At 35.8% G+C, this 457,200-nt stretch overlaps 5 protein-coding genes and 3 long non-coding RNA genes across 12 annotated transcripts in view; 5 read left to right on the plus strand and 3 right to left on the minus strand.

Moving 5' to 3' along the window:
• Nucleotides 1–19,017: 19,017 nt before the first annotated feature.
• LOC148940815 (uncharacterized) lies at nucleotides 19,018–70,885 on the plus strand. 5 transcript variants are annotated; one of them, XR_016143351.1, is made up of 5 exons: nucleotides 19,018–19,230; nucleotides 35,576–35,781; nucleotides 43,565–43,731; nucleotides 45,267–45,360; nucleotides 70,681–70,885. It is a non-coding gene; the product is annotated as an uncharacterized LOC148940815 (long non-coding RNA). The 5 variants fall into 5 exon arrangements; XR_016143352.1 differs by lacking the exon at nucleotides 19,018–19,230 and adding an exon at nucleotides 19,497–19,559; XR_016143353.1 differs by lacking the exon at nucleotides 35,576–35,781.
• Nucleotides 70,886–83,644: 12,759 nt separating this feature from the next.
• Nucleotides 83,645–102,574, plus strand: LOC148940816 (uncharacterized). The gene is made up of 4 exons (XR_016143388.1): nucleotides 83,645–83,929; nucleotides 98,739–98,917; nucleotides 100,496–100,610; nucleotides 102,335–102,574. It is a non-coding gene; the product is annotated as an uncharacterized LOC148940816 (long non-coding RNA).
• Nucleotides 102,575–141,715: 39,141 nt separating this feature from the next.
• MetRS-m (Methionyl-tRNA synthetase, mitochondrial) lies at nucleotides 141,716–190,541 on the plus strand. The gene is made up of 8 exons (XM_089105686.1): nucleotides 141,716–141,846; nucleotides 149,239–149,513; nucleotides 152,396–152,627; nucleotides 155,038–155,287; nucleotides 162,977–163,188; nucleotides 167,273–167,461; nucleotides 172,438–172,668; nucleotides 190,065–190,541. The coding sequence occupies exons 1-8, from the start codon at nucleotides 141,747–141,749 to the stop codon at nucleotides 190,433–190,435; spliced, it is 1,860 nt and encodes a 619-aa protein (XP_088961812.1). The 5' UTR covers nucleotides 141,716–141,746; the 3' UTR covers nucleotides 190,436–190,541.
• Nucleotides 190,542–199,624: 9,083 nt separating this feature from the next.
• On the plus strand, nucleotides 199,625–330,454 carry Hdc (histidine decarboxylase). Its single transcript, XM_089105358.1, has 17 exons — nucleotides 199,625–199,815; nucleotides 226,576–226,632; nucleotides 230,213–230,385; nucleotides 264,784–264,897; nucleotides 286,065–286,187; nucleotides 291,974–292,108; nucleotides 293,120–293,263; nucleotides 296,978–297,044; nucleotides 299,384–299,546; nucleotides 301,704–301,774; nucleotides 301,879–301,898; nucleotides 305,407–305,505; nucleotides 313,510–313,692; nucleotides 323,594–323,780; nucleotides 325,547–325,714; nucleotides 327,602–327,775; nucleotides 329,809–330,454. The coding sequence occupies exons 2-17, from the start codon at nucleotides 226,605–226,607 to the stop codon at nucleotides 330,021–330,023; spliced, it is 2,064 nt and encodes a 687-aa protein (XP_088961484.1). The 5' UTR covers nucleotides 199,625–199,815; nucleotides 226,576–226,604; the 3' UTR covers nucleotides 330,024–330,454.
• On the minus strand, nucleotides 224,339–226,114 carry LOC148940819 (protein CFDP2-like). The gene is made up of 2 exons (XM_089105081.1): nucleotides 226,090–226,114; nucleotides 224,339–224,967 (listed from the first exon to the last, which is right to left on the minus strand). Exons 1-2 carry the CDS (start codon nucleotides 226,112–226,114, stop codon nucleotides 224,339–224,341), a joined length of 654 nt encoding a protein of 217 aa, XP_088961207.1.
• LOC148940820 (uncharacterized) lies at nucleotides 327,618–373,104 on the minus strand. The gene is made up of 3 exons (XR_016143382.1): nucleotides 372,872–373,104; nucleotides 349,850–349,891; nucleotides 327,618–327,754 (listed from the first exon to the last, which is right to left on the minus strand). It is a non-coding gene; the product is annotated as an uncharacterized LOC148940820 (long non-coding RNA).
• On the plus strand, nucleotides 347,883–437,239 carry LOC148940821 (uncharacterized). The gene is made up of 8 exons (XM_089105363.1): nucleotides 347,883–348,005; nucleotides 352,253–352,528; nucleotides 399,535–399,734; nucleotides 412,705–412,846; nucleotides 416,778–416,955; nucleotides 431,322–431,385; nucleotides 434,803–434,928; nucleotides 436,485–437,239. Exons 2-8 carry the CDS (start codon nucleotides 352,267–352,269, stop codon nucleotides 437,154–437,156), a joined length of 1,644 nt encoding a protein of 547 aa, XP_088961489.1. The 5' UTR covers nucleotides 347,883–348,005; nucleotides 352,253–352,266; the 3' UTR covers nucleotides 437,157–437,239.
• A 5,681-nt stretch (nucleotides 437,240–442,920) lies between these two features.
• The window catches only part of mEFTs (elongation factor Ts, mitochondrial), a 62,640-nt gene continuing 48,360 nt past the window's right edge, over nucleotides 442,921–457,200 (minus strand). Inside the window, exons 4-5 of the mRNA XM_089104734.1 lie at nucleotides 448,910–449,216; nucleotides 442,921–443,180 (exon numbers count right to left, since the gene is read on the minus strand). Coding sequence (XP_088960860.1) covers nucleotides 442,996–443,180; nucleotides 448,910–449,216 — 492 coding nt within the window. The 3' untranslated portion in view covers nucleotides 442,921–442,995. The remainder of the gene's footprint in view (nucleotides 443,181–448,909; nucleotides 449,217–457,200) is intronic.

The raw sequence follows: 457,200 nt of genomic DNA on the forward strand, positions 1-457,200 counted from the left end.
AAATTTGCATAAAACCTTATATGCCCCAAGGGCATAACTCACGACCCTTTTCCTGAGGGCTATAGGGGGGGAGGGTTATCATCCTCAAAAACAAAATTTCCAGACCTTTCAACTACGTTGAACAAGATAGTCATATCAAAATGTTGATCGAAAATGTTTGGGGAAATTATGGGCGGGGGGGGGGCGGAGGGGGTGATTCTCCCTCTGATTCCTTTCGAATATTGAAAAGGGCAATATTTTGATTGGAAGTGTTTGGGGAAATGATGGGAGTGAGGGGGCATTTGCCCTCTGGTCACTTTTGACTAATGAAAAAGGCACTATTTCTCTCAATTTCCAATCGAATATGCCCTTTCGAAGTTTTTACGACAACACTTTCTATAAAAACCTTATATGCCCTCAGGGCATAACTTACAACAATAGCCCTGAGGCCTGGGGTTCATACTCAAAAAAGTACTTGCCGGGCCCTTCAACTACGTACAACAAAATGGCTATATCAAAATGTTGATAAGAAGGGCTTGGGAAAATGATGGACATGGGGCATTATCCCTCCGATCAATTTTGACTGTTAATAAGGTTTCTAGCCCTATCAATTTCCAATTGAATGAGCCCTTTTGAAGTTTCTGCGACAATACTTTCTATAAAAACCTTATATGCCCTTAGGGAATAACTTACATCCTTTGCCCTGGGGGCTGTGGGGGTTTGTCATCCTCAAGACATAACTTCCGGATCTTTTAACTACGTTGAACAAAATGGCCATCTCCAAATTTTGATTCAATATTCTTGTGAAAATGGTGGGCGTGAGAAGGTGGTTAATTGCCCTCCAATCATTTCCGACTATTAAAAAAATTTCCAACTAAATGAACCCTTTTTGAAGTATCTACTGCAACATTTTCTAAAAAGACCTTATACGCCCCCACGGCATAACTTACAACCCTTGCTCTGAGGGTTGTGGGTGGGAGTTGTCATCCTGCAACATCTAATTTCCCGACATTCAAACTACGTTGAAAAATAGCTGCCCTCCAAGCACGTTTGAAAATTAAAAAGGGCACTAGCCCTTTCAATTTCCAATTGAATGAGCCCTTTTTGAAATTTCTTCGACAACGCTTTCTATAAGAAATCTTATATGCCCCCCAGGGCATAAATTACAGCCCTTGCCCTGAGCGGTGTGGGAGATTTGTCATCCTCAAAGACATGATTTCCAGAACTTTCAACTACGTTGAACAAAAGGGCTATCTCAAAATTTTTATTGGATCTGTTTGGGGAAATGGTGGGTGTTAGAGGGGGTTTAGTTGCCCTCCAATCACTTTCAACTATTAAAAAGGGCACTAGTCCTTTGAATTTCCAATCAAATGAGCCCTTTTATAGTTTCTATGACAACACTTTCTATAAAAACCTTATATGCCCCCAGGGCATAAATAACAGCCCTTGCCCTGAGGACTCTGAGGGGGTCATCATCCTCAAAGACCTAATTTTCAGAACGTTCAACTACGTTGAAGAAATTGGTTATATCAAAACTTTGATTGCATGTGTTTGGGGAATGGTGGGCGTGAGAGTGGCGTTAGTTACCTTCCAATCACTTTCAACTATTAAAAAGGGCACTAGCCCTTTCAATCTAATGAGTCCTTTTTGAAGTTTCTACGACATCGCTTTCTATTAAGACCTTGTATGCCCCCAGGGCATAACTTACAACCCTTGCCCTGATGGCTGTTAGGGGAAGTGTCCTTCTCAAAGACATAATTTCCAGATCTTTCAACTACGTTGAACAAAATGGCTATCTCAAAATTTAGATTGGATGTGTTTGGGGAAATGGTGGGCGTGGAAGGATTGTAGTTGCCTTCCAATCACTTTCGGCTATTAAAAAGGGCACAAGCCCTTCCAATTTCCAATTTAATGAGCCCTTTTCGAAGTTTCTACGACAATTCTTTCGATACGAAGTGCCCTGGTCTAAAGAAAAGAAAAAAAGAAAGAAAGAGATGATACATTGTGCCAAGATCGTTCTTAACTTAGGCAGCGCTTTTGCGCTGCCTACGATTGGGTTATAACGAAAATTTGTGAAATAGGCTATTTTCAAGTCTTGTACAAAAAAAGATAATTTACAATATTGATAAAATTAGAGCGATAAATTCAGCATGATCTGGATTCCACGTTAGTGACGTGGTTCCAAAATGGAAAAGAGTTTTTTTCGCATGGTATATAGTGTCTTTATTTTCTTTATCACTGTCTCTCGTATTCGTATTTGTTTTCTTTTTTTGTCTTACTCCACTAGTTATTTTGTATCTCTAGACACAGCTAGCTTATTCGTTCCTATAGAATTATTGAGGATCTTAGATAATGTGTATCCCAACTGTAATTTTTGCAAATTTACATGCGAGCAAGAAAACTGTTTTATAAATAAATGTCACCAAAATCAGAAAGTTTTCTTTTCCATCTATTTTTTTCAAAAGTTTTTCAACCATTCATCATTGCTTTTCTTTATATATTTTAAACAGAAACGAATTAAGCTACAGGCTTGCCCGTTATAAATACATTAGAAAAATACGGCAACAAAACCATAAATATAACAGTCCGATAGCCATTACAAAATAATAACAACAGTTTGACAAAACTAGAGATAACACTTCTGATTTTGAGCAACAAAGCATATATGATGGCCCTTCACACTGCAAAAATAACAGCAATTCTGATAACAATTAATAGACTAACTTTGTAATGAAAAAAAAGGACAATAAACAAAATGGACGCCTTTGTATTGATGTTTAGCATAAATAATGAAAAAAATTTATAAGATAAAAATAACAAAAAAATAAATTAGTTGAAATATCATTATTTGTTGAAACAGCCTGTTCAGACAGCATGTTTTATGATTTGATGAACTGATTTGCACAAGAACCCTGTCTAACTTTTCTTGAAACTCTTTACTGATACAACTTTAATGACTTCTGCTGTGTAGGCAGAAGTCATTGGCTGCTGGAAATGGCTGAACTGAATGAAATCACTACAAGATAAATTATCAGCACCTTTAACAATTCGAAATATGTTAACTGAATATAATTTATCCCTTCTCTATGGTAGAGATGTTGGGCTCAAATAGCTTAGCTTATGCTCTTAAGGTAAATATTTCAAATAAGGAACACATTTGGATGCACGTTTCTGCACTTTTTAAATAAGCTGCGAGTCAGATTTTCTTGTTGGATATGATACAGATGTGTAGTATTCAGCAATAGGTTTCGTCATTGGCTTATTACAAGGTTGTAAAGCTTTGCAGGTTAAATCTTCCAAACACTCTTTGGGTGTAAATCAAACTGTAGTTTGCTTTAGCAACACAGCTAGTGCTTGTTTATTATACCTCAGGTATTCATAAGAAATAATACCAAGATCCTTAATATAATCAACGAACATACCACTACATCACCAATAAGATATTGGGATACTAAGTGCATTCATTAGATAATTAACCACCTGACATTTTCCCTCTATAAAGCTTTAAATCATCTGCAAATATTTTAATTGTGCTATGTGGGATTACCTGTGGAAAATCATTTATACATATACAAAATAAAACCGATCCCAAGCAACTACCCTGATGGACTCAACTCAAAACGCTGTGCTGTTTAGATAAAGTCTCGCCAACTCTAAAATTTCGTGGCCTATCTGTTAGGATATCTGTAATCCAGGTCTGAGTTCTGTATTCGATTCCATAATTTCTATATTTTTTCAACAGCAGAAGAATTGAAACCTTGTCAAATACCTTACAAAAATAAATATATTTATTTTGAGATAAGTCAGCCATCTTTTAAAAATCATTAACTACTTTCATTAACTGAGAATAACAAGACCTATTTTTCCTAAAACCATGCTGTGCTGCATGCCACAGGTTATTATTTTCAAAATAATTCTGGACGCGATAAACAATTATTATTTTCATAATTCTTGAAAAAATTAAAGTGTTTGACTAGGGTGATAACTATTGCGTTATCACTCAATAGGCACTGCTTCCATGCAGGAGCGCCTTTACCAGAGTCTAAACAAAGGTTAAAGAGAGAATCAAAAGGACTGGCAAGCAAGAAGCCAATTCACGCATGGTAACATTTGAAACACCATCAATAGGCTCAATCAACAGAAATATCACGTATAATCTTTTCAACATGTTCAGGTTAGGCATTAGTCTGGTCTCTGTAGGTAGCAAATTACTTAGTAATATGATGCTTTTTTGACTGAGAGATGCTGTAGACAAATAGATAAGAAAAGAATAGTGCGGTTTTAGAAAGGGTAGAGGAAGTGTCGACCAAATTTTTGTTCTTAGGCTAATAATTGCGAAGTGCCTGGGTTATCAAACATCTTTGGTCCTCAGTTTTATAGATTATGAGCAAGCGTTCGATTCTGTTGATAAAATAGCTTTAGCGAAGGTCTTATCCTTTTATGGAACACCAGACTAATGCATTAAAGTGATTAGTGCTATGTGCGAAGATAACGCTGCTGCGTTTAAAATAGGAAATGAGGTTAGTAGCTGGTTTCATATGAAATCAGGAGTTAAGAAGGGTTATGTTCTATCCTTCTTGATATGGATCATTTTGCTGGACTTTTTCTTAAGAAGCACGGGAATGGAAGTGGAAGAACACGGAATAGAATGGCGAGGAAATTTTTCCTGGATCTAGAATATACTGATGATTTAAGCATCCTGGATCAAAGTGTGAGCAAAATAAATGAGCTTTTAGAGGTTTTGCGAGTTCAGTGTGCTAGAATAGGTTTGAAAACTAATATTAAGAAGACTAAATTGCTAACACTAGGAATGATTGAATATGATGAGACGACGATAAGACGGGCAACGAAAAAATTGATCAGGTGGATAGCTTCACTTACCTTGGTAGACAGGGAGTAGGGCTCATGATGAATAAGGAAACTGTTAAGTCTTGTTTAGGCTGGGAAGGTATTAATAATAGAACACTAATTGGTCATTTTATGACTAGAAAGTTCAGGGTATCAGTTATAGTAGTATATGCCCCTGTAAAACCGACTGACGGAGATACTAGTGACTCAGATATATTTTACTTACAGTTACAGGAGCAAATAGACAGGGTCCCAGGTAGAAATATGATGTTTTTACTAGGAGATTTTAACACCCAGGTGCGTAGAAATAGGGATAGATGGTATCCTATCCTAGGTAACTTTGGTGTAGGAAAAGAAAACAGTAATGGATACAGACTTTTGCAGTTTTGTAGGTATAATAATCTGGTTATAACCTATGCAGTGTTTGGGCATAAAATGGCTCATAAGTTAACATGGTATTCACGTGATGGTAAGACAGCAAACGTTATTGATTTTGTTATAGTAAACCGAAGACTGGCAGGATTAATACAAGATACTAGGGTATATAGGAGTGCTGTTATTGATGTTAAAAGTAAATATCACCATCTAGAAGCGTCAAGGGTTAATTTAAAGCTGAAATTTCGGAAGGGTAACTACCTCCAGGGAAGTTGTGATGCTGGTAGACTCCAGGATGAAAATTTGAGAGAAACTTTCCAGGAACAGTTGAATACTAAACTTCAGAGTTAAAAATTTGATAATGTGGAAGATGGTTGGAATAATTTTAGAAAAATAATTTGTGAAGTTGCTGAAGGTGTCTTAAGCCGTAGCGCATACTGACCAGGAACTCATTGGCCTAGCCGCCAGCACCCAGGAACTGCTGACAAGTGACTCCTTTCACGTCATCAGAAATCTACACAGCAGTAAAACGTTTGAAGAACAACAAAGCGGCAGGCGTATGTGGAATATCTGCTGAGCTCCTGGAGTATGCTGGACCGGTGATGCTACTTTGGCTCCACATGCTATTTTCTGTGCTTTGGCACACAGAATGGATCCTGAAGGACTGGCGAGCTGGTATAATCCTGCCCTTATGGATGAGAAAGGGGAGCAAAAGCATCTGTTTGAACTACAGAGGCATAACGGTACTTTCAGTACATGGAAAGCTCTTTGCTATGACCCTTCTGGATAGATGCACGGGTATCCTCAGAAGAAAGAGGAGACTCCAGCAGGCGGGGTTTATGCCCGGGAGATCCACTGTTGAACAAATCTTTACCATGCGCCAGTTAATTGAGAAGACGAAGGAATTCAGGAGGAAAGCATATGTAGCATTTGTGGGCTTCAAGGCTGCGTTTGACTCGGTGGATCGCAACTCGCTCTGGCTGATACTTTAACCAACTGGTCTACCAGACAAACACTGCAAGTTTTTTGAAAAGCTTTACGAAGAGACCGTGAGTTGCGTCCAAGTCAACGGCAAACGGAGCACGACATTTGGCAGCAAAACCAGTGTACGCCAAGGGTGTGCCGCCGCCCCGGAACTGTTCAATTGCGTGATAGACCATGTCATGACACGAACAACAAATCGCCTGCGCTTTGGTCTGCAGTTTGGAGATCACGTTCTGACGGACGCTGACTTCGTAGATGATCTTACTCTAGTTGCTGACTCGATCACTAAAAGTGGGGCTGAAAATAAATTGGCTTAAAACGAAGATAATGACAGTTGAGCCCCCAAGCCCAGTCTCGCCCCCTGAGAACATAAGTGTTTGCGGAGCTTCTGTTGAGGTTGCAAACAATTCACTTATATTGGCTCTGTGCTTTCTAATGACGGCTCTATAGAGGAAGAGGTGTACAGCCGAATTTCAAAAGCCTCGTTTATTGTCGGAAGGCTCAACAATCTCTGGAGAATGTCACATATATCTAGGCGCACGAAGATGCAAATTTATAATGCATCAGTAAGCTCAGTCCTCCTATATGCAACGGAAACCTGGCCTCTCAAATCAACAATCCTCAGCATGATAGACGTCTGCCAGACGAAACAGCTCCGTCGAATTGAGGGACTCCCATGGGACGGTTTTGTAAGCAACGCAAGGCTGCTCACACTAACCTCCTAAGTGCCATTCTCCGTCCAAACAGCGTAGCGTACTCTCAGATGGTTCGGACACCTCCTGCATATGCCGACGACAACCCCAGCCCAAATTGTCTACGATTTTGACGCTAAAGCTCATGGCTGGCCTCAACCGAGACAATACGTACAAGGTGGAAGGATAGCCTCAAAAAATTCCTGGAGATGGCTAACATTGCTATCGACGAGGCCCCACTAATACCAGCAGACCGGTCAGCCTGGAGGAGCAGAGTTGCGACGCTCTCTACGCCGCCCCAACACGGTAGGAGCCTTAAGTCAAAAAAGTCAAGTGAAGGTTCTTAGGGAAGAAAGCTAGGACTGCAGCTAAGAATATTAGTGAAAAAGCTTTATGTTTAATAGAAAGGAGAAAGGACTTGTACAATAAGTATATGATTGATAGATCATATGAAAACAAAAGGAATGTAAACAAAGTGGATAAAGTATTGAAATATGAACTAAAGAGGTATGAAGTGGAGGTCATGGATAAAATTGCCGAGGATTTGGAAGATGCAGCTAGACGGCATAATAGTAAAATATTGTACTGGCATGTTAATAAATTGAAAGGGAGTAGTCAATCCGGACTTGTCCCAGTTACAGATAAGAACGGGGCTATAATTAGTGATAAGAAAAGAGTTAAAGAGAGATCGACAGAACATTTTGAGAATTTGCAAAACTGAGATAGAGTTGCAGGAAAAGATACAGATGAAAATAAAACAATGTGTGATACCTTGGATTTAATGGAAGATTTCTTTTGTGAGGAAGAATTAGCGATAGTACCAAAAGGATTCAACATTAATAAAGCTCCAGGTGCAGATAGTGTGGTAAATGAGTTTCTTAAATATGGTGGCTCTGAGGTTAGAAATAAGTTACTGAAGATTATGAGTAAGATTTTTGAAAAAAGAGAAGTATCTAACGATTTTAGGAAAACCTTAATTAAGTCACTTTAAAAGAAAGGTGATAAAAGTGAGTGTGGTAGTTACCGAGGCATTAGTCTGGTCTCTGTAGGTAGCAAATTACTTAGTAACATGATACTTATTAGACTAAGAGGTGCCGTAGACAAAGTTTTAAGAGAAGAACAGTGCGGTTTTAGAAAAGGTAGAGGATGTGTCGACCAAATTTTCACTCTTAGGTTAATAATTGAGAACTGCCTGAGTTGTCAAACACCTTTGGTCCTCAGTTTTATAGATTATGAGCAAGCGTTCGATTCTGTTGATAGAAGTGCTTTAATAAAGGTTTTATCCTTGTATAGTATACCAGGCAAATACACTGAAGTGATTAGTGCTATGTATGAGAATAACACTGCTGCGGTTAAGGTAGAAAATGAGGTTAGCAGCTGGTTATGTATTGAATCAGTAGTTAAGCAGGGTTGTGTTTTATACCCCTTTATATGGATCATTTTGATGGACTTTGTCTTAAGAGGCACAGAAAAGGCAATGGGAGACCACGGAATCGAATGGGGAGCAAAACGTCTCCTGGACTTAAATTATACTGATGATTTAAGCATCCTAGATGAAAGTGTGAGCAAAATGATTGAACTTTTAGAGATTTTGCGAGTTCAGGGTGCTAGAATAATGGGAGCAGTGTAAATGTTAAAAGTAGAACAGCCAAGGCTTATGTTTTTTTTTTATCACAATTGAAAAAAGTTTGGAAGAATAGGAAGATAAGTCTGCAAACTAAGATTACAATATTAGAAGCTACAGTGATAACAGTGGTCAAATATGGCTCTGAAGCATGGGTGCTCCGAAAAGCAGATGAAGATTTGCTAGATGTTTTCCAGAGAAATTCCTTAACTATTGTTCTGGGTACCTGGCTGACTGACCGTATTTCAAACAGTAGGTTCTACGAAAATTGTGGTTCAATACCGGTCTCTAGGGCTATAATGCAAGAAAGGTTGAGGTGACTAGGGCACGTTGTGTGGATGAAGGATGACAGATTGCCGAAGATTGTTCTTTTCAGGCAACTGTCTAGGGCTAAACGGAAACCAGGTCGTCCTCGTCTAAGGTGGGAGGACTTTATAAAGAAAGATTTAAAGGAAATGGAAACTTCGAGGGAGGGTGTAAAAATAGAGGCTTTGAATACATTGGGATGGAGGAGTAGCGTGTGTAGCTGTGTTGGCCTCAGGCGGCTTGGGGCTGCGGTGAGTTGTTAGTAGTAGTAGTAGTATTGCTAGTAAAGACGGTTGGAAAAGTGAAGATGTTAAAAGTAGAATAGCCAAGACTCAGAATGTTTCTTCACAGTTAAAATTTGTTTGGAAGAATAAGAAGATAAGCCTGCAAAACAAAGTTAGAGTTTTGGAAGCTACAATGATGACAATAGTCAAATATGGTTCTGAAGCATGAGTACTCCGAAAAACAGATGAACATTTGCTAGATGTTTTTTTATAAAAATTGCCTACGGATTGTTCTGGGTAACAGGCTGACTGACCGTATTTCAAACAGTAGGCTGGGCGAAAAGTGCAGTTCAATCGCACTTTCTCGGGCTATAATGAGAGAATGGTTGAGATGACTTGGGAACGTTCTGCAGATGAAGGATGTCAACTGTCAAGGGCTAAACAAAAAGCAGGTCGTCCGTGGTTAAGATGGAAGGATGTCATAAAGAAATAATAAAGGGAAATGGGAACTTCCTGGAAGGGTCTAAAGACGGGGGGGGGGGGTATGAATAGAAAAGGATGGGACAGGAGCGTGCGTAGCTGTGTTGGCTTCAGGAATTGAAATTACAAATGAATGTGCATTGTCAGTTTAATATACATTTACTGATATTTAGTAATCAAAATCTTAATATTATTTGATTTATTAAAGTATAAAAGTAAAAACGTTTATATTTTTTTCAGTAAAGTGCAAATTATGTTATGGTCTTGGGAAGGCATGGGGGTTTTGAGCCCTACTCATGTTAATTTTTGCTCGTTTTGGGTTTGACTCGGGTATTTATTGTAATTTATGTTCGCTTTGGGTTTCATTTATTTATTGATGCTGATTTGTGGTAGTTTCATGCTTGGTAGATTATTTGATTTTATTTTTGCTCATTTTTTGTTTAATGGAGTTCTTTACTTTTCTTTGAAAAACTTATTTTATGGAAAAAGTTTTTTTTAATTAATGTTAAAAAAAAGGTTGGGGATCCGGGGTCTTTTGACTTTACTGCGTTCTAAAAGCCTGAGAAACTGAAGATAGACAAGCACAAACGCCAATTTGATTGGTACAAAAAAATTGTTTCAGCTAGACGTCTGTATTGCATAAATTTTGTCTGTACTCGAAACAAATTTCTTTATGAAAACCTAGCTGCAATCTAGCAACAGGACTACCGTACATTTTAGAGATGACTCTCTTGTTAAGAATTACAAGAAATTCGAAATGATGAAAAGATTATAATTTAATGCACAGTGTGGAAAAAGATGTACTCTAAGACTCATTTATCATCTGTTTTAATCTCAAGTTTGATCTGGAGAAATTTACTTCAGTGTATGATTAGGCACAACTTATTATCATTAAGATCTATTTAGGGGAAGCTTAAAGCATTTTTTCACTTTTCCTTTGGAAATGAATGATAGTCCAAGTTGTTTCTTAAATAGGCCTATGATCAGGGGCGCCAATTAGGGGGGGGGGGCCGGGGGGGAGGCATGGCCCCCCCTAGACTTTGAAAATTACCTTCTTATTTATATTTCACAGCTATTTTCAATTTTAGCTATGTGCTATATTAAACCAGCAACTGGTCCAATAAATACGACCAACAAACTGGTGCCCTAATTATATAATCTTGTTTTGAAATGTCTAAGAGCGAGCGCGTCTACACTATTTTATTTCTGAGTAGGGTTCATTCAAAACTAAGCTTCATGTGGTCAGTACCCGTTTCGTTATTATTCTTGTGAAGAATTCGTTGTAAACTATGAGTTTTGTATATTGCCTTTTTTAGTAGCTGGGAAAGGAAATGTGTTCTAAGGTTTCAAGGGGGTTTTGGTCAGCAGATTCTTGACGTTGTTGAATAGTTTATGGGATGAATAGTCCCAGAGGAGTGTATGGGACTGTCGTGAACAGGAAATATAAGTGATTGGTTTATGGGTTTTCTACGCGGGGTAGTTTTACCGTGGAGTATGGGAGTGATTTTCTAAGTGAGTTTCTACGTGTTTCTTCAGTTCTTCTCTTGCCGTGTCTAAGTGAAGTCCTTGTCTACTACTCGTTTAACAATGAGTAAAAAGCGACAACAAACTTTAGATTTTTTTTCGGTGAAAATTCTGAAGTAAAATGAAGAAACTTTAGTGCAAGAAAATGACAATAGTGTCAGTGCCAAAAGTGTTGGGTTAGTTGAGATAAGTTTTACCAACTGGGGCAGGCTTTCTGATACAAGCGGAACAAAAAATGGTCCAGATCAACATGAAAGTTCGGTCTGCATCTCTGAACCCCTTGCGGGGTTCCAGTAGCAGTCAAGAAACTCTCTCAGATATCTCTAGGACGCGTCACGACAAACCAGCTCAACCTATTCTTGAGAGATATCCGGCTTCCACTTCTAACGGAAGGAAATTCAGTGCACATTACAATTAGACTTATGAATGGATTGAATACTAAAAAAACTTGAATTCCGTGTTTTGTTTTGCTTGCCGCCATTTTTCTATGGGGACTCTAAGCGCTGGAGAAACTTCTGGAAAAAGGGCTTTCATTAAGTCAGGATTCTGCAATTGGAACGACAGTTCTGCTCTATTAAAGCAACATAATGGTTTGAAAGACATAGGCATTGTATGTCAGCATGGAGGGAATTTAAGATAATGAGTACTGATACTTCGAAATCTATAGCGAATGCCTTAATTCAATCCAAATCTCAAGAGGTTGAGGAAAATAGAGATCATGTGAAGTACATTTTTTGCGGTATTTGCTTTCTTGGCCACCAGGGTCTTGCTTTGAGGGGTCATGATGAATCAGAAACATCTGCAAACCAGGGTAATTTGGATGAATTGATGGAGAAAATGTCTAAAGGCGACGAAAAGCTGAAGGCCAAGTTACAGCGCCGATATGGTCACTTTTGCAGTCATCATACCAAAATGATGCAGTCACACTGATAGGAAATGCCTTTCGCCAAGGTATTATTTCAGAAGTAAAATTAGCTAATTACTTTGCTATTCTTGTCGACGAGACAAAAGACGTTTCTAGAAAAGAACAATTAGCGATCCTACTCAGGTACATATCAAAGGGAAAAGTAGTGGAGCGACCAATTGGCTGCTATCACATGCACAAATTAGACGCCGAGAGCTTATCCACCTCGATTTGTGAAACTATAGAAAAGCTTGGTGTAGATTCGATGCTGTGTATTGCCCAATGTTATGATGGCGCATCCGTTATGAGTGGGGAATTTAACGGAGTTCAAGCAAAGTTTAGGGAGAAGGTGCCTCATGCAGTTTATGTACACTGTCACGCCCACAGATTAAACTTGGTTTTGACTGAATGCCTAAAAAATATCAGCAAACTTTCTGAATTTTTCTCTGTGGTGCAAAGACTTTACGCATTTATATCATGCAGCAATACTCGTCACGAGCTATTTGTGGAATCCCAGCGTATTAGCGGGCAAAGTCTTGGAGCTAGAGAGGACCGCCCAGACTCACTGGTCTTACGCAGTCTGCACTATTTCGAAGGTGAAGGCCAGTTTTTACTGTATGGTTGCTGTGCCTGCCGCAGTCTCTGATAGTTCCAATGGCGAGGCAGCGTGTGAAGCAAAAGGAATACTGGAAAAAATCAATTCTGCCTCTCTCGTTTAAACTTTGTCAATAGTGGAAAAAGTATTAGTCATTGTAAATTATTTATAAGAGCAACTTCAATCCGAAAGTTTGTTGATTTATAAGGCACTTGCACTGATTTCTGGGACATATGAGACACTCCAAAAGCTGAGAAATGATAACGAATTGAACAACTTAAGCAAAAACATAGCTGAAGTCTTGGCTTTACACGATATCCGGGAATCAAAGTCCCCACAATCTAAAACCAGTGCTCAAAGCAGGAGAAGTCAAGCAATTTCCATTTATTTCAAAGACTTTCTTTCAAACTCAAGAACCGGTAAACGCTACACCAGCCAGCCAGTTCAATCAGACTCCAACTAACTTCTGTGTTTTGAGGTAAAAGACCGTTTCACGAGTGAGATGGACCAACGTTTCATGCAGAATATGCCTCTGCTTAACGCTTTATCTGTCTTCGACTCCTCAAGTTCCGAATTTCTCGAACTTTCCAAAGTGTAAACAGTTATGTGTCATTATCAAGGGATTCTCGATATCGATGACCATGCCATAGAATCCCAGCTTTCTTTTGCAAAGCTGGATCTGTCAAAAAGGGATATTTCAAAAATGGATCTTCTTCGAGCTATTGAAATCTTATCCGACCTCCCAGTTGCCTATTCTGCAGTGCTAAAACTGATGAAGCTAGTTACTACTTTGCCTTTGACCACTGCCAGTAATGAACGATTCTTCCCGGCATTAGGGCGTGTGAAAGACTATCTGCGATCGACGATGGGAAACGACAGACTCGGTGATCTCATGATAATGGCCGTTGAAAAAGAGGAGGTAAAGAAACTGGATTTGGATAGATTAGTCACTTTTGCCAAGCAGCGACCTCGCCGCTACCCCCTGTTTTAGGTATGTTTGCTAAATGTTTTTTTTTGCATCTTAATTTTAAAAAAAAATCGAAAAAAAATCCTTGCCCCCCCCTACATTTTCGTGAATTGGCGCCACTGCCTATCATTCTGTTTTAAACCGTTTAGTTTTGATACTAACAGTGACATTATTAAGGATTTTTCAGAAGGAAATATAGGGTAAAAAACAGTATTCAATTGAGCAAAATTATATAAAACCCTCACATCTTGTTACCAAAGAGAAATTGAGAATAACTGTATATATTAATGAATAGCTACAAATCTAAGCTATGCATCATTATGGTTATTATTAAAATTATTTAAGATCAAACAATTGAAATTATTAGTTTATTCACCTATGTACAGGAACCTCTTTTTGGAAATAGCCTACCAATTACCCTAAAGTGGTCTTTCCCAAAAGAGGCCTTTACCCTAACGTAGGCCTGATAGAGATTTTTTAGTGATTTATTTTTTATTTATTTATTAATACCGACAGCGGTAAGCTATACAAAAAGCTTGTCGCACTAAGGAATAACATAATAAGGCAACGATAAATCTTACTTTACAAAATATACACACAACAGAAATTCCCTATAAATATACATGAAAACACATTTAAAATGAATCTTGAAAGGACCGACTGTGAAAATTCGTAGAAGCTAGTTTTGTTTTGAAAGTGTGGATTGTGAGAGTATCAACGGTCTCTGATGAAAGTACATTCCAAGGCTTGCACACACGGCTGGACAGTGAGTTCTGACCTAATCTTGTACGTGGCCGTGGTGGGTGAATTTTGGGCTGGTGTTGACGGGTGGTGTTGTATCCTGAGAAGGCGAAGAAGTGAGATGGGGTGATAATGTCAATGTTCTTAACGATTCTGAATGTATTTATTAGGTCACCTCTATCACGCCTGAACTGAAGACTGGGTAACTGTAGTCTCTGCATTCTCTGCTGGTATGGCAAATGTCTCAGATATGGTACGAGTTTAGTTGCCCTCCGTTGAACTTTTTCAATCCTTGCTCGGTCTTTCTTGTTAAGGGGAAACCGTACTGACGAGCAATACTCAAGTATTGGGTGGACAGTTGAAACATAAAGTGATATGAGTGAACGGAAGTTAAATCTGGAGAACGTGCACTTTAAGCGCAACAGTTGGTAGTTTGCCCGATGGGTAATCTGCGACACAGGTTTATCAAACTTCAGGCATGAATCGAAGCAAACCCCAAGATCTCTAATATATTCAACGGCTTGAATTTGTTTTCAATCAAGGAGGTACGGGTAATGTTGACAAGGTCTACAAAGATAATGAACAGTACTACACTTAGTCTCGTTAATGAACATACAGTTTGCTATGTACCACTGAAGCGAAGTATCCAAGACACTTTGGAGCAGTGAAATCTCTTGTTCATTCAGTACGGATTTGTACAGCTTCACATCATCCGTAAACTTTTTACAGTCAATTTATTAACATCAAACGGTAGATCGTTAATAAAAATGCAGAAAAGTACAGGCCCTAGGCAACTGCCCTGCGGAACTCCACTGATCACAGGTGTGGAATCTGATAGGGCTTCTCCTACAACAACCTATTGGGTTCTGTGTGTTAGATTAAATAAAAAAAACAAGTTTTTTAAACTGAAAGTAAGGAGCTAAATTAAAACTTAAAACGAACAGAATTTTTTCCTTATTTTTAAGGGTCTTTCCCCTCCTCAACGCCTCTATCTTTACTATAATTTTTTTTTTTTTTTAAAAAAATAATTTTTTTATACAGATTAAAAATTTAGCGTAAAGAGCGAGGCGTTGAGGAGGGGCAGCCCTTTCATATACAGAATAACTTCTGTTCGTTTTAAATTTTAATGTCGCTCCTTACTTTCAGTTTAAAAAACTTGTTTTTTTTTATTTAATTTCTGATCGTTTTTTAGTTAATGTAGATTTTATTTTGGCTCGCCGTCATTGAATAAGTAAAAAAAAATTGCGTAAAATTTTTAATTTCATTTTTCTAAATTGCTGTCTCTAAATTTTGTTATGACTTAATTTACAAATTAACTTATGTAACGAACTTCTATATTCGTATATTTTTCTTCTGGCAAAAAATACAAAGTTGCAGATTTTTGCAGATATGAGCTTGAAACCTATGTTATAGGGTTTTCTGATACGCTGAATCTGACGGTGTGATTTTCATTAAAAATTTTTCACTTTTAGGGGATGTTTCCCCCTCTTTAAAAAAATCAGGTGAGTTTTCTGAGGCTCGTAGCCTTTGATGAGTAATACTAAACTTAATAAAATTCATATATTTAGAATCAGCATTTTTTTTTTTTTGGAAAAAAAAATTTATTTTGATACATTTATTGTATCTTTTGATACCCATTTTTCTTTTGATACATTTATTGACATCAAAGTTCCGTTTTTAAAAGTTTCGATTACTTTTGAGCCGCATCGCTTGTTTTTTTTTTTATTATTTTTTTTTTATTACGTATATGTTATTAAGTATATGATGGGTTTATCCCCGTATTACATAACACGCACTTTAATTTAAAATTAAAAAAAAAAATTTATTAAAAAAAACCTTAATAAAAAAGGCCGTTTAATTAGAATAGATAGCTCTTTTGAAAGCACTAAAAAAAAAAACTGTAGCGTAAAGAGCGAAGTATTGACTTGGGGGAGAACCCCCTCATATACGTAATAATTTCTGTTCATTTTAAGTTCTAATGTTGCTTCATACTTTCAGTTGAAAGTACTTGTTTTTTTAAATTTAATTTTTGATCGTTTTTTAAATAATGCTTGGAAATCCGGCTCCCTCTTCATAGAAGTGTCCCTAACCCCAAAGATACATCCTCCACGGAAAGATTCTCCAGAGTAACCTCCTTCTCCAGCCCCCCTTCCCCCCACCAGAAAAACATTCTTCCTGAAAATGTCTGTATACTTCCCAATAACCAATACAATATGTAAGCAATGGGCAAAGTTCATAACTTGCAGCCCTTCCCCTGGGAACTGTGGGGGATTAAGTCATCGTAAAAGACATATTTATTAGGTTTTCGACTATGCTAAACACAATGGCTATCTCAAAATTTTAAGTGGGTGACTTTGAGAAAAAAATGAGCATGGGAGGGGGCCTAGTTGACCTCCATTTTTCTTTGTCACTTAAAAAGGGAACTAGAACTTTTAATTTCAGGTCCAATGAGCCCTCTTACGATATTCTAGGACCACTGGGTCAATACGATTACCCCTGGGAAAAAAAAACAAAAAACAAACAAAAACAAACGCACCCGTGATTTTTCTTCTGGCAAAAATGCAAAATAACACATTTTTGTAGATAGGAGCTTGAAACCTCTGCAGTAGGGTTATCTGATACGCTGAATATGATGGTGTGAATTTCATTAAGGTTCTATAACTTTTAGGGGTCTTTCCCCCTTTTTTCGAAAAATGAGCCAAATTTTCTCAGGCGCGTAACTTTTGATGGGTAAGATTAAACTTGATGAAACTTATATTTTTAAAATCAGAATTAAAATCTGATTCTTTTGATGTATCTATTGGTTAGAGTTTTTAGAGTTTCGTTTTTTAGAGTTTCGGTTACCATTGAGCCGGGTCGCTCCTTACTTACAGTTCGTTACCACGAACTGTTTGATAATCTGTTATCCATGCAGCAGTCCGAGAGCCAATCCAGTATTGTTGACACTTCTTAATCAGAAGTGAGATAGAAATTTTGTCAAATGCCTTAGAAAAGTCAACATTAATGCAATCAAACAAAACCCTCCTATCTGCCATTGAGTGAAAGTCATCTATGACTTCCAGAAACTGTGTATTACATGATCGCCGCTTACAAAACCCGTGTTGGGGTGGATGCCTCATATTATTTTCTTTAAAGTATGACTGTATTCCACGGACCAGGATTTTTTTCCATAATTTGGGAAAAAATGGACGTATACGAAATCGGTCTGTAGTTGTGAAATTGGGATTTGGAACCATTCATATAAAGTGGTGTAATAACCGCCTTTTTCCAGGCTGAGGGACACTTTAGACAAAAGGCACAGATTAAATAGGTACGTGAGTGGGTCTGCCAGAACTGGCGCAAGTTCACGCAGCATCTTGTTAGAAAAGCCGTCGATGTCGGGCGCCTTTCCTGTATCTAGTTCCTGAAGTGTCTGATAAACCTACTAACAACTACTAACAACTTAGAACTAAAACACGAAACAGAAGACAACAACTGCAAAACATTTTCATTATTACAAATCGACATTTCATTAACACTAGGACTACGATAAACTGCGAAAAGTTGAACAGCACTTTTGGAACCGGGCAATTTCACATCGATAACTAAGCATTTACTAATATTTGATGCGACGGGTTCATTAAATTCCAAATACTTCAGTAAGGTATGAAGATACACGAAAATACCACGCTTATAATTACTATTTACAGCAAGGTTATACTTAAGCACCTGCAGAAAATACACCTCTAGCTGCAAGCAGCTTTTAGGAAAAAATTCTATAACAATGACGACATGAGTCTTATGGACTGATATGAGAACTAGAAATTCATCAAATTTTGAAGATAAGCAATCTACTTTTGAATAAAGCACAGAAAGTTCACTACATGTTTCCACCACAAAAAGGATTTATCTTCACAAGCTCCAATCCTGATTAGCCGTTTCAAATCTTCCACCCAGATTCACCTGCGACTTCCTTTTCGTGGAGTTGTTACTTCAGAGCGTCATATTTTTTGTTCTGAGCAAGCTCAGTATTTGTAAGATCGTGGGAGAAACTAAAGCCCGGAAACGCAACTTTTATATTCACTATATTTTTTGACAAGAAAAACGATGCCGTGTCTCTTTCAATGGGGCTGTGGAACATTAGATTGATTGGATGACACTTTCTGGGTTCAGGCTTTCCAACGCAAACAGAAAACGAACACTTCGAAGGACAGTTTTGAAGAAGAAGTTCATTTATTATTCCTAAATCTTTTCATTCTGCAGTTTTCTTGTAATGCAACTAGGATCTTCGGCAAGTCCAAACGCGATAAGATTTTTCTACTTTGTAACAAAATCGTTGAAGTTACTCTTGGCTGCTAATTTCTCACTGATATCTTGTTTGAGTTTCTTGCTCAACATTTCAAACTCAGTCTTCACATGGATTACAGTATGTATTTTTGAACCACTTAATGAACACTTTTCAGCCAAATCTTTTTCAACGTTTGCAATTCTATTGCTCAGGGGCTTGATCAGCCTGTCAAATTTTTTCTGAATCTTTTCCTCGATGCTCGTGAACGATGATCGGATTTCATTGTTGATAATTTCTTTTATTTCCGTGGCAGTGAGATTATTTTGAGTAACTCTAGTCTGTTTACAAACGGGACAGCATCAAACCGAACCAAGACGACGCGTCATCTTTGTAAATAAGTGGTACTCCATATCGGTCATATCTAATCATTCAATGCAAAGCCAGGCTTCATACGAGTCACACAAAAGGGCGCAACTACCGTCTTTCAGTCCTATATCACAGGCCTTGCATTTATCTCTACCCTTGGTTGGTGACTGTTTTTGGCGTTTTGTAGCCATTTTCACTTTTTTGTTAAAAATCTGGTAGTTGTTTTGGATGAGTTGACAACACTGCTTTCCGCCAAAATTTATTCCAAGCGTATTTCCGGTGAGATAAATCTGAATCTGCAATCTATTGGATGGTGATATATTTTCGGGAAATGGTTTGTCTTTAACACGACAGGTAGGCTATATCTTTCACCCTCTTGACCAAAAACGAAAGTCGGGTATTTCTAATACCAGGTAAATCAGGAAATTATTGATTACTCACAGACAGGTAAACTTCGCTCTGTCAGCGTTGCCAGGAATTCCATGAGCTTGGAACTTGACCCCTATCTAGGCTGTTCAATTTAGGGAAAAAACTTTGATATGGCTTAAAAATCTACTGAAGTTTGTATCAGTTAAGCTCTCCCTCTCTCTAGGAAGGAAGTTTTACCTAATTTAGAAAACTTAGCCTAGTTAGCAAATTTAATCAATATATGAAATAACCTATTCTGAACTGACAAGGACAAGGTCAATAATGGTTACAGTAAAATTCTAGTTTAGCTAAGCTACATTCAAATAGTATAATTGGTATTTCCTTAAATAATTTTAGTAATAATCATATTGATGCATAGCTTAGATTTTTAGCAATTCATTGATATATACATTTCTTCTCAATTTTTGTTTTGTAACAATTAGTGAGGGCTTTAGTCTTACATAATTTTGCTCAATTGGATGCTATTTTTTTTATTTACTTCAAAATGCCTTACCAGGACATGGTATGCCTTAGTCTGTAGATTGATCTCTGAAAGGTTTGTTTTTCCAACCTAACCTCTTTCAAAGATAGCAAAAAGTTTTTGTACTGTTTATTTTTGTGAATATTTTATAAATATATCTCTATTTTTGAACAGTCCACTAAAACCCAGAAGAACAATCCATTGCTCAAAATCCAGTGCAATGCTTTGTTGCTTACTAGCTATTAGTCATGGTTGCATTCCATAAAGGGACACCACTCCTCATAGTCACCATGCAGTGCTGTTTATAATAATCCCACACAGATCTGGTCAGGAAACTTGTGAAAAGTGCACCCTGACACTGCTATGAAGCCAATGAGGCAGGATTCCCCCCTCTGAGATAGGGGCAGAGAAAAGATCTATTAAGAGAGCAGTGAACTACATCCATGTCATAATGTCAGAACAGCTCAAACCTTTTATGCTGAGCCTTGTTGGGGCATTTTGTACAGAACTTGGGTTTTGTTCTCATACACACACAGAAAAAAATGGTTGTTCAGCTCAATCCCAGGATCATTTATCACAATAAGAGCAGATCAAACACAAAGATACCAGATATGCCACATCAGCTGGAATGCTAAAGACCAAGTATCAGAATCAAACAAAAAACACATGAAGGACAAAAGGCTTGGAATTGGTCAACTTGAATATGGGATTGCTGATATTGAAAAGGACTTGAGGTGGAAAGGGACACAAGCTTTCTGAACTTTCTCACATATTAGGCCAAGAATAAAAGTGGTTTAACATTAGCTAAATAGGTCTATCACACTGGTTTACACAGTGAACTTATTGGGGATTGAGGGTTTATTTTCTGCTGACCTGTCATAGACCCTATTACATTCTTATGGTATGTAGGGTGTGCTATGGAATGACAATGCTACAGAAAGAGTATGAGCATTTTTAAAAAAAAGTTGTTTTTCTTGTATAACTTACATTCTTCACAGAGGAGGCAACCTGCAAACAATTTCAGAGGAAGGAGAGCTGAAAAAAGCTACTTATGTTTAAAGTCCAGTAAATTAGTTTTACTAAATATTATAAATTTTTTACTTTTTTTATATTTTTAGTTTCCCTGAGAGAAGAATGTCTCCTATGAGTTTTTTATCATTTATTACAAAACAAGTATGTCCACTTAACTGAAAAATAATTTGCTGAATTTACTGAACATAATTTGCACTTTACTGAAAAAATATAAATGTTTTTACTTTTATAACTTTAATAATCAAATAATAATAACATTTTGAGTTTGACTTGGTTATTTATTGTAATTTCTGTTTGTTTTGGGTTTCATTTATTTATGAATGCTGATTTGTGGTAGTTCCACGCTTGGTAGATTATTTGATTTTATTTTTGCTCATTTTTGGTTTAATGGAGTTCTTTACTTTTCTTTGAAAAACTTATTTTGTGGAAAGTTTTTTTTTAATTAATTTCTGTTCATTTATATTGACTTAGTCTATTCAGGGAAAAAGAAAATAATTCTTTAAATCTTTTTGTTTTTTTTAAGACTATGGTTTGGCCTGCTATTTGTATGCTGGAGAAAAATTTTCAGCAATTTTTTAACAACATACACCCTTTTAAAAATCTGGACACAAATATTAGTGTTTAATTTAGTTTCATACCTCCTCTAGTTGACCTAAAATAGAAATCTTGATACCACTTGCAAAAAAAAAATCTGTTTACTTTCTTACATAGCTTGGATACTCCTACAATATGTTGGTTTGTTTAAATTTTAAGAGCAGAAGTAACCCCCAAATTTTGAACATAATACCCTCAGTTGTTCTTGGGATAATGCTGAGATGCCTTATTGGGAATTTGCATTAACACAGTACATTTTGATTTAATCTTAAGGCAACATAATTAGTTTTTAAACATAATGGGCAAATGGGAGGGTGGGCATAGGAGGGGGACTAGTTGCTCTCCAACCACTTTCGACTATTAAAAAGGGCATTAGCGCTTCCTATTTTCAATGGAATGAGCCCTTTTCAAAGTTCCTAAGACAACTCCTTTGATACAAAGTGCCCTGTTCTAAAAAAAATAAAATAATACATTGATCCCACATTGATCTTAACTATAAAAATGTCAAGCCTTCCAATCACTTTTGACTATCAAAAAGGGCAGTAGCCCTTTCAATTTCCAATCAAATGAACCCTTTTTGAGTCTATGACAATGCTTTCTATAACAAAAACCTTGTATGCCCCCAGGGCATAACTTACAACCATTGCCCTGAGGGCTGTGGGGGAGTGTCATCCTCAAAAACATAATTTCCAAACTTTTTAACTAAGTCAAACAAAATGGCTATCTCAAAATTTTAATTACATGTGTTTGGGGAAATGGTGGATGTAAGAGGGGTGTTAGTTATCCTCCAATCACTTTCAACTATTAAGAAGGGCACACACCCTTCTAATTTCCAATTGAATGAGCCCTTTTTGAAGTTTCTACAACATCACTAGCTATTAAAACCTTATATGCCCTCAGGTTATAACTTACAATCCTTGCCCCAAGGGCTCTGAGGGGGTTATCATCCTCAAAGATCTAATCTTTTAAAACTTTTAACATGTTGAATAAAATAGCTATCTACAAATTTTGATTGGATGTATTTGGGGAAAAGGTTGGCATGAGAGGGGGCTTAGTTGCCCTCATATCACTTTCGGCTATTAAAAAGGGCACTAGCCCTTTGAATTTCCAATCGAATGAGCCCTTTTTTGAGTTTCTACAATAAAGCTTTTGATAAAAACCTTATGTGCCTCCAGGGCATAACTTACAACACTTACCCTGAGAGCTGTGAGGGGAGTGTCATCCTCTTAGATATAATTTCCGGACCTTTCAACTACTATGAACAAAATGGTCCTCTCAAAATTTTGATTGGATAAATGGTGGGCGTGGAAATGGGTGTTAGTTGCCTTCCAATCACTTTTGACTATTAAAAAGGGCTCTAGCCATTTCAATTTCCAATCAAATGAGCCCCTTTTTGAAGTGTCTACTAAAACGCTTTCTATAAAAAAAAACTTATATGCCCCAGGGCATAACTTACAATTCGTGCCTCGAGAATTGTGGGGTGGTTGGCATTCTCAAAGATCCAATATCCTGAATTTTCAACCACGTTGAATAATATCGCTATCCTATAATATGGATTTTATTTGGTTGGGGAAAAGGTGTTTGTGAGAGGGGGTTAATTACCCTCCAATTACTTTTGACTATTAAAAAGGGCACTAGCCCTTTGAATTTCCAATCGAACAAGCCTTTTTTGAAGTTCCTACAACAACGTTTTCTATAAAAAAACCCTTATATGCCCCCAGGGCATAAGTTACAACCCTTGCGCTGAGGGCTGTGGGAGAGTGTTCTCCTCAAAAACATAATTTCTGTCTGAAAATCAACTATGCTGAACAAAATGGCTATCTCAAAATTTTGATTGGATGTGTTTGGGGAAATGTTGGGCGTGGAAGGGGTGTTAGCTGCCTTCCAATCACTTTCGAATATTAAAAAGGGTACATGCCACTCGAATTTTCAAACGAATGAGCCCTTTTCGAAGTTTCTATGACAACTCCTTTGATACGAAGTGCCCTGGTCTAAGACCAAGAAAAAAGAATAATAAAAAATACATTGTGCCACCATTGTTCTTTACTTAGGCAGCGCTATTGCGCTGTGTATGATTAAGAGCCAAGCAATGATTCTCAGGAGGGAAGAAAACTTGTGGAAAAAATACCCAAGCCCTTTCTGTTGCCAATGCGCATCAACAATAGAGACTATGCAGCATCTCCTATGTAAATGCCCAAAGTCTGCAACAATCTCCTCTGAGCTGAAAAGAACAACCAGGAAGTTTGGATTGTATGAAAATATTAAGCTGTTACTAGAAGCAGACCTCCCATCCCAGGAAGAGAGATGGATATTCAAGAGGATCATTAAATTCTCCCGAAGTATCAATATTTCATAAAAAAAAGTCCTGTAAATTGTAAGATGAAGGGTCGACAAGCAGAAGAAGGGAATGGTCCTGTCGCAAGAGCCGCAGGGGTACCTCCAGAGGGGACTTAAATTGCGGGGAAAAGGTAGCAGGACCCTATGCTTCCCTTGTTTGGCCCTTATGAAAAAGCCAAATTAGTTTTCTCTCCCCCTTGAAAGAATATAAATTCAATACCACGAAGGAGAATCAACCAACTTTGAAGCCAGAAGGACACTGAATGATGGAGTCCAAGTGCTTTCTAACAAAGAAGAAGAAGACGTTTTATACATAAAGTAGATTTGCGCTACTGAAAACTGTAATCAATTGAAAGATTTGTAAATCTCCTTTTATTTCTTATTTGATTGTTTGGAAATGCCAACACAAAATCTGTATGTACTTTCTTTCTTCCTCTTCCTGAAGATCCCTTGGATCCAAATTAAATCATATTAAGGTTTGAGGATGATAAAGACATTTACTATTCTGTTCATTAAAATACCATAGTTGTCTGTACTTGTTGGGGAATAATATAGACACTTTGTCATAACTAAAGTCCAACAAGCCACATGTTTGCATCAATAAAGTCCTTAGACTTCCTGTATTTGGGCACTTCCAGCAGGTGTCAAATAAACTGTATGTCACTTGCACAATTAAAAGTATAGTCTTCAATTATATTCAATTTCTTTTGTTTTGCATTAAATCACACACTATGTGCATGCAGGTTGTCAAAAGGACGTATCAGCAACATCCCAGAAACTACATACGATATTTGGTTGAAACTTTCAGGGCATGTTGAGGGGGATATTGAATTAACCAAACGTTGCTATTTGCATACTACTCCTACAACGACTGTTACTACTACTGGGGCGAAGGGTATTAAGGCGGAACTTCCATGGAATGTTTAGGGGGACGTTGAACTAAATCGACACACTGAGTTGTCAGGTGTTATAGCAATATCTCAGGAACAGATTAGAGCATTAAGTTGAAACTTTCAGTGTATGTTGAGGGGGCTGTTGAACTAGCTAAAAGACAATATATGCATGTCTCTCCTACAAATACTGCTAATACTGAGGCTAATGGTATTAAGGTGAAACTTTCAGGGAATGTTTAGGGAGAGGTTGAACTAAGTCAAAACACAGTATGTGCGCGCAGTTTATCTAAATAGGTATCACCAATATCTCAGGAACGGCTTACTGCTACTACTATTATTAATGTTTGTACTACGATGATGATAACTGCTGCTACTGAGGCTAAGGGTATTAAGGTGAAACTTTCAGTGAGTGTTTAAGGAGAGTTCAGTATATAATATCTCAGGAATGGCTTAGAGTATTAAGTTTTAACTTTCAGGCTATGTTGAGGGGGATGTTGAATTAACCAAAAGGCACTATGTAACTTTACTACTTTTACTACCTGTAAGGGCTTTAAGGCAAACTTTTCAGGAAATATTGAGGGGGATGTTGAACAAAACAGAAACATACTTTGTGCAGGTTGTCAAAAGGGTGTTTCAGCAATATATCAAGAATGGGTTGGAGTATTAAGTTGACACTTTCAGGGCACGTTGAGAGGGTTAAACCAACCAAGAGGCGCTATATGCATACTGTTTCATATATGCATACTGTTATGCATACTGTTTGCTATATGCATACTTCTGGTGCTACTATTTCTATTGCTAATGCTACTACTGCTATTTCTACCATTGCTACTAAGGCTAAGTGTATTCAGTTGAAATTTTCAGAAAATTTTGAAGAGTAGGTTGAATTAGATCAAATTACGCTATTTGTATACAGGTTGTTAAAAGGGTGTATTGGCAATATCTCAGGAACGGCTGATGGTACTAAATTGAACATTTCAGGGCTGCTACAACTGCTTCTTCTACTGCTAATACTAAAAGCACTACTTATGCTAGTACTAGTATTATTGCTACTGCTAATGCTACTGTGACTGTTTATCACTGCAACTGCTACTATTTACGAAATTACAATGGTTTATTCAGCAAATAATGCATGCAAGTCCCAGATTTTGCATACAAGTCCAGTGGACATTGTTTGCCACGTGTCAACCCAAAATCAATCCAATCTTTCATCTCTTAGTTCTATGACTGTCTACCCTAGTTCTGCCCTAGGAATGACGTATGGACGGATGATAGATAGACTTATCTATCAACAAATGAAATGACATCGTTATTACACAATCCTAAAAAGGGCTTGTCCCATATTTGCCTCTCACTCATTCGGACTATCTATTTTGGCTTTTTCCACAATTAGCCATGGCTTGATACATGCCAGCAAGCATTAGCTAATTCTAATGCTACTGTGACTATTAATGACTGCAGCTGCGACTATTGACGAAATTGCAATGGTTTATTCAGCAAATAATGCAGTAGAAGTACATCCATTTTGGTTGTTCAGTGGGGTTAAAAATTAAAACTAGGGTTATTTGGCTCTTAGATGCTCCTGGATTCGCATGTATAAGGGGTAGGGATTGATCAGTTGGTATTCTTCACATAGAGATGATAAATCTTGTAGCAATACAGGAAAGGGCATATATTGATATGTTTTACAATTAGCTACTTTTCAACATTAAAACTTGCCTATTTTCAACCTCATAAAATAAGTTTTTGATTATTTTGTGCTAAAAAACGAAGGCTTAATTTCCTTTTCAGTATATTTAACCTTTAAGGGTGAATACGGCATGTTTTATCTTATTTGATGGTATCCCAAAATTCGACTGTTCGGTAATCCTAGGTATATATACTGGGAGGTAGGGCTACTGAAAAAAAGTTTTGACCCATCACAACTTTTCAGTTTACATCACAACATCACACCATCATGAAGAGTAATTTGCCCCAGGCAACATGAGATTGTTTGAGTTACTTGAATATCTGTATTAAAGGGGGTTCTTCTTTAATGCGTATTTGTAATAATTTATAATTTGGTAATTCAGACACTGAAAAAAGACTTATGCATGCGTATTTCAGAAAAAAAGGGGTGAAACTTTTCAATTTACTATAGAAGCCTTTATGAATATACACACTCTAAGATAATGTCAAAGGGTGCATTCAGGATTTTTGTTAGGGGTGTGGGAGAAGGAGGGTTTTATATTAAAAAAACCCTTAAAAACGCATCAATCATTTTATTTATATGCAATTTGTTGCGTTTTTACGAGTTGGACATACATTTGAGGGGGGGGGGGGTCAAAACCCGTAATCACCCCCTTCCTGGATACGGCCTTCATAATGTGCCTAATTAAGCCTTATCCCATATCCCTAATTAAGTAAAAAATAATTCTGGTGATAGTAAAGAGATACAAAATGATTTAAAACAAGCCACAATTATTACAAATATGAGGAGGACTGTCCCCTCCTCAACCCCTCACTCTTTGTGCTTCTGTTTTAAAGTGTTTTCCTGAGAGCATTTAGAGTCCAACAACTATAGCCAGTTGGTAATTGTATCTGCTTTATTTTTTGACTGCCTTTCAAAATGTTTTAACTAAAAATTTTATTATATGAAGCATATGTAAACACAAAAGCTCTTAAACTCTCAAAGTATTGCAATAATGATAATTTTTAATTATAAAAAAGCTCTTGTGCTAAAGCATTTGTGCTGGAAGCACTGAGAACGAACAGCCGATATTTCGCTTTAAGAGTAGGAGTTAAGGGGTGGTGGTTTCTTTCAGATATAGGACTATTATGTGCAGATTTTCAAAACTGAGTAAAGGACTCAGGCCATAAATGCCTGTACGGTATTGCATTCAGATATTGTAATGCCCTTATTGCCCAAATTGAAATATACCCAAAAATGTCCATATTGATCTTGTATTCAGATTAATTTAAAAAACTTTTTCCACAAAATAAGTTTTTCAAATAAAAGTAAAGAACTCAATTAAACAAAAAATGAGCAAAAATAAAATCAAATAATCTACCTAGCGTGAAACTACCACAAATCAGCATCGATAAATAAATGAAACCCAAAACGAACAAAAATAACAATAATTAACTGGGTCAAACTCAAAACTAGCAGAAATTAGCATGAGTTTGGCGCAAAACCGCTATGCCTTCCCTAGGTCAGAACAAAATTTTCACTTTACTAAAAAAATACAAATAAGTGTGCCTTGTCAGTTTAGTTTACAAGTAATGGTATTTTGTAATCAAAGTATTAATTTTATTTGAATGGCTAAAGTTATAAAAGTAAAAACATTTATATTTTTTCAGTTAAGTGTAAATTTTGTTCTGGCCTTGGGAAGGCATAGGGGTTTTGTGCCCAACTTATGTTAACATAAGTCTAACATAAGTTAACATAACTTCAATAAATCAAATAATATTAACATTTTCTTTATCTTTTTCTTTATCAAATTCTTTATCTGCTGATGACGGTTACTGTGATGCGACCGATTTATCCAGAGATTTCGTCATTGTTTTTACTATCTAATAAAAGGGTTTGTCTTTATTATAATATTACTTGTACGCAACATATCACTTGGTAATTGAACAACTCTCAATCAAAATTTAATCATTGAGACTAGTATGTAACTAGTAGATATTAGAGGTTATACTAATGAGCGCCATCTTTGTATTTACCTTCTTTGACTTCTACGAGTTTCAGTAAATCCTTGACCGCGCAGTAAATAGCGAAGCTAGTTCTATGTGTCATTTTTTTTTTTTTTTTTAAGAAGGCACTTCGTATGGAAGGAGTTGTCGTACAAACTTTGGAAGGGCTCCTTCGAGTAGAAATTGAGTATTCTAGGGTCCTTTTCAAGGTCAAAAGTGATTGTAGGGCGAACAGCCCCCCCACACCTCTTTTTCTCCCAAGTACATCTGATCAAAATTTTTAGACAGCCGTTTTTTCTACCAAGTTGAAAGGTCCAACAACTGTCCCTCTGGGGAAAGCACCCTATAGCAGCCTATGGGGCGAGGATTATAAGCTGTAATTTGCCCATTGTTTATATATAGCACTGGTTATTGGGAAAGTGGGGCATGTTTGACCCTTGGTGTCCAAAAGAGCCAAGACCATTAAGGTGAAGCTTTCAGGGGATGCTACGGGGAGTGTTGAACTAATTGAAAACACATTATGCGCATACCGGTTATGAAAAGGACGTATCTCAGGAATAATAGAAAATATGTTTTTTAGGAGGACACTCCCCAACAACCCTCAGGGCAAGGGTTTTAAGTTATGTCCTGGGGTATTTAGGTTTTTATAGAAGGCGTTATCATAGAAACTTCAAAAGGGGCTCATTTGATTGGAAATTCAAAGGGCTGGTGCTATTTTTGATAGTAGAAACTGATTGGAGGGTAACTAGCCCCCCCCCCCCCCACGTCCATCATTCACCCTATAACACATCCAATTTAATTTTGATTTGATTTTGACACCCTATAACACATCAAATCTATAACACATCCAATCAAAATTTTGAGATAGCCATTTTGTTTAGCGTAGGCTAGTTGATTTCCAGATAGAAAATATGTTTTTGAGAAGGACACTCCCCCACAACTCTCAGGGCAAGGATTTTAAGCTATGCCCTTGGCGTATATACGATTTGTATAGAAGGCGTTGTCGTAGAAACTTCAAAAAAGGCCAATTCGATTGGAAATTCAAAGGCTAGTGCCCTTTTTAATAGTTGAAAGTGATTAGTAATATTTTTGTTGTTGTTGTTTAGACCAGGGCTCTTCGTATCGAAGGAGTTGTCGTGGGAACTTCGAAAGGGGCTCATTCGATTGAAAATAGAAAGGGTTGATGTCCTTTTAAAGAGTCAAAAGTGATTGGAGGCCAACTCATCCCCCTTCCACTCCCACTCTCCCACCCTAAACATTTAGTTTAAAAACCAAATGTTGCCTTAGGATTAAATCAAAATGCACTGTGATAATGCTAATTCCCAATAAGGCATCTCAGCAGTATCCCAAGAACGACTGAGGGTATTATGTTCAAACTTTCGAGGCTACTTCTGCTCTTAAATTTAATCAAATCAAAATAGTGTAAGTGTATCCAAGCTATAAAAGAAAGTAAACAGATTTTTTTGCGAATGGTATCAAGTTTTCCATTTCAGGTCAACTAGAGGAGGTATGAAACTAAGTTAAACAGTAGGCCTACTATTTGTGTCCAGATTTTTAAAATGGTGTATGTTGTTAAAAATTGCTGAAAATTTTTCTCCAGCATACAAATAGCAGGCCAAACTTTAAAGTCTTAAAAAACGAAAAGATTTAAAGTGTTATTTTCTTTTTCCCTGAAAAGACTATGTTAATATAAAACGAACAGAAATTAATTAAAAAAAACTTTTTCCACAAAATAAGTTTTTCAAAGAAAAGTAAAGAACTCCATTAAACAAAAAATGAGCAAAAATAATATCAAATAATCTACCAAGCTCGAAACTACCACAAATCAGCATCGATAAATAAATGAAACCCAAAACGAACAGAAATTACAATATATAATCGAGTCAAACTCAAAACGAGCAGAAATTAAAATAAGTTGGGCGCAAAACCCATATGCCTTCCCAAGGCCAGAACAAAATTTGCACTTTACTGAAAAAATACAAGTGACTGTGCATTGTCAGTTTAATATACATATACTGATATTTAGTAAACAAAATGTTAAAATTATTTGATTTATTAAAGTTATAAAAGTAAAAACATATAAATATTGAGCCAAAATCTAGATTCTAAGAGAGAAAAACCGAAAACATTTAGAATATTCTTCTGTTAACCAATGAAAAAGAATATGTCTAAAAACAAACAAAAATTAATTAAAAAAAAAACTTATTCCCTAAAAGAAGTTTTCCAGAGAAAAGTAGAGTTACATTAAACAGAGATAAGCAGAAATAAAGTCAAATTATTTTCCAAGCATAAAATTAAAATAAATCATCATCAATAAATAAATGAAATACAAAACGAATGGAAATAATAAATCAAGAGCTATTAAGACTTTCCGGAATGAATATCAGTATATATATTAAGTCAATACACAATCTTTTGGTTATTTTTCAATAATCTTGGTTATGATGGTATTTTTTTCATTATTATTATAAATTAAGACACATAGACCGAAATAAAACATGTTTTCAGTAAAGTAAAAATTATGTTGTGGTGTTCAGAAGGTTAGGGGGTGGAGGGGGAGGGACATCTTTACTCTGCTTAGTTTCTGCTCGTTTGAATATGACTGGGCTATGTAATGTAATTTCTTTTCTTTTTGGGTTTTATTTATTTATAGTTATAGTTAATAGTAGGAGTATGGGGAGTAATATTAATAGCATTTTACCTTATTGGTTTAGTTCAAAATTCCCTCTTCGTTCCTTGATAGTTTCAGCTGAATACTTTAATCTGTTTCTGAGATCTCGAACATAGCTGATACGTCCTTTTGACAAATTACATGCACATAGTGTTTTGATTTAGCTCTCTAATACCCTTAATCTCCTTAGCTTTAGTAGTAATATTAATCATGCTAATATTGGGTTTTGGTTAGTTCACCCCCCCCCCCCCCAAAAAAAAATCAATGAAAATATCACCTTCATACCCTTAGCCTTATTGGTAATATTAGGAACAGTAATAGCATTAGTATGAACATCCTTCTAGCATTTGAACATCCTTCTCATCATGTCCTGGTTCCTCAAATTGAACACTCTAAACCATTCCTAAAATATTGCCGATATATCCTTTTGACAATTGTTTGGACATGGCGTGTTCTGATTTTAGTCCGACTTCCGATCAACATATTTTCAATTTTTGCCTTAATACCCTTAGCCTAAGTAGTAATCACAAAAGAATCACGATGTGTAGTAATATAAGCGGTGATAGTAGCAGTGTGAGTAGCAGTAGATAATTCCCTCTAACATTTCCTGAGAACTATGCCTGAATATCATTGGTTTTCTTTTTACACAAAAGGTCAAACATGCCGCCTTCCCCAATAACAAATTCTATATGTAAAGAATCGGCGAATTGTGTAACTTACAGTCCTTGCCAGAAGGACAACATATTTTGAATTTTACACCTTCATACCTTTAGCCTTAGTAGCAACCATAATAGAAGTAGCAGGTGTAGAAACATAAGTGGCGATAGTAGCAGTATGAGTAGTAGTAAATAACACCCCTAAAATTCCCTCAGAACTTCACCTAAATGCCATTTACCTTTTTTTTTTTACACAAAAAGTCAAACACGCCCCCATCCCCAATAACAAATTCTATATGTAAAGAATCGGCTAATTGTGTAATTTTGCCCCAAGGACTATGTAAGTTGTCTTCCCTAGAGTCATAGTTATTGAACCTTTTGGCTATGCTGAACAAGATGGCAGCATAAAAATTTTCATTGGATCTTCGGGGGACAAGGCGAAAAGAAGGAGAGCTGTATACTCTCCAGTTCCTTTTAACTTTTTGGGAAGCCACTAGGCGTTTCAGTTTGTAATCAAGTGAGCCCTTCCAAAGTTTAAAAACATGTGAAGTATTAAAAAAGAAAATGAGGCTGTGATCTTCTGTAAACCCTTAAAGGCTAGAATATAATTTGTAAAGTACAGAAACAATAGATATTTTGAAGTGTCTTTTATTTTATTTTGTTATAACCAGTGGAGAATTTATGTACAACTTAAACAAGTTCTAGCTCTAGTTCTAGCTCCACCTCTTTATTTGGAACACCGTAAAATAGAGAGCCCTAGAAAACACAGAAGCCTTTTTTTTTTTAAGCAATCTTAAGTCTTCTATCTCAATCAGTATCCATCGTCAACGAATTATTTGGAACTGGATATCATTCTTGATAGTACTTAGAACATCTTTCTGTAATTTGTACAACTACAAAACTTTCTCTTTTCGTTGATAGAGGGTAGAGACTTCTGCAATATGGTTCTCTAATGTGATGAATTTGATGGGGCAAATTGCATCAAGACAAAACACTCTTTGTGGGTGTTTTCTCCGTTGTTAGATCCCTGACAAATAATCCCAGGCTTGTAAGTTCTGGTGTGTAACTTAAACCTAATTTAATCGTTGCACATCTTTAAACCAAAACTCTTACCTAACTTACGTCGAAATCTAAACTAATTTCTATTTTTTTTATATATATTTTGCTTCAACGATTCCAGAGACATCTTCGGTATAATTAATATGCCTCCACTATTATCCCAGCAAAAGAAATTCCTTGGTTTCTAAATATTCTAAAATTCAGAAGATTTCTTCTTCGTGTGTTTTTAAGACGAAGCTTCTATTAACCGATATTATTCCAAAAGTGGCTAATCCATAAAAAATTATAAATAATACATTTTGCCAACATCGTTCCTATATGCCCCCAGGGTATAACTTAAAACCCTTGCCCTGAGGGTTGTGGGGGGTTCTGTACTTAGTCCTCGTTTTTTGCCTTGTTCTCTAGTGTCCCCGTTCTTTACTTAGGCAGCGCGATCCTGCTGCCTATGATTTATATAACAACTTTCTATATAAACCTTATATGCCCCCAGGGCATAACTTACAACCATCGTACTGGAAGTTCTGAGGGGGTCGATTTTCACAAATATCCAATGCTCAGGATGTTCACATACGTAAAAAAGGTGTGATATCTCCAGATTTTTTTTGATAGTGTCGTGAATAATAATTGACGCGTGCTGGGCAGTAAATACTGTCCTATCTCTTGCAATTATTAAAAAAGGTATAAGCCGTTTCAGTTTCCCCTTGAATGAGCGTCTTTGAAGGCTATATGACAGCTCTTTGAATAAAAACTATATGCCCCCAGGGTATAAATTACAACCCTTGTCCTGAGGTCTGTGGGGGGAGGGGTTGTCATGCTTAAAGAACTATTTTCCAAAGCTTTCTACTACGTTGAATAACATGGCTATCTAAAAATTATATGACCCCAGGGCATAACTTATAATCCTTGCCCTGAGGGTTGTGGGGGAGTGTCCTCCTCAAAAATATATTTTCTATCTGGGAAGCCACTACACTGAACAAAATGGGTCTCTCAAAATTTTATTGGATGTGTTTGGGGGAATGATGGGCGTGGGGGGGGGGGGCTAGTTGCCCTCCATTTACTTTCGACTATTAAAAAGGGCACTAGCCACTCCAATTTCCAATCGAATGAGCCCTTTTTCGAAGTTTCTATGACAACTTTTTCGATACGAAGTGCCCGGCTGAAGAAAAAAAAACAAAAACACATTGTGCCCACATCGTTCTTTACTTAGGTAGCGCCAGCGCGCTGCCTATGATATAGCGCCAGCGCGCTGCCTATGATATGCAGTATGTTTACGTAACTTAATGGATTCATCTACTGCGTCCTCTTATCGTTGCATTCTGGAATATTTCTTTGTATTATTATATTGTCTTGCAATGATTTACCTCACCCCCTTGTTTATCGGTTTTCAGCTTTTTTTGTATTGCCTAATATATATTCTTTTTTATCGTGCAGTTTACATAAGAAAGTACAAGATTTACGTTAATCCACTTTGCTCGGGAAAAATTGTCCTTCTGATATAAGTTTTAGATGATGCCCCTACTTCTTTATGCAACACTCATCATTGTGATGTATTATCAATAAGATTAAATTAAAAAAAAAGTTTTTTAAACTGAAAGTAAAGAGCAATATTAAAACTTAAAACAAACAGTAATTATTCCGTATATGAGCGACAGCCCCCTTAATATACGGGATAATTTTTGTTCGTTTTGGATTTTAATGTTGCTCCTTACTTTCAATTAGAACAAAACTAAACAATGGGCAAGGAGCATATGTAAACAATGGGTAAATAACTTGCAGCCCTTTCCCAGGGGTGGTAGTTTGGACCTTCGACTATGCTGAACCAAATGGCTATTTCCAAATTTTGATGGGATGTCTTTGGGGATAAAATGAGCGTGGGAGTAGTCCCCGAAGCCTCGCCACGCCGACATGACGGCGGCGAATGTGTGATATAGTATCGGCGGCGGCGATACTAAACCAAATGGCTAAACCGGCGGCGAACCAAATGGCTATTTCCAAATTTTGATGGGATGTCTTTGGGGATAAAAGGAGCGTGGGAGGACTAGTTGCCCTCCAATTTTTTTGGTCACTTAAAAAGGGCACTAAGATTTGTACTTTCCGGTCGAGTGAGCCATCTCCCAATCTTCTAGGACCATTAGTTTGATACGATTATCTCTGGGGAAAAAAGGGCACTAAAACTTTTACTTCCGCTCGAATTAGCACTCTCCCAATAATCTAGAGCCATTGGTTTGATGCGATCATCCATGGGGAACCCCCCCCCCCAAAACACGTCTCTAAGATACTTCTTCTGGCAAAAACACAAAATTTCATATTTTCGTAACTTGAGACCTCTACTGTATGGTTCTCTAATATGGTGAATTGGATGGTGTGATTTTCATTGAGATTGGTTGACCTTTTGGGGGTGTTTCCCCCCTTTTTCGAAGATAAAGCAAATTTTCTTAAGTTCGTATCTTTTGATGGATAATGATAATCCTAATGGATTCTATATATTTGGAATCAACAGAAAAAGCCAATTCTTGTGATGCATTAATTATTATCAAATTCTTTGTTGGCCGATTTGCTCCTTCTACTTTGAGGTTGCTTGGGGAAATAGACGTATAATTGAGCTTCTAGCTTTTTTTGGAATGGACACTAAGATACGGCTGATATTTTAATCATTTAACACGTTTTTTTAAAATCCATTTTTAATTTTAGTTAGTGTGATGAAGCTTTTAACTGTCGGAATAAGATAGGTTGACTCCGAAATTCGCAATGTACAAGAATATTAACAATTTGACAAAAGACCTAAAATAATTATTTAGGTAAAAAAACGGAGAAGCGGAACTCAACCCGGTACTATTGCTCCTTATGTGTACATGGGTCTTGTTACATTTGATTCATAGTTATGATTTTTTAGAATGAATTTCAAAACGTGAAGAGGCTTTCTGGGAAATATAAAGCGCCGCTTATTGAAGCAGAAAAACGATTAGTATCCTAGATGGCATTGACGGATGTGGCCTACCTTGTGAGCCGCTACACTACTCTATAGAAGAATTGGACTATATCAGGACATTAATCTTCTTTGGAATACTCCCTTCACTGCTTGCTGATTTCTTCGTAATGGTAACTTTTAAAACGAGTCCTGTTGAATGTTTTGTTTATTCATATCGGTTAATCTTACATCAATGTCTTGTTACCAAATTTATTTTACTTCTGTTTGAATGGACAGTATTTAGAAGACAAAATCAAGAAAAGTGAAAACTTGCAGATACTTTTTATTTTGAAAATTGACTTATTTATTCATAGGAAAATGAGAATTTGTACTGTTCTTTTTTCACTTTCAGCAAGGTTTTTACTGCTTTTTATTTCTGCAAACATGTCTGTGAAATTCGCGGTAACTGAAATATTCTGATTGAATTTACAATAAATATAAGCAATGTTTTTTTTTTTTTTTTTTTTTTTTTTTTTTTTTTGTACAAAACTTTGGTGATAGAATGCAATCAGCCAATTTAAAAGAGCAAATAGCAGTCCATGATGAATCAACTGCGTAAACTGTATAATAAAAAAAAACAGCTTAGAGGTTCTTCTGATTTTGAAATATGTTATCTCAGTTACTTAATCCATCAACTCTCAATGAGAGTTGGGATGTTTTGGTATTAGATTGCACCCTTTGAGACATCTCCCTCCCTTCACAGCTACAAAACAATCATAGAATCTCATTGTAGAGGTTTAAAACCCTTGTATGCAATTGTTTGGAGTTGTAAAGCAACAGGGAATTGACCTAATGCAGTGAAATTCGTATAGACCTACCTAATCATAATATTAGCATATTGAGGAGGTCGCTTTGTGCAATGCATCCATTTCAATGAAAGCTTACCTTTCTTGGGTTAACATCCTTCTGTAACTGTTTTTATGCTGTTTTGACAACCTTCATGTATGTAAAGTCTTTTGATTTAGTTTAATACCCCCACTTAACATTCCTTGAAAGTAATAGTAGAAGTTGTGGTAAAACCTTTACTTAAGCAGAGCTATTGCACTGCTTATGATTAAATCCCATTCATGTAGGTCTGTTAAAGTTTTTTATTTGGTTGCTCAAGCAACTTCCTAAAACTATGCTTGGACTAAGAATCATAATAACATTGCTTTCAAGTAAGGGCAGTCTATAGAACGCCCTTTCAATGCTCTGCATTTTAGGTCAAATACTCAAAACCAAATATCCACCACGTACTTAATGAGTGTCCTAAAATGTAAACTAGGATAGCCTTAATTAAACCTAAGCACATACTTATGATAAGTTATGCAAGCTGCTCAGTGTTTACACATTGGTTTAATTATTGAGAAAGGGGACATGTTTGATCCCACATCTCTAAAAAGGCATAGGGAATTAAAATAAAACTTCAAGAAAATGTTGAGGTGGCAATCAACAAAATTAAAATACTCTTCATGCTGACTGTCAAGAGGGCGTATCAGCAATATCTAAGGAATAGCTGAAGGTATTAAGTTAAAACTTTCAGGACATATTGAAAAGTGATTGGAGGACAACCAGCCCCCCTTGTTCTCTTCAGATGCCCTCCTTTAACAATGAGCAAAATTTTAAAGAGCCTTCTTGTTCAAAATAGACAAAAGGTCAAAAGACTGCCTTGCTCCCAGGCAAGGCAGCTATTGCCCTGTCTATGATATAAAAAAGAACCAGACATCAAAAATAGTTCTAGGACAATAGGGCTGGTTGATTTTTCAACCACTTATATGTTATTTATTTTTCCTAAAGCCACCTCATATGGAAAGGGCGGCTGTGTAAAATTTGGAGGGGGCTAATTCAGTTATAAATGGAAGGTTCTAGAGCCCTATTTAATAGTCAATCGTGATTGGTGGGCAACAAGACACCAAACGTATCCAATCAAAATTTTGAGATAACCACTTTTTTTTATAAATAATATAAGGAACAGCAATAATTTTATAATAATTAGGATAACCAAAGGTTAATCCCAAAACACTTAAAAAAAATTTTTTGGCTATAATTTTTCTTTTCTTTATTTTAAGAAGTTAATTTCAATCATTTAAACCTGTCATCTATTAGGAGAAGGGGGTGAAAATAAAGTATGGTGGAAGTGTCTTCAAAATTTGTTAACTACAATTTTTCTGCCTATTCAGAAGTAAGAATAGTTTTTTTTTAAATATTTTCTTCTAAATAGCCCCAATTGTAGGCTAATATCCATATTTGTGACATTGTTTCTTGCAACTGGCTCATGATATTTCGTTAATCTATAATGTAGACTACTACTTTGATTTTATTAATATGCTTCCTTTAGAAGGTGCACAACTTCTGTACTTGCTCTTTATTTCCCCAACAAGTTACTGTCTAGACATTTACTTAGCACTAGTTGTAATCTCAAATTTATTTGAAAACTATATGTTTTGCTGTCTGACTTTATTTAAGTACGATTTTGTTTCTGTATGATAAACATAATTTAGCACCTTTAGCGTCAAGGGAATGTAGCTCAGGGGTAGAGAGCTCACTAAGTGTTTGAGAGAGGTCTATGGTTTGACTCTACCTGTCCCCCTTTTTTTATTTATTGTTTCAAATCCTATATGTCTCTGACTGAAACTTCGCGTTTTTACAGTAACAGAAAGTTTTAAAACCAATAAAAAGGGATACAGAAGGTTTGCTTAAAAACGTTGTGAAAAATAGTTTTCCCATGCTTAAAAACGTTGTCCTAAAAAAGAACTTCCCCAAGAACAGTTAAGAGATAGGTTCAAACTTATAAACAAAAAAGAATGTCATGAGAGGGGATGCCCCCCCCCATGCCTTCTAAATACTAGCTTTCAGTAATATTTGTTCTTTATTGAAAATAATCCTTAGTTCGATTTGAATTTTAATGTTTCTCACAGTATAAAAAAAAAATAATAATAATTAAAAAAAATTAAAATTAATTTTGTTTTCAGTAAAGTGCAAATTATGTTCTTGTCTTTAGAAGGCTTGGAGGTCTTCAGCCCTACTAATCTTAGTTTCTGCTCGTTTCGAGTTTGACCTGGTTTATTTATTGCAATTTCTGTTCGTTTTGGGTTGTCATTTATCTATTGATGATGATTTGTAGTAGTTTCTTTGAAAAATTTCTTTCGCAGATATAGCTTTTCAAGTTAATTATCAGTAAAAATGACAGATGTAATGAATATTTAAAAAGAAGAATAGTTTAAGGTACTGTTTTTTTTTTTTTTTTTTTTCAATTAAAACTTTAAGTCTGCAGTTTTATTGACCACTGCAGTCCATAGATAAACCTCTCATATTTCTTTTGTGAATTGACCCAACTACTCCTGGAACGTTTGGAAAAACATATTTTTGGTCAGCTTCCCCATTTTGACAGTTTTACAAAATGATATCTGTTTCTAATGATAAAGGTTTTCCATAAGATGCTTGGGAAACTATGACTTACTTTGACTTACTTGCCTTAACACTCTTGCTCAGCAGGGTCGCCAGTGTAGAGAACTGGTTGACAGCGCTGTCAGTCTTCTCCAAGCAGCCCTTTCCAGGCTAGGGATGGGGCCTCATTAGAGTCAATTTTGTGGTTGAGAGGGTACTGATTTATAGCATCAGCCCATCTCATGCACAGTCTCCTCCGAGGATGTTTAGAGTCAGTTACGGGATTGAATTCCGATATGATTTTCGGAAGATTGGTTCGAGGGAGGCGGAGTAAGTGGCTGTACCATCTTAGAGAACGAGCTTCTACTTGGGTGGAAAGGTTTGCTAACTTGAAGGTCCTCAGGATCTCAGTATTGCGGATCTTGTCATACCATTTGAAGCCTTCAACTCAACGCAGGTGTCTAGTTTGGATGGGATCGATCATTCTTAGCTGTGTCTGGGTTATCGGCCATGTCTCAGAAGAGTACAGCATGATGCTTGATACTGTGGCGTTGTAGATACGGGCTTTTGTAAGGTGACTAATTTGCGGTTTCTGGAAGACTGCTCTAAGGAGCCGTCCGAATACAGAATTTGCCTTGGCTGATCTGGCTTGATATTTTGGTGTTAAGTCCACCATTTAATGATATAATTGATCCGAGATAAGTGAACTGCGTTGCCACGTCAACAGCTTGGCCGTTCATCGCAACAGTTAGGGTGATGCCGATGCGGTCTTTTCTATGGGCATGATCTTCGTTTTCTTCCAGTTGATGTGCAGCCCAACTCTGGAGGCAGTGCAGGTGAGCGTCTCGAGTGCAGACTTAAGTTGGTCGAAATTTTCGCTAAAGACGGCTACATCGTCGGCAAAGTCAACATCAGGCAATATCCTACTGGCATAACTTATGCCAAAAGGGTGGACACGGTGTGTCTCGGTCAAAATGTGGTCGATGACGCAGTTGAACAGCTCAGGTGCAGCAGTGCAACCTTGCCGTACACTATTTTTGATGGGGAAACAAGAAGAAAACTTCCCGTTAACAGGGACAGCACTTTCTGTGCTACTGTAGAGTTCTCTAAAGAGGCAGACTATCTTTGCTGATAGGCCCGCAGGTTTCAGGATTAGCCAAAGAGACTGCCTATCAAAAGTGTCAAAGGCAGAACAAAAGTCAATGAAAGCTATGTAAGCTTTTTTGTTGAATTCCATTGTCTTCTAAACGATCTGTCTGACCGTATGAATCTGTTCAATTGTTGATCTTTCTGGCATGAATCCGGCTTATTAGGGGCAGCGCAAAGTATGTAGAATTGCATGTTTCAACAGGAGCATTGCAAGCAGCTTTCCAGGAACAGAGAGTAGGGTGCTGCCACGGTAGCTGCTGCAATCCGTCTTGCTTCCCTTGCGCTTAAACACTGGCACGATAATTCGCTTCTTCCAGTCTGACCAGATGCGCCAGATTACGCTGAACGCCATCTGCAGCCAAAGTATCATTGCATGGCTTCCGTAGTAAGTAGGTATGAAGCGGGGCCACAGGTGCCAGCTGCTTTATTGTTTTTCAGTTTCCTCACTGCCGATTTAATCTCCTCTTATCTCTGATTAATATATCAATTTATTACTTCGTCATCTTTTGGTTTTTGAGGGGGGGGGTGGGGGGGGGGAGCCAGGAATTATAGAACCCAGTATAATTACATAAAAAATTTCTCAGGCTCTTAGCTGTTGATGGGTAGCTTTAAACATCTTGTAGAGAAAAAAAAGTTTCAACAACATATCCAAAGCTGCACATTCTAGTTTTTTTTACTTTTTGTGTCAATTGCTTCAGTTTTTTCTTAAAAAAATGAACCGTCGGTAAATGGTCGTTTTTCTGTATAAAAAGTACTGTCTTGATGTAAAATGAAGAGTTGAGTCCGAAAATGAAAGCAAATTTGATTTACAATGTACCGGAAAGAAGCTTCATAATCATCAATATTTGATTTTACCCTTCTCATCGTTGTGACCTCTTTTTCGCCATACTATCAAAAGGCAACTATTCTGACAACAAGATGATGGGCTGAGTCCGAAAATCAAATTAACCTGATGTAATGTCTACTAGAAAACACGTTTCATGTTCATCAGTATGCACTTTTTATTTTCATTTGACATGTTTCTTTTAGCACTTATTGTCCCCCAATTTGTTGATTGTTGGTAAAAAAAAAATTGAAAAATATGTGGGCTGATAAATTATGGTTGGCTCGTTTAGAAGAACAGTTAAGGCACTGAAGGCAGCTACACCACTTTGATTACCTTCCTATGCATTAAAAAATTATATCAACGTTTCGTCCCACACTTGGTCCAACTGATTTCTTGGATAAAGCCTTAAGCTAAAAAGTCACAATTGAAAATTACCCCAGTATCACTTTTTGACAGCTCTTGCATGCCCCGGTCTCCGAAAGAGCCATATATTGCCAAGGCTATAGCACATGCTTGCAATCTTGAGGAGCGCTCTACTCTCCTTCCCAAAGGCATTCGATATATCATCGACAGTGCAGCTCTTCTGCACAGAATTCCATAGGCCAAAAACGAACGATACTCTGAAGTTGTTGACCATTATGCTGCTTACCTGACTCAAAAGTATCCGTCTGCCACTATTGTATTCGACGGCTACGATGGCGGAGCTACCATAAAGGATATAGCCCCGACAAAGAGACGTCTTATAATCGGCCGTGAGATCTTCTTCACATCAAATATGCAGCTGAAGGTAAAAAAGTATGAGCTCTTTTGCTGCAAGAAAAAAAGGCCAGGTTTATCTGCATATTGGCTGTTTATCTCTGATCAAAGGGCTTAGTCGTATTCTAGGCACCAGGTGATGCAGATGTCCCAATTTTGCAAGCTGCTGTTGATTCTTCCCATATTACAACACTGCCTTAATTGGAGATGATACTGATCTTTTGGTTCTATTGTGTTGTCATGGTGACCTATCAAACAAGAAACTGTTTTTTTGCACCTGAGCTGAAGTCGATCAAAGGTCCCCGAATATGGGATATTTACAAAATGAAAGAGAAGCTGGGCCAAGAGACATGGCATCTAATTCGATCTGCTCACGCCATCTTAGGCTATGACTCTACTTCACGGATTCACAGTGTGGGAAAAGGCCTTGCTCTGGAGAAGCTAATGGCTAATGCCAATTCTTGTATAGCAGCTTCAGTCTCTACTCTGAGGCCCGCTTTAAAGAAAGAGGAAGAATTGCTAGAGAAGACGCTCCACACAAGATATAAGGCTCATCAAAAGGGGGAAATCTGAATGAACTCGGCAGGGAAGTTTTTAAAAAGAAGGTGACTACTGCTAGCACGTTCGTCCACCCAGATCAGTTACCACCAACTTCTGATCCGGCAAAATTCCACAGTTACGGGGTTTGAAGATCCTGGTTCTGAACTTAAAGCCGTGGAATGGGATTGGAAAAATAAAGATGACTTCTTGTATCCATTGACTACTGACGTCTCACCAGTCCCCCATCTACTTCAGAAAATCGTGACGTGCTCCTGTTAACTGAAATACAGCTAAGCGAGATGTAGCTACTTCAAAAACTGTTTAGCTTACACTGCAACGCGTAAAACGTGCTAAGGGACAGTGAGTTCTAACTCTCCAAGGATTGAAAGCTATAATGATGAGGAGAATGTCAAAGCTTAGTTATTTGAATCAAAAGAATAAGTTGTGAATACTAGTCGGAGTTTGATTCTGTCTTTCAGATGTTCATGAAGTTGATTCTACAATTTTACTAGTTGTGAAGACTAGTCAGTATGTTGATAATAATTTATTCTAAGAGGGATTTTAAATATTGGTTGCTGAAAACTAGTTTCATAGATGATTTCTCTTTTCTAATATTTTTAATGTTTATAATAAAAATCTTGCAATCACCTTTTTTTAGGCCGACCCGTCAGTTGATGGAGCCAGCGACGATCAGATTCAGGGTAATTAATTATTAGATCTCAAAACCGACATTTTAGCCAGCGAAAGATGGTCTGCTAAGAAAAAAAATGGGGGTCACGACGACGAGAAGCGTAAAAACTCATATTGATGATTATAATTTTTTTTACTCCCTTTTCGCACTCATTTCGTCTCTTTACATCGTAATAATAATTCAGTTCAAGAAAAACAAACAATTATTTGAACTTAATTTTTTTTTTGTTTTTTTTAGGAAAGCGAGAAAACTGATACGATACGAAAAAAAACTAGAATCGCTGTAAAAAAAATATCTTTTGATGCTATTAAACGTGTTCTGAGGGCTTCGGGCCCTTTTTCAAGATTCCAAAAAAACATCATGTAATTATGAACTGTTGTTACGGCTTCACAAAAAAATTGTCCATTCAAGTGCAAAAATGGGCATGAAATGGACACATGCCTTGATTCCACAAAGTGTCCTTTAAACAGGGAAACTTCTTTTATTTTTCGCCAGTAAGTAAAGAAGTTTTGTGAAAACAAAAATTAATTCGCATTCTCTATGGTTTTAATCCTAATTATTTGCTAAATTTGAATTCTTTTTTCAGATAATGGCTGGAATCCAGCAGAAAGATATGAATGGAATGGCAATTGTGCAAAAGAGTCAAATAGATGGGGCGAGAGTAACAACAATAATTGGGGAAAATCAAATTTCGATTAAGGATTTTCAGAAAGTGGAGGGGGAGGAAGTGTAGCATGTAGCAAATGCTTTAATGTAAGGATATAATAATTTTTTTCAAACCTGACTTCTCAAAAATCACTGGAAACATTTTCCATTCTCACAATGTCACAAAAAAGAAATGTCTACTAGTTAGTTTATAAGAAAAAAGGTGTAATCTAGTTTTGTAATGCATTCTCACTTAGGAGTTCAATTACCAATTTTATGATGTTGAACCCTTGTATAACCTGATTTGTTCTTGTGGGAAATTTTAATACAATCATGTAAACTAAAAGAAAACTGTTTTTCTCAGTTATTCCAAATGACTCGAGCGAATTCAGGTGGTCCAGTGATTGTTGGTGATTCATCACTGAAAGACTAAATTTAGTAATGGGTAAACATCTAATGTAGAGAGTTTACTTGTACAAAATATTGCGACCCAGGAACTATTTGTTCTTTCTCTATCTTGAAATTTGAAAAAAAAATATAGTTATGTTCTAAGTACTATTCAACTTCATCACATAATTGCCAAAAAAAGGCTCGACAATGAGATTTAAAGTTCAATCATTTTATTATTAACATATACATGTATATAATTGACAAAGGCCCATGGGGAGACAAGCTCGAAAAACTAGTCCTAGAGAAAGATACAATAACACAACAATAATATGAAAGTAACAGCTAGCCCAGGATCTATAAATAAATATAAAAAAAAATTTCAATACTATTAAATATAAATTAATACTAGAAGATAGCCGAGTGGCCCACATTCACCCAGAGCAACAAGCCAAACAAATCACTGTCTTATTAAAAAGATGCTTAATTAAAAATAATCCTGAACTAAATGAAATTTGAGATTCATTTTTGTTAAATGGATAGAAGAAAATTTATCAATAAGATCCTTGTGAGCATCCCAGCACCGGGCTATTGACACAAACGGAGTGAATTTAGATATCTCAGCACTATACTTGTCAATGTAGATACTCTTTTTTTGTCGAGTGTTATAATGGTGTAAATCTTGATTGAAAACTTTGAACAAACTTTGATTGAACAAACTTTGATTGAGGTAATGTGGCGGTAATTTCTTATTCTAATAATTGAATTTGGAAATAATTGTTCCAAAAGTAAATAGTTGAGGGACTGGAAGTATATCTAGATAAGTATATAAAGATGCTGTAGAAGACTTATTTGGAAGTGCAATATGCGATGGATTAAAAAGTTTAAGGATTCTTAGGACTTTATTTTGTAAAATCTGTGTTGATTTAATATGGCTTTTAAATGTAGAAAGTATACTAGAGAATAAAAATCAATATTAGGCTGAATCAGAGGAAAATAAATGCTTCGTAAAGCAGAGTAGGGCAAATAATGCTTCAACCTTCGCATTAAACCAACATACCTTGGAATCTTTAAGCATATATTTTGAATGCGTGTTTTAAAAGATAAGCTTACTGATAATATAAGTAAACTTAGTTATATTTCTAATTACTTGCTATACTTTTTATGCTTATTCTTTACTTTTAAAATAATTTTATTTATGTTATGGAATTTATTTTTAATTAATATACTTAATACTTTTAATAAATTCAAAATAGTTTTAGAACCAATTTGGTTATGAAACGATGGGGCTCTTGAGAATCAAGAATAATGGGGTTGGCCTGCGAGCATGCAAAACATAGACCAAAAAAGGTAAGTCAATTCTCAGTAAAAAATAAAAAAGGGTATGTCAGTTCTCAGTAAAAAATAAAATTTAGTGTTGTTTTTGAGAAAAACTGACGGATAGAAAGGCTGTCCGTCATAAATGTAACACAATGGCCAACAAGTACTCGCAAAATTTTGGAAGAACATTAGATTTGACGTTTGTTGATATCATGATAATGCTAAGAATGTGTTTTGGGCACGATAAGTGTCGCTTTAGATTCCACCTAGGGAGAATCCATTGGCTAAAAATTTTGATAGATCTGTCGCATAAAAGGCTAGACGCATTCGCTGGGTTGGATGCTCCGTCTTGAGATATGAAGGGGCGATGTTTTATTTCTCTACTAAGTGAAGCCCGGGTACATATGGTAAAGAACAAAAAACATCCTTCTTCTGAGTTGTTTCCAAGACTTCATTAGAAACCTCTTGAAACTTTTTCCTTCTCTTTGAAAAAGTCAGGTTAATTAACCACTCTGGATACATTTTACTTTTTAGGATCTTTCTTAGAAAAGAAAACTCCTCAAAAATTTTTGATTTCGAAATTATCTACTAGCTAATTATTATTTATGCTTCTAGTTAAAAGTTGATTTGAAGGCTCTTCGCGAAAATTTTGTTTCGGCACTTCGGTCCCTGTTTGAAAGACCGAATAAAGTGAAGGCTCTTCGCGAAAATTTTGTTTCGGCACTTCGGTCCCTGTTTGAAAGACCGAATAAAGTGAAGGCTCTTCGCGAAAATTTTGTTTCGGCACTTCGGTCCCTGTTTGAAAGACCGAATAAAGTGAAGGCTCTTCGCGAAAATTTTGTTTCGGCACTTCGGTCCCTGTTTGAAAGACCGAATAAAGTGAAGGCTCTTCGCGAAAATTTTGTTTCGGCACTTCGTTCCCTGTTTGAAAGACCGAATAAAGTGAAGGCTCTTCGCGAAAATTTTGTTTCGGCACTTCGGTCCCTGTTTGAAAGACCGAATAAAGTGAAGGCTCTTCGCGAAAATTTTGTTTCGGCACTTCGGTCTGACTAAATTGAAGAGAGATCTGAAGTTGGCTCGTGTTGGGGCTCATCCAATCGTAGGACCATCTTTTGCTGGTAATTCTTGTGGATTTGGTCTTATCAGATCTGAAGACACTAATTTCTTAAACCACATTGGCCTGACATCACATAAAGAAAGAAAAACGAGCAAAAATGGGTTTTTTATAGGCCAAATGACGATACTGAAAAAACAAAGCGAATATTTCGAGAGGACAAACGCCTCTCTTCTTCAGCGCGAAACGAAACGATGAATCAATAAAAGCCAAAAATTAAAAGAATTAAAACCAACTACCTAACAACCATAAAAGCGAGTTATTCGCCAATATCCGCGATTTGCACAAAATCCAAAAAACATGAACTGCCATCGACGGATACTAGCGAGCAGCTGACAAATGAAAGGAATCAATTCATTCACTTGAAAAAAACAAAACGAACCTGCAATTAAATAAGTTGGAAAACTATGTCGTTTGATTTTGGATTTTAATTTAAACATTTCTTGCAGACACCCTTTGAGACCTAAGGGGTTGTTCATGTGTTTGATTAGATGACTGGGAAAGTGGTTCAAGGTTTATTTCAGGGATTACTAACGTATCGGCTTCTCTTTTGAGAAAACCGAAATATGACTCGTTTATTCTTAAATCACCGGAATCTCTGTTTAAGGTCTAGCTTTAAACAGAGATTCCGGTGATTTAAGAATAAACGAGTCATATTTCGGTTTTCTCAAATAGAAGCCGATACGTTAGTAATCCCTGAAATAAACCTTGAACCACTTTCCCAGTCATCTAATCACACACGTGAACAACCCCTTAGGTCTCAAAGGGTGTCTGCAAGAAATGCCTTAATTAAAATCCGAAATCAAATGACATAGTTTTCCAACTTATTTAATTGCTGGTTCGTTTTGTTTTTTCGAGTGAATGAATTGATTCCTTTCATTTATCAGTTGCTCACTAGTATCCGTCGATGGCAGTTCATGTTTTTTTGGATTTTGTGCAAATCGCGGATATAGGCGAATAACTCGCTTTTATGGTTGTTGGGTAGTTGGTTTTAATTCTTTTAATTTTTGGCTTTTATTGATACATCGTTTCGTTTCGCGCTGAAGAAGAGAGGCGTTTGTCCTCTCGAAATATTCGCTTTGTTTTTTCAGTATCGTCATTTGGCCTATAAAAACCCCATTTTTGCTCGTTTTTCTTTCTTTATAAGACACTAAATGGCAAATACAAGAAGATATGGCTTTGTTAAATGTAAGTATCTACGAATTTATAATGCTTACTTTATTCAATCTGTACAACAACAAAAAAATTGTTTAAATAAAGAATAAAATCTGAAAGACGAATTTATCAACAAAAAGCTTATTTTAATGATTAAGATCAGTCTGATTATTGAGTCTATTTCTCTTCTAATTATGAGTCTATTTATCTTCTAATTATGAGTTTATTTAACTTCAAGAATATTTAATTCCCCCCCCCTCCCCCCAAAAAAAGAAAAAAAAGTGTAGCTAAATTGCACGATACCCGTGGAATCGTACATCTTGGCAGATTTAAATATGTTCAAAACGGAAGAAGCCATCAATGACATTGTTTGCTTTGAACAGATCTATCTAATGTGTGCAATTGCTCTTTTGATTTCCTTGTTACAGGGGCACCAGCTTTTGTTTTTGTACATTACCTTACATTTCTTTCTGTGTTAGCCATTCGAAATGAAACCACATTATGTACATTCCCATGGCTTTGAATTCGACTTCATTGGTCAATAATAATCTCTTCAGCATATTTTTTTCTTATTTAAATATCTCTCTTGTAGAAAAATTATTTAGAAAAAATTATTACCCACAGTTTATGTGGGTTAATTTTTTTAAGTTTGTATTTTACAAAGTTTGTATGTTTTGGGCGAAAGACAGTCAATTGTTTAGAAAAGTGTATCTCCAATGTAACCTTTTATGCCAAATTCGGAAATTGAATTTATTCATGCACCCTCATTTCTTCTGTAGATTTTATTTATTAGTTTTTTTTTTTTGGAATTTCAGACAGAATAAAAAAGATGCAAGCAGTAAACACAGTTTTCGGTGTTAAAAAGACTGATAAAAGTTTTCTTTTTTCCACAACAATTTGCATTAGGAAAAATGCAAGAAAATTGAGTTTTATTCTGTTTATGGTCAAAAACTGGCGAAAATAAAACTTTAGAAAATGATTACTAGGTAAATAAAGGCGATGAAAAAATTGCAATGATATAATAAAACCAGCACAAACCTGCAATGAGAATTGTATTTAAAACATGAATTATCAATAGAAAACAAATTGAAATTTTGTTGGCCAAAATAGTCTCAGGTCCACTTTTATAGTTATCTTGTATAAAGTTGATTTTTTACAAGACGACAATTGACTAGGAAGGACGGGTACCACTTCTCAATTTACCTTAGAACTTTCTACCAGTCAGCACTATAAAAGATACTATAAAGAGATAGATTAGCTCCAAATCATCCAAAAAAAATTGACTACTTTTACTATACTAAACTTTAAAAATAAATTTTATTTTTGTTTTATATTAAATGACGTTTATATTCAAAATGAAGTTTAGGATGGTGATTGTCCTGATTTGACAAAAAAAGGGAAAAAAATTAAAAGGAAAAATAATATTATTTGATTAAGATGTTGAGAATTATTAACAATTTTGGCAGCATTAACCACCAATTGCTCCTTTCTTGCACATTTGAATTCTGTTAGATGTAAATATTTTTATTCGTCTGACTTTAAGTATTTAAACTTTTTTTATGTGGCAAATTTGGATTCATCTTTCGAATTTTTTGTGTTTTATATGTATCTTTTTTATATTGTTTTTGCTTTTTTTTTACATTCCATTTTTCTGATTTGCTTTCTATCAAATGTTTTTAAGGCTCGTTTTCTGTATTTTTGTTTCTTTATTTTTTTTTTTTTTTGACAATTAAGTATACTTTGTTGTATTGGTTTATGACTATTTTTTCTTTGTTCTTTTTTTTGATGGAAGACACAAATTTAGCTACCATTCTTTGCTTATGATATTTATTTTGAATAAGTTATTATCTGAAATGAAACCCAAAACGAACAGAAATTAAATAAACAATCTTTGCAAACCAACATACAACCGGCACTAACATAAATGAATAAATAAATCTTAGAACGAGTAAAACTTAAATTGAATATAAAAATCAAGCTTAAAGCGAACAAAATCAGTACAAGCAAGAGTTTGGTTACTGCCCGGCTCTCTAACTATAAAAATCTAAAGTCTGCTGCGTAATTGGCGCTTTACTGAAAACGAATTATATTAAAAATGTTTTCTTTTGTACTTATTGCAACATTGAAAATAAAATGAAAATTACAGTAAAAGAAAATCTTAAACTGACGAGCTTTCAGCAATTAATTTAACTATAAATCAAATTTTAATTTTATTAGTTCTTTCCAAGACTGTTCTAGACACATATAGTTTTCAGTAAAGCGCCAACACTATACCGGTTATGTTATTCTCTAGTACAGTTTTAAACAATTAATTTAAACGGAAAAAAAGAAACGGACTAGCATAAAACGATGTATGAGTTCTATACGTCAAGCGATCACCCTTTTTGACACGTTTTGAATCGAAAGGAAAGGGATTTTGTCGTGTTTTTTTTTTGGGGGGGGGAGGGTGCTCATATACAGAGCCGTTCTTAGAGTTGGTGGCACCAGGAGAAAAAATGATTACAGCGCCTTCCTTCCGACTCAAATACAAGCAAAAAAAGCCAAATCAAAGTGAAAAATAACTTTAAATAGTCTTTAATATTATTTTTATCTTGATACTGTGTAATAATTATTAATTATTGTTTTGTTGTCAATATTATATTATTGTTATTTAATCTTGACACTGCTTAAATAATCTTATTATTATTAATATTATATAATGTTTATATTGCATTGATATTGTTGTTAACAATAACAATTATTTTGATTTTTATGTTGATACTGCTTAATAATCAGTAAGCAGTGTCAAGATTAAACGCAGTTAGGAATATTAGAATAAAAAAATGTGGTTTAAGTCTAGTAGAGAAGAAGAGAGGCTTATACAAGAAGTATTTGAGTGATAGACGACATGAAAATAAAAGGAATGAGTAAGGAAATTAGAGAGAGCTTTGAAATGTGAATTAATGAGGTGTGAAATGGAGGCCATGGATAAAATTACTCATGATCTAGAACATGCAACCAAACGACATCATATTAAAATATTGTTTTGACATGTTAATAAATTGAGACAGAATAGTCAATCTGGACTTGTCCCAATTAAAGATGGGAACGGGGCCACAATTACTGATAAGGTAAGAGTTTAAAGAGATTACGTTATTCGTTATCTTTATTTTGAAATATATGGCGCTCATGCGTCGACCGTTTGGACCGCCACCTGACAATGGTCTGAATAGTGTTAAAAAGAAAAAAATTGTATCATGATTGCTTCAAAATAAGCATTATTGAACAAATTCATTTTTGACCGCAACTAATGATTTTTGAATAGTTGTATTATTTTATGAATAGATGTGGATAGTGATTTTCTGTAGGAATTGATGTATTAGGGGCATATAAGGTTTTTTATAAGGTGCATATAAACTGATATAAGGTACTTATAAACTGAGGGCAACTATCCCGCCTCTCACGCCCACCTTTTCCCCAAACACATCTAATCAAAACTTTGAGATAGCCATTTTATTCAACGTAGTTTTAAGTTCTGGAAATAAGGTCTTTGGTTTGGGGATGACAACCCCCCCACAACCCTCAGGGCAAGGGTTGTAAAGTATGACCAGGGGGCATATAAGGTTTTTATATTACGCGTTGTCTTAGAAACTTCAAAAAGGGCTCATTCGAAAAGAAATTGAAATGGCTAGTTCCCTTTTTAATAATCGAAATTGATTGGAAAGCAACAAACACCCGTTCCACGCCCACCATTTGCCCAAACACATTCAATAAAGATTTTGAGATAGCCATTTTGTTCCACGCAGTTCAGAGTTCAGGAAATTATACCTTTGAGGAGGACACTCCCCCCACAGTCTTCAGGACAAGGGTTGTAAGTTATGCCCTGGGTGCATATAAGGTTTTTATTGAAATCTTTTTTGTAGAAACTTGAAAAAGGGCTCATTCGATTGGAAATTTAAAGGACTAGTGCCCTTTTTAATAGTCGAAAGTGATTTGAGGGCAACTAACTCCCCCCCCCTCACGCCCATCTTTTCTCCAAACACATCCAATCAATATTTTAGATGGTCATTTTATTCAACGTAGTTGAAAGTTTTGGAAATTTGGTCTTTAAGGATGACAACCCCCCCCCCCCCCACAGACCTCAGGAAAAGGGGTGTAAGTTATGCCCTGGGGGCGTATAAGGTTTTTATTCAAGTCGCAGAATCATCAAAAGGTATCACTGCATTGTAACTTGAAAGAACAAAAGCCTTTTTTAATAGTTGAAAGTCACTGGTGGTTGGCTAACGCCCCTCACCCATACGGAATTTTTCCAAGCGTGTCCAAGCAAAATGTTGAGTAATTTGTTTTGTTCAACGTCGTTGAAACTTCTGGAAATTAGATCATTTTGGATGATAATCACCCTCCGAGCCCTTATTGCAAGGGTTATAAGCTATGCCCTGGGGGCATATAAAGCTTATATAGAAAGTTGTTATAGAAATTTCAAAAAGGGTTCATTTGATTGGAAATTGAAATTGCCCTTTTAATAGTCGAAAATGAATGGAGAGTAATTAACCCCTCTTTTACGCCCACCATTTCCCTCAAAAACATTCAATCAAAGTTTAGAGATAGCCATTTTGTTCAACGTAGTTGAAAGTTCTGGAAATTATATATTTAAGGATGACACACCCCCCAGAGCCCCAAGGGCAAAGGTTGTAAGTTCTGCCCTGGGGGCATATAAGGTTTTAATAGATAGAGTAGTAGTAAAATTTAATAAGGGGCTCATTCAATTCGAAATTGAGAGGGCTAGTGTCCTTTGTAATAGTCGAAACTGATTGGAGGGTAACTAACCCCCCTCTCACACCCACCATTCCTCCAAACACATCCAATCAAAAGTTTCAGATAGCCATTTTGTTAAACGTAGTGGAAAGTTCTGGAAATTAGGTCTTTAAGAATGACACCCTCCAGCACTCAGGGCAAGGGTTGTAAGTTACGCCCCGGGGGCATATACGATTTTTATTGAAAGTTTTGTCGTAGAAACTTCAAAAGGGCTCATTTGATTGGAAATTGAAAGGGCTAGGGCCATTTTTAACAGTTAAAAGTGATCGGAGAGTGATTACCGTCCTTCTCACGCTCACTATTTCCCCAATCATATCCAAACAAAATTTGAGATAGCTTAACGTTTTTTGAGATAGCATGATCTTTAACGTAGCAGAAAGTTCTGAAAGTTTGGTCTTAGTGAATGATAACACACCTAACAGACTGTACGTTAAGGGTTGTGATTTATGCCCTTGGGGCATATAAAAGCTTATAGAAAGCGTTGTCGTTTCCAAAAGGACTTATTCGATTGGGAAACGAAAGACCTAGTGCCCTTTTTAATAGTCAAAAGTGATTGGAAGGCTTGACATTTTTATGGTAAAGATCGAAGTGGGTATAATGTATTATTTTTTGTTGTCGTTTAGACCAGGGCACTTCGTATCGAAGGAGTTGTCATGGGAACTTCGAAAAGGACTCATTCGACTGAAAATAGAAAGGGCTGATGCAATTTTTAATAGTCGAAAGTGATTTGAGGGCAACTAATCCCCTCCCACGCCAACCCTCCCACTTCTGCTCTTAAAATTTAACCAAATCACAATAGGGTAAGTGTATACAAGCTATCAAAGAAAGTAAACAGATTTTTTTGCAAATTGTATCAAGTTTTCCATTTCAGGTCAACTAGAAGAGGTATGAAACTAAATTAAACAGTACTATTTGTGTCCAGATTTTTAAAAGGGTGTATGTTGCTGAAAATTTTTCTCCAGCATACAAATAGCAGGCCAAACTATAAAGTCTTAAAAAACGAAAAGATTTAAAGTATTATTTTCTTTTTCCCTGAAAATAAGTTTTTCAAAGAAAAGTAAAGAACTCCATTAAACAAAAAATGAGCAAAAATAAAATCAAATAATCTACCATTCGTGAAACTACCACAAATGAACAGAAATTACAATAATTAACCGAGTCAAACTCAAAACGAGCAGAAATTAACATATGTTGGGCGCAAAACCCCTATGCCTTCCCAAGGCCAGAACAAACTTTGCACTTTACTGAAAAAATACAAATGAATGTGTATTGTCAGTTTAATATACATATACTGATATTTAGTAATGAAAATAATAATATTATTGGATATAAATGTAAAAACATTTATATTTTTTCAGTAAAGTGCAAATTTTGTTCTGGCCTTGGGAAGGCTTAGGGTTTTGCGCCCAACTTATGTTAATTTCTGCCCCTTTTGAGTTTGACTCAGTTAATTATTGTATTTTATGTTCTGCTTTGGATTTAATTTATTTATCGATTCTGATTTGTGGTAGTTTCATGCTTGGTAGATTATTTGATTTGATTTTTGCTAATTTTTTGTTTAATGGAGTTCTTTACTTTTCTTTGAAAAACTTATTTTGTGGAAAAAGTTTTTAAATTAATATTAATAAATAGAATACTAGTCGCTCATTTCATGCCTAAAAAGTTCAGGGTATCCCTTATAGTAGAATATGCCCCTGAAGAACCGACTGACGGAGATACTGATGACTCAGATGAATTTTAATAACAGCTACAGGAGCAAATAAACAGGGTCCCAAGTAGAAATATGGTGTTTTTATTAGGAGATTTTAACACCCAGGTCGGTAGAAATAAGTATAAGTGGTAGCCTAGGCTAGGTAAATTTGGTGTAGGAAAGGAAAACAGTAATGGCTACAGACAAATGCAATTTTGCATTTGCATACAATAGTGTCTAGGGTTAATTTAAAGCTGAAATGTTGGAAGGGCAACTACCTCCAAGAAAATTATGATGTTGGTAGACTCTAGGATGAGAACTTGAGAGAAACTTTCCAGGAACAGCTGAATATAAAACTAAAGAGTTTAAAATTGGACTATGTAGAAGATGGATGGAATAATTTTAATAAAACAATTTGTGCAGTTGCTGATGGTGTCTTAGGGAAGAAAGTTATGAACGCAGCTAGGACTATTAGTGAAAAAACTTTGTGTTAAATAGACAGGAGAAGAGGACTGTACAAGAATTTTCTGAGCGATAGTGCCTGAGTTATCAAACACTTTTAGTCCTCAGTTTTATAGATTATGAGCAAGCGTTCGTTAGTAGATTTTATTAGCTCCTACCTCTATTTTTGGATCATTTTATTTTCTAGTACCGTATTAAGAAGGTAAAACGGTAAGACTTATTAAGACTCGTACTCCCAATTTCCATGTGTGTCTGTTGGTCCTCTACCTTCATGCCGAACAAAAGAAATCCCTCATGATATTATGTAGTTTTATTGTGTATGAAATTTTTATGAAGTATTTTTTTTTTGTTACATTGTTTCGCACTCCTGCTTCTTATAGATTGAACTTGTTGTTTTTTGTGTTCTTTTTTTTTCTTTTTAGTTGTAGCACACCCTCGTTTTTGGTACGCTACCGATATTTTTTGTTTCTGTTTTTTTATATAATAAATTACTATTACTACTACTACTACTGCCTGTTTTATCTGAAATGTCTTTTATTTTCATTTTTTTTTCTCTGTGAGAGTAAATCTTCGTCATCATGTCCTGGTTCCTCAAATTGAACACTCAAAACCGTTCCTAAAATATTGCCGATATATCCTTTTGACAATCGTTTGCACATGGTGTGTTCTGATTTTAGTCCGACTTCCGATCAACATATTTTGAATTTTTACCTTAATACCTGTAGCCTTAGTAGTAATCACAAAAGAAGTACTAGGTGTAGTAATATAAGCGGTGATAGTAGCAGTAGATAATTCCCTCCAACATTTCCTGAGAACTTTACCTGAATGTCATTGGTTTTTTTTTACACAAAAGGTCAAACACGCCCCCTTCCCCAATAACAATTTGTATATTTAAAGAATCGGCGAAATGTGTAACTTACAGTCCTTGCCCGAAGGACAAACACATTTCGAATTTTACACCTTGATACTTTTAGCCTTAGTAGCAACCATAATAGAATTAGTAGGTGTAGAAACGTAAACGGTGACAGTAGCAGTTCGATTAGTAGTAAATGACACCCCTCAAACTCCCTCCTAATTTCGCCTAAATGTCATTGACCTTTTTTTTTACACAAAGGGTCAAACACGCCCCCTTCCCCAATAACAAATTCTATGTGTAAAGAATCGGCTAATTGTGTAACTTAAAGCTCTTGTCCCAAGGACTATGTAAGTTGTCATCCTCAGAGTCTTAGCTATTGAACCTTTCGACTATGCCGAACAAGATGGTTCTATCAAAATTTTGATTAGATGTTTGGGGGACAAGGCGCATAGAAGGAGAGCTGTTTACACTCCAGTCCCTTTTGACTTTTTAAAAAGGCACTAGGTGTTTCAGTTTGTAATCAAATGAGCGATTCCAAAGTTTGAAAACATGTGAAGTATTAAAAAAGAAAACGAGGCTGTGATCTTCTGTAAACCCTTAAAGGCTAGAACATAATTCGTAAAGTACAGAGACAATAGATATTTTGAAGTGTCTTTTATTTTTATTATAACCAGTGCAGAATTTACGTACAAGTTAAACAAGCTCTAGCTCACAACCACCTCTTTATTTGGAACACCGTAAAATAGAGAGCCCAAGAAAATACAGAAGCCTTTTTTTTCTGCAATCTTTAGTCTTCTATCTTAATCAGTATCCATCGTCAACGAATTATTTGGAACTTAATATATCATTCTTGATGGTACTTAAAACATCTTTCTGTAATTTGTAAAACTACAAAACTTTCTATTTTCGTTGATAGAGGGTAGAGACTTCTGCAATATGGTTCTCTAATGTGATGAATTTGATGGGGCAAATTGCATCAAGACAAAACGCTCTTTGTGGGTGTTTTCTCCCTTGTTAGATCCCTGACAAATAATCCCAGGCTTGTAAGTTCTGGTGTGTAACTTAAACCTAATTTATTCGTTGTATATCTTTAAACCAAAACTCTTACCTAACTCGCGTCAAAATCTAAACTAATTTCTATTTTTTATTTTTTTTTATTTTGCTTCAACGATTCCAGAGACATCTATGGTATAATTAATATACCTCCAGTATTGTCCCAGCAAAAGAAATGCCTTGGTTCCTAAATATTCTAAAATTCAGAAGATTTCTTCATGTGTTTTTAAGACGAAGGTCCTATTAACCGATATTATTCCAAAATTGGCTAATCCAGTTTTGGGTCTACACAGGTAAAACCCTTGCAAGAAGGGGGGAGAGGTACAGAGCACAAAATGTCTGACTTGTAGTCAATGAAGGTAATGCTTGTTAAAGGGATAAAATTATTGGCAATTTAGTCGGCTTCTTGCTTTTCTTAATGTAAAGTCAATATTTTTTTTTTATTTTTTATTATTAAACAACGATAATCTAGACACTACAAAATTCGAAAGTGTTGACTCATATCATCAACTTCTTCTATTGACAAATTCTAAATGTTATCTTTTGAGCTTCAATATGAACATCAATGCTACCAATTTTGAATACATTCCTGGATTCAATGGCCTAGTAGGTTTTCTCACCCACGGACGATTTTCTACAACTCTTGGTCTAACAACTATAGAGTCGGGCGTGGTTTTATAAAACAAAGATGGCAGTTTTCTTGTCTTTTCCGTGAACTTTCCCATTATCTTTCTATCCACTTTGTCTTTCGTACTTCCACGAATTGATGTCACTGGAAAGATTTCCACTTGCTCTTTATTGACTTTTGCTTTAGTGATTGCACGAACTGATGTCAGTTTAAGAGACTTCCTTCCTCTTTTTATTGACTTTATTTCTTCTCTTCCATCGTTGGTAGACATAGGACTGGTAACCATAGAGAAACCAAATGTTTTTCCAACTTTCATTTTAGAATCTTTATCACTGGGGTATAAATTCACTCTCTCCCCAATATACTCCACATTACTTTCGTCGTCCGACATAAACAGATCTCCCTCTAGTACGGGCAACAGTGTACAAGCGGCTAACATCTTTTTCTAAAGTTATCGTCCAAGTGTTTGTAACAAACTATTCCAACTCAGAATCTGGCATGTGATTTATAGCACAGATGACGTCATTTTATATTGAGAGCCATTTACTACTTATAGCATTATGCTTATTGCATAGATGACGTCACCCAACAGTTCGTAATAACGAACTGCAAGTAAGCAGTAACTCTAGCTGGACATATACCAAAACTCTAAACAATTTTTATAACAATAGACACAATGAATAAATTGGCTTTTTATGGTGATTCCAAAGACAAAAATTCATTAAGTTTAATGTTATCCGTAAGAAAAGACGAGTCTGAAAAAATGTACCTTATTTTTTTTAAAGGGGGAAACACCCTTAAAAATTTAAGCTATATTAGTGAAAATCACACTATCAGACTAGGCATATTTGAAAACCTTGCTGTAGAGGTTAAAAACTTCTATCTAAAAAAATGTGGAATTTTGAATTTTTTGTCAGAAAAAGATAATACATGCATGTTTATTTATTTTTTTTTCCAGGAGTAATTATATCAAACCAATTGTTCTAAAATTTCGGAAAAGAAGCTAACTGGATTGGAAATCAAAAGTTCTAATACCCTTTTTAAGTTACCAAAAAGATTGGAAGGCAAGTAGACCCCCTTCTACGCTCCTTTTTCCTAACATTGAAAATTGAAAGTTTCAATGATACGACGTAAAGAACAAATATCGTATCGACATCTTGACTGACGACTTCAGATGTTTCGAACTGGGCCTATGCTTTTAAGTCTTGTTTGGGCTCGGAAGATATTAATAATAGAATAGTAACAGCTCATTTTTATGTCTAGAAAGTTCAGGGTATCCCTTACAGTAGAATATGCTCATGTTGAACCGTCTGACGGAGATACTGATGACTCAGATGAATTTTACTAACAGTTACAGAAGCAAATAAACAGGGTACCAAGTAGAAATATGGTGTTTTTGTTAGGAGATTTTAACACCCAGGTTAGTAGAAATAAGTATAAGTGGTAGCCTAGCCTAGGTAAATTTGGTGTAGGAAAGGAAAACAGTAATGGCTACAGACAAATGCAATTTTACAGGTATAACAACTTAGTTATAACCAATATAGTGTTTGGTCATAAAATGGCTCATGGCTCATAAGTTAAAATAGTATTCACGTTATCGTAAGACAGCAAACCTTATTGATTATGTTATTGTAAACCAAAGATTGGCAGGATCAATACAAGATATTAGGGTGTATATGCTAATGATGTTAAAAGTAAAGATTACCATCTAGTAGTGTCTAGGGTTAATTTAAAGCTGAAATTTTGGAAGGGCAACTACCTCCAAGGAAATTATGATGTTGGTAGACTCCAGGAGGAGAATTTGAGAGAAACTTTCCAGGAACAGTTATAAAGCTAAAGAGTTTAAAATTTGACTATGTAGAAGATGGATGGAATAATTTTAATAAAACAATTTGTGCAGTTGCTGATGGTGTCTTAGGGAAGAAAGTTATGAACGCAGCTAGGACTATTAGTGAAAAACTTTGTGTTAAATAGAGAGGAGAAGAGGGCTGTACAGGAATTATCTAAGCGATAGTGCCTGCGTTATAAAACACTTTTGGTCCTTTGGTTAGTAGATTTCTTTAGCTCCTACCTCTATTTTTGGATCATTTTATTTCCTAGTACCGTATTAACAAGATAAAACGGTAAGACTTCTTAATACTCATTTTCCCAATGTCCATGTATGTCTATTGGTCCTCTACCTTCATGCCGAACAAAAGAAACCCCTAATGATTTTATGTAGTTTTATTGTGTATGAAATTTTTTTGTAGCATTTTTTTTTTTTGTTACACGGTTTCGCACTCCTGCTTCTTAAAGATTGAACTTGATGTTTTCTTATGTTCTTTTTTTTTTTTTTAATAGTAGCACACCTTCGCAAGCAACGTTTTTGGTGCGCTACCGGTATTTTTTTTTCTGTTTTTTTTTTTTTAATAAATTACTATTACTACTACTACTGCTGCCTGTTTTATCTAAAATGTCTTTTATTTCAATTAATTTTCATCTTTTTTTTTCTGTGTGAATAAATCTTCGTAACCTGCCTTAAGAAACCCATCACGTAGGTATATTCGAAGAATGCACTGCCTTTCCATGACGTAAAAATAACAGTTTACCAGTACGAGTTTCAGTAAATCCTTGACCGCGCAGGAAATAGTGAAGCTGGTTCTATGTGTAATTTTTTTTTTTTTAAGAAGGCACTTCGTATGGAAGGAGTTGTCGTAGAAACATTGGAAGGGGCTCCTTCGATTAGAAATTGAGCATTCTACGGTCCATTTCAAGGTCAAAAGTGATTTTAGGGCAAACAGCCCCCCCACACCTCTTTTTCTCCTAAGTACATCTGATAAAAATTTTTAGACAGCCGTTTTTTCAACTAAGTTGAAAGGTCCAACAACTGTCTCTCTGGGGAAAGCAGCCTATGGGGCGAGGATTATAAGCTGTAATTTGCCCATTATTTATATATAGCACTGGTTATTGGGAAAGTGGGGCATGTTTGACCCTTGGTGTCCAAAACAGCCAAGGCCATTAAGGTGAAGCTTTCAGGGGATGCTATGGGGAGTGTTGAACTAAATGAAAACACATTATGCGCATACCGATTATGAAAAGGGTGTATCTCACGAATGCCTTATGGTATTAAGTTGGAACTTTCAGGGAGTGATGAGGGGGGGGGGGGTGGTCAATTGACCAAAAGGCAATATGTGCACGCTACTACTCCTAGTACCATTACTGATACTTCTATTACGACTACTACTAAGACTAAGGGCATTAAACGTAAAATTTCTATAAATTTTTAGGGGGAAGTTGAACTAAATTCAAACACACTATGTGCATCCAGGTTGCCAAAAGGGTGCATCAGCAATATTTTAGGAACGATTTAGAATATTCAGTTAAAACTTATAGGGCATGATGTGGGGGACGCTGAACAAACCGAAAGGCAGTACTTACATACTACTACTACTACTACTGCCACTGTTACTCCTACTAAAACTCAAGCTAAGAGTAAGGTGAAAATTTCAGGTAATGTCGAGACTATACTAAGCTAAATCAAAACTCACTGTATGGATGCATGTCGTAAAAAAAAAAGTATAAAAAATATCGCAGGAACTGCTTAGAGTAGTGAGTCGAAACTTTTAGGGCATGTCGAGGGGGATGTTGAACAAACCAAAAGCCACTATGAGGATATTAGTCCTGCTGCTGTTAAAATTACTGCTACTACTGAGGCTAAAGTGAAACACTTAGGGGATGTTTTGGGGGAGTTAAAACTAAATCAAAATACACTAAGTGCGTGCAGGTTGCCAAAAGGGAATATAAGCAATACCTTGAGAACAGCTTAGAATATTAAGTTGAAACTCTGAGGGCATATTGAAGGTGGATTTTGAACTAAGCAAGAGAAATTATCTGCATGCGTTTTTGGGCTGAGCCAAGCAAAGTGATTATGTTTTCGCATTCAACTATTCTTAATTTTATCCCATCAAACATTCGATCGGGTATTGATGACGAAGTTATTATTAATCATGCAATGCAGTTTTTTCCAGAAAATACTCTCAAAGATGCTAAAGTTGATTCATGGGCAGAAATATACCCTAGTAGTAAAACAGCACCAAGGAGACAAGGTGATAATGCCTCCGCTCGGCACGTGAAAGATATTATTGATTTGCTTCGGAAGTGTGAAAATAAGGAGCTAACAGTGCCAACGTACGTAATTATTTCACCCACAGAAGTGCCTGTAATTCCTGCTGTTGCTTATCATAAAATTGCTCCCAAAATTTTTGCTGTGGATAGTACCCTAAACTTCATCAAAGAAAAGGTAACAGCTTAGAATTTAAATATTCCGTCACTTCCCATTCCTTATGCTATTCCTCGTGTTGAAAGTCCTGTCACCGCTATCATTTCAAAAGTATCTACTAAACTTGACGGCCCTTCAAAACGGGCTCATACTATTAATAAAATCTATGGCCATGAAGCTATTCACAGCATAAGGCCTTCTGGCGATAAGCTGTTTGTTCAGATTAGTCAATCTGCAGCAAAGATTTTCTGCAATGTGGTTCCAACCGTATTGAATAGCTCTGACGTCATGATTCAAGAAAAGAAATTTCATGGCATTGTTAAGGGGTTGCTCGCTAATTATGAGGTGATAATTTTGAATAAATGTGAAGGTGTCATTGACGCTGATCGTTAGAGAAAATCTCTGGCTGTGAAAATTACCTTTGCTGATTCCGTAGCCTAGAGTAAAATCCGATAACCTATGCGCATGGCTGGCAATGAACCCTTCCGGATTTTTGAATTCTTGTGGCCGCCCCGTCGCTGTCATAATTGTCGATCTCCAAACCACCTGAAAAGAAAATGCGATAACCCAACAAAATGCAGCCGCTGTGCCGGATCTCATGTATCATACCGTGATTCCCCCTGTATTTTTGATCCAAAATGCGCTAATTGTGGGGGTAATCATGCATCGTATAGCCTAAAATGTCGTATTCTGCGTGATGTCCTGACGTGTGATTCGGAAATGACTGTCGAATTGTCCGTCTCAATCTGCTCTTTTAATATCAATGGCACGAAAGATAAAGATGGCTCATTAAATAAAAAAATGAATGATTTTGACATTTTGTTCTTGCAAGAACATTTACTGCCCACCATCTCCGTTAACTCTCTACGAAAAAGTAGCCAGCATATTTTCTTTACCACTAATGCCTAAAATATAAAAGGCCGAGCTTCCAGGGACCTTGCACGTTTTATCAAACGATTAGACACACCTTTTTCACCTGTCTTATTTCATTTTTCTGATAATGTCATGGCAATACGACATGGTCACCTTGTATTTACAAATGTATATCTTCCTTACGATTAGAAAGATCTAGCTTCACTTACTTGGTTTTGTAGTGCCGACTCATCCCTTAAAACTCTGTTATGCAATATTGAAAAGCGTGGGTCTTGATGCCTATTGATAGGTGACTTCAATTGTGAATTTAATATCTCCTCCACTCGTATCACTTTAGTTTTAAGTTCTTTGCCTATTGGTTACCGCATAGTATCCACAGCCCCTAATTACAGTTATATTCATAATAGTGGAGCTCTGACAAATATTGATCATTGTATTTGCTCTGCCGATGTTCCCTGTTCTGTCGTTAATGTTGACGAAGACGAACGTGATTTTGACCACCTTCCCCTTTCGCTTACTGTGACATTAACCGCTGATCCATCTAATCATCCTTGTGCTGCTAATACAAAATGGTGTATGAAACGAGAGTGGAGCAAAGCCAATTGGCCTTTATATATTTCTACCCTAACAGGTCTGTTGTCCTGCGTCGAGAGCCCTTTTAATCTATTGTGCACGACTGTTTTTTCGCAACAAGCCAGAGTGTAACTGAATGTTTACTACCTTCACTTGGTTAAGTGCACGAAACAAGCTCAGGTTGTAGCTGTTCCCCTTGGCCGGGTTGAACTCCTATCTGGGAGACTGATTGGTAGGGAAGACCCGCGTCTTCAAGCCGTCAAAAATCTTGTTAAATTCTGCCTTTACATCTAGATTGCACGTAACTAGTTCGTATAAGGCCAATTGATTGAAATAAAACGCAGATCGGAAAGACAGCTATCGTGATGTTTTTGTATATATGAAAAGAATGTCGGCGATATTACTAGAAGGATGGCAAAATTAGCAGATGACATTAAGGTATCTCACCTTAGTTCATTTGGGACCAGTGATGTTATCCTAGTTTCGTGATTGCCTGGAAATTATACAAGATATTTTTTGTAAATTGAGTATAGTGTTCATTATCATTTTCAGTGCTTAATTTCGCAATTTTTGACAACAAAAATTTTGCTACGTCATGTTATTGACGTCTAAACTAAAAGTAATGTTAGTTTTATGCTCGAAATTAAGTCTAAATTGAGAGAGCTTGATGGGATTAGTTCTCATTATGTACATTTTGATCGTCCAGCATTAGTCGCTCAGCTCCAGATGCTTTTCTAGTTCTGTGTATCTTAGTCATTGGTGCCTGATTTCTTCCTTTGCTGAACTGTAAGTTCAATTTTTAAACGCGAAAAAGAACCGTTTGATTGCAGTTCATATGGACCCTTCACTGTTGGTTGCAACATTAGTAAGATTTTTGAATATGTTCTGCTCCCATATATTATTGAACGAACTGCGAAAGACTCAAATCAATTTGTATTTCAGCTTCATATTGGGTGCCAACATGCGCATAAGATCTTAGTTTCAACTTTTTTTAATGCCTAATCCAAAGGTTGTTAATTCCATGTTTGTGTTTTAAATTTGTCTAAAGCCTTTTACAGCACTAATCCGGTACAAATGAGACATTCTTTGTTACAGTTAGGGTTCAACCATTTTGTCCTTAATATGCTTAAATTTTGGTATAGTAATTTGTTTCTTCGTTTAAAATCTGGTACAGGGTACTGGTATATTTTGGTATAGTAATTTGGTATGGTAATTTTGGTATAGTAATTCGTTTCTTCGTTTAAAATCTGGTACAGGGTACTGCGGTAATATACCAGTTCAATCTGGAGTACGACAGGGTGGGGTGCTATCACCTTATCTATTTAATGCTTGCATTCAAAATATGGTATTAGGAATCAAGCCTTCGTAGTTTTATAATTTATCTGATGTGTCTTGTATTGCGTATGCGGATGACCTGCTAGTTTTAAGCCGAACCAAGTCTACTTTGGCATTATCGGTGCAACGTGTTTCTATTATGTTTCGGGATGTTGGTCTGTTTTTGAATGTTGATAAATGCGAATATTTAGTTTTCAATGCCAAATCATCAGCTCGTAATTTGTCCTGTGGATCCTCAGTAATTCGCAATGTTGCAAGTTTACGGTGGTTAGGAATTGGTATTCGTTTTATACTCACTTTTTTGTGACTTCAATTTTCGAGAGATGTAAAGAAAAGTTGAAGATCGGATATGCGAAAATTGTACCTAACCTTGGAAAATATTCACGCCGAGCTTTAGCTAAAATGTATTCCACATATTGTGACCATTCTGTCTTGTTTTTAAGTGGAATGTATTTGAAAATTTTTATTGTACCTTCCCACTTCATATCGTAATACACGTATTATTGAGAAGTATGGTGCTATCAAAATTACTAAATTGTTTGAATTACTTAGTAATAATTTGACAAGAAATGCCTTTGTGTCCCTTGGCCCAAACCATAATATTATCCGTGTGTTTTTGTCAAGTGATTAAGGTTTAAGTTATCTCTGTTTCTGTGTATTTGATTTTTTTTCCCCTTTTCAGTGTACTTTACTCCGCTTGTTTTGTATAAAAGTGGGTTATAAATAAATTATTACTACTACTGTTACTAAGGGTATTAGGGTGAAGGTTTCAGCCAGATTTAGGGTGATGTGAACTAAATCAAAGCACAGAATGCAAATGAAGGTTTTTGAAAATTAAGGCTCTAAGGAATAGTAAGCCAAAGGGTACAAGTCCCGCACATAGCCCACCAAAATATTATCATACCCAACAGGTGGGGCCTGCACCCTACGTTGGGAATCAAAGGTCTAGAGTAATAAGCTGAAACTTTCAGGGCTTGTTAAGGGGAATGTTAGAATAACACTAGGTGGGAATATTGAGAAAGATGTTGAAATAAATCTAAACACACTATCCCTATTCCAGTTACTAAAAAGCTGTAACAGCTATAGCCTAACAACAACTTGGAATATTAATCGAAACTTACAGTGTATGTTGAGGGGTATGTTGAAATAATCACAATGTACTACATGGATACAGCTTCTTCTACTTCTACTGCTACTGTTAATACAATTGCTAAGACTAAGAGTATCAAGGAGAAATTTTCACGAAATGTTGGAGGATTTTTAATTAAATTGAAACATATAATGTATATTCAAACTGTCAAAAGGGCGTATCAGCAGTATCTCAAGAACATCATAGAGTATTTGGTTGAAACTTTCAGGCTATATTGAGATGTATGCTAAGCTACTAAAATTATATTTTGTACATAGTGTGACTATAAGTAGGAGTAGTAGCAGTATAATACTGCTGCTGCTATTATTACCACTATTACCAAAGCTAATTGTATTCATTTGTAACTTACAGAGACTGTTGGGGAGAAGTTGGGCTGAGTCAAAATTCTATGTGCGTGCTGATCCTCAAAAGTGCATACAAGCAATATCTCTAAAAAAAATTAAAGAATTAAGCTGTAACTATCCAGGGGTGAGGAGAGAATGCTTAACCAGAACAAATAGGCACATCTTGAATACTATTACTGATACTACCATTAGATAGTATTACTACTATCCCTTATGCTAGTCCCAATGCTCTTGCTAAGATGACTACTACTTTTGCTATTGGCAAGGTTATTAGTAAGACTTTTAGGAAATGGTGAGGGCAGTGTTGAACTGAATCATAAAAATAATGTACATTTGGGTTATTAAAGGGATGTATTAACAATATCCCCGTAACGCCTTAGGATATTAAGCTGAAACTTCCAGGGGTACAAATATTACTTACTGCCAATTTTGTTAGTACTTCTTTTAATAGCATTACTGCTACTATTTAACTAAATCAAAATAGTTTAAGTGCATCTAGGTTGTCAAAATAGATCAGTTTGTTAAGATATCCAGTAGGGATATCTTAGAACTGGAAAAGGGTATAAAGTAAAAACTTTATCAGGGAAAGTTTATGTTACTTTAAAATTAGATCAAAAGGCAGCATTTCCATGCCGGTTGTAAATAACAAATTTCAACAATATCTTAAAAATTATTGAAGGCAATAAGTTGAAACTTTCAGAGCTACTACTATTACTATTTCTGTTCATACTATTGAACTAAACCAAAAGGCTGTAAGTGCATCCAAGTTGTCAAAATAGAATAGACAGAATGTTTTAAGAACATGATAGAGCGTTAAATTGTATTTTTCATGGAAAGTTGAGCTACGAAAATAATGCAAAATGTACAATCTGTATCCAGGTTTTCAAAAGTGTATATACTGTTAGAAACTGTAAAAAAAATTGTCAGATATATAAACGTTGAGCCAAAATCTGGATTATAAGAGAGAAAAATCAAAAATATTTAGAATATTCTTCTGTTAACCAATGAAAAAGAATATGTCTAAAAACAAACAAAAATTAATTTAAAAAAAACTTATTCCCTAAAAGAAGTTTTCCAGAGAAAAGTCGAGTTACATTAAACAGAGATGAGCAGAAATAAAGTCAAATTATTTTCCAAGCATAAAATTAACATAAATCATCATCAATAAATAAATGAAATACAAAACAAATGGAAATAATAAATCCAGAATTATTCCACAATCGTTTGGTTATTTTTCAATAATATTGGTTATGATGGTATTTTTTTCGTTATTATTAGAAATTAAGACACATAAACCGAAATAAAAACTGTTTTCAGTAAACCAAAAAGTAGGTTCGGTTGTTCAGAAGGAAAGGGAGTGGAGGGGGGGATCGTTACTCTGCTTATTTTATGCTCGTTTGAATATGGTTCGGCTATGCAATGTAATTTCTTTTCTTTTTGGGTTTTATTTATTTAAAGTTAAAATTAATAGTAGGAGTATGGGGGAGTAATGTTAATAGCAGCAGTAGCAGTAATAGTATTCACATTTTACCTTATTGGTCTAGTTCAAAATTCCCTCTTTGTACCCTGATAGTTTCATCTGAATACTTTAATCTGTTTCTGAGATCTCGGACTTAGCTGATACGTCCTTTTGAAAAATTACATGCACATAGTGTTTTTATTTAACTCTATAATACCCTTAATCTCCTTAAGTCGTAATAGTAATCATGCTAATATTGGCTTTTAGTTAGTTCAACGCCCCCTCCCCCCCAAAAAAAACAAAAAAAAAACAATTAAAATGTCACCTTCATACCCTTAGCCTTATTGATAATATTAGGAACCGTAATAGCATTAGTATGCCCAAATTGCCTTTTGGTCAGTTGAACATCCTTCTCATCATGTCCTGGTTCCTCAAATTGAACACTCTAAACCATTCCTAAAATATTGCCGATATATCCTTTTGACAATCGTTTGCACATGGTGTGTTCTGATTTTAGTTCGACTTCCAATCAACATATTTTCAATTTTTACCTTAATACCCTTAGCCTTAGTAGTAATCACAAAAGAATTACTAGGTGTAGTAATATAAGCGGTGATAGTAGCAGTGTGAGTAGCAGTAGATAATTCCCTCCAACATTCCCTGAGAACTTTACCTGAATGCCATTGTTTTTTTTTTTTACACAAAAGGTCAAACACGCCCCCTTCCCCAATAACAAATTCTATATTTAAATATTTGGCAAATTGTGTAACTTACAGTCCTTGCCCGAAGGACAAACACATTTCGAATTTTACACCTTAATACCTTTAGCCTTAGTAGCAACCATAATAGAAGTAGCAGGTGTAGAAACATAAGTGGCGATAGTAGCAGTTCGAGTAGTAGTAAATAACACCCCTAACACTCCCTCAGAATTTCACTTTAATGCCATTGACCTTTTTTTTTACACAAATGGTCAAACACGCCCCCTTCCCCAATAACAAATTCTATATGTAAAGAATCGGCTAATTGTGTAATTTTGCCCCAAGGACTATGTAAGTTGTCATCCCCAGAGTCTTAGCTATTGAACCTTTCGACTATACCAAACAAGATGGCTGCATTAAAATTTTGATTGGATCTTTGGGAGACAAGACGCGTAGAAGGAGAGCTGTTTACCCTCTAGTCCCTTTTGACTTTTTAAAAGGACACTAGGTGTTTCAGTTTGTAATCAAATGAGCCCTTCCAAAGTTTGAAAACATGTGAAGTATTAAAAAAGAAAATGAGGTTGTGGTCTTCTGTAAACCCTTAAAGGCTAGAATATAATTTGTAAAGTACAGAAACAATAGATATTTTGAAGTGTCTTTTATTTTATTTTGTTATAACCAGTGGAGAATTTATGTATAAGTTAAACAAGCTCTAGCTCACAACCACCTCTTTATTTGGAACACCATAAAATAGAGAGCCCAAGAAAACACAGAAGCCTTTTTTTTTTTTTTTTTTGCAATATTTAGTCTTCTATATCAATCAGTATACATCGTAAACGAATTATTTGGAACTTGATATCATTCTTGATAGTACTTAAAACATCTTTCTGTAATTTTTAAAACTACAAAACTTTCTATTTTCGTCGATAGAGGGTAGAGACTTCTGCAATATAATTCTCTAATGTGATGAATTTGATGGGGCAAATTGCATCAAGACAAAACACTCTTTGTGGGTGTTTTCTCCGTTGTTAGATCCCTGACAAATAATCCCAGGCTTGTAAGTTCTGGTGTGTAGCTTAAACCTAATTTAATCGTTGCATATCTTTAAACCAAAACTCTTACCTAACTCACGTCGAAATCTAAACTAATTTCTATTTTTTTTTCTATATCTTTTGCTTCAACGATTCCAGAGACATCTTCGGTATAATTAATATGCCTCCAGTATTGTCCCAGCAAAAGAAATTCCTTGGTTCCTAAATAATCTAAAATTCAGAAGATTTCTTCTTCATGTGTTTTTAAGACGAAGTTGCTATTAACCGATATTATTCCAAAAGTGGCTAATCCATAAAAAATTAATAAATAATACATTTTGCCAACATCGTTCTTATATGCCCCCAGGGCATAACTTACAACCCTTGCACTGAGGGCTCTGAGGAGGCTATCATCCTAAAAGACCTCATTTCCAGAATCTTCAACTACGTTGAACAAAATGGATATCTCAAAATTTTGATTGGATGTGTTTTGGAAAATAGTGTGCGTGAGAGGGGCGTTAGTCGCGATCCAATTATTTTCAACTGTTAAAAAAGGCAATAGCCCTTTCAATATCCAATTGAATGAGCCCTTTTGAAGTTTCTACGACAACGCTTTCAATAAAAACTATATGCCCCTGGGCATAACTTACAACCCTTGCCCTGAGGGCTGTGTGGGGAGGGGTTGTCATCCATAAAGACTTAATTTCCAAAACTTTCAACTACGTTGAATAAAATGGCTATCTAAAAATTATATGACCCCAGGGCATAACTTATAAACCTTGCCCTGAGGGTTGTGGGGGAGTGTCCTCCTCAAAAACATATTTTCTATCTGGGAATCAACTACACTGAACAAAATATATATCTCAAAATTTTATTGGATGTGTTTGGGGGAATGATGGGCGTGGGGGGGGGGGCTAGCTGCCCTCCAATCACTTTCGACTGTTAAAAAGGGCACTAGCCTTTTGAATTTCCAATCGAATGAGCTTTCTTTGAAGTTTCTACGACAATGCCTTCTTTAAAAACCTTATATGCCCCCAGGGCATAACTTAAAACCCTTGCCCTGAGGGCTTTGGGGGAGTGCCCTCCTCAAAAATATATTTTCTATCTGGAAAGCAGCTACGCTGAATAAAATGCCTATCTCAAAATTTTTATTGGATGTGTTTGGGGAAATGATGGGCGCGGGGGGGGGGCTATTTTCTAGAGCCATTGGTTTGATACGATCATCCATGGGAGAAACCCCCTAAAAAGACGTCTCCAAGATACTTCTTCTGGCAAAAACACAAAATCTCATATTTTCGTAACTTGAGACCTCTACTGTAAGGTTCTCTAATATGGTGAATCCGATGGTGTGATTTTCATTGAGATTGGTTGACTTTTTGGGGGTGTTTTCCCCCTTTTTTGAAAATAAAGCAAATTTTCTTAAGTTCGTATCTTTTGATGAATAATGATAATCCTAATGAATTCTATATATTTGGAATCAACATAAAAAGCCAATTCTTGTGATGCATTAATTATTATCAAATTCTTTGTTGGCCGATTTGCTCCTTCTACTTTGAGGTTGCTTGGGGAAATAGACGTATAATTGAGCTTCTAGCTTTTTTTGGAATGGACACTAAGATACGGCTGATATTTTAATCATTTAACACGTTTTTTTAAAATCCATTTTTAATTTTAGTTAGTGTGATGAAGCTTTTAAGTGTCGGAATAAGATAGGTTGACTCCGAAATTCGCAATGTACAAGAATATTAACAATTTGACAAAAGACCTAAAATAATTATTTAGGTAAAAGAACGGAGAAGCGGAACTCAACCCGGTACTATTGCCCCTTAATTGTAAATGGGTCTTGTTACATTTAATTCATAGTTATGATTTTTTAGAATGAATTTCAAAACGTGAAGAGGCTTTCTGGGAAATATAAAGCGCCGCTTATTGAAGTAGAAAATACGATTAGTATCCTAGATGGCGTTGACGGATGTGGCCTACCTTGTGAGCCGCTACACTACTCTATAGAAGAATTGGACTATATCAGGACATAAATCTTCTTTGGAATATTCCCTTCACTGCTTGCTGATTTCTTCGTAATGGTAACTTTTAAAACGAGTCCTGTTGAATGTTTTGTTTATTCATATCGGTAAATCTTACATCAATGTCTTGTTACCAAATTATTTTACTTCTGTTTGAATGGACAGTATTTAGAAGACAAAATCAAGAAAAAGTGAAAACTTGCATATACTTTTTATTTTGAAAATTGACTTAATTATTCATAGGAAAATAAGAATTTGTATTGTTCTTTTTTCACTTTCAGCAAGGTTTTTACTGCTTGTTATTTCTGCAAACATGTCTGTGAAATTCGCGGTAACTGAAATATTCTGATTGAATTTACAATAAATATAAGCAATGTTTTGTTTTTTGTTGTTTTTTTTTTGTACAAAACTTTGGTGATAGAATGCAATCAGCCAATTTAAAAGAGCAAATAGCAGTCCATGATGAATCAACTGCGTAAACTGTATAATAAAAAAAAACAGCTTAGAGGTTCTTCTGATTTTGAAATATGTTATCTCAGTTACTTAATCCATCATTTTGGTTTAAACATTTGTCACTATGATGACTTTGTCATCAACGTCCGTTATTTCTTTTGTCCTGTATTATTAGCATCGTCCCAAAAGAGTTTAGTATTAAAAACTATACTGCCATTAGTGTAAACATCATAAACTTGGTTACAAAATTAATCAACTAGAATAAGGAAATCACTAGTAAGTGAGAAAGAAAGAGTGCTCTTGTTATTTGTTTTTTGGATCGTATTTCAACATGTGGAAGTATTTTAAAAGTTGTGTTTAAGCATGCTTCTTTGAGGCTAAGCTGAATTCAGGGATCAAATGAACGCTGATTAAGGCTAGCGAACCACCTAGGTAAGACCATGGCTTTGAATTCGACCTTATTGGTCAATAATGATCTCTCTGGTATATTTTTTCTTATTTAAATATCTCTCCGGATATGAAGAATTATTTAAAAAAAATATTATCCACAGTTTATGTGGATTAATTTTTTGAAGTTTGTATTTTACAAAGTTTGAATGAAGGGTCCGCAAATTATATCTTTGAGTATGACGACCCCCTACAACCCACAGTGCTAAGGTTGTACCTTATGTCCTGTGGGCATAAAAGGTTTTTATAGAAAACATTGTCGTAAAACTTTAAAAAGGCTATTTTTTGGAAATTGAGAGGCCTATTGCCCTTTTTAATTGCCGAAAGTAATCGGAGGCAGAATCACACCCTCCCCCTCCTTCCCCCCCACGCCCATCATTTCCCCAAACATTTCCGATCAACTTTTTGATATGTCCATGGTGTTCAACGTAGTTGAAAGGTCTGGAAATTTGAGAATTACATTGAGGATGAGGATCAACTTATCCACTCTTTGTGGACTGAGGCGGTTTCTCTTCTAAGTCACTATCATTATCACTATCAGGCCTAGACCAGGGGGATTAGATCAGGGCACTTCGTATAGAAGGAGTTGGCGTAGAAACTCCGAAAAGGGCTCATTCGATTGAAAATTGAATGGCTAGTGCAAAAATCTTTGCAAGTTGCAAAAATCTTGATGCAAATAGATTATGGCACTGTGGTAAAAAATGTAAATGGGTAGAAAAGGCTTTATTGAGCCTAGGCTGTGCAGAATTTTTTTTTTCAAATTGGCATTAGGCCACTTGAGAGGTGTTTGGGGGGGGGGGGCATTTGCTGCGGCCGCAGAAAATCTAGGGGCGCAAAATTTCAAATAAATAATCGAACTGTTAGAATCGTTTTGTAATTTTGGAATGTTGTTTTTATTGGAATGAAGTACTTGACTTTTATTCAAAAAGGTAACGGAGATTTTCCAAGGAAAATCTCCCCCACAAAAAGCTTCCTCAGACAATTCCAACCCCGTTTATAATTTCCTCTGGACAATTCACCCAGAACATCTCCACATGTAAAATTGAGTGTAAAAGTGAAAAATATTTAAAAATTCATGTATAGGAATTTTGGCAAATTCTCTAAGTGTAGATTTCTTCTGGAAAGCTCTCCCCTAAAACTTCCCTCTCCACAGAAAACTATCACTGTGAAAAATACCCCCTCCCAAAACTGTCAGTATGCTTCCCTATAACAAATACTATACATAAACCATGGGTAAATTTCGTAAAATTAAACAAGAAAAGCGGGTTTTAATCAAACAGTTCGTGGTAACGAACTGTAAGTAAGGAGCGACCCGGCTCAATGGTAACCGAAACTCTAGAAAACGGGTTATTGATACCAATAGATATATCAAAAGAATCAGATTTCAATGCTGATTTCAAATATATAACTTTCATCAAGTTTAGTGCTACCCATCAAAAGTTACGCGCCTGAGAAAATTTGGCTGATTTTCAAAAAAAGGGGGAAAGACCCCCTAAAGGTTATAGAACCTTAATGAAAATCACACCATCATATTCAGTGTATCAGAAAACCCTACTGTAGAGGTTTCAAGCTCCTATCTACAAAAATGTGGAATTTTGCATTTTTTGCCAGAAGAAAGATCACGGATGCGTGTTTATTTGTTCGTTTGTTTGTTTGTTTGTTTGTTTTTTTTTTTTTCCCCAGGGGTGATCGTATCGACCCAGTGATCCTAGAATATCGTGGGAGGGCTCATTGGAAAGGAAATTAAAATTTCTAGTTACATTTTTAAGTGAACAAAAAAAATGGAGGGCACCTAGGCCCCCTCCCACGCTTATTTTTTTCCAAAAGTCACCAGATCAAAATTTTGAGATAGCCATTTTGTTCAGCATGGTCGAAAATATGATAAATATGTCTTTTAGGATGACTTAATCCCCGAAGTTCCCAGAGGGAGGGCTAAAAGTTATGAACTTTACCCAATGTTAACATATAGTATTGGTTATTGGGAAGTATATAGAAATTTTCAGGAGGTTTTTTTCTGGTAGTGGGAGGGAAGGGTGGGTCGGTGGTTATATTGGAGGATCTGTTCATGAAGGAAGTTTTCATGGGGGAAGGGAAATTGCCATGAAGGGGGCACCAGACTTGCCAGCATTATTTATTGGTTATTGGGAAGTATACAACCATTTTCAGGAACGATTTTTTCTGGAGGGGGGGGGCTAGAGGAGGGGGTTACTCTGGAGAATATTTCTGTGGAGGATGTTTCTTTGGGGTAAGGGACATTTCGATGAAGGGGGCGCCGGATTTCCGAGCATTATTTAAGAAACGATCAGAAATTAAATAAAAAAAAACAAGTTTTTTCAACTGAAATGTAAGAAGGAATATTAGAACTTAAAACGAACAGAAATTATAACGTATGTGAGGGGGTTCTCCCCCAAGTCAGTACCTCGCTCTTTACGCTACAGTTTTTTTTAGTGCTTTCAAAAGAATTATCTATTCTAATTAAACGGCCTTTGTGATTCAGGGGTTTCTGAATCAAAATTTTTTTTAATTTTTAACGTAAAGAGCGTGGTATTGACCAAGGGGAGAACCCCTTCATATACGTAATAACATATACGTAATAAAAAAAAATATAAAAAAACAAGCGATACGGCTCAATAGTAATCGAAACTTTTAAAAACGAAATTTTGATGTCAATAAATGTATCAAAAGAATGTGTTTATAATGCTGATCCTAAATATATAAATTTTATTAAGTTTAGTATTACTCATCAAAGGCTACGAGCCTGAGAAAATTTACTCGATTTTTTAAAGAGGGGGGAAACATCCCCTACAAGTGAAAGAATTTAAATGAAAATCACTCCGTCAGATTCAGCGCATCAGAAAACCCTTTTACATAGGTTTAAAGCTCATATCTGCAAAAATCTGCAACTTTGTATTTTTTGCCAGAACAAAAATATACGAATATAGAAGTTCGTTACTTAAGTTAATTTGTAAAGACATCCATTTAGCAAAAGAAAAGTAAAATTTTTATGCAAATAAAAACTGCATTAACTAAAAAACGATCAGAAATTAAATAAAAAAAAACATGTTTTTTTAACTGAAAGTAAAGAGCGACAATAAAACTTAACAAGAACCGAAAATAGTTCGTCTGTGAAAGGGAATGTCCCTTCCTCAACACCTCGCTCTTTACGCTAAAGTTTTTATTGCTTTGAAAAATAAAGTTGTGTGACAGAGTCAAACTTTAGCGTAAAGAGCGAGGCGTTGAGGAGGGGACAGCCCCTTTCATATACGGAATAATTTCTGTTCGTTTTAAGTTTTAATGTCGCTCCTTACTTTCAGTTTAAAAAACTTGTTTTTTTTATTTAATTTCTATAAAGCAGTGAATACAAACACTTAATTAAACAAAAATACTCCGAATATTTTGGCCCCACATCCGGGAGCCTTTCTCAACGAAAAAAAAAATGAAACAAAAAAAAGTTCTTTTTTAAAAAAACCTTAACTTATATCAACATAAAAAGATACTAAACAAACAAAAGAAAAAATGTAAATAAATAGGAAAATAAAACTCACATTAAATAAACACTTCCATTTACTAGCTTATAGACGAAATCAAATTTTTATATTGATTGGAACATGCCTTCTCACAGTATATAAATGGAAATATATTAGATAAACACTTTCATTCACTGAAGTATAGACAAAATCGAATGTTTATATTGATTGGAACACGCCTTCTCACAGTATATAAATGGAAATATATTAAATAAACACTTCCATTCACTGGCGTATAAACAAAATCGAATGTTTATATTGATTGGAACACGCCTTCTCACAGTATATAAATTTATATACTGTGAGAAGGCGTGTTCCAATCAATATAAACATTTGATTTTGTTTATACGCCAGTGAATGGAAGTGTTTATTTAATATGTGAGTTTTGTTTTCCTATTTATTTATATTTTTCTTTTGTTTGTTTAGTATGTTTTTATGTTGATGTAAGTTAAGGTTTTCTAAAAAAGAACTTTTTTTTGTTTAATTTTTTTTTCCGTTGAGAAAGGCTTCCGGATGTGGGGCCGAAATATTCGGAATATTTTTGTTTAATTAAGTGTTTGTATTTACTGCTTTATAGAAATTAAAACCTGTTTTTCTTGTTTAATTTTTTTGTAAATGGAAAAGCAGTGTGGTCTAAGAAATTATTTAGGTAAATTTCGTAAATTACACCCCTCTTCCTAGGGGCTGTGGGAGGTCATGTTATCCTCAAAGGCATAGCTATTGGACCTTTCAACTATGCTTAACAAAGTTGCTATCCCACAAATTTGATATCACAACTTGGGGGGGGGGGCAGAGGAGCGCGGCTAGGTGACATTCAACCTTCTTTGTCACTTAAAAAGGACAATAGAACTTTCAATTTATTTTAAGAGCCCTCTTCCGGTATTCTAGGGTCATTTGTTCAATAAGATCACCTTTGGGAAAAATAAAAATAAATACGTATCCGTGATCTTTCTTCTGGCAAAAATATAAAATTCCACATTTTTACAAATGACAGCTTGAAACCTACAGTAGGGTTTTGAAAAACGCTGAAACTGATGGCGCAGTTTTCATTAACTTTTCTTGACTTTTGGGGAGTGTCCCCCCTTATTTTCGGAAATTACGCATCTTCTCTCAGGCTCGAAGTTTTTTGATGAGTGAAATTAAACTTAATGAATATTATATATTTGGAATCAGTATAACAAGTGAATTCTTTTGATACATGTATTGATAATAAATCTGTTTTTGAGGGTTGCGGTAACTATTGAGTATTTGCGGTAGGGTTGCGGTAACTCTTTGATAGTATTTTTCAGGCGAATGTTCTTCCTGATTTATGATTTTCATCTGTTAAAGTTTACCAACAGAAGTTTTAACTAAACAACGATAGTGTTAATTTAGCAGCTGTAAATGAAGGGGTAAAAACAAACTTGTTTCTGTTTTCAGGTTATTTTAGCTAGCTCCCAAGTCCCCCTCACTTACTGTGAAGTGAGTATTATCTGCTCTGCCGACAGGGGTATCATGGAGGGGGCTACCTCCACTCGTGTCGCCTGGTTTTGCTAAAATTACCTTTTTATGTGCCAAAAAAGAATTGCGAAAAAATGTTCTTTTTCTCTATATATCCAAAGTTAGGCAAAAAGAACATTTTTTAAGAAAAACAAGATGTTCTTTTTCTCTTTATATATGTCCAAATTTAAGGCAAAAAGATCATCTTCAAGAAAAACAAGCATAATATAAAAACTAACTTACAAAAAATTTAAAATTAGCTTAAGAAAAAAGTAATTTGGATATTCAGAAAACGAGAATTGTCCAAACCACAATCCTGTAAATTTTGTTGAAGTTGAAAAGAAAATTGTTTTTTTTAAGCATCTCAGCATCTAAAAACAGAAAAAATAATTAAAGTTGACATGAATTTAGGCCAGCATGGCATAGAATCTCGAAGACTGTGTAATCAAATCCTGTCCAAAAAAGTTTGAAGTTCATTAATTTCTTTTTCAACCAAATACTTCTGTAGTTCTAACTCGAGTATTTCAACCTCTAGTTGAACACGGCGACTCTCTGCATACACTACTGCCATTTCTCGCTCTAGGTTTGATAAATCCACTTGTTTTCTATCTTCAATTTTCAGGTCCATTCTCTTTTCAACTCTTGTTATTAGAATCAGTGTTTCTATCGTCTTTGTCAATACATCCTTGCATACCTTTGTAATTGAACACTTTGCCCTGTTTTTCTTTACCTTTCCAAGCATTTTTCTTTCTTTAATTTGTATGCCCATATTTCTTCTTGTGTCTAACGATGTTTTTACTACGGTACATCTTTTTCTGTCCGACATTGCTAAGATATTCTTATACAGACAATCTTTTTCCTTACGACTATTACAGCTTCTTCTTTTCGACATTTCAAAGACTTTCCTACACCGTTTCAAAAAATATTAAAAACTTTATAGTAAAAAACTTACAACCTTCCAGATTCAGACCTTGTACTCAACTGATTGGTACTGATAAGGTTACTGCATTCCTGACTTGCCTTTAAGCTCCGCCTACGAGCCCCTATTGCGCAATATAGTATGACATCATTCGTTTGCTTGGAATATTTTTTTTTTCATTACAGGCAATTTGGCTCAAATTTATGCCAGTGAAACTTTCTTTTTACGAACTTTGTTTAGTTCTTTTAGGTTTTATTTTTCAGTGCATGTTTTTAGTTAATTTTTTAGCACAGTAGCCTAAAATATTCTCTTCGGAAAAAAATATAAATGTTTTTACTTTTATAACTTTAATGAATCAGATATTAACATTTTGATTACTAAATATCAGTATATGTATATTAAACTGACCACGCACATTCATTTGTATTTTTTTAGTACAGTGCAAACTATGTTCTGTCCTTGGGAAGGCAAAGGGGTTTTGAGCCCTACTCATGTTAATTTCGGCTTGTTTTGTGTTTGACTCAGTTATTTATTGTAATTTGTATTAGTTTTGGTTTTCATTTATTTATCGATGCTGAGTTGTGGTAGTTTCAGGCTTGGTAGATTATTTTATTTTATTTTTGCTCATTTTTGGTTTAATGGAGTTCTTTTCTTTTCTTTGAAAAACTTATTTTGTGGAAAAAGTTTTTGTTAAATAATTTCTGTTCGTTATATATGGACTATGTCTTTTCAGGGAAAAAGAAAATAACACTTTAAATCTTTACGTTTTTTTTAAGACTTTATAGTTTGGCCTGCTATTTGTATGCTGGAGAAAAATTTTCAGCAATTTTTAACAACATACACCCTTTTAAAAATCTGGACAAAAATAGTAGTGTTTAATTTAGTTTCATACCTTCTCTAGTTGACCTGAAATAGAAAACTTGATACCATTAGCAAAGAAATCTGTTTACTTTCTTTGATAGTTTGGATACACTTACACTAATTTGATTTGGTTAAATTTTAAGAGCAGAAGTAGGCCCGAAAGTTTGGACATAATACCCTCAGTCGTTCCTGGGATACTGCTGAGATGCCTTATTGGGAATTAGCATTAACACAGTATATTTTTATTTAATCTTAAGGCAATATTTAGTTTTTAAACATAATGGGCAAATGGGAGGGTGGGCGTGGGAGGGGTACTAGTTGCCATCCAATAACTGTCAACTATTAAAAAGGACATTAACCCTTTCTATTTTCAATCGAATGAGCCCTTTTCGAAGTTCCTACGACAACTCCTTCGTTTCGAAGTGCCCTGGTCTAAAAAAATAAAAAAAATAAAATAATAATAATAATAGATTGTACCCACATTGATCTTTACTATAAAAATTTCAGTTCTTCCAATCATCTTCGACTATTAAAAAGGGCATTAGCCCTTTCAATTTCTAATCAAATGAGCCCTTTTTGATTTTCTACGACAACGCTTTCTATAAACGCCTAATATGCCCCCAGGGCATAAATTACAACCCTTGCCCTGAGGGCTGTAAGGGGGTTAACATCCTAAAAGACCAAATTTCCATAACTTTCTACTACGTTGAACAAAACGGTTATCTCAAAATTTTGATTGGATGTGCTTGGGAAAATGGTGGGAGTGAGAGGGGCGTTAGTTGCTCTCCAATCACTTTCAACTATTAAAAAAGGCACTAGCCCTTTCAATCTCCAATCAAATGAGCCCTTTTAAAGTTTCTATGACAACGCTTTCAATAAAAACCTTATATGACACCAGGGCATAACTTACAACCCTTGCCCTGAGGGCGGGGGGGGGGGGTTCATCCTCAAAGACCCAATTTTCATAACTTTCAACGACGTTGAATAAAATGACTATCTAAAAAATTAGAGTGGATGTGTTTGGGGAAATGTTGGACGTGAGAAGGAGGTTAGCTGACCTCCAATCACTTCCAACGATCAAAAAGAGCACTAGCCCTTTTAATATTCAGTCTACTTAGCTCTTTTTGAAGTTTATACGACAAAGCTTTCTATAAAAACTTCATATACCCCAGGGCATAACTTACAACCCTTGCCCTTAGGGGTGTGAGGGGGTTATCATCCTCAAAGACATAATTTCCGGACCTTTCAACTACGTTGAACAATATTGCTATCTCAAATTTTTTATTGGGATGGTTTGGGGAAAAGGTGGGCGTGAGAGGGGGGTTAGTTGTCCTCAAATCACTTTCGACTATTAAAAAGGGCACTAGCCATTTCAATTTCCAATCAAATGAGCCCTTTTTAAAGTCTACGACAACACTTTCTATGAAAACCTTATATGCCCCCAGGGAATAACTTACAAGCCTTGCCCTGAGGGCTGTGGGGGGGGGGGTATGCCATCCTCAAAGACCTAATTTCCAGAACTTTCAACTACGTTAAGGTCAAACACGCCCCCTTCCCCAATAACAAATTGTATATGTAAAGAATCGGCGAAATGTGTAACTTACACTCCTTGCCCGAAGGACAACACATTTCGAATTTTACACCTTAATACCTTTAGCCTTAGTAGCAACCATAATAGAAGTAGCAGGTGTAGAAACATAAGTGGCGATAGTAGCAGTGTGAGTAGTAGTAAATAACACCCCCAACATTCCCTCCGAACTTCATAAAAAATTAATAAATAATACATTTTACCAACATCGTTCTTATATGCCCCCAGGGCATAACTTAAAACCCTTGCCCTGAGGGTTGTAGGGAAGTTTCCTCCTCTTTACTTAGTCCTCGTTTCTTGTCTCGTTCTCGAGTGTCCCCGTTCTTTACTTAGGCAGCGCGATCGTGGTGTCTATGATTTATACAACAACTTTCTATATAAACCTTATATGCCTCCAGGGCATAACTTATAACCCTTGCACTGAGGGCTCTGAGAGGGTTATCATCCTAAAAGACCTAATCTCCAGAACGTTCAACTACGTAGAACAAAATGGATTTCTCAAAATTTTGGTTGGATGTTTTGGAAAATGGTGGGCGTGAGAGGGGCGGTAGTTGCGGTCCAATCATTTTCAAATATTAAAAAAGGCACTAGCCGTTTCAATTTCCAATTGAATGAGCCTTTTTGAAGTTTCTACGACAACGCTTTCTATGAAATAACTATATGCCCCAGGGCATAACTTACAACCCTTGCCCTGAGGGCTGTGTGGGGAGGGGTTTTCATCCTTAAAGACCTAATTTCCAAAACTTTCAACTACGTTGAATAAACTGGCTATCTAAAAATTTTGATTGGATGTGTTTGGGGAAAAGGTGGGCGTGAGAGGGGGTTATTTGCCCTCAAATCATTTTTGACTATTAAAAAGGGTACTATCCCTTTGAATTTCAAATCGAATGAGCCCTTTTTCAAGTTTCTCGGACAGAGATTTCAATAAAAACCTTATATGCCTCCAGGGCACAACTTATAATCCTTGCCCTGAGGGTTGTGGGGGAATGTCCTCCTCAAAAACATGTTTTCTATCTGGGAATCCATTACACTTAACCACCTAAGAAACTCAAAATTTTAATGGGATGGGTTGGGGGAACGGATGGGCGTGGGGGGTGGTTAATTCCCTGCCAATAACTTTTGACTATTAAAAATGGCACTAGTCCGTTGAATTTCAAACTGAGTGAGCTTTTTTGAAGCTTAAACGACAACGCCTTCTTTAAATACTCTATATGACCCCAGGGCTTTACTTAAAACCCTTGCCCTGTGGGCTGTGGGCGAGTGCCCTCCTCAAAAACATAATTTCTCTCTGAAAATCAACTACACTGAACAAAATGGCTATCTCAATATTTTGATTGGATGTGTTTGGGGAAATGATGGGCGCGGGGGGGGGGGTCTAGTTGCCCTCCAGTCAATTTCGACTGTTGAATCGGGCACTAGCCCTTTGACTTTCCAATCGAATGAGCCTTTTTTGAAGTTTTAGCGACAATACTTACTATAAAAACCTTATATTGCACCAGGGCCGAACTTACAACTCTTCCCCCTAGAGTTGTGGGGGAGTGTCCTCCTAAAAACACATGTTCTACCTGGAAATCAACTACCCTGATCAAAATGGCTATTACAAAATTTTGATTGGTTGTGTTTGAGGGAATGTTGGGCGTGGGGTGGGGGTGGCTAGTTGCCCTCTTATCACTTTCGACTATTAAAAAGGGCATTAGTCCCTTGTATTTGCAATCGAATGAGCCTTTTTTGAAGTTTCTACGACAACGCCTTCTATAAAAACATTATATGCCCCCATGGTATAACTTAAAACCCTTGCCCTGAAGGTTGTGGGGGAGTCTCCTCCTCAAAAAAATATTTTCTATTTGGAAATCAACTACACTGAACAAAATGGCTATCTCAAAACTTTGATTGAATGTGTTTGGGGGAATGATGGGCGGGGGGGGGGTGGCTAGTTGCCGTCCCATCACTTTCGACTATTAAAAAAGGCACTAGCCACTCCAATTTCCATTCGAATGAGCCCTTTTCGAAGTTTCTACGACAACTCCTTCGATACGAAGTTCCCGGCTGAAGAAAAAATAAAAAATAAAACACATTGTGCCCACTTCGTTCTTTACTTAGGTAGCGCCAGCGCGCTGCCTATGATATGCAGTATGTTTAGGTAACTTAATGGATTCATCTACTGCGCCCTCTTATCTGTGCATTCTGGAATATTTCTTTGTATTATTATATTGTCTTGCAATGATTTACCTTGCCTCCCTGTTTATGGGTTTTCAGCTTTTTTTGTATTGCCTAATATATATTCTTTTTTATCGTGCAGTTTACATAAGAAATTAAAAGATTAACGTTCGTCCACTTTGCTCGACAAAAATTGTTCTTCTGATATAACTTTTAGATTTAACTATTACTATATAACTATTAGTCCCTACTACTTTATCCAACACTCATCATTGTGGTGTATTATCAATAAGATTAAATTTAAAAAAAAAGTTTTTTAAACTGAAAGTAAAGAGCAATATTAAAACTTAAAACAAACAGTAATTATTCCGTATATGAGCGACAGCCCCCTTAATATACGGGATAATTTTTGTTCGTTTTGGATTTTAATGTTGCTCCTTACTTTCAATTAGAAAAACTAAACAATGGGCAAGGAGCATATGTAAACAATGGGTAAATAACTTGCAGCCCTTTCCCAGGGGTGGTAGTTTGGACCTTCGACTATGCTGAACCAAATGGCTATTTCCAAATTTTGATGGGATGTCTTTGGGGATAAAAGGAGCGCGGGAGGACTAGTTGCCCTCCAATTTTTTTGGTCACTTAAAAAGGGCACTAAGATTTGTACTTTCCGCTCGAGTGAGCCCTCTCCCAATCTTCTAGGACCATTAGTTTGATACGATTATCTCTGGGGAAAAAAGGGCACTTAATTCTTTTACTTCCGCTCGAATTAGCACTCTCCCAATATTCTAGAGCCATTGGTTTGATACGATCATCCATGGGGGAAACCCCCCAAAACACGTCTCTAAGATACTTCTTCTGGCAAAAACACAAAATTTCATATTTTCGTAACTTGAGACCTCTACTGTATGGTTCTCTAATATGGTGAATCCGATGGTGTGATTTTCATTGAGATTGGTTGATTTTTTGGGGGTGTTTCCCCCCTTTTTCAAAAATAAAGCAAATTTTCTTAAGTTCGTATCTTTTGATGAATAATGATAATCCTAATGAATTCTATATATTTGGAATCAACATAAAAAGCCAATTCTTGTGATGCATTAATTATTATCAAAATTCTTTGTTGGCCGATTTGCTCCTTCTACTTTGAGGTTGCTCGGGGAAATAGACGTATAATTGAGCTTCTAGCTTTTTTTGGAATGGACACTAAGATACGGCTGATATTTTAATCATTTAAAACGTTTTTTTAAAATCCATTTTTAATTTTAGCTAGTGTGATGAAGCTTTGAAGTGTGGGAATAAGATAAATTGACTCCGAAATTCGCAATGTACAAGAATATAAACAATTTGACAAAAACCTAAAATGATTATTTAGGTAAAAGAACGGAGAAGCGGAACTCAACCCGGTACTATTGCTCCTTATGTGTAAATGGGTCTTGTTACATTTAATTCATAGTTATGATTTTTTAGAATGAATTTCAAAACGTGAAGAGGCTTTCTGGGAAATATAAAGCGCCGCTTATTGAAGTATAAAATACGATTAGTATCCTAGATGGCATTGACGGATGTGGCCTACCTTGTGAGCCGCTACACTACTCTATAGAAGAATTGGACTATATCAGGACATTAATCTTCTTTGGAATACTCCCTTCACTGCTTGCTGATTTCTTCGTAATGGTAACTTTTAAAACGAGTCCTGTTGAATGTTTTGTTTATTCATATCGGTTAATCTTACATCAATGTCTTGTTACCAAATTTATTTTACTTCTGTTTGAATGGACAATATTTAGAAGACAAAATCAAGAAAAGCGAAACTTGCAGATACTTTTTATTTTGAAAATTGATTTATTTATTCATAGGAAAATACGATATTGTACTGTTCTTTTTTCACTTTCAGCAAGGTATTTACTGCTTGTTATTTCTGCAAACATGTCTGTGAAATTCGCGGTAACTGAAAAATTCTGATTGAATTTACAATAGATATAGGCATTGTTTTTTTTTTTTTTTTTTTTTTTTTTTTTTTTTTTTTTTTTACAAAACTTTGGTGATAGAATGCAATCAGTCCATTTAAAAGAGCAAATAGCAGTCCATTGATGAATCAACTACGTAAACTCTATAATAAAAAAACAGCTTAGAGGTTTTTCTGATTTTGAAATATGTTATCTCAGTTACTTAATCCATCATTTTGGTTTAAACCTTTGTCACTATGATGACTTTGTCATCAACGTCCGTTATTTCTTTTGTCCTGTATTATTAGCAGCGTCCCAAAAGAGTTTTAGTATTAAAAACTACTGCCATTAGTGTAAACATCAAAAACTTGGCTACAAAGTTAATCAACTAGAATAAGGAAATCACTAGTAAGTGAGAAAGAAAGAGTGCTCTTGTTATTTGTTTTTTGGATCGTATTTCAACATGTGGAAGTATTTTAAAAATTGTGTTTAAGCATGCTTCTTTGAGGCTAAGCTAAATTCAGGGATCAATTGAGCGCTGATTAAGGCTAGCGAACCACCTAGGTGAAACCATGGCTTTGAATTCGACTTCATTGGTCAATAATGATCTCTCCGGCATATTTTTCTTATTTAAATATCTCTCCGGATATGAAGAATTATTTAAAAAAAATATTATCCACAGTTTATGTGGATTAATTTTTTGAAGTTTGTATTTTACAAAGTTTGAATGAACGGTCCGCAAATTATATCTTTGAGTATGACGAATATTGGGGGGAGGAATCGCTGGCACCACTTATTGGATGTTTTAACGTGCGGGGGTCACCACTTTTAAAGGCAAAAATGGTGCAAAGGGTTGCTATGCCACTTGCTGGAGGGGGAGATCCCTCGTTTGCCCCAAATTATTAGTGGGATTCCCGCTCTTACCCCAACGGTTCTGTAAAATATCGGGTTTGGTACTACCCTATTTACAGTATACCCTGTCCCAGGGTATGGTAACACGATCGAGTGGTCAAATAGCCACTTTCTAAAGCCAAATGTACCCGCCTTGGGTTACGGCTAGAAAATCTCTTAACTCTCTCCTTGGAGGTAACAAACCTCCCTGTCAATATACTAATTACGATTCCTCGTAGATCTTGTCCCAACCTGTTCGGGTTACGGAAAATAGAACACAAGTTTTAGAAAATTCGTTACTTGTATTCTTCCAAAAGGGTCACATATAACAACACAAATAACCTTCCCCACCCGGGGTCAAAACGAAGACTATTTCCCCAAACGGGGTCAAAACATAGACTCGCACAAAATAATATTTTACACACCACTGTTCATATGGGTGGACCTCCGCTTGGCCCAGCCAATCAGCTACCTCCTTATTCGAACCCAATTCTTACTCTTAGATTTATCTTTTGATGACTCCCAAACCAGGAAGTAAAAAAATAAACTTGGTTCAAATCTTACCTATTGCAAAACCACTATCGCTTAGTAACGGGAATTTAACCTGTCTTTTGAAATTATACTATAAGCAAAATGTAATTAAGAAAAGGAAAACAGGTCATTTATCTGAAAGGAAAAGAAACAGAGTTGGAACCCAAACACCTCACCCCGTAAGAAAAATGACCACCCACGTGCTATCTTTGTCCACCCTTACAAACATAAACATTTAAATTCAATTTTACAAAATCCAAGCTTTCTCTCTTCTACCAGTGTCTGTGCTGCTACTTCCATCGCTTGGCACTGAATCAGTCGTCCTCGACACGTCTTTACTGTAAGATCACCATGGTCTAAATCGTATAGCATCCGCATTACTGTTTGAAAGTTGAAATCTTCAAGATTCGTTGATAATGATTGTGCGCAGCACAATCCAAACCAAAAATTTTCTCGCTCTCACGAATTTACATTTGAGAGAAGCAGAGAATCAGTTTCTGGCTCATGTGATGATGCCAGCCATCGTGAAAGATTTGGCTGTACTAGCCTCTTAATTTCCATCTGTGGAAACAACCCCACATCTCAATCAAAAAGTAAATTGCCCCTTGGCATAATTCCAAATAATCTAAGGCCGAAAATGCAAAGGCCTGTGACAACGATAGGGGTACTGGGAATGAAGTAACATTTTGAGCGAACCACGAATCGCCTTTTTTCTGGGTTCCCTCCCCTAAAATAATCGAATGAACTCTTTTTTACATTCCTCTTTTCATCTCTACTTTTCTCAATTTTGTCATTCTCGCAAAATACTAAATCATCGTTAAATCTGATTTGGACTCCAGTGTCCACCATCTTTGACTGCATAACTTCATTGTAGGTCCGTTTAATATTTCTTTTCTCTCTTTTAGTCTTCTTTATTCTTACCGCCGAAACAAATAGTTCGTTATCAAATGGGAATTGAACTCCGACATTTGGTTTTTCATATTCTACTAAAATTTCTCGAACTTTCCGAGGAACCGCGCGTACAATAAATTTCGTCTCCTTATTCTCTGGTACAATCAGCGTTTCATTCTGACCTGTACTTGTTAGTGTCTCATATTCATTAAAAGTGTTCTCAAGTTTTCTATTTTCTGCAAAGATATCTCCAAAGTCTCCTCCAACTAAAACATCCACTGCTAGCATAGGTACTAACCCTAATTTTATCGTTTTTCTCTGGACCGTACCGTCCTTCTTTTTAATTTTGATTCTTACCCAATCACACAGGCATTGGTGCTTACCTCCAAAATAAAATACTGTTGTAATATTATTTTTATGGTCTATTTCTTTCTTTTTAATTAGGTCCATTCGCACAAAAATTTGCTCACTCCCAGTATCAATTACCATTTCTGTCAATTTTCGTTTAATTTTCCTTCTATTTTATGTGATTTCACAAACTCGTCAATATTTCCTTTATTATGTGCTATAGCCCAATTCGATCTTTTATAGGTTACTTTCTTTTCTTTATTATGGCAATTTGTAGAAAAAGGCTCCGAGAAATAAATTTTTACCAGATTATCATCATTTTGACTATCAAGCATTTCTTTTTTCCGATAGGGCGGCGCAGCCTCCCAATTTGTTTTATGGGCCGGTCCACCTTCCCCCGCAGTCAAAACAGTATCATGTTTTCCCGTAAAAGTATTTAATGTCTGGTAATTTTCTTTTTCTTGCGATTGATTCTTAGACAGACTATTATAGTTATTCGACGGCCTATAAGTAACTGGTGATAATATTTCACTTTACGAATTTCTCCAACGAGTTTTCATAATTCTGTCAATTGTTTTTGTAATATCCTAGTAATATTTTTTATCGGTGCCCTTCAGGCATGGGGGGCCTGTCACTTTCTCTCGGTTATCTTTCTCTCTCTGTTTCCTATCTTCCTCCTCTTTTTGCTCTCTGGCTTTTCTTTCAGCCTCTATACGTACTTGTCTTTCCACCTCTATTTTCTCTTCTACTATTTTATGTAAAGTAAAGGTATATGCTTTTTGTGGTCTAGAGTTTTTCTTAATTAATAGAAGAACCCAACCAATAATTTCCATCTGAAATTTGTCAACCCTCTTATTTAACTCTTCGTAGGATTGAAAATTTTTTCTAAGTCCTGTTTTGTACGCCTTGTAAAAAACAGCGAAGTTGTATAGTCGCTTACTTTCGTTTTACTTAAAAAATTCTTCAAATATTTCTAAGCTCTTTTTATAGGCCTCCGTAAGGATTTTGATAGCAAAATATTCCGCCTTGCTAGTTACGTTGAATTCTGCTAATCTTAACCAAAGCTCCGTATTGCTATGATCAATATCTTTAGACAAGATTCTTTTTAGAAACTCTTGGTTGCTAAATATCTTAGAACGACTATTTAATCTATAGCTAGCCTTTTTAAGGTTAGTTGGTCTCCATACATCCGGAAGCCAGAAATTTTTCGGTTGATCTCTCTCAAAAGCTTCCAACTGGGCCTTTTCTTCTCCACTTCTACGTTTCTTTTCTTTCATGTCTCTGTTTTTATAGGCTACTCTAGCCCTTTCGTCCTCTTTTCTATTCTTTCTAATTTCATCTCTATCCGACATAATTTCAAAATTCCGTAAACTTCAAATTACCTCTTCAGTCTAAATGAAATTTTTTTTATCCATTTAACTTCCGGTCTCTCGCGAAAAATTGCTTTGACACACAGGAATTTTAGCCTTATATTTTAGAATACTAATTAGTTGCGCGGTATATTGATTCCTAAATTTTTCAATTATGATCTCACAAGGCATAGCCCATAATAGATCTTCATAATTGTATTAAATGATTCAGTATTTCTTTCTTTTCTCTTTATATGTAACCACAATAGGCTACTATCACTATGTAGGCTAACTCAACTAGTCTCTTTGAAAACGCAAAATTCTTTTGCTATCAGTTCTGTTGATAGGTCCTTTTCTAGCTGCCACCAATGTTCGTAGTGCTAGCCATCGCTGGCACCACTGTTCGTGGTGTTTTGCCACCAGTGTTATACTGTTAGGTCACAACGCCACTGGCATGGTAATATACGGGTGTCACCACTTATTGGAGGGGAAAGTCCCGGCCCCAAATTATAATGCTATGCCCGTGTCTACCACACCGGTTCTGAAAATATCGGGTTTGGTACTACCCTATTTACAGTATACCCTGTCCCAGGGTATGGTAACGCGATCGAGTGGTCAAATAACCACTTTCTAAAGCCAAATGTACCCGCCTTGGGTTACGACTAGATAATCTTTTAGCTCTCTCCTTGGAGGTAACAAACCTCCCGGTCCATATAATAGTTACGATTCCTCGTAGATCTATTCCTACCCTGCCTGAGTTACGGAAAATAGTACAGAAGTTGTAGAAAATACATTACTTTTAATCTTCCAAAAGGGTCACATACAACCATACGATGATCCTTCCCCACACGGTATCAAAACGCAGACTCCTTCCCCAACCGGGGTCAAAACATAGACCCGCACAAAATAATATTTTACACACCACTGTTCATATGGGTGGACCTCCGCTTGGCCCAGCCAATCAGCTACATCCCCATTCAAACCCAATTCTAAATCTTAGATTTATCTTTCAATGACTCCCAAACCAGGAAGCATAAAAATAAACTTGGTTCAAAGCTTACCTATTGCAAAACCACTATCGCTTAGTAACGGGAATTTAACCTGTCTTTTGAAATTATACTATAAGCAAAATGTAATTAAGAAAAGGAAAACAGGTCATTTATCTGAAAGGAAAAGAAACAGGGGTGGAACCCCAACAACGACCACCTACAACCCACAGTGCTAAGGTTGTACCTTATGTCCTGTGGGCATAAAAGGTTTTTATAGAAAACATTGTCGTAAAACTTTAAAAAGGCTATTTTTTGGAAATTGAGAGGCCTAGTGTCCTTTTTAATTACCGACAGTAATCGGAGGCAGAATCACACCCTCCCCCTCCCCCACTCTAAGCTCCATCATTTCCCCAAACATTTCCTATGAACTTTTTATATGTCCATGTTGTTCAATGTAGTTGAAAGGTCTGGAAATTTCAGGATTACATTGAGGATGACGATCAACTTATCCACTCTTTGTGGACTGAGGCGGTTACTCTTCTAAGTCACTATCATTATCACTATCAGGCTTAAACCAGGGCACTAGTTAGACCAGGGGGGTTAGACCAGTGCACTTCGTATCGAAGGAGTTGGCGTAGAAACTCCGAAAAGGGCTCTTTCGATTGGAAATTGAATGGCTAGTGCCCTTTATAATAGTCGAAAGTGATTAAAAAGCAACTATCACCCCTTCCACTCCCACCATTTCCCTAAACACATCCAATCAAAATTTTAAAATAGCCATTTTGTTCAACTAAGTTGAAAGTTCTTGAAATTAGGTCTCTGAGGATGATAAACCCCCTCAAAGCCATCAGGACAAGGGTTCTAAGTTATACCCTGGGGGTATATAAGCTTTTTATTGAAAGCGTCGTCATAGAAACTTGAAAAAGGGCTCATTCGATTGGAAATTTTCCCCAAACACATACAATCAAAATTTTTATATAGCCATTTTGTTCAACGTAGTTGAAAGTTTTAGAAATTAGGTCTTTAAGGATGACACCCCCTCCCCTGAGCCCTCAGGGCAAGACATGTTAGTTATTCCCTGGGGGCATATAAGGTTTTAATAGAAAATTTTGTCGTAGAAACTTCAAAAAGGGCTCATTCCATTGGAAATCGAAATAGCTAGTGGCCTTTTTAATAGTCGAAACTAATTGGAGCGCGACTAACCCCCCCCCCCCCTTTCATGCCTACCATATTTTCAGACACATACAATCAAAATTTTTAGATAGCCATTTTTTCAACGTAGTGGTAAGTTCTGGGAATTATGTTTTTGACGATGCCAACCCCCCACAGCACTAAGGGCAAGGGTTGTAATTTATGCCCTGGGGGCATATGAGGTCTTAATTGAAAGTGTTGCCGTAAAACTTCAAAAAGAGCTCATTCGATTGAAAATTGAAAGGGCTAGTGCACTTTTTAATAGTTGAAAGTAATAGGAGGGCGACCAAGCCCCTCTCATGCTCACCATTTCCCCAAACACATCCAATCAAAATTTTGAGATATTCATTTTGTTCAACGTAGTTAAAAGTTCTGTAAATTAGGTCCTTTTGGATGACAACCCCCTCAGAGCCCTCAGGGCCAGGGCTATAAGTTATACTCTGGAGGCATATAAGGTTTTTTTTTGTAGAAAGGGTTGTCGTAGAAACTTCAGAAAGGGCTCATTTAATTGGAAATTTAAAGGGCTAGTGCCCTTTTTAATAGTCGAAAGTAAATGGAGAGCAACTAACTCCCCTCTCACGTCCACCATTTCCCCAAACACATTCAATTAAAATTTTGAGATAGCCATTTTTTTCAACGTAGTTGAAAGTTCTGGAAATTATGATTTTGAGGATGACAAACCCCCTAAGCCCCTCAGGGGAATGGTTGTAAGTTATGCCCTGGGGGCAAATAAGGTTTTTATAGAAAGCATTTTCGTAGTGACTTCAAAAAGGGCTCATTCGATTAGAAATTGAAAGGGCTATTGCCCTTTTAATAGTTGGAAGTGATCGGAGGGCAACTAGCCCCCTTCTCAAGCTTACTATTTTTCCAAACGCTTTATATTAATGTATTCTGATAGCCATTTTGTTCGACGTTATTGAGAATTTTGGACACCATATTTTTGATATTGACCCTCCTTCCAGGGCCCCCATGGCACTAGTTTTAAGTCATTTCCTGCGAATATATAAGTTTTTTTTTTTTTAGATTATGTTGTCATAAACACTTCAAAAAATGCTCATTCAATTGGAAATTGAAAAGGCTAGTGCCCTTTTTAATAGGCTAGTCAAAACTGGTTGGAGAGCAACTAACCCTTCTCTCACGCCCACCTTTCCCCTAACACATCAGATCAGAATTTTTAGATAGCCATTTTTTTCAACGTAGTTGAAAGTTCTGGATATTATGTCTTTGAGGATGATCAACCCCCCCCCTCCCACACACACACACTCCTCAGGGCAAGGGTTGTAAGTTATGCCCTGGGGGCATATAAGATTTTTTATAGAGCGTTATAGTAGAAACTTGGAAGGGCTAGTGCTCTTTTTAACTGTCAAAAGTGATTGGAGGAAAACTAACACCCCTCCCACGTCCACCATTTCCTCAAAAACATCCAATAAAAATTTTGAGATAGCCATTTTGTTCAACGTAGTTGAAAAGTCCGGAAACTATGTCTTTGAGGATGACACTTCCCCAAAGCCCTCAGGGCAAGGATTGTAAGTTATGCCCTGGGGGCGTATAAGGTTTTATAGAAAGCGTTATCGTAGAAACTTCAAAAAGGGCTCATTCGATTGGAAATTGAAAGCTGTAGTGCCCTTTTTAATAGTCGAAAGTGATTGGACTGCAACTAACCCCCCTCTCAAGCCTACCATTTCCCCAAGCACATCCAATCAAAATTTTGAGATATACCTTTTGTTCAACGTAGTTGAAAGTTCTGAAAATTAGGTCTTTGCCAGCGTTGTCGTAGAAACTTCAAAAAGGACTCATTCAATTGGCAATCGAGAGGGCTAGTGTCTTTATTTATAGTCAAAAGCGATCGGAGGTCGAATGCCCCCCCCCCCTATACCCACTATTTCCCCAAACACTTCCGATCAACAGCTTTATATAGCAATTTTGTTGAACGTAGTTGAAGGGTCTGGAAATTATATTTTTGAGTATGACAGCCCTCAACAGCCATCAAGGCTAAGGTTGTAAGTTATGCCCTGGGGGCATATAATGTCATATAGAAAGTGTTGTCGTAAAAACTTCCGCAGGGTTCTATCGATTGGAAATTGAGAGAGCTCTTTCGATTGGAAATTGAGAGAGCTATTGCCCTTTTTAATAGTCGAAAGTAATCAGAGGGAGAATTGCCCCCCCCCTCCCAACGCCCTTCAATTCCCCAAACATTTTCGATCAACATTTTGATATGGCATTTTGTTCAACGTAGTTGAAAAGTCTAGAAATTATGCCTTTGAGGATGACAACCGTCCCCCTTAGCCCTCATGACGTAAGTTATGCCCTTGGGGTTTATGAAGTTTTTATAGAAAGTTTTGTCGTAGAAGCTTCAAAAAGGGCTTTTCTTTATAGAAAAAACTGAAAAAATCAACCCAAAAAAAAAAAAAAAAAAAAAAAAAAAAAAAAGCATGCAAAACATACACCCGAAAAAGGTATGTCAATTCTCAGTAAAAAAAAAAATGTAGTGTTGTTTTTAATTTAACACAATGCCCAACAAGTACTCGCAAAATTGTTGGATTTGACGTTTGTTGATATCATGATAAGGTGTTTTGTGGCACGATAAGTGTGTGTTTTGGGTACGATAATTGTGGCCTTAGATTCCACTTACGTAGATAATTCATTTTCTAAAAATTTGGATACATATGTCACATAAAAGGCTAGACGCATTCGCTGGGTTTTGATGATGGTGACTGTTAAAAAGAAACAACTCCGTCTTGAGATATGAAGGGGCGATTACACCCTCTCCCCTCCCACTCTTACTTGTATATATATATATATATATATATATACTTAATTTTTATTTAAGTACTTGATTGATCTTGATTTAAGTACTTGATTTTTATTCAAAAAGGTAACGGAGATTTTCCAAGGAAAATCTCCCACACAAAAAGCTTCCTCAGACAATTCCAACCCCGTTTATAATTTCCTCTGGACAATTCCCCCAGAACATCTCCACATGTAAAATTGAGTGTAAAAGTGAAACAAATTTAAAAAATCTTGTATAGGAATTTTGGCAAATTCTCTAAGTGTAGATTTCTTCTGGAAAGCTCTTTCCTAAAACTTCCCTCTCCACAGAAAACTATCACTGTGAAAAATACCCCCTCCTAAAACTGTCAGTATGCTTCCCTATAACAAATACTATACGTAAACCATGGGTAAATTTCGTAAATTACACCCCTCTTCCTAGGGGCTGTGGGAGGTCATGTTATCCTCAAAGGCATAGCTATTGGACCTTTCAACTATGCTCAACAAAGTGGCTATCCCACAAATTTGATAGAACAACTTGGGGGGGGGGTGGCATAGGAGCGCGGCTAGTTGACATTCAACCTTATTGGTCACTTAAAAAGGACACTATCAATTTTTTCAATTTATCAACTATTTCAATTTATTTTAAGAGCCCACTTCTGGTATTCTAGGATCATTTTTTCAATACGATCACCTTAGGGAAATATAAAAATAAATACGTATCCGTGATCTTTCTTCTGGCAAAAATATAAAATTCCACATTTTTACAAATGACAGCTTGAAACCTACAGCAAGGTTTTGAAAAACGCTGAAACTGATGGCGCAGTTTTCATTAACTTTTCTTGACTTTTGGGGAGTGTCTCCCCTTATTTTCGGAAATTACGCATCTTCTCTCAGCCTCGAAGTTTTTTGATGAGTGACATTAAACTTAATGAATATTATATATTTGGAGTCAGTATAACAAGTGAATTCTTTTGATATATGTATTGACAATAAATCTGTTTTTGAGGGCTGCGGTATCTATTGAGCCGTGTCACTCATTACGCACAGTTTGTTTCTACGAACTCTTTGATAGTATTTTTCAGGCGAATTTTCTTCTTGATTTATGATTTTCATCTGTTAAAGTTTACCAACAGAAGTTTTAACTAAACAACGATAGTGTTAATTTAGCAGCTGTAAATGAAGGGGTTAAAAAAAACTTGTTTCTGTTTTCAGGTTATTTTTAGCTAGCTCCCAAGTCCCCCTCACTTACTGTGAAGTGAGTATTATCTGCTCTGCTGACGGGGGTATCATGGAGGGGGCTACCTCCACTCATGTCGCCTGGTTTTCCTAAAATTACCTTTTTATGTGCCAAAAAAGAATTGCGAAAAAATGATCTTTTTCTCTATATATCCAAGTTACGCAAAATGAACATTTTTTAAGAAAAAATAAGATGTTCTTTTTTTCTTTATATATATCCAAATTTAAGGCAAAAAGATCATCTTCAAGAAAACAAGCATAATATAAAAACTATCTTACAAAAAATTTAAAACTAGCTTAAGAAAAAAGTAATTTGGATATTCAGAAAACGAGAATTTTCCAAACCGCAATCCTGAAAATTTTGTTGAAGTTGAAAAGAATATTGGTTTTTATAAGCATTTCAGCATCTAAAAACAAAAAAATTAATTAAAGTTTAAATGAATTTAGGCCACATAATCTCGAAAACTGTGTAATCAATTCCTCTCCAAAAAAGTTTGAAGTTCATCAATTTCTTTTTCAACCAAATACTTCTGTAGTTCCACCTCGAGTATTTCAACCTCTAGTTGAACACGGCGAATCTCTGCATCCACTACTTCCATTTCTCGCTCTAAGGTTGATAAATCTGTTCGAGGGCTGTGGGGGGGGGGATGCCATCCTCAAAGACCTGATTTCCAGAACTTTCAACTACGTTGAATAAAATGGATATCTCAAAATTAAGATTGGAAGTGTTTTGGGAAAAGGTGGGTGTGAGAGGGGGGTTAGTTGCCCTCCAATCACTTTCGAATATTAAAAAGGGCACTAGCTTTTTGAATTTCCATTCATATGTGCCCATCTTTAAGTCTACAACGAGGCTTTCTATAAAAAACCTTATATGCCCCCAGGGCATAACTTACAACCCTTGCCCTGAGGGCTCTGGGGGAGTGTCCTCCTCAAAGCATAATTTCTATATGGAAGTCACAGTATAAAGATATAGCAGTAAGTTTACCGCAGATATTTTCTGGCCCTTCATTCTCGGTGCGAATAAACAGCTCCTCCCACTTATTCTTGCATTAGCGCGTTCAAACAGCTCCTCTCATTTTATCTGCCATCAGCGGTCCAATTACCCTGGAACACGTATTTCGGCAGAAACTTTCTCAAAATGCCTTTGAAACCAACTCGAGACTTCGAAACCTACTTGTAATTCCTAAAAACATCTAATAATAACATTGCACTACTAATTATCGATTTTCATATATGTATTGGAATAAGTTCATTTAAAATTAGCTTCTTCAAAATTTAGTGTTCCAACGTTGAAGCCAAGTTTCGTGTTCAAGAGAAATCTGACTTGTCTACCCATGAAAAGATCTAATGTCGCTTATGTTTCTACGTTCTCTGGAGCACTCGCACCTCGTTCCGGGTTTTTATAATGGGTGAGATAGGGAAAGATCATACTGCCTACAATTTATATACTGTGATGGAAATCAACTACGCTGAACAAAATGTTTGATTTTCAAAATTTGATTGGATGTGTTTGGGGAAATGGTGGGCGTGGAAGGGGTGTTAGTTGCCTTCCAACCACTTTCGACTATTAAAAAGGGTACAAGCCACTTTTATCTTCAGTGGAATGAACCCTTTTCGAAGTTTCTACGACAACTCCTTCGATACGAAGTGCCCTGGTCTAAAGAAAAGAAAAAAATACATTGTGTCAAAATCTTTCTTTACTTAGGCAGCGTGATTGCGCTGCCTAATCACGCCGCTGCCTATGATTGGTAAATGATGTCAGAAATTGAAAACTTGCCTATTTGTTAAAGTACCAAGAGCACAAAAAAACATTGCTAGACTGTTCATACGTGTATTAATACCTGAAATTATCGATTTTCTAATATATTTTTCCTTCAAAATTATGAAAATTTTAAGGCAGAGGCATATTTTCATCAGTGGTGCCATAATATATATATAATAATATATATATATTGAATAATTAAATTATTCAATTTAGTAATAGGATTAGTGCAATGTAACTAAGAATTCAAATATTTTTGTCGATGAAAGGGAGAAGCTGACACATTAATCTCTTGAGTGAACCTTTAAAGTGAATATTTAAACTGAGTTAAAGTTTACAATAAGCTAGAAAAACCTATGGTGACCAAAAGATTGTTTAACGGTAAAGTTAGTTTTTCGAATTTAGATAAAGTCTTTTTCATTTAGAAAACTATTATTGAATATTATTAATATTCAGATAAATGATAAAATATTCTAATTGGCTAATGTCCATCTCTCTTAAATCCGAAAACAATCAAGTTACATTAAACAACGAATACCTGAAGCGTGAAATCAAGTGAGTACTTCTCACTTTACAATCATTTGGTTCCTTAATAAAGCTACCGGATGTTACAATTTCTTACGTGATTTTCGGTAGTTCTCCTGTTTTAGTAGCAACTGGGGGAAGGGGGGAGTGGAAACTTCCTATAATTTTTTTGGGGGTTAAAAAGACTTCAATTTTTGTTGTTGTAGCTGAAAAGGGGGTATAATATTTTTACTCTGGGCCTCACAGTAAAATATAATCCACGCTTGTTTTGTACTCCGTTTTGACTGATGGTCTGCTTGGTAATATGGGTCCCAGGATTCGATTCCTGCTGTCGTAATGTTGGATGACAGGTTATGTACGATACCTATTCTTATAGAAAAAAAAAGACCCAGCAAATGAAACGTCAATTCAAAGTCTTTTGTGCTCTAAACCGCTCTGGAGGGTGTTTATCCCTTTTTTTTTAATTATGACGATATCCTCTTCTTTTTAAGTGTCATTTTAGAATACCTATTAAAATTCAGAATAAACAGAAAAAGAATTAAAAAGAACTTCCTTTTTCTAATACCAACAGACGTCATATCTTTGTTGATATGCTATGATATCTGTGATCTGGTCTCAGATACAACTGTTTTGCATGGAAACAGTGACGAAAGCAATTTACCTTTTTGGAAATGTTCCAAACGGTTAAAATCTTTCGGAATTATTGCCAAGAACTAAGACATGTTTACATCGTAATCATGTTTGTTTTAATTTTTGTTATTTATCAATGAGTTTATAATGTCTTTCTGTTAGAATTTGTTTTGCATACAACACACTTGGATTGTACTTTAAAGAGGCAATTGTTCTGGAATTTTTTGTTCATTTTTTGATCATTTTTATGACAAACTTTTCTCAAAATAAAAAACAATGTTTGAAATAAGGGTTTAATTTAAAGCACTTAAAGCTAATTCAATGTAGTTTATAGGGATGGGGTCAGTGGACTGGGAACTAATGGTCCTATAATATTGGGAGAGGCTCATCCCCTTTCTTGGAGGACACTAGCACCCGTCTTATGCCCCTTTTTTCCCAAAGTAGTCTGATCAAAGTTTTGAGGTAGCCATTTTATTTAGGATTATTTTTTTTTATTTAGGATTATATCGTATGATTTATTGATACCTCAACCAATACATCCTAAAATGCGAGTGTCTTCTATCAATCAAACCACCTTAAAACCTCAACAATGTCCATGGAATAACGAATGACCGGCCAAAACGTTATTAATAATGAATTGTAGATGTCAGACAAAACTAAAACGGAATAAGGACATTGTTAATAACATCACTTTACATATAAGAGCAAAATAACCCCCATAGAAGATGATATTATGTACAAAGGATTTCAGTTGTCTAGTAAAATGTCCAAAACGGAATGCTATAAGTAAACGACACAATACGATCATTCGCAAGAAAGACACCATATTGTGTTTCGATACTTCAAACCTTGAATAAGTTACCTCTGTTTTGAAATAGATGGCGCTGTTGCATATACTGTTGAGACCATTACATAATGTTCTAAATTGCATTAAAACGAAAAAATATTATCCAATGTGTTTGCTACAATATTTTTCACCACAACTAATGAGATTTTCATATATTATTCTTATTTGTAATAGATGTGTTATTTACATAAGTGATAACTCTGCTCTAATACTCCTCGCAACGGCTTGTTCCTTTGCGTACGCTATAAAATTATGAGAAACTCCAAAATAATTTTATTTTTTCGGGGTTTTATTAGTCAAGTAAACTTATTCTGTGTGTATTTTACGTAGTATGTAATAGCTAAATAAATGGGGCTCAGAAAATGGAATTTAAAGTTGGCTGATCATCAAATCAGGATCTGAAATTACAAATTATTGACCTCCTCCTCTATGCATAGCCGGTTCAAAATTACAAGTTTAAATGTTATCATCAAATTCAGTTTTTTCTGAAACAAAAAACTTTGGCAATATGAAAAACTTATTTGTCAATATGCATAAACTGTTAAAAATTTGTTTCATATTAATCATCATTTTAGGTCAAATGCTTGTCAATTGGCTGTTGAGTGAATTGGACGAAGTAAATTATCAAAGACATCATGTTGTGCAACTGGGAGTTCGACAGCTAATTATTAAGTTCTACACTATGCTTTTGCATGCTGGGGTTATATGGCCTGTTGAGGATGCTAACATCAACGGGGTGGATATGAACTTCAAGGTATGGAGAAGACTGGTTTCTCACGACTCTGAAATATCTAGTATCTAAAATTAGTATGGTTTAATTTTACGTTAATTACAAAAATCACGAAATATTATGGCTGCATTTAATATGAGAACAACTTTTTTTGTTCTTTTTTTTAAGTCAGTTTTTTTTTATTATTGACTGTGAAACAAGAAATTGAAATAAACCCCAATAGGAATAGAAAATATGGCATGAAGTCAGCTTTGACCCTTTTTCAGCGGTAGAAAAAAATAGCAGCAAAATGATGCAATTAACAAGCTAACAGTTACAATGCAAAATAGGTTTTTTTTCAAAACTGCACAATGCTGCTAGGCATTGGCCACAGAATATTAAACCCGATTTATTCGCAGACAAAAGAAAAAAAGCAGTTCTGGACAATGTATATAATATCCTGTTTTTTCCTATTTCTAGAAAAAGAAACAAAAACATGAAGAATAAAATAATTGAATATGAGGACGCTGATAAATGAAATCCAGGTTTTTCATCAGATCTTAAACATCAGTGAAGTAATTTCGTCAAGATCAAGGGGGGGGGAGGCAAAGTTGGAGCCAATTTTCCCAAATCAAGTGAAAATGATAGTGAAAAATTAGAAAATCAGTCATATAGTACCATAAAGGCAAATATATACTAAAGAAAACTGACCTATTTTTCTGGATGCTTGGATTATACAGGCTTATCTTACTTATTACAAGATTTTTTACAGAAACTAAATTTCAGCTAGGGGTGGGTGCAAACTGGGGTCGTTGGGGGGGGGGTAAACTGGGGTCTGGAGAAGGCAGCTGCCTCCTCTGGTTCATAGTAAATTACGTATATATATATATATATATATATATATATATATATATATATATATATATATATATATATATATATATATAAAGTTTTCACTCCAATTTAAACTGCAGCTTCGATTAAATAAGAACTACAGCTTAGCAAGCTGTAGCACGCTCACCTTTTTACTACTAAAATATTTTTGGGGAGAATAGACCATTTGAATGTCGTGGGAACATTGCCATGTGCACAGCGTGGTTTATTTTCCCCTCCCCCTGAAGACACATTTTTCTAATCTTTTGACCATTTTAGGTGAAATTGCAATTTCCAAATTTTAATTCGGTCCCTTACGAGGCTAGAGGGTTTCTCAGGACAAGTCAGACAGAATTGAACCCTGAAATAAATGGTTCATTTTATTCATTTAAAATTTATATGGGATTTTAATAGACTAGGTAGCAAATATTTATTTGCCAAACCACAGGGCACATTAGACGAATTTCATAAAAAACAAAAAACAAAAACAAACGTATACTCTCTTGTTAGCATCGAAAACTAGCTGATCAAGTACCCTTTGTATAGTGTCACTGGAATGTTTCCCACTGGTGACTGGCCGGAAGTTATGAACACTTACCAATTATATACAGTGAGATTCACCTTAATAAGCTTCAGAGTGGTATCGTTTGTTTAGGCATATTATTGTTGGACGTTTTGAAACTATTGGGAATATGTTTGAGTGTATATCTTGACCAATTTGATACTATCACTAATTGTTTTCTATTGTAGTTGCAGATGGAGAATCCGACAGACGAGAATTCAGTCAGAACTGGAGCACATATCCCACTAGTCAGAGCTACAGTTCCAAAAGATCTTAAAAATATCTTAGCTGATAAATTACCGGGTACTAATTCAGGCTTTTACTGGTATTTGTTATCATTTTGCTTTCTAAGCTCATGTCAGTATCTTTTTTAAGCCGAGGAACCAAATTTCGTGTCGGCAGTCGAATCTTCCGTCGCTTGATGAAAATCTGTTAGTGATTATTCAGGTCATTTGTGTTCCGGATCAGAGTTCATAAAATTTGTCTTTCCGGATGGTAAAACGTGCTATTTATTTTCTACTTTAGATTGTTCTTCAATGGGTTCTTTTTCGGGAAAAATTTTTCTAGGAGTTAACTTTAGCCGGAATTCGCGCAGGGATGTCGCTTGGCTCATTTTTATAAGCAAAAATTACCATCATCTGTCTAAGCTCAGACTAACCTGTCGTACTGAAAGTCCTATGGCCTTTAATTCAGTGTAAACAGGTTTTGCTCGAGTCCAGAAATTAGGATAGGTTTTATTGTTTTTTCTTACCGAAGTTGCTTTTGAAGATATTAAATTTTCTTGGAAAAAAGTTGCTGAAACAGCAAAAGAAAAGAATAGATTGGTTTACAGTAATCTAAAGCAACAATTATTTCCCAGACTTTCGCAAGACAATAGACAAGATACCTAACTCCTACTTTAGCACCACTTGTAAGTATTCATGATTGTTTTGGAGAAAGACCCAGGGGGAACTCTTTAGGGGTAATCATTATAACGATTCGGGAATGGTCAATCTTTATATTTATACCCGCAAATGCTTTCCTTCAGGTGGTCAATTCCAACGCAATATTCCTGCTTCTATTTTTGTCAAATTTGCAGCAGTTAATAGAAATTTCAAATTTGCAGAAGACGAAAAGAGAAATCCATGATTTTTAAATTTCTCCAAAAAATATAAAATAAGGTCTGCTATGACAACAAAAGATGTTAGGAATATATTAGGCCTCAGTCCTGAAAAACAATTATACAGTTTATAGTCTTGGCTTTTTGATTCATTGGTATTCACTCTGTTTTCTCCAATTGTGCAGTTTTTGGTCCTGGCTTTTTGTTTCATTAGTTTTTACCCTGTTTTCTATCCCACTAGTTTTGTTTTTTTAAATCGCCCTCCAAAAATACAGAATAAAGCCTGATATTGCAACAAAATAAGTTATGGATATCTTAGCCCGATATTTAGGATCTTTCGTCAGCCTTTTTGATTCATTAGTTGTTAGCCTGTCCAAATTTTGTGTGTTTTTTTTTGGTACCGTGGACGGACTATTGTTCCAAAATATATTCCAAATATTCCAAAATATATTCCAAATATAATGAAAATTAACAAAGTTTTGTCATTTCTAGGATTGATGTTGTATCTAAATATTGTTCCAAAATATATTCCAAATATTCCAAAATATATTCCAAATGTAATGAAAATTAACAAAGTTTTGTCATTTCTAGGATTGATGTTGTATCTACGCTTACAAACAATAATGCCGCCAATACACAAGGTCAGGGCCTTACCCTGGATTTTTAGTACAATTTTTTTTTAAATATTTTAATAAATAGCCGAAAATTGTTAATTATATGTAATTTTTCTTATTCCTGCTGAGGTGGGGGTTACAGTGTTAGTGGGGCTGTCTGTCATTCTCTACTATAATATTTTTTCCTTATTAGTTGTTTTTTAGAATTTTTTTCATATGTTTTCTTTATTCATGTTTTATTTATTCACTTTGAATCATTTCTATTTATGTTATTATTATTGCTCCTGTATTTGTTTCCTTTTGCCTTGTTTTAGATTGATGCCATAGAAGAAATAAGGAGCCCGTATACTCATCGTTTCACGCCAAATGTTACACGAAAGTTTCTTGGGATTGCCAAGTTAATAAAAGGTGATGTCCTTCTTGACCTCGCCCGCCAAAACTTCAAGAAGAACCTTAGAACGATAATTTTCAGGTTGAATGATTTGTTTATTCTTTAAGTTATTAGGGTTCCTGGGGTCGTATGACAAAAAATGCTGTAGAATCAGTTAATTGGTATAAATGTATAAGAATTAAAAAGGGAAATTCATTTGAAATGAATAATTTGAAACAAAAAATATGTGAAATAGTTGTTAAAAAATATTTAAATTAAATAAATGTATTTGTCATGCCACTGGAGACTCGTTCAGCAAGACTTAAGTCAGTATGTAACCACTGTATTCATTGGGACGACTCATATCTTCTATGCAGCATTTATTTATTTTTTAATATTAACAAATGGGTCGCAACAAAAACATACAAATCTCCATATAATGCTAATAAAACAAAATTGCATATAATACTAACAATATCAAAATAGGTCCCGACGCATATTAGCGTGTTTGGGATGACCCAAAAAAAGGAACACTTCAACTACTTATACACTAATACACTTCGTCGGGAGAATAAAACTCTTTGACTCCTCCTCCCCCCCCCTAATAAACAAATAATAAACATTTTAAATATTCAACAAGCTTCCTTTAATATACCGACAAACACCTCAATCAACAGACAAAAAAATTCACTCACAAGCATATACTCACTCCCAGATCAATCACCTAATCCATGTCTACAATACTGGTTAAAACAAATACATCGCAAAGAAGCACGAAATTCGTCAAGAACCTTCTTACCTTTTACATCCGTCGGAAGCCTGTTCCAGACTTCAGGACCAATACACCTAATAGAAAATTTAGATCTGGTAGTAACTGGAACCGGCGTTCTAACTAATTCAACATTTCTAGTTTCATAACTATGTTCCCTTTCATTATAATGTTCCGAAAAACATGCAGGTAACAAATTAGAAAAAAATTTATACATAAACCAATTTACATAAAATTTAACCAAACCAAAGAATGGTAAAATTTTTAATTGGTGATACCTCGATCTTACCGAATTCTGGGACAAGTCATTGGTCAAAACTCTTACAGCTTTATTTTGTAACACACGGAGCGGATACAAATGGCTAGTGAACGTCGACGATCAAACTGTAACACAGTACAACAAATATAGATGAATAAGAGAAAAATACAACATTCTAATAACCTATTTGGGGAAACATTTTTTCAGCTACCGTAGAGTTCTAACATTTTTGGCTGATTTAGTACTTATAAATACAACATGATCTTTAAAACTTAGATATTCATCTACCATTACAGTAGGATACTTTACAGTACTTGTTCGTTTTAAACTTCAATTTTCTAACTCAATTTCTTCAATCCATGAATATTAGTTTGCACTTCTGCCATATAACATGAACATTGTTTTCTTCTGATTTACAAGCAGTTTGTTCACTCGCATCCACCTCTCGATTATCACCATTCCTTGTTTCATGCCATTTTTCAAATCCGCTTCTGTTTTCGCAGCCATTGTAAATTGAATATCATCAGCAAAACTTCGAAGTATTGCTCGCACCGGGCCATCAGTGTATCTTGGAGTTAACAGTTGTTTGAGGCATCCATTTAGATCATTAATGTACACAATAAATAATAGGGGACCCAACACAGACCCCTGTGGCACACCACACTTTACTACCATCTCTTCTGACAGGACTGTGCCCAGCCGTACTCTTTGCGTTCTTCCTTCAAGAAATGAAGCAATCAATTTCAGACTTTTAAAACGTATTCCAGCATTTTCTAGCTTAGCCAATAAAATCTTATGATCAACATAGTCAAGAATTGTAAGTTATGCAAGTTGCCCGTTGTTGAAATACAAGGATTTTTTATTGGGAAAAGAAGTTATGTTTGATCCTGGGTCTCAAAAGGCATTGGGTATTAAGTTGAAACTTTAAGAAAGGTTGAGAAGGATGCCAAACGCAATCAAAACACTCTAGCCATCTAGATCAAAATAGTTGAAAAGTCAAACAACTATGTTTCTGGGTATGATGACCCTTCCCCTCCCCCAAACCCCTGGGGCAAATGTTACAAGTTATGTAAGTTACCCATTTTCATATTTAAGGCTGGTTATTTGGAAAAGAGGGCATGTTTGATCTTGAGTCTCCAAAAAGGCAAAGGTATTAAGGTAAAACTTTTGGAAAATGTTGGAGGGATTTCAAGGAGGATTACCAGTTCTTAGAATACAATATCGAGAAAGATGTTGCCTGCTGCTTCCTGTGTTTCCTTTTTTCTCGTGGTCCCAGGAGCGACCAATTCAAAGAAGTTTGGGTTGAAGCTGGTCTGCCGCAATGGCACAAAATAAAGAGCAGAGTACAGGCGAAGAAAGGAAAACTAGCAAGTCATTTCTCTTCTGAGTCTCAAAAAAAGTTTTGTTCTATTTTTGTCACTTTGTCAATAACAGCCGTCATGGGGATTTCTTACTTGATAAAAGCACTCGAACTAAGGTTTAGCAGCAAGCAAAAGGTGGAGAGACAAACAAAAATATGTAAAATTTGTTTCGACGCTGCAGGAACCCTAGCGACAAAGGGCATTGGCTTTAGGATAACTGAAGAACAAAACGGCAACTTCGTTCAAATTGTTAAACTTCTAGCGAGATATGTGGCTGCTCTTGATACCCGATATAGACCATACAAATTTGCCTATTTACCTACAAAATCCTTGATGAAGTTTTGTATTCAGAATTTTATTCTGTGATACGGTACTCGATGCTTCACATTCTGATAACCTTGCGGGGGCGTAATCCGCAATACCAGCTCGAAAAGGACATCTAGAAAGAGACTATTAGATGTTAGCGAGGCTAATGACAAAGCCGGGTAGGGTGTGGCAGAAAGTATAATAGAAACATTGTCAAGGCGAGGGATTCCTGTGTTTAAACTATCTTTCCAGTCTTGTGACTATGCAAGTGCGATATCTGGTGAATTTAATGGGGCCCATAAGGAAATATCCGAACTTCTTGATCGTCGTGTGTCCTATATTCCCTGACAGGCCCATAGACTAAACATTGTTATTGAACATACTGGCAATTCACCTCTTTTAATCGTCGAGCTTTTCAACATCCTTGATGAAATGTACGTCTTCGTCTCTTCATCTACAAAGCATTTTGCCACCCTTAAAGGAAAACTCTCTTCGATTGAAAACAGCCTTAAGCTCCAAAATTTATCACAGACTCGGTAAACTGCAAGGGCTGAAACCATACAGACAGTAGTTACTTAGTTTGAAGCAATAGTTTCAGCCATTTACGAAACAAAACAGCTGAAGAACACCGGTGTAATCGAAGACACAAGCTAGTGGTCTTCTGGAAAGGATTCCAATATTAAAATTTATCGCTTGCCTCAACTTTATTAAAAAAATTCATGTACAATATTAGGATAGCAGCAGAAAAACTTGAAGAAGAGGAGATACATCATCGACGCAATCGAGATGCTTGAAGCTATGAAGAAACCTTTCGAAAGAATATCGGAGGATGAAAGGAACAATTTCATTGACAGTGTAAAAGTGTTTACCAGAATGAGAGAAGTCGATCCAGAGGAAGATTTCGTCAGGCATCATCTTCGGTAACTTGGACCATCTCCTTTTGACAGGCAAACTCAGGGTCAAACCGAGATCTCAAGGTATCACTTCTATAGACAAAATTTTAGAATCCTACGTCAAAGGTTGACTACAATGATGAGAGATAATCTCACAGATTGCTTTGCCAATTTTCAGCCATTTTGATTCTAACTTTAACCTCCTTTAAAATAGGGTTTCAGTTGCAGATATTGAGCTAGAAACAAGGTTTTTTTCTTCAAACCAAAAAAGACCTCCAGAGTTTAGTGCTTTTTAAGTAGCGCTTGAATTTTTGCTTTGCCAATTGGCTGTGACAGCACCTGTTGCAGTTACTGCTGCCGAAAGAACATTTAGCAAGCTCAAGTTTGTTAAGAATTTTCTGAGAACTGCCACTGTTGATTTTTGACTATATTCTTTATGTTGTTAGCGAATAAGAAACACTTCACCGATGCCATTGACTTGAACAAGATTGTCCAGCGGTGGTCCACTTGAAGAACAAGCGAATACAAACATAGCTGTCCTTAGTTACTCATGATGTGTTTCGTTTTAGCTTCTTCTTTATTTCCGTAGATAACTATAAATGATAGAAGATTAATTATAATAAATTTTCACGAGTCGTATAATGTGACCTTGGAGTAATTTAAATGATGGGATCCCCAGGCCTTGGTCCTTCGATTTGCCTCTTTGTTTTTAATCCGCTCCACTCTCCCAAAAAAATAAATTTATCTGTACATGATTACTGAACAGATCTAATTGCCCTCTTAAATGTGTTCATGGCCATGTACCGTTCTCCTCCAAATGTGTATTTCCCAAAAATTAAAAGGTTGTTGGAATTCTTTCCTGAATTTTCTGTACATATTCATGTACTTCCCCTATTTTTTAAGCTTAGAAAACTCTGTTGAGCTGTTGAAAACTGTTTTGAAAAGTTTTCCAACTGTCTTAGCTGGTCCTAATCAAGGTTATTTTACATTTCTCATTCTTCTTATTTTAATTCTTCATTCTCATGTCTCATTCTTCATATTTCTAATTTTTGTGTGCAATCTTTGTTTATTATATGTTTTAGTCTTAGTCTGATAAAAAAAAAAAAAAAAATTAAAGAGGACTACGGGGCTTAACATTTAATGTTGGGCAATTTTATCAGGGAAATCCCTTTATTTCCATTTGAAATAGATCATTTGTGGACATTCATTTTATGAGTAACAGATTATTTAAATTGTTAATAAATCATAAAATTAACCTCCTATGGCCAACCAGTGTGGCCTGATGCGGTATTTAGCTAGAACCATAGTAACATTGAAGTCAAGTTGCCAACAAGTCTATTCGCATAGTCACAAAGTTACTTGTTAAATTAATTAATTATCTCTAAGACTTGCATTTGGAGGTGTTGATGTTTACCACCTGCCACTTAATGTTGGCCACTTAATGGTCATATGTCAATTCTAAAACTTGGTCAACCTGCCTGAGACTCTAGGCAGGCTTGCCTCTCCAAAAGCTTAACACACAAGTATTTGCCCAATAAGGGAGTCATAGCTACTCCCTTGCTATTTACCCAAACACTTGGTAAATTATAGGTCTCTCTTTTCGCCGGCAATTCCAGGGGGCTGTGTCATTGAAATATTTAGAGCCTTTGTTTATAGTTTTGGTTCACTGTCTTGTAAAAGGACCTGTCCCTATTTGGAACTCTTGTTTATTTCGTCATAGAAAAGGCAATGTTGTCATGAAAGATACCAACGTCGTATTTATGGGGATGACAGACCAACTTTAGAATCAGCAACATTTCATTTGCTATTAGAAGAATAAAATGATAAATTCAGCATTATTTCATTTTTAAATAGAAGAATATTACACGCAGTATTACAGAATTCAAAAACAGCTAGTGAACTTTCTAAGTCAATGAACTGGTAACTTTCTGTGACCTACAATTTTGAAGAAAATTATACCACCTTTATTCAACGCAGTATTACAAAATTCAAGGACAGTTAGTGAACTGTTTTAAGTCAATGGACTGGTAACTTGCTTTGACCCTGATACAGTTTGCATTAATTTTTATACGTTAGTAACTCTACTGATGATGATGACCTGTCCCTATTTGGAACTCTTATTTATTTCATCATAATAAAAGGCAGTGTGGTCATGAAAAAATGTTAAACTTCATTAGTTTCACTCTGCCCTTTAGTCTGAATAATTTTATGCAGGTTTTTTCATTGTTTAATGCATGGCGACATTTTTTTATAACAAGTAAAGGACTCAACTTCTCTATACTGATCTATTTATTCCCACTGCATAGCAACAGGTTGATTTTGAAACTTTATGTGACGAAGTAATTTATGTTTTTGGAAATGTTCCCAACGGTTAAAATCATTCGCAATTATTGCCAAGTATTGCGACATGTTTACATCACATTGATTGTTATTTGTCAATGAGTTTATTGTTTTTAGGGAGGGGGAATTAAGAACACTTAAATCTAAGGATAAAAAAAAGATGTTTACTAAGTAGCAATTACTAAAAGGTAGTTTGTATATGCCACTTCAAACTCGGAGTCGCCTATTGTATTCTCTGTTGGAAAGGTTGGTATTTCTCTGTTGAAAGAGGGATAATATATTAAAATCTTCGGTGCAATATAAACCAAAAGTAAAGTACGAGCACAATTATATAGAATTAATATTTCAGGTTAGAGTACGTACGCACTTTTATAATTTCGCTTGGTAATACTAGATGGCATTGGTTTATTTTTATTTGCTAGAGACGGTAACAATTTGCAAATCTGTTTCCAAACTTCGCAAATGCTGCAAGTTGCAAAAATCTTGATGCAAATAGATTATAGCACTGTGGTAAAAAATGTAAATGGGTAGAAAAGGCTTTATTGAGCCTAGGCTGTGCAGAATTTTTTTTCAAATTGGCATTAGGCCACTTGAGAGGTGTTTGGGGGGGGGGCATTTGCCGCGGCCGCAGAAAATCTAGGGGCGCAAAATTTCAACTAAATAATCGAACTGTTATAATCGTTTTGTAATTTTGAAATGTTGTTTTTATTGGAATGAAGTACTTGACTTTTATTCAAAAAGGTAACGGAGATTTTCCAAGGAAAATCTCCCACACAAAAAGCTTCCTCAGACAATTCCAACCCCGTTTATAATTTCCTCTGGACAATTCACCCAGAACATCTCCACATGTAAAATTGAGTGTAAAAGTGAAACAAATTTAAAAAATCTTGTATAGGAATTTTGGCAAATTCTCTAAGTGTAGATTTCTTCTGGAAAGCTCTCCCCTAAAACTTCCCTCTCCACAGAAAACTATCACTGTGAAAAATACCCCCTTCCAACTGTCAGTATGCTTCCCTATAACAAATACTATTCTCAACAAAGTGGACCTTTCAACTATGCTCAACAAAGTGGATATCCCACAAATTTGATATAACAACTTGGGGGGGGGGGGCATAGGAGCGCGGCTAGTTGACATTCAACCTTTTTGGTCACTTAAAAAGGACACTAGAACTTTCAATTTTATTAAGAGCCCACTTCCGGTATTCTAGGATCATTTTTTCAATACGATCACCTTTGGGAAAAATACAAATAAATACGTATCCGTGATCTTTCTTCTGGCAAAAATATAAAAGTCCACATTATTACAAATGACAGTTTGAAACCTCTACAGTAGGGTTTTGAAAAACGCTGAAACTGATGGCGCTTTTCATTAACTTTTCTTGACTTTTGGGGAGTTTCCCCCCTTATTTTCGGAAATTACGCATCTTCTCTCAGGCTCGAAGTTTTTTGATGAGTGAAATTAAACTTAATGAATATTATATATTTGGAATTAGTATTACAAATGAATTCTTTTGATACATGTATTGATAATAAATCTGTTTTTGAGGGGTGCGGTAACTATTGAGCCGTGTCACTCATTACGCACAGTTTGTTTCTACGAACTCTTTGATAGTATTTTTCAGGCGAATCTTCTTCCTGTTTTATGATTTTCATCTGTTAAAGTTTACCAACAGAAGTTTTAACTAAACAACGATAGTGTTAATTTAGCAGCTGTAAATGAAGGGGTTAAAAAAAAACTTGTTTCTGTTTTCAGGTTATTTTAGCTAGCTCCCAAGTCCCCCTCACTTACTGTGAAGTGAGTATTATCTGCTCTGCTGACAGGGGTATCATGGAGGGGGCTACCTCCACTCGTGTCGCCTGGTTTTGCTAAAATTACCTTTTTATGTGCCAAAAAAGAATTGCGAAAAAATGTTCTTTTTCTCTATATATCCAAAGTTAGGCAAAAAGAACATTTTTTAAGAAAAACAAGATGTTCTTTTTCTCTTTATATATATATCCAAATTTAAGGCAAAAAGATCATCTTCAAGAAAACAAGCATAATTTAAAAACTAACTTACAAAAAATTTAAAACTAGCTTAAGAAAAAAGTAATTTGGATATTCAGAAAGCGAGAATTTTTCAAACCGCAATCCTGAAAATTTTGTTGAAGTTGAAAAGAAAATTGTTTTTTTTAAGCATCTCAGCATCTAAAAACAGAAAAATTAATTAAAGTTGAAATGAATTTAGGCCACCATGGCATAGAATCTCGAAAACTGTGTAATCAATTCCTCTCCAAAAAAGTTTGAAGTTCATCAATTTCTTTTTCAACCAAATACTTCTGGAGTTCTACCTCGAGTATTTCAACCTCTAGTTGAACACGGCGAATCTCACCATCCACTACTGCCATTTCTCGCTCTAATGTTGATAAATCCACTTTTTTTCTATCTTCAATTTTCAGGTCCATTCTCTTTTCAACTCTTGTTATTAGAATCAGTGTTTCTATCGTCTTTGTCAATACATCCTTGCATACCTTTGTAATTGAACACTTTGCCCTGTTTTCCTTTACCTTTCCAAGCATTTTCTTTCTTTAATTTGTATGCCCATATTTCTTCGTTTGTCTAACGATGTTTTTACTACGGTACATCTTGTTCTTTCCGACATTGCTAAGATATTCTTATACAGACAATCTTGTTCCTTCCGACTATTACAGCTTCTTCTTTTCGACATTTCAAAGACTTACCTACACCGTTTCAAAGAATATTAAAAACTTTATAGTAAAAAACTTACAACCTTCCAGATTCAGACCTTGTACTCAAGTGATTGGGTACGGATAATCCAACTGCATTCCTAACTTGCCTTTTAGCTCCGCCTACGAGCCCCTATTGCGCAATATTGTATGACATCATTCGTTTTTTTGGAATATTTGTTTTGTTTCATTACGGGCAATTTGGCTCAAATTTATGCCAGTGAAACTTTCCTTTTACGAACTTTATTTAGTTCTTTTGGGTTTTATTTTTCAGTGCATGTTTTTAGTTAATGTTTTAGCACAGTAGCCTAAAACATTCTCTTCGGAAAAAAAATATAAATGTTTTTACTTTTATAACTTTGATAAATGAAATAATATTAACACTTTGATTACTAAATATCAGAATATTTATATTGAACTGTCAATGCACTTTTATTTGTATTTTTTCCAGTAAAGTGCAAGTTGTATTCTGGCCTGTGAAGGCAAAGGGGTTTTGAGCCCTACTCATGTTAATTTCGTTTTGAGTTTGACTCGGTTATTTATTGTAATTTCTGTTCGTTTTGGGTTTCATTTATTTATCGATGCTGATTTGTGGAAGTTTCAGGCTTGGTAGATTATTTAATTTTATTTTTGCTCATTTTTGGTTTAATGGAGTTCTTTTCTTTTCTTTGAAAAACTTATTTTGTGGAAAAAGTTTTTGTTAAATAATTTCTGTTCGTTATATATTGACTATGTCTTTTCAGGGAAAAAGAAAATAGACACAAATAGTAGTGTTTAAGAACTGAAGAACGTTGCCGTCACCGTCGTCTTCGGTTTCTTCCTTCATAGGCAGCACACAATCTAGCTGCCTAAGTAAAGAAAGATGTTGGCACAATGTATTATTTTTCTTGTTTTTTTTTTTGGGGGGGGGGGGTTATACCAGGGCACTTCGTACCGAAGGAGTTGGCGTAGAAATTCCGAAAATGGCTCATTTGATTGGAAATTGAATGGCTAGTGCCCTTTATAATAGTCGAAAGTGATTAAAAAGCAACTATCACCCCTTCCACGCCCACCATTTCCCTAAACATATCCAATCAAAATTTTAAGATAGCCTTTTTGTTCAACGTAGTTGAAAGTTCGGGAAATTAGGTCTTTGAGGATGATAAACCCCCTTAAAGCCCTCGGGGCAAGGGTTATAAGTTATACCCTGGGGGCATATAAGGTTTTTATTGAAAGCTTTGTCGTAGAAACTTGAAAAAGGGCTCATTCGATTGGAAATTTTCCCCAAACACATAGAATCAAAATTTTTAGATAGTCATTTTGTTCGACGTAGTTGAAAGTTTTAGAAATTGGATCTTTAAGGATGATACCCCCTCCCACAGTCCTCAGGGCAAGGGGTGTTATTTATTCCCTGGGGGCATATAAGGTTTTTATAGAAAGTTTTGTTGTAGAAACTTCAAAAAGGGCTCATTCAATTGGAAATTGAATTGGCTAGTGGCCTTCTTAATAGTCTGAAAGTAATTGGAGGGCAACTAACCCCCCCCCCCTCTCATGCCCACTATTTTCCCAGACACATACAATCAAAATTTTTAGATAGCTATTTTTTTTTCAACGTAGTTGTAAGTTCTGTAAATTATGTCTTTGACGATGACAACCCCCCACAGCCCTTAGGACAAGGGTTTTATGTTAGCCCTGGGGGCATATGAGGTTTTTATTGAAAGTATTGTAGTAAAACTTTAAACAGAGCTCATTTAATTGAAAATTGAAAGGGCTAGTGCCCTTTTTAATAGTTGAAAGTAATTAGTGGGCGAATAACCCCCCTTTCACGCCCACAATTACCCCTAGCACATCTAATCAAAATTTGAGATATTCATTTTGTTCAACGTAGTTAAAAGTTCTGGAAATTAGGTCTTTTAGGATGACAACCCGCTCAGAGCCCTCAGGGCCAGGGTTGTAAGTTATACCCTGGAGGCGTATAAGGTTTTTTTTGTAGAAAGTGTTGTCGTAGAAACTTCAGAAAGGGCTCATTAATTGTAAATTTAAAGGGCTAGTGCCCTTTTTAATAGTCGAAAGTAAATGGAGAGCAACTAACTCCCCTTTCACGTCCACCATTTCCCCAAACACATTCAATTAAAATTTTGAGATGGCTATTTTGTTCAACGTAGTTGAAAGTTCTGGAAATTATGATTTTGAGGATGACAAACCCCCTAAACCCCTCAGGGCAAGGATTGTAAGTTATGCCCTGGGGGTTTTTATAGAAAGCATTTTCGTAGTGACTTAAAAAAGGGCTCATCCGATTGGAAACTGAAATGGCTATTGCCCTTTTTAATAGTTGGAAGTGATCGGAGGGTAACTAGCCCCCTTCTCAAGCTCACCATTTGTCCAAACACATTCAATCAAAATTATGAGATAACCATTTTGTTCAACGTAGATGAAAGTTCTAGGAATTAGATCTTTGAGGATGAAACTCCCCCCAGAGCCCTCAGGGAAAAGGTTGAAAGCTTTGCCCTTGGTGCATATAAGATTTTTTATTGAAAATGTTGTCGCAGAAACTACAAAAAATGGCCATTCTATCGGAAATTCAAAAGTCTAATGCCATATTTAATATTCTAGTCAGAACGGACTGGAAAGCTACTAGCTTCCCTCTCACGCCAACTATTTTCCCCAAAATAACAAATCAAAATTTTTAGATAACCATTTTTTTCGACGTAGTTGAAAGTTCTGGATATTATGTCTTTGAGGATGATCAACCCCCCCCCCCCACACACACACCCCTCAGAGCAAGGGTTGTAAGTTATGCCCTGGGGGCATATAAGATTTTTATAGAGCGTTATAGTAGAAACTTGGAAGGGCTAGTTCTCTTTTTAACTGTCAAAAGTGATTGGAGGAAAACTAACACCCCTCCAACGCCCACCATTTCCCCAAAAGCATCCAATAAAAATTATGAGATAGCCATTTGGTTTAACGTAGTTGAAAAGTCCGTAAATTATGTCTTTGAGGATGACACTCCCCCCACAGCCCTCAAGGCAAGGGTTGTAAGTTATGCCCTGGGGGCGTATAAGGTTTTATAGAAAGCGTTATCTTAGAAACTTCAAAAAGGGCTCATTCGATTGGAAATTGAAAGCTGTAGCGCCCTATTTAATAGTCGAAGGTGATTGGACGGCAACTAACGCCCCTCTCAAGCCTACCATTTCCCCAAGCACATCCAATCAAAATTTTGAGATATACCTTTTGTTCAACGTAGTTGAAAGTTCTGGAAATTAGGTCTTTGCCAGCGTTGTCGTAGAAACTTCAAAAAGGACTCATTCAATTAGGAAATCAGAGGTCTAGTGCCCTTATTAATAGTCAAAAGCGATCAGAGGGCGAAAGCCCCTCCCCATACCCACTATTTCCCCAAACACTTCCGATCAACAGCTTGATATAGTAATGTTGTTGAACATAGTTAAAGGGTCCGGGAGTTATGTTTTTGAGCATGACAACCTCCCACAGTCATCAGGGCTAAGGCTTTAGGTTATGCCCTGGGGTCATATAAGGTCATATAAAAAGTGTTGTTGTAGAAACTTCAAAAGGGCTCTTTTGATTGGAAATTGAGAGAGCTATTTCGATTGAAAATTGAGAGAGCTATTGCCCTTTTTAATAGTTGAAAGTAATCAGAGGGAGAATTGCCCCCCCCCCCTCCCAACGCCCATAATTTTCCCAAATATTTCCGATCAACATTTTGATACGTCCATTTTGTTCAACGTATTTGAAAGGTCTAGAAATTATGTCTTTGAGGATGACGACCCTCCCCCATAGCCCTCATGACAAGGGTTGTAAGTTATGCCCTTGGGGTATATAAAGTTTTTATAGAAAGTTTTGTCATAGAAGCTTCAAAAAGGGCTCATTCGACTGGAAATTGAGAGGACTAGTGCCTTTTTTATTAGTCGAAAGTGATCAGAGGGCAAATGTCTCCCTCCACGCCTATTTCCCTAAACAATTCCAATCAAAATTTTAATATAGCCATTTTGCTAAGCCTATCAGAAAGGTCTGGAAATTATGTCTTTGAGGATAACAAATTCCCCCAGCCCTCAGGGCAAGGGTTGTAGGCTGTGCCCTGGGGACATCTTATAGGGTTTTTATAGAAAGTGTGGTCATATAAGCTTCAAAGGGGGCTCATCGGATTGGTAATCAGACGCTCTAGTGTGCTTTTTAAGAGTCAAAGTGATCAGAGGGCAGCTACCCTCTCACCCCTACAATGCATTGAAATGCATTGTCCCGAAATGCATTTAATAGAAATTTTGTGATAGCCATTCTATTCAAAATAGTCTAAATATCATATAACAAGGCTTTTGGGGTTGAAACAAACCCCAGAGATTAGGGGCAAGGGTTATAAGTTATGTCCAGGGGGTATTAAAGGTTTTTATGGAAGGGGTGGTTGTTTAACTTCAGAAGAGGCTCAGTCTTTCTCTCTGAAAAAAAAACTGTCAATATAAAGCGAACAGAAATTAATCAAAAAAAATTTTTCCAAAAAATTAATTTTTCAAAAAAGAGTAAAGAACTCCAAAAAAACAAAAATAAACAAAAATATAATAAAATAATTTACCAAACCTACAACTACCGCAAATAAGTATCAATAAATAAATGATACCCAAAACAAACATAAATTAGAATAGGTAAAATTCAAAACGAGCAGAATTGAGTTTGAGCAAGGTTCTAGATCGTATGCTTTTTAAATGCCAGAATATAATTGTACTTTACTGAAAAAAAAATTTCTTTTAAATATTTCACTAATAACTTTAAGAAAACAAAAATTAATTAAGCTTTTAAGGAGTAAATATCAACATATGTATATTAAACTAACAATATACATTTTTTTCAGTAAAGCACAAATTATACTTTGGCTTAAGATGGTCTGGTAAAAAAAATGGAGGTCACGACGACGAGAAGCGTAATTTTTTTTTTTTTTGGTACATTGTACTTAAAATTTGCTTTCATTTTTGGTCTCAGCTCTTAATTTTTCATCGGAACGGTAATTAATATACAGAAAAACGAGCATTTACCGACAGTTCATTTTTTTTTTTTTTTAGTTTTTTTATTAGAAAAAAACTGAAAAAATCAACCCGAGAAGCAAAAAAAAACTAGTTTTGCGTCGACATATAATGTGAAACTTTGGATCTGTTGTTCAGCTTCTTTTTTTTCCTCTACAGCATGGTGTAAAAATCATTTCTATTGCAATTTGTTTAGGGTCAAACTCTAGTTTGCCTTTACTTTTCTTCAGTAAGTCAAGACGTTTTGGGAAAACAAAAGTATTTCCGTATTCCCTAGGGTTTTAATCCTAATTATTTGCTAACTTTTAATTCTTTCTTCGGATAATGATTGGAATCCAGCAGAAAGAGATGAATGACAATTGTGCAAAATAGTGCAAATAGATGGGGCGAGAGTAACAACATATAATTAGGGAGAATCAAATTTCGATTCAGGATTTTCAGAAAGTGGAGGGGGAGGAAGTGTAGCATGTAGCAAATGGTTTAATGTAAGGATATAATAATTTTTTTCGAACCTGACTTCTCAAAAATCACTGGAAACATTTTCCATTCTCACAATGTCACAAAAAAAAAATATCTACTAGTTAGTTTATAAGAAAAAAGGTGTAATCTAGTTTTGTAATGCATTCTCTCTTAGGAGTTCAATGACCAATTTTATGATGTTGAACCCTTGTATAACCTGATTTGTTCTTGTGGGGAATTTTAATACTATCATGTAAACAAAAAGTAAACTGTTTTTCTCAGTTACTCCAAATGACTCGAGCGAATTCAGGTGGTCCAGTGATTGTTGGTGATTCATTGCTCAAAGACTTAATTTAGTAATGGGTAAACATCTAATGTAGAGAGTTTACTTGTACAAAATATTGCGGCCCAGAAACTATTTGTTCTTTCTCTATCTTGAAATTTGAAAAAAAAAATATAGTTGTGTTCTAAGTACTATTCAACTTCATCACATAATTGCCAAAAAAAAAGGGTCGACAATGAGATTCAAGATGCTGTTTAACTCAAACCGTTGGAAGTTAACATTGCAATTGGTTTTTCTTAGGAGGGGATCAAGTCTCAAAATTTGAATGTTTTTGGAACTGATGTGACTCATTTTTAATTATTTTTCAGGAATCTTAATAGAGCTATCCATATTTTTTGTGGTTTGGTAGTTTAAAAGGATACCGATTTAGTAGAACATCCTCATTATCCAAAAGTAACTTTTAAAGATTTTCGAAGTGGGAAGGATCTTGTTTTACTCCTGTTGTGAAAACGAGTTCGACACTTGTGTGTATATTCAGTAATTCTACTGAGTAATATTACGGGTTGGAAGCAGATTTAAAGACTTGCTTACTTTTTAATAAACTTAATATACTTTTATTGATAATATAAGTAAACTTAATTATATTTCTAATTACTTGCTATACTTTTTATGCTTATTCTTTACTTTTAAAATAATTTTATTTATGATATTCTTATTTACTTCGGAATTTATTTTTCGATTAAAATACTTAATACTTTTAATAAATTCAATATGATTTTAGAACCAATTTGGTTATGAAGCGGTGGGGCTCTTGAGAATCAAGAATAATGGGGTTAACCTACGAGCATGCAAAACATACATCCCAAAAAGGTATGTAAATTCTCAGTAAAAACTAAAAAAATGTAGTGTTGTTTTTAATGTAACACAGTGCCCAACAAGTACTCGCAAAATTGTTAGATTTGACGTTTGTTGATATCATGATAATGCTAAGAATGTGTTTTGGGCACGATAAGTGTGGCCTACGTAGATAATCCATCTACGTAGATAATCCATTGGCTAAAAATTTGGATAAATAGGTCGCATAAAAGGCTAGACGCATTCGCTGGGTTTTGATGATGGTGACACACACATATATATATATATATATATATATATATATATATATATATATATATATATATATATATATATATATATATATATATATATATATATATATATATATATATATATATATATATATATTTATATATATTTATATATATTTATATATATATAAAGAACTAAAAACATCCTTCTTCTGGGTTGTTTCCAAGACTTCAATAGAAATCTCTATAAACTTTGTCCTTCTCTTTGAAAAGGTCCGGTTAATTAACCACTCTGGATACGTGTTACTAATTAGTATCTTTCATAGAAAAGACAGCTCCTCAAAAATTTCAGATTTCGAAATTATTACTTCCTAATTATTATTTTTGCTTCTAGCTAAAAAGTCGTGTCGAAGGTTCTTCGCGAAGTTTTTGTTTCGGCACTTCGGTCCCTTGTTGAAAGACCGAACAATGTGTTAACTAAATTGAAGAGAGATCTGAAGTTGGCTCGTTTTAGCGCTCATCCAATCGTAGGACCATCTTTTGCTGGTAATGTTTGTGGATTTGGTCTTATCAGATCTGAAGACACTAAATGGCAAATACAAGAAGATATTGGCTTTGTTAAATGTAAGTATCTTCGAATTTATAATGCTAACTTTATTCAATCTGTATAACAATATAAAAAAAAAACTGTTTAAATAAAGTATAAAATCCGGAAGACGAATTTATGAATAAAAAGCTTATCTTAATGATTAAGATCAGTCTAATTATTGACTTTATTTAAATTCTAATTATTAGTTTATTTAACTTCAAGAATGTTTACTTTTCAAAAAAAAAAAAAAAAAAATGTTGTAGTGTAGCTAAATCGCAAGATACCCGTGGAATCGTACATCTTGGCAGATTTAAATATGTTCAAAATGAAAGCCCGGCATATTTTTGTTTTGTTTTGGTCAGCCATCAATGACACTGTTTGCTTTGAACAGATTTATCTAATGTTACCTTACATTACCTTACGTTTCTTTCTGTGTTAGCCGTTTTAAATGAAACCATATTATGTACATTTCCATGGCTTTGAATTTGACTTTATTGGTCAATAATGATCTCTTCAGCAATTTGTTTTCTTATTTAAATATCTCTCCTGATTTGAAGAATGATTTAAAAAAAAAATTATTATCCATAGTTTATGCGCATTAATTTTTGAAGTTTGTATTTTACAAAGTTTGTATGTTTTGGACGAAAGACACTCAATTGTTTAGAAAAGTGTATCTCAAATGTAACTTTTTATGCCAAATTTAGAAATGTTTAGCACATAAATCAAGCTCCCACCATGGGCACCTATAAGCTGAATTCCAGGGGGGGGGGGCAAGCCTCGTCTGATTGGCACTTTTAATGCTATATAATAGACATCTCAGAACAAAAATATAAAAATAAGGCAGTATCATTCATCCAGGGGGGGGGGCGCCTTTTGCTTTTTTTACATTCCATTTTAAAATTAATAGGACAAAAAATTATAGGAAAGAAAATAAAATGACTACTTTTATATCAACCTTCTTACTATTCTAAACTTTGAAAATAAATTTTACTTTTGTTTTATATTAAATGACGTTTATATTAAAAATGAAGTCTAGGATGGTGATTGTCCTGATTTGACGAAAAAAAAAGGAAAAACAAATTAGGCATTTAACGTTGTATACCATATTTGTCGTTTTGTTAAAAATAAGGACCCTTTTAAAATTATTTTGACTGCTCAATAATTAAAGTTTATTTTAAAAATTAAGTTGGTTTTAATGAATTCGTAATTTTTAATTAACTAATTGAAACAAATTTAATTTTTCATAATCAAGTTTAAGAAGTTGGTTGCGAGATCTGATAAAAAAAAAAGTAGAAAATATAAATAGAACGCCTAAGTTAGACCCAAAAAACATGGATAGCTTACTGCAATGGAAACTGGCGTCAATGTCGACAAAAAACTAGCAACGCCATCTAACGCTAGACGTTTCTTGTCACTTATTCAGCGTAATATTAAAGTAAAATCTGTGTTTTTGGTAAATTAGTGTATTATGGGATCTCAATTGAAAAACAAAGTAACATACAAACAGTGTATATTGTAGTCAATAAATTGCAGTTTCTTTTTCATTATATAAAAAAAAACAAGTTTTTTAAACTGAAAGTAAGGAGCGACATTAAAACTTAAAACGAACAGAAATTATTCCGTATATGAAAGGGGCTGTCCCCTCCTCAACGCCTCGCTCTTTACGCTAAAGTTTTTTATTGTTTTAAAAAATAAAGTTGTGAGACAGAGTCAAACTTTAGCGTAAAGAGCGAGGCGTTGAGGAGGGGACAGCCCCCTTCATATAAGGAATAATTTCTCTTCGTTTTAAGTTTTAATGTCGCTCCTTACTTTCAGCTTAAAAAACTTGTTTTTTTTAATTTAATTTCTGATCGTTTTTTAGTTAATGCAGCTTTTATTTTTGCTCACCGTCATTGAATAAGTAAACAAAATTTGCATAAATATTTTACTTTTCTTTTGCTAAATGGCTGTCTCTAAATTTGGTTCTAACGTAATTTACAAATTAACTTACGTAACGAACTTCTATATTCGTATATTTTTCTTCTGGAAAAAAATACTAAGTTGCAGATTTTTGCAGATATGAGCTTGAAACCTATGTTATAGGGTTTTCTGATACGCTGAATCTGACAGTGATTTTCATTAAAAATTTTTCACTTTTTGGGGATGTTTCCCCCCTCTTTAAAAAATCAGGTAAGTTTTCTCAGGCTCGTAGCCTTTGATGAGTAATACTAAAATTAAAAAAATTTGTATATTTAGAATCAGCATTATAAGCCCATTATTTTGATACATTTATTGACATCAAAGTTCCGTTTTTAAAATTTTGGCTTACTATTGAGCCGTATCGCTTGTTTTTTTTTTTTTTTTTTTTATTAAGTATATTTTATAACGTATATGATGGGGTTCTCCCCTTCTTCAAAACCACCTATTTTACGTTAAAAGTTAAAAAATTTTTAATGCACACACCCCTGAATCACAAAGGCCGTTTAATTAGAATAGATAGCTCTTTTGAAAGCACTAAAAAAAACTATAGCGTAAAGAGTGAGATATTGACTTTGGGGAGAAACCCCTCATATACGTAATATTTTCTGTTCGTTTCAAGTTATGATGTTGCTTCTTACTTTCAGTTGAAAAAACTTGTTTTTTTTAATTTACTTTCTGGTCGTTTTTTAAATAATGCTTGGAAATCTGGCGCCCCCATCATAGAAGTGTCCCCTACCCAAAAGAAAAATCCTCCACGGAAAGATTATCCCGAGTAACCCCCGCCTCAAGCCCCTCTCCCCCCCCACCAAAAAAAAATTTTCCTGAAAATGTCTGTATACTTCCCAATAACCAATACAATATGCAAGCAATGGGCAAAGTTCATAACTTGCAGCCCTTCCCCTGGGAACTGTGGGGGATTAAATCATCGTAAAAGACATATTTATTAGATTTTCGACTATGCTAAATAAAATGGCTATCTCAAAATTTTGATTGGGTGACTTTGCGAAAAAAATGAGCGTGGGAGGGGGCCTATTTGCCCTCCATTTTTTTTGGTCACTTAAAAAGGGCACTAGAACTTTTAATTTTCGTTCCAATGAGCCCGATTACGATATTCTAGCACCACTGGGTCAATACGATCACCCCTGGGGAAAAAAAACAAAAAAAAACAAACAAACAAACAAATTCACACGCATCCGTGATCTTTCTTCTGGCAAAAAATGCAGAATTCCACATTTTTATAGATGGGAGCTTGAAAGCTCTACAGTAGGATTTTCTGATACGCTGAATATGATGGTGTGAATTTCATTAAGGTTCTATAACTTTTAGGGGTCTTTCCCTCTTTTTTCAAAAATCAGCCAAATTTTATCGGGCGCGTAACTTTTGATGGGTAAGATTAAACTTGATGAAACTTATATATTTGAAATCAAAATTAAAATCTGATTCTTTTGATGTATCTATTGGTACCAAAATTCCGGTTTTTAGAGTTTCGGTTACTATTGAGCCGGGTTGCTCCTTACTTACAGTTCGTTACCACGAACTGTTTGATATAAATATAACAATGATTGCTTTTTACCTTCACAATAAAAACACAATGCTCAGTTACACGGTATCAAATCTTAAAAATTATCTTATTACTTTTTGTAGTATTTAGTGCTAAATTGTTTCTTTGCGAATATTACTTGGGTATCACAGTACCTTAGCTTACTCCTCAGAGTAAGGTATTTGGTGATTTAGCATAGTAAAAAAAGAAAAAAAAATCAGTGCAACTTTTTGTCAAACTTTAAGTCACATCAGCCTTCAATCGTTCTGTTATTATGAGACCTAAAAGGAAGGTTCCTAATAAGGAAAGTTGTTATAAAAACTCCTCAGTTAATATTTGGAGCCTAATGTTTGGCCTAGCTGGTGGTAATCAACACAGTCGCATTGACACTGTAAAGAGCATAGTGTCCCCTATGTATAATTCCTCTTTTTACAGGGTTCATTACATACAATACACGCTCATGGAAATATTAGAGAAGGGCTCATTTGATATTCAATATCGAGTTAAAAGGACTGTAAACTGACTAAGGAAAAAAGTGATGCCCGACATAACCCTTGGTACCTCTGCAACCCCATTCTGATGTGTAACTGATCAGTATGCTATAATAATCTGTGCTACTGACATTTGGCTCAGGCAACGGAATCGTACAAGCATAAGTCAAGCTGTGTATAATTTTTAAGAAAGCTTTTTTGAAATAATGACTGAGACTTGTGAATGAGCCCTTTGATTGTCTCGAAAGTGTAGATGGTGTTAATAACAAGTTGATATATAGTTTTGAAAAAGAAGCTTTATCAGACTATGTACCCAGACTTGTGAGTGAGCCATTGGAATACCTGGAAGGTGTTGATTATGTTAGTGGCATTTTTGATAAAGAATATGGAAAATTAATTCACATTCTGCCTAATAATCTTGAATAAAAACAAAAGTGTAAGTGATTTTGCTTTGCAAATAAACGATGGATATCATAAGTTCTTTTTAAATCCACGAATCATAGTTGCAGCATAAGGTGCAACCTAGTAAAGAACGACTAACAATCAAGATCTTCGATCATTTTCGAGTGACGGAAGCAGTATGGTGCCGCAAGAAGGGTTCAATCCAATTGCATGAATGTAAAATGCTGAGTACCGCATGGCTCAAATGTGGCACATGGCTCAAATTCAAATTTGGAAAATTTATAAGTTTGATAAACTTTAAGTGTAATTGTTTTTTTGTTTTTTTTATGATTTGTGAAAAGGTCTATAAAATATTTTATTTTTTGTTTAAATAGAAGAGATGATCTATGCTTAAGTTGAGCGTTATCCCTGTGTTGTTCTAGGATGTATAATAATGATCGGAGTTTTTGTATAAAAATGATGTTGAATCATGTGACGATATAACTAATTGTTTAATGTAAGTTTGAAACATCTAAGCTAGATAATCTATAAATATAATTGTTGCTTTTTTTCATTTTTCAAGCAAGTTGAAGGGCATTTGGCTTTGTTTATTATGCTACTATATATTATTGTGCGTTGTAAAAAACTTATATATTTACATGTATTTTTTGTTAGAGAAGAGATGAAATATACTAAAGTTTAGCGATTCTATTCGCTTGTTCGTTTTTTTATAAGAAAATTCCTGTGAATCTTAATTATTTAAGTGTCGTAAAAATGCAACTAAAGATGTTTTTCTGCTCAAACTTTTATTTTAATAGCTTTTTTAGTGCAGAATGTTGCCTTTTTTTAATGGAAATTGAAAAAATTATCCCAGCTATTTAACCTGTAAATATTATTTACTTTTTTATCCTTTTTTTAGAATATTGAAGGGTATATTGTGATGAGCTTAAAGCCATTATATGTTGAATTTTGCATAGATGAACTTTTGAAAAAGATCATGGTGTTTTTTTTTACACAGGAGATAATTTTTAATAAATTTATTTAATTCTTCTGGAAGAATAACGGAGACAGCTGGTAGACAACATGTATAAGTCTAGTGTAGTTAGTAACAACCAAAAGACTGAAAGTAGTTTTTTTCTTTGTGTAGTTTCTAACAGCCAAGAAACCCTTAAACTTTTTTTTTTTTTTTTTTTTTTTTTTTTTTTTGCTTTCTTAAGATTTTGTATTTCGTAAATAAATATCATTTATCACCCTCGTGTAGTTAGTAAGAGCTTTTGCTTTCTTAACAATCTGCATTTCGGCATATTCAGATTTGGAAAAAAATAAGCTGAAAAACTATGAACGTAATTTTTTATGATTTACGAAAAAGTTTATAAAATACGTTACTTTTCTGTAAATGGAAGATAGGAAATATACTAAAGTCGAGCGTTCGATTCGTTTGTTTTTTTCTTGGAAGCAAGTTCTGGTGAAACTTTGTTTATTTGTCTCACAAAAATATCTAATTATTTTTTTTTCCTCAAACCGTATTTTGTTTTACCTGCGTTTTAGTGTAAGGTTTAATGAATTTTGAGGTTTTTAAATATCTAAGCTAGATACCCTTTAAATAAAATCACTTTTTGTTTCCTTTTTCAAGCATATTGGTTTTTCAGGTGATTTTTTTTTTATCACTATTACATTTTACTTTGCAAGATACGCTTCCGTAAAAGCTTACAAAATGTGTATTTTCAACTGTTTAAAAATAGATCATTTTTTTTTCTTCGGATGGAAGATTTTTTTTTATATTCCGGAAGTTAATACCGGTGATTGGTAAGCAACGGGTAGTTAATGATAGCCAAAAACCCTAAAAAGTTTTTATTTTTCGGCTTCCTAAAAATTTGCATCTTGCTACATTCAAATTTGAGAATATCTCACAAATTCTGACAAGTCAAAAATTCGTTCAGTTTTCTTCCGGTTCGCAAAATACCTTTTACGTTTTCCCCCTTGGACGCGCAATTCTTATCTGATTAGAAAATTCAGCATTGCTGACTCCATTATAGCTGTGGAAAAGCAAATTCGTGCTTATAATTCCCGTTTAATGAAGTTGAATCATCCCTGGTCGTCAGTACTGGCCCATTAGTTAAGATGTATTTGTTGTGTTTTGTTTTGTTTGTTTTTTTAAGTGTTTGTTTTCGCACTTAGTGTAATTGTTGCAGTTTTAAACTGATTGATGATTTATTCTCTTTTCGTATTAGTCCAATTTAAGTGACGCTGGTTATTCTCAATTTTGGTGTCAATTTTTTTTTTGATAATATATTGCGTATATTACTAATAATAGAGTTGTTTATTAATTATCGATTTTTTTAATCATATTTTTTTAAGTAACTTTGTAAAATTATCCGTTACTGAATGATGTCATTTTTTTTGTTATTTATGTGTATAAGAGTAAATGTATACTTTATTGATAGTGATCTGAATTCTATACTATCAGACGCAAGTGTCTTGTACCTTTTTTAGACAGTTATTTTCATGTATAAACAAGTTAATATTATTATATAATGTATATCTTTTTTAATTAAATTTTTATTGTTTGGGGTTTTTTTTTTTTTTTTTTTTACCAATTGCGGCTTGATGCAATGATGTTCATATTATTTATGTTTGTTCAGTATTTAGGAGCCTAAAAAAAAAGAAAAGAAACATGTCGCGTACCTACAGAGCAGTGTATAATTGTGTTTTTCTTTCTCGTTTTGTGTAATTTGTTCTAAATGCTGATTTAGATCTTAGCTCCAGCGTTCGTCACTACAAACCACATGTATAACTCCTAAGTTTATGTGTATTGCTTTTTTTGTTGTTTTGCTTATTGCTCCGTCTTTTCCTTTTTTTGTATGACGGGTTTTCCAATAAATAATAATAATATAAAGTTTTTATTGAAAGCCTTGTCGTAGAAACTTCAAAAGGGCTCATTCAATTGGAAATTGAAAGGGCTAGTGCCTTTTTTAATAGTTGAAAGTGGTTGGATAGCAACTAACGCCCCTCTCACGCCCACCATTTTCCAAAACACATCCAATCAAAATTTTTAGATATCCATTTTGTTCAACGTAGTTGAACATTCTGTAAATTAGGTCTTTTAGGATGATAACCCCCTCAGAGCCCTCAGTAAAAGGGTTGTAAGTTATGCCCTGGGGGCATATAAGGTTTATAGAGAAAGTTGTTGTATAAATCATAAGCGATATGTATAAATAATGTGGTAGAGCGACAGAGTTAAAAAGTTTCGAGAGAAGATGGCGGTTGAACCGTAACTTATTAGTTACAAAAGAAGCATATGATAACCCAACTCTACGCTCAATGTGAGCAATTAATAGTTGTCGCGTGTGCATTACTGACGAACCAATGGGAAGACCGAGGTAGGTGATATGATCTACATGTCTTAATCCTACTATTTCCGAGAGGAATATCCCTAGGTGACGCTTGCTTCGAGTTGAAGAATACAATTTCAGACTTTTCAGCATTGAACTGAACACCTATTTTTACATACTCAGATTGTACCGTTGCAAAATCTCGCTTATGTGCTAGATAGGGCGGCTGACATTCAGAATGGCCTCGGCATAACATACGAGAGGTATATCAAGACTAGCAAAGAGAAAAGATGTGGGAACAGCTGACTCTGCATCAAGAACTCCATTATTGAAGAGTGAAGGGGAAGAAACAGCACCTTGACGGGTACCTTTTTCAACATTGACAAAAATATTAGGGGTTGGTGCATAGACTTGAGAGTCGTCAACTTTAGCTAATGGGTGAAGTATTAGGCGAACTTTAAGACGATAATACATGTCTCGAAGGGCTCTGATATATGAGGGGTTCACTCCATGTTTTGCTGCATGAAGTAGCATAGCGGCGTGAATGAGAGAGTCGAACGCTTTACGAATATCATGCCCCGCCAACACGAGAGTTTCGCTTAATACATCAGCATCGATCAATGCGTTCGTCACAACCAACAAAGTGAGTGCACAACTGAGGAGTGGCTGGACTCCAAATGGGTTAGGTGGAACATAGCATTTTGCGTTCAGTTGGTCAATGAACAGAAATTCAAAAAGTTCAATAAGCTTACAGAAGGTAGTAGCCACTGTTATAGGACGGAAGGACGAGCACTGGGTTGCGAGTTTACCTTTCTTTGGAATTGGAGTGAGATCTCCGATTGAGAAAGAAGACGGTACAACTCCTTGGGTAACAATCATCTGCATCAAAAGAGCAATATGGTTTACCAGCAGCTCGCTTCCATGCAGAATGTGAAGAGCGCTTATTTTATCGATGCCAGAAGATTTCTTACGCTTTAGGCGTTGGATTGCTCACAGTACAGAATCAGCTGAAACAACAAAATTGTCGGTTGGACAACTAGACAGAAATTTATCAAGCTTATCTTCATATTCGGACTGTAGGGTGGCATCTGGTGGGGAGAAATCAGCAGAGAAGTATGAATTCCATTCGGAATCATGAATAACTTGAGCAGATAGATGGGCCCTAGGAGGATCTCTTGATACATTTCTCCAGAAGGAAGGTTGGGACAGGGAAGCTAGCTGGGATGTTTATTCAACTATGTGGTTCGTGTGTATACATAGTTCTCTTGCAAACTTTCTTTTGGTAGAAACACGAATGTCAGAAACCCACTTAGAGCGAGGACAGTCACACTGAAGCCGCACATGGTAGCAAATTCTGGATTTTCCCAAAGATTCAACTAAGCTCGAATTACTGCACCAGTGACTTGTGACATCCCGCCGTATACGTTTAAGAGGTATACTGGCTTTTTCTGCGCATCGCAGAGCATGGCAAATTTGTGCAAGATAGATATCTAGCAACATCCGTATTTCATTTGCATCAACTTGCGGATTTTTCATGAGCAGCTGGAACGGAACATGAATTTTATTTAGGACAGAATTAGTTACTGCAGCAAAAAGGTCATCTTGGATATTTTCCCAATCCCTGTAAAATTGGGCGTGGGGCTGATGTGGTTGTGTAGTGGGAGTAGACTGAGCAGAGAAACAATAAATAGATGCAGATATTGGAAGGTGGTCTGATAGATGGAAATCAGTAACGACGTGAACAGGAGACACTTGGAGATTTACAGAAGAAACTACATGGTATAGGTTCGACACGTGACTTTAAAGGTTTGTGTAAGTATAGTCAAGATCTTTTGGCAAGATCCTAAGCCAATTATCAAAAATACCAGACAAAATAGAAGTACGCAATAATGAGGCGTCATATGAAATATATTTCCAAACTCCTATAATAATATAGCATTGACCTAAATGGTGAATCTTTGAATGGCGAGATACTAATATCAGAAACACTAAAGTACGTAAAAGTTCCGATTCGTGAGTATAGTACTTTGTCGGGAAATACACGTTTTCAATAACATACTCTTTTACACGGACAGCAAGAAAAAAATCACATGAATCGAAAATACTCGACCGGCATGGGGTTCTAACAAGCATCACAATACCACCTGAGGGGCGGTCACTGGAAGCAGATCGTTTAGCGGGCACCGAATAGCTAGTAAAATTATTGTCAATTTTCAGAAGGCCTAAACTATGACTCGTCAAAAAATGCTCTTGCAAGCACAATTCGAAAGCAAACCTTTTATCGCATGAATTTTTATTGATAGTCCACCATTAATAGTCCACGAGAGTACGGCTTGTGTAAAGATAGGCACTTCCATGTCATACCATGGCCTTTGCTAGTTGACTGTTGTTATTGGGACAATATATATTGTAATAAGTATGGCCAGTGACTTCACATTCTAGACAGAACATTTTTTCGGAACGCGGAGTGGCACTGTGTGAGGTGTGATCGCATGATCCACAGCGAGAGCAGAGGGCCCGACTAGAGCACTGCAAGGCCAGATGCCCAGTGTTATGACACGAGAAACAACACGTTGGGAGATATACAAATGCTTGTGCAGAAAGCTTTTCGTAGCCAACTTTCACAGAAACTTTTAAGAACTGATCCAGGTTTTGTTTTGACTCAAAGTAGACCTTGAACACTCGGGACTTTCCGCACTGTGAAACTTTCACGCAATTTGGTACAAGAGATTTTAATTTATTCTCATCGTACTCAATCGGTACGCCTTTTAGGATCCTTATTAAAAGTGGGGATTTCACACTTGCCTAGATACCTGAGTTATTGTTGTTAGCATTCTCGGCAATTCTATTTGCTGCACGCTTTGAGTTAACAGAAAGTTTCAATTCTGAAGCCGATTTTTTAGTTTCAGTGATTTCACCTGAGGCCTCAAGGCAAAGTTTATCGACGAAGTCCTTACGAGCATTAGATGAGGTCAGGTTTGCACGACAGTTTTTTAGTATAACCGCAAACGTAGGAGCTGGGGCAGGGTTAATTGTTACGTTGGTATCAATTCTAGCTGGCCAAACAGGGCCTGAATGCGTCGCATTCTCTAAAAAGCCGTCAATTTTCCGAGAGAGTTCATTAACTTTCGAGACTAAAGTAGCCGAGACTGCCTCCCCGATTGTTGGTGTTTCAGAAGGCGAGAACATAACAAAAGTGGGAACAGGCAAATTATCCTTTGCCGCCTGATTTAACTGTTTACAAATGTCAAATACATTATCTTCATCCTGTGCATGTTTCACGCATCGACTCTGAATATTCAGCTCCTTATACAGAAACTCTTTAGCACTGATAATAGTACTATGATCAAAAAAACCTAACGGCTTTTCTGATAATCGGATGAGTTTTCACACCATCAAGTATAGATCTCGTGACAAAGTTCTGTAATTGGTTTAAAATAATTTTCCTATTTTGATCGGTCATTGTGCAATCTAATTATCATAGCCAGGGACAGTCCAGTTATCCGATCAAAATATATGTGATGTAGGTCAATTAATATGTAGGTCAAGTAATATAATTCAAGTTCAAGGTAAACTGTTTCAAGTCCAAGTCCAATTATAAAATTAATTCAATAAAAGACCATAGGGAATCACAAATGTCTTACTGTATTAACAGTTTTACTCTATGAATGAGATTATATCCAAAAAGAGGTATTTTCAGTATGAACTCTTAATGTATGCCCCAGGGCATAACTTACAACCCTTGCACTGAGGGCTCTGAGGGGGTTATCATCCTAAAAGACATAATTTCCAGAACTTTCAACTACGTTGAACAAATTGGATATCTCAAAATTTTAGTTCGATGTGTTTGGGAAAAGGGTGGACGTGAGAGGGGTGTTAGTCGCTATCCAATCACTTCAACTATTAAAAAAGGCACTAGCCTTTTGAATTTCCGATTGAATGAGCCCTTTTGAAGTTTTTACGACAACGCTTTCAATAAAAACTTTATATGCTCCCAAGGCATAACTTAAAACCCTTGCCCTAAGGGCTGTGGGGGGAGGGGTTGTCATCCTTAAAGACCTAATTTCCAAAACTTTCAACTACGTTTAATAAAATGGCTATCTAAAAATTTTGATTGGATGTGTTTGGGGGAATGATGGGTGTGGGGGGGGGCTAGTTGCCCTCCAATCACTTTCGACTATTATAAAGGGCACTAGCTCTTTGAATTTCCAATCGAATGAGCCCCTTTTGAAGTTTCTACGACAACGCCTTCTATAAAAAGAACCTTATATGCCCCCAGGGCATAACTTAAAACCTTTGCTCTGACGGTTAAGGAGGAGTGTCCTCCTCAAAAATATATTTTCTATCTGGAAATCAACTACTCTGAACAAAATAGCTATCTCAAAATTTTGATTGGATGTGTTTGGTTGAATGTTGGGCGTGGGGGGGGTAGTTGCCCTCCAGTCACTTTCGACTGTTAAAAAGAGCACTAGCCCTTTGAATTTCCAATTGAATGAGCCTGTTTTGAAATTTTTACGACAACACCTTCTATAAAAACATTACATGCCCCCAGGGCAGAACTTAAAACCATTGCCCTGAGGGTTGTGGGGGAGTGTCATCCTCAAAAACATATTTTCTATCTGGAAATCAACTACGCTGAACAAAATGGCTTCATGAATCAAAATATTGACTGGATGTGTTTGGAGAAAAGATGGGCGTGAGAGATTATAACAAATGGTTATCTAAAATATTGATTGGATGTGTTTGGAGAAAAGATGGGCGTGAGAGGGGAGTTAGTTGCCTTCAAATCACTTTCTACTACTAAAAAGGGCACTAGTCTTTGAATTTCCACTCGAATGAGCCCTTTTTCAAGTTTCTACTACAGAGATTTCTATAAAAACCTTATAAAACCTCAGGGCATAACTTATAACCCTTGCCCTGAAGACTGTGGGGAGAATTTCCTGCTCAAAGGTATGATTTCCTAAACTTTAAACTGTTTGGAACAAAATGTCTATCTCAAAATCTTGATTGGATGTGTTTGGGGAAATTGTGGGCGTGGAAGGGGTGTTAGTTGCTTTTCAATCACTTTCGACTATTAAAAAGGGCACTAGCCATTTCAATTTCCAATCAAATGAGCTCTTTTTGAAGTTTCTACGACAACGCTTTATATAAAAACCTTATATGGCCCCAGGGCATAACTTACAACCCTTGCCCTGAGGGCTGTGGGGGGGGGGGGTCATCCTAAAATACCTAAATTCCAAAACTTAAAAATACGTTGAATAAAATGGCTATCTCAAAGTTTTGATTAGATGTGTTGGGGAAAAGGTGGGCGACAGAGGCGGGTTTGTTGCCCTCTAATCACTTTCGACTATTTAAAAGGGTGCTAGCCCTTTGAATTTCCAATCGAATGAGCCTTTTTTAAAGTTTTTACGACAACGCCTTCTGTAAAAAACCTTATATGCCCCAAAGGCATAACTTACAACCCTTGCTCTAAGGGGGACTGTCCTCAAAAATGTAATTTCAATCTGGAAATCAACTACGCTGAAAAAAATGTCTATCTCAAAATTTTTATTGGATGGGTCTCGGAAAATGGTGAGCGTGGAAGGGGTGTTAGTCAACTTACAATCACTTTCGACTATTAAAAAGGGCACAAGCCACTCCTATTTCCAATTGAATGAGCGCTTTTTGAAGTTTCTACAACAATTTTTTCGATACGAAGTGCCCTGCTCTAAAGGAAAAAAATTATAAATAATACATTGTGCCAACATTGTCCTTATATGCCACCAGGGCATAACTTAAAACCCTTGCCCTGAGGACTGCGGGGGAGTGTCCTCCTCTTTACTTAGTCCCCGTTTCTTGTCTTGTTCTCGAGTGTCCCCGTTCTTTACTTAGACAGCGCGATCGCGCTGCCTATGATTTATGCAACAACTTGCTATATAAAGCTTATATACCCCCCGGGTTAAGCTTACAACCCTTGCACTGAGGGCTCTGATGGGGTTATCAACCTAAAAGACCTAATTTCCAGAACGTTCAACTACGTTGAACAAAATGGATATCACAAAATTTTGAATGGATGTGTTTTGGAAAATGGTGGGCGTGAGAGGGGTGTTAGTCGCTATCCAATCACTTTCAACTATTAAAACAGGCACTAACCCTTTCAATTTCCAATTGAATGAGCTTTTGAAGTTTCTACGACAGCGCTTTCAATAAAAACTTTATATGCCCCAGGGCATAACTTACATCCCTTGCACTGAGGGCTCTTAGGGGGTTATCATCCTAAAAGACCTAATTTCCAGAACTTTCAACTACGTTGAACAAAATGGATATCTCAAAATTTAATTCGATGTGTTTGGGAAAATGGTGGGCGTGAGAGGGGTGTTAGTCGCTATCCAATCACTTTCAACTATGAAAAAAGGCACTAGCCCTTTTAATTTCAAGTTGAATGAGCCCTTTTGAAGTTTCTACGACAACGCTTTCAATAAAAAATTTATATGCCCCCAGGGCATAGCTTACAACCCATGCCCTGAGGGATGTGGGGGGAGGGGTTGTCATCCTTAAAGACCTAATTTCCAAAATGTTCAACTACGTTGAATAAAATGGCTATCTAAAAATTTGGATTGGATGTGTTTGGGGAAAAGGAGGGCGCGAGAGGGGGGGGGGTAGTTGCCCTTAAATCACTTTCGACTATTAAAAAGGGTAGTAGCCCTTTGAATTTCAAATCGAATGAGCCATTTTTCAAGTTTTTACGACAAAGATTTCAATAAAAACCTTATATGCCCCCAGGGCATAACTTAAAAACCTTGCCCTGAGGGCTGTGGGGGAGTGTCCTCCTCAAAAATATATTTTCTATCTGCAAATCAACTACGCTGAACAAAATGGCTATCTCAAAATTTTTATTGGATGTGCTTGGAGAAATGATGGGCTTGGGGGGGGGCTAGTTGCCCTCCAATCACCTTCGACTATTAAAAAGGGAACTAGCTCTTTGAATTTCCAATTGAATGAGCATTTTTTGAAGTTTCTACGACAACGCCTATAAAACCCTTATATGCCTCCAGGGCATAACTCAAAACCCTTGCCCTGAGGGTTTTGGGGGAGTGTCCTCCTCAAATCATATTTTTTATCTGGAAATCAACTACGCTGAACAAAATGGCTATTTCAAAATTTTTATTGGATGTGTTAGGGGGAATGATGGGCGTGGGGGGGGGGGGTAGTTGCCCTCCAATCACTTTCGACTATCAGAAAGGGTACTAGCCCTTTGAATTTTCAATCGAATGAGCCTCTTTTGAAGTTTCTACGACAACACCTTCTGTAAAAAACTTTTATACCCCCAGGGCATAACCTAAAAACCCTTGCCCTGAGGGTTGTGGGGGAGTTTCCTCCTCAAAAACATATTTTCTATCTGGAAATCAACTACGCTGAACAAAATGGCTATCTCAAAATTTGATTGGATGTGTTGGGGGAATAATGGGTGTGGGAGGGGGGCAGTTGCCCTCCAATCACTTTCGACTATTAAAAAGGACACTAGCCACTCCAATTTCCAATCGAATGAGCCCTTTTTGAAGTTTCTACGACAACTCCTTCGATACGAATTGCCCGGGTATGGAGAACCAAAAAAAAAACACATTGTGCCCCCATCGTTCTTTACTTAGGTAGCGCTAGCGCGCTGCCTATGATCATTCAATACTGGGTGATTTTCTATTTCAGCTTTTTCCCAAGGTTGTGTAGTTGTCTTGCTTTTTTTTACTTTTAGGAACAAAATCGAGAAAAAATTATCTTCATTGTCTTCAGTACGGTTTGATGTTAACTTTCTTGTTCGATGTGTTCCTTGACCAATCATTAATCTTTCTCTGCTACAGCTGTGGATCCGGAGGGTGGAAGGGGCGGGAAGGTGATCGCCCCCCCCCTGGCTTGGGCAAAGTTATATCATTTTTATGCGACTTTATTGCGAGATCAATGTTTTGATCAACGCATGTTTGAAAAAGATTTAACGACACTTGATCTGCCTGCCTTAAGTCTTAGGGTATTGTCCAGAGTATTTGGTGTCACCCGAGTTTACAAGGCATTTGTAGCTTGTCATCTTGTAAATCGTTGAAGCTTCAAAAAGTGTGTATGTCAGAACCTGTTTCTTTTTCAGTAGCTAAGCAAATTTTTCGAAATGACTGCCAAAACAGACACGCCTTAAGATTAGCCGCAATTCTAGAGTTTGAACAGTATAAAATTTTTGGATAATATTAACCAATTATGGTATCGAAGAGAAGAAAACGGTCAACCATATACAACTTTTTTGGTTCGAAAGATAGACGAGTGGACGATCTACGTCTAACTCAGGATAGAAATAATGACAATTCCAGTGTTGATAGTATTCCAGCGTTGTGGCGTATGGTGAAATTGTGAGTGATTCGTTAGCATCAATTCAAGTGTGTTGCTTCATGCCTAAGAAAAACATCGAAAATATAAGCACTTTCTGCGAAAATAATATCGGAAGCTATATCGTTAGATTTTAAAAACTGGCCGATCATACGGGATATTGCTTCAGAACCCCAGAATTCCGCCATCTAACACAGCTTCCCTCATTCAGCTCACAGGGGACAGGTACCATTGGAGATTTTTCAATCGTATTCATTTAGAAGAACTTCATTGGCTATTACTTTCAAATAAGTTGAGGGGATTAATTTGTAAATATTATGTTTTGTTTAACCTCTGAGGGGTAGGAGGCTCCAATCAATTGCAAAGGATGGTAAAGAACCCCCTCTTGGCTTTTGCTAAGCTAACTGGAAAAGACGGTGATTTGGAGACTCATAAAAATAGTCAGTACCACCGCACTTCAGTTGACGCAGACAAACATTTCCTTCTAAAATACAATAACCCTGAAACCAGTATTTTTAGCCTTGTAAACAATCAGTGCAGCCAGCAAGTGCAGAAAAACAGAGTGAGGTTGAAGCCAAATATAGAATCAATTGTTTTCTTGGATCGACAGAACATTACTTTTCTTGGCCATAGAGCTGATGGAGAATTATTGGCAGAGAAGAACCCATTGACGAACGGAGGGAACCTTTCAGGAACTTGTAAGGTACAGTGTAAATAGTGGCTACGTCACTCTAACGCAACATTTGGGAAGCTCAGGTGCAAACGATGTATATGTAGGCAAAACAACACATTATGAATTAACTTAATGTTTTGCCAAAGAGATTCATAAAGAAATTCTTGCACGTGTTCATTCTGCCAAGTTCTAGAGTGTGGCTGTTGATGAAACAACGGATATGTCACACAAATCACAATTAAGTATTGCCTTTTCTTAAAATTGCAATTGCACAAGACGTAAAGATGGTTTTTTAGACCTTCGCGAAACATGTTGTTCGTCCATCATCGGAAACTTCGAACCGATCATTAAAGGGGAAACGCTTAAAATGTTGTGTTGGATTTTCTTCGATCTCTCGAGCAAGACTTGGAAAATTGTGTATAGGGCCATGTTCTAAGCATGCTTTTATTTTTTCTATGTAAAGACCTCATTTTGTCCAGAATGTTAGAAACTCCATCGGAGCAATAACAGAAATAGTTGCTTTTTTTGGTGCTTCTGCAAAGCGCAATTATGTTTTAACCAGAGTAATGAAAGCACAGCTATCTGGCACATGTGAAACGTGCTGGATGCAATTTGTGGTAGATCGCGGAAGCTCTTGAGATAAACATCGGCTGGGCAGAATGTATAACTGCAGCAAAAAGCAAAACTCTTATTGGCTACAGTCCCATTTTCTGATAGTAACCATTTACACACTTAGTGATATATCCGGACTGATTTTACCGCTCAGTCGACTATTTCAGAAGAAGAGCTTGGACCTTCCGTCTGCAGCAAACCATGTTAAGCACCTTCTTACCTGCTGGAAGTTAAGAGTCGGGAGAGCGAAAGCGAGTTCAAAAAACATTTGACGAGGCAACCTAAGTAGCAACCAAGATAGGTTTAGAAATAACAGTCGCAATGATAGCAAAAAGTAAAGGAATTGGGTCAATGTGCCATTCAATTCACATGAGGAATATTATAGATGGTCAGTTTTAATTCCCCTTTTGGACATGATTATTCTTGACTTATAAAGCCGTTTTTCCGTTGCAACACTGGACACTTTTAAGTTCAGTATTCGCTTGCCAATAAATTATATGGAAACGAACAAACAACAGTTCACTGATACGATTCATGACTTGTCAGCGCGATACTGATCAGTAATCGGTTTCCCCTCCCAATCGGTTTGTGAATCTGCACTGACTGGAGAAGCAACAATATGAAAAGCTCGGTGGGTCTGTCTGAGAGAAAGTACTGCAGACATATGTAGAATACCTGAGACGCTAGGGGAAACTTTACAGAAACACAGCTGCGATGGTGATATTTTGCCTAATATTTCAGCGCTCTTGCAGATCCTCATTGCCCCACCTGTCAGCGTGGCGTAGGTTAAACATAGTTTATCTATCTTGAGAATATTGAAAACGTGGCTAAGGAATAAAATGACGGAGCAAAGACTCACCGGATTGGCTCTTCTTCATGTCCACCGTGGTATTGTCATAAGAATAGAAAGCAATATTGGTAAATTTGCTAATAGTGGAAACAGGAGGCTTTGGTTTTGTGAATAGCTTTACAGAACTGACAGCTAAATAACGGATAAAAGCAGAGACATACCAACTTTCAATATAAGTACGTAAGGCTTAATTTAGAATTGATTTTTTTTTTTGCAAAGAGCCCCTTCCTAAAATACTGCATTCAGATATCTGGATAACAGAGTGTTACACATAAGCCAACGAATTTACTATCAGAATAGTTTATGTTATAACGAATTAGAGGACACCAATCCAACTCTCCTGTACTTTTATCAGCCACAGCTACTCCCAAGGCCCAACTTGGCATTGCATCAACATTTCAATATATTTACTTGAATCAAAATGGTGAAATTGGCACAAAATTATAGAAATAGCTTATCTCTTAACATATGCTTCACAGGTCTACTTTAGTACAATGATGGTCAGGCTACTCCTATTGAAATAAATATCACGCAAGGATGCAATGATCTCCACCCACTCTTGATCATTCACTAATTACATTTGGAGGAATTTTAATAACTAAATATTTACAATCAATAATATTGCATAATTAAATTAGGTTTCAAGTTTAAATTTTAAGGAGCATCCAACCTATAAGTATGAACATTTCATTTGCAAGAAGCATCCCCCTCTATTACTACTACCCTGACCACTTTTGTTTTGACAGTTTCTACTAAGAAAATTTCTTTCGCAACTGCTACTGTTACTTTTCAAAAAGATCCTGCTAATATGAAGACTTTTTCTTTGATGGCTATTCCTACAGTTTTTATCTCTAGTCAGACTACTCCTACCTCGGCTCCTGCTAGCATAACTGCTTTTATCACCACGAACCCTTCTTCTACCACTGCTCATACTTCTGACTCAGGGGTGTCACTCCAGCATTTTTATTGGGGGGAAGAAGGGGCCATACCTGGATAGTCAATGGGCATGGGCTGTCATTCAGGGGAAAGCAGCGGCGGTTCTGGCCTCTTCAATTTGCTTATACTTCCAGTAAGTAATTAACTAACTGCTATAACTTCTACTTTATTTTAATGAAAATAAAGTTTTGAAAACTACAAAATTATTATAAGTGTTAGGTTATTCCTTTCAGATTTGCGCCTCTAGAATCTCCGCACCCAGGGCGAATGCTTTCTCTATCCCCCTTCTAAAACCGCCTGTGGTGAAAGGCGTGTTGAAAAATTTTTGAAAAACACAACTCTAAATGTGTTTTAAAGATGTCTGAAAATTCTGATGGTTCTGTTCCAAATTCTATCCCGTCGATCTAAGCAATAATCAAGTCTCTTTGTCGAAAGGGGCCATCATAAACATGAGCCAAATCTGAGGTTGGACCATTAAATGGATCACGTTTATTAATTAATTTGGTCATAGTTGAGCTGCTTTCACTTTTAAGATTGTCTTCACTTTCTGTTTTTGTGTTACTATAAGAAGACGTAAATTGGAATCAAACCCAACCCCTTTTCAAAACCTTCTTCTTCTTGTTCCACCTTCCATTGCTTTTTTAAAGTTGGTTCTGAGCCAAAGAAAGTAACTAAGGAGCTCTGTCATTTATTGGCTTTATTGGCCTGTTATAACCAAATAAAATTGATACAAATTGTGTTTTTAATAGTTTTATAAAACACATCAAAGTCGAGGGCTGGACAAGGCTAGTTACTGCGGAAAAGGTTAAGGAACCGGAAGTTTCGCCAGTTACGTTGCTGAGCCACGGATGTGCTTATTCTGAATCAATAATTCACAGAACACGTAGCAGCCCAGCTGTCCCGATCCTGGGACTACATGTGCATTTACCCTTGCACCTGATGGGGGGGGGGATGTACCAAGCGGTTAAAAAGTAAAAATAGCCCGTTCCTTCCCTAAGTCTTCAATAGAATATTTTCCTTTAAGAAATAACAAAGAAAAGTTGATATTTAGCGAAGACGTTACTTGGTTAAATTCAAAACATTAGAGAATACAAAAATAAACATTGCGCACTCATCAAAGAAACATAAATTAAGTAGTGGACTCAGCTTTTATTAAGGCTGTCAGCAATTAATTGCTGCAGACAACAGTAATGTAAAATGACGATTTGAAAATGACGTCTTAGCAAATCAAAATGTACACCCTTTAAATTGCCGTTGTTGAAAATTTATACAGGAAAGTTACAACACCCTAATTGAACAATAAGAAGAAATCACTTTTTTACATGGGAGCAGTGCAGTGATATGTCCTCTTATTTTTCTTCGTCACTATTGTGGTACTGGAACATGATAGAGAGCTATTTAAGGATACGTAAAAGCTAATTCTTATATCTTATCTTTTTAAAATATATTAGACTCGATAAGGTCGTCGTAAAGTGCCACATGGTGCACTAAAAGTCCAATTTGGGGGACATTTTTGGAATGGAAAAGTTGGGCCGGACCCATGGACATCATAAAGAGCTAATTATGGGCTCATTTATAAGCTATTTTTTCGATTTAATTGTTCTTTATACACTTGACTTAGTAAGGCGATCATAAAGTGTCGGACGGCACCCAAAAAGTGCACTTTGGGTTGTCTTTTTCATTAAAAAAAATAAAAATAATGTTGTCCTAATGTTTTTTACAAATTATTGGAGGGAAAATGCCCCCTCCAACGAGGCCACTGCCCTGACTACTTCCAGCATGACTTAACCTATTGCGACTAGCCCGACCAAAAATATTGCTACTAAAATTGCCACGATTACAGTTACCACGTTTGTGGAATTAATCAAATTTTAACTGCTATTACGGCATACCAGTTAGTGCCCGGAATTTATGACTCGGGGTATGGTTATGAAAACCAAAAGCTAATTTTATTGCCATATTTTGGCGAGTTTCCAACTTTGTTAAACTTGTTTTGCAACATCTTCCGTATGCTTCAATACAATACTCAATCTTTGACCGTATAAGCTTTTTGTTAAATCAAGCAGGACAGTTGGTGAACTGGCTCATTCAGTGATGCTAAACGTTTTAAAAGAATTAGCCTTTTCATCAAGGATTTTTTTTTTTTTTTTTTTTTTTTTTTTACATCTGGTTTTTCCAAGCCAAACCATAGTCCAAATAGATATTAAAAAGTTTGGGACAAGGGTCATAAGTAAATTCATTACCATTAATCCATATTTTGGGAGGGACAAACCCTTTTCTTCTGTAAAATATAGTTGCCTTAGCCTTTGAGAAGGATACTGGAAGAGACTAAGCCATAGAAAAATTCCATAGCTCTTTCATCATTTAGTTTAGTCCGGTTGCTATATAATCCGTATTGGAGCAAGAGCTCCAAATAAAAAGATTATCAGCAAACTCCGCTTTGCAGGCATTATCTGAGCTGAACTTTAGATCTGACAGAAGCAAATTAAACAATAAAGGGCTAAGTGATGACCCACTGCGGGAGTCCTTTATGCAGTGGATAGATATAGAGTATTCTCTATAGACTTTAACTTTATAATGCCTGCCAGATAGGTAATTATCTAAAACTCGATTACCCCATCAGGGAAGTCTATTTTCTTAGGAGTTCTGCAGAGTAAGGCTTTATAAACATTGTCAGAAGCAGCCTCACAATCCACCAAACAGCTAATAAAATCTGAATTGTCTAAAAAATCTGAGCTAGTAAAATACAGCTAGTAAAATCTGAAAAATGTGAATTGTCTCATAGCAGCTTCTAGGACGACTATAAGCGGATCTACCCCTTAAAAAATCTGATTGGGACATTGGCAGTAACCGGATAGATTCAACAAACGATTCCAGGCTCTTATTGATTATTAATTAAAAAAAAATTTCCACAAAATAAGTTGTTCAATGAAAAGTAAAGAACTCCATTAATCCAAAAATGAACAAAAATGAAACCCAAAACGAACAGAAATTATAATAAATAACCGAGTCAAACTCAAAACGAACAGAAATTAACATGAGTTGGGCTCAAAACCCCTATGCCTTCCCAAGGCCAGAACATAATTTGCACTTTATTGAAAAAATGTAAATGTTTTTACCTTTATAACTTTAATAAATCAAATAATATTGACATTTTGATTACTAAATATCAGTACATGTATATTAGACTGACGATGCACCTTCATTTGTATATAACTACGTTGAATAAAATGGTTATCTAAAATTTTTGATTAGATGTGTTTGGGGAAAAGGTGGGTGTGAGAGGGGAGGTTAGTTGTCTTTCAATCCCTTTTAACTATGAAACCTAGCACTGGCCTTTCAATTTTCAACACAAAATAGCTGTTTTTGTTGTTTATACTCCATGCCTGTAAATAGGAACCTTATCTGTGCCCACGGCATAATTTAAAATCCTAGTTCAAGATGCTGTGGGGGGAGTGCCAGACTCAAAGGTAGTACTTTATGAACTTTAAACTGCGTGGAGCAAAATGGCTATCTCAAAATTTTGATTGGACGTGTATAGGGAAATGGTGGGCGTGGAAGGGGTATTAGCTGCCTTCCAATCACTTTCGACTATTAAAAAGGGACTAGCCATTCCAATTTCCAATCGAATGAGCCCTTTTCGAAGTTTCTACGACAACTCCTTCGATACGAAGTGGCCTGGTATGGAAGAAAAAAATAATACATTGTGCCAACATCGTTCTTTACTTAGGCAGCACGATTGCGCTGCCTATGATTTTCTAAAATAGTTTACCGAGGACCGGTGAAATTGATATAGGTCTGTAAAACTCCACTCTTTCGGGAGGTTTTCCTGCCTTAGGCACTGGTAGAATAATAGCATGCTTCCATAACTTTGGATATCTTCTACTCTCCCATGATTGATTATAAATATGAAGTAGTTTGCTTTTAAAAAACTTGCCCAGTTTTTAAGAAGATTTGCTGTTTCAAATCTTCTTAAAAACTGGGCATTGAATAAAGGTTTTTCTGTCGAAACAAATATCTCCATATACAGCTGGCTGCTATGTATTTTGAAATTTTATTTCAGTATTTTTGAAGATGTCTCTCTTGGTACGGAGTATAAGCAGTTCGCTCTGTAAAGAAAGGAATGAATTCTCTCTTTTCCTTGTGGTACTTCAGAAAAATGTCATCAGCTAGTTTAAAAAGTGTTACAAGCTCTCTTGCAAAGCTTGCTATAGATGAAAGGTTTTATATTTCAACTCCCATATTTTATGTTAATGCAGGTAATATGAAGGTTTTGGTTAAAATATAAACCATCTTAGGTTTCAGCCAATATTAGGCTATCCTAGGCTAGTTGCCATTGCCGACTAATGTCTAGCATAAAGAGTAAAAGAAACTTATAAGAGTTAAAACTCAGAAAATAAATTATTGTTTTGACTAAAATGTTTCTTCCCTAAACAAGGACAGCTCCTTGTTCCTGATGGAGATAGGCTAGTAGGGATTGGCTGACTACAATCTTATAGTCAAGCCTATTTAAATATGATGGTAAAATTCTACTTAGCTACTTTTGGCGGTCAATATCTACCAAATCATATTATTGAGTTAGGAATAAAGTGAATAGCCTATCTACCAAATCATATTATTGAGTTAGGACTAAAGTGAATACATTATCTTTTTTATGCTGATTACAAATATAATAGCCAAGCATTTCTATCGGAAATGAATTTCAGCCCCCTCCCATATATGCCAATTCAGGCTAGGTTAGGTATACCTATAGGGGCGCTGAAATCATTTCCATAGGCTAAATTGTAGCTATCAATGGTTATAGGGGAGGGGAGCTGAAATTCATTTCTGATAGAAATGGTTATTATATTTGTAATCAGCATAAAAAAAAGGCATCAAATGGTGTATTCACTTTAGTCCTAACTCAATAATATGATTTGGTATATATTTACCCTTTTGACTATCTTGGAAAGGGGTTAGGTTAGGAAAATGAAACTTTCAGGGATAGGTGAGCAATGTTGGACTATTAAAGTCATTGGTTCTTTATGCTCTAAGCAACAAATATTGTCATTTACTCTTATATAGAAATAACTATAAAGTAAAAAAAAAGAAGACAAAATTGTGTTTTCTTTAAACATGGAGAATAATATAAAGTCTTCTGAATGACTTTTTAAACATCAAATTATCATAGAGAAGTATGAATAAAGTTATAGGCTACAGAAGACTTTTTGGTTTTCTGATTTCAAATATGATCCACTAAAATGTCATACAGAAGAAATTATATTAGCCTTCCCTACTGATACATAGAGAAAACAACAAAAAGTCATACAGATGGCTTTTTATAGCCTAGATCTACAGGATTTCATAGACTATGTAGAGCAGCCCAAATAAAGCCATACAGTTGACTTTTTATGTCTCCTGCTGTTATAGAGCAAACACAAATTAAGTCTTAAAGATGACTTTTTATACCTCATACTATTATAGAGCAAACAAATAAAGTCTTACAGATGACTTTTTTTACCTCATAATATTATAAATCAAACATGAATAAATTCTTTTGTATGACTTTTTGTTGTTTTCTTTATGTATCAGTGGGGTAATGTAATTTTAGTGGATCATATATTAAATAAGAAAATCAAAAAGTCTTTGGTATAACTTTATTTATGCTTCTCTACAATAGTTTGACGTCTAAAAAGTCATACAGAAGACTTTATATCATTCTCTATCTTTTCTAGAAATATAAATATATAATTACAAACATACAAGGTATAAAAAGTCATTTGTATGACTTTATTCATGTTTGCTCCTTAAAAGTATGAAGATTAAAAAGTTATCTGTAGGGCTTAGTTCATGTGTGCTATATAATAGTACAATGTATAAAATGACATTTGCATTACTTTATTCATGTTTGCTCTATTATGTTTGTAAGGTATAAAAAGTAATCTGTATGGCTTTATTTTTGCTTTCTCTATAATAGCATGAGGTATAAAAGTCAACTGTATGACGTTATTTATGTTTGCTCTATAAAAGAATGAGGCATAAAGTCATCTGTATGACTTTTTATCATTTCTACATAATAGGAGAAAGCATGATATTGTCTTCTGCTTGACTTTAAGAGTAAATGACAATATTCTATTGCTCAGTTATAAGGAAAAATTTTTTCTACATTGTCATATATAGGTAACCCTTCAGGGATGGGTCTATGGGCTAAAGTATGTCCTGGGAAGGTATTTTCAAGTACAAACTTCCACTCTTTCTCCCTCTAAAGGGTCCTGACCTTTGATGACCTTTAAAAATCTGTGTGTTATAAAAGTGAAACCTTGCAAAATAGATCTTCTGCTTAAACAAAATTGTTTTCAGCTTCACAACTTTGCTCAATCCAAATTTATAAGGTTTTGAAGATGTACAAATACATTTCCTAGATTTTGAAAAAAAAACATTGATATGGCTTACAATTATATTCAAATAACAGGAATTATGTTTTCAGAACTAAAGCCACAGTAAAAGAAACTGATAACTGTAAATTAAGGTAAAATATTGTTTTGTCAAAATTTCAATAGGTGAACTGTCATGTAAAATCTCAATAGGTTACCTGTCATGTTGGCAAATTTCAGGATTCTTTAGGGGTAGAAGGAATGAAGATAGGTAGGTTCTTCAAAATACCTTCCTGGGACATACTTTAGCTTTTATACACACCACTGAAAGTTTCATTTTCCTAACCTAACCCCTTTCCAAGATAGCCAAAAGTAGAATTTTACCAAGTGTGATTACTCTTTTTCTCAACACAATTGAATCTACCCATGATTGAGATAGGGTAAAAGACCTCTTTTTGGGAAAGACCACTTTTCTTTGTCATTCCAAAGTTGGTTTTTTTTTATCTCCCCTATTCTACTACAGCATGATGCAATGTGAGGGTAGTAGCAAGAACCCCTCATTCTTGGTGAAATCTCCACCAACAATTTTTCAGCATAAATTAAAAATGTTGTCTGTTTTGACTAGCCTAGGCCTAGGAATTGAAAAGAAAACATTATATTTAATATTTATGATTTATAGAATGAATATCAAGCAAGAGAAATTAAATTTTTAGAATCAGAATAAAATCTGCTTTCTGTCAATATGTGAATAAAATAGAAATACAGAAAGGATATATACATCAAAATAGGATAGGCCTATTTGGTGTTTTCGAAAAGAGGTCCTTGTAGGTAAGTTAATAAACTAATAATTTCAAGTGTTTGATCTTAAATAATTTTAATAATAACTATATTGATGCATAGCCTACCTTAGATTTTTAGCTATTCATTGGCATATATGATTCTTCTCAATTCCTTTTTAGTAACTAGGTGTGAGGGTTTTAGTTTTACATAATTTTGCTCAATTGGATACTGTTTTTTTACCCTATTTTGGAAAAATACAGATGGATTTTTGGACCATCCCTATTTTACTATAGCATGATATAATGTAAGGGTAGTAACAAGAGTCCCACCTTGGTAAAATTTTTACCAACAATTTGTCAGCGTAATTTCAAAATGTGGTCTCTGTCTTGAAAAGAAAAAATTATATCTAATATTTGTGATTTATAGAATAAATATCAAGCTATAAAAGTTACATTTTTAGAATCAGAAGAAAATCAGCTTTTTGTTAGTATTTGAATAAAACTGAAACACAAAAATGATATATATATCAAAATAGTACAATTGGTTTTTCTATAAACAGGTTCTTGTAGGTAAGTCAATTAAATAAGAATTCTAGGTGTTTTATATTCAATAACTTTTGTAGTAACCATATTGATGCAAAGCTTAAATTATTTGCTGTTCAGTGATATGTACCTTCTTCTCAATTCCTATTTGGTAACAAGATGTGAGGGTTTTTGTTTTACATAATTTTGCTCAATTGGATACTGGTTTTTTACCCTACTTCAATTGTAAGATCATTCATCCAAGATTGGGCAGTAGCCTATATTCCAAATTAGACTCAAGCTAAAATCATAATCCTAGGTTAGGGACTCAAAAGTAGATATAAAGATCTTTCCCTCACTGGGCTACAAATTTCAAAACTCAATACCTTTTTGATGCTCTTTCTAAATATAATAATTGCTTTATTAAAAATTCAATTTCAAGTCCTTTGATGAGCCTTTGAGATGACATACTTTTCTGTAATTTTTGGGTAGCCTATAGGCTAGAAAAGGATTAAAATATTTGTTTATAAATTTCAATTTGATTATAAACATGGTTTGTTAAAGTTATATAATCTGCAGGCATTGATTATTCACAATCCACCTGGATAAAAAATTGAAAATTTTCTAGAAAGCGTTGTTGGAGCAACTTCATAAAGGGTTCATTCAATTGGAAATTGAAAGGGCTAGTGCCCTTTTTAATAGTTGAAAGCCATTGGAAGGCAACTAACACCCCTCTCATGCCCACCATTTCCCCAAACACAGGCAATCAAAATTTTGAGATATTCATTTTGTTCAATGCAGTTGAAAGTTTTGGAAATTAGGTCTTTGAGGATGATAACACCCCTCAGGGCATTGGTTGTAAGTTATGCCCTGGGGGTATAGAAGGTTTTTATAGAAAGTGTTGTTATAGAAACTTCAAAAAGGGCTCATTTGATTGGAAATTGAAAGGGCTAGTGCCCTTCTTAATAGTCAAAAGTGATTGGACGATATCTCATTCTAAACCCCATGCTTTCTAAAAGCCAGAATATAATTTGTACTTTACTGAAAAAAAAGTATTTTAAATGTTTTCACTTTTATAACTTTAAGAAATCAAAAATTAATTAAGATTTTAAGGAATAAATATCAGCATGTGTATATTAAACTGACAATGAACATTATTTTTGAGTAAATTCATTTGAATTTTTTTCTGTAAAGTACAAATTATATTCAGACTTTTAGAAATCATGGGGTTTAGAATCCTGCTCATATTAATTTCTGCTCGTTTTGAGTTTGACTCTGTTATTTATTTTAATTTCTGTTCCTTTGGGTTTCATTTATTTATTGATACTGATTTGTGGTAGTTGTATGCTTGGTAGATTATTTGATTCTATTTTTGTTCATTTTTGCTTTGATAGAGTTTTTTAATTTTTTTTTAAACGTATTTTGTGGAAAAAGTTTTTTTTATTAATTATTTTAAATATCAAAAAGTTTGTTTCAAACAGTTTATGGTAACAAACTGTAAGTAAGGAGCAACCCAGCTCAATAGTAAACAAAACTCTAAAAAACAGAATTTTGATACCAAAAGATATGTTAAAAGAATTGGCTGATTCCAAATATATAAGTTTCATTACATTGAAACTTATGTAATGAAGAAAGAATATGGATGTGTGTTTATTTGTTTGTTTTTTATTTGTTTTTTTCCCAGGGGTGATTGTGTTGACCTAACAATCCTAGAATGTCAGGAGAGGGCTCATTCAAACAGATATTCAAAGTTCTAGTGTCCTTTTTAAGTGACCAAAAAGATTGGAGGGCAACTAGGCTCCCTCCCACACACTATTTTTTCTCAAAATCTTCTTACTTAAATTTTGAGTTAGCCATTTTGTTTACAGGCCAAATAGCTATGCATTTGGAGGTAACATTACCCCCACAGCCCCTGGAGAATGGTCTTTAAGTTATAAAATTTGCCCATTCTTTATGTATTGTATTTGTTATTGGGATGTATGCACACATTTTTTGGGTGGAGGGGGTAAATTTTCTGCTGGAAGGGATTTCTGTAGGGAGGTAAGTTTCCAGGGGTTGAATTTTTTCAGGGGAAATTTTATGCTGGGGGAATTCCTATATTTGCCAGAATTCCTAAATAAAATTCTTGTTATGTCTTGCTTTCTCTTTGCCTACTCAGTTTTACATGTGGAGTTCTTAAGAGTAATTGTCCGGGGTAGATTTTGACCAGGATCGAATTTTGGCAATATTGCATGGATAGAGGATATATCCATGGGGAGGGGGGATTTTTCCATGAAGATGGAGTCAGATTCCCAAGGATTATTCAAAAAATGATCAGAAATTAAATAAAAAAATTTTTTTTTCATGTAAAAGTAATGAGCAAAGTTAAAACTTAAAACAAAAAGAAATTGTTATGTATGTGAGGGGGGTTGTCCTTCCTCAACACCCTGCTATTTATGCTAAAGTTGAATTTTATCCCAATTCTTTAAGAACCACTCCTGAAACACAAGGTTCATTTAATTAGAGCAACAAGAAGCTTTTTTGAAAATACTAAAAAACTTTTAGCTTAAAGAGCCCCCTCATATATGTAATAATTTCTGTTTATTTTAAGTTTTAATATTGTTTCTTACTTTTAGTTGAAAAAACTCGTTTTTTATTTATTTAATAGTACATTATATCCAACAGATCTAAGTTTCTTTTGCTTTAGATACACCTAATCTTTTTGACAGGTCAAGAAACCTGTTAACAAAGACATACAAAGCATCAAGAGATTTAAACAACAGAGAAATATATTAGTCTATTGATGACTATATCTGAAACCATCAGGGGGGGTTGAGGTCCATTATCAGAAATAGGAATAGGGTATTTGGAAAGAGTATAAAATAAGGAAAATTAAGTTTTATATATATGTTGAAAATGCCCTATGCCATGTGTGCTTCATGGCATCAATATATCTCTTGTCTTGCATAATGATGGTATTGTCAAACCAAGTCGGAATATAGAGTCTATTCAAGAAATTCTTTTCATCTTATTAGGTGACTACCATAATCTTGGCCTTGAATTCAATTCCAGAAAATCAGACGTTGTTCTTCTTAATTGCCATAACAATTGCTCCTTGTAAACTATATCTTTTGGCACCTCTGCTGTTTAGGCAGTTCGCCATATTTCATACCTGCATCCCCTACCAACACTCAACACCTCTATTTGCCACGCTTGCTGTCTTTTGATCATTCACCGTTTTTGGCTGAATAACTGGTTCCTATGCATCAATTGTTTCCAAGAGCGCAGTTTGAACTGTTTCCACCACATCAGTCTACAAGGTTGTTGTGCCACCTAATTTGCTGAATGTTTTGCCTTAATGGGAAATATTCACTAAAACTGATAAAGCAAATATCCGTTTTGCCAAATATTTGCTTCAATTACCACTATGGACACACAACTTAACATTGAATGATGAATGCAGCATAACAGACCTAGAAATTGCAGGTTCAAAACCATGTGAAGAACATAAAAAAGAAAATAGCAGGTTACTAATTACTTAGTATTTTTTATTTACATTTGAATTGTGTCTTGTATTAGGCTACATTTACACAGAGTTGTTTTTGTATTGCGTGTATAAATGCTGCTGTTATTACGTCTGTCTTGTATGTCATTTATAATATAAAAGATGTCATTTTTGTCATTATATCATTTTTTCATTTTTGCTGTGTTTTTTTAGGTCTTTGTAGACTGGCTTTCGAATAAATTAAATCAGATATCTGCTTTGCTAACATTGATAGGTAGTACATTTTCCAAGATTGTATACTGATAAGGATCTAGAAGTGGGTCATCTGCAACTGTAAATGCTGACATGAGTTGCTTATTTAGTATATAAGCTGTTTCCCTTAGGTCTAATTCATCTACCGTCCTCCACAAGGGATTCAGTTGCAGAGAGCAGCAATTTATTTAGATACTCATAATCAAACATGTACATACAAAGTGTAATTATTCACTATTTATTGTTTTGACTCTTTTATAGCTCCTCACATTGGTCATGCCTACACAAGTGTTCTTACTGATGCCATGGCTCGCTACCAGAAAATGAAAGGCAAGCAAGTGTTGTATGCAACAGGGACCGACGAGCACGGTTTAAAAATCCAGCAAGCTGCATCAGCAAACAATGAGGATCCAAAGAAGTACTGTGATCGGATATCAGAGCAATTTAAAGACGCTATACAAATTTGTGAATGTGATTATGACGACTATATCAGAACAACAGAGGAACGACATGAAAAAGTTGTTCAGAAAATTTGGGTGAGTTGTAGCTATGTTCTTATGCGAAAACACACCCAGCCCTAAGAGAGGGCAGGGGGCGTTGTTTTTTAGGAAATTATTTGATGTTAAGTAGGATAAAAACATACCAGAGTCCTTTCACAGTAACTAACATTCTCCATGATTGTAGTCATAGATGTATAAAGCTCCCAACCTTGATAGGGAGGGAGGGGAGCAAAGGTGCATTTTCCGGTAATAGTTCCCATACCCTGTGAGTAGGCAGGAAAATAGTCATTACAAATACAGACAGAAAATTTATCAAAAGATAGCGTGGGAGGGTGTCTGAAATTAAAAAAAAACGAATATTCTATTTCTAATTGTAAATTTGAAGGATTGGGGAAGGGCTTTCTTTGGACAAATATGTTTCTTAAGAAATGACCAAATCCCTGTGCAGGTAAGCACACAAATATAATCATTAGATTAATAATCCAAATATTTGTTATGTTAAGAGGGAATCTGAAAAATTTATGCCTAGAAACGTACTGCTTGATGCCCCCCCCCCCACAGAAAGATCCACTGACTACCTACCTAATAGTTAATGTTCCACTGTGTAATACTTTAGCCTATATAAATGAACGAGTAAAATGCTTTGGTTGAGGCAAATGAAGGTTTAGATAATTTTATTGAAAAAATTGGTAATAAGTTTTACAAGGAAAAGTAAAGATCAATGTATTCTTGATTTGCTATGTGACTTTATCTCTGTTTTTGGTTTAGGATTTAATATCACTATTTGTTTTCTTTGAAGGGATTTTTTAATTTAATTTCTGCTTATTTATTCTGTTTTTGAAACGGTTGCATTCTATGTTAATTACAGGAATAGTTTTTTAGAGTGGGAACTTTACATTGCATAAGAATCAAATATTGATAGCGTATTTGAATTTTATATGATATTTTTATATATTAGTAGACTTGCAGGGAGTCTTAGTTTTGTGCAATAATATTTTGAGTTAGTATCTTATGTCCACCCCTACAAAGGTTAAATCTGTTTTTTTACCCCAGAAATCCAAAAAATAATACCCTGGCCATTACCTCTCGTCTAGTTTCGATGATATTGAATAGGTGCTACTGGTAGATGTCTTGATAATAAGGATATAGGATCCTCCCTCCTTTCCTTAGATAGGTCGGATTATGCCTGGACCTTAAAATAATATAGACTCAAAATCAGTTTTAATTTTCTGCTAGATTGTGTTGACATTCAACAGATACAGACCCAATGTGGAACACGGAAGGGGAAATCTTTCTATATTTTGGCCATTAGGACATCTAGCAAAAGTGGCTACCATATCAAATCTTCACCAAACTTGGTTGGAAGTAAGATCAAGCGTGTTTGCTAAATTTTTTGGGGGTCCCTATCCATTTTCTGACCTTTCTTTTTTTGGGGGGGGGGGGGGAGTTGGGCATCCTCAATTCTTGCTGTTACATGATTTACTAAAAGTGGTTATAGGATCTCAACCAAACTTAATTTAAAGTAAATGTAAGCGGTGTCAGAGTTTGGCCTTTTGGTAGTTCGTGCCCAATACAACTTATGTGGTTTAAAGGGTTGGCAAATTGTCGTCATCAGGGCAGTTTTGGGGTTGTTTTGACATTCCATGTTGAGCATGGGATTGGGAAACCCTAAATGCTTGTTTTCAGCACTCGCATTAGAAGCGAACGTTGAATCTCCAACAAAATTAGCAGGTATCCTAACTGTGCTTTTTGGTGTTTGGACACAAACTGACTTCTGCAAAGGCAATGATAAAGAACAATAATATGCACCAATTAAAGAAGTTAAAAGTTGATGTGGGTAAAAATCAAGGAAACATATTAATAAAACAATTCTTACTCCATACTATGCAGAGTAATCATAGTGAACACATTTTGCACGGGGATAATCTTTATCTTCACTTCTTTCATTGTTTTACACTTTCTCTATAAAATTTTTGAAAAAAAGCATGCATTCAATAAGTATTTTTTAAGTTTTCAAATTCGTACTGACTATATACAAAACGCAATGGCAATAATACCCAAAACGGCGAGAAACTTGACATTAAACAGAAACTGCCAGGATCAATTTTACCTTTAAAACAATTCTTTATATGGTAGTTGTTTCACCATGTTTTTAAAAACTTAAAAATGGTTATTTGATACATGCTTTTTTTCAATTTTTTTTAGAAAAAGTGTAAAACAATGAAAGAATTGAAGATAAAGGTTCTCCCCATGCAAAATGCGTTAACTATGAATATTCTGCATATTATGAAGTAAGAATTGTTGTCCTAACATGTTTCCTTATGCAAAGCTCCTTTTCTAGACCTATACCGAAGTTAAAAGTTGATGTGGTTAAAAAAACGGCCCATCCCCCCTTACCCTTCGGCGTAGTTTATTGGCACATTTTGTCTTATGTTGCTGATGTGTTGGCCAAGAGTTTTTGGAAATATGTTGAAAAGTTTTTTGTTTTTTTTTGTAGCCTATATTGTATTATAAAGGTAATATTTTGGTAAAAATTGTGTTTTCAGATTTTTGACTAAATATAAAAAAATGTTATTTGTGTTGCTGTTTTATTGCCAGTAACTTCAAACGAAAAGATAATTTTTACTATAGGTGTGAAGGAGAAGAGGATCCATGCAGGCAAAATTCTAAGGTTCTATTTGAGGATCTTTTTTTTTTTTTTTTTTTTTTTGAGGGGATTAGGCACTGTTGTAGTTTATTGGGTGAAGGGGTGAATTCAGAAGCTTTTCGAACACTCACGTAGACAGTGTTGAGTTATTTCAGCAGGGATATTGTGGATGAGTATTTTCTTCTACACCCCCACCCCCCCCCGCCAAAAAAGAAAGGGTGCGTGCTCATTATTATACAATTATATTATAAAATTTTGATATTACTTTCAGACCATATTAGAAGAAAAAGGACACATATACAAAGGAAGTTATGAGGGCTGGTATTGTGTATCTGATGAAGCTTTTTTAACCGAAACCCAAACCAAAGAAGTTCCTGGAACTGACGGGAAGCCTATACGAGTATCAGCTGATTCAGGAAGACCAGTAGAACTTTTCCGTGAAGAAAACTACAAATTTAGGCTGTCAGCTTTCCAGAAAGATCTCTTAAAATGGCTTGAAAATGGTAAGATTTGTTTAATATTAATAAAATCAACATGTATTAATCAAAGTGTGTATACAAAAAAAAATAAGGGACCATTTCTAAAAATGAATGCTCACTAATCAAGAGCTTGTTGTAATAGCGTGAAGATTTTATGAAGATAGGTAAAAATTGACTAGTAAAGAAAATTTTTAATTTCATTTTTCAAGCTCGGCTTGAAGTCTACTCATATAATGTAGGCCTTGTCAAGGGGCAAGAATTTGAGTTGGATTCAGAGCCAAATTTCGAATTTATTTTTAAAGTTAAGACTATTTTTTATACTCTTGAATATTCCAAGCCTTGCAAGCCGGGAAGGCTACTGAGCACATGTTCTGATATGTCTTTTTTTCCTTTTTTTCTGTCCTCAATGTCCAGCTGTTGAAAAGATCAAAGAAATCGAAGGTACAGAATTGCGTCAACTGAAAAAGAAATCGGAAAATGTTGAGGCAGAAATCAAAGTTAGTAGAAAATTGTTTCTTTTTACGTTTTATGAATTTTCATTTTAATGATACTTTGCCAGAAGTAATAAAAAATAATTTATGAAACAGCGTCAGAACCATTCTATAGTGTGTAGCCAAACACTTCTCTAATTATTTCTTGGAAATTTAATTCCTTCGGAATTTAATTTCAGAACTTTTTATGACGTTGTATAAAAAGTGATTTTTGTGATACTTATGATCCTGACTGCTGAACTCTACTCATGGATTGTAGCCCCTGCCAAGGGGTTCCCAGAACTTGAGCTAGATTGTTCGATTTTTTTTTTTTAAATTACGACTAATTTTTATACTCTTAAATATTCCGAGCCTTACAAACCGTGAAGGGCACTGAGGACATCTTCTTGGACATTAGTGTTGCAGATCCATCTACAGGAATTTCATTCACCTGACACCATTTTTTTTTTCAAGTTTAATAGGAGTCAGTATTCTTTGGGGGTCCAAAGGAGCGAGTTGGGTTTTTGAAAATAGCTCTTCAGATCCTGACAGTTTTGATAAACCCACTAGGACATGTAGCAGCGTCTGAAAGATGTAAAAATATAAATGACAATCTCTGAGCAAGTGATTCCAATGACGTGGACGTATTTTTGGATTATCTAAATTATGAATAGTAATAACATAGGAAATAACTGAGATTTTCCTCTAGGTAATGACAAATTCGCATATACTGATCACAGGGGTTGGGAAGTAAATACTTTGTTAAAAATCACACAATAAAAATAGACATGATATAATGCACATAAAGAATTTCTTAGTCAATACAATCTTTATATTTACAATTAAAAACAAATGAAAATATAGAAAAACTGGTATAATTTTTCAATAAGGCAATGGAAAAAAAATTCACTAATACTAATTAAAGTTCTTATATTTTGACTTCACGTCCAGGCACCTTTGTCAATAGAAAAAAACCATAACAAAACATATAAAGAAAAGGGGAAACACTATTTAAAGACACATTTAAAATGAAAGAAAAGAAAACTCACGCCTAAATATTTTATTCTTTGGTTTTCATTAAACTTTTGGGTTTTCTTTTTTTTTTGTTGCTAAAGGCTTTTGGACATTAAGCCAAAATATTCGAACTTCTAATATTACTAGTATTTTTTTTGCCATTGTCTTATTAAAACATTATGCCAGTTTTCTCTATTTTCAATTAATTTTGACTTAATTTAACATGTGTTAATATTGGGGAGCTAAAACAATGTGAAGATAAGAAAAATTAAAAATTGTGTAGTTTTATCTGAAATGACAAAAGAGAATGTAGGTTCAAGACATCCTAGGACATGAGACAGCGTCTGAAAAATGTAGAAACGCAAATCGTAATGTTTTTGGAAGTGATTCTAATGACCTTTACCCAGTCTTGGGTTATATCTAGTGACAATAGTAATAACGTAAAAAATTAAATGGCGGTCCTTGTTGTTGCTGACAAATACATAGATGCTGATGGGTTAGAGTAGATGGGAAATATTATTTCTCCAAATCATACAATGAAATAGTGTATGGCTGGAGCCTGGTTCCTAGCTGGAACCTGGTAAAGAATGAATACTACTTATTATTCCTAAATAAATGTGAAATGCAGATTTTTTTACTTTTTGAAAAGTTGTTTCAAAAAGTGTTTTCAAATTTCATTCACACTATGGTTTGCTCTCTACTTTGAAGACTCTTTACTAGTACCCAGTACCGGAAAAAAGGAAACACCTTCCGGGAGACACTTAAGAAAACCCTGTGAGACTTTTGTATTCTAGCCTTAAGGAATATGTTTTGTCTGTTTACTGACTAATGCTCCTTGCAGATATATATTATTTTCGATGTTTCACCTGAAAATGGCAGAATCCTGTGGGAATTGCTTACTAGAGTTGCCACTGTTTGAGTCATAATTCTAAAACCGAGTTTCGTTTTAGAGTCAGTAGTGAAACCAGTTCAATTCAGAGGTGACGTTATTGCATGGCTCACAAAAGAAGAACTTCCAGATTTGTCAATCTCCCGACCAATAGACAGGTTGAAATGGGGCATCCCGGTTCCTAGTGACTCCAGTCATAGTATTTATGTGTGGCTTGACGCCTTATTCAATTATCTTACTGTAGCGGGTTACCCCGATGAACATTATGTTTGGCCGCCAAACATTCAAGTTATAGGGAAAGACATTTTGAAGTAAGTAGAGTCAACTAGAAATTTTAGAACGTTGAAATACTTATTCGAAATTACAATACACACAAAAATTATTCAAATAAGTCATTGACAAATTTGATAACAATTGATGGTGCATTCAAAGTATGTAACATATTGATGTGTTTCTTCGCCTATATGTTACAAAATACTTGATTTCTGTGAGGCTTTTTTTTGTTATTCCTTTTTTTTACGTTAAGTTTTTCAGAAGCCAATGAGATTTAGTCTTCTCCTTACATTTTAAAAGTCTTTTATAACAATATAATAATACTAAATTTTTATAGTAGGTAGAACCAAAACAAATCTGACGGAATAGGAACAAACAAAAACAAAGCAAAACACAATGAATATAAAATCAACACTTAACTAATGATAAGCCATAGAAATACCTTAGAAAAGTAGAATCAAAATTTAGCCACTTTCGAAACGACTCAGTCCTTCTTCGGATAGCATCTAACGGGCTATTGGTAAAGGTAAGCAAAGGTAAAGGATGCGGCACTAGACCATTTAGGTCCGAACCGGCGGTGCTGATCTCCTTCTCAAGGCGCTTGAGCTAGGAAGTGCAACGGAGGGATAGGCTAGTCACTCCATAGCTGCTCGATGCAGTGGTGTTGCTTGTACAAAGAGGCAGCCGAAGTAGGGATATCACACGTTTGTATAAATAGTTTCTAATAATAGCAATATCACTTCGAGTGAAAAGCTACCAAAAAGGTTAAAGAGTAAGCAAATGTGGGACTATAAAAGCATTGTAAAGAGATCCTAGGATATGGCAACTAAACTTAAAATTCTTAGCAACTAAAAAGCCGTAAGCTTTCCTACTTTTATTCGTAAAAAAATCTTTCAGCAGAGTTCGTGTTGCATGCAAATTTTTCCCAATTGGTACTCCAAAGTAAATAAGGTGATCTTGTTCATGAATGGCATTGTCACCAAGAGACAAACTGAGTGGCTTTTGTGTAGGGTGGTTAAAAAGCAGGAATTGAGTTTCAATCTCGTTGAACTTTATTCCAGTATGGTCATGTTCCTCCGACAATACACGGAAATTCTCCTCTATTCCAATCTGCGTTCCACTAATGTTCAGAATATTATCAGCGTAATTTGCTAACGAGACATCAACATCTCTAAATACACAAGTCATAACAGCTTTATGCTGAGGTTCAGCGATGCTATTATTGAATTAAATAAAAACTGAAAGTAAGGAGCGACATTAAAACTTAAAACGAAAAAAAAATATTCCGTATATGAAAGGGGCAGTCCCCACCACAAAACCTCGCTCTTTACGCTAAAGTTTTTTATTGTTTTAAAAAATAAAGTTGTGTGACAGATTCAAACCTTAGCGTAAAGAGCCAGGTATTGAGGAGGGGACAGCCCCTTTCATATACGGAATAATTTTTGTTCGTTTTAAGTTTTAATGTCGCTCCTTACTTTCAGTTAAAAAAAATTGTTTTTTTTATTTAATTTCCGAGCGTTTTTGAATTAATACAGGTTTTGATTTTAGCTCACCGTACATGAATAATTAAAACGAAATTTGCATATTAATTTTACTTTTTTGGCTAAATAGCTATCCCAAAATTTTGTTCTGACGTAACATACGAATTAATTTACGTAATGAACTTCTATATTCGTATGTTTTATTGCGTAAATTAGAGAATTTGCCCCTATACGCTACTGCGCTCTTTACGTTACATTCTGAATTTTTTTTAAAAAAAAGATCCCCCAAACCGACTGGCCAGTTAATTAAAAAAGTTAGGGCTTTTGAAACTACTAACAAAAACTTTAGTTAAAAGGGTAAAGTATTGATTTAGGGACGAACCCCCTCATATACGTAATAATTTCCGTTTGTTTTAAGTTTTAATGTTGCTCCTTACACTTCCCATTAACCAATACTATATGTATAACCAAACAATGGACAAAGTTCATAACTTCCAGCCCTTCCCCCGGGAACTGTTGGGGATTAAGTCATCCTCAAAGACATATTTATTAGATTTTCGACTATGCTGAACAAAATGGCTATCCCAAATTTTGATTGGGTGACTTTGGGAAAAAATGAGCGTGGGAGGGGGCCAAGTTGCCCTCCAATTTTTTTGGTAACTTAAAAAGGGCACTAGAGCTTTTAATTTCCGTTCAAATGAGCCCTCTTACGATATTCTAGGACTACTGGATCGATAAGATCACCCCTGGGAAAATAATAAAAAACAACAACAAATAAACACACATCCGTTATCTGTCTTCTGAACAAAAACACAAAATTTCACATTTTTGCAGATAGGAGCTTGAAATTTCCGCAGTATCGTTTTCTAATACGCTGAATCCGATGGTTTGATTTTCATTAAATTTCCATGACTGTCGGGGGGTCTTTCCCCCTTTTTCGAAAATAAGGTAAATTTTGTCAGGCGCTTAACTTTTGATGGGTAAAACTAAACTTAATGAAACTTACATATTTGAAATCAGCATAAAAATTTGATTCTATCGATGTATCTATGGGTATCAAAATTCCGGTTTCTAGAGTTTCGTTTGCTATTGAGCCGGGTCGCTCCTTACTTACAGTTCGTTACCACGAACTGTTTGATAGGGGTGGAGAAGTCAGAGCTCCCTGTCTCTTAATACTACTCTTAATCGGGATTTGCTGAGTAAGTTCCATAACACCAGGCGATACAATAATCTTAACTTTGGCATTCAACTCCCTATACATGTCCCAAAAAGCCTTTAGAGCTGAAAAACTCACTCTACATTTGTAAGCAGTCAGTAGAATATGGGCATTGATACCAGAGTCGAATGCTCTGAGGCATCAAGACCGGTGAAGTAAAGCACTTCATCGTTTTCAGTAGCATGTTTTCATTACCAAAAAATTACAAATAAAGATTTTTTTGTATACGAAATTGGAGTGCTATACCAAAGAATATAAAACCTAAGAAAAGAAAAATGAGAATGGGGCTTTATAAGGGGTTCTTCGCCTTGCTTAGTTATTAGGTTTTTTAATCTTTCTAATTCTGGCCTTTATTTTTTTTTATTTTCTGTTTGCTTTACCGTAGTTTCTTTCTATCCGGTTTGTTTCATTCATATTTTCACTCGGAAAATGTGAACATGTTTCCTTCTAACTTTCTCTTACAGCGCTGAAGAATATTGGCGGTTGTCCTTTAGAAATATCCGTTTTTTCGTCCAGCATTTTCTTTGGCCTTAGAAAACTCCATTGTAGTTTTTCTTTTCTATACTGTTTTATTCTTAGCAAAATTATAATTTTTTTTGTCATAAAGTTATTGGATAATCTTTTAAAAATCCAATTTGACTAAGTGTAATTTACATACTTTGTACTCGGTTGTATAAGTGAATACCAAAAAGTTTGGATTTCACTTGATGGCAAGACTTTTCTTTCTCGAGAGTGATGGGTGCATTAAAGTCACAGATTGATAGGTATTGATATTGTTTTTTAATTTTCTCCACTGCTTGCTTTAAGGACTTCCCTAAATCGGCCTCTCAGTGCTCCAATTCTTGCAATGATATTTTTGATAAAAATTTGGGAACCAGTGGTCAAATATTTGAAACATATATGCTGCCAAAGCTCTTAATAAGCCCAGTCACTGAATAAGTGCAACCATATCTTGGCATTTGTGTTAGTTGGGAGGGTAGGGGGCTTGTACCTGCCTAGATTTTGAAAAATATCTTTTTGGGGGGTTTTCGTTAAATATACCTTTTTCTTCGATTCTCATTGGAAAATTTTTTAAAAAACGACAACTTTGTACCCCCTCCCCCCATAGATATTGAAAAATGCGCTTTGCCCCCCTCCTTAGATTTTCGTGAATTGAATGCCTTATTAGGCTACTGATGGTTTATATTTTGCTATTTATCAGTATTCAGCTTATGGTTAGAAGGCCATTACTCATAGCCTATGTGTATAGCACCCACCTTTAATTAAATTTTGAATCAAATCAATAGTTCAGTATTTTTGTTCAACAAACTATAACATTTATGGAATCTTGCTTCTTGAAAAGAAGAATAAAGGAAATATTTTTTACACTATTCTAGTTTCCTTGGCAGAGTATCTGTGAAGTAAAACATTGTTGTTATTTTTATATTTGTTGGAGCGGCATCTTGGAAAAATGCAGATGGCAGTTTATTTTTCTTGCTTAGGACTCAAAAGAGCTTGAGCAAATTGCATTCCAGCAACTAATTTAACCTAAACGAATGAAGAAGGAATTTTAATCCATACGCTGTGGGCAGGGAAAATTATAAAGTACGTATTCTAAAAATGGTAATTGGCGATTCTTATAATTATTAATTTTGGCTCACGTCTAATTTGACGTTTCTTATAATGGTTAAGCGTAAATTTCAGTGGCGTTTCCTGATTTATCTTTTGTTTTAATGATCATGAAATTGTCCCTGCCGTATTAATAGCTTCAAGAGCTACTATTACGGTCATTACAGCGGAGAAAAAAGTATTGCTAGGAATTATGAGACGAAAAAATAGATAGATTCTCCACAGGGCCAATCTAGTTTCTGTGGAAGGAGAAAGGTCCCTGAATTTTAATCCTAACAAATTTTGCTAAATCTCCACTAATCTTAGTCCGAAGTAAGTGCTAATGTCCTGGTTAGGCCTTTCTGGAGTCAAGACCGAAATTATCAGTCGAAACAGTTGAATATCGAGGAGGATAAAAATTACTGTCGGCTATCATGAAAATGATATATTGCAATGCATACTATTATTATTATTATTTATTTCCAACCCACACTATACAGAGATACAATACGTGGAGTATCACGAAGAAAAACATAAAAATGCAAAGCAAATCAATATAGAAATCAAAGAATACCAGTTACAGAGTAACACATACAATTTAACAGAAACTAATACAAAAGAGAAATAACATAAAAGGAGGGGAAAACGAAGAAGAGAAAAAAAACTCACAACTATTGAATATCATAAAAATAATAAGTTTCAACAACTGCTGTTGGATATCATGAGTATATCTTTTTTTGTCATTTTGATGGGATTTGATTATGCTAAATCAGACAGACATCGAATTTCAGATGTGAGTTTAAAGACTGTTGGATCGTAAATATGATAGGCTATGAAAAGTAAAGATGCGATGTTTTAATTCGGTTTATATTCGAATTCAATTTCAATTTCCTCTTTTGAAAATAACGAAATGTGATAATTTAGAAGGGTTAGATGAAATAAGTGGGGGGATGGGTGCAACAGTATATGCCACCGCATAATATTGTTAGTAGAATTTGTTTCCTTTCCTGTATAACGGCTATTAATGGGGTTCATTCGCATATCATTTCTACTGCAGGCAGTATTAAACATCCTACGAGATTTTTAATAATAGTAATCATTTATTTTTAACCCACATAACATGCAAAAACTACACTTACGGAGAATAACGAAAAAAGGCAATACTCTATTTTTTTAATAACAGTAACTTCTTTGCAAATAATAATAGTTATAGCTTATAGTTAATAATAATAATACTGACAATAATTCCGTAATTAGTTTTAGTTTCGGAATTTATGAAAGTCAGTCTTTTATTAGAACTGCATTAGGATCATATAGAATTATATACTTTATAGGATCATATAGGATGAAATATTTATCTAGGATTGTCTGTCTGTAAGTATATTTAAGTATCCCTAGAAATATGTGTATATATTACTGTAATGAGGAAACAACTGACGAATTTATTGGTTTTGTTTTTATTCAACATAAATGTACATTACACATAGTTAAAGCATATTCTTGTAGATACTGGTTACAATGACTCTTAAAATAACTTGGAAGGAAATACAGGGCATTCGTTATTTAAAACGCTAATCTTGCCGGGATTTTGATTATAAACAGCCCTGCGCTAGACAAAGATCGCTCAGGTTTTCTGTTTATAGGTTTTATTGATAGAAGTGCATGGTAAAGTTTTTACGTTTTTTTTCGAACAGAAGTTGATTTGCAACATTATAATTCATTTACTATATTTATTTTCATAATGATCAGTTTTGGTTATTCCTCTAGTTTGCAAATATTGCTAATAGTTCTAATAACTCCTTTGATTCTGCTTTAGCTAGCCATATATTTGATAATCCCAGCCACACAATACTTTTTGAAAAATCTTCTCTCATTAGTAGTGATATGGGGATAAAACAGGTAGTTCGGGAATCTATCGAAATTAGGCTCAAAATAAGTAAAAATATTTCCTTAAATAGGGACTTGGAGAGTATTCACTGAATTCTTTATACTCAAATCTAATTAAAAATGATCTAACAAAATAATTTATTAAACCAATTGACAATAGTATTGAACCCGTTACAAAAAGGCCTTTAAGACTAGATGCTAAAAAAGCAAGATTAGCTTTGAAAACTTGCAGTTAATAATTTTATTTTATTTCGTTTGAATGAATTCATTCTCTCTCACCATTTTATTTATCAGTCCTGGTTGAACTTCGTTGAGGTAAGGATGCTGGGGCTGTTTTAAAAGTTTTTAAGAGCATTTTTAGTTTTAGATTTCGTATTTTAATGTAAGTTTTATATATATATATATATATATATATATATATATATATATATATATATATATATATATATATATATATCTTTAATGTTGTGCTGAAGACGGCCCTTGGACATAGGGCCGAAATATTCACCGATTTAAATTGCGCTGTCTTGGAAAAAAAAAATCCTTATTATTTTTAAGTTGTGTTTGTTTGATCCTCTAGTTTGAACGTCTGTCATCTCTTCCACACGAGATTGTTGACATTCTTTGGTGTTTTCACTGACTTCTTCCTATTCATTAGCAATAATATTCTCTGTTATGAGTGAGTCAATTGATGTCTGGTGACATAGTGTGTTTGACGAAACATACTAATTCAATATGTAAAAACGTTTCCATTGGACTTGCTAACGCTTTTATATCTTACCATCCGTTTGTTTTTTTTTGTTGAAAAAAAAGTTTTGGAAGTAATCTGATTTGTGTTCGAGTTTTTCAAAATATTTTTATACTTGAGTAAAATATGATAATGTCAATAATACTAAATATTTTAAAGAGGAAAGCTCTTTTTTCAACCCCCTGTTGCATGTATCTGCATACAACATAGCAAGATCTCCCTCCAATGGCTCCTCTCTCCTCCAAGGGTTGGATTGCTGTGTACCAATGTTCTCTCCAACATTCTAGAAAATCGTGGCCCAAAATTTACAGTGGTGTATTACTCAGATTAGATTTACCATTGTGCTAAATTTTCTTACTAAAGTCAACTTGCTAGGGATCAAGTAGTGTCAGGCTCGTTTAGAAAATGGAATTTTCTCTTTGAGACTGGAAATTAGAAAATCTTATTAGAAATTAAAGTTACTAGAATTAAAAAAAAAGTATTCAGGTGGAAATGGAACTGTTTGATAAGTTGTAAAGTGATAGAGATTTCCTTGAGAATCCCTGAGCGACAATTAAAAGATGATTAGTGATTTTCTTTTTTCTGTGAATTATACTCGTAGAAATATAAGGATAAAAAACTACGAATTTTAAACGAAAAAAAAAACTAAATTGACTGTTACCTGCCGAATCTCATGCGAGTAAAAGTGTTCTATAACTTGATAAAATTCTGTGGTGTAAATTGAGCTTCCAATGTGAGACCTGTACGAAAGAGTAACTCTGATAAATGTGGCCCGTTTCTTTTTCCCTTCAAAACATTTAAATTACAGATTTCATGCCATCTATTGGCCAGCTTTTCTAATCGCTGCTGGTTTTGAACCACCTAAGCAACTGCTAGTTCATTGTCATTGGACAGTAGAAGGCCAAAAAATGTCTAAATCAATTGGTAATGTCGTCAATGTTGTCGAAGCTGCTAAAAGAGTGTCACCAACTGCCTTGCGATACTTCCTATTAAGACAAGGTGTCCCTGGATCTGACAATGGTATTTTAAAATTTAATTAGAAAATATAGTGTTTATTTATGCCCATAATCAAAGAGAAAATCTACCATTATGGTTGTTTTACATTTCAATAAATGTAAGATTAATCTTTCTACGGAAACAGTCTAAACTAGCTTCTAAACTATCTAGCTTGGGATGAGACGCTCAAAACGCAGAGTAAAGGGACTTTCACACTACGTCCATAGTTTTCTATATTAAGTGCTTAAACTACTTACTTTAAGTATAACCTTTACAGTTAAACAATTCTTTCACACGTTGACGTGAAAATTAATAACCAATCATAACCATCCTTTATGATCATCACAATCATAATAAGCAAACTATTAAAAAATTAAAAATGTGGAATGAGGATGAAGATTCAAGCTCTGATCGAGCGTGAAAGGCTTTCTAAAAAAAAATAATTATCAATTTCTTTTCAAAATTCATTAATTACCGAATGAAAATTTCTATTTTTTTGCTGCTAGGTTAAACTCTATTAAAACGTAGTATACACTTACGAACCTAAAATTCTAAGTAGAACTCTAGTCTACTTAGCACTGTCTATATATATATATATATATATATATATATATATATATATATATATATATATATATATATATATATATATATATATATATATATATATATATATATATATATATATATATATATATATATATATATATATATATATATATATATATATATATATATATATTTATATTTATATATATATATGTATATATATATATTTATATATATATATATATATATATATATATATGTTGGTCCAACTAATATTGAATTAAGTTTTGAATTAATATTTATATATTAAGTTATTCTTATTTATATATTAATATTTATATAGTTTAGTTATTTAGTTTTTTAGTTATATAACTTATAAATAACTTTTTAGTTAATAACTTATTTAGTTATTAATATTTATATATTAAGTATTCTAAGTAGAACTCTAGTCTACTTAGCACTGTCTATATATATTTATATATATATGTTGGTCCAACTAATATTGAATTAAGTTTTGAATTAATATTTATATATATATATATTTATATATATATATATATATATATATATATATATATATATATATATATATATATATATATATATATATATATATATATATATTAAACTGTTTATTTGATTAATTCAACATAACAAAAAAAATATACCCCCAACAGAGAGAAAAGCTCTTAAATTTGGTTAAAAAACAAAAAAAAAAAAACAAAAAAAAAAAATTTTAAAAAAATAACAAAAGAGAGAGAAAAAAAAAAAAAAAAAAAACCTGGTTAAAGAAAAAAACAAAAAACATAACAAACATAAAGAAAACAAACGCTGGACAAGTGAGGCACGGAAGGCTATCCCAACATGGGTAACAAATATAAACAAAAAAAATAATAATAATAATAAAAAAATTTCTATTCCACCATCACTGGTCAATACATAATTTTAATATTTTCTTCCTTAGAACTGATATTTGCCGAAATGATGCCTCAATTTGAATTCTATCTTTCAGCCTATATTTATTTGAAATAAATGGTATTTGGTATCTAATTGAAAATCTAGATCTTTCACAATTAACAAAGGGAATTCGATATGTTCCAGAACACCTAAGAGCCGAAGGAGGGGGCAGAATCAACAGAGATTTTTCATAAAAATATACTACTAGGATCTTGTATTTTAAAATGCCATATTGATATATTAAGTTCTCTTATATGTTTCAGATCTAATAAATTCAAGAAAAGAAATAATGTTTCATTTTCCGATGCATCTCTAAGTTTTGATGGACGATGTAAAAAATTTCCAAGTATTCTCACTGCTTTATTTTGAAGGATCTGTAGGGGTTTTATATGCGTCCAAAAAGTATTTAAATAAATAATTGTGCAATAATTTAAATAAGGAGCAATCAAAGAATGATAAATTATTTTTAAAATTGAAAATGGAAAAACATGTTGCAAACGATACATAGACCCAATGTTTTGCGAAAGTTTCAATATATATACATATACATATATATATATATATATATATATATATATATATATATATATATATATATATATATATATATATATATATTTATATATATATGTTGGTCCAACTTGTTGGTCCAACTAATATTGAATTAAGTTTTTGTTAGTGCAGATGTCTCAGTTATATAAATTGGGTCTCTTGGCTGCCTGACACTCTAAGTAGTTTGGGCCCTCACTATTAGGCTTTAAACGCTTGTTTGCCTGTCATTCCAAATAATAACGGTTCTGTGTCAATTAAAAAGGGGCCACTTTATGAAAGTGAAAGCAATGCGGTAATATCAAAGGGTTAGTTTTTCTTTTATATTTGTTTTTGCCAGAAGATGGTTTGATGGAGGTGTATGCCAAAAATATCTGCTTAGATTATAAACATAAGATAATAAACATTATAAATATTGTAAAAGATTATTAAACATTATTGTAAGCTTAAAATTATTATAAACATCGTTATAAGATTAAAAATATTTGTGTTGAGACAAAATAGTCACTGGCTGAGAATTATATTCCTTGCTGTTTTGTCTTTTGATATTTCAATTCTTTCGTTTTCGTTTTTATCCGTCATGTATAGCCAGAAAAGTGTTAGAACCTATTTACATTCATAAGCTAAAAGTTAAAAATGATGAGAGTGGAGCGTCCGTTTGTTTCATTTAACTTTTCCCTTTTAAATGCTTTTTAGATTCGGACGAAATCTGTTTCATCACCATAGTGTAGTAAATTTCCTTTCCTTTTCTATATTTCCTTTTATACTTCTTTCCTTTTTCATCACGATGTTATGTCTCAATATTTCAATTGTATGACATTCTTCTTTCTTTTTTTTTGCATAGTACTATATTTCTTTTCCTTTTCATATGGTTTCTTTATATACTTCTTTCCTTTTTTTATCACTATATTATGTTTCAATATTTCAATCTTATGTCATTCTTCTTTCCTTTTTTGCAAAGCACTATCTTTCTTTTCCTTTTCCTATGTCTTCTTTTTATACTTCTTTTCTTTTTTTTTGCAAAGCACTATATTTCTTTTCCTTTTCCCATGCTTCCTTTTTATACTTCTTTCCACCTTTTCATCACTAAATTATGTTTCAATATTTTAATTTTATGTCATTCTTCTTTCCTTTTTTTGCAAAGCACTATATATTTCCTTTCCTTTTCCTACCTTTCCTTTTTTTGTAATGCACTGTAATTTCTTTCCTTTTCCTGTATTTCCTTCTTTTTGCTAAGCGCTTATTGTGTGCTGGGCAACACTACTCCTTTTGTACTTTTTTTTCAAAATAAATTAAAAAGCAGTAACAACAATAAAGCAATCTAAATATGCAATTCAACGGCATTTAAGAGTTACTTCTGTCTCATTCTAGAACTTAACTTAATGTCAGCACAAATGCTACATAGTTGCCAAATAAAGTGCGTTCTTGACTCTAGAATAAAAATGTCTATAACACTTTCTGAAAAATCGTTTCTTGGCTATACTAATTAGTATGGCGTCATCAATATACTGATTTCTGATGTAATAAACATGTTATATGTTGTGGTTTGGCTTATCTTTATTCTGATTTCTTTTTTTCCATTTCCCTCTTATTTTTTTATATAAGCTACTTCTTTTTTTCTTTGTTCGCTATTTTTAGAGTGTTGACACGGCTCTAGAGGTGGATTTGAAATATTCTAATTGTTCAAATACAATTCGCTTTTTTTTGTTAGTTTTCCGTGGTTTATAGGAAAAGACAGTGTAGATGGTACAAACTGTTTGCATATTAAGCTAGGAATGTGAAACTACGTTTTCTGAAAATTTAAGATAAACTAGGTTTATTTTCACTGTAAGTTTATCCAAACTCTTGGATTTCAAGTTAGCAGCAACTATAATTATTTGTTCTACTTTTATAGAACTTTTGTAGAAAACTTCGTCAAAATTGAAAAAAAAAAAAAACATGATATTGGGCCTTAAAACTTGCTAGTACTTTTTTTCTTCTGTCAAAAGTACGGATTGCGCTTGGCATGAAACAAGACCGAGTAATACAAGGATAATCGAATGTTATCTTTTAGATTTTAGTATGATGCAATTAATCAATGTAGCCAACAGCGATTTGGCGGATAATCTAGGAAATCTTCTTCAACGTTGCACTGGTCCAGCAATTAATGTCGATCAAATAGCACCATCTATTTCTGAAGCCGGTTTTCATGCGCTTGGAGACGAAGGAATAGATCTTTTCAATAGCTTAGTTCAATTACCTGGTAATCAATTTATTATTATTATTTATTTTCCTTCTGGTATATCTGAGGTTGTTATCAGAGGCCCTATCAAGGGGAAAAGGAACCTTTTTCTGCACTGATATAACCCCATGTTGCTATTATTCTAGAATCACTAGTTCTTAAAGCGTCGCTACGTCAGGACCCAGTGTACATAATAAGTCGCCATACCCCGTCTCTACTTCTTCTAGTGTTTAAAAATGGGCATGGTATTTTTTTTTATTTAGGCCAGTAAAAGCGATTTCTTAAAGCTTTTTTGACACTTGCAGTTGAATTATGACTTTATAGACTTTTCAAGTAGTTGACTTATTCATTTTTCTCCTAATTTTACTTTCATACCTCTGGGTAGGAGGAGGGAGAATCTTCTCTTGTTGGTCTAAAGCATCCCAGGGATATTTAAAAGAAAATGGGGAAAGCGTAATTTTTCTTAAATAGCGACAAAGTCCACACTGCCTTTCCATCAAATGCAAGTTTCTTTTATACTGTTTTTTTCTTCATTTGTTTTGCTGAGGACGGCCCTTCAATATAGGGTCGAAATATTTATTTAAAGTGACGTTCCACTGTCTTCTATAAAAAAAATTCCCTATTCTTCTACTTATTGTATAGTAATTCTTCGGATTTTTATTCTTCTTGACAAGCGGTCCCTTGAACTTAGGTTAACACCACCGCTCAGCCATGACTGAGAAAGGTCATTAATAGGATGTCCCATATAAAGTGTTGCAAGTATATATTTTTGTGTAAATTTGGGTAATATTAGATTATTTTGATAGTCGATTGAATTAGTTTTGTGTTGGAATACTGCATTGACACAAGCGTGTTGCTGCGTTAAACAGCCAAAGGAGGACGTGTTGTTGATTATTCGTTTAATGCGTTTACATCTCATCGTTTAATGATCCAAAGAAGGTCAAGAAAGTTGGAATTTAATGCTTATATCGCCAATAACAGCATGGCACGACGTGTATCTTTTATGTTGCAAGCTTGATACTAAGATCTCTAGCCTACAACTAGCTTTATACACACTAGGATAAGCATCGCTATGTTGGCCATTAGATTGGCCACTATATTAGCCATTACACTGCCATTACTCATCTGACTATTTAGGATGGGTGAAGTGGGATAGAATTTGTGTTTTAACTTCAAATTTTTGGTGGTTTTCAGAAGTACTGATGAAGATACAGAACAGGGTAGATATTAGATTGGAAAACAAAGATATAAACCATTAGATCTTTCATCAATGCTCTGTATTAATATAATAATCGCTGCCGTCACAATCTTTTCTGCCCTTTAGCATACCTTTACTGAAAGCACTAGCGTCGTAAGAGGTCAACAGAGGAAGTACAGATGAGTCTCAAAGAATGTCAACTGATATGTTGGTTTTCTGATAGTCCTACATCGTTGATATGTTACTACGTATTCATTCAAAATGTGGTAACCATAAACAGCCTACCTTAATTACTTACTACATTACTATAAACATTGTACATTGAAATTAACAGCGCTATCAGAAGTGTAAAATGTACAAGTACTGTATCATAGGCAGCGCAATAGCGCTGCCTAAATAAAGAACGATGTTGGCACATTGTACTGTTTTTTTCTAGACCAGGGCACTTCGTATCGAAGGAGTTATCGTAGAAACTTTGAAAAGGGTTCATTCGATTGAAATTTGGAATGGCTAGTGCCCTTTCTAATATTCGAAAATGATTGGAAGGAAACTAACACCCTTTCCATGCCCAGCATTTCCCCAAACACATCCAATCATAATTTTGAGATATCCATTTTGTTCAACGTTGTTGATTTCCAGATAGAAATAATGTTTTTGAGGAGGAAACTCCCCCTACAACCCTCAGGGCAAGGGTTGTAAATTATGTCCTGGGGGCATATAAGGTTTTTTTTATAGAAAGCGTTGTCCTAGAAACTTCAAAAAGGGCTCATTCCATTGGAAATTCAAAGGGCTAGTGGCCTTTTTAATAGTTGAAAGTGATTGGAGGGCAACTAACCTCCTCTCACACTCACCATTTCCCCAAACTATTCCAATAAAAATTTTGAAATCAACGTTTTATTCAACATAATTGAAAGGCCTGGAAAGTATGTCTTTGAGGGTGACACTCCCCCACAGTCACCAGGGCAAGGGTTGTATGTTATGCCCTGGGGGCATATAAGGCTTCAAAGAAAGCGTTGTCGTAAAAACTTCAAAAAGCGCTCATTCGATTTGAAATTGAAAGGGATAGTGCCCTTTTTAATAGTTGAAAGTATTTGGAGGGCAACTAACTCCCCTCTCACGTCCACGATTTCCCCAAACACATGCAATCAAAATTTTGAGATATGTATTTTGTTCAACGTAGTTAAAAGTTCTGGAAATTAGGTATTTGAGGATGATATAAGGTCTTTATAGAAATTCATGTCGTAGAAACTTGAAAAAAAAAATTTTGATTGGAAATTTAAAGGGCTAGTTCCCTTTTTAATAGTTGAAAGTAATTGGAGGGCAACTAACCCCGCTCTCACGCCTACCATTTCCCCAAAAATATCCAATCAAAATTTTGAAATTGGCATTTTGTTCAACGTAGTTGAAAGTTCTGGAAATTTTGTCTTCGAGGACGACAACCCCTCAGTGCAAGGGTTGTAAGTTATGCCCTGGGGGCATATAAGGTTTTTATAGAAAGTGTTTTCGGGTTCTAAACCCTTTGATTCCTTAGAGATAGAATATAATTTGTACTTTACTGAAAAAATTATTTCAATCGGTTTCATTTTTATACCTTTAAGAAATCAAAAATTTATCAATAGATTAAAGAATAAATATTAGCATATTAATATTAAACTGACAATGCGCATTTGTTCAGTAAATTCATTTGAATTTTTTTCAGTAAAGTACAAATTCTTTTATAAAGCATAGGGTTTACAACTCTACTCAGATTAATTTCCGCTCGTTTTGAGTAGCTCGTTTCCATATTCTACGTTTGGTACTTTGATTTAGTCCAGTCCGTTTGGTAATTTGTAGTAGCGTCGTAAGAAAAAGCCTAATTTATTCCTGTTCTTCCCTAAGTTTACAATATCAAGAATTTAGTATAAGCCTATCGTTTTTTGTTTTTTTTTAGACTGAAAAATCATGCCAAAAATGTCCTATCCGAGAGATACAGCAGCCTACGTATACCATCTCAAGTTTGTTTTTGCACTTATTCGCGGGTTTTTCTATGCTTTTATTTTATTCTTTTTGTAAATGTTATTTGTTCATTGCTTCTTAGGTTTCCTGGCTTTTGCGAACAATCTTTTATTTGTTAATCTTATTTATTGCTCCCTAGTTTTATTTTCACTTTGTATCCCAGTTTCTAAACAACGAACGATATTTATTCCCGTTCTTCCCTAAGTTTATAAAATTAAAAATTGCCTCATTAATTTTAACGTGGCTATAATGACTTATAGGAAACGAATCTTTCTTTCTGCATAACTTTCCAGTTATTTTGAATTAGGCATATCTGTGAGGAGAAATTTCCTCGGGCGAATTGTCTAATTTGTATTATATCTCTATGAATCTTTCATTTTATTACCTCTATTAAGGTCTTTTTCTACTATTTATGTGCGGAATATCTCTGTAAATATGATAATATAGTGACGTAATTGAAGCTGGGACAATTCTCCTTCTTTTCCGATAAGTTGGTAATATCACTATTTCTTTACTAGTTTATCTATATGGATGAATTTATATTGAAATGGAGGTTAAATTTTAATGTTCGAGAAAAAAAATCTGTCACTAAGATTATTGTTTTGAATGAATAATTTAGTGAAATTGGAAAAAATAATGTATTTTTCTACAATTCTTTTTCCCTAGATTAGATATCTTTGCAGATAAATCTTGTTTAGTTTTTTGTCCTTTTTTTATTAGAATACGAGAAATTCTTTAAAAGTAAGAATTATTTTTTCTGTTTGCGGATGTATATATGTCGCAATAAAATGATATAATTAATGATTTGGTCAAAACCCTAGGGATGGGATCTGATCAAACTTATAACAAAACCCTAGGAACTTAATCGAACCGCTGTGACCCATATAACCAAAAGGCTAGAGGACAATATAAGTGGAATAAATACAAAGCGAAGGGTTTGCATGGACTGTGATTTGGAAGTTGGGACTAAGGTAGCCTACTAGAGACTTTTATAACTTACTAATTGACTGCAATGCCTGCACAAATAGAGAAAATGGGGTATGTAAACCTCTCCCAAAATTGAAGGATTTCGAGATAATTTGAATAATTTAGAGCTAAGAGTTCGTTATTAGCACTCAGACCCCCTCCCCCTCATTTCTAAAATTCAGATCAGTCTTGAGGAGGGTGTCTGAATTTATAAGCTTAGAGTGTATATGCCTGAATGTATTTGAGCTTGAACGTATTTTTATAGTAAAGAAATGAAAATATTTCTGAAAATAGAGCTGTAACTTCAAGCGAAATTAAAGACGTTAATTTCTTTAGTTCGAACTTTAAAATTTAAAGCCAGCAAAATTGCCCACAGTTGAAGGGGGACTGCCGCTCTCTCAACTCACCACAAATTTTAATAGCATATGATGTATCCTTCAACGCTTGAAACACCAGATTGAAAAAAAAAAACACAAAATGAATTAAAGTCATAAGCAAGTTTTGTGTGATTGGTGAATAAGAGCCCTTTCCATTTTGGGAGGGGCGGGGGAGGGTGAGGAAGCGGTAGATCTCCTCAAATAGTTGCTGAAAAATATAATAAAATGATCCTGTCTCTATGCATAGACTCCGTGATGGACATAATCTTCAATTGTAATTGGGAAAGTATTTCTTTCAACTTAATTAAAAAAAAAAATATTTATCACATGTCGTATTTGTAATACGTAATTTTCGCTATTACTCCCTTTTGTGTCTATGGAACTGGTTTTTGCCAGCTAAGGTACTATCCTTCATTCATCCGTGTCTTGCAATGCTTTTGCTAAGCATTGTTTTGTTTTAGACAAGGTGGCCAAGCGTTTTGATGATTTTGAGTTTTATATGGGGCTTCAATCTATAATGCTGACGTTGAAATGTGCCAACATCGTTATGCAGTCGAAAAAGCCATGGGAATTGAAGAAGCAGAATAAAATGGACGACGTGTACCTTACCCTAGGAGCTTGTATTGAAACATTGCGAGTTGTTGGAATTATGATGCAGCCAATTGTTCCATCGCTATCAAGCAAGCTACTCGGTAAGTGTGTTTTTTATACCCTTTTTTTCAATAGCAGAGTTGTAGGGGATAAAGTAGGTTCAAATTGGATCTTTAATATTTTCTACTGCAACGTCTGCCATCTTAGCAGAACTGAGCTAGTCTTCTTCACTTCTCTAAGATGCGAATCTGACCCTTGGTACCTTTTTATACCAAACATTCAACTCTTTAAGAAAGTTTGTAATAGTTTACATGCGATCCAAATTCCAACAGGTACAATATTCTCACCTTTCTTACAGAGTTCATTGATGTAACTTTTTATTTGAAATTAGTCATTTGCATTTGTGGGGGGTCTCATCTCTGATATTGCTTTTAAAAAACTAAAATACTTTTTACAAAATACCCATAAAATCTGTAAAATCAACAATGTGTAACAACCCTACGCTTCTTCAAAGATTTATTTATTAATCCTTCTATATGAAGAGAGCGACTTAGGGTCTTGGGGTTGCATTGGCTTCTGGCTGTTAGTGATGCTTGATGGGCATGAATGTTTACCTAGATTGATGTTTCGGCACTGCCAATGGAAAAAACGTAGTATCTTTCACAGGGAAAATGTTGAAGAGCCCTTGAATTATTTGACATCTCAAGTTTTGTCAATCGTGAACACTTTCAGCGACACAATAGTTAAGTATATAGTCGTCAGGTTTGTGCATTTTATGGTAAAAGCATGAAATTTTTCAGACACGTGCAGAAAAATATGGAGAACCTGACTGAGGGCAGAACCACATTTTCAGTTGCGATTATCGCGCCATTTTGAGTTTTTCCGCGCGGGAAAAAATAGTTGACTTTCAGAGTGGGAAGTTTTTCCGATCAGAGGGTTGTTTCTGACTAAATTGTCTCTCCTGATCCCAAAAATGTGCTTACTATTTTCGTCCAAATCCTGGCTACTGAGTTATCGTCATTTTCATCACTACGCTCCATGCACTACTGGGTAATTTCCGCTTTATGACTTTGTATTTTTCATCGTAATCGCATGGAAACGGTGAACATGTTACGGAAAATGTGAAGAACTGACTAAGTCGCAAGTTCAAATTTTTCTCCGCTGTTCCGCGCTACTCTGCGTTTTTCCGCGCGAAGAAAAAAAAACGCGTTTTGAGAATGAGCGATGACCGAGTTTAAGATCTCTTTTCTGACTAATTCGAGTGTCTCGATTCCAAAAATGTGGTTATTTTTGCAATCGGGTTCTTGGTTCAGGATTGACTGTAATTAATTAATTAACGTTTCAGATATCAACAATAAGCTTTCAGTAAAAAAAAAAAAAAAAAAAAAATTATTCAACTCAAACCGCTTAAGGACCTTCGGACGTAAGAAGCATACTATCATGATGATAAAATATAGAATACTAAACTACTTCAGATATTTCAAAATAGTTAAACAATCACATGGATCATAGGAATGAAATAGCCGATTTCGACTTGTTTCATCATAAAGATTGCTAAAAAAGAAAATGAGGTTCTCACGGACAGGATACAGGTCGAAATCGGTCGAAAAAGGTCGAACAGAGATCTCTGCATTTAAGAGAAGCTTTTGCACATTTGCACCTGTTTTTGCACTTTACAGCCACATTTGTGGTTTTACAGCCACATTTGAGCAGTTCTTTGAAAATTGTCGCTGCCTCAGGAAGATTAGTCCCGAAAGGGTCCAAGCTTGTGTCATGCTTCACCCAGCCGTATAAACCTGGATCCAGTAGGAAAAGTTTCGGACAACGCGATGATGCCCATGTCTGGACCTACGAGTAAGCGCTTCTGGTGTGCTGCTCAAGAGCAGCCGCTATTGGGGGCAGTCTTTCCATTCCGGCTGTTTTTCGTTTGAAAAGCTCCTTCTGCAGACTGTTCACTTAAGACAAGCCGCTTGATTTTTCGTAAAGAACGACGACGGATCGCTGGATGTCTGTAAAGTGACAATCTAGTAGAGGGCTCCTGATATACTCAGAGTAACGAAAGTCGGAAGAATGGATTCCACAGCTTTCCAGGTCTTCCAAACACCATGCTTTCCATGAAAAGCAGAGCAAGAAGTCATATCGTATCCAGAGAAGGCTGTGAAACCTGTCAGGTCCTACACGATAAGTAATGTCGTGAATGGGCAGTATTTTCGTCTTGGCTCCGTGCCCATAGATGACAAACAGGTTTCCAATCTGAAGCTGCTGGAACAAAGCTGTTGCAATCACAACTATATCAGAACCCATTGTTCTGATTGCTATGAAGTTATAGTCACACTGGGCCTAATGGAAGGCATGGAGCCGCAAACGAGTGTAACCTTCTTCGGCGTTGGTAAGTATGAGGCCATCGCGAAAAGCGACATCGCGCGTTGAAATAACTGTGTCTCCAAGAGTGTCCACTACAAAGATGTCCTGCAATTCCTGGACTACCATACTCGCCAAAAAATGGAAGAGTCGACTCTTGTTCTCAGTTGATTTCAAAAAGTCATGCCAGTTCATCCGAGGAACGGGGTTCGGTTTATGATTTTCACGACAAAAGACGAAGTTCGTCTGTGTTCATACACTCCGTTTTTTAGTCTGTCGTCAGTGCAGATGTCAAAGACGAGATCAATCCTTTGAGTGTCGGTTTGGGACTGTTGCTTTCTAATGTAGGTAGCGAAGTTCGAGCGAGTGTATTCACCAAAACTAATTCCAGGCTTAGGGACGATGAGGTGTACAAGAAAAGACCCTTCTAGTACAATTGAGCTGACGGTTGGGAAACTGCTGGGCAGTGGCTCTTCAAGTTTTGCCGTCAAACAGTCAACTATGTCAGATTTTTTCCAAACCGTAGCTTGCCGTACTCGGACAGGGAAGGTGGGTAAGGCTGGTTCTCGTGCTTGAAAAAGTAGGACAGGTCTGCCTCTACCATTGCAGCCTATGTACAAATGACTGAAGAGGCTGCAGTTTTACTGCATGTACTTTACCTGCAGCTGAGACTTGGAGGTAGATTTTTTCGGCAAAAATAGTCTTCTGAATATTGCATGTCATGATATGAAGACATTTATAAAAGAAAACAGCACTTATTAAAGGTAAATTGTAGGTTACTTGTTCTCTTCTCATATGCTTTCTGTTTAAAAAGTACGTGCCACATGCATTTTCTTCTTTTCTTTGTAAAACGTGCTAGCGATATGAGGTATTTCCAGTCATGTTTTTAAACCCGCAAATGGTCCATTCATTCAGACCTCAGTCGTCACCTGCACATTAAGGTGAGCCAGAGTTTGTAATGTAGAAGTATGAAAGACAGTCTACAACCGGCGATGATGAAAGTAACGATAACTCAGTAACGGATTGTTGTATATTAATAGTAAGCACATTTTCAGACTCAGTGTACTCGATTTAGCCATGAAAGATACCCTAAGCGCATCTACTACCTCAGTATGAAAATGACGACTACTCGGAAGCCACTTATCTGATTTCGAAAGTGGCCACATGTTCAGAATCAGCAGACCCGAATCAATCAGAAACGATCTTTCAAACGTCCAATTCCTTTAATATTAAAAACACACGATTTTCTGCGCGAAAAAACGCGGTGAACCGCCGAAAAACGCGCTCAGAAAATGTGGTTCTATCCTTTGTCAGATTCTCAGTGTTTTTCTACATATGCGTGCCACTTTTCGTGCTTTTACCATAAAATGCACAAACCTTATAGAAATTGGCGCTTATATACCTAACTACAAGGAAAGGCTATGCACAAGTCAACACTAAAACCCAAGGAAAGGCTATGCACAAGTCAACACTAAAACCCTGAGCTGCAAATCCAGAAACATAGCTAACCCGAGTAGGCAAAATTTATATTTACTTATGCTATATTTGTAACAACTGATGAAAGGTTTGTTAAAAAAAAAATTGGGGAATCGAACTCAAGGTCTCCTGCTAACTTGTTGAGCAGCTCTATTTTTGAGCCACAACAACCCAATGACAAAGTATGTATAGTAATTACAGTGGCTGAGCTTCAAAAAAGTACCTTTGATATAAAAAATTGACGGGTAGGCTATCTTTGCTTAAAGGTCCAACTGCCACCCTTGCTGGCAGGAGGTCATGGCTTCGACTCCGACCGACGGTGTTTATATATAAACACCGAATGAGGGAAAGGGTGATTTCTCACGATATTTTGTTTTGAATGCCTTCTTGTCTCCAAAAGAGCGATAGGCCACGGAACACGCTCGTCCGTTTTCTAAAAACTGACCCGTCGGCCATTCTTCAGAAAGCAATGGAGCTGGGCCCAAGATGTTCCAACATGAATATTTACTGCTACTGTTTTATATGCCTCTGGGCGAGGAGGATCTGAATCCAACATCTTTAGCTTTGGCAGCAAAATTTTGATGACTTTGTTTGTTAACCCGCGGAATTGCTCTGAAATTGCTTCTAGTTTTTATATATTCCATTCTTCATTATATCTTATTATAGTTGCAGAGGGATACCTTCAACACCGTCAGTGTAGCTTACTTCTTGCTTGAAATATGTGGTTTGGACACGGTATTATAATTATTTTCAGTTCTGGAATCATAGCTTATATTTTGTTTTGAATGTATTGTTTTAAAATGAATAACGAAAAAAATATATAGACTATATCTATATATAGTAATATATATACATATATATGTATATATATGTATATATATATATATATATATATATATATATATATATATATATATATATATATATATATATGTATATATATATGTTTATATATAGTCTATATATAAAAATATAGACTATATATGTTTTTTAAGGCTCTCATTATGTTTTTTACTACTCTAAAACCATCAGTCTCTCTTTGTTCAATGAAAGGTGTCGCCCCTCCCCCCATTAATCTTAATATTTCCTAAATGATTAGCAAATTGAATATATTTATAAAATGATTTCGTTCGAACTATGTATTCTTTTACCCTACCGACTTTATGGTTTGTTCAATTTCGGGAATTAGATGAAATTCTTGATCGTGTTACACGTTCTTCTTATTAAACAACTCTGGAAAGTCCATTCGATAAAGTTTTTCCCTCGCTCGGAAAAGAAAAAAAAATGTTGTAGGAGGATTTGTAGAGAAAAATTGCGTTTGGAAAAATTGCTAATGTCTCTGTTGAAGTTCAAGGCCATGCTGTTGAAAGTGGAAGTTTGAAGTAGTTTTATTCAGTTTTACAAGTTTGTCTGTAATTCGGTATTATTGCTTATCTGTTTGTTTTGATGAATATTTTTCACCCAAAATACTTGTTTTAAAATCGACTTGTGTAATTTCTTCTGCTTTGTGGAATCGATCGTTCTCTGTAAGACATTTTTTTTTTGCCTGGAAGCTACCTAGCCACTACCTCTTCAAGGTGGTAAATTGTAGAGGAAAATAGGTTAGCCCTGATCCGGTTGTCTGCGACAGCAGATCTTCCACAGATGATGCCACCTTCCTGTCGCTATTTGTCTCAAGTTTTTATGATTGATATTAAGAATTTAAATATGGCTAATTTGTCTTAAGAACATTTATAACCTTTCTTTGCAATTATAATTTTCATTCTGAGAGTGCAGGACTCTGGCTTTTATGTCTATTCCTCTTCTTCTGTTGAAGTTGTCGGCTACTTTGTTGAATCATTAGATCTGGGCTTTGTAGAGTCTGAACGTTTTTGGTTTATTTTCCCTCTCTGACTAGAATTATAATGACCAACATGGAGTTTCCAAAATAAAGTATATAAATCATTAAATTTAGACTGTACTGCATTGACCATAAAAATAGTTGGGGCAATGTACTGCTCATCAGAAAAAGTTCTTACTGTAACGAAAGATTTTCTTTTCTTTTAAAGTAGCTGATGTAAAAAGGCTAATATACTAAAAGCTGATATATCAGTCCTGATATAACAAACTTTAGAAAACCAAGCCTGATATTTTTTTTTTTTTTTTTTTTTTTTTTTTTTTTTTTATTCAAAAGATTTATTCCGTGATGTAAAGCTGGTTTGGATTCCCTATATGAATCTGTTACTTTAAAAAATTCTATGAAATGTGGAAAAATTAGGGCTCGTTATTTGATATTGACATATCGAAGTGGATGACGATATAAATTTTGTAGTGTTTATTTATTTTTAATAAAAATATATGAATTCAGTGTTACATGCAATACACACAATACGTTCTTGTATAACGTGTGCAGCAAGAAGCAACGCAATCAGAGTTAACACCTTTATAAACAACGCACTATCAAGTTTTAGAGGATTTTGTTCTTGTTCTCTTTGCGACATTATATCTTCAATGGGTTTGAATAATATTGACATACTGATAGAGAGTATGTCAGTGATGTAAAAGGGATATATGCTAAATTAGATGCTTTCATCATATTTAGCGATTGCATTCTTACCAGTTTTTTAAAAGTAGGCAAAATTCTGTTTTTTGTCCTAATTAGAATTGTCGGTTCCGCTGGGATAAACCATTCCGTTTACTGACCTTGTGCGTCATAAGTTCCGCGAGCTATCTGTTCCCGATTCCTTCGAAAGCTGCTATCGCTTTTGCTGAGTATAAATGTAAGATCATTGTCCGATCCATGTCTTACGAAGCAACAATAGGCATTGTGTCTTCCACTGGCAAGCCATATTTTGGAAACGAGGTCCAGAATTATCTATGGGATAAAGAAGTTTTATACAACCGGTTTATAAAACTGGATTATCGAATTGGAACATTGAAACAGCAAAATGTATATTCTCAGGCCCTGACCTGGCAAAATCCCCCATGTTTTTTAAGCGAAGTTGTTGAATTCACAATTTAGATTATAAGCTCACGATCTCAAGTGTCAGTGCAACAACATTTTCCTGATCTAGATCATTAATGGAATGGCTAATTCACTTATGGCTAATGGAATGGCATTAATGGCTAATGGAAAATGGCTAATGGAAAATGGCTAATGGAAAATGGCTAATGGAAAATGGCTAATGGAAAATGGCTAATGGAATGGCATTAATGGAATGGCCAGTTTATAGATTTGTAATTCAGTTTGTCATTGAAAATGCCTATTGTTTCTGGAGAGATGTTACCTGTTTATGTATAATATTTGCCATAATCAACTTACAGTTGACTATGGTCTACTTCAAAGACAGCGACATATCATTCATTTGCGACCCTCTGCATGTTGTTATGAGAGAGAAATAAGTTTTAGATTATTACTAAGTGGATTTCACATCTGTAAGTTTTCATTTTTTAAAATATCGTCTTCGAAATTATCGTCATCGAATTATTCTAATCTAATCTGGTGGATAATTGTTGTTGAAAGTTTCCAACTTAGAAAATCAGAGTTTCTTTGTAATTTAATAATCCAAAAACTTCAAAGCCTGCTTGAAATTTATTTTGGTACCCGCCAAGCTAAGTATTTGTAAGCCTTCTTGTTTTGTTGACTGTTTAATTTATTTCTGGAAATTTGCATGCTTGAAAAACATGCTGTTCTTTCACTTTTGTGTGTCTACTATAGAAATATTTCTGTTATTCTACTAAATGTTATCTTTATTTTGTGTTTCTTTTTATCGGACAAAATATCATTATTTTACCAGCCATTTTAAAAAGAAATAGTTTTTTACCATTATCTTCGTCTTCTGACAAAGGGCTATTGATAACAATTAAAAAAGAAGACACATTGTAGTGTGGCAAAATTTCATAAGGCCTATTCACAATGAGTGATTTTACTAATATTTAGTTTTAACAAGCTTTAATTTAAGCCAATCAGATTTTCAGTTTGGGAGAAAAGTTTTATAAAAATTTCTGATTAGCTCAAATTAGCGCAAGCAAAATATCGCTTTAATAAAATGTCATTGTAAATCGTCCTATACCGCCAATGTTGAAAATTTACAATCATAGAAAGAATCAGATCCGTTTAGTCCTCATTTTTATAGATTATGAGCTAGCATTTGATTCAGCTGATAGAACAGCTTTCAAGAAGTTCCTGTTCTTCTATGGTATTTAGATTAATACCATAAAGTAATTAGTGTTATGTACGAGAACAACATTGCTGTGGTTAAGGTAGGAAATAAGGGTAGTAGCTGGTTTTGAATTTAATCAGACGTTAAGCAGGATGGCGTTTTTTCTCTGTTTATATGAATGTTTTTGATGGAATGTTCCAAGGAACACGGTAAAGGGGATGAGAGAGCATAGAATTAAATGGGTAGGTAAAACTCGCCTAGACTCAGATTATGCTGATGATTTGAATGTCCTCGGTGAAAACTTTAGCGAAGTGAAAGATTTAGAGGTTTTTAGACTTCAGGGTGCAAGAATAGGTTTGAAAATTAACGCTAAGAAGACTAAGCTGCTTAGATTATGAATAAATGGAAGTGAAAATGTCATGTTGGATAACGAGAAGATCGATCTAGTGGATAGCCTCACTTACCTGGGTAGATTCACTATTGGTAAAGGTGGTGGATGCAGTAAAGATGTTGAAAGTAGAATTACCAAGGGCCAGAGTGTTTTTTCACATCTTAGATAAGTTTGGAACAATAGGAATAAAAGTCTCCGAACCAAGATTAGACTATTGGAAGCTACAGTTATGACAGTGGTCAAGTATGGCTCTGACGCGTGGGTGCTTTCGAACAAGACGGAGGAGGATTTTTCAGATGAATTGTCTACGAATTGTTTTGGGTACTTGTTTTACTGACCGTATTTCAAACAGTAAGCTGTACAAAAAATGTGGTGCGATCCTTCTTTCTATGGTTATAATAAGATAAAGGTGGTGTTGGCTAGGACCCGTTTTGTGGATGAACGATGACAGATTGATCCTTTTCGCCCATCCGCCGTCGGTAAGCGAAAAGCAGGTCGTCCCGAACGGGGTGGGGAGAGGTTGTAAGAAAAGATATAAAGGAATTGGAACTTCTTGTGAGGCTGTAAAGAAGGACGCTCTGAGTGGATTGGGATGAGGTAGGAGTGTGTGCGGCTGCTTTGGCCTCAGGGGGTTTGATGCTGCGGTGAGTTGTTAGTAGTAGTAGTAGTAGTCGAAGATGCACTCGAAAAATAGTTGAAAATGGTGTTTCAACAGTCAAGTGTGTAACACAGTCCCTAACTCATTGGGGCACAAAGCTAAGATACTTGTGGACATTGGATTGGGTATCTTTTTTTAGGGGAATGGATCTGCTACTTAAGACTAAAAACAAATAAATAAAGACAAGTGCAATTTTAGACTCTAAATGCTAGGCTTTTATCCATTTTCTTATGTTTTATACATAATTCCTGAATGGTGGAGGTTATTCGGCTACCATTTAGGGAAGCGTCCATTTCTTTAGGCAGGACGTTAAATCTACCCTATTTCAGTTGTTCATGGTCCAACAGAAAATATGAAGTCTTGGTGCTCTAGGTAGGAAGGGTTTTCCTATAAGATCTACAGATAATTTAAGAAAAGGTTTTTCTTTTGACAATGATTCTAGATACGTGTTGAATGAGAAGTCACTCACTAAAATAGTAATTTTACGTTATGTCTGTATAGATAGGATGAAAAAATATCATGTTTCGTTTGTCTGTAGTAAATACGAATAATGATACTTTTGTCCGAGATTGAAGCCTTTAGGCTCAGATGCCAGACATTTTTCTTGCTCATAAGGCTACAAATTGTTATCGTCAGTGATATCATTCAGAAGATATTGTGATTTCGATCACATTCGTCTTGATTCCTACACGACTGCATCAAATGAGATCGCTGAAGGTATTCACCGGCTCTTCGACATCGATAACCATGAATCTGTGCCACACAACCCAGTGTCATTCCAGGACGCCTCAATCAGTCCAGACTTCTAACATACCTGCGATATTTTGCGGTCAGTGTGCTGAAATCTGCGGATCTTGGCATGTTTTTATTCAAATTATTCCTGAACGTTCGATAGTCATTCGGATGATATTTGGGGGAGATATGGAGGGGTTCGCTTGTGTATAGATTTGATGTAAAAATTGTATGTTTCGTTCTATATGGTGAACACGAAATGTCGAATATCCTGCTGCTCTCAAATTAGCTTATATCGACCTATTCCCAGAAAGGTAGTCTTCATAATTTCGTTCTGTCTTGTTCTATTGAGTTACATGCACTCGGCGTGATGGCTGTCCATATTGCAGTCGCGATTGCTTGATCCATGGCTCCTGCTTTTCAGTTTTCAGGACCGCCTGAAGCTTATAGAAGTTCGGAGATGGTTGGCTGACGGCACGATATATGCCATCCTTCCACGGAGTTTCGTCGTCCTCTGTTCTCGTTCGTAGTTTGTTACTTTATGACGCTCTTGCAACTAGTAATTCTTGCACGCTTCGTAAGAAGGAACTGAAACAGTAAAATCTTTGCCTTTCAGCAGAATCCTTTATGTCTCCTCTCTGAACATTTTTCAGACAGGCTTGTCTTCACAATCATGCACTCGTTGTCGCATTAACAAATGGGTCACAAAAAAAAAATATTAGAAATATCCATATTATACTAACAAAACAAAACTGCATATAATGCTATAAATATAAAAATAGGTCCCGACGCATATTAGCGTGTTTGGGACGACCCAAAAAAGTGGCACTTAAACAAATAATACACTAATACACTTCCTCGGGAAAAAAAACTCTCTGACTCCTCCTCCCCTCCCCCACCCTTACTAAAAACTTAATCAACATTCTAAAGATAATATATTTTTACATTTTCACCTGATCGGACGGAAATAGGTAAAGGGCACCATAGGGGCGAAAAACACCATTCCCAGACGTTATTCTTCTCCCTTTGCAGGCCTTGTACCGCTAAACACGTGACCAGTAGGTAGTATCTTTTCTTTTTCTGAATGCGATAAACGCCTCCTTCATGACAAAGAGCTGGCCATCCTTTACTCGTGATCGACAACATTTCGCATGTCTAACTATTTCTTGTAATCGATGAGTATCTTGTTCGAATCACTATTGTATAAATTTTCCTAAATTAAGTTAGTTTGCTGAAAGTTATATAGTTATCATTATCCTGCAGTAATGGCCGATTAGCCTGCTGTAAGAGTAGAGACCCCTTTGCAAGTAAAACATAGTTTTGTTGAAAAAACATTCGCTGAGTAGCCCTGCCTCTCCATTGACATGCCTTTGTAAGAATATAAACTTCAACCAAAGATAATTTTTTTTCAGTAATAATTTTCAAAAGCTTAGTTTTTCTCATTAACAATTTTTGAATTTGGAGTGGTGCTGTGTTTATTCGATTGGAGCGAAAGCACAAGTAATATGAAAAAAAAGAAGTATTGACATAAAATACATTTAAAACCACTTACATCAACTTATTTCAAAAATATTTGTTCTATTTTCGATGACTTATTTGAGGTTCTATTTAACATCATCTGTGATTCAAAATGTTTTCTTTCTAGTCCTATTGAATTTGGGATATGTTTCATTCTTTCGATTCGGCAAGTTTCTGTCTTTTGCCCCCCGGCTATGAGAAAACTATGCTAATTCCTTGAAGGAAATTGGATTAAGCGTTTGAAATGAAAAATCTCTTTTACCAAGAATTCATAAGAGTTGAAATTGATTGAGAAATATTACAGAAGGCAATGGACTGAATTTGTAATTGGAACTTGGCTGGTTTCTTAACAGTATATGCACGAATTTTTCTACTTTCTTTTAAAGGACTCTGAAGTCAACGAAGTAAAACTGCATTGTCAAGAAACTTTAGTTGACTATTAGTTTTGTTTTATTTTTATTTTTTTTAGAGAGTGTTTGTTCATAAATAACTTTTCCAAAATAAATCAGAGAATGAAAAAAAAAACAAAAAAAAAACAGGGAACAGGGATAAACTCCCAAGGTATTGAATTGGAAATTATCTTTTGGGAGTTAAAACCGAAAGATTTAAACAACACGTGAAGTCCTACAAATTAAAAAAAGGAAACATGTCAGTTAGAAATAAATTGCGTGCGCTTACTACCGATTGCAGTTTGTAGAGGATTATTTAAGAAAACTGAATACTCCCTTATCATTGAAAAATTAATTTAAAACAGAGATTTATTTATTTAGCCAAAATTTTATTTTTCTATTTAATACTATGTTCTTCCGTAGCTTTTTTTTTTGACAAAGTCGTTCAAAATAATCAATATAAACAGTGATCATAGCTGCAAGAACGTCTCATAAAACATAAAATAATTAGAATATTGTTAAATATTCCATATCATCATGTTAAATCGGAAGAGATGTTTTGGCTGCCGCTAATTCGGATAAAGTGTCGGTAGTTTTTGGGATCGATTCCCTTTAAGTCGGCCGAGCGCTGGGTTGGTAGGATCGATTACAGCTTGACAAACTTTTATTCAACCTCTTAGTTTTTGAAGGCATTTTCGTTGTAAAAATTTTTCAGTTCTGAAGTACAGATAAAAATATGCTTAAGAATCCATTTTTTGCAATTTCCATAGTTCCCTGGGATCGATTCCCTTTAAGTCGGCGAAGCGCTGGGTTGGTGGGATCGATTCTAGCTTGACAGTTTTTTTTTTTTTGACAAAGTCGTTCAAAATAATGTTTTTGTTTTTTTTTGACAAAGTCGTTCAAAATAATCGACATAAACAGCGATCATAGCTACCAAAACATCTCATAAAACATAAAATAATTAAGTTACTGTTAAATATTCCATATCGTCATGTCGAATTGGGTGAGATGCTCTGGCTGCCGTAAATTGGGAATATTTTCGGGATATACAAGATATTCTATACCCTTTGAAATTGTGGTTCTAGAAGAAAATAGCTTCTTCCTCATGAGGATAAGGATTGCCCCTGCAAAGACGAGGAAAAATTATGTTTCAGAGAAAACTGTAAAGCTAATCGAGGCTAGGCGACAGGCATCAAACGCATCAATCGCAATTAAAAAAGTCACTACGTAGACGGGTTAAAACAAGCTTACGTCAAGACCGCCAACAATTCTGGGATGAGGTTGCTTTAGAGATGGAAAAAGCAGCCAGAAATAATGACACGAGAAGGCTGTGTAAAACCCTCAAAGAAATAACGGGAATAAAGTCACCTATCGCTGGTCCCTTAAAAGACGCTCAAGGGAGTGTGATCCCTGACGAACAAGGTAAACTTGATCAGTGGAAGAATCACTTTAAAGTCCTGCTTAATCCAAATACAGATGTGCAAGAGGCAACGCCGATGCTGCCACCAACAGCTGAAAGACCACCATATGAAATCGACATGGCACCACCTTCAGCTTCAGATATACCTATCGCGATCAAACGGCTAGAAAACAATAAGTCTCCTCGAGACGATGGTCTCCCTCCTGAGGTCTACAAGGCCTCACCACACGTTGTAACGGAGCAACTAGAAACCCTCTTCGGTCTAATATGGGAGAAAAAGACTTTCCCGTCTGATTGGAAGGTTCAGTAATAATCCCAGTATTTAAAAAGGGGGACAAATGCGACAACTGCATCTACCGAGGGATATCACTCATGGATATGACTACCAAAGTATTTGTGATGATTTTGCTTAACAGGTTCGACGAAGCATGGGATGAGTGGACACGTGAAAATCAGTGCGGATTTCGGAGAGCGAGAGGTTGCACTGACCAGGTCTTCACTATTCCCCTTATTCTCCAACAGCACGAACGCTACAATCTCCCCATAATTAACATATTCCTTGATTTTGTGGCTGCTTTCGACTCTGTAACCCGCGAACATTTGGCGAATCATGTTGGAAGATAGTATGCCGGTTGAATTCATAGAGCTGTTGAAGTCCTACTATGAGCATTGCAAATCGACAGTATCAGTGCTGGGCGAAGAAACTGAACCCTTCAATGTTGAAAGTGGTGTAAAACAGGGGTGGATATTGTCCCCTGTTTGGTTTAACTACTGTATAGACTGGATTCTAGAAAGAGCACTCTCGAGTTTTGATGGTGTTTTATGGGATTGGGCAATAACGTGTCTGACCTGGATAACGCGAATGACATCGACGCTCTTGCTCGATGTATCAAATAGATCAGAGATTAAAATTTTTGGCCGAAATTTGTCCCTCTAATACTGCAAGGGGGACCGAAGGGATTAAGAAAATAAGTTTCAAGCCGATCAGAAAGAAATCGTCCTCTGGGGGGCCCCTGTCCCCATACGCCAACAGTACCTGTGTTCTTCTTGGCGAAGGGAACGATCCCTGGAAGTTTTTAGCCAATCAAACATCCATGGTCACATATGTCCATTTGCAGTTATTCTATAAAACTATAAACCCGATCTGTAAACAATTGGTAATTTGCATAATTTATGGCGATATCCCCAGGCCTCGTGGGCCATGTCATCGTGGAGGTATATTTTTTTGACTTTGGACGATTTTGACCACACAGGCTAGATACAATTTTGATTTGATTTCATTGAGTGTTACAGGGCAGTTTGCTTCAAGTGCTCCGTAGGGGGGGGGGGCTGTTTGCCCTCGAATCATTTTTGAAACTTAAAAGGGGCACTGAAACTTCAATTCCCACTTGAACTCCTCAAAAGTTTTAAGATCATATCTTCTATTCGGAATGGTCAGGGAGTCAATTTGGAGTATCCCTGGTTAAAGATAGGAATGGGGCCTCCACAATCGGTAAAGGGAGTGTTGAGATGAGATGGGGTGGACATTTTGACGGGGTTTGAAACTACAATTATATATAATATGGCGATGAAGTTTTTGTTAATTTGGTAGTTAAGGAAGGGAAGAGTTAGAGTAAGTAATAAAAGTAATGGAAAAATAATGAGACTGTAGTTACTGGTACTGTATTATGCTAAATGAGCTCCTGTATATTGTGGATGTGAAGTAAGGTAAGCCCATGTCTATTATAAATCGTGAATGTGCTTTTTGATAAAGGGATGGCTAGTGATTTAGGAAAGCTTGACTTAGCCCCTTGTATTAGAAAGGTGTATTCAGTATATATTTAGGAAGTAAAATTGCTTACTGTAATGATGTTTACCAAACTATCAGTAAGTAGGTAAAGTTTTGAAAGAAGAAGATTATGGTTGTACGAGAGTGTGCTAACCCGTTGTTTGTGCAAAGAGAACCGAGAGTTGTTTAAATTATAACTCCAAGAAAGCAACGCTACAACTTTCCTCATCGCCAACCATGATCGTTCACCATATTTCGCTAATTGCGTCTAGCCTATGTGGAGTTCTGACGTCTAACGTTTCGACTTAGAGTTATTGTCTATTTTTGGTAATCTTATTAATGTAAATGCTCTGGTTTTAAATGAGAATTATCTAACTCGCTGAAATGTTTTTATAGTGGAAAAACGTCGCTGTTATTCAGGATGACTTGAGAAATGAAAGAATCTGTGCTCGGTATCTAGTGTTTTTATTGGACACCAAAACGCACGAATCGCATACACGTGATTCAAATTGTAACAAATCGAAGAAACATCTCTCAGCTACTCAGGTTGATGCCCATCGGCCTAACAGGGTGGATAAAGGACTCACAGCAATTGACCTTTATGTAGGCTACAACAAATCTCTAAACTTTATATATATAAGAAAAATAAAGGAATTATTTCAGTTCATATTTTGTTTATTTAAATTTTTGGAAACTTATATTTTTTAATTTCTCTTATAAATGTCGTTTATGCTAAATTGAATGGCGTTTTGAGTCCTCAGGAAATAAAACACAACTTTTGTGACTCGATTTCTATTCGGAAAAAAACCTTTTATTTCCTCAAAAGCTCTTGCGTTCTCTTAGTGTTCTTGTATATTGGAATTGTCTTTAGAGAAGGTCATGTAGGATTTGAGATGCATTTGTTCATTCATTCGTTTCCATTTCATTCATTGACAAGTAACATTGATAAATGTCAGAAAGGTCTGTTTCCTAAGACAGAGTTAAATTGAAAATTTGGTCGTCTCAATAATTGACGTTGTCACTGTCCGAACTTTCATTATTTTCTGTTTTGGTCCGACTTCACGAATTGCTAGTTAAAAAATTCATTTATTTTCTGCAGCTAGTTGAGTTCTGAAAAAATAGAAGAAACAGGTTACATTTGTGTGCTTTCCACTTTATATATATATATATATATATATATATATATATATATATATATATATATATATATATATATATATATATATATATATATATATATATAAAGTGACGTGAATTATTGGTTGGTGTCTGTTTGTTTTGTCACGGCCCTTGCTAGCTTTTGTATAAATAAACTATTATATTTATAAGGAGAAGCCTGGACGGCTCACAATATAATTGGTCGTTACCGTTCCACAAAATCAGTCGGGATTATCAGGAAACATGGCATTTCGAGGAACAAACACGTACATAAGGGTGTGGGTATCCAGATGTTCTGCTTTCTTTGTTTTACGTATAATTTGCCATTTTCGTGTTTTTTTTTCGATTCACCCTCCTTTGTTAAAAATTAACTCCTATGTACATACCTGCTTTGGAACTTTTAATAAGAGTTTCGTTTATTTGTTTTCCAAAGGGGTGACGTAGTAATTGCCTTACTCATCAGCAGAAACATCTAGTATGATCTATGATCACCCACTCATTTTCTGGGTTTTCTGCATTTGAAAAAGAAACTAAGCTGAAATTGAGTTGATTCATTTGTTTAAAATAAGAATTCTTGAATTGGGAATTCTCCATAATTTTGTTTAATAGACCAAGTCAATCGAATCCAAATAAACTGTTTGGAAATGTTCGAGATTTGAGGAAAACAAACAAAATTCTTGGAATGTTTTGATTACGCTACGCATACTTAAATCGATCAACCATTTGCCACGTGTGTATCTTTTTCTTTCGAGAGGCAGGCATTGATTTCAATTCTAGAGAGGCTTCCAAAATAGCGTAGACGTTAATCGTGTGTTTTTAACGCTGTATTAAATGGCGTGATAACAATCAAATTTCAGATTAAATATGAAAAACTACTGCTGTAGGTTATTTTTGTGTTTTAGACCAAAAATTTTGTCATGAATCGGAATATCAAAAGATACTTGATTTTCATATAACCCACCAAAAAGTAATCCAATCTTGATCAAAATTACGCAATCAATTTTTGAATGCCCAAGATTCTTGTAAGGGGATTTTTAAGCTCTTATGAAATGTTTATGCGTGTTTTTTTCACTTTTCCCCGAAGGGAGGGGGGGTATTGAACCAGTGGTGGTAGAATTTTGAGAAATGTCTCATTCGAATGAAAATTGCGAATCCTAGTGCCCATTTTAAGTAACAAAAAGATTGTATCACTATAAAGGGATGTCTGTCATTTTATGCCACAAAACCAATATTTTGGTCCAACTAAACCGCCGAGTAGGGCGACAATCGCATTCTGGACAATCTTTGTTGCACATTATAATTAAATTGAGGAACATGTTGAATGAATTTTCAGAATCAGTCCAAATGTCAAATTCTGGGAATCTCTGGGAATTTTATTGACATAGGTCAGCTGCTTATCTTTAAAATACTAGAGGAAGTGTTTATGGAATGTGCCTAGTCTGATGTATAATTCATTTTTAATTTTTTGCCTGTTTTTTATTCAGATCGGTTGAATGTAGATACTAGTCAAAGAACATGGAATCATGCTGTTTTCACTGAGCAAGTAGAAAAGCGACCACTTGGAGCAGACCAGACAATCCTATTTAAGAGAATAGTTGAAGCTCAGCCCACTGCCGCTGCCACAAATAAGCCAAATGTTGCTGCCAATGAACCGAAGAAAGAGAAGCAGGAGAAAGGACCATCAAAGAAAGAGAAAAAGGAAAAGAAACAAAGTGAAAAGAAGGCAAGAAATGCCGAAGCTCTGAAAGAGGAGAAAACAGGAAATGAAGCGGAAGAAAAGACACTTGAAAGTAAAGCAGAGGAAAAGGGGGATGATAAGATGGTTACTGAATTGCTTGAAGTGTTAAAGAAATAGGGGATTGCGATTTATTTTGTTTACAATGGAGGGAAATTCTAAGTTGTAATTTTGTTTTATTTCACAGCAATATTAAAGAAATTCTTTATTAAATACCTTTCTTTTGCCTTTGCCTTAAGTTTTGTTTAAATTTATCGACGAGGTCAGTGCATTTGACTGCGTCTTTTGGCCTTATGTATTCTTCAGGGACATGATTTTAATTGCAAAGGGAGGAGGGGAATGTCAACTATGAAAAAGACTTTTTTAGGCAAAATGTGTGTTTCTGACTTCAAATTTTATGTTCTGAGGAGAATTAGGGAGCTTGAGCCCCAACCCTAAATGTAGCCTTCTCCATAGATCTTGCAATAAAGCAGAGTTAGTGTGAAGTGGAGGTGAGGCTTCAAAGGATATTTCCTGAGTGAGAAGGGTCAAAAATCAAAATACTGGATTTTCTGGCAACAATTTCATTACAAATATTGTTCATCAAATGTCTTAAAACAATTAAGTTTGCTTACGCTACCTTAGGCCAGAGGAAAATTCATGGCAAACATACAAACGGGATATGGAGTGTTGGGAAGGTGACTGACTGTAGATTACCAGTGAAGGTAGTGTAGATAGAGCTAAGCGATCTTCGAACTTTTGCTTGAGTGTATTTGTGGTGGCCCGGATAAAGAGCCTGGCTGCTCCCAGTGGCATGAGTTCAGCGGGGGGGGGGGGGGTATTTCCTCCCTCCAAATTTTGGAAAATAAATTTTCGCCCCTCCCCCTAAATTTTAGTAAATTGACGCCACTGGCTACCGCTGCAAAAAAAAAAATGACAAAATTATGTGTGCACAGTCCCCGTGTGAAATTATGGGTGAAGACCCCGTGATAAAAGCTGATTAGTCATATGGTTGGAAAACGGAAGCAATACATGAGTTAGAACCAGGTAAATACAAAGAAAGTGAGGCTCTAGGACCTCTCCCAAAATCTGGAAAAAATGAGTCCTCTAAATCAACTCTAGCGTACGTGCCTAGTCGTGTCTTCCTTGAATTTTTTTTTCTCTTATTAATATGAAATTTTCAAATTATAGCTTTAGAGATTACAATAAAGCAAAATACAACGTGTAAAAGCATAAGGCAAAGCGGCCAAATTATTATTGGTAATTTTTTTTATTTTAAGCGTTTTTTTTTCGTCTGAAACACATCAAGCTCAACCATCTCAAAACATAACAATTAACTATGTAAAACTGGAAAAGTCAGGGCACATTTTTGAGTTCAGTATTAGAGGCTGCATTACGAAACTTGCCTAAGCATTTTTTTTTTTTTTTTTTTTTTTTTTTTTTTTTTTTTTAAATTCCAAAATTGTGCGAAACGTATAAAAAAATTTGCACGAAAAAAATGATGAGTGGGTTTTTGTTTTTAGTATTAATAAATGGAGTAGAATTTTCTTTTAAAGTTCAGGAGAGGGCAGTCCCTAAAAATTTTCTTGCATATCTGCTCAGAATACGCTAAAAATCAGTTAAAAGGAATTACCCTTTGATTAACTTGACCGCTTTGGGAGTTCTGTATGGTACTACCCACTTTGATTGACAAACTTGCCGATAAAGGGAGGTAAATTTCGGTGTCGTTTTTCTCAAATTTCATAAGCAAACCATAAATTCTCGAAAGCTGTCGATGGTAGCTAGCCTCCTGGGAGAATTCGCTAACGGACCCTTGCTTTTTGAGAGGGTCAGCAAACGCTAAGGCTCGAAAAAGGGTTTTTGAGGTATTGCATAGCCTTGAATCTTTACCGAAAATTTCCCCAAATTTAGTAATAAAAATGTTCGGTTTTATTTGTCAAACTCTCAAACTTAGGGTTGGACCACAGTGTATAAATTATAGGCTGTATGATCTTTCCCTATCTCACCCATTATAAAAACCCGGACCGAGGTGCGCGTGCTCCAGAGAACGTTGAAACATAAGCGACATTAGATCTTTTCCCGGGGAGACAAGTCAGATTTCTCTTGAACGCGAAACTTGACTTCAGCGTTGGAACACTAAATTTTGAAGAAACTAATTTTAAATTAATTTATTCCAATACATATATGAAAATCGGTAATTATTAGTGCAATGTTATTATTAGATGTTTTAAGGAATTAAAAATAGGTTTCGAAGTCTCAAGTTGGTTTCAAAGGCATTTTGAGAAAGCTTCTGCCAAAATGCGTGTTCCAGGGTAATTGAACCGCTGATGGCAGATCAAATGAGAGGAGCTGTTTGTTCGCACCGAGAATGAAGAACCAGAAATTATCTGCGGTAAACTTACTGCTATATCTTTATACTGTGGGTTGGACAGACGTTTTCCTACAATGTTATAAAAGCATACCTGCGCGAACAATGTGCAGACATTTTCACAGAAAAAGTAGCGTATTCTTGGCAAATATTTTAAACTTCTAACTTGTTGACAATCAAAGAAGAAAATTCGTTTCCCCGAGCCATCATTTGGTATATTAAGTTATATTGCACAAGTTTAAATCTTTATAGTAACTAATTATACAAACTATATTTTGAAATTCGAATTTACTGAGAAAATCTCACAAACTTTAATAAGTCTATGTAAAGGACGTTCAAAATAAATATTAATCTAGAAAAAACTCCTAGTTGGAGGCTGGCGTAAATTGTGAACGTTTGTAGCTTGAAAAACGACGTGTCTTAACAGCTCTTAGTCGGCGTAAACCACATTCAGAATGAGCGTTAATCTAGAAAACTTATTGTGTCGAATGCTGGCACAAAATAGGCTAGTAATGAATGAATAAGACAGCTCCATGTCTGTTCGGTCCTTTAAATAACCCTAGGTTCACCCTGATGCGTTTTCACACAAAACGGCCGTTCTAATCGGTTTTTACGATCCATTCACCATCTGTAGTTCGTCCCTGCGTTACAACGGGTTGACGCATGCGTTAGAACTTTTTTATCTTACCTGTTAGAACGCATACAGAGAAGATCCTACTTTAAAAATTTGAAAGATAGATCATATTGAGAAATTAATTTTAGCGCTAATATGTAAGCTAATCACATAAGGAGAACAAAAATGGTCGTTCTAATCGGTTTTTTACAATCCGTTCACCATCTGTAGTTCGTCTCTGAATTACAACGGGTTGACGCATGCGTTAAAATTTTTTATCTTACCTGTTAGAACGCATACAGAGAAGATCCTACTTTAAAAACTTGAAAGATAGATCATATTGAGAAATTAATTTTAGCGCTAATATGTAAGCTAACCACATAAGGAGAACAAAAATGGTCGTTCTAATCGGGTTTTACGATCCATTCACCATCTGTAGTTCGTCCCTGGGTTACAACGGGTTTACGCATGCGTTAAATTTTTTTTATCTTACCTCTTAGAACGCATACAAAGAAGATCCTAGTTTAAAATTTTGAAAGATAGATCATATTGAGAAATTAATTTTAGTGCTCATATGTAAGCTAATCACATAAGGAGAACAAAAATTTAAACCATTTAAACGTGGTTTGGCTGTAAAAGCAGCACAAGAAAAGGCTAAGCTTGCAAATAGTTTTGCTCAGTTCCAGTTTGTTTGGTGTTGCCGGTTTTGCCGCTTCCCGTGCGCAAGAAATAAAAGAGATATCGGCATCCCTTCCAAGGGAAAATCAGCATAAAATTGCTCAGAATGAGCGTTAATCTAGGAAAATTCCGATGCCGAAAGGTGGCATAAAATATGCGGTTAAACACGGCGGTTTCTTGCGGCAACAATGCTCGTCTGTCTACTCCTTAGGTTCTTAAGTAAAAATAAAGCTGATCTTGTTCCTCAGCAACCATTAATTATAATTACTGCGTCTTTGCTTCCTTTAGATTTTGGCGTGGGTTCACTGATTTATGCATCAGTGGAAATGTTGATTACTTTTTTGCTTAGATTGCCAAAATTCATGTGTTGAACCATAAACCTAGACAGACAAAAGTTTAGCCTCCGTAACATGAACTTCAATTTTGTACATGCAAATTATAACTCCATGGTATTTGGTTTTAGAATTTCTTATAGAGAGATTTATGGGAGAAAACACGTTATTAATCAGGATTATAGGGATTTAATAGATGATTTTTAAATACACACAAGCAAAACAAGTTAAATGTGTGTACTTGGCAGTGAGGCAGGCAAAAAAAGATTAAAATTACTCACCACCATTAAGTCTAAAAATATAGCCAATATTCCTTTTACTTATCGACTTGATTAGCTCACACGATGAGTGAAATTAGCTCACCAGGTATTGTGTCATAAATTTTTTATGAATCTTAGCGCGACCCGATAATGAATGGACGCCTAACTCTTTTGGAGGCGGGGGAATGGGGCTAACATCTCACTGTTAAGGATAATATCAAATCATATTACGTCGACAGCCTACTTTCAGCAACATACATAGTGTTTTATCAAAAATTGGATATAGTCCCTTTTAGATTGTTGGATATAGTCCATCCTGATCTTTGGAGTTTTGCTTGGGGCCAGTAGTGAAACACAGGGCTGTATATCTGACTTCCGTCGCAGCATATTTAGCCCTTAAGTGGTCCGGTTCAGAAAAAGTTTCGTGAGTGGTGGGGTAGGTTCTTATATACCCTGAGGGAGAAGTGTTTTAGTAAAAAAAAAAAGTTAACATATCTCAGTCAGCCTTCAAACACATAAAGAGAATAGAAAGAATGCACAAAATAAGATTTATTCACAGTAAGGACAGACAAATTCATATTGCTCATACCTATGGCTTTCTTGCATCCCTCGCAGGTATGCTTCGTACTTTTTTTCTCTAGGAGAGATACGGAAACCGCTTTTCTTCGATGTGGATCCAGAATCTACATTCTGTAAGTCAGTTTCGAGTAGATTTTAGGGCTGGCTGACAAACTATTTTTTGTAATTCGTGCGAAAGATGCGACAGAGGAGCTTGAATCTTCGGGTCAGGCTCTATAATAGTGCTTTCAAGGTTAATGATAATTTTCCTACTTGGAATATTATTTTCCTGGATGCTGAAAGAGCGCAAAATAAATCTAGGATTCACTTCTGCTATTGTTGGCAGGGCATGCCAAACTGTCATCGGCCACCTCCTTATTTTTCAACTGCTGCCGTAGTTCGAGCAATTTTGATCAAGAGACTTGACACCACTTTTAGCAGCAATGTAAAATGTAACTATCTCTGGCTTTCTGGTATTTTGATCAACAGACACAGAAAAATGTATTGATAAAGACAAGACAACCGCTCGGTTTTTCTTAGGTACGTAGAAAACCAGAGTGATTTAGCACCGAACACAGAAGATACGAGTTCTCTTCTAATGTTTGGCAGGAAGAAGTTAGGAATTTCTTTCTTGCTCCTCCTCTATTTACCAACATTAGTTAAGCGTCTTGTCTTCAATTTTTAAGAGAGGTCAAGAGACGGATACCAATTATTTCCTGTAATCTTCCGATTGGTATCCTTGACGTGGTTAATCAGCATGAGGACAGTTCGTGTGAAAATGCTGGTATTTGATTCCTATTTCAGAGGTTCTTCTTTTCCGGGATATAGAAAATCATTACGGAGGTAAAATGTCCTTGCATCGGCTAAGAACTGAATTTTATCCCGTATTTGTTTGGCTTCATGCTTCATTGAGATGTACACTTTAAATTGGCACCGGCCGCAGAAAACCACTAGCATCTCGTCGACTGTTAAGTACTCTCTAGGAGAACAATTTGCTTTGCAGTTATTAATAAATGTTTCAAAGAAGTCGTGGATCGGCACTAGAGGACTTAATTGCTGGCTGCGTGTGTTTTGATCGTCGAACTGAAAAGGAAGCTCTTCACTGACATGGTAACCCGGAAGGTATCCCCCTGTGTACTGTGAGAAGCAAAATAAAAGGACTTTGACAATTCTCGTTCGCTGACTTGAAGACACCAGTCAGGTACAGTATGCCAATAAAAGCATGCATTTTAGTGATGTCGACTGGTTGAGGAAGGTATTCCTATGAAAAAAGTGAAAATCATTACATTAGGTCCCAGGCCTTCTCAATGGAATCTGGCTCTATTTCTCGAACAAGACCTCTAAGGCCAGGTAGTTGTGACACAATATTTGATGACATTGTTCTTAATGTTGGGGGGTCCAGCTTTGGCCCGCTTGGTATTTCCATGTCGACCCGTCAAGCTAATATTCGTATCTGTTTTTTGCCTGTTGCCAGCACTTCTTAATCTTTTTGACAAGGGAATGTGCATAAGATTCGGAGTGCACTTCTTAAGTGCATAAGACTCGTCCTCTGAAGTGATATCGGAGTCTAGTTCAAAATTTTCAAGATCGATTATCTCTGAATCAGGGTAGCTAGTCTATGAGACCTTTTTTTTTGTCCCATCAAAGTGCATAAACAAGACAAACAGTTATAAAATAGTTGAGAATTCCTAAGCATATCTATCGTATAACGTGTTTCTATAGCATGCCCAAGCAAATGCAAGTATAAAAAAAAAGCAAGCTTGTCAACTGGACACCATTATTTCTTGAGACACAGACAACCATTATAAACATAGAGTTAGCTAAATTATTTCAAGTATTAATGAGTGTCAGAATGTGAAAGGAAGTCATAATTTCGTTGAGGTGGGGTGTATCAGACCGGCAGACCCCGATCCTGTGTTGCTTTTACATATAAGAGATGCAACAAATTCTGTCTGTCAGCTATCGTAGCTCGAATATCCCTGAGAATACACGGGACATCAACTTTCTGAATTACATAAAGAACCTGAGGCGTAAAATCCCATCCTACCTGGGGTCGATTAGACCCCACTTGACCAGTTAAAGGCTAGGCTACTGCCATTTTCTGATGATGCCCTATATCATCAGAGGAAGTGAAGTATCTTTTGTAAATTTCAGCAAGTTAGTATAGAGTCATAGTAATTTCTATGACGTCCAACAGATTTCCAGCGATTTAATTAGGGTTACAGTAATTTATTTTAGTAATTTTATTAGCCGGGATATTGAACAGTGGATTCATTAAATAGTCTTCTCAACGAGGGTATTATGGTCCATGAAATCGAATATTTTTTTAATCAGCTGCCAACTTGAAATTAAGGCAGGTCTAAGATTTTCACGACCTTTACGCACAAAATTGAGTACTGCCAAACTAAGGTACTATTGGTGTTACCATACCACGATCTGTTACTGTTATTAGTTAGAATATACAGAGAGTTTTTATTATTGTTGTATCATACCATTATTATACTATAGCAGTACCACTACAAGTAGTATACTATTATAGTTAATATCACGTTGTTGTAGTTTTTTTGAGTAGACATTACGAAGAACCTTGGGTATTATTTTGTGCAGGTTTTGATCTTCGACATTATTTCTATTATGACTAGATCAACTTGCCGTCAGTGAATTAGATAGATAGATAGATTTATTTTCCATATATCAGTAAAATAATTACATAACAATCTACAAATCCCCACAAAGGCTCCATGGCCTGTAGGAGGGGGATTATGAAAAGATCAAATAAACATTTAAACGCTTAAGATTTAAACAATATAAGCATAACATTAACATTAAAACATATAAACATAAGCATTTGAACTTTTAACATGTAAAGCATTTGCTTCATAAAATGAAAAAAAGAAAAGAAAAGAGAGTTCACTAAATAAGCTTTATCAAACTACAGTGAGTCACAACATCTAAAAAAAAAAAAAAAAACAAAAAAAAAAAAAACAATTAAATTAAAAAAAACTATTGGCAGCAGGCAAAAGTAAAGAAAATTAATCACATGAAAACAAATATTTTTTTACTAGTCTTTTGAAGGTGCTCGCTACACTCTTAAGCTGTTAAAATTGATGATATGACACTATTTTTGGCAATTGGACACTTTTGAATTGTATGGAACGTTAGCTAATTTAACAGGCAAGAATGTTTTATAAAAAAAAATATTTCGTAAGATAAATTACAAGCCTCAGCAAAGGATCACCTCAGCAAATGCGTTGACAACCTTAGAAAGGGTAGAAAGCTGGCGCTTTATAATATTTCAAAGTATGTTGGTTTTTTTCAGCCCGAACTTTCTAGACCGGACTGCTACATCTCATGATTTGTCTCTAGTCTAGTGATATTTTAAAAATGAACTTCTTAGGATTACTGTATATTTTAGTTTTTGCGGTCTTATTACACTCGAAAATCTCAAAATGTGTTTTTTAGCTTGAGGAAGTTTAATTTAAAACCCGAATGAAAGAAAAAGAGGATGCCCGTGTGTTTACCCATCTTCAACCCAACATTCAAAATATTTGTTGAAAAGAAATAGTCTTCTTTTAAAAGGTATGTATACAATGATTGTCTAAAATGTCTACACTCATGTCCCTTCATCATACAGCTCTTGGCCACGGCCTACCACTTTCTCAAATTAAGTCGAGACTCTGCTTATGTGAGTTATCATAAGAGTTACAACTGATATTAAGCTTAATTCAGCATTTTTTGCAGTCTTCCTGGCGATTCTGCTGCGTTTAATTTCACATCATTTGTTCCTCGTTGCGAAAGACAACAAGGACCAAACGATTAGTTTTATAACAGAGACCGTTGATTTTTCTTCTATTTGTTCGCCCCTCCCTTAAGATTAGTTTTATAAGCAAACTATCCCTTGAGAAGGTGCTACCTCATAAGCTGAGAATGGCAAAATACCTAAAAATAATCCCCATTGAAAATTTTTATGACCCCTCCCCGGTCTAAAGGTAAACTTAGCCACAGCACTCGCTACACTCTTAAGCTGTTAAAAATATTTCAAAGTTTGAAGATTGTTTTTTAAAATTTTGTAAGAAAAATGTATTCTAAATTATTTATCGTTATAGGAAATCTGTTGAATCCCTCCGCCCTCTAAGAAAGTTGACCTAGTATTACATATGATCGTAACAAGAACATCTGCAGAAATTGTTCCTTTGGGATTTCTAATCTTAAAATTTTTTCTCAGAGGAACAATTAGTTTTTAATAAACGTTCATTCCAAAAAAGGTGCAGTTAGCCTATCTATTTCAAGTAACACTGCGTTTTACGCATTTTTGTCTTCTTCGATTTCCTTTGAGTGAGGGGACATTACCCCACCCTCGCCCAAAGATTTCCTTTGACCATAGTGCTTCAAATTGAAAATAAGCTTAATCCAGTATTTTCCACTCTTCCAGTGATTTTGCTTTGTTAAATTTCTACATCATTTGTTCCGCTTTACGAGATATCGCAAGGGCACAATGACTGGTTTCATAACGAAGAATAGTCCCTTTTTCCTAATTTTTCTTATCATCACTAACCAGACTGCCCGCTAAAAATGGATCCTGATTGGTTGATTTCACTGCGCATTCTCCCTTTTTAGCACACATTTATTTAGAAAAGGATATAGTTAGAAAGACTTTTTCAAAGACTCGTGTGGTGAGTGGAAGAAGCAACAGGTTTTGTTTCCAAGGAAAGGTAATCCAGTTCACTTGTTGATTCATCTTAAGATTACTAGTATTTCTATGTCAGAGGAAATAAGTGTTGATAATTAAAGCCTCTTCTTATCCATTTGAGACGTTTCGGGATAAGTAGCTGCCATTTATTCGATTTTGAAATTGTGCAAAATACCATAGTTGTTGGCAAAAATCATGTGAACCCAAAGGTAGCCACAGGTGATGGCTGAGAGATAAGACCCTCTCCCGTTCCTAGAAGACCAAAAATTCATGAATAGTGTAACATCTTGTGAAATTCGGGAAAATATGACAGTTTCTTTGGGGGGGGGGAAATCAAGTCTTAGTCCACCCTGTTGAAAAGTTTACAGACTGACCCCCCCCCCGCCCCGGATATATTAATAAATACACCTTTGTAAGAGCCATAATAAATCCATTTCTCTTTAGTTTTTTTTTTAAGGAAAAATCGGTACTGTTCTTTTAGCTAGGCAGCGTGCGATACATTGTACAGCGAAGATGCTAAAGAAACTAGCCTAACAGGTTTCTTCGACGGACAATTCCTATGCTGAGTATTCCAAACAGTGATTTTTACTGCGTTTACAATATTTAAACTTTGTTTTTTGGGGGTTTCGGGGGGGGGGAGGTACCTAGGTTAGTTTATGCTACGTATTTATATATGCTATGCTTTACCCCACCCCCTAATGAGCAAATATATAGCCGAAATTTGTTTTTAACCAATTACATTTTCATCCTATTTTGTTTTATTTCACTAGCATTAACCAAAGTTCACTTCTCGCGTGTTGCCTAGCTAATGGAACAGTACCGAAAAATCTCTAAATCTACTAAAATAAAGAAACAAAAACATATAACATCAAAAGATACCGGCTTTAAGATACACAATAGCCTTCTATATGCTAGTTTGACCAAGTCCATACTAAATTCCATTTAACAGCACTCGTACTGCTGAGTGAACATACAAATAATTTAAGGCATTTTTTCCCACCGGATGAATCAAAATTGAAATAGAAAAATATGTTGAAATTAAAACCACAATTTATGTTCTTTTGAACACATAATACCAATAAGTGCAAGCTGGTTACCCTTTCAACTCAGCCTTCTATGTTAATTATATTTATAAATATGGCTAAAATCCATGACTGTAGAGGCGTCAAGACCTTTTAAATGTAGATATGTTCAGGTGTAGAGTGTGTTACAAATGTAGAGGAAAATAGGGCAGGCGCGAAGAGGATGCGGGGCGATGGGCAAACTGAATTTTGCGGGGCACTTGACAGTACTTACCCTGACGATATTAAGATCCTTCCTAGTTGAATGGGTCACACTTAGACCTGCCCTAGTATATAATAGGGGGATTTAGGGGATCAGAGTTATAGTAAGGTGCAATGATTTTTAGTTAAAACCTGAGGTGACATGAGTTCGGATTTTCCCGCACGTACATTTATGAATAAGGCTTAAAAAATAGAGTATAATGTTATAATTCCGATTCCCTAAATTCCCATATTTGCTCACTAGGTTAGTTTCTGAAATGTCTATGTTTTCCATCACAGTATGAAGATATAGCGTTAAGTTTACCTCTGATAATTTCTGGCTCTTCATTCTCGGTGCGAACAAACAGCTCCTCCCACTTCTTCTTGCATTAGCGCTTACAAACAGCTCCTCTCATTTGATCTGCCATCAGCCGTCCAATTACCGTGGAACACGTATTTTGGCAGAAACTTTCTCAAAATGCCTTTGAAACCAACTTGAGACTTCGAAACCTACTTTTAATTCCTAAAAACATCTAGTAATAACATTTCACTACTAATTACCGATTTTCATATTTGTATTGGAATAAATTAATTTAAAATTAGTTTCTTCAAAATGTAGTGTTCCAACGCTGAAGCCAAGTTTCGCATTCAAGAGAAATCTGACTTGTCTACACGGGAAAAGACCTAATGTCGCTTATGTTTATACGGTCTCTGGAGCACTCGCACCTCGGTCCGGGTTTTTATAATGGGTGAGATAGTGAAAGATCATACTGCCTATAAATTATATACAGTGGTTTTCCATGTAAAGGGCTGGGCACACGTAGCTGATTTCGGGAACCGATTTCAGCATCTGTGGACAACCGATAGCTGTAAGAAAAATTGCTTGAAAGAAAAATTTATTTGCGCGAGATTTTCAAAACAAAAAATCATGGACATAAATAGTCAACTGGAGTTTATTAATAGTTGCATAATTGATCTCAGCTTGATTATCAGTTTAGTTCTCAGTTCAGTAGCAGGGTCTTTCACCACAGACATCTCTGGCTGACTGTTTATTTGTATCCCTATTTTTTAATGTGATGATCATGATGAATCGGCACTGTAAATCGGCGCCGAAAACTAGAAAATTTTTCAAGCTCAAATCGACGCTGATTTGGAAATCAGTTCCCGAAATCAGCTACGTGTGCCCAGCCTTAACAGTTAATTCTGCTGACCCAAATTAGTCATTGCGGCTCCATCCATAGTTGTCAATTTCAAGTTTGTCAAAAATGAACAACGTAAAAACAAATGAAATTAAACTATACGTTTCCAAAGACAGATTTTTTTATGGATGCTGTAGGCTAGTATTGGAATACAGACCTAAGGAAAATACAATCACAAAATGCAAACTAATGAAGTATTCACAATAGCTATTAGCGAAAATGCACCTTCTTCGCTTTTTTTGGTGGCCAACACTTCATTTGAGTTCTTCATAGTCAAGAGGGGGTAACTGTATCTCGTTCAGTTGATAACATTGCAGATCTACCGAGAAGTTAATGATCTCAAGTAACTTTTGATCAAGTTCAATTTGAAAATCTTCTCCCTGCAGTGTTTCCTCCAATTATCCAAAGTCATGATGTGGAGTTACTTAACATTATACAGAAAGCCAAACATGCCAATGTACAGCTGCAGTTGCTGGAAATGTGTCTCCAAGAATCCTATTGTCTGGACTACTACCCCCAAAAAATGTTTCATCTTGAACGATTCTTCAGGCGTCCGTGTTGTCTTGTCTCTAGAGTCATACTAAATTAAAAACTAAATTGTTTTTTCAACTTAAAATTCGGACCAACATTAAAACTTATAATGAACAGAAGCTATTATGTATGTGAGGGGGACTGACCCATCCTTATCCCTCGGTCTCTACGCTAAAGTCTTAAACTCCTGTAAAAATTCTTCTCACTAAAATTCAACAATGCTTGTGTTTTTGGAGTCGTCCTTAAAGAATTGGAACAAAAAGCCAAACTTTAGTGTAAAGAGCGAGGGATGAGGAAGAGACAGCCCCCCTCATATACGGGATAATATCAGCTGATTTTAAGTTTTAATATTGCTGAAAAAAAAAATCCTAATTTCCGACCGTTTTTTAAATCATGCCAAGAAATCCCTCCTTCCCTGTAAAACTTCTCCTGGAAAATTCCCCCGGAAAATTCCCTCCCGATGGAAAATTCTACCATGGAAAATTACTGTACCCTCTGAGAATACCCCCCTGAACAATTTCCGTATATTTCCCAATAGTAAATACTGTATCCAAACAATGGGTAAACTGCCCAACTTACAGCTCTTTCCCCAGGGGCCTTGGGAGGTCATTTCTTTCCCAGAGGCTTAGTTATTGGACAATGGCTATCTCAAGATTTTGATTGGAAGTATTTGGGGGAACAGGGACATGGGAGGGGGGTAGTTGCCCTCCAATATTTTTGGTCATTGAAAAAGGACACTAGACCTTTTAATTGTCCTTCAAATCAGTCCTCTCCCAATTATCTAGAACCAATGGTTCGGTACGATCATCCCTAAAAAAAAAACAAATAAACATGCATCCGTTATCCTTCTTCTGGAAAAAAAAATATACAAAATTGCACATTTCTGTAGATAAAAGCTTAAAACCTCTATAGCATAGTTCTGATATGTTGAATCTGATGGTTCAAGTTCAATCATTTATTATTAACATATATACGTATATAATTGACATAGGCCCATGGAGAGACAAGCTCGAAAAACTAGGCCAAGACAAAGATACAATAAGAAATTACACTACAATACAAAGATAAACATGACGATTTCATTAAGATTGCTTGACTTTTTTTGGGGGGAGGGGTTCTACCTTTTTCGAAAGTCAGTCAAATTTCCTAAGGCTCGTAGCATTTGACGAGTGCAATGAATTTTATGGAATCAACATAAAAAAAACAATTCTTTTGGCTTATAATAATTAACCAATTATTATGGAAATCCCTTTTTTAGAGTGTCGGTTACTACTAGACCGGGACGCTCCTTACTTACAGTTCACTACCACGAACTCTTTTATCCAAACTGTCTCTTTTTTCGCCTGCTATGGCGTTCTTGAAAAACCACTTTGATGTGGATTTCTACCACAACTTCATTTGCAATGGTAGTTGCTGATACAAATTCTTCTTCTCTGAATTTTTTTTTAACTCATTGGATCTTGGATGTGTGTCAATGCTACATCAAGTTGCTAAGTCAAATTCTGGCCCCCAGCCCTCCATTGCACTTCCTGGCTGAAGGGCCACGAAACGGAGATCAGCACCGCCGGTTTGGACCTTAAGGGTCTAGTGCCGTCATACTTACTTTTTTATACCTTTTTTTTAAAGTGAAATTCTGCAAGATCTTGGTAATACAAAACAACGTTTAAGTTATGAGACCCACATGAGGTGTAGAAAGCACATGGATTTATCTCTAGAATTCGGACTTGCACGCCTGGGTTTCTTCCTTTATGTCATACCCTAATCTCTTTAGTTTCCAAGTTCTAGTCCATGCTTTGGCAATACCTCCAGGAAAGTATCCGTTAATCCCTTTCCGGTGGCCCCTTCAGCACGTAAATAATTAGTGAAATTATTCTCTTCAATATTTTGATTAGAAGCTTCAACGAATCAGATAACACGGCCCATCTCTTACTTATGGCTGACATCAGGTGTGCAGCCGAGGATAATAGTTAAAGACTTGACCTGCTTAATATTCTCAGTGATCATCCTTATAACTCAATTGGCCAAGATCGTAAAATGAGATAAAAGCCAAAAAAATGCAAAGGCAGCACAAGTATCGATTTGAAGACCCTGATTCAGAGTGAAAATCCAAAGACAACTTCGTCAATTAACGTGAGCTTATCTTTGACTGAAATAGACCTGTTTGATTTTGTCGAAACCTCCTTATAACAATGCTTAATATGGAAATAATTCAGAATTTAGTGCGATGACGGGGATGATTTATCTTTGGGCACTATTTATCCCAGTGTCAAGGATACTGGAAACCTTGACACATTTAGCCCTCAAAGTGCTAAATTAAAAGAGTTTGGAGAAGAATAATTTGAATAGTCCTTACCACAGATATTTTCAGCGGGAACCAGAGGAAGAACTTTCCTTCCCGGCACCATTGGAATTTGGAATTACTTCTTACGACCACTTTGATATATCGGCTGCAGCTTCCCCGGCGATCTTCAGCCAGTCTCTGTCCCATCTCCTACCACGCCTCCGGAAGCCTCCCTATGGTTCAAGGACTTCTTTGAATTTTGGTTAAAGATTTCTCTTATGTCCTCCCCACAGTAAAGAGAATAAATATGCTTGTACTTATACTGTATATTTTATACTTATACGTATATCCTTATGCTGTGGTCCTCCCTGATGCCGTCTCCAGGATGGCGCTGGCTTGCAGATGAGAACGTTTTGACATATCGCACCTTTGGGGCGATGCAAGGTGTGGCTGAGGAGTTTGAGGATAGCTCTTTAGGCTCGCCACAGCGGCTTGCCATTATAACCGGACACTACAGTCAAACACTACATGCATTATAACCGGATACATAATTCTCAAATTGTTCATTTCATAAACAAAGGTAGAGAAAAAATTTTGGTCAAAATTTAAAAACATCAAATCAAATCAACGTTTTCTGTAGATGTCTTACTTATTCAGACTGACTGAGTCGGAAAGCAAATAACAGGGAACGGAAGTGCAAAAGACTGTGGACTCATTCATTGAGTCTATCGAATGAAAATCTTATGACAGGTAGATTGATTTTAGTGAAGTTGCAGTTCTCTTAGTGAACATTTTTCTTTTTCTTTCAATTGAGAACATCGTTCTAATTTAAAATATGAAATTACCATCAATGGAACTAACGGGTAAGTTCGACCTGAAATTGTACTTACTGGGTCATCAACTAGGCCATATGCTATATTAAAGTATTAAATAGGCTACGAGAGGGGCACCAACAAGCACAAGGCATCGGGTGGTCCTCCCACTTTGGCAGCCCTAAGATAATGTTTAGAGATGTGAGTGCTTTGTAGAGGTGAACGTGTTGTGTTGTAAACGTAGAGGTTTAGATCCAAATGCTTGTACAAATCTAATTTTGGGCAAAACTACGGAGTAACGCTCTATTTTTACCCAGGAAAAATTTTGCACTATGGAAATGAGACTTCACAGAATGAATCTACAGCCCAAGCTAAGACCAGGAAAGATTTTTATCTAGTGCCTTTATCATCCTCTTACGTCCTCCGTAACATTTATTTGTCACGAACGATGCTTTTAATCTCTTACCTCCACTCCTTTCCTACTTGTCACGAACGTTCAAATAATTTATAAAAATAGATCACCCCTCCCAAAAAACAAAGGTTTAGAGTTCAATAACAATAATTCTGCAATCTTACCAAGATCAAAAGGTTCAAGACGAAGCTGTATTCAGGGGGGTATAGGAGGTTTGAATCCCCCCTAAATGTTTGTCCAACTCGTAAAACCTAACAAATGAATATAAATGATTTTTTATGCGTTTTTTGACGTTTTTTGTACCCCTCCCCAAGAAAAATCCTGCATACGACCCTGGTCCAAGATAAGACGGACTCTAATTAAGCGAATTTAGGTCAATCTTTTCTTTACGACAGGTTTTCACAGGATTAGACATATTTTTGGCTTATCGTTCAATCCTTACAAGTTGGGAAGAGGGGAAGCGATTCCTGGCATTCATTTATAATTACCTTATTCAAAATAAACGGTAAGGGTTTCGCCCCTATCTTATTCCAGGTAAAATGGGAATAGAACCAACCTGCCTTAGAGAATATTACCCGGGATTCCAAAATAAATAAATGAAAAATTGTGAATACTTACTTCATCTTAATACTCCTACTTCTTTGAATTTGATTGTTTTCGTTGCAACCGTACATAATCGACTGTTGTAAGCTGTACCGAAGGTAAAGTTTGACACAGAAGGCGTATAAACTGCAGCAAAAGAGGGGGAGGGGTGATAGCCTAAAGATCTATTCTGTAGGTGTTACCATAATCGTGAATTATTTATGTTTCTGTATATTTTCATTCGAATAATCTCGTAAATATTAAATTCATTCAACATTCCTCCTAAACCTAAAACAAGAAAGCTGAAAAAAAATGGGGATAATATATTTGTTACTTTAACGTGCCTCTTCATACAAAGGCCTCACGGGTCACGTGATCTGCAGACCTGGCCTACTAGAATGAATAATGAAGCTTTATGCCCAAAAGTCATTAGCTCTGAAATTAAATGGCTCTACGAATGTCCCTTTTTTTAATGTTTTCTCTGGAACAACTAATTTAACAACTTTACATAGAAAACTGGGCAATTATGGAGAAAGAGATATAAACATTATTGGCAGCAATTCAGAGTGTTAGAGTTTAATTAAACACATGTTTCTAATCGGACTAATTAGTTTACACCCGAAATCCAAGGGTAGGGTGATAGGGGCAAACGCAAAACCAGATACAGGCTTGAAGGGACATGAGGCACGGCTTGAGGTACAAAGTAACGTACACTTATGTCAGATATTAATTAAGGCCTTATATATGCATATATATATATATATATATATATATATATATATATATATATATATATATATATATATATATATATATATATATATATATATATATATATATATATATATATATATATATATATATATATATATATATATATATATATATATATATATATATATATATATATATATATATATATATATATATATATATATATATATATATATATATATATATATATATATATATATATATATATATATATATATATATATATATATATATATATATATATATATATATATATATATATATATTCATTATATAATATAGGTAACACATACTTCAATTAACCATGTATATGCTATTAGTATGACACTAAGATAGCGCTGCAAAGATGATAATTTTTCTGGGAGGGCGTTACTGTTATCATTATTATTTTTTGTTTTTCTTTTTACACTAGAAATCTGATGTTTGTCGATTCAAAGGTCATATCAATATCAACGTTTTTTATACCTTAGATAAACCATAAACTGAATGTGGAGCAACTAAGGATGAGGACCAACTAAGGAAAGGGGGACATACCCCCTAAACGCTATAGAACCTTAATGAAAATCACACCATCAGATTCAGCGTATATGAGGACCCTACTGTAACGGTTTTAAACTCCTATCTGCAAAAATATGGAATTTTGTATTTTTGCCAGAAGAAAGATCACGGGTGCGTGTTTATTTGTTTTTGTTTTTGTTTGTTTTTTCCCCAGGGGTGATCGTATCGATCCGGTGGTCCCAGAATATCGTGGGAGGGCTCATCCGAACGGAAATTAAAAGTTCTAGTGTCCTTTTTAAGTGACCAAAAAAATGGAAGGCAACTAGGCCCCCTCCCACGCTCGTTTTTTACCCAAAGTCACCCGATCAAAACTTTGAGATAGTCATTTTGTTCAGCATGGTCGAAAATATGATAAATATGTATTTTAGGATGACTTAATCCCCCGAAGTCCCCAGGGAGAGGGCTGAAAGCTATGAACTTTATCCAATGTTTACATATAGCATTGGTTATTGGGAAGTATGCAGATGTTTTCAAGGGGAATTTTTTCTGGTAGTGGGGGGGAGGTCAGGGGTTATATGGGAGGATCTTTCCATTGGGGAAGGGGAATTGCTATGAAGGGGGCGCCGGTTTTCCCAGCATTATTTAAAAAAACGATCAGAAACTAAATAAAAAAATAAACAAGTTTTTCCACTGAAAGTAAGGAGTAACCTCAAAACTTAAAACGAACAGAAATTATTAAGTATATGATTGGGTTCGCCCCCTAGTCAATACCTCGCTCTTTAAGCCAAAGATTTTTTAGTACTTTCATAATAGCTATTTATTCTAATTAACGGCCTTTGTCATTGAGGGGTCATTTTAAAGAATAGGAACAAAATTCAAACTTTAGCATAAAGAGCGAGATATTGACTAGGGGGCGAACCTTTAATATACATATTAAAAATATATGAATATTCAAGTTCGTTAAGGAAGTTAATTCGTAAGTTATGTATATCTATTACTAATAAAAACGTTCGTAAATAAAATTAAATAACTTTTCAGAAAGCTATTGACCCAAATAAAAATAAAATTAATATGCAATTTTTGTTTAAATATTCATATACGGTGAGTCAAAATTAAGGTCTTCATTAGTTCAAAAAGATTCAAAAATTAAATAAAAAAAACTATTTTTTGTAACTGAAAGTAAGGATCAACATTAAAACTTAAAACGAACAGAAATTATTCCGTATATGAAAGGGGTTGTCCCCTCCTCAACGCCTCGCTCTTTACGCTAAAGTTAGACTCTTTCTCACAACTCTATTTTTCAAAACAATAAAAAGCTTTAGCGTAAAGAGTGAGGCGTTGAGGAGAGGAGAGCCCCTTTCAGATACGGAATAATTTCTGTTCGTTTTAAGTTTTAATATTGCTCCTTGCTTTCAGTTAAAAAAAAGCTTGTTTTTTTTACTTAATGCATAAAAGGGGCAGGGTTTTGATGAAGAAGGTGAACAGTTATTAAACTATGCTCTGGATATTTCGATTTCACAACCAAATTTGTTTTTTTTTTAACGGGATATTACAAAGTAAAACAGAAAGAAAAGGACAAACTGGGTGTTTAGAAAAAACAGAAAATAGAAAAATTAGACATAAAAAAGGGTACTTGGGCATTATATGGGCCATTCTAAAAAGTCAAATTTGGTTAATTCTAATGAAATAGAATAAAATAGTATGAATATGTAATAGTTTATAAACAAATTTGGGTTATATATTTGCACATTAGGGGGGTGGGGGATAAAGCATAGCATATATTAAATACGTAACCTAATCTAACCTTGGTATCCCCCCCCTAAACCCCAAAAAACAATAGTTTAAATATCGTATACGCAATGAAAACCACGCTATCATTTATTCTTCTATAGCGGTTAACCCGTCAAAAACGGGTTTTTCGTGACTGGTTTCCTTGTAAAGGCCCATATAGTGCCCAAGTACCAAAAAAGAAACAAGGATGTGAGACTTTTATCCTTTTTTATACCTTTTGTAAGTATATTAGTTTTTTCAAATTAGTATTTCTTAGTCTCTTTTTCCCATTGAACTAAGATCTCCAGATGTGAAATCAGATATCCGGACCATAGATATGCAATTATTTACGCTCTTTATTAAATATTTTACACGATGTTATATATTAGGGCCGTTTTTTAGCACTAAGATCTTACATCTTTCTGCAAAGATTATCGTTTTTTAACTCATCTTTGTTCTAAGATCTTACAGCTCACTGATGATAGCAAAAAGTGTGAAGAACGCCACTGTTCTGCCATATAGAATGATGAGAGAACTTTGATGATATACTCATCATTGTTCTCAGACCGCTGATCAGAGCAGAATGATGAAAGACGTTTGCATAAAAACGACAAAAGATGTAAGATATTAGTTCAAACATTTCACTTTTAAGCGTTTTCTTACAAGAGATGTAAGATCTTAGCACATTGATGAGTGAAAAAACAGGGCTATTCTTCATTCCATTTATCAGTCTAGACAAGTGGTTCCCAACCGATTTTGGGCCATGTCCCACTTAGGCATTTCTAAAATCTTGATGCCCCACTCTTGATGTTTAAGTATTGTCATTCAAAATTTTACGTTCGTCTGAAGAAAGCTTAAAAGCTATTAACTTGGTTTTTTTTTTTCGGGTCGTCCTCTAGGCATATTTTATGCTACTGAAAAATATTGTGTTTATATAACACCTTTTTTACAATGCATGCCGTTATTGCAATACTATCATATATCTCTTTTAGCTCTTTAAATGCAGATGAATCTGATGTCATTCACGTGAAAACTTTCTTTTTTCAAAATTAAGGCTCCAAAGCAAAGTCAGACAAAGGGTGCACGTCCTGCCTATGACCCAATAAATATTACCACCGGTGAGTCCTGCACCCACGTCGGGAATCACGGGTCTGGACGAAACCAGAGTTTTGTTAGTTGGCAACATATATGCTTGGAGCCCGTGTCGCGTCGCAAAAAGGCAGGATTTATGTCGTTATTGAGGTTTCATTATCTTGAACAAAAAAAAATGGTATGTTTTCAGGCAATAAATGTATAATCCTTATAAAAAGCTGTATAAGCCGGCGTTCAAGGCTTTTTTGTACGAGATAATTACTCATTTTCTGTAATGATCTACTTTCTATTAATGATGCTTACAATCTGTATTTTCTTCTTTTTTTCCGCTCTAGGAAAAGGGATCGATTATGTCGAATTGGTCCTATTCCCTCAAGTTTTAGGGTTCAGATTACAATGGATGCTATCAGTTTCAGCATTTCATTTGCTTATATCAGTCATACTATTCCCTGTTCACTCTTAAGTTCTATCTAATGAATACATCTTATCAGTTTGTAAATAACAATCTCGCTCCAGTCTCACTAATTATTTTGAGCGTTCGGCACCCTTGAGTATTCCATTGATTCACAGGGTAAACGTCCTTTTCTCTCTTTTATCGTTTTCAGTTAATGCTTTGGAAATTTTGGTCAAATTGGGACAGAAGGAACGGGTACCTTGGCTGTGCTAAAAAAAAAAAGATGCAATTGAAAAGAAATCAAGGAATTATTTTGCTATTTGGTATTTTCACCGAGAAAAAAAATTGCCCCCCCCCCCTAGATTTCGAAAAAATACATTCCCCCCTAATTCTCATGATTTGAAGCCCCTGCTGGAGTGGGGCGCATCCCATCGTTCCCCAGACTCTGTTTTTACCTGTTTGTTTATCTTGTTCCTGATCTGATTCAAAAAATTTATTTATTTTACACTGCTCTGTTCACAGGTATGGTACCTCTTGACTTTTTAAACGACATACTTGACATTGCACACTACATTGTAAAATACTAAGTCGCACAGGCAATGTACCAATTGACTTTTTAAAAGACAAGCTTTTTTTTCCTTACCTTTATGACCAGGTCAGACTCAGTGTCAGGGGCGAATCTCCTACATTTATATTGGGGGGGGGAGGCAAGAGGGGTCCATATCCGGATAGTCAAGGGACATGGGATATATAATAATTTTTTATCCACGTTATTAGGGGGGCAGATGCCCCCCCCCCAAACGACGCCCCTGCTCAGTTTGAAAAAAGCAAAAGTCACTTGGGTAAAGGCTCTTAACTTCAGACAGGTGTTTTTCGGCCATAAAATAAGCGGGAGTTTTTTGTACAACATTTCTTATCTCGGGTAGTGGGGGGGGGGTTAATAACGGTGTCCTTATTTAACTAAATTTTAATATCTTGATTCACTTTGTAGATCCGTCTAAAGTTCTTAGTACCTAAACTTTCACTTCATGGATACGCTACGTTTCCTTAAGCCAAAAATATTCACCTTTTCCTGGTTCCTTCTCTCAAAACAAGTGGGTTCTTTTTCCTAATCCAGGTCCATAAGAGAAAACTATCTAAGTATGAAAAAGATGAAAACCAATCTGTTTTTATATGACTCCCTGTATATCCGGTTCCCGTAGATCCCTTCACACTGAAAGTGTATCTTCTCATTCTCTTGGACAATAAGATTAGACCTGAATCTATTCTAATTGGCTGTCACTTGATAATTGATAGGTTTCATTCTACATTTCTAAACACTTTCTGCTCCTGACAGCTCAAAAATGAAAAGAAAGTTTTCGTATAATTATTAGTTGAATTTATGTTTCCGTCATTTTTGTGAATCCACGGTCTTAGTAAACAGTACATAAATAGTTTTTTTTAAATAGGTCTCTAAAATAGTTTTTTTTTAGCATAATTTTTTCAAATTAATGACGTGGTAGTTTTTCTTATGAATTTATCAAATTAAAAATAAATTTGAATATTTTCTTTTTACTTTGTCATATCACTACCCTGAATAGAGGCAAATTGTAATATCGCCTGTATTTATAAAAATATCATAAGCAACGATTCGGTTGCCATTTCACATATTCTTGTCCGATTTTTTTTTCATGTATGTTTCGATCGATTTTTTTACTACAGCTATTATTTGCAACAGCACAAGCCCATCTGAGGTAGCACAACCCCTTACATTTTCTTGATCACATTTACCTTAATGGTTGTCATGTTTAGAGAAAGAAGGTCTTTCTCAAAACACATTTTTTTTAATTTATATATTTAGGTTTGCATTCAGGTGGCTCCGGGATTATTTACAGGAGTTCATAGTTTCTAGATATACACATGGATATATAGAATACAGCTGTATAGAGACGGCTATATTCTACGGGTGGATTCACTGTAAATCGGGATTGGCTAGATATTTAATTTTCATCCATAATGAGTGTATATACTATTATCTCTATTAATGGCTGCATAGTCTTTTTTGGGGATGATTATGTTATTACATGGTGGCGGTCAAGGTCGGTCAGTCTCATTTTTGTAGTCTCCCCCCAGTATTGATATTTTGGCTATCTGTCTCAAATTTATTCTGATTTTACTCGGGATTGAGTAGTTTTCATTGGCTGTCAATAACTTATGACAAAAAGAAAAATATCCTCTAGAGTTATTGCTCTAGATAGTTCGACATAGAATGTCGAACTGACATTTTGGTTATTGTGCCTTTTTTACAGAGACAAGAAGCAAGCCTGTTGCCCGACTTTGCTGTAGCAGGGATATAACGTATAGTTTCAATCAATTTACATCAGTTGCTAATACCTCTGATTAGTTTAAAGTGATGTCATACGATCACTTTCATCCAATCAAAGACTGTCCCATGCTAAAGATGGTTAAAATTTGAGAGACATGCTATAGTTCTGAATATACATGAACATGCGCTTGACAGGGCGCAAAAAACTGATCTAAAATAAAAATATGGGGGGGGGCCACGTTTTTAAAGTGACCGTGAAACGTGTAGACCACGTTCGCCACCCTGAATTTGCTTAGATGTACAGTTCAGGATGCCGTTTGGGAGGTGTCATTTGATGTAGACTGATTATTTTGTATTTATTACATCAGTTTCTTTTGCCGCCCGCTCACACAACTTTATTACTTCTTTCTGTAGGAGGAGGGGCATTAAACCGGTGTCTTTATTCTGTTTGGCGTTTTAAATAAATCTCTCTCTATCTGTAAGTACAACCTAACTTCTTGCTTCATAAGAATTGTTTTTTTTTTTAGTAAAACTCCTTTGAAGGACCTCCTGCTTACTCCTGGTTACTTGTACGTACGCGGACAATTTCTGAAAAGGGGATATCTTGCCAAATTTGTCTGGTAGATTCTAGAACACTTTTTAGTGAACCGAAGAAGTCTCCTTTTCTTACTTACCTCCTACTCTGTCTCTGAAAGCATATGGATTTGCCGGGCTTCGGCTGCCTCGCCCCCCCCCATAATTTAGAAATTTTACACCTTATGGTTTCAGAAGTATTTGGTATAGGGCTTTAACCATTTAGGCATTTGATCCTTGTGCACACAAATTTGATCATTGACATTTTATCATGGGGGATTCCCTGTTTATGCATAAGGGGCTCTAAAAAGAAAAAGCTTTCATTGAAAAATATGTTTCTTGCTCATATGTTTACATTGGATTGATTGTCTTTTCCGTGTCTGTTGCTGTTGTTTGAGCAAGATTGCAAACTGTAAATTAAAAATCGATTTTTTTCAAGCAATTAATTGGCTCACATCGGCAACTAAATTACCGTGACAAGCGAGTGCTGCTCCTACTGAGAACTTAAAATTAGTGTTGCAGTCTTGAAACAATGGGCGTAAGTAATGCGTAAACAATAGGCAAATTTCGGAAACTTAAAGACCTTTCCCAATGGGCTTGAGGGGGGGGGGTGTTATCTTTATAGGCATAGTTATTGGACCTTTCAACTACGCTAAATAAAATGGCTATTTTAAAATTTTGATCGAACTACTTTGGAGAAATCAGGGGTGTGGGAGGGGGACTAGCTGCCCTCCAGTCTTTTTGGTCTGTTAAAAACGGCACTAGAGCTTTTAACTTCCGTTCGAATGCACCCTCTCCCGAGTGTTAGCCAGGACCAGTGTTTTCACACAGTGGTCCTTGTCAAACAAACTCTTACAGTTTTTTTTAACGTTTTCAAACAGTTCGTGGTAACGAACTGTAAGTAAGGAGCGACCCGGCTCAATGGTACCCGAAACTCTAGAAAACGGTATTTTGATACAAATAGATACATCAAAAGAATCAGATTTTAATGCTGATTTCAAATATATAAGTTTCATCCAGTTTAATTACCCATCAAAAGTTAGGCGCCTGAGAAAATTTGGCTGATTTTCGAAAAAAGGAGGAAAGATCCCCTAAACCTTAATGAAAATCACACCATCATATTCCGCGTATCAGAGAACCCTACTATAGAGGTTTCAAGCTTCCATCTACAAAAATGTGGAATTTTGTATTTTTTGCCAGAAGAAAGATCACGGGTGCGTGTTTATTTGTTTTTTTTTCCCAGGGGTGATCGTATCGTCCCTGTTTCCTAGAATATTGTGCGAGGGCTCATTGGAATTAAAATTAAAATTTCTAGGGTTATATTTAGGGGACCAAAAAAATAGGGGGCAACAAGGCCGCCTAATATGCTCGTTTTTTCCCCAAAGTCACCCGATCAAAACTTTGAGATAACCATTTTATTCAGCATGGTTAAAAATATTACAAGTCTATCCTTTAGGATGACTTAATACCCCAAAGTTCTCTGAGGGAGGGCTGAAAGTTATGAACTTTACCCAATGTTAACATATAGTATTGGTTATCTGGAAGTATACAGACGTTTTCAGGGGAGATTTTTCCTGTTAGTGGGGGGGTGGGTGGGTGGTTGGGTCGAGGGTTATATGGGAGGATCTTTCCATGAAGGAAGTTTTCATGGGGGAAGGGAAATTGCTATGAAGGGGACGCCGGACTTCCCAGCATTATTTGAAAAAAGATCAGAAATTTAATATAAAAAAACAAGTATTTCAACTGCAACAGCAGCAACATCGAAACTTTAAACGAACAGAAAATATTAAATATATGATTGGGTTCACCCCGTATTCAATGCCTCGCTCTTCACGCTAAAGATTTTTTAGCACTTTCATAAGAGCTATTTATTCTATTTAACGGCCTTTGTGATTAAGCGGTCATTTTTAAAGAATTGGAACAATATTCGAACTTTCGCTTAAAGAGCAAGGTATTGACTAGGGGGCGAACCCCCTAATACACGTATTAAAAATATATGAATATAGAAGTTCGTTACGTAAGGTAATTCGTAAGTTACGTATATTTATTACTAATAAAAACGTTCGTAAATAAAATTAAACAAGTTTCGAGAAAGCCATTTAACTAAATAAAAGTAAATTATTATGAAAATTTTGTTTTAATTATTCATGTACGATGAGCCAAGATCAAAACCTGTATTTATTCAAAAACGTTCAAAAATTAAATAAAAAAAACAAGTTTTTTAAACTGAAAGTAAGGAGCGACATTAAAACTTAAAACGAACAGAAATTATTCCGTATATGAAAGGGACTGTCCCCTCCTCAACGCCTCGCTCTTTACGCTAAAGTTTGACTCTGTCTCACAACTTTATTTTTTAAAACAATAAAAAAAATTAGTGTAAAGAGCGAGGCGTTGAGGAGGTGACAGTCCCTTTCATATACGGCATAATTTCTGTTCGTTTTAAGTTTTAATGTCACTCCTTAATTTCAGTTTAAAAAACTTGTTTTTTTTATTTATAAAAAACAAAGTTGTGAGACAGAGTCAAACTTTAGCGTAAATAGCGAGGCGTTGACGAGGGGACCGCCCCTTTCATATACGGAATAATTTCTGTTCGTCTTAAGTTTTAATGTAACTCCTTACTTTCCGTTAAAAAAACTTTTTATTTAATTTCTGGATGTTTTGAATTAATGCAGCTTCGATTTTGATTTTAATTTAATCTTTTTTTTAATTTATTTTTTTTCATTAAAATTCTAAGACTTTTAGGGGTTGTTTCCCCCTTTCTTCAAAAACAGGGCAAATTTTCTCAGGCAAATTTTTTTTTGTAGCTTTTGATGGGCAAGATTAAACTTAATGAAACTTATATATTTGAAATCAACATAAAAATCTTATTCTTTTGATGTATCTATTGGTACCAAAACTTCGTTTTTCAGAGTTTTGGTTACTATTGAGCCGGGTCACTCCTTGCCTACAGTTTGTTACCACGAACTGTTTGAAAAAAAAACTTTTTTTTTCATTAAAAACTTGTACATGAACATTGAAAACGAAATTTGCACATTAATTTTCCTTTTTTTGGCTAAATGGCTTTCTCGAAATTTTGTTCTGACGTAACTTACGAATTAACTTACGTAACGAACGTCTATATTCATAAATTTTTATTACGTACATTAGGTAGTTTGCCCCTCTTAATCAATACCTTACTCTTTACGCTGAAGTTCGAATTTAGTTCAAATCACAAACCCCTGAATCACAGAGGCCGGTTAATTAGAACAGATAGCACTTTTGAAAGTACTAAAAAAATTAGCGTAAAGAGCGAGGTATTGACTAGGGGGCAAACCCCCTCATATACGTAATAATTTCTGTTCTTTTTAAGTTTTAATATTGCTCCTTACTTTCAGTTGAAAAAAATTGTTTTTTTTTTAATTTAATTTCTGATCGTGTTTTTTTTAATAATGCTGGGAAATCCGGCGCCCCCTTCACAGAAATGTCCCATCACCAAAGGAAACATCTTCGATGAAAATATCCTCCCCCGTAACCCCTCCTCCGACCTCCCATCCCCCACCAGAAAGTACCCGGGGAAGGGCTGCAAGTTATGAACTTTGCCCACTGTTTACATATAGTATTGGGGTTCTAGGCGTTAACACCCCCCCTGGTGATTACCCCCACCCCTAAAATACACCCCCCCCCTCGGAAAATACCCCCCAGAAAATATCCCCCCCCCGTGGAAAATACTGCCCGGAAAATACCCTCCCCCCTCGGAAAATACCCCCCGCGGAAAATGCCACCCCGCAGAAAATACCCCCCGGTAAATACCCCTCCGGAAAATACCCCCCCCCCCGTGGAAAAAAGGCTTTCCAAATTTGAGAATTTTATTTAAGTTTTATTTTTTAATTTCCGTAGGGGGAAGGAATTTTGGTACTTGTGTATGATGCGCCGCTCACTCAAGTTTACGCTGTGTAAAAGTCGAGAACACGCCGGTTTTTTCGTTAGTTTCTTCGTCAATTTAGAGATAAATTTGGGCTATTGATTTGCACATTAGGGTGGAGGGGGTAAAGTATAGCGGGTCTGCATGCAACATGTGTTTGGTACAATTTACTACATATTACATAGACAGATAGATAAATAAGTGTATTTTAAAGACAAATATACGGCCATGAACACAGTAAAATAACATAAATGAAAGGCAAAAATAACATAAAATCTGATCAGCGATCGTCATAAAACACTTAAATGAAACACTGCATTAACCTAATAATAGTACTTAATACTTGGAAAAACGGTGTAAATTTAATGAAACATTACATTTACTTTATACTGGTTTTTTTTTTTTTTTTTTTTTTTTTTTTTTTTTTTTTTTTTTTTAGTTTACAAAATTTCCAGATACCTCGCTATTCTTCTGTAATTTTTAGTGACCATATAGCTAGAAAGAATCATTTTCTGACATCAAACTGTCCAAATACTTTACCCCCCCTCCTTAGGTGCAAATATAACGATAGAAACCGGTTACTTCTCGAGTTTTACAAAGCGTAAACTTGAGTGAGTGGCGCATAATACACAAGTACCAAATTCCTTCCCCCTACGGAAATTAAAAAAATAAAACTCAAATAAAATTCCCAAATTTGGAAAGCCTTATTTTCCACGGGGGTTATTTTCCGGGGGATATTTACCAGGGGGGTATTTTCCTATTTTCTGGGGGGGGGTATTTTCCATGGGGAGTTTTTTCCGGGGGGTATTTTCCGCGGGGGGGGAGGGGGGGTATTTTCCACGGGGGGGGGGGGCATTTTCCGGGGGTATTTTCCGCGGAGGTGGGGGGGGGGTACTTTACTGGGGGTAATCGCCAGGGGGGGGGTAAATGCCTAGAACCCCAATACTATATGTAAACAGTGGGCAAAGTTCATAACTTGCAGCCCTTCCCCCGGGTACTGTGGGGCATTAAGTTATCCTCAAAGACATATTTATTAGATTTCGATATGCTGCACAAAATGGCTATCTCAAAATTTTTTTTGGGTGACCTTTGGAGAAAAATGTGCATGGGAGGGGGCCAAGTTGCCCTCAAATTTTTTTGGTGACTTAAAAAGGGCACTAGAACTTTTAATTTCCGTTAAAATGTGCCCTTTCACGATATTCTAGGACTACTGGATCTATATGATCACCCCTTAAAAAAAAAAAAAAAAAAAAAAAAAAAAAAAAAACACGCATCCGTGATCTTTCTTCTGGCAAAAAATACAAAATTCCACGTTTTCGCAGATAGGAGCTTGAGACTTCAATAGTAAGGTTCTCTGATACGCTGAATTTGATGGTCTGAATTGAAGGTTCTAAGACTTCTAGGGGTTGTTTCCCCCTTTTTTCGAAAATAAGGTAAATATTCTCAGGTGCGTAACTTTTGATGGGTAAGATTCAACTTCGTGAAACTTATATGTTTGAAATCAGCATAAATATCTGATTCTTTTGATGTATCTATTGGTATCAAAGCTCCGTATTTTAGAGTTTCGGTTACTATTGAGCCGGGTCGCTCCATACTTACAGTTCGTTACCACGCACTGTTTGATTGGGACAAACAGTCAAGCTTTAGAATAAAGAGCAAGATGTTGAGGAGGGGGCAACCCCTTCATCTACTGAATCATTTCTGTTCGTTTTAAGGTTGTTTGCTTTATTTAATTTCTGATCGTATTTCAAATAATGCCGGTAAATCTGGTTTACCATCCATGAAAAATCCCCCCCTCACGTGAAAATCTGCGATGGAAATTTCCTCCCACGTAAAACACGCCCCCCATAAAATTTCCACCAGGCAGTTCCATCCTTGCTGAAAATCCCACCCCTCCCTTAAAATTTCTTGCGGACGATTGAGCCTGAAAATTTCCCCTTAGCATACTTTCATTTGGAAAAAAACTTTAATTACTAATCTTTTCTTGATCCCTCCAGAAATTCCCCCTTCCGTGGAAAGATTTTCCTGGAAATCCAAACACGCTGAAAAAACCCCGGGATAATTCCTCCAGAACATCTGCACATGCAAAATTGTGTTGGCAAAGAGAAAGTAAGACAAGTAAAAAGAATTTTTTATAGGCATTCTGGCAAATTCCTCCTGTGTAAAATTTCCCTGGAAAGTTCAACCCTCGGAAAATTCCCTCTCCACGGAAAATTCTCCCTATGGAAACCCGCCCCAAGCACAAAATCCCCCCCACGAAAAATATCTGTATACTTCCCAATAATAAATATTAAACATAAACATTGGGCACATTTCATAAATTACAGGCCTCTCCCAACGGACTGTGGGGGGAGGGGTCATATTATCCCTAAACGACATATTTATTGGATCTTTCAACTATGCTGAGCAAAATAAACATCTCAAAATTTTATCGGCCAACTTTGGGGATACAAGAAGTGGGGAGGGGGCTAGCTGCCCTCTAGTCTTTTTGGTCGCTTAAAAAGGGCACTAGAACTTTCAATTTCCGTTTGAATGCACCATCTCCCGATCTTCTAGGACTATTAATTCAATACGATCACCCCTGGGGGTTAAACAAATAAACACGCATCCGTGATCTTTCTTCTGGCAAAAGATGCAATATTCCACAATTTGTATATAGGAGTTTGAAACTTTTACAGTATGGATCTCTGATACGCTGAACCTGATGGTGTGATTTTCTTTAAGCTTCCTTGATTTTTAGGGAGTGTGTCCCTCCTGTTTCAAAAATCAGGCAAAGTTTCTCATGCTCATAAATTTTGATGGGTAATTCTAAACTTGATGAATCTTATACATTTGGAATCACCATAATAAGCTGATCCTTCTGATGTATCTATTGATATCCGTTTTTTAGAGTTTCGGTTACTGTTGAGCCTAGGCGCTCCTTGCTTACAGTTCGTTACGACGAACTGTTTGAAAGGTTCTTCCTTCCTTTGAACGTCCGCTGAGCCTCTTGCACAAATATAGTGCATTAGGACATTTTCGATTGAAATGGCAATGTTTTAGAATGAATCCAACATAAAGGCCCGTTGGAAAAAACCCATGCATAAGCAATTTTTAGTTGTCTGCTTCAGTTGTGGAGTCTTCTGTATTTCAGCTTCAAGAGGGTAGAATGAGGGCTGATCAATTGCCTAGTCTGGTCTTGTGAGGATACCCATGGAATTTCTTACCTAATTTTCTGATGAAAGTAAAGACTGAAGTTGAAACTTAAAACGAGAAAAATTATTGCCGCGCAGTCTTTGCAGCATATATAGGAAAATTTGTTCAAATAAACTGACTGGTGATACTTCTCTATATTCGAAGAATTCTACAAAACTAGGGCTTGCTAAAAAGACAAAACCGACGCCACAAACCGGCTTAAGTGGAAAAAAATTTTCAAGTAGCCTGAAGATATAAAAAACTCAAACAAGCTCAGTTTTCAGTAAAACGCTACAGGGCTAGGTTGCAGTCACTGCTGCGACTATGAATCGAATGTTCGGGTAGGAGTAGGATATGCCTCCGCAAAAGACAAGGTGCATGTAGTTTACTGTGCTTTCCCCAAAATTGTCGAAACTGTACTCGAAAGGATTATGGAAGGATGTCACTGTATCTTTTGTATGTGTGTAGGTATTATGGAAGAAGTACATTATTTCTAATGTAAATCCAATAAGAAGGTCTTGATGAAAAAATATGTGTCTAGTCAGGACAGTAGATTACTGTATATCTCTGTGAAGCCTTAAAACATTATATTGATTTCTTCATAAGCATGATAGACTCATTTATCACCTTTGACGGCAACAACATATTTAGATTTTCTATAGAAATAAAGTTCTTTGGCTTCACAACGTGTCTTCAGGATGACTATGAAAATGTAGCCGTATACTTTGTCACCTAAATGCTATTTTTTTTTTTTATTAAAAAATATTTGACTGTAGTTGTACAGTGTACGCACTGATTTTGCCCTTGCAGCGTTTAAAAGTAAACCTAAAATTTCCTATGTACAGGGCTATGTACAGGATTTTGCCCTTGCAGCGTTTAAAAGTAAACCTAAAATTTCCTATGTACAGGGCTCCGCTGGAGCTATGTCCAAACTGGACTATTCGTATTGATAATTACAAACCAAAGATATTAAACACCAAAATGGAAATTTTCCCAACAGTCCTTAGTGTTTCCTGGCTGGTTGGAGTGGCGTAATTTCGTCAAAATCCTGGAGGAAGGGCAAAGTTGGAGACGATTTTCCCAAATCAAGTGAAAATGACTGTAAAAACTGAAAAAATGAGCCATTTGGTACCATAAAGGTACTATATAGTACTATAAAAGTACCATAAAGGTGTTTTGTAGTACTATAAAGGTAAATATAAACTAACGAAAACTGATCCGTTTTTGCTGATACTTGAAGCATGCAGGCTTATCTTAGTTTTGATAAGTTTTTTGAAGAAACTAAATTTCAGCTGGGGGGTAAACTGGGGTCTGGGGGGGGCAAGCCAAGATCTAGGAGGGGCAGTTACACAGGGGCAAATTACTGATAAAGAATCAACTAAAAACAATTAAATTACTTACTTACGTAGGTCTCGGCCACCCTCGTGGGACGTTTTGGGGCTACTCCTCTTGCTAGCCCATGCGTAAGGGCTCTGTACATTACTCTGTCTGGTGCGACACGTGATAACTGGGCTATCTTGACTTTGTCGAAGTGTAAATTCTCCATCCATCGTTTTTGTGGTCTGCCTCGTGGACGAAGGCCATGGAGGGATCCTTCGAGGGCGATTTTCAGGTGGCGGCTCGGCTCCATTCACTTGACGTGACCGAACCAGCGCAGTTGTTGTTTCTTGAGTTTACTGAGAATGGTTTCAGTGGACTGGAGCCTTTGACGTACTTCCACATTTGTGATTATGTCAGTATATTTGATTCTAGCAATGCGTCGGAGGCATCTCATCTCAAAAGCTAGTAGTTTTCTCTCGTCTTCGGTTTTCAGGGTCCATGTTTTGCATCCATAAATAACTATGGAGATTACTAAACTGTTGAATAGGCACACCTTGAATTTGTTGGATAGGTGGATACTTTTCCAGAGTTTGGCTAGTCTTCGGAAGCTAGAGATAGCAAGTGCAAGTGGATGTTTCACGTCAGAGCTATGGCAATTATATGAGGAGACTTGGCTACCAAGGTTCAGGAAGTGGTCAACCGTTTCAACCTGTCTCCCGCCTATAGTGATAATGGGCAGGTAATGAATAGTTGGTAGAGTTCTTGGTTGAATTTAATATATCGTTCCGTGAATTGTCGAACGACAAAATATCTGATCGATTGTTGATCTCCCAGGGCGGAAGCCGGCCTGATATTCTCCAATGGTAAAGGCAGTTTTGCTTGTTTGCGTCGGAGTAGGACTTTTGTCAGGACACGTGACTGGTGGCTCGTGAGACTGATTGGACGGTAGTTTCCGCACTCTTTCTTTGACCCCTTTTTGTGAATGGGTACAATGGCAGCCTTGCACCACTGACGGGGTACGTGTCCGGTTTCCCACACCGTAGATCAGTTAAATCATCCGATGCGACGTTAATGAGTTCAGTGTTGAATCCGTCTGGACCAGGAGCTTTTCCATGTTTGAGCGACGTGATTGCTGACTCAATTTCTGACTTGAGTGGGGATGGTGTTCTGAGTTCTTGGTTGGGTATGAGGAAGCGGGTTAGTATTTCAGGATCCGCAGCTACTGGGGGATTCAATTCATCGATAAAGTATTCTTTCAATCCTTCAAGTTTCGTCATCTTTGAATCGCTAATCTCATTTCCGTCTCTGTCCAGGATCACTGACGTTTGCGGCTCTTTTTACGGCTTAACTCGCGCACCATTTTGAAAACTGCTCCGCTGTTCCCCTTCTTGAACAGTACTTTGCAGTCCTCACATTTCTTCCGCAGGTGGTTACGTAGTGCCTTTCTGATCTCTCGCTCTACTCTTCTGTTGAGGAGTTTGTAAGTATCCCGGCTGTAGCGGTTGGATTTATTACAAAAAAGTCACTTTTCCTCGCATAGCGCAATGATCCCATCTATGATCCGTGGTTTTTCATTGGGAGTTTTTTGTCTGAGGACGTCCTTCGCCGTCTCTATGATTGCTGATGTTGCCTGCTCGGTCAAGGAGTCTATCTCATTAGCGGTGGTCAAGGGAGAATGGTTTTCCAGGACATCTCTGAATTTTTCAGAAAGAGTAGAAGTGTAGGTCTGCCTTTTTTCGGGATCCCGCAGTAGATCCACCCAGAATCTTGGATTTTGTTTGCTTTTTGCAATTTTATCATTCTTAGCTTGAACCTTGACATCAGGAGAGTGTGGTCAGAGTCGAAGTCTGCTCCAGGTAATGCTACTGTTTCTAGTACGGAGGACTTCCAGTGCTTTGATATCAGCATACAATCGATCATGTTCTCGGTTTTACCGTCTGAGGATTTCCAGGTCTCTTTACGTCGATGGCGGTGTTTGAACATTGTCTTCGTTACCAATAACTTGTTTTCTCGACAGTAGTCGAGCAATCGTTCGCTTCTCGCATTGAGTTTTCCGTGACCAAAAGTCCCCATTATATCAGACCGAGCGGTATTATCCATAACTATTATAGAGCTAAAGTCCCCCACGGCAATCAGTACGTCTTTCTTATGGATTTGGTCTATGAGACTTTGTAGTGTGAAATATAATTCATCGCATTCTTCCTCACTTCTGGCGGAGTCTGGGGAATAGACTTGGACGACAGTGATATTCTTGGCAGCTTCCTTCAGTTGGAAGACGGCTATTGTTTCTGAGACTGGGGTGAAAGAGATTAGAGATTTTTACGCAGTTGGTGATACGACGAATCCTACACCTTGTCGATGTACCCCGTCCTTGCGGCCAGAAAAAAGGAGGGAGGCTCCAGAGAAGTTTTCCTCACTCGTTCGGGGAAGGTGAATCTCAGAGAGGCCGATAAAATCCCAGTTGTACCTCTGTAGTTCTCTAAGGGCAAGATCTAGTTTTCCCGGTTTGGCAAGTGTTCGGATGTTTACCGTGCCAAAGTGTAGGCTGGTTTTTGTCGGAATGGAACAACACTGTGGATTTTCACCCCGGGTGGGGTCGTCCTAGGCCTAGGATCGTCGGTTGCCCCGGACGGGGTAGCTTTGTCGGTTACCCCGGGCGCGGTAGCATGTAAAATTGCATAATATTGAGCCCTTTTTCATGATTTCAGGAGAGGTGGTTTCTTGGTTAAACGGGTGGTGGCAGCAAGCCAATCCTCTGTACCACCTTGCAGAGGCTTTTGTCCGTAATCAGGATTGTCCGCTCTTCCGTAGTTGTCCTCCTATAGGGGATCCTCCCACGAAGGTGTTCTTCTTCACCATACAATTTAACCCATTCCTGGGAGAAGGTTTGTAACTGATGGGACGTGTCCACACGCCGGTGGGCCCTGCTGAGTTTACATCCGAGGAGTCTTCTTCCTCCTATGCCTGTATTTACAGCCCCCGGGTGAGGGTGCCCCAGTTTCATTTAAGGACCCCCAGGGACTGGGTCTCCCCTTGGTCCGTACCTCCTACTCAATGGAGGAACCCTACATATCTGTAGGACGCTCTCCTATGAACCACCTGGGGACGCACTGAGTAGCCTGGGGGAGGCATCTGCAGAGAAGATGACTAAGCATCTCAGAGATGACTCAACATCTGACTTGACTTACAGATAGCATCACAATTAAATTAATCTTAGATTATTATGCCGGGTAGTATTAATTCCTATTCGTGTTTAATACATCCGCTCAAATCTACAAATTGCAAATTTCTACCTTGGGGCTTTAGTTTAAACAGCAATTCTATACTGTATAATGATTTGGTGTTAGGAACTAGCAGCGCTGGGGCTGGGGGGTACTTATACCAGTCCATGACAAGTCATTGGTCAGAATTGATACCTGCTAATCCAGAGAATAGACACATGTTATGTTAGGAATTATTGCAATATGTGTTAATTTTAGTACCCAGGGACAGGGGCGTATCTAGAGGAAAATCTTGGGGAAGGTCCAATGTGACAAGGGTGCCAATGAGTGAGATCTTGGAGGGGGGCCAATGTGACAAAGGTGCCAATAATTGACCAAATTGACGAATTTACTCAAAAAAAGAGTAAAAAAACAGGATAAGAGGGGGTCAGAAAAAATCCCCGGCCCCTCTGGATCAACCAGTGCCCAGGGATAAAATTAATTTTAGGCTTATTGTATATATTTGAACTGATTAAAACACGGTGTCAGTTACTGGGGATGAACGTCCTGAATGAGTTCTAGTCATTTTTTCCCTATACAGAATTAAACTTGGCGGAGATCAGAAGGCATACATGCTCTTTTTTTATCCTTATTGCAGGCAGTTGCGAATACAAAGGCTTCAATAACTTTTTTTTTTTTTAGGTTCTTTTTTGTCTTGAATCAGCTACAAAATGGATTATGCTGAATATCGTAAACGAGGTAAGTTTCCTTGTTTTTCAGCTGCAAAAGCTTAAAATTATATCTAAGAAACCAGTTTTAACCGTCTTTCTTGTGTTAATTTATCACAAATAGTATGTATGGCAGCTTTCAATCATAAAAGATAGAAGGGGGAGGAAGAGAGGGTTCAAAGGGTGAATTAGGTAGGAAAGATGTTTTTCAGAGGTATTTGTTTCAACGACTGTGTGTCAACCATCAAGGAGTGCCAATTATATACTTCAATACCATAATGAAAAAAAAGTTATCATGGTTAGGTTATGTTTTATGAATGGACAATGATATGTTGCTCAAAATAGTTTTTTTTTGTATCCAGCTATGGCCACGGGAAAGGCAGGATATACCTTGAATAGGGGAAAACGAGGTCATAAGAGACAAATCAAAAGAAGCAGGAAGTTTACAGGAGGGAGCACTTACACATTACGGATGAATTATGATATTGGTCCAAAACTGATTTTTTTGTCTACCCAGCTGCGGTCAAGTGAAAAGAAGAACGTCATTGAATGGGGTGGGAATAGATCATAAGAGGTGACTCGAAAGAAGTAGGGACTTCACGGGAGGGATTTTTTTTTTTTTTTTTTTTAATGTTGGAGGTTTATTATTATTATTATTATAAATACACCGACTTAAACACTTAAACGAATCGCCATAAATTGGTATGTTACATAATGTTACTGGAAATGTGGTATGGTTTTCCTTTTTTATCACTTCTGTTATACCAGATATTATATCCCGGAGTGTTCTTCTAAATGCGGCCTTAGGTATGTTATTACATGTTCGTACTATTTTTCACAAAAGCATTGAAAATTAAACACTTAAATAGCATGGCTTTCACAATAATAACGACAGTACAGAAATGAAAACGTTTTAAATCTTCAGATTGAAAATTTTGCTAATGAGCACGGTTTTATAATTTTTGGGCTCCTCTTATTACGCCAATTAATAGTAATGTCTACTGTTTTGAATTTGATAAAACTTTGATAAAATTTGATAAGACTCCAGATTATGTCTTTTGCTGAATTTTTCTCTTGTTGTTTCCACTTCCTTCTTATTTTTATTACTTAACTTGTTTTGGGGTTGGCCAATATCTGAGTTTTTGCTTCTGTGATGGAAGGTACTTCTCTCGTTTTCGTTTTTTCAGCTGAATAACGCTGCGGATACGTTTCAATGCTCCTTGCCAATCTCCTAGAAAAAAAGTGAGGCTAATGTCCTTTCAGAGAGGACTTGGAAAGTCCTTAGTCCTCTCATGAGCTTAAAATCCATTTATTGTCATCAGGAAGTAAGACTGAGGGTTGGTGTCATATAAACGAGACTATTGTTTTATATAGTATTACTTTCCTAGTTTCAAAGTTTAGACTGTATGAAAAAAAGAATTTGACTTCACAAGTTCTTTTTCTTTGTTTTTAGGTGATAATGAAACTTGGTTTGTTGACATTTCATAAAATTTTATCTTTTCTAGTATATTCTGTAACTATATAAAAATTGTGTAATAAATAAAATATATATTTCACAACACAAGCTTTATGTATATTTATCTCATAGCATTTAGTGGTTTTGGACATTTATATATTTTCTTATTAATTTTCATTATTTTCTTATGTTTATAATTTGTCTAAGTTTTACATGTATAATACTACTTCAGTACTACTAAATGAAGTCAGTTGTGTAGAAAGAATCCTTGCCACGGAAAAACTACGAGTGAAGAGCTAACTTTATGGACGGATTTTCAGTTATGTAAAAAAAAAAATCCAGCTTCTATGTATTTTCATGTCATTTTTATCTTCGAAAAATTAGGAGATTCAGTCCGAGAACTTCTTGTATCTAATTTATTTTATTCAGTTTTATATTTTATTAAAACATGTGATGTTAGATGTTGAACAAATTCGGATGAAGAATACCGGTGATCAGATTGAAGCCGGGGAATTTATGCAAAGTAAATCCACGGGAGGGATTAAGTATTCTAACTCTAAAGAGAATTAGACGATGGAGAGCACGTACATCTGCGTTAGAATACAGTGGCCTGCTAATGCGATGTGTTGCCAGTAATAAAGTAGTTTGGTTCATAAGTTATTTTTGCAACACATGTTTTTATGAGGTTGCTGTGAGGACCAGACGAACATTTTAGATGTTTATTAAATATCCTCCTTAAACTTACTGATCTAAGACTTACCGTCAAATCAATGTACTAACGACAATTTTATAATCTTACTGAGCTCAGCGCCAACTTTGGCGTAAATGTACAGCCTTAAGGCAAAAAGTGAGAAATTCTATAGGTATGAACGGAGAAAAATATATTTGAAGTTTTTCATCGGAGTTCAAAATAAGACTACGATGATATATTAAAAACATTCGGATTATTTCGGTTTTAATATGCTGCACCATTCTCACTTTTTCTTACTAAAATGTATCTGCAAAGAATGGGCTACTTTCACAATTCGGGTCCGTGCCCCTGGGGCTGCGTGTATCATGTTACCTATTCAGTTAAATCTTTTGGAACCTTTGGGCCATTTTTATTGAAATGACTATCTAGAAACTTTGACCTGATGCCATGGGGAGCTACTGGGGTGAATGGGGATAGAAAAGGCGAGAGAGAATTGGTTGATATCTGGTCACTATTAAACCTTGTAAAAGGTTTTTACTATTAAACCTTGTAAAACCTTGTAATTTGCGATCGAATGCCTTCCACAAGTTTTCAGCGGCCTGCCTTCTATATGATAATACCTGGAAAAAAGTTTATATGGGTGACACATAGCTCTTTAGTATAAGTCCAGCCACTAACCCTCTCTAGTCAATTTTCTACTCAACCCCATTAAACTATGTTCTCACTAAAACAGTACCAGAAAAGCATACAACCGAACTTCTAAATAAGTAACCTTCTTTCTCTTTTTGCCTCCCATTCTCTCTCTCTCTCGCTCTCTATCACACCTCTTGAAATAATTTTATTTACTGTTTCAATTTATCTGTTAGATTCCAAAAATTGATGTATATAGTAAATCAGCACTTTCCGGTTGTAGGACCTCGTCCCCCATCTGGGAAAATTTTGAGGAGCAAATTTACTAGGTGACGTTGTATAAATGTCCTTTAGACAGTGAACTTTACATATTCTCCACTTATGCTTGCCAGGGCAAATGGGCACACAAATGAGGGAGGTTGGATCAGGGCTAAAGTCATCCCCTCCTTTTAAAGGATTTGTTGTACATTTATATTCTCGAAATTATGTAAAAACAGAAAATAAAAGCATTAAATTTTCTGTTTCGTTTCGTCGAAAGGAACATTTAAACTGGGGCCAACACTTACTAATGATTTTATACCACTTTAAACCCGATTTATTCTGTTTTGTTGATGTACAAAATAGACGAACCCGTGTGCTGCCATCAGGTCAGCACACATACAAACTCAAATATATGTCTCTTCTCTCTCTCTCTCTATTTTGGCCCCGTCCCCAAACCACAACTTCATCATGCTGGACGTGGATCTCGGAAATATTTCATTACGCGTTCTTTGCATTACATACGTGAACCTAAGAAGTGGATTCCAATTAAATGTTTTTTTTTGTTATTTTGAGGTAAGGAAATGGTTGATTATATAGCTGATTACCTGGAGAATATCCGAGAGAGACGTGTTTTTCCTGCTGTCAAGCCCGGATACCTAAGAGAACTCGTTCCTGATGCTGCACCACCTAAAGGAGAAACATGGAATGACATTTTCAAGGACATTGAACGTGTTATCATGCCCGGGGTGAGTAGATTACTAAGTAGAAAAGAACGATATTCCGCAATATTTTGAGATATTGAGATAATATTGAGATAATTTTGAGATAATATCATGTAGCATAACTTATACATTTAGGTCATGATAAAAGATGGAAAATGATTTATAGTAACAGAAAACCAACTAGGGATAGCAGGAAAAGGAATATTTACTTCTATTATTGACATCAACAAATATACATTTGAAAGAGGTTTTGCCTTGATAAGAGCAATGGCGTCAATTCGTGGCAATGAGCGGGGGAGGGCACAAACGCATTTGTCAAAATCTAGGGTGGGGATAATTTGTTTTTCTTCAATTTTGTCTATGGAAATATCAAAAAAGGTATTTTCAAAATCTAGGGGAGGGGTAAGAAATTATAAAGGACTATTATCCCATACCTTCCAATAGGCAACAATGGATATGAATGCACAACATAAAGGAATAAAGAAGTCAAAACTAAAGAAAATTGTTCAGTGAATAATTTAGAGTAGACCAATTTGTTATTAACAATAATAAATCCGTAGTATAAATCGATAGAAAGCTGTCCCTCGTAATTCTTTAAGAGAGAAATTTGAAACTGATATCAAAGTAAAGGCATATTAGTGATGTTTTTATTGCTTCAAATTTCATCGACGATTTTCAAAATTCATGAAAAGAATTGGTATAATCTGGGCTGTGGTAATTTGAATGACACTATATGACATATTTTTATGGTCTATATACACTCGACAATTTAGACTAGACTAGTTCTATTGATCTGTGCAATTTCTTTTTCTCTCCTGTATTATTTGGTCTGTGCAATTTCTTTCTCTCTGCTGTATTATTTGGTTCTCAAGTTATTTAGCAGTTTCGATTCCTTTGAAAAGTGTCATATTCTCATCTGTCATTCACAGAAATAGTTAGAAATAGGGCTATTGATACGAAAATTGTCTTTTCGAATATTGGATACTAAAGAAAACCTTCATTGAACTAACAACTTGCTCTTAATATTAGTAACAAAAAAAAAGTTATATCAAATAGCTTCTTTTTGAACTACTTCAGTCAGACCTCTAGTACTGCTATTCACAGTAGTTCACCACTGCTAACTGTCTAAGAGACTGACAAGCTATGACAGCTAAGACATTTTCTTTAAGAACCTAAAACAAGCATAGATTACAATCAATAATGAAGTCAAATATAAACCAAGCAGAAATTCCAGCCCCCCCCCCCGGAAAGTTTGTCCGACTCGTAAGAACGTAACAAAAATTCATATAAACAAATTTTTGATGTACTTTTTTAGTTTTTTTGTACCCCCCCCCCACCCACCCCCAAAAAAATACCCCTCTCTTGAACAGAAACCAAACAAAAAGTCCAAGCTTTTTTTTTACCGTCATTGGTGACCTACTGGAACCAATTTTCGAAATATGAAAATTCTCCATTTTCTGATAAATAACTACTAAACTGCGTCGAAATTTCTGAAATTTACAGTGAGAAAACTCGACTTTTTCCCAAAAAGACTCGTACTAATTCAAATATTCCTCCTGCATATAGCGGACAGAAATAATTTTGTTTAACTAAGGAAGTACTTCTAGAACCCTTAGCATATCTTTTTTTGTTACACAATCTAATTTAGTAACATGGTTAAGGAATAACACCCCTAATAAAAATTTAAGTGTAAATAATATAAAATTAGTAAGTCGTAAAAGAAATAAATGTCGTTGTTTTCAGAGAAGCCTCATCAAAGAGCTCTGACTAGTCTCTGTAGGCTTTACAATTACATCCTTTGTGAGGACGCAATGTAACTTGTAATATAACATAAAATAACGAGTATTATATTAATATAATAATAAATATAACTAAATAATAAATAAAAAGATAGTAATAAAAAAATAAATAAAAAAAATAAAAGCAAAAAACTCATCATTCAACATATTACTTGCCGAAGTTGATTTACTATAAAGTCTGCTAACAGCTAAATGCTATGATAACTAGTTTATTTATTTAGGGTATATACTACTCTCTATAATTTTTTTTTTTTATACAAAGAAGATGATCCTTTTGTAGCTCAGGGAGCCCAATCAGGAATAATAACTACTACTTGATGGTACTTCCTACTACTCCGACGCCATTATTCATACTACTACTGATCTTAGGCTATTCCTAGTCTCGGTTGTTGGCCATTCCTGCTACGAATAGTCCTCTTCCGGCTACTACTGCTACTAGACTCAAATTCACGAAAAAGTAAGGAGGCCAAAATGTATTTTTCAAAATCTTGAAGGGGGCAAGTTTTCTATATTTTCAATAAAAATACCAAAAAGGCATTTTGAATGAAAATTCCCAAAAAAGATATTACTCTAGGGGCTAAGAAAACCCTCCTGCCCTCTTCGATTGACGCCTCTTCTATGACTATTTTTTAGACTCCAACTATAAAACTATTCCGACTTCTACTGCAACAATGGCTGTAACTACTACAATTGTTATTACCGCTACACCTTCTGTGGGTATTATGAATGCTGTGACTGCTACAACTACTAAGAAAACTACTCTTACTGCAACGACTGTTGCGACTGTCGCAAATTTTACTTCTACTGTAACCACCGGGAGCCATATCTTACAAGGCTATATCCAGGATTTTTTTTCGGGTGGGGGGATTTTTTCGTAGGGGGGGTACAAAAAGCTGTAAAAATATATCAAAATTTGCTTTTATGCAATTTTTTATGTTGTTACGAGTCAGACGAATATTTATGGGGGGGGGGTCAAACCCCCTAACTCTCCTACTAGACATGGCCTATGTATAGAAATGTAAAACTCTTTCGGACTCAGATCAGTCAGAGATCCTTCTTTAATAGATTTCGAATGTTTAAATGTTAATCATTAGGAATATTCAAAGCAATTATACCCTGGGGCTTCATTTAGCGTTGGACCAAGATTAACATCAGGCAATAAACGCAAATTGAAAGCTATAACGTTTTCACCCAAAACATAATCTTGTATAGAAATTTGAAATCTGAAGAATCCTAGCTTACCAAGAATTATTTATCTATCCCACACAAAATATTCCCAAATGATTAAATATTAACCGCTTAAATTCAACTGAATTGTTACATTTCATTTTAAGCTATGGTTTGAAATTTTAGGATAATGGATAATGAATGCAATACGCTATATAATCACATCAATTAAAAAATGCATAGAAATCGAAATAGGAAGTGAAGATCTTATATGAGAAGCAAAGAAAAACGAGAAAAACGAATGCCAAAAATGAGCAGAATGTATCTCATAGAAGACTTGGAACATAAAAAAAAGAGTAAAGAAAGCAATCCTAAAATAAGCCAAGATTACTCTTAAGGCGTGTCTCTTAAGGCTTTTGCAAGTTAAGTTTTATTTGACTAGCCACGGGTGAGCTCAAACATATTTTCTCCTTTTATCTAACATTCAAGGTGGCCTAAGATTTTATCTTAATTACTTTTAGCAATTGGAACATAAAAGCTCACTAATATGTCTTTTATTACCAAGAACTTTTGCTCACTGTTTTTTAAACACCCACTTCTCATAGAAGAACTTCTTCAATGAATTGTTTTTTTATCACGCCTGCATAGTTAGAGAGAAATTCTGGAATTTGGCACATTTTATTTTTGGTTTTTTGATTTGTTTAACCCATGCCGGGGTGGTCCACAACGAAAACTGAAAGTAAATATTTAAAACATGTTATAAGTCATAGGGTTTAACTTAGACTTCCGAATTAGTTGTTAACATAGAAGCTCAAACCCTAACACACAATATTTATTTTTGAATTTTAGCTTTATTTTAATGAATGGAAGAGAATTTCCTAGACTTTGAAACTATGCTTTGAGCATTTGAGTTAATCAGAATAGTAAATTTTTGATAAAACCTTGAAGGAATTTGCACATCACAATAGTCAAAATGACTGCAGTTGCTCGTGGAGTGTGTCATTAATACCATATCCACCAAATCCGACTAAATCCTACTAAATATCTACTAAATCATACCAAATCCAGATGTGCGGGAAAGTGTAATTCGGCCATATATCTAAAGTGGCTTTCATCAAACTCCTTTTGAAGACCCCAACTTTACTGCAAAACAACAAATGAAGTTGGAATGACAGTTTAATATGAATATACTGATATTGATTCCTCAATGTCTAAATAACTTTTTTATTTATTAAAGTTAAGAAAAAATAAACAATTAATATGTTCTTTGTTTTCAGTAAATTGCAAATTATGGTCTGGTCTTCAGAAGGCATCGGGTTTGTCAGCCCCACTCATGTTTTTTTCTGCTCTTTTTGAGTCAGACTCGGTTATTTATTGTAATTTCTATTCGTTTTGGGTTTCATTTATTTGTTGATGGTGATTCGTCGTAATTTTATGCCATATCAATTATGGTATATCAATTGACTTTATTTCTCCTCATTTTCGGTTGAATTGCTTGAAGTTCTTTACTTTTCTCTGGAAAAACTTATTTTGTGTAAAAAGCTTTTTGCATTAATCATGTTAAAATATGTTCAATATTTTTGGCCACCGTCTGGAATTGGTCATATTGATAGTCCATTCTTTTTATTTTAGTGAAATGATAGTTATACAAAACATCATTTTACTTAATATTTCATGATGACAGTAATGATACTTCTAAGTACTTTTGATATGCTAGAAGTACTTTAATATTTCCAAGTGCTTCGTAGATCATGTCAAGGTATAAGCGAAGAGCTAAAGGTCAAATATTGACCTAGATCTGATTATTTTTAAGGATCAATAGAAGAATTTTATACGATTGCGAAGTGTATGTACCCAGAACCATATCCAAGGGGGCTATCGGTTTTGATACTCCCCCACATTTTTATCCGACTCGTAAAAAATGTTACAAAATTGTACACAAACAAATTTTTGATGCATTTTTAAGGTTTTTGTAACCCCTCACTCATAAAAAGTACCCCACTCTGAACAAACCTTGAATACGCCCTTGTATATACCGAAATCTGTGCATCTAGAACTGTAAATCCCTAGAACTACGTACAATACCATCACTGGTACCCCAGAGCTTCAAGAGCTAGGCGTGCCAAATTCTCTTTTTAAAAATACTACGAGCCTCTATGAGAATTTTGTATCGGGAAAGGATCCTTGAACACTTATACTAGCAGCAAAATCTTGAAGGGGGCAAGTTTTCTGTATTTTTCCATAAAAAATACTAAAAAAGGCATTTTGGTTAAAATTCCAAAAAAAGGTAATTTCAAAATTTGAGGGGGGTAAATAAACCTCTCCTGCCCTCTCCGATTGACGCCTCTTCTATTGCTATTAAATAAAGAAAACAAGTTTTTTTCGACTGAAAGTAAGGAGCAACATTAAAATTAAAAACGAACAGAAATTATCACATATATGAGGGGGGTCTTCCCCTCGTACATACCTCGCTCTTTACCCTAAAGTCCGAATTCTGTCCCAATTCTTTAAGAAAGACTCGTGAATATCAAAGGCCGTTTAATTAGACTACATAGCTCTTTTGAAAGTACTAAAAAAATAGCGTAAAGAGCGGGGTATTGGAGAGGGCGACCCCCTCATATACGTAATAGTTTATGTTCGTTTCAAATTATAATGTTGCTCCTTACTTTCAGTTGAAAAAATTTGCTTTTTTATTTAATTTCTGGTTGTTTTTAAATAATGCTCGGAAATCCGGCTCCCCCTCCATGGAAAATTTCCTTCCCCCATGAAAAATTCCTCCATGGAAAGATCTTCCCATGTACCTCCAGACCCTTCCCCATCACCAGAAAAATCCCCCCTGGAAATGTCTGTATACTTCCAAAAACCAATACTATATGTAAACAATGGACAAAGTTCATAGCTTGCAGCCCTTAACCCGGGGACTGTGGGGGTTAAGCCATCCTCAAAGACATAGTTACTAGATTTTTCGACTACGCTGAGCAAAATGGCTTTCTCAAAATTTTGATTGAGCGACTTTGGGGGAAAAATGAACGTGGGAGTGGGGCTAGCCGCCCTCCAATATTTTGGTCACTTAAAAAGGGTTCTAGAACTTTTTATTTCCAATCAAATTAGCCCTCTCCCGATCTTCTACGATTAGTGGTTTGATATGATCGCCCCTGTAAAAAAAAAAACAAACAAATAACGAGGGTCAACTTCAAACGAACAGATATTACAGCAAATGCACCACCCTCCCAAATCCCCCAAGACTACTGTCTAATTGGGTAAAAAAACAGTCTTTTACCGTGTCTCTTAAGGCTTTTTATAATTTTTATTTCAATAGCCACAGGTCATCTCAAACAGATTTTCTCCTTTTATCTACCATTCAAGCTGACCTAAGATTCTATCTTAATTATCTTTAGGAATTGGAATATGAAAGCTCGCTAATATGTATTTCTTACCAAGAACTTTTGCTCACAGTTTTTTCAACACCCACTTCTCTTAGAAGAACTTCTTCAATGGAATTTTTTTTATTACACACGCATAGCTTGAGAGAAATTCTGGAATTTGTTCCATTTTATTTTTGGTTTTTTGATTTATACAACCCATGCCGGGGTGGTCCACAATCAAAACTCAAAGTAAATATTTAAAACATGTTATACGTCATAGGGTTTAATTTAGTCTTTCGAATTAAGTGTTGATACAGAAGCTCAAACCCTGGCACGCAATATTTATTTTTGAGTTTTAGCTTTATCTAAATGAATGGAAGAGAATTTCCTCGGTTTTGAAACTATGCTTTGAGTATTTGAGTTAATCAGAATAATAAAATTTTTGACGAAACCTTGAAGGAATTGGCATATTACCGTATCTGAAATGACGGTAGTTGCTCATGGAGTGTGTCATTAATACCATATCTAAATCCTACTAAATCAAGTTGTGCGGGAATGGGTAATACGGCCATATTTCCAAAGTGGCTTGCATCAGACTCCTTCTGAAGACCAGAATATAATTTGCAATTTATTGTAAAACCAAAAATGAATGTTGAATGACAGTTTAATATTCATATACTGATGTTTATTCATCAAAGTCTTAATATTTTTTTATTTATTAAAGTTAAGAAAAAGAAAATGCTTAATATGTAGTTTGTTTGCAGTAAAGTGCAAATTATGTTCAGGTCTTCAGAAGGCATGGGGTGTGTCGGCCCTACTCATGTTAGTTTCTGTTCTTTTTTAGTTTGACTCGGTTATTACTGTAATTTCTGTTCGTTTCGGGTTTTATTTATTTATTTATTGTGATTTGTGGCAATTTTACGCTTGGTCGATTGTTTTATTTTATTTCTACTCATTTTCGGTTTAATAGAGTTCTTTACAAATATTTTGTGGAAAAAGCTTTTTGAATTAATCATGTTAAAAGGTGTTCAATATTTTTGTCCGCCGTCTGGAATTGGCCATATTGACAGTTCATTCTTTTGATTTTGGTGAAATGACAGTTATACAACACATCATTTTACTTAAAAGCTCATGACGAAAGCAATGATACTTTTAAGTACTTTTGACATACTATAAGTACTTCAATACTTTTAAGTGCTTTGTAGATCACGTCAACCAGTAAACGAGCAGATAAGGACCAAATATTCGCCAAGATGAGGTTATTTTTAAGGATCAATAGAAGAATTTTAGATGAATACAAAGCATATGTTTCCAAGATTTTATCCAGGGGGGCTATCGGGTTTGACCCCCCCCCCCCAAAAAAAAAATTTATTCGACTCATAAAAAACGTTATAAAAATGCATACAAAGAAATTTTTGATGCATTTTTAAGGTTTTTGTAACCCCTCACGCCTCACTCATAAAAAATACCCCACCTTGGACAAATCCTGAATGCGTCCTTGTATATACCGAAACCTGAGCATCTAGAACTATAAATCCCTGGAACTACGTACAATATCATCACTGGTGCCCCAGATCTTCAAGAGCTAAATGCATCAGATTCTTCTTTTAAAAATACTATGAGCCTCTGTTAGAATTTTTTATTGGTGGAGGTTGCCCGAGGGGTTAACAACTGGGCATTTTGAGGGACACCTGGAGGCATGAGGCAAGGAGGCATGCTGGATGCATTAAAAATGGACAGGGAAGGAAACTTATAAAATATTCCAAAGGGCGCAAAATGTAAATATATACAGCTTGCCTGTTATTCGGTATCTGTCGAATATTTCAGCACCTTCAAAAGCGATCTTTTAAAACTTGGAAAAAATCATTTACGGATTTATTTGGCAAGGAAAAGAACCCCCAAGACTGAAAACAACTGATATCTAGCTGAACAAGAAGAACGGAGGACTGCAAGTTGTTGATATCCATGCAAAAACTAGGTAACCCTGCGATGGCACTGATGGTGTCTCTTTTTCCTATTACACATGCAGCGTTGCCACCAGCTCAAGAATAAAATTCCGATATTTCTTCAAAAATAAAAATCCCAGAACACGGTTTTTAAGTTATACAACATAGGGCTGCGCGGTGATGACGTAAAAAGCAAGGTGCGAAATTCAAAATACCATGAAGCGTGGTTTCTAATTGTAACTGACAACTGATTGTCAATACTCCTAGCATTACTTCGAAGTGAAGACGTTCTGGTGGATTAGTAGGATCTACGAAAAATATTTTAGGCCAAAACAATTCGCCAAAGTTCCGAAAAAACGTGTCTACGCATCCACGTTTCATCGTTATTTGAATTTCCCGCCCAAGAATTGACGTCACGCTTCGCAGCCCTATTCAATATGGCTTGGCCAGCGGTAAAAGCGAGGGGCTAATAACTGACCGTCGCAGGTGTCCCTTCGTTCGTACCTCTGGCTGTGCCTCCGTGCCTCCGGCACACCTGAAACAGCGTGTTCCTGGAAGCAAAGGAACACAGTTTTATCTTTGACTCATGGAAAGCGTACGGCGCGTTTTTTACGACGGCAAACTTTCTCCTCTTGAGACGTTATCTTTACTTGGTCGTGTTGTTTACTGCGTTCGACATTGGAGATCTTGGGTCCTAAAAAGTGGACATTATTCTTTGAACGAAAATTTTAGTACCACAAACCTTTACCATTGCCTAGAGATAAATATGCATTCCCTAGTACTTCTCATTCGTCGATTCAAACGGCTTGGGCTCGAACATCTTTTCAAACTCTCCGACATGCATAGCCAACAGTGTGAAGATTTTTTTTTAGGAAGATGCGGTCTCAAACCAGCACTTACAGTACTGTAATAAACTCTTCGTTCCTCCAACTTCTACATCGAATTCGTCGATATGAAAGTATAACGGATTTTGAAGCTCAATATTCTAATGAACAGTTGTCCTTGCCCACGGCCAAGCGAGTTAGATCCATTGGTGTTGTGTCTGTCAGTTCCGATTTTTCTTTGCCCGGGGACGATGAAATCAAGCTCGAGCTAGGGCGAGCTCGTATTGAAAGCCAGCGAATAATGAAAGCCTTTATACCCGACGACGTACTTTCTTCTTTTGGTCACCAAGTACCAAATGTTCGTCTTTCTGTACTTCACGACAGTGACTCAGACGATGACTCAGAGGAAAATAATCTGTCCGATAAGCAGGAAAAGGGTTCCGCGACTGACACTGAATCGGGCTCGGAAAATGACGGCATCTTTGAAGATTTGCCAGTGATTGCTCACTGTGTGAAACACCAAGTTGAGAAAAAATTGGGTTAGTGAGCCTGTGACGAACATGAAGAATTCTAGGTTTTGTCTTGTCAAGACTTCTGACGGCTCCATAACACCAATAAAAAAATCCACGCTGTTGTGGCTGCTGAGGGAAAGCTCTGAGAAGCTGAATAGTGACCGATTAAAACGGGTGATGGTCCAGGGCCGACGAGTAGGACTACGTGAGTCGCCACAAACCAATGCAGAGGTCGGTGTGAAATCGGAATTGCGTATCGGTGAATGGTGTGTTTACAGACCGGTTGGCAGGAGAAAGAGAGTATTAGTTGGGCGGGTCATACAGTTTGGCTACTTGTCTGGGCGAAGATGCCACTCTGTTGACACGCAGAATATGGCGATGCCGTTTCCTGACGACATAAGAATTCTGTGCCAGTGGTTCCGGCTGAATGCTGATCTCACATTAACTGCCGCATTGGTAGACCAGGGTTACTGTGACTCCGGCCTGTATATCATGCATTCAGCAGAACCCGTTTCTATGGAAATCGGCACCAACATTGTCTTTGGCTTTGACTCAGACGTCTTCACAAATCTGAATTCATTTATCCAGAAGAAAGGGTTCCGCTTTTTTGATGTCTCGTCAACAACACAATCATCATGTTGAAAATGGCACAAAAACCCAAAACTGACCTCAAGACCATAACCACCATCATCGCCATGTTCTGTGTGTCAACAGAAGGAATTTTGTTCAACATTTTTCAGGGTTAGTTGTTATTTTTTCCCATCCCCTCCTCCTCTCCACTCGGTGATATTTTAATACAGAACCATATAAATCTTACATCTCTATACATTATCATATCTACTAAACTTCAAAAAAAAAAATTATTACATACCAGTCAATGTCTTAGTGGACATGAAGGCACACTACCATTTAACTTTTTTCTTGCCAAATATCTATTGCTCCCCCCGTTCCAGGGTGCCCTCTAGGAGACGCTTTTCCGGTGGCATTTTTACTTCAATTTCTGAAAATTCATATCCTTCAATTTTCACTAATACGAATTTGAATTTTAAAGGTGGTCTTCCAAAAAGCTTACTGTTACAACTTTAAAATTTGCACAGCCACGTCTTGGCACAGCCACTAAACAGAAAAGCTGGTATGATAAAAGGGAAAGGGACGTGTGAAGCGTTCATAAAAGGCATCTTTTACCGCTGAGAAAGCCATATTGAAGAATGCTACAAAGCATGACTTCAATTTTTGGGCGGGAAATTCCAATAACGATGAAATGTGGATGTGTAGACACGTTTTTTCGGAACTTTGGCAAATTGTTTTGGCTTAAAATATTGGTCGTAAATCCTACTAATCCACCAGAACGTTTTAAAGTCGAAATAATTCTAGGAATATTGACAATCAGTTGTTAGTTACAACTAGAAATCACGTTTCATGGTACTTCGAATTTCGCACCTTGCTTTTTACATCATCACAACAAAGCCCTATGCTGTATAACTTAAAAACCGTGTTACGGGATTTTTTTTTGAAGAAAAATCGGAATTTTATTTACCTGGTGGCAACGCTTCATGTGTAATAGGAAAAATTAACACCATCAGTGCCATATGGGCGCCCATATGGGGGGGCAGGGGGGGGCTGTTGCCCCCCCCCCTGGCTGAATGATGCTGCCTTATTTTTATATTTTTGTTCCGGGATTTCTATTATATAGCATTAAAAGTAGCAATTAGACAAAGTTTGGCCCCCCCCTGGAATTCAGCTTATGGGCGCCCATGGTGCCATCGTAGGGTTACCTAGTTTTTGCATGGATATCAACAACTTGCAATCCTCCGTTCTTCTTCTTTAGGTACATATCAGTTGTTTTCAGTCTTGGGGGTTCTTTTCCTTGCCAAATAAACCCGTAAATGATTTTTTCCAAGTTTTAAAAGATCGCTTTTGAAGGTGCTGAAATATTAAACAGATACCGAATAACAGGCAAGCTGTATATATTTACATATTGCGCCCTTTGGAATATTTTATAAGTTTCCTTCCCTGTCCATTTTTAATGCCTCCGGAGGCATGCCTCCGGCGTGCCTCATGCCTCCAGGTGTCCCTCAAAATGCCCAGTTGTTAACCCCTCGGGTAAAAGTTGCCTTTTATCACGTCTTCACACGTCCCTTTCCCTTTTATCATACTACCTGCTTTTCTGTTTAGTGGCTGTGCCAAGACGCACCCTTGGATCTCGGATTCTTAATTGTACTAAAAAAAAAAAGGAATCTGCTGCTTTGACACGAAAGAATCTGGAAGAAACACAGATCCCTTTTTCCCGAATGTACTTAGAATCCAACTTTCTTGGTATTAAACCCAGGCCTTTGGGTGTTTGAAGAGAAAACTGTAAAGCAACAGTCAGAAAAACTGTTACTACCGAATTATTAGTAAAAAGCGCTAAGTAAAGCAACCAACTAAAAAAAAATAACTAGTTTCTCAGATATTTATTGGTACGTTTCAGTAATCATCTCGATAATCACAGCTCAAATGACAACCCTAAGAAACTGGACAACTGAGCTTCAGTAAATCAAACTAAGCTCGGTTAGCACAAGTACAAACACTAAGTCTTCTACTAAGCATAACAAGTTTTCCGATGGTATTCATCGCTTCCCCTGCCCTAGATCTCGGAATGCTTTCGAGAATCATAAAATTATATCAAGAACTCAAGCGAATTGGGGACGAGGGGCACACGCACTTGAACTGGAAGGACCAGACCCACCTTGGGTGGCCTCCTCGTCTGTAGGAGACATGGTTCAAGATTCTGTTCAGTTCTGTGCCCTCATGCACGTCGGTTTTAAGGTTATTTTTGGTCAATTTGTTGATGGGTTGGTTGTATTTTGTTTTTTTTGTTGATTAAGGTTGGTCGAAAAAAGGGCTGAAAAAAAGAAAAAAAAGTGCCACCGCAAGTATGGGTTTCTTGTGGACGGAGGACGCCCAGTCTACGAGAGAGCAAATAGTTTTTTTTGTGCTAAAAAATTTTAAAGTTGTAAGAGTAAGCCTTTTGGAAGACCACCTTTAAAATTCGAATTCGTATTACTGAAAATTGAAGGATATGAATTTGAAGAAATTGAAGTAAAAATGCCACCGGAAAAGTGTCTCCTAGAGGGGAAAGGACACCCTGGAACGGGGGGAGCGATAGATATTTGGCAAGAAAAAAGTTAAATGGTAGTGTGCCTTCATGTCCACTAATATATTGACTGGTATATAATAATTTTTTTCTTTTTTTTCACGTTTATATGATGATAATGTATAAAGTTGTAAGATTTATATGTTTTTGTATTAAAATATCACCGAGTGGAGAGGAGGAGGGGAGGAAAAAAATAACAACAGTAGAAAGGCCTCATGAGCTACAAGGGGGAGTCCATACATGGGCATAGAGTCCCTAGGGAGATGGTTTTTGTCAGTGAGAATGTCACATTTATGGTTTTTGTCACATTTATGGATGTTGTTTGGACGGTTATGTGTGTTGGTCAATTTATTTGATGTTTTTCATGAATGTCAACATCAATTCATGTCTGTTTTATGGTTTTTGTCAGTGAGAATGGAAAAACAGAATTTTTATCACTTGAAGAAACAGGAATTTTCTCACTTTGATGGTTGTTTCTTAGACGGTTATGTGTGTTGGTCAATTTATTTGATTTTTTTCTCGGATGTCAACAGCAATTCATGTCTGTTTTATGGTTTTCTCACTGAGAATGAAAAAACAGAGTTTTTCTCACTTTGATGGATGTTTCTTGGACGGTTATGAGTGTTGGTCAATTTATTTGATGTTTTTCATGGATGTCAACATCAATTTATGTCTGTTTTATGGTTTTTGTCAGTGAGAATGGAAAAACAGTATTTTTCTCACATTCATGGATGTCAACATCAATTTATGTCTGTTTTATGGTTTTTGTCAGTGAGAATGAAAAAACATGAATTTTCTCACATTCATGGATGTCAACATCATTTTATGTCTGTTTTATGGTTTTTGTCAGTGAGAATGAAAAAACAGGAATTTTCTCACTTTGATGGATGTTTCTTGGATGTTCTCACTTTGAGGGATGTTTCTTGGATGGTTAAAAGTAACACATGACACATGACACATGACACGTGACACGTGACACATGACACGTGACACATGACACACGACACATGACACGAAACATGACACATGACGAATGACACATGACACATGACACAAGAATGACGTAATCAACTAGGACAAATGGATTTTCTGAGATATTGATTACATAATCGGTAGAACCATATCAGGAGGTCGTGACGGGGGTCCATATATGGACATAGAATGACGTAATCGACTAGGACAAATGGATTTCTGAAAAATTGATTACATAATCAGTAGAACCCTATCAGAAGGTCATGACGGGGGTCTATATATGGGCATAGAATGACGTAATCGACTATGACAGTTGGATATCTGAGAAATTGATTACATAATCGGTAGAACCCTATCAGGAGGTCCTGACGGGAACAAGTTCCTTTCTTAATGTCCCTCCTAAACCCATTTTCCAATTTGAAGTACTTATCTTTTTCACCCACAACTATACTTTGCAGCTTTTTGGATACCTAAAAACAAATAAAAACTTTTAAAATGAATTTTCAGAGATAGTTATTGTCTTAATGTCACTAATAAACAAATATTACAAATTGACTTAATAATGTTGTACAGTCAACAACTCTACTTTACAGCTTTTTGGATACCTCAACACCAAGAAATACTTTTCAAAGATCATTTCAGAGCAAGTTACTTTCTCAATGTCCCTCCTAAACCCATTTTCCAATTTGAAGTACTTATCTTTTTCACCCACAACTATACTCTACAACTTCTTGGATACCTCAACACCAAGAAATACTTTTCAAAGACCATTTCAGAGCAACTTTTTTCTTAATGTCCCTCATAAACCCATTTTACAAGTTGAAGTACTTATCTTTTTCACCCACAACTATACTTTACAGCTTTTTGGATACCTCAACACCAAGTAATACTTTTCAAAGATCATTTCAGAGCAAGTTACTTTTTTAATGTCCCTCCTAAACCCATTTTACAAGTTGAAGTACTTATCTTTTTCACCCACAACTATACTTTACAGCTTTTTCGATACCTCAACACCAAGAAATACTTTTCAAAGACCATTTCAGAGCAAGTTACTTTCTTAATGTCCCTCCTAAACCCATTTTCAAACTTGAAGTACTTATCTTTTTTACCCACAACTATACTTTACAGCTTTTTGGATACCTCAACACCAAGAAATACTTTTCAAAGACCATTTCAGAGCAAGTTACTTTCTTAATGTCCCTCCTAAACCCATTTTCCAACTTGAAGTACTTATCTTTTTCACCCCCAACTATATTTTACAACTTTTGGATACCTCAACTCCAAGAAATACTTTTCAAACACCATTTCAGAGCAAGTTACTTTCTTAATGTCCCTCCTAAACCCATTTTCCAACTTGAAGTACTTATCTTTTTCACCCACAACTATACTTTACAGCTTTTGAATACCTCAACACCAAGAAATACTTTTCAAAGACCATTTCAGATCAAGTTACTTTCTTAATGTCCCTCCTAAGCCCATTTTCTAACTTGAAGTACTTTTCTTTTTCATCCACAACTATACTGTACAGTTTTTTGAATACCTCAACACCAAGAAATACTTTTCAAAGATCATTTCAGAGCAAGTTACTTTCTCAATGTCCCTCCTAAACCCATTTTTCAATTTGAAGTACTTATCTTTTTCACCCACAACTATACTTTACAACTTTTTGGATACCTCAACAACAAGAAATACTTTTCAAAGACCAATTCAGAGCAATTTTTTCTTAACGTTCCTCCTAAACCTATTTTACAACTTGAAGTACTTATCTTTTTCACCCACAACCATACTTTACAGCTTTTTGGATACCTCAACACCAAGAAATATTTTTCAAAGACCATTTCAGAGCAAGTTACTTTTCTTAGTGTCCCTCATAAACCCATTTTCAAACTTGAAGTACTTATCTTTTTCACCCTCAACTAGACTTTACAGCTTTTTGTATACTTCAAATACAAAAAATACTAGTAAAAGTCAATGTCAGAGTATGTTTCTTTCTTAATTTTCCCTACTAAAACTATATTCCAACTTGAAGTACTTATCTATTTTAAACAAAACTATACTTTGCAGCCATTTGGAACCAACAACAACAATAACTACTATTCAATGACCATTTCAGAGCAATTTACTTTATTAATGTCCCTTCTAAAGCTATTTTCCAATTTGAAGTAATTATCTCTTTCACACAACACTAGGCTTTGCATCTTTATGGATACCTCAACACCTATAAATACTTTTCAAAGACCATTTCAGAGCATCTTCCTGTCGTATTCTCCAACCTAAACAAATTCTTAAACTAGAAGTCCTTGTATCTTTCACTCAAACCTTTACTATACAGCTTTTTGGATACCTGTAAAGTATAGTTGTGGGTGAAAAAGATAAGTACTTCAAGTTGGAAAATGGGTTTAGGAGGGACATTAAGAAAGTAACTAGCTCAGAAATGTTATTTGAAAACTATTTCATGGTGTTGATTCTTCCGAAAAGCTTGAATGTTTAGTTGTGGGTGAAAAACATAATTACTACAATTTGGAAAATGTGCCTAGGAAGGACATTAAGTAACGAACTAGACCGGTCCTTTCTATTGCACTTTGTTTCATGGTGTCAAGGTATCCAAAAAGCATTACAGTATAGTTGTGGGTGTAAAAGATATGTACTACGTGTAGGGCCATTAATGTAAAAGGAACATTATGAATGGCATTAGCAAGTCCAGGTCCTTTGATAAGAATTTCTTGGTGTTCAGGTATCCAAAAAGCTGTAAAGTATAGTTGTGGGTGAAAAAGATAAGTACTTCAAGTTGGAAAATGGGTTTAGGAGGGACATTAAGAAAGTAACTTGCTCTGAAATGGTCTTTGAAAAGTATTTCTTGGTGTTGAGGTATCCAAAAAGCTGTAAAGTATAGTTGTGGTGAAAAAGATAAGTTCTTCAAGTTGGAAAATAGGTTTAGAAGGGAAATTAAGAAAGTAACTTGCTCTGAAATGGTCTTTGAAAAGTATTTCTTGGTGTTGAGGTATCCAAAAAGCTGTAAAGTATAGTTGTGGGTGAAAAAGATAAGTTCTTCAAAATGGAAAATAGGTTTAGAAGGGACATTAAGAAAGCAACTTGCTCTGACATTGTCTCTGAATAGTATTTCTTGGTGTTGATGTATCCAAAAAGCTGTAAAGTATAGTTGTGGGTGAAAAAGATAATTTCTTCAAGTTGGAAAATGGGATTTGGAGGGACATTAAGAAAGTAACTTCCTCTCAAATGGTCTTTGAAAACAATTTCTTGATGATGAGGTATCCAAATAGCTGTAAAGTATAGTTGTGGGTGAAAAAGATAAGTACTTCACGTTGAAAAAGGGTTTAGGAGGGATGTTAAGAAAGTAGGGTGCTTCAAAATAGGCTTTGAAAAGTATTTCTTGATGTTGATGTATCCAAAATGCTGTCTAGTATATTTGTGGGGGAAAAAGATAAGTACTTCAAGTTGGAAAATTGGTTTAGGAGGGACATTAAGAAAGTAACTTGCTCTGAAATGGTCTTTGAAAAGTATTTCTTGGTGTTGAGTTATCCAAAAAGCTGTAAACTATAGTTGTGGGTGAAAAAGATAAGTACTTCAACTTGTAAAATGGGTTTAGGAGGGACATTAAGAAAGTAACTTGTTCTGAAATGGTCTTTGAAAAGTATTTCTTGGTGTTGAGGTAACCAAAAAGCTGTAAAGTATAGTGGTGGGTGAAAAAAATAAGAACTTCAACTTGTAAAATGGGTTTAGAAGGGACATTAATAAATTAAATTTCTCTTAAAGTGTTATTTAATTTTTCGTTTTTGTGTTGATTGAACAAAACGGCTGTTACATATAGTTGTGGATTAAAAAGATATGTACTTAAATTTGTAAAATTGGTTTACAAGCGACATTAAGAAATGAAATTGCTCTAAAACTGGATTTGAAAAGTTTTTCTTTGTTTTGAGGTAACCAAAAAGCTGTAAAGTATAGTTTTGGGTGAAAAATATTAGTACTTCACGTTGGAAAATGGGTTTAGGTGTGACATTAAGAAACTAACTTTCTCTGAAATGTCTTTTGAAAAGTATTTCTTGTTGTTGAGGTATTCAAAAAGCTGTAAAGTATAATTGTTGGTGAAAAAGATAAGTACTTCAAGTCTGAAAATGGGTTTAGAAGGGACATTAAGAAATTAAATTGCTCTGAAATGGTCTTTGAAAATTATTTCTTGGTGTTGAGGTATCCAAAAAGCTGTAAAGTATATTTGTGGTTGAAGAAGATAAGTACTTCAAGTTGTAAAATTGTTTTAGTAGGGACATTAAGATAGTTACTTGCTCTGTAATGATCTTTGAAAAGTATTTCTTTGTGTTTAGGTATCCAAAAAGCTGTAAAGTATAGTTGTGGGTGAAAAAGATAAGTACTTCAACTTGGAAAATGGGTTTAAGAGGGTCATTAAGAAAGTAACTTGCTCTGAAATGGTCTTTGAAAAGTATTTCTTGGTGTTGAGGTATCCAAAAAGCTGTAAAGTAAAGTTGTGGGTGAAAAAGAAAAGTAATTCAAGTTGTAAAATAGGTTTAGGAGGGACATTAAGAAAGTAACTTGATCTGAAATGGTCTTTGAAAAGTACTTCTTGGTGTTGAGGTAACCTAAAAGCTGTAAAGTATAGTTGTGGGTAAAAAAGATAAGTACTTCAAGTTGTAAAATGGGTTTATGAGGGACATTAAGAAAAAAAGTTGCTCTGAAATGGTCTTTGAAAAGTATTTCTTGGTGTTGAGGTATCCAAAAAGTTGTAAAGTATAGTTGTGGATGAAAAAGATAAGTACTTCAAATTGTAAAATGGGTTTAGGAGGGACATTAAGAAAGTAACTTGCTCTGAAATGTTATTTTTTATTTATTTCTGTGTTTTTAGTTTGACTACATGGTGGAAAGTAGAGTTGTGGGTGATAATGTTAAGTATTTCAAGTTGGAAAATGGGCTTAGGAGGGTCATTAAGAAAGGTGCTTGCACAGACATGGCCAACAAAAAGTATTGCCTGTTTTGGTGGCATTCATTCAGGTGCAGATTAGAGTCTTTGGGGAAAAAATGAGTAATCAAAAATGGAAAATTTGTTTAGAAGGGACATTAAGAATGTAACTTGTTCCCGTCAGGACCTCCTGATAGGGTTCTACCGATTATGTAATCAATTTCTCAGATATCCAACTGTCATAGTCGATTACGTCATTCTATGCCCATATATGGACTCCCGTCATGACCTTCTGATAGGGTTCTACTGATTATGTAATCAATTTCTCAGAAATCCATTTGTCCTAGTCGATTACGTCATTCTATGTCCATATATGGACCCCCGTCACGACCTCCTGATATGGTTCTACCGATTATGTAATCAATTTCTCAGAAAATCCATTTGTCCTAGTTGATTACGTCATTCTTGTGTCATGTGTCATGTTTCATTCGTCATGTGTCACGTTTCACGTTTCGTGTCATGTGTCGTATGTCATCTGTCACGTGTCATGTGTCAGGTGTCATGTGTCATGTCTCATGTGTCATGTGTCATGTGTTACTCAGAACCATCCAAGAAACATCCATCAAAGTGAAATATCCAAGAAACATCCATCAAAGTGAGAAAATACCTGTTTTTTCATTCTCACTGACAGAAACCATAAAACAGACATAAAATGATGTTGACATCCATGAATGTGAGAAAATTCATGTTTTTTCATTCTCACTGACAAAAACCATAAAACAGACATAAATTGATGTTGACATCCATCAAAGTTAGAAAAATACTGTTTTTCCATTCTCACTGACAAAAACCATAAAACAGACATAAATTGATGTTGACATCCATGAAAAACATCAAATAAACTGACCAACACTCATAACCGTCCAAGAAACATCCATCAAAGTGAGAAAATTCCTGTTTTTTCAATTGAGAAAAATCCTGTTTTTACATTATCACTGACAAAAACCCTAAAACAGACATAAATTGATGTTGACATCCATGAAAAACATCAAATAAATTGACCAACACTCATAACCGTCCAAGAAACATCCATCAAAGTGAGAAAAATCCTGTTTTTTCATTCTCAGTGAGAAAACCATAAAACAGACATGAATTGCTGTTGACATCCTAGAAAAACATCAAATAAATTGACCAACACACATAACCGTCCAAGAAACAACCATCAAAGTGAGAAAATTCCTGTTTTTTCAAGTGAGAAAAATTCTGTTTTTCCATTCTCACTGACAAAAACAGACATGAATTGATGTTGACATCCATGAAAAACATAAAATGAATTGACCAACACACATAACCGTCCAAAAAACATCCATAAATGTGAGAAAATTCCTGTTTTTCCATTCTCACTGACAAAAACAATCTCCCTAGGGACTCTATGCCCATATATGGACTCCCCCCTGTAGCTCATGAGGCCTTTCTACTAACAACTACCTCTGAAAAATATTCAACAAAATTCCTTCTGTTGATACACAGAGCATGGCGATGGTGGTGGTTATGGTCTTGAGGTCAGTTTTGAGTTTAGGTGCCATTTTTAACATAATGATTGCGATGCTGACGAGACATCAAAAAAATGGAACCCTTTCTTCTGGATAAATGAATTCAGCTTAGTGAAGACGTCTGATTCAAAGCCAAAGGCAATGTTCTTTTTGAAAAAATCAAAAGGACAATGCGCAAAGTACTCAACTGATCTCATTTACAACCGTTTTGTTCTGGTGCTAATTAATTTCTTGGACAACACTGCCTTTCCATTTTCAATTGAAGCAAAATATATCAACAATGAGAAAAAAATTTAATATGGCAGTGAAAAAATAAAAAGAAACATTTTTTAATACAGAAATAATAGGAAAAGATGCCAAGTAAGGCGGAAAAATGCCTGGCCCTGCTGCAAGTGCAAGTAAGTGTTAATGTAACCTCCGCCAATACAAAATTCTCACAGAGGCTCATAGTATTTTTAAAAGAAGAATCTGATGCATTTAGCTCTTGAAGATCTGGAGCACCAGTGATGATATTGTACGTAGTTCCAGGGATTTATAGTTCTAGATGCTCAGGTTTCAGTATATACAAGGACGCATTCAGGATTTGTCCAAGGTGGGGTATTTTTAGTGAGTGAGGCGTGAGGGGTTACAAAAACCTTAAAAATGCATCAAAAATTTCTTTGTATGCATTTTTATAACGTTTTGTATGAGTCGAATAAAATTTGGGGGGGGGGGGTCAAAGCCAATAGCCCCCCTGGATAAAATCCTGGAAATATATTCTTTGTATTCGTCTAAAATTCTTCTATTGATCCTTAAAAATAAACTCATCTTGGCCAATATTTGGTCCTTATCTGTTCGTTTACAGGTTGACGTGATCTACAAAACACTTAGAAGTATTGAAGAACTTCTAGTATATCAAAAGTACTTAATAGTATCATTGCTTTCGTCATGATATTTTAAGTAAAATGATGTGTTGTATAACTGTCATTTCATCAAAATCAAAATAATGTACTGTCAATATGGCCAATTCCAGATGTTCAAAAATATTGAACATCTTTTAACATGATTAATTCAAAGAGCTTTTTCCACAAAATATTTCTAAAGATCTCTATTAAACTGAAAATGAGTAGAAATAAAGTAAAACAATCGACCAAGTGTAAAATTACCACAAATCACAATCAATAAATAAATGAAACCATAAACGAACAGAAATTACAGTAATAACCGAGTCAAACTAAAAAAGAACAGAAACTAACATGAGTAGGGCCGACACACCCCATGCCTTCTGAAGACCTGAACATAATTTGCACTTTACTGCAAACAAACTACATATTAAGCATTTTCTTTTTCTTAACTTTAATAAATAAAAAAATATTAAGACTTTGATGAATAAACATCAGTATATGAATATTAAACTGTCATTCAACATTCATTTTTGGTTTTACAATAAATTGCAAATTATATTCTGGTCTTCAGAAGGAGTCTGATGCAAGCCACTTTGGAAATATGGCCGTATTACCCATTCCCGCACAACTTGATTTAGTAGGATTTAGATAATTATGGTATTAATGACACACTCCATGAGCAACTACCGTCATTTCAGATACGGTAATATGCCAATTCCTTCAAGGTTACGTCAAAAATTTAATTATTCTGATTAACTCAAATACTCAAAGCATAGTTTCAAAACCGAGGAAATTCTCTTCCATTCATTTAGATAAAGCTAAAACTCAAAAATAAATATTGCGTGCCAGGGTTTGAGCTTCTGTGTCAACACCTAATTCGAAAGTATAAATTAAACCCTATGACGTATAACATGTTTTAAATATTTACTTTGAGTTTTAATTGTGGACCACCCCGGCATGTGTTGTACAAATCAAAAAACCAAAAATAAAATGGAACAAATTCCAGAATTTCTTTCAAGCTATGCGTGTGTAATAAAAAAAAATTCCATTGAAGAAGTTCTTCTAAGAGAAGTGGGTGTTGAAAAACTGTGAGCAAAAGTTCTTGGTAAGAAATACATATTAACGAGCTTTCATATTCCAATTCCTAAAGATAATTAAGATAGAATCTTAGGTCAGCTTGAATGTTAGATAAAAGGGGAAAATCTGTTTGAGCTGACCCGTTGCTATTGAAATAAAAATTATAAAAAAGCCTTAAGAGACACGGTAAAAGACTGTTTTTTTTTTACCCAATTAGACAGTAGTCTTGGGGGATTTGGGAGGGTGGTGCATTTGTTGTAATATCTGTTCGTTTGAAGTTGACCCTCGTTATTTGTTGTTTGTTTTTTACAGGGGCGATCATATCAAACCACTAATCGTAGAAGATCGGGAGAGGGCTAATTTGATTGGAAATCAAAAGTTCTAGTACCCTTTTTGAGTGACCAAAATATTGGAGGGCAGCTAGCCCCACTCCCACGTTCATTTTTCCCCCAATGTCGCTCAATCAAAATTTTGAGAAAGCCATTTTGCTCTGAAAATCATCAGGTTTTGCCCTCTAAAACGTGACCTCCAGTTCCCCTAGTGCCATTTCCAATTATTTCGTCGTCAAAAATCCTTGAAATTGTGCTTTTGACTCAATGGAGCTTTACCGAGCATGTAAAAGCCGGAAACGCATCAACCCAAGCTCTTCGTACAATGCACCGAAAAACAGATCCCCTTTTCCCGAATGTACTTAGAATCCAACTTTCTTGATATTAAACCCAGGCCTTTGGGTGTTTGAAGAGAAAACTGTAAAGCAACAGTCAGAAAAACTGTTACTACCGAATTATTAGTAAAAAGCGCTAAGTAAAGCAACCAACTAAAAAAAAATAACTAGTTTCTCAGATATTTATTGGTACGTTTCAGTAATCATCTCGATAATCACAGCTCAAATGACAACCCTAAGAAACTGGACAACTGAGCTTCAGTAAATCAAACTAAGCTCGGTTAGCACAAGTACAAACACTAAGTCTTCTACTAAGCATAACAAGTTTTCCGATGGTATTCATCGCTTCCCCTGCCCTAGATCTCGGAATGCTTTCGAGAATCATAAAATTATATCAAGAACTCAAGCGAATGGAGGACGAGGGGCACACAGACTTGAGCTGGAAGAACCAGCCCCGCCGTGGGTGGTCTCCTCGTCCATAGGAGACATGGTTCAAGATTCTGTTCAGTTCTGTGCCCTCTTACACGTTGTTATTAAGGTTATTTTTGTTTTTTTGTTGATGGGTTGGTTGTATTTTGTTTTTTTGTTGATTAAGGTTGGTCGAAAAAAGGGCTGAAAAAAAGAAAAAAAAGTGCCACCGCAAGTATGGGTTTCTTGTGGACGGAGGACGCCCAGTCTACGAGAGAGCAAATAGTTTTTTTTGTGCTAAAAAATTTTAAAGTTGTAAGAGTAAGCCTTTTGGAAGACCACCTTTAAAATTCGAATTCGTATTACTGAAAATTGAAGGATATGAATTTGAAGAAATTGAAGTAAAAATGCCACCGGAAAAGTGTCTCCTAGAGGGGAAAGGACACCCTGGAACGGGGGGAGCGATAGATATTTGGCAAGAAAAAAGTTAAATGGTAGTGTGCCTTCATGTCCACTAATATATTGACTGGTATATAATAATTTTTTTCTTTTTTTTCACGTTTATATGATGATAATGTATAAAGTTGTAAGATTTATATGTTTTTGTATTAAAATATCACCGAGTGGAGAGGAGGAGGGGAGGAAAAAAATAACAACAGTAGAAAGGCCTCATGAGCTACAAGGGGGAGTCCATACATGGGCATAGAGTCCCTAGGGAGATGGTTTTTGTCAGTGAGAATGTCACATTTATGGTTTTTGTCACATTTATGGATGTTGTTTGGACGGTTATGTGTGTTGGTCAATTTATTTGATGTTTTTCATGAATGTCAACATCAATTCATGTCTGTTTTATGGTTTTTGTCAGTGAGAATGGAAAAACAGAATTTTTATCACTTGAAGAAACAGGAATTTTCTCACTTTGATGGTTGTTTCTTAGACGGTTATGTGTGTTGGTCAATTTATTTGATTTTTTTCTCGGATGTCAACAGCAATTCATGTCTGTTTTATGGTTTTCTCACTGAGAATGAAAAAACAGAGTTTTTCTCACTTTGATGGATGTTTCTTGGACGGTTATGAGTGTTGGTCAATTTATTTGATGTTTTTCATGGATGTCAACAGCGATTCATGTCTGTTTTATGGTTTTTGTCAGTGAGAAGGGAAAAACAGTATTTTTCTCACATTCATGGATGTCAACATCAATTTATGTCTGTTTTATGGTTTTTGTCAGTGAGAATGAAAAAACATGAATTTTCTCACATTCATGGATGTCAACATCATTTTATGTCTGTTTTATGGTTTTTGTCAGTGAGAATGAAAAAACAGGCATTTTCTCACTTTGATGGATGTTTCTTGGATGTTCTCACTTTGAGGGATGTTTCTTGGATGGTTAAAAGTAACACATGACACATGACACATGACACGTGACACATGACACATGACACGTGACACATGACACATGACACATGACACGAAACATGACACATGACGAATGACACATGACACATGACACAAGAATGACGTAATCAACTAGGACAAATGGATTTTCTGAGATATTGATTACATAATCGATAGAACCATATCAGGAGGTCGTGACGGGGGTCAATATATGGACATAGAATGACGTAATCGACTAGGACAAATGGATTTCTGAGAAATTGATTACATAATCAGTAGAACCCTATCAGAAGGTCATGACGGGAGTCCATACATGGGCATAGAATGACGTAATCGACTATGACAGTTGGATATCTGAGAAATTGATTACATAATCGGTAGAACCCTATCAGGAGGTCCTGACGGGAACAAGTTCCTTTCTTAATGTCCCTCCTAAACCCATTTTCCAATTTGAAGTACTTATATTTTTCACCCACAACTATATTTTGAATCATATATGATAACTACACAAAAATATAAACTTTTAAAAGACAATTTAATAGAAAGATACTATCTTTCAGTAAATACTCCACACAAATTAAAAATTTGATTTCTTATGTATTTAAAACAACAACTATACTTTACAGCTTTTTGTATATCTCAACACCAAGAAATACTCTTCAAAGATCATTTCAGAGCAAGTTACTTTCTCAATGTCCCTCCTAAACCCATTTTCCAATTTGAAGTACTTATCTTTTTCACCCACAACTATACTTTACAACTTTTTGGATACCTCAACACCAAGAAATACTTTTCAAAGACCATTTCAGAGCAACTTTTTTTCTTAATGTACCTACTAAACCCAGTTTTCAAGTTGAAGTACTTATCTTTTTCAGCCACAACTATACTTTACAGCTTTTCGGATACCTCAACACCAAGAAATACTTTTCAAAGACCATTTCAGAGCAAGTTACTTTCTTAATGTCCCTCCTAAACCCATTTTACAAGTTGAAGTACTTATCCTTTTCACCCACATCTATACTTTACAGCTTTTTCGTTACCTCAACACCAAGATATACCTTTCAAAGACCATTTCAGAGCAAGTTACTTTCTTAATGACCCTCATAAAGCCAATTTCTAACTTGAAGTACTTATATTTTTTACCCACAACTATACTTTACAGCTTTTTGGATACCTCAACACCAAGAAATACCTTTCAAACACCATTTCAGAGCAAGTTACTTTCTTAATGTCCCTCCTAAACCCATTTTCCAACTTGAAGTACTTATCTTTTTCACCCACATCTATATTTTACAGCTTTTTGGATACCTCAACACCAAGAAATACTTTTCAAAGACCATTTCAGAGCAAGTTACTTTCTTAATGACACTCCTAAACCCATTTTCCGACTTTAAGTACTTTTCTTTTTCACCCACAACTATACTTTACAGCTTTTGGATACCTCAACACCAAGAAATACCTTTCAAAGACCATTTCAGAGCACGTTACTTTCTTAATGTCCCTCCTAAACCCATTTTCCAACTTGAAGTACTTATCTTTTCACCCACAATTCTACCTTACAGCTTTTTGGATACCTCAACACCAAGAAATACTTTTCAAAGACCATTTCAGAGCAAGTTACTTTCTCAATGTCCCTCCTAAACCCTTTTTTCAACTTGAAGTACTTATCATTTTCATCCACAACTATACTTTACAGCTTTTTGTATAACTCAACACCAAGAAATACTTTTCAAAGACCAATTCAGAGCAATTTTTTTTCTTAACGTTCCTCCTAAACCCATTTTCCAACTTGAAGTACTTATCTTTTTCACCCACAACTATACTTTACAGCTTTTTGGATACCTTAACACCAAGAAATACTTTTCAAAGACCATTTCAGAGCAAGTTACTTTCTTAATGACCCTCCTAAACCCATATTCCAACTAGAAGTACTTTTCTTTTTCACCCACAACTAAACTTTACAGCTTTTTGTATACTTCAACATAAATAAATAATTTTAATAGTCAATTTCATAGCAAGTTCAGTTCTTAATTTTCCCTCCTCCAAACCTTTTCCAACATGTATGTCTTGTCTTTTTAACCAACATCTATACTTTGGAGTCTTTTTGATACCACGACACCAAGAACTACTTTTCAATTACCATTTCACAGCAAGTTACTTTCTTAATGTTCCTTCTAAACCTATTTTACAAGTTGAAGTATTTACCTTTTTCACCCACAACTATACTTTACAGCTTTTTGGATACCTCAACACAAAGAAATAATTTTCAAAGACCATTTCAGAGCAAGTTACTTTCTTAATATCCCTCCTAAACCCATTTTCCAACTTGAAGTACTTATCTTTTTCACCCACAACTATACTTTACAGCTTTTTGGATACCTGTAAAGTATAGTTGAAGGTGAAAAAGATAAGTACTTCAAGTTGGAAAATGGGTTTAGGAGGGACATTAAGAAAGTAACTTGCTCTGAAATGGTCTTTGAAAAGTATTTCTTGCTGTTCAGGTATACAAAAAGCTGTAAAGTAGAGTTGAGGGTGAAAAAGATAAGTACTTCAAGTTAGAAAATAGGTTTAGGAGTGACATTAAGAAAGGAAGTTGCTCTGAAATGTCTTTTGAAAAGTATTTTTTTGTTTTAAGGTTTCCAAAAAGCTTCACAGTATAGTTTTGGGTGACAAAGATAAGTACTTTGAGTTTGAAATTGGGTTTAGGAGGGACATTAGGAAAGGAAATTGCTCTGAAATGGTCTTTGAAAAGTATTTCATGGTGTTCAGCTATCCAAAAAGCTGTAAAGTATAGTTGTGGGTGAAAAAGATAAGTACTTCAAGTTGGAAAATGGGTTTAGGAGGGACATTAAGAAAGTAACTTGCTCTGAAGTGGTCTTTGAAAAGTATTTCTTGGTGTTGAGGTATCCAAAAAGCTGTAAAGTATAGTTGTGGTGAAAAAGATAAGTTCTTCAAGTTGGAAAATTGGTTTAGAAGGGACATTAAGAAAGTAACTTGCTCTGAAATGGTCTTTGAAAAGTATTTCTTGGTGTTGAGGTATCCAAAAAGCTGTAAAGTATAGTTGTGGTGAAAAAGATAAGTTCTTCAAAATGGAAAATAGGTTTAGAAGGGACATTAAGAAAGCAACTTGCTCTGAAATGGTCTTTGAAAAGTATTTCTTGGTGTTGAGGTATCCAAAAAGCTGTAAAGTATAGTTGTGGGTGAAAAAGATAAGTACTTCAAGCTTGAAAATGGGATTAGGAGGGAAATTAAGAAAGTAATTTGCTCTGAAATGGTCTTTGAAAACAATTTCTTGGTGTTGAGGTATCCAAAAAGCTGTAAAGTATAGTTGTAGGTGAAAAAGATAAGTACTTCAAGTTGAAAAAAGGGTTTAGGAGGGATATTAAGAAAGTATCTTGCTCTGTAATGGTCTTTGAAAAGTATTTCTTGGTGTTGAGGTAACCAAAAAGCTGTAAATTATAGTTGTGGGTGAAAAAGATAAGTAATTCAAGTTGGAAAATGGGTTTGGGAGGGACATTAAGAAAGTAACTTGCTCTGGAATGGTCTTTGAAAAGTATTTCTTGGTGTTGAGATATCCAAAAAGCTATAAAGTATAGTTGTGGGTGAAAAAGATAAGTACTTTAACTTGTAAAATGGGTTTAGGAGGGACATTAAGAAAGTAACTTGCTCTGAAATGGTCCTTGAAAAGAATTTCTTAGTGTTGAGGCATCAAAAAGGCTGTAACGTATAGTTGTGGGTGAAAAAGAAAATTTTATCAAGTCGTAAAATAGGTTTAGGAGGGACATTAAGAAATTAACTTTCTCTGAAATGGTCTTTGAAAACTACTGCTTGATGTTGAGGCAACAGAAAATCTGTAATGTAGCGTTGTGGATTAAAAAAATATTTACTTCAAGTTGTAAAATGGGTTTAAAAGGGACATTATGAAAGTAACTTGCTCTGAAATGGTCTTTGAAACGTATTTCTTGGTGTTGAGGTAACCAAAAAGCTGTATAGTATAGTTTTGAGTGAAAAAGATAAGTACTTCAAGTTGGAAAATGGGTTTAGGAGAGACATTAAGAATCTAACTTGCTCTGAAATGTCTTTTGAAAAGTATTTCTTGTTTTTGAGGTATTCAAAAAGCTGTACAGTATAATTGTTGGTGAAAAATATAAGTACTTCAAGTCTGAAAATTGGTTTAGGAGGGACATTAAGAAAGTAACTTGCTCTGAAATGGTCTTTGAAAAGTATTTCTTGGTGTTGAGGTATCCAAAATGCTGTAAAGTATAGTTGTGGGTGAAAAAGATAAGTACTTCAACTTGTAAAATGGGTTTAGGAGGGACATTAAGAAAGTAACTTGCTCTGAAATGTTCTTTGAAAAGTATTTTTTGGTGTTGAGGTATCCAAAAAGCTGTAAAGTATAGTTGTGACTGAAAAAGAAAAGTGCTTCATGTTGGAAAATGGGTTTAAGAGGGACATTAAGAAAGTAACTTGCTCTGAAATGGTCTTTGAAAAGTATTTCTTGGTGTTGAGCTATCCAGAAAGCTGTAAAGTATAGTTGTGGGTTAATAAGATATGTAATACAATTTGGAAAATGGGATTAGGAGGGACATTAAGAAAGAAACTTGCTCTGAAATGGTCTTTGAAAAGTATTTCTTGGTGTTGAGGTATCCAAAAAGCTGTAAAGTTTAGTTGTGGATGAAAAAGATAAGTACTTCAACTTGTAAAATGGGTTTAGGAGGGACATTAAGAAAAAAAGTTGCTCTGAAATGGCATTTGAAAAGTATTTCTTGTTGTTGAGGTATCCAAAAAGTTGTAAAGTATAGTTATGGGTGAAAAAGATAAGTACTTCAAATTGTAAAATGGGTTTAGGAGGGATATTGAGAATTTAAGTTGCTCAGAAATGGTCTTTTAAATGTGTTTGCTGGTTGTGATTTACCAGACAAGATATATTGTAATGTGCGTTGGTGACTAAGAGAAGTACCACCTATTGTAAAATGGTCTTACTAGGTATGTAAAGATAGCAACTAGCTATGAAATGGTCTTTGTTAATAGAATATAGTTTTTGATGACTAACAAAATAGTAAAAAGCGCTATGAGGGTGAAAATATTAAGTACTTCAAGTTGGAAAATGGGTTTAGGAGGGACATTAAGAAAGGAACTTGTTCCCGTCAGGACCTCCTGATAGGGTTCTACCGATTATGTAATCAATTTCTCAGATATCCAACTGTCATAGTCGATTACGTCATTCTATGCCCATATATGGACTCCCGTCATGACCTTCTGATAGGGTTCTACTGATTATGTAATCAATTTCTCAGAAATCCATTTGTCCTAGTCGATTACGTCATTCTATGTCCATATATGGACCCCCGTCACGACCTCCTGATATGGTTCTACCGATTATGTAATCAATTTCTCAGAAAATCCATTTGTCCTAGTTGATTACGTCATTCTTGTGTCATGTGTCATGTGTCGTGTCATGTGTCATGTTTCGTGTCATGTGTCGTGTGTCATGTGTCACGTGTCATGTGTCATGTGTCACGTGTCATGTGTCATGTGTCATGTGTCATGTGTTACTCATAACCATCCAAGAAACATCCCTCAAAGTGAAACATCCAAGAAACATCCATAAAAGTGAGAAAATTCCTGTTTTTTCATTCTCACTGACAAAAACCATAAAACAGACATAAAATGATGTTGACATCCATGAATGTGAGAAAATTCATGTTTTTTCATTCTCACTGACAAAAACCATAAAACAGACATAAATTGATGTTGACATCCATGAATGTGAGAAAAATTCTGTTTTTCCATTCTCACTGACAAAAACCATAAAACAGACATAAATTGATGTTGACATCCATGAAAAACATCAAATAAATTTACCAACACACATAACCGTCCAAAAAACAACCATAAAAGTGAGAAAATTCATGTTTTTTCAAGTGTAAAAAATCCTTTTTTTTAATTATCAGTGACAAAAACCATAAAACAGTAATAAATTGATGTTGAAATCCATGAAAAACATCAAATAAATTGACCAACACACATAACCGTCCAAGAAACATCCATCAAAGTGAGAAAAATCCTGTTTTTTCATTCTCAGTGAGAAAAACATAAAACAGACATGAATTGCTGTTGACATCCGAGAAAAACATCAAATAAATTGACCAACACACATAACCGTCAAAGAAACAACCATCAAAGTGAGAAAATTCCTGTTTTTTCAAGTGAGAAAAATTCTGTTTTTCCATTCTCACTGACAAAAACAGACATAAATTGATGTTGACATCCATGAAAAACATCAAATAAATTGACCAACACACATAACCGTCCAAACAACATCCATAAATGTGAGAAAATTCCTGTTTTTCCATTCTCACTGACAAAAACCATCTCCCTAGGGACTCTATGCCCATATATGAACTCCCCCCTGTAGCTCATGAGGCCTTTCTACTAACAACTACCTCTGATAAATATTCAACAAAAGTCCTTCTGTTGACACACAGAGCATGGCGATGGTGGTGGTTATGGTCTTGAGGTCAGTTTTGGGTTTAGGTGCCATTTTTAACATGATGATTGCGATGCTGACGAGACATCAAAAAAGTGGAACCCTTTCTTCTGGATAAATGAATTCAGCTTAGTGAAGACGTCTGAGTCAAAGCCAAAGGCAATGTTCTTTTTGAAAAAATCAAAAGGACAATGCGCAAAGTACTCAACTGATCTCATTTACAACCGTTTTGTTCTGGTGCTAATTAATTTCTTGGACAACACTGCCTTTCCATTTTCAATTGAAGCAAAATATATCAACAATGAGAAAAAAATTTAATATGGCAGTGAAAAAATAAAAAGAAACATTTTTTAATACAGAAATAATAGGAAAAGATGCCAAGTAAGGCGGAAAAATGCCTGGCCCTGCTGCAAGTGCAAGTAAGTGTTAATGTAACCTCCGCCAATACAAAATTCTCACAGAGGCTCATAGTATTTTTAAAAGAAGAATCTGATGCATTTAGCTCTTGAAGATCTGGAGCACCAGTGATGATATTGTACGTAGTTCCAGGGATTTATAGTTCTAGATGCTCAGGTTTCAGTATATACAAGGACGCATTCAGGATTTGTCCAAGGTGGGGTATTTTTAGTGAGTGAGGCGTGAGGGGTTACAAAAACCTTAAAAATGCATCAAAAATTTCTTTGTATGCATTTTTATAACGTTTTTTATGAGTCGAATAAAATTTGGGGGGGGGGGGGGACAAAGCCAATAGCCCCCCTGGATAAAATCCTGGAAATATATTCTTTGTATTCGTCTAAAATTCTTATATTGATCCTTAAAAATAAAATCATCTTGGCCAATATTTGGTCCTTATCTGTTCGTTTACAGGTTGACGTGATCTACAAAACACTTAGAAGTATTGAAGAACTTCTAGTATATCAAAAGTACTTAATAGTATCATTGCTTTCGTCATGATATTTTAAGTAAAATGATGTGTTGTATAACTGTCATTTCATCAAAATCAAAATAATGTACTGTCAATATGGCCAATTCCAGATGTTCAAAAATATTGAACATCTTTTAACATGATTAATTCAAAGAGCTTTTTCCACAAAATATTTCTAAAGATCTCTATTAAACTGAAAATGAGTAGAAATAAAGTAAAACAATCGACCAAGTGTAAAATTACCACAAATCACAATCAATAAATAAATGAAACCATAAACGAACAGAAATTACAGTAATAACCGAGTCAAACTAAAAAAGAACAGAAACTAACATGAGTAGGGCCGACACACCCCATGCCTTCTGAAGACCTGAACATAATTTGCACTTTACTGAAAACAAACTACATATTAAGCATTTTCTTTTTCTTAACTTTAATAAATAAAAAAATATTAAGACTTTGATGAATAAACATCAGTATATGAATATTAAACTGTCATTCAACATTCATTTTTGGTTTTACAATAAATTGCAAATTATATTCTGGTCTTCAGAAGGAGTCTGATGCAAGCCACTTTGGAAATATGGCCGTATTACCCATTCCCGCACAACTTGATTTAGTAGGATTTAGATATTGTATTAATGACACACTCCATGAGCAACTACCGTCATTTCAGATACGGTAATATGCCAATTCCTTCAAGGTTACGTCAAAAATTTAATTATTCTGATTAACTCAAATACTCAAAGCATAGTTTCAAAACCGAGGAAATTCTCTTCCATTCATTTAGATAAAGCTAAAACTCAAAAATAAATATTGCGTGCCAGGGTTTGAGCTTCTGTGTCAACACCTAATTCGAAAGTATAAATTAAACCCTATGACGTATAACATGTTTTAAATATTTACTTTGAGTTTTAATTGTGGACCACCCCGGCATGTGTTGTACAAATCAAAAAACCAAAAATAAAATGGAACAAATTCCAGAATTTCTTTCAAGCTATGCGTGTGTAATAAAAAAAAATTCCATTGAAGAAGTTCTTCTAAGAGAAGTGGGTGTTGAAAAACTGTGAGCAAAAGTTCTTGGTAAGAAATACATATTAACGAGCTTTCATATTCCAATTCCTAAAGATAATTAAGATAGAATCTTAGGTCAGCTTGAATGTTAGATAAAAGGGGAAAATCTGTTTGAGCTGACCCGTTGCTATTGAAATAAAAATTATAAAAAAGCCTTAAGAGACACGGTAAAAGACTGTTTTTTTTTTACCCAATTAGACAGTAGTCTTGGGGGATTTGGGAGGGTGGTGCATTTGTTGTAATATCTGTTCGTTTGAAGTTGACCCTCGTTATTTGTTGTTTGTTTTTTACAGGGGCGATCATATCAAACCACTAATCGTAGAAGATCGGGAGAGGGCTAATTTGATTGGAAATCAAAAGTTCTAGTACCCTTTTTGAGTGATCAAAATATTGGAGGGCAGCTAGCCCCACTCCCACGTTCATTTTTCCCCCAATGTCGCTCAATCAAAATTTTGAGAAAGCCATTTTGCTCTGAAAATCATCAGGTTTTGCCCTCTAAAACGTGACCTCCAGTTCCCCTAGTGCCATTTCCAATTATTTCGTCGTCAAAAATCCTTGAAATTGTGCTTTTGACTCAATGGAGCTTTACCGAGCATGTAAAAGCCGGAAACGCATCAACCCAAGCTCTTCGTACAATGCACCGATTTGAGTGTAATGACGACAGTTCCAAAAGTGCCTATCTAACTTATGTAAGAGGATAACTCGAATTCGCTGCACCTGTTTAGGGCCCTTTTGTCCATAAAAACCAGCTACTTATGTGACGAAATTGAAGCTAGTCAGAAGAGAGCGGTAGCAGTCACAACCAAAGATAGAGTAGTAAATTATGTCCAAACACTGGGAAATCTGAGATTTGAATCATTGCGAGATAGACGTGACAACTTAATAATGTCTTTTGGTAAATCGTTGCTTGCCGCACCTCAACACCACATGATGGTGCAGTGAATGCCCGGACAAGGTCAAAGCTGAAATCAAACCATGTGGAATTCAAGACAAATCGTTATCAAAACTCGTTCGTCCCCTATTTCGTGGAAGTACATCACAAGTCGCAGTGATTAAATATATATATATATATATATATATATATATATATATATATATATATATATATATATATATATATATATATATATATATATATATATATATATATATGTGTGTGTTTTTGCTGTTTTGTTTTTGTAAAGATTACGTAAGATAGCCTTGTGCTACAGTGTATGTCCAAATAAACCTAAGTCAAAGTTTATTGTTGGTCTAACTCCCAAGCATTCAAGGTCAAACTAAGACGCGTAACTTTGTTTCAGGTGACTCATTGGCAAAGTCCTTACATGCACGCTTATTTCCCTGCTCTAAACTCCCCTGCTTCACTTCTTGGAGACATGCTTGCGGATGCTATTGGATGTTTAGGATTCACATGGGTAACAATTTTTTTCTTATTTTTAGTACCAACCCAGAGCAATCTCATTTTACTTCCTTACAAACTTGCCTTTAAACCTGTTTAAATCTCCCTTACACAATCTCCTTTTACCTCCTTAAAAATTCACCTTTAAACTCCTTAAAACCTTCCTTACACAATCTCCTTTTACCTCAAAAAATTATGTACAGTAGTCAAAATTTACCATCTTTGCTCACAAAAAGGGTGTATAGAGCGTCTAATAAGGTAGCTGTCCCGATATTTGAAAATAATAAATATCCTCCAAATATATAAAATATTTATTCAAAACAGTGAAAAAAGATTTTTGCAGCTCAGAGGACCTCTGTTAGGATAGACGTGCTCTGTAAGCACACAACCATGGGTGGCGGAATTTAGTACGAGCGTTATCTTGCCGTCCTATTGCTGAACAATGAGTCCAGTTGCTCAGTTGGCTTAGTAGCTTAGGCACACACTAAATTTTTTATTACTAACAGATTTATAAGCTACAAGTTTTCTTGCGCATTTTGAAATCTTTATGTGGGGGGGGGATAAAATCTTGACTAATCAAGATTTTATCACGAGAGACTAGAACCGCCTCTGCATGCACATAAATTCTCTCCACCTAAAACTACTGCTACATATTTATCAAAGTGTTAAACTGCCCGTGGCTGACAAACTGCTGAACACAGCTGATTATTTCTTTTCCATATTGTAGGATTCGGCAACCTTTCAAGGTGTCCCACATTTTAATTTAATTCTTATAAACACATCTTAGCTTAATCTTGGGTATCCTAACTCCCCTTGTTCTTTTGCAGGCTATTTCGTAAAACTAGTCAAGAGGTGCTGGATGCTTTACAAAAGCTCTCTTTCTAAAAAAAACAGGTCTAGGCATTTCCCCCCCGAAAATTCCCCCATGGAAAATTCTCCCTGCTAGAAACCCCCCCCCCCCAAAGTCTCCCCACGGTAGCCCCCCTGCGGAAAATCCCCCCGGAAAATCCCCCTAGAAAATTAGTAGAGGAGGGGGTCCGACTCCCACGGGGGCTCCTTATATGGGCATAGAATACTGACGGGGGCTCCTTATAAGGGCATAGCCTCCCTAGGGAGAACACGTGGTTAATGGGGTCAATGACCTCTTTTTCCAAGGTCGATTTATTTGATGTTTCTATGTGTAATAGCTCCGGGGCGAAGGTTGCACATGCGCATTGAATTCTAACGGGAACAATGTTATTGATCTAGGACTCGAGGGGAAGTGAATTTCCGAGAACTTGATTGCGTAATCAAAGTGTGTCAACAACAACAACATCGACCTTGAAATTCGCTGAGAGCGTGCACTTACAACAACATCGACCTTGGAACACCTGTGCTGTCGACCTCAATTCACCTATCGTGAATCAATAATTCCCCTTAGAAACAACAAATTAATTTCCCCTTCTTGACAGATCAATCAATCAACGACATCATCTGTCAGACTTTAAAAATTTTCGCCTAGAAACATTTCTCCAGGAATAGATCCAAATCATTAATTTCTTTGCCTCGGAAACAACTCTTTTGGTCGAACTCCAAAAGATATTAATAACCATAGGCCATGGAAACAATTAGGCAAGAAACATCTTAGCGATGAATTATTTTAGCGCTGGAATCAGGGTTCTTATTAATTTGAAATGCGTTAGCGCAGAGATACCAATAACAAAGGAACACGCTGAATTACGTTTAGGGATTATTTGGGCGAAACCGTTTTAGACAGGTTATGGGACTATTTCGGCGAAACAGATAGAGACATTTTAAAAGATGATTTTAGGAAAGGTTTTGGAAGAGGTTTTGAGTGTGGTCGTTATAATACACAAGTTTCATTTGAACAGTGTTGTGAGGTCCTCTAACCCAACCTCAAAGGGTTCCAATCCTCCTACCCCAACCCTGAAGGAAGCCCCCCGGTCCTCAAAGCCCCCCAAACTCCCAAAGGCCCTCCACCGGTCCCCAAAAGTCCCCCAGGCACCCAAAGGCCATCCCCAGGCCCCAAATGTGCCCCCGGCGCCCCACTGGGGGGCCCGCCCCCCCAAAGGCCCATCGAGCTCCCAAAGGACCAACGGGGTCCCAAAGGCCCTCCACCGGTCCCCAAATGTCCCCCAGGCCCCCAAAGGCCCTCCCTATGCCCAAAGGCCCTCCCTGTGCCCCAAAGGGCCATCGGCGCCCCCAAAGGCCCACCCAGACCCCCAAATGCCCTCCCCGGACCCCCAAAGCCCATCCACCGGTCCCCAAGGGACCCCCCGAGCTCCCAAAGGACCACCGACCCTCAAAGGCTCTCCCCGAGCACCCGTCTTTCGTTCATGTGTGTTGTCTGAAACCTATGATTTGGGATGTGTAGTTTGCTACTTCAGGCTTTTCTGAGCTAAGGTTTCCTAGTATTTCCTAGGTGAATGTTGTCTGAAACCAAGAGTTTGGGCTGAGTAGTTTGATATTTCAGGCGTTTATGAGCTAGGTTTCTTAGCCTTTCGTTGGTGTGTGTTGAGTGAAACTTATGATTTGGGATATGTAGTTTGCTATTTTTGACTTTTCTGAGTTGAATTTCTTAGTCTTTCATAGGTGTGTGGTGTCTGAAACCTATGATTTGGGATGTGTAGTTTGCTATTTTCGAATTTTATGAGCTGGATTTCTTAGCCTTTCATAGGTATGCGTTGTCAGAAAATTATGATTTAGGATGTATAGTTTGCTATTTCAGGCTTATCTGAGCCAAGGTTTTCTAGTATTTCGTAGGTGAATGTTGTCTGAAACCAATAGTTTGGGGTGAATAGTTTGCTATTTTTGACTTTTCTGAGCTAGGTTTCTTAGTCTTTCGTTGGTGTGTGTTGACTGAAACCGATGATTTGGGATATGTAGTTTGCTATTTTTGAATTTTCTGAGCTGGATTTCTTAGTCTTTCATAGACATGTGTTCTATGAAACCTATGATTTGGGATGGGTGGATTGCTACTTTTGACTTTTCTGAGCTGGATTTCTTAGCCTTTCATAGGTGTTTGTTGTCTGAAACCTATAGTTTGGGATGACTAGTTTGCTATTTTTGACTTTTCTTAGCTAGGTTTCTTAGCCTTTCATAGGTATGTGTTGTCTGAAACCTATGATTTGGGATATGTAGTTTGCTATTTCAGGCTTTTCTGAGCTAAGGTTTTCTATTCTTTCGTAGGTGAATGTTGTCTGAAGCCAATAGTTTGGGATGTGTAATTTGCTATTTACGACTTTTCATACCCTGATTTCTTAGTCTTTCTTATGTTTGTGGTGTCTGAAACATATTTTTTGGGATTTGTGGGTTTATATTTCAGGCTTTTCTGAGCTGGATTTCTTAGCCTTTCATAGGTGTGTAGTGTCTGAAACCTATGATTTGGGATGTGTAGTTTGCTATTTTCGACTTTTCTGAGCTAGGTTTCTTAGACTTTCATAGGTATGTGTTGTCAGAACATTATGATTTGGGATGTGTAGTTTGCTATTTCAGGCTTTTCTGAGCCATGGTTTTCTAGTATTTCGTAGGTGAATGTTGTCTGAAACCAATAGTTTGGGATGTGTAATTTGCTATTTCCGACTTTTAATAACCGGATTTCTTAGTCTTTCGTAGGTGTGTGGTGTCTGAAACCTATGATTTGGGATGTGTGGGTTGCTATTTCAGGCTTTTCTGAGTTGGATTTCTTAGTCTTTCATAGGTGTGTAGTGTCTGAAACCTATGATTTGGGGTGTGTGGGTTGCTATTTTTTGACTTTTCTGAGCTGGATTTCTTAGCCATTCATAGGTGTTTGTTGACTGAAACCTATGATTTGGGATGGTTAATTTGCTATTTTTGACTTTTCTGAGCTAGATTTCTTAGCCTATCATATGTGTGTCCTTTCATAAAATTATGATTTGGGAGGTGTAGTTTGCTTTTTGGACTTTTCAGAGCTAGGATTCTTAGTCACTCATAGGTGTTTGTTGTCTGAAACTTCGAGTTTGGGATGAGTAGTTGGCTATTTCAGACTTTTCTGAGCTAAGGTTTCTTAGTCTTTCGTTGGTGTGTGTTGACTGAAACCTATGATTTGGGATATGTAAATTACTATTTCGGGCTTTTCTGAGTTGGATTTCTTAGTCTTTCATAGGTGTGTAGTGTCTGAAACCTATGATTTGGGATGTGTAGTTTGCTATTTTCGACTTTTCTGAGCTAGGTTTCTTAGCCTTTCATAGGTATGTGTTGTCAGAACATTATGATTTGGGATGTGTAGTTTGCTATTTCAGGCTTTTTTGAGCTAAGGTTTTCTAGTATTTCGTAGGTGAATGTTGTCTGAAACCAATAGTTTGGGGTGTGTAATTTGCTATTTCTGACTTTTCATAACCGGATTTCTTAGTCTTTTGTAGGTGTGTGGTGTCTGAAACCTATGATTTGGGATGTGTGGGTTGCTATTTCAGACTTTTCTGAGCTGGATTTCTTAGCCATTCGTAGGTGTGTGTTGACTGAAACCTATGATTTGGTATGGGTGGATTGCTACTTTTGACCTTTCTGAGTTGGATTTCTTAGCCTTTAATAGGTGTTTGTTTTCTGAAAGCTATCGTTTGGGATGACTAGTTTGCTATTTTCTAGTTTTCTGAGCTAGTTTTCTTAGCCGTTCATAGGTGAGTGTTGTCTGAAACCTATGATTTGGGATATGTAATTTGCTATTTCCGACTTTTCATAACCGGATTTCTATTAGTCTTTCGTAGGTGTGTGGTTTCTGAAACCTATGATTTGGGGTGTGTGGGTTGCTATTTTTTTTACTTTTCTGAGCTGGATTTCTTAGCCATTCGTAGGTGTGTGTTGACTGAACATTATGATTTGGGATGTGTAGTTTGCTATTTTTGACCTTTCTGAGCTAGGTTTCTTAGCCGTTCATAGGTGAGTGTTGTCTGAAACCTATGTTTTGGGATTTATAATTTGCTATTTCTTAGTTTTCATATCCGGTTTTATTAGTAATTCGTTGGTGTGTGTTGTCTGTTAACCACGTTTTGGGGTTGTGTGGGTTGATTTTTTTTGACTTTTCTGAGCAGGATTTCATAGCCATTCGTAGGTGTGTGTTGACTGAAACCTATGATTTGGGATGGTTAATTTGCTATTTTTGACTTTTCTAAGCTAGATTTCTTAGCCTATCATATGTGTGTCCTTTCAGGAAATTATGATTTGGGAGGTGTAGTTTGCTTTTTGGACTTTTCAGAGCTAGGATTCTTAGTCACTCATAGGTGTTTGTTGTCTGAAACTTCGAGTTTGGGATGAGTAGTTGGCTATTTCAGACTTTTCTGAGCTAAGGTTTCTTAGTATTTCGTAGGTGAATGCTGTCTGAAACTTATGATTTGGGATATGTAAATTACTATTTCGGGCTTTTCTGAGTTGGATTTCTTAGTCTTTCATAGGTGTGTAGTGTCTGAAACCTATGATTTGGGATGTGTAGTTTGCTATTTTCGACTTTTCTGAGCTAGGTTTCTTAGCCTTTCATAGGTATGTGTTGTCAGAACATTATGATTTGGGATGTGTAGTTTGCTATTTCAGGCTTTTCTGAGCTAAGGTTTTCTAGTATTTCGTAGGTGAATGTTGTCTGAAACCAATAGTTTGGGATGTGTAATTTGCTATTTCCGACTTTTCATAACCGGATTTCTTAGTCTTTCGTAGGTGTGTGGTGTCTGAAACCTATGATTTGGGATGTGTGGGTTCCTATTTCAGGCTTTTCTGAGTTGGATTTCTTAGTCTTTCATAGGTGTGTAGTGTCTGAAACCTATGATTTGGGATGAGTGGATTGCTACTTTTGACTTTTCTGAGCTGGATTTCTTAGCCTTTCATAGGTGTTTGTTGTCTGAAACATATAGTTTGGGATGACTAGTTTGCTATTTTTGACTTTTCTGAGCTAGGTTTCTTAGCCGTTCATAGGTGAGTGTTGTCTGAAACCTATGATTTGGGATATGTAATTTGCTATTTCTGACTTTTCATAACCGGATTTCTTAGTCTTTCGTAGGTGTGTGATGTCTGAAACCTATGATTTGGGGGTTTGTGGGTTGATATTTTTTGACTTTTCTGAGCAGGATTTCATAGCCATTCGTAGGTGTGTGGTGTCTGAAACCTATGATTTGGGATGGTTAATTTGCTATTTTTGACTTTTCTAAGCTAGATTTCTTAGCCTTTCATAGGTGTGTCCGTTCAGAAAATTATGATTTGGGAAGCACACAAAAACTTACACATGCACACGAAAACTTACATGCACACAAAAACTTAAATGCACACAAAAACTTACACACACACACACACACACAAAAACTTACACACACACACACACGAAAACTCACACACACACTAAAAAAATTACACAAACAAAAAAAATTACACACACACACACAAACACACAAACAAAAAAATAAACAACCACAAGAAAAAACACAATAACACAAACCCAAAAACAAATACAAAAACACACACACACAAAACTCACACACACACACACGAAAACTTACACACACACGCCAAAACTTACACACACACAAAAACTTACACATGCACACAAAAACTTACACACACACACACACGAAACACACACACACACACACACACACACACACACACACAAACTTACACACATAGCACACGAAAACTTACACATGCACACAAAAACTTACATGCACACAAAAACTTACACACACACACACACACACAAAACTTACACACACGAAAACTCACACAGAGACACACAGAGAGACACACACAGAGAAACACACACAGAGACACACACAGAGAGACACACACACAGAGACACACACACACACACACAAACACAGAGACACACACACACAGACAAACACACAGAGACACACACACAGACACACACAAACAGACACAAACACACAGACACACACACAAAGATACACAGACAAACACACACACACACACAGACACACACACAGACACACACACACAGAGACACACACACAGAGACACACACACAGAGACACACACACAGAGACACAAACACAGAGACACACCCACAGAGACACACACACAGAGACACACATGTTCCTTTATTACCTACGCAATTAGGCTTAAATGAAGATATTTATGCAGAGTTTCAACTAGCTATGGCTAAGTTTGCTAAAGACAAGCTATTTTCTTGTGAAAACACACAAAATCAGAAAAAATGTTCAATGTTCCTTTAGTACCTACACAATTAGACTAAAAATGAAGATATTTATGCAGAGTTTCAACTAGCTATGGCTAAGTTTACTAAAGACAAGCTATTTTCTAGCGAAAACACACAAACTCATAAAATATGTACACTGTTCCTATATTACCTACCCTATTATACATAAATGAAGATATTTATGCAGAGTTTCAACTAGCTATGGCTAAGTTTGCTAAAGACAAGCTATTTTCTTGCGAAAACACACAAAATCAGAAAAAATGATCAATGTTCCTTTAGTACCTACGCAATTAAACTAAAAATGAAGATATTTATGCAGAGTTTCAAATATATATGTCTAAGATATATATAGACAATCTATTTTCTTGTGAAAAAACACAAAATCAGAAAAAATGATCAATGTTCCTTTAGTACCTACGCAATTAGACTAAAAATGAAGATATCTATGCAGAGTTTCAACTAGCTATGGCTAAGTTTGCTAAAGACAAGCTATTTTCTTGCGAAAACACACAAAATCAGAAAAAATGTTCAATGTTACTTTAGTACCTAATCAAGAATACTAAAAATTAATATATATATGAAGAGTTTAAAAAATATATGGATAAGTTTTCTAAAGACAAGCTATTTTCTTGTGAAAACACACAAAATTAGAAAAAATGATCAATGTTCCTTTAGTACCTACTCAATTAGACTAAAAATGAAGATATTTATGCAGAGTTTCAACTAGCTATGGCTAAGTTTGCTAAAGACAAGATATTTTCTTGTGAAAACACACAAAATCAGAAAAAATGTTCAATGTTCCTTTAGTAGCTACACAATTAGACTAAAAATGAATATATTTATGCAGAGTTTCAACTAGCTATGGCTAAGTTATCTAAAGACAAGCTATTTTCTTGCGAGAAAACACAAAATCAGAAAAAAATGTTCAATGTTCCTTTAGTACCTACACAATTAGGCTTAAATGAAGATATTTATGCAGAGTTTCAACTAGCTATGGCTAAGTTTGCTAAAGACAAGCTATTTTCTTGCGAAAAAATACAAAATCAGAAAAAAAAAAGTTCAATGTTCCTCTAGTAACTACGCAATTAGGCTGAAATGAAGATATATATGCAGAGTTTCAACTAGCTATGGCTAAGTTTGCTAAAGACAAGCTATTTTCTTGCGCAAACACACAAAATCAGAAAAAATATTGTTAGGTTAGATTAAGTTAGATTAGGTTAGGTTAGCCTACGTACGCGCGCATATAGGTTAGGTTAGGTTGGATTAAGTTAGGTTAGGTTAGGTTAAGTTAGGTTAGGTTAGATTAAGTTAGGTTAGGTTAAGTTAGGTTAGGATAGGTTAGATTAAGTTAGGTTAGGCTAAGTTAGGTTAGACTAGGTTAGCCTACGTACGCGTGCGTACGTAGGCTAACCTAGCCTAACCTAACTTAGCCTAACCTAACTAATCTAACCTAGCATTAACCTAACTAACTTAATCTAACCTAACCTAACTTAACCTAACCTAACTTAATCAACCTAGCCTAGCATATGCGCGTACGTATGTAACCTAACCTAATCTAACTTAATCTAACCTAACAATATTTTTTTCTGATTTTGTGTGTTTTTGCAAGAAAATAGCTTGTCTTTAGCAAACTTAGCCATAGCTAGTTGAAACTCTGCATATATATCTTCATTTCAGCCTAATTGCGTAGGTACTAGAGGAACATTGAACATTTTTTTTTCTGATTTTGTATGTTTTCACAGGAAAATAGCTTGTCTTTAGCAAACTTAGCCATAGCTAGTTGAAACTCTGCATAAATATCTTCATTTAAGCCTAATTGTGTAGGTACTAAAGGAACATTGAACATTTTTTCTGATTTTGTGTGTTTTCGCAAGAAAATAGCTTGTCTTTAGTAAACTTAGCCATAGCTAGTTGAAACTCTGCATAAATATCTTCATTTTTAGTCTAATTGTGTAGGTACTAAAGGAACATTGAACATTTTTCTGATTTTGTGTGTTTTCGCAAGAAAATAGCTTGTCTTTAGTAACCTTAGCCATAGCTAGTTGAAACTCTGCATAGATATCTTCATTTAAGTCTAATTGCGTGGGTACTAAAGGAACATGTGTGTCTGTGTGTGTGTGTCTCTGTGGGTGTGTCTCTGTGTTTGTGTCTCTGTGTGTGTGTCTCTGTGTGTTTGTCTCTGTGTCTCTGTCTCTGTGTGTGTGTCTCTGTGTGTGTGTGTCTGTGTCTATGTCTCTGTGTCTTTCTCTCTGTCTGTGTGTCTCTGTGTATGTGTCTCTGTGTGTGTGTGTCTCTGTGTGTGTGTCTCTGTGTGTGTCTCTGTGTGTCTGTCTCTGTGTGTGTGTCTCTGTGTCTGTCTCTCTGTGTGTGTGTCTCTGTGTGTGTGTCTCTGTGTGTGTGTCTCTGTGTGTGTGTCTCTGTGTGTGTGTCTGTGTGTGTGTGTCTGTGTGTGTCTCTGTGTGAGTTTTCGTGTGTGTGTGTGTGTGTTAGTTTTTTGTGTGTGTGTGTGTGTAAGTTTTTGTGTGGATGTAAGTTTTCGTGTGCATTTTAGTTTTAGTGTGCATGTGTTTGTTTTTGTGTTTGTGTGTGTGTGTGTTAGTTTGTGTGTATGTGTGTGTGTGTGTAAGTTTTGGCGTGTGTGTGTTAGTTTTAGTGTGTGTGTGTGTGTTAGTTTTAGTGTGCATGTGTAAGTTTTTGTGTGTGTGTAAGTTTTTGCGTGTGTGTGTTAGTTTTGGTGTGTGTATGTGTTAGTTTTGTGTGTGTGTGTGTGTGTGTTTGTTTTTGTGCGTTTGTGTGTGAGTTTTTTTTGTGTTCATGTGTATGTTTTTGTGTGTGTGTGTGTGTGTTTTTTTGTGTGTGTGTGTGTGTAAGTTTTGGCGTGTGTGTTTGAGTTTTCGTGTGTTTGTGTGTGTAAGTTTTGTGTGTGTGTGTGTGTGTGTGTAAGTTTTTGTGTGCATTTAAGTTTTTGTGTGCATGTAAGTTTTCGTGTGCATGTGTAAGTTTTTGTGTGCTTCCCAAATCATAATTTTCTGAAAGGACACACCTATGAAAGGCTAAGAAATCTAGCTTAGAAAAGTCAAAAATAGCAAATTAACCATCCCAAATCATAGGTTTCAGACACCACACACCTACGAATGGCTATGAAATCCTGCTCAGAAAAGTCAAAAAATATCAACCCACAAACCCCCAAATCATAGGTTTCAGACATCACACACCTACGAAAGACTAAGAAATCCGGTTATGAAAAGTCAGAAATAGCAAATTACATATCCCAAATCATAGGTTTCAGACAACACTCACCTATGAACGGCTAAGAAACCTAGCTCAGAAAAGTCAAAAATAGCAAACTAGTCATCCCAAACTATATGTTTCAGACAACAAACACCTATGAAAGGCTAAGAAATCCAGCTCAGAAAAGTCAAAAGTAGCAATCCATCCACCCCAAATCATAGGTTTCAGACACTACACACCTATGAAAGACTAAGAAATCCAACTCAGAAAAGCCTGAAATAGCAACCCACACATCCCAAATCATAGGTTTCAGACACCACACACCTACGAAAGACTAAGAAATCCGGTTATGAAAAGTCGGAAATAGCAAATTACACATCCCAAACTATTGGTTTCAGACAACATTCACCTACGAAATACTAGAAAACCTTAGCTCAGAAAAGCCTGAAATAGCAAACTACACATCCCAAATCATAATGTTCTGACAACACATACCTATGAAAGGCTAAGAAACCTAGCTCAGAAAAGTCGAAAATAGCAAACTACACATCCCAAATCATAGATTTCAGACACTACACACCTATGAAAGACTAAGAAATCCAACTCAGAATAGCCCGAAATATTAATTTACATATCCCAAATCATAAGTTTCAGACAGCATTCACCCACGAAATACTAAGAAACCTTAGCTCAGAAAAGTCTGAAATAGCAAACTACTCATCCCAAACTCGAAGTTTCAGACAACAAACACCTATGAGTGACTAAGAATCCTAGCTCTGAAAAGTCCAAAAAGCAAACTACACCTCCCAAATTAAATTTTCTGAAAGGACACACATATGATAGGCTAAGAAATCTAGCTTAGAAAAGTCAAAAATAGCAAATTAACCACCTCAAATCATAGGTTTCAGTCAACACACACCTACGAATGGCTATGAAATCCTGCTCAGAAAAGTCAAAAAATATCAACCCACACACCCCCAAATCATAGGTTTCAGACATCACACACCTACGAAAGACTAAGAAATCCGGTTATGAAAAGTCAGAAATAGCAAATTATATATCCCAAATCATAGGTTTCAGACAACACTCACCTATGAACGGCTAAGAAACCTAGCTCAGAAAAGTCAAAAATAGCAAACTACACATCCCAAATCATAATGTTCAGTCAACACACACCTACGAATGGCTAAGAAATCCAGCTCAGAAAAGTAAAAAAAATAGCAACCCACACACCCCAAATCATAGGTTTCAGACACCACACACCTACGAAAGACTAATAGAAATCCGGTTATGAAAAGTCGGAAATAGCAAATTACATATCCCAAATCATAGGTTTCAGACAACACTCACCTATGAACGGCTAAGAAACCTAGCTCAAAAAAGTCAAAATAGCAAACTAGTCATCCCAAACTATAGGTTTCAGACAACAAACACCTATGAAAGGCTAAGAAATCCAGCTCAGAAAAGTCAAAAGTAGCAATCCACCCATCCCAAATCATAAGTTTCAGACACTACACACCTATGAAAGACTAAGAAATCCAACTCAGAAAAGCCTGAAAGAGCAACCCACACATCCCAAATCATTGGTTTCAGACATCACACACCTACGAAAGACTAAGAAATCCGGTTATGAAAAGTCGGAAATAGCAAATTACACATCCCAAACTATTGGTTTCAGACAACATTCACCTACGAAATACTAGAAAACCTTAGCTCAGAAAAGCCTGAAATAGCAAACTACACATCCCAAATCATAATGTTCTGACAACACATACCTATGAAAGGCTAAGAAACCTAGCTCAGAAAAGTCGAAAATAGCAAACTACACATCCCAAATCATAGGTTTCAGACACTACACACCTATGAAAGACTAAGAAATCCAACTCAGAAAAGCCCGAAATAGTAATTTACAGATCCCAAATCATAGGTTTCAGTCAACACACACCTACGAAATACTAAGAAACCTTAGCTCAGAAAAGTCTGAAATAGCACACTACTCATCCAAAACTCGAAGTTTCAGACAACAAAAACCTATGAGTGACTAAGAATCCTAGCTCTGAAAAGTCCAAAAAGCAAACTACACCTCCCAAATCATAATTTTCAGAAAGGACACACATATGATAGGCTAAGAAATCTAGCTCAGAAAAGTCAAAAATAGCAAATTAACCATCCCAAATCATAGGTTTCAGTCAACAAACACCTATGAATGGCTAAGAAATCCAGCTCAGAAAAGTCAAAAAATATCAACCCACACACCCCAAATCATAGGTTTCAGACACTACACACCTACGAAAGACTAAGAAATCCAGCTCAGAAAAGTCAGAAATAGCAACCCACACATCCCAAATCATAGGTTTCAGACACCACACACCTACGAAAGACTAAGAAATCCGGTTATGAAAAGTCGGAAATAGCAAATTACACATCCCAAACTATTGGTTTCAGACAACATTCACCTACGAAATACTAGAAAACAATGGCTCAGAAAAGCCTGAAATAGCAAACTACACATCCCAAATCTTAATGTTCTGACAACACATAACTATGAACGTCTAAGAAACCTAGCTCAGAAAAGTCAAAAATAGCAAACTAAACACCCCAAATTATATGTTTCATAAACTACAAAAATCTTAAAGTCTCCTAACTAAAACAAATAAAATACTTATATATAAAACACGAAATCCCTTAACATATTTTTAAGTCAACACACACCTAAGAAAGACTAAGAAAACATGATCTAAAAAGTAGGAAATAGCAACGTACACATCCCAAACTATTGGTTTCAGACAACATTCACCTACGAAAGACTAGAAAACCTTAGCTCAGAAAAGCCTGAAATAGCAAACTACATATCCCAAATCATAGGTTTCAGACAACACATACCTATGAAAGGCTAAGAAACCTAGCTCAGAAAAGTCAAAAATAGCAAACTAGTCATCCCAAACTATAGGTTTCAGACAACAAACACCTATGAAAGGCTAAGAAATCCAGCTCAGAAAAGTCAAAAGTAGCAATCCACCCATCCCAAATCATAGGTTTCATAGAACACATGCCTATGAAAGACTAAGAAATCTAGCTCAGAAAAGTCAAAAATAGCAAACTACATATCCCAAATCATCGGTTTCAGTCAACACACACCAACGAAAGACTAAGAAACCTAGCTCAGAAAAAGTCAAAAATAGCAAACTATTCATCCCAAACTATTGGTTTCAGGCAACATTCACCTACGAAATACTAGAAAACCTTGGCTCAGATAAGCCTGAAATAGCAAACTATACATCCTAAATCATAATTTTCTGACAACGCATACCTATGAAAGGCTAAGAAATCCAGCTCAGAAAATTCTAAAATAGCAAACTACACATCCCAAATCATACGTTTCAGACACTACACACCTATGAAAGACTAAGAAATTCAACTCAGAAAAGTCAAAAATAGCAAACTACATATCCCAAATCATAAGTTTCACTCAACACACACCAACGAAAGGCTAAGAAACCTAGCTCATAAACGCCTGAAATAGCAAACTACTCATCCCAAACTATTGGTTTCAGACAACATTCACCTAGGAAATACTAGGAAACCTTAGCTCAGAAAAGCCTGAAGTAGCAAACTACACATCCCAAATCATAGGTTTCAGACAACACACATCAACGAAAGACGGGTGCTCGGGGAGAGCCTTTGAGGGTCTGTGGGTCCCTTGAGGGTCGGTGGTCCTTTGGGAGCTTGGGGGGACCTTTGGGGACCGGTGGATGGGCTTTGGGGGTCCGGGGATGGCATTTGGGGGTCTGGGTAGGCCTTTGGGGGCGCCGGTGGCCCTTTGGGGCACAGGGAGGGCCTTTGGGCATAGGGAGGGCCTTTGGGGGCCTGGGGGACATTTGGGGACCGGTGGAGGGCCTTTGGGAGTTTGGGGGGCTTTGAGGACCGGGGGGCTTCCTTCGGGGTTGGGGTAGGAGGATTGGAACCCTTTGGGGTTGGGTTAGAGGACCTCACAACACTGTTCAAATGAAACTTGTGTATTATAACGACCACACTCAAAACATCTTCCAAAACCTTTCCTAAAATCATCTTTTAAAATGTCTCTATCTGTTTCGCCGAAATAGTTCCATAACCTGTCTAAAACGGTTTCGCCCAAATAATCATTAAACACAAAGTCATCGTGTTCCTTTGTTATTGTCATCTCTGCGCTAACGCATTTCAAATTAATAAGAAACCTGATTCCCGCGCTAAAACAATTCATCGCTAAGATGTTTCTTGCCTAATTGTTTCCAAGTCCTTTGGTTATTAATATCCTTTGGAGTTCGACCAAAAGAGTTGTTCCCGAGGCAAAGACATTAATGACTTGGATCTATTCCTGGAGAAATGTTTCTAGGCGAAAATTTTTAAAGTCTGACAGATGATGTCATTGATTGATTGATCTGTCAAGAAAGGGGAAATTTATTTGTTGTTTCTAAGGGGGATTATTGATTCACGATAGGTGAATTGAGGTCGACAGCACAGGTGTTCCAAGGTCGATGTTGTTGTAGGTGCACGCTCTCAGCGAATGTCTAGGTCGATGTTGTTGTTGTTGACACACTTTGATTACGCAATCAAGTTCTCGGAAATTCACTTCCCCCTCGAGTCCTAGATCAATAACATTGTTCCCGTTAGAATTCAATGCGCATGTGCAACCTTCGCCCCGGAGCTATTACACATAGAAACATCAAATAAATCGACCTTGGAAAAAGAGGTCATTGACCCCATTAACCACGTGTTCTCCCTAGGGAGGCTATGCCCTTATAAGGAGCCCCCGTCAGTATTCTATGCCCATATAAGGAGCCCCCGTGGGAGTCGGACCCCCTCCTCTACTAAAATTCCCTCCAGAACCTTCCCCCCCATTTTCCTCCTGAATAATTTCTGATGTTCATTAGAAGGGAAATTGAAAGTTCTACTTACTTGTTTAAGTCAGAGGCAATGCTATACCGTTGCCTATAGTAAAAAGGGTGCAATATATTATTATAAGGGTAAGGGTGCCATAAGGGTACAATATATTATTATTTATTTATTCCCAGAGGCACTTCATATGTAAGGAGTGGTCGAATAAGCTTCGAAGGGGGCTTATTCAATTGCAGATGAAAAGTTCTAGTAATCGTTTTAAGAGACAAAAGTGACTGCAGGGCAACAAATCACTACCCACTCCGTTTTACCCCAAACGTATCCGATCAAAATGTTAAGATAGCCATTTTGTTAAAAATAACCCAAAGGTCAAACGACTATGCTTTTGGGTTTGACAACCACCCTTCCAGCCACTGGGGCAGGGGCTGTAAGCTATGCAAGCTGTCCATTGTTAAAGATATAAGGTTTTTATCGGGAGGGCTGTCGTATTACTTTGGAGGGGGCTCATTCGATTGGAAATCGATAGTTCCATTGTCCTTTTTAAGATTCAAAAGTGATCAGAGGGTAAACAGCCCCCCCATCTCACGCCCTTTCCACTTTTATTAGGTAGGGGGCAGATACCTCAAAGGGTTCATTTTAATGCCAAAATATCCTAACTCTCATTGAGCCTTCAGATAAATACATAATTAGTTCCAAGGAAGGGGCGGGGGTAGATGGAGCTAGAATCCCTCTTGATTTCTGGGAATATTTCTGATCTACGCTGTTATTATGGAAGTAAAGAATAACATTAAACCCCAATTCTCTTCCTCATTCTCAACCTCCCCCTCATGGCTGTAGGAACTTCGGAGGATGCTGATTCGATCAAAAATTGAGAGTTCTAGTTCTTTTTTATAAGTCGAAAGTGATTGGAGACCAACCGGCCCCTATCTTAAAACTGTTTTTGATATCTGGTCCTTTTGTTACCCCTTAGAACATTTGATCGATATTTTGAGGTACATATTTTGTACTTTCTCTGTGGCTGCACAATTTCTCGTGTGGGGTTGAATTTTACATAGGGGGGATTTTCTGGAAGAATTTTCAGAGGGAAATTTTCCGGGGGGGGGGCGCCGGCTCCCCTCAAAAACATTGAATAGTTTTCTAATGTGTGTTTGACCTGTGTTGTGAGTAGCAACTGTCATAGTTTTTTGCTCGAGTAGGCCATTACTGAACCCTTCGTGAAAACACTTAAATTGTTAGAATACAAATGAATATGTATCAATGTCGAAAATGTTCTTAGATGAGTTTGTCATTTTTTCTTTCTTGTCGAAATTTTATGAAAATTATTGTTTGTGCACAAGAGGATGTGCCCAAACGTGATATTGTTACAAAATAGTTCTTGAAGAAACTATGGATGATTTTTATGTCATTTGATTTCATATTTACTACTACTACTACTACTAACAACTCACCCCAGCACCAAGCCGCCTGAGGCCAACACAGCTACGCACGCTGCGACTCCATCTCAATCTATTCAAATCCCCCTCTTTACACCCTCAAAGGAAGTTCCCATTTTCCTTAAACCTTTCTTTATGACATCCTCCCACCCCAAACGAGGACGACCTGCTTTCCATTTAGCCCTAAACAGTTGGCCGAAAAGGACAATCTCCGGCAATCTTTCATCCTTCATCTTTGGTTTGATATTTGTTGCTTTGAAACTTCTTTTGTTTTTGTTTTGCTTAACATGCCTCACTTGTTGCTTACTGTTAACTCTTTTGAACAGTTCGACTTTGTTTTCGAAAAATTTAGAATGCCTTTTAATAATATACGCGTCCCTCTGAAGAAACTAATATAGGATAATTTGAAATTTGATCCTGTAAAACTTTTAGGAATCTTTCAGCGGTTTCTATTGGAGGTAAATAGTTCCTGCTACTTCAAAGCGATCTGGCCCTGAAAACTCCAGTAATCAGAACCTACGACTAAAGTGCAAACTAATTAAAACTGCAATTTCACTAGTCTCATTTTACAGTCTAAGTTAAAAATAAAAAACTTTCTGACCATTATATTCACTACGGGTCGATCTTAGCAGCACACTTTATTGACACCGTTTAAAAAAGGGTATCAATATGTCATTACTGACCTAGTCCTATGTTCAGTATTGAGCATATCGAAACATAATTTGTACTTTACTGAAAACAAAATACATTTAAAATGTTTTAAATTTTATGAATAAATATCAGTATATTTGTATTAAACTGAAAATCCACGGTCATTTGTTTTCTTCTTGTTGTTTCAGTAAAGTGTAAATTATGTTCTCGAGTTGAGAAGGCATGGGGGTTGTCAGCCCTACTCGTGTTAATTTTCGCTCGTTTTCAGTTTGACTCGGTTATTTATTTTAACCTCTGTTTGTTTTGAATTTTATTCATTTATTGACGGTCATTTGTGATATCTTTACGCTTGGAAGGTTATTTGACTTTATTTCTGCTCGTTTTTGGCACTTTATTTTTCTTTGAAAACTTGTTCTGTGGATTTTTTTTTAAGTTAATTTAAAAAAAAAGCGAAAAAGTTTTAGTCCCAACTAGCTTAATTGAGATAATTCTAACGAATTTAGTCTGCCAAATTCAATTTTTAGAACGCCTATTGGCGATAACACTCCCAGTCGGATAGGTGAGCAAAGAAAAAGTGGAACCCAATAAAGCCCGTTGGGTTGCGTTAAAGGGACTACACTGGACATAGATGGAACACATTTTCTCGTTTTCTGGGAATTGTCGGAATGCATCCGTTCTTTTTTTTTCTACTAGGTCATTAATAATCTACCAGGTCATTATGATTCAAAAACAGCTCTAAAATATTTCAACTGAGGTGTGTGTAAAACACTGCTTTCTACTCAATACCTTGTTTCTAGTTATACCATCTGCCTTTTAAAGGACGGATTGACCTGAATCAGAGGCAACGCTATAGCATTGCCTATAGTAAAGGCCATACAGCTCCAATGTTTTATTATTTATTTATTTATTATTTTTTTTCCCAGAGGCACTTCATATGGAAGGGGTCGTCGTAAAAACTTCAAAGGGGGCTCATTCGATTGGAAATAGAGAGTTCTAGCGTCCCTTTTGAGGGTCAAAAGTGATTGGAAGGCAACGAACACCCCTTCCGTGCCCACCATTTCCCAAAAAAACATCCAATCAAAATTTTGAGATAGCCATTTTGTTCTACGCAGATGATTTCCAGATAGAAATTATGTTTATGAGGAGGACACTCCCTCACAGCTCTCAGGGCATGGGTTGTAAGTTATGCCCTGGGTACATATAAGCTTTTTATAGAAAGGTTTGTCGTAGAAATTTCAAAAAGAGCTCATTCGATTGGAAATTTAAGTGGCTAGTGCTCTTCTTAATAGTCGAAAGTGATTGGAAGGCAACTAACAACCCTTCCACGCTCACCATTTCCCCAAACATATTCCATAAAATATTGAAAAAGCCATTTTGTTTAACGTAGTTGAAAGTTCTGGAAATTATGTCTTTGAGTATGACACCCCCCCCCCATAGTCTTCAGGGCAAGCGTTATAAGTTATACTCTGGGAGCATATATATGCCTTGGGGCATATATGGTTCTTATGAAAGGGATACTCGTATAAACTTCAGAGAGGGCTCATTTGATTGGAAATTGAAAGTTCGGGTTCACTTTTTAATAGTCAAAAGAGATCCGAGGACAACAAGCCCCCCCCCCCAACGCCTTGTTTTTCCAAAGCCATCTGATGAAAATTTTGAGATACACATTTTGCTAAAAAAAATAGTTCAAAGGTCGGATAAGAAAAACTCCGGTGTCGATATAACCCCCCAGGGCCCAGGGGAAGGCGTTCTAAGTTATGCCCTAAGGGTATGTACGGTTCTTATGAAAGGGATGCTCATATAAACTTCATAGAGGGATCATTTGATTTAAAATTGAAAGTTCTAGTTCACTTTTTAAGAGTCAAGAGATTTAAGGGCAACTAGCACCCCCCGTGCCTTTTCTCCCCAAACCCACCCGCTACAATTTTTGAGATAGCCCGTTTTTTCAAAATTATTCAAAAATTAGATAACAAAAACTCCGGTATCAACACCCCCCCCCTCCCCCCAGGACCCAGGGGGTGAGCGTTGTAAGTGTTGTCCTGGGGGCGGATATAGTTTTTATGAAAGGGATGCTCCTAAAAGCTTCAGGAAGGACTCATTTGATTGAAAATTGAAAGTTCTGGTTCACTTTTTAAGAGTCAAAAGATATCCGAGAGCAACTAGTCCCCCCCCCACACACCTTTTTTTCCCAAAGCCTATCCGATAAAATTTTTAACATAGCCATTTCATTAAAAAGAGTTCAAAGGTAAGATAAGAAAAACTCCTGTGTCGACGCAACCCACCATGGCCCGGAGGCAGGCGTTTTAAGTAATGCTCTGGGGGCATATATCGTTTTTATGGAAGGGATGCTTGCATAAACTTCGGATAGGGTTCATTTGATTGGAAATTGTCAGTTTTCATTCATTTTTTAAAAGTCAAAAGAAATTGGAGGACAACTAGCCCCCCTCCACGCCCTAAATGCATCAGATAAAAATTTTGAGATATACATTTTGTTAAAAAAAGTTCAAAGTTCAGATAACAAGAACTCCAGTGTCGACACAGCCCCACAGGGCCCGAGGGCAGATGTTGTAAGTTATCCCCTGGGGACATATATGGTTATTATGGAAGGGATGCTCGTATAAACTTCATAGAGGTCTCATGTTAAAAATAGTTCAAAGTTCAGATAAAAAAACTACGGTGTCGACACAGCCCCCCAGGGTCCGAGTGTAGGTGCTGTAAGTTATGGCCTGGGGGCATATATGATTGTTATGGAAGGAATGCTCGTATAAACTTCATAGAGGGCTCATTTAATTGGAAATTGAATGTTGTAATTCACTTTTTACGAGTAAAAAGTGATCGGAAGGCAGCTAGCTTCCCCCACACTCCATTTATTTTTTTCCTAGAGGCACTTCATATAGAAGGGTCGTCGTATAAACTTCAAAGGGGGTTCCTTTCAAATGGGGTAAACTTTTTTCACTTTGATATTGTTTACTTTGATATCAGTTTTGATACTTTGATAAAAATTTGATTTTTTTTTTAAGTTTGATTTTGAAATAAGGAATTTTTAAAAACTTAAAACTTAACTTGATATTTTTTGCAATCAAAAGCGAACAAAAATTAATTAAAAAAACTTTCCAAAAAAGAAGTTTTTCAATGAAAAGTAAAGGCTATTTTAAACTTAATTTTAGCTGAAACAAATACCTTTTAAAATTCAAACTCAAAACGACCAGAAATTACTATTAAAGAATAAATGAAACCCAAAACGAACAGAAATTAAAAACGTAGCAAAATTCATTTCAGAAATTGTTTATACTTTTTTAAAAGTTTTTTTTGTACCCCCCCCCCCCCCAGAAAAAAAACCCACCCCCTGAACAAAATCCTAGATGTGGCCCTGGCTGGAACCTAAACAAAGTGTTATTATGCACGTTTTAAGGGACACAACAATATATTACAGATATACTTATGCAGAGTTACTAGTATTAGCTACTCACTGAACGATAAAACTGGGTTTATTTAATTAAGAGCTATAATTAATCAAGAAACATACTATTTTTTATATTAAAAATTCGGTTTATACTCTAAGTTCATCCACTTCTACCTAGAGCTGCCGCAAGGTTCGGACCCAGGGTCCTTTATGAGTTAGATAATAGCATAGATTTGCAGTTTTAATTATATAATCCTTAAAGAAGAACTTTTTTATAGTTCAAAACACTCTTACAACTAGAGACCCTTTCTACCGGTGACTTTACCCCCTTCGGCAAATTCATGACCCTGTGTACTACCCTACTTTTGTGTGTCTTAAATTCGAGTTGTTCCTTCATGGGGGTGTATTTTTAGGCCTCAAGTCCAGCATGTACTGAGCTTGAATCACTCGTCATGGATTGGCTTGGCAAGATGATTGGGCTTCCTAACGAATTTCTTCATACCTGCAAGACAAGTGCTGGTGGAGGTGTTATCCAAGTTAGTAAACCCTTAGTATTTATTTGTTATTCCTTATTTGTTTTTCCTTTGTTATTTCCATCTGTTTTTCTGTTTCTTGATTTCGTCAGCGTTGATTCAAGCTGCGGGTACCCGGGTTGAAGCAAGAGTGACGTATAGCAAAATGAATGAAAAATATATAAATTGGGCTATATATTTTCAAATTAAGGGGGGGTGTAAAGTGTAGTGGAATTGCAGTCAAAATGTGTTAACTACAATTATTCTCTATATTATGAAGCAAAAGTTGTTTTCTTGAATTGTTTCCTTCTCAACAGCCCCAGCTTCAGGCTTATACGAGTTAGTTATTAGTAAAGTAACTAAGCTTTTCGTTAATTATTCCTTGTTTTATATAGAACTATGTATGATCGTTGATACACCAACCACTGGTACTAACTTGTCACAGTGTAAAACCACCTGAGTCAAGCGAACTGAATGAATGAATGAATTTTCTTAAGAGCCCGTCTTACAATCAACAGAAAAAGACAGAGCACAAACGAGAAAAGAAAGAAAAAGCAAAACTGACAAGAAAAAACAATTACAAACAGAAAGAACTACATAATAACATAACAATTTGAGAAGGTGGGCCCACTCGTGGTCCAGCAGCTCTAGTTTTTTCATGTAATTCTGAATTACCTCCTCCACGGCACTCAGAGGCTCAGCAATTCCGTATTTCGCAACAATATGGCGGTTTCTAACAAAATGTGGCACTTGAAGCAGATATCGGGCATACTTAAAAAATACGGACCTTATGTCTTTCTTGTTTCGTGCATTCAGGAGCTTCCAAAAAGGAGACATGAACCAAAAAGGGTACAAGACATGAGGCAACAAGACATGAGGTACAAGACATGAGGCAAAGCTACTGCATTATAAAGACGAGCCAGATATTTACGGCTTGAATTGCGACGGCTAGTGAGAACACCCGCATAGCCAACGCGCACTTTTTAGGTGAAGACTCCTACATTTTATAAATAAATTAAATAAAAAAAAAGTTTTTTCAACTGAAAGTAAGAAGCAACATTAAAAATTTAAATGAAAAGAAATTATTTGGTAAATGAGTTCTTTGAAAATACTCCTCATTGAAATCAAACGGCCCTTGTGTTTCAAGATTCGTTCTTCAAGAATTGGGACAACAAACCAAACTTTAGCGTAAAGAGCGCGGGAATAGTCCATTAAAAATACGGTTTGACGGGGACAAAATTACAACAAAAGGTTTTTTACGCCAAAATGTTCAGAAAAAATTGCTGAACAACATATCCAAAATCCATCACAACCGCCAGCCGGGAAAACCTTCTGGGGCTGCTTAAAGAGGGTGGAAGGGGGCAAAAAAATAGGTTTTCCATTTGTGACATTTAGGAAGCTTTTTTTACATAAAATATTCAGGAAAAATCGCTGAACAATATATCCGAAATCAGCTAAACTCGCCCGTTGGAAAAATCTACTGTGGCTGTTTAAAGGGGGTGGAAGGGACAAAAAATTGGTTTTTTCTTTTTTGACAATTAGGAAGCTTTTTTACGCTAAAATTAAAAAAAAAATCGCTGAACAACATATCCAAAATCTGCAAAGATCGCCCTCCGGGAAAAACTTCTGGGGCTGCTTAAAGGGGGTGAAAGGGGTGAATTTTTTTTCGATTTTTTTATTTCTCTCCGTTCGGGGACTTGATTCTGGTATGAATCAACTCGCTGAAACCGAAAATGATGTTACTTTTATTGTAACACGTCTGTAACTTATATTAAACTATAAATAAGATTTTAATAACTCCATCGCAAAAATAAAGGAAATAGCTTTTCTTACGAAGTGTTAGAGAGATCAGATCAATGGAAGCCTGAAATACTGCAAACAGCAACACAGGAAACTGTCGAACGGCAATTTAAAGGAGCAGAGAAGTACCCCACTATTTGTTGCTTTGCTAATCGTTGGAAACCTGGTTATCCGATGAGAATCAACCGTGTGAAGACCAGACTGCAGAAAAAGGGAAACTATAGGCATAGGCGAATAGAAACTTGAAAAATCATTCTTATTAACGACTTCTATTGCAGTTGGAAAACAAAAACATTAACACGTTTATATATAAATCACCGTTTTCATAATTATCATTTTTAGATCACATAATATTGAGAATCATCATTTCATCAATGAGCACCACAAAAAAGCACAACCACTGTTATTGCAAAACACTAAAATTCTTCTTCTTCTAGAAATGTTAGTTCAGAGTTATTACAGCTTGTTCCCATACACTCTCCGCAAGCAAGTGTGCAGGGCATGCCATTTTTACGGCAAGTGCATCTGGTCGTATCGCAACCTGATTTGCATTTGCAGCGGATAATTTGAAGAAGACTTTGGGAGCTGGTTTCTTCTCCGTCATTACTGGGATATAACTATCAGCAGAGAGTCGCCATCCCCAGTTCTCTGGTTTCATCGCAGCAGCCTCGCTTTTCCATTCCATTACCTGCAAATACACGCGAAAAGAATGAAACGTCACAGCTGAGGGTGTGGGAGGCATCTGATCAGGGCAGACAAATGCGGAAGAGGATGCGCATTTGGCCAAGAACAGACGACATCTCATGGACACGAGAGTTTCTTCAGGCTTTCCTTTATAAATTCTCAAAAGAGCTTGTTCACCAGCTACAATGAGCTCGTCTTTCGTAGCCTTCGAGTCCATAAAGACCTTAGTGGCCGACAGATTTACCAATTCCTTGTAATCTCGAAGTGGTGTCACAGCCTAGGAACGCGTGCAGAAATAGAATTGCACGACACATGTCCCTTAGTTTTTCTTTGATGTAGCAAATATTCCATGGCTTATGTTCGTTTGAATTTTACCAGTTTCCACTTCTATATGTAAATTAATTAAAAAACATTTTCTACAAAACAAGTTTTTCAAAAAAAAGTAAAGAGCTCCATTGAACCAAAAATGAACAAAAATAGAATCAAATAATCTACCAAGCATACAACTACCACAAATCAGTATTAATAGATAAATTAAACCCCAAAAAGAATAGAAATTTAAGTTAATAACAGAGTCAAACTCAAAACGAGCAGAAATTAATATGAGCAGGGTTCTAAAATCCTATGCTTTCTAAAAGCCAGAATATAATTTGAACTTTACTGAAAAAGTTCTTTTAAATTTTCATTTTTATAACTTTAACAAATCAAAAATTAATTAAGATTTTAAGTAATAAATATCATCATATTTGTATTAAGCTGAGCATGCGCAATTTTTTTTTCAGTAAATTCATTTTATTTTTTTTTCAGCGAAATATAAACTACGTTTTAGGTTTTTTAAATCATAGGGTTTTAGATTCATGACCGTATTCGTTTTTTCTCATTTTGAGTTTGAGCCTGTTTTATTTTATTTCAATTCCTTCTCTATTTGGGGTTCCAATTATTTTTTGATACCAAGTAGTGGTATCTGTGAATCCGTTATATTATACTAGTTTATTTTTGTTCAAGTTTTGCTTAATTGAGTTCTTTAGTTTTTTTAAAAAACTTGTTTTGTGGAAAATGTTTTTTAATTAATTTACATATAGAACTGGAAACTGGTATATATATTTACACATAGAATTGAATACTGTTACATCTACAAATAGAACTGAACACTGGTACATTTACATATAAAATTGAGCACTGGTGCATTTACAAATAGAAATGAAACTGGTATATTTTCATATAGAACTGAACACTTGCACATTTACATGTAGAACTCAACTTTATAGTTTTTTTTATAGGACTGAATTTATTAATTATCTACGTAATCTACGTAGATTACGTAATTTATCAATTATTAAGCATAATCTACGTAATTCATAGTTTAATATTTCAAAACACCATTTTCCGCTACGATGATAGTTTTAAACCTTTTCCCCCAACCTCATAGGTGAAGATTTTCTTGTTTCTATATATGTAAAACTAGACCAATAAGGGCAGCTAAAGTTCTTTTTCCCTTTGCTTGAGACGCACGAACAGTGATTTAACTGCCACACCGAGAAAAAATACACCGTAAATCGCCATAAGCAGGTATCCTAGTTGTTCAAATGTTAGCAAGTATATTAGAGATGCCAGTAAAGCTAATAAGGAAAATCCCACGAAGTAAGCTTTAATAAAATCTGAAAGGCATTTCCTAAGCTCGGGCCCCATGAAGTAATATTTTTTGTAGGATGGACCGTTTTTATCTGCATTTCCAAATGTTCGCCTATAACCATATTTTTCGATGAGGGTTCCACCTGAGTCAATGTGTAATTATTTTGTTCACTCGAGACCATATTTTTTGAATGTTTAAAAATCTACCCATAGAATCACGCGTCGATTAGTTAGAACCTAACCAAAAACAAAACTAATTAAAAAAATGTCAGCTGTTTTTCTAGCTTGAGTTAAAAAGTTACAATTATTGCTCAGACACCATAAATATTGTTGCGGTTTATATAATAGCCTTAGTGGTTCTGAACTGAAAACTAAGATAAAATTTATTTTGAATTTTGTTCTAAAAAAAATTCAAAATTTTTTTGGATTGAAGTTAAGCCAAAAAAAATGTTGGTTCCAGGATACAATTATAACTTTGAACTGAAAGATGGAATTAAATTATTTTATTTAAAATTTTCAGGAATTATTCTAGTTTCCACTGACAAATCAGAATTTTGTTAATACCATAAAAAAGCTATTGCATTTTATACAACTATATCTACATGCTTTTTATAATGTTAAAAATCCTATTTTGATCTGTGTATGCAGGATAATGTCAATAACATTTTCTACTACAGTGTTATAGAGAACTGGAGTTTTCCGTAAAAAAAAAAATTATTCTATTTAAAAATGGAGGTTGCAGCGGTAGCTAGCAACCTAGTAAGAAACGATCACTTCCTTTAGTAAAAACTACAATAACCGACAACTCCTAAAAATAGAGTCAGATCAAAACAAGAAGTACACTATTAAAACCGCCTTGTCCGAAACCGCTATATAGGAAACTTACCGTCTCTTGGCTTGAACAACGATTAATAGTAAGGAACAAACTCTAGCCCAAAATAAGTGATATATGAAATTCTTTATAAGGGCTAGTCGAAAGACTAGCCTTCCGCATAGTATGTGCTATGAGATATGCTTCTGCAAATAGATTCAATTTGCCATTTTGTTGTTATCTTGCGTTTATAAAATTGTGAGATACAGCCAGCTCTTTTTGTCACGATATAATCCTTGCATATAGCTCAAGAAGAATAATCCATAGACGTTTTTGTACTCGTATTCTGAGGTTTATGTATGTAAGTTAGTGATTTACGTAGGGGGAGTAGTGGTGTAATTTCGTCAAAATTCTTGAGGGAGGGGGGGAATTTTGATTCAGTGTTCCCAAATCAAGTGAAAATGCCAGTGAAAACGGAAAAATGAGCCATACAGTACTGTAAATGTAAAGATATACTAAAGAAAACTGACCCATTTTTGTAGATACTTGAATTATGCAGGCTTATCTTAATTTTGACAAGATTTTAGAAGAAAATAAATTTCAGCTGGGGATACATTGGGGTCTGTGGTGGTGGCAAACTGATGTCTGGGGGGCATTTGCCCCCTGTCCCATAGCAAATAACGCCTCCGAAGGGGAGGTGGATTTTCTAGTATCTATTCTCTGAAAGCTCGATATTTTCTGATTTTCTCCATCATTTCTTATACTTGCTATGTAATTGGTCTATTTTTATGCTTTTTCGAACCTGGGGCCGCACAAACTTTTACACATATACGTGCCTGTTATGAATTGCTGAAGTTTGTTATACATGTAATCTTATTTGTAGACGACAGCAAGTGAAGCAACTTTTGTAGCTCTATTGGCTGGTCGGACGGAAATGTTTAGAAGATATAAAACAAAAGAGCCAGACACCGAGGAGGCAGAAATTAATTCAAGACTCGTTGCTTACTGCTCTGATCAAGTAAGTAGTCTCATTTCTCTGAGCTTTAAAAAAATTCTGCATTCCTCATAAAATATACATAAAGTGCTTGACAGGCGTAGCGTTTTCATTCAGCATTTTAGGAGCATGCGCATGCTAATGATATGCTGGCTTTTTACAGGAAAGGTAGTGGCAAATTATTTAAAATTTCTACAACATGGACACTCAACGTATGTTAAGTAAGTAGGCTATACTCATTTTTTAGATCTTTAAGAAAATTTAACATGTCTCTCAAAAGCTATCCAGTGGGATAGACAGACATAGTGTTTTCTTTCAGCGTTTTAAAAGCCTAGACGTGCAAATAATAGGCTGGATTTTTCACAGTAAAGGCAACTTACTCTTGTCAAATTTTAAATTTCTAAAACATATACACACAGTGAAAACAATTTGCTATGTGATGCCAACAAGTAGCATATTAAATAGACTGGGACATAGCTCCAAAATCTTATTTTTATATTGACATTTCTCAAATTTCAATATAAGATTTTAATATTTAAATTTTAATATTTCAAAATTTCCAAATTTTAAATTTCTAAGACTTACACACTCAGCAAAAACAAGCAAAAACTGGTTCGTAAATCCAAAATCTTATATCTTATATTGAATATATTCCAACATACTGAGGATATTTTGAGGTTAACGCTCAAGATTAGCGTTAGTCCAGGAAGAAATCTTAGTTCGAAACCTGGCGTAAGATACGCCCGTTTTTAATAAATGCGATGGTTTTTAGTCTGTCCTTAAAGTTCTGAAAAAAAGATGTTCAAATACTTTTTCTTTTTCTCACATTCTTCCTATTTGATTATAATTTATATTTCTTATAGTTATAATGATAGAATATTCTTTTATGTTAACGTTCAAAGATAATATCTAGATCTATGTGTTTTTTTTTTTTTTTTTATTATTATTATTATTTAATCATCCATAGCTCAGCTTAATATCATGGTTGGACTTGCACAGTGAAAAGTGTTCCAGTAAATTATTCAAACATTTTAGGCACACAGTTCAGTTGAGAAAGCAGGCCTTATCAGTCTTGTCAAGATGCGCTACGTAGAATCTGATGACGATTTAAGCATGGGAGGAGCCAAACTTTATGAAGCTATTCAAAGAGATCGAGAAAAAGGACTTATACCCTTTTGGGTAAGATTTGTTTTCCTAATTGGTGTATTATCAACCTCTCGATTACGCTGATCTGATAAATAGTATGGCTAATTATTTCAGAAAAAAGTACTTATATACTTTAACAGCTGATACCTTGTTTGAATGCGAGGTCTGGTCACAGCTACTTTGACTTTATAGCGGCCTTTGGTGGCATTTAGTTTTAATATGTGAGAATTTGGTACCCTCCTCCGTTCTAATAAAATATGGGTTTTGTATCTTGCCTTGATGTGACATTGCTAAACAGGACAAAAGGCTTTAGCACTTTTGCAAGAGGTAATTATTTACTCCTGTTTAGTTTTAATATATGAGAATTTGGTACCCTCCCTCCGTTCTAATAAAATATGAGTTTTGTATCTTGCCTTGATGTGACATTGTTAAACAGGACAAAAGGCTTTAGCACTTTTGATAGAGGTAATTATTTACTCCTGTTAAGCTTAGTTATTTTTATTTACCCTGCTTTATTTCTCACAGCTATTGGCCACATTTTATTACGGATCCCCACCGCCTTCCTAAAAGTGACCCCTCTTCCAAAATAATGTCCTGTGCACATTCTTGTACGTAAACTCCAAAAAATTCTGAACTTAAAATCAATTCCAAGTAATTTTCAATAAGATTCCTTACCCCGTCCCTATCATACAAATGCTGTCAAATAGAAGGCTAAGTTATCCATTTTTAAGCTGTGAAATTGTCATTATGCAAATAAATTTTGGTCAGTTATCTTTAACTTTATAAGTGTTACACATTTTTTGTCGACATAAAACGGAGGTAGCTACTATGTATTTGTTCCTTTTTTTTCTTACTCTTTTGGATTTTTACTTGTTATTCCTTTTGCCTTGAAAAAGCCACTATATAAGCTGTAAGCAAAATTCTGGGGAAGTTTTGCACACACAAAAAATCGGTAGTTTCTGGGAGGGATTAAAGAGTGAAGCATTGAACAGATTGGAATTGGAGCCTCATCCAATTCCAATCTGCTCAAGTGTGCAGCTCTGTTGGCCCCATGGAATTTGGCAATTCAACAGGTTGCTAGTACTAGTAGTAGTTTGCTTGTGAGTAAATAAAATTACTTGGCAAACCTTATTGTTCATTAAGATCGAGAAGCTGCATGTAGTCATGTGCATTGAGGGCTCAGGTCGATGGGGAAGGAGGCTAATATCGAAATCGGGCAAAAAGGGACAAGTTATACGGAACTAGATCAAATGGGACATATCGTAACAAAGTTGACATTCGAAGACAAACTGGCCCAAAGACCCTGCTCCCTTTAGTACATGTTTGAGTTTTAGTTTTATGTTTTTTTGAGGGGAAGTTCATATTTGGTGACTTATATTGTGTGGAATTGCATGGGCTTCAAATTTTCCGAGTTTGAATTCATTGAAAAATGGTTGTGATTTACTTTAATCCCCTTAGGTCTTTGGAAGTATATTCTAAGCTTAAAAATGTGCCAAGTGGGTCTTCTTGTATGGAAGGCCGTATCCAGGGTGGTTAGGGTTTACCCCTCCCTCCCCCCTCCCGAAATGTTTGTCTGGCTCGTAAAAACATAATAAAAATGAATACAAACCGGTTTTTGATTCATTTTTTGTAAACTCACCCCGCACCCCCAAAAAAATCCTGAACACTTTCTTCTTGTATGACATTGTCTTTTCAGCCAATCCTATTCTTAGTGGTTTTACTGTAAAACAAATGTTTGAACACGAATTTTGTTATAGAGCTTCAACACAACCACTGGAAAATAAACCTTTCACCATTGCTCGTAGGCAGTTGAAAATGACTGAACCATTCGCTATTTAAGCTTGTTAAAAACTTTAGAATTTTAAAGAGGCGTAATAATTACTTATTATATGTGATAAGTTCCAGCGACTTGATTTTTATTACCTATTTCTTTGAAGATTCAGCTCAATCAGGGTATTAAAGAACTTATCGAGTACCCTTTGTTTTCAAGTGATCTACCTAGTAATTAGCGGTAGATCAAGAGGATGACCTAAATATTGCACCTACTGAGGATTTTCCCCTTGAAAAGCAGGTATCAGAATTTTACTCTGACAACGACTCCTACATGCAAAGGGCTTAATTTCTTAAACCACATTGGCCTGACATAACATAAAGAAAAAAAAATACCATTTCCGGTTTTGCAGGGTACCCTTCCGCCATAGGGCACCCCTTTCATCGTGGAAATACATTAATAATACACAAATATTTTGATAAAACCTTGTTCTCAATCGACTTTACATCATCCTATATTCTCCCAACCTTCCCTCAACCCCAAAACAGACCTAGGAGGAGTCGAAAGCTGTGCCCTTACAATAAAGAAAGAAAAACGAGCAAAAATGGGTTTTTTAAAGGCCAATTGAAAATACTGACAAAACACAAGAAAGCGAATAGTTCTAGGGGACAAACGCCTCTCTTCTTCAGTGCAAAAAGAAAAAATATATTCAATGAGAGTGCCGAAGAAAAAAACAACAAAATAAAACGTGGAAAGTCAGTGTAAAAAAAAGCAACAAAACAACAAAAATACAATGAAAAAACCAAAAAATTGAAAGATGGATAAAATTCAATAAAAGTAAAAATTATAAGAATTAGAACCAAATACCTAAAAACCATAAAAGTGAGTTATTCACCAATATCCGCGATCTGCAAAAAATCCAAAAATTTGAACTGCAATCGACGGATACTAGCGAATAACTAATAAATAAAAGAAAAACATATGGAATTTTATTCATCTTCTAATTTACCGTTTTTTTCATTGTTTTTTTTTATTTTTTTATTGCTTTTTTTTCACATTGACTTTCCGCGTTTTATTTTGTTGAATTTTTCTTCGGCACTCTCATTGATTTTTTTTTTTTTTTTGTTTCGCGATGAAGAAGAGAGGCGTTTGTCCCCTCGAACTATTCGCTTTGTTGTGTTTTCTCAATATTTTCTTTTGGCCTTTAAAAACCCCATTTTTGCTCGTTTTTCTTTCTTTATTGTAAAGGGCGGTTCTATCCCATTATCCGGGCCTCTCCGCTTAATCACTATAGACTAGGCAATGATAAAACCCGTTTTGTGACGTCTTAACTGTTGCAGATCAGGCAATGATAGCAAGATTTTCATTGCGTATACGATATTAAACTGTTTTTTGGGAATTTAGGGGGGGAGGTACCTAGGATAGGTTACGTATTTAATATATATAATGCTTTACACCCCCCCCCCCTACTGTACAAATATATAGCCCAATTTTGTTTCTAAACTATTATATATTCATCCTATTTTATTCTATTTCATTAGCATTAACCAAACTTGACTTTTTAGAGAGGCCCGGATAATGGGATAGTACCAAAAGGGCTTTATAGCCTAACATTTATAGTCTTCTCTTAACTTAATTTAAAATGAGTCAATTTGTACTTTTCAACCTGCAAGTAGTAGTGTTCTGTGAAAACACGGTAACAAAATTCTACCAAAAGACCATTACAAACCACAACAGGGAACTAATGATTAGGGAGGAGTCAAGATCACATAAACTAGCAATAAATAACAAGGTGGCAACCCTGTTCCCCGTGCTTTAAATTAAATTTTAATTTTGTCCCAAATGTAAACGCTCCTTCTGTATGTTTGAATAAGATCATTTTAGCTTGTATTGGTGGTGCTGATTTAAACTGGAGTCTTGGTGTCATTTGTCCGGCTCCTGACCGCCTCAGTAAATAAAAATTTTCGTTTTTGCAGGTATGCTGCACTCTAGGAACAACTGGTGCGTGTGCTTTTGACAAACTGAAGGAAATAGGACCAATTTGTAAGTAATTTTTCTGGTCAAGGTCAGTCTGGATCAAGAAATAAAAAAAAACAAGTTTTTTTAACTGAAAGTAAGGAACGACGTTAAAATTTAAAACGAACAGAAATTATTCCGTATATGAAGGGGGCTGTCCCCTGCTCAACGCCTCGCTCTTTACGCTAAAGTTTTTCATTGTTTAAAAAAAATAGAGTTGTGAGAAATTCAAACTTCAGCGCAAAGAGCGAGGTGTTGAGGAGGGGACAGCCCCTTTCATATACGGAATAATTTCTGTTCGTTTTAAGTATGAACGTCATCCCTTACTCTCAGTTAAAAAAAAACTTGTTTTTTTTATTTGATTTTTTAACGTCTTTGAATCAATTCAGGTTTTTGTTTTATTTTACCGTACATGAATAATAAAAAAAAAATCGAATATTAATTTTACTTTTATTTGGTTAAATGGCTTTCTCGAAACCTGTTTAATTTTATTTACGAACGTTTTTATTAATAATAAGTATACGTAAGTTGCGAATTAACTTACGTAACGAACCTCTATATTCTTATAATTTTAATACGTATATTAGAGGGTTCGCCCCCTAGTCAATACCTCGCTCATTAAGCTAAGGTTCGAATTTCGTTCCAATTCTTTAAAAATGACCCCTTAATCACAAAGGCCGTTTTTTAGAATAAATAGCTCTTATGAAAGTACTAAATAATCTTTGGCTTAAAGAGCGAGGTATTGATTAGGGGATGAACCCAATCATATACGTAATGTTTTCTGTCGTTTTAAGTTTTGATGTTGCTCCTTACTTTCAGTTAAAAAACTTGTTTTATATATATATATATTTCTGATCTTCATTTAAATAATGCTGGGAAATCCGGCGCCCCCTACATGGCAATGTTTCTTCTCCCATAAAAACTTCCTTCATGGTAAGATCCTCCCACATAACCCCCGACCCACTCCCCCCCTCACTACCAGAAAAAATCCCCTCTGAAAACGTCTGTATACTTCCCAATAACCAATACTATGTGTTAACATTGGGTAAAGCTCATAACTTTCAGCCCTCCCCCCGGGGACTTCGGGGGGTTAAGTCATCCTAAAAGACATGGTTATCATATTTTCGACCATGCTGAACAAAATGGCTATATCAAAATTTTGATCGGATGTCTTTGGGAAAAAAATGAGCGTGGGAGGGGACCTAGTTGCCCTCCATTTTTTTGGTCACTTAAGAAGGGCACTAAAAATTTTGATTTTCGTTTTAACGAGCCATCCCAAGATATTCTAGGACCACTGTGTACAAACAATCACCCCTGGAAAAAAAAAAAATAAATAAATAAACACGCATCCGTGATCTTTCTTCTGGCAAAAATGGAAAATTCCACATTTTTGTAGATAGGAGCTTGAAACCTGCGCAGTAGGGTTCTCTGATACGCTGAATATGATGGTGTGATTTTTATTAAGGTTCTATAGATTTTAGGGGGTCTTTCCCCCTTTTTTTGAAAATCAGGCAAATTTTCTCGGGTGCGTAACTTTTGATAGGTAGGACTAAACTTGATGAAACTTATATATTTGAAATTAGCATTAAAATTTGATTCTTTTGATGCATCTATTGGTATCAAAATTCCGTTTTCTACAGTTTCGGTTACCATTGAGCCGGGTCGCTCCTTACTTACAGTTCGTTACCACGAACTATTTGATTTTAGAAGAGATTATGAGATTAGAGCCCAACTGAAATGACGTTCAAAAAAGAAATTAATTTTTCAGTAGACTGAATGCCACATGGTCTTCTCCCCCTCAGACGAGTGAGAGTTTCTTGCAATTTCTTTTGAAAGCAGTTTGAACCCAAGAAAAGCAGTTTATCTTCCTTCAGATAATTATCTACATTCAGTCGATCTATCGTAGAAAAATAATAAACCAATCATTAAGCTTAAAAATGTCACATTTTTTTTATTTCTTTTTTTTTGTGGGGCGGGGTCTAAGTGAGTACGACTTAAAAAAACAACAAAAGAGGGGAATTATAAAAAATTTTGGGAAATTAGAGCTAAACTCATAAAAATTCTGAAGTATTAAACCTTTTTAAATAATAGCAGTTTATTATTACACTGTGTAATTACACTGTGAAACTGGTAGCCTAGTCATACGAATTTATTTCTGTGTGTTTAGTTATTATTTTTGGCTATGATGAAAACAACAAAAAATTCTATATACAGAATACAGCTCATTATTCTATTAAAAAAATGAAGTTTAAAGATAAATATTTGCAACAATTGATCTGAAGTCACTTATTTTAAGATGGCCATAAATGGAATGATTTTAGTCATTTTATCTGGAAATAGCTTCTCTTTTATAGTTACTATTTCAGGTCAAAAGGAAGGGTTATGGCTACATATAGATGCTGCTTATGCTGGGACTGCTTTTATCTGTCCCGAATTTCGCCACTGGCTGGAAGGAGTAGAATACGCCGATTCGTTAGCCTTCAATCCTTCAAAACGGATGATGGTACATTTTGACTGCACAGCTATGTGGTAATAGTTTAAAGCATATTAAAATAGTTGTTTTTAATAGATTAGTTTTATTTAATTTTAATAGTTTTTTTTTAATAGGTGGCTTTTGAAATAGTATCTGAAGAACCTTGACGTCTACATTATAATATTTGAAGATTTGTGCTAAGATTTACTGGGAGTTGACATTAGAGTCCAGAGTTAATTTTCTTGAAGATTTATCATGGACAGATTAGGTTAGAGCAGATTAGGGCACAGATTTATCATGATGTTCGAAAATGGGAAAAATATTGTCACCACTAAGGAAATTGTAGAGGAAGTCATGAAAGTTTTGGGTTGGGGGGATTATCATGGACGCGATGAAGATCCTTCCTTTAGATGGGGGCCAGGATTGTTAATCTGATGCATAGACTGCTAAATCCATCGTTAATGATTGCTAAAACCATGATTTTAATACTGATTTATGTATAAACATAGTTTTAGATTAGGAAACTGCACCCACATGGCCCTACAAGGTTCGGGCCCAGGGATTTTGCCTGGCCATGAATGAATAAATGACTTTCTGAGCATGTATCTAAATCTCTGTGTTTATTTTGTTTTTTAAAGAGTATCATCAATAGCCATATGAAATTCATTTTTAAATATTCTTCCATTTTGTGTCATATTCCGGTAAGAAAGAGGAACAAAAACCACATAAATGTACTTGACATGCTTGACTTAAGGCTCTTGCTCGGCTGTGTCGCCAGCGTAGAGGGAACCAAACGTCAGCACCGTTAGTCTCCCCAGAGTGGTCAGTTTTGGGCGAGGGTAGGAGCTTCGCTCGGGTCAATACCCCAGGCTGTGAGCCGATCACGGATGATATCCACCCATCTCATACTTGGTCTACCTCTGGGGCGTTTCCAGCCGTTTGCAGTTGGATCGAAGTCGAACATAAGCCGGAAAGGTGTTTCAGTGGGTAGGCGAAGTAATTGACCGTTCTAAGGCAGCGAGGGGGAGTCAAACTGTTCTGACAGCGATGGTAATTTAAAGGACCGGAGGATATCCATGTTCCGTACTCTGTCGATCCACCTAACGTGTTCGATTTTGTGGAGATGTTTTGTCCGGACAACATCTACCTTCATCATCTGCGACTGAGTCAAAGGCCCAAAGTGTCTCTGACAAGCACAAAACAAGACTTGCTACCGAGTTTCAGTGATTCCAGCAATTTTGACTTTATATTTCTCTATTTTTTTGGCTAATAGAAGCTTTGAACCGGGTTGGTTCAGTGTCAGAACATTCCAAGCGGCCACTTTGATGCCATCTTGGTCAACGATATTCAGAGGAATCGTCCTTGGGTGGTCCGGAGTCGAGAAGGGGTTTAAGATTATATACCCGAGGCTAAATTTCTGGTTTCATTTGTAGCAATAGAACTTTCAGGAGGAGGGCTGCCAACCCAACCGTCCCTAGGTACATTTGGTTCTCCGATGTCTATCAAGATATCCAGAGGCACGTGGAGGTCGTTCTTCATGCGCCAATTTGCATGGGAACTAACTCCAGACGAGCATCATTGCCAGTATAAATATACTACCAGTAAAAAAATGCCCCGGTGAACATGATCCACCAGTTTTCCATTTTTGCACCTTATCGTTTATTTTCGATGCCTTATCTGTCCTTAAAACTTGTTCCTATCGTACTCACTATTAGTCATTGAAACTTTTACAGAAACATGGAAAAGTATGGAAGTCTTCTGTATTCTGTATTAACCGAAAATTAACTAAAAGTGATATACGAGTCGTGCATGCAGAGACCTCTATTGGCTCGCTTAGCTTTTTAGCTCACGATCACCAGTAGGTAAACTCAAGATCTCTGAAGTCAGTAGTAAAAATTAGTAAAATAACATTTTTGCATCCTTGTTGCCTAATGGTCAAACAGCACCTCATAATAATCTTTTCAACCGAGACGACCCCAAATTTCCCCAAATTTCCTTTGACCACACTAGCTATAGATTATGACTATAAACCAAAGAACAAAAAAGGAAAAAAAACACAGGACAAACATACCTCATTCACTGGATGAAAATTATGTTCGTTGTTTGTTTATCCTTTTTTTCTTCGTTTTTTGTTGTTCTTTGTTTTTTATTCCGCCGCTCCTAGATAAAGCTCGGTTTAGTAACCCACCTTAAATCTGTATCTTTGTTTTTAGGGTTAAGAACAGTGAGGCCCTACACCGCACATTTAATGTCGAGCCCTTGTATCTTCAGCACGAAAATTCAGGTACGTTCTAATATCCATCTTTAATTAAGTTTCTTACTAAATTTTACTAAAAGCATTTACAAAGTGACTAGTAATTAGATCTAATATTCCTTTGTATTTTCCAGGTCTTGCTATTGACTACATGGTAAGTTAAATGTCATATGTAAAAACTTTGCATGTGTATGTCTAGCTTTCTAGTGAACGCGATTTGATCTATTCACCTTTCCATTTAATTATACTAAACAAATGTAAGTTATCAGAAGGAATATTAACTTGAGTAAATTTCGAAAGTGATTTTTCGGTCTCTTCTCTGACTAAAACTTAGCCTTGACCAGGACCGTACCCAGGATTTTTTTTCGGAGGGGGTTTTACTCAAAGATTGTTTTGTTGTTTTTTTTTTGGGGGGGGGGGGTACACACAAAAACATTAAAAAATGCATACAAAATTTGTTTATATCCATTTTTGTTAAGTTTTTAAGAGTCAAAAAAAAATTTCGGTAGGGGTTCAAACCCCCCAAAACCCCCTCTGGGTACGGTCTTGCCCTTTACAGAGTTATTGATTCTAATTACACTATATTCTCATTCTTGACCTTCCACCCAAGTAACCCCCCTTTTTTTCTTTTCTCTTATTACAGCGGTGCATCTATAGAATAATCAGTATTTTTACTTCAACCTAATTCATTGAGCCTTCCTAGCTGAGTGGTTAGTGCAGTAGACTTGTAATCCCGAGGACAGGGGTATGGGTCCTGGTGTTGCTAATTATTTGGTTTAGAACGGGGGTCAATGGTTTTAATCTGTAAGCTCAGCCGGAGGCGACCCAGCTCTAAACGCGTACCTGGAGAAATCTGGGGGGAAACACGGGAAACGTCGGATAATTTGCTCCCAACCACGCATTGTACTCCCGGCCGAAGGCAAACCAGGAAATGGGTAGCTGCACCACGCAGACCATTTATCAACGTGCGAAAAAAAACAAATCACTCCCCATAATTAGCAATTTTTAAACTAAATGTCCGTTCTAATATGCAACTCACCTTATAGTCACCCATTGTTAATTAAAAAGTCAATATCTTTGAGTGAGCCATGTTCTTTTCTATTTAAATGTCGGGTATATTCTACAGAAGCGGAAAATTGAATTGGTAAGAAAGGGGTGTGAAAATCCTATACGTATTTGTACTAATCTAGTCCCAAGTATATTCTACTAATAGCATGTCCCCGAATCTTTTTTTAGATTCACTATATAGCTTTGGACGTGGCTGTTACAAGCTTAGATATTTTTAGGCAATATGCTAAGGCCTAGCTCCCAAGGCGAACCTTTTGATGTTTTCCTGTTTCCCAAAATGGTCACTACCAGCCTCCTTTTCCAGCGTCTATGTCCAGAAGATCTTCCTATCTTGGACCCTTTCTTACAGAACAACCCAATTCTTTGGCGTTGGGTGCTCATAGATGTTCTAGTTACCAAGCGGCGTCTGAAACCCATAAAAACATATAAATTACGCTAACAATGAAGTATGAGAAGACAGTATAGTGATAGCAAAGTCGATAATGAGACTTTAGAAGTACTCCTGATTCTATGCTGAGGATAAATTTTTTGTGGAAGAGTCCAAAAAGACAATGGAAACCATTACCACTAGCTCTTAGCTAAATTCATCAGAATTTACCTTTCATTAAAGAAAATCCGCATAGATAATAGAGATTCATCATTCTTCATTGTTAAGTGACCTTTAGAGCAAAGTAAAATGCTCATAAGAGTTGGGTACTCAAGAATGAGCTGATTAGTGACATTCTTTCTAAGCGAAAAAATGTCATCGATCTTCCGTTGGGATGTAAGAAAGATTTTTCGACCAAGCATCAAACTATTTTATATCAAAATGATAGTAGTGGATAGTTAGGAAAATATTTCCCTTCCCTACAGATTGCAACCATTTAGTCCTTCGAAACTCGTAAGAATGCTGTTCAAAATCCGTAAGTAACATTTGAGGCTAGCATAAAACCCTTGCTCAATTTTTAAACCGCCACAAGGATGGTAAGGAAGTTTTGGAATTTTATAACTTGCCGATCTTGACTGACTGAATTTTCCCTGTCCCAAAATCCTCCCTATTTTGAGGCGGCTTGACCGGATTGACTTTTCTGGCCAAGGAGCATCCCAAGCCTTATCTTAAAATGTTGTTGTGCTGAGCCTGCCGGACCAGTGTAATCAATATTCTGACTATGCTTTCATTCTGGAACCTTTACCGTAATAATTTGCACCCTCTATGAAATATACCTTTCCCCTTCACGGTAAACTCCTCCGTGGAAATTTCATCCAACGTAAAGTCCCTCCCATCAAATTCCCTCTAGACAGTTCCATCCTCGCTGAGAATCACCACTCCCTGTAAAATCTCTTGCGGACGATACAGCCGGAAAAATTCTCCTAGACATTCTTTCATTAGAATAAGACTTTAATCTCTAATCAGTTTCTCGTTTACTCCAGAAAATCCCCCTTCCGGGGATAATTATTTCCCGGAATTCAAAACACGCGGGAAACAAACCCTGGGTAATTCCCCCGGAACATCTCTACATGAAAATTTGGCAAAGAGAATGTAAGACAATTAAAAAGAATTTTGTATAGTAATTCTGTCAACATTTCTCCTGGAATATTCAGTCTCCATAAATTTCCCTCCCAAAGCAAGACTCTACCTATAGAAATCCACACCAAACAAAAACCCCTCCCCCAAAAAATAAAATGTCTGCATACTTCCCAAAAGCGTATACTACAAATACTATACGTAAATAATGGGCGAATTTCATAACTTACAGGCCTCTCCCCAGGGACTGCAGGGGGGGGGTCATTTTACACCTTAAGACATAATTATTTAATCTTTCAGCTATACTGAACAAATGGCTATCTCAAAATTTTGATCAGATAATTTTTGAGGAAAAAATGGCCGTGGGAGGGGGCCCAGTTGCCCTCCAATCTTTTTGGTCACTTAAAAAGGGCACTAGGACTTTTAATTTCCATTAAAATGCACCCTCTACCGATCTTCTAGGACTATGATTTCTATACGATCACCCCTGGAAAAAAAAAATAATAATAATAAAGTAAAAATAAACACGCATCCGTGATCTGTCTTCTGGCAAAAATAGCAAAATTCCACATTTTTGTAGATAGGAGCTTGAAACTTTTACAGTAGGGTTCTGTTAGGTACGCTGAATCTGATGGTGTGATTTTCATTAAGGATCATTTAATTTTAAAGGGGTGTCCCCCCTATTTCAAAAATCAGGCAAATTTTCTCATGCTCGTAACCTCTTGATGGGTAACACTATATTTCGGGAACCAGCATAATAAGTGGATTCTTTTGATGTGTCTATTGATATTCAAATTCTGTTTTTTAGAGTTTCGGTTACTATTGAGCCGAGTCGCTCCATACTTACAGTTTGTTACCACGAATCTGTTTGATATGGCTCATTTTTCACTGTCATTTTCACTTGATTTAGGAAAATCGGCTCCAACTTCCCCTCCCCCTCTCAGGATTTTGACGAAATTTCGCCACTGCTTTGAAGTTAAATCTAGTTAATTTTGTGATGAAATCTTATCTCTTAGGGTACTTAAATAATGATTAATTTCCCAGTCGCCTGTTACCTACCTCTTTTTTCACTTATATATTTATTTTTTAGCATTGGCAAATTTCCCTAAGCAAAAAATTTCGAGCACTAAAACTATGGTTTGTCATCCGTAACTTTGGAGTCGAAGGACTGCAGCAGCACGTTAGAAAGGTAAGTTTCTTATAAAATATTAGAAACACAACTCTACCATTTGACCTACCAATGACAATGCCTTTGTAGCAATGTGTAGCTATTTGAAACCTTGAAAAATATCAAGTATTCGATACAACTGTATACTTTTTGGTCATGTAATATTTATAAGTTTTTCATCATAAACTGAAGAACTGTCATAAGATATTAAAAATTTAAATTTTCTCCAAACAGCTTGTAATATCTTACCAATAGCACCTTCGATTAAGCGAACCTTGCATCTTACAAAGAGCATTTTTCAAAAAATTTTACAACCAGGACTGTAGAAAGACCTTGTGGGGCCCAAGGTAAACGATATTTTGGAGGCTCCTTGGAAAAAGCGTGTTATATCAAAATATCAAGAAGAGTCGAGAAGGGATAACATATAAGGGTTGTCCCTATATGTTTGTCCCTATGTGTGATAACACATAGTGTTAGTGGCAGAAAGTAAAGAATATTTGCAACAACTGCTAAATATAGCATCTTCTTATTTTAGGAATAAGAAACTAGTATTAAACGTAAAGAAGTCGGTGGTTATGCTTTTTTGGAGAAGTGCGGAACAGAAAGATTTGCAGTGTCAGTTTTCGTATGAACGTAGGACACTAGACCGTGTAGATGAATTTTAGTACTTAGGTTGTAGGCTATCGTCAGATGGGAAATGGAAGAAACATCTTAAGATGCTAGAAAGTAAGGGAAATAGACTACTAGGAATGTTAAGTAAAAGTAGTATTAAGGAAATTAGGGACTTAGGATTGCTAAAGTATATTTTAATGCTAGGGTTAGATCGGCTTTGCATTACGGGGTGGAGCTTTGGGGGTTTGATAAGGGGGCAAATTTAAAAAGAATGCAGTTGAGGGTTTTTAAGCGTATGTTAGGTCTTGATAATAAGTTTAATGGTTAGTGCTGAGAGGGAATATTGGAATATCGCATATGAGACAGAGTAGGTTAGTTAGTATGGTTAAATATTGGGATTTTGGGATATGGTTAAATATTGGGAAATATTGGGATATTAGGATTGCTGCAATTAATATTAGGATATTAATTGCTGGAATGAGGGAAAGGGGATAGGAGAGATGGTGGGTACTGTATCTAGGTTAGTTGCTACTAGGCTAGAGTCTCAGGAATTTCAGGTTTGGGAAGCTGAGAAGGCCACCTCGACGTCCCACGGGCTATATGTGGAGGTCAAGGAAAACTGGGGCGAATAAATTTACCTAAGAGTGGGATTGGCTCCGGAAGATTTAAAATGGGTAATGTATGTAAGGGGAATTTTATGCCTCTTGGAGAACGTAGGAAATATTTAAGGAGGGATAGATGGAGGGATGGTCCTATGTGTTAAGAGATGGACGAGTCTTTGCATCATTTTTTAGGGGAATGCAGGGAGTTTAGGGAGTTGTGCTTGGAAATATTTGGTAGGGAGGTCGGGGGGAGGGATTAAATTTGAGAAATTTTGAGAATTAGGTGTTGCTTAAATATAAATAATATTGGAAAGTTCGTCCGGGTAGGTATGAGGTATCGTGATGTTTTTCTTAAATAATCAGTTTTGTGTCTTTTCAGTTTATGTTTTGTTGCTGTATTTTTTCGTTTGTTTTGTGTATGTCACCATGGCCCAATTGGGCTTTCGTGCGAATAAATCTATCTATCTATCTATTCAGGCCATAATTTATTACGGAGGGCCTAAGACTGGGAACCCTTGTATCTAATAACAGGTCTCAAACAAGAGGGTGATTTTAGGACCCGTTTTTCTCAAATATGTTTCAAGTTCATGTGCTACTTTTAATAAGCAAAGAGGTTCATTTTGTACACTGAACTGACTAATTGTGAATTATTTGAATTTTTTTATATTTGATGAAAGTGTAAAACTACAAGTGGATTCCTCAAGATCGGGACGTGTCTCGGACTGTAGTCTATACTAGCCTGTCGGGTAATATGGCCTTAGGCATATGACACCCAGGGCCGTAAATAATCTTGTATAACATAATAACCGTGGATATAATGCTATGTAATTACAGAAGTTTATTTTCTTACTTTTTAAAGAAAAGACACTGATTGAAAAAAAATTAAAAATAATTAGCATTAAAAGGCCCAAAGTGTAAAATTGAAGAAACCTATTATGCTCGCTACAGTATAATAGCAATCGACATTCTGGGTTCCCGAGGAATCAAGTATATAGAAGCTATCGGAACTGCATATACATTATTTCAATTATACTCGGCATCGGGAGTCTTCAATTACTAGCCCATGGTCAAATTTAACCCTTGAAACCCTTTAATTTCTACATGTGCTGTTCGTTTAGAGAAAAAAATCTACCAGACTATGAAATTTAGCTTATTATCGTAAAATTCGATCTATGTTTTCACGTATTTAAGCCTTGGATGGTTTTTTTCAGTATGCAAATTTCAGTCTTATTCTAAATGCAAAGCCCTTATATTAAAATATTAATTAAAAATCTTTTTCCACAAAACAAGATTTTCGAAAAAAAGTGAAGAGCCCCATTAAGCCAAAAATGAGCAGAAATAAAATTGAATAATCTTCCAAGCGTAAAACTACCACATATAACTATCAATAATTAAAAGAAAATCAAAACGAATAGAAATTACAATAAATAGCCGAGTCGAACTCAAAACGAGCAAAAATTAACATGAGTAGGGTTGATAACCCCCATACCTCCTCAAGACCAGAACATAATTTGTGCTTTACTGAAAAAAAAAAGAAAAAATCACCATGGATTGTCAGTTTACTTTGCATATACTGATAGTTATTCCTTAAAGTTTTAATAATTTTATATTTATTAAAGTAAAAAGTGAAAATATTTAAAACGCATTTTGTTTTCAGTAAAGCGAGATAAAGATTTTATCTATGCTCTTTGTTAACCTGGATACACTTACACTGTTTTTATTTATTTAAATTGTAAGAACAGAAGTAGTAATAAAAGTAGCCCCGAAAGTTTCATCTTAATACCCCCAGTCGTTCTCAATATATTGCTGAGGTAACTTATTGGTAACCATAAGCACAATGCGTTTTGATTTAGTTTTAAAGCACAATTTAGTTTTAAAGCATAATTGGTCCATTGCATAATTGGGGGGGCTGACATGCCCAATATCCCTAAAGACATGGCTGCTGGACCGTTCTTCTATGCTGAACGAAATGGCTGTCTTAAAATCTTGACTGAATGTGTTTAGAAATTGAATGGGTTTGATAGAAGGGATGCTTGCCCTCCAGTCTCTTTTTATTCTTAAAAAAAGCACTAGAACTTTTAATTTTGATTCGAATTAGCTCCTTTACAAGTTTCAATGATGTTTATAGTAATTATAGAGTGGTGTTACCTATGGCATTGCTTGTATGCTCTTTTGAAAACCTGCATGCATACAATTTTTTTCATTCTTGAGTCATTTCTGAGTTACGCCCTTTTGACAATCCGTATAAACATAACATCATTTGATTTTGTTCAACACTTCTCTCAAAATTCTCTGAAAGGCTCACCTAAATGTTTTTCGTCTTCTTGGAAAGTAAAGTTCAAACAAGCATGCCTTTCTCAATAACATATACTCTATGTAAACAAAGAACGAATTGCCTAACTTACAGCCCTTACCCTGAGGACTGTGGGAGGTTGACATCCCCTAAGAAATAATTACTGGACCTTTTAACAATTCCGGACAAAATAGCTCTCTTAAAATTTTAATCGGATGTGTTTTGGGGAATGACAGGTTTAGGGGGGGGGGCTGATTGTCTTCCATTCACTTTTGACTCTTAAAAAGGGGACTAAAATTTTCGACTTCCAATCAAATGAGCTCCATCTGATCTAAAGTTTATGCGACCACCCATTCCATAAGAACCTTATTTCCCCCGGGGAGTAACTTACAACCCTTGCCTCTGGGCTTCGGGGGGTTGTGTCCAACCTATAGACATTGTTATATGATTTTCGGACTATACATAACAAAAGAGCTATATCACAATTTCAATTGAATGCCTTTCGGGATAAGAAAATGTCAGGGACGAGGGGGGAGGGGGCTAGTTGCTCTCCATTGCTTTTGACTCTTAAAAGGGAACTAGAAATATACATTTCCAATAAAATGAGCCTTTTCTAAAGTTCACACGACCACTCGTTCCATAAAAACCTTATATGCCCCTGGGGCATAAGTTTCAACCCTTATTCCCAGACTCTGGGGGATTCTGTTAACCTCAAAAAACCTTGTTAAATGATCTTTTGACTATTTTTGAACAAATGGCTATCTCAGAATTTCCATCGAATGCATTTGGGGAAAATACAACTTGGGAGTGGGGGGTGGGTCGGGGGTGGCTACCCTCCCATCACTTTGACTCTTAAAAAAGGCACTGGAACTGGAACTGGAACTTGAACCGATTTACAATCCAATGAGTCCCCTCTAAAGTTTATACGACCACCCTTTCCAGAAAAGCCTTATTTGTCGTTGGAACATAACTTACAACCCTTGCGCTGAGGGCTGTTGAGGGGTTGTCATCATCAAAGACATAATTTCCAGACCTTTCAACTACGTTGAACAAAATAACTATCTCGAAATTTTGATTGGATGTGTTTGGAGCAATGATGGCCGTGCCAGGTAGGGGCTTGTTGCCCTCCAGATCAGTTTTGACTATTAAAAAGGGCACTAACCCTTTCAATTTCCAATAAAATAAGCCCTTTTCGAAGTTTCTATGACAACAAATGGTCACCTCAAAAGTTATATCGGATGCACTCGGGGAAAATACGACGTGGGGGGAGGGGTTGGTGGCTGCCCTCCGATCCCTTTGACTCTAAAATGGCCACTAGAACTTCTGATTTCCAATCCAATGAGCCCCTCCAAAGTTTATACGACCACCCTTTCTAGAAAAACCTTATATGCCCTCAATGCCATCAGGGCATAACTTACAACACTTGCGCTGAGGGCTTGGGGTGGGGGTTGTCATCCTCAAAGACATATTTTCCAGACCTACTTAACTACGCTGAACAAAATGGTTATCTCAAAAACGAAGTGCCCTGGTCTCACCCTCCCCCCCCCCCAAAAAAATACATTGTGCCCACATTGCTCTTTACTTAGGCAGCGCTATTGCGTTGCCTATGATAATAAACCTTCATAATTAAAACAATCAATATCAGAAATAGGCGTTGCCAGTTTTAAGTAATGTGCTTTAGTTGCAGATCCGATATATATATGCGGAGACTTGGATTAATTTATTGTGTCTGTCTCTGCAAGTTTTGAGCTTTTTGACACTATTTCAACATTGCCTCTGTTACATTAATCAATTACCCCAAAATTGCCGTCTATGACCATTGCCTTCGTTACCTCCTTTACTGCCACTATAGTCATGGTCATTGTCCAAAAACTCTCTTCTTCCAGCCTTATAAGCTCCCCACAAGCACAAAATTTACAGCCACTATCGCCAACTACCCTTTCACATTCCCCACCTTCATTCTTGTTTTAGCTGCACTTTTGAGCCAATTCTTATAAAAAAATTCCATCATTGTAAGTGGTGTATATTTTTTTCTTTTTTTGAGGGGGGGGATCCCCCTTATATTTTTTTACCCACCCTTTATATCCTGAAAAATATCTGTTTTTGGTTGTTTTCATTGAAAAATGTTTTTTTGTTTGTATTTTCATTGAAAAAATAAAAAAAATTATTATTTGGCCCAAAGATCTTGAGGAATAAAATCCCTCCCACCACCCATCCACACGCACACTTTTGTGAATTGATGGCACTGGTCATTCTTAAAACTCGCGCTTAAGTTTAGCAAACAAAGACTTAGTAGTCTTTGTTTGTTCAGTTCGTGCTCTTTGCATTCAGAACAAACTTAGGCAATATTCGTTTTAGGTTTAATCAAACGTAGGCTTCTGTCGTCTATGGGGTTCACTTTACGTTACGATACACACTTTCTTGTTTGAGATTCAAATGTAATTGGTTTAACATTAAAAAACACTAAAAATCCTTCTCACTTTTTACCTTTTTTAAAGAACTGTTAAATACACCCTTCCAGGTTGTGCACAACCACGTGTGCTGTCAAAATAGGCGAAATTCTCTGCTACTAGCAAAAAAAATATTTTGTTGTTTCATTGAGCGCCAGAATACACAAGCAGTAGTATAGTATCTTATAGACTAATTATGTTCATTCCATTTCTGGAAATTTAGTTTCCATCAACGGAAAAGGCCTTAAATCTTGTTTCAATAATTTTTCTCCCGTTCCCATTTAGTTGCTAAGAAATGTATTTTTATATAGACAACGAGTATTTTTTTCTTCTTAAATTGAAAGTCTTATCGATCATTCAAAGTCGCCGAAACTGCTGTCCTCAGTAGCATAATTCTTATGAAAGGAAAATTCGAAAATTACATTAAGTTTCCATTAAGAAATGTAATCTATCAAAATTTTCAAAATAAAACAAAAGTTTAAACAACAGATCATTCAAACTTATAAGACCAATGATTTAAAGTAGCCCCTTTGAAATAAGCATGTGGTTCCATTTATTAATTGATGCGAATTGACAGTGATTTATTTGGAAGGGGTGCTATTGTCCAAAAAGAAGTGAATTTTACATAATTAGATAAGTATCTAAGTTTGTCAGGGGGATTGGAGCAGGCCAAAGAACCCTTCACTGTTTAAGTACATACTGTGTTGTTGTTGTTAACTCCCGGTATCAACCACTTCCATTTGCTTCATTGGACCTATATTCGTAATTAACTGTTTTGTAGTTGTCTAGAACTGAGTTACGGGCTTAAAAACAAAAATTACTTTTTGACTATTTTCTTATGATTTCTTGGTTGGTACTTTCTAGGCGTTTTTGGTAATCTGTCATGTAAGATTAACAATATTTCAAGAAAAAATATCTTGAAATACGTAAATGATTTTAAGGTTTTTCGTGTTCCCTAAAAGTGGGCTCCCCGACAGTGACGAGGAGATTTAATTGTATAACTTTTGACTGTTTTAGCATTGTGATAGTTGCCACTCTGAGGTTACATCAATTAACTCTGTATGCTCATGAGAAACTCTCTTACAGTAAGGATTAAAAATCCAAACTAAAATAAAAATATTTTGAAACAGAACGTGAAGGCTTTTTCAGAATTAAATGTGAGTTCTTACACTTGTCCTGTTGCTCTAACTGCATTTTAACACATTAAAAAAAAAAAAAAAAAAAAAACGAATAATGAACAAAATGGAAAAAAAAACTCCTGAATATTCTCCCCATCACACTTTGGCACCTTAATATCAAAACCAACTGGATAAACCTATCTTTGACGATTTTCTCCGTTTTGTTTTATAGAGCTGATAGATCTATGACTGAGCGACGCACGTAATAAGTCCTTCTAGCCGACACCACCATTGAGATTCAAATACCCATCGAGTTCTCTGTACATATATGCTGACTTTGCGATACCATTTTGAAATTTCATATTTGATAGAGTATGACTATTCGGGTGCTTTTTAAATTGTTAACATTGGTTAATAATATAATCTTTATAAGAGACTAGTACTAAGGGTTGGTGGCGCGTGGATCAGACGGCTATAAATGGATGTGGTTAAAAAAAAGTCCGCAATTCTTCATTTTTTTTTTGGTGGTGGGGGTCTCTCGGGTTGTACTCAGTAAGCAATTTCCGTTATAACCCACCCATCTTTCTGCGCAGAGGTACTTCCTATTTAGCTGACAACTTTGGATTGTTTCTGTGAGAGCTTGGACCTCTCTCATCCAGAATAAGGCTGATTTAGTCCTTGAAATGGGTAATATATAGAAGGTGACATGTTATACTAGACACTAAGAATGATAGTATATCCAAGCAGACACTTAGCATGACAGTTTTCGAGAAAAGGTTTAGTCCAGTAAAAAAAAATTTTCAGGTTATATCATAATAACCATAATGAAAGATAGCGTTCCTAATTTTTATTTTTAAGAACGGTTTGGGTTTTCTGTCCAGTTATGGTTATGGGTTTAAATAATTTATAGTTTCAACCATTTGTCTTTACTAAAGTTTTCTTTGTCTTAGGGAGTTTATCTCGCCAAATCCATGGAGGCATTTATTCTTGCTGATCAGAGGTTTGATGTTCCAGTTCCTTGTAATCTTGGAATGGTCGTTTTCAGATTAAAAGGTGAAAATGAATTAACAGAAAGACTTCTGAAGACTTTGAACTCAGCAGGGAAACTCCATTGTGTGCCCGCTGCTTTAAAGGTATTTCAGTTTAGCATAAAAATTAAACTTAGTATACCTTGGTTAGAGCATAGGGTATCAGAGACATCAGATGTCGGAAATATTGATGCTCAATTTTTTTTTCTTCCGACTTAGGAACAGGACAAACGAACAGTACAAATATGTTTTAAAATAGCGATTTTTTGAACACTAAAATAGAATTGTTTGTCTGACGTATGTTTCACAATTAATATGATTTTAGCCTATGTCCCAAAGGTGGAAACAATGAAATGAAGGGTGTTTTTTATTATGGTATCCTGGTATCCTCCCGATACCATAATACCATTTTTATTATGGCTCTCTCTGAAGAGATTTGAATCTGTTTTTTTTTCTCAGTGTTCTTGTTGATATACATTTCATTTTAACATAAAATTTTTGGTTCAAATGTTATTAAAGACAGTCGGTGTATTCTGTGTATTCTAAGTTTCAGTATCGCTCTTTACTTACATTTGAAAAAGCAAGTGTTTTTTCATTTAATCAACTATAAGGTCACGATAATTTTTAAAGCAAATGCTAAGAGTGTGACTGTTGCCTACCTATTTGGCCAAGTACGGGAATAACGCTATTAATTTCTAAATGAAGATTAGATGTCTGAAGATTAGAAAATTGATATATTGATTTGAGAAGGCGCAGGAAACTATGGAAACAGTATAGGAACGTTTATCCCCCCCCAGACGTGCCTAGTATAAGTGCCTAGTATGAAATGAAGGGTGTTTTTTACTATGGTATCGGGGGGAACTGATCCCTCCGGTCCTCTCTGATGACAGTTAATGGTTATTCAATATAATAGCTATACGTGACGACTAGAATAACCCGGCATTTAGATGTAAATGCGAAAAGATTTTTCCCTAAATGTGGCTTATGGTATCAGAAGCAAAATTATAGCGTTGCCTTTAGTAAAGGCCATAAGGCTCCAATATTTAATTATTTTCTTTTTTTTTCAGAGGCACTTCATATGGAAGGGGTGGCCGTATAAACTTCAGAGGGGGCTCATTCAATTAGAAATCAGAAGTTCTAGTGCTTATTTTAAGAGTCAAAAGTGATCAAAGGGCAACTAGCCCCCCCCCCATACGCTCATTTTTCCCCAAGTGCATCCGAAAAAATTTTGAGATAGCCATTTTATCAAAAATAGTTCAAAGATCATATAACACACATGCCAGGGTCGACACAGCCCCAGGGCCCGGGGGTGGGCGTTTTAGTTATGCACTGGGGATATATATGGTTCTTATGGAAGGACGGCTTGTATGAACTTCAGAGGGGGCTCATTTAATTGAAAATTGGAAGTTCTAGCTCACTTTTTAAGAGTCAAAAGAGATCGTAGGGCAATTACCCCCCATCCCCTTTTTTCTCAAAACCCAACCGATGAAAATTTTGAGATAGTCACTTTGTTAAAAATAGTTCGAACAAAAGATAACAAAAAACTCCGGGGTTGACACAATACCCTAGAGACTGGGGGCAAGTGTTTGAAGTTTTGCCCCGGGGGCATTTATGGTTTTCATGTAAGAGGTGGTGGTATAAACTTCAGAGGAGACTCATTTGATTGGAAATTCAAGGTTCTAGTTACCTTTTTATAAGTCAAAAGTGGTCGGAGGGCATCTATCCCCCCACAACACCCTCTTTTCTCTAAATGCATCCGGAGAAAATTTTGAGATAGCCAGTTTGTTTGAAACAGTTCAACGATCAGATAACAAAAACTTTGGGGTCAACATAACTCTCCCCCTTCAGAGCCCTAATCCCCTAAGAGGTTTTTATGGAAGAGATAATCATATAAACTTTGGAGGGGACTCAAATGATTAGAAATTAAAAGTTCTAATTCTCTTTTTAAGAGTCAAAAGTTATGCGATGGCAACTAGCCCCCCGCCTCCCAACCCGTTTTCCCCAAGTGCGTCTGATCGAATTTTTGATATAACTATTTTGTTCAAAATACACCAAATATTATATAACAAAAACTCCAGGGATTACACATCCCCCCCACAGAACCCGGGGGCAAGTGTTGTAAATTGTGCCCCGGGGGCATTTAAGGTTTTTATGGGTGAATGATCGTATAAAGTTTGGAAGAGGTTCATTTGATTGTAAATCAGAATTTCTAGTGCCCTTTTTAGGTGTCAAAAGTGATCGGAGGGCAACTAGAACCCCCTCCCCCTCCATGGCCCTTTCCCCCCGATTCATCCAATCAAAATTTTGAGATAGGCCTAGCCATTTTGTTCAACATAGTTTAAAGACCAAATAACAAAAACTCCGGTGTTGACACAATACCCCAGCCCCCGGGGCTAGTACTGTAAGTTATGCCCCAGGGGTATATAAGGTTTTATGTAAGGGGTGATCGTATAAACCTCAGATGTGGCTCATTTGATTGGAAATTGAAAGTTATAGTTACCTTATTAAGATTAAACAAAAGTGATCGAAGGACATATAACCCCCCCCCATCCCACACACACACATCCTCTTTTTGTCAAAAGCATCCGATCAAAAGTTTAAGATAGCCATTTTGTTTGAAATAGTCCAAAGATCAGATGACAAAAATTTTGGGGTTAACATAACCCACTAGAACCTGGGTTGTAGCTTATGCTCCGGGGACATTAAAGGCTTTTGTGCAAAAAGTGGTCGTATAAACTTCGGACGAGACTCAAATGATTAGACATTGAAAGTTCTATTTCCCTATTTAAGAGTCAAAAGTGACCCGATGGGAACTAGCCTCCCCCCACGAACCCCAAGGCTATAAGGTTCCAATGTTTTATTATTTTTTTCCCCAGAAGCACCTCATATGGAAGGGATGGCCGTATAAACTTCGGAGGGGCTCATTTGATTGGAAATTGGAAGTTATAATGCCCTTTTTAACAGTCAAAAGTGATTGGAGGTCAACTAGCCTCCTCACACCGTTTTTTCCCCAAATGTATCCGATAAAAATTTTTGAGAATAGTCCAAAGATCAGATAGCAAAAAGTCCTGGGTCGACACAACTCCCCAGGGCCCAGGGGCAGGCGTTGTAAGTTGTGTTCTGGGGACATATATGGTTCTTATAGAAGAGGTGCTCGTATAAACTTCAGAGGGAGCTCATTTAGGAAACTGAAAGTTCTAGTTCACTTAGAACTTTTGGAGGGAAAGAAGTCAGAGGGCAACTAGCCCCCCCCCCCCACGCCCTGTTTTCCTCAGATAAAATCTCGCCCTGTTGTCTGATAAAATTTCGAGATAGCCATTTTGTTAAAAATAGTTCAAAAATCAGATAACAAAAACTCCGGGGTCGACACAAACCCCCACAGCCCAGGGGCAATTGTTTCGCCCAGGGGGGCATATAAGGTTTTTACTTAAGGGGTGGTCGTATAAACGTCAGAGGTAGCTCATTTGATTGGAAATTGGAAGTTCTAGTTACCTTTTTAAGGGTCGATAGTGATTAGAGGGCATCTACCCCCCTCCCACACCCTCTTTTCCTTAAATATATCAGGTCAATTTGAAATAGCCATTTTCTTTGAAATAGTACAGCGATCAGATAACAAAAACTTCGGGGTCAACATGCCCCCCTCCCGAACCTGGGTGAAAGATTGTAACTTAGGCCCCGGGGTATATAAGGTTTTTTATTGAAGAGGTGGTCGTATGAGCTTCGGGGGGGGGACTCATTCGATTGTAGATCGGAATTTCTAGTGCCCTTTTAAAGAGTCAAAAGTGATTGGAGGGCAAATAGCCCCCCCAAGACCCATTTTTCCCAAATGTATCTGATCAAAATTTTGAGATAGGCATTTTATTCAAAATAGTTGAAAGATCAAAACAAAAACCCCGTGTTGACACCACCCCCCAGATTCCGGAGGCAAGTGTTGTAAGTTATTCCCCGGGGCATAAAAGGTTTCTATGTAAGGGGTGGTCGTATAAACTTCAGAGGTGGCTCATTCGATTGAAAATGGAAGTTTTAGTTATCTTTTTAAGAATCAAAAGTGATCGGAGGGAATCTACCCCCCACTCACACACGCACTCTTTCCCCCAATGTATTCAATCCAAAATTTTGAGAGGGCAATTTTGTTTGAAAAAGTCAAAAAATCAGATAAGAAAATTTTGGGGTCAACATAACCCCCACCAGTGCTCGGGGAAGAGTTGTAACTTATGCCCCTGGGCATAAAAGGTTTTTATGGAAGAGAAAGGCTTCAGAGGGGGACTCAAATGGCTAGAAATTGAAAATGGTAGTTCCCTTTTTAAGTGTCAGTAGTGATGCGATGGTAATTAAGCCCCCCCTTCCCACCAACCTTATTTTCCCCAAATGCGTCTGATTGAAGTTTTTAGATATTCATTTTGTCCAAAATAGACCAATTGAAGGTTCTATATCCCTTTTTAAGAGTCAAAAGGGAGCGGAGGGTGACTATGTCTCCTGCTGTCTTTACCCAAAATCCATCCGGTCAATTTTTTTAGATAATCTGTTTTGTTAAAATAAGTCAAAAGAGCAGATAAAAAACCTCTAGGGTCAACACTATCCCCTAGAGTTCAGGGGCAAGTGTTGTATGTTATTCCCTGGGGGCATTTATGCAATGTTTTGGTGCAAAGGTTTCTAGAATAGTTCAAAGATCGGATAATCCCCTAGGCCCTAGGGCTTTCATATCAATAAAATTACCGTAAAAAACGAAAAAAAACAACTTGGGGCTCTTCCTGGTAAAATGGTCATGAGGAGCATACATTTATTCATGGGACGTTGATTTTAGAGAAGTCTTCAAAATATCTTTATAGTTATCTTTATAAAAAAAATTTATATCTTATTTCTCTGAAGGTGCTTTTTCCAGTACCTGATGAATATGTAGGAGTTAAATCTACCCTTTTGATCTATTGACTCTGAAGTTCAAATTTAATATTCAAAAGTGAATGCTAGGTATCAAGGAAATTTTAATGTTTTCAAAAAGAGTATAAAGATTATTTGTCTTTAAATCAAAGATTTTCTATAGATCTTTCTTTTTAAAATTCATTCGTGCCAAAAGGGAGTCAGACTTTTGTTTCAGATTAGGGTTTCCTTTTTGAAAATTCCTGTAAATTATTTTCAAACTAACATTTTATTATTAAGGTTAATCGAATAATAGTTACCTTTCCTGAATAAGCTACAAATATAAATGTCTCTCACGAGACAGTTTGAATTGAAGTTATCAAGTATTTTGCAGTAGGTTGCTTAGGTTAAAAAAAAAAGAAAAAAGATCGGATAACCCCGACCCCGACCCCCACTCAAAATACTTGTTAACGATATTTTATTCCAAAGCTTAAGGGAGCTGAACCATGGCCATCTTTGCGTGGCCCGACCCCCCCCCCCTAAAAAAAAAAAAAAAAACAAGCAAGCAAAGAAAAATTTATTAACGATATTTTATTCCAAAAACTATGGGAATTTACCCCTGACCCTCCATGGCCCGACCTCCCCCCCCCCAAAAAAAAACAAAAAACAACAACAATTTATTAACGATATTTTTTCCAAAACTTATAGAAGCTGACCCCTGGCCCTCCCTCCATGGCCTGATCCCCCCCCCCACCGAAAAAAAACAAAAACAACTTATTAACGACATTTATTCCAAAAGCAGAGAAGCTGACCCCTGGTCCTCTCTCCATGGCCCGACTTCCCCCCCCCCAAATCCCACACAAAAAAACTTATTAGCGATATTTTATTCCAAAATCATGGGAATTCACCTTAAATTTAATAGATCTTTTTAAAACTGTTAAAGACACCTATATCTTCACTACTAGCAAGAGTTTGACTATTGCCCGTTTTCCTAACGACAAAAACGTAAGGTCTACTGCGTTTTGGCGCTTTACTAAAACGAATGATATAACAAATATTTTCTTTTGTACTTATTACAGCATTAAAAATAAAATGAAAATTGCAGTGAAACCAGGTCAAGATTTACCAATAGGCCCACTAGGCCCTGCGGTTTTCGCTATCCCCAAAGTTTTTGGGATTTCCCTGAAAATTTTGCCATATCGGAGCGGCAAAAACGTTTAGGCCTTGAAGCGTTAAAGCTTTAAATCCGGCCCTGAGTGAAATTAAATAAAAAAAACAATTTTTTTAAACTGAAAGTAAGGAACGATATTAAAACTTAAAACGAACAGAAATCATTCCGTATATGAAAGGGGCTGTCCCCTCCTCAACGCCTCGCTCTTTACGCTAAAGTTTTTTATTGTTTTAAAAAATAAAGTTGTGAGACAGAGTCAAACTTTAGCGTAAAGAGCGAGGCGTTGAGGAGGGGACAGCCCCTTTCATATACGGAATAATTTCTGTTCGTTTTAAGTTTTAATGTCGCTCCTTACTTTCAGTTTAAAAAACTTGTTTTTTTTATTTAATTTCTGATCGTTTTTTAGTTAATGCAGCTTTTATTTGCATAAAAATTTTACTTTTCTTTTGCTAAATGGATGTCTTTACAAATTAACTTACGTAACTAACTTCTATATTCGTATATTTTTCTTCTAGCAAAAAATACAAAGTTACACATTTTTGCAGATATGAGCTTGAAACCTATGTAATAGGGTTTTCTGATACGCTGAATCTGACGGTGTGATTTTCATTAAAATTCTTTCACTTGTAGGGGATGTTTCCCCGCTCTTTAAAAAATCGAGTAAATTTTCTCAGGCTCGTAGCCTTTGATGAGTAATACTAAACTTAATAAAATTTATATATTTAGAATCAGCATTATAAACACATTCTTTTGATACATTTACTGACATCAAAATTCCGTTTTTAAAAGTTTCGATTACTATTGAGCCGTATCGCTTATTTTTTTATTGTTTTTTTTTATTACTTATATGTTATTACGTATATTAAGGGGTTCTCCCCGTAATAAATAACACGCTCTTTAATTTAAAATTTAAAAAAAAATTTATTCACAAACCCCTGAATCACAAAGGCCTTTTAATTAGAATAGATAGCTCTTTTGAAAGCACTAAAAAAAACTGTAGCGTAAAGAGTGAGGTATTGACTTGGGGGAGAACCCCCTCACATACGTTATAATTTCTTTTCGTTTCAAGTTCTAATATTCCTTCTTACATTTCAGTTGAAAAAACTTATTTTTTTTATTTAATTTCTGATCGTTTTTTAAATAATGCTTGGAAAGCCGGCACCCCCTGCAGAGAAATGTCTCTTACCCCAAAGAAACAGCCTCAACGGAAATATTCTCCAGAGTAACCCCCTCCTCTAGCCCCCCCCCCTCTAGAAAAAATCCTTCCTGAAAATGGTTGTATACTTCCCAATAACCAATAAATAATGCTGGCAAGTCCGGCGCCCCCTTCATGGCAATTTCCCTTCCCCAACGGAAAATTCCTTCATGAACAGATCCTCCAACATAACCACCGACCCCCCCGTACCTCCCCCTAACACCAAAAAAAACCTCCGGAAAACTTCTGTATACGTACCAATAACCCATACTATATGTTAACATTGGGTAAAGTTCATAAATTTAAGCCCTCGCTTTGGGAACTTCGGGGGATTAAGTCATCCTAAAAGACATATTTATCATATTTTCGACCATGCTGAACAAAATGGCTATCTCAAAATTTTGATCGGGTGACTGGGAAAAAAATAAGCGTGGGAGGGCGCCTAGTTGCCCTCCATTTTTTTCGGTCACTTAAAAAGGGCAGTAGAAATTTTAATTTCCGTTCCAATGAGCCCTTCCACGATATTCTAGGACCACTGGTTCGATACGATAACCCCTGGGTAAAACAAAAAAAAAAAAAACAAATAAACACGCAACCGTGATATTTATTTTGGCAAAAAATTGAAAATTCCACATTTTTGTATATAGGAGATTTAAACCTCTACAGTAGGGTTCTCTGATACTCTGAATATGATGGTGTGATTTTCATTAAGGTTCTATAACTTTTAGAGGGTATTTCCCCCTTTTTTTGAAAATCAGCCAAATTTTCTCAGGCGCGTAACTTTTGATGGGTAGCACTAAACTTGATGAAAGTTATATATTTGAAATCAGCATTGAAATCTGATTTTTTTTATATATCTATGTGATATTTGTATCAAAAACCCGTTTTCTAGAGTTTCGGTTACCATTGAGCCGGGTCGCTCCTTACTTACAGTTCGTTACCACGAACTGTTTGACAAAATCTTGAGCTGGTGAGCTTTCAGCAATTAATATCATCATATGTCAAATATTCAGTTTGATTTTATTTGTACTTTCCAAGACTGTTCAAGACACATATATTGTAGTTTTCAGTAAAGCGCCAATTACGCAGTAGGTTTTAGACTTTTACAGTGAGGGAAGGAGGCAAAACTCAAACTCTATTTTGTAGTGTTTTTTGTTCGTTTCAAGCTTCATTTGAATATTCAATTTAAGTTTCGCTCGTTTTATTATTTCCTTTATATTAGTACATATTGTATGTTTGTTTGCTATGATTGTTTATTTAATTTCTGTTCGTTTTGGGTCTCATTTATTCTTTAATAGTAATTTCTGGTCGTTTTGAGTTTGAGTTATTGTAGGTTTCTATTTCTACTGATCTTAAGTTTAATCTGGCCTTAACTTTCTTTAAGAAACTTCTTTTTCGGAAAGTTTTTTTCTAATTAATTAATTAAAAAGTCGAATCCTATTTAGGGTTTTACCCTGGGCTTCTTCCATAAGTAAGTAAAACCTGAAATATACAGATAGATTAAAATTGACTTCCGACTCTGACAAGCAACCTTAAGCCAACATTTACGTAAAGGTAAAAAACAGATTATTCAGTAGTTTTCAATTTTATATTTCTTCTTCCGGGGGCCCACCTGTATTGAACGACATTTCTCTCCCGTATGCCTTTTGAAAGTTCACATAAAATAAAATTTATATCACAAATCAGCTACTATTGTATTTAAAATTGACAATGATAAACAAAGAAAATATCCAGGGAAAGAATTATCATCCGTTGAGACGACAATCCTCATATGGCACCGCCGTCGGTTGAATCGGTCATATTTGATCGATAAATCCTGTTCAAATGTCAGCCATCGCTATTATTTAGTCACTCATCTCCTTTTAGTTCGACACGTAAACTGAGGGTACGCGTACCGAGGATTGATAATTACTGATATAGATAATATTACGTTCATATCCTGAGCTTTACTAAATGCCTCTCTGGGGTCCCGTCTCGATTTTTTCTTATAGTTAGTTTGAGGAGTTGTAACTGGTTGTCTTTTTTTTATGTAAATTCAGGGTGGCGAATGTGATACGCTACTCTTATTTACGTAATCGCTAATTAGCCCATTTTTCTCAAATTTAAACCATCTCTCCCAATTTTGAACCAACAGTAGTAGAACCAACGGAATTCTGATTTTACTGTAAAAGGGATAGTTTTTATTGGCTGTCAGTGACACTTTGATTGAAGACATAAAATACCACTTTGTATTTCAATATCTTTAAGTCAGAAATGAAAAGTGAAAGATAGAATAAAATACTTCATTTGCTGATTTTCATTTTTTTTCTAGAAAACATAAGAATCAGATACTATCGAAAACTTCTCTTTCTTCTGAACTTCCTAACTTAGACAATCATCTTTAAATTTCTGAGCCTACTAAAAAATATTTGGCTGAAAGTAAGTTTTAGGAAAAATGAAAAAAAAGTAATTTTTATTAGTTTGAAGCGTGAACTTTCAAGAAACTGATCGCTGAATATAACGTATCTCTAAGAATTGTTTTTCTTGAGGATAACTCAATAAACGTAGCCTAGAAACACGAGTCTCTGATATTCGGAGTGTGAACAGTTTTAGCAGATCTACCTAAGAGAATAAAAACCTAATTTCATTTTTGAAAGAGGTTTCTTTATATTTATTTTAATATTTCTTATAGGGTTTTCTTATTTAGTTTCTGTGGTACTTATTGACTGATCAATTTTGTTAGGAGCAGTTGAAGTTTTGGGCATTCAACCTGCATAAAAATTTCAAATTTACCCTTATTTTAGGGTAAATATGTCATTCGATTTACAGTGACATCTACGCATACTACACTAGACGACATTAAACGAGACTGGTCCATAATTCAGAATACAGCTGCCCAGATTTTGACACTAAATGGTATTATAGAAGACGCGGATGTTAAGACTGATAAGCCTGCTTCACGCAAAGAAAATGCCAGAGTTCCTCTTAAAGGTTAGAAATGCACCTTCCATTGAACCTAAATTCTGATTTTTTTGTATGTGAAATTTTGAGTTTTCTGCTAAAATTTTGAGCTCCAGAGCAAAGAGCAATGAGCAATGTAAGCTTAAGAGCATCAGTCAAAGATCTTTTTTTCATTACTAAAATTTAAATGTCTGTAAAATCACATGGAGAAACCCAAGATCTTTTTGATTTCTCATGGAAGAAATAAGCGTGATACATTTCATGAAGATTTTCAAATCCTCTTTCTTTTAAGGTATACACAGTGTATTCCATAAACAAAGAATAACCACTTGAAGATCACTTAATTTAGCTCATATTTCAACAAAAATTTGTAGCCAAGGTGTGGCGATAGACAGTTGAAAAGAAGCTTGTATAAAGGGGGTCACAAGTAGAATTGCAATGCAAAGTTGAATTAAAAAGAGTAGGCATCACTGTAATTTTACTCTTGAACACTAGTTAACTTTATGCGGAGGAGCCACTAACCAAGGTTTTTGGCAGGGGCGGGAGCGGATGAATCGATTTTACTGACTTACTGGGATTTTTACCGACAAAATTCGATATTTCGGTAAATTTTGCTAATTATGGTGGAAAATCGACGAGATTGCTGTAAAATCGGTAATACTTGGTCATTCCTTAATGACATTTTTTACCTGTTTTATGCTAAGGAGCTTTTTTTTCACTCAAAAGAAGTAATAAGTCGAATCCTTTTGTTACTGTATTTATCTTTTCATTCTGAAAAAGCATCTTCGAAATCAAAGTTGTTACCAAATTTATTAGAGAAAGCTTCCAAAGACAGGATAAAAAGCTAGCAGCCCAGCAGTCTCATTTAATTTCCCACAGCCAAAAAATCCCGATTATGCGCAAAGAATAAGGTACTCGAGAACGTACCAGTTTTTTAAAAATGTGACAAAAGAATAAATTAACATAAGCTAGGATTCGCGTAATACATCAATTGTGTAGTTATTCAAGTTCACAATCTTCTGCAAAATTTTATTATAAAACAAGTCTCTATTCTAAGAGAGACTTGGGCTGCTTGCACACCAGTATTTTAATTAAAATATCTTAATTTAGCAAGAGACCCTGTTATTAAGGAGGTTGTTCAGCTGTGCTGTTATCGAACGACTTGGTGCTAAAGTGAGTTGTTAGCTTTGGTAGTACTGGTAGAAGCAGCATTAGTAGCTTGAAATCTATGAGTCTTCTTTAGTTAACCCTACCTTCAAGAATGGTCTTGGTTTTGTTAAGCAATATCCTGCTAATTCTTTTTTTCTTCTTTTTAGATTGAATAACAGAGTCTATTCATTTACTATTAGACGAGCCTGAGCTTTATAGCCGTTTTTATGTAGGTCGAAAAACTTGATTCAGATCTTTGATTTTAGGGATTTGAGCCCATCTTATTGCTAACTCGTCTTTCAGAATTTTGAATACTCCTGCGCAGGCAGCTGGTCTGGTTATTGAGATCTAAAATCCAATGTTAATTTTCTGGTTGTTACTGAATTCACGACCTTCAACTTTAACAACACGTATTTTTCCGTCTCCATCAAATGCCTTTATAGTGAGCCAAATTATAATTTATAAAGATCATTATCCACATTTGCGGAGGAATATTTGTTTTATCTTTCATTGAAAAGGTCCTATCCCTATAGCGAGAAATTTGAAATTTCATATTATAATTTTGAAACCGTTGATCACTGTTGTCACTCTAAAGGAATGTGTAATTTGGCTCATTAGTTTTAATCACAATTAATTTGATTTTGCAGAAACTAAGAAAAGTAATTTTGGTACAAGTCTGCTACTGGCCAATAGTCCCATGTCACCAAAGATCGTAAACGGTAGCTTTGCTGCAATTTTTGACCAAGGAGACTTCCTTTTCGAAATTGCTAAGAAAATAGCACAACTTAAGCTGAATCAAGGAAAGGGTAGTCCAGGTAATAAAATGAGTACTAAAAAGCATGGACATTTTGTTTTAATGGACGCAAGTCAATTTTTCGAAAATCGCAATAAGTCTTCCATATAATAGTAACATTTTAACAATAGTTGTCTTGTGATTTTCTGGTCGTCTCAAACACGCTAATTTTTCGTCGGGACTTATTGTAAATGATTGTAGTAGCGTTATTTTTTGTTTTGTTAGTATTATACGGAGATCTATTATTTTCTAAAATTATTGATACTGTCTCTAAAATATAGGGTAAGCTCGAGGCAACCTAAAGAAAAAACAACACAAAGCTTTTGGTCTAAAATTAATTCACCTCAGAAAATTTTCCCCCTTATTGGCATTTCAAAAAAAAAAAAAAAAAAAAAAAAAAAAATTCTGATTTTAAAAACTTATAATGACCTCATGAGATGTGAGGCCAAACCAGCCTTGCGATCTGTACAAAGCCTTACACGCGGGCTTAAGACGAGTCAACGGTAAAGTCAATTTTGTTGCATGCCTCTCTCACCCGTTCTCTCCATTTTCAATATCCAGCCCACTAAAAACTATGTCCCAAACAAATATGGGTAATTATAATCATATTTCAATCATTTGTAAGTTTTGAAAAATGGACTTGTGCCCATTTGGTATACCACAACAGAAGCTGATTAGTGGTATTTTATTTTGGTTTTTATTACTGAAATGATAAATTTATGTAGAATTTTCTAAGTTTATTGTTACACGGCTTTGCATGCTGCATGAATGTCTTGTCTAAACAATTCATCGGAGGTTTGCAATAAACTGTTTCAATATAATAAATATAATTCTTGAAATAACTTGTAATTATTGAAACAATACAAAATTTGTTATAACTATTGAGTTACATAATTGTTCGTTTCTAAAATCTCCTCCAAAGAAAGCTTACGTTTGAACATTCCAAGAAAGATTTCCATAATAAATATTTTTAAATTTAATTCATTAACATAAATGTTAAATTGAATAAAACCTAAGCGGCCATCGCTGACTTAGCTCTTTTTTATCTCTTTTTCAAAGAGTCTAAACTCTTTCTCCAAAAAATATGTACACTATACAAAACATATATAGTTTTGCTGTGGCGAATGCATTTTTCTTAGATGGAGTAAAAAAAATTTCTTTTTAAGCAAAAATAACATTTTAGATGTAATATAAAATGTATTAATTAAAAAGATAAGTTAATAAAAAACTACTTCAGAAATAAACTAATAAGCGGCAGTAATAGCTGAAAATGTCACTATAATTTATAATACCTTGCATGGTTTTGTTAATTAATACTTTGCCAGAGGCTTTTTGTTGTGTTATGTTAATGGCCCCCGTTAATTATGTTTATGTTTATTCATATTTTTTTATTAAAATAAAGTAATCTTAAAAGCTATGACTTGCTTGGTAATAAACATTCAAAATCAAAATAATTAGTTTTAAGCTATCATTTAGACTTGTAGCCTTTGAAGGAAAAAAAAAAATATTCGGTTCGTTTGCATCTGATTTCTTCTTTATTTTCATCTTTAATCCTAGTTTATTTCGTTCTGTCGACTTCGACCTAACAACTGTTCTCCGTAGTTTTACTTAGTTAATAGATGAAAAATTGGCTTCAAGTCAATTTGACAACTTTTAAACACACAAAATTCCATTTGTGAGTCAGGCTATGAGTATTTTATTAGTTCGCTTTTAAGGGTCTCAAACTTGGAAACGGAAAAGGAGGATCGAGAATAAACAAAATTAAAAAGTAACTGCATTTATAGGTTTTCACATTTTAGTGCGGGAGGCTCTTCCACCCTGAGTCTGGTTCCTCTGACTACATCAAAGGCTTAGGTGTCCGCTTCTTACAGTCCATTCTTGGCTCTTGATTACTCTTTTACATTCCTAGCCGTTGGACGTCGAATAAGAGGGATGCTAGTGTCTTCCAACAAGCAGTATTCACTTGATTCTCGAATGGACTTAGTAGAAACAATTGTCAATGCGCCATCTAATCTTGAGTCAGCTTTGGTTAGAGAATCAGATGGTGAAGTTAGCACAAGCCCTGAAGAAGAAGAATGGACAGGTAATTGTTAGCAAATAATAATTTTATGACAGGCTATAATGTAAAAAATGTATTATTTATTACAATTGTGTTGTATATTTACTTTAATGGCTGTATGACACAAAGCATAGTTGCATTATTTTGATTCCTGTTTTTCAACGCAGGCAGTTGATGCAGGTGAATAACCCCCCTACCAATAGCAAGATAAGTAATACATGATCAGGTTCAGTGAATATTGACTGAAGTGACACCCAAGTAAGCTAGTGATTACAGAAGGCACAGAACAACCGAGTGATACGAACGGATATGACCTATTGGTCGAACGTGTCAAACCCCATACAACAAAAACAACAATAATATTTTTAGGGTTTGGGTGTCCCTGTCTATTGCTTCCAATTGTTTTCATATTCTTTGTTACTCAACTCGACTGATGGATTGATTGATGATGGTGCTGACCAAATGCTGATGGTGTTCTTAGGAGGCTATCTTTTGAGGATAACTTCGAAAAAAGACACTAAAAGCAGTTAATTGCACTAGAGAATAATAGAAATATAGGAAATACTGATATTCTATCTTGGGGAAGGAGGGGTGTCATGCTAACCTCTCTTGCGCACGTACCTGTTTGTATAAATAAATCTTTTATCTATAATATATAATAAAATTTAGATAAAATTTTCATTTGAAGAAATTTTTTTTTCTGATTGATAGATTAAAAGATTTACCCTCCATTATATCAATTTATATTGAGCAGTCCTTGCCGAGTGATTAGCACGCTAGACTTGAAATCCTGAGGACAAGGGTTCAAGTCCTGGCGTTGCTGGTTATTTGGTTCAGAACGGGTCAATGGTGTGACTATGTAAGCTCAGAGTCGACCCAGCTCTGAATAGGTACCTGGAGTAATATGGGGAAAAACGCGGCAAGCGTCGGATGATTTGCCCCTAACTACATATTGCACTCCTGACCGGAGGCAAAAAGTCAGGTGATCGGTACCTGAGCTACGCAGGCCATTGGTCAGCAAGCGAAAAAGTTTTTTTATGTTTTTATGACGATTTATAACTAAGGATAAATACTCAGGAATTTGAGTAGTGTCACCGACAGTCTTCTTCAGAATTCCTCTGTTTTAAAAGCATTTTAAAGTTACCCAAGTTTTCCTGGAGGCCGTTTTCGATGACTATTGACAGAAGTATTTTAAAGATTATGGTTTTCGAACGGTAATTTTGCGGAAAGGTCAACTAATCTTGCTTAGTTCTGGCCTGGTAATGCCAGAAGGCAGGAAACTAGTCGGAAAGGATTTGCTTACTGAAATATCTTGGACTTTCGAAAATACAAATACGCCAGTTTCTGTGTCTTTAAAAACCTTCCAATGCGTACCTTTAAAAACTTCCTATGGCTGCTTTCAAAAACCTTCCTATTTGTTTCTTTAAAAAACTTCCTATGTGTGCCTTTAAAAACTTCCTATGTATGCCTTTAAAAATCTTTCTGTGGCTAATATCACTATAGTATCACTATAGTTTATAGTATCTATATTTTCACTATATTTTCACTTTATAGTTACTATAGTTTCACTATAGTATCACTAATAACTGTGAGAGATTTGGAGGCCACTTGTGTCAATAATTTAGAACGATTCACTAACAAAAAGGTTACTACAAAACTGTCATAATGAAAATTCATAAAACAATGATTTGGCGATTTCTAAAATGAAAATGGCATGCGAGTATCTGTATAAAAGATTTGAGCCAAGTATTGAAATCGAGAGGTTTGGGTTGTAAAGGTAAAACATGAATATACTGTATTCCCATCGGAATCTCTTTCAAAATCGTAATGTACAAGCCAACTCACAAAAGATTTAAACCATAAGATTTAATCTTATGTTATTATGTTATATATTATTATGTTATTATATTATTATTAATGTTAATCTTATGTTTTTTGTGTTTTACTGTCAAATAAAAGGGGTTTCCCTATTGAACTGTTATTGGTACTGCTTACCTTTTTTTGGACTCTCCCAAATTATATAAGGGACTCCCTTTAATAAGTTTTTTTTGTTTTAGATAACCGTACTGTCTACGAAAACGGCCATCGTCGATATCACCGTTCCCAATCAATTGATGCAAACACAAACCATGACATGGCACTCAGAACTACCAACGTTAAAGGAAAGCCATCAGTAGTAGCCATTGCAGAAAAGGAAGAAGCTTATGGCTCTTCCGAGTCTGAGAATGAAAAAGAAAAGGCATATTGCAAGCATTGTGGCAGGCACATTTAGTTTACCCCATAAATCTGAATTGGCCTCGTCTTATTAGATAAATTAAGATTTATATAAAAAAAAACCACCTATGATCATTTTAAAATTGATTTGATCTATTGTTGTTAGACTCTTTAGCTGTCGTACCTAACCAATAAAATCTTCCAAATAACACTAAATAGGACATCTTATTGGATAGAAAAATATCAGTCGCTGAGTTTATTTTTTTAAGGGTAACATAAATCAGAGGTGGCTTAAAATTTCATGGGCTAATCCTTTACCAGAATCATTACTAAACCCAACCAGCAGTAGGTTTTTTGGGAAATTAGGTCAAGATCACTATGATATAAATTGTGTTCTTCAAAAGGTCGGGTTTGGTCTGCCAGTTAGGGCTACTTCTAAGAGCAATCATTTGTCCTAGTGAAGGCACCTCGGATGCTTGAGCTCTTCCCCCGGCCCCCCGGAGGCTTCTTGTATCACAAAAGTTTGTGCTAAACTCTACAAAAATAACTTCTGCATCTTATTGGTTTGCTTATGAATTCACATTAAAGTGATGGAAAACCCCAGATTACAGAGGCACCGCTTACGGAGGCGGGAAAGAGGCAATTTCCCCAGCCTAGATTTCAAAAAGAATTAAAAAACCTTCCCAACCCTAGATTTTGAAAACACCTTTTTAGATCTTCATGAAAAAAAAACGAAAAATATCCTCGTCCCTCCCCCCACCCACTAAATTTTCACGAACTGATGCTTTTCTGGGAATCCGGTCGACTCTCAGAAAACATTTTCTTAGCTTCCTCCCTCTAGCTAAACCTTGGGTATGCCCTAACACCGCTGATAATTTTTCATAATTGAGACAATTATGGTTTGCATGAAGTTTTATTGAATAGTTGAGAGATTATTGCACCGGCAGAATGCTTCCTTTATTAATATATGGGTAGAGACACAGATTTCTTAATCACGGAGCTAATATCTCTGTTAAGTGATATTTTTTTTTTTTTTTTTCAATTTATAAATGGGATTTATTTTACTATATACATAAAAACAAACAAACAAAATACCCCCAGAAGCAAGCTTGTGCGGGGGTAATCCCTTCTAAACTCATAAAAAATCATAATAACAAAATAAGATCCAAAATAATAACTCTTTTCAATTAATATTAATAAAAATACCCGTTCTGCCCTCCAACTAAAAAAATAGTAATTACCGTATATAAGGAACCAATCTAAAATAAAACCGTACCCCCCCCCCTTTTTATCCAAGTCATTAAAAATAATAAATTACTAAACAATACGATCTCAATAAACTACGGAACAGCAGCAGGTCATCCACACATTTAAGTTCCACTGGTAAACTATTCCAAGCACTCGGACCGGCACTTAACAAGGCGGTTGTGATTCAAGCAAATGCGGGACAATCCAATGAACCAATTAAGAAGAAGTATGTAGATTTAAATGCCAGAATTTTACGACAGATGGGAAACTACGGAAGGGACGCTGGAGTACCTGAGGCTTATAGCAAGAATATTAGTTTTAAAGTGTAGCGTTTTAACCGTGTATGTATTACCGTGTATAACCAACTATTTACTTGACGATTAAAAAGTGCACTCCACTCGCTCTTATATTTTAGGCCGAGAAGAAAGAGAAGAATTTTGCAACAATTTTAGAGCCATGGGTGACATCTGATGCAAATAAGTCTGAGGCAAGGGTAGTTTCCGGTGGCTATTATTTCCAAGAGAGGGGAGGGGAGAATTTTCAGTGGGGGGACATCACCTAGGGGGAGGGGAATCACCGGGGGAAATTTCCGGGGGGGGGGGGAATTTCCGGGGGAGAAATCTCCTACAGGGGAAATTTCCGGGGGGAAATTTCTGGGGGGAAATCGCCAGAACCCCTAAGAAATTGCAGACCAGTTAAAGAAATTTTGAAGTTTTGATTGTATTTCAGCTTACAGAACTTCTTCTTGTTCAGTCCACAAACAGCTCAACTAATAAGACAGCCGACTTCCATTCGCCCTCTTGAAATAAAAAATACACTGATATCTAGAATTCTTACACTGAAACAAACAGTTAAATATCCACATTTCTTATGTCATATTAGGTGCTGAAAAAAACATCTTAAATATTTAACCATGTTGAGTCAATTAGCAAAAAATAAGGAAGGGGGAGGGCAAATCTGTATTTTTTTCAAAATTTAGGGAGGGATTTTGTTGTTTTTTCATTTTTTTCAATGAAAATACCAAAAAAAACCTTTTCGACTAGAATCCCGAAAAGTTATTTTTCAAAATCTAGGGGGGGGGGAGGTTGAGCAACAAAATTCCCTAATTGACGCCACTGTCTTGACCACTCGGAAACTTAAATTCTTTTTTTGTTGTTGTTACAAATTAATTCATTGTATGTTAGTCTTCAATGACTTTTACCATTATTGAACTAGAATTACCTGTATAGATAGGAAAGGTAGATGGTTAATTACAGTATAATTGCCTTAAAAATCAGGGATCAAATGGTAGAACCTTCCTCAGAAGGAGAGGAGTGGACACACTAGTAGAAAAAAGTCATTAACACAACAAAGGTGGCAGTTTGGAATTGGCGATGACAGATGTCACCACCTCTTACTCCAATTCTTGAGCATTTGGGTTACATTGCTTTTAGTTTTAAGTCCGTAAAAAAGGAAATTTTCTAATTCTTTGTATCTTTCTTTCTAAAATAAAAAAATTGTTGTAAGCTGTGAAATTAGTGGCAAACCAGTTTGATTTTGGCACTGAAGCAGTGATGAGTACCTCAACTAAATTTCGCAAAACACTCGTCATCAAATAGGAGCCACAACACACAAGACAAATCTTGTGTGTTGCATATTTGTGAAAAGGTCCATAAAAGTCCTGCATTCATCTTCAATTTTCTGTTCGGCTGAACAGCTTTCTCTATTGAATTTAAGAAGATATATTTATCATCAAAGTCAATAAATAGGCAGAATCTTAGAATCATCGTTGCATGTTATCTTTTCGTTGTTATAAACCAAGCTAGGACTGGTGCACAGAACATATTTAATATGTTCACAAGATATTTAAGCCTGTTCTTTCATTTTGCTCAGCAGTAACGAACTAAGTCCAGCGTTTAGGCTGAATCTCAAAGTAATGTCTCGTTGCAGATCATTTCCTCAGGAGGCAATTTGAAGGGTATTACATTTTCATTTATGTTTAGATCTCTTCATGGAAATGAGCGGTAATTAAAGAGCGGTCCTCATCAACAGCAAACGAAACAGGAACTTGACAACAATCTATAAATCAAAACAATTTACTTTTCATGTGGATTCAGGATCTATAAAATGTTTGTTTGAAGTTACATATCAATAGTTATTGGTTTTACATGTATTTTATTATATATATAAAGGAAGAAAAAACCTCCCAAGTTTGCATCATATACCTCCAAAGTTTCCTCCAAAAATCAGAATTTGTCGTTTGAAGCCCCATTGTACTCCTTGAAAAACTAGAAGACTTTTCCTAAAATTAACTTTTTTAGTATTTCAGTTCCCTCCCCCCTTCCATGGATGATTTTTAAGGGTTCAAAGGTGATAACTTCGAGCCAATGACCATGGATGATATAAATAAGACTTATATTATTTAACTTGTTTGCTCTTTTAACTTTTGCTGCTCTTCTTAAGTAGGCCTGACAAAAAACAATAAACTACCATTTTCGGACAATATATGTTGCAGGGTCCAAATTTCCTAATGTGCAGAAAATGAGATACCCATTTTATTTAGGGTATCAACGAGCCTTATTAAAGCCTGCCAGTTTCCACCGGCGCACTCTCGAGTAGTAGTGCGTTGTTGAGCAATCTGTAATTTACTTACTACAAAATAAAGAACAGATAGAAATCAAGCAAAAAAGTTGTCTTTTAACATGAAAGAAAAGGCATCGCTTAAACTTGGAATGAACATATCTAGTAAGTTCCTCTATGTGAAGCCCTTGCCCCCTCCCCTCAAACCTCTTTACGCTGAAGTTTAACTTTTGATTTTCAACAAAACGTATTGACAGAGGACGTAAGTAAAACTAGCCAGTTTGCAATTGTAAATGTTTTAAAGTTACTAAAGTAGGAAAGCATAGAAAGTATAAGATTACTTTAAATTATGGGAGCTTTATTTTTCTAGATTTTAAACTAAAAAGTTGTTTTTTATATTATCTTCCTACTTAAATTGGATAAAGTTCGGACTTTCGTTTGCATTTCTCCTATTTTACGAAATTTAATAGCTAGCCTACCAGGGGTGGATCTAGAGCAACATCTTGGGGGGGGGGGTGTTTGAAAAGGCCACCAACTAGAAAAATTTTGCGGGGGGAAAATTGGCAAGGGTGCCAATAATTAACCAAATTGACAAATATATTAAAAAAAAAACAGTGGAAAACAGAAAAAAACAAAGAATTAAGGCATCAGAAAAAAATTGGCGGGGGGGGGAGGTCCCCCGCCCCCTGGATCCACCACTGTAGCCTACTAAATTTATCTGTACCTGCGTGTTTTAACCTGTGAGAAGGTATCAACAGTGGACAAATATTATGGGCTACAAAAGTATAGTTTGAGCGCACTGTTTGCCTTTGCTTTTACAGCCTTTTATAACCGTTAAACTCTTTAACTTTAAACTTTTGTAATATTTTAATAACTGTTGTTATGAGGTATTGAGCATATGTTTTTATGAGATTTGCTATGTCTAATTTAATTCAATTAAATCTTAAATAAAAAATAATAACATATATTGTGGAGCCAGGCATATCATGGACGCCCAAAAAGCCCCTCTAATCACTCGGTTAAATGCGTATATTCAACCTTTGCTTGCTTGAATCAACAGATGATTTTGACTAAATAACACCGCAAGGGGGTGAAAGGCCCAGACAAAGCTGTTTTCAAACATACTTTTTTAAAATATGTCCTCCCTAAGGAGATCAGTATATGGTTTTGATGTTAAAGCGCCAGACAAAGGTGTTTTACAAGTACTCTTGCCTAAGCCTTTCCTCCTTCGACATTAGACCCAAGCTATGTGCCGATAAATAAATAAAAGTTCAAATAGGGATCAAATCCTTATGAAAAAATATAAATGTTTTTACTTTTATAACTTTAATAAATCAAATAACATTAACATTTTGATTAATAAATATCAGTATATGTATATTAAACTGACAATGCACATTCATTTGTATTTTTTTCGGTAAAGTGCAAATTATGTTCTGGTGTTGGGAAGGCATCGGGGTTTTGAGCCCTACATATGTTAACTTCTGCTCGTTTTGAATTTGACTCGGTTATTTATTGTAATTTCTGTTTGTTTTGGCTTTCATTTATTTATCGATGCTGATTTTTGGTAGTTTCACGCTTGGTAGATTATTTGATTTTATTTTCGCTCATTTTTGGTTTAATGGAGTTCTTTACTTTTCTTTGAAAAACTTATTTTGTGGAAAAAGTTTGCTTTATTTAATTACTGTTTGTTCTATATTGACATAGTCTTTTCAGGGAAAAAGAAAATAATAGTTAAGATCTTTTCGTTTTTTTCAAGACTTTATAGTTTGGCCTCCTATTTGTATGCTGGAGAAAACTTTTCAGCAATTTTTAACAACATGCACCCTTTTAAAAATTTGGACACAAATAGTAGTGTTTAATTTAGTTTCATACCTCCTCTAGTTGATCTGAAATAGAAAACTTGAAACCATTCGCAAAAAAAATCTGTTTACTTTCTTTGATAGTTTGGATACACTTACGCTATTTTGAGTTGGTTAAATTTTAAGAGCAGAAGTAGTCCCAAAAGTTTGAACATAATGCCCTCAGTCGTTCGTCCTTGAGATACTGCTGAGATGCCTTATTGGGAATTAGCATTAACACAGTGCATTTTGATTTAATCTTAAGGCAACATTTAGTTTTTAAACACAATGGGCAAATGGGAGGGTGGGCGGGAGAGGGGAATTAGTTGCCCTCCAATCCCTTTCAACTATTAAAAAGGGCACTAGCCCTTTCAATTTCCAATCGAATGAACCATTTTTGAGTTTCTACGTCATCGCTTTCTATAAGCACCTTATATGCCCCAAAGGCATAAATTATAACCCTTGCCCTGAGGGCTGTGAGGGGTTTGTCATCCTCAAAGGCAAAATTTCCAGACCTTTTAACTACGTTAAACAAATGGATATCTCAAAATTTTGATTGGATGTGTTTGGGGAAATGGTGGGCGTGAGAGGGGCGTTAGTTGCTCTCCGATCCCTTTCAACTATTAAAAAAGACACTAGCACTTTCAATTTCCAATCGAATGAGCCCTTTTGAAGTTTCTATGACAACGCTTTCAATAAAAACCTTATATGCTCCCAGGGCATAACTTACAACCCTTGCCCCTTCTGAAGCCTATTGCTGATTCTAGGCGGGAGCAAAGGGCTAGCTAAGCCGGGAAATTTCCACGGTGGTGGTGGGCATCCAGGCAATGACGCTTGACCCTCCGTCCCTAGCAGCATAGGAAATCCGCTAGCGCACTTCAGATTGTTGAAGGGGCGTAAACATCACTGAGCTCCACATCGAGTAAGGTGATGGCCAACGCACTTTGGATAACCGCAAGACTGAGGACCTTGTGTTGTACCTTATCCTCAAGAAACGCTCAGTGATGAAAACAAATATGATGATGAAAAGTTTGGCTACGGCAACCCCGGTATTATGCGATGTGACAAGAATGGCGCTCTCATCAAAAAGTATGCTAGCTACCGTCTTATCAAGAAGATAAGACCTGAATATCGGCTGCTGCAACACGTGCTCAATTAAATGTCCATTGAAACAATCTTTTGTAGCGGATGAATTTTATCTTTATAACCTTGATATTCTGTGCGTTTCTGAGACGAGACTAAATGGACGTAACATCTTGACCCTTAGATCCTCGTCTGGGAAGGCGATCTCTTTTTATAACTCGGGACCATTAGATGGATCTGGCCGAGCAGGAGTAGGTATCCTGTTGTCCCCCAAAGCAGTTACTCGGCTCATCGAATAGGAGCCTGTGTCTGAGAGAATCATATGGGCAAGAATTAAAGGTCGCACCAACAATCTGACTGTCCTTAGCGTTTACGCCCCAATAAGAGATGTCACTCAACAGCAAAAAGATCAGTTTTACAGTGACCTGTCGACAGTCATTGATAAGATTCCCCGGAAAGATATCCTCCTAATTGGAGGCAACTTCAATGCCAGAATCGGCGGAAAGCTGAATAACTCGGAACATGCGATCGGCAAGCACGCCCTCGCAAACACGTGCATAAATGGAAACAGGCTTTTGCTGTTCGCAATTCAGAACAATCTTGCTGTGGCTAACACCTGGTTTGGTCACAAGCCGCGTCATACATGAGCAAAAGAATTGCATTGTGGAAGAGAAACGGCCCAAACAGATTATCTCCCTGCATCCCAACAATATAAATCCTTGGTGGTGAACTCAAGAATGTACAGAGGTACTGACATGGGATCGAAAAATGGATTTGACTACATCTTGCTGAAGACAAGGCTAAAGTACAGAATTAGCTCAAGGAAGACTACTATGCCGAACCAGAAAATAGACGTGTCGAAGCTGAACGTAGATGAGTACCGAGTAGCATTTGTCCTTGAACACTCAAACCGCTTCGCTGTCCTTCAAGATGACACCGAGGAGGCAGTCTCGACTGATCAGTGCCCCAAGATAAAGATTGAGAAGAAATGAAGCAAATTTAAGGACCACATCAATGAAGATGCCTCAAACATACTTCGGTTTGTAAAGCGTAAAATCAAGAGATTGATCTAAGAAAAGCCAATTAAACTCTCTCCTAAGAAAAAAGAAATAATCAAAGATAAGTCCTCCATATACTAAGTGCCACAACAAGAACTTCACAAATCGGCAAGATCTGACAAAAAAGCTTACTGGCTGAACATCGGCATTAGTTTGGAAAGAGGCGCATCACGGAATGATATATAAAAACTCTATCAGAAACTTGGAGAATGCACTGGGAAGAAAAAGCAAACTACCATCCCCTCGCTTAAGGCGAAGGATGGGAAAATAATCACAAGCAGCGAGGAACGTATTGAAAGATGGCGAGTTCATTTCCAATAGCTATTGAGACCAGGAGACAATAGTAATCGAAAGCAACCACTTACAGCACCGCAGAACCCCCCGCACAACCAGGCTTATGAAAATGTATGTACGGACTCACCCTCCAGGGATGAAGTAGTTAAGGCGATCTAAGTTTTGAAAAACCATAAAAGCCCAGGAATAGATGGGATTCCTGCCGAGCTACTGAGAGCTCTCCCAGAGGTGGCAAGGGATGAACTTCATTGCGTGATAACACATGGGTGGGGCAGTGAATACATCCCAGATGACTGGAAGACCTAAGTAATTGTCTCTATCTTCAAAAAAGGAGACCGAATGGACTGCAAAAACTACCGAGGTATATCCTTTATCCCCATTGCTGCCAAGCTGTTCACAGTCATACTTTTAAATAGATTCAGAGACACCAGAAACAGCCGAACGCGACCCAACCAAGCAGGATTCAGGCCGGGTATGGGTTGCTGTGACCAGATTTTTAGCCTGCGACAGATCCTTGAACACCGGTTTAAACACCAGCAGGAAACAATCCAAATCTTCATAGACTTCATTACCGCGTTTGATTCGGTCCATCGTGATGCAATATGGGAGGCAATGAGAGAGGATAGTGTGCCTAAGAAGATCATCAATCTGCTCAAGGCATACTATGCTGGAACAAAGACCCGGGTAAGAGTCGATGGCGATCTTTCAGATCTGGTCCTGATCGAGGAAGCTGTACGTCAAGGCTGTGTCCTTTCACCAACTTTGTTCAACTTCGTCATCGATTGGATCTTCAGGGTCCTGGACAATTATAAAGGCGTTGCAGTGAGCCAGTCCTTCTCCGTCACAGATCTTGACTATGCTGACGATGTGGACATGCTTGCTGAATCCGTTGCAGAAGTCCAGGCTATGATAAATGACGTGGCAGTCAAGGCACTTTCGACTGGTCTCCAAATAAGCCTACCAAAAACAAAATCCATGCGAACAGATGAAACCCCTGTGACCCTAAATGGTAATCCGATAGAGGACGTCCAGTCATTCAAATACCTCGGATCGATGGGAAACCCTGCCGGTGAATCTTCAGAAGAAATCCAGAGCCGCATATCGTCAGCCTGGAGTGTCTTCCTTCAATTACGGAAGTATCTCTGGAAGCGGAGCGAAATATCGCAACGCACAAAGCTCCGAGTGTATGAAGCTATGGTTCTCTCTGTCCTCCTCTATGGATGTGAAACGTGGTCACTTAAAGCAGCCGAAGCGTTGAGCTTGAATATATTCAACCACAAATGCCTGCGCTATATCCTGGGTATCCGCCTCTCAGATAGAATCTCGAATGATGAAGTAAGGAGAAGATGTGGGGATCTCCCATTTGTCTCTGACATTGCTAAGCATAAGAGACTGAGATGGTTTGACCACACAATGCGCAGACCAGATGACCACGTAAGCAAAAAATGCCTCAAATGTCTACCACTATCTGCATGGAAGAAGAGGGCAGGAGGCCGAAAGAAGACGTGGCTAGCAACAGTTAAGTCTGATCTGGAGCCAATCGTGGCATTCCGAAAATACGGCCGTCGCTGGTATCGCCAGTGGCTGGAAATGGTGGAGCCTGTCACTCTCGAGCGAAACCTATGGAAGGAGACATATCGTCATCTGCTGGGCACCACTATGAGTCTGGATGCGGCTTGAACGTGCAACAAGTACAAGTACCTGAAGGCTGTGGGGGGGGGGGGGGTTCATCCTCAAAGACCTAATTTCCAGAACTTTTAACTACGTTGAACTCAATTGCCATCTCAAAATTTTGATTGCATGTGTTCTGGGAAATGGTGCGCGTGAGAGGAGGGTTAGTTGCCCTCCAATCACTTCTGACTATTAAAAAAGGCACTAGCCATTTAAATTTCCAACTAAATGAGCCTTTTTTGAAGTTTCTATGATAGCACTTTCTATAAAAATCTTATATGCCCCCAGGGAAAAACTTACAATCCTTGCCCAGAGGGCTGTGGGGGGAGTTTCATACTCAAAGACATAATTTTCGGACCTTTCAACTACGTTAAACAAAATGTCTATCTCAAAATTTTGATTGGATGTGTTTGGGGAAATTGTGGGTGTGATAGGGGGTTACTTTCGCCCCCCCCACACCAATCTCTTTCGAATATTAAAAAGGGCACTAGCCCTTTCAATTTCCAATCGAATGAGCCCTTATTGAAGTTTCTACGACAACGCTTTCAATAAAAAAAAACTTATATTCTCCCAGGGCATAGCTTCCAACCGTTGCCCTTGAGGTCTGTCGGGGGAGTGTAATCCTCAAAAACATAATTTCCAGAATTTTTAACTGCTTCGAACAAAATGGCTATCTCAAAATTGTTTGGGGAAATGGTGAGTGTGAGAGGGGTGTTAGTTATCCTCCAATCACTTTCGACTATTAGAAAGGGCACAAGCCCTTCTAATTTCCAGTCGAATGAGCCCTTTTTGAAGTCTCTAAAGCATCGCTATCTATAAAATCGTTATATGCCCCCAGGGCATAACTTACAACCCTTGCCCTGAGGGCTCTGAGGAGGTTATCATCCTCAAAGACCTTATTTCTACAACTTTCAACAACGTTGAACAAAATGGCTATCTAAAAAATGTTATTGGATGTGTTTGGGGAAAAGATCGACGTGAGAGGGGGGTTAGTTGCTCTCCAATCACTTTCAACTATTAAAAAGGGAAGTAGTCCTTTGATTTTCTAATTGAATGAGCCCTTTTTCAAGTTTCTACAACAAAGCTTTCAATAAAAACCTCATATGCCCCCAGGGCATAACTTACAACCTTTACTCTGAGGGCTGTGAGGGGAGTGTCATCCTCAAAGATATAATTTCCGGGAGTTTCAACTACTTTGAAGAAAATGGCTATCAAAAATTTTCATTGGATGTGTTTAGACCCCGGCGCCGCGCCGGCGGATCGACCGAACGCCGCCGACCACTTTCGACTATTAAAAGGGCACTAGCCATTTCAATTTCCTATCAAATGAGCCCTTTTTGAAGTTTCTACGACAACGCTTTCTATAAAATCTTTCATCCCCCAGGGCATAACTTACAACCCTTGCCCTGCGGGCTGTGGGGGGGGGGGGGGTTGTCATCTTCAAAGACCTAATTTCATCAGAACATTCAACTACTTGGAACAAAATGGCTTTCTAAGAATTTTGATTGGATGTGTTTGGACAAAAGCTGGGCGTGAGAGGGGGTTAGTTGCCATTCAATCACTTTCGACAATTGAAAAGGGCACTAGACCTTTGAATTTCCAATCGAATGAGCCCTTTTTGAAGTTTCTACGACATGGCTTTCTATAAAAAGTTTATATTCCCCCAGGGCATAACTTACAACCCTTGCCCTGAGGGCTGTGGGGGGAGTGTCCTCGTCAAAAACATAATTTCTATCTGGAAATCAACTACACTGAACAAAATCTCAAAATTTTGAGTGGATGTGTTTGGGGAAATGGTGGGCGTGAAAAGGGCGTTAGTTGCTCTCTAATCACTTTCACCAATTAAAAAAAGGCACTAGCTCTTTCAATATCCAAACGAATGAGCCCTTTTGAAGTTTCTACGACAGCGCTTTCTATAAAAACCTTATATTCTCTCAAAGTCGAACTTAAAACCCTTGCCCTGAGGGCTAGGCGGGGGGGGGGCATTGTCATCCTCACAGACCTAATTTCCATAACTTTCAACTATGTTGAACAAAATGTCCATCTCAAAATTTTGGTCGGATGTGTTTAGGGAAATGGTGGGCGTTAGAGGGGGTTAGTTGGCATCCAATGACTTTTGACTATTAAAAAGAGCATAGCCCTTTCAATTTCCAATCGAATGATCCCTTTTTGAAGTTTCTACGACAACACTTTCTATAAAAAAAAAACCTTATATGCCCCCAGGTCATAACTTCCAATCCTTGCCCTTAGGGCTGTGGGGGAGGTGTTATCCTCAAAAACATAATTTCCGGACTTTTTAACTGCTTCGAATAAAAGGATTTTCTCAAAATTTTGATTGGATGTGTTTTGGGGAAATGGTGGGTGTGAGAGGGGTGTTAGTTATCCTTCAATAAAATTTGACTATTAAAAAGGGCACATGCCCTTTTCAATTTCCAATCAAATGAACCCTATTTGAAGTGTCTACAACACCACTATCTATAAAAACTTTATATGCCCCCGGGACATAACTTACAACCCTTGCCCTGAGAGCTCTGTGGTGGTTATCATCCTCAAAGATCTAATTTCTAAGACTCTTAACTACGTTTAACAAAATGGCTATCTAAAAATTTTGATTGGATGTGTTTGGGGAAAGGGATCGGCGTGAGAGGGGGTTAGTTGCCCTCCAATCACTTTCGACTATTAAAAAGGGCACTGGCCCTTTGAATTTCCAATTGAATGAGCCCTTTTTCGAGTTTCTACGACAAAACTTTCAATAGAAACCTTATATGTCCCCAGGGTATACAACCCTTACCCTGAGGGCTGTGGGGGGAGTTTCATCCTCAAAGATATAATTTCTGGACCTTTCAACTACTTTGAACAAAATGGCTATCTCAAATTTTTGATTGGATGTGTCTGGATAAATGCTGGACGTGGAAGAGGTGTTAGTTGCCTTCCAATCACTTTTGACTATTAAAAAGGGCACTAGCCATTTCAATTTCCAATCACAAGTTCATAAGTTCATAAGTTTTTGTTAATCCACATTCATAAACAAATAAATAAATTAAACAACACTTTCACGCTGGAGAAAACCTATGAAGGTTTGCGATCGCGCGAAAGTCCACGTAACTTCTTACCTATTAACTCAACTATTTACATAAACCTCAACTATTTAATTAAAACTATTATAAATAAACCAAAACTAGGTTATTATAAATAACATAGATATAAAAAAAATAAAAAAATACAGTTAAAACAAATAAATAACGGAATTAAAAATAATAATAGATAAATAAAACGTAAAAGAAAAATAATAATATAAAATATAAAATAAAAATAATGATAACAAATCCAGTCTCCATCACTCATTATACTCAATCCAATGAGCCCTTTTTGAAGTTTCTACGACAACGCTTTCTATAAGAATCTTTCATACCCCCAGGATATAACTTACAACCCTTCCCCTGAGGGCTCTGGGGGGGGGGTTGTCATCTTCAAAGACCTAATTTCAAGAACATTCAACTACTTGGAACAAAATGGCTATCTAAAAATTTTGATTGGATGTGTTTGGACAAAAGGTGGGCATGAGAGGGGGGTTAGTTGCCCTCCAATCACCAATCACTTTCGACTATCAAAAAGGGCACGAGACCTTTGAATTTCCAATTGAATGAGCCCTTTTTTAAGTTTATACGGCAAAGTTTTCTATAAGAACCTTGTATACCCTCAGGGCATAACTTACAACCCTTGCCCTGAGGGCTGTGAGGGGAGTGTCCTCGTCAAAGACATAATGTCTATCTGGAAATAAACTGCACTGAGCAAAATGGCTATCTCAAAATTTTGAGTGAATGTGTTTTGGGAAATGGTGGGCGTGAGAGGGGCGTTAGTTGCTCTCTAATCACTTTCAACTATTAAAAAAAGGCACTAGCCCTCTCAATTTCCAATCGAATGAGCCCTTTTGTAGTTTATACGACAGCGCTGTCTATAAAAACCTGATATTCTCTCAAAGTATAACTTAAAACCCTTGCCCTGAGGGCTAGGAGGGGGGGGATTGTCATCCTCACAGACTTAATTTCCATAGCTTTCAACTACGTTGAACAAAATGTCCATCTCAAAATTTTGGTCGGATGTGTTTAGGGAAATGGTGGGCGTTAGAGGGGGTTAGTTGGCATCCAATGACTTTTGACTATTAAAAAGAGCATAGCCCTTTCAATTTCCAATCGAATGAGCCCTTTTTGAAGTTTCTACGACAACGCTTTCTATATAAAAAAAAACTTATATGCCCCCAGGGCATAACTTCCAATCCTTGCCCTTAGGGCTGTGGGGGAGGTGTTATCCTCAAAAACATAATTTCCGGACTTTTTAACTGCTTCGAATAAAAGGATTTTCTCAAAATTTTGATTGGATGTGTTTGGGGAAATAGTGGGTGTGAGAGGGGTGTTAGTTATCCTCCAATCACTTTCGATATTAAAAGGACACAAGCCCTTCTAATTTCCAATCGAATGAGCCATTTTTGAAGTTTCTGCAACATCGCCATCTATAAAAAACTTTTATGCCCCCAGGGCATAACTTACTACCCTTGCCCTGAGAGCTCTGAGGTGGTTATCATCCTCAAAGACCTAATTTATAAGACTCTTAACTACTTTGAACAAAATGGCTATCTCAAAATTTTGATTGGATGTGTTTGGATAAATGCTGGACGTAGAAGGGGTGTTAGTTGCCTTTCAATCACTTTCGACTATTAAAAAGGGCACTAGCCATTTCAATTTCCAATCATAAGTTCATAAGTTCATAAGTTTTTGTTAATCCACATTCATAAGCAAATAAATAAATTAAACAACACTTTCACGCTGGAGAAAACCTATCGCAAACCTATAAGGTTTGCGATGAAGGTTTGTGGAGAAAACCTATGAAGGTTTGATTAAAACTATTATAAATAAACCAAAACTAGGTTATTATAAATAACATAGATATAAAAAAAAATACAAAAAAATACAGTTAAAACAAATAAATAACGGAATTAAAAATAATAATAGATAAATAAAACGTAAAAGAAAAATAATAATATAAAATATAAAATAAAAATAATTATAACAAATCCAGTCTCCATCCCTCATTATACTCAATCAAATGAGCCCTTTTTGAAGTTTCTACGACAACGCTTTCTATAAGAATCTTTCATACCCCCCGGATATAACTTACAACCCTTGCCCTGAGGGCTCTGGGGGGGGGGGGTGTCATCCTCAAAGACCTAATTTCAAGAACTTTCAACTACGTTGAACAAAATGGAAATCTAAAAATTTTGAGTAAATGTGTTTGGGTTAATGGTGGGCATGAGTGGGGGGATAGTTGCCCTCAAATCAATTTCTAATATTAAAAAAGGGCACTAGCCCTTCGAATTTCCAATTGAATAAGCCCTTCTTGAAGTTTCTATGGCTACGTCTTCATTAGAAACCTTATATGCCCCCAGGGCATAACTTACAACCCTTGCCGTGAGAGCTGGGGGGGGGGAGTGTCCTCCCCAAAAACATAATTTCTATCTGGAAATCGACTACACTGAACATAATGGCTATCTCAAAATTTTAATTGGATGTGTTTGGGGAAATGGTGGGCGTGGAAGTGTTGTTAGATGCCTTTCAACCACTTTTGACTATCAACAAAGGCACTAGCCATTCCAATTTCCAATCGAATGAGCCCTTCTCGAAGTTTGTACGACAACTTCTTCGATACGAAGTGCCCTGGTATGGAAAAAAAATAATATATTGTGCCAACATAGTTCTTTACTTAGGCAGCGCGATTGCGCTGCCTATGATTAAACAAAAAAATAGTTTTATCAACAGAAAGTAATGAGCAACATTAAAACTTAAAACTGCCAGAAATTATCTCAGAAAGTTCAACCGATAGCAACTTCGCCCTCTTTGGAACAAAATTGAAATTTGATGCCAGAAAATGGCAGAAGACGCCACTTTCCCTTAGCAGAATATTTTTGGCCACTGAAAAAGGGCACTAGGGGTTTTTATTTAAGTTTAAATGAGCCCTCTCTTGATTTTCAAGGACGATTGGTTTGATGCGATCATCCCTGGGGAAAAACACATCCGTAAAAGTCTCCCGGACTTAGATTAAGCTGATGATTTAATTATTTAAGATGACAGTTTGAGCAAATTGAATGAAGTTTTAAAGGTTTTATGATTTCAGGTCTTTAGAATAGATTTGAAAATTAATGTTAGAAAGACTAAGCCATTGAGGATAGGAATAAATGAAGATGAAAAGGTGAAGTTGGGTAATGAAAAGATTGATCAGGTGGACAGCTTCACTTACCTCGGTGGTATTATTAGTAAATATGGTGGGAGCAGTGAAGATGTCAAAAGTAGAATAGCCAAGGCTCAGGGTGTTTTTCACAGTTAAAAAAGTTTGGAAGAATAGGAAGATAAGTCTGCAAATCAAGATTAGAATATTGGAAGCTACAGTGATGACGGTGATGAAATGTGGCTCAGAAGCAAGGGCCCTCCGAAAAGCGGATGAAGGTTCGCTAGATGTTTTACAGAGAAAGAGCCTAAGGATTGTTCTGGGTACCCGGCTGACGGACCGTATTTAAAACAATAGGATATGCGAAAAATGTGGTTCAATACACCTCTCTAGGGCTATAATGAAAGAAAGGTTGAGGTGGCAAGGGCACGTTGTGCGGATGAGGGATGACAGATTGCCGAAGATTTTTCTTTTCGGCCAACCGTCTAGGGCTCAACGGAAAGCGATCGTCCTCGTCTGGGGTTGGAGGACGTCATAAAGAAAGATTTAAAGGAAATGGGAACTTCATGGGCGGGTGTAAAAAGGGAGGCTTTGAATAAATTGGGAGGGAGGAGGAGCGTGCGTAGCTGTGTTGGCCTAAGGCGGCTTGGTGCTGCGGTGAGTTGTTAGTAGTAGTAGTATTAGATCTTTCTTCTGAGAAAAAAATGCGTAATCCACATTTTTTGGACGTAACACCTTTCATTAGGTGTTTTTCACTGTCTAAATAAATGGATTTATCCCCGTTTGAAAGTTTATTTGTTAATCCACGTTTTGGAGATAGGAGCTTGAAACCCCTACATTAAGGCTTTCTTATATAATGAATCTAATGGTGTGAGGTGAATCTAATGGTAGGCTCGCTTATTCTTTTTTAGGGGGGGGAGGGTGTTCCCCGTTTTTTGAAAATTGGGGAAATCTGGCATGTTTTGAAAATGCCAGATGGAATGCCCGTATTTTTGAGACTCAGAGGGATTTTACGTTGTCGTTGGTTCTCATGATCAGTTAACCATATTAATAAGTAATATTAAACTTAGTGAATTTCATATATTTAAAATCAGCATAAAAAACTGATTCTTTTGACGGTATTAATTGTTATCAAAGTTTCTTTTTTCAGAGTTTCGGTTACTATTGGTCAGACTCGCTCCTTACTTACAGTTCGTTATCATTTATATTGCCTCTTATACAAAGAAAGACTAGCCAAAAAGTTTGCTCCGCAAGCCTTTTGACAAGCAGTTTGAGCTCCTTCCTCCCCTTGGTTCGTTTTTAGCCCTCAAAGGTATAACTCAAGCTTATGATATTGCTCTATGTTTACAGATAAACTTGGCCAAATATATAGTTAGTCAGGGCCGTACCTAGGGGGGTTGCCATCAAAAATGTGTTTTTATGCGTTTAGGTTACATTTTTATGAGTCGGACAAACATTCCAGGGGGGGGGTCAAACCCCACTCCTGAATACATCCTGGGGAACCAGTAAACTCTTCCATTCTTGTGGCACTGTTAGAATGTCTTTTATTCTTTTCCAACTGCCTTTGTGTTGGAACAAACTACTGGGTGCAAAAGTCAAACTGAGGCGTAAGGAATAGGGAAATGGGGAGAGCCTCCTTATATTTTCAATAGCTTCTGTTCGTTTTAAGTTGTAATGTTACTCTTTACTTTCAATTAAAACAATTTGTTTTTCTTATATAACTTCTATAGGTTTTTCAATACCATACGGAAAGGTAACTGAATGTGAGGAAGGCTAACACACCCTCAAACTCTTTGCAGATTATTTTTTATATTTCCTCGAATAAATTTTTTATTTTTCCAAGAATAAGAAATGACTGGTTACATGCGATTCGATATTGCAATAAATGCCAGATGGAATGTCTGTTGTAAGATTGCTTCCTTTCCCGGGGAATTTTATTGATTTGGGGATTCGGGAAGGATCAGGCTGTAGTTTTAATGGAAAGAACTGCTCTAGCTATGTACCAGGATGTTTAAATAGTGGTATAAATGTGGATAAACTGATAAATACTTAATGGGCATTATAGAGGTAAGCCTAGTTTTAAGAATTTCACAATATGTGTGTGTTCTTGACAGCTGCTATTAACTAAATAGTGAAAAAGTAGCTATTGTTTTAAAAAGTAGTGACAATCATTGTTTATTTTTTTTATTGTTTGTCAAAAATTTAAGATTATCAGGAACAAGGGCGTAGGCTATACAGTTTTTTATTCTGGAGAGGGTTATTTTTCGGTAAGGGGGTCACAAGAAAACCTTAAAAACCCATCAAAAACTGTTTGTATGCATTTTTGTTATGTTTTTATGGGTCGGACCATTTTTTTGGGGGGAGGGGGGAGGGTGTCAGAATCTATACCCCCTCCCACTGAATACACTCTTGTCCAGGAGCACCATTTGAAAAGGGGCGAAAGGCCATGTCCCCTTGAGGTTTGGATATCGGAAAATAAACGCTAAAATGGCAAATTCCTGTAAAGGTGGAGTAAAATGGGGTAAACTTCGGTACAAATTAGGCAAAAGAAAAGCCCCGTCTATATTGTAAAAAGAAAATATTTAACGAAGTTTGCCGGGGACCCTCTCAAACTTTCAAGATTTATTATTGTCCCCTCATTTTTTTTTTTTACATTGTTTGTACTATTCATCAGCTTTACTGTATTTGTAACTACTTTTTTTATTCGATAGGTGTTACAATTTCTTAGGAGTTTTCACGTTTAGTGAAAACTTAGTGAAACTTTGGTTGACTGTTTCTCTAATTAAGTGGGTTTAGAGAGTCGGTTTTGGGGGTGTGTCGCATCAACATACAAGGTTAGTAAACGTGATAAAATACTGAGTAAGAAGCTAGTTCTAAGTAAGAGCCCCTCAGTTCCTCTGGGGATATCCAACGTCACTTTTGCCTAAAATCAGCTTTTTGTATGAGCTTATTTTTATTTATGGATAAATTAGTTTCGTGCGTTTGTAGTATGTCTAACGATTGTATATCTAGTTTTGTACTCTATTTCTATATTATTTGGTTAAGTTGCTTTATTATTGAGGATACTAAGGTTTTTTATTTTTTAACATTCCCATAGCAAAAATCTGTCTTTCACAATGACTTTTGATCACCAGAGCATGAACAATATTTCATTCTCATAGCTGTGAGAAAATAAACAATTTATTTTTAAGTTTTTTGCTGTGAGAAAATAAACAATTTATTTTTAAGTTTTTTCTCATATTGCTCTCATGTTAGAGCATCCATTCTTGAAAGTAAAAGGAAATAAGTCACTTTAGCTTAATGAATGACCGATTGAAAGGGTAGCAGCCTGCCTATTACACAAAATAGTCGTTGTTTTATTTACTTTTATTTTGCTTTTTAGCTTCATTTTAAAAAATTCAATTTCTGTTTTTTTAACACCATATTCAGTTTAATCCAAATATAAGAGGAGCTCCCATTCAAATCAACCCTGGTCTTCACGCTAAATCTCAACTTTTGCACAGCATATTCCCGAAATGAACCCCTAAAACCCTAAAGAAAGTAATCAAGGGGAGCCTGAAATGCCCCAATGATTTTTTCAGGTCAGGATATTTATATTTTCCAGGTGAATACTCTTCCTTACGTAAGTATGTGTCTGTTATTATTTTAACCTAACCTAGGAGGTACCTAGGTTAGGTTAGGTTATGTATTTAATATACGCTATTATTTACCCCCTACCCCCCTAATGTGCAAATATATAGCCCAAATTTGTTTCTAAACTATTATATTTTCATTCTATTTTATTTCATTAGCATTAACCAAACTTGACTTCTTTCGTATATAGCGGTGGGTTAGATATAATGCACAAGTATCGAATAATGGAAAAAAAGCAAAAACTAGAAAAAAGGTAAAACTAATTCAAATGTCCTTACTTTTCGCCAAGCTTCGTTAAGCCAACTTGATTTCCTTGAAACCTAAAATAGATATAGAACTTCAATGTCAAAGAGATAATTCGATGTGCTACACAAGTCCGAAATTACACGATCTCTAAGAGTTGTATTGTTGTTTGTTTGTGAATATATCTTATATTATTTTAAATTCGTTACAAAAAAACAATTTTGGGCTATAACAACAAAAAAATAGTAAAAACAACCAATAAAAGACATTCACCAGGATAAATAGGTTTAAATTAAAACTACCCTATAATGGCCTGTGATTTTTGACCTGCTCCGTACTTGTCCCCAAGAATCCGCATGCTGCATAAAAGTATGATTTAAATGCCATCTTGTACTTCACACTCAAAATATTTCCGTAATAATAAGAAGGCTAATTTCTCCTTGGCCTTCATCCTTATTACAAACACATTCGATACTTTCCAATTATATGGGCATATCTAAAAAGTCAAGTTTGGTTAATGCTAATGAAATGAAATAAAATAGGATGGATATATAATAGTTTATAAACGAATTTGGGCTATATATTTGCACATTAGGGGAGTGGGGGGTAAAGTATTGCATATATTAAATACGTAACCTAACCTAACCTAGGTACCTTTTTCTCCCCCTAAACCCCAAAAAACACAGTTTAAATATCGTAAACACATTGAAAACCACGCTAAGCATTGCATTACTGTATAGCGGTGTCTTGAATTAACCCGTCAAAAACAGGTTTTTCATGACTGGTTTCCTTGTAAATGCCCATATAATGGGAAAGTATCACACATTCTTCCAATTTAAGGCATTACTGGAGGATGAACTCAAAACTAGAGACTAAATCTTTGCTTCATCCTGATGGGAGGGACCTTTTACAGAAATTAATAAAAATTTGGCAAAATAAATACACTTTTGAGGATTGAGGCACCCCTCTCCCCAAAAATGACCCCTAATGTTCTCCCTCCGTAACACTTGTGGTTTAATGAAGCGATACTTTATATTCATTTGTAATACTGAATACACGTTCTACTTGTAATACTTTTGTTTCGTATAGTCTGTTAATACATTTAGGGATAAATGAGGCATAATGTGCCACATTCATCCTTTGCAACTAGAAAGGTGTGCATATAGCTGTTCAATAGTCCTAAGCGAATTGGCAATCGCAGAATAGTCGCTCAATAGCCTTTTAACTTTAATCAGAACAACATTTCTGTTCCGTGGCACACTATTACCGTAATCAGCACTTTACTGTGGCAACATCTGAGAATCGGAGACTTTATATACAACTGCTCAATAATCCTAAGCAATATGACAATCTCAGGATTCTTACTCAGTTGTATTTTGACGTCGTTCGGGCCAAATATTTGAATTTAAAGCACAAAATAGCAAAAATCTGTACTTTCCTGCTGCACAATGCCCAGTCGCCACTTAAAAGGGTACCAAAACATCAAAATTCTATTGCAACAAGTCCTCTCTGGATGTTTTAGGATAACTACTTCAAAATAATAGCCCCGTTGTGAAAAAAAAAACGAACAAACAAATAAACATAAATCCGTCACCAAGTTTCGCAGAAAAATGCAAAACTAGTGTTTTGCATATTTATGCAAAACTAGTCTTTATGCAACTTTAGTCTTTAAACTTTAAGTCTTTAAAGTCTTTAAGTCTTTAAAGTCTTTAAACTTATGCAACTTTAGTCTAAAAACTTTAGTCTTTATGCAAAACTAGTGTTTTGCATAAAGGAGCTTTAAACCTCTGCAACAGGGCTGCAGGATGTCGCAATTATCAAACAAAGGTACAGCCAGAGATCAATTGGGTCAGTTCCCGATCAAGCAAGATTTCCTGAAATGATGCATTTACTTACTAATTCTTACTGATTCAATACCGACACCATGTAGTAATCCATTCCCCAGTTTACTCGAACCTTCCCTTTCCAAATACAAATGCTTGTTATAATACTGACGTGGGATAGAGACTAGCATGTAAAACCAGTATGAAAAAGGCACCCAGCCCACAAAATGAATAAAAGGATTTCAAAGTCAAGTCTTACCCCCTCCCCCTTTATAATGGCTTTGTCAAGCTTTTGGAGTTCGGATATTGTACAGTATGTGAAAAGAGGGGAATCAATTATCATTGGTGAAGCCAAGGAGACATGTAAGCTATGGAGGCTTAGATCCAAGAATATACACATGGGAGAAGGGGTAAATGGGGATTGTTTCGCTTTAGGTCTTATGTGGATTCACTGTTTTGTGTCTAACACTGTTCAATTGTCCTATGGGCTTTTTTCCAATATATTTCCATTCCTATCGTTGATTGTATGATTACAACCTTGTGCTATAAATATACAAGCTCTACGTGTCCGCTTAAACGTATGCACACTATATTGCCAAAAATTGTTTTTTTCAGATTCTTTTGTAGAGATGTCCAGCTTTCGGCATCTTCCATCCCGGTCAGCGGCGTCAACACCTGCCCGTGGGATAGGAAAGCGATGGATTGGCGCGGCGCTCGGTGCAAATAACGAAGCAAACTTAGGTTGGGGCTTGAGTGCAATCAGTAATCCAGAGTTGCCTCAGACAGAAGCAGAGCTTGCTCAGTTTTATCATGAACGGATAATGGAGGCTCAGCAGCGACATTTAGAGCCACTTAGAGAGGATTTAGCTGATTGGTTAAATAGGATTTTTGGTACTTTTTGCTTTATACACTTTTTTGCACTGATTGTGAAATATAGCTACAAAGTAAGACAAAAACACACCATCTTGCTGAAAATAACTATGCAGTCAAAAATAAATCTATATTGTCATTCATATTTTTCCAGGGCCGTATTGAGTCATGAAGGGCCTAAGGATTTACGCAATTCATTAGCCTCTGCTCCTCCAAAATTCATATATGTCTCATGTTCAAGTTTATTTTGAGTGCCTTGAAGGGCAAGGGCCCAAAAATAATTCTTGATTCCTGATCCGATCACCATGGCTCTGTATATTTCAGTTCAACTATTTCGTAAAACCGACCTATGAGTGTGTTAAATTTTTTATAAATTCATTGGCAACATATGCCGAAAGAGATACACGTATATCTTTCACAAAGGTCACTGTAATACACCCCGCCAAAGACAAAAATAAGCTGAAATTGCACTCCCTTCTCTATCAGAAAGTTGACTGGTATTTAATTATCCCTATAAAGCAGGGGCGTCATTTTAGTTTCGATTGAGGGTAAATAGTTCTTCAGGGAAAAGAAATGAATAAAAGCAAATTTTACGTGAGATTCTATCGTTTTCAACACATTTATAATATTATTTGTTAATCTTAGAGTTGGGTGGTGCCACCACCCAGGGGATTCAATTAGAGTAGAATGTGGGGGAACATATTCCCTCTTAGATTTTTTGCCCCTCTCCCTAGATTCTGAAGAAAAACCATTTCTGGCATTTTCATTAAAAGATACATTTTGTATTTTCTCTGAAAGCATGGGAAAAAAACAACAAACTGTCCCTCCCTATATTTTCGTAAATTGACGTCACTGCTTGTCCCCCTAATAAAGTCTCCTTTTTCAAAAGATGTTTTTCCTTGCTAGTTAGATGAATATGAAGCTATATGAGCAAACTAAAATCAAAGCTCACGCTAAATTCAATAGTATTTAGGCTCAGAAACCAAACTTTGACGGCAAAAATTGATAGAAATCCTCAATGATTCTTACAACTGTCTTATCGAAGATTCCAATTTTCGACCCTAACCAACATACCTAACAGCACAGTATTTATCATTACACATACTGTCGTTGTCAGTGAAACGGCACTTGTCAAGATAATGGAATTATTATTTTTTTTTTTTGCTAGAGCACTGGAACGTATCTCAAACACCAAACAAGACTGTTTTTAGCTTTATTTCTTGGAACAAAACAGCCACGCCTGTTTTGCTATTACCACCCTACTCCTCAAATTGAGATTAATCATAAATCTTAAAGGTCACTATTCAAATTTTAGCAGAAATTTTTAATCTTCCACACAATTTTCCTATTCAGAAGTGCTCAAATTGAAACTTTTTCGTCTTCCTTCTAAGTGGTTGGTTTGTTTTTCCGCAAAAAAAACGTTGTAATCTGGCAAATAGAGTCCAAGCTTTGCGATTTTGAAATACAATTAATCGTAGAGTGGAAACAGTAATCCTTGTCCTTGTCAGAAATAACAGTAATAAATTTCCAGAGAAGTTTCTTAAAAAATTGCTATTTATTTTTTTTTTCGACGAGAAACAGCTATTGCAGACCGGAAATTATTTTGTGGACTTTTTAAATATAGAAAAAAGCTTCTATGTAATACCACCGTACAGAAAAAGTAAACCCAAATTGAGCTAACACAATTCCAAAAAATAGTGTCCAAATTAGTCCAGAGCAAGCTTCGACCACTAAATAGAAGATTTGCAATATTTTCGAAAGCACAGCCATCTCGAATTTTTCTTTTTTACTGGGATCTTTGAAGCACTATTTGTGTATTTTCAGCCCCCTTTTCATAAATTGTTTGATCATCTTCTCCCGCTAGGGTTAGTAGGTCTTAAGGAACAAATTGACATTCTGGATTTCGAGATCCTTTCTTAAATATTAACATTCCTGTTGTTTTTAATCTTTTAACTATCTATAATACCCTTTTTATTCAAGGTTATATCCAAAGGGAAAATCTAACCAACATAAGTCCAGCTCAATGTCTCTTAAGGAGAAATGGTATGGAAAGTCCCCTGGCTATCTCTTCCATGTTCTAAGGCCGTTGATAGTCACCAAAGGATAACTGCCTATATTTCTTTACACAGGGGAATAGCTCCAGCTTTTTTATTGTGGGGGGGGGGGCAAGAGAGGTCCATGTCAGGATAGTCAAGGTGCATGGGCTATATAATAGTTAATTTCTCCAAATTATTTGGGAGGGGGGGGTAGTTGCCCCGAAACGAGGCCCCTGTCTTTACAGTATTTTCTCTTCTGTATAGTTAATTTGCGGCGATCGTATCGTCCAGCCTTAATGTGAGCAAAACTTGTAAAAAAAAAACATTGTTCAGTGAAAGTTCTTGTGTCACGCTCACAAGTGAAAAAAAAAACAGTGTAATCGATTGATTCATTCTGATTGTTTTTTTTATTTCTGCTCTCCCATCCTCCCTAAGATTGATTCTGAACCAATCAAAACAAAATTAGAGTAAATATCAGAATAATTTGACACCCTTTTGGTAAGAACTCTTTGAGGTGCAAAGGAAGACAAGTAGGGAAGACTTCCAAATTATTTACGCAGAAAGACCAAATAGGGTACTAATTAAAGCTAGAATTCATTAACACTGATTCATAAAAATGTTTGAGGGGCATTTATTTTTTTTAATCTAGGAGAGGGGCAATTTTTCGATTTTTTTTAAAAACGGAAATACCAAAAAAATAGCATTTCTTAATGAAAATGTCAAAAGAAATTTTTTCAAAATCAAGAGTGGCAAAAAAATCTAGAGGGAGGAGGGGCATAAATGAACCCCTCCTGCCCCTTTCAGATTTGCTCCAGTGCCAGTATTTCAGCAAAACGTTATAGGCCGCTCTAAAGGAATGTGGGATCGTGTAATAAACCTCTAAGGGCTGCAGACCCAGAAAGGGGCTGACAGGCAAGGCAACAGAAAACATTTTCTCAGCTTCTAACTTGTTTTCGAAGAAAAATGTGAAATCAGCACTTTCCTTTTGGTTACGGCGACATTATTAATGCGACGATAATTATCAGACACAGCAGATAATTATATTAGGATGATTATACCCAAGAGCTATGGTTTCTTCCTTACTAATCTTGGCCAAATTAAATGTTCTATTGAAATAGCCACAATCGTCGGTTTTAATATTAGTCAGCATGTTTTTATACCACTTAAAATGGCTGCGTTTTCTTCAATAAAAAGGGCATAATTTTTACTTATAAAACCTATTTTTCGTCTTCAAAAAATAAAGAAAAATAAAAAAGGCATTTGCCTGCGAGCGAAGAGTCAACAGCTTTGTAAGAGGGTAGTCACCACCCTCAGCCTTTTTCAAAGTGCAGGATTTAATTCACCTTTTATTTAATTCATAGAGGAATACAAACACACATTAGATCATGGACGTAATTTGGCATGCACAGGGGGGCAACTACTGCCCCCCCCCCTCCCGACCCTAGTTTGTCCCCCGAGCTAAAATTTAGCGCCTTCAAAAATCTTGTCAAAACTAAGATAGGCCTACATAATTCAAGCATCCACAGAAGGAGATCAGTTTTCTTCAGTATACCTTTGCCTTTATGGTACTATATGGCTCATTTTTCATTGTTCAGTGTCATTTTCACTTGACTTGGGAAAATTGGCTCCAAATTTGCCTCTCCCAGGATTTTGACGAAAGTTCGCCTTTGCATTAGATGAACATTTTAATTTGCGATTCAAATCCGTCCAATATTAATAACATATATTTTCTAAATATTGAAGTTTTTAGTAAAGAAAAGATTATGTCTTCGCAAACCTTATCGAGGTATTGAGGGTTGTTGTAGACCCCGCTTATGCATAAGAATTTCTGTTATTTTTAAAGTTTAATCGGTCTTTAATTGCCTACAATATTTTTGTGTGCGTTTAATCTGAATCCAAAAGGTATTTAATTTTATTTACATGTGAATACGTATCTTATTTCAGACATGTATTTTAGCAATAAGGCACATGTATATATACTCTAAGCCACTCACATAATCACGGTTGGGGGCCTTCAGACCTACCCTCCCCTTTCTCAAAATTTCGAAATTCTTCTGGCGCCTCATAATTTTTAATATTTTTACGCTTGTTTCCCCTTTTTGTAAAGTCCCCCTCAAAACTTGAATCATTCGTAATGTGACCAGGATATTATTTTTGTGCAAGTGCCTATTCTATAATGTTCAAACCTCCTTTCAATGATGATGTTACACATACTTACCCTTACTTTTGTAGGATATGTCCGAAAGAGTGTTCTTAAAAAGTGAGCCCTTATAAGAGTCCGATAGGTAATTCGATTTAGGAGTGTCAGCTTTAGTGCCTCTTACATGAGCCTTAACGCAATTAAGGCCCTCTGCCATCACAGTGACGTCAATTTATGAAAATATAGGAGGGGGGGGGGGGCTAAAAATAGGTTTTTCAAAATCAAGGAATGGGTGCAATTTTTTTGTTTTTTTCAACCGTCTCAATTCAAATATAGAAAAAAATCATTTTTCAATAAAAATACTAAAAGGGTATTTTTCAAAATCCAGGGAAGCAAATGCCTCTTTCCCAATAGATTCACTGGCCGTCCTACATACAGTAAGGGCTTTCAGCTAGAACCTAAATTCCGATATTTTGTCTAAACAGTTAGTAGTGCCTTTTTCTGTATCGTGTATCCTTTTTGAGCATAAATGTGTAAGCTCTGGGTGCCCCAGCCTTTAGCGGTCAGCCATATTCAGTAGAAATTTACATCCAAGGTTTGCCCGTAACCTATATTTTCCAAATGATATTCTACCGTTTTTAACTCAAAAACAACTTTCTTATGGTTTTATATTACTAAACGTCGCTTATGCGAATCAAACAGCTTAAGTATAGAGTGGCCCAGCTCAATAGTAACAGAAACTCTAAAAAACGAAATTTTGATACTAATAGATACATCACAAGAACCAGATTATTATGCTGATTTCAAATATATAAGTTTCATCAAGTTTAGTCCTACCCATCAAAATTTACGTGCCTGAGTAAATTTGCCTGATTTTCGAAAAAAGGGGAAAACAACCTCTAAAAGTCATAGAACTTTATTGAAACTCACACCATCAGATTCAGCGTATCAGAGAACCCTTCTATAGAAGTTTCAAGCTCCTCTCTGCGAAAATGTGGAATTTTGTATTTTTTGCCAGAAGCAAAATCACGCATGCGTTTTTTTTTTTTTTCTTTTTTTTCCAGGGGTAATCATATCGATACAGTAGTCCTAGAATATCGTGAGAGGGCTCATTCGAATGGAAATTAAAAGTTCTAGTGCTCTTTTTAAGTGACCAAAAAATAAGAGGGGAACTTGGCCCCCTCCCACGCTCATTTTTTCCCGAAGTCATCCAATCAAAATTTTGAGATAACCATTTTGTTCAGCATGGTCAAAAATCTAATAAATATGTCATTGAGGATGACTTGATCACCCACAGTTCCCGGGGGAAGGGTTGCAAGTTATGATCTTTGTCCATTGTTTACCTATAGGCCTAGTATTGGTTGATGGGAAGTATACAGATGTTTTCAGGAGGTATTTTCGGTGGGGGGGGGGGGGTCAGAGGAAGGGTTTACGGGGGAGGATCTTTTCATGGAGGGTTTTTCCTTGGGACACAGAGTCGGCTCTGGGTTTCCCAGCATTATTTAAAAAACGATCAGAAATTAACTAAAAAACAAGTTTTTTTCACGTGAAAGTAAGGAGCAACATTAAAACTTAAAACGAACAAAAATTATTATGTATATGAGGGGGTTTGCCCCCAAGTCAATAGCTCGCTCTTTACGCTAAAGTTTTCTTTAGTACTTTCAAAAGAGCTAATTAACCAGCCTTTGTTGTTCAAAGGTTTGTGAATCGAACAAATTCGAACTTTAGCGTAAATGGCGAGGAATTGACTATGGGGTAAACTCCCTTATATACATAATAAAAACATACGAATATAGTTTCCCTCACTATTTTCCAACTATGGTAGTTAAGTTCATTCTTCCTTCAATTATTTCTCCATTGACAAAGCTTATAAATCTTTCTTTTGAAAATGGGATTTTCCCCAGTTCTCTTAAGCGAGCTAGAGTAATTGTTTTATATAAAGGTGGACCAAGAAGTGACCCAGCCAATTATCGTCCTATATCTTTGCTGTCTGTTTTTAGCAAAATTTTTGAAAAAACCATGCTTTCCCGTCTACTTGCTTTTCTAGAGGCTAAAAGATTTTTACATGATTTTCAGTTTGGCTTCCGAGCTAAACATTCTACGGAGCATGCGTGTGTAAGTCTTTGAAATTTTCTCCACACCGCGCTTGACTCTGGTTTGATTCCTGCAGCTATATTCCTAGATGTCCGTAAGGCTTTTGACTCTTTAACTCATGAGATTCTGCTGTATAAGCTATCACACAATGGCGTAAGAGGACAGGCTCATGCTTGGTTTGATTCCTATTTGTCAGGTAGAACTATCTCCGTAGATTCCCTTTCCCACTTTTCGTCTGAAGTTGAGTTTGGTGTTCCTCAAGGTTTTATTCTTGGACCGTTTCTTTTTTTGGTTTATGTTAATGACTTTATAGTTGCGGTTATGAATCAAAAACCTACAGTTTGCTGTCGCCTATGTCATCCTGAATCTTTCAATGCTAAAAAAAAATCGATCGTTTTCGCAGGATGTGGACACTCTCGTTGCTTTCACTGATGACAGTACCATTGGAACTGTAGTAAGAACTGAGTCTGAGATGCTTCCCAAATTAGCTAACCTTTTTGAGAGAGTCGTTCTTTGGTTTGATTCAAATTTCTTTGCCCTAAATGTTGCTAAGTCAAGTTTTTTTATTTTTTTCCCGTACATCTCTGGTGTGCCCTGTGTTATCTAATATCCGGCTTTCAAGAGGCTCTCTCAGTAGACCTAAGGAACAATCTATAAGATTTCTCGGTGTTCTTCTCGATGAAAATCTTTCATTCAAACATCATATTGGACTAATTAATATGAAGATCTCAAAGAATCTTGGAATTTTGAGGAAGTTAAAACCCATTTTCCCTGAATCAGTTTTAAAAATTCTGTTCCATTGCTTAGTTCAGTCCTACGTCTCTTATTGCGCTACAATATGGATGTCAACTTTCTCTTCTTTTTTGAAACCACTTTCTAAGTTATATGATAAGGCAAGAAGGCTTATACAGGAAACAAATTGTACTAAAACTAACCCAACTAGCCTATTACTTGATTTGCAGTCTCTCTACAATCTTTCGTGTGCGTCTTTCACTTTTCATCAAATTCATGGTGATTTTCCCACAGCCCATCAAACTACTCCTTCTTTCGTCACTGATGGGTCTTCGCATCATCTTCACAATTAAAGGAATATTAATATTTTATTTACTCCATTGGTGAGGTCTGACTTTAATCCATTAACTGCTTGTCATATCGTTTGGAATCAAACAGTTCGTGGTAACGAACTGTAAGTAAGGAACGACCCGGCTCAATGGTAACCGAAACTCTAGAAAACGGGTTTTAGAAACAATAGATATATCAAAAGAATCAGATTTCAATGCTGATTTCAAATATATAACTTTCATCAAGTTTAGTGCTACCCATCAAAAGTTACGCGCCTGAGAAAATTTGGCTGATTTTTAAAAAAAGGGGGAAAGACCCCCTAAAAGTTATAGAACCTTAATGAAAATCACACCATCATATTCAGCGTATCAGAGAGCCCTACTGTAGAGGTTTCAAGCTCCTATCTACAAAAATGTGGAATTTTGCATTTTTTGCCAGAAGAAAGATCACGTATGCGTGTTTATTTGTTTGTTGTTTTTTTTTCCCAGGGGTGATAGTATCCACCTAGTGGTCCTAGAATATCGTGCGAGAGCTAATTCGAACGGAAATCAAAAGTTCTATCTCCCTTTTTAAGTGACAAAAAAAATGGAGGACAACTAGGCCCCCTCCCACGCTTATTTTTTTCCTAAAGTCACCCGATCAAAATTTTGAGATAGCCATTTTGTTCAGCATGGTCAAAAATATGATAAATATGTCTTTTAGGATGACTTAATCCCCGAAGTTCCCAGAGGGAGGGCTAAAAGTTATGAACTTTACCCAATGTTAACATATAGTATTGGTTATTGGGAAGTATACAGAAGTTTTCAGGAGGTTTTTTTTCTGGTAGTGGGAGGGAAGGTTGGGTCGGTGGTTATGTTGGAGGATCTGTTCATGAAGGAAGTTTTCATGGGGGAAGGGAAATTGCCATGAAGGGGGCGCCGGACTTGCCAGCATTATTTATTGGTTATTGGGAAGTATACAACCATTTTCAGGAAGGATTTTTTCTGGAGGGGGGGGGAGGGGCTAGAGGAGGGGGTTACTCTGGAGAATATTTCCGTGGAGGATGTTTCTTGGGGGTAAGGGAAAGGGCGATGAAGGGGGCGCCGGATTTCCAAGCATTATTTAAAAAACGAGCAGAAATTAAATAAAAAAACAAGTTTTTTCACCTGAAATGTAAGAAGGAATATGAGAACTTAAAACGAACAGAAATTATACCGTATGTGAGGGGATTCTCCCTCAAGTCACTAACTTACTCTTTACGCTACAGTTTTTTTTTTTTTAGTGCTTTCAAAAGAGCACTATATTGTAATTACACGGGCTTTGTGATTCAGGGTTTTGTGAATAAAATATATTTTTAACTTTTAATGTAAAGAGAGTGGTATTGACTATGGGGAGAACCCCCTCATATATGAAATAACATATACGTAATAAAAAAAAAAAACAATAAAAAAACAAGCGATACGGCTCAATAGTAATCGAAACTTTTAAAAACGGAAATTCGATGTCATCAGATATATCAAAGGAATGTGTTTATAATTCCGATTCTGAATATAATGCTTACTTAAATTTTAGTATAACGCATCAAACGGTCGTGGACTGTAAAAATTTACTCAATATTTAAAAAGGGGGGAAACATCACGCCCAAGGTACGGAGTTTTAATACAAATCCAGCAGTTAGATTAAACATATCAGAAAACCCTCTTTCAAGCTCATATCTGCAAAAATCTGCAACTTTGTATTTTTTGCCAGAAGAAAAATATACGAATATGGAAGTTAGTTACGTAAGTTAATTTGTAAAGACATCCATTTAGCAAAAGAAAAGTAAAATTTTTATGCAAATAAAAGCTGCATTAACTAAAAAACGATCAGAAATTAAAAAAAAAACAAGTTTTTTTAACTGAAAGTAAGGAACGACGTTAAAACTTAAAACGAACAGAAATTATTCCGTATATGAAGGGGGCTGTCCCCTCCTCAACGCCTCGCTCTTTACGCTAAATTTTAACTCTGTCTCACAACTTTATTTTTTAAAAAAATAAAAAAATTTAGAGTAAAGAGCGAGGCGGTGAGGAGGGGCCAGCCCCTTTCATATACGGAATAATTATAATTAAAATGAAATTTAAGAAGTAATATTAGAACTTAAAACGAACAGAAAATATAACGTATGTGAGGGGGTTCTCCCCCAAGTCAATACCTCGCTCTTTACGCTACAGTTTTTTTTAGTGCTTTCAAAAGAGCTATCTATTCTAATGAAACGGCCTTTGTGATTCAGAGTTTGGGGCTGTCCCCTCCTCAACGCCGCCCGCGTTTCGCTAAATTTTGTCTATGTCTCACAAATTTATTTTTTAAAAAAAAAAAAAAATTTAGCGTAACGAGCGAGGCGTTGAGGAGTGGACAGCCCCTTTCATATACGGAATAATTATATTTCAACTGAAACGTAAGAAGGAATATTAGAACATAAAACAAACAGAAATTATAAAGTACGTGAGGGGGTTCTCCCCCAAATCAATATCTCCCACTTTACGCTACAGTTTTTTTAGTGTTTTAAAAAGAGCTATCTATTGTAATTAAACGGCCTTTGTGATTCAGAGGTTTGGGAATTAAAATTGTTTTTTACTTTTAACGTAAAGAGCGTGGTATTGACTAAGGGGAGAACCCCCTCATATACGTAATAACGTATACGTAATAAAAAAAAACAATAAAAAAACAAGCGATACGGCTCAATAGTAATCGAAACTTTTAAAAACGGAATTTTTATGTCAATAAATGTATCAAAAGAATGTGTTTATAATGGTGATTCTAAATATAAAAATTTTATTAGTTTGAGTGTTCCGCTTCAAAGACGAGGGTCCTGTTAAAAGCTAACTAATATTTAAAAAGGGGGGGAAACATCCTGCACAAGTGAAGGAATTTTAATAAAAATCACGCCGTCAGATACAATGTTTCAGAAAATCTTATCATATACGTTTTGACTCCATATCTGCAAAAATCTACAACTTTGTATTTTTTGCCAGAAGAAAAATATACGAATATAGATGTTAGTTACGTAAGTTAATTTGTAAGGACATCCATTTAGCAAAAGAAAAGTAAAATTTTTATGCAAATAAAAGCTGCATTAACTAAAAAACGATCAGAAATTAAATAAAAAAAACAAGTTTTTTAAACTGAAAGTAAGGAGCGACATTAAAACTTAAAACGAACAGAAATTATTCCGTATATGAAAGGGGCTGTCCCCTCCTCAACGCCTCGCTCTTTACGCTAAAGTTTGACTCTGTCTCACAACTTTATTTTTTAAAACAATAAAAAACTTTAGCGTAAAGAGCGAGGCGTTGAGGAGGGGACAGCCCCTTTCATATACGGAATAATTTCTGTTCGTTTTAAGTTTTAATGTCGCTCCTTACTTTCAGTTTAAAAAACTTGTTTTTTTTTATTTAATAACCTACCTGAGTCAGCTCAAGAATGTCACTCGGTTGGTACTTTCAAAAATATCTTAAGAAATTTTTTAATGTCTTGATGTTTCATGTTTAAATATATTTCTGTTAATTTTATTATTACTATTTGGGAGGGGGGGTGACACTAGCCTGGGTTGGAAACACTTGTTGTGAGGGGTACTGAGTTTGTCTAATATTTTTTGTGAGTTGGTTTCAAATATATATTTAGAATTTGGTTTAATTTATTGGATTGTCCTACATCTTTTCCTTTTTTTGTTTGGGGGGGGGAGGGGTCTCATAAAATCGCGTTTTGTTTGGGTTTTTTAATTATTGTTTTTTTTCTCTTCTTTGTTTTGTGTGTGTGTGTGTGTTGCGTCTTTGAAAGGTTGAAATGCAATGCATTATATTGAACAGACTGTTTTTTTGGTTTTTTTTTCTTTTTTTTTTAGTATTTATGCCATTTCTGTTTTTCCGGTGTTTTTTTTCCTGGCCATAGAACCTTATGAGGGCTTCTATATTGATGTGTTTTTGTCGTAAATTTGCTGGTTGAATAAAATGAATGATTGATTGATCATAGGGTGGTCCACGCGGAATAAATCGGTTGCTTGTTAGTCCCCTGCTTGCTTTTTGGTTTTATAATTTTTTGTTTGCTTTTTTTTTGTGTGGATCATTGCTTTTTATGATTTTTTTTATTTATTGATTTTTTTTTCTTTCTTTCTTGTGTTGAGTCTCTTAAACGTGTGAATGTATGATGTTGAAAATGTTTTTGTTCTTTCTGTATTTGTTTCATTTCTGTTTCTCCCCTGTTTTTTTCCTGGCCATAGAGCCTTACGGGGGGGTTTATATTGAAGTGTATTTTGTTAAGTTTATTGATTGAATAAATTGATTGATAGATTGATTGAGAAGTTAGTTACGTAAATTAATTCGTAAGTTACGTCAAAACAAAATTTCGAGAAAGCCATTTAACCAAAAAAAAGTAAAATCAATGTGCAAATTTCATTTTGATTATTCATGTACGGTGAGCCAAAATCAAAGCTGCATTTATTAAAAAAAAGTTAAGAAATTAAATAAAAAAACAAGTTTTTTTAACTGAAAGTAAGGAGCGACGTTAAAACTTAAAACGAACAGAAATTATTCCGTATATGAAAGGTGCTGTCCCCTCCTCAACGCCTCGCTCCTTACGCAAAACTTTGGCTGTTTCACAACTTTATTTTTTAAAACAACAAAAGACTTTAGCATAAAGAGCGAGGCGTTGAGGAGAGGACAGCCCCTTTCATGTACGGAATAATTTCTGTTCGTTTTAACTTTTAATGTCGCTCCTTAGTTTCAGTTAAAAAAAACTTGTTTTATTTTATTTAATTTTACTCAGAATTTAACCAATTAACTGTTTTATAGCAATAAAATGCAAGAAACCTGTAAAAAATTATCCAAGATTACTATCTCTCTTATTATGCAAAAGATAACATTGCGCTCCAAACAAGGCATATATTGGAATATGGAAATTCAAGTATGTATTTATTGCATTTGCTGATAATGAAATAAACATACCGAGCATTTGATCGATCGCTGTACCGGTCTGTGCTGTTATTCTCTTTATCAATTGATTTGGCGAGTTTTGAATGCTTTATCAACATGTAATATCAACGTTACGGTGTCGAAAATATGTAAGAGTCCTTTTCCATTAGCGATGATTTCGTAGAATTGGCTATCAGATTATTCAATTGTCATTGATGGTCCAGTTAGAACTATCTGAGTTCGAATCTTTTCTATTATACCTATACAACAGTTTGAAATGTATTTATACAGATTTTAAGTTGAAAGAAAAGACTGATGTATGAAAAAATGCAGGGAAAATATATAATTTGGGAAATATATTTGCACATTAGGGGGGTCAGGGTTAAAGTATCATTCCTAAAAGCGCTTCACTTTACTCTACCACCAACCCCCGTAATGTGCAATTACATAGTCCATATTGTATATTTCCGACGCATTTTGACATACGTCACTCTTGTTTCAACTTAATACCCCTATATTGGAGCAACTTAATCCACGAGCACAGTTTATATAATTATCCAGTAAGTTTACCGCAGATGATTTCTGGCTCTTCATTCTCGGTGCGAACAAAAAGCTCCTCCCACTTATTTGTGCACTTATTGGTTGAGCCAGCCAAGTGGTTTTGTCAGTACTTGTTCCGTAGGTGATTATTCTTTGTCTATAGCACAGTTTATAGAATTATCTATATTCTATAAACTATAAAATTATCTAATTCTATAAACTGTTGTCTATAGGTTCTCTGGAGCACTCGCACCTCGGTCCGGGTTTTTATAATGGGTAAGATAGGGAAAGATCATACTGCTAATTATATAAACTGTGTCCACGAGTAAATAGAGGTATGTATAAGATATAACGGAAACGATACCTGAATTCAATTAAAATTAACAAGCCTATGTTACGATTTTTAACAATTGGATGTGGGTAGCGTATTTCTGTCACTGGATTGATGAAAATGCTTGATATAGAAGCATCTTCAATCTAACCTAATATTAAATATAAAAAAAACAATTTTTTTTAACTGAGAGCAAGGCGCAACATTATAACCTTGAACGAGAAGAAATAATTCCGTATATGAAAGGGATTATCCTCTCCTCTACCTCTTGCTCTTTTCGCTAAAGTTTGACTCTTTCTAACAATTTTGTTTTTTAAAACAATAAAAACTGTAGCGTAAAGAGCGAGGCGTTGAGGAGGGGACAGCTTTTAAGTTTTAATGTCGCTCCTTACTTTCAGTTAAAAAAAAATTGTTTTTTTTATTTAATTTCTGATCGTTTTGTAGTTAATGCAGCTTTTATTTTGGCTTACCGTCACTGAATATGTAAAATAAAATTTGCATATTAATTTTACTTCTCTTGTGTTAAATGGCTTTCCAATAAACCAAAACCAATACTATACAGAAATACCAATAAAGAAATTATTCCGGAAATTAAAAAGTTCTAGTACCCATTTTAAGAAACGAAAAGGATTGGATGGCAACCAGTCCCTTCCTATAGCTCTTTTACCCAAGGATCTTCCCATATCCCCCACCCCCTGTGCTTGAGGCATCAGATTAATATTTGAATATATTATTTGCTGAGTTTGGCTCGTTGTTTCAGTTCAAATGCAAGTAGTTCAAATTTTTAACTGATCGGCTTGGAAACTACAGGGTGCATGAATTTGGCACCCGGCTAACCCGACTAAACCGAAAACCCGGAAAAAAAAGCAGGAAACCCGGCTAAAGACAACAAACATGAATAAAATTGCTTAGTATGGTAAGCGGAGATTAGGATGGCCCTAAAACACCATAATACCGTGCTTTACACATTTTTAATTCATATAATATAGAATTCCGATCCCCCCAAAATGTTAATTGAACACACTATCAAAAATTATTGCGCAACACTGCTATTGGTCAACATTTTTGTTTATGAATATTCAGGTTTTGCCTGAAACCCAAAAATTTAGCTCTTAAGCAGAAAACTGAAATTTTTTTGCAAATATCCATGTACTTAAGCCATAATAAAACTGTGCAGAAAAACAACATAAATTAATTTTTAAGAAGCTTCCCCCTCCCCCCCCCCAAAAAAAAAAAATCAAAAGTGATATTAAAACCTAAAAAGAGCAAAAGCATAATCAGTTTTTACTGAAAACAAACAGAAATTATTATTGATGAATAAATAAGGCCTAAAACAAACAGAAATTGAAATGAATGATCAAGTCAAGCTATAAAATAACCCCATAGCTACAGCAATTGGTTTTAGATTGCTGTATGATTGATTTAACCATTTTTCACTCTGACATACCTTAATGAAACATGAGGAATGCACAAAACCACTTATTCAAAGTGTCGTTTAACCAGCAAGAATGTAATAGCTGCTTTGGCTAGGAGATCAGCCATAAACTTCTTTTTCAAAAAGTTTTGTTTTCGGCACTGTTAATCACAAACGTGGTCTTTAAACCCTATTAAATGAAAAAAAACAAGGTTTTTTTTTAACTGAAATTAAGGAGCAACATTAAAACTTAAACGAACAGAAATTATTCCGTGTATGAAAAGGGCTGTCCCCTCTTCAACGCCTCGCTCTTTACGCTAGAGTTTTTTATTGTTTTGAAAAATAAAGTTGTGAGAAAGAGTCAAACTTTAGAGTAAAGAGCGAGGCGCTGAGGAGGGGACAGCCCCCTTAATATACGGAATAATTTCTGTTCGTTTTAAGTTCTAATGTTGCTCCTTACTTTCAATTAAATACACTTATTTTTTATTTAACTTCTGAACGTTTTTGAATTAATGAAGGTTTTGGTTTTGGCTCACCGTACATGAATAATTAAAACAAAATTTTCATATTAATTTTACTTTTTTGGTTAAATAGCTTTCTCGAAAGTTCTTTAATTTTATTTACGAACGTTTTTAATAGTAATAAATATACGTAACTTACGAAATAACTTCCGTAACGAACTTGAATATTCATATATTTCTAATATGTATATTAAGGGTTCGCCCCCTAGTCAATACCTTGCTCTTTACGCTAAAGTTTGAATTTTGTTCCAATTCTTTAAAAATGACCCCTTAATCACAAAGGCCGTTAATTAGAATAAATAGCTCTTATGAAAGTAGGCTACTACGAAAAAAAACTTTAGCGTAAAAAGCGAGGTATTGATTAGGGGGCAAACCCAATCATATACGGAATAATTTCTGTTGTTTTGTTTTAGATTTAATTTCTGATCGTTTTTTTAAATAATGCTGGGAAATCCAGCGACCCTTCATAGCAGTATCCCTTCCCCCATGAAAAATTTCTCCATGGAAAGATCCTCCCACGTAGCCCCCGACCCCACCCCTACACCACCAAAAATTCCCCCTGAAAACGTCTGTATGCTTCCCAATAACCAATAGGCCTACTATGTGTAAAAATTGGGCAAACTTCATAACTTGCAGCCCTGCTCCCGGGGATTGTGGTGGAGTAATCATCCTCAAAAACATAGTTATTGTATTTTTTGACGATGCTGAACGAAATGACTATCTTAAAATTTTAGTCAGGTGACTTTGGGAAAAAAATGAGCGTGGGAGGGGGCCTAGTTGCCCTCCAATTTTTGGTCACTTAAAAAGAGCACTAGAACTTTTAATTTACATTCGAATGAGCCCTGCCGTGATATTCTAGGACCACTGCGTCTTAACGATCACCCCTGGGGAAAAGAAACAAAAAAACAAATAAACACTCATCCGTGATCTTTCTTCTGGCAAAAATTACAAAATTCCACATTTTTGCAGATAGGAGCTTGAAACCTCTTCAGTAGGGTTCTCTGATATGTTGAATCTTATGGTGGGATTTTCATTACGGTTCTATGACGTTTAGGTGGTGTTTCCCCCTTTTTTGAAAATTAGGCAAATATTCTCAGGCGCGTAACTTTTGATGAGTACTACTAAACTTGATGAAACTTATATATTTGAAATCAGCATAAAAATCCGATTAAAATCTGTTTTTTAGAGTTTCGGTTACTATTGAGCCGGGTTGCTCCTTACTTACAGTTCGTTACCACGGACTGTTTGATTCAGGTCATTTCAATGACGGATGAGAAATTGGAAGGAGAACAAGAGTTTTCATGAATTAAGGAGGGAGTATGTGTCAGTTAATCTATATGTCAGTTAAAACATATGAGCGGTTCGAGTAATACATTTTCTCAATTTAACAAATAAACAAGAGACTTTATTAATCATCTAGTTATAATGCAGCTTTAGTTACAATTGGCTTTAATTATGATGTAGGCTAATCAATACAAGTACGTACGAGGGCACCTATTCCGGGGAGGAGACAACCAAAATAATAAAATTAACGCAAATATGTAGAAGAAAACTGCGTCAATAAGAGAAGAGGGAATGAGGCCGAGGAGATTACTGCTTCCACTTAATCAAAGGTATGATGGCCTTTATTTGGCCTTTTTGGCCTAGTGGGCTGGAGTATTTAAAATCTGTTTCGTATATTTCCTATCAAATTATTCGTATTAATCTAAAAGTTTCGTCTTTAAATATTCTTCCTATTAATTTACGCAAACCAGTTTATAAGAAAAAGTATTGATGGGCTAAAAGGTTTTTATATCACCTCAGGGTATTCAATCCTCTTCCGAGGAGCTCTCTTAAAAATTATTTATCTAGGAATATCAAAGGTAATTTTTAAATCTGTGGTTATCGCTATTAAATATAAGGCAAGGTTCCCACCCCCCACCCTAGATTTTTGTGCTCCTAAATTTGAAAAATCCCTTTTTTGTGGTATATTTTCATTAAAAGTTCTTTTTTGTTTTTTCATTGAAAAATGAAAAAACACAACAAAATTGTCCACCATCCTGATCCCGAAAATTTTTTTGCCCCTCTCATAGATTTCCATGAATTGACCCCACTGTGGACTGTCCCTGGTTTGCTTAAAAGTTACAGGAGATAAAATAATCTCTGGAGGGTTATATGTCTGCTAGCCCCTCAATGAGGGCTATTAGCCTTCAGCGATTTAAACTTTACATATGTGGATGTGCCAAATATGCTTTGGTAGAGCTTACCTTTATTCACCCACATCATTTTTCACAGTATAAGGAAGCAACGGCTATTTCTAATGTTAAAAGTTTTACACAATTGACTAGTGGAAACATACATTTAAAGTTCGTTACATTAAAGTTTGATAGTGCTTAAAAACATGTTAATCCAATTGAGCGACCATTGTGCTTTAACCAGGGCCGTATCCAGGATTTTTGTTCAGGGGGGGTTTTACTAATTTTTGACATTTTTTGGGGGGGGGGTTTACTAATTTTTGACTCAGTTTTCGAGTCTTATTCGACTTATTTTCGACTTATTTTCGAGTCTGTCAAAAATTTCGGGGGGGGGGGGTTCAAACCGGGTAAACCCCCCCCCTGGATACGGCCTTGGCTTTAACAGTTGTTTTTTTAAGAATAGAGACAAGAATTCGAGCTTTACCCTTTCCTCAACCCTCGCTCTTTACGCTAAAGTTTGAATTTTTGCCACAATTCTTTAAGAAAGACTGCTCAAACACAAGGTCAGTCGAATTTGAATGATAAGTATCTTTAAAGAACTTTAAGACTTTAGCGTAAATAGCGAGGGTTGAGGAAGGGGTACCTCCCTCATACACGGAATAATTCCTGTTTGGTTAAGTTTTAATGCCGGTTTTCACTTTCATTTGAAAGATTATTTTGTATGTCTTTATTTAATTGCTGACAGGGGCTACTCTTGAATTACAGTTTGTTGCTACGAACTGTTTGATTCTAAGGCACTCCTAAATGTGACGGTGGCTACAACACACTCCGCCTCGACCCCTGTTTTTAGAAGTAAAAAAATGACTATCGTATCGACATTTTGACTGACGAATTCAGACGATCCGAACTGGACTTTTCAGAAACTCATATCCCAGGGGTAGGAAGCATGAAATTAGGTGATATAGAATTTGTTTACTCAGGCAGGAAGGATGGGGTACATAGACAGGGAGCAGGGCTCATGATGAATAAGGAATCTGCTAAGTCTTGTATAGGCTGTGAAGGTATCAATAATAGAATGCTAATTGCTCATTTTATGACTAAAAAGCTCAGGGTATCAGTTATAATAGTATAGAACCGACTGATAAAGATACTAGTGACTCAGATGAATTTTACTTGCAGTTACAGGAGCAAATAGACAGGGTTCCAGGTAGAAGTATGGTGTTTTTACTAGGAAATTTTAACGCCCAGGTTGGTAGAAATAGGGATAGATGGTATCCTAGCCTAGGTAAACTTTGTGTAGAAAAAGAAAACAGTAATGGATACAGACTTTTGCAATTTTGTAGGTATAACAATCTAGTTATGACCAATACGATGTTTGGTCATAAAATGGCTCATAAGTTAACATGGTATTCACGTGATGGTAAGACAGCAAACCTTATTGATTATGTTATAGTAAACCGGAACCTGACAGGATGAATACAGGATACTAGGGTATAGGAGTGCTGTTATTGATGTTAAAAGTAAGGATCACCATCTAGTAATGTCAAGCGTTAATTTAAAGCTAAAATCTCGGAAGGGTAATACCCCCCGGGAAGTTATGATGTTGGTAGAGTCCAGGATGAGAATTTGCGGTAAATTGTCCAGGAACAGTTGAATACTAAACTTCAGAGTTTAAGATTTGATAATGTGGAAGATGGTCGGAATGATTTTAAAAAATAATTTGTGAAGTTGCTGAAGGTGTCTTCAGCAACTGCAGCTAAGAATATTAGGACTGCAAAGCTAGGACTGCAGCTAAGAATATTAGTGAAAAAGCTTTATATTTAACAGATAGGAGAATGGAATTGTACAAAAATTATCTGAGTGACGGATGATACGAAAACTAAAGGAAAGTGGAGAAAGCATTAAAATATGAACTAAGGAGGTGTGAAGTGGAGGCCATGGATAAAATTGCCGAGGATCTGGAAGATGCAGCCCGACGGTACAATAGTAAAATATTGTACTGGCATGTTAATAAATTGAGAGGGATTAGTCAATCCGGACTTGGCTCAATTAAAGATAGGAATGGGGCCACAATTAGCGATAAGAAAAGAGTTAAGAGAGATGAGTAGAACATTTTGAGAATTTGCTAAACCGAGATAGATTTGCAGGAAAAGCTATAGAGGAAAATGAAAAAGTTTTTGATACCTTGGATGTGAAGGAAGATTTGTTTTGTGAGTAATTAGCGACAGTACTAAAAGCATTAAAAAATAATAAGGCTCCAGGTGCTAATAGGGCGATAAATGAGTTTCTTAAATGTGGTGGCTCTGAGGTTAGAAATAAGTTACTGAAGATTATGAATAGGATTTTTGAAAAAGGGGAAGTACCTAACGATTTTAGGAAAACCTTAATTAAGCCACTTTATAAGAAACGTGAAAAAAGTGAATGTGGTAATTATCGAGGCATTGTTCTGGTCTCTGTAGGTAGCAAATTACTTAGTAATATGATACTTTTTAGACTGAGAGATGCTGTAGACAAAGTTTTAAGAGAAGAACAGTGCGGTTTTAGAAAAGGTAGAGGATATATCGACCAAATTTTCACTCTTAGGTTAATAATTAAGAAGTGCCCGAATTGTCAAACACCTTTGGCCCTCAGTTTTATAGATTATGAGCAAGCGTTCGATTCTGTTGATAGGAGAGCTTTAGTAAAGGTTTTATCTTTGTATGGTATACCAGACAAATACATTAAAGTGATTAGTACTATGTACGAGAATAACACTTCTGTGGTTAAGGTAAAAAATGAGGTTAGCAGCTGGTTTTGTATTAAAGCAGGAGTTAAGCAGGGTTGTGTTCTATCCCCCTTTATATGAATTATTTTGATGGACTTTGTCTTAAGGAGAACAGGAAATACAATGGGAGAGCACGAAATCAAATGGGGAGGAAAAAGTCTCCTGGACTTAGATTATTCTAATGATTTAAGCATCCTAGACGAAAGTGTGAGCAAAATGAATGAACTTTTAGAGGTTTTGCGAGTTCAGGGTGCTAGAATAGGTTTGAAAATTAATTTGAAGAAGACTAAGCCGCTAGGAGAAAGTGATCATGAAAAGATAACGCTTGGTGACGAAAAGATTGATCAAGAAAGTAACTTCACTTACCTTGGTAGTATTATTAGCAAAGACGGCAGGAGCACTGAAGATGTTAAAAGTAGAACAGCCAATGTTCAGGGTGTTTTTTTCACAGTTAAAAAAAGTTCGGAAAAATAGGAAGATACGTCTGCAAACCAAAATTAGAATATTAGAAGCTACAGTGATGACAGTGGTCAAATATGGCTCTGAAGCATGGGTGCTTCGAAAAGCGGATGAAGATTTGCTAGATATTTTCTAGAGAAATTGCTTAAGGACTGTTCTGGGTACCCGGCTGACTGACCGTATTTCAAACAATAGGCTTTACGAAAACTGAGGTTCAGTACCACTCTCTAGGGCTATATTGAAAGAAAGGTTGAGGTGGCTAGGGCACGTTGTGCGGATGAAGGATGACAGATTGCCGAAGATTGTCCTTTTCGGCCCACGGTCTAGGGCTAAACAGAAAGCAGGTTGTCATTGTCTGGGGTGGGAAGAAGTCATAAAGATAGATTTAAAGGAAATGGGAACTTCGTGGGAGGGTGTAAAGAGAGAGGCTTTGAAAAGATTGGGATGGAGAAGAAGCGTGTGTAGCTGTGTTGGACTCAAGTGGCTTGGTACTGCGGTGAGTTACTACTAGTAGTAGTAGTAGTAGCAATGCTTTATTCATCCCTGAGTGACTATCATCATTAAAAAGAAAACACAACAAAATATTTATCTGGGAGAGGAGGTGGCTTGAATATAAAAAACAATTTTGGGATTATCACTTTCATAGTTTCCGAGGGGAGGTCTTCAAACAAATCTTTATTGTGGGGATCTCCCATCCATTATTACTGCTTACCCTTAAGTACAGGCATGCATATGAATGTATTACTTGGTGTTACACTTAATAGTTCAGTAAAAAGAAGGGAACTGTTACCCCTCAGCACCCATATTACAAGCTTGAAAAATTTTAAGGCCGAACTAACCAACCATGGCAAAACAAAGAATTAAGTCTTGAAAACAACAATTGTAGGGCCATTAAAAAGAAAAAAAACAATAACCAAATGAATATTCCGTGTGGTAAACAACAAAGCGTGCTCAAAGTTGAGAACGGCAAAGAATCTTAACCACAATATTTTTTAAATATGAAGGAATCTTCATTCAAAAGAAATCAAAGAAACAGTCAGTATATTCAGAACCTACTCCAGAAATCAACCACGGAAGTGGAAAATACAAAACAATGAGATAATCCTATAACAACACATAAGCAATTGACAAAAAAAAAAAAAAAAAAAAAAAAAAAAAAAAAAAATGAAAAGAACCTTAATATCCTTTTGAGAAATAATCCTCCTTTTGGCATCTAATCCTGCTATTCGTTTAGGTATAATATATAATTAAATCCCTTGAAGATTTTTCTTGACTGAGTTGGAATTTGATACTAACTTTTTCCCCTTTTTTTATAATATTAAACAGTTTGTGGTAGCAAAATGTAATTAAGGAGCGACACGGGCTAATAGTACTCGAAACTCTAAAAAGAGGAGTTTTGATAAAAACTAATACATGAAAATACGTTAAGTCTAAAATTCCCCATCAGAAGCTACCAGACAGAGGAAATTTGTCTTATTTTCGAAAAAGCAAGAAAGCATGATTTTAATGAAAACCATACCATCAGATTTAGCAGGTCAAAGAATCTTATCGTAGAGGTTGAAGGCCCTAGCTACAAAAATGTGGAATTTTATTATTTTTTTTTTCTGAGGAATAATCACGGATGTGTGTTTATTATTTTTTTTCCTCCTGCGTGATCGCGTCCAACCAATAGTCCTAGAAAATCGAGAGAGGCTTAGTTCGACCGGAAATTAACAGCTCTAGTGTCCCTTTTAAGTAAAAAAAAAAAAAGATTAAAGATTATGTCACGGAAAAGTGGCTATTTCTGTCATTTTGTGGCACTCTCTAGGAGGCACAGGATTTGAAAATTTTGAGATGGCCAAACAATTCAAAATTACCGAAAACCTGTGTAATAAGCATCCTAGCTTCAGAGGTAGCTAAGCCGCGTGGTAGCGCATTCGTTCCTATAGAGTCACGCAGTACGCAGTCCATACAAATTAAACGATTAATATAGACATTTATTTTAAAGCTTCATTTTACTAATTGACTCGCTTGATGTTTGATAAAGTTACGTACCATGATCTATACTTATGTATCAGTTATAAACCAGGAAGGTCACTGAGTCATAGTTTAGGTTGTTACTCCGAATATTTGGCCTCACGTCCGGGAGCCTTTCTCAAAAAAAAAAAAAAAAAAAAAAAAAAACCAATCAAAAAACGAAAAAAATGGATAAAAGAAATGAAATTTGTTCGTTTTTTTTTTTCGCTGAGAAAGCTCCCGGGCGTGGGGCAGAAATATTCGGAGTATTTTTTAACTAAGTGTTTATTTGTTGTTATTTATTGTTTCACTGCTTTATTTAATTAAAACCCGTTTTTCTTGCTTATATATATATATATATATATATATATATATATATATATATATATATATATATATATATATATATATATATATATATATATATATATATATATATATATATATATATATATATATATATATATATATATATATATATATATATATATATATATATATATATATATATATATATATATATATATATATATATATATATATATATATATATATATATATTTATATATATATATCTATATATATATATATCTACTACTACTACTACTACTACTACTACTACTACTACTACTACTACTACTACTACTACTATATATATATATATATATATATATATATATATATATATATATATATATATATATATATATATATATATATATATATATATATATATATATATATATATATATATATATATATATATATATATATATATATATATATATATATATATATATATATATATATATATATATATATATATATATATATATATATATATATATATATATATATATATATATATATATATATATATATATATATATATATATAGCTACGTTGAACAAAATGGCTATTTCAAAATTTTGATTGGATGTGTTTGGGGAAATTGTGGCGTGAGAGGGTGGTCAGTTACCCTTCAGTCACTTTCGACTAATAAAAATAAAGTTTCTACAGCAACTATTTCTATAAGAACCTTATATGCCCCCAGGGTATAACTTACAACCCTTACCCTGAGAGCTGCGGGGGGGGGGGGAGGTCATCCTCAAAGACATAATTTCTAGAACTTTCAACTATGTTGAAAGTTGGCTTTTTCAAAATTTCAATTGGATGTGCTTGGGGAAATGGTGGTGGTGAGAGGGGATTAGTTGTCCCCCAATCACTTTCTACTATTAAAAAGGGCACTATCCCTTTCAATTTCCAATCGAATGAGCCCTTCTTGAAACTTTTACGACAACGCTTTCTATAAAAACCTTTTATGGTCCCACAGCATAACTTACTACCCTTACCCTGAGGGCTGTGGGGGGGGGGGGGTGTCATCCTCAAAGACCTAATTTCCAGACTTTTAACTACGTTGATCGAAATGGCTATGTGTTTGGGGAAATGTAGGGCGTGAGACGGGGGTTAGTTGCCCTCCAATCAATTTAGACTTTTTAAAAGGGCACTACCCCTTTCAATTTCTAATTGGATGGACCCTTTCTGAAGTTTCTGCAACAATACTATCTATAAGAACCTTATATGCCCCCAAGGCATAACATACACCCCTTTCCCTAAGGGGTGTGGAGGGTTTGTCATCCTCGAAGACATAATTTCTAGTACTTTCAACTACGTTGAACAAAATGGTTTTCTCAAAATTTTGATTGGATGCGTTTGGGGATATGGTGGACGTTAGAGGGGGGTTTGTTGCCCTCCAATCACTTTAAACTATTAAAAAGGGCACTAGCCCTTTTAATTTTCAATCGAATGAACCCTTTTTGGAGTTTCTACGACAACCCTTGCTATAAAAACCTTATATGCCCCCAGGGTATAACTTAGAACCCTTGCCCTGAGGGCTTTGGGGGGAGTGTCTTCCTCGAAGAAATTATTTCCAGATCTTTCAACTACGTTGAACAAAATGGCTCTCTCAAAATTTTAATTGTATGTTTTTGGGGAAATGATGGGCGTGGAAGGGGTGTTAGTTGCCTTCCAATTACTTTCGGCTATTTGAAAGGGTACAAGCCCCTCCAATTTCATATTGAATGAGCCCTTTTGGTAGTTTCTACGACAGCTCCTTCGATATGAAGTGCCCTGTTCTAAAAGAAACAAAGAAAGAAAGAAATACATTATACATTGTGCCAACATCGTTCTTTACTTAGGCAGCGCTATTGCGCTGCCTATGATGAATGGTTTATAATTACGGTTTGTTTTTGGGGACTGAACTGTTTAGGAGCAAACGGTATACCGAACGCCAATATGGACTCACAGACTGAGAGGCCATATAAATACCATTTCAGTAGTTCATAGGATTTTTTCTCGATAAAGTTCGGCCCTTTTTTTTCAAAATGTGGCGATTTTCTGTGGTGCAAACTCTCTTGTTACTTAAAAAGGACACTAACTCTTCAAATGGCTGTTTACACGAAATCTCTTCAACTACAGACTGCGGATGGTCACTTGCATGACATTTCTTGTCCGGAAAATAAGTGATTTTCCAAAAATGCTCCAGAAAATCTCATAAGAATGTCCGAAAATGATAAGTGGCTTTAGGGTTCTCATACATGTAGAACTTCATTGTACTATTTCCATCGTGACCACACCCCTTTTTTAGGGAGTTCAGCGCGAATTCCAAAATTGAACAAATTTGCATGTGCTAACTGCTTTTTTCAAAACAGTGAGCCTGACATATTTTAGGACAATAAACATCTAAACAAGTCAGGACCTTATTTTTAGTTAACAGGAGGGATTTCAGAAGGAGATGAACTAGCACGTGTATTTTATTTAGAATAAAGTCCGCTGACTCAATGGACAGGACTCGGTAGATTTTGACTGATCAGAACGATACTGAGTTGCTAAAGAACCAGGTGGAACGTTTTGGTAGCCGGGATAGGGTGTGATTCTTACAGTTAGCGGCTCCATTAAATGTGAAAAAGTGTACTAATCCCCCTCAACCCGTGTTTCTACGTCCCAGTTTGAAATGTGTAGAACAATACTGAAAGAATTAAAATCCTGAAAAACTGCACGTCTCCAAATATTTATTAGGAGATGGGGAGGATGAGTATGTAATATCAAAAATAAATTGTAGGTTCATCCTTTCCCCGGCTTTCAAGGTGACATCTCCGAAAAATCGGGATATCCCCTATGGATACTGACAGAGGGGCCAAGGATGATACGCCCCTCTGAGAAAAAAACATTAAATTGAAAATAAAAAAAGGGCTTTTTGAGGCTTTAGACAAACTTCCCCACTTAGGCACCTACCTGCAAAAACTCCACTAACCGTCCCCCATAATTACTGCAAACACCGCCGTAAACACTGCCGTAAACACCACTGTACATAATTTTATCAAAACATCAAATGAATAAACTTAGCTAAACGAAGCCTTAAACCAGGTAGGTCCTGTTCCCCATGGTAGGCATCCTCAACAGATTTATATTTCAATATTTAGAAATTTCTTTACTTCCACAATTTGATGTTTGGCCCCACTGGCTAGTGTTGGGCAAAATTCGATATCGATATCAATATACCGATATATCGGACCAAATATCGGTATTGAATATCGAAACGTAAAAATTGATATTGAAAACGACACTTGGAAATTTTGATTATTTTCGGCTTTTTCTTTTATCTACCAGTGGACGTCCAGCAGAAAAGGTCCAACGTAGATTTTTTTTTTTTTTTCGTCAATGGCCGAGAAAAAGAAGAATAACGAATTTAATCCATTGACTCATGCTCGATGATACACAGCATACATAGCTGTATCCATTAATTAGCACGTACCCATATGGCGAACTCTCAAATGTTGCTGAGGACCTCCCAAAGGCTTTGCTGGATAAAATACCTTCTAGGTTTATAAGCCTTGATCAGGTCACACCCGTCACGTTTGCCACGTACCTTGATCCACGTTTAAAGAAAATGTGCTCTCCCTTGACAATCTTCTCCGAGTTGAGATTAAAATAGCAAGACAGATGGATTTGGCCTTGCTGGCTTCTGAATCTGTTTCGGAAGATGCAAGTGCCGTGAAAGTCCCTGTAATTCAGCCACGGCAGAATCAAGCCAGATTCTGGTGAACACATGGACGAAGTTTTAGTGGTCAATGCAAGGCATGTTTCGGCGGGAGCTGAATCTATAACGGTTGTGCAGATTATCAATAGGAAATCTGTAGTTCCAAGAAAAAGTGATCCACTCAATTCGTGGAAGTCTCGTAATATGGGGACTAAAAATACCTATACTAGGGCTAATCAGCTAATCACTGAAAGCCGGAACCGACTCTCCGGGAAAAAACATTGACATGATACTGTTTTTGAAAAGTCAGTAGTTTTCTTTGTCTTGGGCCCAATGAATCTCAAATCGGGGTTTTTGTAACATTCACCTGAGTAATCGAAGTTTATTTTTACTTTTAAATTATTTGAAATTTGAAAAAAAAAATGCAATATACTCTTTGATTAAAATTTTCGTTATTGAACATGGACAAACCAAGAGACAATCTGAGCAAAAGACTGATTCAAAATATTTATATCGGCATACAGAATATCAAATATTGACAGTAAAAATATCGTTATATCGATCAATCGAATTACCGCCCAACACTACCGCTGGCAATGTGAATGGGTCGTCACTGTAATGCCAAATAGTCTTATCTGAAATTTTCAAACTTCCGAGATAAATTCCAAAAACCGGTTGCTAAGGTTATCAAAGAATCAGGAGGGCAACATAGACCTAGAGTCGAAGTGTGATTGAACATACATTCCCCTGCTGATATGTCCTTTGAGCATAGCAAACAATTTTGATAATTATTTCAAAAGTTTAAAAATTTCAGATATGACCTTAAGACGTGACAGCGGCGATATCAGAATTTAGGCAATGATTCATAACTATCGTTTCCTCTTTTTTTTTTCTCGTACCCAGTATGCCTGGCAGGAGGCATGATCTTCCATACAAGATATATATCTGTACATCCATAAACAGAAAAATTGTCATTACATATGCGGCTCTAGTGTATAGTACAAAGCACTTTATCTTCTTAATATCTTGGTCAGGTGAGCACCAAATTTGGGTGCGATCTTTCCTTTATTGCCACTTTATTCAATGGGCCGACGATACTTTGATTTACGTTTAAGCTGCCTCATTGGGTATAATGAGATCCTTTATTTAATGTAAAATATAAATTCCCCATGCGTTTAATTTATTGAAATATATCTGCTACTTGTTCTTCTATTCAAATGTGCTTTTTTAAAGGAACTTGATGTCACCAGTAGCTCGCTACAGGTGAATCTAACGCGAGAACCTCCAGTGTTGGATGTCTAATAAATCGACAGTCATAACAACAATAATTTATTCATGGTAATCCAGTTTAAACAATTACCATTCCCAAAGCAGTGGCGTCAGTCTGCAAATACTTAAGGGGGGGGGGTAATTCATTTTTTCGTGTCTAGTGGGGGGGGGCGGCAAATTTGTCAGTTTTTCCATAAAAATACCGAAAAAGGTATTGCTCAGTGAAAATGCCCCTCAAAAAGGTATTTTTTAAAATCTTTGGGGGATATAACATCTAGCAGAGACCCCCTGCCCTCTCCCCGATTGAGGTCACTTTTCCAAAGTCATAGAATACAAAGATAATCTGTTTTTACTAAAAATCAAAAACGTTTTAAACGAAAATTGAAAAGGTTTAATGGAAAGTTAAACCTTTATATTAGATGGAAAGTTGTCGTTCGAAAATTATTAAATATGGCAAGACTGTCCTTGTTTGCATTTTTTTTTTTTTTTTTTTTTTTCTTATTCTTTTCGGGTAGCAGGAGGAAACTTATTTTTAGCTTTTAAGAGCATTCGAAAATAAAAGCATCTTTCAGATTTGTTTTGAAACTATTCCATTTTAATCTTTATAGTCTTTGGTAGATCTTACGGAACATAAAGGTAAATAATCCATATTTCGTTGTAACGATAAAAAGCTCGACAGCTAGCAAACTTGACCGAATCAAATTTTATAGTGATGTAATACTGATCAATCTTTTAATACTAAAAAAACAAAACAAAACTGAATACCGAAAGCATACAGGTATAGGCATTTCCCCCAGAGAACTCCCCCCACCAGAAAATTCCCCCTCCCTCGGATTATCCTCCCCCATTTTTCCCAAATGTATCAGATCAAAATTTTGAGATAGCCATTTTGTTCAAAATAGTCCAAAGGTGAAATAGCCGTGCCCCCACGTTTGACAAACCCCCTTCCAACCACCGAGGCAAGAGCTGTAATCCACACAAGCTGTCCATTATTAGGATATAAGGTTTTTATGGAAAGGGTGGTCATATAAACTTTGGAAGGGCCTGATGCCTCAAAGAGTGCTTTTTAATACCAAAGCATCCTAACTCTCAGTGAACCTTCAGGTAAATACAGGATTTGTTCTAAAGAAGGGGCAGGGGACGGGGGTCGAGTTAAAAGATGATATTTAATCCTTCTTGATTTCTGGAAATATTTCTAGTCTATGCTGTTATCGTGAAAATAAAGAGTAATATTAAACCGCGAAATTAGCAAAATTTATTCTGACTAGGAGGGGGGCTGGCCCTTCCTCATCCATGCCCTCACCCTCGTGGTCATAGAAAATTCGGAGGATGCCCACTCGATGGAAATTTCAGAGTTCTAGTCTTTTTTTAAGTCGAAAGTGATTAGAGACCAATGTGATCGACACTGACCAATCTTGGACATCTGATCGACATTTTGAGGTATTTGTACTTTCTATTATTTTGAGGTACTTGTACTTGTACTATTTTGTACTTTCTCTCTGGCTGCTCAATTTTGTGTGTGGCGAAATGTTTCATAGAAGATAATTATTCGGGAGGAAATTTTTCACGGGAGAGATTTTCTAATTGGAATTTTTAAGGGGGGGGGGGTGGAGGAATTTTCTGGGGTGTGGGGACACTGTCTCCCAAATCATACCTATGTCTCTTCTTCAAACAACGAATTGGCGTAGCATTGGGTGTTTATAAATGTTTGTCATTTGTAAACAGGTGCTGAACATGGAATTAAAAATTTCAAAAATTAAATTAAAGCATTTAAAAACAAAAGTACAAGCTCAGAACTCTTATGCTGATTGACTAAATAATATGATTGTTTAAATCCTTATAATTAACAGCTGTTATAATATATTGAGGAAATCAACATATCAAGAACCTTTCCTGATTCTAGCTGCATCTGACTCAATTTTATTATTTTTCACATTGCTAGGGGGATCAACTGGGGGAGGGGGAATTACCCCTTATATTTTTTGCTCCTCTAGATTTAAAAAAATACTTTTTTGGTGTTTTCACTGACGAATAAATTTAAAAAATCTTGCTCCCCCTGCTTAGATTTTGAAAAATAAATTTACCCTCCCCCATCTACATTTTCGTGAATTGACATCGGTTCATTTTGGATGCTTTCTCCAAACCCGGTATGAAGTTCTGTTTAAACAGAAGGTCTAAATTTAAACACAAATTATTGTCTAATTAAGTTATTTGAAGAAGTTTCTTACAAACTGATCTATTCATCCACTTTCTAAAACTCCTATGGTTAAGTGACTTGCACCATTTTTTTTAGCACACCAGTTGAAGAATTCATTTCAATCTACGGTTAAAAATCTTTCTGCTAATAATTAAAAGAAACTATACAAAAAGCACCCAGACTGTAATGTCTAAATAATTATTAGAAACAGCTAAATTTAATCCAATTAGAAGCATGATCGCACTCCGAAGACCAATCTTAACTGAAGTAGATTATTTTAAACCTCAGTTGGTTTTAATTGATGCTATTTCTGGTTATTTCTACATCAATATGCTACATTTGAAATTTTTTTTCTTTCCCGAAAGTAATCAACCAAAACAGTAGCATTCAAAATATGCATACTAATATTGACTGGAAACTGAAAAAGTGAAAACCTATGTTCGTCTTTGAACGAACATAGAAAATTAAACATAAAAAACAAGTTTTTTCAACTGAAAGTAAGGAGCAACATTAAAACTTAAAATGAACAGAAATTATTACGCATATGAGGGGGTTTGCCCCCTCGTCAATACTTCGCTCTTTACGCTAAAGTTCGAATTTTGTTCGAATCACAAATCCCTGAATCACAAAGGCCGTTTAACCTTTTGAAATTACTAAAAATACTTTAGTGTTAAAAATTTGTTTATATTAATTTTTGTTATGTTTTTACGAGTCAACAACTTTTTCTTTTTTTTGGGGGGGGGGGTTCAAACACCCTAAATCCCCTGGATACGGCCTTGACTGCACTTTCGGGGGGATAGTAATTTCAATTCCTGTCAAACTCAAAATATTAAAAGGCCAATATTTAAGCACATCTCCATGGGCGTGCGGAAGGGGACAGGGGGGCAGCTGTCCCCTTAGAACTTCAAATTTACGCTATATATAGCTGAAAAAGCAGATGGTTGAAAAAACAGTTGAAAAAAGGTAGATGGCTAAAAAAGCAGTTGATAAAAGGTAGACGGTTGAAAAAGCTGGAAATAAACAGCTGGAATGACAGAATAAAAGTCAAACAAGAAATATTTATCCATAATGTCTTGGAAAGATTTAGCTCTAATCCAAGAAGATTAATGCTGAAGCTTATTGGTGATTTATGATTTTTGGTGATTACTTATTAATTTTCATAGGCATTAATTAGATTTCATAGGCATGATAGAACTTATTGGCAATGTAAGGTTTTGTGAACTGCCAATATAACTTCAGCCACCTTCCGCCTTTCAGCTCAGAATCGGCTGCCCCCCTCCTAGAGAAAAAGCTACGTACGCCCATACACATCTCTCATGTGTTTCTATTACTTTAGAACCAAAAGATTTATGGTAGCCCGGTAATGGGGGGAGGATGAAAACAGCAACATTTAACCAACGTTGTTGGAATTACAGAAAATTATTCTAGAATTGTGAACCACGATATTTTTGGTGATCCAGCCAGTCCCCCCTCCTCAATTGGAGTTGTTTCTTAACTTTGGATTTTTACCTTAGAAATGTGCGCATTATATTGGGGGGAGTAGTGGAGGACCATATTGTTTTACAAAATGTGAAATATATGTAATTTGTCTGTTGAAGTTGAAGCATATTGATATTAAAAGGAGAGGGTGCTACCTCACAGGGCTCCCATGTTTTTAATGGGAGGCAGAATATTTCCTTCTTCTATTCTAAGACTGGCTACAATTTTCTAAAAATGCTGTAGGTCAGAGAAAATTTTTTAACTCAAAAATATAATATTACTTAGACACTATTACCCTGGATGATATATATGTGCTGCTTCATTTTTGTGGTCACCATTCAAGATCACACAGTAGGTCTTACCCCCTATGGCTTGGCAGTTAGTATAACCGAAGTAATTATCAAGAAACTACATAGTTTAAGAAACGATAATTGCCTAATCAACTAGTGCCTTTTTCGCATCTTCTATTCATAAAAGTCAGCATTCGAATTTGACTTTGAGTAAATATGGCCATTCATACCTTAGCCTTCTGACATACGATTTTATACTGATGAATTCAAAATATGTCATTGGACGCTTATCTCTCAGAGGTCCAAAGCCAGAACTCTCCCACTGTTTCCATAGATAATATTTAAATATGTTATCTTGTCTAAGGGTCTGCACACTTTTATAACAGGTGTATAAGGTAATATGCCTTCAAACGCGTGCTCAAACTCACCACTTATGCCTACGATCCTGCTTCCTGTGCCTTGAAGCCTACTCTAAGCTTTTCATTTATGTCTTTAGTACTGCCCCCGTTACTTCCCCCTTCCAATGTAAAAAAAAAAAAAAAATTGAGAAAGTCCACAATGTCTAAGTCATGTCATCCCTCGGCATGTTTTAATCAATAAATGAAATATTGCCTTAACGGCACTCCCGGTAGGAGGCACTTTCTTAGTAATTACTATTCTATTGACTGTAAAGTCATGGTTGGTACACATGTCGATACTCAAGTTGGGATGACAGAATACTGCCTTGTCATTATGGAACAAGGTTGAAAGTAACAAAGTTGAAGAATTAAAAAAAGTTTGAAAGCTTATATTTGGCAAAAAACGAAAAAATTACTTTTCTGACATTTTATTTATGCATGAAGTTTCACAAATTGATGGGCTAGTTTATCTCACAGCCCTACAAGCTACTAATAATTACTAGCTACAATAACAATACTAATACTTACAGGAATTCCCGAAATTTACACGGCTGAATGATTTCAAATCATTATTTCTCCCTGTTGTGAGTTGCGACGCGACCAGTTTTACGGAATCTTCCAAGAGGCCTTGCATCCTTTTAACCCTAGTGTGCCAGGGTTTGGTTTGGCCCACCCAGTGGCTCGAATTTACCAAAATGTCGAGGGGGAAATTATTTTTTTAAACCTAGGGAGGTAATTTTGTTGTGTTTTTTTTTAAATTTAAATACTAAGAAAGGGTATTTTTCAATGAAAACACAGTTTTTTCAAATATAGGGGCCCCCCAATATGCGCCCCTGAATCTTACGTTTTATCTAGTGGGAGGGGAGCCTTGAGTGCTAGAGACAGGCAGACCACATATGTACTGGGGTGCTTGATAACGGGACCGAACCATCTTAACTCTAGTATTCAACTCATAAGCCTTTGGTCGTAAGTTTTTATTAGACGGTCATTACTATTCCTTTGGCTAAGTAATGACCCTGCTAATCTTGCTAAATCCTGCTAAGGCAGGATTTTTATACTCCTCAATAAAAATACTTCGTCAATGTTACATGACTCATCAGGTTATTACTTGGAAAGTTTCATTAAATTGTTATTATAATAGTAGCCATTAATTAGGGTACGAATAGTAATAGACATAATTTTTCTTTCTCTTTTAAAATAAAAATTTAAACGAAATTCGGCAGAAAGTTTGAAACGCTGTCCAAAATGAAAGTATATAATTTTGGAACGTATTAGTAACCTTAATTGCATCTACAGCTTACCTCAAACACAAACAAAGGAATTTATTTCGAGAAGGTACTACCTTTCTTAGGGAGAGGGACCCAGAAAAAATTAAAAATGCGTGATTTATCAGCCCTAGTTTTCACTGAGAACTGAATAAGAATAGAGATATTTCCGAAACAGTAGTTTTCACTGAGAACTGAATAAGAATAGAGATATTTCCGAAACAGCATTCCACCGCATTTCCCTGACGTTACTTTTTTTTTTAAGAAGGAGAAGATATGTGATAGTATACATGAAAAGACTACTGGATGGTGTACTATCTACTATTTGGATTTTTGAACTTTAATTTTGAAACAAATGGCAAAGCTTCTAGGCCATACTTGATGTTTTCGAACGAAGGTGTGAACTATTTTCCCTGAATTGCAACGGTTTCTGTCATACATATTTTTGTATTCATTATCAAAATTGAGTGAGACTTTGAATAGACATTGAAAGCCCTCTTTTCTACCCCTTAAAAGGTTTAAATAACTATTTTAACGAATTAAAAGAATATTGGCTGCCTTATATCCCTCCCTTTAAAAGGTATCCTTCTACTGGGCCCACCTTATGCTTGGAGAGTTTTGAGTTTGTATAGTACATGGTTTTAAGTAGCTACTGTCTGACATTTCCTGAATTTTTATTCGACCTAACTTGAAGTAATCAAATAGTTTTTAACCATTTGTTTTTTTATTAATGTCGCATCTCGACACCACAGGTATTTCAGTTGGGATCAAATGAGTTAAAAACGTCTAATATAAGTTTCAAAATCAAAGTCGTGGCATATCTGCTACCTGGAAATAAGCTAAACTCAGTTCATTGTAATCGGATACTTTAAAACATAATTTGGTATTTTTCTGTTATAACGACCCCACTCCAGAATTACACTGTATAAAACTCGAGAACAAACCTAGAAGTGGTTTCTCATCTGTCTGTATTAAGAGACAATTAGCTGACGCTCCGTGAAAAACAAGTGACGGGTGACAGAATACATTAGACTCATATAAAATGGGCTATATATTTGCACATTAGGGGGGTGGGGTAAAGTATTTGGACAGCATGAAGTTAGAAAACAATTCTTACTTGATAATATCCAGAATAATGGTAGCTAAAAATTTTGCATGCAGACCCGCTATACTTTACCCCCACCCCTAATATGCAAATATATAACCCAAGTTTTTCTAAAGTATTACATTTTCATAATGTATTGGTACATTTCGTAGTGTAGCCTAACTTCACTTCTTGAGTGGGGTCTCTATAACAGAAAAAGGTACTTTCGCATTATCAGGGCCGCTAGGCCCTGACACTATAGACTCGCAATGATAAAATCCGTTTTGTGACGTCTTATCTGTTGTAGAGCAGGCAATGATAGTAAGGTTTTCATTGCGTATACGATATTAAACTGTGTTTTTTTGGATTTTAGGGGGGGGAAGGTACCTAGATTAGGTTACGAAATTTAATATATGCAATGCTTTGCCCCCCCCCACCCTCCCCCCCCTAATGTGCAAATATATAACCCAAATTTGTTCCTGAACTATTATATATTCATCCTATTTCATTTTATTTCATTAGCATTATCCAAACTTGACTTTTTAGAGAGGCCCGGATAATACGAAAGTACCCAGAAAAGTTCCCATATTTTCTAAGAAAATGTTTGGTGAGAACAAATTCCCAATTGAAGATGATCTGGGAATGGTAGTTTTTATCCAGATTAAACTGAACAGTAAGTCGTGAAAATAGATTTTCAAGAATTTACAACATGAGTCTACACCATCGGAATCACCATCGTTGAAAACTCTTAACCAGTAGTTGAAAGGTCTTCCGTCTGAAAAACTGAAGAAAATTGTATTCTCGCTGCATATGCTATAACAGAAAAGAATAGAAGAACAGAAAGTATATGAAAAGAAGGTAGTATCAAAGTAGCTAAAGCAGCCAAAATTTTATTTGTTTGTTTGGGCTTTTCCAACTAAGGTTGCTTTCTAACATAAAAACAATGGCGTAATCTAGTCAAAATCAGGGTGGGGGCAAAGTTGGAGCCAATTTTCCAAAATCAAGCGAAAATGACAGACAAAAACTAAAAAATAAGCCATTTGGTACCTTAAAGGTACTATTTGGTACTATAAAAGTACTATAAAGGTACTATTTAGTAAAGGTACTTTACAGTACTATAAAGGTAAATATGTTTAAAAAGACTGATTTGTTTCTGTTGATGCTTTAATTATGCAGGTTTATCTGAGTTTTGACAAGATTTTGGAAGAAACTAAATTTCAGCTGAGGGGGGCAAACTGGGGTTTGGGGGGGGGGGCAAACAGAACTCTGTGAGAAGCAGTTGCTCCCTGTACCATAGCAAAGCACCAAGCCCCTGCTTGGAAAGCATGTAAAAAGGAGGTAATACTGAAGTATATAATGTCGACCCAATTCCTATTGGTTTATTGGGGGTTTTCCAGCTATGATTCAGTTTCAACTTGAAAAGTATGTGAAAAGGAGGCAATATCAACGTAGATAGAGCCCGCCAAAATCTGATAGAGCCCGCCAAAAATCTTATCCAGCTATGGTTTCAAGGAGGCAATATCCATCCACTTAGCTGAAGTCAGCCTAAATTTTGTTGGTCTATTTGTGCTTTTCCAACAACGGTTTATATTCAACTTGAAAAGCATGTTAAAAGGAGGCAATATCCGCGTGGATACAGTCAGCCAAAATTGTATATGTTTATTTGTTGTTTTTTTCAGCTATGGTTGCTTTTCAACACGAAAAGCATGTGAATTGGAGGCAATAACGACGTAGATAAAGTGAATTTTATTGACTTATTTGTGCATTTCCAATTACGGTTTAAATCTCTCAAGAAACCTAACTCATACGAGGTAAATGTAGGAAGAATTTTGAGCCTATGTAAAAGAACATTGTCTAAAACTAGCCTATTTATGTTATCAAGCATGGAGAAATGGGCTAAACCTTCACATACATTGTCCTATGACTTCCTTCAAGAAAAGTTTCATGAAAACGAAGTAACATCTATGGAAGCCAAGGGACCTTGAATTAAAATTTGGAGCATCAAACACCTCCCCCCTACGAAGCTAATATCATATGCCACCCCTTACCTTTGTTCAAAGCCGCGTTTTCAGGCTCAGCGGGTTCGAACAGGGGTTGTTCTCGTCTAGTTTCAAGTTTCTAGTTTTTCGTCTAGTTTTGTCTAGTTTCAGCGGGTTCGAAGCTTCAACCCCGTGTTTGATACACTAGATGCACTGCTGCACAACGCTTGATGCACTAGACGCGAACAACCCGTGTTTAACGACGGGTTGTTCACGGATCAGCAGGTTCGAACACGGGTTGTTCTCGTCTAGTGCATTAAGCGTTGTGCATCAGTGCATCTAGTGTATCAAACACGGGGTTGAAGCTTCAAACCCGCTGAAACTAGACAAAACTAGACGAAAAACTAGAAACTTGAAACTAGACGAGAACAACCCGTGTTCGAACCCGCTGAGCCTGAAAACGCGGCTCAAGATGTATGCAATGTGTGCACATGCGATGTTATTAATTGATACGAAATTTGAATCGGGAAAAAAAATGGAGTGTCAATACAAAATAAATAAGTATAACCTTTTGCAGCAGCTTTTACAGCTTAAATGACTTCCAAAGTTACTTTTTGGCTTCTATTCTTTTTGAAGCTGCCAAATATTAATTATAGTAATCATCAGTAATAACCAAGCATATGCGATAAAAATCATTCTTGAATAAAACAATGTGAGTTTCATTGTTATTTTACACGCTTAGTAATGTAAGGTTTAAATATACTCAGTGCCATATTAGGTGATTGACGTTCATAAGAGTCACGACCTTGGAAAAACATCTAATTTGATATCTTGTTTCATTTTCTGGTAAACTTCCTGCTCATTTTTGATTTAAATGACCCGTACACTAGCCATCCTTTTTAACAAAAATTTCAAAGTATTGACGATATTTCCACCGATGTGTTCCGCATCAGTTCAATAGGGAAGAGTTTCCGAAGATGGCATCAAAACCTGAAGGTCTGCTATGGGCAAAAACATGACTACTTTAAGAGGTTGCTTTTGAAAACAAACAGACTTTTGCTCGATCTTCAGGCGTTAACAACAACGGTAGACAACCTTAATCTTCTCGAATGGATAATCTGCTAGACCGAGTAAACCACGTATCCCTAAAATTGTTGTTGATAGGCAAATTGGATTACCTGGCCGCAATAATGTCTGGAAATAGTCTCTGGAAATATTCATGTAGATGAGTATTGTCACTGAGGACTATCACTGCAGCGCTGGGCTAGCCAGAACTTTAGCACCCCGGCTTCGTATTTGAAATATCTAAATTAGAGTTTTGCATATTTAACAGGCCTGCAAAGTATAGTTTTTCTACTTCGCTAGATATCGAAGGTATTGTTATTTATAAATTGGATCTTTTGCGGTATCTAGACATTGATTATGGTCCTAAAACTAGACCCACTATCGGGCTTATTAAAGATAATGTGTCTCGGTGTCTTACAAATTGTCATGGAAAAGTAGAAAGCTTGAGAATTTGAGTTAATAAATCGACTCTTGCTAAAATATTCAACGCTGTAGTTACGCCTTCTATATATATCCCCATTTTGGGAGTTACTAAAAGTTACGCAAAAATGACAGCTGCGTACCCATTATTATAAGTTGGCAAAATTTTTGTTACGTTTGCCCTTGTGGTTTTCAAATAGTTATATAAGCAGCCGTTATGGAATAATTGACCCAGTGACTAAAATTGGGGAGATAGAAGCAAGAGCTTGCCGCCGAAGCATGCAGTTTCTGGCTGACTCATCTCTAACTCGTCTTGTACTGCAATTCTAAGTTAGTGTAAATATCTTGTACTTGTTGATGAGTGTATTTTTTTCTTTTCTTTTTTACTCCGCTTATTTGTAAAGCGGGCAGAAAACAAATTATCATTATTATTTGCTTTTACTTGTGTTTTTAATGTTGTTTTTTCGCAAAAAAAAGTGATTAAAATTAAGGCTGAGTTTATCAATAGCTTTCCAAGAGAATGTAAATCCTATAAAAGTTATGTTTTCGTAAAAAATAAACAGGAAGGTCAAATTGACTTTGTGCCAGAATTACTCAATGCAATCGAAATTGCGGCCTTGCAACCCTATGAATTGAACTAAAGAATAACACGATTAATGACGCTAACACGTGATTTAGATATTTAACTATGTTAGAGGCAGTTTAGAACTGTTATAATACATCATCAAAAAGCACACTTTCTTTATTATTTTACATGTTTCGAAGGGGTAGAAAGTTTCCATCCCAACCCTGTTCCTTGAAGTTGAAACCCTATAAACATCCATCTCTAGCAGCGTCATAAAGACTGAAATACACTTAAGCCTTTAGTAGAACAAAGGAGCACATACAAAAGAGGTTCTCTAAATTTTCCCCAATAGGTGGTTAGAATAGTTCTTTAGAGTCAAAATCAGCAATTTATTTTATTTTGTCTCCTGTTGTTTCCCATTAGTCCTTAAACAACCTAGGTTCTGAGCCGGGAAAGTGCGCTGGAAGAGGGTTTTGAAGTGCTGCTCCCCACAAGTTTCGAAGCTTTTACGATTTCCCCCAAATTTCCAATTATGTTTAAGCAACCAATCTCAATTGGGTTTATTTTTAGTTTGAAGCCCTCTTCTCCCTCAAATAAATTACGGCGTATATGCATCTCTGAAGCTTTCGTAACAGCTAATTTTTCACTATCATATTTCTGTGTTATTACTGGGAGCCTATTGAACAAAACTTGAATTGTTTTCATATGGATTATATTTAATATTGAAAAGTTTTATTTCTTGTTAAAAATCTATATTTCAACAAGAAACCTTTGCCAGAGAGAACGCGATAGTGCTGCTTTTGGGCTGTTAAAATGGGACCCTTAAATTAATCCCTTCAAAAATAGGACCTGACAAAGGACTAAAAATTTTTTTCCTGGCCACTTTCCCTGGGTGGTCATAGAAAATTGGAATGGGATCATTCAGTTGAAAATTTACAGTTCTAGTGCTAATTTCAAAGACAAAAAGTATAACTAGAGGGTAACCGACCTCCCTCTTGAAATTTTCTGTCTCCCCCTCGTAGCTCCCATGATATCAGATCAGCATTTTAAGATGGTCATTTTGCTCATGAGCGTTCCTAAAGTCTAATAAGTATGACATTTGGGGTCAACGTCACCCCAAAAGCCACACGGGAAATTACCCTATTATTTGTGCAAGTTACCCGTTGTGTTTTCCCAAAGGGTGTATTCTCTTGGGGTCTCCTAAGGGTATGCCCGGGAAACTACACGAGTACCTGAGTAAATAAAAATGCGCCATCGACTTTTCAAAATTATTTACAATAACTCGGAAACAGAAAATGCAAAGACACTTTGATAGCTAGGGCGCACAATCATTTAGAGTAACTATGTCATTTCTATCTCTGGTTTCTACCGTCAGAGATTCAAAAGCAGCTTTTAAGAGGGAATGGGGCATGCCAGGATTTAGTTTGAGTTCCTTGCTGTTTCTTCAGTTGGTAAGAGGGTTGAAATTCAAGGGGCTGGTGGGGCTGGTACTCGCTTGGGTGCTGGGTAACGTGTCCAAACCGTCTGAGCCTTCTGCTCTTGACGATAGCGGATGTGGAATTCTTCTGATTTCACTGCACATCTGAACTAGATGATTGTTTATCCTTTAGCCAAGTTTAGAGCGGCAAATGGTTCTTAGGCATATCCTATCAAAAATGTCTAGTGAGCGTTTTTCTTCTGCCTTTGGCAGCTTCCTCCATTTCTGTAGCAGCCCTAGCCCAGTATCTGTTCCTGTCCCTCCTAGATGGTTTGTGAGCTTTTTTCCGGAGCAGTTTGAAATATTGTCAATCTAGGGACGCTTTTAACTTTTGCTTGAAATTCATGGGAATTCTAGGATTTCTGGACAGTTTCTGTGAGTTCCTGAAGTGTTTTTATTGTGCACCACTTTTTGCGGTTTTTGGCTCGTTTTCCGAGTATCTTCTGAGTATTTTCCGAGTATCTAGAATTTCAGTGTCTGAATTGTCATTCCAATCTTTGAGGATGATGAGAGCTTCAAATGTATAACTCAACTCAATATAAAAATCAGCCCTAATTGTTGGGATTTCTAGGCTCTTTACCGTGTTTATACATGGGGCGTGTTCTTCTCCTGACTTCCGAAGTACTGAAGCTTTGATCTTCTCACTGTGGATCGATCCGGCTTCATGACGTCCGGGGCAGTCACTAGAGCAAGAATTATAAAAGTGACATACATCAGCCGTTTCTGGATCACTAACTGGGACTTTACCATGGCCCTTTAATCTGGTTTCGGTAAGGTACGTGATATCTAGATTATGTCGGTAGAATTCTTTGGCTTTAAAAACCTCATCCCGTCACATTTTAACGAACATATATTCCAAGTCGCAATTCTTAAAATCCTCTTGTTTATCATTTCATCAATGTTGTTGCTGTATCAACACGCCCAATCTTAATCAAGGTCAACGGTAGTCTTGACTCGTCGCCTGCCAGGGACACCGTAATAGTAGGCTTTTGCTTCGGTACAACATTATTTCGTGATATTTTGTGGGTTTTTTTTTTTTTACTGACAGCTCTCTAAGCCATCGGTCAAAAGCCTCTGCTTTAGCTACACTATAGTATCAAAGCTGGAAACAAGGATCAAGTATTTATTGCAAGTATGATGTTCTCATCCCTCGTCGTACTTGAGGTGTCTTGTGATCATCACAATTTTAAATAAATTGGTTTGATTTTGAACCAAACTGTTGGGTGGATAGCTCTCTGAATCTGGTTCAAGCAAGTTCATCTGATCCATGATTGTAATTTGTGGTACTTTTGACATGATTAGATATATATGATATTATTTTTGATACTAGGGTATTATTGATATTTTTTCAGAACTATAGTCGGTCACTTTATGTTACTAAATGGGTCACTCGGTGATCGGTGGGGCGAAGGTTGCTGATCACTGATTTAAACTAACAAGATTAGGGACTTCACTAATTTTCCAGAAAAGAATATTCTACCATCTAGCTTCCCTGTGCCAGAAAAGCCATCTAGTTCACTTATTTAAACTAAAATAGGTGAAAGGCATTTAGAAATACGATAATTTGAATTTATTTGAATGTAAATCAAGTAAGACTGCCATGTGCAAACAATTAAAGTTATTTTTCCACCTTCCCAATTGTTGCTAACAATTTTTGGAAACAATTCTTGTGGATATATGGAATCATAAATATTCACCAGTAAATATTTGTTGCCAATAATTCACATAAACATACAATATGAAAGCAAAACAGGAAATCTTACAAATAAGCTTATTTGAAACTGGCATATGCGTGAAAATCCATTTCAGGGACTGATATTTCAGGGGAAGGGGGATATTCAGAACAAACACATAAACAGATGAAATTCCTGTTGTTCATAGAATTTCTTGTTCCAAGGTTTCGGAAGACAATCGGTAAATAAAAAACACCGTAATATAGGGTTTTGCTTCGGTTCAACATTATTTCATGAAATTTTGCGGGAATTTTGTTGACCGACTGTTCTCCAAGCCATCATTTACCTTGGTGGGTCAGCACTCTTAAACTAGATTGGGTCATTTAAGGGAGGAGGCTCATCTTCTACCACTTTGAGGTGCACTTAGGGCTTCCCAAAGGGATGTTAGGGACAGAGGCAAAATGCTTGAGCCCACTAGTCTTAGCCCATAACCACTGCAACACGGGGGAATACAGATTGCGATGTAGGTCCACCTAAGTGCGGAAGGAATTTGGAAGAAAATAGTAAGAGGGAATGGTTTTCCTCTGCTTTAACTACACTATAGTATCAAAGCTGGAAACAAGGATCAAGTATTTATTGCAAGTATGAAGTCGTCTCACTTGAGGTTCTTTTGATCATGACAACTTTAAATAAATTGACTTGATTTTGAACCAACCTGTTGGGTGGATAGCTCTCTGAATCTGGTTCAAGCAAAGTTCATCAGATCCATGATTGGGGGATACGTATAGATGATGCAACACCTCTTTAGATTGGACTCTAATTGTCAGATCTTCAATGGGCTCAGGCAATGACACTGGCTCTTATAGCAGCAGGTGTTTGAAGTTTGCTATAACCACCCTTTTGACATGCGTTTTGGAGAATAACAGGGGACCCTTAGAGGACAATGGTTAGACGCTTGCTGTGCGTTTTAGCGTCTTCAATCGTGGCTAGAATGAAACTGTACTCGTGGAAAGGGTTGGAAGCTATTGGACTACTTATAATATAGCTGACAAGAATTTGGTCAGGACTGCAGTAATGTCGTCAGCTTCTTTGAATGCATTCCCCGTATGAAGATGCAATGTACGATCAAAGTAACTAGGCGTTATTGGTCCTGCTAGATCATAGGATTCTGTGACATCTTCCTCAGTAACAAGCTACAACAGTAGCAGTAGCAACAGCAACATCTTATCGTCATATCTTTTGGTTTATTGTTTACGCTTAGTATATTTGAAAGATTAATTGAAAGAAACAGTGCGATTCGATTACGATCGTTTTTACATCTCAGAAAAATGAATTACGGTTCGATTAAACTTTAATTGAAAAACGAAGGATAAATTCTAATCATAAAATTATTCGATTAATCGAGTCTATCTCTGCCTTGATGTATTAAATATAACTTTCTGAAGACCCTCAGGGGGCAAGCAAGTGAAGGTGGGATTCCGACTTGAGGGGAAAGGGTAGAACTAATTTAAAAGATACTATGTACATCCATTCTAACAAAATACCATATACCCAATGTCCATAGCAGTATCTGTTATCGGTTAATGTGACTGTTCATTTCAGAGTCTGTTTGTTTTGGGTTTACTAGTAATTAATTAAAAAAAATTTTTCCACAAAATAAGTTTTTCAAAGAAAAGTAAAGAACTCCATTAAACAAAAAATGAGCAAAAATAAAATAAAATAATCTACGGAGCGTGAAACTACCGCAAATCAGCATCGATAAATAAATGAAACCCAACACGAACAGAAACTATAATAAATAGCCGAGTCAAACTCAAAACGAGCAGAAATTAACATAAGTTGTGCTCAAAACCCCTATGCCTTCCCAAGGTCAGAACATAATTTGCACTTTACTGAAAAAAATATAAATGTTTTTACTTTTATAACTCTAGTAAATCAAATAATATTAACATTCTGATTACTAAATATCAGTATATGTATATTAAACTGACAATGCATATTCATTTGTATATTTTTTTTTTTAAACTTTCTGTAAAAAACCTTACATGCCCCCACGGCATAACTTATTACCCTTGCCCTGAGGGGTGTGGGGGGGGGGAGCGGTTGTCATCCTTAAAGACCTAATTTCCAAAAGTTTCAAGTACGTTGAATAAAATGGCTATCTAAAAATTTTGATCGGATGTGTTTAGGGAAAAGGTGGGCGTGAGAGGGGGGTTAGTTGCCCTCAAATCACTTTCGACTATTAAAAAGGGCACTAGTCCTTTGAATTTCCGATCGAAAGAGCTCTTTTTCAAGTTTCTACGACAAAAATTTCAATAAAAACCTTATATGCCCCCAGGGCATAACTTATAACCCTTGCCCTGAAGACTGTGGGGGGAGTGTCTTGCTCAAAGGTATAATTTCCTGAACTTTAAACTGCGTGAAACAAAATGGCGATCTAAAAATTTTGATTGGATGTGTTTGGGGAAAAGGTGGGCGTGAGAGGGGGTTAGTTGCCCTCAAATCACTTTCGACTATTATAAAGGGCACTGGTCCTTTGAATTTCCTATCGAATGGGCCCTTTTTCTAGTTTCTACGACAAAATTTCAATAAAAACCTTATATGCTCGCAGGGCATAACTTATAACCCTTGCCCTGATAACTGTTGAGACAGTGCCCTGCTCAAAGATATAATTTCCTGAACTTTAAATTGCGTGGAACAAAATGGCCATCTCAAAATTTTGATTGGGTGTGTTTGGGGGAATGGTGGGCGCGGAAGGGGTGTTAGTTGCCTTCCAATCACTTTCAACTATTGAAAAGGGCACTAGCCATTTTAATTTCCAATCGAATGAGCCCTTTTTGAAGTTTTTACGACAATGCTTTCAATAGAAATGTTAAATGCCCCAAGGTTAAAACTTGAAACCCTTGCCCTGGGGGCTGTGGGGGAGTTTGCTCTTCAAAAACATAATTTTCATCTGGAAATCAACTACGCTGAACAAAATGGCTGTCTCAAAATTTTGATTCGATGTTTTTGGAGGAATGATGGGCGTGGGTGGGGGGCTAGTTGCCCTCCAATCACTTTCTACTATTAAAAAGGGCACTAGCCACTCCAATTTCCAATCGAATGAGCCCTTTTTGAAGTTTCTACGACAACGCCGTCCATACAAAGTGCCCTGGTATGAAAAAAAAATAAATAAATAATACATTGTGCAAACATCGTTCTTTACTTAGGTAGCGCGATTGTGCTGCCTATGATTACATATAATATGTACATATTACATACATATTTTATAATATTTACGTATGGCAGTTACATATTTGTATTACGTACGTTTTATACATGCTACAAATAGCAGAACAGTAATTTCTATTTATTTTAAGTCTGAACTATTATATGACTTTTTTCTGCTCGTCTCAGGGTCTTTTATAGCTCTTTACTTTTCTTTAATAAGGTTCTTTTTGGAAAACATTATTTGCAGTAATCTGAGGAAAAAATTTGTTTTTTTTATATTAATTTATATTGTGTTATCAGATGAGGCTAAACGAAAAACTAAACCCAAAAAAAACATTATCTAATTGGATATGAAGGTGTAAAAAGAAACTACATAAGGAAGTACGGGTCACATGAAGGGGGAGGGGTAAAATGGAGCTCTAAATGTAGCGGAGTGGAGGAGCATCTCCCTCAGATGTGCTTGCCCTGCGCAGCTTGGTATTGCGAAGGGTAATTATAGTAACAACAGTTTTTGTTTTATGACAGTAAAAACAAGTCGCCCAGACAAATGTTTTACCCCAATCAAGTCTTTGTCCAGATTTTTCTTAAATCATAACGTTGCTTTAAAATTTTAAAATGCTTTTAAAATCTTTTAAGGAAAAATCTTTTAAAATTATAATTTTTTGAGGATAGATAAATAGGTACTTTCCTGTGACAGGCTTGAGAATACATTTTTTTGGTCACACTTGCTCAGTTATCTAGAAAACGTTCTTAGTTTCCTAATAGTAAATAAATTCCGTCCTTTTCGTTCGAATAGCAGGACTAACCTTATAGAGAGACTAATGTCCTATTCTTCGATGTTGAAAATTGTGCTTTATTTCCACTGGTTTACTTTTATATCGTCAATAACCGCGTTTTTTGGAGCCAATCATTTGTCAGAAACAGTTGTGGATCCAGGGGGAGGGTGAGGGGGGCGCCCCCCTAACGTAGTTTAAAGTAGTGTAATTTACTTAATTAACGCAGGTTTGCTTTAAATAAACTTGCTCCTAATCCTAACGCAAGTTTATCGGATCAACCTATTGTGCTCCCCCCCCCCTAAAAAAAATACTGGATCCGCCCCTGGTCAGAAAGCGTATCTAAGAAAAAAAAACCAAATAATTCCTTCTTTTATCCTTTTCTGTATTTACCTGTTACTGCTACGTGAAATTTAGAGCCAGAATAAGAGCGTAGTGTCTGATTGGTTCTTTTCTACGAACTTATAAGTAGCCTAAGTAGAAAGAATTAATAGTTTTTTTTAGTCACATCAATTATCACTAGTAAACTCTCCGTTGTATTCCTCTATTCCTCTGTTGTGTGTGAAGAAACATTTATTCCCTGAACATTTAAAAAGCTAGCATTTCACTTCACCACCGCATTCACAGTAGCACATTGCAAGTCAACATTGTTACACAGCTCAGCTAGTGAGCTAACCGTAACGGAGAGTACTTTTCGGAAAGTACTTATGCTTTCAGAAATTAGTTATGCTGAATCTTGCGATTTATGTGAAAACTCGGAAAAACGGAGAAAGAAGGAGAATGCGTCTTTTTTAATACTGAAATTAAAACATTGAATGGTTTCCAAGGTAATTAATGGTTTCAACGTCCAGAACAAACGAGTATGGGGAACTAATAAAAGTGGAAGCTGGGACTACCGTCGAAAAGAATCACTAGCCCCTTTTTTGTCAATTCATGAAATTGTTGGAGGAGGGGGGCAAAATATTTTTTTGAAAATCCAGACAGGGGCAATTTTGTTTTCTTTTCCTTTTTTTTCAATGAAAATAGAAAAAAATGGGGTATTTTTGGATAAAAAAAATCTAAAAAGTATGTTTCAGCGTCTAGGTGGGAACAGGGGCGGGGGAATCTATAGGAGGGGGAATGACCTCAAGTACTGTCACAAATTTGTGTAGACTGAATTTTGAGTTCAAATCATTTTTTTAAATGTAAAAGAATTTTTATTAATATTTATTTACAGGTAAATTTCAGCTTTAATCCTACGAAGTCGCAGACCATTAATCTCAATTATCTGATTATTTTCAATTTTTTTTATTCTTTTTATGATTTCGCCTGACGTTATACTCCGCATGAATTAAGTTAATCGCTTACAACAAAAGCTTATCTTGTTCTAAATGAATGATTTTTTTTTTATAGAACTGGAACATCTAAGCTCGGAAACTTTTTTGAACTCCTTGGATGATGGAGTTCTAGTTTGTAAGCTGGCAAGAATAATTCAGGAAAAAGCAAAAGAAATTATTTCCTTAACTGCCGAAACTGGTGACCCGACTACTCTACCAGACGTCACCAAATCGAGAAGAACCTCGGTAGAAGAGTCTAAGGTCATTGTTGCTAAGGTATGATACCTCAATTTCTAACTATAAGTATAGCGTGCTTCAAAAAGCCGGTCAGAATTCTTATCACTTCTTTCACAGTTTCTTATCACTCCTTTCACTTTCTTATCACAAGTACTACCAGACGCTTTGTTTTCATTGAGTTTACATGGTAAGGTTGTCTTTTGATGTCTTTTGTTTCGCCCCCCTACTGGCGTCCATGGGAACAACATCCCTATAAAATAGGTTTGTTTGAAGAATTTGCCTTTAAAACGTAAGAAATGATAACCCTATAAATGACTGTTGATATTCTTACCCCCCCCCCCACATCCTTCTAATAAATATTCAAGGGGTTAACCTTTTTGCGGGGATGAATGTCATTCTTGAAACATTGTTTACGAAACTGGAACGCAAGAACTAGAGTTGCAGATGTGAGTAGGAGCACTCCTTCACATTTCACAGAACCTTGGGTAACAGCTCATTCATGACTAACAGTAAGGAAATAGAAAGCCTTGTCAATAGAAATCGGAAATCTAAAAAGTTTTGGATTACAACATAAGTAACAACAATGTATATTATTCCTACTGATTTTCTTATATTCATTTATTCATGCTGATATTCATTTGCACAATATTTTCTTTTAGGGCAGTTTTTAACGAAATTGTGTGCTTAAAAAAAGAAGTGTACATCCAAGTTTTATATTATCTACAATCTAATAGCGTGAATCTCTCAGTTATTTCTGTTTTAGATTATTCCCATGAGCATGCATATTTGTGGCAGAAATTTACCTGCGTAGAGTCCACCCCTGTTCGCTGTGATACACACAGGGGCGGATTTAAATCTTTGGCACCCCTAGGCCCAATCGTTTTAGCGCCCCTAGACCCTTGCAATTTTTTTTCGGAAAGACACAAAGATTTACGGAAAAATGCCAAAAAATTTGGGGATAAGGCCTTAGAAGGCAACTGGTTTGATGATATTGTTTTGTTTAAGAATAGGGCCTTTTAAGATACCATTTGTAGACCCAAGACAGTCATCCCAAATAAAAATTACAAAACATTAACACCAGAAGCCATCCCTTTAGCTACATACTTACGTTAGGTTGAACGACGAGTATTAAGGGCATTTTTATGTATCTATCAAACTAAATAAATAGATAGTGAAAAATAAAAGTCGTAGAAACAGAAAAGTAAGAAAAAAATCGCACGAGGGGGACGAAATTTCCACGTAAGGGAAGACATAGGTCCAAGGGGAGTCAAAAATCATTTTTCGTATGTTTAATATCGTTTTATCTGCCAAAGGCAGCCATCCTCAGTAAAAGTTACGAATAGAAACATTTTAGTGAATAACATGATTCTTATCCAGAGCTTCAAAAAATTCCGAACTCTCTATCAACAGCCTCCAATTAGCCAAATATGGTAAAATGAATCTGAACTAGCTACATTTGTGGGGAAACGTAACTTGGGTGACCTCGATTAGCTATGAGAGCAGCTGTTTCTTTATTCTCCCATTGTATTCTGGGATGGTAATTTTATTTTTCTTAGATAAAAAGTTGAAAAGATTTTCTCCATTAAAACTTGAGAGTATATTCTTTGAATCCTGTTTTATCATTGAAAAATGTAAAGGTGTCAAAGAACGAAGAAGAGGGAGAACAATGTGAGACTATTTGTTGCAATTCATGCAAAAACAGAGTCGTGATCCTTCATTGCAGCAGACAGTTTAACTACCTGCTGCTGCTGAATCTGCTTGGGGGAGCGAACGAGATCTATACTCAAAAAAAATTACAATGCTCAAAAGCAGATAAATGTCAGTGCCAAAGATAGCAATATCATGAGCAGTAGGGAAACACAACAAAAACCATGCTCTGTTTGGTATCATACAAATTTCCTGATACCATAGTAATATATGATTAATTTCGGTGACATCAAACAAAACTGAGTGACTGCCCCACAAACCATTAAACCAGGGGTCGGCAACCTTTTTTGGAATTGAGTCAAATTCGGCTAAAATACAAATATTACAAGGACGTTTGTGTTGGAGACATTTACATTTTATAGTCTTTCAGTGAATTTAATTTCCTCGGCTCAATGCTGTCTCTAGATACCAAATGGTGTTTGGCTTGTTTGTCAGTGATTTTTAGCCATACTTTCAACGCTGCGTTGAACTGTTCTATCTGAAAGCGGCATTTCTTTGAACCTCGGAATTATTCACTTTTTGTTGTTGTTAATTCTTTGAATAAGTTTTCGGGCACAGATTATAAACGTGTTTTCAAAAACTCGCCTTCTGTAAATGGTTGTCCGTTGGTACCAATGCTAAGAGCTGCAACAAACCTGGCAGATGTAGCATGATTGCAGCTGGTAATAAATCTCTGTAAGAATTCATTTTGTTTTCTAAACTTTAATCCTCGTTTAGCATTATATTCATGTTTATCATTTGTCATTTCAACCCGATCTTTTTGAAGACAAATGTCACCCAAAATTGTAAGTCCTGATGGTAATTACATCTGTACATATAAGTTTATCACCAATTTTGATACACCAATACTTTTTTGTCCACATGTCTTGAAATGACCTCTTTTGCCTTTCCATGGTAATATCCTTTTTTGGAAAAATAGCAATTGTTCCACATAGGTAACTGCGTGATACTTACTGAACATGACCCACAATTGAGATAACGGCACACACGGCACCTAATAATGGCAATATGTATTAGAAGAATGTCGATGTATTCTGCCTATTATCATTACCGCAACTTTGTCATCGATGTAAGATAATGTTCTTACTATACCTTCTCAACTTTTTTACTTCTCAAAATGTTCGTTTTACGTTTATGCCTATAAATTATTTCATATGTTATTTTTTATTATTTCATATATATTACTTCATATTCTATATTATTTCATATATAATTCTTAGAATCCTCTTGTTCATCATCTCATCAATGTTGTTGTTGTATCGACGTGCCCAATGTTCATCATGGTCAATGGTAGTCTTGACGCGTCGCCTGCCCGGGACACCACAGTATAGGGTGTTGCTTCGGTTCCACATTATTTCATGATATTTTGCGGGAATTCTGTTGACCGACGTTTCTTTAAGCCATCGGTTATAAGCCTCTGCTTTAACTACACTATAGTATCAAAGCAGGAAGCAAGGATCAAGTATTTATTGCAAGTATGAAGTTGTCTCACTTGAGGTTCTTTTGATCATGACGACTTTAAATAAATTGGCTGGTTATTATGAACCAGCCTGTTGTGTGGATAGCTCTCTAAATCTGGTTCAAGCAAGTTCATCGGATCCATGATTGGTATTTTGGGTATTTTTGACATGATTTGTTATATATGATATTATTTTTGATATTATAGTATTATTGATATTTTTTTCAGAACTATAGTCGGTCACTTGATGTTAGTAAATGGGTCACTCGATGATCGGTGGGCAGTAGGTTGCTCATCACTGATTTAAACTAACAAGATTAGGGACTTCAACAGTTTTTCAGAAAAAAAATACTACCATCTAGCTTACCTGAGCCAGAAAAGCCATCTACTTCACCTTAATTAAACTAAAATTGGTGAAAGGCATTTCAGAAATGCGATAGGTTGAATTTATTTGAATATAAATCCAAGTAAGACTGCCATGTGCAAACAAATAAAGGCATGTTTCCACCTTTCCAATTGTTGCTAACAATTTTTGACAGCAATCTTTGTGGATAAATGGAATTGTAAATATTCACAAGTAAATATTTGATGCCAATAATTCACATAAACGTACAGAGTGAAATTAAAACAGGGAATCTTAAAAAAAATAAGAACATTTGAAACAGGCATATGTGTGAGAACCCATTTCACGGGCTGACATTTCAAGTGAAGGGGTAGATTCAGAACAAACACAAAAACAGGTGAAATTCCTGTTTTTCCTAGAATCTCCTGTTCAAAAGTTTCGAAAGGCAATCAATAATAAAGAACTTACAATGCCCGCTAGCTATATTTTTTTCGCTCAAAAATACTGTCGGGTAAGCACTAGTAAAACTTCAGTGTAAGGAGAGGGGGTTGAAAAGGGGACAACCCTAATTATCTGTAGAGTAACTGTTTAATTTTGAGTTTTTTTTTTATTACAGTCATTTAATAGATGTATATTTTTTTGTATCATGAAGTTTTTACTAGCAGCTGGCTATTGGATGAGGTACAGCCGATTGTTTTGCATCATTTTATTCGAACTAAAACAAGAAGAGTTTATTCCACATTGGTTGCAGTCAAACAACTTTAACTTCAATAAAAAACGAATCACTTTAATCTTTCTTCGATTCTGAACACAAAAAGAACCTTTCATAAGGAAGAGTTTGAATGTGTCGCCTTAGTAAACTGACGTTGTTTATTTTGGATCAATCAGGGAAAATTATTTAAAATCTAATTTTGCTCTCGTATGAAATTTGAAAGGGTTGACTGATGTCTTGTTCTTAGAACAGAATTTTTCGCTTTAACTTCCGCCTCGTCTGGGAAAGCTGTTACATTTTTTTTCTTTTCTTTTTCTATAACCTATTTCAATGTCCTCTTGTGGCGTTATTGTGGCTTAATTTAATCCCTAGGTCAACAGATGGCTTTAAGAGAACTTAGAAAGCCATACAGCACCAAAGTATTTGTATATTAGGGATTTGTGAATGGTCGGGATCAAGTTCCGTTCAGAGACGTGAACATTTTTTTGTGTAGTAAGAAATAGTAAGTATAAATAACCCAGAGAACCTTTCGATCGAGTCCGTAAAAGAAATAGCGGAAAAATATAAAAAGGAGTGGTTTCATTTCAATGCATCGATCTTGTAATTCGATCTTGTAATCGATCTTTTTGACGTTAGGCCTTATTTTTAGGTATACATTTTTTAGCATAAAATTTAAGAATCTATCAAGTATTTTGGTGCTAAAGCTACAAGGTGTGTTACCAGAGGACATCACCAGATCATCTCCATAAAGGTTTATAAGCCATAGCTCTACTTCAGAGGGTACTCAGATGGGCCACTGTCAGAAAAGGTCGGGACCACTTCTGTAGCTCCAAAGAGCCAAAAAAAATGCTGTTAAAAAATTGTCACTCCAGGTACCTTATCTTTGATGCAATGAATTTATCACACCTTTAAACAATCATCTGTATCTGGATACATGATCAAAACATCGAAGCCTTCGGTTCCTTTTTAAAATACTATCTATTGTTCTGCAAAGGCTTCTAATCGAACATTTTAAGCTCTTGGCAAGCTTCACATTGCTTTTGTAAGCTGTAATGTTGATTTATCAGTGTCGTAAAAGGAATGGTATTATTACTTTTTGCATGCTTAATACTCCTGGAAATCTTAGGTACATATCTGTATGTATTTTTTGGCTAGAGATCAGCGAAAATTTCGGGGGGGGGTGCTTTTACTTCAGAATATATAATTTTACCTAAGCAACTATAATTTTACCTATTAGGCTTAGGTCACTTGTTCGCCTGTGAGTCCAAGCAAATTCAGCCCCCCCCCCTTTGCGTACAAGTCCAGTCAACATTGTCCCTCATGAGTCAGACAAATGAAAAGTGAAAACCGTGCTTATCTTAACAAGAACAGAAATTATCCTTAACTTTAATTTAATTTATTCACTGTAGAAAGCAAAACCATAATGATATTGACCGTTTGGGTATTTTTAACGTCACTAACATGGAAAAGGGTTTTCCAAAATTAGCTAAGGCCCTAAACAAATTTTTTCAACGTCGTGACTTATCTAGAGCGTTTTTTAACACCGGAAAACGAACAATTATCTTATTATGAACAATCTTGTTAAACGAACAATAATGACCAAGTGAAGCTCAGTCCCATGATTTACAAGTTATTATTGTATTTTTTCTGCCGCAATGCTGGCATTTAATGCGGAGCAATTAAAAATCCTAGACTGACTTCACAGCTGTCAAATGGAAATTTGTTTTTCTAAAAGCTTGGAATCAACTGATTTTCTATCATACAAATTGCGTTTTTAAACTCTTCTTACTTATGCTAAAGGCTTTCAACCTTCAGGGGTCTCTAATTTCAGCCAGCAGAAGATTTATGAAGATTATTAAGAGGGCTGGGTGAATGAAATAGTTTTACCAGAGTTGTGACCTATCTAGATCATTTTTCAAAACGGAAAATGATAGTATACGAATTTCCAGGAAAAATGATATCGCCGTTTGAAGAAAAAATCGATATATAACTCTGGAAGTTTACGCTTAAGCTTCCGCTTTTGGGCAAGCAAGCCTATAAAATTACCTTATGGAGGTACTTATTGCAAAAAAAGCCACGACAACAAACAGATAATAATCTATAATAGATTAATGAGTATATAATCAACGCAAAAAGAATAAAGTAAAAACTATCCTGTGATACTTAACTCTTTTCAACTTGCTCCATTCTTACCCTGCAAATCTTCTCATCCGTCTAAAAGTAGCATGTAACGGAAATCTTTTAGTTTGCACTAGAAATATGTCTACAATAACAGGATAGCTGCTCTTTCTTGACATCCATATTAAACGATTAGACCAGATATATTCTTTTGGACGAGGGCCGGCAGGAGGGTACATCCCTCTCCTTATTAATTTCAAAGATCTCTGACAAAAAGTCTTATGGTTCGGAGCTAAAATGCTCGTTCTGGGGCCTCGTCTAGAGCCCCCCCTATGAAAAGATTAACTGACCTTCCCTCTCCAAATCGTTGATGTGCAATAGGATGAGTGTATAGTTAAAACAAATTTGCTATTTCAGAATTTTCGTCCGATATTATTTCGGGTCTGTTTGGGTAAAGTGTTTTTTTTTTGTAGCACAAATGGCAGAAACAGGCACTATTCTGCGGCACAGTCTCTTAGTCAAACAGTTCGTGGTAATGAACTGTAAGTAAGGAGTGACCCGGCTCAATAGTAACCGAAACTCTAAAAAACGGATTTTGTTACCAATAGATGCATCAGAAGAATCAGATTTTTATGCTGATTTCAAATATATAAGTCTTACCTATCAAAAGTTACGCACCTGAGAAAATTTGCGTTATTTTCAAAAAAGGGGGAAACAACCCCTAAAAGTCATAGAACTCTAATGAAAATCACACCATCAGATTCAGCGTATCAGAGTACTATAGAAGCTTCAAGCTCCTATCTGCAAAAATGTGGAATTTTGTATTTTTTGCCAGAAGAAAGATCACGGATATATGTTTATTTGTTTTTTTCCCCCAGGGGTGATCGTAGCGATACAGTAGTCATAGAATATCGTGAGAGGGCTCATTCAAACGGAAACTAAAGGTTCTAGCGCCCTTTTTAAGTGACCAAAAAAATTGAAGGGCAACTTGGCCCTCTCCCAAGCTCATTTTTTTTACCGAAGTCACCCAATCAAAATTTTGAGATAGCCATTTTGTTCAGCATAGTCGAAAATCTAATTAATATGTATTTGAGGATGACTTAATCCCCCACAGTTCCCGGGGGAAGGGCTGCAAGTTATAAACTTTGCCCATTGTTTACATATTGGTTATTGGGAAGTATACAGGTGTTTTCAGGAGGAATTTTTTTCTAGTGGGGGATCGGGGTCGGAGTAGGGGTTACGGGGGAGGATCTTTCCATGGAGGATATTTCCTTGGAGGAAGGAACATTTCCATGAAGGGGATGGCAGATTTCCCAACATTATTTAAAAATACGATCAGAAATTAAATAATAAAAAAATTTTTTTTTCAACTGAAAATAAGGAGCAACATTAAAACTTAAAACAAACAAGAATTATTACGTTTATGAGAGGGTTCGCCCCCTAGTCAATACCTCGCTCTTTAAGCTAAAGTTTTTTAGTACTTTCAAAAGAGCATTCTATTCTAATTAACCGGCCTTAGTGATTCAGGGCTTTGTGATTCAACAAAATTCGAACTTTATCGTAAAGAGCGAGGTATTGACTAGGGAGAGAACTCCCTAATATACGTAATAAAAACATACGAATATAGAAATTCGTTACGTAAGTTAATTCGTAAGTTACGTCAGAACAAAATTTCGAGAAAGTTAATTAGCCAAAAGGGGAAAATTAATATGCGAATTTCGTTTTAAATATTCATGTACGGTGAGCCAAAATCAAAGCTGCATTAATTCAAAAACGTTCAGAAATTAACTAAAAAAACTTTTTTTTTTATAACTGAAAATAAGGAACAACATTAAAGCTTAAAACGAACAGAAATTATTCCGTTTATGAGAGGGTTCGCCCCCTAGTCAATACCTCGCTCTTTACACAAAAGTTTTTCAGTAATTTCAAAATAGCATTATATTCTAATTAACCGGCCTTTGTGATTCAGGGTTTTGTGATTCTAAAAAAATTCGAACTTGATCGTAAAGAGCGAGGTATTGACTAGGGGGCGAACTCCCTAAAATACGTAATAAAAACATACGATTATAGAAATTTGTTACGTAAGTTAATTCGTAAGTTACGTCAGAACAAAATTTCGAGAAAGCTAATTAGCCAAAAGAGGAAAATTAATATGCAAATTTCGTTTTAATTATTCATGTACGGTGAGCCAAAATCAAAGCTGCATTAATTCAAAAACGTTCAGAAATTAACTAAAAAAACATTTTTTTTTATAACTGAAAGTAAGGAACGACATTAAAACTTAAAACGAACAGAAATTATTCCGAAATTATTCTCGCTCTTTACTAGCGTAAAGAGCAAGGCGTTGAAGAGGGGACAGCCCATTTCATATGCGGAATAATTTCTGTTCGTTTTAAGTTTTAATGTCGCTCCTTACTTTCAGTTAAAAAAACTTATTTTTTTAGTTAATTTTGCTTAAAAACTACACTAGGCCTTTCAATTTTTTAGTACCTTTGACGCAGAAAGTGGAACTATTAAAAGATATTTGTGGTATCTGTACCCCCCTCCCTCACTGAAATTTCAACCATTAGCGGCACTAACATTACGAGTATGAACATCATCATCAATATATTCAGCTCGTGCTAAAGTTACACCAATGGATTTTCATTGACGACCTGTAAGAACAACAGTACAGTCAATTCTTAATTTGGAAAGAACGTTAAAAAGGGGTGCCATAAGTAGTGAATCCAGATCGCATAATGGCACCTTTAAAAAAAATGCCGCGGAAAAGGGGCGGGGGGGAAAGGTATTTTCGAAAATCTAGGGTGGAAGAGTTTTGGCTTTTTGTCAATTTGTTAAATGAAATTGCCAAAAGGGTATTTTTCAATGAAAATACCAAAAAAGGTATTTTTCCAAATCTAAGGTATTTGGTAAAACTTCTGGGGGGGGGGGATAAAGGTATTATTTTAAATCTAGGGAGGGGATTTTGTTTTTGATTTCTTCAATGAAAACAACAAAAATGGGTATTTTTCAACCAAAACACATAAGTGTTCTCTGAAATCTCGGGGGGGGGGGGGGATTCGCCTCCCCCATAGTTGGTACCACTGATCTCAAGGACCTCTAATTCATCGTATTTAGTATTCTACCTGAAAACATTTACTTACTTGATTCTTCGTTTCAATTTTTCTATAAAGAGTAAGGCAACAACTATGGAGGGAAATAATGTAGAATTTTGTTCTTCATTATTAAAAACTCTCTTTTTCACAAAAATAATTGGAATTTGAAAGTTAGAGGAGTCTAACCGTCAATACTCCCCGCGAATGATGTATTTTGTTCTTAATAATGAATTCTTAAATATTTACTGTGCTGGTCGATATCCATCTTATAACTTTTGTGATCAACTGCTTTATTATTTAATTGGACATATCTTATTTGTGCGGAAGAATTTGCTGCCACCCCCCAAGCAAAACGGATTCATCTTTTTTTACCTACTAGGTTGAAGGCCTTGTCAGTAAATTACGGTAAAAAATAATTTAAAACCTCCCTTTTGTAAGTTAGATTTAGTGTATTGCCTGAATTTTATTGCAAAAGCATTTGTATTCCGCAGCGAGCTCGGATGCCTTTTGGATGTAGTTAACGCTAAAATGAATAATTACCATCTCCATAGTTGTACCTAGTAAGCTGCGATTTAAAATCCACTTTATGTTGTTGGAGTCGTTCTAAAAAGGAGAGGAGAAAATTAGTAACTATTGTTAATAACTTCCGCCTGACAGGGTTGTGAGGCAAATCTTTTCATTCTCTTTTTTTTCTGGTAATAAATTTGGCTATTACCTTGTAAAAATACACCTGATATTTATGAAACATATAGTAAATGTCAGGTAAAACCTGTTATGGTAGTAGAAGGCTATCTAATTAGAGTACTTAGCTTTTCGAAACATTTATGCTTACAGTAAAAAGTATAACTGAATAGTTCGTGTCAGGTATTAAGTTTTTGGAATTATAATGGGTAGCAAAAAACTTAAACCTCTGGGGTGTTATTACAATACCTTCAAATTACTTTTTGAAAACCTTGGAGGATGATGTATCAATCAATATTGCGCAGAAGTGCACCATAAAGATCTTAGAAAGATCCCTCAAGAGGAATCTCAATCGACTGGTTACATTTCAGAGGCATAGTTGCTTCCTTGGAGTTTGGAAGACATGCCATGAGCTGTATTAAATGTTCCAACACCTCTAGTTCAAAGCATTGTTAGAATAGTTTTGTGCACTCAATACCCAAGTGGAGCTGCAGCTACACACATTAAAATATTAAATTATTTTCTGTGTTTCAAATTCTTGAAAAACAATTTTCTGTTAAAATCTTAAAAGTATCATTTTTGCCCTCGTGTAGAATTATGTGAGATACGTACTTTTGTTTTGGACACAGCAATATTTTACCATTCCCGCATGCTATGGATGGACAGAAGAACCCTTTCTCGAGATTAAATATTAGAAAAAAAAGTTTTTTCGACTGAAGCTGAAGAGGAATCTTAAAACTTAAAACGAATAGAAATGATTCATACATCAATAGGGCTACCCCCTCCTCAATCCTTTGCTCTTTGCACTAATTTTTTTTAGCAGTTTAAGAAAAGCTTCTTATTCAAATTAAACGGCCCTTGTGTTTCAGGAGTCGTTCTTAAAAAAAACTGGGTAAAGAAGTCAAACTTTATCGGAAAGAGCGATACATTGAGGAGGGGGAAGCCCCCTCACACAACTATTCCTCCGTGGAACCCCACCCCCACAAAAAATCTTCCACGGAAAATTCATACCGCGTAACCCCCCCTCCCCTAGAAATCCCATCCAACAATCCTCGCTGAAAATTTCCCCAGAAAATTTCTAGCGGACAATTCCCTTTGGAGAATTCTCCTTATTTTCATTTGAAAAAAAAAAAAATACTGGAACAAATTAAAGTTAAAAAAAAATCTGGGTATTTCGACCACACACACCAGTGGTCGTCATGAGGTCGAAATACTGGTGTAGGCCTATGTGGTCGAATTATCCAGATTTCTTGTATCTGTTTTTTCTGTTGAGGACTTAGCCCCATTTAAACTTCTATTTGTTTGTCATTGAAAGATAGTGTGGTCTTAGAAAAAAAATACCTAATTTAAGGCATTACATTGAAAATATGTTTTTATTCAGTTTTTGATCGATTTTTCAAATCATACCGATAATCCCTACCCCGCCACCAAATGAAAGTTTCTCCGACCTCCCCCCCCCCACTCGGAAAAACATCCTCAGACAAAGCCTTCCTTATAGAACAATATCCCCTGAACAATTCCCCCCGAACAATTCCCCCCGGCACATTTTTACATGTAAAATTGAGTCTCCAAGAAAAACTAAGACGAATGTGAAGAATTCCGTATATGAATTCTGGCAAATCTCCTGTGCGAAATTGCCCCCGAAAAATTCCCCCCAAAAGCTTTCCTCCACATGAAAAGTTCCCCCTGTAGAAAATAGCCCCCCCCCCCAAAAAAAAATGTCTATGTTTTCCAATAACAAATACTGTATGTAAATAATGGGCAAATTCCATAGCTTACAGCACTTTCATCAGGGACTATGGGGATCATGTCATCCCCAGAAGCATAATTAGTGGGCCTTTCAACTATATCGAGCAAAATGGCAATCTCAAAATTTTGAACAATTGTCTCTGGGAAAAAAAGCGAGGGAGGGGGATTAGTTGCTCTCCAATCTTTTCGATCACTTAAAAAGGGCACTAAAATTTTGAATTTCCATGTGAATGAGACCTCTACTGATTTTTAGGACCGTTGGTTCGATACGATGACCCCCTGGGAAAAGAACAATGATCACACATTCGTGATCTTTCTTCTGGCAAAAAATGCAAATTTCCACACTTTTGTGGACAGGAGCTTGAAACCTCTACAGTAGGATTGTCTGATATGCTGAATCTGATGATATGATTTTCGTTAATTGACTTTTCCTCCCTTTTTCAAAATAAAACAAATTTTCTCAGGCTCGTTGCTTTTGACGAGCAACATTTAACCTAAAGAAGTTTATATATATGAAATCAGCAGAAAATCCAATTCATTTGATCCATTGTTATCCAAATTCCTTTTTTAGAGCTTCGGTTAGTATTGGGCTGAGTCGCCACGAACTGTTTGAATGATCCAAATAAGATTCCTGAAAAAAATCAGAAAACATATTGGGTCAGAAGATATTTTTAGAAGAAAAAGGGGGGACCCTTGGACATTCCTTATATTTAGCTTGATTTAACCCCACAAAGAAAGATATACTCCCCAAAATGATTCATACGCACTTGCCTTTTAAAAACGAAACAGTTTTAACTTTATTCCTATACATCTTCTCGTCTTGCATTCGTAGGAATGGACATGGCTAGGGATCCTTTTAGGTAGTGGCGAGGGGACTGGCCAGCTACCGAGGACAACGTTTTTTCTTCTGTCAAAACTCAGCCTTATGCTCACAATGGAAAACTTTTCTATGGGTGTTGTAAGTATTCTATGAGGAATACCTACCTTTACCCCCTAAAATACCCATATATGTTGGCAAGTTTTATCGAATGAAAGCAATTATTAATTTGGGTCTTTAATCAAAACGTCAAGTTTTCTTATTTCTATTCGTGAGGTTACTTGAGTTAAATTTTGGTGATTTTTGACTAAACCTCTTCGTTTTTTAGACTGTTCCTATGAAGAAAATCAAATGTTGGGAAAGAGCACCAAGAAAAAGTTTCTTTTCACGTGAAAATGCTTGCAATTTTCTGGATTTTTGCAGAAATCTGGGAATCAACGAAAGTGTTCTCTTTGAAAGCGAAGGCTTGGGTGAGTTACTGTATGGATTCCTTTTATTGAGAATGACAGTCTGCAACCCTCTTTTACCCTATTTTAAAGACTTTCCCCGTCATTTCATTTTTTTTGGTGAGGGGGCTGGGAGGGGCGAGTTACTGTTTCTTTTACAATCCCTATATACTCATTGCCTAAGGCTGAGTTATTTTTTGGCATAACTGACATCCTTGTTCTGGCACGACGCGTACAGAGCTAGTATAATCAAAATCACTGTTATAAAATCCAGATTGTCCGTCTTTTCTTCCCAGTGATCTGATTTTTTTTTTAAATAAATCTATTTTTCTTTACAGCCTCTCAACCAAACCTGGCTTTCGATCACCCAGGATGAATCTAAAGTCATTTAACGTAAAATTAAATTAAAAAGGTCAAACCAACATCACAAAAGATCTAAACTTCGAATTTGATAGTATTGGTGCAACTGTAAAAGTTCCCTAAGCCCCCACCTGTTTCCCATACCTTCCTTCCTCTAGGAAGCTGGATATTTCCCTTTTTTAAACAAATGACAACTAAACAAAGACGTTCAACTATTAGCGAAGGCTTTGAAGTGTTCAACTATTATTGGTTGAACCACTAAAAGTTAGTCATAACCGTCTTTTACGTAAACAGAGGGGAAATGTAGGGAATATAAGGCTCCATCTCTTTTGTTAATCATTTCCTTATTGGAACCCATACAAGTAAACTAGTTCTTTTACGTAACCAGAGGGTTACTGCGGGGAGATCAAGGCACCCTTCCCCTAAAATTTTTATTGTGTTTCCTTTTTCTTAGTTTGGCCACCAAGAATGCTTCCCCTCTAAAGAAGCTTTAGAAAGAAGGCAAATAGAATAACAATGCTGTAAAAGGATAGATTCTCATTTAATGGCTCTAAAACTAAAAAATGCTGGGTTGGTCTATGCAAATTGAAACGACGTAGTTCTTGACTTCAAAGAAGATAGTTTTATCTTAGAATAAAAATTTCAAGATCCTACTACCCAAAGGATTGTGGTTTAAACGTGGGGCCCACTCTCTATAGAGCGGAGGAGGTAATTTAGTTTTTGATGGCAATCCGAAAAAAGTACCAAGTTGTCAGTGTTTTAGGTTTTAAGAAATGACCATTTTATGTCCCAAAGTTAGTATATTGAGGAGATTAGAAGTCAGAGGGGCGAATTTGTCTGGGGTATTTTTTGTGCAAGTGTAAGAAACGGCAGTTTAGAAATTAATCTATAAAAAAATCGTTATAATCTGCAATTGTATTTAAAACTTCATGCACAAAATACGTGATGGAACTGAGTGGCAAATTAAAGAAAAGTTTCTTCAGTTTAAGTTCTCGTTGTACTCATATATATTTAAACATTATATTGCGGCAGGCGTGTGGAAGTTGTATCACCGTAACAGATTTTGTGATCACTTGCAATTGGCTTCAAAAGAGCCTTAACGAAATATGGAATGGAAATAAATCAAAAATTAAAGAAAAAGCTTTCTGGTTCAAGTGTTCGTCGCACTACACAGCTCTCCAGAGATATTTATGGAACTGAATAATAAAATAGAAAAAAAAATTCCATTTCAAGTATTCATTGCCCATCACGGCCAAGGTTGCCACCACGGTCGGTTCCTAAAGTGTTGCAATAGCCAAAAATTTACGTGCTACACAACGATTTTCAGTGCTACAGTAAAAAAGTTGACTGTAATAGTGCCAAAATAGCACTTCCGTGCTACAAATGGCAACCTTCAGAGGTATTTAAGAATTGTTTAGGAGCAGTCGTGTAGAAGTTAATCTATCAAAGGAAAAATTTGCCTTTTAAGCTGTAACTGCCTTTGAAACAAACTGGACAAAGTACCTGATGTGAATGAACAGCAAAATAAAGTTAGGAGTTTTCTAATACAGAGCATCAGTCGATATAAACACTTAGACTACATATAAACATATACAACGATATAAACACACAGACTAGAGTCCAAGATAGCTGTCTCTCTCGACCAAGGGAGCTCAAAAAGTGTCTCAATGCTTGTTGAAATTCCAAATTAGATGAAGGAAACTGACCTTGACTATAGGCTACTAGAATTCTAGAACACTAGAACAATTATACATTATAAATAACTGGATTTTATGCTTTCTCCGTCAGATTGATTAAATTGATCAGAGTACAAAATTTGAAGGTAAAATTAAAACCTTTTGATTGGCTGGCCTAGTGTACTATAAAAGATAAACTAACCGATAAATCAAATTTAAATTTCGGTCTTTGAAATTTAACAAAAGTGATTAAAATCAATGAGTATCATCTCAAAAAAAGAAATGAAAGAGAAGCGAAAAACACGCAAATTATGTTGAAAATATGGGATAACTCGTAGAGATCTTTGGAGGTCTGAGTCAAGAGTTTGAATCATTCGCACTTAACTAAATTTAAAAATTCTGATTCAAGGCATTTTACGATTTTTATAGCTTTGCTTAATATATGAGCTGATGTATCATGCAGAGGCTAAAGAGGATGCTCAAAAAATTTTGAGTAATTATTGAGAAAAATTCAAATGTTTTGAAATAATTTGCTTCTTCGAAAATTGATATTTGGTCATTACTTGATTCCCTGCAGTAGTTTTAAGATGCATCACTTAAGAAAAAAAAACCATAATCCCCCCGTCACAATCTAAAGAATACCCAAAAGCCTTCTAAAGCCTAAATGTTTGATCTAAAGAATTCTTAACCATGTCCTTAAAAATTCAAATTACCCCCTTTCTGGTGAAGTTTGATCGACATTGGCAACCACGCCATACATTTAAATCACTTGTATTTGTTTTGTATGGATATATTATGCATTGAACCAACAATAAAATATTAAAAATATGAACTTCAAATTAAAGGATAGGGTAGTGGGACATACATGAGAAAAAGTCGCAGACACGGAAAAAATTTGGGAAAGACTTTTTCCAAAGTACCTTTTTTTACACCGAAAGGGAAATGGCTACCACGGTTGCCACCCGGTGAAAAAAAAAATCACTAGATTTTAGTAATTTTCTGGTTGATTTAGTGATTTTCTTCAATAATCTAGTGATTTAGTGATTTGTTTAGGCAATATAAAAAATCACTAGAAATAGTGATAAATCACTAGGGGTGGTAACCCAGATGGTTACTGAATTGTGTTGGAAAAAATTGGTAAGAACCCACACACAACTACTTACAATGCGCTCTTTTACGACGGTAAAGTTCATATAGCAACTGCTTTTTTAAAACCTAAATTCGTTATACCAGTTACGTGCTATGAGTTGCTATTGTTTATTTTTCTGTGTCTTGAACATAAAACAAGGATTTGTGAGACATAATGAATTTTAAGAGCTAAAATTACAACATCTAACGTTTTATTACTTCACAAAAAAAGCTCTTTAAAAATAAAATAAAATTTCAAGGCCATTTTCGAACTGATAAACGTGTAAAATTAATCTCTCTACTGATGAAAAAAAAGGTAACACGGATATAACCTAAACCTTTATTTTGCAAATATATTTAATACGGGAGATGCTTATAGTTTTAATTCTAATTCTAATAAGCTCTAAAAAAGGAAAATAATTTTACATTATTTTTTGGGGACTTATCATCAACAGTTTGTTTTTAATGCCAAACGAAGCCAATTGAAAAAAATATATATATATTAAGGGAGCTGAGATTTGTTCATAACCTAGTGCTAGATATATAGCCATGTATTTTGGCCAGATTCTGATTGTAAAAAGGCCAGATTATGGCCTTTTTTTAAGCATGGACTGGACGCATTTTTGGTGGTAATGATTACAAGATTTTGAATCTGCATTAAAAGGCTCAACGAGCGGTGTGTTCATATTCCAACCTAGTAAAGTAATGTAAAAAAAAAAAAAGTAAATTTACCTGAGATATAATATTTAGCATTTAATCAGTTAAGTGCAGTTCACCTTTCCATTTTTTAGTCCTTCAAAGCCAGCCACGGAATGTCGTCCTGTGCCTACTTGATGTGGGGAGGAAAGCTGCTCTTCTCGGCATGGATGCTCCTGCCTTAATTCAATTAGAAAGGGATATTGATCGTCAGCTATACGAGCGTAATGATGACGACATCCTAGGTACTTTATCTCAGTCAAGAGATGATGGGTGAGCCTTAAAAAATACTATCATGGGTAATTTCTGTAGTGTTAGTCGAAAACTGTAACATGGGTTGTTTTCGCAGGGGTTGTCCACTTTATACCGCCTAGTGTAGAATTCAGCACACCACATCTTCTGTCACTCGAAACCAGCGGTTTCGATTGGAGGGGAGCTGCTCCCCCTGCCAAATTTTGAAAATGCCTTTTTTTGTTGTGTTTCCATGAAAAATCAAAAAAACTGCAACTTACCCCCCCCCTGGATATTGAAAAATACATTTTTCCACCCCTCTAAATTTTTGACACCACTCTTCGAGGTACTCTTCCGTCATGCCCCACGTTTTCGCACCATGCATGGCACACTTTGCAGCACGTGCGGCAAACCTCCACCAATCACTCCACCAGGTTGTCTGTATATACACGATTTTTGTAAGTGGACAACCTTTCCATTCTGTCTCACTTAAATTGTCAGGTGATGAGGTGTTAGTGTCATTAGAATTTCCACAGAACAACTATTGCAATTCTAAAAGTGATATGTTACGTGACACAAATTAAACCGGTCAGACCAATCAATGGAATGCTCTATTAAGGATATGAGCTACGAAAAACGTTTTGATTTAAAAGTCAATTAAAGCCTTTGTACTTGCCACAGCCGAGACCTGTGCTTAAACAACTCAAAATTAAAGAAAATCAAATGTTTAAAAAATATTATTAATATCTCTAAATAATTATTTTTAATATAATATCTCTCATATTGAAAAATTGGGACCAAAATGGCTAACCAATCAGAGCTGACATAATTACGCAGCATTCAGTTCTATGGTAATTCCGTCATGTGGGTTTGGCGGTACTTGTCTATTATATAAAACGCACTCGAGAAGTGAAGTTAGGTGAATGCTAATGAAATAAAACAGAATTACGATGAAAATATGATAGTTTAGAAACAAATTTAGGCTATATATTTGCACTTTAGGGGGTGGGGGTAAGGCATAGCATATATTAAATACGTAGCCTAAACTAAACTATTTTAACCTAACTTGGCTTGTATGCCAATGAGTTGAGTAGGGGTTAAGCTTTATTACTTTGGGCTTCATACGAACTTGTCTTTAGACACATGATTTGATGACGAATCTATTGTCTCAAACATTGGTATAATTGGCTAGCAATATTTAAGCAAATACCGGGTGAATTTTTATTCTAATAACGTTTGGTGTTTTATTTTGCATTTTTTGGCTCCAACAAACAATGCAAAATTCTTTTCCTTTTTTAGAGCTTATTAGAATTAGAATTAAAACTATAAGCATCTTCCCTATTAAATATTTTTGCAAAATAAAGGTTATAAAGCAATAATGAATAATTGTGTCTATGGTGCAACTGGCTAGACCATTACTGTAAATGTTAAAGAGAATGTCTAGAAAAAGAAAAAAAATGAAAAAAGAAGAAAAAAAGACACAATGGTAGCATATAATTGCGTATGAACGAACTCATGCAAAAGTCAATCCACTAAACTCAAACCATGTGAAACCCAACCCAAAAAACCTTGCCCATAAAAAAGCTGACTCATGTAAAATTGGATTGCCATACAACTCGTCAGAGGAAAACTGACTCAGGGGACTTTATGCGCTATGGGTAATGCCTGTCAAGAAAACTAGATCATGCCCACTTCTAGCATCAACACTGACATCTTCGTCGTTGAATATGTCGAATGCATCGTTATTGCCAGTTAAACACCACACAATGATCCTACAAAGCACTGTCTACCAGCACCACCTTCATCACTCCGGTCCTTCAGTAGTCAGCCGTGATGAGTTGTCGCTAGAAAGAGTTGTCCACATGCATTTCGCTCAGTCCACTTTTGCTCGGTTGAGTCTTGCTGGTATGATGTTTGTGAATTGAGTTTTCCGTACATTGAATTTTGTCAGTACCATGGCTTATAATTATCATTTTCAATATTTTTAATTGTGATTATTATATAATAATTACTCATGATGGGTTTTACGAAAGGACTTTTTTTGCGATTTATACTAGGTGCAAGACTCCAATAACCATACGGATGTTTCTAAATCATAGATTGAAAGAAAACCCACCCTTTTGTGGAAAATGCACCAAAGAACACATTTTATCGATATGTTCGCACCTTTACCATCAAGTGGCGGCAGCTGGAGGGTGCAAGGGGTCTGCGTCCTCTAGATTTTGTCCTTACCCTCCAGAATTTTGAAAAATATTTTTCTTGTGGCATTATCACTGAAAAAGCCTTTTTGGGAATGTTATTCAAAACAAAACAATAAATTTGCCCCCCCCCCTTATATTGAAAAATACACCCCCCCCCTAAATTTTCACAAATTAGCGCCACAGTTAGCATCTACACAAACACCTTCCCCACCTAATATCCAAGAGCTTCATTCCTTCATTCATACCTTAATGGCACTTTTATAGAGAAATGATTTAGCTAAATCACACAGTCTTTTAACATCTATTTCTTCAAGCTAGATTAACTTCACTGAATGCTAATTCATGGCAAAAAAAAACAACGCTACAATCATGCAATTGACTCGTTATTCAGCCGGTTTATCTTTTCATATTCTTAATGAACTCATTCATTAAAATTTTGAATTTACACTTGGCTGCCTTTCAAACGTGTTGAAAATCACTCATTTCCATGTAAGATTTGTATGGTTCACTTTTACATTCCTTTTATGTAAAAGAAGTTCCCTACGATCAATATGCGTCAAAAATTATGTTGAACCAAAAAACTGCGTACCATAAATAGTTGAATGATTACTGTGTTAATTTGGAATATCACCATCAGTCGCCATATTTTGGGGACAGGGCTAAGGGAGAGAAATGTTTGCAAAAGGGAGAAGTGGGTGCCCGTACTAATATTCAACTGTTTGTACGATTTTAAAATAACTTTTGTTTGAATCAAATTGTCTTGACGTTTCGGTCACTTTGCCCCCCCCCTCCCACAACCGAAGAAGGATGGTTTTGGATGTATCTGCTAGGGAAGAGTCCTTGAAAGGTTGGACCCCAGTAACAAGAAAGTGGGCATAGAACGTGGAAAATTTGCATCCAATAACCAAAACACGAAGAATATGAAAATTTTTGGAGTTGTCTTAGTGTAAGAATAATGCTTAAAAGTGCAAAAATACAAAAGAATGAGAAAAAATCAAATAAAAGCACGGAGAAAAAGTAATCATAAAAATTGTCTGTCTGACTCAAAACAGGCAGAGATAAATGACGAAGACTTGAAAAGCTGAAGCTCAAATTAGCAACAAATAAAAAAGGTTAATATTTAATATAAACAACTTGATAATGATAATTTTCTTTGCTAAAATACATGTTTACGCCTGGTTAAAGCTACTGTTCTAAAACTTTTTTTGCCACACTTGCACAGGGTTGCCAATACTTTTAGGGACAAAAGTGTCCAAATCGGCCAAAAAGGGACACTTTTAGTGTCCATCTAGAAAATGAACCAATACACAGGGTTGCCACTATGAATTTTCAAAACCTGTGAAAAAAGTGCCGAAAAACCTGTGCGCAAAAATATCTATAAGAAATATCCCCAAGACGTTACCAAAGCTTAAAAGTAAAGTACAAATTAAAAGCAGTCGTATTTATTAAAAAAAAGAAGAAAATAAATACATTTCGTTTTTGATTTGGAAAAGTGTCCAAAAAGTGTCCTTATTTTCAAAAAGCTGCCTTTTTGACCTAATAGTGTCCCCGTGTCCTTCAGAGTGAAAAAGTGTCCAAAAGCCACTAAAAGTGTCCATTTGGCATCCCAGCACTTGCAGCAGTAAAGAATATTGTTCATACGCCGATAGTCTTAAGAGTTATCAGTATTATGAAGATTGAACTCCTCTTAGCGAAGTATTCTGGGGACAACTTGTATTGGGAGATTACTCCAGTGTGATTATTGATCGTTGATGAAAGACATATACTAGATATTAAATCCGACATCTCCTGGTGAAGATAATCATAGACTGCGCTCCAAGTAATTGCTTAGATCCAGCACTCCCTAGTGACGAATGATTGGAGACCATGTTTTAGCGCCAACTTTGGCGTTACAGCTTGACTTAGTCATGACTAAGTCAAACTGTTTATTGCGACAAGCCTTTGGCTCTCTCCTGCATTCAATAAAATAAATAAATAAATGACTTAGTCATGACCTCTATCGTCTTCATCAGACCTTTAAATCTAAGGTGCTTTAAATTTAATTATTCAGTACATAATTTTACTTCGTATATTTTATTGCAATTTAATCTATACGTTAAAACCACATTTGGCATAAAGTTCTTGATGCAGAAGATAGTGGCATATATAAAGCTTATTTCTGTCTTTATGATGCCTGCATGAACACGAAACTTCAAGCACTATCAAAGCACATTTCCAGATCTTTTACAAATTCCCATAAATTTGTTTTCGCAATAAACTTTTGCTATTAAGATTTTTTGCTATTAAGAATTTTGGTACCAATAGATACATCAAAAGAATCAGATTTTAATTCTGATTTCAAATATATAAGTTTCATCAAGTTTAATATTACCAATCAAAAGTTACGCGCCTGAGAAAATTTGGCTGATTTTCGAAAAAAGAAGGAAAGACCCCATAAAAGTTATAGAACCTTAATGAAATTCACACCATCATATTCAGCGTATCAAAGAACCCTACTGTAGAGGTTTCAAGCTCCGATCTACAGAAATGTGGAATTTTGCATTTTTTGCCAGAAGAAAGATCACGGATGCGTGTTTAGTTATTGTTTTTTTTCCCCAGGGGTGATCGTATCGACCTAGAGGTCCTAGAATATCGGAAGTGGGCTCATTGGAACGGAAATTAAAAGTTCTAGAGCCCTTTTTAATTGACCAAAAAAAATGGAGGGCAGCTAGGCCCCCTCCCACGCTCATTTTTTTCTCAAAGTCACCCAATTAAAATTTTGAGATAGCCATTTTGTTCAGCATAGTAGAAAATTCAATAAATATGTCTTTTAGGATGACTTAATCCCCCACAGCTCCCAGGGGAAGGGCTGCAAGTTTTGAACTTTGCCCATTGCTTATATATTGTCTTGGTTATTGTGAAGTATACAGACATTTTCAGGAAGAATTTTTTTCTGGTGGGGGAGGGCTCGAGGAGGGGGTTACTCGGGAGAATCTTTCCGTGGAGGATGTTTCTTTGGGGTAAGGGACATTTCTATGAAGGGGGTGCCACATTTCCAAGCATTATTTAAAAAACGATCAGAAATTAAATTAAAAAAAACCAGTTTTTTCAACTGAAAGTAAGAAGCAACATTAGAACTTAAAATGAACAGAAATTATTACGTATATGAGGGGGGTCACCCCCAAGTCAATACCTCACTCTTTACGCTACAGTTTTTTTTAGTGCTTTCAAAAGAGCTATCTATTCTAATTAAATGGTCTTTGTGATTCAGGGGTTTGTGAATTAATTTTTTTTTTAATTTTTAACGTAAAAAGCGTGGTATTGACTAAGGGAGAACCACATTATATACGTAATAACATATACGTAATAAAAAAAAAACAATAAAAAAAAACAAGCGATGCGGTTCAACACTAATCGAATCTTTTAAAAACGGAACTTTGGAGTCAATAAATGCATCAAAAGAATTGACTTACACTTTTGATTCTGAATATATGACTTTTATTAAGTTTAGTATTACTCATCAAAGGCTACGAGCCTGAGAAAATTTACCTGATTTTTTAAAGAGGGGGGAAACATCCCCTAAAAGTGAAAAATTTTTAATGAAAATCACACCGTCAAATTCAGCGTATCAGAAAACCCTATAACATAGGTTTCAAGCTCACATCTGCAAAAATCTGCAACTGTGTATTTTTTGCCAGAAGAAAAATATACGAATATAGAAGTTTGATACGTAAGTTAATTTGTAAATTACGTCAGAACCAAATTTAGAGACAGCCATTTAGCAAAAGAAAAGTAAATTTTTTATGAAAATTTTGTTTACTTATTCAATGCCGGCGAGCCAAAATAAAAGCTGCATTAACTAAAAAACGATCAGAAATTAAATTAAAAAAAACATGTTTTTTAAACTGAAAGTAAGGAGCGACATTAAAACTTAAAACGAACAGAAATTATTCCGTATATGAAAGGGGCTGTGCCCTCCTCAACGCCTCGCTCTTTACGCTAAAGTTTTTATTGTTTAAAAAAAAGAGTTGTGAGAAAGTCAAACTTTAGCGTGAAGAGCGAGGCGTTGAGGAGGGCACAGTCCCTTTCATATACGGAATAATTTCTGTTCGTTTTAAGTTTTAATGTCGCTCCTTACTTTCAGTTTAAAAAACTTGTTTTTTTTATTTAATCATTCCTGGATCAGCATCAATGACAAATTTTCCTTACGGGACAGTGTTTTTTTTTTGTTTTTTTTTTAAATGTGTTTTTAAGGTTTTGGCTGCTATGCGCTGTGGGTTTCTCTGTACGAGGGTGGAGCTATTGCTACAACCATAAGATTCAAGTGTGTTCGGCCCTGACCACAGTTCATATAATTATCCAGTATGATCATTCCCTATCTCACCCATTATAAAAACCCGGACTGGGGTGCGAGTGCTCCGGAGAACGTTTTTGCAGATAGAAACATAGGCGGAATCAGATCATTTCATGGGTAGACAAGTGAGACTGTGATCTAATCGGAAACAAGTGGAAACCCGCTATTACGAATAATGCACTTTGTTGGAAACAATCGGAAACAGACTAACCCGCATTCCCGCTAATGCAGAAAGAAGTGGGAGGAGCTTTTTGTTCGCACCGAGAACGAAGACCAGAAATGATCTGCGATAAGCTTACTGGATAATTATATGAACTGTAGCCCTGAGCATGAAAAGTTTCGCTAATTTTAAAGTGTAAATGGTAAATTTGGTAACATAGTAAATTTTAATATCAGTGTTTTTTTTTATTTATGCTGCTTCAATGCAAAAGTATTTCCCCCCCCCCACTAAAAAATAACAGTTTTCCTTTTTTTGGTTTTAACGCCAAGTTTGGTTTTAACGTATAGACAAAACGTATAGGAAAATTGTTTTTTTTTAGTGGAGGGAGGGGAAACACTTTTACACTGATGCAGCATGAATAAAAAACCCCTTAAATTAAAATTGACCAATAAGTAAAGACCATTTCATTCGAGTAAGATTTATCACTTCCGATAGAACGAGCTAAATTACATTCTTTATTTATATTGTTGATTTAAAGAGGGTTGGGCTAAAAGAGGTTGATATTGAATTGGGAATCAGCCAAACAGGGTTTTGTTAAACTGGGGTTAAGTTGCATGAGGAGTGAGTTAAACGAGGATTGCATTGAATGGAGGTTGAGTTGCACGAGGTTTGAATTACACGGGGTCGAGTTTTGATTGAGGGTTGAGCTGAACGGGGTTGATTTGCAAGAGGGCTCAGTTAAGCAGGGGTTGAGTTGAAAAAGGGTTCAGTTGCACGAGGATTCATTTACATGAGAGTTCAGTTTCATGAGGGCTCAACTGCAATAGAACCCTATAATAGCTGATACTACAAAAGAAAGGGCAGGGATTTTGTGCACATAAATTAATTTTGGGCAGGAAGGGCATATATTTGAAAGGCACCAAAACTAGATGAAACATGCAGTACATAAAAGAACTATATGAATAGATTCTGGGTAAAGGAGAATGTACCTTGAGATCTGCTTTTTTGTATGTGCCGTCAAAAGCACTAAATTTCGCCACTCTCGGTAGCAATGGTATTTTTTATTATTTTACTTATGCTATGGGCGAAATTGCCAAATATAGAAGAGGCTCAGGACACAAAGGCACGTACCCTGCACAACCGAAAAAAAAAAAATCAGAAGTTGGGGGGTCTCTTAATTAGTTTTCCCATCCTAACTTGTATTTTACTAGCTGTCGTGCATTACCTTTCCTAACTGTCTTCTCCAGCTTAACATCAGATTTTAATATTTTAGTGAAACCAGCCTGAGCAAAGCAAGGGTCATCTTCGAGGGCTGAAGGCCCAAGCGAGTAGAAGAAATCTAGGCAAAGAACTTCATTATGTCTTTGTAATTTGACTTTGCTGTGGCATGGATTCATAAAAAATGTTGGTAAAGGTTTAAGCCTCAGAGGTTTATTACCTCCATACGCCTAATAAAAAGAAAAAGTCCAGCTCGTTGGGTAGTTAAATTGAAACTGCAAAATTCTAATGTACATTTCCTTTGTAGAAAACAAAGCTAGGTAAAATCAGGGTCACCAGGATCAGAGGGCAAAGAAGACAGCTGTTCTCTTGGAAGACCAAATTAAACCCTTACCGCAAGAAAAAAAGCTTTTGCAGGCTTGCTCCACTTCTTGGACAGACTGCTGAAGGCATCCTTTGATAAATCTGGTGTTGAATAAGATTCTTTCCCCTTAGTTAGCCACTTAAAAATCACTTGTTTCTTCGTGGTAATAGTTTTGTTTAATATTGATTCAGCATCTTTATGTAAGGCTAGTATTTATCCAGATGGGCTAAAACATAACCGTATTACATGAGCCGTTGCAAATACGTATTGATTCAGTCCACTTGTTACACTATTTCAATGTTTTACCAATAAAAATTTTTACTGAGTCTTAACTGTGCAAATTTATTACTACATGTCATATACAGAGCATTTTGATCAAGACTAATTTACACTCTAAGATATTTCCCGTACTGTAAAGCTATCAAAACCTCTAAAAAAACCAAGAATATTTTCCCCACTGGGTTGTTGATATATTTATATCAAAACCAAACGATGGGACTTTTTTTGCAATTTCTCCATTTCTTATGGTAGCTTGGTCGATTTTAGCTTCTGAAAGGCTCATATGCACGTTCAATAATGCCTTGCCGACATTATCTGGAGTTATTCGCAATGCAAAAGTATATATAGACAAATAAATAAACAGCCTAGAAGGTATTGCTTATTTAAGTTGTGCATGGTATGAAACACAATCTTGAACGGAAACTTAATAAAGCTATGGGAGTGTAATTCCTTATTAGAAAAACTTTGTGGAAGTACTGAAAAGCTATATACAACATTTGGAAATATGATAGTTATAATGATGGTTATATAATAGGTACAGAATATAGTGTTCTAGAAAGACGATGGTCCTGAATAAGATCATCTATTCTAGCTCTAAATTAGCTAATAAGGGTGGCGTAGAAATGTTTCTAAAGGAGCACGAACCCGTAAAAAAATCCAGGACGATACAGAAAGGAGGAAGGGATACAAAGGTTGTAAAAAGCCTTCTCCACTGGAAAATATGCCATATTTTTAATACTGTTACGAATTTAGTGTTTTGTCTATATTTGGAATTTTAGAGCAAAAAGGGGCGTAAGTGTCTTTGTAAACTAATACATATGAAATCACTATTAGAAATCCTCTATTAGAAATATATGACTAAAAAAGATTCACTGAAATTATACAAAATGTTTTGAATGGCTTGAAAATCACAACATAACTCTGTGACTCAGCAAAGCAACACGCAAGATAGCCCACCGACTATGTGCTGCGTAATGTTTGTTCGTTTGGTGAAAGCACAAAGTGGCATCTGTAGTAATCAGTCTGTACTGTAGCATGTATAAAATACTACAATTTATACAACATTGCTTCGTATGTGGAAACTTGTAGACTGGAAAATAATATATATACATATTATATTATTATATATATATATATATATAATAATATAATATGTATATATATTATATAATATAATGTATATATATATATATATATATATGTATATATATATATAATAATATAATATGTATATATATTATTTTCCAGTCTACAAGTTTCCACATACGAAGCAATGTTGTATAAATTGTAGTATTTTATACATGCTACAGTACAGACTGATTACTACAGATATGCCACTTTGTGCTTTCACCAAACAAACAAACATTACGCAGCACATAGTCGGTGGGCTATCTTGCGTGTTGCTTTGCTGAGTCACAGAGTTATGTTGTGATTTTCAAGCCATTCAAAACATTTTGTATAATTTCAGTGAATCTTTTTAGTCATATATTTCTAATAGAGGATTTCTAATAGTGATTTCATATGTATTAGTTTACAAAGACACTTACGCCCCTTTTATATATATATTTATATATATATATTTATTTTATATATATATTTATATATATATATATATATATATATATATATATATATATATATATATATATATATATATATATATATATATATATATATATATATATATATATATATATATATATATATATATATATATATATATATATATATATAAAAGTGATTGGAGGGCAGCTAGCCCCCATGCCCTTTGTTCCCAAAAGACATCCAATAATAATTTTGCGGTAGCCATTTTGTTCCGTAGAGGTGAAAGGTCCAATAACTACGCCTCTGGGGAAGAACCCCTCCCCACTGCCCTTGGTGCATAGGCTTTGAGCATTAAGTCGAAACTTATGGGACATGTGTAGGGAGATGTTGAACTGCCCAAGAGGCACTATGTGCTTGCTGCTACTACTATTTCTACCACTATTACTCCTACTACTAATACTTCTACTATTACTACTACAATAACTACTACTACTAAAGATGTGGGTAGTAAGAAGTAGTCCTATGAATTGTTTAAGGTATTAAGTTGAACTTCTCAGGGCGTGTTGAGGGGGGTATTCAACTTACCAAAAGACAGTACGTACATACTACTACCACCACTATACTACTAGTGCTAGTACGATTATTGCTACTACTAAGGCTAAGGGTATTAAGGTAAAACTTTCAAGGAATGTTTAACTAAATTAAAACATAATATGTACAGGCAGGTTATCAAAGGGGTGTATCAGCAACATCCCAGCAACGCCTTAGGATATTAAGCTAAAACTTCTATGGCTTCTAATAGTACTACCACTTTTGCTAATACTTCTACTGCAACTTCTGCTACTATTGAACTGCATCAAAATAGTTTAAATGCATCGAGGTTGTCAAAATGGCATAGGCGGGATATCTTAGGACTGGAAAAGGGTATAAAGTATAAATTTTAAGTGAAGGCTTATATTGCTATTAAACTAAATCAAAAGGCACTATGTGCATGCTGGTTGTCAAAAGGAGGTGTCAGCAATAGCTAAGGAACGGCTGAGGGTATTAAGTTGAAACCTCAGGGCTAGTACTATTATTACTACTGTTAGTATTTTTAAACTAAATCATTAAGATTTAAGTGCATCCAGGTTCTCAAAGGGCCATATGTCCGAGGAGCAAAATATAGTGTTTAGTTTTATTCTTCAGGAAGAGTTAGGGGGGGGCAAAAATAAATAAGTACTATGCATATCTAGATTGCCAAAAGGACGTATGTGCAATGTCACAGGAACAGCTCGGGGTATTGCGTTAGAGCTTTCAGAGCATGGTATTGGGGATATTGAACTAAATCATAAGACACTATATCCCTCCAAGTTTGTCATAAGGGTGTATTTGTGTTATCTTAGGAACAGATAAAGGTATTAGGTTGAAACTTTCAGGGCATGTTGAGGGGGTGTTTAACTAAATTTGGATGTTAGAAGGGCGTAATTGCATCATCTTTGGAATCACTAGGGACATTAAGGTGAATTTCAGGGGATGTTGGGGTGTATGCTTAGCAAAACCAAAATGTACTATATGCATGCAGGTTGTCAAAAGGGAGTATCAGCAATATACGCCTGAGATATAGAACGCCTGAGGGTATTAAATTGAATCTTTCAGAGCAACTAAAACTACTACTGCTTATGTAATATTATATGTGTATTTAATGAAGAATAAAACTTATCTTATCTTATCTTATCTGCTACTTCTACTACTGCTACTACTACTACTACTACTGCTACTACTACTGCTACTTCTACTACTACTACTACTAATACTACTACTAGCACTACTATTGCTACCACTACTGCTACTACTACTACTACTACTACTACCATTACTACTACTACAACTACTAACATCACAACTACTACAGCTACTACTACTACCCCTACTAACAATAATAATACTATGGAACTAAATCAAAAGAGTTTAGGTGTATCCAGGCTGTCAAAATGGCACAGATGCAATATCCCAGTAATGGAGTAGGGTGTTAAGTTGAATTTCTCAGGAAAAGTTGAGGGGGACGTAAAACTAAATCAAAATAAACTATGTGTACCCATATTGCTGAGTTTCCACTTCTAGGAATGTCTCCCTATTTTAGGAGAAAACGTCTAGTGCGGTCGTCCACGCTGGACCACCCAAATGCAACAAATTACCTAATCTTGTCGACTTTACAAAAGTACGTTGACAAAGACATAGCTTACCTTGAATTTAAAGACTACTCTTCAGGCCTCTTCAACGAATTCAATGCGGGTTTTCGATCCGAGCTCCCAAAGCTAAGTGTCAGTAAACATGTGAATGATATTGTCTCTAATTTCATGAAATTGGACTATATTTGCAGTGTTGGTTCTTTTACAGAACTATATCCCTACCTTTCAAGTGAGTACCTGCCTTTAAACCAGACATATGTGGGAATAGCTGCAAAGAATTCTATGCAAGAACTAGATGATGCTCAAGAGTCACGGGATGAAATTGATCTCTTTTACAAGTCTTGTCAAAAATACTATACAGTCCTAATCAAGTAGATCAAAGACCGGTCCAAATTTGAAAACGGAATATATGGCATTTTGGGTTTAGTTGAGGCAAGAAATGCAAGAAATTTGAACCCAAATCTCTAAGACCCCTATTAGTACGATTTCCTATTCTAACAGAAAAGTTTTCCCTGCAGAATACAGACATAGAATGGAGGTCACAGGCAATGACTGATGAGGGCTTCATTTGGAAGATGCTCGAGTGGAAGAACTGTCAATGGAACAGAACTGTAAGGATAAACTTAAGCTGAAGACTCACAGTGGCAAAATCAAGTACCAAGAAGTGCCGAAGCACACATCGCTGATCTTCTTGATACTTTTTAGCAATGTCTCAGCTGAGCGTTTGTCTTCATGAACTGTCATCAACTGTTTTTTTTTTTGTTGGAATTTGAGCAGTTGAAAAGGGCTTTTAGAAAACGAAGAAATTAAAAAAAAAAAAAATAAATAAAAATGAAAAACTTTGTCTAAGTGTTGAGTGTATGTTTGTGTAAGATGATGTTCAGACAAAGTTTTTTATTTGGGAGTCTTTGAGGTAAGAGAGAGATTAAATTGGGATGATGGGATTATAAGGTAAACAGAGGGATTTTGGAGGTAAAATAAAGTATTTTTTTGGAGTTTGATAGTTGGTGCCACCGTGGAAGGGGTTCCCTATACCGGAAGGGCACCCTGCAAAGCGGCTAGGCAGATGTTGTAATAATGTTGGTTAATTGGTTGTAGAATGCCCCCAAATGAAATCTGTAAAGTATTAACTGCTCAAATTTATAGTTTGATTGTTATGATAAAGTAAAGTTAAAAAATTTTGTAAGTTTTTTTTAGTGTAGGTGGTATATAAATGTAGTTATTAGTTTCGGAAATAAAGAAGTTAGTACCACTGAGAGGAGAGGAGGTGGGATTTAATCAGAAATAAAAAAAAAAAAAAAAAAAACTGTCAGGGTACAGAAAACTGTTGCTGGCTTCAAAACGAGGGCAAGTACTACGTACGATGAAGTTCTGGAGATGGCCCTTATTTAATTTTTTTTATATAAATTTCTCGTTAGTGTAAAAGATGTTATGTATTATTGTTATCTGAAGCAAGATTAACAAGTTGATGTTGCGTTGTGCTTTTCATGTAAATTCTATGGAAATCTGGGACAAAATGTTCTTTTATTTCTAGGGAGAATATACACGTATACGTATTAAGCAACCATTCAGTAAATGCGTTTTTAACACGTAATAGTTGACTCTCCGATCATTCAGCAATGTAAAAAAGTGGATGTGAACTCCAGGTGTTCAATGAATGAAAAACAGTCCCCCTTGTATCTTTGTTCTGCTGCATCATTTATTGCATCAAGTAACAACATACCTTATAAAAAAATGAAAAAAAAACGATTAAAGAAAACAAGTGATCATGCTCCGATCCCCACCTAGATTCTAATTTACTCTTAAAGATTCATGCGGAGAGCTACGTGCTTAAATATCCTAATTTTTTCCGTTAATCTATCATACCAAGTGGAGATTACAACCAACCACTTGATAGTTTGACTTTTTTTGCAATGAAGCGATTCAAACTAAATTAGATTATTTAATTTTGACTTTGTTAATCAAAGTTACTATTTATCTGCAAGCACTCTCAGTGAAAAAAAAAATGAAAAGAACTTTTTGACAGAAAGTCGCTAATCTTTTTCGAATGAATTACCTTCTGTCGGGCCGATAGGATGCATTACAGAGACCATAATTAATCCGAAATGATTTAACACGTCTTACTATTTTCTTTTTGTAGGCATTCAAGATCGGTTACCTCGCCCGTCCTAGTAACAGGAGAATATTCAGAACTAGATAAAAAAGTAAGTATTCCGATTTATGGTTTTATTTTCAGTTAAGTTAGAATTTGAACCGAGTCGAATTCCGTCTCGGTAGTTGGGTTTCATATCCTTGATGAAAATGCAGTATCGGGTTCAGATCGGAATTACAGGATATATTCATTTTAGAATTGGAAAATTCTTATCTCTTGCAAGCTTAATTATGCATGTTAAGAGTAAAAGATTTTTTATTAAGCTTGTTGCTCAACTTAAAAAAACTTCTTCAACTATCTATGATAAAATTAAAAACAAAAATCGGCAAAGTCTTTAGATTTGCTTTGTGTTGGAAGACTTCCAAGAATTTCGTTTTCAATCACACATACAACATAGTGATGTCACTTGATTATTTTCATTCTATAAAGAATGTGTTCCCGATCTCTGTTATGATTGTTAATTATTTGTTATTGTTTATTATAATTATTCATTTTTGGCCCAAGACAAAGAATAATTCAAAAATATAAGCAAATTATATTGCTACTACTACTACTACTACTAACAACTCACCGCAGCACCAAGCCACCTGAGGCCAACACAGCTACGCATGCTCCTCTTCCACCCCCAAACTATTAAAAGCTTCCCTTTTTACGCCCATCCACTAGGTTCCCGTTTCCTTTAAATATTTTTTTATGACGTCCTCCCACCCCAGACGGGGACGACCTGATTTCCGTTTAGCCCTAGACGGTTGGCCGAAAAGAACACTCTTCGGCAATCTATCATCCTTCATCCGCACAACGTACCCTAGCCACCTCAACCTTTCTTTCATTATAGCCCAAGAGAGCGGTATTGAACCACATTTTTCGTATAGCCTATTGTTTGAAATACGGTCAGTCAGTCGGGTACCCAGAACAATTCTTAAGCAATTTCTCTGGAAAACATCTAGCAAATCTTCATCCGCTTTTCGGAGCGTCCATGCTTCAGAGCCATATTTGACCACTGTCATCACTGTAGCTTCTAATATTCTAATCTTGGTTTGCAGACTTATCTTCCTATTCTTACAGACTTTTTTTAACTGTGAAAAAAAACCCTGAGCCTAGGCTATTCTATTTTTAACATATTCACTGCTCCCACAATCTTTACTAATAATACTACCAAGGTAAGTGAAGCTGCCCACCTGATCAATCTTTTCGTTACCCAACGTCACCTTTTCATCTTCACTTATTCCTAGCCTTAGTGACTTAGTCTTCCGAACATTAATTTTCAAACTAATTCTAGCACCCTGAACTCGCAAAACCTCTAAAACTTCATTCATTTTGCTCACACTTTCATCTAGGATGCTTAAATCATCAGCATGATCCAAGTCCAGGAGACTTCCCCCCCCCCATGTTATTCCGTGGTCTCCCATTGCCTTTCCTGTGCTCCTTAAAACAAAGTCCATCAAAATAATCCATATAAAGGGGGATAGAACACAACCCTGTAAAATTCCAGTAAAAATTATATTACTGGAAGTGTAAAATGGACTATAGTGTTAGCCCCTCTTATTTTATTTGTAGCTGGATGGATTCAATTGGATCGAGCCTCGGGCCTCAAAAGCCCATTGGCTTTTGTTCCATTGGCTGTTCTCCACTCAATGTCAGGACTCGAACCCATGTCCCGAAGGACATGCTCCAGTGTACCGTCCACTCGGCTAGGGTGGCTCAGTCCCCTTTGTGCATTATACAGATATGAGAGGATAAATTTTTATTATCTGCTATTTTAGGCTGATGGTACTAACAAATAATTAATGATGATTGAGCTCTGGAGCGTGGAAAAATTCCAGAGTTTGACGAATCCTGCCAAAACTTAGCTGTATATCTAAATGCCGTGCCGTTTTTAAATATGTTCTTGATGGAATTAATACAGGAAGCCATAGTCAACTTTGAATTCTTTTGAATTTTTGGATTCTTTGAATTTTTTGAATTCTTTGAATTCTTTATTGCACCCATAACTTTGTTTACAAAATTTTATCTTCTTATTAAAAAAAGAGAAATCATTGAACACAGAGTGACTCAGTAAAACTATTGAGGCTGAACACTAAAGTTGATGTAATTTTGAGTAATATTTACATTTTTTTAATTATTAGCAATAATTCTCTCATTCAGGCTATCAATTAATACTGTTCCTTTCCTCCCATTGACATCAAAGGCTATTTTTGCTGAGCGACACTATTATTTAATTCATTCATTCTAAATCAGATGATATGGTAGACATTTTTTTTCACGTGAAACATTTCACAGAAATTTCAGAAATAAATTGCCAAACACTCTTTACAAACCAAGTGGTTTGACAAACTAAAGGGCAAATAAAAAGTCCAAATTTTGTAAGTGAAAAAAAAAAATCTTAACATTATTCTCTTTGAAGTCAGGATGAGCCTCAAAGACGAAGCTTGCAAAAAAGTTTTAATAGTCGCTTTCTGGAGGTCATAAACATAGTAGTTAAATGAGCAGAAGCAGATACTTGAAAAGAGTCAAGAAGAAGTCAGAAATGTGCTTTACGACACAAACCGATGCCAAGTTGGTAGCCTTTATTGACAGAATTTACGAATCGATCCGTCTTGAATATATTACCCAGAAATTGTATATGACTCAATCAACTACCAGTTTCAAACTTTTTTTTACCACGCATATTTGATACTTAACTGTCACCTCGCGTTGTTTACCTCATTTTTTAGGGGGTAATTTTAGAATATTTTTACCTGTTTTATAATAGTTGCGGCATGCACCTCAATCTGATTAAGAACAAAATATAGCCCATAGTAACCGAAAATTTTAAAACGTGTGAAAAAAACTGTCAATTGAAGAAAATTGCTATTTGAATTTGACTCAGGAATAATAACTATTATTTCGACCAATCTTAAAGGTAAAGTTTATTGCAAACACAAGTTTATGTGAATTTCGAAAACGGCCTGAAACCTCTCAAAGTTGGTGTCAGATCAAAATAAAAACTGCACCATTGCAATCTCTATAGCCAAAATCGTCATATAGGAGAATTACATTCCCCTATCTTGAGCAACAAGGATGATTACTTTTTCGCATGGGAACTATGCGAGCAGGGGAAGCAGCTATGCATTTTTTTTCTGAAAAAAATAGCTTCTATATGTTACTTCTGTTTCTAAGTTCGAGACTTCTTGAGATAGAATGATAAAACTATGATAATAGTGTGAAATACAATAATGAAAATTATCATTTTTATGTTTCAGCACTATTAATAGTGAACAAACAGCAGTAATAGCATAAAGCAGTAACAGTAAAAATTTGTCAGGTTAGTGATTAAAGTATTTAACATTTTCACGTTCATTTTGATTTTATGCCATAAAAACTACTCAGATTTAAGCCACTGCTAAATTCTTTTACCTCCAAATGTGGTAATTTAATAATTGTTGCAGTTGTACCTCAGATATGGGAATGTCTAGCTTTTCTATTTTAGGTTGAACAACTGGCAATTGCAAGTCAAGCTGAATGTCGATGTGTTTCCGAGTATTGTTCAAGACTAGAAATTCGAAAGATATCAGAAGGACTTTATCATGTTGCAGGAAGGAATGTCTTCATAAGGGTAAGTAATGAAAACCCTCTCAAAACAATTTGGTCATTCAAATTTAAAACAACAGGTCGTTTCTCATTGGTTTTGATGCTGGCGTTCTGTCAATTTAGCACTAATTTCTAAGAGGAGGAAGGCCAATTTTAAGTCTTTTTGGGATGATGGAGGTAGATTTTAATTCCTTTATAAATGAATAAACGATTCTGTCTATGAAATACTACTTTTTTGCAGCCTATTACTACTGCAAATTTTTATGTCAATCGTTTGGCGTCGTTTGAGTCGTTGTCAGGCTTAGTTTCTTTTTCTCTTGTGTAATTTACAGGACCAAGTTCTTTTTTTTTAATAAGAAATTGCAAAAATAACTGGAATATTGATGATATTTAGAAATCGCTTTGCTTAATAAATCGAATTTGTAAAAACTCAAACCTGTGCAGCAAAAAATTATACAATTGTTTATTACTGAAGCTATCGTGTTGTTTATTCATAGTTACATGGGTCCTTAAAATAGAAACTATACGAAAGCTCCCTTTGTTAATAGAAACTATACTAAAGCTTTATTGATTAATAAAGAACTTGAACTTGAACTAGGATGGTAGCATAACGAGGGTGTTTTATCAGGTGAAAACAAGAACCTAAAATATTATCTTAACCCCTGAATTATGATTGTAGCTGCTTCTTCTGCTCTAAGGCATTTTATCTCTCTGTACTTGTCCTAAGTTTTAGTTTTGTCCCTTGTTTTTTTTTGTTTTTTTTACGCATATCACAAGCTTAAACTCCCCTATACCCCAAGATATCCAAAATCTGCGTAATCTAAGCCAGTCCTAGTTTTTCCTCACAATCCATGACCACTTACTTCATTTAAGTCTTAAAACAAAGAAAAACCCATCAAAACGAAAGTGGAAAGAATGTAACCCTATTTCCAGCAAAACTCAACTGGGAACCATCCAATAAGCTCGTTATATAACTTAATTGATGCTTTATTGTTTCTTTGAGAACGGTTATTATTTAAAGATAATTACCTGAAATTTTAATCAAGGGAAGAGCTTCAAGAACCCCATGTATGTCCACTGAAAAAAAAGCCCGTTCAAGATAAGTATCCATTAATGGTACATGTAAATCAAGGTATTTTTCAATCTTCATATGCAAGCTACATGTATAGCCTGTGCATCTTCTATCTTTAAGAACACTCATTCGTTCTCAGTGAAATTGATAGAATAATGTTTTATGGAAATCTTCTGAACCCTCATCAAAAATAGTATTTGTAGTATATAATAGCCTAGATTTAAATTTTGAACCAAGAAGTTACAAGGAATGGAAATACTTTATCAAAGCAAACTTTTTTGTACCTAATCACCAGTAATTTAAATTGTGTTGTTTTCTTATAGAAGGAAAAGGTCTTTCTTTTAAGGGGACAGGAGCTTTGGGTTCAAGACTTCAAAACTAAATTATGCCACATCTTGAAAGAATTCCTCCGTTATGAGATACTATGCGTAAGAAAAAACTAAAATATCACCTTAATTTTCCATACACCCTTTTTATCCGAATTAAAAAAAAAAACTACTTTTTTTCAGTTGCTGAAAGACAGACATGTTATGGTGAGAGTTGGAGGAGGTTGGGACACGCTTGAACACTTTTTAATTCGTCATGATCCCTGTCGAGGTGGTTCTAATACAAGCAGTCGAAGTCGAAGCCCAACTCCAGATACAACTGGTCTTCTACAGAGAAAACCCTCAAGCGACAGAAAAACAATTAATTCAAGAAGTACTTTGACCCCATCTAAAGTTGGGTCAACACCGTGCCTAATAGATTTAAATATTTCGCCAGTTACAACGCCTCGGCGTGCACAGCCGGTCCGTAGAGCTCAAACTGCTGGTCTGCCAGTTAAAAAAACTGGATCTGTTAACAAACAATCTTCTAATGACTTGACAGAACATTTTTCCCAATTAACAGAATCACATAAATTGAAAGCCCCAGAAAGACCATCATCTTTCATAGAAATTCCTAGAAAAGGTCATTCTGTCCCTAGCACGCCTATTTCTAGTGGTCTACCACCGAGACCCTTAAATGCAACCGCCCGGAAATCAGGAGTGGGGCGGACAGCTAGTTTCCATTTCGGGACACAAAGGCAAGTTTTGTCAAAGCCTCTTAATAATCTAAATATTAGCGCCTTCAATATGAATGCAAAGAAAACAGTGAGCAATAATGCTCTTAATGAAATGGATTCAAAGCCTCGTTGGAAATAGTGCCGTATGTGTATTTGTGCAATTGTTTCGTTTCTCCATGTGTCGTTATTTATTTTAAATGTTCAATAAAATTCGCTTGCACATTTTTAGAAAATTGCATCTACAGAGCGGCTAGGGCGATTCAAATTACAGTATGTTACGTAGCATAAATATTGCAGGGCAGAAAATAAAAATAAAAAATGTGCAGATGATTATAATCAAGAAACGTTGGTTGGTGCTAGGGATGTCACAGGCCTTAAAGATGCAGCAAAAGCAGCTTTGATATTGTATGACTCGTTTCCTGCTTATTTCTTTAAGTGAAAAAAAAAAAAAATCAACACCCTTTGAAAAAAATACTTATTTTTTCTTAGAACCAAATTCAGTATATTCTAAATAGGAAAACCAGGGCCGCCAATTGGGGACGTGTTTAGACTATAAAAATACCTTCTTTTGATATTTTCATGGAAAAATACCTTTTTTAGAATTTTCACTGCAAAAAACGAAAAAACAAGAAAATCCACATCGTACCATCCTTTACATTTTTGTGAATTTGCGCCCCTGAGGAGAACAAAAGTAAGTAATTATGTAAGTATGGCGGCACAAGACCCCCAAGATCTAAATTGGCAATATTGATGTCCATTATGTGGTCCTTCAGCCAGGACCTACAGTGGGGACTTGAGGACCAGCCACTCTGTGCGCTCGATCACTCCTTCTGCTTCTCTTTCCTAGGTTCCACCAGATACCCATGCAGAGCTGGTTCGACTATGGCTAAGCTTACAGACTCACACCATTGACCCGCGTCCCAAACCAAAAAAACTGGCCACGCCAGGGATCGAACCCTTGCCCCTGGGACAAAGAATTGTTCTCCATAAGGAGAACAAGGACTGAATCAATCAAATTGAGACTGATAACGGATTTCATTAAAAAAAAAACATTTAAACCTCCTTACGTTTTCGCTTGTTCGGAGTATATCAACCCCTTGACCATATTTAATTTAATTGCAGAGTCACAAAAGACTACTTTAATTAAAACCGAAATTAAACTGGTAAGAAAAATTGTTTATTGGTATTTATATATTTATTTTACTAATTTCATTTTTCTTTTTTATATTTCATTTAATGAAAATTAAAAATGCGGTTTTTGGAAAACAGGTTTACTTAGTGATTTTAGGAAAACCTTACTTGAATCCCTGTATATGAATTTATAAGAAAGGTGAGAAAAGTCAACGCGGCAATTAAAGAGGCATTAACTTGATTTATGTGGGAAAAAAATTACTTAGCTTGATGATATTACACTATGAGATACTGAAGAACAAAGTGATTTTAGAAAGTGGTAAAGCTGCGTCGACCAAATTTTCACTCTTGGATGAATAACTTGGATGAGAATTGTCTGAATATCCAAACACCTTTAGTCCTCAGTTTTATTAATTATCAATCAGGCATTTGCTTCAACTGATAGAAAAGCTCCAGTGAGGTTTTTATCCTTGTATGGTTTACTAATATACCAGATAAGTAAGTTAGAACGTTGAGTGCTATGTAGATGAATAGTATTACTGCCGTTCAGGTAGAAAGTGAGGCCAGTAGTCGATTTGGTGTGGAATGAGGAGTTAAACAGGGTCAAATTCTGTTCATATTTGTATGGATTATTTTGATAAATCCTGTCCTAAGGAGCACGGCAAACGCTGTACGAGAAGAAGATGTCAAAAGGCGAGGCAAATTCCTCGTAGATTTAGATTACGCAAATGATTTGAATGTTCTAGACAAAAATGTTAGCGAAATGATTGAATTTTTGGTGGTTTAGGAGTTCAGGGTGCAGAATGAATTTGAAAATCAATTTTAAGAAGAAAAATCACTTAGACCAGGAACAAATAAGGGTGAAGAGGTAGTGTAAAAAGTAGAGTGGCTAAGGCGTACGGTTTTTTTTTTTTTTTTTTTTTTCGCATTTGGAAAAAGTTTGGAAGAATAGGAAACATGGGCACTTTGAAACGCTGAGAATAATTTTAAAAGTTTCTTTTCCAAAGGAATTATATAGGGACATTTTTAGAAACTCATTTAACTGACAGTATATCAAACAGTAGGCTGTACAAAAAAAGCTGTTCGATCCCACTTTCTAGAGCTTTAATGACAGAGAATTTAAGATGGCTGACTAGGCCACGTTTTGCAGATGAAGGATGACAGATTGGCAAAAATTGGTCACAAATGCCTTGAAAGCCCGAGAAGATAAGAGGAATTACACCAGACCAATCGGCTTAAAGCAGCGAGTTGAAGACGGTAAAAGCAAGATTTTTAGCTATGACTAAATGTGTTACATAACACCTTTTGATTCACCTAAATCGACCGTAGCAAGCGGTTTTCTGTTTGAGGATTTTCATCAGATATCTCCTATAGTATCTTTAAATAGTACTTATTTGGTAAAGCTAAGTACCAGCTAAGTGAAATGGTACAGGCTTAGCTTCAATGCCGAAATTATGCGAGGAGTAGTTCAAACCAAACACAAATTTTCTGACAAATTTAAGCAACATAGAAAAGAAGAATTAAAACGCTTGAACGAGCAAAAAAGAAAAAAACTTGACCAAGTCAAACCGGTGTCAGGCATAAATAGTGGAAAAATACGAGGCGTTTTTTAATTAAGGTCCGTTTGAACATAAGTAGACAACGAAAGATTATTTCAAAAAAGTAAATTCATTTTCGGAAGGTGCATACTTTACTCTATTTTCCGACAAAGTTATTAAGTATTTTGAAACACTTATCATACCTTTCAACTAATTTCAAAGCAAAGTCTTTACAAGATAAGATATTTTTTAAGATAAGATATTTATTTCAAAAAACGTCTATCACAAGCCCTGAAGGACCTAATTCGCATTTCGGAGTCATAAAACCAAAAAATAAAAAATAATAAAAAAGCACAACAACTCACAAAACTGGCAAGCCAGTGCCAAAAACGACAATATCCGAATGGCAAAACCATTCATTAGTAAAAAAAAAATAAAAAAATTAAGTGGCAAAATGTCAGAAGCTGAAAAAGGTAAAAACTAAGAAAGAGTAAAATAAAATTAAAACAGTAAAATAATATATAAAAGGGGGGAGGAATAAAAAAAAAAATGGAACGAACAAAAAACTTGGGTATCACCAGTACCAAAGAGAAAACAAAGAAGGAAAACTAGCGGTTTATTATCGAAGGGTACAAAGGTTTTTTCATACCTGGAGGTCAAACACAGGATAGGGGACAAGATATGAACGGGTTCAGAAACAGCACGTGGCAGGCGGTGTCTGGATGGAAACTTGCCGCCGGCTCCAAGAACCAAGACTTCACTGCTGTTTTTACATCGTCGTCATCTTTTTGACGGTTGCCACTGAGGTGGCAATCGGTTGAACTGGAAACGAAACATGGGTTTCGCATATCACACCCAAATCGAGACAACAGAACATGGAATGAAAACACACACACTCACCTGAAAATTTGAAGGCCAAACATCCTCTCTCCAAGCGGAAAATCAAGGTGTCGGTGTTTGGGAATAGGCATGGTGTTTTTTTGGTCGACTTCATGCAACGGAGGAACCACTATCAATGCTGAAGCATACTGCCTAACCCTCAGAAAACTCCACAGAGCGATTAAAAAAAAAAAATAATAAAAAAAAACTTGGCGTGCTGACAAAGGAGATTGTCCTTCTTCATGACAATGCAAGACCTCACACTGCTGGTCAGACCCGTAATTTGTTGGACAGTTTTGGCTGGGAAGTTTTAGGTCACCCACAATACGGTCCTGACCTTGTGTCGAGTGATTCTCATCCGTTTCTCCACTTCAAGCAACACCTCAGTGACAAAAGTTACAATGGTGATGACTACGTAAAAACGGAAATGAATTCCTGGTTAGCGGAACATGCGGCAAGTTTTATACAGAGGTTAATTTAAAATTAGCTGAGAGGTATGATAAGCGTTAAAACAAACTTAGCAACTATGCTGTTAAATAGAGAAGTATGTAATGTAAAAAAGTATGTTGAAAATAAATGTACTTTTTTTTAAATAATCATTCATTGTGAACTTATGATCGAACAGATATTAATTGAAAAAACACGCCTCGTATATGATGCTTAGAAAATGAAATTTTAGTTCAGTGTAAACGTGCGTAAGTACGATACAGACATCCGTACGCGCAGCGCAGTATAATGATGAACAATGGACACGTATGGAGTAGAATCAATGAAGAGGTACCTTTTTTTTATATATTAGAACAAACTGAAAAACAACTATTAGAATTTGAATGAGAAATTACTGTCAAATTAAATGATTAATTAATGAGAAATATTAAAGAACTTAGAAGATAGTTTGCTAGAGATTTTTCAGAAAGTGTTTAAGAATTAATGTTTGGTATAAAGACTAGTGATGGTATGCTAAAACATACTTTCTATTAATAAAGTAGTTAAAATCCACTTTGAGCATTATCTTAGAAAACATGGTGACAAAGTGACATCATGGTTAAGAAGTAACTGAAGCTAAGTAGAGTGGCAAAACTGTATAAAGAAAAGGTACTAAACGCTTTTCCAAAGTAACTATGAAAGAATGACTATGAGTCATATAAGTTCAAAGTCGGTGTACTATTTTGGTAAGCATAGTGTCAAAGCTACATTATGGTTAGAAATGATAGTAGCTTATCACAGTGCATAAACGTGGACACTAAGAGAAAAATAGGTAGGCTAATAGACATTTCTCAGAGAAACTGCTAAAGAATAACTGAAAGCTTAATGATTAGCGTCGAGGCGCCAAATGCTGCTCTTGGTATACCTTAAGATATAGGCCTACTTGGGTATATCTTAAGGATAAACAGAGCTGTTCTTAGGCTTGGTGGTGGCCGGAGCAAAAATTAATTGCAGCATCCCCAATCAAAATGGGCAACCTCCAGCCACGGCACCCCCTCCTATCCAAGGCACCCGGGGAAGCTCGCCCCCACTCCTTGAACGGCTCTGAGGATAAAAAAAAGATGACATCCTTAGACCAGTTTAATGTAATAGTGCATAAGCCTGTGACACGTAGGCACATCACCTCATCTAAGACTGACATTATAAAGATAATCAAATCCATGGGGATTTCCAACTAGAAACTTTTACCGTAGACCAAGTTTCCCGAAGCTAATTACCATCCATGAGAATTGATTATTTTTTTTACCCTCATCCTAAAAAGGCGGATAAAAACACACTCAGACCCTTTTACAGCCAAAATAAAAGGAGATAACATCAGAGGGGTCGATTGAGGGGGGGGAGGAGTTTTATTTGGTGGGGGACAGGACGGGCCTGCACGCTTTATTATAAAAAGACCTTTTTGTTTGTTTTTTCATTGAAAATGCTTTCTTAAACAACAAGTAATAGGGAAATTTTTTTATATATGACAGTGGAACGCAACTAAAAGAATATTTCGACCCTATATCCAAGGTCTGTCCTCAGCAAATCGAATGAAGAAAAAACAAATATAAAAGAAACTCACTTTAAAATTCAATCGTTAAAACTAAAAAAAAATTCAAAACAGCCTTCAAAAATTTTTTCAGTTTTTTGAATTTTTTTTCAAAAAAATGCTTTATTTTTTGGTTATTTTCACTGGAGAAAACGACACGTTTGCCCCCTTTCCTTAGATATTGGAAACTAAATTTTGCCCCCCCCCATTTTCAGGAATTGAAGCCACTGGCTAACACTGAGTTTCCATCTACACTTATTGGGCTACTGGATTACACTCAAACGCCTTTCAACTAAATTCAGCAAAATCTTGCTTTTGTCTAAATTAACACTAAATTCAACTAGATTCGACAAAATATTTTATAAAAAAAAGAAACTAATCTATATTGAAAGTAAAGATAATATAGATCATATTTTCTAGTCAATTTTCTCGCCACACTGGAACCTCACATAGTCAAGAACATTGACAGAACATGCGTCTAAAACTTCTTTAACGGTAACATCTGGATCTACGAGGAACTCCTGATCAAGAAGAACCGTGGACTCTTCTGGTGGCAACTGTTTTTCGTCTGGTTTTCGTTCTATGCTCAATGGATTCATTCCTAAAATAGTAATTCTTAAATAACACTCAACGATCAATACATTTTAGACATAAAATAGGCTGGCAGCACTTTTCAGCGCTTCAACCTAAAAAATCAAGAGCTCATTCCATAGCCCTTCCAAAAAAAAGAAAATAATATTGCAGAATTTTCTAGGAGGTGACACAAGTTAGAAATATAACCTTTTGAGAAATAAAAATGTTAATGATATTTTAATGTAGGTAAAGCCTCTTCTTTCTTTCCCAAAAAATTCAAATCTTGTAGTGTCCTGGGTCGCTTGGTAAGTTGTAGGCATTAGTGTCTCTAATTTAAAATTAGGTGTCATTTAAGTTATAATTCAGAAAATGAGAATATTATGGTACTTAATCGAAATTTACGCCTAATAAAAATTGAAATAAACTATTCAATAATAATAATAAAGTAGCTAATATGAACTTACTTCAATGAAAAAAAGTGCTCTGCATTATTGTTTACTTTCTTCCTCTGCTATTAATAATATGATTAGCAAGTATAGTCAATAATAACATAGTTCGTTCTTTCACATTTAAAACATAATTCAACCAGCCAAACACCTAGAAATTGTTAGATAGTTCCTGATTCATCTTGAAGGAAACTGATATGAAAACTTCAAAGAAAATCTTTGAACAAAATGACTTAGGAACGCATGTCAAACATATTAAGTATTTAACAAGCAGTTAAATACTTATGCTTAGTTTTAAACCTCATAATATGGCGGGGGGGGGTAAGGAATACCACAGAAGTGTAAAACATGAAACAAAAGGAATTTAATGTCAGATGTCATAAAAACTGGGAGATGGGAACTAACTCACTGCCAAGTCTTAGAAACACCCCTGTTAATAATTCTTGTCTTTGGCAATATTTTCAGACTGCATCGAAACAGCATGTATGTAGTTTTCTAAACCCTGGTGTCAGAAGAGTTACCAACCAAAATATTAGAGGGCAGGGGGAGCCAATATGTTTTGCCGATTTGATGGTCTTTATTAGAAACAGTTTAGGCAGTCTAGATAGGCATTTGTGCAGTTTGCAAAACTGCAGAAAAATCAGTAAAACTTCGGTATAACTTCACGATCTCAATTGTTTACTTTACCAACTAGCAAAACACGTTGATCCAGCCCCCCAGCCCACCCCCTACATATGAGCCTCAGAATGTATCTAAATGTTACAAATAAGTAGTTAATTTAGCAAAACGAGGCCCTTAAATGCTTTTAAATAAGTAGTTAAAACATTGCTCTTTACTATAGCAAAAAAAAAAACACCTTAAAATATTAAGATAGAAAGAAAAATTATTATTATTAACAGCCAAAGAGCTTATAGAGGTTAATTTAAAATTAGCTGAGAGGTATGATAAATGTTGCAACAAACTTAGCAACTATGATGTTAAATAGAGCAAGTATGTATTTTTTGGAAATAAATTTACTTTTTTTTTTAAATAATCATTCGTTGTGTACTTATGATCAAACAGATATTAATTAAAAAACACGCCTCGTATATGACGCTTAGAAAATGAAATTTTAGTTCAGTGTAAACGTGCGTAAGTACGATACAGACATCCGTACGCGCAGCGCAGTATAATGATGAACAATGGATATGTATGGAGTAGAATCAATGAAGAGGTACCTTTTTTTATATATTAGAACAAACTGAAAAACAACTATTAGAATTTGAATGAGAAATTACTGTCAAATTAAATAATTAATTAATGAGAAATATTAAAGAACTTAGAAGATAGTTTGCTAGAGATTTTTCAGAAAGTGTTTAAGAATTAACGTTTGGTATAAAGACTAGTGATGGTAAGCATGGTGACAAAGTGACATCATGGTTAAGAAATAACTGAAGCTAAGTAGAGTGGCAAAACTGTATAAAGAAAAGGTACTGAACGCTTTTCATAAGTAACTATTAAATAATGACTATGGGTCATTAAAGGAAAAATTCGAATTAAGTAAGAAATTAAGGTACTTAGCAAGGAAGAAGTTCAAAGTCATAACTTAGGTACTTTAGGCCACTTTAGGTAATCCTTAACAGCCAAAGAGCTTACAGGGCGACGTCTTGTAACCTATAGTGGATGCTATGCAACTGACAGTCAAATGAATTATTGCGGGCATTATTTAGATAATTCTACCATTGGCAAATCCAAGCTGATAAATGATTGGCAAATCCTTTGCACATTGTGCAAAATGTTTCTGCTTTTCAAAATGAATCCCTTTTTTACATTTACAACTCTGCTAAAACCGAAGAATAAAATCTTTGAAAAAGAAGAAATAGATGGCATTATGACCAGAACAAAATGTTCTGCAACAAAAATATATACTTTTAAAACAATTTACATATCCTATGGAACCAGCGAGAGCTCTAAAAAAATATAAAAAATAATTGGTAAGGCAAACTAGATTAACTAATAAATTGAGTCTAAGAAAATACACATTTAAGGCCTACATAATAAGATACTAATAATTATGAGAATTACTTATGTACATGTACACCAATTTCTCATTTTTTGCAGGGGGCTGGGATCTAGAATTAGATCCCATTTACCAAATACAACTGTTTTTGTTTTCCGTAAAATCCTCTCAATCAATTTTTTGTAGGAGCTTGGCTTTCTAAAGCAGGGTTTTGAGGATCGCTCTGGCCCAAAGCATCACAGTTCGAATGATGGCAGTATATCTTTAACTAGGCAAAACGGTAAACTTGGTCAAGGAAAAAAACCCAGCCGATGTTGTTATTTGAAAGCCGTCTCGTATGTCGGATTGAAAGCTAAATTCAAGAAAAAGTCCTTATTTATAAAAATGAGCTTTTGTTTTGATACGTATTTTTATACATATTCAAAAAATGAGTTTATTGTTAGCAGTGCATAAACAGGAAGCTTTTTTTTACTTTAAGCACAATGTCCCCGGACCGAATTTTTTTTTCCAGCTTTTATCCGAATAGAAATGAACAAAATATTCATCCTTAAAAAAAAAACAAAAAAAAAGATGCCGGGGGGACATACACCTGTTGGTGGGATATTCAACTTCTGTTACAACCTGGCTTTTAATAAGATTAAATGAAAAAGAATTGGTACTTGCGTATTAAACATACTCTTTTATATACTGTATATGGAATGTCAAGCTGGAGATGCTAAACACACCGGAACAGATACCTGCCAGACTGGTTATTTCAAGAGACCGCTATTAAGAATTGGAATGCAGAGTAGTTTTCATTGCGTTTACGATATTTAAACTGTTGTTTTTGGGGGTTTTGGAGGGGGAAGGTACCTAGGTTAGATTATGTATTTAACATATGGTATGCTTTACATATATCCTTTGCATATACCAGTTATGACTAAGCTAAACTACAGGTGGAGCCATATTCCAATAATCTCTCGTTAAAAGAGCCAACATAAAAATAAAATGTAATAACATCACTAGTTAAGGAGTTTTTACTTGTTTGAGTACGTCTTCAAAAAAAAACATACAGTTCATAGCTCGTTAGCGTTTAGGAATTAATTCCGTTAAATACTCGATTGTGAGTTCTGAACAATGGTTTACTTTTATAAACTACATTGTTGAAAAGAGTGACTCAACAACACACTATGCCAAATATGAACAGTAAACTCCAAGCAGCTTTCCTTAAATTAGGGTACTTTGAGTGTGGCTCAAGTTTCCGAAACTCGTTTGCAGACTGTGCTGATTTGTGATGCATTTCAAGACTGTGGTTTTGCATTTCAAGACTGTGGTTCTCTTGAAGTTCTAATATTTCAATTTCTTTATGAAAAAAACATGCAATATAAATTGAGTTCATTGATTTCACACTGAAAATTTTGAAACAACAAAGCAAATAAGAAAAAATAAGAAAGCAAGGTAATAAGAAAGACTATGCAAACAATTTACAAAGAAAGAATAAGAAAAGGGAGAATAAAAAACATAATAAAAACGAATATGAAACAAAAGAAAAAAGAAAGAAACAGTGTTCTACCCAGGATCTCTGGCATTAAGAAAAACCTCGAGTACGTGTGAAAAATTGATACTCTATACAAGAAACTGAGGATAAATTTGATTTCTCATAAAAGAAAAATATTCAGCGAGAATGATTCACAAAAAAGGGTTCAATTACTCACTTTTTGTTAGCTAATTAGTCAACTACAGGATTCATAGTGATACACATTTTTTTTTTACCGCCTATTTGTCGTTGAATGAATCTTTTGGTTTTCTGATGATGGAAATAAATGGCTTGTAGTTTTAATGCTTAAGAGCGGATGCGCTGATTTCTCAGAAATAAAAAATAAACAAAAGGATGAATACAGTAAATTTGGAATTATTTTTTCGATTATAATTGACGATAAACTTGTGTTCATAAGAAAAAAAGCTGTTTACGAATAAAATTATATTTAAACCACATAATAATAAATCGTTATATATTAACATTAATAAAATGATATATTAATAGATAATGAATTATACAATAGCAAGTTACTCCTATAAAATCGTGAAAGCCTAGCTTTGCCTATTGGAATTTTGGAACTAGCTAAAGGAAGAGATTTAGATTATGAATTATATAATAGCAAGCTATTCCTGTAAGACCGTTAAAACTTAGGTTAGCCTATTGGAATCCTGGAATTAGCCAAAGAAAAAGACTGAAAAATGTCAGCACAAGATGGAAAACTCAAAGAAGTAAACCAATCAATTCTATTTCTAGGAAAGTAGAAAACTTTCTAAATCGTGATACATTGGATCTTCCCAAAAATGACAACCTAAAGCATGCTGTAAGCCCCAAGTTGTGCAAAAGGAATCGCTCACATGTAATTTTAGACAACCAAAAAAAAGAGCAGAAAGACTAACAAGGAGTTTTATTGGAGAAGTGGCGGTTCTGGCCATTCTTGCGCCCGGACCAACATCTAGATTAGCCCCCCCCCCGCTTTGTCTCCCAAAATTTGAATGCCAAATTTCAACACAAAATATCACAAGAAACATTAAAATTAATTAAATACTTTTATTCTCAAAGAAAATATGATGAAAATGTGAATAAATGTGATGAAAATATGGAAAAAATAAAAATTTCGGATTCAATTTGCTTATACTTACTGCCAACTGCGCCATCTACTTTATTTTCACAAAAATAAAATTTTGAAAATTACAAAATGATTATAACGGTTAGATTATTTATTTGAAATTTTGCACCCCTAAAATTTCTGTACCCGGGGCAACTGCCCCCTCCCTTAGAACAGTCACTGGATTGGAGATTGGGCTTTTCATGCACCAGACATCTGTGGGAAAAGGTTCTTATTTTGTTGGCGTTTGATTTATGTCCTTAGTTATGGTGTGGGATATAAAGTTCCTTTTAGAAAGGACTGGATTATATTAGTTAAGAAAAATATTTAATAATCAATGATAAAACAGTCCGCGTCACGCTTTGGTATGAATCATTATAAATAGTTTTAGGGAAATCCCTTGTAACCGTCTTAAAAACCAGTACATTGTACATTGTACCTAATAAAAAACCTTATGTACCTTATGTACCTACTAAGCGAAGTAATCAAAACCTTCGGCTACTCAAATACTACTCAAAATTAAATTACAATGCAGATTTTGACTGTTACGATTCAACTTTGTGATCTCGTGTTTCAAGTATCATTTAATTGGTTTATTTCAACACTGCACTCTTTAAGTCAGAGTTAAAACCTTCGAGGATGAACTAAAAGCATACGCAAGAATCAAATATTTAAGTTATTAGCTTACCAACAATATGCTGACAAATTTGGCGTCCTAACGTATCTATAGTCCAATTCTCTGGCATTGCCTCCTCTGAAGTCCTCTTAAAAAGCGCTAAAGCTCCAAACTTTCCAGTCATCACACTGGGACAGAACCCAGTAACAGTAGGGTGAGTGTAACAAGACAGATGAACAGATGGATCAGCAAAAGCTCCCACGCCACGTCTGAGTTTCATGTTTTCACCGATTTGCCCTATGTTAAGTGCTATAATATCGGCTAAGGTACTCCCGTCGGGTGCTAAAAAACCTTTCAGCTCCTCTTCTGTTAAAGACAGCTGAAAAATAATATAGTTTGCTCCATGTTTGTAGGTACATTTGCAGTTTTATGGTTAAAAAAAGAGGCAATTTTAACCGATTAGTTATAAATAAAGATGAAATTGGAAATTTTAGCCAAATAGAATTGCAGGTAAAACTGCAATCAGTAATATACGACTACTACTTCTAACACCTCAATACAGAACCAAGGAGCCCGAGGCCAAAACAGCAAAGCAGGCTCCTCCTCCATCCCGACCTATTCATAGCCTCCCTCTTTATACCACTCCGCCCTACAAGGAAGTTCCCCTTTCCTTTGAATCTTTCCTTAGGACATTCTCCGTCCCCATTGGGGCATAACCTGCTTTTCGTTTTGTCTTTGAAGATTCACCGACAAAGACGATCTTTGGCAATCTATCACCCTTCTTCCACATCTAGTGTCCTAGTCATTTCATCCTTTCTCTCATTATAGCCTTAAAAAGCGGGTTTAAAACACATTTTTCATACAGCGACCTGTTTGAGATACGGACAGTCAGTCGGGTGCCCAAAACAATTAGTCAATTTCTCTGGAAAACATCTAGCAAATCCTCCTCCGTTTTTTGGACCACCCGCGCTTCAGAACCATATTTGACCAGTTCCATCACTTTACCTTCCAATATTCCAATCTAATCAGTAATTTAAGCCAAGGAAAATTAGAAATTTAGCTACAATTAAGAATTTTAGCAAATGGGAATTAGAGATAAAGCTGTTACATAGGATTTTTCTATATTAATACCATAAAATAATCTTTAACTATGACAGAAAATTCCGATGAAACAAAAGACTGTCTACTACACAACAGAACACTAAAAAAATATTACGAATATACACGAAAATTAGTTCTTAGCTGTTAATGTTTTTCTAATTTTGTTGCACATCCGCGGTGCTTTCCTATACTGCCAGGGAATAGTTCCATAGTCCTTTTACTTTTTTAATTCAACTGGGTAGCAATATAGTGTCTGCTGTAGTAGTTCTTAGCTATTAAAGCTAAAAGCCAAGAAATATAGTGCAATGCAATGTCTCTGTCGTAGTAGTTTTTAACCATAAAAGCCGAAGATCTGATTCACCTTGGTTTACTACTGTCTTTGTTCTAGACCCCAAGTATCAGTAAAATGTTAAAGGGATGCGCGAGACTAGAGCTTGAATATCTAACAACTATGAAGTCATTTAATTGGCTTCTGTGGCAACCAGCCAGAAAATAGTGACCCTAGCATCGTTGACTCTGCTCGTGTTGGTATGTGAATCTGAGTAAGATATGAATCACAAATAGAAGAAAACCTAATACAAAAAAAAACCTTTACCAACAATATCTCTATGAAAAGGTCCAAAACCTCAGTTTTTAGACAGTTGTTCTGCTAGCGAAAGACTTTTTAGTAAGTTTTACTGAACTACCTAATAAGTCATTAAATAAAAGAACTGTTTTAGCCAATGCCTCTTAAGGCCAGTCCATTCTCCACCTTAAGAGCCCTACATACAAATTACGGAAAAGAGGTTTTGCCTCGTTTTATTTCTTGTAAAAGAGGCTCTCGCTCACTTACTAGTCTCTTTATTAGTTGATATAAGATGATTAGATGAGACCACGCCCTCCTCTCATACCTAACTACTAGCCATCCTAAAACTACAATAGCGTACTAAGATTAATAAGAATAACAGAGTACTGAACAAACTCAGCATCATTAGCACTATTCGCCTCACTTACGGTATAACTACTCGACCCCCCCCCCCCCCCAAAAAAAAAAACTTGGTTCTGTTATTCACCAATAAAGGCAAGCCCCAATACCAATTGATGGGGGTCAAAGGCAGTGAAGGGTCAGATTCCCTGTGCTAGATCAAACTAACATATTATAGTTCATACAATTTTATATGTAGTAGAGAGCACTGTTCATTTCTTGAGTACAAAATTCTGATAACTATCTTAAAGAAGGTATTTTTGTCGATTTGACTATTTTTTCAAATCCATTTTAAACTCATTTGTTTTATATTTAATCTAGATTTGGAAGCAAAATAAATTATACTATGATTTTCATATTTTATCACCTTGTTCAGACAGAAAAAAAATTTAAAAGAGGAAATAAAAAATCAATAAACACTACATTATAAAAAACAAAAATAAAGTATAGTTAATACTTTCCTTTGATATTCGAAATATTAGGGTTCTTCTTAATCAAAGCTTCTAGCTCAAATATTATAGCCCCAGTACAAAGCTGAAATATTGCAAAATATGTTCACTAAAGAACATCCAAAAATGTAGAATACAGGTTAGACAGGCTGATGTACGAACCAATAATGACACCGTCAAAAACTCGAGATTATTCTTTCTAGAATACAGTCTATACAATAATTAAACCGAACAAAAGACAATGTGCTTCCCTCTTTTACACCACTTTCCATATTGAAGGATTCAGTTTCTTCGTCAGGAGCGTTACAGTCGATTTCCAAGGCTCATTTTCAATCCTCATTTAGAGAGAGGGTCCTTTTCTATTTTTTTTCTAAACAATATTTCAAAGATATGCATCGTCATTCCCAAGCAGAGACATATCCGCAAGGGAAACCAGCCATGATTAAAACAACAATAGTTTCAGTATCTCTAGCTATAAAAATTACGCACAAAAATTGTATGCATGGAACTCTAAACTGGGCCCTCGTTGCACAGCTATACATCGAAATTTTCCAAAAGAAAAATTTTCTTCGAGGATTAAATCCTTGAACTATTTTTTTTTCTTAAAAAAAAAAAATATTTACGCCTTATCTTCCCCAGGAGAACTATACTGACTTCAGATATGCCCTTCTGTTCAAGACACAAGAAGCTACAGTGATGACGGTGGTCAAATATGGATCTGAAGCATGGACGCTCCGAAAAGCGGATGAAGATTTGCTAGATGTTTTCCAGAGAAATTGCTTAAGGATTGTTCTGGGTACCCGGCTGACTGACCGTGTTTCAAACAATAGGCTATACGAAAAATGTGGTTCAATACCGCTGTCTAGGGCTATAATGATAGAAAGGTTGGGGTGGTTAGGACACGTTATGCGGATGAAGGATGACAGATTGCCGAAGATTGTTCTTTTCGGCCAACCATCTAGGGCTAAACAGAAACCAGGTCGTCCCCGTCTGGGGTGGGAGGACGTCATAAAGAAAGATTTAAAGGAAATGGGAACTTCGTGGGCGGGTGTAAAAAGGGAGGCTTTGAATAGATTGGGGTGGCGGAGGAGCGTGCGCAGCTGTGTTGGCCTCAGGCGGCTTGGTGTTGCGGTGAGTTGTTAGTAGTTAGTAGTAGTATTTAATAGGACTGTTTTATTAGTTTTCCTAATTGATTTTGTACCACATATTTTACTAAGTTTTTTCATTAGTGATTTTGTCCCTTGTGAAGGGGAAGTTAGCTCCCGAGTAGAAATTTCTTTTTACTTTTTGTTTTTAGAAGGGCCAAGATCCAAACTAAGTTCTGAGGTGGATAATTACTGAGGAGATAATTCTTTACTCTTAGGAAAAAATCTATGATTTTGCTTTCTCGTACCATCATTGATTCAATATTTGCACGTTAACGGACTATTGGCCTCGCTCCAATTGGCCATTCCCGGGTACGTCTAAGGCTTGCACCTATACGTGCTTAATGAGAGGGTGAGATAGGACTTCTCTTTCAGGATTTGTCCTTGGCATACCTGAACACTAGCAATAGAATAGCAATAATACTAAGAATTATAGTGAAAGTATTGGTATCCAAGCTGTTCAACGAGAAATCGGACACGACGGAGTGTAAACTGAGTGGAAACCTAACCTAACCTGCTGAAGGAAATATTTAGAGTTTCCCGATTTTTCTTATAAATTGTTAAATTTATCGTAAAATTGCTTCTTTTCTTTATCATATAGAGAGGGGAACTTACCCTCCTCTCCTGTAGATTCCTGAGCCTCTAACTATACATAGTCTTTTCTTTTAACTGACTCTTTAAGTAGACAGATAATTCTACCCCTCTGCTGAATGCAGATACGTTAGACAATAAGAAACGTGGCTACCTTCAGGGAGATCAATTTTATATTAGAAGCTGGGGGAAGAGGGGTCAAGAAGAGGGGTTAAGTAGTGAATACACTATCAACCACTTAACGTTCGATTTTGTCCAAAAGCTGGTCCTCAAACTTCATATCTAAAATTTGAGGAGCATAGAAAGTGTATTTTAATCGTAATAACATTAATCAAATTCAACTTACTTTAAAAAATTACATATGGTACTTGTATGATATACTACTACTACTACTACGACACAGGTAGAGCATTGTGTTTTCTTCAATTATGATTTTCTGGAATTCAGTAATGGAAACAGTAACCCTGTATTGTGACAGGCTAGTGTTAGGGACAATTTTTTCACTTTTTTTGTATTCGTTTGTTTATTTATACTATTTTGTTAAGATGTTTCTTATTATGTTTAGGTTATATTGTATTTTTTTTGGAGCTTCAATTACGTTGGAAACGGGACCACCGACCCTCCGAGTTATAGTAAGTTATTCAGTTGGTTAGGTTTGGTTGCAACTACCCTCCTTTTTTTTTATATATATATATATATATATTTATAAAAAATGATAATTTTTTGTAATGATCGTTTGAAATGGCTTGAGAATAATCCATTGAGTGTTTCGGATTTAGGATTAGGGATACTTCACAGGGATTTTGATATGGGGGTAGATGATATTTTTCCAAAGGTTAATTATAAGTGCCCAGTTGATTTACATACTAGACTGGCATCGGATAAACTTGGCATTTTTCATTTGAATTGTCAGGGGTTAAATGGTACATTGGATTATTTGTCGGAGTTGTGTACGCTATCTGATTTTCATATTCTTGCACTTACTGAAACATGATTAATGAATGATAATTCTGGACTATTGGATATTTTAAATTATAATATGTATGTTAAGAACCGTACTCACCATCAGCATGGAGGACTTGCCCTGTATATTAGAACTGATTTGAATGTGAAGGTTAGGGACGATTTGTCTGTTAATAAAGAGATGATTTTTGAGTGTTTTGTTACGGAGGTTGATAAGAATGGTGACCCATTTTTTATTGCTGTTTGTTACCGCCCCCCTTCAGCTTGTGTAGATTGTTTTTTTAGAATTATTAGAGCAACAAATGGAACTTCTAACTTGTAAGAACACGCCGTGTTTTGTGTGTGGAGATTTTAACATTGATTTGAAATTCTTAACATCTAATTTAAAAGCCCGGAATTTTTTGAATTTAATGTCAGGTTATGGGATGCATCCTGCTGTAAATATTTGTACTAGAGTGACGGATTCATCTTCATCTCTAATTGACAATGTATTTTTGAATGTTCCCCATGATTCGTCGAGTGTTGTGTTAAATGATGTTTCGGATCACTTTGGTTTGGCTATATTAGTTCCGGGTATATTTAAGAATATTAATATTAATTGTGATGCTCGCCCTAAGCCTAAAAAATTATTAGTTGATTCAAATACTATTTCAAGATTTAAGCTTATGATAGAACAGTTAGACTTTAAATTTTTACAAGAAGACTTAGATTTAAATTTGAAGTTTGAGCTTTGGTATGGTAAGATTAAGGATACGTTTTTGGAATGTTGTGAAGTGTCAGGAATGCAGAAGAGAAGGGTGTCTCCAAATAAACCTTGGATTACAAAGAGTTTGTTACAGTCAGTTAATAGAAGACGTTTTTTATATAAGTTGTCAACAAGGAGCAATGATCCTCATGATAAAGTAATATATAGAGTTTATAATAGTAGTTTAAATGCTGCACTCCGACTGGCTAAGGTAGAATATTATAAGGTTAAATTTAAAAAAGTTGAGGGTAACCCGAGTAAGACTTGGAAATTGATTAAGTCGGTGACTTGCCCAGGTAGCGTCTTGATCCGTCCAGATAATATGGGAATGAATAATAATGTTGCAGATGAGATGTGTAATCACTTCGCTACTATTGGGCAGCGTGTGTCATCATCGGTGCCAGTATTTGATCAAGAGGGAGATTTTCGTCAGTTCCTACCTGAAGATTGTGATGTGTCTGCGTACCTTAAATCTGTAACTATTGATGAATTATTTGATGTTATAAATAATATGAAAAATGGTGCATCAGGAGGCTATTTTATTTCGTTGAAGGTTTTGAAGTCGATATTACCTGTTATATCTAGTCATTTTTTAGGACTGATAAATAATTGTTTAAAAGCTGGAATATTTCCTGATTGTCTAAAGTGCGTGAATGTTATCCCGGTATTTAAAGGAGGGGATAAGAATTGTTTTAGTGATTATACACCGATTTCTTTACTGCCTTTTATTTCAAGAGTGTTTGAAAAGTTGATTCATAGTAGGATGGTAAGTTTTTTCGAAAAAAGACAATTTTTTAGTTTTAGTCAGTTCGGGTTTAGGAGTCATCATTCTACAGAGCATGGAGTTTTGTTTTTAACAACTTTTATTAATGATGCTTTCGACAAGGCTCTGAAGATAGCTTCGATATTTTTGGATATTACTAAAGCATTTGACTCTGTTGATCATGATATACTAGTTCAAAAGCTATATAGTAGTGGTATACGTGGCGATTTTTTAAATGTGATAGTTAGTTTTCTTAGTGGAAGGACTCAGCGTGTCGTGATGGATGGAGTTACATCTAAAATTGAATATATTTCGATTGAAGTACCCCAGGGTTCCGTTTTGGGCCCTTTTTGTGTTTGGTTTATATTAATGACCTTTGTAGAGCTTCAAGTAATGTGTCTTGTTCTTTAGACCTTGATACTTACGGTACTAAAGGAATACTACCATGTTTTGCTGATGATGCCCATTTTACTGTAGCTGCTAGAACTGAAAATGAGCTGATGACTATGTTGAAACAAGGTATTTCTTCGATTGAAAAGTGGATGCGAGTAAATAAATTGAGACTGAATCATAATAAGTCGAATTTTTTGATTTATGGTAGAATTACTGGACATTATCCATGGATTAATAAGATAGAAGTAGGGCACCATACTATTGTAAGATCTACTAGTACTAGATACCTTGGTGTTATAATTGATGAAAGCCTTAGTTTTAAAGACCATATTGCATCTGTTAACAGCAAATTGTCTCGTAATATTGGTATTATGGGTAAATAGGTATCTTTTTCCGTGTGAAATTCTGAGAATGCTGTATATTTCTATGGTTCACCCATATCTCATTTACTGTTGTATGGTTTGGTCGAAAACATTCGTAACTCACCTCCATCCGCTCTGCGTAACACAGAATATAGCAATTAGAGTTCTTTATGGTAATCAAATTGACCTATCTGTATCGGTGAGGCATCTTTACCGAGAGTATAAAATTCTACCGTTGGCAGGAATATGTGTATTCTATAATGCTCTGTTTATGTTTAAATATTTAGCTTCGGAGTTACCATCATGTTTTTCAGGAATGTTTAGTCTTGTGTCTACTACTCACGATCATTTGACATGATCTTCTCAGTTGGTGCGAAGACCAGCTATGGTCACGTCTAGGTCTAGGTTTTCAATTCGCCAAGTTGTTCCGTTAGTTTGGGAGAGTTTGCCTGAGGATTTGAGGAATGTTGGGGGTTTGCAGGATTTTCGTAAGTTGCTAAAGAACCATTGTTTTGATGTGTATATTTTGAATGGATTATTCCACGCCACTTAAGTTAAGTTTTGTTTTTGAGGAGGGTTTAGTTGCAGCTGAATATGATTATAATTATTATAATTTTGTTGGGTGTTGTTTGGAGGTTCGTTGGTTTTCGAGTCCAGTAAGTTGAGCTCTAATTATTTTTTATTTTTTGTTTTTTTTGTCTTTTGATGTGTTTTTTGACTTTGTATTTTTTTTTTTTTTGGTTTCTTGGTTTTTTGATTTATTTGGTGGGTTTTATCCCGCACAAGCATTGCTTCAGGGAATCGATGATTTATATATTTTTTTTTTTTTTAAATAAACCCATTGTTACTTGTACTACTAATAACAACTCACCGCAGCACCAAGCCGC

This window comes from Artemia sp. Qi Xiang Cuo, chromosome 19, assembly GCF_049724085.1.
Source record: "Artemia sp. Qi Xiang Cuo chromosome 19, ASM4972408v1, whole genome shotgun sequence".
Lineage (NCBI taxonomy): Eukaryota > Metazoa > Arthropoda > Branchiopoda > Anostraca > Artemiidae > Artemia > Artemia sp. Qi Xiang Cuo.

What these genes read in the sequence shown, in the direction of transcription:
- MetRS-m (XM_089105686.1), top strand. Translation starts at nt 141,747, where the DNA reads ATGTCATCAGCTAGTTTAAAAAGTGTTACAAGCTCTCTTGCAAAGCTT. An exon ending in CATATTTTATGTTAATGCAG is followed by an intron (nt 141,847 to 149,238) that starts GTAATATGAAGG and finishes ACTCTTTTATAG; the next exon opens with CTCCTCACATTGGTCATGCC. An exon ending in TGTCCCTGGATCTGACAATG is followed by an intron (nt 163,189 to 167,272) that starts GTATTTTAAAAT and finishes GTTATCTTTTAG; the next exon opens with ATTTTAGTATGATGCAATTA.
- LOC148940819 (XM_089105081.1), bottom strand. Translation starts at nt 226,114, where the DNA reads ATGTGTCTATTCTCTGGATTAGCAG. An exon ending in TCTATTCTCTGGATTAGCAG is followed by an intron (nt 224,968 to 226,089) that starts GTATCAATTCTG and finishes CTTTCACCCCAG; the next exon opens with TCTCAGAAACAATAGCCGTC.
- Hdc (XM_089105358.1), top strand. Translation starts at nt 226,605, where the DNA reads ATGGATTATGCTGAATATCGTAAACGAG. An exon ending in TTTGACTGCACAGCTATGTG is followed by an intron (nt 299,547 to 301,703) that starts GTAATAGTTTAA and finishes CTTTGTTTTTAG; the next exon opens with GGTTAAGAACAGTGAGGCCC. An exon ending in TGAAGAAGAAGAATGGACAG is followed by an intron (nt 327,776 to 329,808) that starts GTAATTGTTAGC and finishes TTTTTGTTTTAG; the next exon opens with ATAACCGTACTGTCTACGAA.
- LOC148940821 (XM_089105363.1), top strand. Translation starts at nt 352,267, where the DNA reads ATGTCCAGCTTTCGGCATCTTCCATCCCGGTCAGCGGCGTCAACACCT. An exon ending in TTGGTTAAATAGGATTTTTG is followed by an intron (nt 352,529 to 399,534) that starts GTACTTTTTGCT and finishes TTTTTTTTATAG; the next exon opens with AACTGGAACATCTAAGCTCG. An exon ending in CTTTGAAAGCGAAGGCTTGG is followed by an intron (nt 412,847 to 416,777) that starts GTGAGTTACTGT and finishes TCCATTTTTTAG; the next exon opens with TCCTTCAAAGCCAGCCACGG.